Raw genomic sequence first — 576,716 nt, forward strand, 5'->3', positions numbered from 1 at the left:
GACCCTATTAGACTTCAACTATAAAAACTCTCCCTTGGGGCTGGGGATGTGGCTTGAGCGGTAGCGCACTCACCTGGCATGCCCAGGGTGCTGGGTTCGATCCTCAACACCACATAAAAATAAAGATGTTGTGTCCACTAGAAAATAAATATTTAAAAAAATTCTCTCTCTCTCTCTTTAAAAAAAAAAAAAAAAAAACTCCTGCCAGCCCCCCCCCCCACTCTCCTTCTCTCTTTCTCTCTTTCTCCCTCTCTCTCGCTTCGATCTCCCCACCTTTTCTCCTCTTTCCCCTGACAATCAGACACCACTGCAATAAAGATCTCTTGGTTACTCCAAGAGTCGTGGTCACTTTCCTTTCAATGCACCGAAAAAAGTGTGGAAAGATAAGTAGCAAATTGCTCTGGTAGTCAATGAGTGGTCATTTAGGACTAATGTTCTAATTTTTCTACAGTAATCCTGGATTACTTGAGTCTGATTTGTTTGTTTGTTTGTTTTGGTTTGGTTTTGGTATCAAGGATTAAATCTAGGGCTGCTTAATCTTGGAACCACATCCCCACTATTATTATTTTATTTTTTAATTTTCAGAAAAGTTTTCATTAAGTTGCTTAGGGCCTCGTTAAATTGCTGAGGCTAGCCTCAAACTTGCAATCCTCCTGCCTCAGCCTCCTGTGTCACTGGGATTACAGGCATGTGCCACCACACCCAGCCTACTTGAGTTCTTTTAAAAGAGGTTGTAGAATAATATTTAATGAAATGGAGGAAGTGGTCATCATATATTCATATATTACTAAACTAAAACACTATATATGAGTGATCCCAATTTTAATGTAAAAATTGCATTTTAAAAGCCTACTGGAAGAATTTATGCCAACATATTACAAGTGCTGATGAAGGAGACAGGCTAAATGTTGAGTCAATCATCGAGGGACAACTATTTAATCAATCATGCCAACATAATGCAGTCTCCATAAAAACTCAAAATGATAAAGTTTGAGTACTTCATGGTTGCTGAACACTGAAGAATAGTGCATCCTGATGGTGTGGGAGATCCAAGTCCCTTTTCCCATACCGTGGCCTATGTTCCTCTTTGGTTGTTCATCTTCACTTATTTATTTTTGGTACCAGGGATAGAACCTAGGGGCCTTCAACCACTGAGCAACACCCCAGTCCTTTTTTTTTTTTTTTTTTTTTTTTTGAGGTAGTCTTGCTAAATTGCTTAGGCTCTTGCCAAATTGCTGAGGCTGGTCTTGAACTTGTTATCCTCACACCTCAACCTCTTAAGCCACTGGGATTACTGGTATGCACCACAGCGTCCAGCCTGTCATTTTATGTATTTATGTATTTATTTAGGCACTAGAGATTGAACTCAGGAGCACTTAGCCACATCCTCAGACGTAGTTTGTATTTTATTTGGAGACAGAGTCTCACTGAGTTGTTTAGCACCTTGCTTTTGCTGAGGTTGGCTTTGAAATCTCGATCCTCCTGCCTCAGCCTCCTAAGCGGCTGGAATTACAGGTTTGTGCCATGGTGCCTGGCCCTCCCACCATCCTTTCTTGACCTTTGTGAGAGTGAATCTATCAGGCATGGTGACCCTAACTAGGTTCTAGATTCATTTTTCCTCTTCCGCCTCCTCCTCCTCCTTTTCCTCCTCCTCCTCCTCCTCCTCCTCCTTTGGTACTAGAGACTGAAATCAGGGGCATTTTACCCCTGGGCTACATCCCCAGCCCTTTTTATTTTTTATTTTGAGACAGGGTCTTATTAAATTGCTGAGGCTGGCCTCAAATTAATAATCATCTGCATCAGTCTCCCAAATTGCTGGGATTACAGGTGTGATTCATTGTTCCTAGATAGGTTCGTATATTTTTATGTCATAGAACAATAACATAGTTGTGAAATTTATGTGAAATATCTCCTATAACTTGGCTACTTCCAAGGTTCATCTCTTGCTGTGCTGTTGGACCCACTAGATATTTCAGTAGAGCAAACCTAGCCAAGGCCTGCATATCTATATGGCCTCCAAGGATGCACATGAACCTTTGGAGACAAACACTATTATTCTCATCTTAGAGACGACTATAATTAAAGTAATTATATGACTCATTTCACATTTCACTGAGAAAACAGAAGAATCCAATTGAAAACAACTTCATTTTTCCTCACCAAAGGTAACAAACGACTTAGATCTGTACACCGTTCACCTCTAACCTGGTTCATGGGATGGGATGCACTATTACCCTCACCAAAGGATAGTCTCCTCATTTAGATACAAACTCCAAACTCTCTCCCTTACTCACAAGCTTATTATACCCTCTTTCTTCTGCATCAACAATTTCTTCCTCAATAGGATTACATCTATCAGCCCCAAAATATGTTATGGTATCTTCCATCTCCTAAAAAACACATTTCAAAAGAGAGTTAGGGGCCTGAGGTTGTGGCTCATTGGTAGAGCACTCGCCAGGCACGCGTGAGGCACGAGGTTCTATCCTCAGCACCACATTAAAAAAAAAATAAACAAATGAAATAAAGATATTTTGTCCAACTACAACTAAAAAAAATTAAAAAAAAAAAAAAGAGAGACGTATTCAAGCTGAAAGAAAGAGATGCTGATTACTAACAAGAAACAGACAAAAACTTAAATCTCCCTGGTAAAAGTAAGTACACAAATTCAGAGTACAGGCATACTTCATTTTATTGCATTTCACAGATACCGTGTTTTTATACATATTGAAGGTTTGTGACGACGCTGCACCAGGCAAATCTGTTGGTGCCAGTTTTCCAAGGGTAGGGACTCACATCACATCTTTGTGTCACATATATTATAATTCTCACAGTATTTCAACCTTTTCCATTATTATTCTTTTTTTAAACATCAGAAATTTATTAGTTGCTCAAAACATTACATTGATCTTGACATATCATATATCATACATTTGTTTCAAATGGGGTATGAATTCTTATTATTCCCACGTGTACAGATTGCAGGATCACACTGGTTATACAGCCACGTTTATACATACTGCCATACTAGTGTCTGTTGTATTCTGCTGCCCTTCCTTTCCCCTTCCTATCCCCCCTCCCCTCCCCTCCTCTCCCCTTCCCTCCCCTCCCTCTACCCCATCTATCATTAACTCATTTCTCTTTTTCTCTCTTGTTTATTTTTCCTCCCCTTCGCTTCACATCCTCTTATATGTCTTTTTGTATAACAATGCGAGTCTCCTTCCATCTTCCGTGCAATTCCTCTTCTCTCTCCCATTCCCTCCCCCCATTATTATTCTATCTCTTTTGGTTAGTGATCAGTGATTTTTGGGGGGAGGGGTGCTGGGAATTAAACCTATGGCCTCCCATATGCTAAGCACTTTCTCTATCACTAAGCTACATCTCAGAAATTGATCAGATCAATGTTGTTACTATTGTTGTTTTGGGGAGCTATGAACCAAGCTCATATAAGTTGGAAAATTACAGTCGGGTGCAGTGGCACTTGCCTGAAATCCCAGGGACATGGGAGGCTGAGGCAGGATTGGAAGTTCAAGGCCAGACTCAGCAAATTAAGAAGGTCCTAAGCAACTTAGTGAGACCATGTCTCAAAAAATAAAAAGGGCTAGGGATGTGGTCCAGTGGTTAAGTGCCTCTGGGTTTAATTCCTAGTATCCCCCCAACACACACAAAAATGATGGCAAATTTCATAAATAATGTATGTTCTGACTGCTCCACTGAGTTGCCATTCCCCTCTCCCTCCTTTTACTCAGGCCCTCTCCCTCCTTTTTTTTTTTTTTTTTTTTTTTTTAATTTTTTTATTGGTTATTCAAAACATTACAAAGATTTCAGAACCTCTCCCTCCTTTTACTCAGGCATCCCTATTCCCTAAGACACATAAATATTGAAAGTAGGCTAATTACTAACCCTGCAATGGCCTTTCCTTGTATGAAAGGAAGACTGAATGTCTCTCACTCTATTCATTTATTTATTTTGCAGTACTGGGAATCAAACCCAGGTCTTGCACATGCTAGGCAAGTGCTCTACCACTAAGCACATCTTTAACCCATGTCTCTCACTTTAAATCAAAAGCTAGCTTAGGGTGGAGGCATGTCAAAAGTCAAGATAGCTGAAAATAGGTCTCTTGCACCAGTTAGCCAAGATGTGAATGCTAACAGTAAGTTATTTTTTCTTTTTCTTTTCTTTTCTTTTTTTTTTTGTAAGAGGGATTGAACCCAGGGGTGCTTAACCACCGAGGAGCCACATCCCCAGGCTCTGGGGGTTTTTTGTTTTTGTTTTTGCTTATTTGTTTGACACAGGGTCTCACTAAGCTGCTTAGGGCTTCAGTAAGTTGCTGAGCTGGCTTTGAACTTGTGATCCTCCTGCCTCAGCCTCCGGAGCCACTGGGATTTACCAGTGTATACCACCATGCCCAACCAAAAGATAAGTTCTTGAAAGAAATTAGAAGACATTGCATATGATAAGAGAATGAAACAGCATCACTGGTGATATGAAAAAAAAAATGAGTGGTCTAAATAGAAGATCAAACCAGCCACAACACTCTTAAAGCCCTAATTCTCTTCAATTCTACAAGGACAGAGAGAATTGAAGGTGCAGAAAAACATCTCAAGATAACAGAGGTTGATTTATGGAGTTTAAGGACAGAAGTCATCTCCATAACATAAAAGTTAAAGGTGGGCTGGAGTTGTGGTTCAGCGGTAGAGTGCTTGCCTAGCACATGCAAGGCCCTGGGTTTGATCCTCAGCACCACATATAAATAAATAAAATAAAGGTATCGTGTCCAACTACAACTAAAAAATAAATATATAAAAAAAAGTTAAAGGTGATGCAGCAAGAACTGATTGAGAAGCTGCAGTCAGTTATCTGACAGACCTGAGGTAGGGCTGGGGATGTGGCTCAAGCGGTAGGGCGCTCGCCTGGCATGAGTGCGGCCCAGGTTCCATCCTCAACACCACATACAAACAAAGATGTTGTATCCGCCGAAAACTAAAAAATAAATATTAAAATTCTCTCTCTCTCTCTCATTAAAAAATAAAAAATAAAAGACCTGAGGTAATAGATGAAGGTGGCCACACTAAACAGATTTTCAGTATAGATCAAGTAACCTTATAATGGAAGAGGATGCTATCTAGGACTCTCATAGCTGGAGAGGAGAAGTCAATGCATGGCTTCGAATCCACAAAGGACAGGCTGACTTTCCTGTTTGGAGCTAATGATTTTAAGCTGGTGATTTTAAGTCAGAGCCAATGTTCATTGGCCATTCTAAAAATCCTGGGGTCATTAAGAATTATGCTAAACTCTGTGCTCTTTAATTGGAACAGCAAAACCTGAATGACAGCACATCTATTTATAACATGGTTTACTGAATATTTTAAGCCCACTCTTGAGAACTGCTACTCAGAAAAAAACTGTTTCTTTCAAAATATTTTTGCTCATTGACAATGTACCTGGTTACCCAAGGGTTCTAATGAAGGTATTTAATAAGACTAATGTAGTTTACATGCCTGCTATACAATATTTGTTCTGCAAACTATAGGTCAAGGAATAATATCAACTTTGCAATCTCATTATTAAAGAAATATATTTTGTTAAAAGATAGCTGCCATAGGGGCTGGGGATGTGGCTCAAGCGGTAGCGCGCTCGCCTGGCATGTGTGCGGCCCGGGTTGGATCCTCAGCACCACGTACAAACAAAGATGTTGTGTCCGCCGATAACTAAAAAATAAATATTAAAAATTCTCTCTCTCTCTCCCTCCCTCCCTCTCTCACTCTCTCTTAAAAAAAAAAATAAATTAAAAAAAAAATAAAAAAGATAGCTGCCATAGAAAATTATTCCTCTGATAGATGTGGAAAAAAAACCTAAAAATGATTAACTATTTCAGATACCATTAAGAACATTTGTAAGCCAGACATAGTAGTACACATTTGTAGTCCCAGCTACTCAGAAGGCTGAGGCAGAAAGATTGCTTGAACCCAAATGAGTTCAAGGCCAATCTGGACAACATAGAAAAACCCTGTCTTTTAAAAAACAAAACAAAATAAAAACATTTGTGATTCATTGGAGGAAGTAAAAAAATTATATATATCTTCAGGCATGGACAGAAGTTAATTTAGGAAGGTAGATACACATTTAAGGGAGAATACTGGCTGTCTCCAGAGTGAGAAGCAGCCCTGACTTGGGCTGGGGGTCCAATATTTATAGAAAGCCTGTATCAGGGTCTGGACTGAAGATGGATTCAGGGTGGACTTGCAATTTTGCACGAGTTTTCTGCACTTGTATATCTCCCTCATTTTACAAGGGGCTAAGGTTTGGAACTACATTTTCTGCATCTCGATGGCTTGATTCTGCATTTCAAAGACTTGAGGGGGCATCCCTTAAGATTTCCTATTTCTTTCTCCTTATCCTAAATCTCTATCTCATCCTCCCCACCAGATTTAATTCCTTAATCTTAAGGGTTGGTGAGGGGTGAAGATCATTCTTTTATGGCTGCTTCAGGCTGGCAAGGGGTGATGACCCTGCCTAGCCAGGGATCAAAAGTCTCATCCTAACTATCTAAAGGAGATAGACACTGGTCTCAATTGCAGGGATGGGTTGATATTATGCATTGCCAACTTCTCAACATGGAATTGTTGTAATCTGAAAGATACAAGCTTTATTAGATTAAAAAGACCCAGACTAAGCAATAGGAACAGAAGTATAGTCACAAGAGGTCCTAACAGTGGAAACAGCCAAGTGAGGGTAGATAAGTAAGCATTAATAGTTTTATTTATCTGTACATATCTCAGAATCTGTATTATTTTTCTACATCCTTTACTCACTTTTGGTACAACTGATGCAAATGTACATCAAGTTACATTTAAAAGGACAAGTATTTTTAAAAATTTTTTTAGTTGTAGTTGGACACAATACCTTTATTTTATTTATTTATTTTTATGCGGTGCTGAGAATCAAACCCAACATCTCGCATGTGCTAGGTGAGCACTCTACCCCTGAGCCACAACCCCAGCCCCAGGACAAGTATTTTTTAATGTCCATTTATGATTGTTCTTTAGTTATACTTTCCTGCTAGATGTATAATACCAAGTTGGTCAAAAATTGACCTTGTTCTATCTATTGCTAGGTCAGATGAGAACCCTCAGGGATCACTTTTGGGAGCTTGTTTGAAGCCTCTTGTTTTTTTCGATCTTCTTTTACCAGTTGTACCATCTGCCAGGATAGGTAAGGGTCTTGATGACCACATGTGGCTTCCCTTGGAAGCATCAGGGACATTTCCCTTTCCAATGACCCTCCTCTTTCCAGAATGTGCATTTGTTGGCTTCCTGTTCTCTAGGGTCTTCTTGATCCCCCTGAACAGGAGGTCAAGTGATTCACCCAGAGTTGCAGGACATTTAGAGCAGTTCCATTGTTCATTAGGTTCTAGCTGACCTTAGAGGGCAAAGGCCAAAGAAGTAAAAATATTAACATTAACTAGAGTGTGGAAGAAGTTGATTCCAACCCTCTTGGATAAATTCTATGGCTTCAAAACATCATTGGAGAAAGTAACTACAAATAGGTGACAATAGTAAAAGAACTAGAATTAAAAGTAAAAACTGAAGATGTGACTGAATTATTGTAATCTCACAATAAAAATTTCATGGATGAAGAATTGCTTTTCATGGATTAGCAAATAAAGTGTTCTCTTAAAATGTGATCTACTCCTGGTGAAGGTGCTGTGAACATTATTGAGATAACAACAGCAGATTTAGAATAGGACAAAAGCTTAGTTGATGAAGCAGCAGCAGAATTTGAGAGGACTGACTTTAATTTTGAAGGAAGTTCTGCAGGCAAAATGCTATCTAATGGCATTATATGTTACAGAGAAAGTTTTTGCAAAAGGAAGAATCAATTGATGCAGCAAAGTTCCCTGTTGTCTTTTTTTTTTTTTTTTTTTTTTTTGGTACCGGGGAATGAACTCAGGAGCACTCAACCATTGAGCCACATCCCCAGCCCTTCTTTGTATTTTATTTAGAGACAGGGTCTCACTGAGTTGCTTAGTGCCTTGCCATTGCTGAGGCTGGCATTGAACTTACGATCCTCCTGTCTCAGCCTCCCGAGCCACTGGGATTACAGGTGTGCACTGGCGCCTGGTTCCTTGTTGTCTTATTTTTAAAAATTCATACATCTACCCAATCTTGGACAGCCACCACCTGATTAATCAAAAGCTCTCAACAAAGGGCAATACTCCCCAAAAAGCAGAGAAAAATTGCAACTCCCTGAAGGCTCAGACAATTCTTAGCATTTTTAGCAATACAATATTTTAAATTAAGGTATGTGCATTAAATGCTATTGTACATTTAATGAATTATAGCATAGTGTAAACAAAACTTTTTTTTTTTTTTAAGAAGAGGAGAAGTTTATTTTAGCTTCTGATTGCAAAGTTTCAGCCTATGGTCAGCTAATTCCATACCTCTGGGCTTAAGGTGAGGCAGAATGTCACAGCAGAAGGTCATAGCAGAAGAAAGCAGCTCAGGACATGGGAACCATAAAGGAGAGAGGGGGAGGGAGGAGAGGAAGGGAGGGAGGAAGAGAGAAAGAGCTAAACCCAACATAACTTTAATATGCATTGGGAAACCAAAAAATAAAAATTCACAAAACTCACCTTATTGCAATATTCACTGTTGAAGTGGTCTGAAACCAAAACCTTCAATATCTCAGGTATGCCTGAGCTCTAATTGTGAAATGATGATACATAAATCACTTAAATCTTTATTATGAAAATTAAAAGACAAAACTGTTTACTTTCTTTTTTGTTACTGGGGATTGAACCCAGGGGCTTTATACCACTGAGCCACAACCCCAGCACTTTTTATTTTTTATTTTGAGACCGGTCTTGCTAAGTTGATTAGGGTCTCACTAAATCACCTAGGCTGGCCTCAAACTTGCAATCCTATTGTCTCAGCCTCCTAATATACCAAACATTTAAAGCAGAATGAATACAAATCCTTCTCAAACTCTACCATTAACACCAGAAAGAATGGAAGGCTTACAAAACTCATTTTATAGGGCCAGCAATACTTTAATAACAAAGTCAGACAAGGATACTACAAAAAAACAAAAAGTATAATCCTACATTCCCGGTGAATATAAATGCAAAAATTCTCAACAAAATACTAGCAAACCTAACTCAAGAGCACATTAAAGCATGGCATGGTGGTTTACACCTATAATCTCAGCAGCCTCTGAGACTGAGGCAGTAGAATCACGAGTTCAAAGCTGGCCTCAGAAAAAGTGAGGCACTAAGCAACTCAGTAAGACCCTGTCACTAAATAAAATACAAAATAGGGTTGGGAATGTGGCTTAGTGGTAGAGTGCCCCTGAGTTCAATCCCCAGTTAAAAAAAAAATTAAAAAGATTTATGGGCTGGGAATATAGCTCAGTTGGTAGAGTGCTTGCCTTTCATGCACAAGGGTCTGGGTTAAATCCCCAGCGCCACAAAAAAAAAAAAAAAAAAGATTTACACTGGGTATGGTGGTGCACATCTGTAATCCCAATGCTTGGAAGGCTGAGACCGGAGAATCCCAAGTTCAAAAACAGCTTCATCAACTTAGTGAAGGCCTCAGCAACTTAGTGAGATCCTGTCTCAAAATAAAAAATAAAAAGGCTGAGAATATGGCTCAGGGGTTAAATGCCCCTGGGTTCAATCCCTAGTACCAAGAAAAAAAAAAAAAAGCAATGAAATTATTCACTATGATCCAGTGGAGTTTATCCCAGGATGCAAGGATGGTTCAACATATACAAATTAAAAAATATGATGTACTACATTTACAGAATAAAGGACAAAAACCATACCATCATCTCAATAGATGCTGAAAAAGCACAAGGAAAAATTCAGCATTTTTTCATTATTAAAAACTCTCAACAAATTATTGTACTAAGGATATACTTCAACACAATAAAAATCAAATACAATAAGCCCAGAGCTGACATCATACTCAATGGAGAAAAGTTGGAAGCTTTACCTCTAAGATCAGGAATAAGTCAAGAATGCCCACTCTATCACCATTTCTATTTAATACAGTGCTTGGGAGTCCCAACCAGAACAATAGGACAACAGAATGAAATAAAAGGTATCCAAATTGGAAAGAAGTGAAATTGTCCCTGTTCAGAATGGCATGATGTTATATATAGGAACCCCTAAAAAACCACCCAAAACTAATAAACAAATTCCAGATACAAAATTAACATATGAAATTCATAGTTTATATAAACTAGTGATGAACTATCTGCAAAAGAAATGAAGGAAACAATTCCATTTACAACAGCTATGAAAATATACTCTCAGCCATGGCCTGAGTCAGGAGGGAATAGGTAACCCTTAGAGGTGTGGGCCAGCTGGAAATAAAAAGTCTGAAAAGTAATATTAATAAATAAACACAAGGGGTTGGGGATGTAGCTCACTGGATAGAATGCTTGCCTAGCATACACAAGGCCCTGGGTTCAATCCCTAGCACAATAAATAAATCCACAAAAGACATTTCAAAGCAGTGGCGTTGATGGGTGAAAGAGACCTGATGGGTCTGATCCTAACAAAGGGAAAAGCCCATGAATGCTTTATTTGTTTATTTATTGAATTTCGTCAAAATTTTAAAAATTGTTGCATCAATGCCATAATCAACAATGAATAGGCACATTACAGAATGGGAGAAAATATTTGTAATCATACATCTGGTAAGAAATTTATATCCAGAATAGATAGAGAGCTGCTAGAACTTTAAAAGAAATCCAATTAAAAATGAGCAAAAGCCTTGAATAGACATCTCTCCAAAGAGATCAACATCATAGATAGGGAAATACAAACCAAAATTACTTCATACTTATTAGGCTTGATGTCATCAAAATAACAGAAAATGACACATGTTGGTAAGAATGTGAATTAATTGGAACCCTTATACACTGCAAACGGGTATGTAAAAAATGGTATACTCACCGTGAAATACCGTATGGTGACTTTTTTTTTTTTTTTTTTTAGATTTCACAAATATCTTGTACACCAGTCTGTAATTTTTAATGAGAATTAGCTATCAAAGACATTGCACCTTTCAAGTCTATGACTGAGCTTAACAATGTTTAACAGTAGCTTTATTAAGTGAATGCTTGTAAGTACTCAACATTAGATTCAGTTTACTTCACATTTGCAAGTACATTATTAACAGTCCTTAAATATTTCAAATCAACCAACTTAGAAGTACAGGAGGCTTGCCCTCAACTCAGTTCTGAGGCGACATGAAAAATGAAAGCAGCCTAGAATTTTAGTTCAAAGTCTCTAACCAACAATCACTAGATCATCACTGGTGAACTCATAGGAGGGAACTTCAAGGTTGAGAGGCGCAGGCCCCTTCCTGATCCTGCCTGATGCATCATAGTGTGACCCATGGCAAGGGCAGTAATAACCACCCAAATCCCCTGCATTTGCAATGGGTACACAACCAAGATGAGTACAAACACCTATCAGGATAACCCATTCAGGTTTCTTTACTGGCTCCAAATCATGCTGTGGGTCCCCCAACTGGGACACTTCAACAGCAGCTTCCTGGTCAATCTCCTTCTGGGTTCTGTGGCGCACAAACAGGGGTTTGCCTCTCCATTTGAAAGCCATGTTCTTGCCTTCTGGAATATCGGACAACTTGATTTCAATTTTCGACATGGCCAATACATCAGCAGAAGCACTCATGCTGGAAACAAACTGGGAGACAACATTCTTGGCGGCACATGCAACACCCACAGTAGCTGTTGCAGTCACCAAATGGGAGAAACCTTTTCTAGCCTCGCTGCTCTCTTTTGAAGACTTTGTGCTAACACTTCCGAGCGACGATAGTCAGAGAAATCAGGCACTTTGACATCCGTGTGGGAATAACGAACAGAAGCAGGTACATTGAGGCCCACGCAGGCGACCAAAGGCCGGCCCACCGCCTGGCCACTCAGCGACTCCCGGCACAGGAAGGGTCGCTTCACGTCCAGCACAGGCGGCTCCGGGGTGGCGGACACTGCGGCCTGCACCAGAGGCGGCAGCGCACCCGCCACCCCGCGGGACGTGGCCGACAGGACCGGTGCGAACGGGCCTGAGCGGGGCTTCTTCCAAAATTAAACACAGAATGACCATATGGCAAATGCTTTATTTATAGTGAAACCCACCAAAGGAAGTTATTTTTTTAAAAAATATATTGATTTTTTTAGTTACAGGTGGAAATAATATCCTTATTTTAGTTTATGTGGTGCATGAGGATTGAACCCAGTGCCCCACACGTGGTGGGCGAGCGCTCTACCTCTGAGCCACAACCCCAGACCCCAGACAAAGTTATTGTAAGGAGAGGTTCTTCAAGGTCAACAAGAAGCAGAAGCTCTGGGGAAGTTGGCTTGATTGGGACTTATCACTTGTGCAGCAGATGCCCCAAGGCTAGTTAGGACACTAGTATCTCTCTCTATCTCCAGGGAATTGTGTTTGAACCTAGGGCTGTCTAAGCCAATAAATTCTGAGGTATCACAAAATCCTCTCTGAACAGGATGTCTGCCGAAGCAACAGAATAATTTCAGACGGGTGAAATTGCACAGAGAGTTGCTTTAGAGTTGGCTCAGACGCGCCCGCAGTTCATTTAACAAAGGAGGTGAAAGATCTACACACCACTGAAAACTATTCACAACTGATGAACAAAAATGAAGAAAATATAAATTGATGGAAAAATATCATGTTCACCTTGGGGGGGCGGGGCTTAATACTGTTAAAATATCCATACTATCTAAACAATCTACAGATTCAATGCAATCCCTATCAAAACACCAATGACATTTTTCACAAAACCACAAAAGACCCAAATAGCCAAAGCAATCTTGGGCACAAAGAACCATGCTAGAGAAATCATACTACCTGATTTCAAAATATACTATAAAGTTATTGTAACCATACTATGAAGCATGGTGCTGACATAAAAATAAACACACAGAAATATGTGTGTTGCTCTGGCCCAAACCTAGGAGTCATGTTTGATTACTATTTTCCTCCCCTTCATGTCCAAAATATATCCCCAACACAACAACCTCTATACCTCAGTATTCTTGCCCACACCATTATTATCTTTTGCTTTGTTTATTGTAATGACCTCCTAAGCCTTTCCTTTCCTCCAGTCTTGTTTTCACTAATGGTCAGGGTCAATAGTTACAACAACAGAAATTGACTGATTTAAGCAGAAAAGAGATTCTTTGGAGGAATACTGGCAGGGGATTTGAAGACAAAGTGGTGCACAGCTTTGGAAGAGTGGATTATAAAATGCAGAGGAAATGGAGTATTATGTGGTTGTGGGAAGCGCTGTGTGGGAGCTGCTCTATACAACCTATATAGACACCGTCCCCAATGGTCCACGATGTGGCCACTAGCTTTACTGTGAAGCGTTAATGACTATGCCAAAGCAACCTGCAGAAAAATGAGGACAGAAACTTTAAGAAGCTTTTCTCCACCTACTCTCCCCTGCTACGTTCTACCCCCACCTCAGTCTTCCCCTACTCCCTCCACCTCCCATCTTCTCCAGTCCTTTCTACACTCTCTAGTTCAATACAGACTCCATTTCCCACTGGAGTTCCTCACAGAGATAGGGATGATGAAGGAAATTCCTGGAGTCCATGATCCCTACTTTCTATTTTCTACAGGTCTGATTTTAGAAGAAGCAGCTAGCAGTTGGATCTAATCTGCCATCTGAGTCATCACTGGTGTGTTCTGTTTCTTCACAAGTTTCTGCAGTTACTAGAGGCTGTGTCATTATTGAAAGGAAGGAATGGCCTATACAGATTTAATTTATTTCTCCCACAATGAGAATTGAACCCAGAGGTGCTCTACCACTGAGCTGCATCCCCAGCCTTTCTCAATTTTTTATTCTGATATAGAACCTCACTAAGTTGTCCAGGCTGGTCTTGAACTTGCATATCATACAGAGTCACTAGGATTACAGGTGTGTGCTGCTGCGCCAGGCTAGCCTACAGATATTTTTTAAATCTCAAATTACACACCTTATAGAGCTGATTTGCTGTAATCACTGCAAAATTATTACAACCCCAGGAAGGGATCTGGAATCCATTGTGGATTAAAATTCATCTTAATTAATTTAAACAAATACTTGGGTGATTATTATAAGCCAGGCACAATGTTAGGTGCCAGAAATAAAAACTAAAGAAACCGACCCTGCCCTCTTGTAGAGGAGAAAGACTATCTTGTAATACTGCAAAATGAGTTATCTGCAAGGTAATTAAGAGTGTGAACTTTGTCAAAAGGATGGTTTCACATAATGGTAGCATTTGAACAGAGAATTGGAAGAATGTGCAGAAAATTTTTTTAAATATTTATTTTTAGGTGAACACAGTATCTTTATTTTACAATTATGTAGTGCTGAGGATCAAACCCTGTGACCCTGCATGCTAGGCGAGCACTCTACCACTGAACCACAATCCCAGCCCTCAGAAATTTTTGAAGAAGGCAAATAGAAGGAAAATGTTACAGGCAAAGAGTTCAGTATGAGATAAAGAAAAACAGCTCAAGGAAGCTTAGTATATTCTGGGAAACACAGAGATCTGAGTTTCTGGAGGAAAAGCTCCGAGGAAATACCCAGGAGAAAAGATGAATGAGGAGGCAGCACTAAGGTGTGCCTGTAAATCAGTGTTACCAACTTTAGTTAAATTTTAAGAATAGCCAGGGCAGGCAATGGCACATGCCTGTAATCCCAGTGGCTCTGGAGGCTGAAGCAGGAGGATCTCCAGTTCAAAGACAGCCGCAGAAATTTAGTGAGGCCCTAAGAAACTCAGTGAGAACCTGTCTCTAAATAAAATATAAAAAAAGTGCTGGGAATATGGTTCAGTGGTTAAACACTCCTGGGTTCAATCCCCGGTACCAAAAAAAAAAAAAATGTTAAGAACAGATTAGAGCTGGGTGCAGTGGCATACACCTATAATCCCAGTGACTCAGGAGGCTGAGGCAGGAGGATTGCATGTTCAAAATCAGCCTCAGCAACTTATTGAGGCCCTAAACAAGACCCTATCTGAAAATTTTTAAAAAATAAAAAATGCTGGGTATGTGGCTCAATAGTTAAGCACCCTGGGTTCAGTCCCTGGTGACAAAAAAAAAAAAAGACAAGCCATAATGTTTTTTTGTTTGTTTATTTATTTTTTTGTGATGCTGGGAATTGAACCCAGGGCCTTGTGCATGCGAGGCAAGCACTCTACCAACTGAGTTATATCCCCAGCCCTAAATCATGATGTTTTAAAAAATAAAAATTAAATCAACTGTTTATAGACAGGCAATGTTTGTAGTAGTTTTAGGCTTTATGTCTTGGCAATGCTGGGAATCAAACCCAGGGCCCCTACCCCGAACTGCATACCCAACCCTAGTTTTTGGTTTTATAGTTAGGTCTACAATCTAGTCATAATTGTTTTTATATTGTATGAAGTATGAATCAAAGTTCGTTTTTATGTATATGAATTACAAAATATTTCTATACCATTTGTTGAAAATATCATTCTTTCTCTACTGAATTGCTTGGTATCTTAGTCAAAAATTGGCTGTCCACATATTTGTGAGTGTATTTATATACTGTGAGTATACTGGACATCCTGATCCATTGATCTATGTGTTTATCTTTATAACAATACAACGTTTGATTGTATGTAACTTTGATTAGGGTAACGTTACAATAACTCTTAAAATTAGATAGTGTTAGACCCTCAATTTTGTTCTCATTCCTCAAAGTTGCTTTGGTTATTCTAGGTCCTTTGCATTTTCATATGAATTTTAGAATCAATTTGTCAATGTTTATTAAAAAAAAAAAACCTATGAAAATTTGATTGGGATGTAACTGAATCTAAAGATCAATATGGGGAATATTCACATCATAAAAATATTAAATCTTGTAACCAGCAAATTTGATATATATCTTCCATTTATTTAGATTTTTAAAAATTTCTCTAAGAAGTATTTTGTTGTTTCAGTATACAGGACTTTTGTCAGATTTTTTTCAAAAATTAATTGACCATAAATACAAGAGCTTATTTCTGCATTCTCAATTCTGTTCCATTATCTCTATATCTATTTTTATGCCATTATTCCCACCATTTTAATAATTACAGATTTATAAGAAGTTTTACAATTGGCATATATGCCTTCAATCCTGTCCTTCTTTCCAGAATTGTTTATTCTGGTTTCTTTGCATATGTATATAAATCTTAGGGCAATTTTTAAAGAGAAAGTTTGCTCAGACTTTCCTGGAGATTACATTGAATCTAGAAATAGATTATAATTAGATTATACTTTGAAAAGCAACACCATGCTAACAATATTGATTATTCCAATCCATGAACATGGAATTTCTCTCCATTTATTTAGAACTTCTATAACTTTTTCAGCAAAGTTGTGTTATTTTCAATACATGAGTCTTTTTATTTTATCAAATTTATTTCTAAGTATTTAATTATTTTATCCATTTTATTTTTGTGAAATCATTGTTTTTCCTTAGTTTCATTTTTAGATTATTCCTCACTAGAATGTAAAAACAAAACACAAGTAATTTTTCTACATTGAGTTTTGTATCCTGGAACTTTGCTGAACTTGTTTATTAGTTCCAATGAGGTTTTTAAAAAGATTATTTAAGATTTTCTACATATAGGACCATGTCATCTGAAGTTAACACAATTTTCATTTTCCATTTCCAATCTAGATGCTTCCCCCTGTCCCCCCCACCCCCGTTTTGTTTTAGCTACAGCACAATGTTAACAGAAGTAGCAAGACATGGCATCCTGCCTTGTTTCTGATCTAAAAGCAAAGTTACCATTAAGTATAACTGCCTATAGATTTTCCATAAATGCCCCAGATTTAAGAAAATCGGGGGGAAATCCACTCATAAATTACAGACTATATTATAATAAAACTTAGAAATTTTATATAGTGTGATGTTTGAATCAAAATTTCATGGAACTTAATGGAAATGTGGTATTTCAAAAGTTATGGGATGTACCCATGCATAGTGGCACATGCCTATAATTCCAGTGACTCAGGAGGCTGAGGTAGGAAGATCACAAGTTCAAGGTCAGCCTCAGCCACATACCATGAGCCTCAGCACCTCAGCAACTTAGTGAGACGCTGTCTCAGAATAAAATTTTTAAAAAGTAGACTAGGTAACTCAGTGGTAAAGTGCCCCTAGGTTAAACCCTCAGTACCAGAAAGAAAAGAAGACCATTGGAAAGTGACCACCCCATTAGGGTGGAGCCCTTACAAATGGGATTAGTGCCCTTACATGGAGCCCAAGAAAGAATAATAACTATGTGAGCATACGTGAGGATACAGCAAGAAGCAACTTCTGTGAATCAGAAAACAACCAAATTCAGACACCAAATCTGCTGCCACCTTGATCTTGGACTTCTTAACCTCAAGAGTGTGAGAAATTGCCAGGGATGTAGCGCAGTGGTAGAGCACTTGCCTAACATGTGTGAGACACTGGGGTCAATCCTCAGTACTCCATAAAAATAAGTAAACAAAATAAAAGTATATTTAAAAAAAACTGAAAAAAAATTTTAAAAAATTGTTAAAAAAAGAATTGTGAGAAATAAACTTCTGGTTTTTATAAGCCAACCAATGTATGGTATTTTATTATACAAACCCAAAAGGAGTAAGATATCCCCAATCTAAAGATAAAATTTGATATTAATAAATAAAGTTTAGGAAGTTTTGGGGCCCAAAAATCATTATAAAAATTTTTACTACTGTGCAAATAAAAATAAATATCTGAGTAATAGTATTTTTAAAAATATTATTATTGCCAGGTGTGGTGGCATACACCTGTAATCCTAGCAGCTCCAGAGGCTGAGATAGGAGGATCTGGAGTTCAAAGCCAGCCTCAGCAAAAAAAAAAAAAAAAAAAGGCACAAAACAACTCAGTAACTCAGTGAGACCCTGAGGCAAGCACTCTACCACTAAGCTATAACCACAGCCCTTCTGAGCTATTCCTAAAGAGAAACATCTAGACTAGAAGCCAGATGATTTGGGGTTTGAAGGATATGCCCTACATGACAGATTTATTAAGAAGATACACAGGTTGAACATTCTTGTCTGGAAATATAAACATCTCCAATGCTCCAAAATCAAAACACAGTAAATATAAAACTGACATGGGGCTGGGGTTGTAGCTCAGTGGTAGAGCACTTGCGTAGCATGTGTGAGGCACTGGGTTTGATCCTCAGCACCACATAAATATAAATAAATAAAATAAAGGTATTGTACCATCTACAACTAAAAATTATATATATATCTGACATAACACCACAAGTAAAAGAATTCCACACTTGTCCTCATGTGGAGGGTCAGAGTCAAAACTCAGGTCCATAGCACCCAGTCTACCTATTATTCCCAAGGAGAAAAGACCCTCCCAGCCCTCTTCAGCCTCAAAATATCTTTTCTGTGCACGCCCAGATTCCCACACAAGTATGCACAGAAAGGGCAATGAAATGGCCCATGCCCAGGCCAGATGCACCAGAACAGGTTTTGATGACCTGGGGCTGAGACCTACATGCATTTCTCACTGTGGTTTGGTTTGGTTTTTGCTTATTCTTTGCTCTGTGGTGTAAAGATATTGCTGAAAATATCCAAAAGGCCTGCAGATATCATATGGATAACAGTAACAAGAAAAAGAGGGAAAATGTATGTTTGTCTATAGCACAGAAAGTCAAGCTGTTGGAGAAACTGGACAATGATAAGTGTTTTATAGAAGAGTGTGGTGTTGAAATGATCACTATGGATGGCCTGAAGAAACAATAGAGTGTTGAAGTTTTATGCTGAAAGTTAATGAAAGAAAGAAAAACTCTGCATAAAGCTAAAAATGAAGACCTGTGTATGGTAAGAGTAGATCCCTCAGTGTTGCAGTGAACATGTGCCACTTAGCATATGCTGATCATGAAACAAGCAAAGTTTTATCACCAGGAACTGAAAATTGAAGAGAACTGTGTGTGAATACTCAACAGGCTGGTTGCAGAAAACTTTTAAAACACAGAAGATATTTATTTATTTTGGTACTGGTGATTGAAGCCACACCCCAGCTACTTTTATTTTTTATTTATTAAATATATATTATATATAATATATTAAATATATTTTTTAGTTGTAGGTGAACACAATACCTTTATTTTATTTTTATGTGGTATTTTATGTGGTGTTGAGGATCGAACCCAGTGCCTATTCCTATCCCTCTCCCTTCCTTTCATTACCCTTTGTCTAATCCACTGAGTCACATCCCAGCTCTTTTTATTTTTTCATTTTGAGACAGGGTCTCACTAAGTTGCTTAGGGCCTCCCTAAGTTGCTAAGGCTGGCTTTGCAATCCTCCTGCCTCAGCCTTCCAAGTCGCTGGGATTATAGGTGCATGCCATCGCCCCTGGCAGTCATTAAATTTTTAAAGATTGGTGGTGGTAAAGCATTGGCTGATCACAAAGCTGTGGAGAAATTCATTGACATGTTTGCCGCTGATGACACCAGAACAAGTTTAAAATGCTGTTAAAACGGCACTGTTTTGGTGGTATTGTCCCAGAAACAAAATGACCACAGCAATTGAGACGGTCCCTACAGGAATCAAGAATCGAAGCACAGCCTCCGGAGGCTGAGGCAGGAGGATCTCCAGTACGAAGCCAACCTCAGCAAAAGCGAGGCGCTAAGCAGCTCACTGAGACCCTGTCTCTAAATAAAATACAAAATAGGTCTGAGGATGTGGCTCAGTGGTGAGTACCCTTGAGTTCAATCCCTGGTATACCACAACCATCACCACCACCACCCACAAGAAAAGAAAGAAGGAAGGAAGGAAGAAAGAAAGAAAGAAAGAAGGAAAGAGAGAGAAAAACAATTATGCTGGGATATGCAATGCAGCAAGCATGCCTAAATGTAAGCCTGCTGTACAAAGCAAAAGCTTGTGTTCTCACTGTCATAAGAATGAATTTTTTTGTTACTTTTAATTATACATGACAGTAGAATGTATTTTGGTACATTATACACACATGGAGCATAAGTTCCCATTCTTGTGGTTCTTCATGATGTATTGTTAAACTGGTCTTATATTCATATATGAACATAGGAAAGTTATGTCCAATTCATTCTGTCTTTCCTATTCCTATCCCTCTCCCTTCCTTTCATTACCCTTTGTCTAATCCAATGAATTTCTGTTCTTCCCTCTCCCAACCTTATTGTGTATTAGCATCCGCATATCAGAAAGAACATTCAGTCTTTGTTTTGGGGGGATTGGCTTATTTGACTTAGCTTGATGGTCTCCAGTTCCATTGATTTACCAGCAGATGCCATAATTTCACTCTTCCTTATGGCTGAGTAGTATTCCATTGTGTATATATACCACATGAAAGTGAATCTATTACCAGCCCATTCATATGCTAAAGAAAGGCATGACACCAGAGACATTTTATTTTATTTTATTTTTTGTACTGGGGATTGAACCCACTGACATTTTAGCACTCAACTTACATTTCCATCCCTTTTATACTTTTTATTTTCAGACAGTCTCACTAAGTTCTTTACCACCACTCCTGGAAGAAGCATCTTTTCTTAGTGGTTTCACAAACATTTTGTACCAGCAGCCCATAGACACCTAAAGGAAGATGGAGGACTGGAATGTAGTCCACTGGTAGAACACTTGGCTCACATATACAAAGTTCAATCCCCAGCAACACACACACACAAAGCTATACCTATGGAAACTGAACTGGATAGCAACTGCAAGATTTTGGTATTCCTTGACAACCATTCTGGTCATCCTCCAGCTAAAATTCTCTATTTTTTTGGGGGGGGGTGGGGAGGTTACTAGGGATCCAACTTGACCACTGAGCCACATCCCCAGCCCTATTTTCTATTTTATTTAGGACAGGGTCTCAGTGAGTTGCTCAGCACCTCGCTTTTACTGAGTCTGGCTTTGAACTCACGATCCTCCTGTCTCAGCCTCCCAAGCTGCTGGGATTACAGGCATGCACCACTGTACCGGGCTTAAAATTCTATTTTTAAAAATATTTATTTTTTAGTTATAGGTGGACATAATATCTTTATTTTATATTTATATGCTTCTCAGGATCAAACCCAGTGCCTCACGCATGGTAGGTGAGTGCTCTACCTCTGAGCCACAATCCCAGTCCCTAAAATTCTCTTTAAATATGTTTATACCTCTAGCAATTAGAGAAATGCAAATCAAAACTATTCTAAAATTTTATCTCATTCCAGTCAGGATGACAGCTGTTAAGAATATAAACAACAAGTATTGGTGAGGATGTGGGGAAAAAGGCACACTCATACATTGCTGGTGGGACTGCAAATTGGTGCAACCACTTTGGAAAGCAGTATGGAGATTTCTTGGAAAACTTGGAATGGAACCACCATTTGACCCAGCTATCCCACCCCTCAGTTTATACCCTAAGGACTTAAAAACAGCATACTACAGGGACACAACCACATCAATGTTTATTGCAGCACAATTCACAATAGCTGGATTGTGGAACCAACCTAGATGCCCTTCAATAGATGAATGGATAAAGAAACTGTGGTATATATACACAATGGAATATTACTCAGCATTAAAAGAGAATAAAATCATGGTGTTACAGTTAAAGCTTCGTCCCGGGGTTTCATAAACTGACTTCCAGACCACTCACATATAATCGAATCAAGCCTTTATTGAAGCACACCAGTGGCGGCTGACCAGAACATAAAGCTGTTCCCCTGATCAGCCCCGAACAATTGCAAGAGCACTCCTTATAAACCTGAAAACCGAAAAAGGGATGTTCGGGGGTCTAGCCATTGCAAGCAAGCCAGGTTACAGAAGCGGGACAGTGCAGTCAACAGAGGGAAGCCTAACCAATCACTGTTAGCCCAATCATGCCAGTTACAGAAACAGAGCCCTGTTACCCTAATTACAGAAACAATGCCCCATTAGGTAGTTCCAAGTTCTTAAAGGTTTCAATAGCAAAAGAAAAAGAACATCTTGCCCCAGTCATGACTCTTCTACTTGGCTTGGTTGTTTTACAGGATGAAGTCATAAAACAAAATGGAGTCACATTTGCTTCTACTATCACAATGGTATTTGCAGGTAAATGAATAGAGTTGGAGAATGTCATGCTAAGTGAAATAAGCCAGTCCCCCAAAACCAAAAGCCAAATGTTTTCTCTGATATGTGGAGGCAGATCCATAATTGGGGGGGAGCATGGGAGGAATGGAGGAACTTTAGAGAGGGCAAAGGGAAAGGAGGGGAAAGGAGGGGGCACAGGGGTAGGAAAGACAGTGGGATGAGATGGACATCATCATCCTAAGTACATTCATGTATGAAGACATGAATGGTGTGACTCTACTTTGTGACAAAACAGAGACACGAAAAATAGTGCTCTATGGGTGTACAATGAATTGAAATGCATTCTGCTGTCATGTATAACAAATTAGAATAAATAAATAAATTTTTAAAAATTTTTCTACCTTATAATTTTCCCAAAGTGTGATTCATTAATTCAGTCATGTAACTAGGGTATCCCTAGATCAATTAAGACTGGTATCCCTAGATCAATTAAGACTACATGTAGAAACACTTTCTTGAAGAGCATGCTAGCAGCAGTGTACAGAGGTGTAGGTGGAAAGGGTTTTCAAAAGGAGTTTAGCATGAGGGATGTTATATATGCTGTTGCCAACACTTGGAGCACAGTGTCTGCAGACACAATCGTACATGTCTGGCACAGCCTCTGCCCTGAAACTCTTCAGTGATGATGATGAACTAGGCAGTGACTTTGAAGGATTCTGAATGTCAAGTAAGCGGGGAATGATGTCTGACCTCCTTATATATGCCCAAACTGTACCTTCAGAGTCTGTCAGTAAGCTGGAAGAAGTAGATATCAAAGAACTATTTTTTTTTTAACATTCATTGGTTCCAGTTGTTCATTCATTGACTGATCATGGAATAACCAATATAGTTCTGAAACAAGGTGTGATGGTTTAGATATGAGGTGTTCCCCAAAAGCTCATGTGGGAGAAAACATAAGTTTAGAGGTGAAATGATTGGGTTTAGCCTAATCGTTGCATTGATTCCCCAATAGGGATTAATTGGGTGGTAACTGTAGGCAGGTAGAGTGTGGGTGGAAAAGGTAGTCACTGGGAGAGGAGCATGCCTTTGGGATACATATTTTGTTCTTGGTGTGTGGAGCTCTCTCTCTACTTCCTGGTACAATGTCCTGAGCTGCTTTCCTCTGCCACACCCTTCTGCAAAGATGTTCTGCCTCATCTTGGACCAAAGCAGTGAACTCAACCATCCATGGACTGAGACCTCTGAAACCGTGAGCCCTACATAAACTTTTCTTCCTCTAAAATTGTGCTTGTCATGTCTTTTGGTCACAGTGGCAAAAAAGCAAACTAAAGCACAAAGTGACAGTGAAAATAGTAAATGATGAAGATGATAATACTGCAGAGAACATAGACAACACGGTAAAAATGTGAGATTATTGAAGAACTAGGGCAGTGTACACTCACAATAAGAAGTCATGTTGGCTTATAGAATCAAAGAAAGACTTCTAAGACAATAACTGTTAATGCACCAGATGGATTTGAAGGAAACATTTTAAAAAGCCACCCTGCTGAATGCCTCCTACTCCCTAGAAGACCCACATACTGGTCCCTCAACTGTTCCTGATGTTTCTTCTTGCCTAAAAAAATAAAATAAAATCCAGGGGGCTTGGGATATAGCTCAGTTGGTAGAGTGCTTGCCTCGCATGCCCAAGGCCCTGGGTTCAATCTCCAGCACCACAAAATAAATTAATAAATAAATAAGTAAATAAAACCCAGCACATTGAAGCCTCTTAGTAAAAATGTAGGCATTGTAGGCAGAGATAGAAGACTGCTGCTGTTTGTTGTTGATGTTGTTTAACGGCAGATATAGGTGTGCTGGTGATGTCCCTGTCTGCTTAGTTACCCTGAACACATCCTAGTTTTCCTGCATTAATGGTATGTCATATGTTTTGGTTTGGTTTGATTTGGTTTGGTTTTTTTGAGACCCTTGCGATGTCACCCAGGCTGGCCTCAGACTCCAGAGCTCAAAGGATTTCCCTGCCTTGGCCTCCCAAGTAGCTGGGACAACAGGTTGAGCCACTGTGCCAACCCTAGTATGTCACGTTTCTCTGTTAAATACTTATATGCAAATAAGTATATGTAGATAATTGCTTATTGGTAGTCTATACATTCAGAGTCAGGAATAATGGTGATGCCTACCAACCACAGATTACCCACTGAAAATAGTAACATTTTTGCTTTTTTTCCCTTGGTGCAGGGGATCAAACCCAAGGCCTCTTACATGCTGGGTAAGTGCTCTACCCCAAAGAGCTACATCTTCAGCCTCACCTTCGATTGCTTGTTTTCCTTCTTCCACACCCTCGACCCTGTACTAAAGATTGAACTCAGGTTGCTTAACCACTGAGCAACATCCCTAGTCCTTTTATTTTTTATTTAATTTTTATTTTTATTCTTATTTTTTATGTTTTACTTTGAGACAGGATCTCACTAAGTTGCTGAGGCTAGCTTCGAAATTGCAGTTCTCCTGCCTCAGTCTCCCAAACTGCTGGCATTACAGGTATGCACCAACACACCAGCTCACCTTCGCTTTCTGATGGTTTAAGATATACAAACTTCATTTAACATACAAAATAATTTAAAATATTATATAAAATTATCTTTAGACTAAAGTGTAGGTGAAACATAAATGAAGTTCATATTTGACTTGAAGTCCTGTTGCCAAGGTATTACTGTTATGTATATGTAAATTTCTAAAATCTGGGGGAAAAAAATCCCCAATCCCAAACATTCTAGTCCAAAGCTTTCATGATAATGAATATTTAACCTGTTGTAATCTAGTCAGTACAGATAAATACAAATGGGTGAATCACTCAGCCACATCCCCAGTCCTTTTTATATTTTATTTAAAGACAGGATCTTGATAAGTTGTTCAGGGCCTATTAAACTGCTGAAGCTGGCTTTAAACTTTCTGTCCTCTTGCCTCGGCCTCCTGAGGGGCATGTCTTTTGAAATAAGAAAAGATAAATTTAAATCCAACCTAGTAACAAAATAATGTATAGGCAAAACTTTTGGAAAACATTTAGAAGAAAACATAAGAGAATATTTTTATGACCTTATGGTTGAGAAGGATTCTGTTATTTAAAATTTTTTTTTAGTTGTAGATGGACACAAGACATTTATTTGTTTGTTTGTTTATATGTGGTGCTGAGGATCAAACCCAGTTTTTCACACCTGCTAGGTAAGCACTCTGCCATTGAACTACAACCCCAGCCCTGGGAAGGATTCTTAAGACACATATTTTAAAACTCACAGTAGGTCTGGGCACCATGTGTACCTATAATCCCAGCACCTTCAGAGGCTGAGTCGGATCGCTAATTCAAGGGCAGTCTTGGCAACAGTAAGACCCTGTCTCAAAATAAAAAATAAAAAGGACTGGGAGTGTAGCTCAGTAGTAGAGTACCCTTGGATTCAATCCTCAGTACTTCAATAAAGGAACGAATAAATAGACAAATAAATAAATAACAAACAAACAAATAAATAAATTCACTGAGAATAAAATTATTGGAAAATATTCTGATATTAAAATTAAGACCTTCTTCTAACCAAGACATCATAGAATTTGCACAATTTTCCCCTCTGTGCTAGAGATCAAATCCAGAGTCTCTTGTGTGCTGGAGAGTGCTCTAGAACTGAGCTACCTCTCCAGACCTAATGAAGACATCATAGAAACAGTAAAAATAAATGACTGTGGTGGTTAATATCATGTATTGACTTGAGTAAGTTACGAAATGCCCAGACAGCAGGTAAAATGGTGCTCCTAGTAAGTCTGTGAGGATGTTTCTGGAAGAGCTCAGTATTTGAATCAGTAGGCTGATCCTACTTCATGTAGACAAGCATCCAATCCATCAAGGGCAGCAATAGTTCAAAAAGGTGGAGAAAGGGTGCATTCTCTCTTTCTTGAGCTGGTTTATCCATCTTCTTGACATCAGAACTCTTATTGCTTGGGCCTTGGGGACTCCAGGACTTAACCACCATCCTTCTTAATTCTCAGGCCTTTAGACTTGGACTAACTTATACTATTGACTTTTCTGGTTCTCAAGTTTGCGATGGCATGTTGTAGGACCTTTAAACCTTCATAATTGGGGCTGAGGATGTGGCTCAAGCGGTAGCGCGCCCGCCTGCCATGCGTGCGGCCCAGGTTCGATCCTCAGCACCACATACCAACAAAGATGTTGTGTCTGCCGAAAACTAAAAAATAAGTATTAATATTCTCTCTAAAAAAAATACTTTAAAAAAAAACCTTCATAATCACGCAAGCCAATTCCCACAATAAATATTCTCCTATATATTTATATATATCCTATTGATTCTATTTTCCTGGAAAATTCTGACTCAATTACACTTTTAAAAGACAGATCAGGTGAAGATATCTGTCACACATTTAATCAAGAAAAGTTCAATTTCAGCATATGAAATATTATTTTAAACTAGAAACCAAAAATAAAAAGACATGAATAAACACCCTGTAAAAGCAAGAATGGCTCTCAGTGGATTGATAATATTGTCTCTGGATTGTGAATGTCATTTTTGCTTAATCTTTATAATATAGGAAGATAGTTATTAGACAGGAAACTTAGACATATTAGAAGCATTGTAAGACAATATAGAAATATATATAGATATGCATTTTAACCTGAAAGAAAGAAAAACAAAATAAACTCCTCAAAAGAGGAAAGAGGAATCAAAAAGAAAAACAAAATAAACCCCTCAAAAGAGGAAAGAGGAATCAAAAAGAAAAACTTAAAATTCATAAAATGAGAAACTGATAGTTTGCAGAAATGAGGAAAAAAAATTCCAAAGCAAAATATTAATGAAACTCTCTGTCCAGCGTTACCAAGGAAAGGAAAACAAACAAATAATACAATCTCATAACATATACAAACAAAATAAATAGCAGGAGTTAATATCTCTGAAAGAATTGCTATGTACCACACACTGTTTTAGACAGTATATTATTTAATTTTCACAATTCCATACATAAAGTAAATTTTATTGTTATTCTCATTTCCCCAATGGAAATATCATAGCCAGAGAGATAGAACTTCTCCAAGAAAGTCAGTAAGGACACAGTGGTGTGGGAATTCAGTGAGTCTAGTACTTGGGTGTATCTGTCAATCTTCCTCATCACTGCCTGTTTTCAGTCATCTCATGGAGTATTTAGAGCCCAGAAGACCCTTACAAACCACTGAATGTATTTTCCTTTTTATGGAAGAAAGTTTTTTAAATTGTTCTAAAAAATGTAGTAAACCATCTGCAGGAAATTGGGGAAGCCAATATAGATGGTATTGACCTAGAAAGCAGGAACAAAATGTCTAAGAGAATATTATGTACAACTCCATGGCAATAAATTTGAAAAGCTAGAGAAAGGAAACAATACTACAGCAAAATACACATAATCAAACTGATTTAATTAGGAAGGAAACAACTAAAATAAGAACTAATAATCATATAAGATATTGGAAAAGTAATTAGAGATCTACCTTTTAAAAAGGCATCAAAATCAATCTACCTTTTAAAAAGGCATCAAAATCAATCAGTCAATTTTACAATTGACTTTATATTTTTATTTTTGTATTTATTTATTTTTTTCTGGTATGGGGATTGAATCCAGGGGCACTTTACCACTGAGTTACATCCCACCCCTTTCTAATTTTGAGACAAAGTCTCGTTAAATTGCCTAGGCTGCCCTCAAATTTGTAATCTTCCTGATTCAGCTTTTTGAGTGGCTGGGATTTCAGTCCATGCCACCATGCCTGGCCTGGAGTAATTTAAATAGGAAAGTAATATTTACAGCTGTCTCAAAATAAAAAATAAAAAGGGCTGGGAATGTAGTTCAGTTGTAGAGCACCCCTGGGTTCAATGTCCCAGTACCACAAAAGAAAGAAATAAGAAAGAAAGATTTGCTTTTCTAAAATGGTATATATGCTGGGTGCTGTGGCACATGCCTATAATCTTAGCAGCTTGCAAGGCTGAGACAGGAGAATCACAAGTTCAAGGCCAGCCCCAGCAATTTAGGGAGGTCCTAGGCAAGTTAGGAGACCCTGTCTCAAAATTAAAAAGGGCTAGGTTGTGACTCAGTGGTTATGCACCCCTGGGTTCACTCCCCAGCACCAATTTTATTAAAATAAAAATAAAAATGTTATATACTGGGGCTGGGGTTGTAGCTCAGTGGTAGAGCACTTGCCTAGCACATGTGAGGCCCTGGGTTCAATCCTCAGCACCACAAAGTAAATAAATAAATATATTTTTTTAATTGTATATACTAGCCAGACATGGTGGCCCATAACTGTAATCTGAGGCTGAAGCAGGAGGATTGCAAAATTCAAAGCTGACCTCAGCAAAAGCAAGACACTCAGCAACTCAGCGAGACCCTTTCTCTAAATAAAATACAAAATAAAGCTGGGGATGTAGCTCAGTGGTTGAGAGCCCCTGACTTTAATCCCAGTACCAAAAAATAAAAATAAAAAATATAAAAGGGGCTGGGGTTATGGCTCAGTGGTAGAGCACTCATCTAGCATGTGCGAGGCCCTGGGTTCCATCCTCAGCACCACATAAAAAGAAATATATAAAATAAAGGTACTGTGTCCAACTACAACTAAAACATATTTTAAAAAAAGGGGGGGCTGGGGATGTGGCTCAGTGGTTAAGCACCCTTAGGTTCAATCCCTGGTACCCACCCCACCAAAAAAAATGATATATACTGTTGAGTGTGGTGGCCCACACCTATAAGTCCAGTTACTCCAGAGGCTGAGACAGGAGATTCACAAGCAGGCTAGCCTTAACAGCTTAAAAAAGGGCTGGGGATGTGTCTCAGTGGTAAAGTGCCACTGGGTTCGATTACCAGTAATGAAAAAAAAATTCCATATATGGCTATTCAAAAATAAAAAATAACTAATTCCACACTATAGGAAAAGAAGAAAAAACTCCAATTTTTTTCCTAAAACTAGCTTGCTTTTAATATTAAAACATTATAAATATAACACAAAACAATCAATTTTATCTTTGGATACAGAGGCCAAGAGTCTAAATACACAAATCAAATCTAACAGTCTATTAAAATGAAATTATTTCATAATAAAAAAGAATTTCAAGATTCAAGAAAGGTTTAACATTAGGAAATTTGTCTTCAATTCACCACAGAAACAAAAATAAAGTCCATATGGATTGTCAAGAGCTTTTGAAGAGGCATTTGATGAAAGCTAGTAGGGTTTTGTTTTTCTGTTTTTGTTTTTTAGTACTAGGATTAAACATAGGGGCACTTAACCACTGAGACACATCCCCAGCCCTTTTTATTTTTAATTTTGAGACAGGGTCTCCATAAATTGCTTTGGGCCTTGCTAAGTTGATGAGGTTGGCCTCAAAATTGGGATCCTCCTGTCTAGCCTCCCAAGCCTCTGGGATTACAGGCATGTACCACAGTGCCCGGCAAGGCAGTTTTTATGAGGTGAAGATTGTAAAGAATAGGAAAGTTTTCCTCAAGGAGCCAATATCTTCCAGTTAGTTAAGTAATAACTTTATTATGAAGAGTACAAATATCTATATTCATTTGTGATCTACATTCACAAACTTTGAAATATAAAGGAAGCATCAGAACAAAAGCCTAACCACATCTTGCCAGTGGGTCTAGCCGTGCAACAAGCAGACAGTCCCTTCCCACTTAGTGTCTAAGACACCATCATTCTTCCTGAGGCAGGTACTGTGCCCAGGAAGCACCACATACAGTAATGTTCCCTCTGCTTTCCCAAGACACGTGGCAGTGAGTTGAGAAGATCATTCCATTGTTTTCCTGCTCCAAACCTTTCTTAAGGCCTCCTTTACATCCTTGTTCCTCAAAGAATAAATTAATGGGTTCAGCATCGGGATCACCACCGTGTAGATCACAGCAACCGTGCGGTCCTGGGTCAGCGAGTAGCTGGACCTGGGGCGCAGGTACATAAAAAGTGTTGTGCCAAAGAAGAGGCAGACGGCAGTGAGGTGGGAAGCACAGGTGGAAAGTGCCTTGAACCTGCCCTGGGCTGAGTTCATACTCAGGATGGTGATGAGGATTAAGATGTAGGAGATCAAGATGGTGAGAGTGCAGCTCAAAAGGTTGAAACCTGCAAAAATGAAGAGCAGGATCTCACACAGTGAAGTGTCCACACAGGACAGGGACAGGATGGGTGGTCCATCACAGAAGAAGTGAGTGACTACGTGAGCACCACAGAATTTCAGACTGAAGATACAGCTTGTGTGGATAAGAGAATTAAGAAACCCGACACTGTAGGAGCCCACAATCAGAGAGGCACAGACCTCAGGAGACATGATGGTTGGGTAGAGCAGGGGGTTACAAATAGCGGCATAGCGGTCATAGGCCATGGCTGCGATGAGATAGTACTCGCTGGTGGCGAAACCCGCATAGAAGAACATCTGAGCCATGCAGCCCAGATAGGAGATCACCCTTCTCTTGACCAAGAAGTTCACCAGGGTCTGGGGGACAACTGTGGAGGAATAGCAGAAATCCAAAAAGGAGAGGCTCTTCAGGAGGGAGTACATGGGTGTGTGCAGGGTGGCACTCACATGGATCAGGAGGAACATGACCAAGTTCCCCAATAGAGTGATGGTGTAGATCCCCAGGAACACCACAAAGAGCAGCCCCTGGAGCCGGGGGTCACTGGTGAGACCCAAGAGCTCAAACTCAGTCCCTTGGCTCAGGTTTCTCCCTTCCATGTTTTTCCAGTGCTCTGAAATGAGCGTGGGATTACGCTCCAGGAAGCACCACAAGTGTGGGCACTACTGTAAGTGAGATTGAACACCCAGGGGCTCTTACTGGGTTTAGTTCTGCCCGAAGGACCACCTTCTTGAGATTAGTCTTTCTGAAGAAATCTGACTTTGCAGATAGGACTCTGTCATAGATGGGGTCGTCTCTATGAGGTTGATTGTATGGTTATATTAGGAGGCATTACTTGAGCAACAACAGAAAACTATAAGAGGAATATACACAATTTGGTCTCACAGAGATCTTAAAAATTTCTGAATAATAAAACATTCACTCACCAAATACATATTCTCAATTTTCTATATGCATAGCACTGTGTTCTCCCTATCAGAAATTCAAGAGTGCCTGACCCCTGGAAGTTTGTATTCTAGAGACAGAGTATTTTATGTAAACAAAGGTTCTGGTATCAAACTGTCAAGGTTCAAAACTGGGGCTTTATCACTAACTAAGTAGTTGTGTGAATTTGGAAATGTAAATTAACCTCCCCAAGTTTCCATTTTCTCATCTGTAAAACAGGAATCACAGTACTTATCTTAAAATATTGTAAAAATTCAATGCTGAGAAATTTCAAGGAGTATTAGCTACCATTGTTCTTTTTGGGGAGATAGACCTAATACATAAATAAACATAATAAATGAGATAAAACAGCAACAAAATTTAGCAAGTAATCAACCACCAAACAGTATAGACAAAGAAACATGTGCCAATCAAGAGTGACTGAGAGGGGCTGGGGATGTGGCTCAAGCGGTAACACGCTCGCCTGGCATGCGTGCAGCCCGGGTTCGATCCTCAGCACCACATACAAACAAAGATGTTGTGTCCCCCCAAAACTAAAATAAATAAATAAATAAATATTTTTTAAAAAGAGTGACTGAGAAGGATTTCAGAGGAGCTGAAGGTGGCTCACTGGCTCAGCTCACAGGGCTGAGGATGTGGAGGAATGAGAGTGGTGTAAAGAGCAAGCTGAGATTGTGAACTCGGGAGCATCAACCAAGAGGAAATCACCACCCATTGTTCATGAAGGCACCAGTCATTCCCAGGGAATATAACCACCCTGGATGCAGAGGCCTTTGAGCCACAGGAAAGGATCAGCCCCTCTCCAAAGCTCTGTCAAAATGCCTTTTCTGTTCAGAATGGACACAGCTGAACAAGCACCACCTAAGTATTATACTCTCCCTTGCTCCTTTGGTCCTCTTCCACTGTGTCCTGAATCACCTCTGGGTCCTGCAGTGGGTTAAATCCTCTTCTGTAAGGACCCTCAGTTGTAAAGACTTGAACACCAGAAAGCATGACCCGGAAAGACAGAGAAGGACAAAATCGAGCCACCTCTTCTGGCCCTGAGGAGAATAAGTAAATAGCACACCTTAAAGGAAATTATGAGGATTCAGGAGGGGAAAGAGTTTTATTGAGCAAATATTCTGGCAGCTGATACTTTACATAAATTCTAATATTGTAGAATGTGGCAGTACTAGATTTGGGCTGCAAATACATTGGCCCCATTTTGGTGTCTAAGGCCAACTCAGCAACAAGGTAAATTACAGGACTTCAGAGGAATGGACGGCAGAGCTCTCAGGGTAGAAATAACTTACAAGAACTTTAAGAAAATAATCAGATTGTCATTAAGAGTAGAGACCCAGCTTCACATCTTCTTTCCTCAATAGACTGTTTCAGTTTAGGCAACAATGCTGCAAGTATCTCTGATTAAAAGAACAGACAGGGCGCCTGTGCTGGGATGGAGTGATAGGAAAGGTTAGGGTGGCGCGCTGGGTAGTACAGCAGATAGCTGATCAGAGTCTCCAGATTTATTACTTGATTTAAATCTAGTTTATCCCCTCCTCTTTCCTCCCTCATCTCCTTTCTCCAATCTACACTAAATTCAAAATTCTTCAGACTATACAGTTAGTTATGGAAGAGATTATGGAGAAATTGTTGTCTCTGACAGTTTTTCAAAGAATTCTGGAATAACCACTATTTTCTGTTGACTGAACTTCATACCTGTGAGTGAAAAGTAGGAATAAAACTTAAAGGTGGAGCTGAGAATATAGCTTAGTTGGTAGAGTGCTTGCCTTGCATGCACAAAGCCCCAGGTTTAATCGCCAGCACCACACACACAAAAAAATAAAAATAAATAAATAAATACAACTTAAAGGTAGACTTATCATAAGGGAATAGATGGAGGAGTGGACTGTGTAGGAGTTAGGGCAAATGCCTGCAGCCAGCGATGCATGAGGAGTAGGCAGGGGACTTTATTTACCCCTGACTCCTTGATTTCCTCCCTGTGATAGCACAGTGAGAGAACACATGATGGGCAAGCATCCAGGGAGATTCTTTAAGCAACAATGACTCCAAAAAATGGTTAGCAAACAATAAAGTTCACTTGAGGAGCTTGTATGTGCAGGTTGCAGGTCTGCATTGCAGCGAATTTGATCCATAGCCAGACACCAAAATCTGGTGATTTGGAAACAGGTAGTCTCTGAACCACATGTTGAGAAAGACTAAACCAAGACTAAACTTGAAGGAGTAGACAAATCTTCCTAAACTGCATACAACTATTCTTTCCTAACTTGCCAGAATTCTTTGGGTCCTGGGAAGTCAGATTGTGAGTAGGATGGTTGTCTTGGACTTTGTCTTCGCTCCAGAAGATCTATCAATAGTTAACAACTTTCAGACACCTGATGGTAATCCAACACCAGAGAATTTCCTCCTCAGAATAGTCAAGATATTCTTAAACAAACCATTTAATTCCAGCCATGCACATGACATGGTGGTAGAGCTGTTGCTCTGGTACTCATAACACTTGCCTTCAGTGGAAGAACCATGAAGACAAAGCCAGACTTGTCTGTGTGCGCTGACTGAGCCTGGGGACCAGAGCCTACTACTGGCTTTAACCTCTCACGTGGTAAGAGTAGTATGATGACCCCACTCTCCCTGTGAGCTCCTCACAACTTATCTTGTGCTCACAGAGGACACCCTAGAGCCATCTTTTCCCTGGGGCAGCTCACAACTAAGAAGAAGGATGTGTTCATTGATGAGATTTTAGGAGGCAAATGAGGAAATGAGAATAATTGGCCCCTGGTAGACCCATTAAAGTGTTTGCAAAGTTAGTCCTTACCAAGAGTCTTTGCCCCCAAGGAATCAGGTGACTGAGAAAGTAGAAATGACAGGAATGGATCCACTTCAAATCCCCCTAATGACAGGCTGTTAGCCCCAAAGAACTGCTGTATCTTAACTCTAAACTTAACTCCTTCATGAGTATCAACCGCATGTACTCTATACTGGAAAATCAAGTTTTTCTTTCTTCTATGACAGTTACTCAGTGTATATTTTTTTGCCCTAGATTAGACCTGAGGACCTTGTTTTTCAAGATTATAATAAAATCAGAGATATGCTAAATAGTTCCCAAATATTAAGGAATTTTCTAGGGATCTTTCTTTCAGCTGTCAATTTCCTACTGAGTAACATGGGGCTTAGTGCTTTATTTTACTGTTTATATTTATGTGGTCAGAGAACATACTATGTACGACTTAAATGTTTTTCAATTCATTGAGACATGTTTTACAACCAGATTATGGTATGTCTTAGTGAATGTTCCATGCCTGTTTGAAGCCAGCCCTGGTGGTGCACATCTCTCATCCCAATAGCTTGGGAGGCTAAGAGGCAGGAGGATGGCAAGTTCAAAGCAAGCCTCAGAAACTTACTGAGACCCTGTCTCAAAATAAAAAAAATAAATAAATAAAATGGAGTGGGGATGTTGCTCAGTGGTTAAGAGCCCCTGGGCTCAATCTTTGGTACCAACAATAACAGGAAAAAAAGAAAAGAAAGAATGTACACTCTGCTGTGTTGTGAGGGCTCTATAAATGTAAGTTAGGTCAAGTTGGTTGGTAGTGTTTAAGTTTATTGATAGTGTTGAGTCTAATATACCATTTATGGGTTTTGTTTGTTTGTTTTTTAATTTTGGATACTAGAGATTGAACCTAGAAATGATTAACCACTGAGCCATAACGAGCCCTTTATTTTGAGACAGGGTCTTGCTAAAGTTGTTTAGGGCCTTACTAAATTGCTGAGGCTAACTTTGAACTCAAAATCCTCCTGCCCCAGCCTCCTCTCCCCAGCTGCTGGGTTTACGAGTGTGTGCCACCACACCCAGCTTCCTTTCTGCTTTTATGCATGCTTGTTCTGCCATTTAATGAAAGGAGAGTGTGTTGAAATCTCTAACCTTAATTATGGATTTGCTTATTGCTTTTTGAAGTTCTTCAGTTTTTGTTTCATTTATTTTGAAATTCTGTTACAAAGTGCACATTTTTTTAAATTTTTTTTTTTTAGTTTTTTCAGTAGACAAAACATCTTTATTTTTATGTGGTGCTGAGGATCGAACCCAGTGCCCCGCGCATGCCAGGAGAGCACACTACCACTTGAGCCACATCCCCAGCCCCAAAGTGCACATTTTTAATAATTTTTTTGTAGTCGTAGATGGACAGAATGCCTTTATTTGTTTATTTTTATTTGGTGCTGAGGATCAGATCCAGTGCCTCACACATGCTCTGCCACTGAGCTACAGTCCCAGACCGTGAAGTACCCATTTAATATTGTTCTGTTCTCTTGACAAATTTTCCCACTTATTATAAAATGACCTTCTTTGTGTCTGCTAATATTTGCTCTAAGATAAATTTTGTCTGATATTAATACAGTCACTACAGGATTATTTTGATTACCTTTATGGTACCTTTTTCAATCCCTTTATTGTTAACCTATTTGTATAGTTACAGTTATCATGTATTTCTTATGGGAAGCATATAATTGGTTCTTGATTTTTTAAATTTAACTAGACAATCTCTGACTTTTAAGTGGTTATTTAAATAATTTACCTTTAATATGATATAGGTATCCTTATATTTGAATTTATCATCTTGCTGTTTTCTGTTTGTCCCACTTTTTCTGTCTTCCATTTTCTCTTTTTCTGCATCTTTTGGACTATTTGAGTAACTTTTATGATTCCATTTTATGTCCCAGTGGCTTGGGAGGCTGAGGCAGGAGGATTGTAAGTTCAAATCCAGCCTCAGCAACTTAGCAAGTCCCTAAACAATTTAGGGAGAACCTGTCTCAAAATAAAAATAAAATAAAAGGGGTAAGGATGTGGCTCAGTGGTTCAGTGTCTCTGGGTTAAATCCCCTGTAAAAACAAAAAATCAATTTTATGTTTTTTTGTTTGTTTTGGTACTAAGAATTGAACTCAGGGGATACTTAACCACTAACCCCATTTTATGTTCTTTCTTGGCTTATTATCTGTAACTTTTCTTTTCTTTTCTTTTCTTTTTTTTAGGGATTCATTATAAATATATTTCATAACCATAAACAATGTGAAATAATTGTAGAGTCAAATGTGTATGCTTAGAGATTTGAATTATTTAAAATTTTGTGTTGGGCTGGGAATGTGGCTCAAGCAGTAGCGTGCTCGCCTGGCATGCGTGTGGCCCGGGTTCGATCCTCAGCCCCACATACAGACAAAGGTGTTGTGTCCACCAAATACTAAAAAATAAATATTAAAAAATTTTAAAAAATAAATAAATAAAATAAAATTTTGTGTCATAATATGATAATCATAAATATTGATGGAGCATTTATACATTATTGAACTTAAAACACATAAAAATGTCATTCATTACACAAAGAGTTTGACATATTTTTAATCTCACATCTTGAAACCAATCACTACATTATTTTAATAGGTGAAGTAATTTCAATGTCTTTCCATGGAATTTATTTATTTATTTATTTTTATTGGTTGTTCAAAACATTACAAAGCTCTTGACATATCATATTTCATACATTAGATTCAAGTGGGTTATGAACTCCCATTTTTACCCCAAATACAGATTGCAGAATCACATCGGTTACACATCCACATTTTTACATAATGCCCTATTAGTAACTGTTGTATTCTGCTACCTTTCCTATCCTCTACTATCCCCCCTCCCCTCCACTCCCATCTTCTCTCTCTACCCCATCTACTATAATTCATTTCTCTCCTTGTTTATTTTCCCATTCCCCTCACAACCTCTTATATGTAATTTTGTATAACAATGAGGGTCTCCCTCCATGTCATCGATGTGGCAGTATCCCTGTAGTACGCTCTTTTAAGGTCTTCAGGGAATAGTCCGAGAAGGGCAATAGCTGGGTCAAATGGTGGTTCCATTCCCAACTTCCCCAGGAATCTCCATACTGCTTTCCAAATTGGCTGCACCAATTTGCAGTCTCACCAGCAATGTACAAGAGTACCCTTTTCCCCACATCCTTGCCAGCACTTGTTGTTGTTTGACCTCATAATGGCTGCCAATCTTATTGGAATGAGATGATATCTTAGGGTGGTTTTGATTTGCATTTCTCTGACTGCTAGAGATGGTGAGCATTTTTTCATGTACTTGTTGATTGATTGTATGTCCTCCTCTGAGAAGTGTCTGTTCAGGTCCTTGGCCCATTTGTTGATTGGGTTATGTGTTACATTATTGTCTAATTTTTTGAGTTCTTTGTATACTCTGGATATTAGGGCTCTATCTGAAGTGTGAGGAGTAAAGATTTGTTCCCAGGATGTAGGCTCCCTATTTACCTCTCTTATTGTTTCTCTTGCTGAGAAAAAACTTTTCAGTTTAAGTAAGTCCCATTTGTTGATTCTTGTTATTAACTCTTGTGCTATGGGTGTCCTATTAAGGAATTTGGAGCCCGACCCCACAATATGTAGATCGGAGCCAACTTTTTCTTCTATCAGACGCAGAGTCTCTGATTTGATATCAAGCTCCTTGATCCACTTTGAGTTAACTTGTGCATGGCGAGAGGAGGGGATTCAGTTTCATTTTGTTGCATATGGATTTCCAGTTTTCCCAACACCATTTGTTGAAGATGCTATCCTTCCTCCATTGCATGCTTTTAGCCCCTTTATCAAATATAAGATAGTTGTAACTTTGTGGATTAGTCTCTGTGTCCTCTATTCTGTACCATTGATCCACCCGCCTGTTTTGGTACCAGTACCATGCTGTTTTTGTTACTATTGCTCTGTAATATAGTTTGAAATCTGATATTACTATACCACCTGATTCACACTTCCTGCTTAGAATTGCTTTTGCTATTCTGGGTCTTTTATTTTTCCATATGAATTTCATGATTGCTTTATCTATTTCTACAAGAAATGCCGTTGGGATTTTGATTGGCATTGCATTAATATAGAGAACTTTTGGTAATATCACCATTTTGATGATGTTAGTTCTGCCTATCCATGAACAGGGTATATTTTTCCATCTTCTAAGATCTTCTTCTACTTCTCTTTTTAGGGTTCTGTAGTTTTCATTGTATAAATCTTTCACCTCTTTTGTTAGGTTGATTCCCAAGTATTTTATTTTTTTTGAGGATATTGTGAATGGAGTGTTTTTCCTCATTTCCGTTTCAGAAGTTTTGTCACTGATGTACAGAAATGCCTTTGATTTATGCGTGTTGATTTTATATCCTGCCACTTTGCTGAATTCATTTATTAGTTCTAGTAGTTTTTTTGTAGACCCTTTTGGGTCTTCTAGGTATAGAATCATGTCATCCAAAATAGCGATAATTTAAGTTCTTCTTTTCCTATTTTTATGCCTTTAATTTCTTTTGTCTGTCTAATTGCTCTGGTCAGTGTTTCGAGAACTATATTGATTAGAAGTGGTGATAGAGGGCATCCCTGTCTTCTTCCAGATTTTAGAGGGAATGCCTTCAATTTTTCTCCATTCAGAATGATGCAAGCCTGAGGCTTAGCATAGATAGCTTTTACAATGTCGAGGTAAGTTCCTGTTATCCCTAGTTTTTCTAATGTTTTGAACATAAAGGGATGCTGTAATTTGTCGAATGCTTTTTCTGCGTCTATCGAGATGATCATATGGTTCTTATCTTTAAGTCTATTGATGTGGTGAATAACATTTATTGATTTCCGTGTATTGAACCATCCTTGCATCCCAGGGATGAATCCTACTTGATCATGGTGCACAATTTTTTTGATGTGCCTTTGTATCCGATTCACCAGAATTTTATTGAGGATTTTTGCATCTAGGTTCATCAGAGATATTGGTCTGTAGTTTTCTTTCTTTGAGGTGTCTTTGTCTGGTTTCAGAATCAACGTGATGTTGGCCTCATAGAATGAATTTGGAAGAGCTCCCTCTTTTTCTATTTCCTGAAATAACTTGAAAAGTATTGGTATTAATTCTTCTTTAAAGGTTTTGTAAAACTACGCTGTATACCCATCTGGTCCTGGGCTTTTCTTGGTTGGTAGACTTTTGATTGCTTTTTCTATTTCATCCATTGATATTGGTCTGTTCAAATTGTGTGTATCCTCCTGACTCAGTCTGGGCAGATCATATGACTTAAGAAATTTATCGATGTCTTCACTATCTTCTATTTTATTGGAATATAGGTTTTCAAAATAATTTCTAATTGTCTTCTGTATTTCTGTAGCATCTCTTGTGATATTGTCTTTTTCATCCCTTATGTTAGTAATTTGAGTTCTCTCTCTTCTTCTCTTTGTTAGCATGGCTAAGGGTCTGTCAATCTTATTTATTTTTTTTTTACTTATAGTTTTGTTAATTTTTTCAATAGTTTCTTTTGTTTCAATTTCATTGATTTCCGCTATGATTTTAATTATTTCTTGCCTCCTGCTACATTTGCTGTTGTTTTGCTCTTCCTTTTCTAGGGCTTTGAGATGAAGTGTGAGCTCATTTATTTGTTGGTTTTTCCTTTTTTTGAGGAATGACCTCCAGGCGATGAATTTTCCTCTTAAAACTGCTTTCATTGTGTCCCATAGATTCCGATATGTTGTGTCTGTATTTTCATTTATCTCTAAGAAGTTTTGATTTCCTCTTTTATGTCTTCTTTAACCCATTGATCATTCAGTAACATATTGTTCATTTTCCATGTGATGCAGGATTTTTCCTTCCTTCTTCTATCATTGATTTCCAGTTTCATTCCATTATGGTCAGATAAAATGCATGGTATTATCTCCACCCCTTTATATTTACTGAGGTTTGCCCTATGGCATAATATATGGTCTATTTTTGAGAAGGATCCATGTGCTGCTGAGAAAAAAGTATATCCACTTGATGATGGTTGATATATTCTATATATGTCAGTTAAGTCTAGGTTATTGATTGTGATATTGAGTTCTATAGTTTCTTTATTCAACTTTTGTCTAGAGGATCTGTCCAATGGTGAGAGAGGTGTGTTGAAGTCACCCATAATTATTATGTTGTGGTCTATTTGATTCTTGAACTTGAGGAGAATTTGTTTTATGAACGTCGCAGCACCATTATTTGGTGCATAAATATTGAAAATTGTTATGTCTTGTTGGTGAATGGTTCCTTTTAACAGTATATAATGTCCTTCCTTATCCCTTTTGATTAACTTAGTCTTGAAGTCGATTTTATTCAATATGAGGATGGCTACCCCTGCTTGCTTACGATGACCGTGTGCGTGGTATATTTTTTCCCAACCTTTCACCTTCAGCCTGTGTATGTCTTTTCCAATCAGATGTGTCTCCTGGAGGCAGCATAATGTTGGATTTGTTTTTTTAATCCATGTTACCAGCCTATGTCGCTTTATTGGAGAGTTTAAGCCATTAACATTTAGAGTTACTATTGATATATGTTTTGTACTTCCAGCCATGTTTGATTATTTATCTTTTTTTTTTTTAATTTAGTTTGTTTCTCCATGATTAGCTTTCCCCCAACCCTCTATCTTTACCGAGGAACTTCCCACTGATGGTTTTGGTTATTGTTTTTCGTTTCTTCCTCGTGTAGTATTTTGCTCAAGATGCTTTGCAATGCTGGTTTTCTGGCTGCAAATTCTTTTAGCTTTTGTTTATCATGAAAGATTTTTATTTCATTGTCATACCTGAAGCTTAATTTTGCTGGATACAGAATTCTTGGTTGGCATCCATTGTCTTTCAGTGTTTGAAATACGTTGTTCCAGGATCTTCTCGCTTTCAGCGTCTGTGATGAAAAATCCGTTGTTAACCTTATTGGTTTACCCCTGAATGTAATCTGCCTCCTTTCTCTTGTAGCTTTTAATATTTTCTCTTTATCCTGTATATTGGATATCTTCATAACAATGTGTCTTGGTGTTGGTCTACTGTGATTTTGTGTGCTCGGTGTCCTGTATGCATCTACAATTTGGATATCCGTTTCCTTTTTTATTTCTGGGAAGTTTTCTGTAATTATTTCATTCAGCAGGTTACTCATTCCCTTGGTTTGAATCTCTATACCTTCCTCTATCCCGATGACTCGTAAGTTTGGTTTTTTTATGTTATCCCATATCTCTTGGATGCTTTTCTCGTGATTTTTTACCAGCTTTTCTGAGTTAGCTAGACTCTTTTCAAGATGATATATTTTGTCTTCATTATCTGACATTCTGGCTTCTACTTGCTCCACTCTGTTAGTGATACTCTCATTTGAGTTTTTAATTTAGTTTATAGTTTCCTACATTTCTAGAATTATTGTTTGATTTTTTTTATAATCTCTATCTCCTGATAAAGATGCTTAACTTCTTCTTTTATCTGTTTATGTAATTCATTTTCAATGAGTTCTTTCACTGTTTGAATTTGCTGTCTCGTATCCTCTTTAAGGTTCCATTCCATCTGTCTAAGGTATTCCTTGAGTTCTTTATATGACCATTTTTCTGATGACTCTAGGTCCTCCTGAATATTTAGGCTGTCCTGCATTGTTTGTACTCCTTTTCTTCCTTGCTTTTTCATGCTGCTCATGTTACTTCTTGTTCTGTTTGACTGCTGAGTTACTGTTTATTCTTATAAATTTATTTGATGCTTGGGAGGAAAGATATTAGAAGGGAAGGGAAGAAGTCACTGTCGCCGCTGGTTTCAATGAAGTTATCTCCTCGCCGCGTTTTGGTGACATCAGTTCTCTGCCATGGTGGTATCCCATGCAAATGGTGACAGTTCGTTCCCTTTGCCGGGTGACCAATGCAACGGGTGGGTCCTAACTGTCTCTCCCAAGCCCTGTTTCAATCCTGTGGCCACTGCCTATGAAGGCTCCGTTGGCTTTTACCTCCGCACTTCAGAAGGGCCGACCAGTTGTTTCAGTGGGATCGTTAGTGCTGAGTCACAGCAGTATGGCTGCGAGAAGCAGGCGAACCGGAGCTTGAATGCATCCGATCCGGGCTCAGTGTGTGTTCTGAGAGGCCCAGACTGTTCACCCCAGATCCACATCAACTCAGCATTGCCTAGTGATCCTGAGCAAACAGCATTTAGACAGTTTATGACTCCCTATGCCCGCGCAACTGAAGAGGTCAGAGACTTGAGCTCTCCACGGCCGCCGCCATGTTGGATCTTCTCTTTTCCATGGAATTTCTGTAACTTTTCATTATTGGTTGTTTACATATAAATTACATATAAATCTTTACTTCATCACAGTCTAACTTCAAGCAATATTTTACTATTTTGTGAATAGTTTAAGACTTTCTTATTTTTTTCTAGCCTATCTGCTACTGTGACATGTATTTCACATTTACTTACATTATAAACTTCACAATATATTATTTGTAAAAAATATTATTTAAAGTTAACTTTAAAGATATTTAAATAATAGCAAAAAATAATCTCTAATATTTACCCATGTTGTTAGCATTTCAGTCTTTTTCATTCCTTTGTTAGATCCAGATTTATATCTAGTATCATTTTCCTTCTGCCTGAATGTCTTCCTTTAAGGTTTCTTTTTATTATTTTTTTTTTAATTTTTATTTTTTTATGTGGTGCTGAGGATCAAACCCAGTGCCTTCCACATGTGAGGTGAGCACTCTACCACTGGGCTACAACACCAGCCCCTTTTAATATTTCTTATAGTGACAGTTTTCTTTTAGCTATTGAATGCTTGGAAATATCTTTATTTGATGTTCATTTTTGAAAGATATTTTAGCAAGTTTAGTTCAGGATTCCAGGTTGACAGTTTCTTTTTCTTCAGTATGTTGTCTTCTTGCTTGTAGTACCACTTCCAATAGAAACCTGTGTCTTATTTCTCTCTATGGAACATAAAATTTTTCTCTGGCTGCCTCCTTCCTTCCTTCCTTTCTTTCTTTGTACTAGGGGTTGAACACAGGGATTCTCTACCACTGAGCTACGTACCTAGTCCTTAATTTTTTTTTTTTTTAAGTTTTGAGACAGAGTCTCACTAAGTTGCTGAGGCTAGCCTCAAACTTGCAATTCTTTTTTTTTATTAAATACTTTTTTAGTTGTTAATATACCTTTATTTTATTTTTTTTATATGTAGTGCTGAGAATCCAACCCAGTGCCTCACACATATCAGGCAAGTGTGCTTCCGCTGAGCCCCAGCCCCAGCTCCAAACTTGCAATTCTTTGCCTAAGCCTCCTGAATTGCTGGGATTGCAGGTATGCACCACCTTTCCTGGCTGCTTTTAAGAGTTCCTCTTTTAATTGGTTTTGAGCAATTTGACTACAGTATGTCCTGATGTAGTTCTTTTCATGTGTCTTGTGCTTGGGGTTCATTCATCTTATTGGCTCTATGAGTTTACTGTTTTCATCAAATTTGAAAAGTTTTAGCTATTACTTGTTCAAATATTATTTTCTCATTCTCCCCTTCCCCTCACCTCAAGAACTCCAATTAATTAATTCAATTAATTTATATTGGGCCACTTGAAATAGAAAAGAAACTGGAATCAAACTTCTAGTGATGAAAACTATAACATCATATACATTGCATGTGATTTAACAACAGATTAGACATTGCACAAGGAAAAAAAATGGTGAACTTGGAGGCATTAAACTATCCAAAATGATACTCAAAAAGAAGGAAAAATAAATAAAGTATTAATGAGCTGTACTCCCACAGTAAGATTGATGGGAACGGGAACCCAGGATGCGCTTGCCACTGAGCAACATCCCCAGCCCTTTTATGTTTTATTTTGAAACATGGTCTTACTAAGTTGATTAGGACCTTGCTAAATTGCTGAGACTGGCTTTGAATTTGCAATCCTCCTGCATCAGCCTCCCCAGCCACTGAGATTATAGGCATGCACCACCATACCCAGCTTCCTATCTCTATACATGCCTAAAAATCTTTGGATATTAGATGTTGTGAATTTATTGTATGTATCCTATCTGGTACAATATTTTTATGTTCTTATAAATACTGTGGAGAATGGTGACAGAGAAAGGGAGAGCAGTGTCTGAGACTGGGGTCTCTAATGATCTCAGGACTATAGCAAGCCTGGTGCCTGAGAATGTTCCTGTGCAACAGTTCAGGATGATTAGCTGCTGTGGCAATGCCCTGCATGTGGAGACTCTGCAGAAGACTCTTATCAGCTTTGACCTTGATCTCAGACACATAGCTCCTGGGAATAGAGGAACTCTCTTGCTAGACAATCACAATGTTTCACCAGCTCTGTTACTTCTGATGCTGCCCAGTTAATAGTAACTTTAAACAATGGACTTTCTTGAGCGCTACACAAAGATCCTAACATTGCACATTGCAACTGTGGATTACAACTGCAGAAAAGATGTTTTTAGCCATGTAACTTTTGAGTACAAAGAGTAATGCTTGCATAGTCTTTAACCTGATAATGAGACATATATAAATAAAGATTGCTGGTGTAACTCTAGATCTGCTTCTCCATCAGAGAGCAGCACTACATCTGATCCCAGCTATTTACCTTCAAAATCTGTGAGTCTTTATTTTCTAATCTTCATGTTTGTGTTGCCAAACATGCTACGCCAAGCAACTGTTGATGGGTACAGAAATGGGGTGTTTTCTTATCAGCTTCAACCTCACTGCAACCCGAAAGATTGGCCACTCTGGTCACAGCAAAATACTTTTTCTTCTAGGATGCAATTAGAATTTTCTGGTACAATTAGAATTCTCTGATACTTTTCAGTCTTGCTTTTATAATTTTTTTAGGCAAGTCCACAACAGTGCTCAATCTAGGGATAATTATTCCTCACTGCTTAAGGAAGACCTTCGCAAACACTCTACCAAACCATGAACTGTGATTTTTTTCCAATATAGTTGATGGGAACTGGAACTATACTTGACCCTTTGTAAGCACTAGACACTGTTTTCTCCCATTCTTTTTAGACTGTTTCTTCTTTGTCTTAGGGTGGTTGCTTCATATGATGTATCCATCACTACTCTGATGAATAGTTGAGAGAGAGCCCTTTGTAGGCTTTCTCTCTGTGGAGAGGCTTTTTGTAATATGCATGGAAGTCTGTAGGTGTCCTTAGACTCTCAGTTCCTCTTCAACTCAGGGGGTATTCCAGGCTTCTCCTCAGTTCCCCCTTCTTGCTCTGTGATCTGGAAACTCTCCAAAGGCAGTTCACTGGGGAAACTCTCAAACTCATTCATTTGTTTCCCACTTCTCAGGGATCATTGTCTTTCATTGTGTTGTATATCTAATGTCTTTAAAATTGTTTCATGTATTTATTTTATTTTTGATGTTGTTATAGGCCAGGCTATGGGGCAATGACTAAACAGACTCCATTTTACCCTGAGACTCCATGTCCTGTAAGAAATGCTTCTCCCGTGGGAAAACACCCCACTTCTGTACCCATCAACAGTTGCTTGGCATAGCATGTTTAGCAACACAAAATGGCAATTCTTATGCAATATAAAATTATTCTCTTTTTGGTTCCCATTTTTCTTGGACAATGTACCCTGTCAGATAATGATTGTCTAGGTGTTAGTAACCATTCTTTAATTTGTACTCAACTAGGGTCATTTTGACCCACTTCCCCTTCTGCTTATGATTTTAGATCTCATGATGTTTGTTTATGGTCTTGAATCATAACAGCCACTTATGATTAATGAACTGACATGCTTTACTTGTGGTGTAAAAGGTGTACTCTAATCCCTAGAGGGAGTTGAAGGGTGTAGACTTGCAGCCTGCCCCTTGGCCTGCCAGCTGGTGAATAAATGTTCTGTCTCCTGCTTAAAGATTGGCTCAGTGATTTATTGCAATCTCATCATAACATTTTAGGCATGAGGGTAAATTTTATTCTTACTATTCCATTTTGGTCAGAAGTTAAAGTCTCTATGGTAAAATTAGACTCTGTAGGGCTGGGATTGTGGCTCAGTGGTAGACAGCTTATTAGCATGTATGAGGCTCTGGGTTCAATTCTCAGCACTGCATATAAATAAATAAATGTCCATTGACAACTAAAAAAAGTTAGACTATAATTTCTGCAAATTGTGGAGTGCTTACCATGGTCTCCTCTAGCTCGTGGTTTTTGTGTCTGCTTGTCATCTTCACTGATCCAACAGGAAATCACATATCTTCTTTGCTAACCATACCTACCACTCGCACACAAAGCATTCAGGTACAGACTTCACTAAAGATTTTTGAGAGAGATAAAAGAGAGGTACTGTCCTTGTGACTTTCTTCAGTGAGTGGAATGCTGCATGAGTGGCCTTGGTAAATTACAGAGGCTAGCTGTTTCTGTCTTTGAGCTCTGAGCCATTGTGTGGGGGAAAAAAAAAAGATCTGGTTATTCTGCTGAAGAAATCATATGGAGAGAGAGGTAAGTTAGGCCCCAGCACTTCAGCTACACAAGCTGAAGTATGTGAGTAAAGCCATATTGAACCTTCCAGGCCCAATAAAGGCTAGCAATAACTGCAGCCACATGAGTATTTCTAGGTGAAACTGGTATTAGAAGCATCCAACTAAGCCTAGTCAAGATTGCAGATAAGTGAGCAAATATGTGGTTACTTTAAAACACAATAGGGTGATTTCTTTTTTACATACTTATTTATTGGCAATACTGGGGATGAAACCCAGGGGCACTTTACCACTGAACTATACCCCCAGTCATTTTATTTTTTTATTTCAAGATAAGATCTTGCTATGTTGCCCAAACTACCTTCAAACTTGTGATCCTCCTGCCTAGATCTCACTAGCTATTGGGATTACAGGTGTGCACCACCATTCCCAGCTAAGGTGTCTGGTTAAGCAGCAATAAATAATAGAAATGTTTATTACAGGGATCATTATTTTATAGCTATTATTAAATTCAGTCTTTGTGTGTGTGTGTGTGTGTGTGTGTTTGTGTGTGTGTGTGTGTGTGTGTGTGTGTGTGTGCTGGGGATTGAACCCAGGGCCTTGTGCATACAAGAGAAGCACTCTACCAACTGAGCAATATCCCCAGCCCTAACTTCAATCTTATTGTCAACTAAATGAGGTAGGTACTAATATCATCCACATTTCACAGGTGAGGAAAATGAATATTCAGAAGTTAATAAACTTTCTAGATGTTACCTAGCTAATAAGTGGTTAGGAAAAAGAATTTGAAAACAGTCTGATCTAAAATTGTACTGCCTATTTTAAAGACTCTTCTCAGGGAGAATTTGAACTATAACTGAGAATTAAAATTTTTACTTCCTTGACTATATCAATTAGACAGCAATAGCTCTTCTCCCTTCCTGTTATCTCAAAATTTTATTTTTGTTTTTTTTTTTTAAACAGTGATTCACAAAATATGTTCCTAGGTGACCATGAATTTTTAAAAAATGAAAGTTATGGTTTTTAGAAATCAATGATGCATAATTATTTAGATTTTAATTCTATGTGAATCTAAAAGTTACTTAATGGTAATCTACATGAAATATTAAGGAGTACTAAAATTTGTGATGGCTATGGTTATTTTTTTTTAAAAAAGGTAGTATTTTTCTAATGTTTGAGAATTTCTATCTTTCCTCGAACAAAAGCTAATCAGGTGTCCCAATATTCAAAGTAACAGAATAAAAGCTTCTCTTGATTTCTTCCCTCACAGTGAAACATGTAGTCCCTGTGCAATTTATAGGGACCCCTTTGAATAGTTTGAATAACTCTACTTTAAAAATTTACTGTTTCTTATTAGTAAAGGAGCCACTAGAAGGTAACAAAAATATTAACCATTGAAAAGTTACAATGACCAAGAAAATGAATTTGTATCAAAATATTACTGACAGATCAAATTATCCCCCTACCTCAAAGAAAGGAAGATGGAGGAAATTCTGAGATTAGAAAAGCTAAAAGAAAAAACAAACTTAAATAAGAAGATAAAATTTCAGGTGGGCATGGTTTTAATACCTGTACACCCAGACTGAGGCAGGAGGATAGCAAGTTCCAGGCCAGCTGAGTCAGGAGGATAGAGAAAAGAAAGAAAGAAAGGAAGGAAGGAAGGAAGGAAGGAAGGAAGGAAGGAAGGAAGGAAGGAAGGGAGAGAGGGAGGGAGGGAGGGAAGGAAGGGAGGGAGGGAGGGAGGGAGGGAGGGAGGGAGGGAGAGAGAAAGAGAGAGAGAAAGACAGAGAGAGAGAAAGAGAGAGAGAGAAAGAGAGAGAAAGAGAGAGAGAGAGAAAGAAAGAAAGAAAGAAAGAAAGAAAGAAAGAAAGAAAGAGAAAGAAAGAAAGAAGGAAGGAAAGAAAGAGAAGGAAAGAAGGAAGGAAGGGAGGGAGAGAGAAAGAGAGAGAGAGAGAGAAAGAAATAGAGAGAGAGAAGGAAAGAGAGAAAGAAAAAGAGAGAAAGAGAGAGAAAGAAAGAGAGAAAGAGAAAGAAAGAAAGAAGGAAGGAAAGAGAGAGAAAAAGAAAGAAGGAAGGAAGGAAAGAAAGAGAGAGGGAGAGAGAAAAAGAGAGAAAGAGAAAGAAAGAAAATTTCACTCCCTTAAAAATTCTCTGTAGGAAAATAATAATAAGAAGATCCAATAAATATTCAATGATGATATACTGGTTTAAATCATGAATGTCTCCCAAAGTCTCATGTGATAAAGATTCAGTTCAACTTTGTTCAGAAGTGGGGCTTTTAGAGAGTGTTTGGATCATGAGCTCACTAATCTAATCAGCAGATTACTAATCGGTTGATAAATGCATAGCTGAATGGGCTACTGTGGTATCATATGAGCATTTTCAGGATTGTTTTTCCTATCTTTGAAAAATATTATTGTTATTTTGATAGCGATTGCAATGAAGCTGTAGATTACTTTGGGTAGTATGGACATGTTAATAATCCAATCCATGGATGATTTTCCATTTATTTCTGTATTCGTTAATTTCTTTCATTGATGTTTTATAGTTTTAGGTATATAGATTTTTCATCTCCTTAGTTAAATTTATTCCTACATTTTTTGGTAGCTGTTATGAATGGAATTGTTTTCTTGTTTTTGTTTTGTTTGTTTGTTTATATAGTTTGGGTCTTTTTAGAAGCATTGCTAATTTTATTTATTTTTTGTTTTTTGGTACTGGGGATTGAACTCAGGGGCACTTAACCACACTGAGACACATCCCCAGCTCTATTTTGTATTTTATTTAGAGACAGGATCTTACTGAGTTGCATGGGGCCTTGCTAAGTTGCTGTGGCTGGCTTTGAACTCATGATCCTCCTGCCTCAGCCTCCCAAGCCACTGGAATTACAGATGTGTACCATTGCACTTAGCACATTGCTAATTTTTGCATGCTGCTTTAAAAATTTTTTTAATTGTTGATGGACATTTATTTTATTCAGTTATTTATATGTGGTGCTGAAGATCAAACCCAGTGCTTCACACTTATGAGGCAAGTGCTCTACGGCTGAGCCACCACCCTGACCCCCTGCATGATACTTTTTTAATCTTGAAATTTTACTGAACTTGCTTATTAGTTTTAGTAGTTTTTCAGTGGAGTCTTTAGGGCATCTATATATAACATCATGTAATCTGCAGAGACCATTTGACTTCCTCCTTTTCTATTTGGATACCTTTGGTATATACTCCTTTCATTCCTAATTTGTTAAATGTTTATCTTGAAAGGATTTTGAATTTTGTCTAACTTTTTTTCTCCATGTATTGAGATGAATGTATGGTGTTTGTCCTTCATTCTGCTCATGTGGCATAGCACATTTATTGTTCATTTATGTTGAACCATCCTTGCGTTCCAGGGAAAACTCCCACATGATATTGGTAATGATCCATTTAATGTGCTGCTGAATGTGTATGCTAGTATTTTGTTGAGGATTTTTGCATTTATGTTTAGCAGGAATGCTGACCTGTAATTCATTGATTCATATTTCTCTCTCTCTCTACCTATCTCTCTCTCTCTCTCTCTCTCTCTCTTTTGGGGAGTGGGGGAGGGGGTTAAATCTGCAGCCTTACAGGTGTTGGGCAAGTACTCTTACCACTGAGTTACATGACCAGCCCTAATTTTCTTTTCTTGTACTGTCTTTGTCTGGCTTTCATATCAGGACAATAATAGCCTCATAACATGTATTTGGAAGAATTCCCTCCTCTTCAATATTTTTGGAAGAGTTTGAGAAGGATTGGTATTTATTCACTTTAAATGTTTGGTAAAATTCATCAGTGAAGCCTCAGGTCTTACGCTTTTCTTTGATGGGAGACTTTTATTATTAATTCAGTTTTCTTACTCATTATTGGTCTGTTTTGATATCCTAGTTCTTCATAATTCAATGGGTAAGTGGCACATTTCTAGGAATTCATCCATCTCTTACAGGTCATCCTATTTATTGATTTTACAATTATTCATAGAAGTCTGTTATGATCTTTTACATTTCTGTGATATCATTTTTAATGTTTATTAACTTTTGGTTTTGAATCTTCTTTTTTTGTCTTCCTAAAGATTTGATAATTTAGTTTATCTTTGTGAAAAACAAAAATCTTAGTTTTTTTGTTTTCTATTGTTTTTCTAGTCCCTATTTCTTTGTTTTCCACTCTGATATGTATTATTTCCTACTTACTACTAGCCTTTGGCTTAGTCTATTTTTTTTCCAGTTCCTCAAACTGTGATATTACTCCAGGTGCAGTGGCATCTGTAATCCCAGCAGAACAGGAGGCTGAGACAGGAAGATCACAAGTTCAAAGCCAACTTCAGCAATTCAGTGAGGCTGGGGATGTGGCTAAGCATGCCTGAGTTCAATCCCTAGAAGCCAAAAAAAAAAAAAAAAAAAAAGTAACATTGGATTGTTTATTTGAAATCTGTACTTCTTTTTTGATGTAGATGTTTATTGCTATGAACTTCTCTCCTAGACCTGCTTTTCCTGCACCCCATAAGTTTTGATTTGTGTGTGTCTTATAATTTCTCTTGATATACATATTTCTCTTTTCAGGGCTGGGTTCATAGCTCAGCTTACTTCACACGTGTGAGGCACTGGGTTCAATCCTCACCCCCACATAAAAATAAACAAAATAAAAATATTGTGTCCATTTATAACTAAAAAATAGATATCTAAAAAATTCTCTTTCATTTCTTCTTTAACCCATTTGTTGTTCAGAAGCCTGTTTAATTTATACTTATTTGTGAATTTCCTGAAATCCCTCCCATTATTGATTTCTAGTTGTACACTACTGTGGTCAGAAAAGATACTTAATGTCATTTTTGATCTACTTAAATTTGTTAAGACAGAAGGTTCCACATTGTGATTGAAAAGAGTGTGTATTCAGCTGCTGTTGGCTGGGATCCCACTTGCCATTTGTTACTATTTGCTTTATTTGAAGAGGCTGAAAATTTTCTGACCCAAGAATTACTGTTCTTCCTGGTATAGTTGTTGCTGTAGTTTGTCTCTTTTCTGTTATATTTACTCCAGGAAACTAAACAAAATTGGGAAGGACTTTTAACTCTTCTAAAAAGGTCCTTAGATTATTTGTTTGGATAAGTTTTCTATCTTCCACATTGCTATAGGCAACAGTAGAGCTGAACTCTCTACCATTATATTCTTTTATATATATATATAAAATTCTTTTATATATATATTTAGTTCTCGGCAGACACAACATCTTTGTTTGTATGTGGTGCTGAGGATCGAACCCGGGCTGCACGCATGCCAGGCGAGCTCGCTACTGCTTGAGCCACATCCCCAGCCCTATAACAAGGATTCTGTTTCTCCTATTTCCAATATCACCTTCCTCACAATTCTTTAAGTCCACACTGGCAGCCTTCTCAAAACTACCAGAACTTTGCTATGTCTTTTCAAGGACTTTTAGGCTTTCAATGACATTTATCTTAAAGTCCTCCCAGATTTGTCCCACTGACACTGCCCCCTACAGCTTTGTGGATTTTTGCTATGAGAACATCTTAAATTCATATACAAAAATTCTGTATTTTTCATCTTTTTTATTGTAATGCAGGGATTAAACCGAGGGCCTCACAAATGCTAGACAAGTGTTCTACTGAGATATATATCCCCAGTCCTCAAAAATTTGTATTAGTTATCTATTGCAGTGTAAGAAATTACCCTAGACTTTAATAGCTTAAAAGAACAATTAACATTTTAAAATTTACAGTTTCTGTGGGTCTGAAATTTGGGAATGCATAGCTGTGTTGTCTGCTTGGCCTGATCAAGGGGTTGTGGTTAAGATGTCCAAAGGGACTGCAGTCAATCCAATGTAAGAAGGATCTGCTTACAGGATAATTCAGTCACATAGCTGGTATTGATACTGTTGGAAGAAGGTCTCAGTTCTTCTCTGTATGGATCTCTCCACAGGGTTGAGTGTCCTCATCACATGTTGACTGATTCCTCAAATCGGAAGTAAACAAAGAGTGAAAGAAGGAAGCCACAATGTGTTTTATGACCTTGGAAATCTCAAAAGGCACACAAGTTATTTTCACAATATTCTATTATTACTTAGGTCAACTTTACAATAAAGTAAGAAAAATCAATAAGGGTGGAAGAATTGGAAATGAAAAAAATAACTTCAGTATTCACAGATAGCATGATTATATTCATAGAAAATATAAAATCAATCTATGGAATTAATAAGCAAGCTTAGCCATAACCTAACTACAAAGTCAACACATAAACAATAAGGAAAGTGAAAAAACAGTTTTCAAAATAAATGAATTCTAATAAAAGATGTGTAAGAATTTTATGCAGAAAACTACAAAATAATATTAAAACAATTAAAGAAGACCAAAATAAATGGAGAGTTACATCATTTCAGTATATTGTAAGACTTTAATTTCTAAAAATTCATTCCGTTGTGAACACTCAATTATGGTCAAAATTCCAGCAGGTTTTTTTTTTTGTTGTTGTTGTTTTATTTTGTTTGTTTGTTTTGTTTTATTTTTTTTGGTACCAGGGATTGAACTCAGGGGCACTTAACCACTGAGCCACATTCCCAGCCCTTTTTTGTAATTTATTTAAAAACCAGTCTCCCTGAGTTGCTTAGGGCCTCGGTTAAGTTGCTGGGGCTGGCTTTGAGATTGGGATCCTTCTGCCTCAGCTTCCCCAGCCAATGGGATTACAGGCTTGTGCTATTATACCCAGCTTCCAGAAGTTTTTTGACAGCCGGGCACAATGGCACACACCTGTAATTATCTCGGAAGGCTGAAGCAAGAGGATTGCCAAGTTCAAAGTCAGCCTCAGCAATTTAGTGAGACCCTCAGCAATTTGGCAAAATCCTGGTCTGAAAATAAAAAAGGACTGGGGATATAGCTCAGTGGTAAAGCGCCTATGGGTTCAATCCTCAAGTACTAAAAGAAAAAAAAGAAAAAAGAAAAGCTACAGGCTGAGAGAAAATATTTACAACTATCTGACAATGGATCTGTATCTAGAATATGTAAAAAAAAAAAAAAAGCCCTCAAAACTCAAGTTTTTAAAAATTGCAATTATAAAATGAGCCAACGGCATGAATATATATTTAAGCAAAGATGCCATATGCGTGACAAGTTATGAGCACATGCACATGCGTATGAGTGGCAAATAAGCACATGAAAAGATGTTCAATATCATTAGCCACTAAGAAAATGCATATAGTCTGGTGTGGTGGCAACGCCTGTTATTCAGTAAGTTGAGGGAGGAAGATTGCAAGTTTGAGGCCAGACTGAGCAACTTAATGAGACCCTGTCTCAAAATTTTAAAAAGGGTGGCAGGATGTAGCTCAGTGGTACCATGCCACTGGGTTCAATCCCCAGTACCAGTACAACAAACAAACAAACAAAAACCCTAAAAGGAGCTAAGACTATATGATTTAGAATAATTAAAATAAAAACTACTGGCAAAGTTAAATCCTGAAAAAATGCAGAGAAACTGATCTTTTATACATTGGTGGTAGGAATAGAAATTGGAAGTTTGGTGATTTCTTACAAAATTATACACTTGCCATTTGATATATTCACTTTCCAAACTCCTGGATATTTATCTGATATGAAAATTTGTCCACAGAATTTTATAGACAAATATTTATAGCATCTTTATTTGTAATAGCTCGAAACTACAAACAACCCAAATGTCCTTTAACAGATGGTTAAGCAAACTAGTACATCCACATTAATAAAAAAGGACAAATTATTTATATGTATAAAAACTAGGACAGAATTCAGGTATTATGGGCTGGGGATGTGGCTCAAGCGGTAACGCGCTCGCCTGGCATGCGCGGGGCGCTGTGTTCCATCCTCAGCACCACATAAAAATAAAATAAAGATGTTGTGTCCACTGAAAACTAAAAATAAATATTTAAAAAATTCAGGTATTATGCTGTAAGAGACAAGGGTCATTCTCAACAGAGTACATTCCATATTGATGCCATTTATAATTCTTAAAATGGCAAAATTATGATGAAAAATTGTTTTTTAGGGGTTAGGGATGGTGGCAGGAGGATGGGGGATATGGTGTGATGAGGAGTAGGATAAAGAGTTCCTTTGTGGCAATGGAACTATTCTACATATTGATTGAAGTAATGGACACATGGATATACACAGGTGACAAAGTGCACAACTACATACATGCACAGAAGTGCATGTAAGAAAGATCTGATAAAATCTGAATAAGGTCTGAATTACCACTGTAGCATTCAGATACTAACATTATGGGAAACTGGATGAAGAGTACATAAGGAACTTTCTGTATTGTCTTAGTAACTGTTCTGTGAACCTAACATTATCCCAATATAATAATTTTCTTTAAAAAACAAAGATTTTTAAAATGTGATACTGGTACATATGTATCAAAATGGCTAAGTTAAAAAAAATAGCAGGAAGGTGGCAAATGAGAAACAATTCTCTACTTTTCAGTAATTTCAATTTAGTTTACACCCAGCAGAAATATATATTCAAAAGACACCTCTAGAATGTTCATAGCAATTTTATTCATAATAGCCAAAATTAGAAACAGCCCAAATATCTATTAGCAGAATGAATAAATTGTAGTATATTTATACAATGCAATACTATATATAGTAGTACAAATGAACAAACTACAACATGCAACAATACAGATGAACTGTGTGGACATATTGTTGAATCAAGAAGCCAGGCACAAGACTACATAATATACTATTCCATTTATTTAAATTTCAAAAACAGGCAAAACAAATCTGTGGTGTCAGGATAACTGATATCTTTATGAGAGTGTTGTAATAACTGAAGAGGTCATGCAAAGGATTTCAGGAGTGCTGTTGGCGTTCCTTTTTTTTTTTTTTTTTGGTACTGGGATTGAACTCAGGGGCACTTGACCACTGAGTCACATCCCAAGCCCACATTTGTATTTTATTTAGAGACATGGTCTCACCGAGTTGCATAGCACCTCGTTGTTGCTGAGGCTAGCTTTGAACTCAAAATCCTCCTGTCTCAGCCTCCAGAGCTGCTGGGATTACAGGCATGCACCACCATGCCCAGCCCAATAGTTGATTTGCTTCTGTTTGGTTCTGTGTATGTGTTTTCAATCAGTGAAAACCAAGCTTACACATAATTTGTGTACTTTATGAAAATTATACTTCAATAAAATTTAACAAAAAGCAAACACACACAAAATGAGATAATACTACATATTCAATTAAAAAAAAAAACCCGCAATGTTAAAAGAATTGACAATACTAAGTACTAGCAAGGATGTGGAGCAAATAAAATGTTTATTTACAGCTAGTGAGAATGCTTAGTACAATCACTTTAGAAAAATGTTTGGCAATATCTATGAAAGCTGATTATATATACATACTCTGACATAGCAATTCTACCCCTGACTACATACCCAACAGAAATGTATACAGATGTTCTTGTAAGCACATAACATTCATCGAATTATGCCAAACTTCAAAAAATCCAGATGTCTTTCAATACTGCTAGAGCCTATTAATACCAGTTATAGCTAACTGCAGGAAGCTAACCTTCTTGGGAACACTCCTCAATTTGGAATAAGTGCCAGGAGACAATTCTGGGTAGTATGAGTATCCAAGAAATTCTTATATTGGTTTTTCCTGTCACACTGTGTCCATTTCCCTTCCTGAACCCAAATTTTTCTCTCAAAATCAGTCAAGCTTCAACACTACTGTTTGTATATAGTTATATAGCTTAAAAAAGTGCAAAAGCTACCTATGATAATGAGTAAGGGCAGTGATAGGAGAGCAGGGGAGGTTCCTGGAGTTGATGATCCAGATTGGAGAGGTGTAAACAGGCATGTTCACTTTGCAAATCTTCAAACTGTATGCTTACTCAGCCATGTTGGCACACACCCATAATCCCAGCTAATCAGAAAGCTGAAGCAGGATTGCAGAGTTCAGACCCAGCCTCAGCAATTTAAGGAGACCCTAAGCAACTCAGTGAGACCGTGTCTCTAAATATAAAATGTATATTTAAATAAATAAAAGGGCTGGCAATGTGGATCAGTGGTTAAGCAACCTTGGTTTCAACTGGACAGGAGAATGCTTAAAATGTGTCTATTTCATAGTATCTATATTTTCATGTTAAAAAAAATACAGGTTATGAAGAATAAGGAAACTGTTCACTAGATCTGGCTTTTTAAGGGAAAATGGAGTTAACAGGTTAATGGAAGTATTAACAGGTTAACCTCAATCAGCACTTCCTTTGTGTATGTGGGTAATGCTCCTTTTTTTCACCCTTAGCATCAGATGTACATTCCTGAGGGACTTCTTGAAGCTGACATTAAGACTTTGGACAATGCAAGCAAGCGCAGTGAAATCCATCCTTATGTACCCTGAGGTCAGTTGTCAGCCTTTCCATTTCTTTTTCCAAAATGGCCTCATCCAGGGCTTAACCTCCCATACCATTTTCCTTTCCCTTTCCCATCCATTAATTCAACATATTCATTTAAGACACTACTAAGCACTGGAGATATATTAACAAACAGTAATGTGATCCCTGCAGTTTCACTTTAATAAATTTATCAATATGACTATAGTTGATGATTCATCAAGAGATTCCTGGTCCTGCGAACACTGGTACTAGTCAAGGGAGGGGAGACTACCTGGAGGAAGTGCCATATACATTAAAATCTGAAAGATGAATGGAATTTAGAAGGAACTAAATTGGCAAAGGTGGACACAGCATCCAATGTTATGGGAAGAGGGAAAGGGAGGGGTAGAGGCTGGACAGATTGGGTGGCAGACTTATCTTTGGCCTTAAATACAGGGAAAAATTTATGTTCATTTTGCAGAGTATAAACTTTAAGAAACGGATTCTGAAGGGATCCTTTAAGCATCCAGAAGGGTGCTTAAAGACAAGCAAGCATGAACTACATTGCAGAGTGCTGCCATGTGCTGATCCACATGCTATCGAAGGGTTAATATGGTCATTCCATGAAAGCAAATACTGAGGCTGATTGCAGATAAAGAAAGGATTTCTGGGATACTACATTCTACCCAGGTCCATTCCTCATGTTGCAAGTGTAAGAGAAAGGATATTCTCAAAAATGCTGAAGGCCAGTACAGGACTACGGCCTGATAATGCTAAAATAGAAGCATTTCTAGTAATCAGGAAGGTAACTTTCTGGTTGTCTCAAGCAGCTTCTGACACCTGGGAATAACACCAGCTTTGTACAGTGAAGCTAAAGTTTTGAGAAAAGGGCGTGTTTGGCTGGGAAATGAAACCAACAAAGTTAACAGGCTCCAAGCAGGAAGCTGGATATTGTAGTTTTGGGTGAGGATGGTCTGGTAGCTGGCTATAGCTGGTTATTTAGCAGATGACCTGGCTGGCAAGTCTTTCTCCATTGGAGTCAAGAGGAAAAGAATATTGAGCAAGTTATCTTTAGAGAAGGGACCACTAAGCTTATAAAGGAATAAAGGTGTTAACCAAGGAATAAATGGAAATGAGTTGGGTTTAAGTTATTAATAGATGGGATCTTGAGCTTGACATTTTCAACGGACAAAAGTCTACAGAAGTTCATTACTGTAGCTTGTCTGGTTCTGCACAGTAATGTTACTGAAATATCCTTCCCATTAATAAATCACTCTGGATAGAACCTATCTTTTAGAACATTTTTCAGTGACCTGCAAGGCAAGTATCACCAATAGGGCAAAAGCAATGTAAGCACGACTAGGTGCAACTCAGTCTTAAATAAAGGTGCAGTTTGGGAATAGTGAACTCCTAAGAAAGAGTTCAAGACAATTTCCTGTTTTAATGTCCAAAATCAGTGGATACACCAGACCACAGATTAAACTATGTTTGGGGCTTTGAAATAAGTTCCTAACCTCTAAAATATGGCGATTACTACCTATTCTATATTGAATGTGCTAATATCTGAAGCCTGGACAACTAATTGACAAGATCTGTCCCTATTTTAAAAAATATTTATCCTGCAAAAGGCAATGCTAAATAAAGGTATGAACAATGTGGGTTAATCCTGCAATACTATGCAGATGTAGGTGCCTTCATGAGAAATCTTAGAATCTAAGTTTTAGTAACCAATATCAGCACTTTGTCTAGAATATTCCCACAATTATCTGGTGCTATAATCCAGTAAGAGCCACAGGTAGTACTGATTTAAATTTAATTAAAAATCTACCTCAGTTACAGTGTAAGTCATGGTTCAATCACTAGTTGCCACCGTATTCGTCACTACATTGTAAAACATTTCCATGTCACAAAGTCTCCTTGGCAGTATTAAGTCTTGGCTGTGGTAGGCAAACCAGTTGGCTTACTTTAGAGCCATCTACAACCTCAGAACAAGAGAACCTTCTCATATAACGTGGTATTCTCCTTGCTGCTTTCTATACTTTGGTAGTTCAGACCAGGTATTCTTACCCTGTCAGCATGCAAATTCCTTACTAGCCAGTCACATCTACTATATTCTTTCCTCACCCACCACAACCACTTACCTCTGCCATACCTCTTTACCCATGGGAAGCTTTTTGCCTCTTGGTAATGTGACTACCTACACCATGGGAGGGGGTTAGAATGATAGCAATTCAAAAATATACTGCTAGGTCACAGAGATGTAATTGGTCTTGAGTGCACACATGGATACTTGGATGGTGGGCAGACCCTAAGGATTTCATAATTTCTTAAACCTTTATTCCTGTGTGCCATTTGAGAGGAAAGAAAGTCTATACACCCAACTCATAATTTACTCAACTCATGAAATTTCCAACATGAAACTTTCTAATATCTCTAGTTTTATTTCCCATCCCTATAAAAATACTTGAAAACAATTTTAATTTTGTTCCAGGGTCCTTGCGAACACTGCATATTGGGCTGGGGATGTGGCTCAAGCGGTAGCGCACTCGCCTGGCATGCGTGACACGGGTTCGATCCTCAGCACCACATACAAAGATGTGTCTGCTGAAAACAGATTTAAAAAAAAAAAAAAAACAACACTGCATATCTATGACCTGGTGTTATCTGATTCCTGTTCTTTTCAAGGGATAGCACAGATAAAGCAAGTAATGTGCTTTAACTTTAGCAGCTCACAAACTGCATTTACTGGTAACTCATTTCTATGTAATATCTGCTTATTATGCCCAAATTTCTTCAGAGTAGATTTTCTTAGATGTCTTGACAACATAAAAAAAGGAATCTTCTTGACTAAAGTAACCTTATCAATAGCCATGAATTCAAACTCCACTTTAAAAGGTACCACTAAAATTTCCCCATATGAAAGAAAAAGGTTGTCACAAATTCAGTGTATGTGGCCAAGTCCAGTTTTTCAAAGTTATTAATGATGCTTCCCTGGTAATGTTAGTGCAATCAGAGGTATCACAGTCACATATTCTAAGATCAAATTATACCTTTCTACTGATCTCATTAAAATATCTGTAATGGTGACATTTGTTCTACTCCTTCCATTGCATTCTTCTGTATCTTCCTTTGATTCCAATTAATTCCCTACCAAATTACCAATATATGGTTTCTATTTGCATTGTTTCTCTTTTCTACCAATCTTGTGTTGTGGCAACAAGTGACAGAAATCTAATGGGTGCCAACTACTTAAATGTGCTAAATTCATTATCCACTCCAATTTAACAGTTCAGTTAGCTTATTCCACTGGTAACAACCACATACTAGAAAATACCTAGGACAGTGGACTACACATACCTGCCCTATTAGAAACTCTGTAGTAATCAAAAATGTTTTAAAAGATTTCTTTTAATTATTCCCATTCTATCCAGCATTCTGTGTCTAGAAACTGCATTCCTATAAGATGCTAGGCTTTTTTTCTGAAGATTCCAAAGAAGCAGTTTTGTTGTTGTTCTGAGTTTTATACAAGGAATCAAAACAAATGTGCATCTTCCTGTTATTACTTTGCTTTAAATCTTATTCCCACACTAAATGTAATGTAGTGTCTCTAAACAAGATTGTGTAGTTACCCAAAATTCCCGTTGAATAATTATTAACTAACGTGGTGAATGTCTGTTTTTTAACCAAGCGAGCAGCAGACTCCACTCACGTCTTCTAGGGTCCAGGATAGGGTAACATCAAGGGAACTATAAACCTACCTGAATCAGATTCATATATTAAAGACAATTACCCATTAATTTTAAAAAAACCCTTCATATGAATAATCTGATCAAAATTTCAAAAGATGTTTTACCATATGCAATATTTAAGTCATGTACATTTTTCTACTGTTTAGATATCAGCCTGAATATTGAAGTATTAATTAAACATACCTAGCACTGTATTTGTTCTCTTAAATACAGGTAAAACCTAGAATTTAATTCAGAGACCTAGTATGATGATTCCTATTCAAGAAAAACTATACATTTATGTGTGTACAGACTTGAAGAGTGTGACCATGCTTCTAGCTATTATTTTCTTAATACATGCTTTCCAGTGTAACCAAAATATGACCACGTATGTGAAAGAACACAATAGATAAACTCAGTTCTGTGAAAGAGGTCCTACAATTAAAAGTGGACACACTGAATTCTGGATCTTTCCAGTATACATTAAACCATAATGTGAAGCAGGTTTAGTCAGCATCATAGGCTTCCAACAATTTCTTCTTAGCATCTACTTGACTTTCTAGTAATGGGTGGGTACAAATATTTGACTAAAACAGGAGAAGCTACTTTTATACTACGCATGTGGACTCCAAGGGTAGTCCACAGTTCTCTTCCTTATATTGTAACTTGTCACATGATGAAAGGTAGAAAAAAAAGCCTGTGCTGCATGCTATGAAACAAAGCCAACTTGGAGGAATCCAAGGTCCGAGGGTGAACTTGGGGGGCAAGGGGGAGGACACAACACACAAGCACAGGTTTTATTTCCCCTATATTGGAAAACCCCAAAAGATAAAGCATAAAGAAATTAGACCTTTCAGCACTGAGAAAGCATGAATTCTTACAGCTGTTGTTACATACATTCTCAAGTTTGGGTTGCTGACTGGTATAATAGCCTCCCATTGACTACTTGCCAGAAGAGACCAAGTAATCAAATTGGGGGTTAAAGGAAAAGGATCAATTCACACAGAACAAGTCATATACAGTAAAATAAATGTACAAGCTTTACTATGTTCTAAGTTTTATGGGAAGGCACAAACTACAGAAGACAAGGAAAGAAAGCTTTCCTATTTTTAATAACACTGAGGCACAGACTCAGAATCCAGGTAAGGTACCTGGGGCTATAAACAGTTATTAAAAGAATCTCCATTCCATGTCACAGATAATTAACTCCTTAATGCAACATCCATCTTGATGAAATATAATTTGAGTAGTGTATGCTGATATGCATAATGATCATACTCCAAGAAAAATATATTTAATATATTCTAAGGGTTTTGTGGAAGTTGCTGCAAAACAAAGAATTTGAAGTAAATAATTATAAAATACAAAAATAAAAAACCAGGGTTTTTTTTTCTCCAAATTCCTGGTTTAATAAGGACTTGTTTATTTTGAGAAAAAAGGTCCCAAACATCAGGCTGTTCACAAAAATAACCCACAGTATCAACTTTAGAAAACAAATAAAGACTATTACACTAATTATTCTTCTAGAGGATGCATTTAACATGCCAACTCTCATTCACAAAAATACATTGTTACATTTGTGTTGAACAGCCCCACACAGGACTATTATGTGGGGGATAACACACATACCTCTAAAACTCAAAGCTGCTCTCAGGTGCTACAACTAAATGAGATTGCCTTTGCAGTTAGGGAAGCAACTACTGAAATCATGTATAAATGGAAAGAACTGTACTCCCTGCATAACAAGAGATTATTTTGGAGACAGTTGATAAAAACCATACATCCTTTTTATTGTTAAGTCATAAAGAGGTATCAAAATTAAAAGCAAAAATTACAGGGTAAGACTTAACAAAACTACTAGGAGCGTCAAAGGAAGTGAAAAATGGGACTAGGCGCAGGGCAATATGAATTAATGAACACGGGAAGGACAAAGATAGGGAGAACAGTGAGCATGTGCTGAAGATACTAGGGGAGAGGATCTGGTGAAATTCTGATCTTAAGACAAGCGCCTAGGTAAAGAAATAATGGGTAAGATTTCTAAACCCCACTATGTGCTTAAGAGTCATCCTCGCCATTGGCGCTGTCTCTGTCATCCTCTCCTTCCTCTGCCTCTTTTTCATCATCCTTGATCAACTCCAGCTGTGAGAAACAGACACAAACAGGATGGAGTTAGAGGCACTCCATGTGTCCCTGGTCCCCCCTCCACCACCTCTTTCTTTCCTTTCCCAAGGTTTTCACCTGGTCATCCCCCCGATCTTCATTATCATCATCATCCAGTAGATCCCCCTCCTCAGCAGAGTCATCTGCACCCCCCTCAGACTCCATCTTCACATTAGTTTCATCTTTCTTCAGGGAGCTGCTGCTCTGCTCCTCTTCTGACTTATCATTCTTCGGCTCTACTGGGGATGAGAAGGACAAGTCTATCTAACAAGTCTATCTAGAGGAAAGCGATGTATACAAGATGTAGACAATCCCCAATAATGATTGCAGAACTGCAACATTTATGTCTAAATCCTCCCACACAAGTGGCTTCCCAGTCTAAACATTGTAAGTTTACAGTTGCTTTATATACCAGTAGCTGAACATACATTCAACTACCTTAGGTAACTAATGCAATTTCACACAAAGATCCTTACCTGCTTGTTTGCTCTGCTCCTTTTCAATTTTTTCCAGGCTTTCCAGAAGAGAATCCACTTTTTGTTTTATTTGGGTCAGCTCCTTCTTAATGGCCTGAAGGTCATCTCCTTTCACTTTAATTAAAACAAAGTCTTAGATTAAATTCAAATGGACCAGAATCTACCAGCTACCACTAGACTACACCAGCAGCCAATAACCAGATTTACATGATTGGGTTTTTTTGTTTTTTGTTTTTTTTGTGTGTGTGTGTGGGGGTGGTGATCAGAAATAAACTCAAGGGCACTCAACCACTGAGACACATCCCCAGCCCTATTTTCTATTTTATTTAGACACAGGGTCTCACTAATTTGCTTAGTTGTCTTGCCATTGCTGAGGCTGGCTTTGAATTCATGATCCTCCTGTCTCAGCCTCCCAAGCTGCTGGGATTACAGGCATGCGCCCACCATGCCCGGCTACATGTTTATTTTAAAAGATAATCCTAATACCAAAAAAAAAAAAAAAAAAGGAAAGAAAGAAAAAATTAAAAAAGATTAAAAAAAACAGATAACCCAAAAAACAACAATAAAACACTAAGAACAAAAATACAAATCCTCCTATGGAATGAATCTGTATTTAATTTTGTAACTGCATAAAGAAATATTTCATTAAGTACACAAAATGTGTGACTCACATAGTATCTAAGAGCTTTTTAAAAATTTGCAAGCTATTGATATAATGTACACTCCCTTAAAAGCACAACTTTCACACTATTTTGATTGTGCAAGTACACAAAAGCCAAAAAAATAACCTCACTAATATACTGAATTTTAAAAAAAGAAAAACCCATCAAAATCACAAAGAAGAAAAAAACAATACATACACTTTCCAGATTTGGAAGAAGATCCCCGCTGTCCACTCTTAGAATTGAAGCCACTTTTGCCCCTTCGGGAGGTGTTTCCTGAAACACGCTGGCGTTTAGAGGGCACTACAGCCCTAGCAATAGGAGGAGGAGGAGGAACTCGTGCTGGGTAACTATACATCCTATTGAATAAAAGAAATAATTCTTTCACACTTAAAATTAACTTAAAACCTCAATTATTTAGTATATCATTTTTTTTAACACTTCAATGTTTCAAGAAACCATTATATGGATGTATCACGATGTGGTTGACTGGCTTTAAGTCCTGGAAATAAAAACAGACTTACATTTCATAGATACGCTACACTAAACAGTTCACATAAAAACAAATATGGTACTCACAAAAAGGGATTAAAACCAAATGGTTCAAACAGAGCTATTGAACTCAGAGGCGCTTAACCACTAAGCAATACCTTCACAGCCTTTTATTTTCAAACAGTGTCTTGCTAAGTGGCTTAGGGCCTCTCCAATTTGCTGGAGCTGGCTTTAAGAGATCCTTCTGCCTCAGCCTACTGAGTCACTGGGATTACAGGTATGCACAACCGCACCTGCCTCTCATTAATATAATTTCTGACCTATAAAACCCCACAGCTGTTTCCCCATAAAATGCTTTACCTGTATATAAATACCACTAATATTAAACATCTGACATGAATATGCCATGTTCAATTTTCTAACTACATTTATGGTAATCTAACTACATTCATAGTTCCAATCAAGGAGGCAGATATGGTAGAACATGCCTAGAGTACCAATTTATCAGATGGCTGGGGCAGGAAGACATAAGGCCAGCCTGGGCAACTTTCTTTGTGAGATTGATTCAAAATAACAATTTTAAAAACAGAAGCAGGGGCATGTATCAGCAGTAGAGACCTCACACTTGCAAGGTTCTGGGTTCAACCACAAAAGAAAAAACTACAAGGCAGGTGAGTAATACTTTTAGCCTACCTTGTTCACCACTGCCTGTATTCATTTCATGGAATATATTTACCAATCAATTAAAAACAGTTGATAAACAGTTCTTTCCATTAGAATTTTTCATGCCAAACAAAATAGATTTAGTATCCCATCACTAGGAACATTCCAAAATGAATTAAAAACTGACTCTTTAACATTCCTAAAAAAAAACTTCAACAAACTGCTTACACTGAACCTGTCAAAATGAAAAAAAATGGTGAGGTAGCTCACTAGTGGAGCATCCCCAAGTTTAATACAGTTAACAAAACAATAACACAAAACAAATAAGAAAAAAAACAGCCACATCCACCAGCCACTTGGTTTGCCTAAATCAAAAGGTTTTAAAGAACTTTTACAAATCACCTATAAGTCCACATGTCCGTCTTAATTTCTATGTATGACAGTAGCTGAGTAAAGGGAAAACATCATTTCAGCAAGTATATGCCTATAGTTAAAGCTACTAAGGCATCTAAGGCTAGCACAAACAACTTACTAAGACATCTTATAAAAAATAAAACAAAAAAAGAAATAGGATATAATTCAGTGACAGTGAAACACTCGTTTTGCACATGCTTGTACAAAAGCTACAATCACTAAACCCTAGGAGAATGATGACTTTACCCTAATCCGAAATATGGACACTTAAGCAGTAATTAAAAAAAAAAAAAAAAATCAAAGGCAAAATAAGAAAAATGTTTACAAATTAAGACATTTTGAAAGAAATTAAAAATTAAATATGTCTAATGCAAGATATTCAATATAGACTCCAAATCCCTGGGTCACTAAAATCTCCTTGGTTATTAACATATTTCATTCATTAAATGAAAGTAGTAGGAAAACTAGAATCAATCTATTGGATAGGTCGCAGTTACCCTTGCCTGAAATTCCCATAACTCAAAGAGGCTGAGGCAGGAGAATTTATAGTTCCAGACCAGTGTTAGCAACTTACTAAGACCCTCAGCAATTTAGCAAACTCTTGTCTCAAAATTGAAAAGGCTCAGGATATTAAAGGCTCAGGATATTATGTGGTGAATAAGCACCTGAGTTCAATCCCCAGGAACAAAAAAAATGACAATAATGTGTATACTCCAGAATGTTTTCTTAATTACCACACCTGTTTCTTTTCATTACAAATAATGTTTTAGGCATCTTCATTTCAGTATCACTGTTCATAGTTTCCTTCAGCATTTAACAGGTAAAAATGCTCCAAAACCCCTCTGTAGGGGGCTGGGGTTGTGGCTCAGAGGTAGAGCTCTCACCTACCATGCGTGAGGCACCGGGTTCTATCCTCATCACCACATAAAAATAAAGATATTGTGTCCACCTATAGCTAAATAATACATATTAAAAACTCTCTGTATACAAAACTGAAAAAATGGGAGTTCATTTTATTACTACCTGAATTATGTGAACATCTCCTCACATACTTTGAAGCATTTCTAGTTTGATACAAAAGCTACATAAATAACAGAAAAGTCTACAGACACATTTAACTCCCAAATATTGCTAATCTGTAATTAGCGGATATACACAACATAAACAACAGATATCAGCATTTCTTTGTTTCAAAAGTAGCACCCAATTGCTTATTTATATTTTCAAATATAATTTATTTTACAATTAGTTCCCACTGAGTACAACACTGGTTTTTAATCAAATTCAAAATTCAGTATAAATATACAACTGAATTCTAATCTCAACATTAGGAGGTATTCTCATCTCCATTATTTTTAATCCTAATAGAAAATTTTCTAAATCAAATTTCTTCCCATTTACTTTTGATTTTTCATGAAAAAGGAAGAGATTTTAAGAGCCACTACGTCCAGTCTTTTGAGTAATAAAGAATTCGGGCATAGTGGCACATGCCTACAATCCCAGTTACTCAAAGAGTATGAGGCATGAGAGAATTACACGTTTGAGTCCAGTCAGGTTAAGAGAAAACAAACAGAAACTCAAAAACAAACAGAAAAAATACATTATCTGAGATAAGCAAATTTAAAAGAAACACTTTTAAAACAGATACAAAGAAACTGGGTCACAAATAGAAGAGAGGATGGGTGACTTTGATTGATTAAGAGCCCAGGAACAGGTTTCTTCACAATAGCTGCACAAATTACTTGATAAATGAACTACCAATGACAGGCACCTAACTCTGCAGCTGTGACTCTAGCTCCTGCAAATAAACTCCAACTTGTGACAATCTGTTCATCCTATTACTAATTCCTTCTCTATGATATTTTATAGTGCTTATTTAGATGTTTGTATGTCTTTTTCTTGAAAATCACTAGTGTTTAAATTATAGGCCTAACTATGTAAGGATTTGAACAACCAACAATAGAAATTAATTTTAAAAATTAAATAAATAAATAAATAAATTATAGGCCTCCTGAAACATGGTCCAAGTCAATCTAAAAACTGTTGAGGCCTTTGGTAATAATCATCATTGCCTGGATATCTCATTCCCAAACACTAAAGAAAGAAAAAAAAAAAAAGGAAGAAAGAGAAAACACTAACATGAATAATTGAAACAACAAATTTCCAAATAATTTTTCGAAAAAAAAAATGCACACAATTCAATAAAACACACATCTCCTCAGAAGACTGCAAATTCAATAAATTATGGAATAGAATCAGGAAAAACTTAACTCACCTAACATACTTTGTTGTTCTCTAAAAGATCTAAAAGTTCTACCCTGGCACCACATATAGTTTACATAAAAATACCACACAATCTTATACCAAAATCTTATATTGGGCATCCATGGTTCTCCTAAAATCAACCACCACACCATACCAAGGGACTAAAATTACATTTCTGAAACCAAATAACTTTGATGTTGACATTAATGTACAAGATGATATTTCTTTATTTCACAAAGTGAGTAGGGCTTTTGATTTTGTCTTTAAAAAGATGGGCTAAAATTACTGTTAACATGTTTAACACAGGTTAACAACAAAATGCAAAAACAATTGTCAAGATGACACAAACCAACTTTTCATAATAGATTATAAAAAAACACCCAACCTGCTAGATTTTTATAATTTCTAGTTTATAGAGTATTCCTAAAGTTTATTCACAAGTAATTAAGCATAAAAAACATGCTTCCTTGGATGGAGTTTCATTAGAACTAAACTGAATATAATTGCAAACCCTCTTTATCTGAAACATAAAAGGACTAAATGGTAAACAAGCACAGGAATATATAAATAAACATAAACTTAACTTTATTGTAATGCTGAGATTTTTTATTGTAATTACGGATAAAGCTTTTATGCCATAGGAACCTTTTAAAGTGTATTATTCCACAATTTGTTTTTACTATGCAGTTATGTAACTGTCACCACAACCAACTGAAAACATTTTTATTATACTAAACAGAAAGACTACCATTTAGCAGTTGTTCTTCCTCTAATCTACTTTGATTCACCCACTCTATACAGTTCATAAAAATTCAACCTTTTTCTTTTCTTACTTCCTTAGGATTTTTAGATCCATCAGTACTCCATTCTTTTTGTTATTGCTTTTAGTCATACATAACAATATATTGTGACACATTATACATACAGGGAATACAATATTCCATTGTGGCTGTACATGATGAGAATTCTATTGGTCATGTATTCCTATATGAACATAGGAAAGTAGTGTCTGATTCATTTTATTATCTTTCCTATTTGCATTCCCCCCCTTACCACCATTCCCCTTTGTAAATAATAAAATGTACATCTACTCTTCTCTACCCTCCCTCCACTCTTGTGAGTTTACATCCTCATATCAGAACATTTGGCCTTTGGTTTTTGGACATTAGTTTATTTCACTTAGTATAATAGTCTCCAGATGCAAGCATATACTGGTAAAAGCAATAACTTCATTTTCTCTTTATGGCTAAATAATATTACATTATATATACATACAACATTTCTATTATCCATTCATCTCTTGAAGAACACTTAGGCTAGTACAATATAGTTCAGCTACTGTGAATTGAGCTACTATATAAATTGATGTGGCAGTCTCTCTATAGTATGCTGATTTTAAGTCCTTTGGGTATATGAGGAGGAATGGAATAGCTAGGTCAAATTGTGGTTCTATTACAAGTTTTCTGAGCAATCTCCATACTGGTTTCCAGAGTAGTAACAATCTTTAAGGAAAATTCTTAACATTAAAGGAGGCAGGTGGGGGTGCACACTAGTGTACATCTGTAATCCCATGGCTCAGGAGGCTGAGGCGGGAGGATGGCAAGTTCAAAGCCAGTGTCTTAAGTAAACAAAAAATGGGTGTCCATGTAAAAAAAAAAAAAAAACCATTACCATGTAGGTGTTAAAGAATCAAAATATGTATGTGTAGACTACATGGTGACAATAAATAACCACCCAAGAAAAAAAAATAGTGACTTGTTCCAATGGACTCTTTGAAAAGGTGTGTAAACAAAAAACTAAATGATTCAAGGCAAGACAATTTAAAAATTCACTTGAAAACATTCTAAGACAAAAGCAAACTGAGGGTTTTTATTGACTCCTAGATAATTTGTCAAACAAGACTGTGGTGAGAAGGGAAAACACAGTCAGGTATGGTGACCTATGCTTGTAATATCAGCGGCTCAAAGCCAGCCTCAGCAATGTCCAGGAACAACTGCGTGAGATCCAGTCTCTAAAATACAAAATAGTGCTAGGGATGAGGCTTGGTGACCCAGTTCAATCCCCAGAACCCACTCTCAAAAAAAAATGAACACACACCCTCTAGTTTTGTTTTCATACACTAAGCTTTCCTCAATGGTGACAGTATTTCCTAGCCTAGGTTATTGGTACCTCACAATGTTCTAAAAACACAATTCCACTGGTATATCTATACCAACCATTTGGGAGGATAAAGCTGAACAACAACAAATTCAAAGCCAGGCTGAGCCACTTAGGGAGACCTTGTCTCAGAGAATTAAAAAAGAGCTGACTGGGGATGAGTCTCAGTGATTGAAGAACCCGGAATTGAAGTCCCCACCCCACAAAAATAAAAAAATTATACTTCCATTTGGGACTAAGAACCCCTTCCCCAAAATATGTATTTTAAACTGTATCTTAGTTCCATTTTATTTTTCTTATTTATTGTGGTATTGGAAAACTGAACTCAAAAGACTTGCACACTGAGCTGCATCCAAGGCCATATTTGAGCGTTTCACCAAGCTAGCCAGACTGAATTATGATTATCCTACCTCAGTGTCCAGAGCTGATGGGATTACAGGCATTTGCCACCAGGCCTGAGATGATATTTATTTTATAAAAAGGTGAAAATTAGGGAGACCTTGTCTCAAAATATATACTTAAGAAATGGGGAGGGGGGGAAATCCCACCTGGCTTAGTAGTTAAGTGCCCCGGGGTTCAACCCCAGGTATACATTCCATTCTTTCCTATATTGCTATTTTATGAATTCAAACCAGCAGAATACACTTTTCTCCTTAAGGATAAAATCCATTAAAATAATCTATCAGCAAATATCTATTTGCCACATTACACTGGGGTGACAGGGTGACTACAAGGGGGCATAATTAGCTAATTTGGGGGAGATTTAGAATGATTTCTATCGTAATTTTTTGATGGTTATGATTATCAATCCTATGCACCAAATTTTATTTCAAAATTATAGGGCTGGTGGCGTAGCACATGCCTGGGATCCCAGCTGCTCCCCAGGCTCCAGCAAGAGGATCACATGTTCCAAGCCAGCCTCTTTGGGGCTTATGGTAAAATGCTCAGTGGTAAAATGCTTGCCTCAAACATGCGAGGACCTGGGTTCAACCCTCAGCACCACATAAAAATTTTAAAAAAAAATGGTTAAAAGGGGGGGGGGGCATGGCAGCCTCTGCATCTTACCTAGGTGCTGGACAAAAGAAAAAGAAAAAGAAAAAACTAACTTCTGGGGTTGTAATTCAGTGGTAAAGAATCTTTGGGTTCAATCCCTGGTTTTCCATCTGGTTTCCAATTTATACTTTCCCATTAAAAATTCAAATCTCAGTTTCTGCCACTACCACCAAAGCATATTACTGCACTATCAACAGAATTTGTGACACAATTGGTGCCTCTACTCTGAAGATATTTTCACATACTTTCCACAATACTTCCTGTTTATTAGTCCCCTTCACCATTTTTCATTCATCTTTTTTTTTTGCTTTTTGTACTGGGTTTTACCCAAGAGGTACTACATCACCAGCCCTTTTTATTTAGAGACAGGGTCTCATTAAGTTGTTTAGGGCCTCAAAATAGAGATCCTTCTGCAGTTTTCTGAGCCACTGGGCCTAGAAGCATGTGCCAGTACACATATCCTCTTTGAGGAATTCTTAAATCAACTTATTCCTTCACATTTTCAATGTCATTAAAAGACATACTCCCGCTGGGGATGTGGCTCAAGAGGTAGCGCACTCACCTGGGTGCTGGGTTTGATCCTCAACACCACATAAAAATAAAGATGCTGTGTCCACGGAAAACTGGTGAATCAGGAGGATCACTAGTTCAAAGGCAGCCTCAGCAAAACTGAGAAACTAAGCAACTCAGTGAGACCATCTCTAAATAAAACGCAAGATAGGATTGGGGATGTGGCTCAATTCCTGGTACCTCCCCTGCTCCGCCCCCAAAAAGTTTACTGCTATCTCTACTCATCCAATTACAATCTAAACAGATCACTCATGGACTTGATTTAAAAAACAAACAAAAAACCCAAACTGCCTATTAAACGTATCTACAAATGGATGTTTAAAAAGGAGATTAAATCTTACATTTCCATTGCCATCATCCTACTTCTCCTGATTTCTCAACTCTCAAAAATTAGGTATAGGGCTAAGGCTGTAGCTCTGCAGCAGAGCACTTGCCTACCATGTGTGAGGCACTGAGTTTGATCCTTAGCACCAAATAAAAATAAACACATAAAAATAAAGGCATGCTGAATATCTAGAATTACAAAAATTAAAAAAAAAGAGGTATATACAAATGTCAGCACTAACTTCAATATCCAACTACTTTTTTCCATTCCTATTACTACCAACTTGTGTCCCACCAAAAATGTCCTCTTGCGCCTGGATTAATTCTACTAGTCATTTATTATCTATAATAAGAGTGATCTTGTAAAACAAGATATGTTTTTGTATGTGCACTGGGGATTTAAAAGGGTACTCATCAACTGAGTCACAACCCATTCTTTTAAAAAATATTTTTTAGTTGTAGATGGACAAAATATTTTATTTATTTATTTCTATGTAGTACTGAGGATCGAACCCAGTTCCTCATTTGTGCAAGGCAAGTGCACACATGAGCTATACCCCCAGCCTCCCAGTCTTTTATTTACAAATGTATTTTAGAGACAGAGTCTCTAGTATAGACCTCTTGTGTAGAGCCCAAGTTGCTGATGCTGGCTTTGAACTCCTGCCTCAACATTCCAAGCCCCTGGCATTAAAGGACTGTACCACAATTCCTGGCTTGTAAAAATATTTTGAAGAACCTTTTATTGCTCTGCTCGAAATTTTTCCACTATCATTGGGACCTAAAATGTGTTAACATGCTCTATATGATTTAACTTCTGAATCCTCGGAGACCATAGCAATATGTGTTGAGTAAATAAGGGACATTAGTTCTAAACAGTCTTCTAGAAAAATTTAGCACAAACTGTGCAATGAACAAAAGATGACAAACTCAACACTATATATAGCTGGAATGTTAGCAGAACTATTTTCTAACTTGATGAATGAAGACTATTGAAGTCTTCTCCCTGAGAGAAGCTGAAAAAGGCGGTATATGTTAACATACTAAAAACCAGAATGCCATTAAAGCCATTTATTAAAATCTTGTGCCTATGATGAAAGTGACTGAGTACAGCTAACATGTCACATTTGCTGTACGGAAACCATAAAGGCACATTTCTACAGATAAGTGTTTTGTGCTTTCTACTTCTATACTCTAATAAAGATTTAATAAAAACACTATAATTCCACACATTAATAGCGCTACCTACTTTTTTCCCCTTTCCTTGCAAAATAACACTTGTTTCCTTAATACTTTCAATATTGCTTATAAGCTTTGCTTTAAAACTTATAGCAAAATGGTAGTTTGCCTAGCATGCACAGGTCCTTTTTAGATCCCCAGCAAAAGCAAATGAATGAATAAATGAATACGCAATCTGAATTATTTAATTTCATACTCAAAGTCCAGGCTTTAATCTATCACTTTAACTGACTCAACTCACTGAATCCAATTTAACTAATTAAGTAATTGAGTATTAGACATGTACTACATATAGAATATTTACATTTTTATAGAAAATCATAATGGATAAAAGTGCTATTTTTTTAAAAACATTTTGTTCATTCATTTTTATGTGGTGATGAGGATTGAACCCAGTGACTCACACGTACTGGTCGAGCACTCTGCATTGAACCACCATCCCACCCGTACTCTTTGTTTTTTATGTCCAGATAATCATCTACTGCTTATAATCTCAAAAGGTAACCCATTAATCTATAATTTATTCTCTGAAACAAAACCAAAATTCTTACAAAGTAGAATACTTGTTCTTAAGTTCTTAATACAAACTGATAGTAATACAACTCCTCTCATGACAAAGAAAGATGGTGAAATAAGTTAGAAAAAAAAGGCTTTTTTTTCTAAAAAAAAAGAATGCCATTAAAAGATTTACTAAAAAATAAATATTAAAATTCTCTCCCTCTCTCTCCTCTCTCACTCTTTCTTTAAAAAAGAAAAAATAGCTGGGAGGGGAACATAGCTCAGTTGGTAGAATGCTTGCCATGCGCGCGCGCGCATAATACACACGCACACACGTACACACAGACACACACACACAGTTGGCAATGTACTTCAGCGAAAAAGGGCTTCTGGATTCAATTCCCAGCACCAAAAAGAAAAAGGGGGGAAAAAGGAGAAGTGAATGGGATTTGGAAATATTGTGAACATAAATTGGAATAAGGACATAAAATGAAAACTGTATCATTAGCTGAAGCAACATGGTGCCTGTAATCTCAGCAACTGAGCCATATAGAATGGTTCGCAACTCAGGAAACAACCCAATGCCCAGTAAGTAATAAATCTGGACAAACAAAATGGTATTATTCATACAATGAACTTCAGGAACAAATAAAAGGAATGCAGTCTACTCATAAATGATACACCAAGGATTAACACCAAAATGTTTTTTTTTCCTCTAAGGTGGAAATAAGCCTACCACAAGACATATATTATCCTTTCTATACCAAAGGCCAAAATAAGCACACCTATGAATTAGTGGTTTATTTAGGCCTAAGAATAGGAGAGGAACAAGGACTCACACAAGGATCATCAGGGGAATGACAAAATGTTAGGTCTTGGCATTATATGAACAATTAAATATATTTAAACAAACCATGTATTTTTAAGGTATGTAGTATATGTCTTATCTCAAAAAAGCTAACTTAAGAGGGGGGAAAAAGTAACAAAAGCCAGGTGTGGCAACACACAACCGAAATCCCAGCAACTCAGGAGAGGCTGAAGAAGGAAGATTGAAGAAGTTTGAAGCCACATTCAGGATCTTAGTGAGACCGTGTCTCAAAACAAAAACAGCTAGGGATGAGGGCCAGTGGTTAAGCATTATCCCCAGTGCCAAATAAAATAAAATAAAATAAAGGCTTTCATGGAATTAGATAAGTATGTCACTCAAACAACTGAGAGTCATGGTAGTGTCTCATCCAGATTCAAAAGACTCCAAAGAAATATATCACATACAGAAAAGGAGTATATGACAAAATAAAAAAAGGAAGCTACCTAAAAACTGAATAGTAAAGAGCATTAGTATCAAAAATCGAAGTCCAATAATAATAGGCATACAAAGTGTACCAATACTATTAATACGTATGTCAGCATCTGAAATTCTCTTGGGGGGGGGGCTGGGATTGTGGCTCAGCAGTTGTGGGCTAGCATGTGAAAGGACCTGGGTTCGATCCTTAGAACCACATAAAAAAGTATTGTAAGGCTGGGGATGTGGCTCAAGCGGTATGGGCTGGGGATGTGGCTCAAGCGGTATGGGCTGGGGATGTGGCTCAAGCGGTAGCGCGCTCGCCTGGCATGCGTGCGGACCAGGTTCAAACCTCAGCACCACATACATACAAACAAAGATGTTGTGTCCGCCGAAAACTAAAAAATAAATACTGAAAATTCTCTGTCTCTCCCTCTCTCTTTGAAAAAAAAAAGTATTGTGTCCAACTACTTATACTAAATATTAAAAATAAATAAAATCCTCTTAGGCACATAAGTTACTACTTAAACATACTAATATTGAGGTTCACCCAAGAAAACCAACCGAGCCAGAAATGGTGGTACATACTTGTAATCTGAGCAACTTGGAAGGCTTTTGCCCTCAAATGGATTGCTGGTTTAAGACCAAGCTTATCTACTATTAAAAAGGGTGAGGGCCAATCAAAATCCCAACGGCATTTCTTGTAGAAATAGATAAAGCAATCATGAAATTCATATGGAAAAATAAAAGACCCAGAATAGCAAAAGCAATTCTAAGCAGGAAGTGTGAATCAGGAGGTGTAGCGATACCAGATTTCAAACTGTACTACAAAGCAATAGTAACAAAAACAGCATGGTACTGGTACCAAAACAGGCGGGTGGACAAATGGTATAGAATAGAGGACACAGAAACCAATCCACAAAATTACAACTATCTTATATTCGATAAAGGGGCTAAAAGCATGCAATGGAGGAAGGATAGCATCTTCAACAAATGGTGCTGGGAAAACTGGAAATCCATATGCAATAAAATGAAACTGAATCCCCTCCTCTCGCCATGCACAAAAGTTAACTCAAAATGGATCAAGGACCTTGATATCAAATCAGAGACTATGCGTCTGATAGATGAAAAGGTTGGCTCCGATCTACATATTGTGGGGTCGGGCTCCAAATTCCTTAATAGGACACCCATAGCACAAGAGTTAAAAACAAGAATCAACAAATGGGACTTACTTAAACTAAAAAGTTTTTTCTCAGCAAGAGAAACAATAAGAGAGGTAAATAGGGAGCCTACATCATGGGAACAAATTTTTACTCCTCACACTTCAGATAGAGCCCTAATATCCAGAGTATACAAAGAACTCAAAAAATTAAACAATAAGAAAACAAATAACCCAATCAACAAATGGGCCAAAGACCTGAACAGAAACTTCTCAGGAGGACATACAATCAATCAACAAGTACATGAAAAAATGCTCACCATCTCTAGCAGTCAGAGAAATGCAAATCAAAACCACCCTAAGATACCATCTCACTCCAGTAAGATTGGCAGCAAGTATGAAGTCGAACAATAACAAGTGCTGGCGAGGATGTGGGGAAAAGGGTACTCTTGTACATTGCTGGTGGGACTGCAAAATGGTGAGGCCAATTTGGAAAGCAGTATGGAGATTCCTGGGAAAGCTGGGAATGGAACCACCATTTGACCCAGCTATTGCCCTTCTCGGACTATTCCCTGAAGACCTCAAAAGAGCGTACTACAGGGATACTGCCACATCGATGTTCATAGCAGCACAATTCACAATAGCTAGACTGTGGAACCAACCCCGATGCCCCTCAATAGATGCATGGATAAAAAAAATGTGGCATTTATACACAATGGAGTACTACGTAGCACTAAGAAATGACAAAACCATGGAATTTGCAGGGAAATGGATGGCACTAGAGCAGATTATGCTAAGTGAAGCTAGCCAATCCCTAAAAAACAAATGCCAAATGTCTTCTACGATATAATGAGAGCAACCAAGAACAGAGCAGGGAGGAAGAGCAGGAGGAAAAGATTAACATTAAGCAGAGTCATGAAGTGGGAGGGAAAGGGAGAGAAAAGGGAAATTGCTTGGAAATGAAAGGAGACCCTCATTGTTATGCAAAATTACATATGAGTTTGTGAGGCGAATGGGAAAAAAATAAGAAGAGAAATGAATTACAGTAGATGGGGTAGAGAGAGAAGATGGGAGGGGAGGGGAGGGGGGATAGTAGAGGATAGGAAAGGTAGCAGAATACAACAGTTACTATTATGGTATTATGTAAAAATGTGGATGTGTAACCGATGTGATTCTGAAATCTTTGTAATGTTTTGAATAAAAAAAATAAAATAAAATAAAAGTTTTCTAGAAACAAACAAAAAAAAAAGGGTGAGGGATATAGCTCAGTGGTAGAGCATTCCTGGGTTTAATCCTCCATACCAAAAAATAATACATAGTAAAAAAAACTAACAAAGAATGAAGCAGACAACCAATAGAAGAAAACTAATTATAATAATTTCCCCCAACTCACTCCTCATGCCAATCCAAAGTCACCCCACTTTCTCAAAACTTGACAAATTAAATAAAGGTGCCCGTTATACAGATATAACCACCATTATTCAAGTCCCATATTGCACAAGAATACATATCATAATAATGAAAGAGGAGCAAAACAAGATATTGTATCTGGGATGAATAAATATATAAATATATTTTTTTGATTCTTGTTCCACCCATATTCGCTGTTGACCTTTGTGTGTCTAGAAGAGACTAGAGGTTCAAATATTACTTATTTCTTAAATATGCCAGGCATAGCCAGGCACTATCGCAGATCCCTGTAATCCCAGGGGCTTGGGAAACTAGGACAGGAGGATCACAAGAACAAACCTAGCCTCAGTGATTGAGACCTGGTATCAAACAAAAACAAAAACCAAAGAGGGCTGAGGATTGCGGCTCAGTGGTAGAGTGCTTCCTTAGCACATGTGGGGCACTGGGGTAATCCATGTACTGTGTCCATGTATAACTAGAAATATTTTTTTTAAATATTTCTGAAGAGAAAAAAAAAATGTCAGGCAAAGTGGTGTAGGCCTGCAATCCTAACCTCAGCTACTCAGGAGGCTGAGGCTAGTGGATCACAATTTTGAGGGGAGCATGGGGCATCTTAGCAATACCCTTTCTCAAATTTTTAAAAAATTCAAAAGACCTGAGGATTTGGTTCAATTGTAAAGCAGCCCAGTGGTCAATCGCCAGAATGGGAGATGTGGGGAGATATGATGTTTTCAGTCTCATATCTTGCATTTTCAACTTTCATCAATTCATTTTCTCTGCTGGCAACCAATACTCTTTACTGGAAAGGTCTTATAGAGTAAAACCTATTTTTTTCCCCAAATATTGGAACAATTCTTCACCTCCTTCATGTATCCTTTACCTACATAAACTGTCACCTAGTCGTAAAATAAAAACCTTAGCTTTTTGATTATTCTGTCCCTACAAGCACTTAGTATTGTTATCTTTAACCTGGTCAATCAAATCAAGAACACTATACTTCAGGCAGGGTGCAGTGAGTGGCATATGCCTGTAATCTCAGCAGCTTTGGAGGCTGAGGTAGGAGAATCACAAATTTAAAGCAAACAAAAAATAGGGCTGGGAAACAAGTCAAGAGCCTTTGAATTCACAAACAATAGTGAGATGCTTAGGATTTACACACACAGGATATCTTCTCTACCTTCTCTCCATCTAACATTTAAAAAACTTACCTACTTAACCATTTTCTCTAAGTTTCATTTTTCTGACTATGGTATTATTTCTAAGATGTCAATTCCTATAACACCTTGACATGTCAACTTTCTTTTTTGAAAAGGTAGCTTGACTGATCCCTTAACTACTCCTTCAATTCACAGACCTGTCCTCTTCCATTCTCAGCATAAAAACTCAAAATACTTCAAATATACCCATATATTTGAACATACCCTAGCAAAGCTCCACAAGCTGAAATAGGGAAGGTTTCTAGTCATTGGGGAAAACAATTTATCTATGGAAAATTGTGCACAAAATAAATGGCAGCTCCTATTCATTTCTTAGCTCTTTCTTTGAAGTATAATATACGATTTGCTGTATGTGGTGTTGGAGAATAAAACCCAGAGCCTACTGCACTTTACCATTGGGCTGCACCCAACCCTGTGAATTCTTTTTTCTACTTTTTTCTTTTGGTTCTGATTACTGAACCAAAGGGCATTTAACCACAAAAAACCACATTCTCCTTTAAATTTGAGACAGGGTCTCACTACAATCTTCCGGGGCTGGGGATGTGGCTCAAGCGGTAGCGCGCTCGCCTGGCATGCGTGCGGCCTGGGTTCGATCCTCAGCACCACGTACAAACAAAAAACCGAGAACTAAAAAAAATAAATATTAAAAAAATTCTCTCTCTTTCTCTCTTTCCCCCCACTCTCTTAAAAAAAAAAAAATTTACAATCTTCCTGCCTCAGCTTCCTAGACAATGGAACTCCAGGTATATAGTGGATGACCATGCCTGGGAAAACTGTGAATTCTTGGTGTAGTTCATCTTTCTATTAATTATGTGATGGCATACCTGATTAGACATGGAGGAATAACAACTCTCCAAAACACCCATGAAAGAGTTAAACATTCTAGGCATACATTATTAAGTGCCATGTGCAATATTTGCTGTACTTTATAATAAAAGTACTGAAAACCAAAATCATTGAGCCAGATCTTTTGCTTACGAGGTTTGTTTGCCATGTTCTCAGATATCATACTAGACATCCCTTTCTCAAACCTACTAACGCATCATAATTCCTGGTTTCACCAAGTTCGCCAAGAGAAAAAGAATCAGAATAACTTTGCACATAATTGAGCTGTTAAATCTCATTTTTAGTTAAGGTTTCTTTCATCATTTGGAAGTTTATAACTCAGAAGTTTACTGTATACTAAATAAAGTTGGGGACACAAAACATACTTTTATTGCAAACACTACTGGAATGATGTCTAATACTCTTTGAGAAATAATTTTTAAAGTGAATTAATGGAAATGACTAAAAAGCCAATTTAATGACACTGGTCATTAAATTAAAAGAACAAAGAACAAAAAAAGAACAAAGTTTCACAGCAGTAAGTACAGTTTTTCATTTTCAAATACTTTTCTAATTTTTTTTTATTTTCAAATAATCAACACACAGCCTATCCTGTTGTTTACCATTCTGCCAAACATACTGGTAGAAGGAATTACACTAGAGACATTCCCACCCTTTGTATTTTCTGAGAAGGGGTCTTCCTAAGTTATTTAGTGCAACACTGAGATTCTGAGGCTGGTCTTGAACTTGCAATCCTTCTGCTTCAGCTTCCTAAATTGCTGGGATTACAGGCATACAGGTCACCTTTAGATAAAAATTTATATACATCTACATATAGATATATCTATATTTAACTTACAGGTAAGACATCAATACATATGTCAAAGTTCAAAGCTACTTTAGGCTCTTATAAGTAACAGAAAAATATTAGGTAACAAATCTATAGGGAGTAACAAATCTTATTTTTTTCAAATTTTATTTATATGTGGTGCTGAGGACTGTACAAATCAGGACCTCACTCATGGTAGGCAAGCACTCTACCTCAGAGTCACAACCCCAGCCCAGCGAGTAACAAAACTATAGAGAATAATGAACTATGCATGATATAGTGAGCAACAAGTCTAAAACAGTAATTTGCCATACACTGGCAAATTATGCATCTAAGAACTTTATGCAATTGCATGCTAAATAAGTTACTGAAGTAATTTAAGAAACAGTGTCATGACAAATGAAAAATGAAAACTTCGTAATAAGAAACATTGGAATATATCATCACTACACTATAAGATGATAAAGGGTAAAATAGGTAATAACAAAAATCTGTACCCTACTGCACTGAAACATGTAAGGGTATTGAATGCATCACTGTATTGAATAATCTCCTTCTCATAAAACAGCACATTACGAATATAAATGACTCACATTTTTTAAAATTCTGAGGACTGAATTCAGGGTTGGAGACATGCTAGATAAGAGTTCTTAAAGAACTACATGCCTAGTACTATGACTCAAAGATATTTAAGTTTTTGAATATTTATTACACCCCCAAGTTAAATGATTTAGAGTTTGAGTACTTGATCACTCACTCAAAAGTCACAAAAACACCAAACCACAAATCATGAATTCCCTAAACAAAATGCAATGTTATAACTATCTACTTTCTAATTGGTAAAACAGAAGTTTCCCCCATGCAAAATACTTAACATTCTTATAGTTCCTCTCAAAAAAGTAGGCCATTGGTGATTAAAGCACAAAGTATTACGCATCCTCTCCCAAGTATACCAATGGAGAGAGAAAAAAAAACCCTAAATCTAATCTGATCTACCAATTCTCAGGAAATACACAAGAAAGAATAATACAATCAACTGATAGAAAACTAATCAGGTACTGGATGACATTATGTGGCAACTCATTACACTATTCTCATTTACACATATTTGATGTGTATTTTAGAAAGTAAAATGTTCCATATTATATTTTTTGATAGAACCCAGGGTTCAAATTTAACTACTAACATATCAAAGACCTGAATTCACACACCTGATTTCCCAGCAACTTGGGAGGCCAAGGTAATAAGAATACAAGTATCAGGATAGCGTGGGTCAAGTTAGTGAGCCCCTAACTTTGTAAGACCTGTCTAAAAATAATACAAGAGTTCAAACCCCCACTAAAAAATATGTAAATAAATAAAAGCATCTTCAGAATGATTTACATTTCTCTAAGGATTAGATTCCCTACCAATTCCTATGGAGCCAAATATTTCTGAGATCCTACACCTTAATTCTCAAATAAGCACTTCATCTACTGAATATTTCACATACCAGAGTAAGGGAACACTCTTCCATTTACACATCTACATTATAAAACATTAGCTGAATTCCCCAATTAACTCACAAATGCATGGTTATCAAAAAATAATGAATGAACATGTTTACTTCCCCATTACAAAGCTCAATAATTCAGGGCAATCAAATATTACACCCAGTGGCTACATCAGTCATCAAAAACTTTTTCCTGTTGGCTGAAGTTAAAATGGAAGAATATTAAAGTACGAAGCTGAGAATATATTAAAGATATTTGAAAAACTGAAGAGTAGAACCATCAATCATTAAGACTAACAGCAATTTTAAGAAATCTAAAACTAACTCTGCATACGTAATTTCTAAACTACTCTCTGCAGTCTGTCTCTACTTTTTATTAATTAAATTTTATTTCTTAAAAACCTCCATGACATAGACACAGTGTAATACTCCAAGAAATAAATTCATTTCCTAATTCTTTTTTGAGTTTTTAATTTTTTCAGTTGTAGATGGACACAACAGCTTTATTTTGTTTTATGTAGTTTGTTTATGTGGTGCTGGGGATTGAACCCAGTACTACCATTGAGCCACAAGCCCAGTCACATTCCTTATTCTTGTGTTACTGCCAGCCATAACTGAACAACATGTTGTGAAGCTTTAAAAAAAAAGGCAAAACGCAGCACCTTAGAGTCTACTTAAAAGCAGGGTGATAAGGATCCCTTAAAGGTATGTATGAATATTTGGGAAACGAAGTGATTATCATAAGCATTAAATGTGGCTGCTTCAAAATAATTCATAGGTTTCAATGCCTGCAAGTCACTTAAAAGAGTGACTTCAATTATGGGTGTGGCTTTTTTTTTTTTTAAGCCCTTTTATTTTCAGATAGGGTCTAAGCTGATAAGGCTGGCCTGGAACTCTTCATCTTCCTCCATCATCTGACCCTGATCACAAATAAACCACGTATGCCCCTACCATACAAGGCTCAAATTTTAAGTAGCAAAGAAATGTCCAAATATATTCTATCAACTACAAAGTCATGGTAAGTTCTGAATTTTCTCAGGAATTCACATAAGAAAACTGGTTTTCAAAATATAGGTTTTAACTGGGCTGGGACTGGGACTACAGCTCAGTGGTAGAACGCTTGCCTTGCATGGGTTAGGCACTGGGTTCAAACCTCAGCACCACATAAAAATAAATAGATTTGACAGAGCACTTGTCTATCTGTGAGACCCTGGGTTCAATTCTTAGCACTGAACATATATAAATAAATTCAAGAACTTAGGGAAAAATGAAACACAACTATTTTCCCCACCTTATCCTTCTGATATTATAATATAATATAATGTGTGGTATTTTACGAACATGGACATTTTCACTTGATCCTATGGGGGTTCTGCCCGAGTCCGTTATTGTTTCTTATTATGAGTCATGTCTCACTAAGTTACCATGACTGGCAGTGAACTCTCAAGCCTCCTGTCTCTCTCAGCCTACCAAGGAGATGGTATTATAAAGGAGCTACCATGCCTGCTTAATGTTTGGAACACTGGCATTCTGAAGTGAAAAAACTAGTAGTATAGAGTATACATCATTTCTTTCTATATACTACAGTTATTAAAAGATAGTGAGTTAAATGTCAATGTGGCCACATTTTTTAGCATATTAATTCACTCCCTGTCAGAAAAGTTCTATACTAATTCTAAATCCTGAACTTTTTGTTTTTATAAAGGTTACTGAGAAAAAGGAAAAAATTCATCATTAAAAGCCATTCATAGGAACTGGGGAGGTGGCTCAGTGGTAGACCATTTACCTAAATAAACAAATAAAATACTGTATATCTACATTTAAACCATTAAGTAAACCAATTCTTCAAATGTCATTTCTCCAACAAACATTAATCATGTTCTAAAAGCACAAAAAGAACTTTTAATCATTACAGTACCAATCTTGTCTTATACTACACACAAAAATATTTTATACTACACACAAAAATATTTTAACTTCTATAGCAATTTAAACTATTCATTCTTGACCTCCTGCTCACTTTATTTTACATTAGTTCATGTTCAAAGCAGACTTTTGGATTTTTCAAAAGTATTTTTTAAAAAGCACTTTATAATTTTGCTTTGAAACCCTAACTATGCTGATTCTTTGGAATCAACAGTTATGACTCTCTACCAATATTCATTATGTCAACAAAAAGTGTACTAAAAAATAGACCTTGAACATACCTGTCATAATAATCACGTTGAAAGTCATAGTCCAAGTCAAAAGAGGAGCTGAAAAATAAATACCGAGGAAAGTTAATTTGGAGCTGTTGAAATTACTTCACTACAGCAGATGGGGGAAAAACATGCCAAACAAATCATAACATACAGATTTTAAAAATTATCATGGAATAATTATAAATCATTCAAACAATGAATCACTAAATTCTAAACATTTTAGACCACTGCACATGCAATGGCCAAATCAGTAATGCTAACATATAACATTATCAGCTAAAACAAGAAAACGGATCATTACAATAATAAATAAAACTTATATCACTATTTCCCCTTTAATATTTCCAAGCTTCTAAGAATCTAAACAACTCTTTTTTTTTTTTTTTTTAAAGAGAGAGAACTTCTTAATATTTATTTTTTGGTTTTCAGCGGACAACATCTTTGTTTGTATGTGGTGCTGAGGATCGAACCAGGGCCGCACGCATGCCAGGCGAGCACGCTACCACTTGAGCCACATCCCCAGCCCCTCTAAACAACGACAGATTTTAATTCATTCTATGAATACAAAAATACTCTTTAATTGCAAACAAGTCAGGATTCATAATAATTCTCTAGGAAATGGGCAAAATGAAGTACATTAACACAAAATAAACAATTACTAAAGAATTACTTTTATACTAATAAAACACATTACATTAAACCCTCCCCACATCCAGAAAACAGATAGAGAAGATGCCCATTGATGGACACAATGCAGTTATAAATAATAAAGTTCCGGACCTGAGTAGAGGGGACGGAGAAGGGTGTTCTGGTACTGACCCGTACATCTCCGCTGCAGATCGTTTCACACCTGCCTTTCCTCTGTTCACTTTTGGCTCTGCAGCCAGATTAATATCTGAAACACACAAAAACAAAAAGAAAAACCTTAATGACAACTCTGGATATTAAAGAATCCACAAACTAAGTTTTTGAAATACAATCAATCAAAACATTGTCTCAAACTTCTCTTCTCATATAGAAAAGGTACATAAAAGGCTACAACTCAACCTTTCAGTAGTTATACTGTTCTATACACCAAAATTATTATCCCAACATCACCTAAGTATATATTTGGCAATCTCTACCCTCAATTCCAACTTCAAAACTCAACTCTTCTAATAAATCTACTAGAATGTGTGACTAACAAGAGATAAAATGTCAAATCACAAAAAATTAACATAAGTGTGACACTCTCATCCAAAGTTAAATTTTTACTTCTTTTTGCAAATAAGATGAGCTGAATACTTCTATAAAATATTCTCATAAGTAGATGATAAAAAACACACACTGGACTACCTTCTGTCACCCAATGTTCCTACATATTTTCTTTTCATGAAAATGCCTCTGTATGCCTTACTAAACTGGCCTGAAGAAATGAAACAAAATATACCTAGGATATGGAGCTTTAGTTTTTAAGTCTTTACATGAAAAGGAGCAAGTGTTCCAATCTCAAGTAAAAGAGAACGGAGTTTATTGTACTCACTAAAGCAAGCATGTTATGCAACATTACAAGAGAGGTTTTTAATAAACAGTTGATGGGATCTAAAAAAATTCTGTAACAAACTAAACCATCAGTTTTAAAACATATATATTCATAGTGATAATAAATGCAATGTACTTAGAGTCTGCAAAAATATTTGTTCCACATATCAGAATGTGAGAGACCAGGATTTAAAACAAAGATTTATCTGGTATTTGCAGAAGGAATTTATTTAAGGGAAATTACTGTATGCAGACTTAGAAAACCCATGTTTTGGATCCCTACTGAAATATCCAATCAATGACCATCAATGCAGGATCACAAGATAAAAATTGTTGGGAAGCTATATAATGAATGGGGATCTATAGAGCTTAAACCCACAAGATTCTTAACATATACTAAGAAATGGGACGACCATGCTAATGTACCTGATACATAAGATGTAAATAATCATAATACTATTCATGAAATAGTCAAGTAGTCAGCAAATTAATCAATATAAATTGAACCTTACTTCCAAGTAAAGTTAGTGGCCTAGTAAAATAAGCCACTAACCTTTATTGGCCTACTGATATCTGAAATGTAGTTAAGACTATATTCAGATGTGCTGCTGATTATAATGTTAAGACTACATTCAGATGTGCTATTGAATATTAACACTGAATTTAAGACTTCATATGCATGGGAAGAAAAGGAAAATCTTTTTAAAAGGTACCTAATCAATTTCTTACACAGACAGAGAGTGAAGTTTGAAAGCAGTGCAAAGAGGTGTCCATCTGTGATTACAGCTACTTGGGAGATTGAGATAGGAGGATTTAAGGTTTAAGGACAGGGCTGGAATTGTGGCTGCTAGCATGCATGAGACACTGAGTTCAATCCCCAGCACCACATAAAAAAATTTAAATTAAAAATTTTTTTAAAAAACTCTAAATAAAATAAAGGTATTCTGTGTCTCATCTATAGTAAGTTCAAGGATCGTCTTAACAACTCAGCAAGATCCAGTGTCCAAATGAAAAATCCAGGGGTTGTGGTGTAGTTCAATGATACAATGACCATGGGTTCAATTACTGGTACAGTAAAAAATAAATAAAATAATTTATCTTTGAGGAAATAAAGGGGAAAAAAAATCAGTGTGGATGGAATTCTTATGAATTGTTACCTATGATGTCAGTTTGGATTACATTTGGTTAGAAATATCTATCATCACTTATTTAAAAAAAATTTCAACATAAATGATGTAATGTTCATATCAAGACTTTTGTTTATTACTAGGGCTTGAACCCAGTGGAACTTTACCACTGAACTAAAACTATAATTCTTTTTTGAAACTTTATTTTGAGGTCTTTGAGTTGCTGAGGCTGACCTTGAACTTGTGATCCTCCTGCCTCATGCTGTCAGGTCTTGGGGATAATAAACATGTGCCGCCACACCCAGCTCATTTTATGACTTTTTTGCAGAACTCATTAAAGTTCATTTTTACCACAATCCATTTTAGAGGTAAAAAAGGCATACACTTCGTGGATTCTTATGAATGTAGAAAAAATGATTCTAACAAACTTTTTCCCAATAACTACAGTGTACCTTTTTTATTGAGCGTAACTCAATACAATCAACCTCATTTAAGAATAGACATAAGATGTATCTACATTTTAACTCACAAACTTCAAAGCTAAAGCAGTCTATAATTAACAAGATATCCTGAAGCCATCCATTACGCTCTTCTGTGACTTCCAATCTATATGAGGAATAGAATATGGTCATTTAAATAACATTTCCATATAAAATGTTATTACCAGACCAATAAAGACTTCCACCTTAAGGTGGTCTGGGTTCTACCTCAAAATTACAAAAACCTTTTTAAACCATTATACATATAAAGAGAATATTTTTATTAGGTTGAAGTTATGTCACAATATCCAAAGAGTGTACTAGATTCAACTTTATAGAGAGGTAAAGAAAAACAAAAAGTAGAAAAATTCTGGCTTCCATAATATCCATGAAAAAAAAAATTCAATCCAGACCTTACCTAAAACCTGGCCAGCAATCATTCTGCCATCCTCTCCTGCTACAGCAGCCCGAGCATTTCTCTCATTAACATACTGGACGAAGGCAAAGCCCTTATGGACAGAGCAGCCCACAATTTTTCCATACTTGGAGAAGATTGCTTCCACATCAGACTTCTTGACCACCAGAGTGTTGAGATTCCCAATGAATACACGGGAGTTCATGGAGCGTGGATCTGTCTTGTTGGTAACGTTGCTAGCCATTGTGTTTGATAAGGTTCCTCACAAAGGCGGGAGAACTGTAAGGGAAAAAAAATTTTCAGGTGAAAAAATGGCTAAAAACAATATTCCCTGAAAAAATATTCTCAGTACTATCACTGTGAATACCAAGAGTTACTGGTCAACTTAAAGGATTCTGATAGCATCAAGTATATTATTATTCATGGACTAGTGCCCTTCAATATATCCTTAAAAATAAAAACTTCTGCTCCAGGTTATTCGAAGAGCTCTAGTTATCATATCTAAGGTGTGAAGGAGGAATCCTCCTCACAGAATACTGTCAACATAACCCTCTTCAAATTCCATTGAATCCTTCTGTAATTTAAATAGTCCTTAAACAAATTAGAATTCCTATGTTCACTACAGAATTCTGAAGTTATCATTCTCATTTATGAGAAGTCTTAGCCATCAGTAACTCTAATTTCTTACACATTGCTTTTACTAAGTCTCATTCATTACCCCTAATAGACAAAATTTCAGATTCCACCACAAACCATTCTTTAGCTATAGCAATGTGGAAACTTAGGCAGAAGTTAGTCTTTTTATACAAAAGGCAATAAATAATTCATTCCCTCTAGATTTATCATGTGATAATACATAGCAATCAACTCATAATGACCCTAAACTAAATTTTATACGATAAGCTTGAATGAGGTCAGGCATTTAATAATTAAAATCGATGGTGATGATGATAAAACTGGGGAAGATGTCATAAACAAAAGAGAACCAGAGGAACTAAGCCAAAGAATACAACTGTTCTCAGATTATTTAAAACCTATAAAAATAGATGTTAAAGGATCAATTCTTCTATAACTCCACTGAAATGCTTTTTAAGTGCAAACCTTTATTTCACAGTGTCTTTTATATTTTAAGTCAGCTGCCCCTTCCTCCTCTAATAAGCTCCAGTCTTTAACAAGGTTTCAAGAATACCATAAGATTAATTTATTACCCTTTCATCCTTTTGAAACATTCTGAAGAATCTCAAATCATAGAAAGGAACAGAGTCTTCTATTTGATAACCATCCAATCCTCAAGTCAATCTTGAAAAACCAGTTCTCATGGATGATATACCATGGTACCAAATACTGTCCCCGGAGCTTACATTCTAATGGTATCATTTAAAAATTTTATTGAAGAGTGATTAACTAAAGGTGTTCAAATTACCACATGATCACAGGTGAAACTTCATCCTACATCTGATATAATACAATTGGAGACCCTGGAAAGCCAAAGATCATCAACACCACTCTAGATACAGCACCAACAGCATAGACTAATCTACCTTAATCTCCACAAAAAAGCAATTAAGGTAGCCAAACCAAAAGTTGATGGACAGCTCTTAAGCAATTAAAACTGGCAAGAGTCTTTCCTATGCCAATAATGTGTATGAACTAGGCACTTCAATAAAAATTCTGAAGGATAGCCTGGCTTGGTGGCACAGACCTATAATCCCACCTGCTCCAGTGGCTGAGCCAGGAGGATCACAAGTTCTAAGTCAGCCTCAACAATAGCAAGGTTCTAAGCAATGCAGTGAGACACTATCTCTAATAAAATACAAAACAGGGCTGGGGATGCAGCTCAGTTGTCAAGTGTGCCTTAGTTCAATCACCAGTACTGAAAAAAGAAAGAAAATTCTGTAGATACTTGATCTTAAGTCTCTATAAAAAACATCCAATGTGCCCATATCCACTTAACCCATTCCAGAATTAAAGAACTCACTACCTTTTATAGTAGTTCACAACTGTAACCACAATTCAGGAGGAATGCAAATTCTGAGTTACTCAGGAATTTAATGAGACTGTTTCAAAATGAAAAATTAAAAAATGGCCGGGAATGTAACTCAGTTATAAAGCTTCCTTGGATCAACTCTCCAATACAAAAACAACAAAAAACCTAATCACTATTCTTTGACGGTAACAGCTTCCATTTAAAACAACTGTCATCAAAACATGATATTACTAGGCAACATCCAATTTTCCAATAAAAGAAATTCAATATACCCTTTAAGGCTTTTTCCAGAAGTTTTCTCCTTCCATCTGTTACCTTAAAATTTATCTGTGCAAAAACCCAGATAATCTGATCTGTAATTTTCTAAGAGGAAACAAGAATCACAAGATCTGTGGTAACTGGATATATCTCACATGCATTTTTTTCTGATTCTGGGGTAACTGTTATCTTTAAAATATAATCTACAAATAATTTTGAATGATGCAGGAATTATAGTCAAATGTCCAAATCAAATATTAACACAGGGAAAAAAAGCAATGATAAATGACAAGACACAGAAATTATGTAAGAATTTTGTGCTCAGAAAAGAAAAACGCCAATGTCTTTTAATGATCTTGTTTATGATTAATCTTTACACAAGACCCAGGGGTGATCTCCAGTACTGGTACAACAAAAAACCTATGCTTTCAATTTTCACATATTTTTTCTAAATTCCCATAAATCAATAACTTCAAATTTCGTTGATGGGAAAAATCAATTAACAACGTATACCTGTAATCCCAGTGGCTTGGAGGCGGCGGCAGGCTGATAGAATTAAAGTCAACCTCAGCAAGTGGGGCCCTAAATAACTGAGGGAGAACCTGTCTCTAATACAATACACAAAAAGGGGCTGGGGATGTGGCTCACCCCAGAACAAGAACAAAAAAACTCAGTCATATTAGTTAGTAACAATTCCAGTCTTAATTTATTTGTTAAAAACCACATAAATACTTTTGACAATGTCTGTATCTCTAGATCATCTTTTTCCTCTAATGTAGTTTGAGACTTAAATATCCTTTTCCCACTTAAGAATCAAATTAGACTATCTCTATGATCATTAAGTAAAATTCAATTGTTTAATAAAAAATGAAAGTTCTTTTCAGCTTCTTGATTGTCACATCCTGAGGTTTCCTTTCAGCCTTCTGCCATGTTCTGCCTCACCTCAAGAACAGAGCAATAAAGTAGACCATCAATGGACTAAGACCTCTAAACCTATGAGCATAAACTCTTCCCCCAGGGGGAAAATAAAACATTTTTTTAAAGTGATGCGACTCTACATGAAGTATTTTTTCATAGGATCATGATGGAGAATAATGTCTAGTTTATGATCCATAGTTTATATACTCTAGTTTATTCCACTTTTTTAACATTTATTTTTTAGTTTTAGGTGGACACTATCTTTATTTTATTTTTATATGGTGCTGAGAATCGAATCCAGTGCCTCACGCATGCTAGGGGAGCGTGCTACCACTTCAGCCACAACTCCAGCCCCTTATTCCACTTTTTGAAAATCATAAACATGTCAGGCACGGTGGTTCATGCTTGTAATCCCAGCAGGTCAGGAGGCTGAGACAGGAAGATTGTGACCTCAAAGCCAGCCTCAGCGAGGTAGCAAACCTTAAGCACCTTAGTAAGACCCTGTCTCTATATAACATATCAAAAGGGCTAAGGATGTGGGTCACTGGTTAAGAATCCCTTGGTTTAATCGCTTGTACCAAAAAAAAAAAAAAAAAAAATCAGAAACATTAATATGTTTCCATAATGCTTGATTAATGAAGTATTAATTATATACATTTTTTTTTGTGGTACCAGGGATAAAAACCAGGAGCACTTAACCAATGTGTCACATCCCCAGCCCTTTCATTTTTTATTTTAAGATAGGCTCACTATGTTGGTTAACCTTGCTAAGTTGCTGAAGCATCATCCTGCTTTCGCCTCACTGGGAAAAGAGGTATATGTACGACACACACTGGTTTTTTTATAAGTTCAACAAAATAAGATCCTTTAGCGCAGCTTATATCAGGTTAAGTTCATTCTTATTTAAACTCAGTTCTGAAAAATATAAGATATACACAATGAAAAATTCACAGAATTAAGGGTTGGGGTTGTGAATCAGAGCACTTGCCTAGTAAGAGAGAGGCACTGGGTTCAATCCTCAGCACCACATAAAAATAATTAGTTCAAGGTATTGTGTCCATCCAAAAGTGAAACCAAAAACTCACAGAATTAAAAAACCTAGAGTAACAAAACCCTGGATTCTATCCCAGGTACAAAAGAAAAAAAGGTACTTTTACTTCCTTTTACACCAAGAGTCTGTGTCTATACAATGTTTATCTACTTAATATAATTTGTAGTGAAGAAATACAAGCAACAATATTACTGACACTATGAAGATATAAATATGGACATTCTTAGATATATGGAAATTTGTCTCTATTTCCATCTAAGCCGAAATCTAAAGACCTGTCCACCCCAAATTCCACTTGTGGATGAAATGCAAGCAAACCTACCAATTTATTTCCAAATACTCATATTAATATTTTGAGCTGCTATCATTCCTCTTTGCCCTCTTAGAGAGGCAAATCCATCTTGGACTGACACCTATAAAATTTTTGCAATGTTTATAACAAATGTACTTCTCTTAAGTTCAAACAAAATCTTAAGTAAACTCTGCAGGGAAAAGCGATGGCAGTTTCCAACATCTAGGTTTATGAAAAAAGGTTCAAATGGACCAGAAACATACATTATTAAAGTCCTCCATTTCCTAGAATCAGGGCCAAAAAAAAAAAAAAAAACCAATTTAAAATTGGTCAAATCTTCAACCCCTTTGCCTTTTTGGAACACTAGAGTTAGACCTTTAATGGCAAAAAGAGTTGCAGGGATAAATTAGTAATATAGCAGGTTATCAAACCACAGGCTCTTTTTCCTGTTAAGTACATACACTGTACAGGCAGATACAAGTTATTTTCAAGTAGTCCTCTAGTCACCTAACCATATAGCTAATGACATACAATGGTCTATGTGTGGAGATTAAAGATGGCTTTTCCACAGTAGAACCATACAACTTGCTTCAGATTAAGAAATTCAAAACCTTCCTATATAATTTCATGCATTCCTATCTCTTAAAACCTGCAACTAAGCTTTGCACAGTGGTGCACACTGTGTAATCCCAGCAGGCTAAAACAAGAGGATCAAAGCCAGCCTTAGGAAAGGCGTGGGCTAAGTAACTCAGTGAAACCCTGATGGATAGGATAAATGCCCTGAAGTTCAATCCCTGGTATCCCAAAACAAAAAACCGTGCAACTTAAAAGCTATACAACTCTACAAGCCCGACATGCTATGTATAAACACCGTTTCTCTTCATTTCTTATGAGAATTTTAAAAATAACATCACTAGAGGGCAGCAGTGAGTCAGAAATTTTAAAAGAATAATATTCCCATATGTTTGATCTTTTTTCATTTTATTAGTATTAAGGAATCTCTCTGACCTCTTACAACATTATCATCTGGGTTAAACTGTCTTTACATACTTCAGCTCTTATTTTTGCCATTATTCCTTTTGGGATTCTTTCTCATACTACTTTCATATTACTCTTTACCTCTCTGGGCCTATTCCTTGTACTGGGCCTCCAATGGATCCCTTACTGCATTATCAACAAAATCTCCCTTCTGGCCTCTTCAGAGTCAATTAATGGCCCATAATCTTTTGGGGATAGGGGAAGAAAGGTGTTTTAATTTGTTCTATTCTCAAGGCTCTCTACCAAAAATACTGACATGACCTCACAGTATAGATGGAATTCTAGCATGGAAAATCAGTATATTTTCCAACTATAAAAAAAAACAAAGATGGCTATTTTTTCTTTTATAATTTAAATGGTACCATAGATTGAACCCAGGATTGTTTCACCACATAACCACTTAATCAGTCTTTATTATGTTTTGATACAGGGTCTACATTGCTGAGACTGTCCTAAAACTTGCCATCCTTCTGCTTCAGCATCCAGTTACAGGTGTGCATCTCTACACCTTGCCAAAGCTGAGTGTTTGTAAATAAGCTATGCTAACAGCAATGTTAGAATTAGACCTGAGAGAGTATTTAAGATGCTGTAAAATAATGAGTAGAAACGTATAAGTCAACTGTTAGTTAGCTGTCTTTAAAGTTCCCAATGATGTAACTTGGTTTTTTTTAGAGAGAATTTTTTAATATTTATTTTTTAGTTATCGGCGGACACAACATCTTTGTATGTGGTGCTGAGGATTGAACCCGGGCGGAACACATGCCAGGGGAGAGCGCTATGGCTTGAGCCACATCCCCAGCCCGATGTAACTTGTTTTGTGTTTCTCCCCCCTCCTGGGGGGCACTTAACCACCAAGTCAAAATAAAATAAAAATTAAAAGCTCAGTCACTCCTTATTTTGAGGCATGGTCTTAATAAGTTACTTGAGGCTTTATTAAATTGCTGAGGCTGGCTTTGAACTTGCAATCCCACTGCTTCATGTGTCCAGAGCCACTGGGACTACAAGTATGCACCACCATGCCAGTCCCACAAACCATTTTTTTTTCTCCCTTGGAGGGGGTGGGGTACTGGGGACTGAATTCAGGGGCACTCAATCACTGAGCGACACTGAAAGACTATTTTTTATTTTATTAGATACAGGATGTTACTGAGTTGTTTAGTGCCTTGCTAAATTGCCGAGGCTGGCTTTGAACTTGCCTCCTGAGCTTCTGGGATTAAAAGCATACACCACAGTACCCAGCCACAAATCTAACTCTTTTTTTTTTAATATTTATTTTTTAATTCTCGGCAGACACAACATCTTTGTTTGTATGTGGTGCTGAGAATCGAACCCGGGCCGCATGCATGGCAGGCGAGCGCGCTACTGCTTGAGCCACATCCCCAGCCCCGAAATCTAACTCTTAAACAATAAAATAAATTATATTACATTTCATTTCAAAACTTACATGAAAGGTGAACTAAAAAGGGAAGGAAAAAAAGGAAAGAGCAAACATTGGGGACTAAAAAGGAACAAATCATATTTCATGCATATATGATCATGTCAATAAACCCCAGTATCACCTATAACAACAAAGCACAAATAAATTTAAAAAAAAGTCTGGGGATGTATCTCAGTGGCAGATCACTAAAGTTCAACCACCAATACAATAAACATAGTGTAAGTCTAACAATTGTCAAAATGCAAATGATACAAAACAGTACTAAAAAAAAAAGTAACAATTAAAACAAAAAAATTAAAAATTTTTAAAAAGATTAAGTCAAAAGGCACAAAATCTAAAATAAATGCAATTAAATATGAAAAATAGAGTTTAAAATCAAAGAAATTTCAAGGTAAAAAAAAAAAAAACTTCAAGCTGAACAACTCAGTGAGACACTGTCTCTAAATAAATTAAACAACATGGCTAGGAATGTGGCTCAGTGGTCAAGTGTCCCAGGGTTCAATCACCTGCAACCAACCCAACCCGCAAAATTTCAAGGTATCTATTTTTATGTAGTGCTGAGAATCAAACCTAGTGCTTCCCATGTGCATGGCAACCACTGAGCAACAAACCCTCATTTTCTTAACCTATATGATAACCAGTTTCATAATGGAGAAAAACGTCAAAGTATGCTCACCAAGTGCTTCTTGAGCATGAACCAGGACTTGGAGTTACCCAGTACAAATTATTCACTATTGGGGGAGGTGGGGAATGTGAATGCACTTTTACAATGGAAATACACATTACCACCTAAACACTGTGACCAAGAAAACTATCAGTAATTATATGTAAACCTTGTATGCCTCCTCATGTGACAACAAAAACACATACCACCACCTATCTACACTATATTCACAACTTAAATCCAGACTGGGGAAAAAGACAACTTGAAGCTTTTGTTACATCATGCACAGTGAAGCACACCTGAAATCCCAAGGACTCAGTAGACTGAGACAAGGAGGATCAAGGGTTTAAAGCCACTGTACACAACCACAAGGCATGTTTAGCAACTCAGTGAGACCCTGTCTCTAAATAAACTACAAAATAGGGCTAAAGATGTAGATAAGTGCTTAAGTGTTCCTGGGTTCAATCCCAGGTACCCATCCCGCCCCCCAAAAAATATTAAGAATTAAGGGTTGGGATTTGCCTACACCAAAAGACCCAATGGGGGGCCACTTTCTGTAAGAAAGCAGTGAAAACCCTTATTTATTAGAATGGAGGAAGCACATTTTTTGGGTGACTACTATGAACTTTTAATATAAAATTTAAAATGCTGTTATTGAATTCAATATTCTTACTGTTGAGACACAGCCATGGGCATTTGTAAGCAAAATGTCTATTAACTTTAAAACCTTTCAGGAAGAAAAAAGTGTTTGGAGAGGAAAAACAGCAATCTACAGAGTTGCTATCAAAAGAAAGGGAGGCCAAAAACATGACATTCTAAGTAACTTTTTAGGGCTAGGTATGGCTCAGCAGTAGCTTAACATTCTTGATGTCCAGAGTTTAATCCCCAGCAATGCTGACCCAAACACCCAAACAAGGGGAGGGGATGGCTTTGAAGACAGCAACTCAAAGGTCTGAGAGGGGATGACAGCAACTTCAAGGCCAGTCTAGACAATTCAACTCTTATTAAAAATAAAATGGCATTTAAGGAATAAAGCTCTGCTTTTAATGGGTTCTATCCATAAACTTACAGGGAGGAGGGGTGGCTTTTTACATCTGGTACAATAACAAAATGATACACACCACCTCAAGTACTGATCATGTACAAGATCCAAGAGAGTACCAAAATCATACCTTTTTCTCCTGTCAAATTTGCTAATGGCTGGACATGGTGGTGCTGGCCTGTAAATCCAGCAACTCAAGAGGCCAAGGTAGAAAGATAGCAAATTCAAAACCAGCCTCAACAACTTACAAGATCCAAAGCAACTTGGTGAAACTCTGTCTCAAACTAACATATATAAAAGGAATAAGGATATGGCTCAGTGATAAAGTCCCCCTGGTTTCAATCTCTCATACCAAAAAAAAACTCATGAACAGATGATCATTTAATAGGGGAAGGAGAAGACACTTCTACTTCCTAGTATATGTTCCATATTCCTGTATTATCATTTGAAATTTCCTTCTGGAGAGAAAGGAGGGGTAGTGGGGATTGAACCCAAGGCATCACACATACTGAGGTATAATACCATCCCTGAAAATTTTTACTAACAGGTAAATGATAAGATGGTAGATCCATATTAATTAAGTGATAAACAATGTGGAATTTCTGTCATATCCTGTTTGCTTGGAATTGAAGACTATAAACTTTGTTGTAAATCCTGATAAAAAGCATTCAATAGGCATTGGGCAAAAATGTTTTAGAGTACTAAATAAATGGAAAACGCTTACAATAAAATATCTAAAAACTATACAACACTAGTAAATTATATACATACAAGTATGTAAACTCTATGAAAGAGAAAAGACAAAAGCATTCAAATGTTGATAGATTACCTTTCTGGGTAGGGTGGTAGGATAAAAGGGACTGAAACCAGGTGTTGCATATGCTAGTCAAGTGTTCTATCAGGAGCTATAGCCCTTGAGACAGTCTTGCTAATTTGGTGATCCTCCTGATTCCACCTTCTAACTAGCTAAGATTACAATTGTTTCCCAACACTTTTGTAAAACATCTGCTGGCACCAGGAGTAGGTCCTTTATGTCCATCAGTTTCTTTCAAATCTTCCTAATTAAACATTTTTACAATAAATAGTTCCTTATTAAAGCATGAATAAGTAACACTATAATAAAAATGAAAGTGAGCCTGGCACAACGGAGCACTCTAAGTGAAATCCTGTCTATAAATAAAATACAAAAAAGGGTTTGGGATGTGGTTCAGTAGGGTTGAGTGTCTCCCGGTACGCCCTCACCAAAAATCATAAGTGTTACAAATATTTCCAAAATGTACACTAAATCACATATGGTTTTACTGCACTCAAAATAAATAGGATGCTCCAATTCCCTCTGACAGAACCTCTATATGCCATAAAAGCCTGGAAATTACAACCTAAAGATATAAAAACCAAAAATTTACTTCATCTCATAAGTTAGCTACCCTTGGCTGGGGTTGTGGCTCAGTGGTAAAGCACTTGCCTAGCATGTGAGAGGCACTGGGTTCTATTCTCAGCACCACATAAAAAAAAATATATAAATGCATATTTTTTAAAACAAAATACAGTAAATAATAGACTAGGGAGATAGCTGAGTTGGTAGAAGGCTTGCCTTGAATGCACGAGGCCCTGGGTTTAATCCCCAGCACCACACACGAAAAAAAAAAAACCCTAAAATACAGTGAATAAAACATTAAACATGGTGTCTTGCACACAGCACTCATGATTTGTACAATAGTTACTAGTACTGCATTATTTGATATTACTACTATATACCAATAAAAAAACAGGTGATTAATATCGAAAAACTGTATTTAAAAAACAATTTTCATGCGGGATCAATGGCATACACATGTTATCCCAGTGCCTCTGGGGGCTGAGGCAGGAGGTCAAGTTCAACTGCTCAGAGGTAGCGCACTTGCCTGGCATGTGTGAGGCACGGAGTTCTAGTCTCAGCACCACATATAAATACATAAATAAAATAAAAGTCTATCCACAACTTTAAAAAAAAGAATTCTTCTGAAGAAAACAATATGTATTTAAGAATAAAGAAATTAGACAACAAGGCTTGGGAGGTAGCTCAGTTGTAGAGCATTTGCCTAGCACACATGGGACCTTAGGTTCGATCCTCAACACCACATAAAAATAAATTCATAAAATAAAAGGTATTGTGCCCATGTAAAACTAAGAAAAGTTTTTTAAAAAATTTAGAAAACAAGGCTGGGCACAGTAGCACACAACTCTAATCCCAGCAGCTTGGGAGACTGAGGCAGGAGATCAAAAGTTTAAAGCCAGTCTCAGCAATTTAGCAAGGCTCTAACTAAGCAACTCAATGAGACCTTGTCTCTAAATAAAATACAAATCAGGGCTAGGGATATAGCTCAGTGGTCAAGTGTCCCTGTGTTCATAACCAAAAAAATAGAGAGATGTTCAAAATATTAAAGAGCATACTCAATACCTAAATTATCTAGATTATACACTAAGGTGCTAACAAAGAATGAGGTGAAATGTTAGGTTTTTATGAGTTTTTCTCAATTTTCAACACTACGTAATTTTTTCTTTCTGTAAAGATAACATGATATTATCTGGAACGTAATGATCATGATATACACCTAGCCTAAAGTGGAAGAAAGCTTTTCGATAAATCCCAAAATATTAATTGGAAAAGTTGAACATTTCCCTTCCTCAAAAACAATTCACATATGAAATCAAGGAAGAGTAAGTATCTCTAGGGCACCAAAAAGTTCACTGAATATTATATTCCATTAAGTCCCAACAAACATTTCTCTCTACATTCTCAACCTTCACAGTTAAATGGCATGCATATCTGAGAGTCGCATCACGCTTAAAAGTAACCAGACTTCATCATATATTTAACTAAGGCAGATTTTTGGTTACACTTGGGCTTTTTTTTGTTTTTAACTTGTGATCCTCCTGCCTCAACCTCCAGAACCCCTGGAATTAAAGGTTTATACCACATGCCCAGCTGTTATGTTTCTGAGAGACAGGATATCCCTAAATTCTCCAGGATGGCCTCAAACTTGTTTTTTCCTGCCTCAGCCTCCCAAAATGCTGGGATTACAGACCTGTGCTACCACACCTTATCATTTCTAAGAAAACTGGAAACCTGTGTGAATGATGGTATATACACAGGAATTCGCTATGCTGTTCTTTATAAGTATTTTCTTTTACATAAAAGGGAAAATTAACAGTTATTGTGACAGAACTTTTATCAAAAATTACATTCTCTTAATATGAATATATCTACAGCAATCCATCTACAACTACGAACATAAAAATAAATAACTAAAATAAAGGTATTGTGGGCTGGGGATGTGGCTCAAGCGGTAGCGCGCTCGCCTGGCATGTGTGCGGCCAGGGTTCGATCCTCAGCACCACATACAAAGATGTTGCGTCTGCCAAAAACTAAAAAATAAATATTAAAAAAACTCTCTTTAAAAAATAAAAAAAAAATAAAGGTATTGTGTCCAACAACAGCTTAAAAAAACTAAAAAAAATAATGAAAATGTTAATATGGAGGTCTTAAGTCTGAAGAGCAAGAGAGGAAAACACTTTTATGCTTTTTATTTGTATTTTTGTGGTAATAGGAACTAAACCTATGGGCACTCTTACAATCGAGCGACCCCCTAGACCTTGTTTTGGGGGACAGGGTCTCCCTAAATTGGCTAGAGTGGCCTCGAATTCTGAATCCTCCAAATTTTGTACCTACCATGATTCACCAATGATTACAGATTCTGGTCACCACCAAGAAATGGTATCTGCCTAAAAGCAGATATTTCAAGTAATGCACAGTGGCGCACACCTGTATCCTAGTGGTATTTGAGGTAGGTGAAACATAAATTTTAAAGCAGTCTAGCAAGACCATGTGTCAAAATAAAAACAGGATGTGGCTAAGTTCCTGTGTGTCCCTGGATTCAATGCCTGGTCCCAAAAACAAAAAACTCAGATAATTAACCTATGCACATTTCAGAATGGTACACATATTTCTGATTACTAGCTTATATTTTAAGTCGTTTCAGAATTTGTAGGTTTTTATAAACCACTACTTCAAAATTAAATAAAACGTGTACACAATAATCCTTAAATTTTTTCCAAAACGATCAAAAACATTTGCTTGGCACTGGAGCTCAGTAGAAGGCTTGCTCAGCAGGTGTGAGGCACTGGGTTCAATCTTTAGCACAACATAATTTTATGGACATTACTTAGTAAAATCTCATTTTGTTTATCCTCAATCCACCCAAAAGGATAGCAGTGCTAATTATCAAGAAAAAACAGGGGCGGGGATTGTCTTAGGAATGAAAAGTATACTCCAAAATTATGGAATTCCTCACTTAATACTCAAGAGTAGGATTTTAGGGATATAATTTGTATTTAACAGTGATAATGACTGCAGTCATTTATTTGAGTCAGGGATGGTGGTGCATATCTGTAATTACCAGCAGCTCAGGAAAGATGAGAGGGGAAGATTCCAAGTTGGAGGTCCCCTTAGCAACTTAGGGAGACCCTGTCTCAAAATAAAAAATAAAATGGGATAGTTATCGTGGTAAATTGCCCTTGGGTTTAATTCCCAGTGCAAAAAAAAAAAAAAAATTAAGAAAAACAACAACAAAAACAAATAATAGAGTGTACATGCAGTAGGATTCACTAAAATTTGTTAAGGTTGGTAAAGTCCATGGAGATTCACATACTAATCTATTTTTATGTATGTATGAAGTTTTTCCACAACTAAAAGAATAGTAGGAGATGGCATGGTGGCACAGGCCTATAATCCCAAGATTCTCAGTAGGAGGAAGCACAAGAACAGCCAACTTCAAGGCCAGCCTGGGCATGTCAGCAACTGTCTCAAAAAAAGGTCTGGGGATGTAACTCCATGTTAAGACAGCTTGTCTATTATGTGCAAGGTCCTAGGTCCAATCTCTAGTATCCACCCCCCACCATCCAAATGAACACCAAGACTATGCCTGTAGCTTAGTGGCAGGGTGCTTGCCTAACATACACTAGGCCCTAGGATCAATTCAACACCACAAAAAAGTAACACCAAATATATTCATGTACACATGTGAATCCTAAACTATACCCAGAAGAGACAACCTGATAGCTGTATTTAGAAAATGCAGGAACATGTCCTTCTTTGAAAACATCTTATTCAATAACCACACCCTTCAGACTATTAACAAGACAAGATCAAATCGCAAAGTAAAATTGACAAAACCAAAAGTATGAGTGACCACTGTCAATAAGTAGGTAAATTCTTATCAACTTGCAAAGAACTGGGGTTTTAAAGATTTGTATGAACCTTCATCAATTACACTTCTGGGGCTTGATTCTAAAATAATTAAAGGGCTGGAAATGTGGCTCAGTGGTGCTAACAAAAAAAAAAATGAAGCTAACAAAGTTAGTCTTAAGATTCTCCTAATCTTAAAAAATAGGCCCCCCAAGGGTCCAACTATAGAATAAAATACAATGTTGATAAAATAATGTAATGTGATGCTATGGAATTTAATTTATTTTTTTATATCTGAATTTACTAACACAAAATATTCAGGTTAAATAGCAAAACATACCACTACTTAAATATATATGCCACAGGGGCTGAGGCTGTGGCTCAGTGGTAGAGCACATGCCCAGCATGTGTCAGGTACCGGGTTCAATTCTCAGCACCACATATAAATAAATGAATAAAATAAAGGTCCATGCATCTAAAAAAATATTTAAATATATGTGCCACATGAGATTCTGATATCTACAAAAAAAACTAAAAGAACAGAAGAGCACAAAAAAAACTTTCATCTTTGGGTGACTTAAGTATGTCAGTTTTTGACTCATTTACGTTTTCTAAGAGTTTATGAATAATTTAATTTGGATTAAAGTTATAATAAAGATGGGATAGCTTTCATTAAATTCACATTAATCAAGTCATGTGATTAAGTCATGTGATTAGTTGACCCTTCAAATTTCAGTAAAACTAAAGTTTAAACACTACACAAATGACAACTCTAGCATAATTGAGTTGGGAATGGTGAAACACCACTGTAATCCCAGCAGGATGGGAGGTAGAGACAGGAGGATCTGAAGTTGGAAACCACCCTCAGCAATTTAGCAAGATTATAAGCAACCAAGTGAGACCTGATCACAACAAAACGAAAAAGAAAACTTTGAACTGTGCACTACAGTGGCTGTGGTGTAACACTTGCCTAAGTACATGTGAGGCACAGGGTTCAATCCTCAGCACCACATAAAAACAAACAGGGCTGCGGATGTGGCTCAAGCGGTAGCGCGCTCGCCTGGCATGCGTGCGGCCCGGGTTCGATCCTCAGCACCACATACAAAGATGTTGTGTCCACCGAAAACTTAAAAAAATAAATATTAAAATATTCTGGGCTGGGGATGTGGCTCAAGCGGTAGCAAGCACATCTGGCATGCATGCAGCCCAGGTTTGATCCTCAGCACCACATACAAAGATGTCTCTGCCGAAAACTAAAAAATAAATATTAAAAAAAAAAATCTCTTTAAAAAGGAAACAGGAAGATAATTTCCTCTCAAAATTTCCTCTTTAAATCAAATCAGAGAAGCAGCAGAAAAAAACAAAAAGATGTTCTTGAATCTTAATACACTTACCTCTTAGAAATAGGCAGGCTTTGACCTGTATAGCCCTATACCATATACAAGTAGATAAATGAGAAATTATACTCCATTTATGTATAATGTGCCAAACCAATTAGATCAAACAGAAGAAAATTTAAAAAAGAAATAGGGGTCTGGGGATGTGGCTCAAACGGTAGCGCGCTCGCCTGGCATGCGTGCGGCCCGGGTTCGATCCTCAACACCACATGCAAACAAAGATGTTGTGTCCGCCGAAAACTAAAAAAAAAAAATATTAAAAATTCTCAAATAAATAAATATATAAATAAATAAATAAAAAAGAAATAGGCATTCTTGCTGTGTGTGGTGGCACCCGCAGCTCAGAAGGCTGAGGTAGGAAGATACCAAGTTCAAATTCAAAGTGAACCTCAGCAAATTAGCAAGACTCTGCCTCAAAATAAAAAATGGGCCAAGAATGTGGCTCAGTGGTTAAAGTGTCCCTCGGTTCAGTTCCTAGTACAAAAAAAAAAAAATTAAATTTAAAAAGGAAAAAGCCATGCTTTCTCACTGGTGAATTATTTTTCAAAAATAGCATGGTTTGTCTAAATTTGTACTGCATGTACATGAAAATTCTAACTTCAACATAATCAAGTTCTAAGGCTATTTGTTTCAAGTAGTAACACTGATTCTTTACTAACTCTCCTATGCAGACCATAGATGCTACTTATACAACACAGAATCAAAAGGTGACATACATATATACCATATATACAATAAGGAGTTTTTAAATTAGAAGCAATACTATGTTGTTCATTTCAATACTCAGTCTTTAGGTACTTACACAAAATGTTTCCTCATCATATTTTCTTGCCCATGTTAATTATCTACCACCCATCTTTCCAGAAATCTCTCTATACCTTTACATACAAATAAAGTCTGTAATTGGTGTGAGCTGGTTGGTAATTCACATTAGGAAGTTATTAGGAAGATGGGCTGGAGTTGTAGCTCTGTGGTAGTGCACTTGCCTACCACATGTGAGACACTGGGTTCAATCCTCAGCACCACATGAAAACAAACAAAAATAGAAGAATGTTTAGAGCCTAATATCCCCTTTAAAAGAAAATCTTTTGGGGCTGGGATTGTGGCTCAGCGGTAGAACACTCGCCTAGCATGGGAGTGACCAGGGTTCGATCCTCAGCACCACAGAATAAAATAATAATAATAATAATAAAGGCATTGTATTGTGTCCATCTACACCTAAAAAATATTTTTTAAAAAAACTTTTTAAGGGGCTGGGGATGTGGCTCAAGCGGTAGTGTCCTCGCCTGGCATGCGTGTGGCCCGGGTTTGATCCTCAGCACCACATACCAACAAAGATGTTGTGTCCGCCGAGAACTGAAAAATAAATATTAAAAAATTCTCTATTTAAAAAAAAAAAAAACTTTTTAAAAGTATCAGGAAGCTTTAAGGACTAAATAAGATAATCACCAAGTTGATGGCTTTGAGTAAAAACCTGAAAAACAGAGCCACATGTGTTGGCCCACACCTATAATCCCAAAGGCTATAAAGGCTGTAGCAGGATGATTGAAAGTTCTAAACTAGTCTCAGAAAATTGCTGAGGATCTAATTAACTTGGATTCACTCTCAATAACAAAAAAGGGATAGGGATGTGGCTCAATGGTTAACTTGGGTTGAACCCTGGCTACCTACCCACCAAAGGGGGTGGGGGATCCTTGCAAATGAGTAAGAAAAACAAAAGCTGAGGTATGAACATGTCTTTAAAATACATTAAGCCAGACAGTGCTGACTGGAATACAGCATACCAACAGTAAAGTAGAAGGTACACAACAGATCATGTAGGGGTTGTGTCTTCTAAAACCAGTAAAATCTGACTTTAGTATAAAAACACAAACTCAGTGAGTTTCAATTTTTCTTTTTAAATACCAGAGATTTATACCAGTAGTACAACCACTGAGCTACATTCCAAGTCCTTTTTAATTTTTGAGATGGCATCTTGCACTAAATAACTTAAGGCCTAATCAAATTACTGAGACTGACTCTGAACTTGTAGTCAACCTGCCTCAGTCTCTGGGATTAAAGAAATTTGTCATCACACCAAGCAAAGCAAGACCTTTTTACACACTGCTTTTTTTTCAGGGAAAGGGATACTGAGAATTGAACCCAGGAGCACTTTCCAGTGAAATACCTCTTCAGCTCTTTCTAAATTTTCAAATGGGGCCTAAATTGCTGAGACTGGCCTGAAACTTGTCATCCATCCTCCTGCCTCAGTCTCCGGTCACTGTGATTACAAGTGTATGCCACCATAACCAGCTAAAAACTGTTGGCAGTAAAAGAGAGGTACTTCCTACCATACAAATATATACACACACCTGCATGCGTGTATATACACATGCATTTTACACTTCCCTTCTAATTTCAATAGAACTTTAAACACAATGACATAATACTGGCATTAAAAAAAAAAAAAAACAAACTTTTGAGCTGTGGGTGCTGGTGCACACCTATAACCCAGGTACTATGAAGGCTGACAAAGGAGGAAACATTCATTCTTCTCCAATAGTGTTTTGGCAGTACTGGAGATTGATCCCAGTGGCACTCTACAACTAAGCCACATTCAGTCACACCCTCCTCCTAAAAAAAAATTGAGAAGGGCCTTATTACCATTGACTAGGCTGGACACCAATGTGAATCTTGTGCCTCAGCTTCCTGATGGGATTAGACTCAAACATGTTATTTCAATGACATGCGGTTCCAACATGACAACCTAACATGACCAATCTAGCCACCACTTTGAGAAAAACAAAAGAAATGTGAACCCACTGCAAAAGATAATACAGCACAAGAGGCAATGGTGGGTTGAAACTGCAGTAAGTGATGGCATTGCATTTTCAGTGGCACTTTAGCAGAATTACATCCCATCACTCTTTAAGACCCTTTTATTGTGGAGACTGGCTTCAAACTGTGACCCTCCTGCCTCAGCCTTCAGAGTTGCTGGTATGAATGTTGTATACCTCCAAGCCATGCTTTAATTCCATTCCCCTTTAACAAGAGAGCTGATGGCCTGGTATTCTAAAAGGCCAAAGGCCTCTTGATTGATCAGAGTCAAAGATAACTAACCAGGCCTAAGTAACATATTAAAGTTTCATTAACTGAAAAAGGAACTTCTTTCAGGAATATAACAGCAGTCTAGTTTACTTTTAGGTTGATATATCTGATATTCAAGGAGATGTCAGGGAAGTAACTCGGTTAAGAAATAAATCAAGAAGGGGCCCGGGTTGTGGCTCAGTAGTAGAGCGCTTGTCCAGCATTCGTGAGGCGCCAGCACCACATAAAAATATAAACAAATAAAGGTATTGTATCCATCTACAACTAAAATGATATTAAAAAAAGGAAAAAAATAATAATTCGAGAAGTACAGCCTGTTGATACAAGTCTGGAGATCATCTGCTTATATAATACATAAAATTATGAGAATAAATAACCAATGAAGTTAAACAGAAAAATAGAACTAAGCCACAGGACATTCAAACAGAAAAAGTAACAGCCACAAACAATCTGGGAGAACAATAAAAAAATATTTCAGTCAGCAGGGTGCAGTTGTGTACACCTGTAACCCCAGTGGCTTAGGAGGCTGATGCAGGAGGACTGCAAGTGAGCCTCAGCAACTTATTAAGGTAGCAACTCTGTGAGACCCTGCCTCCTAAAGGGCTAAGGATGTGGCTCAGTGGTTGAGTGCCCTGAGTTCAATCCTTGGTACCAAAAATTATATCTCATGGAGACAAACAAGGCACAGCTGCCTGTAATCTCTGCAACTCTGGAGGCTACAACAAGGTAATCTCAGAGTTCAAGGCCAGTGTGGGCAATCTGACACAGAAGGAGCAGCTTTCTTGACAACCTGCCTATGAAAATAGAAGGGCTAGATACATGGCTCAGCATTCATCTAGCATGTATGGCCTTATGTTCACTCCCCAGGAGTACTGTAAAAGACGAAAATTTAAAGACAATGTTTTAACTACCATATTGATAATGTTTATCAATATGGTAGTTAAAAATTCTTCAAAAGTAGAAGTATACTGTCATGACCCTATCCACATGCCAAAAAGAAAAAAGTCCCCAAGTAACAAAAAAATAGCAAGTAAAATCTAAAGTAATCGTGGTATGGTTTTTGTGGTCCTTTAATTAAGACCCGTTTTTTCTACTCAACATGTCAAAAGTAATCCAATCTGTAATCTTACTGCCTAGGTTGAATCTGCTCCATTTAGGCTTACTCATTGTGTCTAAATCTTGGGCAAATTATTTAAATTCTGTACTTCAACATTCTCGTGTCTAAAATATGAAGGATAAAATCAAAATTATGTTACCAAAAATTAAGAATTGCTAATAGTGGGGCTGGGGTTGTGGCTCAGCGGTTGAGTGCTCACCTCGCACATGTGAGACCCTGGGTTCCATCCTCAGCACATTAAAAAAACAAACAAAAACATTTTTAAAAATTGCGAATACTAACAGATAAAATAAAGTGTTCAATTACAGGGTGAATATTCCTTACCCAAAATGTTTGGGACCTTCAGATTTTGGGTTTTTAAATTCTTGCATAGGGCTGGGGATGTGGCCCGGGTTCGATCCTCAGCACCACATACAGACAAAGATGTTGTGTCCGCCAAATACTAAAAAATAAATATTAAAAAAAAAATTCTCTCTCCCAATCTCTCACTCTCTCTCACTCTTTCTTAAAAAAAAAAAAATTAAAAAATAAATTCTTGATAGATCATCAGTTCAGTACACTTTATATGAAAATCCAAAAGCTTAAGCATCATGTTGGTGCTCAAACTTTTCAAAATTTTGGATTTTCAGGTTTTAAGAAAAGGGATGTTGAACCTGTTATTATTTTCCTCAGGATGCAATGCATGTTCTATTACTGTTCTCCTGAATCAGAAAGCAGTTAATTGGGTATTACAGAAATAACTAGTAATCTCCTAATGTCTTATCAGTTCTCCATCTGTCACCTTCTCTGCCATCACTAATTACATTTGCTGATAATACAAAAAAAAAAAAACTTGAAGAAAAACCACCCAGTATCCTTAGTCCTATTTTCTTCAAGAGTTTCAAATAGGGCTGGGGTTGTGCTCAGTGGTAGAGTGCTCGCCTAGCATGCGTGAGGCACTGGGTTCAATCTTCACATAAAAGTAAAATTAAAATACCTAAAACTAATATTTTTTAAAAAGTTTAAAACTGCCTACTTTTATAAGTCTACCATGCCTATCTACACTTAATCCTCATGACTAACATCTCCCAGACTACAGACAGAATGTAGTTCCTGACAAATAAATCTCTCTTCTCCAAAATCCTTCCCGATTCTTCTTTTGCCAGATAATCTAGACCTGAAACTTGACCTTCCAAGGCCCTATATTATGAATATCTGATCCCTGCATCTCTTATTCTATGCATTTTCTTCCTTTTGTGGTACTGAAAACTAAACCCAGAGATGCTCTACATTGAGCTACATAGCCAGTCCTTTTCTTGAGACAAGGTCTCATTAAGTCACTCCGGCAGGTTTTGAACTTGCCATCCTCATGCCTCAGTCTCTTGAGTAGCTGGGATCTCATGCAGCTGTGTGATACTATTTTTCAGGAATTAATTATTGCTCCGAAGACAATTATTTTCTCCCCATTATCTGTGCCTTCACATGATATTCCAGACCTCAAGCTTCACCCTTAGCTCCTTTACCATCATCTTTCCACTTCTGTTACCTACATTTGTTTTTCTATTTTCTCATCCATAATAGTATATTTTTTCTCTCCATGGATCAAAACTACAATAATCGTTGTTTGTATCTCCCAAGAGGAAAAGGTTTAATCTGCTGCTTATATGCCCAAATCTAAAAATTTTCAGAGTAAGAACTCTGAATTGTTTCATGAATCAACATTTCTACTTTAATGTCTCATGAATACTTAAAAAAAAAAAGAGGGACTTGGGTGTGGCTCAGAGATGGAGAAATCATCTAGTACACATCGGGTGCTTGCTGGGTTTGATCCTCATCACCACATAAAAAATGAAGATATTGTGATCACCTACATAACTATGGGACAGATATTAAAAAAAAAAATTAATCAATACTCCTACCTAGTCACTGGTATTAACAAGCATACCACTACAAATGATTTAAAAGTTGTAACTCCCATTATTCATGTCTTTATTAAATGTTATTCTTATAAATACTCAGGATTCATCCCTTCCTATTACATTAGGGAACACACTGGATTGCCCAATAGCCTGTGGAGCCTCAAGTCTCACTGGAAAAGGGGTCAAGTCTAGATCCTTTTTTTTGTACTGGGCATTGAACCTGAGGGCACTTAACCACTAAGCCACGTCCCCAGCCCTTTTAAAGAGACAGGGTCTCACCAAGTTGCTGTGGCTGACTTTGAACTTGAGATCCTGGCTCAAAATTCCCAGCTGCTGGTATTTCAGGCGTGTTGGAATCACCACACCTGGCCCCTTTCCTCATATTCTTAAAATCTTTTCAGTGATAGACTTCTAACATTAGAGCTTATCTCGTGGTTTGATTCATGTTAAATGTAAATGAGATAAATGCAGTCCAAAATTACTGTCATAAACCCAGATTGGTCTAAATGACAGACTGTCCTCACTAATTTGCAGTTATCTAAGAAAAAGACTGCCTAATGTCTTCGTCTTGTTATTAATCATTAAAACTAGTCATTTTCATTGTAAATTACAGGAAAACTTCAGCTGCCATATTTATCAAAAAATTCTTGTGCTGGGGATGTGGCTCAAGCGGTAGCACGCTTGCCTGGCATGCACAGGGCACTGGGTTCCATCCTCAGCACCACATAAAAATAAAGATGTTGTGTTCACCAAAAACTTAAAAAATAAATATTAAAAAATTCTCTAAAAAAAATTTCTCCAATCAGTCCAAATTAGGAATACATCATTATTCAACAATTAGTTTTACAAATAACTTAGGCTGCCTCCATTGGGAGTCATATCAAGCTATACAGAGGGCTTATCCCAACACTTCCAGAGAATGACCTACACCACATCCACTAAATTTAAATGACTCTACTTCCTATTCTTTGCAATGAAACCAAGTGGACCTCACACCTCTTACCATCACCCAGGAAGGGTGTGCATCTGATCCGAAGGCCCCCCTGGCTCCAGGTCATCCTGGCTGATGCTGCTCCAGGCTGGGCATCCATGTTGCTGCAGCTTGTGGTTTGTGAGGGGTAGTGTACAGGAAAAGCAGGATGGGATTTCAAGGGAAACAGGAGGAAGATGGCTTTCTGGGAAAATGCCATCACCATTATAGGTGTTAAGTAGTACCACACACATTTTATTGCAGCACAGTTTAAAAATTTAACAAATTAAAGATTAAAAATAAAAAAACAAAAATAAAAAAAATTAAAAATACAGACGTCCAGAGATGCTCTAAAACAGTTAAGTTAAAGATCAGGAAAAATAAGGTCACAGACTTAACAGCCAGTAAAATTATTTCCAGTGTGGGGAAGGGGTTGAGGACAAGGGTGGGGTTGGGAGAGAAAAGGTTTATGTGATCAATCCACTTAAAAATGCTAATGCCTTCACTCTCTCTCCCAAGATGCAAAACTCCAAAGTCAATCAGGAGGCCGAAGAAATTCTTATGAACATTCAGAAAAACTCGATTTTAATCCGGTTAAAAATCATCAGTGTCATTATCATCATCATCATCACCATCATAAGTATATAATAATAATAATAATAATAATAATAATAATAAATAATAATAATAACTAGTAACAACAATAAAAAGGAAATCAGCGGAAAGTCAGGAAAAATGTAAAAAAAAAATTGGAATAACTTACTGTAGCTGAAGATCAAAAAAATCTCACTGTAAAAAAACAAAAATAAAAATAGCCCAGATTAGAAAAACGGGAGGTGCAAAAATGTTAAGTCAGTAAAGTTCATTTCTTTTTTTCTTTCCAAAAGCAGTTTCCACAAAAACCGCAAGGGTAATGTTCTCAGTAGCAGACAAGCAAAGCCCTTTCCACATCATCAATCAATCTTAAAAATACACGAGGAAGTATAGAGGTCAGTTTATGAGAGGCTAAAAGGCTCCTCCTCCTCTAACCCAACTGCTGCAGAAAAAATAGAAATAGAAATTTTAAAAATTACATCTGAAATCCAGGTCCCGTTTTTGGAAATTAAAAAAAAACACCTGTAAATTTGCTGTAGTGCACACCAAGTTGCATCCTTATGTTTAAAATGTCTTTATAAAATCATTTTGGAATGGGAATGTGTGTGTTCTGGAAGGGTGGGGGAGGGAGGTTAAAAATCAAAGCTGAGCTCCAGTGAGTAGGGATGGGGTTCGCCTTGCTGCCCTGTGAAAGGAGAAGGGACAGATTGAGTCAGAGTTCCTCAGAAATGTTGTGCCCTAAACCCCCAAGACAGAAACATCTGTCTATTGCATCTAACACATATTGGTAAAGCATTAACATTTCACTGGAATGGGGTAAGCCTTGATAAGCATTATCACTGCTACCAGTGACTGTATTTACAATTCAACATCAATAGATGGCCAAATAACTAAATACATGTCAGAGTCCCCTTAAGGGGCTCTGAAGAGAGTATACATATGAACAAGTCATCTGAATAATCTTCAGTTTGGGCACGAAAAATGCAAAAAAAAAAGTAGGCCAACAAATGGAGATGAAAAAGTGAGCAAATATCAAATACTGAGGTTATGAAGGTAAGCAGACTCATGTACTTTTCTTGAGTAATATGGACTGAATGTGAATGGTCTATCATGAAAATATGAACTAAAGATGAGTAACCTACTCTCAAAACCAATGAGTGATCAAACCAAAAGGCCTAATGAGGTTCTACAGTTAGGGGGAAAGGTATTTTAAATAAGGAGCCCATTTATTCTACTCACTGACAAATGAAAAACGATACAGATGGGAGAAAAAAATTAACTATTGTGGCTACTGAATATTTAATGTAATAAAACATGTGAAATAAACTATGGTCTTTACAGAATGTTTCTGTGTGTTTTTTTATCTAGTATAGTGAATTGGAAGACTCTTGATACATAATACCATACTAAAATAAATTATACATGACACAATGGTTGTTTCATCAGTTAAAGGAATTAGACTGTAGCTAATACAAGTAAGCATGAATTGGTTGCAGTCACATTTCCATACTGTCATATGGTCTTGTTCTCCCTAAATTTGAATAAACTCTATAAAAATTTTAACCTGACCTTTGAAAATGTGTTCCTTGAGCCGAATATGTATGAAAGACTACAGCAACAGAACAGGTAATAAAATTCAGATTTTTAACTAATTTTTTAAAAAGCAAGACATGTTTACGCATGACATACTTTTATATTTAATTGGTAATAGTGTACAAACGTAAATACTATAGAAAATGTTAAATACTATAGAGAATGTACATTTGAATATTATCCCCTTCAAGTCAGTATTGAAATTACTGTGGAACACTCCTGTTGGAATCATGGTCTGAACCTGGTAAAAAAAATTGTCAGGATGTTAAATTTATGGCTTGTCCACAAGTCCTTTGCATATACACAGCAAGATACGCCCTTAAAAAGCATGAAAAGAAAGCATTTACATTTCTCAATGCCAAGAAAATACTGTCCTTTAATATGTTAATCAAGACACCACCACAGCATACCATGAAAATTGATTGCAAAGCTTTTGGATTAGGAGTTATCACAGATCAGTCAAAACCCATGAAGTCTGGATTCCTTCTTCTAAAATGGTATTCTCAAAGTGACTTTTGCCAACCAATAGCATGAACGTCATCACTTGGCACTCACTAGAAATGCAAATTACAAGGCACCATCTGAATTAATTAGAAACTGGTGGGAGAGCCCAGCAGTTCAACTTGTCTTCTAGTTAATTCTGTGTTTGAGAATCACTGTGAATATTTGAGGAAACCTTACCCCCTAATCAATTCCTTAAAGTGCCTTCCTTACCTTTCCAGTGTATTATCTATCAACTGTCACAATGCTTGAAATGTTTTCCCGATTTAATATAAACAAACCCAAAAAAATGTAACCCTCCTTTCACAGTAAATATACCAAAGGAGTCAAAACCTGATGGTAATCCTTTTTCCTTTCATAAATGCAAACATTTCAGCATCTAAAACAGTACCTGCAGTTATGCTATACCTAACATTTCTGGTTTTCACAAATCAGAAAAATAAATCTAATACATACAAGCAAACCATAACCTCCTGTTTCCAATGACAATGAACACATAAATATTAAAGCAAGAACAAACAATGCTCCCCAAAACAAATATTAGCCGGGAATGATACCAGAATTCCAGATACTCAGGAGACTGAGGTAGAAGGATCACAAAGTTTCAAGGTCAGCCTTAGCAACTTAGTGAAAGTCTAAACATCTTAGGAAAACTGTCTCAAAATAAAACATAAAAAGCCCTGGTGTTGTAGTTCAGTGGCTAAGTACCCTGGGTTCAATCTCAGGTCACCCCCCCTCCAAAATGGCCTAATAAAATTTCAAAGACTGACATACAGTTTTTATGATCAGTTGCTAATATTAATTACTAATTTAGAAAATTGCTTTTATTTTTTTCAGTACTGGGGATTGAACCCAGGAGTGCTTTACCAACCTACATCCCTAGCCTTTTTAAATTTTAAGAGTCTCAGCTGAAGATAGCCTCGGGAATACCACTATACCCAACCAGAAAATTGCTTTTAATAAAAACTTTTCTCCACTTCCCAGTCTTCTGGAAACAAGGTAATTTGCATTAGAGAAATTAAAATAAGAGCTGGGAGCCTTGGCACACAGAGAATTGTAGGTTCAAAGCCAGCCTCAGCAAAAGCCAGGTGCTAAGCAACTTAAGACTCTGTCTCTAAATAAAATGCAAAATAGGGCTGGGGAGGTGGCTCAGTGGTCCAGTGCCAGGAGTTCAATTTCTGGTACCCCCCACCCCGAAAAAGAAATTAAAATATAGTCTAAGCCCTCTGATTTAACAGCTATGAAACTCAAGTCTAGAAGTTCCACTGATATGCCTGACATAACAGATGCAATGAGCAAAATAAAATTCAGTTCTCCAAACCCCTAAGCCAGGATTCTTTCCACTGTTACACTCCCTAGTTAAAATCTCTCACAATCAACACTTCATTTTCCCCCTTTTTGTGGTATTTACCACTAAATTACACCCCTTTTTTTCTTTTTGAGACAGTGTCTTAAGTTGTTGAGGCTGGCCTTGAATTTACCACTCCTTTTTTCTTTTTGAGACAGTGTCTTAAGTTGTTGAGGCTGGCCTTGAACTTGTAATCAATCCTCCTGCCTCAACCCCGGGATTACAAATGTGCATCCCTGAACCTGGCAATTTAACTACTGATCTTTTACAACTAGCTATTTTAGAATTTATTCTTTGCTTGTTCCTAACAGTAATTTTATCTCAAATGATATCACATATTACATTAAAACCTCTAGAGATCTAATTACAAACATAAGCAATATTTAAATCCTCTACAGAAATAATAGCAACCACCATTAATTATTACCAAGAATGACTCAAGCATAACAAGATCTGAAGACCTACAACTTGTCATCCTTCCTAAACCCTTCCTCTGGGTACAGATTCTTACCTAGTTGAAAAAACATCTAGAATTGTTTCTAATAGTCTGTGGCTAGAGCTCCCGATATACTTTTTGTTTCCTTGATACATGTGAACATCCAGGAACCCATATTTCTAACAAGTCAAGGGAAGAAAAGTACCCTTGAATTAATTTCAATTTTTATCAGCAACTTTCTTACATTCTAATTTCTGACATCTACCAATATTTTTGATAGCTAATCAATTACAGCCCTTAACCTCATTTCTTTTTTTACAGCACTAGAAATTGAACCCAGTCCTTACATGTATAGGCTAGCCCTTTTAAGACTGAGCCCAGCCCTTTTTGAGAGGGTTCTCCTAAGTTGTACAGACTTGGATCTTCCCATCTCAGCCTCCCCAGTAGACTGAATAAAAAGAAGGCAAGACCACACCTTACCTTGGTTTCTGACTATTCAGCACTGATAAATTTTTAAGCCCACGAATAATACACATTTAGGCTTTTAAAAAGTCTTAGCCCTTACCCATATCAAACTGTTTCCTTAAATTTATGTATTGGTTTAAACTGTGATTAATGATATTAGTTTTTGTTAAAAAAAAAAAAAAAAGTAACGATAAATCGTATGCAAGGATTTTTTTAAAATGTGATTTCCCAGATAGGCCAATGTGATACTACTTTAGTTATTATTTAAAGGGTGATGCTGAGAACTTTACCCAGGGTGTACTACATGCTAAGCATGTGCTCTACCACCACTGAACTACACCTGGGACCCATATTCTTTTTGTTAGCCAATATTACAATGAGGTTTCAGCATTTGGCAGATAATAAGCACACAATACTTGGCTTAATAAAAAGTAGTTGTGCATTACTGCCCAGGTTCAAATGTACAGAATTAATGACAATATCTTGAAGGGTCAAATTTTAATTCTATCATCATAGCAAGTTACATTAATAACAAATGGAGTCTGGTAATTTTTTTTTCCCAAGTCCAAGAGTTTTGGGAATTTCCAGTTACCAAAGAGTTTCTGTAACTGGGTTCTCCTAAATTAGAATATAGGGTTTTAGTACCTAGTGTTACTAGTTGACCTACCTAACATCAAATTCCTTAATAGTTCTGCTACTGGTTTAATATAATCCTGTCAACCAACACTCTTAATGCCTCAGTTCCTGTCTGAGAAAGATATTAATACCTACCTCAGCAAAGATCCACTAACTTATATATTTCAAGTGATTTGTAACCTGCAGATAAAAAAGTCAGCTGTAATTATTACTGTTAAATATAAACAATATTTCCTTTAACAAACAGTTAAAAGTAAATACTTCGAGATCCAACATTTGCCCAGCGAAAAATAAAAAGTAACCGATAAAAATACTAAACCTATTGTTAAAATATTATTCCTATGCCATGCGGCATGTTCCGTAATTTATAAAATTCGCCATACCTCTACCCGTCCTCATCCCCCCTGCCCCATTTTTAAATTTAAAGCAGTATTATTAAAAAGCACCAATTATACATTAACTGCAATTATATTATGAGCCTCTCGGTCTTCACTTTCGTTATCTCGGGAGTCCTGACGGTCGTAGGAAATGAAAGGGAAAGAAGCCGTTAAACACACTAGAGCGAAAAAAGCACATTTTTCTTGCCGAGAGTAGCCTAAAGGACACTAAGTTAAATCTACGCAGAGGCTGAGGCCTGTAAACTCTCTCCCGCTCCAGACCTAATCCCCAATGCAGAAAAAAATAAACGCGGGCCTGGTTTCTCTGCCGAGGGGAGGGTTCCCTCGTCTTTTCTCCCACACCCTCTCGGTCTCCCTAAAAAGCCCAGCGCCCCCACTGCGTCCACCCCCTCCACTTACCAGGAGGGGGAGGGAGAAGAGATTCGATTCTGAATCTCCTACTCCCAGATTCTATATGAAGAAGTCGACCGCTGCTCGAGGTCAGCAAGGCGGCCGCAACCGCTCAGCCTTCGTCTCTTCACAAAATGGCCCCCGAGTCTCCTCTGCCGCCGAGGCGAAGACCTAAACCCCGCCCCACTCCCAAGAACCTTCCTATTGGCTGTTCCTCTTCTCGCTCCTGCTCCTAAATAGACAGTACTACCGCTTTTCACAATTCTGTCCAATCACAATCAGAAGTGGGTTAGTCCAAGTCGGAGAATTTCCACATGCGTGACAGAAACTAGTTTGTAACTGGCTATTATTCCTGTCATTTAGTGCTTGAGGAATGTTTATTGGCCACTGTACCAGACGAAGCGCCGGGTGGAAATTCGCCTTTGTATAGCGTACCGCTTCGCATCCGGGTATCCAGGAGCTCTGACTGGCGGCCGCATTGTCCTATCTCTGATTTTTAGAGTTCCTAGTAAAAGGTCCGCCCAGATCTCGGAATTCCCGCGGCGAGGGGGCAGGGAAGGGTTAGGGTGTAGCCAGGTACCGGGCGCAAAAGGACCTGCCCTAGCCTCGGGCATAGGAAAAAGAAAGGGCGCCAAATGAGGCCTCCGCCATGCCGCGTGGATAAAAAAAAACACTGTCTTTGGAGTCAGAAGGGAGCATTGATAACTAGACAGTTTTTCCAATGATAGATCCCTTCTCGTTTCCATCTCTTAATATCAGCTGCCTCCTGGACTTCTTAAAATGTTTGGCCTCCCAAACTCCAGCCCCTAATCTAGCCTAACTTGTTTCACTCATGAATATACAAACCAACCATTTTGACCTACCTCTCCAAACCTGGTCTCTTAATTCTCATCCTGAAATGGGGCTGTCTCCCACTTAACCCCCTTTCTGTTATCTCCTGCCAGTCCCTCTTGTTATATTATAGGAAGCTTGCACACATTGGACTTGCTCCTGCTCTGCTCAGAAAAGGAAGCCTTTTGTGTGCTGCTCTTAGGGAAGATTTCATTTATTATTAAGTAGATACAGCAAGGTATAAAGCACTGTCTGGGTAGTGTAATTTCATTTGTATGCTTCTTTTTTTAACCCGCTGGTTGAACTCAGGCGCCTAATCACTGAGCCACATCCCCATTCCCTTTTAATTTTTGTTATTTTGAGACAGGGTCTTTCTAAGTTGAGAGACAAGTGTACATATATGAAGGCAGTTTTATGTGCTCGTTTTGCATTAATTCTAAATTCCAGAGAAAGAAGGCTAGCTCTATTTTTTTTTTTTTCTTTTTTTTCCCCCTTTAACCAGGGATTGAATGAACCCAGAGCATTTAACCAGAGTCACATCCGCAGCACGTTGTTTTTGTTGTTGTTGTTTTTGAGACAGGTTCTCCTTAAGCTGATTAGGGTCTTGCTAAATTGCTTGCTAAATTGCCTTGAACTTGGGATCCTCCAGCCTCAGCCTCCTTAGTCGCTGGGATTACAGGCATGCAGCCCCACACCTGACTAGCTCTTAAATCTGGGGGAGAGAAACTTTTTAACTTTTTCATTGGTATCCCTTTCCATACCATGTGGATTCCCGCCCCCCGCCCTTATATTGCGTTAAACTAAAAAGTAAAAACAAGATACATGGTAGGAGCCGGGTGCGGTGACCCTTGCCTGTAATTCCAGCGACTCTGAAGGCTGAGACAGGAGGATTCGAGTTAACATGGTAGGAAAAAAATATACTAAAGGCTTAAGAGTGGTTTTCACCTGATGGGGCTATTATATGTGATTTTTGTTTGTTCTTTCATTTTCTTTTGAGATGGAGTGTCCCGGGTTTCCCAGGCTATCTTTGAATTTGCAGTCCTTCTGGCTCAGCCTCTCCAATAGCTGGGATCACAGGCAGGAGCCACTATGCTGGACATAGGACAGTGTGCGCGCATACTTTTTTATATTTTCTTAATCATTTACTTTGAATCAGTGGGGAAACACCTGACAAGTGCTTAAAGCCTCATCTGAATTGCCACATGGCAGTTTATTTCAAAGAACTTCATAACACTGGCATGACGCAGGAAGAGGGAAAAAATAGGTAGAGACATAAAAGAAGGACAAGAAAGGGCTAGGGTTGTGGCTTAGTGGCAGTGTGCTTGTCTCATACATGTGAGGCACTGGGTTTGGTCTTCAGCACCACATGAAAATAAATAAAATAAAGATATTGCGTCCATCTATAACTAAAAAACATTTTTAAAAAGGACCAAAAAAACCTACATTCTAATTCAGAAGTTTGTACTTCTGGTGGCCTGTCATTCCTAACACCAGTCTGACTACCAACCTGTGACTCCCAAATTCCTCAGAAATCTGTAAATCTACCTGTAAACTGTTAGTTAACCCCCAATAAACATATTAAGTAAAGAGAGGTACAAAATTTTGAGAAATATATAATTTAGGGGATTTGCAGTGTTATCTATGGGTCAGATGATAGAGATCACATTGGCCTAAAGATCCTGAGATTGACCCTACCACCATAATCATATTGACATCACCAGACTATTATTTCTACATATTCTCTCATACCAGCCCCTTAAAAGAACAACCAGGAAAACAGAAAATGCAACTGTCACTCCAGAGAAGGCTGGCATTTACCCATTAATGTGTGTATTTCTTGCTGTAGCCTCAAAGACACCCCTCCTTTGAGATTGTCTGTGTTTTCCCTTGAATATGAATCTACTTTCCTAAACAAACCTCTGACTATGACTCTTACTAGTGCATGCTGAAATTCTTTTCTGTTAAGTAACCCAAGGGTGCTACATACCCTGGGTCAAATTCCTCCTTCTCTCTGGGAACTCCTCCAGGGACATCTCTTCTGTAACAACACTGTGGTTAATTTTACACTCTTCTCTTCTCCTGGAGAGTAAGTTGTTTTTTTTCATAGTAGAGTTTAATTCTTATTCCTCTCTATATTTCTCTTGCTTATTACCTGGCATAGGGCCTTAAATAGAAAGTAAAGTTGGGTTTGATGGCCTGAACCTGTAATCCTCATTCTTAGGAAGCTGAGATGGAGGATCACTTGAGTCAAGGAGTTCAAAATCACCCTGGGCAGCATACTGAAACCCTGTCTTTAAAAAAAAAAAAAAAAAATTGGCTCAGTGGTAGAGTTTTAGAGTTTTTACCTAGCATATGAAGGGCCCTGGGTTCTATCCCAAGAATCTCTCACACACACACACACACACACAAAAGAGTGGGTTTTTTTTTTTTTTTTTTTTTTGTGTGTGTGTATGTGTGTGAAACTGGGGACAGAACCAGAACCTAGAGGTGCTTTACTGCTGAGTTACATCCCTGGCACAATTTTTTGGGTGTTTGTTTATTTGTTTGTTTGTTTTTGAGATATGGGTTTTCTTTTTTTTTTTTTTTTTTTTTGAGATATGGGTTTTCAAAGTTGCTGAATCTGGGCTGGAGTTTGTAATCCCCCTGCCTCAGCCTCACAAATAGCTGGAATTACAAACATGCAACACTATGCCTGGCTGAAATAGGTTTTTCTGTTTTGTTTTGTTTTGTTATATTTCTGGTGCTTGGTATCCAACCCAAGATCTCACACATACTGAATAAGTGCTCTACCACTGAGCTACTATTCTCAAGCCCTGAAATATGTATTAAATTAATTAATCCCAGGAGCTGCAGTTGTGGCCCAGCGATAGAGCACTCGCCTAGCACATGAGAGGCCCTGGGTTCAATCCTCAGCACCACATATAACTAAATAAAATAAAGGTGCTGTGCTCAACTCAACTAATAAATAAATATAAGAAAAAAATTAATTAATCCTTAACTATTTATCAGGGGAAATTTCTATTTTTCTGAGACAAATAGACTGTCCTTTCTTTTTATTTTTGTTTTTCTTTCTTTTCTTTTTTTTTTCCTTTTGTGTGTATATGACTATCACTAAGCCACACTATGAGCCCTTTTTATTTTGAGACAGGATCTCCCTAAATTGCTGAGGTGGGTCTTGAATTTGCAATCCTCCTGCCCCAACCTCCTGAATCACTGTGATTATAGGCCTGCACCACCACAAGTGACTTTTCTTTTCTTATTTTATTTGTTTATTTTTATCTGGTGCTAAGGATGGATCCCAGTGCCTCACTCATGCTAGGCAAGTGCTTTGCCACTGAGCCACAACCCCATCCCCAATTTGTCCTTTATTCATTGTGTACTTTTTATAGCACTTATTCAGGCCCAGGACTAGGAGGCATGGGTGACATGTAATTCTATAATTCTTAACCTAAGAAAGCCAAAACAAAACACCGATGTATATTTGTTCCTCATTGTTCTCACAGAATAAACATGTTTATAACATGTTAATAAAAACTACCTGTTTTTATTTACCAGAAAACAGTTTTAGAGTGAGGCATGGTGGCACAAGCCTGTATTCCCAGTGACTTGAGAGGCTGAGGTTGGAGGATCTCAAGTTCAAGCTAGCCTCAGCAACTTAGTGAGACCCTACCTCAAAATAAAAAATAAAGGGCTGGGGATATGGCTCAAGCAGTAGCGCACTTGCCTGGCATGCATGTGGCCCGGGTTGGATCCTCAGCACCACATACAATCAAAGATGTTGTGTCTGCTGAAAAATTAAAAAATAAATAAATAGATAAATAAATAAATATTACAGTTCTCTCTCTCTCTCTCTTTAAAAAAAAGATTGGACGATTAAAAAAAATAAAATAAAAAATGTTGGGGATGTGGCTCAGTGGTTAAGCACCCCTGGTTTCAATCCCCCTTACCAAAAAACAAAAAAAGCAGTTTTACTGCATGAACTTTGCCATGGCTTGCCTATTAACCAGTACTGTATTTGGTGCAAGATAAGTACTTAAGAGAGCATTCATATTTTCAAGAAGTTGCCTCTAGACAACTCTTTGTTGTCTAGGGTAGAAGTAAAGGATATGATACACAAAGGAAATGAAGTCAACCTGCCAAAGAGATTCCTGTAGGCCTATTTATGTGCCCAATGGTTAAGATATGGAATCAGCCTATGTGCCAGTTAGATGAATAAAGAAAATGTGATATATAAATTAAGCATGGTGGCATACACCTGTAATCCTAGCAACTTAGGAGACTGAAGCAAGGAGGATCACAAGTGCCAGGTCATCCTCAGCAACTTAGCCAGAACCTATATCAAATAAATAAATAAAATGGCTAGGGATGTAACTCAGTAGTAAAGCAACTCTGGGTTCAATCCCAAATACCAAAGAAGAAGGAGGAGGAGAAGAGCAAAGCAGTTACTGATATGGAAGGGCTAGTTTATTTATTTATTTATTTAATTTTTTTTTGGTACCAGGAATTGAACTCAGGGGCACTCGACCACTGAGCCACATCCCCAGCTGTATTTTGTATTTTATTTAGAAACAGGGTTTCACTGAGTTGCTTAATGCCTGGCTTTTGCAAAGGATGGCTTTGAATTTGTAATCCTCCTGTCTCAGCCTCTGGAGCTGCTGGGATTATAGGCACGCGCCTCTGTACCCAGTTTAGTTTACCTTTTATCTTATAAATATTAACTAAATAACATCCTTGATATCTATCATTCTGAATACTTCAGCCTATCTAATCATCCACCCCATTTTATTCAGATCAAATGGGGCTGGGGCTATAGCTCAATAGTGGAGCGCTTGCCTAGCAAGTGAGAGCACTGGGTTCGGTTCTCAGCACCTCGTATGAACAAATAAATAAAATAAAGGTTCACTGACAATTAAAAATTTTTTTACACCAAATAGGGCTCTCTAGTATAATTATCATTGCTTCCTTCCTCTGCACCTTCCATCCTCCAAGGATGTCATAAGCATCTTTCACTGGAAAGTGAGAAAGTGGTCATGGGTAAATCTAAACAAAGCACATTTAAAATTTTGCAGTTTTATAATTTTATTCAGCACTATTTTTAATTTGGACACCTTTTTGATTGTTTGCAACTATCTGCTATGTGCAGGGATTACCCTCCACTTTCAAGATTCTTTAATTACTGCATCCTATTTCTCCCACATTAAGTGTGCCCCCATGCAGATCCTGCAAACTGCTGTCATGGCAATAATGTGAAAACATTTCCCTTTACTGTGCAACTCCCACTCTAAAGTCCTATAATAACTCTCTATTCCAGTCCTAAGCTTCCCCCTGACCCTAGGTACTGAAAATTGAACCAAGGGTTCAGGGGTACCACGAGCCATATCCCCAGTCCTTTTTATTTTTTATCTTGAGACAGAGCCTCACTAAGGTGCTGCTGCAGCTAGCCTCAAACTTTAGATCCTCCTGCCTTCAGCTTCCCAAATTGCTGAGACTACAGGCCTGTACCACCACAGTGGACCAGTCCTAGGTTTTCTGGTTTTTATATTGTTTATTTATTTTTATGTGGTGCTGAGGATTGAATCCAGTGCCTCACATGTGTGAGGCAAGTGCTCTGCCACTGAGCTACAACCCCAGCCCCAGTCCTAGGTTTTTATTGTCTCATTCATAGCTACTCTCTGACTAGTCCCCTCCTTACCTACCAATTTTATCCCTCCCCAAGACCCTACTGTCCACACTTGAACATATCTAACTCAAGTCCCAATTAATTCTTTTTTTTTTTTTTTGGTACTGGGGATTGAACTCAGGGGCACTTGACCACTGAGCCATATTCCCAGCCCTTTTTTTATATTTTATTTAGAGTCAGGGTCTCACTGAGTTTCTTAGTGCCTTACTTTTGCTGAGGCTGGATTTGAATTGGAGATCCTCCTGCCTCAGCCTCCCAAGCTGCTGGGATTACAGGTGTGCGCCACCATGCCCAGCCATATTAATTCTTTTTGAATTTATATATGTATATTTTTTAATTAAATAATTAAATATAATTAAATCATTACATATCTTTTTTGAAGATATATAATGATTTATTCAAATGCTTATTCAATCAGCCAACGCTTTTAAATATGTTTTAACTGAAAGTGTTTTTTATATTCAACATAGTGATCTAAACATCAGATATATCACAAACTAAATATAACAGTCTGCTGAGAGCCACAGCCAAGTTGTGATGGCGCCAGAAGGAGTGGTTAAGAGGTGACGCCAGGGAGCCATTAAGATGATGATAATTAAGTTATTAGTGCTGTGACTGGATGATGCTGGATTGGGACAGGCTGTGTATTGAGTTGTATATGGACCCCTGCTGTCTGGCAATAGGGTGGCTCCAGGAATAGGGTGGTTCCTGCTTCCTCCCTACCTGCTCCATTATTTTAATGCTTCTTAAATGGAGATAACCTATTTGGATTCTTTTTGTCCACTTTCAGGTATAATGATCATAATGAATATACATATAATTTATGAATATACATTATTTATATGTATATATTGTTTATATCATATTATTTGTTTATTTGTTAATTTTTGTAGTACTGGAGATTTAACCCAAGGGGCACTCTACCTTTGAGCTACATCCCTTTTAATTCCTTATGTTCATGTGGGGTCTCACTAAATTGCCAAGGCTGGATTAGAATTTATAATCCTCCTGCCTCAGCCTCCCAATCACTGGGATTACAGGTATGTATCACTGTGCCTAGTATCATTTCTTAATAACAGAAATCCCTGAGCTTGAAAATTAAAAAACAAGCAAGCAGCTGGATATATGTTATATGATTACCCTTATAATAATAGTAGAAATAATAGATAATGTTTACTGCAGATGCTATATGTCAAGCATTTTTCTAAATGTTTTACATGAATTAACTCATTTGGTAATTTTATTACCCCATTATAAAGATAAGGAAACTAAAGCATAGAAAAGTTTACTTAAAATTCCACAGGGTTTTTTTTTTTTCATATACTTTTACTTTATTTATTTATTTTTATGTGGTGCTACTGAGGATTGAACTCAGTGCCTCACACAACAGGTGCTGCCCCAGCCCCCACAGTTTTGTTTTGTTTTGGTACTAGGGATTGAACTCAGGGGTACTTGACCACTGAGCCATATTCCCAGCCCCTTTTTTGTATTTTATTTAGAGAGAGGATCTCACTGAGTTGCTTAGTGCTTTGCTTTTGCTGAGGCTGGCTTTCAACTCGGGATCATCCTGCCTCAGCCTCCTGAGCAGCTGTGATTATAAGCTTGCACCACTGAGTGCAGCTCATAGTTGGTTTTTGATGGAGCCATATTTCCGACCCTAGAAGGTCTGATTCTAAAGTTTGTACATCTAACTACACTGTTATTGTGTATATGTGTTATATGTACTTATATAAATTATGCCAAAGTGGAAAAATTCTACCAGTTATTCATTTAACGATGATTTATTAAGTATATCCTATATAGTAAGCTTGTGCTAAGTACCATGCCAGGCTACAAGTACGTGAAAGTGAACAACAGACATGTCCTCATTCTTCAAAACAGTCAAATAGTAATTGAATAATGAGTAAATATCTATAATAAATTGTAAGTCCTACTAAAAATAAGTATAGAGTGTTTTGAGACCTACGTAATGTAAATTTCTAGCCTCTTAGAAGGAATAGTATGAAAAATGACTGATTTTGTTCAAAAGACTTCTTATTTCTTATTTCCTTAATTTCTTTTTTTCCCTTCATACTGAAAGTTTTTCTTCAACTTCTCCTTTGTCTCCCTTGCTTTTCTTCTATTTTTCATCCCAGCAATGACCTAAATCTGGCTTCTTGTAGACTAAGCCCTCTTTAACACATTTGCCATCTGTTCTCCTTCTGGCTCTGAAGTACAAGATTTCATCCTCTGATAATTTTTCATTAAGCTACTCTTTCATAGCTTGCAAAGTGCTTTTTAGTTGATGAATCTTACATTTCATGATTAGACCTTATTTTATTATTAAAATAGAGGCTGACCTTTAGAGCAAACATCTAAATGTTATAAAAATACTTTGCAAACTCTTTGGCCCATATCTTTTCAAATATGAAATTATATTTTACAAAGCAATTATCTTTCATGTGACTAGCCATTATAAAATTTACATAAGGACTTTTTTTAAAGAGTTTGGAGAATTTGCTGAACATCTGAGAAAGATTTCCAATAAAATGATTTATTCTCTATTATTTTTTTAAATTATTTTTTAATTTTTTTTTCATCTTTCATACATTTGATTCAAGTGAGTTATGCATTTCCATTTTTACCCCAAATACAAATTGCAGAATCACATCAGTTACACATTCACAATGTTTACATAATGCCATATTATTGACTGTTGTATTCTGCTGTCTATCCCCCCTCCCCTCCCCTCCCATCTTCCCTCTCTACCTTATCTGTTGTTGTTCCGTTCTCTCCCTTCCCCCCCATTCTCTATTATTAATCAGTCCACAGTCCTCCCGCATACTACTTTCTTGTCATCTCAATTTATATTCAGATCTCAGGCCCCAGAGAATACTCCCCTGCTCACTTTCTCATTGTCTAAAGAGCTCTGACTACCACCCCTTTGGGGGAGTTGTAAGGATATCATAATAGGTGTTAAAGAATAGGACTATGGGGAATGTAAAGAAAATAATATCACAAAGTTAAATTGCATGGCAGCGCGCACATTGGAATTATTTGGCATTCAAACACTAGAGCAGAGGTCACTAAGGCCCCATCTTTTCAGTCTCCAAAAACAAAAGGAAGCTTTTGGTTTTGTTTTGTAAGCCAATGTGAGTAAATGTTTCCAATGATTAAATCAATATTGTTTTTAGATTTAAATAATTTAAAGGGATTAAAATGAGAGATTAAAATTACTAAAAATGATTTTGGTGATGGTTGTAATAGTAAAGTACTTTTTAAAAAAAATTGTACATCTGAAATGGATATAATGAATGAGGTTAAATATATAGCTCAATTGTAAGAGTAAAAGAAATTGAAGTTAAAAAATGAAGGACCAGGTATTGTTAAATTCCTCTGCTAGGGCTGGGGATGTGGCTCAAGTGGTAGCGTGATCGCCTGGCATCCGTGCGGCCCGGGTTCGATTCTCAGCACCACATACAAACAAAGATGTTGTGTCCGCCTATAACTAAAAAAAATATATATATATTAAAAATTCTCTCTCTCTCCTCACTCTCTCTTTAAAAAAAAAAAAAAAAAAAAAAAAAAATTCCTCTGCTACACCTTGAGGCAGTTAAGACAACGCCCTACTAGGCTATTTTGCTGATTCATAGCCTAGAGCATACAGGGCCCGAACCAATCAGTTTGAATGTGTACCCCCCCCCCCCCCCCCCCCCCGCTTAGGAATAACCAATCACCCCTGCCCAATCTTTTCCCGCCAATGAATGTACTAATCATGTCTCAGAGTTGTTGTTCAATTTTCCCGCGCCTCATGTTGATTTGTTCTGATGTATGCAAAGCCCCCGCCCTCCCCAAGAAGTGTACTTAAGCGCTGCTCAACCCCTGCTGGGGGATCTTGGCTGCTCGCCCTTCTTGAGTGGGCCGGGAGCCCCAGCGTGTTGGATTGGATCCCCAATAAACCCCCTTCTGCAATTGCATGAGTCAGTCTCTTGGTGGTCTCTTCCTCTGACGTTTCGCCAGACCCTTACACAATAACTCAATAAAGTTTTTTTTTAATTGAAATAAAAAGGATATGACTCTAAAATTTCAGTCCCTTAGTCAAACTATTTTTTTTCTTTACTTCTTCTTTTTTCTTTTTTTTTGGTCATACCACTGAGCCACATCCCCACCCCTTTTTATTTTTTATTTTCAGTAGGTTGCTAAAACAGCTTCCAACTTGTGATCCTACTGACTCAGCTTCCAGAGTTGCAGGGATTATAGGCATGCTCCATCCCACTCTGTAAATTAGCTATATGTTAAATGTCCAGGAACCACATGTGCCTAGTTATTACCACTTTGGATAACATGGTTTAGCACATAAAATTATCTTTTCTTTCTTTTATCCATGAGAGACACATCTCTGAGTTCAAGAAAAAGTTTATTGACAGAGAATATCCGCCAGGCTGCCCTTCTGCAAGGCTCAGCAACATGCTGGGAAAAAAATTCTTAACTATATAGTCATGTACAATGGAGTAGTTAAAAAAATAACCCATCTGGTCCTGTGATTGTTACTTTATTGTGATTTCAGTAGTTAGGGACTCTTTGGGGGTGGGTCTAACCTGAAAGTCATGCCTGGGTGGACAGGTGTTGATTTTCAAAATGGAGTTACTTTGGCCTAAGGACCTAACTCAGTCTTTCTCCCTCCCTTTCTTCCTTTCTTTCATTTTCATGTGTGTGGTACTAGGGATTAGAGCCAGGGGCTTGCACATGCTAGACAAGTGCTCTACCACTAAGCTACAACCCAGACCTTTCTAATTGTTTTTGAGATAGGGTCTCACTAAGTTGACCAGCTGGTCACCAACTTGTCATCTCCCTGCCTCAGCAGTTATAGAAACTATTTTCTCTCCCCTTCTCTTTTATGCTATTAAAAAATACCTTCTTGCAGCTGGAGTTGTAGCTTAGCAGTAGAATGCTTGCCTCATACTTGTGAGGCACTGGGTTTGATTCCTAGCACTACATAAAAATAAATAAATAAATAATGGTACTGTGTCCAATTACAACTAAAAGATAAATCTTTAAAAAAAAAAAGAGGGGCTGGGGATGTGGCTCAAGTGGTAGCGCGCCCGCCTAGCATGCATGCGACCCGGGTTCGATCCTCAGCACTACGTACAAACAAAGATGTTGTGTCCGCCAAGTACTAAAAAATAAATATTAAAAAAAAAAAAAAGAAAAAGAATTATGGATGTAGGGATTTATATCTGTGATTTTTTTTTAAATGGGGATTGAACCCAGGAGTGCTTAACCACTGAGCCACATCCTCAACCTTTTTTATTTTTTATTTTGAAACAAGTCTCCCTTAAGTTGCTCAGGGGCTTGGTAAATTGTTGAGGCTGGCCTTGAACTTTTGAACTTTTCCTCCTGCCTCAGCTTCCCAAATCCTTGGGATTATGCACATGTGCCACCACGCCCATATTATTTTTGCTAATTTTGAATGTAATGTTGTTATAAAGGCAAAAATAAACAATCTAAATGCTCATCAGTAGGGCATTGATTAAATTAATTCTATATTATTTATAGAATAGAACATTAAACTTAGTTGTAGAATAATATTTAATGTTTTAAAACATCAATTGTTTATTATATATTGGTTCTTGAAAAACAAGGGCTTTAAAAATAAATAATCTAAAGTAGTCAAACCCATAGAAATAGAAAATAAAAGACTGGATATGTAGCAAAGGAGTATAGTGCTTGCTTAGCATGCTGGAGGTCCTGTGTTTGAGCCCATGCACCACAGACAAAACAAACAAAACACAATAGAATGGTGGTTTCCAGAGGCTGGGGAAAGGGGAAAGAGTTGCTATTTAATGCATAATAGTTTCAATTTTGCAAGATGAAAAGTACTGGAGATGGTTGCATAACTAAGTGAATATATTTAACACTAATGAACTGTACACTTAAAAATGGTTAAGACAGTAAAGTTCACGTTCTGTGCATTCTACCACAATTTTAAAAAATATATTTTTTTAGTTGTAGATGGACACACTATCTTTATTTAGTCATTTATTTTTATGAGGTGCTGAGGATCAAACCCAGTGCCTCACCCATGCCAGGCAAGTGCTCTACCACTGAGCCACAGCCATAGCCCTAAAAATATTTTTTAAATTTATTTTTTAGTCGTAGTTTGACACAATACCTTTTTATTCATTTTATTCATTTTTACATGGGTGCTGAGGATAGAACCCAGGGCCTTGCACATGCTAGGCAAGTGCTCTACTGCTGAGCCATAACCCCAAACCCACTAAAAATATTTTTAATAAATTTTAAAAAATCATATTTTCACTTAAAAAATTATGTGTGTTTAAGTAGTTATATCTGGATGCTAAGATTATAAAAGAATTTTATTTATTTTTTCCATTCATGTCTTACATAAACATATATTAATTTGTAATGTTATTAGAAAATAGTATCTCCAACTCCTATTTGATGACTGAAATTCCTTTGACATGGATCAAGGCTTTATTTTCCATATTTAGAATACATTGAGCCTAGTGAAATGTTGATATATAATGGTCTAAATTCATTTTTTGTACGTGAAAAGTTTCTGGCATCTGTGGATTAAGCTGTCACATTGATCCCATCAACGCAGCAGGATTTGTTCTCTTCAGAGAGATCTCAGGGCTCTATAAAGTCTCCCATTGTGACCCTTTAAAGAGAGATTTAAAGATCCTTCTTCCAACATCAACAAATTTCTGTTAATCTCAGATCAAACAAATATGTTTCAGCTTTAGTTTTAGTGGAGAAATCAGTGTGTTAAGAAATGTTTAAGCTGCAGTTTCTCCAAGTACAACATGCACAGAACAAAAGCATGTCTGATCTATAAAGGGTTAACTTCAAAGCTACAAACCCGGATTACCCTCTCCCTTCACAAGCCAGAGGACAAGAGGATTGTGGCCTAGAACATTAGAGGACAAGAGAGCACCCATAAAAAGAACTAGAGTGAGCTCTCTGGAGAAGCCTATAACTGTAAGTTTATATCTAACCCATATTTTATAATCTCCCGTTTTTTACTCTGAGATGTTGTGTGTTTTGTTTTGTTTTGTTTTTTGGTTCTGGGGTTTAAACCCAAGGGTGATTTACCAATAAGTTTCACACCTAATCCCTTTTATTGATCATTATTTTTTATTTTGAGTCAGGGTCTTGCTAAATTGCTAAGGCGGCCTCCAACTTGCTGTCCTTCTGCCTCAGCCTCCTGAGTTGCTAGGATTACAGGCATATGCCAATACACCAGGCAATTAATTTTTTCTTAATTGAAAATAAAAATCCTGGGGCTGGGGATGTGGCTCAAGTGGTAGCGCACTCGCCTGGCATGCGAGCGGCCCGGGTTCGATCCTCAGCACCACATACAAACAAAGATGTTGTGTCCGCCAAAAACTAAAAAAATAAATATTAAAAATTCTCTTTAAAAAAAAAAGAAAAGAAAAATCCTATGTATTTTTTTATTTTTTAATTTTATTTATTTATTTATTTTAGTCGTAGTTGGACACAATACCTTTATTCCATTCTTTTATTTTTATGTGATGCTGAGGATAGAACCCAGGGCCTTGCGCATGTTAGGTGAGTGCTCTACCACTGAGCCATGGTCCCAGCCCCTTTATGTATTTATTGCATACAATATATTGTTTCAAAATGTAACATATTCTGAATTACTCCATCCAGCTAATTAACCTATGCACTCCTTCACATATTTATATTTTTTGGGGGGTGGAGAAAATAGTAGTGATCATGACTTCATACATGGTAGGCAAGCACTGTATCACTGAACTACATCCTCAGCCCAACATTTATCTTTTATGTGTGTATGTGAAATCTAAGAAATATTTAAGAAAAGAATCCAGAGCTGAAGTTGTAGCTCAGTGGAGCTTGCCTAGCATGTATGAGGCACTGGGTTCGATTCTTAGCACTGCACATAATAAGCAAAAAAAAAAAAAAAAAAAAAAAAAAAATCCAGGACTTATTAACTCTAGTCACCATGTTCTACAATAAATCCTTTTAATTTATTTCTCCTATTTAACAGAAATTTTATTACACAGTTGAGGAGATGTTAGTCAAAGGTTATAAAACTCTTCTATCTTGTATGCAAGGCCTTCCAAAATATGTTTCCTTTCACTTAAATTTCCACAACTCTGGGGTGGTGCTGGTGTTGTGGCTTAGCTGTAGAGCTCTCACCTAGCAGGTGTAAGGTGCTAGATTTGATCCTCAGCACTTCATAAAAATAAATAAATGAAATAAAGATAAAGATATGTATATGTACATCTTTATATACAAATAAATATATATCTTTATATATATCTATATCTATATATCTATATCTATATTTATCTATCTAGCTAGCTATAAAATTTCCACACTGCCCAACTCTGACATTATTCAAACTGTCTTCTCTTTATAGAATACTCTGTATCTCTACCTGCAAAAATCTCTCCCAGTTTCCTACAACCCTTCTTCCACGAAGTTTTACCTGATCCTTCAGGTAAACATGACTCTTGGGTTGGGGATGTAGTTCAATGGTATAGTATTTGCCTAGCATGCAGAGCCCCTGAATTCAATGCCTAGTACTACAAAAAAGTAAATAAAAACTGATTCTCATATTTTTTTTGGGGGGGGGGTACCAGGAATTAAACTCAGGGGCACTTGACCACTGAGCCATATCTTCAGCCCTATTTTGTATTTGTTTTCCACAGGATCTCACTGAGTTGCTTAGGGCCTTGCTAAATTGCTGAGGCTGGCTTTGAACTCCTGATCCTCACGTCTCAGCCTCCTGATCCTCTGGGATTACAGGTGTGTACCACTATGCCTGACTCATCTTTCTTTTACTTTCCCACTTTGCTCTAACTTTTTATATTTTACCTCATAATTAAGAATATGGCCAGATGTATTGGCACATACTTGTAATCCCTGCAACTTGAGGTAAGAGGATCATAAGTTCTGGGCCAGCCTTGGCAACTTAGTAAAACCCTGCCTCAAAATAAAAAATAAAAAGGGCTGGGAATGTGCCTCAGTGGTAAAGTGCCCTGGGTTCAATTTCCAGTACCAAAAATAAAAATAAAAAAATAAATACAATTTTTAAAACTGGTTTTTCTTATTTACCCTTTTAATTACTTATTTCCTAATAGCAAGGGTTCTATTTTTCTTCCCCCTGAAACTGCACGTAACTGGGTAACAGGCATACAGTAATATTTGCCAAATTAAGTTCAATCAGAATTCCAGAATTTCCAATCCCCCTTACTGAGCACTCATACAACCAACACTACAGTTACAGAGCCTGTGTCCTTTCCTCCATAGTTTCTTGTTATCTCTGTTTCAAGTTTCTTTCTGGATTCTTTCATCTCATCAGCTACTGAGTTCCCTTACTATAGTTTTCTTTAATGGTCTATTTACAATTTGTGCCTTTCTTCTTCCAGACCTCCAACTCCGAGAAGCCCTACTACAGCCCATATCCTCGGGGACTATTTGGGGTCTGTTAGAATTAATTTATTATGTAGGAGGAAGACTTGAATTTCCAATCCAACTTTGAAATTTAGGCATATAGGCCCATTTAACTGAGGATTTTTTTTTTTTTTTTTTTAAGACTGGGAATTAAACTCAGAGCCTTGCACTTGTTGGGCAAGTGCTCTATTGCTGAGATATATTCCCAGCCCTTTCTATTTTATTTTCAAACAGAGTCTCACCAAGTTGTTCAGGCTGTCCTTGAACTTGCAATAGCTTGACGTTGGCCTTCCTGTAGCTGTGATTACAGGCATTGGCCACTATGTTCCACTTAATTGCTAAATTTTTTAAAGATAGAAGTATTTTTGCAATATCATCTCCTATACTCTACTGAAATGCTATTAACATTTCTTTGAGCACTTTTTTTTTTTTTTTTTGCCTGATTTTGGAATTTCTTCTTTTTTTTTAGCAGATGTTTCTTTTCTTCTTCTTTTTTTTTTTTTTTTTTTTTTTTAGAGAGAGAGAATTTTCAATATTTATTTTTTAGTTTTCGGCGGACACAACATCTTTGTTTGTATGTGGTGCTGAGGATCGAACCCGGGCGGCACGCGCTACCGCTTGAGTCACATCCCCAGCCCCTGATTTTGGAATTTCTATTCTTCCTCTCTCATATTCAAATCCATGACACCATTATAGATCTCACCTCCCTTTTTTTTTTTTTTAATGCCTGGGGTGGGATCTAGGACCTAACCTCACTGTTCTTAGGGAAAATTAATACAAAACGTTGTATAAACCATATTGGTGGTATTGGCATGTATTTTTGATTTAATACATCCGTCTATGAATTCAGTTGTATTTCTTTTTTTTTTTTTTAAAGAGAGGGTGGGGGGGAGGGGGAGAGAGAGAGAGAGAGAGAGAGAGAGAGAGAGAGAGAGAGAATTTTAATATTTATTTTTTAGTTTTCTGTGGACACAACATCTTTGTTTGTATGTGGTGCTGAGGATCGATCCTGGGCTGCACGCATACCAGGCGAGCACGCTACCGCTTGAGCCACATCCCCAGCCCCTCAGTTGTATTTCTTTAGGTGGTCATTTTATAGATGTTAAGATGCTTATCATGTGTGATTGAAGGCTACTTAAATACAGTGTGTAATTTACAGCTTAAATTAGTCTTGAAGTACAAAATGGAATACTCTTCCGCTGGTAGTGAGAGGAGATAGCTATATTAACATTGCTTTAGGCTTTAAAACAAAGTTGGCAATTCAAATAAGTGAGAAATGATATTTTTCTATACTCAAATAAGAACTTTTTTCAAAGTGGATCATTATCATTGTGAAATGTATAGACATGTTCTGAATATGCATGTTTTACAATACTTGAATCAAATACCAGTTTTTAAATATTTAATTAAAATTAAAAATTCAGTTTCTAAAAAAAAAAAAAAAAAAAAACTTTGTATAATCATTAAAGATAGTTCTAAAAAGGAAAACAATTTGCACCAGAATCCAGTTCATAACACTAAATCCTATGAAATATTACTATATAACTGTATGTACTGAGCACTGTTAGGTACTAGATATACAAAGATATCCTCAAAAGAGCTTTATATAGAGCCAGGTACTGTGGTGCATGCCTATAATCCCAGCAGCAGGGGAGGCTGAGACAGGAGTATCACAGAATTGAAAGCCAGCCTCAGCAAAAGCAAGGCACTAAGTAACTCAGCAACTCAGTGAGACCCTGTCGCTAAATAAAATACAAAATAGGGTTGGGGATGTGGCTCAGTGATCAAGTGCCCCTGAGTTCAATCCCTGGTACCAAAAAAAAAAAAAAAAAAAAAGAGCTAGTAATAAAGAAAAGTATAATAAGTATAATATATATAAACACTGTAAAGAACTAATAATAACCAAAACAAAAATAGAATTATGTATATCATCATATATACATTATTAATATATATTGATAAATGCAAAATTGTCCAGAGACTAGTTCACAGGAAATATCAAGAAGAGCTAATATTTGGGCTGGGATTGTGGCTCAGTGGCAGAGCCATTGCCTCACAAGTATGAGGCACTGGGTTCGACGATCCTCAGCACCACATAAAAATAAATAAATTAATTAATTAAAGGTATTGTGTCCATCCACAGCTAAAAAAATAAAAATAAAAAATAAATAAAAGAGCTAAAATTTAACTAATGCAGAGCTTATACTAAGTGAATTATGCTGTTACCTCAATTAATCTTCCTCAGAGGCCTATAAGGTATGTTTTTCACTCCTATTTTACAAATAAGGAAACAAAGGATGCCGATTAAGAAACTTGACTATTAAAAAGAAAAAAAAACTTGTGTATGGTCACGGTAAAGGATGCATATGAACCTATGTATTTCTTTTTCCTAGGCTTGTGATCACAGTCACTATTTACATTTCACTCTCTCCAGATTTAATCAGAGGTAAGCATAGAATCAGAGTAAAGAGAAGTAAAGACAGTATAATTTTAATTGCTGGTGTCCACAAGGTGGTTTATACATCTATCACTACTAAAGAACTATTCTTAGCTGGGTGCATTGATAATCGCCTGTAATCCCAGAGACTGAGGTAGGAGAATCACAAGTTCAAGGCCCTAAGAAATTTAGTGAAACCTGTCTCAAAATAAAAAATGAAAAGGGCTGGGAATGTGGCTCAGTGGTAAACCACCACTGGGTTTAATCCCTTCTACCAAAAAAAAAAAAAAAAAAAAAAAAAAGAACTATTTTCACTGGGCATGGTGACTCATGCCTTAAATCCCAGCTATTCAGGAGGCTAAAACAGGAACATTGCAAGTTCAAGGCCAATCTGGGCAATTTAGCAAGATCCTATCTCAAAATAAAAAATAAAATAAAAATGTACCTCAGTGTTAGGGCACTAGCCTAGCATATGAGATGCCCCAGTACTGTCCCCAAAAAAACTTTTTTAAAAAAAGTAACTTTGCTCCTGCTCAGCCTCCTCTTGCCTCAGCCTCCCAAGCCACTGGGATTATAGGTGTGCACCACCACGCCCTGTAAAATAAATCTTTGCTTCTTTTTTTTTTTTTTAAAGAGAGAGAGAATTTTTTTTTAATATTTATTTTTTAGTTTTCGGCAGACACAACATCTTTGTTTGTATGTGGTGCTGAGGATCGAACCTAGACCGCACGCATGCCAGGCGAGCGCGCTACCACTTGAGCCACATCCTCAGCCCATAAATCTTTGCTTTTTAAGTGTACTGTCCTCTTCTTTTCCCTCTGAAAGATTAAATCTGGTCACTTACTTGGATTTTGGATGTTTCTTCATCACACCTTCACCGAGTCTTTCCTGGGTTTTCTTTTCTGGCATTCTGATAAACTCCATTTCATTTATAGAGTTTCTTTGACTTCAGTTTTCGTGGTACTTTCCAGTTGCTTCATAGTGCTTTAAGAGTTTGGTAGTGTATTTTGGAACAATCTTCTCTGTGCTCAGATATTAAAAAACCAGAGCAACTTTTCTTCCACTACAGCTCCATTTTTGCAAATGACTTCAAGTTCAGAGGACCATGTCTGTGATGTGGTCATATTTCTTTTACTTTCATATGACTTCTCTATTGGAGGAGAGTAGGAAGATCAGTGACTTAGTCAACATGAAAATGCTACCTTAAATGTGAGAGATTAAAAAAAAATAGTGAGAGATTGACTTTAAAATAAGTGCTCATTTGAGTTTCTTAATTGCTTCACTCAGTTCTAATCCTAGGACTATTGCCTGACATCTGAAAGTACAACTTTTGGGTGATCATTCAGCTTCCTTAAAATTAGACATGCTAGGGCTGGGGCTGTAGCTCAGTGGTGGAGTGCCTGCTTTGCATATGTGAGGCACTGGGTTCAATCCTCAGCATCACATAAAAGTAAATAAATAAAGATATTGTATCCATCTACAACTAAAAAATTAGACATGCTATGAAATCTGTATATATCCAAAATTATATCATTGGAAAGATGCTCTCTCTCCAAGCCAGGCATGGTGGCACATGCCTGTAATTGCAGCAGTTTAGGAGGCTGAGTAAGATAGGAGGATCACAAGTTCAAAGCCAGCCTCAGCAATTTAGTGAGGCCCTGAGCAATTTAGCAATACCTTGTCTCTAAATAAAATATAAAAAAAACAGCTGGAGAGCTGGCTCAGTGGTTAAGAGCCCCTGAGTTCAATACCCAGTACCAAAAAAAAAAAAAAAAAAAAAAAAAAAAAGAAAGAAAGAAAAAAGACAGAAAGAAAGATACTTTGTACTTATTGTGATTTTAAAAATGAAACATTACAGGGCTTGGGCTGTAGCTCAGTGGTAATGGTAGAGTGTTTGCCTAGCATGTGTGAGGCACTGGGTTTGATTCTCAGCATCACATAAAATTAAGGTATTGTATCAAAAAGAAAGAAAAAAGAAACATTATAGAACACAATATGAATGAGCTTGACAAATTAAATTGTCAGGAAAGTAGATCAACATTATGTTAATATCCTCTCCTGGTAATGGAATTCCCCCATCATGCTTTTTAACTTCTTTATATTCCCCTGTTTGTTCAAAATAACCTAGTGGGACTGGGGATTTAGTTCAGTGGTAGAGCACTTGTCTAGGAAGTACAAGGTCCTGAGTTCAATTCCCAGCACTGGTTCAGTGGTAGAGTGCCTACCTAGCATGTGTGAGACACTGGATTTGATCCTCAGCACTGCATTTAGATAAATAAAAATAAAAAGGTCCATCAACATCTAAAAAATATATTAAAAAAAAAAACACAAACAAAAAACAAAATAAGCTTGTGAACAAGCTTCTTCAGTTGACAGTCCAACTTCAGAAAAAAGGGGACTTTGTTAACACAGAACTATCCCATATAACGTAAGGGTAGAAATAGAGTCAGACCTTGGAAAAGATTAGAAACAAGAACAGAAAGTTTATAATGCACCAATGAAAGAAAGAAAGAGGGCTGGGGGTGTGGCTCAGTGGTTGAGGGCTCGCCTGGCATGTGCGAGGCCCTGGGTTCCATCCTCAGCACCACATAAAAATAAAATAAAAGTATTGTGTCCAACTACAACTAAATAAACAAAATATTTAAAAAAAATAAAAAAGAAAGAAAGAAAGAAAATAGAATGCTTTCAGGACTTGCCCCCTGCTAGTACTGGGCATTGAACTCAGGCCCTTGCACATACTAGGCAAGCACTGAGCTATATCTTCAGCACTTTTTGTCTTATTTTGAAACTGGATCTCATTAAGTTGTCTAGGCTGGCCTCCAACTGCAATCCTCTTGCCTCAGCCTCCTGAGTAGCTGGAATTACAGGCTTTCTAGGACTTTTAGACTCATCTCAGCCCTTTGTTATCATCTTCTTTCTTGAATTGTTCATTCATTCATCTTTTCAATGATTTGACACAGATTTATTGGTTGTCTTCTTTGTTCTAGGAACTGTTCAGATGCTGGGTATATACAGGTAAACAAAATAAACCAATTCTCTGCCTTCAAAGTCCTTATATTTTAGTGAGGGAAAAAGACAATAAACAAGTATACATAAATTTAAATGGTTTCTGAGGATTGTGAATGTTACAAGAGAAATAAAACAGAGTGATATGACAAAGTATAACTGGGAAAGTGCTCACTTATTTCTAGGTTGGAGAAAGGTCTCTTGACAGATGGAAAGATGCTAAGAAACTGAAGAATGAGAAAGAACTGCCACATAAAGAGCAAGGGAAACAGCATTCCAGCAGACTACAAAGGGCTTGGGAACAGGGCCTTAAGGGTTCAGGGAAGAGAGGAAGCCGGTAGTGAGGAGTTTGTGAGCTAGACCAGGAAAGGCAGAAGGTGTGACTAAAGAAGCAAGAAGTGGGTCAAGTGGTGTAGGAACCCAGTAAAAAGTTTAGCCAGTGGGGACTTTTAAACAGAAGATGCTATAAGTTGCATTATTTTATAAAAATCATTCTATATGTTTCAGGGAGACTTGATGGAGAAGGGTCAGATAAAAATGGGGAGAGCATTAAGGAAACTTTATAGTAGTTGACGAAAAACTCTGGTGGCTTGAATTACAGTGGTGGTTACAGAGAGATCTATAGCTTTTTTTTGGGAGGGGAGTTCTATAGCTTTTTGTTCATTTGTTTTAAGGAAGAACCTAGAGGGTATACTAGTGGATGAGAGAAAGGCAGGAAGCAAGGTTTTAGGAATGCTAGGGTACTAGTACCATTTATGGAGATGGGGAAAGACTGGGAAAAGATCATATTGGAGGGAGAAATTGAAACTCCTCTTTAGGAGTATGTGTTTGTGATATCTAATAACCATGTAAGTGGAAGTGTTTAAAAAATAAGAAAATTTGAAGGTCAATGCTGGATACATAAATTTTGGAAGCAGCAGCATATTTTTATGTAGTATTTAAAGCCAAAAGACTGGGTACTATCACCCAGGAAAAAGAGTGTTGACTAAGGTCTAAAGCAATTTATAGATGGATTTCCTGATTATTCAGGGCAGAGAGTAGAATATGACCACCCTAGCCCTCCCAAGTTGACTTAATGGTTCTAGCCATTCACAGAGGCTAATTTAACTTTCTCAGTCTAATTTCCAGTTTCTAGGAGAAAGAATCTGATTCCCCAGCTTGGGTCTGTTGTTTGTCCCTGATCCTATCACAGTGGCTGTGGGAATTAGAATAAAATTAGAGTATAAACTGGTTCCTGAAAGTCAGCGCCTGTAAATTGTGTGGAGAATAGGGTTAAAGGTCCGTTTCCCAGAGAAAGTGTGGTTAATAGTTTCCAGGCTGAGCATTCACCCAAAAATTGATGCAATATGTTTTATTTTATTTTTTTTAAAGAGAGAGAGAGAGAGAGAGAGAGAGAGAGAGTGAAAGAGAGAGAATTTTTTTTTAATATTTATTTTTTAGTTATTGGCGGACACAACATCTTTGTTTGTATGTGGTGCTGAGGATCGAACCCGGGCCGCACGCATGCCAGGCGAGCGCGCTACCGCTTGAGCCACATCCCCAGCCCCGCAATATGTTTTATAATCAAAAAAATTGACTTTAATTTTGAATTAAAAATGTCATTAATACTCAGTGCATTGTCTTATTCTTAGAGTTGTCCACATCAGGTAAATATGACTATGATGTATCATAAACCATCATGAAAGTGCTGAGAAACTCCTGCTACAACTTGTACAGATACAGAAGTCACCCTAAAGTTTTCTCTAATTGGCTGAACTTATCCTCTATTTTGTGTCCTCTGGAATCTCTTACAACTAGAGAGCTGAGATGATGTCACATGTGGTGAAACGTGCATCAGGGTTTCTGCTGGTCAGAGACATGGACTCAATACCCCTGTCAAAAGGTAAATCTAATGCCTGGGGACAGATTTTTTGAGAATTAAAACAACTTTAAGTCTGCCATTGTGGAAAATTTTGCTAGTCTTCACCATGACTGCTTTGCTTTCAGTTTTGTCTTCAATCTTTCAATACCTGTTCTTAAAATAGTTTTTTATTTTAATTTTTTTCTTCCTTCCTTCCTTCCCCCGCCCCTTTCTTTTCTTTTACATGTATGTGGGGTGGGAGTACTAACAGGAATTGAACTCAGAGCCTCGTGTACATGCTAGGGAAGAAAATTCTTATAATAAAATTTCTATGTTACCAACACCGGAGACAACATATCAAAAGTCAAGAACAAATTAACTTGTTTCACACATTTATGCATATGATTAGTCTATCAGTCCTACTAAGCAGTAGTAGATAAGATGAAAGGGTTTTTCCTGACCAGAGCTTCTTCTACACAGGCCGTAAGATATTTTTGTAAATTTGTTCCTTCTCTCCCACCATTCAGTCCTAATCATAGCTACAGTTGATACTATTTTCACTTATATATGTTTTTATCAAGGATAGGGCACGGTGTATACTGCCCACAGCTGTATACATGGTACACCCACTTTGGAAAAAGGGTTGGCATTATCTAGTACTGTTGAACTGGGTATGAATTTGCAGGAATTCTTTCACCTGTGTACAAGCAAACATGTATCAGAATATTTATAGCAGCATTAGTCATAAGAGTAAAAACTAGGAACAACTTAAATGTCTAATAATCAGAAAATGAATCTATATTGATATGTATTTATAAAATGAAATGATATTAGGCCATCACATGTGGTGGTGTATGCCTTTAACCCCAGAAATTCAGGAGGTTGAGGTAGGAGGATTACAGGTTTGCAGTCAGCCTCAGCAATTTAGCAAGACCCCATCTCAAAAAATAAAAAGTGTTGGGGGTATAGCTTGGTGGTAGAGCACTCCTGGGTTCAATCTCTGGTAGTGCAGAAGACGAAAAAGGAGGAGAAAAAATAATAATAGCAAAAAGTGAATAAGAATGACTCAGCTACTGTTAACTTGGATGAATTTCAAAAACAATGTTGAGCAAAAGAAGCCATCACAGAAGAGTAAATAAAGAATGGTTTAGTATGTGTAAATATGAAAATCAGGGAAGACTGAACTATGTATTGTTTAGTAATATATATAATATATATTTATATATACACACATATGTATATATGATAAATTTATAAAAAGAATTATAGGATAAATTTAAGTATCTTTATAAAATTATAAAGCAATGTAAGAGTTATTACTACAGCTTTTGCAGCAAGACAGGAATAGGAAGAATAAAGGATTTATAGGGAGTTCTTAGTATACATATTAGTAATGTTCTATTTTTATTTATTTATTTATTTATTTATAAAAGTCAATAGACCTTTATTTTATTTATTTATATGTGGTGCTGAGAATCAAACTCAGTGCCTCACACATGCTAGGCAAGTGCTTTACCACAGAGCTACAACTCCAGCCCTAATGTTCTATTTTTTTTTTTTTAAGTTTGGTGATATGTGTGCTTGTGCCCAGCTATATAAATATTTTTTTTTAATTTTTTTAGTTGTAGACGAACACAATATTTTTATTGATTGATTGATTGATTATGTAGTTCAGAGGATCGAGCCCAGGGCCTCACACATGTGAGGCAAGCACTCTACCACTGAGCTAAAACTCCAGCCCTATATAAACAGTTTTTAAGGAAAATTTACATATCAAGCCTAGTGTGGTGGCACACACCTGTAATCTATTTGATTTAGGAGACTGAGATGGATGGTTGAAAATCTGATGCCAGCCTCAGCAACTTAGCAAGACTCTGTCTCAAAATAAAAAGGATTAAGGATGTAGTGCCTTGGGTTCAACCTCTAGTGCCATAGAAAAAAAAGAAAAAGAAATCAACAAAATTCACTCTTTTAAAGTATATGACTCAATAATTTTTAGTATTTCACAGAGTTGTGCATTCACTACCAATATCTAATTTTACAGGGCTGAGGGAGGGAGGAGAGGAGGAAAAGGGGAAACATGGGGTAACAATATTGGCCAAATTATATTGTTGTATTGTGTATAAATATGAACATGTAATAGCACTTTCTACCATTATGTATAATTATAATGCAACACCAAAAATTTGAGAAAAAAAAAGAAAAAAATGAGAAAAGAGTTTTTTTGTTTTTGTTTTTTTTTTTGGATACTGGGGATTGAACTCAGGGGCACTCAACCACTAAGCCACATCCCCAGCCCTATTTTATATTTTTTATTTAGAGACAGGGTCTCACTGAGTTGCTTAGCACCATTGTGAGTTGCTCACATTCTCTTGTTGAGGCTGGCTTTGAACTCCTGTCTCAGCCTCCAGAGCCACTGGGATTACAGGCATGTGCCACAGTGCCCAGCTGGGAAAAGATTTTTAAAAAGAAAGAAGAAACAAGCCCAGAAGTAGAAACAGGCAGATGCCAAGATCTTTAATTTGCATGATAATTTTACTTTGAGAAAAACTTAGTGAGATCCAGCTTTACCTGCCATTTATTTCAGTCCTCTTTGGAAGAAGCTATGTCATTGAAAATTGATACAAAAATGGGATATGTCTAATGTTTCACATGAGAGGAAAGAAACTGATATTTAAACCTCTTATTTATCTATTTATTTATTTATTTTGTTCTTTTTCATTAATAGTAAAGTATAATTTAATGACATTTAATCTTCTTAACTCACACTTTTATGTAGAGCTGGGTGTAGTGGTGAAGGCCTGTAATACCAGAGGCTTAGAAGGCTTAGGCAGCAAGTTCAAAGCTACTCTCAGCAATTTAGCAAGGCCCTAAGCAACTGAGTGTGACCTGTCTCAAAATAAAAAATAATAAGGGCTGGGGATATGACTCAGCATCCCTGAGTTCAATCTCTGGTACAAAAAAAAAAAAAAAAATCATTAATCAGTAATCATGTCAATGATTTAAATATGAGCTCTATTTTTTTAATATATCTTTTTAAAGTTGTAATCAGATGTGTCTGACTACAATACCTTTATTTTATCTTATTTATTTATTTATTTTTAGATATTTATTTTTTGTTGTAATCGAACACAATATCTCTATTTTATTTATGTGGTGTTGAGAATCGAACCCAGGGCCTCTCATGTGCAAGATGAGCACTCTACCGCTGAGCCACAACCCTAGCCCTATATATCTATTTTAATGTGGTGCTGAGGATCAAACTCAGTGCCTCGCACATGCTAGGTAAGAGTTCTACCCCTGAACCACAACCCCAGCCCATGAGCTCTGGGGTTTTAAGGTAATTCCCATTTACGGGGAGATCAGAACTGACACAGGCCAGTGAACTCATGTTGCCCATGGAGATCTAACTTCTTCTGCCTAGAACAAGTAGAGGCTGTATCCCAAAGATGCAATTTGGGAAGAGTTTATCCAAACCTCAAAAGGAAATGAAATGACTCTTGGTAATCAGGAAAGGTTTTTATGCTTTTCCTTATAGGGGTTTTGAAAATAATCATGGGCACAACCTTGTATAGGTTCAAATTATCTACTAAGGAGGAAAAATAGATTAGAAAGAAAGATTAAGTAGAAAAAAATCCCTACTTGACATTTTTATTGGCAGAATGTAATTTGCAGAGAGGAGGTCATCTTGGCTCATGATGGAAGGGTAGGGGGAATTCTCCAGAGGTCCATTAGTGGTCATGGCACATACTTCCTAATTCAAGTTAGACTCATGCTCTTTGTATAAGATGTGATGTGAGATTTGATGGGTTAAAAAGATTACATTAAAAATGTTTCCAGGGCTGGGGATGTGGCTCAAGCGGTAGCGCGCTTGCATGGCATGCGTGCGGCCCAGGTTCGATCCTCAGCACCACATACAAACAAGGATGTTGTGTCCGCCGATAACTAAAAAATAAAAATAATAAAATTCTCTTAAAAAAAAAAATGTTTCCAATTACCTTCTTCTGGGACTTTAGGTAAGAATATAAAAACTCAACTACCCTCTACCAAGATGAGCCGACAGGAACTAGAGGACAATCTCTTTCGACTTCAGGAAGATCACATCTTGTTGAAGGAGCTTTTTTGGAAGCAAAAGGATGAGATCAAAAGGTACCTACAAGCTGGGATTGCAGCTTAGTGGTAGAGTGCTTGCCTGGCACATTCGAGGCACTGGGTTTGATTCTCAGCACCACATAAAAATAAATAAATAAAGTATATAATTTGATTTTTTTTTTTTTAAAAGTACCTACAGCCCTGGCATGATGGCATACACTTGTAATCCTAGCATCTCAGGAGGTTGAGGAAGGAGGATTGTAAATTTGAGGACAGCCTCTGTAATTTAGCAAGACCCTGCCTCAAAAATAAAATAATAATAATAATAATAATGGCTGGGAAAGTAGCTCAGTTCAATCTCCAGTCCCATAAAAAAATAAAAATAAAATAAATCGGGGCTGGAAATGTGGCTCAAGCGGTAGTGCGCTCGCCTGGCATGCAAGCGGCCGGGGTTCGATCCTCAGCACCACATACAAACAAAGATGTTGTGTCCGCCGAAAACTAAAAAAAAAAAAAATATATTAAAAAAAATAAATCATATTGATTCTTTACTGTGTACAAGCATGTATAAGTGATTTATGAACATATATTGATGAATTTAATATTATAAATATTATTAACTCATAGTATGAAGGAAGTATTATTATGAGAAAAGAGGACACAAATAGTCAAATAACTTGCTTGAGATTACCCCTAATGAGTAGTAGAGTTGAAAGTTCTTACTCAAAATTATGCTATCTACAGTGACCTTATTGTAGGTTATTGTCTTTCAAAGGTGGATCTCTGGGATGAAACCTGGAAAGGAATCTAAGATGGGGATGAAGAGAGATAATCAGATGGATAAACAGACGGAAGTCTCTAAAGACTTTTTGGGTTTTGTTTTTTGTATTGGGGATTGAAGCCAGGGATGTTCTACCACTGAACCACATCCCTAGTCCTTTTTATTTTTTAGGGTACTGGGGATTGAACTCGGGGCACTTGGCCACTGAGCCACATCCCTAGCCCTATTTTGTATTTTATTAGAGACAGGGCCTCACTGAGTTGCTTAGCACCTTGCTAAACTGCTGAGGCTGGCTTCGAACTCTTGATCCTCCTGCCTCCCCATCCCGAGCCGCAGGGATTACAGGTGTGTGCCACAGTGCCCAGCCCCACAGTCCTTTTTATTTTATTTTTAAATTTGGAGATAGGGTCTTGCTAAACTACTGAGGATGGCCTGGAACTTGGGATCCTCCTGCCTCAGGCTCCCAAGTTGAGTAACAGATTACAGGCCTATGCGACTGCATCCAGCGTCTAAGACAACCAGGAACACACCTGTAGTAGGTCAAGCTGGGTTTATTATTCATTACAGTTACAGAAAGAGAAAATGTATATCATAGAGATCTAAATGTATCACAATAAATATATTAGATTCTATTACAGTATCTGTGCTTTGGTTGAGTGATTCAAAGAAATAGGATCCTCCTCTAAATGCTTCAGATTTTGAGTTATCTGAAGGCAGCCGAGATAGCAGACATGGTGGTGCAAATTTGTAAATCCCAACGACATGGAAAGCTGAGGAACCAGGATTTGAGGCTATGCTGCGCAATTTAGCAAGACCCTGTGAGAAATAAAAATGGATGGGGCTGAGTGCAGTGGCAGATGTGTACCACTGCACCCAGCCAGTTATTATTTCTATGTTTATTTATGGATGAGGAAACTGAGCATAGAAAGTTAAAGTTTCATGCCCAAGACTACATTTCTAAATGTCAGAATGGCAGGTAGTATGCCTTGGTTGGTTCAGGCTGCCATAACAAAATATCATAGCCTAGGTAGCTTAAGCATCAGAAATTTATTTTCTTAATTCTAGAAGCTAAATTAGGGTGACTGCATGGCAGCACTCTGGTGAAGGCTATCTTCCTTGCTTGCAGACTGCCTCTTTTTTGCTGTGTCATCACATGGTGGGGCAGAAGGCAGGGGTTGCTGGGGACTGGGACAGGACTCTCCTTCTCTTGTAAGGTCACAGTTCGACCAGATTGATGCCCCCTCTTATGACCTCAATTAGCCTTAATATCCTTGTAACAACCCAATCTCCACATACAATCATGTTGAAGTTTAGGGATTTGTGATGGGGCTACAATTCAATTTATAGCACAGTGATTCCATAGAATATGATGATAATGGTAAAACTCATAATAGCAAATATCCATAATAGTAAGGTAAGTATCAGTATATACTAGGAACTATAAAAGAGTAATCTTTAATTTGGGACACACACATATAAAGGGAGGTATAGACAAATGGAGCTAAAAATAAATATTAAAATTGTGGCCAGGTCTGGTGATGCATGCCTATAATCCCAGCTATTTGGGAGGATGAGGCAAAAGGATTGCAAGTTTTAGGCCAGCTTTGATAACTTAATGAGTAGAGCTCCTGTCTCAAAAATAAAAGGGGTTGGGGATGTAGCTCAGTGGTAGTGTTCCTGAGTTTAATCCCCACTTCCAAACCAAACAAAAAAACTACTCATATCTATCATTGTTTAAAAAATTGGTATTTTTATTTGTTTTATGACTATAATTCAGTACAGAATCATATGTATGTGTATATATATATTTGTGCATGTATATATGAATACAAATTATATATGTGTAATTATATATGTATACATACAAATTAATTACATATATAGAGATTAAATGCCTATATACATGTATAAATCATATATGTGTAATGTATGTATGTATATAAACACACATATATATGTGTACATATACATTTGGGGGGTACAGGAGACTGAACCCAGGGTGCTCAACCACTGAGTCACATCCCGAGCCCTTTTCATTTTTTGCTTTGAGACAGGGTCTCATCAAGTTGCCCTGTCTGGCCTCAAATTTGTGATCCTGCTGCCTCAGCCTCCTGAGTCTCTCCAACACAGGTGTGCACCATCATGCCCGGCTATATATAATTTTAAAATAAGTATACATAGAAATACGGTGGGGGAGTGCTCCAATTTTTTTTTACTAAGATGAACATGTGATCAATGGAACGGACAAAGATGGATACCATGATGTCCCCTGCTCTCAAGTTACAGGTGTAATCAGGGATAGAAAATTAATTTTTTTTTTTTTTTAGAGAGAGAGAATTTTTTTATACTTATTTTATTTTAGTTATCGGTGGACACAACATCTTTGTTTGTATGTGGTGCTGAGGATCGAACCCCGGCCGCATGCATGCCAGGCGAGCGCGCTACCGCTTGAGCCACATCCCCAGCCCAGAAAATTAATTTTTACGTGTAAATAACCGACCACAGTAGATTAATTAATATCACAGATCAATTAATGTGTCACCAAATAAGCTGCAGAAACATTCATTATAAAAGAAGAAACCACGTGTTCTATTTTGTCATAGGCTGAGGACGACAGTACTCCGACTGACCGCCGCTGGTCGAGACCTGCGGCCGGATGTGGCAGTGGCGCAGTTCTCCAAGCCCACAAGGCGGCGGCGGAAAGCGGAGTGGCGGCAGCGCTTCCCCGTGCTTCAGAGCCAAGCCATGAATCAGCGTCCGCCCATGCACCAGCGCCAAACCCTGCACCAGCGCGCCCCGGTGCACCAGCGCCCTCTGACGCAGAAGTTGCAAGCACAGGTTCAGCGCCTCAGTCTGTCTGCTCCGGGTGGTGGCCAGGCACGGGTCCACGTGGGACGCAGAAGACTCCATACCGCTGGTGGGAGGGTGCCGGAGAAATCTCAGGAGGGTGAGGCTTGGGATCATATCTCCAATAAAACACTGGGAAGGAGTGATGTGCCAGCCACGTTACCCTCCGTGTTTTATCCCTCCCACTTACCCATGTTGTTCCTTTGTTTGGATGTCAGGTTCAAAATTCTCATTTTAGGGGTGGGCATGTGGTTCAGTGGTAGAGTGCTGGGGTAACATGCAAGAAGCCCTGGTTTCCATTTGCCTCACTTCTCTCCTCCTCTAGCTCTTTCTGGAATACTGCTGAAAAGAGAATCACACAACAGGAAATGAGAACTTTGCTAGTGGGTCTGCAACAGACTAGAAAAGATATGTAGGGAGCAGGGGCTGTGGCTCTGCAGTAGTGCACTTTCCTGGCAGGTGTGAGGCACTGGGTTCCATTCTCAGTACCACATATAAGGGGGGCTGGGGGAGAAAGCCTATAAACAACTAAAATTAAAAAGAAAGAAAGAAAAGAGATGCAGCTGCAACATTTTGGTCCTACTCAGGTGTGAGGGAAATAATCTTATCAGGGATCCTCCTGCATGTCAGGCTATGTGGCTGAAGAGCAAGGATTTCCAGAACAGTTTGCCTCTAAACCCCAGGTTTAGGGAAGTGGACTCCTTTGAAACCATGATCAAATAAATCTAAGTCCCTTCTTCCAAGAAAAATACACAATACACATAGATAAACTTTGCATATGATTTCCATTGCTTTGGAGATTACCAAAGCCCATCACTGACTGTCTAGAATTAGAAGTCAGGCTGCAAATAACCCATGCTGGTTGTAGTGACTCCTTTTCCTATATTCCAAGTGGCTGAGTCACTTGGAAGGCTGAGTCACCTTTCTCTGAACCCAGTGCTGAATCTCCAGAGAAGACACCCCATCTCCATGGGCCTAATTCAGGGATGAAAGCCTAGGGGAAGGAAATCTACATACAGCATTAATTTAAATTTTCTTATTAGTAAGTACTCATTTGTTTTGATTAGTATAGTCCTATGCTACTCCAAATAACTAAACTTTTATAAAAACATCTGTAAGTAGAAAAATAGAATGAGTCTAAATTACAGTTCCTTGTAACAGTTCAGCTTTTTGGGCACCCATGGTGTGTCAGGCATTAGAGATAAAAATGAGATGTGATTAGGCATGCAGTCCCTGCCCTGGATAAGCTTGTACCTTTCCTTCTTGCCATTTACACTCACTCACTCACCTGAATCTGAAGTCTCATTGACTTAAGAAACCTGTAGTTGCAGGTCAGTGTAAGAGTAAGACGACCTTCTCCTTTGGGGCCAGTTGTCACATAAGGACTTCCCTCAGGTCTCAAGCCTCCCTGGGTCCAGCAGTTGGTGTTCCAGTTTGAGCATCTGGTGTTCTGGAGGGTACTGCTGATGTAGGGACAAACAAGGCAAGGCACCGAAGATAGCAGGAAACAGTTTTTTTATTTTTTTAATTTTTTTAGGAAACAGTTTTATTTGGCTGCAGCCAGGTTCAGAGGGTACAGCCTTTGCTGTAATCAATCAATCCCCTAAACCCCGAGTTCAGGGAGTTTCAGAGTTTTATATCCAGCATGTAAGGGGAGGGGCTCAGAAGTTCACAGTCTGCAGAAGTTCACATAAAAGCAGCTCTTTCTTTCACTATTCTGGGCAAGTTAACTCTTCAAGGACAACACCTGAGAAGGGGAGAGCTTCATCTCCCCTTTCTTTCCTCCCCCTGCCAGCTGTTACCATGGGCCCATTTGTAACTTATCTTAAAAATGTAGACATCTCTGTGAAGCCCAGCTCAAGGCCAGAGGCCTTGTTTGCACATTTCTTCGATACGTTTGTGAAAAACTAGTAAGGGGGTGTCCAGCACCTGGAGTGCTGGTATCTTCCTGGCCAGTGGCCAAGCTAAACAGGGCAACAGGAAAATAGGAAATTTATCCATATTGAACTTTTTCTGAGACTCTTTGGCTGACAGTCCCAAAATCAGCCATAGTGAGAATTCCTGGAGAAGCCCAGTTAAGACTTTTTTCTGTGGAGAGAGGGGGGTGCCACTTCACTGCATCTTCTGCTTACACTTTCAGGGTCAAGAGACAGGCTGAGCTACACAGCCCCTCCCACATTTAAGGAGCAGGTGACAAATGAGAAAACCAGAGATGAAATAACCAATGAGCCCAGCAGCGAACTGTGAGTTCTTTTCAATTATTTCACACTGTTACCCCTGCAGCTTTAATTGGAAATGCATCATTTAGGGAACAAGTGAATGTTGGTGATTTCTAGCATTGAGAAGATGAACATCAATCCTAGGTTGAATTCCAATTTCAGGGGCTGGGGATGTGGCTCAAGCGGTAGTGCGCTCGCCTGGCATGCGTGCGGCCTGGGTTCGATCCTCAGCACCACATACAAACAAAGATGTTGTGTCCGCCGAAAACTAAAAAATAAATATTAAAAAAATTCTCTCTCTCCCTCTCTCTCTCTAAAAAAAAAAAAAAAAAAAAATGCAATCATTAAAAAAAAAAATTCCAATTTCAATGTTTAAAAATGGAAAACAAGCATCTCCCTGTCCTCTGAGGAAAGGAAAATAAAGGGCCTTTCCTCAACTGAAGGTATTTCCTTTCCCCTTTATATTTTTACCCTTTATGTTATAATTCATTTATGTATCCATTTGGCATTTGAAGACTGTATTTTGTAAGATTATTCTCTACAAGTACCAAGATTACCAAATCTTATAATGTCTTAGAAATATGACAGCCTAATTCTAAGTCCTATAACAATAATTTCTATTTCTCCCTTTCATGTTTGATGTTCCTAATTCTAACAGTAATTTCTTTCAACAAAGTAATAATTATGGTTAAACTTACTGGTCTATCCCTGTTTACCAGTGCCCACATTATGGCCAACAATATTATGCATGTGGAAGAACCACCCACACCTCCTGAGAAAATATGGTCCCAAGATGAAGATTTTGAACAGAGAAACTCATTGGAGTGTGCTCAGAAGGCTGCAGAGCTACGGTAAGAATTTGACTTTCCATGCCTCAAACCGTAAGGAATTGGAAAAGCAAGAGATTCTCATTTGTACCTTTCTTCTGTTTCAGAGAAAAAAAAAAAAAAGAATGGTTAGGATTAAATTCAACCTGAGAAGTAGACCTGGAGTCCCTCCCAGGTTAAGAAATGAATTAACTTTAAAGGGATGCTTATGAATAATAGATTTGCTGCTTTACTTCATCGAAAGAAAGCTATTTCATCACCAGATAGGGGTTCTCAGCTCTCACTATGCATCAGTCCCTAGAGAACTTTTTTAAAAAATAGATTTTATTTTTTAGATGTCCTCACTGTTACTGAAGACATTTTTTGTTTTGTTTTTATGTTTCACCGCAAAATTGAGCAGAATATACAGAGTTCCCTCATACACGTGTCCATACATATACAATACAGCCTCCCCAGTATCAACATCCCATGCCAGACTGGACATTTGTTACAGGGCACCTACATTAACATATCATTATGACTCAAAAGCTATAGTTTACATTAAGGCTCATTCTTGGTGTTGCACATTCTACAAGTTTGGACAAATGTATAAAGATATATATCCACCATTATAGTATCATACAGACTTTATTCATTACCCTAAAAATCCTTTGTGCTCAACTTATTCATGTCTCTTTCCCCAAATCCCTGACAACTATTGATCCTTTTACTGTTTCTATAGTTTTGTCTCTTTTTCCAGAATGTCATATAGTTGCAACCCTTTCATTTGGTAATATGCATATAAGATTTCTCCAGGTCTTCTCATGGCTTAATAGCTCATTACTTTTTAATGCTGAATGACATTCTGTTATCTGGATCTACTAAAGTTTATTTATCCATTTAGATACTGAAAGCTATTTTGGTTGCTTCTAAGTTTGGGCATTATTAAAGCTCCTATGCTGCCAGGTGAGGTAGTGCAGATCTCTGATTTCACAGCAACTCAGGAGGCTGACACAGAGAGATCACAAGGCCAGCCTGGGCAACTTTTGTAAGACCCTGTCTCAAAATAAAAAACAAAAATTTCTGGGGATGTATCTCAGTGGTAGAGTGCTTGCCTAGCACTTTCACTCTGTGAAAGGCCCTGAGTTTTTTTTTTTTTTTTTTTTTTAAGAGAGAGGAGAGAGAGAGAGAGAGAGAGAGAGAGAGAGAGAGAGAGAGAATTTTAATATTTATTTTTTAGTTATCGGCGGATACAACATCTTTGTTTGTATGTGGTGCTGAGGATCGAACCTGGGCTGCACGAATGCCAGGCGAGCACGCTACCGCTTGAGCCACATCCCCAGGCCCAAGGCCCAGAGTTTGATCCTAGTATTGCAAAGAAGAAAGAAAGAAAGGGATGGAAAGAGAAAGAAAGAGAATGAGAGAAAAGCAAAAAGATGCTACAACATTGTGTGCAGGTTTTTGTATGAACACGTGTTCAGTATGGAGATCTTTTAAAACCACAAACCCTGGGCCCTACCTCAAAGATTCTTTTGTAATTACTCAGGGGTGGGGTTTTGGCAGTATTTAAAGATCTCTCCAGGTGGCTCTAATGAGCAGCACAGAGGAGAGCCCAAATCCTTCCCAATATCTTTCAAATGATAATGAAAACGAAATCGCCTAAGTTCAGAAATAATCACCCCTCATTTGTCTATATTCATGTCTTCTGGTTTCTCTAAGGAAACAAGTCTTAGACATGGACTTTCTAGATTTTTAAGAAATGGCAAACACCATCATTTAAAAAACATAGAGGGGCTGGGGATGTGGCTCAAGTGGTAGTGCGCTCGCCTGGCATGCGTGCGGCCCGGGTTCAATTCTCAGCACCACGTACAAACAAAGATGTTGTGTCCGCCGATAACTAAAAAATAAATATTAAAAAATTCTCTCTCTCTCTCTCCCTCCTCTCTCACTCTCTCTTTAAAATAAATAAATAAATAAATAAAAAACATAGAGGCAGAGATAGGAGGATCATGAGTTCAAAGCCAGCCTTAGCAATTTAGCAAGGCCAGGCCCAAAGCAATTTAGCCGGACCCTGTCTCAAAATAAAATATAAAAAGGGCTGGTGGTGTAACTCAGTGGTAAAGCACCATTCGTTCAATCCCTGGTACCAATTCCCCGCCCCCAGAAACCCCACAAAAAACAACAAACAAACAAACAAAAAAACAGAGTTACAACTGGGTGCAGTGGCACACACCTATAACCCTAGCAACTTGGAAAGCTGAGGCAGGAGGATTGAGAGTTTGAGGCCAGCCTCAGCAATTTAACAAGGCCCTAAGCAACTTAGTGAGACCCTCCTTAAAATTAAAAAATAAATAAATAGCCAGGTACGGTGGCACATGCCTGTAATTCCAGTGATTCACAAGACCGAGGCAGGAGGATAGTGAGTTCAAAGCCAGGCTCAGCAACTAAGTGAGGGCTTGAGCAATTTTGCAAGACCCTGTCTCAAAATAAAACATGAAAAAGGGCTGGGGATGTGGCTCAGTAATAAAGCACCCCTGTGTTCAATCCATAGTTCAAAAAAAAAAAAAAAAAAAAAGGGCTGGGGTTGTGGCTCAGTGGTAGAGCGCTTGCCTAGCATGTGCAAGGCACTGGGTTCAATCCTCAGCACCACATAAAAATAAAATAAAGATATTGTGTCCAATTACAACTAAAAAAAAAAAAAAAAAGCAAGCAAACAAAAACTAGTTACAATGTTTTTTTCAAAATACAAGAGTTTAAGGTTAGTAGAGTATCAAATCTCAACTGGCATGAGAGAAAATAGAAAAAAAGAGATTATTTACCAGACTGAACTCCCTGTTCTGGTCTGTTGTGGGAGAGTATGGAAAGCAAGCATGTGAGAACGAAGTCCTTGGTTTACTGTCAAGGAGCAAAGGTGCTTAACTCTATTTGCAGAATTATCTTCTTTCTGCAGCAATTCCATTAAAGAGAATGTGGAACTGATTCGACTCAAGAAGCTCTTACATGAAAGGAACACCTCCCTGGCAGTGACAAAAGCACAATTAACTGAAGTTCAAGAGGTGAGTTGCTATCATCCACTGAGCTTTCATGGGGGGAAAATAGCAATTAGTTCAGAAATCGGTATTATTTTCTCCAATTTATATATCGGAGACCACAATTTAGGGAGACTAAGTTACTTGTTTAAGGTCACACAATTTAAAGGTGATATTCAAATGCTATCCTTTGTGACTCACACACAGTCTATCCTTTTCCCAGTATTTCCCATTATTTCTGTTAGAAGGCTTGGACCTTATCTGCTAAGATGGAATTAAGTGGACTTAACCCGTGTCAGAGTTAAGGTCCCAGCCAAAAATAACACCAAAATGTATTCAATTTGAGAGTCAAGAGCAGTCAGAGGCATGGCATGGTGGTGCACACCTGTAATCCCAAGGACTCTGAAGGCCGAGGCAGGAAGCTTACTAGTTCAAGGCCAGTCTCAGCAATTTAGTGAGTCCCTGTCTCAGTACTGGGGTAGGGAAAAAAAAAAGCAGTCACAGGGAAGGAATAGAAGTCTGCTTTTCCTAAGCACTGTGTGCTGGATTATGTGCTAGACAGCTCTGTCCCAGATAATTACAGTCATGATCTCATTTCATGCTGACGACAATGCCCCAGGTAAGTACATTTAGTGGACAAGGGAACTAACTGTACCTCAAATACAAAAAGCAACTTACTCAGGTTGTAAAATCAGTAAGAGGCAGAGCTGGATTTGAGTCAGACTGGCACCAAAGCTCTTTTCTCATTACCACACATTAGAAACTAATACCTAAAAAAAAAAAAAAAAGAAAGAAAGAAAGAAACTAATACCTAAATGGCAAAAATAGGGCATCAAAGAACTAAGGAATACTTCAGCAACATTCTTCTATTGACCAAATACATATTGAATACTAGGACCAAACAAAGCATTGGGATACAACAACTACAACAATGAGTGGTAGTACAGCTATTACTTTTAAGGATCTTATAGAAGAGAAGAACAGCATATAAACAAGCACAATTGGGGCTGGGGATGTGGCTCAAGCGGTAGCTCGCTCGCCTGGCATGCGTGCGGCCCGGGTTCGATCCTCAGCACCACATACAAAAAAACAAAGATGTTGTGTCCGCCGAGAACTAAAAAATAAATATTAAAATTCTCTCTCTCTCTCCCCCTCTCTCACTCTCTCTTTAAAAAAAAACAAACAAACAAAAAAAAAAAAACAAGCACAATTATCTGTATTCAGGGTATGAGAGGGGATATAAAGTAGATTAGTCAGACCCACCAGAGGATGGGGTGCATGATCAGAAAGGACTCATAAAGAAATAAATTTGTGAGCTAAATGCTGAAATACTGAAAAATCATTAGCTTGGTAACAAGTGTGCAAGAGAGGAAAGGGCTTTATGGAGTAGGAGTAGAAGCCAAGGTACAAGGGTAGAAACATCAGGAACCAGGTCATGGAGTCCATAGTAGGAAGTTAGACTTTATCCTACAAACAGTGGGGAGCTGGAGTAGGGTTTAACAAACTCAGTAATATGATCAGATTTTTTTTTTTAAAGGGTCTCACTGAGTTGCTTAGTGCCTTGCTTTAAATAAATACCTTTCTCTTATTTAATTATTTTTATTTGGCACTGAGGATCAAACTCTGTGCTTCACACTTGCTAGGCAAGCCCTCTACCACCAAGCCACAACACCAGCCCCTGATCAACTTTTTTTCTCCAATTTATATATGAATATAATACACATGTTAAGTCCACTTAATTCCACCTTAGCAGGTAAGGTCCAAGCCTTCTAACAGAAATAATGAGAAATATTGGGAAAAGGATGGACTGTGTGTGAGTCACAAAGGATAGCATTTGAATATCACCTTTAAATTGTGTGACCTTAAATAAGTAACTTAGTCTCCCTAAATTGTGGTCTCCGATATATAAATTGGAGAAAATAAGTATGAATTGTGGGCAGTAGGAATATAGATAACTGTTATTAAAGTCTTTATACCTTCCCAAAATCTTTGATATCTCAGAAATTACAAGGAAAGATTATTCCAACAATATAATGAATGATAGATTGTCTGATACAAACCAGAGGCAAAGATATCAGGTAAAAGACCACTGCACGTGTCCCAAGGAGACAGAATAAGGGTCTTAACAGGGGAATGAGATAGAAAGAAAACTGTGGAGAAAGGAATTTTATTGCAAGAAGCCCAGGAAGTAGAAGAATGGGCTTCTTTACTGAAGAGGAATAAGGGAAAAGGAGAAATGAAAGGCAACTCTTGGATGCCTGGCCTCCCACAGGTAACCAGGTGCTGGTGTCCTCTTTGAAACTGGATCTGGCTAGTTATTACTACTTAGGTAGGTCTATTCTGATAAGGGCTACAGGATTCTTTTTCTTTTTTGGTATTGGAGATTCAACCAAGAGACCCTCTACCACTAAGCCACACATCCAACCTTTTTTTTTTTTTTTTTTTTTTGTATCAGGTATTGAACTCAGGGGCACTCCATCACTGAGCCACATCCCCAGCCAGTGCTATTTTGTATTTTATTCAGAGACAGATTCTCACTGAGTTGCTTAGCGCCTTGCTTTTACTGAGGCTAGCTTTGAACTTGTGATCCTCCTGCTTCAGCCTCCCTAGCCGCTGGGATTACAGGCCTGCGCCACCGTGCCCGCCTCCTTTCTATTTTTTTTTTTTTTTTTTTAATTTTGAGATGGGACCTTACTAAGTTGCCTAGCCTGCTCTCCAGTTTAAGATCCTTCTTCTTCAGCCTCCCAAGAAGCTGGGATTACAGGGATGCACTATCACCTCTGGTGGGCTACAGGATGTTTACAAGGTCTATGTTTTGTAGAGTATTATGTATGTCCTTTTGTTTTTTTTTCAGTCTAGTTAATTTTGGTAGCATTTAAAGGAAGTAAAAATATGGGAAGAAGATAATCTAAAGTTGTATTAGTAAGTGGCTATTTTTATATTTTGGTATTTTTTAAAAAAAATCCATAATATTTCTCCATTGCATTGAAGGAGAAAAAGAAAAAGAGAGACTTGGGTGTTTAGTGGTAGAGTACTTGCCTAGCAGGTGTGAGGCCCTGCATTATGTCCCTAGTACCACAAAACAGCAAAATAGGAAAAAGAGCCATTCTAAATTAAATTTCCTTACCTTTTTTGGTGGTGGGAAACACTAGTAGAAATGATCTGAAATGGTAATTAATCACCCACAGTGTTTGAAAGTGCAGGTTTTGGAATTTGTTTTCCCTTGGTAATTTACCTTTCTAGTTTTGCATTTGAATGCATGCTAATAAATTTACATTCTCTTAATCCCTTAGAAGTGAAATGTGGTGTAAGCAGCACCAACTCCATAGTGTAAGCAGCACCAACTCCTGTCCAACAGGCTGGGTTAAAGTCCCACCTCTACCTATAATAATACCTACCTCTCATATTTTTTACAAAGATTAAATGAGATGATACATATGAAACAATTATAATGCAGATAATTGCAATATAACAACTATATATAACAATTATAATGCAGATAATGAAACATATTAATGTATATACAATACATAGTAACTGCTCAACTAATCACGATTGTTATTATTTTTAAAATATTTTTTATTTGTTGATGGATCTTTATTTTATTTATGTATGTGGTGCTGAGAATCAAATCCCCACACATGCTAGGCAAGCATAACTCCAGCCCCACAACTGTTATTATGATGAGTGTTTCTTTTCCCTAATATTGAAAAGAGACTGAAGTCTTTTTGAAGCATACTGAGTAAAAATAGCTTCTAGCTTGGGCTGGGGCTGTAGCTCAGTGGCAGAGCGCTTGTCTAGCATGTGTGAAGGACTGGGTTTGATCCCCAGTACCACATAAAAATAAACAAATAAAATAAAGATATTCTGTCCATCTACAACTACAAAAAAAAAAAAAAAAATAGTTCCCGGTTTAAGATTAAACTTTTTCTTGGATAATACACCAAAAGACAATGCAAATGTAAATAAATGACATTTTTTCCTTTTCTGTTTGCAGTACTAGGGATTGAATCCAGGACCCCTCACATGCTGGGCAAGTGTTCTACCACTGATCTACATCTCAGCCATTTTTTAAAAATTTTATTTTCAGACAGAGTCTTGCTAGTGGTCCATGCTGGCCTTGAATTTGTGATTCTTCTGCCCTAACCTTCTGAATAGTTGGGATTACAGGCATGATTGCATGCCTGGCCCCTTCATTTTTTTTTTTTTTTTTTTTTTAAGGAATGGTATAATTGATTATATTCACAGACTTCCTGGCAAGATAGGGCAGGGGGAGGGCTGGGGATGTGGCTCAAGCGGTAGCATGCTAGCCTGGCGGGGGTTTGATCCTCAGCACCACATACAAACAAAGATGTTGTGTCCGCCGAAAACTAAAAAATAAATATTAAAAAAAAAAATTCTCTCTCTCTCTTTGAAAAAAAAAAAAGATAGGGTAGGGGGAAAACAGCAACAATTAATAAGTAGGTACACAAATGGACTTCATTTATGGAATTTTTTAGAATATCTTTTAAGATAAATATTAAACATTTGAATTATAGATAAAAATACCAAACTTATAAAATTAATAAATCAGTAAAATAATTCATATTTCTTTCTTCTAGGCATATGAAACCTTGCTCCAAAAGGTACTTAATAAAGATTCTTTGAATCTGTTTCTTAGTAATTAGAGTAGTCAAACCAAGTAACATAACACTAGAATTTAGTCAACTGTATGACTATTATGATCATATAGTTTCTACTAAGACAAGTAATGCTAGTACTAGTATTTATGCACTGTTTTCATTAAAATTGAAATATGAGACCTGAGTTGAGAAATATTTTGAATGGTATCTTTCAGCTTATTGTTACAGAGAATTATAGCATTTGCTCAAAAATTCTCAAGAGAGCTGGAGCACACCTGTAATCCCAGCAATTTGGGAGGCTGAGGCAGGAGGATTGCTAGTTCAAAAAAATAGCCTCAGTGGATTGGGGTTGTGGCTCAGTGCTAGAGCGCTTGCTTTGTATGTGTGGGGTACTGGATTCAATCCTCAGCACCACATAAATAAATAAAATAAAGGTATTGTGTCCATCTACAACTAAAAAAATAAAAATAAAACATAAATAGCTTCAGCAACTTAGCAAGGCCCTGTCTCAAAATTATAAAAAATAAACAAAAGGGCTGGGGATGTATGTCAGTTATTAAATGCCCCTGGGTTCAAAACAAAACAAAAACAAAAACAAAATTCCCAAGAGTATTTTTTTAGCAGGCATGAGGTACTAAGATATAACAAAGATGTTACAGATATTCTCTGATGTTATTAGATACACAGCCCTATTCACCACTATAAATGGGGTGCCAATAAAGCTCAGTGAATATCCCTGACTAAGAATTATGAAGGCAAATTATGACTAAGCATGACCAGTCGAGCTGCACCTCACCAAGAGGAAGGAGTCCACAAGAAAAATGCTCACAACTTCTAAAGCTAACATGTCATTTTCTTAGGTGCAGATGAAGAAATACATCATTATAAAAACTAATCAGATATTTTTTTTTTTAGAGAGAGTGAGAGAGGAGAGAGAGAGAGAGAGAGAGAGAGAGAATTTTTTAATATTTATTTTTTAGTTATCGGCGGACACAACAAGTTTGTTTGTACGTGGTGCTGAGAATCGAACCCGGGCCGCACGCATGCCAGGCGAGCGCGCTACCACTTGAGCCACATCCCCAGCCCTAATCAGATATTTTAGAAAGTTAAAGCAGCTTTGGAAAATACCACCTAATTTAGAACCAGGAGTTAATTTGAACCTTGGGGAAATTCAGGCTCCATTGACAAATTATAGTTGTTCAGAATGGAAAATCCTCCCTAAAGGGGAAACTGTACTTTCAGAGAAAGGCTATGGTGTGAAATGAGGTTAACTTACAGTGTAAAGGTAATATGCAACTCATTGAGGTCATTCTTTGGAACATCCACCTTGGAATACCAGTGTTACTGGGAGTGATATGATCATTCCCAGAGCAACTTTCCTTTGGCCCCAGAATCAAGGAATCCTGAGTGCAACCCATGATGCCCTACTCAGCCAAGTGAAGGAGCTCAGAGAAGAACTGAAGGAGGAAAGCAAGAAGGCTGTGAGCTTTAAGAGCCAACTGGAAGATGTGTCTATCTTGCAGACAACTCTGAAGGAGGTAAATAATAATTATAAGAAATTTCCATCCAATGTGCTACATTCCAATTTCAGAGATGTTGAAATGTGCATCTTTGCAACACTGTGGTGTTTTTTTTTTTCAAATGAAAATAATGAGGATCTAAGTGGTTAAATCATTGATTTAAGATTATTGCATCATTAGAGGAAAACCTGGGACTTATGCGGTCTGTTCTCCAAAGTCCTTGCTTTTTCAATATTTTGCTGCTTCCTCAACAGTAGGAATCCAGACATCAGGAAAACTTCAGAGAATTATCATCAATTCCAATAAAAGTCTCTAGCCCACAATCAGTTCATTTTAATTTTTCTAGTCAATGGTTCCTCAATAGACAAGGGAGAGGAGCACAAAAAAGGTGTCATCCAAGCCTCATCCTGCAGTGGGAAAGGGAAAACCTGTGCAGAGCAATGAAATTTAAAGTTTTATCACAAGGACTTTTACATCATTCTTAGTTTCAGGAGAGAGTCGAAGATTTGGAAAAAGAACGAGAATTGCTGAATGACAATTATGACAGACTCTTAGAAAAGTGAGTACCAAGTTTGGGTCTCAGGGCATTTTTTGCTATAAAAAAGAAAGTCGTATAAAATGCCTCTCGAATTTTAAACATAATATCTAACATTGATAAATATATTGAGAAACTGGTATTCAATATTGTTAGAACAATATTATATTGTTTAGAATATAAACTGACAGTCTTTTTCTTTTTTTTGGTATTGGGGATTGAACCAATGGGGAGCTTAACAACTGAGTCACATCCCCAGTCCATTTTATTTTTTATTTTGAGACAGGGTCTTGCTAAATTGCTTAGGTAATTGCTAAATTGCTGAGATTGGCTTTGAACTTGTGATACTCTTGCCTTGGCCTCCCCAGCTACTGGGATTACAGACATGCACCTATTGCACTTTGTGACACAATCTTTTTGAAAGAGAATTATACACTATTTTTTTCTATTTTCACATTTTTTATTGATGCATTATAGTTGTACATAATGATGGGATTGTCGTTACATATTTGTACATGCATACAATATAACAATATAATTTAGTGAATATCACTCCCTAGTACTTTCCCTTTCCCTCCTGTTCCTCACCTCTACTGACCTTTGATTTTCATGAGATCCCTGAATCCCTCACCTTTCTTTTTCTTTTTCTTTTCTAGCTTCCATATATGAGAGAAAACATATGATCCTTGACCTTCTCAGTTTGGTTTCTTTTTTTTTTTTTTCTCTTTTGGTACCAGGGTTTGAACCAGCGGCATTTAGCCACTGAACCACATCCTCAGCCCTTATTTAGAAACAAGGTCTCGCTGAGTTGCTTAGTGCCTCAATAAATTGCCGAGGTTGGCTTTGAACTCCTCCTGCCTCAGCCTCTCAAGCTAGTGGGATTATAGGCATGCACCACCGTGTCCTGACATAATGTTTGACATAATGATCTCTAGTTCCATCTATTTTCCTACAAATGACACAATTTCATTTTTCTTTAAGGCTGAATAAAATTCCTTTGTGTATATATACCACATTTTCTTTGTCCATTCATCTTTTGATGGACACCTATGCTGGTTCCATAATTTAGCTCTATAAACAGGGGTGTGCATGTATCACTGTAATATGATGACATTAATTCTTTAGGATAAACACCAAAGAGTGCCATAGCTAGATCATATGGTGGTTTCGTTTTTTATCTTTTGAGGAACCTTCATACTGATTTCCTTAGTGATTGTACTAATTTACAATCTCACCAACAGTGTAGTCTTCCTTTTTTTCCCATATCCTCTTTATTATTTATTATTTGTTTTCTTGATGACTGCCATTCTGATGTGAGATGAAATTTCAGTGTAGTTTTGATTTTCATTTCCACAATTGCCAATGATGTTGAACATTTTTAAATATATTTTTTGGCCATTTGTATTTCTTCTTTTCAGAAATAGTAAATTCATTTGCCCATTTATTAGTTGGGTTATTTGATATTTTGGTGTTAAGTTTTTGAGTTCTTCATTTATTTGAGATATTAATCTTCTGTCAGAAGAGTAGCTAGCAAAGATTTTCTTCCATTCTGTAGGTTCTCTGTTCACATTTCTAATTATTTCTTTTGATGTGCAGAAGCTTTTTAATTTGATGCCATCCCATTTACTAAGTCTGGTGTGTTGGTGCACACCTGTAATTCTGGTGATTCAGGAGTCTGAGGTAGGAAGATCACAAATTCAAGGCCAGACTCATCAACTTAGTCTGAATATTGAAAAAAAAAAGGGGGGGGTACTGAGGATGTAGCTCTGGGATAAAGTGCCTATAATCAATTCCCAGTACCATGAAAAAAGAAGAGGAAAAAGAAGAAAAAAGAAAGGCGTAGATATATTGTTCAAAGAAAAAATAACCTAGTTTATATGTGTGTGTGGATCTACGATTTTTTTGGGGGGTGGGTACGGGGATTGAACCCAAGGGCACTCAACCATTGAACCACATCCCCAGCCCTATTTTGTATTTTATTTAGAGACAGGGTCTCACTGAGTTGTTTAGTGCCTTACTTTTACTGAGGCTGGCTTTAAACTCGTGATTCTCCTGCCTCAACCTCCCGAGCTGCTGAGATTACAAGCATGGGCCACTGTGCTGGGCCCATTTTTTAAATTTTTCACAGTGAACATATATTCATGTATTAATTTTGTCATTAACCTGCCTAGAAGATTATAAAAATCAAAAGTACTGGACTAGGGCTGGGGATGTGGCTCAAGCGGTAGCGCACTTGCCTAGCATGCGTGAGTCACTGGGTTCAATTCTCAGCACTACATAAAAATGAAATAAAGATATTATGTCCACCTAAAACTAAAAAAATAAATGTTAAAGAAAAAGAAAAGTACTTAAAAAAAATCAAAAGTACCTTCTGACATAGTTAAAGACAGCAAGGGGAAGATTAGTGAAACAGCATGGGGTCTTACAGGAGTGTCCTGGGAACAACTGATGTTCAACTCAGCAAAATGAAACAGTGTGGGGGTTATTCACTCTGAAGACCCTCTATGGCAGATACTACTATTGGCTTCTTTCCCTCATCAGTCAGAATATTATCTTTTTGGGTCACCATATGGGTCAGGAAGTGCCAAGGAATCTTAATAATATCTTGAGCAAGTTATTTTCAGATGACATTTATTAAACCACTCAATAGGAAAAAGAAGCAGAAATAATTTGTGTCAATGTCATTTCCTTTGTGTAAATGCTAAAGAACTGGCCATGTGTGTTTTATACTCAAAATAATTCTGCCTGACAGCTAGACACTATGGAATGGAGGGTTCAGTTGTTGAAAAGTTTGGTTCCTGCCCTTCAGTGTAGTAACTTGCATCTAGCTCAAAGGCAAGTATTCCATTAACTAGCCATTGGCAAGAGTCTAGAGGAATGAGGTGAGAAGAAAAAGATTTTTTTTCTCCTTTCTAATCCAGCAGTCCTGAGCATATCTTGATACACAGTCCCCTGCCTAAAGAAAGTCACTGTGCTAGGCAATGCGAATGACTTGGAGTGGTTGCTCAGTGAGACACTTGAGACCTAAACAGAAGTGATGCCGAGCAACTCCTCAGTGGGACCCAAAAGTTCCAAAGCAGTTGGTGAATGACAGTTACAAATAAAGTAGGGGCAGAAAAAACATGTAGAGAAATGAATGATGAACTAGACCCAGGAGATGTCAAAACTGTGTAGTGAAGACACCATACCACGCACCTTTGAATATCCATCTGACAACTCCCTTCCCATTTTCAGCATGCTGGACAGCAGTAATCAGCCTCACTGGAGCAATGAGTTCATGGGAGAACAGCTGAGGCAGCAAGTATCTCAGTTGCAGGATCAGCTGGATGCTGAGCTGGAGGAGAAGAAAAAGGTCTTAGATCAGCTGTCCAGTGAGAAAGGTAAATCAGGTCTGGGAGAGCTCTAAGTGTGGCACCCCCTACATTTGGTTCAGTAGAAGGGAACTTGGGCTTTCATTTCTTCTTGATCCTATTCTTTTGTGGATCATAGATGACTAAAATAAAAACACTGGATATCAGGTCAGATTTACTATCAGGAAGACATGACACCTGCCTACCTCCTGTGTATACTTTTTCCTATGTGGTGTCTTTCTATTTGGGAGGATGCTGAATTTTAATTTGTTATTTTAAGAATTCACTTTATTGATTTAAAGGTATTAAAATGAATTTCTCTGTCTTTTGTCATTTTCATCAATCATTTAAGTGTGAGTAGGAGAATTCTTTTTTTTAACCCCTAATATTTGAGATTGAGAAACAAATTACTAATTTTTATTACTACTAACATTTCACCTGCTATCTTAACTCTTGGATCACAGGCAATAATTATTTGGAATATTTTAAAACACTGCCAAAAAGATCTTTATCTTGCTGCTTCTTCCTGTTCTGTACCTTACTGTGTCCTCTTAACAATTTTGTATGTCATCGGATTCTAGTGTATTCATAGGAGAGTGAAGGAAAAGAAATACAAATCAAGAATAAAAGAGGCAGAGGGATGAGTGTCGTGGCACACGCCTATAATTTCAACAGCTGAGGACAATGAGGCAGGAAGGATCGAAAATCAAAGCCGGCCTCAGCAGTTTAGTGGCCCTAAGCAACTTGGCAAGACCCTGTCTCAAAAAAAAAAAAAAAAAAAAGGATTAGGGATGTATCTCAGGAGTAAAGCACCCCTGAGTTTAGCCCCCAGTACTTTCCCCCCATGATTAGAAAACAATCCTGTTTACTAAGTCAACAAAGTAAATTTCCTTTGTAAAAATAAAAGAATTATTTCTCTTAGGGCAAATTTATAAAATGAAATGAACGTTAGTGGGATCTGACTGACTATGATTACCAGTAACTTTCTGGATTATTTTTTCTCCAGCTCAAAACAGGGTTCTGAAGCTTGAAGTTACCAACATCCTTCAGAATCATAAACAGGAAGTAGAGATCCTTCAAATGACAGCCACAACACCTGAGTCTCCTGATGATCAATCTGAACCCGACACTCACCCAGATCTGTTCCTAGAGACAGCTCTAGTAGAGGTAAGAACCTCTTTAAACGAATAAGTCCACTCTCCAGAGGGATCTCTGCAAATATCCCTAGGAAAGATGCAGGTGTTAAAATGTTCACTGAATATTTTGTCCTGACTGAGGACCATATTTGGAGGGATATATGAGAAGGCCAAGAGTAGAGAGGGCCTAATGAAACCCACCTGCTTTTTTCCATGCATCACAGCTCATAAAACGTAGAGTTTTTTTCAGATGAGGACTTGAATTGATCTGCTGAGAAGCAAATTGCCATTAGAGGCTCTATAACTTCCGGTGCTGCTGCTTCTGCAGACCATGAGGACTTGACAAGAGGTGCATTTGTGAAGTAGCACAAGTCCTTTTTTTCCACTGGAGTAAATTTTGTTGCTGGCATCTTACTACTAGCAACAACTGCTTTATGGAGAAGAGTTGTTACTCTACTTGTCATATTTATACTCCTTTTCATGAATGTCTTTCTCTCTGTAGCACGGGGAACCAGAAATACAAGAAGAAAAACAACTGTCCCAGATGCTAAGTGAATTGCAAGTATTGCATACAGAGACCACACTAGAACTAGAAAAGACCAGAGACATGCTCCTTCTGCAGCGAAAAATCAACATGTGTTATCAGGTGCAAGGAAAAAATGGTGTGGGAAGGGATAGATAATGGGGCACATGGGAATTATAATACCACTCCCAAGACTGGTAAAGAAGCAAGACCCAAGTTTCCAGAGCTGACACCAGGTGATACACTGTCCCATGCAAACCCAGAATGTGCTGTCCTTAGAAGAACTTAAGGACTCACACTTGCCCATGGCACCTTGGCATTAGAAGCCAGTAGATGGGGCTGGCTAATAAAACTGGCAAGTGTGAAGCTTCTGGTTTAATTATTTCCAGTCCTAGAGAAATACTAACCTATGAAACCCTTAGCACAAGTAGTCCTGGAGGGGTCTGTGAGGAAGCTAGGCCTTTTTATAGTGGTTCACTCTTCCCTGTTACGGAGATAGCAGTCTTCTTTACCCAGCAAGTGCCACCTTTTTATCTGGGCTGTTGTGTTCTAGGCCACTGAGATGGGAAAGTTCAGACATTATTTTGTTTTAGGAGGAACTGGAAGCAATGATGACAAAAACTGACAGCGAAAGTAAAGATCACAAAGAAAAGCTGGAGAGGCTGAGTCAGCTCCTAGACGTCAAGAACAACCGTATCAGGCAGCTGGAAGGTATTTTGAGAAGCCATGGCCTTCCAATATCTGGCAAGTCCTAGTACTTTGTTCTCATCTTGGGCCGCCTCACCCAGCTAATGCCTGTATTTTCCTTTGTGTACAATCTGTGCAAGGCTGCCTCTTGTGTCCTTAACTTAGCCCTCTTGCTCTTTATCCTGTCATCTTTGTGTCTTTAACATGTTGTTAACATCTTGTTTCCTCCACTAATGTCAGTGTGTTTCTCTGATTTCTCTGGAGAGTTTCAACCAGGCACAATAATTGTTTCCAGGGGGTTGATTATATTTCAAGAATGAGAGCATCACTATTGGCCCTCAGTATGGTAAATCAATCTCTCTCTCTCTCTCTCTCTCTCTCTCTCTCTCTCTCTCTCTCTCTCTCTCTCCATTCTCTATTCAACCAAAGCCTGCAAAGCTATTTTTGTCAGGTAATACACCTTTATTACTCATCTCCTATCGCTTCTTTATGATTTTCTCTAAAATCTTTGTTGCAATTCAAGGATGTCAACAGTCACAGGGCAGCTGTCACTTAATGCATTTCATATTGTGCTACATCCTATTTTTAGTATCATCACTGCTGGACAGTGTTTGCTCTTGGCCTTATATGTCAAGAAACTAGGCTTTATTGTCATACTCAGTGATGAGAGGCTTGACTCACTAAATTCACTAGAGATCGATATTTAAATAAAAAAATAATCCACAATGGTGGTTGTTCCATTACTGCCATTAGAATATTTGGAAACACTGATCAGGGCATCCCTCCTTCTGGCAAGAGAATCAGTAATAAGCATATTACTTAGTAAGCATGGAAATAGAATAAAGGGAGATGAGTCATTCTGGGGCATGACTTATCTATGCGAGGGTGAGTCTAATAAAATGTCACTGTCATATTATAACAAAGAAAATACCCCCTTGGATTAAAATTCTCAAGTCTTTCAGATTCAGGGTTTTTCTCTTACGACCAAGCAGGATAAATACCCTGCTTATGAAGATTCATTTGCTTAAACTTACAGTTGTCTGATTACTGTTAAGGTTAAAGAGCTTTTCATAGTTTACCAGTTATTTGCCTTTTGAGAATTGCCAATTCCTGACCTTTGACCATTTTTTAGTAGTATCTTATTGCTTAGACTATTAGCCTTGTGTCATGTAGTGCAAAGTTTTAAATATATTGTATCTAATTATATTAACCTTATAAATTAAGAACGCATTAACCAATTAGCTCATATCTGTACTGCATGTACATGCAATATCTGTACTTCATGTTTTAACATGAAGACATTCTAATGTATCCAGAACATTTTATTCTATTGATTTAACTCTTAAATTAGGGCATTCACCATCAACAGGCTGAGATGACTCAAATACTCTCAATTTGAAGTAGACTGTATATATCAAAGTTTCTGATTGGTTGGGCATGAGAAGTAATGTCCAGATTGGGTGCTGACTACATATCTTTGCATCCCACTACCAACATTTCAACCCACTTCCAGTAAGTCTCCTCTTCCACTTTTTACTCCATTATCCTTTGAATTGAAGTGATTTTTTTTCCCCTCTGTAATTAAACCAGCCTCTTTTTTGGGGAGAAAGGGTTCCTGGGGATTTAACCAAGAGGGGCTTTTACCATCGAGACGGCACCCCAAGCATTTTTTTTTTTTTTTTTTTTTTTTGGCTACAAGGCCTCATTAAGTTGCTTAAGGCCTCACTAAATTGCTGAAGCTGGCCTTGAATTCCCAATCCTCCTGCCTTAGCCTTCTGAGCCACTGGGATTATAAGTGTGCATCACTGCAGCTGGTGATTAAACCAGTTTCAGAACAGAATAAAAATTCTTTCAACTGATCTGGCTGAAAAAGGGAAGCATTTCTTGGCTGGGCCCAATGTGGTATAATAGACATCATGTCTGTAGCTTGCTAATCTCTCTTGGCCAACACATAGAAATTTTGGAAATTTTGCATTTTGTGTTACTAGTGTGTCTCTTTTATAATTACTGATTAATTCTTTTGACTTTGTTGGAAACCAAAACAATATCCTCTGTATGATGAAATGTGCTTCCTGAGTTGCATTTATTTTCCAGCCACTCATTCAGTATTTTCTCTCTGAAGAAGTATTGACTATTTGGTCATCAAAATTCAAAGCTCTTGGTTGTCTTTCTTTTGCTCTTTCTTTTGAATCATGAGGTTTCTTGAAATCATCTCAACATGGACTTCCACCATGTTTTTATTCTCCTTCTCTGTATCCTTCTGTAGGCTAAGGAAGAGCTCCCTACCATTTAATGGATAGGCAGTTTTCTTTCTCCTCTAGAACAACTCAAAGATGTTGCTTATGGCACTCGACAGTTGTCATTGTCTCTGGAATCACGGTCAGCCCATGGAGCGGAGGATGAAGTGGACATTTCTTTGCTGCATTGGAGTGAAAATCTTTTTGAACTGCATATCCACCAGGCCTTCTTGACACCTGCTGCTCTGACTCAGGCTGGAGACATCCAACCTACCACTTTCTGCACCTATTCCTTCTATGATTTTGAAACCCACAGTACCCCATTATCTGTGGGGCCACAGCCCCTTTATGACTTTACATCCCAGTATGTGGTGGACATAGGTTCCCTTTTCTTGCACTACCTTCAAGTGGCTTCAGCCCGGGTTGATCTACATCAGGCTGTGGGCAATGAGTACCATACTCTTGCGACTGGACAGATTTGCTTTGACAAAGTGCTAGAGACTGTGGAGAAAGTCCATGGCTCAGCTGTACTTACTGGTAAGTGCTGTCAGCTTCCTACAGCTCCTAGGACCAATGCAGAATCTCCCAAAGCCCATAGTTTCTTTTCTAGTGGTTTCTTGTTTTCATTCTCTGCCTTTATTCCCAATCCTTGCCACACCATCTGTATTCTCCATACCTTTCATACTTTCCGCTACCCAGGAGCTGCTGGAGAAGACTGCGGGGTGCTAGAGTACTGGATGAGGCTACGCTTGCCCCTAAGATCCAACCTATGGGCATGCAATAAACAAAAGAAAGCCCAGGCCTACCTGTCAGCCAATGTGCTTGATGCCTGGAAGGCTCAGGAGGATGAGGTGAGAAAAAAGATGTGCCCAAGCATCTCCAAGGAGCCTCAGCCAAACAGCTCATGAGAACAGTTCAGTCTTCACTCTCAAAGAATATTTGTTGAATGTGAATGAAAGGAAAAAGCAACCACACCAAAACTAGTTCAGATCCTTCCCTTGGTCAAACTTGAGTTTGGAATGAAATCATGCCCTAGGAGCTAGTGACCACAAGACAGCTTCTCTATCACTAAGGTAGGGCCTGAGGACTGGCATCTCCCCTGGATAACTGCCAGAGTCGGTGGGCATGCAGGTGAAGGGCATTAGGTTTGTGACCCAGTCAGGATAGCAGCTCTCTAGATTGTAGCTCTTCCTCACCATGGGTTGGGCTTTCCCTATGACACTCTCAGGCTGCCCTCTTCCTCAATCCAAGACCAACATCTTTCCAGTCCAGATCAGAAGCCTGGAAACATCAGAATGAGCTGCGGATCGAAATCACCAGGTGCCGTGGTCTCCGGAGTCGAAGGCTGGGAACTCAACCCAGTCCCTATGCCATGTACCGCTTCTTCACCTTTTCTGACCATGACACTGCCATCATTCCAGCCAGTAATGATCCCTACTTTGGAGACCAGGCTCGATTCCCAGTGCTTGTGACCTCTGACCTGGATGAGTATCTGAGGCGGGAGGCCCTATCCATATATGTTTTCGATGATGAAGACTCAGAGCCTGGCTCCTACCTTGGCAGAGTCCAGGTGCCCTTGCTGTCTCTTGCACAGAACAAATCTATTAAAGGTGGGAGTTCCAGGTTGTTACATCTTTACACCCTCCCTCCCCAGTGTTGCCTCCTTGTTCTGATTCTACTATTCTTTGATCACTTGCTTGGAACAGTCTTTCAAACAAGCTGCTGAAGACTTTAGAATATTGTCAAGAGCAACAGGGCAGAAGACTTAGAGCCTCACTGCTTGTGTGGAAACATGGGCTTCCATTCCTGTTCAGCAAAAAATCAGGATTCACAAGGGGCTTGACCCCCAACCTGAAATCCATACCTGTGTCTCTGGAAAACTTTTTCAAAGTCTGCAGTGCTTCCTAGTACTTGTCTTTACCTGAGGCCTGTTTCTTAGTGCATGACTAGATCTGATCATAATTTAACACTCCCCTGTGATTGTCTTAACTTGTTTTAAATGTCACATATAAATTAGACTTCCATGCCAGACCATGACAAAGACAAATTTTTGGGATATGAAGCTGAGTTTCATACTATCTTACTTTATTTTCATCCTCAGGATTGTAGGGTGCACCTAGGAGGGGTCAGCTGTCTGACTACAGTCCTAAGAGAAGTAGAGGTACCTGTGCTCTCATTAGGAATAGTGGATAGGTACAGCCAATACTAACCATCTTTTTCTGGAAGTGTGTGAGGCCTCTTTCCTTCTAATACCACAACCACTTAAAAAAAAAAAAAAAAAAAAAAAAAGCTGACACTTTTGCCCTCAGCTCACCCAAAAGGAGGAGAGGTCATATGACCTCTCTGTTAATCAGTGTTACAAATCAGAAGTCGAGCATTTAGGAAAGAGCCATTTTGCTAAAATGTTCTTGGGCCCACCTGAATGTAGGTGATTGCTTTCTTGGAATAGTTCAGTGAGAATTTAATGATAGTTATGATAATGTAATCTTTTTTTATGGACTAGATGACCTATGACAAGCAAGCTGTTATTTCTCTTTCTCCATCTTTTGATTCTGTTCCTGAAATCTGAGATACCCATCTTCCCCTTGATCATCTAACTGTCCTGCTGTTTTGTTATTTCTGAGTGCATCGTTGTCATGATTATTTGATGGATGTTAATTGATTTCTAACAAAATGTGATGAAATGTAAGAAATGGGGGGATAGATAAGATGCTGATAAATGCTCATTGCCTACTTCATGTGTTTAAGTATTATTAAAGTTTCTGTGTTTCTCAGGTGATTTTAACCTCACTGACCCTACAGAGGAACCAAATGGTTCTGTTCAAGTACAACTGGATTGGAAGGCTTGCTATGTACCACCTGAGAACTTCCTGAAACCAGAAGCTCAGACTGAGGAAAATGACACCAAGGAAAGTCTAGAGATATTATTTTCAGAGGAAAGGGCTTATTTTCTTCCCCAGGTAGCTCTCCCAACTCCTGAGGTAGCAGATTTCTGCCATTTCTATGGAGCAGAGTTGAAGGGAGCACTATTAAAATTAGCATAAAAATTTTTCTTTTGTGAATGTCATGACTAATGAAAATTTAATCTGGACACTATTTTTATTTTTATTTTTTGGTAACAGGGATTGAACCCAGGGGGGTTAACCACTGAACAATATCCTCAGACTTTTGTCATACTTTATTAACAGACAGGGTCACACTGAGTTACTGAGGCTGGCTTTGAACTTGTGATACTTCTGCGTCAGCCTCCTGAGCTGCTGGGATTACAGGAGTGTGCCACTGTGCCCAGCTCTGGAGGCTATTGATGGACCAAAACCCTGTATTTATTGTGGAGAGGAGAGACAGTGTCTTTCAGTTCCATGGCAGGAGAAAAATGAAATCTAATGCTAATTCATAAGTCCCTTTCTTGAGTATCAAGATTGTTAAACTATCATCTTTAAGTTTGTCTCTGATTCTTCTGTTCAGGACCAGATAGCATTTTCTGAGATTCCCATTGAAGCTGACCAGTATCAAGCAAAGAGAAAACTTCCTCAGATGGGAGAAAAAAAAGAAAAGGAACACCAGGTTGCAAGCTACTCAAGAAGAAAACATGGAAAAAAAATAGTTGTCCAAGGAAAGAATAGAATGGAGTATCTTAGTCGTAATGTCTTAAATGGAAATACATTACAAGTAAGATCTTGAAACCCCTGAAGAACTAAAAAATGGGTTGTAGTATCCCCACATCTTATTCTCAGAGATAGAAGCAGATGAAGATACATAAGTAATAATCATAGCTATTTGTGGCTAGCTTTTGTTTTCACAAAGACAAGTAGTTTAATGAATCCTTGGACTGTTTGCTTCATGTCAAATACAATTTAATTCACTATATTATGTACTTTACAATTTATACTTAGAACTTTAATAACATATACATGTGTATATATGTGTGTTAGAGCTAGTATGAAAGAAAGAAAGAAAAAGAAAACAAATATATGACCACTTACATAATATTATTCTTATTCGGAAGCAGGTGAACTATACCGAGTGGAAATTCTCAGGGCTTAACATAGATGATGGTCTTAAAACTCAGACCAACGAAAAGGAAATGACATTATCACAGTCAACACTGAAAGAAGAGGAACCCCCACATCCTATAAATGGTATTGTCTTTCTAAAAATCTAAGTTTTCTATTTAATCATTTAATGATTTTATAAAGCTAATTACTGACTGGCTTTATCTGGCCTTGTTAATCTTTTAATGAGAAGTTAGTATGTAAGTCTCTAAGCCTGACTTGGATTACAAGTATGAGGGTTAGGCCAACCAAGGCTGGAATTCTTAGTGAAAGGACTGTATATGTAGCTAGTTGGCTAGCTAGTTTAGTGACCTACTATTTATAAAATGTTGATTTGTTTCAGGGTCTTGGGAATTATTGTTACAAAGAATTAGGAGGAATGTGACTGGTTCATTTGTGAAGTTAATTCAAAATTTTTTAAAAATTATGGTAAGGCTTTGAATAAAAAATAAATAAAAAATAGATGATTTCAGATCATCCTAAAGGCAAACTAGGTAATTTGGATTAATTCTCCCATGAATGACAGTTAGAAAGCTAAAGTAAGTATATTTTAAAAATATCTTCTTAATGTTTCTTAAAAGCATTAAAGTGCCAATAAGAAAGGGTAGAATTACCTAACCTAGACCAGGGAAATGCCTGGAGCTCAGAGAGGTGAGTTGGAACAGCTTCAGCCCTGGGACATTGCCAGTCTGGAGGAGGCTGAGAAGAGGTTGAACCATACTTTGGGTGGACTTTTGGGGTGGGGAAGTAGGTATGTAGTTCAAATTCAGCGTCTTCCCAGGGTAAGCAATTGTCTGCCCAGGATAGAATTTCCCACTTTCTTGTCTGGGACCATGAGGACAGCTCTATTGTGAGCCTCTTATACCCTAAGATGCAAAATTGCTTTTTGGAGTAAGGGTTGATTTGACGTCTACCAGGATTCTTGACATTGGAGTTATCTGACATAAACTGCACAACTGTGTTTACCACCTTCATGGAGATAAGAGCTGAGCTTTAAGTTTTTGGGAGAAAATGGGGCTATGAAAATTGGCATCTTAAGTTTTTTACTTACTTTTTTTACTTGTTTATTTTTATGTGGTACTGAGGATTGAACTCAGTGCCTCATGCATGCTAGGCAAGCACTCTACCACTGAGCTACAGCCCCAGTCCAGCATCCTAAAGTAATTTTGTTTTAAAATAATTTTGATGGGGTTGGGGATGTGGCTCAGGTGGTAGTGCACTAGCCCCACGTGTGTGCGGCCCGGGTTCAGTCCTCAGCACCACATACCAACAAAGATGTTGTGTCTGCTGAGAACTAAAAAAAATAAAATATTAAAATTCTCTCTCTCCTAAAAAATAAATAAATAAATAAAAAATAAAATAATTTCGCACTTACAGAAAAGCTACATAAATAGCGTGTGCTCTTTCTCTCTCTCTCTCTCTCTCTCACACACACACACACACATACACACACATATCATATATTTTCAGATCTTCTTCTTACTTCTCCCCATCCCATTCTCCTCTTCTTTCTTCTTTTCCTCGTCCTCCTCCAACCCCAGTCCCTCATGCATGCTTGACAAATACTCTACCTGAGCCACAACGCCAGACCAAAAAAAACACATATACCCTTCACCCAAATTTGTCAGTTTTTAATGTTTTGCCACTATTTACTTTATCACATTTTTCTGAAGCATCTAATTTGCAAATATTATACCTTCTTACTACTATAATTGTTTTCCTAAAAAGGGGGAATTATATTATCGTAGTATAGTAATGACATGTCTAGTCCATGTTGAGAATTTTCTAGTTGTTTGTTCCAATGAAGTTCTTTAGATCAAGCTGTTTTTCGTTTTTTGTTTGTTTGTTTGTTTATTGTTTTTCAGTCCAGCATTGTGCATTGAATTTAATCACCTTTCTTTAGTCTACTTTAACCTGCAACATTTCTTCCTCTTTTCTTTGACTCTCATAATATTATTATCTTTGGAAGATATAAGTGAGTTTTTCTGTAGAGTTTTCCTTAATTTAGATTTTCTGATGCTTTTTCATAATTAGATTTAGATTATGATTTTTTTTACAGGAATAACACAGTACATCATGGTTAGGTGGTACATGATGCCAGTTTGTACTCTTATAGTGATGTTAGCATTGATCACTTGGTTAAGAAAGCGTCTAAAGCTCAGGAGGCTGAGACAGGAGGATCACAAGTTCAAAGCTAACCTCAGCAACCCTGTCTCAAAATAAAAAATAAAAAAGATTGGGGATGTGGCTCAGTGATTGAGTGCCCCTGGGTTCAATCTTTGGTACTAAAAAAAAAAAAAGGATCTGTCAAATTACCTTTTTTCCTTTGTAATCATTGCATAATCTATGAGAAGTTATTTAGAGATTGTACATATATCTTGCTCATTGTGTCATTTTGTTTAATAATTTGTGCACCCATTTGTTTTTTTCTAAATCATTACAAAATATTTTTAAAATATGTAACAGATTTAGAAGTGAACTAATATAAATTATAGAAGTAATAAATATAGAAACTTTAGAAAGAGATAGGTTGAAAGAGATAGGTTGAAACTGACATGAGAATTAATGAAAATACCCAGAGTAAAGCAAGCAGAGACAGGAAGGAAAATACAGGGCTGGGGTTATAGGTCAGCTTGTAGAGAGCTTGCCTAACATGTGTAAGGCACTGGGTTTGATTCTCAATACTGCATATTCATATATACATACCTACATACATACATACAAAATAAAGGTTCATCAACAATTTTTAAAATAGGAAAAAAAATTTAAAAAAGGAAAATACAAAAAGAAAAGAAGAAGAGACATATGGATAAAATGAAGAGGTCAAAGCTACACTTTATTAAATAAGAGAGAAAAAGGAAGAAGGACAGAGACAGTAAATAATGACTTAGAGTTTCCCAGAACTAATAAAATATATTGAGTCAATGAAATGAACTCATACACATTAAGAAAAAGTAAATTCAAATCTAGGTATGATTGGAGTAAAAATTCAGAAAATAAAATCAAAGAGAAAATATTAAAAGCAACCCTTTATGAGAAATAGACAACCATTGGTATATCAGTGAGAAGAGTAGCTGACTTGTTAAGGGTTACCAGCCTAGCCAGAAAAGAAGATATTTTCTTTTTTTGATGGAGGACAGGAGGCCGTACTGGAGCACTTTACCAGTAAACTACATCTCCAGGCACCACCCCCTTTTTTTAGTTGTAGATGGAGATAATTCCTTTATTTCATTTATTTATTTTATGTGGTGCTGAGGATCAAACATAGTGCCTCATGCATGCTAGGCAGGCGCTCTACCACTGAGCTACAACCCTAGCCCCATCTCCAGCCCTTTTGCATTATTTTCTTTTCAATTTCTAAATTGTTGAGGCTGCCCTCAAACTTTTGATCCTCTAGACTCAGCTTCCCGAGTTGCTGGGATTACAGTATGCCACTGTGCCCAGGAGAAGATATTTTCAATGTGCTGAAAGAAAATAATGAACTGCTAAGAAAGAGTACCCCACCCAATAAAAATATTCTCCCAGAATGGAAACAGAATAGGCATTTTCAGACAAATGAAAACAGTTTGCCTCCAAGCCACATATAAAAAAGTCATTCTTTAGGCTGAAGGAAAATTATCCTAGAAAGAAACACAAAGATGCAGTAAGGAAGAAAAGCAAAGAACATTCTATGTAAATGACTATATAAAGCAGAAATACTAGTGTGTGGGTTTAAATATATTTGGAATTTAAATAGATAATGTGGTGGATGGAACAGTAGCCCCCAGGGGGAAAAAAAAAAAAAAAGTCCACGTCCTGAATCCTAGAACCTATAAATATTGCCTTATTTGGGAAAAAGTTATTTGCAGATGTAATTAAGCTAAATAAAGATCTTAAAATGAAGATCTAAGTGGACCTTAAATCCAATGACACACACAGGAGAGGAGAGGCAATCGGATGGTGGTGGCAGAGATTTGTGTAGCCACAAGCCAAAGAACACCTGGAGTGACCATAAGCTGGAAAAGGCAAGGAAAAAAATAAAAAAAGAGCTGGACATGGTAGTGCACACCAGCAGCTCAGGAGGCTGAGAAAGGAGGATCTTCTTCTTCTTTTTTTTTTTTTTTTTTTAGAGAGAGAGAGAGAGAGAGAGAGAGAAAGAATATTTATTTATTTTTTAGTTATCGGCGGACACAACATCTTTGTATGTGGTGCTGAGAATCGAATTCGGGCTGCACACATGCCAGGGGAGAGCGCTACCGCTTGAGCCACATCCCCAGCCCAAGGAGGATCTTGACTTCAAAACCAGCCTAAGCAATTTAGTGAGGCTCTGTCTCAAAATAAAACATAAAAAGGCTTGGGAATGTGGCTCAGTGGTTAAGTGCCCTGATACCAAATAAATAAATAAATAAATAATAAAATTAAAAGAGAGAAGAAAAAGGAAGTGGCAGACTGTTTCTGAAAGCCTTTGGTGGAAACATAGTTTGCCAAACCCTGATTTTGGACTTGGGATCTCCAGAATTCTAGGACAATATATATATTTTTTTGTTATTTAATTCTTCCAAGTTTCTACTAATTTGTTATGACACTCATAAGAAATGAATGCAGACAATTACAAATATTTGGGAATTAATTAACACACTTATGAGTCAAAAAAGAAATATTACCAAAGGTTAGAAATTATATTAAATGGAATGAAAAAAATGAAAGTGCAGCATTATACAGCTCATGAAGTGAAACTAACGCAGTGCTTATAAGGAAATTTTTATAGCCTTTAATGGTTAAATTAGTAAAAAAATAAAAATATCAAGTCAATAATCTCAGCTTCACTTCAAGAAGCTAGGAAAAAAAAAAATCAAACCTAAAGAAGGAAATAAAAAATATCAGAGTAGAAATCAATGAATAGCAAACAGAAAAAGAATAGAGCAAATCAGTGAACCTAAAAATTGTTTTAAAAGATCAACAAACTTTCCAGGCACCATGGCGTACGCCTATAATTCCATTAGCTCAGGAGGCTGACGCAGGAGGATCTCAAGTTCAAAGCTAGCCTCAGCAAACAAGGAGGTCCTAAGCAATTCAGTGAGATCTGTCTCTAAATAAAATATAAAAAAGGACTGGGAATGTGGCTCAGTGGTTGAGTGACCCAAAGTTCAATCCCCAGTACCCCCCCAAAAAAAAAAGATCAACAAACTTGATAAGCCTATATCTAGAATGACTGAATTAGTTAACCCTTATATTTGTTGTCAATTGATTTCCCACAAAGATTCCAAGCAATTCAGTGGGGAAATACCAATCTTTCCAAAAAATGGTATGGGAACAATTAGGGAAGCAAAAAATAACTTAGACCCTTATATCACACTATGTGCAAAAATTGATCAAAGTGGATCATAGATCTAAATATCAGAACCAAAACTATAAAATTTCTAAAAGGAAACAGAAAAAAATCTTAACCTTAGATGAGACAATATTTCTTGGATATGACAAAATAATAATTGATCAATAATAATTGATAAATTGAACTTTTGTAAAATAATAAACATATGCTATTCAAAGGATACCATTAAGAAATTGAAAAGACAAGATATGGACTAGTGAAAAACATCTGCAAGTCACATTTCTGGCAAAGGACTTGTATCCATAATCTATAAAGGACTCCTACAAGTAAATAATAAAACACCCCAATTTGAATAGAAATTTCACCAAAGACAATATACAAATGGTTAATGAGCATATGAAAAAGAAAGTCAACATCATTGGTCCTCAGGAAAATGCAGAATCACATAAAGAGGTACAGTTCACAGCAACTAGATTATTATATTTCAGAGGCAAGAGAATTACAAATTCAAGACCAGACGGGTAATGTAGTGATACTTTGCCTCAAAATAAAATAAAAAAGGTCTGAGGGCTTAATTAACTGGCAGAATGCTTGTGAGTTCAATCCCCAGTACTGAAAAAAAAAAAAAAAAGGAAACTATAAAGTAGCCTACCTTAAAGCCAAGATTTTCTGCTCATCAAGAGATCATACAGACAAGCTACAAGGTCGAAAAGATATTTGCAACATGCATAACCATCAAAGGGCCCCAAAAATATACAGAACTCTTGCAAATCAAAAGAAAAAAAGGGGGGAGGGGCAGGCATGGTGGCACACAACTGTAATCCCAGTGGCTTGCGAGGCTGAGGCAGGAGGACCCAGAGTTCAAAGCCAGCATCAGCAAAATCGAGGTGCTAAGCAACTCAGCGAGACCCTGTCTTTAAATAAAATATAAAAAGGGGCTAGGAATGTGGTTCAGTGGTTGAGTGCCCCTGACTTCAATCCTGGTACTCCCCTCCAAAATAAAAAAAAAGGAAAAGGAAAAGCCAGTAGAAAAGTGGGCAAAAGATTTGAAACCCACTCTACAAAAAGGAAGGTCAGCCATGTGCAGTGCTACATCATGATATATTTGTTCTTTAGAACAATATAGTATAAGCAACACAAATGTTCATTAGTAGTAGAGTGATTAGTAAACTATGTTACATGCATGTAATGAAATACTGTATAGGAAAAAAAGACCTGTAGCTTCTGTCAACAATATGAATGACTCTTGAAAATATAATTATGAGTGAAAGAACCCAAACATAACATACATTACATATAAGGTATGCTTCTATTTTTATAGACTTCAAAAATGGGCAAATCTAAACTATAGTGTTTAGAGATGAATACTCAGTAGTACAAATAGAAATCAAAGCAAGGTAATTTTAATAAACTTAGCTTGTCTTTATTTAAAATTTTGATGTTTGTTCATTGTGAATTTTTTTTTTGTTTTAATTAGTTACATGTGACAGTACAATGATCTTGACATACCCATTTGAATCAGATGGGGTATAATTTCTCATTTTTCTGAGTGTACAGGTTGCAGAATCACATGGGTCATGTAGTCACGTATATACATACAACAATAATAAAGTCTATTTTATTCTGCTGTGTTTCCTTTACCCCCATTCTCTCCCCTCCCCTTCCATCATTTCTCTCTACCCAATCACTCTTTTTTTTTTTCTTTTTCCTCACATCATCATACATGTATTCTGTATAACGATGAGGGTCTCCTTCTGTCTTCTGTGCAATTCCCCTCTCCCTCCCTTTCCCTCCCTCCTCTCTTCCCTATCTAGAGGTAACTTCTTCTCATGCTCTTCCTCCCTACCCCATTTTGAGTCATCCCCCTTGTATCAGAGAAGACATTCGGCATTGTTTTTTAGGGATTGGCTCATTGTGAATTTTAACACAAACTTTGATTTTCAAAAATCTGGCATTAGGGGCTGGGGATGTGGCTCAAGTGGTAGCGCGCTCTCCTGGTATGCGTGCTGCCCAGTTTCGATTCTCAGCACCAGGTACAAACAAAGATGTTGTGTCCGCTGATAACTAAAAAAAATAAATATTAAAATTCTTTCTCTCTTCTCTCCCTCTCTCACTCTCTCTTAAAAAAAAAAAAAATCTGGCATTAAAATAGTATTTGTCTTCATAGGCCATTGCTTATAGCTGTGTGGCCAGCCCACAGCTCTTTGTGCCTAGTCCTGATCTGCCCCATACAGAACAGCAATCTGTGACAGGCACATAAAATCTAGCCCTCAGCCCTCAGGATTGCCTGGGAGAGAAGTGCCTGACTTCTTAATAGGAGCTGTTTGGATCAAGGCTGTATATTGTTTGCATTGGCTGCTGTTAATATTGATCTCCCCCTTAAAGGCGAGGTACTTGAAACCTTTAGGGACACAGTAAGTCTACAGGGTAAATACTGTACTACCTTAGATCCACACTGCAAAATGGGAAGACACATGAACAACATGAAAAAACAAGGGAACAAAGCCCCCCAAACAAACTAGGATGCTCCAATAATAGAATCCATTGACAACACAGTAGAAAAAATGTCAGAGAAGGAGTTCAGAATGTACATATTTAAACTGATCCATGACATAAAGGATGATTGTAGGGTGAAATCAGAGATAAATTTCAGGAAGTAAAAGATCACTTCAATAAAGGGATAGAGATGATAAAAATAAATCAAGCAGAAATCCTCAAAATGAAGGAATCAATAAACCAAATTAAAAATTCATTGGAAAGTATCACCAACAGACTAGACCACTTGGAAGACAGAACCTCAGGCAATGAAGACAAAATATATAATATTTTTTAAATTTTTTTTTGGTTGTCTATGGACTTTATTTTGTTTGTTTATATGCAGTACTGAGAATTTAATCCAGTGCCTCACTCATGCTAGGCAAGCATTCTACCACTGAGCCACAATCCCAGCCCCAAATATATAATCTTGAAAATAAAATTGACCACATAGAACTTCTAAGAATTATAGGATAACATGAAAAGACCAAATTTAAGATTTATTAGGTTAGAAGAATGCACAGAGATACAAACCAAAGGAATGCACAATCTTTTCAATGAAATAATATCAGAAAATTTCCCAAACTTGAAGAATGAAATGAAAAATTAAATAGAAGAGGCTTATAGGATTCCAAATGCACAAAATTACAACATACCCACACCAAGGTACACTATAATGAAAATACAGAATAAGGATAGAATTTTAAAAGCCATAAGAGAAAAGTATTAGATTTTATACAGGGGGAAACCAATTCAGATATCAGCTAATTTCTCAACCTAGACCCTTAATGCTAGGAGGTCCTGGAATAACATATACCACGCTCTGAAAGAAAATGGATGCCAACCAAGAATTTTATATCCAGTAAAATTAAGCTTCAGATTTGAAAATGAAATAAAAACCTTCCATGATAAACAAAAATTAAAAGAATTCACAACTAGAAAGCCTGCACTTCCAAACATTCTCAGGAAAATATTTCATGAGGAAGAAATGAAAAATAAAAAGTAAATACCAGCAAGGGGAGGAACTACAGTTAAGGAAAAGACAATCAAAGTAGAAATTAAGTCAAATTGAAAACCAGAAATAAACCAAAATTAATGGGAATACAAATCATTTCTCAATAATAACCTTGAATGTTAATGGCCTAAACTCATCAATCAAAAAACATAGACTGCTGGGCACAGTGGCACATGCCTGGAATCCCGGCATCTAAGTAGACTGAAGCAAGAGGATTGCAAGTTCAAAGCCAATCTCAGCAATTTAGCCAGGCCCTAAGCAATTCAGTGAGACCCTGTCTCAAAATAAAAAATAAGGAAGGGCTAGGGATGTGGCTTGATGGCCGAGCACCCCTGGGTTCAATCCCAATACCCTCCCCACCCCCCAAAAAAAAGACATACGCTGACAGATTGTATTTAAAAAAGTCCCCCAAACAAACCAAGATGCTCCAATAATAGATGCTGTCTCCAAGAGACTCACCTCATAGGCAAAGATATCCATAGACTGAAGGTGAAAGGATGAAAAAAAAAAACACATGGATCCAAAAAAGAAAAAAAGAATCAAATAGACCACAACACAATAATACTAGATGACTTTAACACACCTCTCTCACTACTGGATAGATCTTCTAAACAAAATATAGAACTAAATGATACAATCAATAATTTGGACTCAATGCATGCACATATATAGAGTATTTCATCCATCAATGAGTGAGTAAACTTTCTTCTCAGCAGCACATGGATCCTTCTCTAAAATACACTGTATCTTATGCCACAAAGTAAGTCTTAGCAAGTACAAAAAAATTAGAGATACTACCCTGCATTCTATCAGATCATAATGGAATGAAATTAGAAATCAACAATAAAATAAAAAATAGAAGTTACTCCAACACCTAGAGACTAAATGATATGCTATTGAATGATGGATGGATACCAGAAGAAATCAGGGATGAAATAAAAAAAAAATACTTTGAGGTAAATGAGAACACTGATACAACAAATCAAAATTTCTAGGACACTATTAAGGCAGCGATAAGAGAAAAGTTCAGTGCATTGAGCTCATTCATTAAAAGAATAGAAAGTCAATGAATAAATGACCTAACATTATATCTCAAAGTCCTAGAAAAAGAACAAATCAACACTAAAAGTAGTAGAATATAGGACATAATTAAAATCAGAGCTGAAATCAATGAGATTGAAACAACTCAAAAATTTGATAATTGGAAAAATAAATAATATTGATAAACCCTTAGCCATACTAACAAAGAGAAAAAGAAAAATGTAAATTACTAAAATTCATTATGAAAAAGGAAATATCATCACAGATACAACTGAAATACAGAAGATAATTAGAAACTATTTTGAAGATTTATACTCCAATAAAATAGAAAAATCTTGAAGACATTGGCAAATTTCTAGAGGCATATAATCTAACCAAACTGAATCAGGACATACACAATTTTTTTTTTAAAAGAGAGAGTGGGAGAGAGAGAGAGAGAGAATTTTTAATATTTATTTTTTAGTTCTCGGCGGACACAACATCTTTGTTTGTATGTGGTGCTGAGGATTGAACCCGGGCCGTATGCCTGCCAGGCGAGTGCGCTACCGTGTGAGCCACATCCCCAGTCCAACATACACAATTTAAACAGATTAATTTCAAGCAATGAAATAGAAGACACCATAAAAGCCTACGAAAAAAGAAAAGCCCAGGACCAGAGGGATTCTGAGCCAAAAATACAAGACCTTCAAAGAAGAATTAACACCAATACTCCTCTAATTATTCCATGAAATAGAAAAGGAGGGAACCCTTCCACACTCATTCTATGAGGCTAGTAACTTGCTGGTACCAAAACCAAAGACACATCAAGGAAAGAAAACTTCAGACCAATAACCCTGATGAACATAGATGGAAAAATTCTCAATAAAATTCTGGCAAATCACATACAAAACCATATTTAAAAAATAGTGCACCACAGTTAATGGGGTTCATCTCAGGGATGCAAGGTTTGTTCAACATCTGGAAATCAATAAATGTAATGCATCACATCAACACAAAAATTATATGATCATCTCAATAAATGGAGAAAAAACATTTGACCAAATACAGCACACCTTCATGTTCAAAACACTAGAAAAACTAGGGATAGTAAGAATATACCTCAACATTGTAAAAGCTATCTATGCTAAGCCCAAGGCCAATATCATTTTAAATGGAGAAAAATTGAAAGCACTCCCTTTAGAAATTGACAAGGAGGGCTAGAATTGTGGCTCAATGGTGAAGTACTTGCCTTCCATTCCTGGGGCCCTGGGCTAGATCCTCAGTACCACATAAATAAATAAAATAGAGGTATTGTGTCCATCTAAAAATTAAAACAACAACAACAACAAATAAAACCAACTGACAAGGATGCCCTCTATCACTACTTCTATTCAGCATAGTTCTGAAAACTAGCCAGAGCAATTAGACAGACAAAAGAAATTAAAGGGATACAAATAAGAAAAGAACTCAGGTATTTGATCAAGTCTGACCTGTTGCCATTATTCTTTTTTCTTTATTGAAAATGTGAGGGCTGCGGATGTGGCTCAAGTGCTAGCGCACTCGCCTGGTATGCATGCGGCCCGGGTTCGATCCTCAGCACCACATACAAAGAAAGATGTTGTGTCTGCCGAGAACTAAAAAATAAATATTAATATTCTCAAAAAACATGTGAGATATAGGACAGGAGGTAATTAAAAATCATGTACTATTTATAGTCAACTATTGTCATAATTAGAATTCCATTTCTGTAGATGCCAAATTGTTATTTTTTTAATGTCACTCTTCAGAAAATAAGAGCTTCAGTTGACACAAGAAGCTAAAATCTGGAACTGGGGTTGTGGCTCAGTGGTAAAGTGCTTGCCTAGTATGTGTGGGGCACTGGGCTTGATTCTCAGCACCACATATAAATAAATAAATAAATAAAATAATGGTCAATCAACAATTAAAAATATATATTAAAAAAAAAAGGGCTGGGGATGTGGCTCAAGCAGTATCGCGCTCGCCTGGCATGTGTGCGGCCCAGGTTCGATCCTCAGCACCACAAACAAAGATGTTGAGTCCGCCGAAAACAAAAAAATAAATATTAAAAATTTTCTCTCTCTCGGGCTGGGGATTTGGCTCAAGCAGTAGCGTGCTCGCCTGGCACGTGTGCGGCCCGGGTTCGATCCTCAGCACCACATACAAACAAAGATGTTGTGTCCGCCGAAAACTAAAAAATAAATATTAAAATTCTCTCTCAAAAAAAAAAAAAATTTTTTTTTCTCTCTCTCTCTCTCTAAAAAAAAAAAAAGAAGGGGCTAGGGTTGTGGCTCAGTGGTAGAGTGCTCACCTCTCACATGCGAGCCCCTGGGTTCGATCCTCAGCACCACATAAAAATAAATAAAATAAAGGTATTGTGTTCAATTACAATAAATAAATAAATATTTAGAGAAAAAAAAAAGCTAAAATCTACCTGGTTTCAGATGTCCAGATAGACATGTCAGAGGCAAGATGCTGTAGTTGTTTAAAAAGAGTTTATTAATCTTTAAGAGAAAGATCTACATGGTTGTTAGATGAAGATCACTAGGAAAAGGTTTTAGATGTTGGCAAAGCTTTGTGCCCCTTAGCAAACTTTGCTTTTGCTTCCCCGTGTCATCTCAGACCTTTTCCCTGTGAGAACCTCTATAGAACAGACAACTCTAGGACTTGGAAGGAGACACAGACTTTCTGACTTTTAGTTACCTATTGTCATGTAACAGTCCTCCCTAAAATTTAGTGGCTTAAAACAACAGTAACCATTTATTTTGCTCCCTAATCTGTAGTTTAGGCAGGTCACGGGGGTAAGGGTCATTCTCCTTCACATAACTTCAGATAGCTCAGCTGGGGAACACATGGGTTCAACTTGCATGATGTCGCACTCTAATGACTTCATGTGGTCCTGATTTTCATTTGGGAGTTCTGCAGTGGCTAGGGGCCTGGGGTCCCAGCTCCTCTCCACATGGGCCCTCTTGAGCAATTTGATTGAGTTTCCACACTTGCTGGCTGGCTTCCACCTGAGAGACCCCTGAGAGATCAAGGGGCCACATTTTAGAGGTTACACAGCATGACTCCTACCATACTCTTTTGGTTGAGACAGTCACAAAGATCCCCTTCAGTTGAAATGGAGGGACATAGACCTCATTACACAATAGAAGTGGGAGATCACACTGTGAGAAGGGAATGCATATTGTTTCGAGACCATCTTTGAAAAATACAGTTGTCATACTTGATTTGCACTGCTTTTCCTCAACTTGGTAATTTTCTTGGCCCTACAGGAAGCCCTCAACCTCCCCGCCTGCTTTTCTTCCTGCCTGCCTTCTTTCCCTCCTGCATTCCTTTTTGCCTTCTTTACTCTTTCCTCCCTCCATTGCTCTCTGTTTCTGTTCTTCCATCTTTCCTTTTTTTAAATTTTTTTTTCTTTCAGATGTGAGCCTTGAAAAATTGGATTTGATTCTTAGCTAGTGAAGTAAAAGTCTAGACACTTAGATTTAGTGGTCAGACAAGGAATCAGAGATGTGGGTGTTGGCTCTTTTCTTGGGCTGGACAGAGTACTTTGAACCAGTTATGTAACGTCAGCCTCTTCTCTAGCAGATCAAGAATTCTGTGAACAAGCTTCTGAAGCCAGTGAAGCACAAACTACAGACAGTGATGACATCATAGTGACACCCATATCTCAGAAATGTCCTAAGACAGTAAGTACACTGGAGTAATCATCGTGTATGACACAGGACTGTAAATAATGACAGTGTGCTTAGTAGCCACATGTTTGAAGTTCAAATCCAATTTAAATGAGCTTGATGGGAAATGTAAGTTATTTATTTAAGTGTACATTACACAATAATAGAAGTTTGTTTGGTTTGGTGTAAATGAGGACTTGCTTCAACAGTTCTGTCTCCTGTTTGGATCCTTGCCTACTTCTTGTTCTCATACCCTTCACTCTACATTGTGATTCATGCTCAGCTGGACAGATGCCCTTGTCTTTAAGTCCATGTAAGGTGAGCAGCTTTACTCTGGGATGTGTAAAGGAAAGGATTCTTTAGAGGAGGGTTCAGACAGATCATTCAATTTTTGCCATTTTGACTCCATTTATAAATATTAACCATTTCAGCCTCGAATCTCTTTTGAAACTATGGATGCTCCTCAATCTATGAAGGGAGTATGTCCCCAACCCATTATAAACTTAAAATATAATAAGTCAAAAGTGCATTTAATGCCCCTGGCCTACCAAATATCATGGCTTAGTAACACAGTTTCACTGCAGAGTACAGATTTTGTACCCTTGTAATTGCACAGCTGACTAGGAGCAGCAGCTCACTGCCCCTGCTCAATGTCAGGAGAGAGTGTCATACTGCATATCACTAGTCTGGGAAAAGATCAACGTTCAAAATTCAAAGTATAGTTTCTACTACATATTATTTTCACACCATCTAAAACCAAAAAACTGTTAAGCTGTAAATTGGGAATCAGTTACATACACGTATTGAGGACATACATGTATGTTAATAAATATTCACAAATATATTTTAAAAAATCACTGTATTAGAATCTTATAGGGGCTGGGGATGTGGCTCAAGCGGTAGCGCGCTCGCCTGACATGCGTGCGGCCCGGGTTCAATCCTCAGCACCACATACAAAGAAAGATGTTGTGTCTGCTGAAAACTAAAAAATAAATATTAAAATTCTCTCTCTCTCTCTCAAAAAAAAAAAAAAAAAAAAGAATCTTATAGGATTACAAATGATGTAGAAAACAATTATCTTCTTTGAGCCATTCTCTCTGGCACATTTGTAGGTAGTCAATAAATATTTGTTGAATGAAAAATTAAGGTCTAATTGAGGATTATGAACTTTGTTAGAAACTTTAAGAATATAGGAGGAGCCAGATATGGTGACCCATGCTTGTAATCCCAGCTGCTCAGGAGGCTAAGGCAGGAGAATTGCAAGTTCAAAGCCAACCTCAGCAACTTAATGAGGCCCTAAGCAACTTAGTGAGACCCTATCTCAAAATAAAAAATAATAAGGGCTGGGGATGTGGCTCAGTAGTTGAGCACTCCTGGGTTCAATCCCTGATACCAAAAAAAAAAAAAAAAAAAAATGTAGGATGACCTAAAATAGGATCAAGTGGATAAATTATGTTGATATAAAATTTAAGGTTTGTAAGAATTCCAAAAAAGGGAATTGTTGCTTTCATAGACTTGTTTGGAAGTCAGAATTTGTGTTGAGGAATTGCAGGAAAATGAAGGATACTGGAATGGAGAGAAAGAACTCAAAGTCACTAGACTTAAACATATAATATGACAAATTGGTTAAGTTTCTCTTCTGAACTTTTGTTTTGGTACTGGGGTTTGAACCCAGGGGCACTTAACTACCAAACTACAAACCTTTGTGCACTCAAAAGTATTACTTGAGAAATTAAATATGAAAACTGAACCATATTGATAGGCTGTTTAAGACTGTCCCCAGAAAGCTCTATTAATCAGCACAAGAGTCCATAGGCCCTTTGTACTTACCTCCCTTTATGGATCCTCAGGAGGTGGGCATGTTTGTGCATACCTGTAATCCCAGCAAAAAGAAGTATACAATTGGACTGGGCATGTACCTCAGTGGTAGAGTGCTTGCCACTTGCCTAGGGTGTGTGAGGCCCTGGGTTCAATGCCCAGCACACCACACACACATACACAATATATAATTAGTAATATTACCACTGTAATATATACTAACTCATTTGAACTTGCTGGCAGAACAGAAATAGTTACACAAGGTTAGGGACAGAAAGATAATGCCTTTTAGCTTACTATTTCTGGTGTGCTAGCTAATTTTGCCAGGGCACAGAAATGTTAAAATTAACTAGTCAGCATATATAAGGGGTTAGGACATCCGGGAAGACAGAAATTAAGAGACAAAGAGAATAAATTTGATGTTCTGAATATATGCTACTGCTAAAGAGACAAAAATCTGAGGTCTTAAAGCAAATGGGAATAATGGTTCTAACACTGAGCCACAACCCCAGCCCCTGCTTATGATTTTTTTTTTTTGTTTTGGTTTTGACGCATTTTACTTTGTCTTTTTCCTCTGGGATATTGGCTTTCCCTTCTACTCCTTTTTTTTTTTAATATTTATTTTTTAGGTGTAGATGGACACAACACAACGCCTTTTTATTTTTTATGTGGTGCTGAGGATTGAACCTGGGTCCCACCTGTGCTAGGGGAGGGCTCTACCGCTGAGCCACAATCCCAGCCCCTGTCCCTTCTACTCTTGAAACAGTTGCTGTCATTATGACCCAGCACTACCAAACTGACATTTAATATAAATACATATATTTATAAATAAAGTTTCAATATTAAAAGTAATGTGACTATCTTGTTAAAATTAAAATATAGAGATATATAAAGGACAAAGTTTTCTTACTCAATTTACTTAGTGAGACAGGATCTCACTAAGTTGCCCAGCCTGGCCTTGAACTTTTGATCCTCTGCCTTAGCCTCCTGAGTATCTGGGATAAAGGCACATGCCATTGTACCTGGTTCTAAAGAAATTATTTAATAGGACTTAGTAATTGTACACAGGTATTGAGTAGGGCCCCTAGCCCCTCCCATTACTGTTCCTTAGGGATTGTTCTTATTATTTTTTAAAAATATTTTTAGTTAGCTGGGGTTGTCGCTCAGTGGTAGAGTGTTTACCTCACGTTGTGAGGCCTGGGTTTGATCCTTAGCACCACATTAAAATAAATAAATAAAAATAAAGATATCATGTCCATCTGCAACTAAAAAGATATACATGGACACAATAACTTTATTTTGTTTGTTTATTATTACTATTTTTTAATGTGGTGCTGGGGATTGAACCCAGTGCTTCACACACATAGGAGGCAAGTGTTCTACCATTGAGCCACAACCCCAGCCCTGGGATTATCCTTATTAACAGTCTGGTTTATACCCCTTCAGTGAACACACATACACACTCACTTGTATAATGTGTATGTATGTATGTATGTGTGTGTGTATATATATATGTGTGTTTATGTATGTAATCATACTATACATTGCTTCCTTTTAATCACCTTCAATCTGTCTTAGGCATCTTTCAGTTTCAATATATAGAAATATACAGAGTTCCTTTTTTTTTTTTTTTTTTTTTTTTTTTTAGAAAGAGTGAGAGAGAGGGAGAGAGAATTTTAATATTTATCTTTTTTAGCATTTGACGGACACAACATCTTTGTCTATATGTGGTGCTGAGGATTGAACCCGGGCCGCACGCATGCCAGGCGAGCGCGCTACCGCTTGAGCCACATCCCCAGCCCTACAGGGTTCCTTTTAATGGATGCATACTATTCTATAGAATAAATTTGTTCAGCTATTTGCTATTAGGTTATGTTCAGTCTCTTGATGTTAAAAATTAGCTGGTAATGAACAAATACCCTTGTGTTCAGTAAAAAGTATTTCTGTGTACTTTGTATAAATATATTTGTAGGGTAGATTCCTAGAGGTGGAATTACTGTTTTTTTTTTTTTTTTGGTTGTTGTTATTTGCTTCTTTTGGTACTGGGGATTGAACCCAGTGGAGCTTTACCACTAAGCTACACCCCCAGCCCTTTTTATTTTTTATTTTGGAGACAGGGTTTTACTAAGTTGCTTAGGGTCACTCTAGATTGCTGAGACTGACCTTGAACTTGCAATCCTCCTATATCAGCCTCTTGAGTTGCTAGGATTACAGGTGTACCCTACCATGCCCAGGAATTACTGTGTTTTTTATTTATTTTTTTGTACCCAGGATTTAACCCAGGAGCACTTAACAACTGAGCCACATCCCCAGCCCTATTTTTATTTTGAGACAGGGTCTTGCTAAATTGCTTAGGGCCTTGCTGCATTGCTGAGGATGGCCTTGAATTTGTAATCCTTTTGCCTTAGCTCCTGAGTTGCTGGGATTATTGGTAATATGCCACCACACCCAATAAGGCATTACTAGTTTTTAATGGGAATATGTACTTGAAGTTATTGTCCCCCTCCCAAATTATGTCAGTTTAGTCTCACCATATAATGGCCTTTCTCTCACAGTGTCACTAACAATTCCCCCGGTATTCTTAGTTTGTTTTTGGTACTGGGCATTGAACCCAGAGATACTTTACCACTGACCCACATTCCCAGCCCTCCCACCCTTTAAAAAAATTTTTTATACCTTTATTTATTTATTTGTATTTTTTTAAGGTTTTATAGTTTATTAATCCTCACGAAAAAGTCGCATAATCACCGCAGATAAAGTCATTGCAGAATCTTTACTCCTTTGGCTTTTTGCCAGCACCAACATTGGCCTTCGCAGTCCCCCTGACTTTCTTCATTCTGTTCTTGCGTTCCTTTCGCTGTTTTCTTGAGGTCTTCTTCTTTTCATACAGGCCGTGTCTTGCCAGTCTATGTTTGGGTTCATTTTTCTTCGCATAATCCAAGGAATCATAAATCATGCCAAAGCCAGTTGTCTTGCCACCTCCAAAATGGGTTCTGAATCCAAACACAAAGATGACATCTGGTGTGGTCTTGTACATTTTGGCTAATTTTTCTCTAATTTCTGTCTTAGGTACTGTTGCTTTCCCAGGGTGAAGAACGTCAATGACCATTTGTTTCCGCTGAAGCAGTCGGTTGGTCATGAACTTCCTGGTCCGGATAGTTACTGTGTCATTCATGATGGTGGTAGACGTTCAGACACCCAGGGAGGAAAAGGGCTATTTATTTGTATTTTTATGTGGTGTTGAGGATTGAACCCAGTGCCTCACATGTATCAGGTTGCTTAGGGCCTTGCTTAGTAGCTAAAGCTGGCTTTAAACTTGCAATCCTCCTACCTCAGCTTCCCAGACCTCTGGGATTACAAAGTGTGTACCACCAGGCATGGCAGTATTCTCAGTTTTAATGGAATAATAGTGTTTATCGGGAAGATATCAAAAGTAATTTGAAATCTAAAAAATGACCTCTGTATCACTGTCTAAAAGTATCCCAATGTATGTTAGCTTTGGAATAGCTTTCAGTGCTTTTAAAGAAACAGGAAAACTTTGTTCTTGATTTTCCAAAATTTGCTTGATCAAGAGCTATTAATTTATAAGACACCTATTCCTCAAATACACCTTAAGAAATTCAGCTTAACATTTATTGAGACTATAGCATAGAGTTCATAACTTAAACATGATTTTATGTATGAGGAAATTATAATAAACCTGCCCCATAAAAAGTGACATAAAGAAACTTACCAGTTTTGACTCTGGGTGTAGGTGAAGAAAGAAAAATATTGCCTTTGATGAGTTGATGTAGCTCTATAGTGGAGCGTTTGCCCATCATGCATGAGGCCTTTGGTTATATATCCAGTACTGAGGAAGAAAGAAAGAGCCAGGTGCAGTTGGACATGCCTGTAATGCTAGTGGCTTGGGAGACTGAGGCAGGAGGATCATGAGTTCAGCAACTTAGTGAGGCCCTAAGCGACTTAGGAAGACTGTCTCTAAATAAAATATTAAAAAGGGCTGGGGATGTGGCTCAGTGATTAAGCACCCCTGGGTTCAATCATCCCTGGACCAAAAAAAAAAAAAAAAAAGAAAGAAAGAAAGAAAGAAAACTCTCCTTTGAGAATTTTATAACCAGGAGGAAGCCATCAAGTGGGTTTTTCTGCCAAATTACATTACCAGTGTCTGAAAACCTCAAGCTAGGGTATTAAAGTGTCTCACATAAGATGTGCCTCAGGTACCTGGCAGAAACAAAAGAAAATACTGTGTTGAAGAAATTACTTCAGACAGACCTTCAAGACTTTCCATAGGGGCTGGATGTGCCTCAAGCGGTAGCACGCTTGCCTGGCATTCGTGCGACCCGGGTTTGATCCTCAGCACCACATACAAACAAAGATGTTGTGTCTGCCGAAAACTAATAAATAAGTATTAAAAATTAAAAAATATATATTTAAAAAAAAGACTTTCCATAGATAAAGTTCCAAGGAATAGGATCTTACATTAAAAAAAAAAAAAATGTAGCACAAGGTGAGACATGTAATAAGCACTGAATTTTTGAAAAAGGGGATAAAGTTTTGTTATAAAATACTTGCTCATGCTTTCAGTATCATATCTTCACACTAAGTGAGTACTTGATAAATGGTAAGTTACTTAAAAAAAAAAATTGAATCCTGAGAGAGCTCTCTGGGATGACAGAAATTTTCTATATCTTGACTTAGGTATTGATTACACAATTATATACATTTGTCAAAGCTGTACATTTAAGTTCTTTTCATTTTACTGTATGTAAATTATATCTAAATATTTAAAAGTTAAATGCATATTCTCAGGAGATACCTTAAACAGTCTGACATAACAGTGGCCTTTGTATTTTTCTCATGTCACTCACTATAAGAAATGTATTTCTACCTTGTGCCCATAAACTCATAAATGAAAGTTGTTTTTTTTTAAAGAGAGAGTGAGAGAGAGAATTTTTTTTTAATATTTATTTTTTAGTTTTTGGCGGACACAACATCTTTCTTTGTATGTGGTGCTGAGGATCAAACCCAGGCCGGCCGTACTCATGCCAGGCAAGCGCGCTACCACTTGAGCCACATCCCCAGCCCCCATAAATGAAAGTTTTAAGAAACAAGCCTTACCCCTTACCATTTGCCATGCATTATTCTATCCCATCCTATCTTATCTCATCCCATCCTATCCTATATTTTATTTTTTCATTTTAAAAATTACTAGTGAAACTTATTAAGCTAATTCATCAAAGTGCCAAAACCCATGTTTTGGAAAACATTGTGTGTAGAGTTAGAGTTTGCTTCATGGGGGTTGTGGGAGGGTTATATGGGGGTTACCTAGAGGAAAACACCAAATCTATTTATTTTTTAAAAGTATCATAGATGACTCTGACACACAATGGTTGGGAAGTATTGCTTGCTGAATTTCTCAGAAGACACAAGTGCTCCATTTGTTTTCTAAGAGAAGAAAAGATAAGTTGGAGTAGTATGGGCATTGTCTTGATGACCTAAAGGAAAGAAGCAGCCAGGAGGATGCTCACAGATAAAAGGGAACCATGGTTTACAGGACACCACTCTGTATTGACATGGTCTTGCTGCTACACTGTGCAAGGAGGAACTCATGTTGACCTTGGTCTACTTCTGGAAGCTGGAGATTTGCCAGCTGTCCTTTTGACTTCCCTCATGCTAGTGTGAACAGAGGGACAGTCGAAAGAGAGGACAGCAATCCTGAAGTGGAGTTGAAAGTATTGGAGTCACTGTGGGAGTCTGGTGGCCTCCTCCATGGCATGCACTTAGGTGGACAAAAGAATCATTGGTGGGCCAGAGTTGTGGCTCAGTGATAGAGTGCTTGCCTAACATGTGTGAGGCACTGAGTTTGATCCCTGGTACTATATGAAAATAAACAAATAAAATATAAAATAGGGGCTGGGGATGTAGCACCACATACAAAGAAAGATGTTGTGTCCGCCGAAAACTAAAAAATAAATATTAAAAAATTCTCTCTCTTTAAAAAAAAAATAAAATAAAGGTATTGTGTCCATCTACAACTAAAAAAAAAAAAAAAAAAAAAATCACTGGGAATCGGGAAGCTCTTGTTGTAGCTGAAGGAGCTACTAAATCTCCAAGATCAATGGACAGGTCTTATAAGTCCTATTCTCAGGAGAATACTGGATTGATTTTCGTTGAAGTTGGAAAAAAGCTCTCTTCATAAATCATATTGATTCTTTCTGTATGTGGAGCTGGCCAAGAAAGGATGATCTGGAAAATTTTGACTGGAAGATAGAATAGCTGGATTCTCCTTACCAATTTCCCATAGACAAGTTGTGACAATTCAGACAAATTGTCTCTTGGTGACAGTTTTAACCTATGAATTGATTCTCAGGAAGTAATATATTAGATTATGTCTGTGATTGATTTATGGATAATAATGTGTTAATTTGATGGAGTCTAAACACTTGGAGCCTCACTAACCTATAGGAAATAAATAATATTTTCCTTATAATATTTCCTTATTAGGATTCAGAGAAGATGTGCATTGAAATAGTCTCCCTGACCTTCTATCCAGAGGCTGAAGTGATGTCTGATGAGAATATAAAGCAGGTGTATGTGGAGTATAGATTCTATGATCTACCCTTGTCTGAGACAGAGACTCCAGTATCCCTGAGGAAACCGAGGAAAGGAGAAGAAATCCACTTCCACTTTAGCAAGGGTGAGGTATCCTGTGTGGTGAGGGGTAGAGGAGGCTGACAAACATTTAGATTGATGGTCAGAAGTGCTCTGGATTTCTGATGGAGGTGAATCCAGCCATTTTATCTTTTATGATGATGGTGATGATTTGCAGTACTGGGGATTGAACCTAGGGATGCTTTACCACTAAGCTACATCCCAACCTTTTTTATTTTTTATTTTGAGATCTTGTCTGAGGTCTCCTGAGACTGGCCTCAAATTTGGGATTCTCCTGCCTTAGCCTCCTGAGTAGCTGAGATTAGAGACAAGTGCAACTGTGTCTGAATACTCTTTTCCTTTTTAAAAATTAATTTATTTTCTTAGTATATCCTTCCCTAGTATGTACAAGATAGAAGTTGACTTCTCATTTAGGTAACAAAATTTCTGAGATGGGCTGGCAAACCTGAGGTGTGTGCAACTATCAGAGATCTGGACTGTTGTCTTCCTATCATCCCACAGCCTACCTAACCTTCTATCTTTGTGGTTAATCCAAGGTTCCTAATGACTGCTGGGGAAAGGAAGAATGCCTCCCAGCTGAGCCCTTTAAGCAGCCTTCACAAAAGTCTCATACAACACAACAGTTTGAATTAAATCCTGTGACCATATTAAACTAAAAGATAGACAGGAAAGTGTGCTAAGGTTGCAACATTCCTATACAAAAATGAGGAGGAAGACAGGTGTCCTGAGTTGACCCTACCACAAATTTGAATCTCCAGGTGCCCCTAAAGAATCAGTCTCCTAGAATTCTCTAGCTTAGGGAGTAGTGGGAGCACATTTATTTTGGCATATGAGAGAACAGCTTTCAATGACAATTATAAGGCTTCTTTTTCTTAAATGACCAGATGGTAAATAGTTTAGGCTTTGTAGGCCAGACAGTCTCTATTGACCGCCATTGTGTTTCAAAAACAAATACAGGCTGGGGGTGTAGCTCAGTGAAGAGCATGTGATTAACATGCTGGCGTCCATCCCCACAAAACAAACAGAATCAAAACCACCCCCCAAAATAAGAGCAAAAAATAGCCACAGACACATAAATAGGCATGGCTGTGTTAAAAACAAAATTTCTTTTACAAAAAAAATTAATAAATAAAAAAATAAAGGGGAGCCAGCTCATAGATCTAGTTTGTCACTTTTTTACATAGACTACTTATGAAAGACTTCATGCCCAAATAGCAACAGTATGTGATTTTTTGCTTTTTTTCTTACCTTTAATACAGTGATAGACCTGGACCCACTGGAGCAACAAGGCCGAAGGCAATTTCTGTTTGCCATGTTGAATGCACAAAATCCTGAGCAAGGACAGTAAGCATCTGATTTCCAATTTAAAAGGAAGGAGATATTCAAATAGGAATTTAAAAGTCTGAGTTTAGTTTTGTGTTGACGCTGAATATTTTAACAATTTCTTTCGAGTTAATTTATTCTTTTGTGTATGGGGATTACTGGGTATTTAACCACTGAACTATATACCTCTAGCCCATTTTTATCTTTATTTTGAGACAGGGTCTCAATAAATTGCCCAAGCTGGCCTTGAATTTGTGATCCTCCTGCTTTAGTTTCCCAAATTGCTGGGAAACTGTGCCTGCCAAGTTAATTTACTGTTCTTTTTCCTGGTACCAGGGATTGAACCCAGGGGTGCTTAACTACTGAACTACATCCCCACCCCTTTTTTATTTTGAGACAGGGTCTTTCCAAGTTGCTTAGGGCCTTGCTAAATTGCTGAGGCTGGCATTGAACTTGTGATCCTCCTGCCTCAGTCTCCCAAGTCACTGGGATTACAGGAGTGTTACCACTAAGTTAATGTACTATTAATGAATTTCTCATCTATTTGAGCCCAACTGATGTTTGTGACTACTTGATCAATTATTTAATCCTAAAGGTTTAGTTAATTTCTCACCCATGCCAGCCCTTGACGGTCCTTTTTGTGGCAGTAATGTACTTGTATATTGACATGGAATGGACAGCGTGCTTTGATATTCTAAGCTAATTAAGTTCTCATATATGAAGAAGTGTTCCTAGCTTGCTAAAAATTGTGCCTTGGTAATACTAATTTTACATTTAGACTTTTAAAATTGTCTTTTTATAGGAATATTTCAATTTTGTTATAACTAAGTAAATTCTATATCTCCTTTAAAATTTTAGGAAAGCAATAGGCTTTTTTTTTTTTTTTTTTAAGAGAGAGGAGAGAGAGAGAGAGAGAATTTTTATTTTTTAGTTTTTGGCGGACACAACATATTTGTTTGTTTGTGATGCTGAGGATCGAACCTGGGCCACTCGCATGCCAGGCAAGTGCGCTACAGCTTGAGCCACATCCCCAGCCCCAGCAATAGGCTTTATTTTTCCTTTAATCTGAGACTTTATAGAGTTTCCAAGTTATATGTATTGGTTACTTATACTAAAAAGAAAAATTATTGTTTGGCTGAATTTCAATTTCATATGTTTTGGTTTAATTTTGGAAGTCTGGCAATCCTATTTTCTCCTGTGTGTGATTAAGAAATGATATAGGGCTAGTGTTTTATTATTTTTTTATTTTTAAAAAAATATATATATTGGGCTGGGGATGTGGCTCAAGCGGTAACACGCTCACCTGGCATGCACGAGGCTCTGGGTTTGATCCTCAGCACCACATAAAAATAAAGATGTTGTGTCCACTGAAAACTAAAAAATAAATATTAAACTCTCTCTCTCTCTCTTAAAAAAATATATATTTTAGTTGTAGTTGGGCACAATATCTTTATTTTGTTTACTTTTTTTTTTTTTTTTTAACTGTGAAATGGTTAAAATAATGAGGCTCGAACCCAGGGCCTCGCATGTGCTAGGCCAGCACTCGACCGCTGAGCCACAACCCCAACCTCAGGGCTAGTGTTTTATTTTATTTTATTTATTTATTTATTTTAAGAGAGAGAGAGAGAGAGAGAGAGAGAGAGAGAGAGAGAGAGAATTTTATTATTTATTTCTTAGTTCTCGGCAGACACAACATCTTTCTTTGTGCGCTACCGCTTGAGCCACATCCCCAGCCCAGGGCTAGTGTTTTAATTTGTTACTTTTCTAAAGTTCCAATAATTTTACTTTGTCTCCTAGAAAGGACTGAAAAAAGGAGCCAGTTTAAAAAAAGTGTTGCTGACTTCAGTATTATTGTGGGCTTAGATAAAAATTTATTGATAACTTTTGGAAATGGAGACTGATAATTTGCCTTTGTGCTAATGTTAAATTTAATTTTCACTTTTACTTTTTAAAAAAATATTTAAAAAATATTTTAAATAAGTTGTAGTTGGACACAATACCTTTACTTTATTTATTTATTTTAATGTGGTGCTGAGGATTGAACCCAGCGCCTCACACATGCTAGGTGAGTGTTCTACAGCTGAGCCACAACCCCAGCTCCTTACTTACTTTTTTAATTTTCAGAATTCTTTTTTTTTTTTTTTTAAAGAAAGAGTGAGAGAGAGTGAGAAAGAGGGAGAGAGAGAGAGAATTTTTTAATATTTATTCTTTAGTATTTGGCGGACACAACATCTTTGTCTGTATGTGGTGCTGAGGATCGAACCCCGGCCGCACGCATGCCAGGCGAGCGCGCTACCGCTTGAGCCACATCCCCAGCCCAAATTTTCAGAATTCTTATAACTCTCTCTTCCTTTAGTATATTACAGTGCTGATCCTTTTCTACTCAATTTTAGATTTTGGTTGATTTTGCCTTCGATTTTTTTGTTTTGTTTTGTTTTTTGTTAGTATTGTACAGCTGACAGTAGAATGGCTTTGTATTCTGACAGGCCTGGTTTTGAATCCTAATTCTCTCACTTACTAGCTTCATCTTTGCAATATTACCTAACTAACTCCAATGCTCTTGTGAGAATAAAATTGAAGTGACATAGTTTACAAAAGCACCTGGCATGGTGGCTGGCCCATAGCAATGCCAGTTACTATCCCTTTCTTGGAAAGCTGGGGTAGGGAAGTTAGCATTATCCCTTTGCATTGTTGAAGATCTTAGTAGTGATATAGAATTTGTGATAATCACAAATGAATATTGTTTACCCTGCTGAAAATGTATTCTTTTTAGGAAGGCCTTCTTTTCAAGTGAATCTTGTTTAGCTGTGCTTTAAGAACTTGAATTTTTAGTCCAGTTCTTGCTCCCTTAGCATTATTAGCATCAAGATTTGCTTTTTTTAAAAAAATATTTTGTTTTAGTTGTAGTTGGACACAATACCTTTATTTTATTTTTATATTGTGGATTTATATTGAGGATTGAACCCAGCGCCCTACATGTGCTAGGTGAGCACTCTACCACTGAGCCACAATCCCAGCTCCAAGATTTGCTTTTTAAAAATTAATAGAACCAGGTGCAGTGGCACATGCCTGTAATCCCAGTGGCTTAGGAGGCTGAGACAGGAGGATTGCAAGTTCAAAGCCAGCCTCAGTAAAGATGAACTGCCAAGCAACTCAGTGAGATCCTGCCTCTAAATAGAATACAAAATAGGGTTGGGGATGTGGCCAAGTGCCCCTGAGTTCAATTCCTGATACCCTCCCCACCAAAATTAATAGGAATACGAAATGTCCAGAATAGGCAAATCTAGAGAGATGGAAAGTAATCAGCAGTTGCCAGGAACTGGGAGAAAGAATGGGTAGTGACTGCTTAATCAAGATGGTTTGTTTTTTGAGGTAATGACCATTCTGGAATTAGTGCTGATGGTCACATATTATGCTTATACTAAAACACACTGAATACTGTAAAATGGTTAAAATAGTGAATTTTATCTAAGGAAATTAATGGGATTATTATGGATTGTACAAGTTTCTAAAATTCAATGCCATTTACTAGGCTAAATCAGGATAATACTAGTTGTCAATGACTACTCATTGCTTTTGGGGCACTGTACTATGTGCTTTACAGCATCATCTGTGAGTACTCCAAGGAATGTACTTTTTATACTTGTTTTCCAATTTTGCATTCCTTGTGTTGCCTTTGCTCATGTTTGGGATCCAAATTTTATTTAGAAAACTTCTCTAATATCCATAATATTTCTCACAATAAATCCTTCAACATTGTAAATTGTGTTATCAGGAATTTAAAAAAATTTTTTTTAGTTGTTAATAGACCTTTATTTATTTATATGTGGTTCTGAGAATTGAACCCAATGCCTCATACATGCCAGGCAAGTGTGCTACCACTGAGCCGGAGCCCCAGCCCTTACCAGGAATTTTATCTTGATAGTTTTGAGATCTGATCAACTTATTTTAAAAAATCTTTGTGTCTTCTTCTAAGTGCCTGTAGTAATGTTCTTTAAATAAGTAGTTTTACTTAATTAAAATTACATTGATTCCTCACTTTGTTGTCATCTTGTCTAATATAGGCAAAAGAAAGGTGATTCAGGGGAGAATATACTGTATTTTTTATGATTATTTTTCTTTCTTTTCTTTTTAAAGTATAAGGGGATCAGCAGTACTGAAATAAATGGATTTTTCCCCCTTTAGTTTAAAGTTTACAGTGGTAAGTGATCCTATGGATGAAGAAAAGAAAGAATGTGAAGAAGTAGGATATGCATACCTTGGACTGTGGCAGATCCTTGAATCAGGAAGAGATATTCTAGAACAAGAATTAGATAGTAAGTAATAAGATAGTAAGTAATAAAAATTTTTGTGCTTCTCAGTTCCTAATTTTTTAAGAAAAACATCCTAATATTGAATAATTTTTGTTTTGCCTTCAATATATCATTATCACTTTGAAGATGGTGAGAGATGAACTGAATTGAGATCTCTTCCCCATAGCTGTCTGTATTTCATTTCTGGATCCAGCATAAAAAGTAATCAGTTGTTTATTTTAGCTTATTACCTCATTACAATTAGAATCTATTTTGACTACAATTTTTGAGATAGGGATTATTATTTATTTTTTGGTGTTTTAACCACTGAGCTGAATCCCCCTTTTTATTTTTAATTTTTTTTGAGTTTTCGGCGGACACAACATCTTTGTATGTGGTGCTGAGGATCGAACCCGGGCCACACGCATGCCAGGCGAGCACGCTACTGCTTGAGCCACATCCCCAGCCCCCTGCATCCCCCTTTTTAAGTTTTTTTTTTTTTTAGTTGTTGATAAACTTGTATTTATTTATATATGGTGCTGAGGATCGAACTCCGTGCCTCACACATGCTACTGCTGAGCCATAGCCCCAGGCCCCCTTTTTAAATTTTTTATTTGGAGACCGGGCCTTGCTAAGTTGCTGGGGTTGGCTTTGAACTTGCAATCCTCCTGCATCAGCCTCTTGAGTTATTAGCCTTACAAACATGTGCTTCTATACCCAGTTATGGAATACTTTTTATTTAAAGAGAAATTAATTTGGGGCTGGGGTTGTGGCTCAGCGGTAGAGCGCTTGCCTAGCATGTGCAGGGGCACTGGGTTCGATCCTCAATACCACATAAAAATAAATAAAATAAAGGTATTATGTCCCACTACAACTAAAACAAATATTTAAAAAAAATTAATTTCAATAAAATTCAGACATCAGAATTTCCAGAACTCTCTGAAATCAGATAAGGTTTGTAAAGTAAGTTAGCTAATACCTTTCTCTGTTAATTTGTTCATGTACAGTCCCATATTTCATATGGATACCAACTCTCTTTTTCCCTCATATCCACTGGTCACCAAGTGATAATCACTCTTTTTTGTCTTGACCACATTCTACTATTATTTGATGTACTATGTTTACTGAATTGATATAAGGTTGTTCTGATTATATAGGAATACTCTTCAGATCAAATATTACAGTTCAAACTTTAGCAGGTTGACACAACTTCATTGTGTTCCTTTAGTATCTTTCCAACTATGATTATTTAACCTCTGTATGCCTTTTCTCAACTTCAAAACAGGGATAATAGCAGTAGAATGTATTTCACAGGGTTATTGTGAAGATTAAAGGGACACTTTGGTAGATTGGAAGACTAAGGGCCACGTAGACAGTGCCTGGTACATGGCAAGTGCCATCTGTTAGCCACTTCCAACTCCACTAATCTTTCATCCTTGAATATAACCAAGACTTCAGTGCCAAGAAAAACTCTTATTAGCCTTTTCTAGTGATCTCAAAATTCCCATGCTTACGAATGAATGCTTCTCAAATTGTTTTTACTAGTGATCTCAAAATTCCCATGCTTACGAATGAATGCTTCTCAAATTGTTTTTAATCATCCAATAAAACCAATTTAAAAGAGTAATCCTCTCTCTTCCCCCACCAGGCTTTAAACATGTTGGTCTTTAATTTTAAAAATGACAATCTGCTTTCTGGCCCTATATCTACCTTATCACTGCAAAATTCAACTCCTTTGAACTATTCACTGATGATCAGGCCAAAGCAGTCTTATCTCTGTACCTCCTATATTTTTGCATTATTTCCATTCCAAGCATTTTGTGAATATATTCACTTTTCCTAATTGCCAAATCCAATTGTTTTTTACTCATCTTTCCTGACTTCACTAAACCAGTAATGCTTCTTCCTTTTTAAACATTTTTTTTTTCTTTTCATACTAGGGATCGAACCTGGGGGCACTTTTATTACTAAGCTACATCCCTAGCCCTTACAGGTATGAACCAACACACCTGGCTTTCCTTCCCCCCCGCCCCAGTATGTTAACTATCACTTTCTAGCTGGCTGGCCCTTTTTTTGCTTTGTAGATTGTTCTTCCCTGGACTGTTCCTTTGAATATTTAATTATTCTGGTTCAGTTCTTGGTTTTTCTACATAATACTGTCTGGGAACAGGTGGTTGAATCCACTCACAGGGTTTTAACTATTGCCTAGATGATCTGAAATCTAGGTTTCTAGACCAGATTGTTTATACTACGTAGATACACAATAGATGTCATTACTTCCCTTGAACTCTAATTTTAAACTTTCTAACTTGTATTCCATTATTCAGATTACAATGGCCATTTTCAGTCATGACCTTTTCTCCTTATTCCCAACCTGAGTTAAGAAAATTTTACTTATGTTTTGAATCGATCCACACCCCATAAGCAACTATTATACTTAAGATCCTCCCTTATACTGCAAAAGCCTCATAACTACTCTCCTAGGCTTAGTTGTGCCCTTTTGAAGTTTTTGAATAATGGGGTCACCTTCCTAGAACCCATAAGGGACACTGCCACTTCTGATGCCTTTGGTCAAAATCAAAGTCCTTTGTGATCTGTCCTACTTATCTGTATAGGTTCATTCCTGCCCTTCCCTGTTGTTTTCCAAACACATATTCTCATGTCTTGGCATACTTGGAGCATGTCTTATATTTTAGACTTAGCTCATGAACTGTCTCCAGAAACCTTTCTATTTCTCCATTCTGGCACATGCCCCTTGTCTCCAAAGCACTTTGGGCTTTTACTTATTACAACAATTATATACTATACTGCAACGACCCTGTTTTCTATCCACTAGACAGAATCTCCTCATGAATTGGGGTAGTTACTTCATTCACTTAGTATCCTCAGTACCTAAGATAACAAATATCTGTTTTGAGTTTTTTAAATTGAAGATGCTACTGCCTAATACTTTTGCTTTTTCTCAACAGTTTTTAGCCCTGAAGACCAGGCAATTCCAATAGGAAGGCTGAAGGTTTCTCTTCAAGCAGCTGCTGCCCTCCACGGTATTTACAAGGAGATGACTGAAGATTTGTTTTCATGAAGGAACAATGCTTTTCCATTCTAAAATCCAAGGGAACCATAGTAAAAATCTCTTATAAAGTAACTTGCTATGCCATAAATTTGGTTTACTGTGGTATCTATTATTTCTCAGTCTAATGATAAAAGTTTAGCGATGAAGGTTTATTTTTGTGATACTAGTGGGGTAAAGGCATTTTCCTTCCAATGCATCAGCACTTAACCAGGTGATAAGCAGGTTGCTTTCAGGGACTGCAAAGGAATGGTCACAAAAGATGAATTTATAAAAACAAAACAACAAAAAAACCCACAGTTTATTTATCTTTTAGTTCTTCCAAAATTGAAAATATCAAGTCCTACTGCTAAGGAGAAAAAAAAACAACAAAACATAAAATCTGAGACCCTTCCCCCCCTCTTCTCTTAGTCACAGAACACAGAAGGAAGTGCAGTGGGACAGGTGGGTGCAGAGAACCAGGAGGGGAGGATGGCAAGATAAACTCCCTCAATACTTAAAAAGCTGTTCTTCAACAGAAACTGTGATAAATACAGGACAATGCAGGACAAGTAAAAATAAGGAGCAGCAGTGATGAGAGGCTGTGTTGTAGATAATGGCCTCCCTTCCTCTTCTCTTTTCTTGTCAGGGTATTCTAGGCCCAAGGCATGAATTGCCCTTCCAGATCTAAATGTAGACTCCTTTGAGCCTCCCTCTAGGTTTCATTTGAAGCAGTATGTGAGGTACCACCATTCTTCCTTAGATACATCAGAAAAGAGACTGTGGTAACTTTGCCTTCTATCATTGTACCATGTGTGAATTTTAAGAAGAAAAACCAAGCCAGGGAGTGTCACTGCTTCTTATGTCTTCCAAGGCAGCAGAGATACCTCAGAACCTGCATGAGGCCAGAAACCAGGAAAACTGATTGAAGCCACCAGCCCAAACTGCCTCACTAGCTCAAGCTGCATCACAATCGTTAGCAAATTCCAAGAATCTTTTCTTGAGTATTGCAAAGATGGAACTTAGACATGAGGAAGGTCATGGCAGTGGGGTAGGATGGAGGGTTGAATCTGCTGGTCAAGAACCATGGTACAGGTAGTTAAGGAGCTCCTTGTACCACTGTCTTAGAAATATAGCTTTAGAGACACCAAAGATAAGGTGTCAGAAGCCATCGATGTCCTGGTAGAAGGTAATAGGAAGAGAGGAATGAATGGTATTTATTAACAGCTGAAGCCTCCTCCCTTGCCATCTGAACTGGGGCCATTGGCACGGGTCCTGGTGGGCCTGAAATTCCCCGAGTAGATTGGTCCACACAAATGGCCCCCTAAACCCATACACACAAATGGCAAAACTTCAAAGAAAATAAAAAGAAAAATACAGTTTCTATGTCATGTAAAATTTTCAGGAGTTGGCTGGAGGAAGAATAGAGCTCAGAGCCAAAGTTCAGATGTTACTTCCTCTTTTTCTTGGGGGGTGCAGAGCTGTGTCTGGAACCACGGTTAGAGCCACGGCCTGAGCTGTGTACAGATGCCTTCCTCTTTCGACTCATACTTCGACTCTGTTCTTCCTCCTCCTCATAACGACTTTCTCGGTCCGCTAAACAGAAGAAAGTATTATTGTTTAGCTTTAGTTACCTACTGGATAGCATGAAATAGTATAGAGAATGCCCTTTAGTCAGACCTGAATTTTAATCTTTAATCTATCACTTATTAGTATGTGACCTGGGGCCAAATGCTTAACCTTTATTTATTTGTAAGAAGAAGAATTATTTAAAGATCAAGTACGGTGTCCTGCTCAAAATACCTATCATGTCTGGGATACAGCAGATAATGTTTCCTCTTCATCTTTAACTTGTATTTGGGGTTTGGTTTCAGAGTAACTAGATTAGCACTACAAAGATATTCCTCCTAACCTGGAGCCTTACATGACTATGTGGTATCATGGCTATGAGCACCCTGGAAGCTTTGGCAGATGAAAAAGACATCTGGTTAAGGGTGGTGTCTTATCCACTTGGAGAAGTTAGATACATTCTGGACCTTATTTCTCCTTTATTCAATGAAACTGTAGCTATGGCTCCAAGTTTTATCATGTTCTTTTGTTCTTCTCAGGAGGCTACTAATACTAATACATCAAACTACAGAAACATGTAAAAAATTTGTACATAAATAAATGAATGAATAAATAAAAACACCAAACAAAAACAATTATTTTTTTTAACCTTTTCGGGCTTCTTCTTCCAGTTCATCCCAATCCTTCCCACTCTCTTCTTCACTGCCCAATGATTCCTTGGAATAGTCTGAAATAACAATGATCACAAATTAGTCATATAGAAACAGAAACATCATAGAATGACAGAATTAAAAAAAAAGCAGTTTCTAGCCTGGCATGATGGCACACACTTGCAATACCAGCGACTTAGAAGGCTGAGACAGGAGGACTGCAAGTTTAAAACTCAGCCTTAGCAACTCAGCAAGACTGTGTTTGTTTTAAAATAATAAAAGAGCTGGGGATGTGGTTTAGTAGTTGGATACCCCTGTGTTCAATTCCAGGTACCAAACAAAACAGCAAAAACAAAGTTTCTAGAAATCATATTAGGAAGCCATGACAAATTTCTTTCTTATAAAAGACCAACCTGATTCTTCTGCTTCTGATGAGTAGTCTTCATCACTATCCTCCTCTTCCTCTTCATAGTCATCCTCTGATGGATTAAAAGTCTCATCTTCAATTTCAGACTCTGAATCCCCTTCTTCGGCATCACTCCCCTGGCAAGTTAGAAAGACCATAATACTATTAACTTTCAATTCCCATATTCACCTTATAATGAAGAAATTCTACCCAATTAGTACATCAACATTTTACCTGAAAAAAAAAAAAAAAAAAAAAAAAAAAAAAAAAAAAAAAAAAAACCCAAAAAACCCTGAGTGACTAAGAGATCAAATCACTTGTCTAAAATTAATGGCAAAGTACTGTTATCAGACTCTTAACTAGCGCATCAGTGTATCTTCCTTCTTTATTTTGTGCTAGGGATTGAAACAGGGCCTTAGGCACACTGACTCATTTCTAAAAGATTGATTTCATTCCTCCTTACCTAGGGAAATTAATGACAGAAACTTTGTAATATTGCATTATGCAAATGTGCAAGGACCACTTTTCATTAAGTGATTCTTAAAAAACTCGTGTGGAATGTTTTTCATAATTTCAAAGAAATCATGTGAGTGGTCACCAATAGCCAATCTATCACTTACTTGTAAAACTATCCAGGAAAAATAATAATACCAAGTTGCGTTCAAAGCTTCTCCCAGTTGGTCTGATCCTTTATGTGCTCCCTGTATGCCATTCTCCTAACTGCCAAAATGACAGCAGGCAACACTGTCTGCCAGAAAAAAAACCCCACACTCACGCACCTCACCCTCAGGCTCCAGGAAAGACCAGCCACCTTGTTCAAAGAAGCCCTCAGGGTCATCAACGATGGTTTTCATAATTTTAGTCCAGTTGAGGGACTGTACTCCTTCTGTGTACTTTAGGTCACAGGAACTGAGAGAAATGACATTACAAAGTCAGAATCAATCTTCTGTATTTTCTGAGAATTTCCAATGTGATCTCCTCCCTCCACGTGATCTTGACCATTAGTTTCCTTGAAGAACAGATAATCTTTTCCAACTAAAACAAACTGTTCTCAACCAAGTCTGAGCTCAGTGTTCTCTTCCATTTTCTTCCTTAAACACAGGGTTTTTCCCTTAGTCTTTCCTTCCTGTTCACTTAAGTTTCTCTTTTCCCTCATTGGTCCTATTTTTTTTTTTTTTTTGGTACTGGGGATTGAACCCATGCTTAACCACTGAACCACAATCCCAGCCCTTTTTAAAACTTCTTATTTTGAGACAAGGTTTCACCAAGTTGCTGAGATTGGCTTTGAACTTGAGATCCTCCTGTCTCAGCCACCTGAGCTACTGAAATTATAGGCACATGCCAGCTGGTCCCACTCTTAATTGCAAATGGCCTTAACTTATAATTACTTTTGTGATTTTTTTTTCAACTCTGATCATTCACACTACCAAGTTAAGAGATAGTGACAGTTTTTTACTGGCCCTAGCTCTTCCCTTCTCAACTTTTCACTACTTCCTATGTTTTGTTTATTTGATGAAAGGCCTATTTGAAGATAGGGGCACACCTTAGAACAAAACCAAAACAAAACCGGAAGAATATCATATAGTAGTAGTTGAGGTTAATCAGCTTTAGACTAAAGGTTGTTCCAAACCCATGCCAAAGACATCTGAGAATAACCCTCTAGAATCAAAGAGAATCCAAGAAAACTGTCTGTATCCTAAAATAAAATCTAAAACATCTAAAATAATATGAGAAAATATGGCATCCAACAATGTGGAAACACAAAATCTGGCAACTGATCACAAATATCAGCACTCAAAGGGGCAGCAGGAAAATCAATCAACAGAAACATTCAGAATATAGAGATGATGAATTAAAGTAGCAGACAAGGACATAAAACAGGCTATTATAGGGCTGGGGATGTTGCTCAGTGGTAAAGTGCTAGTTTAGTAGCCTTGGGTTCAATCCCCAGTACTACCAAAAAAGAAAGAAAGAGAACTATTCTCTTTATGTTCAAGATAGAAGAGCGAAACTTGAACATAAAGAGATAATATAATAGCTCAATATGAAGAAAACTATAGAACCTACATTCATAACTAAGAAGCTCAAGAACATCAAGCAAAATAAACAAAACTTCACCAAAGCACCAAATAACCAAACTGTGAAAGCCACCTGAATCAGCCTGAGGAAAAAATGACAGTATACAGGGGAAAAAAGAGTAACAACAGATGTCTCCTAAGAATCTCTGGAAGCCAGAAGACACACCAAGCAATATTTTTTAAGTTACTCTATGACTGACTGTCAACTTAGAATTCTGTATCCAGTGGGAAAAATATTGAGAATCTATCACTAGAAAACATACCTCTCAAAAGTAAAAAAAATTAATTAGGAAGAGGAAAGTACAAAATGGGACCAAGAGCACTAGGAATGGTAAATACACATAATTTATATGTAAAATACATACATATAAAATGTCCCCATTTGTAAATTAAAATATAATTGTTTTGAAGCTAAAATAATGTGGTAAATTGCAGATTGCATAATATGTTAGAAGTAAAATGAATGACAAAAAGAAGAGACGAAAGCATAAGAACCTTATAACAGTAAGACGTGTTAAGTTGTACAATACTACTGAAAGCATACTACGATTAAATTAAAGAAGTACATTCAGGGCTGCATTGTGGCTCAGTGGTAAAGTGCTTGCCTAGCATGTGTGAGTCACTGGGTTTGATTCCCAGCACCACATTAAAAAAAACAAAAATGTATAAGCAAACCTTACAGCAATCATTACAAAAATAAAAGGGTATAGCTAGCAAGCCAAATGTGAAGATAAAACAGAATCATAAAAAAAATTAATAAAAAATGGCATGAAAAGTGGAAAAATAGAATAGATGGGAAATATAGAAAATAAATGGTAAGACTGGTAGATCAAATCCAACCATACCGATAAAAAACCCCTCAACATTCCAAACCAAACCAAGACCCAAATACATGCTGTCTCCATGTAACCCACTTTAAATATAATATAGAACAAAGTGGGAGTTTGGGGCATAGCTCAGCGATAAGTGTTTGCCTAGTGTGCATGAAGCCCTGGGTTCAATGCCCAGCATAATAAACAAATAAATGAGGAATGTCTATAAAGTGAAAAACAAAACAAAACAAAACAACAACAACAACAAAAACCTAGAAAAAAAAATGCCACATAAATACCATACTAAGTAAATCTCAAAACACGAAATAGTTTGAATATTCCTTATCTGAAATGCACAGGACCAGCAGTGTTTCAGATTTTTTCGGATACTGGAATATCCATATAAATGAGGTATACTGGGAGCAGGACACAGTCTAAACAAAAAATTCTACATGTTATTTTTAGTGTACCTGCATTCTGACTGTGACAGCTGGTTTTACAGACATAGTGGAATGATTCAGCAATTTCTTAGTTAAATCCTATTCAACCGCATTTACTCAAAGGAAATTAGATTATATGTACTTAAATCTGTATGTAATATTTATAGGAGCTATTCGTAATAGCCCCTAAATAGAAACAACACAAGGTCTGTTAACTAGGAAATGGGTTAAATAAGAGATATCCATACAGTGAAATCCTACTCCATAATAAAGAGAAAGACAACTAATGCACACAACTTGGATTCATTTTGAATGCTAAGTGATGAATGCAACATATAAAAGATTACCTACTGTGTAATTACATTTATGTGAAATTCTATAACAGGCAAAAAAATGTAATGTGATAGAAATCAGTGATGGGGATGAGGGAAAGGACTGACTTCATAGAGGCATGGTATGATAGAAACACTCTATCCTAACTGTCATGGTGGATATATTTACCAACACTCATATATCATAAACTGGTGAATTTCTCAATAAAGACTGCTAAAAGTTCATATGCTGGGCTGGGGTTGTGGCTCAGTGGTAGAGTGCTTGCCTAGCATGCGTGAGGCATTGAGTTCAATCCCTGGCACCACATACAATAAACAAACAAATAAACTAAAGGTATCGTGTCCATCTATAACTACAAAAATATATAAAAAAAATATATATTTTTTTAAAGAGTGAGAGAGAGAGAGAGAATTTTAATATTTATTTTTTAGTTATCGGCGGACACAACATCTTTGTTTGTATGTGGTGCTGAGGGTCGAACCCGGGCCGCACGCATGCCAGGGGAGAGCACTACCGCTTGAGCCACATCCCAGCCCCAAAAATATTTTTTAAAAAAAGTTCATATGCATTTATATACAATACTTGTACGCCTTTCCCAATTACTAGCATGTTTCTTAGGAAAAATCCTTACAGGGCTGGGGATTTAGCTCAGTTGATAGAGTGATTGCCTCACATGCACAAGGTCCTGGGTTCAATCCCCAGCACCATACACAAAGAAAGAAAGAAAAAAAAAGAAACCATGTATTTTTATTTTCCTCAGTTTGTTTCTAAGCTATGGATCCATTTCTTTTCTTTTTTTTTTTAAAGAGAAAAAACTTGTTTTTGCTCATGGTTTCAGAGGTTCAGTCCTTGCTCTAAGGTGAGGCAGATCATAATGCTGGAAGGGAGCAGCAGAGCAGCATAGAAAACCTACCCAGTTCATGACAATCAGAAAGAAGAGAGGTGAACCCATTTCTTAAAAAGGAGATTTATATTTATAGACATTTCTACTTCCTAGATAATGGGGAAGTGGGGAACAGCAGAGTAAACTATTTAACAGCTAACCAAACATCACACTTAGGGAGTGACCACTCCTTAAATTATTGGGGTTCTGGTACTTCCACAAGAAATTATTTTGAGTATGAGTGTCCCTCTCATGTGTGTATGTTACAAATTAAAAAAAAAAAAAAAAAAAAAAAGAACTAGTAAGAAGTATGGAATCTCTTTGGATGAACAATTATTATACACGCACACAGATATTTTTACACATGTACCAACTAGATAGAAAAAAAATCTTGGATTTTTAGTTTCTTCATGTAAACATTCACAAACTACTACTGGGAATTCAGGAAAAAAAATTGAATGGATTCTTTGGGATCTGTCATATTTAACAGACCTCAAATCCTTGTAACTTAATATAAAGGTAGGGGCTGAGGATGTGGCTCAAGCGGTAGCGCGCTCGCCTGGCATGTGTGCGGCCCGGGTTCGATCCTCAGCACCACATACAAACGAAGATGTTGTGTCCGCTGAAAAACTAAAAAATAAATATTTAAAAAAAAAAAAAAAAAAAAAAAAAATATAAAGGTAGTCTTACCTTGAGTACAACAGTGGATTTTAAAGTTTTTTTCCTCTAAAAAGGCATAATCTTGACATTTTTTTGTAGGCTGGCCCCAAACTCATGGGCTGAAGTAATCTTAGTGCCTCAGCCTCCAGAGTAGCTGGGTCTATAGGTGAATACCACTACACGTTTATGTAAAACATACAATACTTAAATTCTTAAAATAGGAGATGACTGGCACATTTACTTACTTCAACCATTCCTTGATGGGGTCAAGAGAGGCTACAGGAATGGCATTGATCATTGTCACTTTCTTACTGTAGTCCTTGTAGACGATTACCATATCAAAGTTCTTCAGGTGAAACTGGACCCTCTCAAAATGGATCAGTTCTACTTCATCCAATGTCACCACAAAAGGCGGCTATTAGAGAAGAACTAGATCATTATAAAAATACTTCCCCCAAAGTACTAGTACTTTCAAATACTTTCAGGATCTAAATTATCACACAGGAAAACTAAGCTTTTTTTTTTTTTTTTTTTGGTGTTTTTGAAAGGGTAAACTAGTATGAGATACTAAGAAGCCCTAGTAAAACCATTTGCAAGACAAAAACCTCAAGAAGAATAAATTCAAGGAAATTATGTAAAGAAACTATTTTTAAAAAGTACTTAGGGCTAGGGTTGTGGCTCAGTGATAGAGAACTTGCCTAGCATGTGTGAGACACTGGGTTCAATTCTCAGCACCACATATAAATAAATAAAATAAAGGTCCACTGCCAATAAATAAATAAAAATAAAGGGAGGCAAGACATATTTACCCATTCGGTAGCATTTACTAGCGCACTACTAGTGGGCTGAAGGAGGCAGGTACTCCTATAGGGAGCTCCATTAAATCTGAAAAGAAAGGAAACTCATAAAAGTGGGTTTAGCATATGTTAAACTACTGCTGCTACAACAAACTTCCCTCCCCGCCATGCCAAACAAGGCTCCTACATACTCACTGAAGACTCATCTCCAGGAGACCTCTTAGCCTTAGCCATTCATGCAAATCCTTAAAAATTTTAAGGGGGAGTGGATGTCTCAAAGATTATCAGTCATGGGAAAAAACCGGATGTGTTGTTTACATTTAATTATTATTAAAAAAAGTAATCCATTTTCCTAAAAGACAACCTGGTAAAACTGCAGATCAAGAAAAAGATAAAATGTGTTACCCCAAGTCCCTAAAAGGCACTTCAAATTCCAGTTCCTCTTTTGTTAGAGCCTCTACTTTCTCAATGAAATTTTTAAAGGCTGTTTTCAGTTTGTGCCTCATTTCTCGCTCCATCTGTAGAAAAAAAAAAAAAAAATTAACTACAGCCATCATGTTACTTGTTAATAGTACCTCTCTTCAAAAGTTTGAAGTGATTTTGTAGCCTTTAATTCTCATAATTACAATTCTAAAATACACCTTATTAAAAATCATCATTAACTACCAGAATCTATAGCTAATTCCCAAACACAACTACCATCGAAGCAGATAATTTGAGTTATTCTTCACAGTTGTTTATAAAATACAATAATTCCTGTGCTCAGATCTGGACCACATCCTTTGCTACTCTACAAATTCAACACCAAATTTCACAGACCTGTTCGGCGTAGAGGTCATCTCGGTCATGCATATGCTGATGTTTCCCTAAGTCTGTGGTGATCTCTCCCACTTCTGTGTAGAACTGCACATCTGTGTGCCGTTTCTTCCCAAACATGATGGCATTCTGGTGGCATAAAACAGAAAGAACAAGAAAGAAATCAGAAGACTTAGGCCACCTAACACACAGAAGGAATATGTGAGAAACAAAACCTGATAATGCTGGGGCTGGAGTTGTGGCTCAGTGGTAGAGCACTTGCCTGGCATGTGTGAGGCCCTGGGTTCAACCCTCAGCACCACATATAAATAAATAAATAAAACAAAAGATCCATTTACAACAAAAAAAGAAAGAAAAAAAAAAAAAAAAAAGAAACCATGATAATAAAACAAAAAGAAGAAGAAGAAAAAAAACCATGATAATGAAACATAAAAATATGTAGGATGGACATTTTAGTAATCAAGACATGGGCTTCCATAGCATGCATGTAAAATTAATTAAACCAGCTGGATGTAGTGGTGCATGCCTATAATCCCAGCTATCTAGGAGGCTAAGGCAAGAGGATCACAAGTTTGAGGTTGGCCTCAGCAAGTTAGTGAGAACCTGTCTCAAAATAAAAGCACTGGGGATACTGCTCAGTGGTAGAGTGTCCCTGACTTCAATCCCCAGTACCACTTGTTTATCCCTGTCACAAATAATGGTATTTGGGAATGTAAAAGTTAAAAAGCACTTCTATTTATTACAATAGACTTTGGAGAAAATGTTGGTAACAAGTTTTGTATAAGCAAAAACTTTTACTTCAGAAACAGGAATCTGAAGAACATTTCAAAAGCTTGTGTTGGGTGCTTTAACCACTGAGCAACATTCCCAACACCCTTGTAAAAATTTCCTTTTTGTTGGGGCTGTGGCTGTGGCTCAGTGGTAGAAGATTTGCCTAGCATGTGAGGCACTGGTTTTGATCCTCAGTACCACATAAATAAAAATAAAATAAATAAAGGCCGGGGCTGGGGATGTGGCTCAGCGGTAGCGCGCTCGCCTGGCATGCGTGCGGCCCGGGTTCGATCCTCAGCACCACATACAAACAAAGATGTTGTGTCCGCCGATAACTAAAAAATAAAATATTAAAAAATTCTCTCTCTCTCTCTCTCTCTCTCTCTCTCTCTTCTCTCTATCTTTAAAAAAAAAAAAAAAAAAAAAAAAAAAAAAAAAAATAAAGGTACTGTGTCCATCTATAACTAAAACAATATATATTTAAAACAAAATTCCTTTTTGAGACAGGACTAAATTGCTGAGGCTGGCATTGAATTTGCAATCCTTCTCCCTCAGCCTCCCAAATTGCTTGGATTATAGGCATGTACCACTGCAGCTGGCTAGACATTATGTTTTGGTAGTTACTATATATCTCACAAAAGGAACAAAAATACTTAGTGCCTTCTAGATGCTAGGCACTGTGGACTTTATAAACATATTTTCCAAGCCTCTTCATGATTTTGTTACAAGATTTTTTATCACTATTTTATAGGAAAGAAGTGAGAAAAATTAAATATTTTGCTTAAGAGCTCATAATCATAGCTAGTTAAGTTAAAGGGCATACCTTGAGGTGAAAGTGTAAGACAATAATCATTTCTCCATCACAGGGTTGGAACAAAGCATGTTTAATATTGTTATATAGAATATCCACTTTGTCTCCTCGAACAGATGTGAAGCGGAAACCTGGGGAAAAGAATGAAGAAGCTAAGTGTCAATCAGGATAATTAGGTTAGATCATAAAAAGACATTTTGTGTCTTCTGGTTATAAGAAGGTAAGAGGAAGCACAAAGAACTGTAGAGTTTTCCATTCTTACTGACCATATAGCAATGTAAGTAGATCCTCCCAACATTTCCTTGTCATACCGTATTATCTGATCTGTTATTCCTACAAATATGCCCCTGAAGACAGAGCCCAGAAACACAAAAGATTATTTGTATGTACCATTGACATGGGCCTCCAGTGAGCCTTGCATCCTCTTTTGGGCAATGTTTGGGCGAATATATAGATCTTTCAGTTTGGGGTTACTCCGATTTAGATTGATCACAAGCGAGTCTTGTTTGACAATGCCCTAAATAGAAAAAAAATAAATGTGAATCCTGTGTACCCTTACATGCTCTTTAAAACACATGTGTCCTTTTGAACAAAGGTGCTTAATTAGTCTTGTGTTCAGGCTCACCTCCTTTTCTTTCTCTTCTGCTTCTCGAGTCTTGTATCGTTTCTGTACTTCTTTTATAATTCGGAACGCATTTTGAAGGTTCAAGGCTGGTACTGTCTGTTCTCCAGGTGCCTTCATATTTGAAGCTCGGTATGTACTGTAAAAAAGGGGAAACAATTATAGAAGTTTATCTGTCTGGCCAGGTAACCTGTATCCATTACTACCAGTATATTTTATATCTGGATTAATACATATGTATATGTTAATATGTGTGTATTTATTTTGAAACAGGGTCTTGCTAAATTGCTCAGGCTGGCCTTGATTTTGTGATTCTCCTTCTTAGCCTTTCAAGTAGCTGAAATTATAGGTGTGTGCCACCACACCTGGCTTAATGCTTTTAAGAGAAAAACATACCACTATGTAGTAAGAATGCTTGGAAAAGTTTTAAACAAACCACCGACCAACCAAAAAAAACCCTATTTTTCCTTTCTTCTCTTAAATGGAAAATATTATAAATATTCTAAATCCATCAGAGTGGGGAAGATCACACTTATTTTCAAATCTGGCACATCACCCCCCAAATCTGGCACATCACCCCCCAAATCTGGCACATCACCATGAAGAAAGAGAATCCAAAGTGACACATTTAAGGATTCTATTATAAAATATATATATAAAATATTCTCATGAAACTTCTAAATTAAGAGTCTATAATAGTACAATCAGCAAAGTAATCCTAAAATGCCACCAAGGTAGTCAACATTCACTATACAGGGGAGGATGCTGCACAGAGAATGAGATGTTTCTGAGATTACCACTCTAGCCAGCAGGGATTTGGGAATGGTTGCTTTCCTGGGGACTCACATTTCCTTGACAAAAGTGGCTTCAGGGTTAGGAAAGATGTTGCCTTCATTCCTACCCAGAGCGCTGCCCGGGCAATAAAAGTTGATGCGCAAGTAAGTGTAATCTCCTTCTACAGACATACTTATATTCTGTTCAAAGAAAAAGAATGCATTAAAACAACAACCACTACCAAGTTGCTTAAGACAGATTAATGTCTGTCTTAATTTAATATATTATTTAATATTTATTAACTAAAGCCTAAATGATGCTCAAAACCAAGCAACCAAAGAAACAAATACATAAAAATAAATCAAGGAAAGATAGACAAATTATATTTCCAGATTAGTTTTTTTGTTGTTGTAGTTGGACCCATACCTTTATTTTACTTATTTATTTTTATGTGGTGCCGAGGATCGAATCCAGTGCCTTGCACATGCTAGGCTAGTGCTCTACCACTGAGCCACAAACCCAGCCCCTCCAGATTAGTTTAGCTTTCTACAAAGTGAAAATTAAAAGGGAATGATAATGATTGCAGGAGATTAGGACGAGATGGTAAAGTCAGTAAATCAGAGGTACAGAGTCTAAAGGAGCAGAGTACAAGATATGATACAGATTATTTATGGTGGGCACAATTGTTATTTTAAGAAATAAGTCTGAATGCAACTTGATGCAATAAGAATCAGTACCTTGATTGTGGCAATATGAAAAGGTGTTGCAATGCCGAACACTGGCATTATTACAGTCTCATACTTCTTATCAATATAAATCTTCATTTCCCGAATATGAGCTTCCTTAGGCATCAGAGATGGATTCTTATAGGAAACATTAGATTTGCGAGCTCTGGAGTGGGATTAAAACAACCAAAAAAACCCTGAGAATTTTCTGCAGTCACACACAACTCTACGACAATCTCACTGCTAAGTGCAAACTCTTACTTCTGAATCTGCTGCTCTCCCTTCTGTTCAGTCAATCGTCTCTTGGCTTCTTCATTGAGTTGAGCTGCTAATTCTTTTTGATGTGCCCTTCGCTTCTCTTCTGCAGTCATTTCATTCTAGTGAAGGGAGAACCCAAGTTATTAGAAGTGTGAATCAACTGATATGGTATGAGATAAATGTTATCTACAACAGTAAACTTACCCGTGTTCTTTCTGTAAGTAATGCTGCCCGAGAACCTCTTCCCAAAAGGTCCTCTGCCTCATCTTTCTCCTCCTCTTCTTCTTCCTCATCTTCATTCTACGGGAAAAAGTTGCAATAATTAAAAAACACAAATTTGTTTGTTTTTTTCTTTAGCCAAACATGTTTAACTTCCTTACTGTACTGGAAGTCCTACACTGCTCATTTATCTTCTTCCTACCTTTAGAAAAATCCCCACATTCTTTACTTTCTTCTTCACAGAAGTTAGAACAGTGGCTGGGCCATCCTAGAATAAAAAGGAGAATTTAGACTACCAATATAAAGCACATTCACTTTCTAACCTAGTAAACAGCTGGGCAATAATTTTGAAACTTCTGGATTCTAAAACACTTGACAATGAATAAATATAACTTTTGTCCTCCTAGTCTCTTATCAGAAACTATAATTATAGAACTGGGCATGGTGACACATGCCTGTAATCCCAGTGGCTTGGGTCGATGAGGCAGGAGGAGTGCAAGTTGAAAGCCAGCTGAAGCAAGACCCTAAGCAACTCAGTGATACCCTGTCATGAAATAAACAATAAAAAGGACTGGGGATATGGCTGAATGGTTTGCTTCTAATAAGAACACTGAAATATTCGCTATCATTATCAATTCTAAGTAAAAGAAGCCAGTCACAAAGACCACATACTGTATTGACTGAATTTATAGGAAATGCCCAAAATAACCAAAATCTTTAGAGACAGAAAGTAATTAAGTTGTGGCATAGGTCTGGAGGACCTGAATGGTAGATGCAGGAATGAGGACTGGCTGCAAGTGGATTCAGGTTTCCTTAGGTGATAAAAGATTCTAAAATTAAATAGTGGTGATGGTTGTACAGCTGCAAACACACTAAACAGACAAACCCATGAAATTACACAATAAAAACAAGAAGCAAAAAACCAAAAGTAACAACATCAACAAAAACTCTACATTTTGCTGTAATCCCAGCAATCTGAGAGGCCAGGACGGGAAGATCCTGTTTGAAGCTAGCCCAGGGACTTAGCAAGATCCTAGCTCAAAATTAAATAATTAATAAAGGAAGGAAGGAAAGAAGAAAAGAAAGTAAATACATTGTATGGTATGTAAACTGTAGCTTGATGAATTTGCCATTAAAAAAAAAAAGAAAGGGGCTGAGGTTGTGGCTCAGCAGTGCAGCTAGCACATGCGAGGCCCTGGTTTGGATCCTCAGCACCACATAAAAATAAATAAATAAAATAAAAAGGTATTATGTCCAACTACAACTAAAAAATAAATATTAAAAAAAAAAAAGAAAAAATTCCATTAGAATTAATTTCTGATATTATCATTTTTAAGTGGCTTGATTTAAATCATTCCCTGTTCTGGGCTAAAATCCTATTCCCAGCTGTACTGTCAGGCTATTCAGGGACCTCTCCCCTTAACTAGCATTTAACAAACAAGAAAATGCCCACAAAATCCAAAATATGCTTCAAAAGTGAGTTCATAAACCAGAAGCTAAAGAGGCAATACATACCTCATCCACAAGTACTGTGTCACCAATGAATAGGGCATAGGTTTTCTCTTCTGGTTTTTTCCCCTCCTTGTTAGTCAGGTCTGAGAATCCCAAATTGATGCTGAAAACCATCCCTAAAACAGCAAAACAGATTAGTCTGTGGCTGTGAAAGGATGAATAAGAATTAGATTTATACAGAAAGGGTCATAAAGCTAACAGGATTACTCAAAAAAGCACTTTTCTATTACAAGCATGTAAAACTCACCTTTTTTAAGTTTGTACTGATTTTTACTATTAATTACTAGAGAGCCTTCACGGAATTCAATTCCCATACCAAATCTGAAAAGAAGAGAAATATATCAGCAATATGCTAAAAGACTTGTAACATGGATCAATTATAATAATGCTCATTTCAATTTTCAAAATAATGCAGGTAAATTTGAAGTGATTTATCTCTGCTGATCAGTCAGGTAAGGTAAAGCATTCCAAGACAGTCTTTAGATTTTAAATATACTATATAATTCCATGTTGAAGAAAAATCATTTTTAAATTAAGTACCTCATGTAGTACTTATTTATTTTTTTACATGGTGCTGAGAATTGAACCCAGTGCCTCACACATGCTAGGAAAGTGCTCTACCATTGAACCACAATCCCAGCCCCAAGCCTTTTAACTTTAGCTTATTTACCCAGTTTTAAGCTTTAATTTACCATGAAATAGAAGTTTTCCTATAGACAGTTTAGCAGAGACTCTCATGAGATACATTACTTAAGATAGTAAATTAAGAGATATAATTAAAAAAAAATGTTTTAGTTGTAGATGGACACAATACCTTTATTTATTTTTATGTGGTGCTGAGGATCGAACCCAGTGCCTCACATGTGCTTGGCAACCCCCACCCCACGAATGATGGTATTTTTTGGTGCAACACTGATAATCACAGATTCATAAGACTTGGTATCACCAGAAGTCCACAAAGACACTATACACCTGAGACTAGACTAGTTTTCATCTAAAGATTGCCTAGAACTGTTTCCACAAATGTCCTTTATTACGTTTTTCTAAGTGTTCAACAGTCAAATACATTTGAGAAACACTAAATTAAGTAAAAATTCAAAGTAAATAAATAAAACATTAGAGCATTCCAGAGTATTCAATTTGTAAATGTGAGCTAATTTAATCCTGGAACACCTACTGGAACACTACATTGGTCTTAAAAAAATATATCTATTTCGTACAACTGGGAAAAACTTAAAATTTTCTTACTTCTCTGATAACATCATTTGCTTGGCATACAGTTAAGTATTGTCTATAAATACTGGTGAAATCAATCAACTCATTTAAGACTAGAGAATTACTACTGCCAGTCATGAAAACTGACTCAGAGTGACAAAACATATTATGGCATACCCTAGATTTTTGGTGATTTTGTTCAGCAGCTCTGGCTTCTGCTTTTTAACCACATCCATGACAGCATTATACACATCACATATCTTCACACCTAATAACAAGAAAAAAGGAAGACATTAAATTATCTTTCAGAGGGAAAAAAACCCCAAACATCATTAGGTCGAATTTTTTTCCACCTATTAAGTCCCCTAAAGAAATTTTTCTTAAAGTGTGAACTAAGGAATGCAGAGTGGCAGGGATGACTATGACTAGAAATTTGCTTTTTTGGGAGCACACACCTTGAAGTGAACCCAGTGTGCTCAATCCGAGTCACATCCCCAGTTGTTATACTTTATTTTGAAGCAGTGTATTACTAAGTTGCACAGGACCTAAGTACTGAGACTGGCCTCAAACTTGCAATTCTCTTGTCTTAGCCTTCCAAGACGCTGGGATTACAGGTAAAAGCCACTGCTCCAGGCAGAAATTTGCATTCTTACAAAGAGTACACCCAGTCATTCCTTATTAGACTGTTTGAGAATCATTTATCCAAGGAACATCAGCTGTCCCAGTGACATATTTTAAGTTACCAAAAGTATTACATTAAAAAGTTACTATACATTTTGATGAACAGACCATGGAAGTAGGTCCATTTCATTCATTGCTAAATGTACAAATTAGTGTTAGAAGAACTCCAGCATTAATTTTTTAGGTTTATTTTATAAATGAACACATCAAGCCAGAGTATACTGAAGATGGTGGCCTCAAGAAATCTTTATTCTCATTAAACTATTTATGACTGATTTAATAGGATTAAGATCAACTTAGAGATTCTGGAAGAATGGTAGGCTTATAAAACAGTTTAAAAGTGGGTAAGCATGAGGCTTCATTTAGCCAAATGGGAGTGCAGAATTCAAGGCAATAAAGTAGTCAAGTAATTTTGCTTTTTTCTTTGGTGTTAAGTAGCTTCCTGAGCAGTATTGCACTTATTCTATTCCCTGTATCCTCGGTATTCACTCAATGTAGGATAAACACCATACATTCTATCAGAGAGATAACTAGTACTCAGACCTTTTCATTTATTTTATTTTATTTTTTTTAGGTACTGGGGATTGAACTCAGGGGCACCTGACTGACGACTGACCATATCCACAGCCCTATTTTGTATTTTATTTAGAGACAGGGTCTCACTGAGTTGCTTAAGGCCTTGCTTTTGCTGAGGCTGGCTTTGAACTTGTGATCCTCTGGTCTCAGCCTCCCAGGTTACTGGGATTACAGGTGTGTGCCATGGTGCCCACCTCTCAGACCCTTTTATTTTTATTTTAAAAAATATTTGTTTTAGTTGTAGATGGACACGATAGCTGTATTTATTTTTTATGTGGTGCTGAGGATCAAACCCAGTGCCTCACACAAGCAAGGCAAGCGCTATACCACTGAGCCATAACCCCAGCCTTCAGACTCTTTTAAATTAAAGAGCAACAGGCCAAAGTGTTTTATGAAGATTTGGATAGAGGCCTAACAAATGAGATTTCTGTCAGCATCAGTGTAAGCCACAATAACCACTCACATTCGAAAGAGAGGTAATCCAATAGTTAAATGGTAGGATGATTTAAGGTCAGGGTCAGTAAAATCTTACTCTTATTTTTAGGATGAGAGCCTTAGGGGTACCAAAACAACAACAACAACAACAACAACAACAACAAAAAACGGTCTTTTTTTGGTGCTACTGGTGAATGAACCCAGGAGCTTGTGCATGGGAGGCAAACACTCTACCACTAAGCTTTATAAAATTTTAAGAAGGTTTTGCTAGGTGGCCCAGGCTTACCCTGAATTTGCAATTCTCTTACCTCGGTACCCAATAGCTGGGATTATAGGCACATACCACTGCACAGGGCTACTAGTGACATTTTTGTTATGTAATTTTAAATCATCTTTCCTAAGGCAATTTACCATGTCTTAATTCCTTCAGCAGTTCCTCTTGAAGTTGGAGCAGAAAGTTGTAATTTTCTTGAACTTCCTGAGAAGGATCTACCATCAAAGTGCGAACAAGGTTGGAGCAGTAAGACTTGAAGCGAATACCCATGGCACAAGTGATGGCTCCAAAATGCATATGATTTTTATCACTAGAGACCAAAGAAAAAAGCATTTAATTACCCAAAGTAGCAGAGTCCTTAGTATCACTGTCACAAAACTTCTAACAATAATTACTTTCCTTTCTATAAGAACGTCAATGTTGTAGCTGAATACAGACTTAAAACTTTTTTGTTGGTTTTTAGTAATCATACCTGTTAAAAGCAATGGAGTAAAAATTAGCAACGAAACTTTTTCATAAAAATTCAAGGAGAAAGTGAGTACTGTATTCTAAAGATGCAAAGGATATACTGAATTGTATCCATTATAGTTTAGCAACAATATGGTTGTGAGAGTCACGTATCTACAAGTCCTTTATGAATTGTGGGTTAAACTTTTCAGACTCACTGGAGGAACACCTTTTTTTTAGGCATGCACCACCCTCTAATGTAGAGAAACACTTTCTTTAAAATGTTCATAAAATTAAGAGAGGAATTACTTTAAGGTATATCTGACACCATTAAAAACAATTTCAGCGTATTCTGCATTTTAACTAATTTGGAAAAGTGCTTAAGTATTAGGTGAAATAAACTAAACATATAGAAGACAGACTAGTGATTATTCCATCTCCTACTTTTCTCTATTTTTCAAATGAGTTAAAGTGAAAATAGGCTAAAATTCAAAATGGCTCTGATTGTTGTTACATTAGAAAGTTCTCACACTTACCTCACCACACTGAATTTGAGATTATAGTTGCCACCACTCTGAATGATAGGTGGGTAACACATTTCCACAGTGGAAGGGTCTGCCCCAGCTAGGTATTTTTTCTCTTCAATAGCCTTTTCCACAGATTCAGCCAGTTTGCTATGTCGAACTTTCTGTAGGAGTACCCAGAAATAAAGAAACTAAAGGGTGGCAAATAGCAATGTGAAGTGCTAGGATGTTACCATTTGAAAACATCACATACCTTGATATAATTTATGGTTTACACATCAGACAATATATTGGTATACATACAAAGCAAGTTTGGAGAACAGTATATAGAATTTACAGCTGCTCTGAGGATATGTATATAAAATAATGGATAACCTCATTAAACCATAATGCAGGTTTAGTTATCCTGAAAGACAGATGGCAGAATTATTACCAACTTAGTGGTAAGGTCGTTTATTTACCTCATCTGCATCAACTATTTCCATGACTCTTTCCTTGAAGAATTTGTTGAAGACTTCAGAAGTGATGCTGGCTGCTTTCTTCATTAGGTTGAGCTCCCCATCCTCCTTTACAGCAATGGTATATGCCACAACTGCGCTGATATCAATCTATAGTCAAAGTGATAGTAAACATGCAAATACAGAATTGCTAAAAAAATGCATCTCTCCTATTTTGAATATTATCAGTTATTCTACTTGATTACTTAGCAATCTTTTTTTTGGTGTGAGGGATTGAACTCAGGGTGCTTAAGCACTGAGCCACATCCCTAGCTCTTTTTTGAGACAGGGTCTCATCAAGTTCTTAGGGCCTCACTATTTAGCAATCCTAAGTCCGAGGCTGGCCTCAAACTTGCAATCCTTCTGCCTCAGCTCTCGGAGTCTCTGAGATTACAGGCTTATACCACCATGCTTGGCTACTTAGCAATCTCCATCAATAGTTTGCAGAATCTTCAAATAGTCTCTCTTCTTGAATGGATTAAACATTTAAAATAGCTCTTTGCCAGGTCACTGTTGTGTTATAAGAGGCATTAAGCTAATGTACCTCTTAAAATGTAAGTTCGCCTCTCTATAGGTTTTTGTCAAGGCTGAAGACGGAAGATAAGCAGGAATGGTGGGGGAAAAAAGAACACAAATCTATTTCTTGGTCAGAAGATTTTTCTCTGTTTCCAACACAGAAGTGGGTGGACAGCCTCTTGAACACCCCATTTTCTGTCTGAAAAGTATAACTAATATATTGTTAAAAGGGGATGAAAAACATAAATGCAAATGAATATATAGTTTTCCCCAAACAAATGTCCTCCACTATCTTGTATGGAAGTCCAATATACTTCTGTCTTCTCAACTTTCAATTTGCTGCTTCCCAGTATTAGTCTTACTTTGTCAAAGCCCTCTTTGTTGAGGCAGTCATTCCAGCTCTTCATGAACTCTCCAGGGAATTTGTCTTTGCTGAACACACCAATTTTCTTGCCATTTTTGCTTTCTTTAATGGCTTCAATCATTTTGTCAAAGTTGCTCTTATTACTTTCATTCTATCATTGCCACAGGAAAGAAAAAGGGCTTGTTAGTTCAAAATTAGACATTTGTGTTATAACTAGTAGTAAGCAGAGAGAAAAATTCTAAACCATGGAAGGAATAAATTCTCCCCTAATCTCCACCTACTTCTTTTTTTTCTTTTTAATATATGTATTTTTTATTTGTCAATGGACCTTTATTTTATTTATGTATATGTGGTGCTGAGAATTAAACCCAGTCCATCATACAAGCTAGGCAAGCAATCTACCACTGAGCTATAACCCCAGCCCCTCCACCTACTTCTTAAGGGCAGATTATAACACATCGAAGGTCAACACAAAATTCCTTTGGATATTTTTATATACTTAAGTAAAAGTACCAAGTAAGTTAACAAAACTATTCTTTTTCTTCAGAAAGCCAAGAAACTCAAACATATAAACAAAAAATTGAGGGAAAATTCCTGTCAGGTAAGCAGCGTAAAAAAAAGATCACACTCGATAAAAACTGGAAACGAGGTTTATTTAAGTTTCCTTAAGGATATTTAAGGTTATCTGGTTTCTGAAGGTCAAATGGAAACAGTGTACTGGAGAACAACAAAGTTAATGTTCACCAGAATTCCACAGCCCATTTATTTTACTAAAGAACTTTTGGGTAATTGGACTCTTTTCTTCCTAACCAATAATGAAGATATGACAAAACTTAATATTATTACCATAGCCAGGTACAACTTTCCCCTTGAATCATTTTTAGAGTCATACATAGCATTTTGGAACAAAAAACCCCTCACTTCCAAAAACTTTTAAACATTTACAACACATTGTTTATTAGTTCTGACCTTTTCTCTTATTAGCAGTGTTATGGCAGGGGCTCCATTTGCATTCTCATTTCCCTTAGTGTTGGCAATCTGTTTCAAGAATTCCACTTTTTTCTTGCTGGCCATAAAGATGATTTTGTCATCACAGAAGACCATGATTGTATCAGTGAGTTCATAACCAAAGAGCCATGTCTATTGGAAAAGACAACAACAATAGTATTTACAGATATATGCTTGAAACATCCATAATAAAAATAATCAAATCACTGATATTTTTTAGTTTAACTCTTTTCTGTTGCTGGGGATTGAGCCGAGGGCCTCTTGAATGCTAAGCACACGTTCTGTCATTCAGCTACGTACCCAGAACTAGGAATTTAAAACACTGAACAGTGAAGTAGACGATTCAGTGACATTAAGGGATGAAAACCGCTACAAACCTCTTACCTGTAATGCAGTTGATTTGGCATAAACAATTTCTTCATCAACACCCACTGATACAACAATAGCATCAACATTGGCACACTCATCTTCTCCTTTCTAAAAAAAAATAAAAAAGTAATTTTGTTACTTTCTTTTCAAACCTTAACAAAACAAAAATACAGATTGAACATCTACTAGAGATATGTTTAATTTTCCTAATATAAGTTCCAAATTTCAGATACATGCCTGATTGGCAACCTCATAGCTCTTATTTACATTCCACTTGTTAAACAGCTTGAGATAGAATTCACATACAATAAAATCTGCACATTTAAAGTGTATAATGTTTAATATATTCAGTTACATAATCATCACTATGATCTAAATTTAGAACATTTTCACCTTCCCCAAGAGTAACCCTCTGCCATTAGCAATCATTCTTCATCTTTTTCTGCCTCCTCTCCAGACTTAGGCAACCACTAACCTACTTTTGTCTGCATGGATCTGTCTACTCTGTACATTTTTTCATGTAAATGGAATTGAATAATATGTGCCTTTGTGTCTGGCTTCTTTCACGTAATGTTTTCTAGGTTCATCTGTGTTGCAGTATATTACCAATAGTTCACTCCCTTTTAGAATCTAATTTCATTATGTGAACATACACTTGATTTATCCAAACACCAGTCGCTGGAAATTTGGGCTGTTTCCCATTTCGGGTTATTCTGAACAATACTGCCATGAATCTCTGTATACCTTTATCTCCCCCAACACTGGGGACTGAACCCCAGGGCACTCTACAACTTCAGTTAAATTGCTGAGGCAAACTTTGAACTTCCAATCTTCCCACTTTGTGTATAAGCTTTTGTGTAAATATACTTATCTTGGGTCTATACTCAGGAGAGGAATTGCTGGGTCCTTTGTCTAAATTTTTTGAAGAATTACCAATTGTTTTCCAGTGACTGATCCATTTTATTTTCTAATAAGAATGTATGAACTTCCAATTTTTCCACAAGCCAACACCTGCTATTATCTTTTTCATTATAGTCATCAAATGGGTACAAATTAGTACCATTTCAAGTGATGGTTGACAATTCGTATATCTCTTTGGAGACATGCCCTCTCAGATCCTTTGTCCAATTTGTAACTGATTTATTACTGAGTTGCAAGAGTTTTTATATTCTAAATAAAAACCCTTTATCAGATGTTATTTCCAAATATTATTTATTTGGTAGACTGTTTACTCATTTTCTTGAAGGAATAATGTGAAGCACAAGAGTTTCTAATTTTGAAAAAGTTCAATTTTTCTGTTTTCTTGTGTCTTTAGTGACTTATCTAATCCAAAAGCCATAAAGGATTTACTTATACTTACAGACCAGTTTTAGTTCTTATAGTTAGATGTGATTCATTCTGAATCTTTTTTTTTTTTTTTTTAACATAGTTATGGGGAATCAAACATAGGGCCTCACATGTGCTAGACACGTACCATGACACTGAACTATAATCCCAGCCCCTGAATTTATTTTTGTGTATGGTATGAGGAACAATCAAACTTATTTTTTTCCATGTAAGTATTTAGTTATTCCAATGAGTTGTTAAAAAATATCTTTTTCTTCATTGAATTGTTACAACACTCCTGTCAAAAATCAAATGACCAGAGGCTGGGGATATAGCTCAGTTGGTAGAGTGCTGCCTTGCATGCACAAGGCCCTGGGTTCAATCCCAAGCACCACAAAAACAAAAACAGATGACCATAAACATAAAAGCTTATTTCCAGACTTTCAATTCTATTTAATTAAGCTACATGTCTATCTATAACAGTGCCACACTGTTTTGATTACCACAGCTTTGTTGTAGGTTTTGACATTGAGATATGTTAAGTCCTCCTATCATTTGCTATTCTTGAAAAGCTCTATAATACCAAAAGGCTGGTAATTCTGGCTTCCCCAATGAAGCAAAACCCAAAATCACCTATGTAAGAGTCTTCCATATTTTAAGGCTTTTAGTTACCAATAAAAATAAACAGGGGGTTCACTGTTGTTCTCTATAAGTTAATTATATGATGCAAAGAAATTAACTATATGTAGTCCTCTGTTGATTTCCACTCAGAAATGTTCTTTTCCTTTAGACTGGAAACAACTTTTACCATTAGTACTTATGACCAGAATTTGGTACTGTTTTTTCCTTGCTGGGGTAAGATAGTATTCTCACTGTAGTTCTGATTTTTCCTGATGGCTAGGGAGAATTACAAGAAATGCTGAAAATAAAATCTAACTGATATATACATACTATTATATACAATAGCAGGTAAAATTATTCTTTTCCTGTCATCTGTATCTTTTTCAGTTAACAAATGAAAAGAGTACTTTTATTAGAATTCTAAAGATAAAACTGGGTTTCTTTGGAAGGTTTCTGATTTGTAATTATAAGGAGAGTTAAGGTCACTTGATTGTCTTTTCAGGTAGGATGTTAATATTGATGACTTGTTAAACTTACTGGAAATTTATTTCAACAACTATAAGCAATAAATAGCAAACTGCTGATTTGTCTTTTGTATTTAGGTAAATAATATGTCTGGGTTAAGGGCTTACTCTGAAGCCATCTCCTGGGTTTTAATTTTTGACTTTAGTACTTACTGTGACCTAAAGTTTCTGCATTCCAGTTTCTTTGATCTTCACGTCTATAAGCATTACTTTGAAGAATATCTGAGTAAATCTGTGTAAAGTGCTTAGAATGGTGTTTATCTCAACCCAAGCTAGGCAGGCACTCTACCAACTGAGCTATATCCCTAGCCCACTCAAAAAGTGTACAATTCAAAAGGAGATGATTTTAAGTGGTACCCAAATGTGGCTTCAAATATTCAATCACAAGCCGGGTTTGGTGGCCTATAATCCCAGTGGCTGGGGAGGCTGAGGCAGGAGGATCGCGAGTTCAAAGGCAGCCGCAGTGATACTGAGGCGCTAAGCAACTCAGTGAGACCCTGTTGCTAAATAAAGTACAAAATAGAGCTGGGGATATGGCTCAGTCCTCAAGTGCTCCTGAGTTCAATCCCCAGTACCAAAAAACAAACAAACAAAAACAAATAAACAAACAAAAATCAATCACAGCAAAAGTAACATCCTTTTAATCTAAAGAATGTACCTGCTTGGTTCTAGTCCTTAACATCTGCTATAATTTAATAACACAGTTGTGTTATATTGCTTTTATTTTTTAACAGCTACTTTTTGATAATTGACACAATTTTCCATTTGTAATAATATAAAGTATCATTTCTTTCTGTGTTTTATTTTTTAAGATTTTATAGTTGTTGATGGATCTTTAGTTGTTCATGAATCTTTATTTTATTTATTTGCATGTGGTGCTGAGAATCAAATCCAGTGCCTCATGCATGCTAGGCAAGCACTCTACCACTGAGCTACAACCCCAGCTCTAAAGTATCATTTCTTAAACGTATTAAGTTTAAAGAATTCAATAGTTTTTTTTTTTTTTTTGGGGGGGGTGTGAAGACGAAAAGAATGCAGAGTGGTAAGCTAAGTAGAGCTGGAGTTGTTATATCCTAAGTGACCAACAAACACTCTTAGTCGGGTGTGGTGACACATGCCTGTAATTCCAGCAGCTTGGAGGCTGAGGCAGAAGGATCCTGAGTTCAAAGAGCAACAACTAAACAACTGAGCAAGATACTGTCTCTAAAGGGCTGGGGATGTGGCTCAAGCGGTAGCACGCTCGCCTGGCATGGGAGCTGCCTGGGATCGATCCTCAGCACCACATACAAAGATGTTGTGTCCGCCGATAACTAAAAAAATAAATATTAAAAAAAATTCTCTCTCTCTCTTAAAAAAAAATAAACAAAGATACTGTCTCTAAATAAAATATATATTTAAAAAGGGGGCTGGGGATGTGGCTCAATGACTAAGTGCCCCTGGGTTCAATTACTGGTACCAAAAAAAAAAAAAAAAAAAAAAAAAAAAAAAAAAAAAAACACCAAACAGGTCACAAAGCTTCATTTTGATTTTCTAGCTGTTTGAATAAATAAAAGAGAAAGAAACAACCTAAAGGAAAAAGGTTTACTTGGAAGAGATTCTTCATTAATATATAAGGTAGTAGCACATTTCTCTTTTTTTCTTTTCTTTTTTTGGTACCAGTGTTTAAATGCAGAGGTGCTTAACAACTAAGCCACAACCTGAGTCCTTTTTATTTGAGACAAAGTCTCACTAAGTTGCTTAGGGTTTTGCTAAATTACCAAGGCTGGTTTTTGAACTTGTGATCCTCCAGCATCAGTCTCTCAAATGGCTGGGTTTATAGGCATGCACCACCATCATACCAGGCCCTTTACTGACCTACCCCCCTCCATCAGTAATTTTAGATCTCTTGGGTTAAATCTGTGGTTTATCTTTATATTTTATTTTCATTATTAAGTCTTCTCATCAGGAATTGTTCCTTCACTTTTTCCCCCCTCATCTCTCATCAAATTTTTTATTTCAGCTATTATTTTTAATTTCTAAAGTTTTTATCCCCAGTTCTCTTATCATGAATATACTATAGCTTTCAGTATTTTGTAAGCACTGAGGAAATGGAGGGAAGGAAATGAACAAGAATTACAAGATTCCAGCATTGAAGGATGTGAGTTTGAGATTAAAAAAATTTCTCGCAGTTCTTAAGTTAAAAACACAAAACAAGGGGCTGGAGTTGTGGCTCAGCGGCAAAGTGTTCATATGGCACCTGTGAGGCCTGGGTTCAATCCTCAGCATCACATAAAAATAAATAAAATAAAGGTATTGTGTCCAAACAAACAAAAAAACCCCCATAAAACAAAATAAAAAAATACATACCAAGGCACACCATGGGAAATTTCAAAACCAAGGGATAAGTGGCTGGCACGTAGCTCAGTTGTAGTGTACTTCCCTAGAATGCATCAGGCCCTGAGTTCGAGCCATAGTATTGAAAAAAAACAAAATAAAGAAATCTCCCACAAAGAAAGAAAACAACAAGAACAACCTGGAGATGATTTTAAAATTTCAAAGAACAGACCACACACACAGAGCATACATATTACAGACACTCCCTCTTCTCGAAGTATGGAATAGAATCATATCAGCCATCTCAAAATACTAAAAGCTTGAAGACTGATAAACCGTGGCTTCAAAATTCTGATATTATTATTATTATTTGGTACAGGGGATTAAACCAAGGGGCGCTTAACCACTGAGTCATATCCCCAGAACTTTTTTATTTTAAGACAGGGTCTCCGTAAGTTGCTCAGAGTTTCACTAAGTTGCTGAGGCTGACTTTGAACTTGCAATCCTTCTCCTTCAACCTCCTGAGCCACTGGGATTGCAGATGTGTGCCACCACACTCACCAAAATTCTAAGATTATTTTAAACTCAGAATGATATACTTAGTGAACTATATATTATTAAATAAAAATGAGGACAGATGTTGTAGTTTTGATCTTGAATGTCCCCCAAAAGCCCATGTCTTACAGGCTTGGACTCCAGCCTGTGGCATTATTGCAAGGTGGTAGAAACGTTAGTAGGTGTGTAGTGAAAGGCAGTCATGTCATTGGGAGCATGAACTTGAAGAGAATAATTAGAACCCAGCCCCTTCCCCACTCTTTCTGCTTCTTGGCTAACACAAGATGAGCAACCTCTTTTGCCATGCACTCCTGCCATGACATACTACTGCCTTATTACAGGCCCAAACACAAGAGGGTCAACTGTCCACTGACTGGAACCTGTGAACCAAATAATAAATAAATAAATAAACTTTTCCTATGAGTTGTTTATCTATTTCAAGTATTTTATTGCTGTGATTAAAAACTAACACAGCATAACAACACTTATTATTTCTGAAGACAAAAAAAAGGGCTTAGGAAATTTGTATTCTATGCATCCTGTATTTTTGTATTCTGAGGATTAAATCTAGGGTCTTGTACATGAAAGGCAAGCACTCTAGCACTGAGCCACATCCCTAGTCCTTAAGCATCCTTTCTTAAAAAGCTCTTAGAGAAAAGGCTTTAAAAAAAACAAAGATAAAACCCCCTAAAATACAGGGGATCCAACACTGGAAAGGCCAAGGTTCAAAAGGCCTCGAGAGTAACCTATATCAGAAAGAGCAGGACAATGAAAGGACTTAAAAAATTAAGGATGGGATATTTGTTTAAAACAACAACAACAACAACAAAAAACAAACGGAGGCAATCCAGGAAAAATTAACACGTGGAAAAGTGGTTTACCTACCAAATGCAAGGCCCTGAGTTTCATCCTCAACATAGGAAAGAAAAAAAGCAAACCAAACAAAATCAAACCCCCTGCAGAGAAAAGGAAAGGTATTCATTACTCCTTTACTTCACCCAACAGTGAAAATATTTATATGTGAATAACAATGCAAATACTGACAAACGATTTTACTAAAACTGAGGAAGAAAAATTAAGGATGGAGCTGGGGTTGTGGCTCAGTGGTAGAGCACTCGCCTAGCATGGTTGAGGCACTGGGTTTGATCCTCAGCACCACATAAAAATAAATAAAGATACTGTGCCCATCTACAACTAAAAAATATTTTATAAATACCAGGCCCTTTACTGACCTACCTGCCTCCATGTACATATGACAAAGCAAGTATAATAAAATGTTAATTGTATCATTTAGGTGGTGGGTATATGGGTTCACTATAAAATTCAGTTTTCCTGTTAGAAACTTTTTCATAACAATATGTTACAAAAAAGTTTTAAAAGTATCAGAATGTAGAGGACTTGGATAAGTGTGTAGTATAAAAAATTAAATTCGAATTTACCCAAGAGTTAATATCCACGATTCACAAATCAAGAAATAGCACTACACAGATTTTAGAAACATGAAAGAAACAGAAAAACTTAAAAATGGTTGCCTCTTACTTGTTTTAAACCTTTCTCAGAACTATTTTAAAAAGACAATGTGCATGCACTAAGTGAAAAACATTTTTCAGGTGAGAATTGAAGAAAATATCATAATAGTTGGTAAGGATTCTAAAATTGTAAAGATGGGATCTGAATATTAAAAGTTGAGGAAATACTGCAGAAGAACAACAAATACCTTCCTTTGAACCAAGTGGACACTGCCATACAAACACCACCCTAGCTACCTATCCAAATAATTTATCATCCAAACTGAGAAAACTGTGAGAAAAGGGTGTACCAATAATAAATAGAGATAACAGATAAACAGCTCTAGGAAAGGCAGGACATATTGTCCCTATAAGTAGAGCCTAGACAGAAATCTCTTTTTAAACCAACAGATACATGAAAACTTAAATCAGTCATTACCATTTACTGAGTGACTACTATATGTCACAAAAATAATATAAAATGTAGATAACTAGACATTTAAAAGTTGAGTAAGCGGAACAACAACAAAATTAACCTATCTGGGAATTTACTTCCATCTAACTCTTTTTCAAAGACCACACAATTATTTAAATATTTCTCTATTTTGCTCCAAAGATACAAGAACCATAACAGCTGAGACGAAGCTGGGTGCAGCAGCGCACACCTACAGCCAGCTGTTCAAGAGGCTGAGTCAGGAGGATTGCTTGACCCAGGGGTCTCGAGGACAGCCTGGGCCTGGGCAACATAATTAGACCCCCATGTTGAAAAACAAAATAAATGTGAGATGAATGAAACCAACCCACTGCTTTGCTGAAAGTAGTATGAGAATTGTTTATATTTCAAAAAACCTTTCTGAGCCACAGAGCACAGCTGCCTAGTCTTACAGAACAGTCCAGAACAAGAAACCAAGTCACCATTTAAGTCAAAGAGCCAGAAAGCTGCAGTCAAGAGAAGTCTTGAGCTGGGTGCTGAGGAGCACACCTGTAATTCCAGTGGCTTGAGAGGCTGAGGAAGGAGGATTTTGGCAAGGCCATAAGCAAGCCTTGGATTTTGGCAAGGCCATAAGCAACTTAGTGAGACCCTGTCTTAAAATGGATATGGATCAGTGGTTAAGAACTCCCAAATCACAATTTGGGAGGCTGAGGCAGGTTCAATCTTCAGTACCAAAAAAAAAAAAAGTTTGTTTTTTATTAGTTTTCTTCATTGGTGCAAATATCCTTTCTGGGGTTGTAGCCATTCACCACTCCAATTCTGACAGTTGGCAAAGAATTGCATGAATGAATGCATCGAATCAGTATTTCTTTTGCAAACAGCTTTGTGGAATCCTTCAAGATAAAAGGCAGATGAATGTAGTAAAGGTTTATCTACAGCAGGATGTCCTAGCCAGTAGGTCTCAAATAATTAATAGGTATACCTGAACATTAACACTCACCCTCAAAACAGCTAGAACCCCAGAATGATTAACCTCTTTTGTTTCCTCCCCACCCTGAGCAGTAAAAACCATATTACACTAAAATGTCATAATCATGAACATGCTGAACCTCCCTGATTAAGTACCCAGTAAGAGGAGGACAGAGGAGAGAAATTCACAGGCCACTTCCATGCTCCACCACAACCACCTAGGATTTTTTAATGATGGTACTGGGGATTGAACCAAGGGGTACTCTACAAGTAGGCTATATCCCCAGCCCATTTTATTTTATTTATTCATTTTGGTACTAGAGATTGAGCTCAGGGGCACTGAACCACTGGGTCATCTCCCCAGCCCTTTTAAAAAATATTTAGAGACAGGGTCTCACTGAGTTGCTTAGGGCCTGGCTAAATTGCTGAGGCTGGCCTGAACTCTCAATCCTCCTGCCTCAGTCTCCTGAGCCAATGGGATCATAGGCGTGTGCCACCTGTCCAGTCCCAGCCCCTTTCATTTTGTGACAGGGTCTCATGAAGTTGCTCAGTAGCCTCAAAATTGAGATTCTCCTGCTTTAGCTTCCCAATTAGGTGGGATTACAAGCATATACCATTATGCCTGTCTCCACTGGGATTTTCTTTAAAGCAGAACCATACAGGTGCTGCAAACTCTTTTTATTCCTAGCAGTTCTAACTTAATAACTAAGATTTAAGAATGGACAACACTCAAATGTCCAAGAAGAGTCATACATTATTAACAAATTCTAGTCACAATGGAGGTCTCCTGTGTGATTTTCTTTTGTGTGTGTGTGGGGGAGTGGAGTTTAATCCTCAGTACTACTAACCAAGGGCCTCTGAAACTAGGTAAGCACTCTCTACCACTGAACTATACTCCTAGTCTTATGTTTGATTTTTGACTAAATGACAGTCTCTAAAATAGCACTACATTCAACCTGCCATGTATGAGCTTCTCATCTGAGGATTAAACCTACTATGGATTAAAAATATTTTGGGGGTGGGGGAGAAGATGACAGATGATATCTCTTTGGGACATGCAAAATATTTTTTCCTTAGCATTATTCCTTAAATAGTACAATAACCATTTGTAGAGCACTTAATTGTAGGTATCGTAATTTAGAGATGATTTAAAGTATAAGATGTGCATAGATTATATTAAAATACTTCACCATTTTATATATGCTACTTAAGCACCTGAGGATTGGGTATACTTAAGGAGGGCAGGGTCCAGGAACCAAGCCCCCAAGACACCAAAACCTAGGGATGACTGTATTAGAAACACAAGGGTTAATGTTTTATAAATTTTATAAATTTCTCCTCAGATTAAAAAAAAAAAAAAAAAAACCATGGTATCACACTTTTTTTTAGGATGTAAGTTATGAAAACTGTAATCAAGAAACAATAAAGTCTTTTGTTTACATTAACTTTAAAATGAAATAACTTGATGAAATCTGAATCACTGGGACTAGAAACAACATCAATTTAAGGGTTTATGGATGGAAGAGAGGGCTTCTTATTATTACCAACATATAAGGATTAGAAAATACTTGAAAAAAGTTTTCGCTCATGGCAGGGGTTGTGGCTCAGCAGCAGAGTGCTAACCTAGCATGTGAGGCCCTGGGTTTAATCCTCAGCACTACATAAAAATAAATAAATAAAATAAAGGTACTGTGTCCAACTATGCCTAAAAAATAAATTAAAAAAAAAAAGTTTTCACTCACACATATTATGTTCAAATATAAATATGTGATAATAAGGCTGTAAAGTCACTTGATAGAAATTAAATAATAAAAATTTCAAAACAGCTGTGAAGGCACAGGCCTGTAATCCCAGCAATTTGGGAGGCTGAGGCAGGACAATCACAAGTTTGAGGCCAGCCTTAGAAACTTAGGAAGACCCTTTGTCTCAAAAATAAAAAGGGCTGTGGGTGTAGCTCAGTGGTAAAGCCCACCTGGGTTCAATCCCCAGTACCAGGGGAAAAAAATTCAAAACAAAATTTATGTTCAGCATTCATCTAGCATGGAGTTCTTATTTTTTACTTTTGATAAAATGTAACCGAGGGGGCTGGAATTGTGGCTCAGTAGTAGAGTGCTCACCTACCATGCATGAGCACTGGGTTCAATCCTCAGCACCACATAAAGGTAAAATAAAGATATCGTGTCCACCAAAAACTAAAAAATTTTAAAAAAGTATTTAAAAATGCAACTGAGAATCCATTTTATCTTCAATTATCTAACTCAGACTCAAAAAACAAGTATGAGCAAGTATCTTTTTTATGAATGGCAGGAAAATAACCAATTTTTATAGCTTTCCTTCAGCAGAGGATCAATCTTAAGGATAATTTTCAATGCTGAAATCACGGTTGATCATTTTTGTCAGAACATTTTCAGGTTTCTAAAGTCATTATAGTTATGTCTTCCCTTGGTAGCACTGTTTGAGGCCAGACAGGTTATACAGCTCAGGCTGCATCACAGCATGCAATCAAACTATTCAGTTAATAAATTACTATCGTTAAAAATAAGTTTTAACTATGTACGTTTTTAAAGCAGCAAAACTGCCCAATTTTTAATGAAAGTCTAAGATCTGCCACCGTTTTTCTAAACACGTGCCCCAGATACCTACCAGCTTCTGAAACTAATAAGGTTTTAAGCATTACAATGTTTTTGTTTTGTTTTGGTTTTACATTACTAATGCCTAAGGGTTTTCAGTGTTAGGTCTGTTGTTACTCACAGCAGGGCCTAAAACACGAAGCAGTTGTGTGTGAGCATTATTTCTTTTAACTCCAGCAAAAGGCCCGCAAACGATAAAAGCGAAGGGCTCGACCCACATTCCCCTTGCCCCTCCATCCCTTCTTTACAAAGATGGTTTAATTCTGGCGGGACCTGGGGTGGAACACCGTGGTTCTTGAGGGACAGAGAGTGCGTGGGTGTGTGTGAACACCGCAGGAGGATCAGTAATGCGTGATTAGAGTGGGAGGGAAAGATGTTGCTTCTTCTAGGGCGGGAAGAGACGGCGAGAGGTGGCTGTTATGCATGACCCGGGCCGGCACGCGGGGAAGATGGTGATCGCAGGGTAGGGCAATTGCGGGGGGGTTCCCTATTACCAGGTGGCACTGGTTGCGTCCTGCGGTGATTCGAGAGCAATGAAAAGGGCGCGACACTAAACCCGGGAATTCTAGACGAAAAGAGGAAAAAAAAAAAAGGGCGCCGAGTAACAGGGTTATTATGGGATGGCTGAGGGGGGCTCCGTGGGAGAAATTACAGGATCTTCCTTACCCGCCAATTGCTGTACAGTCTCTTAACTCGCCGATAATAAGCGTCTTTGTCTAGAGTCACAGCCATCGCCCAGGACACCGCTTCTCCTCGGGTTCCGAGAATCACGCGAGGTCCCAGCTCCGCCACCCGCTTTCGGCCCCGGAATCCCGCACTCTCTCAGTGACCCGGAAGTATCAACCTCAAAAATGCCCTTTCCGCTTCCGGGTCCCTATAGTTTTTTTTTTTTTTAATTCTCTCTGTGGAGGGTGGGCAGAGACAATGATAAAAAGGGGGAAATCAACAAAATGTGCAGCGAAGAAAAAAGTCGATTTTCGCGGGGTTTCTGGTCAACTTCGCCACCGCCACAAGCGAGTCGATTTGTCACGTGACGCTCTGCCCCCGCCCTTACTCTCCGCCCCGCCGCGGTCTCCAGGAGCTCCGAATTTTTGCCAAGGCTGTAGCTGCTGGAGAAAAGAAGATGGGAGGCAGGCTCAGCCCCACAGGAGCTGCTGCGCGCTGGTGTAAGGGCCCCACCCATCGGGAAAGAAGGGGAAGTGGAGAGAGCGGAATCTGGCGTGGGATAGGAGAGGGAAGACTGTGGTGGCATCGGCTGAGCCCCTCCTAGAAGTGATGGGAAAGCAAAATTCTCTACTCCTCCAGGGCTGAATCCTTGGTGCTAGCTAGGTCCAGTGCTACAAGCCGAAGGAGAACTCAGTCCAAGGAAATGGAGCCCACCTTCGCGATAAACTAGTACCTACTTTAAGAGGTGGGACTTGGTCCTAAGAAGGAAAACAAAATGCCTAGGGTTCAGTCTGAGCCATTGAGATGGTAAGAGGCGGGTTGAATTGGCTTGCGGGCGCAAAAAACCTTTAGTTCCTATTCCAAACCCCTTCCCTGGGCTGAGGTTGTGACAGCACCTTCTCTTTCATCCAGTCTCCTTGCCGCACTTCATAAAAAGTGATAACCACTCTATGGCTTTCCTAAAAGCCCCATGATTTCAGTTAATTAGAAACAAAATAAACGTGGTTAATGAAATTCGTTCTTGTCTCTTCTTAGAACTTTAAGTTTGGAATATTCTGCCTATTTACCTCAGATCATTCCCTTAGCTAACTAGACAGCCTACATTTATATACACCTTTTAGATGAGTACCAATAACATCTGCTCTATCCATGGTGACAGTACAAACAGCATTGAATTTTAGGTGTTGAAAATTAGCCACCATGCATACAAGTAATACTTACATTGGGTTTGAGCAAATATAGAACAAGGAAGAGTGAAAAAGGATTAACTTAAATTTATTAATGCCAAGGGGATGGAAGGTAACAGTTCCTGACCCTCCAGCTGTATCCACAGTTCGGCCAGGAACAGGCTCTGCCAGAGGCTAGGGCCAGCGCTACATAGTCTGTGGTTAATGGAGGTGTCTTAGGAAGGGGTGAGCGCACCAGCTGCTCTAAGTCTCCTTTCCTTCCCCAGAAATGAGGAAGTGGTCATGTATCATTTAAGGAGTTCCCCTGCCCACCCAATCCTCTCAAAATTGGGAGCAATCAGGTATAAGTTTTCTTTTTCCTTTTCACCTCCTGGAGTCCTGGGTTTCCCCACATCTCCCCTGCCCCTCCCACTTTTCCAGAGTCCAAGGGCCAGAGTAAATGAAAGTACAGCAGCCACCCAAGCAATGGGGACCATGCTGGGACTTCAATCATCAGCATCTTCGCTGGAGTCTGAGTTGGCTGGCATCATAGGATCATCAATGAGTGAAAAGTCCCTTTCTGAGCTATCATAGCCCTGAGATAAATCATCATCTTCATCCTCCTCATCGTCGTCATCCTCAGGTTGTAGTGGTGGCAACCTCAAGGCAGTACCAGAGGTGGTAGTCGCTGGTGAAGTGGGGTAGCCAGTGGCTCTCAAGCCTGGATGATGATGGTGGTGATGGTGGGGGTGGGGGTGGTGGTGGTGGTGATGAAGTATGGTGCTGGAGTCTACATGAGGGGATGATGTTGCACCACCCATTACGAACGGCATAAAAGGCAAAGATGTAGAAGTGGCACTGCTGTGACCCAGAGATGACACAGACTGTAGGCCACTACTGCTGTGTTGGAAGGTATTATGCAGAGATAGGGACCCAGTGCCTCCACCCTGCATCAGGGCCATCATCTTAGAAAGGTCTGGTCGTGTCCTACGGGCCCGCTTCTTGCTGCTCTCTGATGCAATAGGCCCTGGCAAAACCCGGTTGAACACTGTTTCAGTGTGGTGACCCTGGGAGGAAGGAACAGAAGATAGTAAGAAGAAAAGAAAGAAAGAAGGGGGTAGGGAATAGGAAAGGCAAAACAGGTCCAGTCAGACTAGGCTTGACTGGTGGCAATGAGGAAAAGGAAATGGCAGACTTAGCTGGTTCATGCAGTCTGATGCTGAAGACGGAGAATTTGATTATGTGAACCAGGAATTTTTGCTTTCCCCCCGTGACTACATTGTACCTACATTCCATCTAATCATTTCAAAATGCTTACCTTTGCTAAGAGATCTGGGTAAGACAGTGAATGATTCGGTACATGCATTGAAAAAATTCATTTAAATGTTTACTGAAAGCAGGGTGTTCATATGATCTTATGTGAAGTGTAGCATAACTGATATTTATAACATTATCATCTATTTCCACATAAGAGCAGGGTCAGATTAAGACTGCTGGATGCTGGCAACACAAAAAAATTGTGGGTAGCACCTTACCAAATTAATTTAATTTTCCACATTATAAAAAACAAACAAAAAAGGTTGGGATTATAGCTCAGTGGCAGAGCACTTGCCTAGCCTGTGTGAAGAACTGGGTTCAATCCTTAGCACCGCATTAAATAAAAAGACAAATGTAATAATGGCATGCTCTCCATCTAAAACTACAAAAAAATTTTAAAAAACCCATAACCTTTACATATCTGAATTTTAAGTAGTTTCTTCTAGATGTTCGGACTATAAATTTTGATTATATTCATTGAGTCTGGAAGTTATTACTTTTAGCACCTCTGTTTTGCAGCTGGCCTAAGCATAATACTTGTTGAACAGGCTTAAACTCTTGGAAGTTGATAAATATTTCTCTAGGCTTTATTTCCAATCTAAGCCTAACATTTGACATGGGAACATACATTTCTGACTCAAAAAAAAAAAAAAAAAAAAAAAACTTTAAAATGTAATTCGATAATGTCTAAAATCCTGCAGATTCCAGTCAGAGTGTAGTATTAGATTCACTGTTAATTCTACATTAAAAATTTTTTTGTCAGGTGTAGTGTCACACACCTATAATCCCAGCTGCTCAGGAGGCTTAGGCAGGAAGATTTCAAGCTCAAAGCCAGCCTTAGCAACTTATTGAGGCCCTAAGCAATTATTGACCCTGTCTCAAATACAAAAAAGGGCTGGGGATGTGGCTCTAATTAAATGCCCCTGGGTTCAATCCCCCATACCAAAGGAAAAAAAAAAAAAAAAAAGTTACTGAGAGGCTGAGGCAACAGGCTCACTTGCACTCGGGAGTTTCGAGCCAGTCTGGGCAACATAGCCCAAGTTGGACTCAATCTATCTTCTCTCTCTCTCTCTCTCTCTTTTTTTTTTTTTGGCAGTACTGGGGTTTGAACTCAGGGTACTCTACCTCTTGACTCTATTTACTCCGAGCCCTTTTTTGGTATTGAACTCGGGGGTACTCGACCATAGAGTCACATCCCCAGCCCTAAATTTCATATTTTATTTATAGACAGGGTCTCACTGAGTTGCTCAGCGCCTTGCTTTTGCTGAGGCTGGCTTTGAACTCCCGATTCTCCTGCCTCAGCCTCCCGAACCCCTGGGATTACAAGCATACACCACCGTGCCCAGTTCCCAGCCCTTTTTATTTTGAGATAGGGTTTTGATAAATTGCACATGTTGGCTTACCTCAGCCTCCTGAGTTGCTGGAATGCACATCATGCTCGATGTGAAACTCTGTCTCTTAAAGAAAAAAAAAAAAAAAAAAAAAGAGTTAAGTGATATGGTCATGATTTTGTATGACCAAGAAGAGACTAGGAAAAAAAGTATAAGAGGCAAGAACAGGTTATACTGGGGTAAAGGTGTGTGTTTATAAAGACTTATATAAAGGGATGAGTACATTTGGAAATATGGAATAACCTACTAACCAAAATTGATTTTCTATTACTGACATTATTGTTAGTAATTCTCAACTTCATATATTGGGAAACTCCATGACTGTTTTCCTAAGTAGGTCCCACAAATCACATCTAAAATATATAGAATTATAAAAAAAATTTAAAGGATTAGCTTGGGATGTAGCACAGTGGTAGAGCACTTGCCTAGCATGTGTGAGGCATTGGGTTCAATCCTCAGCACTGCAAAAAAAAAAAAAGAAGAAAAGAAAAAAACAGGGGAACAGGGGGCTGGGATTGTGGCTCAGCAGTAGAGCGCTCACCTACCACGAGCAAGCTGCTGGGTTTGAACCTCAGCACCACATAAAAATAAATAAATAAAATAAAGGTATTGTGTCCAACAACAACTAAAAAATATTAAAAAAAAGAAAAACCAGCACCCCCCTACTTTTGAGGGTGTAGATATTGAAAAGGTCTAAGGATTTTCCAAAAATATCTTTAGTTTTGAGAAGAGCAGGATAAACCCTGAAGGTTCTATATATCTTACTAATTCTTGTATTTATGTTTAAAATACTAAAATTGAATGTTTAGAACTTTATGCTCAATTAGAGCTGAAGATACACAGTACTGCAAGAATACCAATAAATATAATCCACATTTTTTATTGGTGAATCGGAAAGATCTATTGAAGATTTAAAAAAAACCAAACAGTTATAATATTTGTTAAAAGCATTTGACAACTAGTTTGAGTCCAAAGTGGTAGTGCTTCAGTCTTACCTTTTTTCCATTCCTAGAGTTAGCCGTCTGTACTGATTCCATACTCAAACAGTTCAATTCTGCCTTGTTATTTTTTTTACATCTCTGCCATTTCTGTTTTCTGCGCTCCTCCATATACTGTAATAGGAAAGTATCAGTTACCCTAGAGGAACAGAAATCATCTCGGGAGTAATTATAAGGTACTTTAATGTCTTTGGCAATAAATTTTCTTTTTGCATATAAGGACTAGTCCTAGTGGAAAACTGCCATCAAACGGCTCTCTCCCCCCAAATTAGGTGGTTTATGTAATAGTTTAATAGTAAATAACTGGCTAGCATTTAAGTTTAAGAAGTGCTTTTAACACTATTTTGATACCCACAATCATTTTATGAGGAAGGAAGACTGGGTATTATTATTTTTGGTAGTGGGGACTGAACCCAGAGATACTCTGCCAAAGAGTTATATTCCTAGTCCTTCATATTTTGAGACAGCGTTTCTCTTAAATTATAGAGGCTGGCCTTGAACTTGTGATCCTCCTGCCTCAACCTCTCAAGTCACTGAGATTATAGGCCTGCACCACCAGGCCCAGCTAAGACTATGTATCATTATCCCTATCTTGCAGATGCAGAAAAAAATGATAGGACACATCATGCTTTCTCTCTAACATAAAGTTTAAACACCAACAGAATGACTTAAAATCTGGCTAAATGGAACTGTCACTCACCGCTAGAAATCGGGGATCAACAGCAAATTCTGGATGACCCTGTAACCACATCTCCAGTTCAGCCCGGCGAGGGGCATCCTCACCCACCAGCAAAGTACCATCCACCTTATTGATGACAGGGATCCGGGTCTCCAGGTCCACATCAAGGTGATTAGGCTCTTCCATGCATTCCACCTCCAGCTGCAAACCCAGAATCCACCCCCATGAGCACATACTCTTCTCTGGGGCAGGGAAGGAAGGGTAACAGAGCCAATGGTAGTCATAACTCTAATCATCATTTAATCCCTCAATCCCAACTGCTTTCACCAAGTACTTGACATAAGAAGAAGAGCTTGTCTAATCATGAGGTTAAAGGTTTTTTCTACCACTTACCTCTACTAGCTTCTTTCTGTTTCCCTTCTTCTTATGAAACAATGGATGTCCATCTCCCATTACTCCATTAGCCATCAATTTGTGCTTCTGGAATGTTAACTTCAATCCTTCCTCCTAGGAAGACAAACCCACCCACCCAAAACATCATATGGCACATGTTTTTAAAGGTAAAGATTAAGCTTTGGGAGACCTGGGCTAAACCTCATCCTTTGGTTCAGTGATGGTGAGAAGGATGGCCATCTGACTAAAGGGTAGAAATCACATATGTAATAAAACCTTTTCCTTAGATTTAATTTCTTGATCTAGATTTCTGAGAAGTAGTGTTCATTTTAACACCCAACAGTTTTAAAGCCCCCTACCTGGTATGTCAGAATTAGCACAGCAGTTCATCACAGGGGCAAAAATCCTACTATCCTATCACATACCAATTTATAAAGCTTTTCTTTTTTAAGTAACTCAATGATTGGCTAGTAAGGTTCAAAAGGAAAGAGAATCAGGAAAATAAAAATTTGCATATATAAAACAGAATACCACTGGCTTAATTTCAGCTGAAATGATTTTTTTCTTATTTTAACAAGAGGCTCACAATACTCAGGTAATCAAAAAGCTTCCCCCAAACTGGATTTTATGTTTTTTTTAATCGATCTTAGATCTAGAATTTAGCCTCCTAAAAGCCTAGTGCAGAATAGATTTCCTTAAAAACTATTTCTGGGATAGTGATGTGGTTCGGTGGCAGAGCACTTGACTAGCATGAAAAAAGCCCTGGCTTCTAGCCCCCAGAATTGCCAAAACAAAACATTCTTTTAATCTAGTCATCAGGAGATCCCTTCCCTAACTTCAATGACTCCTTGAATGTATCTTTGAGAGCTCTAATATTTTTTTCCTTCTTTCATTTTTAAAGTTAGATAACCAAATATGTTTAGTATGCTACTAGTGAAACTGGCTAATAAGAATGACAGCCTCCTTCAATTCCCACTGCCTACATGCTGAGCTTACATCTTTGATCTGAACTGTAAACTCTTTTTCATCCATGCCTCGACGAAGTTTGGTGAACTGAGCTGCTGCTGTGGTGACTGCAGATGCTTCTTCCTCTGCCATGGAAGCTGCACTGCTACTTCGTGGTGTGGGGACAGGAGAGTCACCATATTCCCCTGGAGTCAATGAGGGACTGTCTAGTAAGTGGTTGCCTGGCCCCAAAATTCCTCCTGTTATCATTTCTTGGGTCCTGCGGTTAGAAGGCCATTTCCCTGAGAGTATAGCCTGGCAGACGAGGTCAATTCTGTTTATCAAGACACGATCCTGAGTGGGAAGAAAAGAAACAAACACCATTTTAAGGGTCTAGGCACTATGTAATCCTTGACATACAACAATGCCATCATTACTAGGATGGGTAAAAATCATACGGCAGAAAGAAGGGTGGTTGTAATATCAGATCCCAAAAGCAACCAGAAGGAGTTTCACGAAAAAACATGCAGCATTAGTCGTAGTAAAAATAACAACAGAACAACTCAAAACCCAGAACCATCAGTTCTTTGTATACAATGTTACATTTTACTTCTGACTCTAGCATGTCCAAGGATTAAGCTGTTACCTTGGGCCACTCAGAAGCTCTTTGCCTTTCCTGTAGTAGAAGAAGCTCAGGTGTCATTTGTTCTCCATCTTCATTTGGAAATCCATCTTGGGACATAGTGAGGGACAGGAGACTCTCTTCATCATAGAGTTTGGGGTGGGACCGGTCAGCAGCTAGAGATCACACAGAACATGTGAGCAAATATGGCAGAATAATGTTAAATTGGAATGGTATTGTGTGGGCTTTGAATAAAGGCCCAAAGAATAACAGATCTCTTTTGACATTTTATCAACTCAAAATGTGAATCTCTCTCAAGAGGATGCATTTAGAAAAGAAAGAAAAGAGCAGAGGGGGAAAAAGGGAAGAGTTCCAACAGCCTGTCACATGCACTCACTTAGCTTCTCTTCCTTCTCGTCCTCACTCTCATCAGTGCTGGAGCTGGAGCTGGATGAGGATGAGGAAGAAGAGGATGATGGTGATAGCTTGCTCAAGTCCAATTCAGAGTCTGAATCATCCTCATCCTCCAGTTTGACTGGTGGAACACTCCGGGACACCAGAGGGGAAGTGTCAGAGGGGGTTACTCGCATCTCATAGTCTTGTGGGATTGGTCGGTTCCTGGCCACCACCTCATGCTCTAGTTTTAAAGTCAGACTCTCCAGACTGGGGACCTGGGCAGCTGTCTCCTCTGGTGACTTTTCAACAGGAGCATCTGGGCGCAGAGGCAATGGTGAGGCAGTGCGCGAGGTATACTGTTGGTGTAGCAGTGGAGTAGAGCAGCGTGATAGGGATGCAGCTGGTGCTCCTGCCTGATGGTTCTGCATATAATTCATACGGGCAGCCAGAAAAGAGAAGTCTGGGTCCTGCATGATGTTGCAGTCTGTTTGGCTCACCCCATGGCGGGCTGCCCCTCGTAGAAGCTCTCCATCATGTCGAATAGGCTCCCACCATTTGGGCAATTCAGGACCTGGAGGCTGACACAATGCCAGTCTATCTTCCAAAAGCGGGTGGCACAGAACTTGTTCCCTTAAGCGCCGAAGCAACTCGATTCGGTACAGAGTCCGCGAGGCCCTCTCCTCTGTGATGGGCTCAATGAACAGATTTGGGTCTGGGGGTTCTGTAAAATAGGAGTAGAAAGAGAAGTGAACCAGAGCTGTTCTACAGCCATTCACTACCTCTCACCCTAGACTCTCCAATCTCACCATCTCCAGCTGCTGGGGGAAGGCGGCATACTTGACGGCACATGGCCACAAAACCATGGAAATACTTGGTAAGGCTTTCATCTGTTTTTTTGTCCAGTCGAGCAAAAGTGCGAAAGCGATCCCAGTGGAACTGCATAGCATCAGGGTCATATTCCACACCAAAAGTAGAAACTACTCGATAGAAATCAGTTTGTTCACGCCTTGTCCAGCTACAAAGGGAAGAGGAGTAAGGCAACAGTGATTGGGGGAACTAGGGAAAACTGGTTGTTACTTTGAATGGTTTACAATACCTGAAAATACACAGGCAAACAAAAAACCAAAAAGAAGATTCAGAAGAGGCAGTGAGAGGTACTATATAACATGTACTATATAACACCATATTTGAAAATACCAAGAAAGAAAGGGGGAAAATAACGCAGGCAGTTAACTCAAAGAGAATGTCTACACAAGAGACCCTTCTGGCGTTATTATATTCCACATAAGTGAGATTCTCAAGAGCCAGAGGTGTAACAATTCAAGGCAAAGATGATCCATCCTTTTTTTTTTTTTTAATTTATAGCTCAGCTCAAATTTTCAGCTATGGTTTACCGTTGTTGTTTCTCTCGCCGTGCAATTTCTTTTAGCTTAAAAGCTGCTTCACAACGCCTCCGTCGCCGGTCCCCACGCTCTGCAGCCTCAATTTTCATTTGTTCTCTCTTGTAGCTGCGCTGATATGCTGTTACTAGGCGCCGAAGCCTAGCTGTTAGGGCAGACCCTGGAGGCCAAAACAGATGTCCTGGTTGTTGAGTCACCTGGGCTGTGGTAAAAAAAACAAAACAAAACAACAACAACAACAAAAACACAGAATAATGAGTAGGAAAAACAGAAAAGATATTATAGATAATACTTATATGTCAGCCCACTCAAAGGCAATGCTTTTAGAAATCCCCAGACAGGATAAAATCCAGTCAATAATTCCTCATCTCCAACCCCACCCAAAACTGTACCACGTGACCTAGAAGTTTACCCTCATCTCCATCGATCACTGAGATCTCTTCATCCATCATCATCAAGGGATCACCCTAGAAAAGGAGATGCAAACCACAGGATGGAGTGGACAGAAAAAGGGGGAAAATTAGAATTCTGAAATCATTTTCTTATAGATGTCCTTCTGTGGCATCAAGGAATCAAAAAATTTTTCATTTTCTTGGAATTAAACCTAGGACCTCATGTATGCTAGGCAAATGCTCTACAACAACACTAAATCCTCTCAAATTCTTTGGTACCAGGGATTAAACCCAAGAGTGTTTAACCATTGAGCCATATCTCAGTCCTTTAAATAAATTTTTTATTTTAAGACAGGGTCTTGTTAAATTGCTGAGGCTGGCTGTGAATTTGTGACCTCCTGCCTCAGCCTCCTAAGTCTCTGGGATTGCAGGGGTATGACACCATACACGATTCCCTCAAGAAAAATTGCTAATGAAAGGAGCCCTCACAAAAATTTAGAAGCAACCAACTATAAAAACAACAGGAAAGTAAAACTTGAAAGATCAGTTCTTATCAATGGTACAAAGATAATGAGATTCAGGAATTTACATGTAAGTAATATCCTTTAACATACAGTTTGAAGCCACCTCCTCCACAAAGCTATCCCAGATCTTCCCACATTGGCATTTTATAATGCTTCTCTATTCATTCTTTATAGTGTCAAATGGTATCTAATTTCTATTATAAATTAATCAAAAAAACTTAAAGATTTGAAGAACGAGAGAGGACAACTATTTACAGTAGAGAAAAGCTAGATTAAATGAAAATTACTTACCTCATCATCTTGGTCCTTTGGGGGGCCCTGGAGTGGTTTATATTCCGGATCTTCACAATCCTTATCAAAGTCAACCCTAATATTATTAAGAGACAAAAGAAGATGTTAATAAAGCAATAAGAAGAACGTAGGATAAAGATCTGGCCAAACATGTAATTTGCCACGGAACAGTTTTTAATATAATGCTTGAAGAATGACAGATCATTTCTGAGAAAATGGCAAAGTGCCATTCATAACTTCTTGAATTTGAAATACTTTTTTCTTTCTTTGGTTAAATATAGGTTAACACTATATTATCCAGATTGGTCTCAAACCTGTGGGTTCACATGATCATCCTGTATCAGCCTCTGAAATAGCAGAGACTAAAAGCATGCAACACCATGCTTAGCTTAAAATGAAATACTTTGATCAGAATACTCTCTTTTGATAGCCCCTTTTCATTCTACTCCCTCTCTTCCATAATGTTCATTTATTATTTCATTTGAATGGTCCATGCTTTTGTTTGTTTTCACTACTTTGTTCTATTGAGCAGAAGGGTGACATAATAAGTGATTTGCAATGAATAAATGACCCAATTTCCTTTGAGAGTCCTATACAATGCAAGCTGAAATTATAGATATATTCATCTAAGAGAAATTTCTCAGGCATGCAGGAATGGATAGGTATTCATTAATTAAGCTAACAATTTCACATGTCCTTCAGGTCTCCATGGAGAAGTTTTGTTAAACTCACTGACACCCAAACGAGGGCAATGATGCCCTACCTGGTGGCTCAGTATCAGCATGGCAACTCATCACTGGGACATGAAGTCAACCAGAATAAATACTTTTATGTGTTAGGCACTATTGGGAGATGACATACCACAGCTAAAATTTGCCTGAGACTCTTTTTACATAAATTACATGTTTGCCTGTCTGTTATATTTCAAGAGAATTATATTAAATGCCATTACTTTTAGTTAGCAGCTTCTGTAACTGTGTAGAAAAGTATTAAAAATTAAACAAATTGAACAGAATATTAAATAAGCCATTTGGGAGTAATAGTGCTTTCCCCACTTAGTTGTATTTTAATTTTTTAAAATAATTTTTATTTTTTCTTTGTAGTTGTAGATGGACAGAAGCCTTTTATTTATTTATCTATTTATTTTTATGTGGTACTAAGGATTGAACCCAATGCCTCACATGGTAGGCAAGTGGTGTGCCACTAAGCTAAAGCTACAGCTACAGCCCCATACCAGTTTGTAGAGTCCTATCTCCTGACCCTTACTCTTTATTAAGGATTTACCACAAATAAGTATCATTAAGAATTTCAATGTGTTCAAAGTTAGAATTATGTTACCTTTTAGCACAAGCAACTAATTACCTTTGTAGAGTACATGCAAAGGTTTAAAAGAATTAAATAATAAAACTTACCCTTCTACTATGTCAGAGAAATTATCCAACACTCGATGTTCTGCTGCAATGGCTTTGTCATCTGGTCGACCAGCCTTTTCCAGAAAGCATAAGGCTGGGTCTGCCCTCATAGTATTATATTTTTCATAGCCTAAAAGAAAAAAGGTCTTAAAATGAAGAAAATAAGAGATTTGTTTTGCCATTATGCTAACTTTGACTACTGAAAAAATTAGAATACATGAACATACTTTGCTCATAATGCAGAATATAATTAACATTAACTTGGACAGCTTTTGGATCATAATTTTTTTTATAGTAATTTAGAGTCATGAAGGGTTTTAACCTAGTGACTATGAAAATTTAATTAAGAAATTTACATTATGGTGGTAGGTGTACATAACAATTTATCAGTAATCTTTTTGGCATTATTCTTATTGCAAAGATGAAGAAACTGAAGTCAGGGCTGGGGATGTAGCTCAGTTGGTAGAGTGCTTGACCGCATGCACAAGGCCCTGGGTTCAATCCCCAGTACCACAAAAAAAAAAAAAAAAAAAAAGAAAAGAAACTGAAGTCAAATAATTAAGGTCACACATTCTCATATGAAGAATTAGAAACTTGTACCTGCAAGTAAATAAGTACTCAATGAATATTTGATGAATACTAAATCAATGAATGAACACATTTCAGGACTTTTGGACTCTGTCTCACAAGAAAATCTAAGACTACAAATGTTCAGTTTTTCTTGTTCCATTAAATTTCTCAATAACATGTAGATCACATGCTATTACTATTATTTCATCAAAGTAAACAGGAATTTTATGCATTTGTTTTTATTTTTTTGGCATTGCTGGTGGTAGAACCCAGGACTTCATGCATGTTAGGCAAGAGCTTGAAAAGTACTTTTCTCATTTAAGAAAGCAAGCAGAAAGCAAGAGAAAATGAGAAAGAGTTCCAGAACTCCCTGCACAGCATGTTTGGGAGGGGCAAGAGTGCCCTTAAAAAGTACTTTTTTTAGGGGCTGGGGATTTGGCTCAAGTGGTAGCACGCTCGCCTCGCATATGTGAGGCACTGGGTTCGATCCTTAGCACCACATTACAAAAAAAAAAAATAATAATAAGTGAAATAAAGACATGCTGTCTATCTACAACTAAAAAATAAATATTAAAAAGTACTTAAAAAAAAATAAAAATATTCCAATACATGAAAGTGCTGGCAGTTAGCACTGTTCTTTTTTTGGTGCTGGCAATTGAACTCATGGCCTTGTGCAGCACTCACTGCTTTTAATTCCTAGGATTTGTTAATAGGCAAAACTACAAATTAGTCTTTTTCATATTGCTTAAACCTAAAATGCCATGAGTATTGAGCATTTAGACAAATGGGACTTTAGATAAATATAACATTTTTGGCAAGCCACAGAAAACCATCAAAATAATTGTTTATCATTAATAGGAGTGGGCATGTATTACCTCCTGATTTGTGGAACCTTAACTTATAGATCCTACAATATTCAGTGGGGTAACATACTGGGTAAAAGTGATTAAAGAACACAAGGGAGACTCCCTACTTTGAGATTTAACTATTTACCTATTGTTCCTTCAACATCTATTCAGCGGAATTAACTGTTCTGCTTTGGATATTTATGAATAAGTCTCTTTCTCAAATACAAATTTAATTTACCGACGATCACTTGTATACCTGAAGCTCTGGGTTTGACCCCCAGTTCCAAAAAAAATAGAAAAAAAAAAAAAAGAGTTCAAGGTTAATGAGATAATCTGATTATGTATGAGCATTTTGATAAATGTCCCATCTGTGAACAAAAACCTTCAAAAGGAAAGAGGCTAAAAGAGATACTTACCATGCTTAAAGACTCCAATAAGTAGGGATTTGTCAGCTTCGCTGTCCCACCATGTTGTTGGAACCTCCAACTGATCCACTACTGGGAACCATATGTCAATCTCACTAAAGGTATATAAGAGGGCACAGTCAGGAAAGCAATCAATGTTGGAAATTAAAGTGATAATCCTTGGAAAGATTATTACAGTTATATTCCTTTATCCATCAATTTAAATGTTCATGTATCTGACCTATTTCCTTGCACTAGTGTCAAAGTATTAGATTAGAAATCTAATATGAAAATTGTCAGATATTACAAAGTTAGTTCAAAAAGAATAAGTAGACCATTATTCCTAGAATAAAGCAGGTGTAAAAATCAAAGAAATCACAGAAATACTTTACCTGGCAATGGCACCCCCTAACACCTTCTCTGCCTGGTCTCCAATAACCTCCTGTCTTAGGTAGTATAACATTCGTACTCGCAAAAGTACCCTAGAAGGGTGGGAAGAAAAAGGTGGCTTACTAACAGGGTACAAAGTTTGAGGAGGGACATATCCTGACTAAATTCCATCCTTACTTGTTACATTGATGTTTCAAGTGCTTCTTATAACTCTCATCTTGGAACAGAGTATCAGGGTTATACTTCCGGATCCAATCTGCCTTATGTATATCAAAAGTACTTTGTGACTTTACTTTTTTCCCCTTGCGTCCACGGGGCACAGGGATAGATAGACCTGGGAAAGGGGAGACATTGAAGACTTGGATTGAGAAAAACCCTTAGACTTGCAAAGGACTACATAACTTTTAAAAAGATAAAAACTAAAGGGTTGATAATTACCTGAATGATTCTGCAATTCTTTTGTCTTGCCATTTTCAGCAGGGCTAATCAAGTCCCAAATGAAGCCTTTGATATTTTCATCCCCACGGTAGTGTAGCAGACAGTACACAAGGATGGCACGACATATTGTCTCCACATCTCGTTCAGTCATACGTCGTTTGAAGCGTCCATGAGACAAAATATCTCGCCATCGTCCCCAACTAAAAAATAGAAAAGGAAACATAATAATATTTTTTGGGGGAACTCTAATTCAATGATATTTCTCTGACTCCCAGAATCACATCTCCCAAAATATGGAAGACAAAATCTTGAAAAGCACTGTTACAAAAATAGAATGAACTCCCTCCAAGACACAAAATTTTCATATGATCTTCTATGTGGCCATATATCAATCAGAATGTGAATGTTCTACTTTTAGTGACAAGATGGGTTCTTACCCATATACCAACAGGTGCTTTTCTACCCGAAAGCAGTCAGTGCGCCCATAGGCATGATGGCGGTCATGTCTACGGGAGCGTGGTCGTTCATCATCCTCACTTTCCAAATCAGAGAATTCTACTAGGTCATCATCTTTCAGAGTGCTGAAGTGGCGGGTCTGTTTCCGTACTCTAGGTGTGTCAATCACCAAGTTATTCTATGCAGAAAATAGAAGGAGAAATAACTATCCATGATATGCTCATTATCAAAGAATTAAGATAATTATGGATTGAATAGTTTTGGATATGAGAATGCTCAGATTTTTTTGGTGTTCTTTTTGTACACATTAAATCATCTGCAGTGACTCAGGAAACAGAATTAAGCGGTAGATATCTAAATAATTTTCTAAGTTCTCCAAGGTAGAAAGTTTTTATGATAGCCCTCGTATATAACAATATACCATTCATAAACTGATTAGCATTGAAGAAACAGAGCAACTACAAAGACTGAAAGTTGTGAGTCTTCTGCAACACTTTCTCCCTAAAGGAAGAAAAGCTCACCTTGCTATTGAGCACATCCATGTCTAAGTCAGCCTTTTTGGCCCATTTTTGCCAAAAGTTGGGATCATCCAGAGAAATATCTGTTCTATTTTCAGAAGCAACAAAGCTTGCCTAGTGAGAAACAAAAGCAGAGTAAAGTTAAATACAATGTGTTTTTAAGCAATGGGAAATCAGCAACTGCACTTAAAAACCATTTAAATCCTGGGGATTCCTTTCTCTATCTCTGCTTTTCTATTATCTGACAAAGACAAAACATGCCTTGGCAAAGGTAGAACCTTTTCCTTCAGATTCAATGGTAATGGTTGTCGTTCGCCTTAACAAGATCTGGTCTATATCCTCTTCACAAAATTTGGAGCCCTCATCATCTTCCTCCATTATAGCTGCATAAGCTCCTTTTCTTAAGAGATCTTCAATCTCCTTCTTGGAGAATTGCTGGATCTGCAAACACCAAGAGAAAGATGAAAAGCCTACTAAGAGAATATTATCTAACCATGTCATAATATTATATTGTAATAAATAATAATACAACTATTTATAATAAAACTTGTGAAAAAAATGAAAATCAAGGCAGTCAATTCCTGTACACAAAACCAGCTTTTATCTCCATCACTGATTCAAAACACACTTAGCTGTAGATTATGACTTACTCCTGTAATGTTGCCATCCCGACCGCTCATAGACTGAAGTACAGCTTTATCCAATCCCAACTTGAGGCTAGCCTTATCAAACATCTCCCTTTCATAGGAATTACGAGTGATGAGACGGTACACCTTCACCGCTTTGCTTTGCCCAATTCGATGACACCGTGCCTGGGCCTGTTTTTTTTTTTTTTAAAAATGGAAGGAAAGCAAAAAAGGTTACATAAAATTGAGGGGAGGTGTAAAAGACACATAATATCAATTCGTAATTCATTTAAATTTATAAAGCAACATGAGAATAACCCAAAACCAAGAGTCAACTTCAAGATGAAATTATTGCCCCATCTAAAAAGCCAGGTCAGCAAAAACATCTGCTTCTGTAAATAAAGTTTTATTCAAAAAAGAGTCCTACCCATTTACTTTAACGGTGTCCATGGCTGCTTTGATACAGAGGCAGAGGTCAGTCGTTGAAACTGAGACCATATAATCCACAAAGCCTACATTTAATATAGTTTCCTTTAAAAGAAGTTTGCTTACCCCTGACCTAACTGCTACCTCTAAGTAAAAAAAGCCACACTTTCTGAAGGGTCTAAGAGATACTGACCATGTTGAAAACTTTCTTAGGCAGTTAGTTCATAAGAAAATAACTTCTTTTACCTGTAGGTCATTTTGGGGATTCCAATCTGAATCAAAGATTATGCAGGTATCTGCAGCTGTAAGATTAATACCAAGTCCACCAGCTCGAGTGCAGAGCAAGAAGACAAAGCGGTCTGAGTCAGGCTTGCTAAAGCGGTCAATAGCAGCCTGTCGGAGGTTGCCTCTAACTCTTCCATCAATACGTTCATATAAGTACCTTGTGAGGGCCACAGAGGGAAAAAAATTAAGTGGCTGAGCAGAAGAACCAAATAAGAATCAACAGCAGCCTATCCATATATCTAGTTGACCTATAAATCATATAAATTGAGAGCGAGAGCCCTAAATATTTCTCTTATTATAACTGGTTAACTCTAAACCTAGGCTCTCTTACTCTTTGAAGTTTTAAGTCTTTTGTTCGAGGAGCAGTGCTGGGGATGAAACCCAGAACTTCGGGCATGTTGGAACAGTATTAAACTACTGAGTTATAACTCCAGCCTTCTTTGCAGTTTTATGAAGACACAGTAACCACAAAGATGGGATGACTATTTTCTCACCTCCTCTGGATTAGATAATCCTCTAGGATATCTAGGCAGCGTACCATCTGGGAGAAGATCAGAACTTTATGGCCACCAGCTTTAAGCTTTGGAAGTAACTTATCAATAAGAACTAATTTGCCAGCTGAACGAACCATGGCCTGCAGGTGGAAGTCATGAGGTATAATATGGCAAGCTTCCCGAAATTCCGTTAGGATTTTTTCTTCTGCACCTGCCAAAAGGAAAAGAAAAAAAGAAAAAATCAAATCTGATATAGAGATTCAGGAAAACACATTAAGGCTTATTTAATTTGATGGTTTATTTAGTTGTGATAAGAATGCAAAGTAAGGGTTAGAGTTATGGCTCACTGGTATAGTGCTTGCCTAGCATGTGTGAGACACTAGATTCAATTCTCAGTACTGCATATAAATAAATAAATTAAATAAAGTTCCATTGATAAAAAAATTAAAAAAAAAAAAAAAAAGGCAAATGCCTGTCAGCCCAGCAGCTCAGTAGGCTGATGCAGGAGGATTGTAAGTTCAAAGCCAGCCTCAGCAACTTAGTGAGACCCTAAGCAACTCACCAAGACCCTGTCTCTAAATAAAACATAAAAATATGGCTGGGCATGTGGCTCAGTGATTAAGCACCCCTGGGTTCAATCCCTGGTATCAAAAAATAAAGTTATATTTAATTAAAAAAAAATATCTGACTTGAGATCAACATTTGTTACACACTGAAGTTCGCACCAATTCATCTTCCATTATGTTACATAAAACATTCCAGGGACTGGGGTTGTGGCTCAGCAGTAGAGCACTCGCCTAGCATGCATGAGGCACTGGGTTCGATCCTCAGAGCCACATAAAAATAAATAAATAAAATTGTGTCCAACTAGAAGGGAAAAACAGAAAAACACCCAAAAGACCTCTAACAAAATGGGTATTGGTAAGGACATTTATTCAGAGTAGAGAACAATCTGTTCTTATTTATGAACTTCTAAACAGCAAATACTGTTTAATTTTGCAGATTACCCAAGCCCAAAAGTATGGAAAGAACCAGAGAAAGATGATCCAGATAACAACCAGTTTTTGAAAGGACAGTCCTTGCTGGGTGCAGTCACCCTCACCTATAATCCCAGAGATTCAGGAGGCTGAGGCAGGAGGACTGCAAGTCTGAGGCCAACCTTAGCAACTTACAGAACTTCAGAAACTTTGTGAGACCCTGTCTTAAAATAAAAAAGACTGGGGACATAGCTCATGGCAAAGCACCCCCCCTGGTCTCAATCCCCACTACCAAAACAAAAAATCAAACAAAAAAATCATACACACAAATAAATAATCAAAGAACCTTTCCCTACTACTCACAGTACCAACCCCTAAATTGGGCTGAATCAGTCAATGCAACCATTATCCCCGAGGAATATCACTGAGAGAGGAAACAACAATTCTCTCACCATTGATGAGATATGGATGATTGCAGCACTTGCGCAACTCCATCATTGTATTGAGTAGATTAGGCATGTTGGTATGACCTGCTCCTTTGGAAAGAAAGGAGAAATTCTTTTCCAAAATAGCCCGATAGTATTTCTTCTGAATGTTAGTCAGCTCTACTTCAATAATAGTTTCCTGTTTAGGAGCCAAGTTTTTTTCAACATCCTCTTTGAGTCTTCTCAGCATCATTGGTTTAAGAATGGCCTGTAGCTTTTGAACCTACAGAAAGGAAAATAAATGAATGACATGAGGTCATTCTCATATGGAAACATGGAAAAATAAGTTTTCCACTATCTAAAGAAAGCCAATTTTGAACAATGCCACAAACAATGTGGGCAAAAATTCAGAAAGACACTTTTTAGGACCTGGGTTCCTCATCAGACAGACTTCCTACCTGTTCCTCTGTCTTGAGATCCCCAAAGTCCTTGAGGAATTCTGATTCCGAGGGAAATTGTGAAGGTTCCAAGAAATGAAGCAAGCTGAATAGTTCCTCCACAGTATTTTGCAATGGGGTTCCTGTGAGTAGCACTTTGTGTTCCTAGAATTGGAGAAAACAGTGATAAAATAAAAATTAAAAACGGAAAACAAAAAAGCCACACAGGACTTATAGTGTTTTCCACCTATAGACCATATTACTATGTGAATTTTTCTTTCACTTCTTCCCTCTTTTGATAACACAAAAACATTTAAGAAATTACATGGCATTATTTAACATAATAAAACAACAACATAAAGGTTACAACGATAAGCAAATAAAGAAATAGTAACCCAGACTATGTTTCCCAATTTCATATGCCTCAACATTCCACTCCCCCATATATTATAAATTGCCCTCCTGTAGGGAATGTACCTATGTTGGATTAAGTACAGCCATGAATCCTAATTACCTCTTGAATCTAGGCTTGCCTTGTAACTTGCTCTAACAAAGAAATCACAGCAGAAGTGATACTTTCTGAGTTTGACAGCTTATCTCAAAAGCCTTGCAGCTTCTGCTTTTGTCCTTTTGGAACACCATCCTGAGATCACCTTGTAAAGAAGACCCATTTGGCCTACTAGATTATGTAAGGCCATGTGAAGACAACCCAGATGCTTCATTCAACAACCAGCATTAATTGCCTGTTGCAATAATGACTCCTAATAAGACCATCAAAAACAGCTTAGCTAAGCTCAGCCTAAGTAGCTGAGCTACAGAATAATGAAAAATATAGGTAATTTTAAGCTAGTAAGTTTCACAGTGTTTTGTTATGCAGGAATAGGTAATTAGTAGAGTTTCCCACCACTCCTCCTGGTTGTAAACCACCATTTCTAATTCTAAAATGTACAACTTTTATACAAATCCCATAGGCCATACCCAGCATTCAATTCAAGATTTTGATTCTTTTTATTCTCTGCCAATTTAGGATTATTGTCATTCCACAGGTACAGTTAGTTCCAGTTTCTGCCCACAAGTTGGAATGGGGAACCCACCAGGTCCATGTGCTTGAGGCTATCAAGCAGCTTGCAATTACGGTTCTTTAGCCGATGGGCCTCATCAATGATGACACAACGCCATTCAATTTCACGAAGCTCAGGACAGTCTGACAAAATCATCTCAAAAGTAGTGATCAAGGCATCAAACTTGTAGGCACCTGGGATGAGGCGCCCCTAAACATGAAGGTAATGAAGTCAGAAAAGGTCTAAAACATACCTAAGGAGTTCATCTGAATTACTTTCCATACTCAGGTTTAACAAACTACAAAAAGGAAATTTTTAAATATTAGGCAATACTGAACATATAGGACAAAAATAAAAGTGGCAACAGCTAATACAGTACCTGTTAATAATGGTTACTATTCTAAAATTTGATAGAATCATAAAATTGTTCTAACAAAATTAAGAGTTACAAAATGTGATTTGAGAAAATTTGGCTTGGGAGTAATAAAAACCACAAAAGACAAACAATAAATCTGATATTGAGAAGATGGATGGCTCAATTTTTTTTTCAAATTTACATAAAAAAAGGACTGATTTTGATGAAAATTTCAGTAGACTAAAAAAAGAGAAAAGAAATGTTTTAAGTTCATCATGATAGAGATCAAGGAATTTAAGTGCCTAAATGTATTTTACTTTGAAAACCACTTCAAAGTCAGCAATGTTGGTTAAAAAAAAAAAAAAAAAAAATTTTTTTTTTGTACTGGGGAAAGAACCCAGAGGTAACTTGCACCACCAAGTTACATCCTTTGCCCTTTTAATTTTTTATTTTGAGATAAGGTTTTGCAAAGTTGCTTATTAGGATCACAGTAAATTACTGAGGCTGGCCTTAAACTCATGATCCTCCTAATTTAGCCTCCTAAGCTACTGGGATTACAGGCATGTGCTATCACCCTGGCTAAAATCCTATGTAGGGCTGGGGATGTGGCTCAAGTGGTAGCGCGCTCGCCTGGCATGCGTGCGGCCCGGGTTCGATCCTCAGCACCACATACAAACAAAGATGTTGTATCCTCCAATAACTAAAAAATAATATTAAAAAAAAATTCTCTCTCTCTCTCTCCTCTCTCACTCTCTCTAAAAAAAAAAAAAAAAATCCTATGTAAAATTTACATATTCATAAAATAAAGTCAGAACTTTCACTCAATCAAAATGTCTATAATAAATAGCAAAATCAAAACAATGTCTTGCATATTGCTACACAATATTGCCTTAAATCACACAGAGTCTTAATTAAAGCCTTAAATTCATACACAACCCCCCGCAAAACACTAACTACCTTGGCATTCCCAATACACACAACTCACCCGTGAATCTTTGCAGTACATTTCATATTGCTGAATCATCTGCCGGCTTGCCAGGCTACCATGGTATACAATAGTGTTCATCTCAGTCCATGTATTGAATTCTCGCTCCCAGTTAGTAATTGTTGATAATGGAGCAATGACCAAGAAGGGGCCATGAATGCCAACATTATATACCTCTTGCAAGAAGGCTATGGACTGAATAGTTTTGCCTAATCCCATTTCATCAGCCAGGATGCAGTTTTGCCTAATTTACCAGGGAAAAAAGCAGAAATTCAAAGTTCTGTGTGTGTACATGTAATTTTTTTTTTCTTTTTTTTTTGGCATTGGGGATTGAACCCAGAGCAGCTCTATCACTGAACTATATCCCCAGGTACAGAAACAAGACCTTACTAAGTTGCTGAGGCTAGCCTCAAAACTTGCAATTCTCCTGCCTCAGCTTCTTAAGTCACTGGGATTTACAGTCATGCACCACAATGCCCAGCTAAAAAATATATCACCTTAAAAAAAGAACATATCTAAGAAGCAACTGTTTTCTTTTTTCTTTTCTTTTTTTCCTTTTTTTGAGGGGTGGGGGACTGTTTCAATGGAATATGAAAAAAAAAAAAATCCCTAGATTAAACTTATATTTTATGAATCCACTCTTGTCTTTACCTGTTATACCAATTAAAGAGCAGCCAATTGACCCCTTCCAACTGATATTCCCGTAACTGATTTCTATTTTTATATTCATGTGACAGCTCCAATTTCTTCCAGGCATTTGCCTGTGGACGATTCTAAAACAGAAAATTTGAATAAATGGAATGGAGACACTAATAAAATTAGGCAAAACATAATACATAATTCTAGTACTTTAAGTCAACTAAAAAAATGCACTGGGCACTATTTTGGGAGGAGAGGGATACTGGGGATTGAACCTGGAATGCTTAACCACTGTGCTACATCATCCCCAGCTCTTTTTTATATTTTATTTAGAGATAAGTTCTCACTGTGTTGCTAAGTATTTCGCTAAATTGCTAAGACAGGCTTTGAACTTGCAATCCTCCTGCCTCAGCCTCATGTAATCCCAAGCTACTGAGATTACATGTGTGCACCACAATACCCGGCCCACTGGTCACTTCATTATTTTGGAAATTGGGAGATAAAGGAAAAGAATAAAGTATTTGTCTTTTTTTTTTTTTTTAATAATCTTTCTCTCAAGGTAACTAATAGTAGATGAAACAAACTTCTTTATACAATGATACTAAATGGCTGATGACATCACAAAATGCAACCAGATGGAAGTAAACGCAACTGTCTATGAAGCAGATTCAATAGCCTCCCTTCTCTATCTGACCAAGCAGCTAGAACAGTGATATCTAACAGAAATGTCTACAATGTTAAAAAACATGGCTAGTGGCTGCCACACTGGACAACACAGCTCTAAATCTAACAATTCATGTGAGATATCAGGGACAGTTTGATTCAAAGCATGGGGTAGGGATCTATTAGGGACAGAAAACATGTTGAAAGATAAAAAGGCGAATAAAATCAGCAATCTTCAAACTATGAAAAGCCCTACAGAATAAATCACCTGGTTTCTTTAAGAAAAACTCATGAAGGAAGAAGTTCTAGGAGGAAACTATAATAGATTTGAGACATATTAAATGACAGCAAAATATGGGTCTTTACTTTCTTTTCTCCCTCAAGGGCTGGGAAATGGTAGGATCTCATGCTTACTTGGTTGCTCTACCACTGAACTACATTCCCAGTCCAACATACAAATCTTATTTAGAATTCAATTTAAAAGCTTTAACAAAAATGGAAAGATATATAATCTGAAATTAAAGAATGATTAAATTGGGGGTGTAATAGTGGCATTATATATCTTTTGGAAATAAACACTAAAATAATTAAAAATGAATTGAAGGAATTTGCAATTTGCTTTAAAGTAACAAGGGAAATGGGAGAATAAATGTGTGAGGAAATGCATGACCCAAGGCTTGCCATGTACTAACAATTGTTAGTTGAGTGAAGGTAGGTACTATTTCTTCAACCTTTGTATGTTTAAAAATTTACATAGAAAGCTCAAAAAACAAAAATTTCCATAGGAAAACATTAAATCTTTATTGTATACAATGGACCTTTATAGATATAGTTACAATTGCAAATGTACTTACCACCCTTTTGAGTTCTGGATGCCTTGACTGGATCCGCTTAAATTCTCGAATCTTGCCTTCATCAACATCTTCTTTTAGCTCCCATGTACTATCCTCATAGGGCAAAGAGCACCATTTCACCAGGTAGTAAATTACAGGCTAGGAGAGAAGCCAAAGCCTTAATAAACTTGATTTTGTATTTTCTGCTGTGGTTAAAGTATAAGAAATTGCCTATAAAATTATATCACAGAGTTGACACCTAAAAGGTGCTGAAAAATATCAGGCTAAACACAACAAACCTAAGGTTACTTGCTGATGTTACTAGTCATGCCTTTGATCATTCTTTCAGGTAACTTATCAAAATCTATTTTAGAAGTAAAATTTCTAGGAGCATTTTCTAGAACACTACGCACTAAAATATTATGCTTATCAGCCAAACAAAAGAAGGTAAAAAGGAATACTATTTTCCTATATTGTGTTTAAACTAAAAAGATACGGTTCAAGTTCATACTATTTTCCTGGCACCAAATTTGATAAAGTAGAACCTACACTACTTTTAGTATGAAGAACAACATAAACCTATAGGAGGCATACAACGGCTAATAGCACTCGGCTTTGAAACCCTAAATCTCTGGGTACCAATGCACTTCAAGAGCACTTTAGGGTGGTAAAGAGATTTACCTATGAACCCCAGGAAGCTAGGCATTAACTATAAGAGGCATCATTGAAGGAAGGTAACAGGAGAGAAGAGAAAGAGAAAATGCTGAAGCTCCAACTATGGCAATATTCCATTGGCATTCCACTGCTAGGAGCAAAATAGCTCCTATTTTCACTATTTAAAATGATCACTGCTATTAAAAGTTCTTCCACTTTTTGGCCTATATAAGCAAGAAGGATCAGATTAGGCCTAGCATAATCAACAGGAATCTCTAATTATCAATTCATAGAATACTCCTTAAAAGAACCAGCAATAACCAGGCATGGTGGCACATGCCTGTAATCCCAGCAACTCTAAGTAGAAGCCAGCCTGGGCAATTTAGCCAGACCCTCAGCAACTCAGTGAGATTCTGTATCAAAATAAAAAATAAAAAGGACTTGGGGGGGGGGGGCAGGAGGGCGGCTGGGGATATAGCTTAGTTGGTAGAGTGCTTTCCTTGCATGTACAAGGCCCTGAGCTCAATCTCCAGCACCACACACACACAAAAATAAATTAATTAAATTTTTAAAAAAATGACTAGGGGTGTAACTAAGGAGTAGAGTGCTCCAGGAATCAATCCTGATTGGGGGGGTGGGGAGAGGATGGCAGCAATAGTGTGAGAATAACTCCACAAAGTCACAGATCAAAGAATCTCCTAGAATTAATCCTAGAATTAATCCAACTGCTCTTTCACCTTTTTCTTTACTGTAATGACTTGGGTCACTCTTTATGTAAAGCCATTTGCACAGGTCACATATTTACAGCATTATAACTTACGTTCCTAAGTACCACAATACTTATTTATTTCCACAATTAGTTAATGTAAAATGGATGACAAATTAAACTCACTTTGGAAAAGGGGAAAATGGATACACAGAATGTTATTTTCCAATATTGGGAGCATAAATTATATTATCAGGGTATCAAAACATTTTCATCTGTCATGCCAGTTGCAACATATTTCAAAGGGGCCAGACCAAAGGCTTTTGGAAGGGTAAGTATGCTGGTAGAGAGCGTAAGACTTTCAAAGCTGAGAAGGCTGAGATCCTGAAAATAATGAGAAGAATTTAAGAGTAGCTAACCTGCTGACTAGCCCATTCTCCAATCACCTCCCAGAAATGAACACACAATAACTCCCACCCCAAACCCAAAGATGTATATGTTACCTGAAGCATACTTATTAGAATTTTAAAGACAATAAAATGTAACAGGCCCTGAACTTCTAAGATGATGGCTTGATTGACCCTGAAATCTTAGGACACAGGGTAAACTTTCCTACTTAATGGAGGGAAGAATTTGACTCAGAGGTTGTTTTAGAATAATGTATGGGAACAAGTTATTAATAATTCACAAGTCAGCTCTGCTCACCTCCCAACACAATATTATAACAAGGTTCTTTTTTTCTTCTAATGGTCCCTGTCACAAGCGGTAAAAATTTTGCTCATAAAATATGGCCCTGCAAAGCTACACTATGGTTTAAAGTGAAAAGCAATTGAGGAAACTTCACAAAATGGTGATTTGGAGAGTAAATACAGGATTTTTTTTAGTAAATTTAAAAGAAAGAACATTGAATTCATTGGTGGTTTAGATCCATATAACTCTATTTGGAAAACTAAATAGGTGGTTTGTGAATCTGAATCAGCAAGTTTTTAAGCATATGTAAGATATGTTCCTTAATCTATGACAGTATTAGGGCAGTGATTTCCCAATCAAGGTGTGCATGAACCCTTTGAGAAGCAACTTAAAAATAAATATATTGGAGTCCCAACCTTGACTCAACTTAATCTGAACTTGTGGGAGTGGGATTCTAAAATCTGTTTTAAAATACAGGCACAAATGCAGCATATCCATTTAAATAACTAATATAAACATTTAACTAATAGTGAGTTCAAGAAAAAATTAATTCTCAAGACATAATTAGGAGAAAGCTAGGAGCCTCTGCAAATATTTTTATATTCCTAAATTAAAATTTGCAAAATATCCATTGGGACTCTACTGAGTATATCCCAAGTCTTCCATATAAAATCTGAGGGAAAATGAGATCAAAATGAATGAATCTTCAGCACTTGTATCTTCCAGATATTTGACCTTGTGAGATTCTTTCCTTTTAGACAAGACTACTCCTTTACCTTCCCATTATATTTTAAAGGATCCCACAGAAAAATTCAGAAATATCTTTTCAGTCTAAGGGATTTTTCATCCATATCTGAAAGATAAAGGACTGACAATCATACCAGTAGACATCTACAAGAGGGCTTTCATGTTTCTCCACGCCCCAACTTACCTCGCCATTATCCTTGTCAATACTGTGAGATTCATCCAATATCCTATCCACTTCTACATAGTCTGGATTGAAGGGCTCTTCATCCTAGATGAGTTATGAAATGAAACTATAAGACTCGAGAAATCACTCTCCAATAAATCCACTTCCCTACAACATTAGTAGAAAATCCTACTTCAAAAATTTTTAATTCCATTGCAGTTCTCTTTTTTTCACAATAATAAATCCTACAAAGTATATCCTTACCTGGATCTGTATCTATCTTCTCACCTGCTACTAGAAAAAGTATTTCTTTTGCCCAACAGAGGCTACTCTCTCCATATATGCACTGGACTTCATTCCTTCTTAGGAACCTTTCTCTATCAAATCCTCCCATAAACATAAAAATGTGCTCTACTATTTCACATCTTCAACTCTTTTTCTGCTCTGCTTCATTTTATACTCAAATATTCCCAAGTTTTAAATACAGCCAATCTCCATTCCTTTATTTCCTTTGCTTGTCTATCCATTCCACTCTTCCTTCCATTTGCATCACACAATTAAAAGTCAAAACCATGAATAACCTCCAAATTGTCAAATATAATAGGCATACTTCTTTACTTTTCTTGTTCCAGTGCTTAAATAGTAATAACACTGGCTCTGGGAAATTAAAAGTTTATCGATCACACTTTCTTTGATACCAGAATAGAAATCAGAAATTTGAAAAATAAACTTTCTCTAAATGATATAGATGCTTATATCTAAAGAGATCATCAATAGCTACAGATTGATATTAAAGGGAAAGTAGACCAGAGATTACTTTATCATCCCTTTTGAAAATACTTCCTATGTATCAAGTAAATCAATCTCACAATACTGTACCCAAGGACCATTTTAAACCTAAGAACACAAAGCATGGGGTAATTAAGTAAGGAAAATAAATGACCAAAATTAAAACTTTATATTGATATAACGATTCAAGTCTAAACTATTTGATGGATTAGCCAAGATTGACAACCTTAGTAATTTGTGCTTCTATAAAAGAAATGATAGGTAATACCTATTCCTAATTACCTCATGGAAGAAGTGTCTCATTTGAGCCATTTTGGTTTTGAAGCGCTTTAGTTTTTGATGGATCCTCTTATCCTTTTCTAGTTGGGAGATAGTAGCCCATTCACAGTGTAGATAGGAGCTATAGAAAATGGAAATATCGAGTCATGGCTCAAGAAAGGGAAAATGGCAGTCTAGTCTTTGAGGTTTTGGGATTAACCAACATTAGATTTGACAAATTTATGCTTAAACTGGTGGTAGCTTAAGTCAGTGCTTCTGAAACTTTAATTTGCAAACAAGCCATTGGGTCTAAGTTATGCTTGAACATCCACACTTCCCAAAAGCCTCCAAAATAATGCTAACTCTGTTAGAACAGGGAACACACTTTGCAGAACAAGCATTAGGATTTAGGCTAAGGTAGAGAGCATTACAAAGTATTTTACTCGAAACTACTCTTTCCTCACCTTCCTGCAAAGAAACCATAACAGTCATTTAAATTCCTGAATTTCTTTACTCAGTATTCATTTTCCCATTAAAAATGGCAATTTGGGCTAAGAGACTTTTCAAAGAGACATGTTCCCACCCCTGAAAATCTATACAAGAGATCTTTCCAGGACCCTGTGGAGTTTGAACTGACAAGATTTTTGTAAATATAACATACTAGTTCTTATACTTGACAAAGAATTCTTCTGCTTCCGTATATTGTCCAGAGGGAAGCTGAGAAGAAAAAAAGAAATTATGATTACTAATTCCTTGTTTGTCAAAGAAATAACTTTTAACTTTACCCACACATGACAAAACTTTATCCTAATGCTTCCTAAATATATTATTGACCTGGGGATTCAGGAACTATTCTAGTACTTCAAATAGAAGTTTGCTAGCTAGAAAAAATAAGTGTTTACCCATTATAAAAGAATTAGTGATAGAAATTAAGACAGTTCCTATCTTATAGTTAACCTTCCCCCATCATATCTCTCATAACCAGATTCAAGCAATATATTCTGTCATCCAAAAATGCTCATTAAATAAAACCTGCAAGTGAAGCAATATGGGCTGACATTAAAGATAACGGCCTTACCTCCTTCTTTACAACACGCATAGAAAGCACTTTGTCTACAATAGCTGCGTCTTCTTCACTGGGATTCTCCTGTAGTAAAAGATGTAACCAGTCAATGAATGACTAAAAGAGGAGGACAAACCCTTCCAATAGCTTACATTTTCAGCTTACCACAAAGAACTGCATGGAAGGCAAAGTCTCCCCATCTGGTTCTTGCACAGGTTCAGGGAGGATGGGTTCAGGTTTTATTGGACCAGTTACATCCACCTCTTCTTCTTCTTCATCATCTGTGATCTTTATGTCAAGGTCTTCTGTATATTTTTTTCGCTTCACTTGACGGTTTGAGCGTCTCTTCTGTAGAGAAAAAGAATAGTTAAAATAACTGCTTAGAACTATAAAAAGAGAACTTTCAAAAGCATTTGTCTTCACTTATTTCTTTAGCTTTTACTCCAAATCTCCCATGAAAAACCAAACCAAAAGAAAACAATTTGCTGAACTGCTTTATCAAAGGCCAGGAACCCAGAGAGAAATCTATGCCCTATTTATAAGAAGCTTTAGAAAATCCAAACATGACTTTTATTTTGTACTGGGAATTGAACCCACGAGCAGTTAACTACTGAGCCACATCCCCAGCCCTTTTTTGTTTTTCTAATTATTTTTTAAAGCTTTATCTATTTTTAAATGTTTAGATGTAGATGGATACAATACCTTTATTTTATTTATTTATATGAGGATTAACCCACTGACTCACACATGCTAGCAAATGCTCTACCACTGAGCTACAATCCCAGTGCCCCCTTTTTTTGATACAGGGTCTCCCTAAATTGCTGAGGCTGGTCTTAAATCTGCAATTCTGCATGGGAATGTGAAGTTATACACTACATATGCATAATACGTCAAAATACATTTTACTGTCACATATAACTAAAAATAATGAGAAAATTAAATAGGCTGGGTGTGGTGGAGCACACCTCACCCACTCAGGAGGTTGAGGCAAGAGGATCGCTAGTTCAAGCCAGCCTCAGCAAAAGCACTAAGCAACATAATGAGACCCTGTCTCTAAATAAAATACAAAATAGGTCTGGGGATACATTGCTCAGTGGTCGAGTGCCCCTGAATTCAATCTCTGGTACCCCTCAAAATAAATAAATAAATAAAATTTAAAAAGGAGTAAATCTTTCCTAAATTCATGAATTTGACCCCCCCCCAAAAAAAATTGAGAACATTTTTAATTAGCTAAACAGACTCTAAAATACAAACACATGTAAACATCTAAGAATAATAAGGAATAAAGTATAATGGACCTTACCAGAAATACAAGACATTATAAAACTATACTAAATAACAAAGCTTGATATATTCCCAAGAAGAGATCAAAAGGTCAAAGAAACAATGCCTAACTATAGACTAAAACACTTATGTGGCTACAGAAAAATCACAAAAATGGTACTTCTAATCAGTGAAGATATAGATTATTCTGTAATTGGGATTGGAAATGAATAGCTAGCCATGTACAGAATGAAAGAAAATTCTAAAAGGATCAAAGAAAAGTGTAAAAATAGTACATGTAATTTCTAAGAGGAAAATATGGGACAATTTTTTTATAATCCTGGATTAAGAAGGGTCTTTGTAATGTGGTGATCAATTTGATAATATGAAGAAATTTAACATTACCTGCATAACACAATCCATTATGAGTAAAATGAAGAGAAACAATAACCTGAGAAAAAGATACCATCTGATACATTAACTAAACATAAAAGTTCTCTTAATAACAAAGAAAAAGGTTAATAATAACAGACTAGAAAGGGCAACCAGCATGAAAAGACAATTTCTAGAAAAAAATACAATTCATTTTTAAACATTAAAAAATGGTTATCCTTACTCAAAATACTAAACAAATTCTTCTTTTTTAACCTGATAGACTGGCAAAAATTGGGATGTTTTGATCAAAACATTTACAACAGGGGTTGCAGATGTAGGTAGAGAGCTTGCCTTAGTATGTATGAGACCTTGGGTTCCACCCCTGCTCCCCAAAAAAGAAACAAAAAACAAACCCACATTTGAAACAGGAACTCAAATACCATTGATGGGTATGCAAATAGTCATGATCTCAATGGAGGAAAATTTGACAATACTCTTTGACAAAGCAATTTCACTTCAAAGATACTATTCTACAGATAAATTGTGTGTGTGTGCAAAATCTCTGTAGCACTGATTGTGGTAGAACACCAGGAAAAAACCTAAGTGACCATAAAAAAAGCTTTGGTTAAATTACAAATTATGTTACAGGATAAAAATGGGTTACTAGAGAAAGGATTACTCTAAAAAGAATGGAACTGCCAATACAAAATGGTGAAGATGTTTAACATCTGAAATTCATTACTGCCGCAAATGTAAAATAACACTTTGGAAAACTGACATATAGGAGACTCTAATTGGAAACAACCAAATGTTCATTAACAGGAGAATATGGTAAATTCATAAAATTAAATATTATTCAAAAAAAAAAAAACAAACTACTGATACAGTCTAAGTCAATATGGATCAATCCCAAAAAACATTAAAATGAAAGAAGTGAGTCCTAAGAATACAGATTGTACGATTTCATTTACGCAAAAAGTTGAAGAACATGTAAAGTTAATTTGTGGTGTCAGAAATCAGAATGGTACAAGAAAGAAAAAGAAAAAGGAAAGAAAGAAGAAAGAACCTCAAATATAAAGCAGAAAATCAAAACAGGTTGCCTAGGGAAGGAGGGAATAGACCAGCTGGAAGACAGTAAAAGGGAACATTCTGAAAATCTTTACCATGATTCGGGTGTTTACTTAGGTGTATACATTTGTCAAAACTCACTAAATTAGACAAGTAAAGACCTGTGTATATTTCACTATAGGTATGATATGGTTTGAGTGTTCCACAGAATTCACATGTTGAAGGCTGGGATTGGAGCTCAATGGTAGAGCACTTGCCTAGCATGTGCAAGCTGGGTTCAATTTTCAACACTGCATATAAATAAATTAAATAAATCAAGGTCCATCAACAAGTAAAAAAAATTGAAAAAAGAAAAAAAATAACTCATGTGTTAAGATCTCATTCCCACTGTGAGGTATAAAGGAGAAAGAAACTTGCAAGATATGATAGTTCATACCTGAAATCCCCATTTCTCAAGAGGCTGAGGCAGGAGGACTACCAAATTTAGAGCCAATCTGGGTAATTTAATGATATCATGTCTCAAAATTTAAAAAAAGAGTTGGGGGTGGGGACATAGCTCAGTGGTAGAGCACTTGCCTAGCATGTATGAGGCCCTTGGTTCCATCTCCAGCATTCCATTAAAAAACTAATAAATAAGGTGATGTAGGAGCAGTTAAGGATGTGGATCAATGGAATATCATTTGCCTAGCAAGCGTTCATTCCCATCATCTAGGCCCTGAGCTCAATCCCCTGTGAAGCCAAAAAAAAAAAAAAAAAAAGAAGAAGAAGAAGAAGAAAAGAAAGAGAGAAATGAACCTTAATCCAACCATGGTTTTATAGGTAGAGTCATTTAGGAGGGGATTAGAATTCAATAAAGTCATCAGGATGGAGCCGCCATAGTTGAATACTGGCAGTTTTATAAGACAGGGAGAGAGACTACAGGTGCAGCTTGGTGACAGACTGCTTACCTAGCATGTGTGGTGTCCTGGGTTCAATTCACAGCACTGCCGAAAAAAAAAAGGAAAAAAAGAAAGAAAAAAAGAGACCAGAGGAGAGTGACACATATGAGCTGGCTGCCCCTTGCTATATGATGCCCTGTAATGCCTAGAAACTCTGCCAGCAAAAATATCATCTCCTCCACTTTGGCCCTCCAGAACCATGAAAAAAAAATAAACCTCATTTTGCTAAAATTAGTATGTAGCATTGGACTATTAGCAATAGCAAATTGACTAATACAATGTACATTCTACCTCGTTAAAAAAAAAATCTGGTAGGACAAATAATCTATTGATAATTACTTTTAGAGAAGAGGATTAGATTATTTTAATCTATATACTTCTACATTATTTTTATTATATTTATCATGTATTTTTAAATTTTTTTTTAAACTTAAGGGATAATTCGAAAATTTACTTGGATTTGCTTAAAAAAAATTCAGAAGGGGGCAGAACTACGAATGGCCATCTATTGGTAGTATTAAAGTGGAAGAATGGAAACATGACTTTAAATAATCCCAACTTCTATGTATATTTGAAATTTTTCATAATAAAAAAGGAGGGTGGGGTGGGGTTGTAGCTCAGTGGTAGAGTGCTTGCCTTGCAAGCATGAGGTACTGGGTTCAACCTTAGCACCACAGAAAAAATAAAATAAATAAATATATTGTGTCCATCTACAACTTAAAAAAAAAAAAAAAGGAGAGTGGAGGAAAGTGGGCTTGATCTATTTTTTTAGATAAAGAACAACTTCCAAATGTATCCTTGGGTTAAAAAAAAAAAGCAGTACAGAAGAGTATAAAATACTAGTATTTAGTGGAAGCAGAGTGCTCATGAAGTAAATATTTCCGAAAGGATACAAACACAAAAAAATGGTAACACGGGCTACCTCTCTCTGGGGAGAAACTGGGAGACTGCAAGCTGATGTTTAGAAGAGAAGACTTTTGTGGTATCTCCATTTTTGTACTGTTGTAGATTTTTTAATATACATTTTTTAAAAATATTTATTTTAGTTGTAGGTGTACACAATGACCTTTATGTTATTTTTATGTGGTGCCAAGGATGGAACCCAGAGCCTCACATGTGCTAGGTGAGCGCTTTACCGCTGAGCCACAGTCCCAGCCCAATATACATTATTTTTTAAACTAAAAAATAAATGACGGGGCTGGGTTGTGGCTCAGTGGTAGAGTACTCGCCTAGCACGTGTAAGGACCTGGGTTCGATCCTCAGCACCACATATAAATAAATAAAGATATTGTGTCCAACTAAAAAACAAACATTTATAAATAAATAAAGAAAGAATGTTCAGAATTGAGAATTTTTTCAGAGTCCTAAAGGATAAAAAAAATCGAATTATAATAATTATGATCCACTTAACCTTAACCTTGTCAAAGATAAAGATTCTTATCAAATTCTTGTATATGCTTCCAGGAAAAAATTGGTGCATGTACATATATGTACACACACATACTTTAAAAGCTATAAATATTATATACCTTGCTTTTTTCATTTAATATTCCATATTAGCATACCCAACTACTTCACTTTTTCTTTTAAAAGAGCATAGCATGGATTTTTATGATTTTTTTTATATTTCTGCACAAATGAACTTAATTTTTTTGGACATTTTTGCTTTTGCAAATATTGCTACTCTCTCTATATATATCACTGCATGCTATTGAGAATATCTCCAGAAGGTAATTTCGTAAGTCAGAAGCACTGAGTCAAAGTGTATTAACATTTTAAATTCTGCTATGTATTGAAAAACAGACTTGCTAAAAATAAAGACTCAATTAACACTTCCATTGATTGTGTGTAAAGTGTCTTTTTCTTAACTTGGTTGTCGACACTGGCATTATCGCTGGTCACAACCTGAACTGTACTCTTCTTGCTTCCCAAATTTATATGCAGAAACCCTAAGCCTAGTATCTCAGAATGGGATGTATCTGAAGATAAAGCCTTTAAAGTAAGTTAAAATGAGGCCACTGAGGGGGCCTCTAACTCAATATAACTGGTGTTCTTTTTGTTTAAAATATGGGGTCTTGCTATGTTGCCCAGGCTGGCTCCAATCTCCTGGGTTCAAGTGTTCTCCTGCCTCAGACTCTCAAGTAAATGGGACTAAAGTCATGTGCCATGATACCTGGCTTATTATTCCTGGAAACAGGGGCACATACCTGTAGTTCCAGTGGCTTTACAGTCTGAGGCAGATGATCACAAGTTCAAAGCCAGCCTCAGCAATTTAGTAAGGCCCAAAGCAGCTTAATGAGATGTGTTTCAAAATAAAAATTAAGAAGGGTTAGGGATGTGGCTCAGTGGTTAAATGCCCCTGGGTTCAATTTCTAGTACCAAAAAAGAGAAAGAAAGAATAAAGTAAGGGAAACAGACACCAGAGCTGTGTGCCAACCGAGGAAAGACCATGCAAAGACACAGCAAGGTGGCCATTCAAAGAGGTCTTGAGGAGAAACCAAGGATGAGGATGACCCTTGCTAATCTTCAAATTTTTGAGAATATAAACATCTGTAGTTTAAACAACCTAATCTATGGTATTTTGCTATGGTGGCCTTCAGCAAACTAATATACCACTTTTTAAATTTAACAAATCTTTTTACTCTTTGTGGTATAAAAATTTGCCTTTGGTTTGGCACTGTTCTATGTACTTTTTACATTTAACTGTCATCATCACCTACACAGTAGAGTAATAATGTGTTTTACTAGTAAGGAAACCAAGGCACCAAGAGGTTAAGTTAACTTGCTGAAAATGTCAATGCTAGTTATTTACTAGCGCAGGATGAGTACCAAGAAATCTGGCTCCAAAGTATATTCTTTTAACCATTATACTGTTCATGGAATTTTTTTGTTGTATCATACATAATTTTTATACATCAAGTGTACTAATCTTCTATTTTATTTATTTACTTACTTTTTGTTACTAGGGATTGAGCCCAGGAATACTTTACACTGAGCTATACTGCTGGTCCTTTTTATTTGAGAGAAGATCTTGCTAAATTGCTCAGGATAGTTCCAACTTGAGTTCATCCTTCCTCAGCCTCTTAAGTAACTGGGATTACAGTATGTAATGTGACTTCTAAATTTTAATATCTTTCTTACAATGTTCTACTCCACTTGGTCATTATAAAAAAAATTATCCATATTTTATAGAAAGTTTGACTTCAGTTTTTCAACTTAGACCTTTAATTAAACCAGAATTTCTTTCATCTAATAAGCAGAGGAAAAAAAAATCCAGTCCCCATCCCAACTGGGTAGTCAGCTGTCCTAACATAATTTATGGTATAATCTTTTTTTACACTGAATGAAAATGGCATTTTAGTCATCTATACTAAAAACTCCCATTGCTAGCTGGGTCTCTATCTAGAATTTATTGTATTTTATTAATCCATTATTTGTTTTCCAATTTCAAAGTCTTAGTAATCACTCTTTCATAGTATATTATGATGTCTAGGGTTTTGTGCCTTATTTCCTTTTTAAAAATGTCTTGGCTATTCTCTTATATTTATTTCGCCCAGAAAAATCCAAGTATCAGTTTGTCACTGTGTTGAATGTCTAAAGAAATGAAGGCTGGGAATACAAATCAATAGCAGAGGCCTACCTTGCATGTGTGAAACCCAGGGTTTAATCCCTAGCACTGCCAAAACATAAACAAGGGAGGGATTTATAAACATTAATAGTATGAGAGACACTCAAGGCTCATTTAGTCCAAACCTTCATTTACTGATGAATTCAAACAACTTAGGTTAAGTAAACTGGCAAGGCTCACAAAACTACTCTGAAATACCACGGGGTTCCCTGAATCTTTTTGGGTACTGGGAATTAACCCAGGGGTACTTTACCACTGAGTCACATCCCCAGCCCTTTTTATTTTTAATTTTGACACAGGGTCTCACTAAGTTGCTGAGGCTGGTCTCAAAACTTTTAATCCTCTTCCTCAGCCTCCTGAGTTGCTAGGAATACAGGCTTGTGCCACTGCACCCCTAAATCCTAATACCAGGTTCTTTCTACAGTCAGAAACTGGAGACAAGATGGTACCATAGGCAACAAATCAGATGAAGAACTACAGGACTAAAGTTTTTCTGGTCTGGCTTCTTCCAATGTCTCTCATGTTCAAAAGGCAGGAAAAAACCTTTGGGCCTCAGCACACCAAAGTTCAGTCAGAACCCAGAAGTATAGAAAAGGTAAGACAAAAGGGATAGCTGGACAGTTCTAAGAAAAAGCAAGTACTGACATAGCCATCGCCACATTCATGCAGCAAAATTTCCTAAGATTTGCTCAGTTTTTAAAACACTGCAATTTGGAAAAATGAGTATTGCTCTTACAGTAATATGCTTTTTGCCTAAAACCTCAAAGCTTTAGAAGATAATGACCAGATCCCTTCACCTATTAGGTCTACTTCTTGGGCCCTAGTTTGTTAGCCAAAATTAAACATGATTTTTCTAAGGTTAAATATTCCTTATCCAAAATGCTTAGGACCAGAAGAAGCGTTTCAAATAGTTTTGCAAATAGTTTCAAACAGTTTTTTGGTGTTAGAATACTTACATATAAAAATGATATATATATAGGGGATAGAACCCAAGATTTAACATGAAATTCATTTACATTTATATCTACCTCATACACTTAGCCTGAAAGTAATTTTATACAATATATTTTTATGAGGTAAGTCTGGGTTTTTGTTTTGTTTTTTACTCGTGGCATCATGTTGGCACTCAAAAAGTTTTGAACTTGGGGTATTCTGGATTTCAGACTTCTGAATCAGGGATGCTTAACCTGTACTAAGTTCTTTAGGGATCTTTTTACCTGAATGCTGCTTTCTTCATCTTCCCGGGGTGACTGTGCAGGCATGACTTCCACATCTGAATTATCAGATGAGGTATTACGTTTTCTCTTCTTACCCACTACAGGAGTGATGGTGCTAAAAAGGAAAAAAACAATCTCATTTTCAGTGTGGGCAAGAAAAATTTAGGGTAAGAAGACAAAATCAATCCAAAGCATTACATACTAAGGTTCCAGACAGAATAAGTGTTTGGATCATCAATCCATGGAACATACACAGCTATTGGGTATGGTGTTTGAAAAAAGAAAATACTGCAATTTGTAAACTGACTGACCTTTATACTAGATTTGACAAATTCTTGCTACCAGTTTGTTCACAAATATATAATACAAGGTAGCATAAGACAACAGAGTGAATACTAGATTAAGAATTAGAAGGTCTTGCTGGGTGTGGTGACGCATGCCTGTATTCCCGGTGACTCGGGAGTCTAAGGCAGGATTATGCCAAGTTCAAAGTTAGCCCAGCAACTGAGCCAGGCCCTAAGCAACTTAGTGAGAACCTGTCTCAAATAAAAAAATTAAAAAGGGGCTGAGGAAGTGGTTCAGTGCCCATGGGGTCAAATCCCTGATACTCCCCACACCGCCAACAGCAGCAGCAGCAATAACAAAAAAGAAGGCTTTGTTTTTAGTTTGTCATTAGCTGAACATTAGTTTTCCTTATTTTTAATAAATACTGGGCACCATACCTGTTCTGACAACTGTTAGGGATCAAATTAGGTATGAAACTTGCTTTCAAAAAGCTGAAAAGTTCAGTCAGCACAATGGTGCACACCTGTAATCCCAGAGACCCTGAAGGCGAAGTAGGAAGAATGCAAGCTAAAGGTCTCTGCAACTTAGTGAGACCCTAAGCAACTTAGTGAGACTTTGTCTCAAAATGAAAAATAAAAAGGGCTGGGGATCTGTCTCAGTGGTTAAGTGCTCCTGAGTTCAATCCCCAGCACCAAAAAAAATAAATAAATAAATTAAAAAAAAATAATAGGGCTGGGGTTGTATCTCAGTGGTAGAGCACTTGCCTAGCATGTTATGGCACTGGGTTTGATTCAACAACTAAAACGTTTTTAAAAATAAACATAAAATAATAAAAAGTACACAAAAGCTGTAAAATCAGCTCAGTAATAGAGAGCTTGCCTAGCACACATAAGGCTATTGGTTCAAATCCCAGTACCAAAAACCTCCCCGCCAAAAGCCGAAAAATTCTACATAGATAAAGCCTGAAGAATTCCAGGGAGCAGAAATTAGTAAGAAAGGAGAGTCTATAAGACATGTAGAAGAGAAGCAGAACATTCAATTGTGATAAGAATTATTGTAGGGGCTGGGGTTGTGGCTCAGAGGTAGAGTGCTTGCCTAGCATGTGTGAGGCACTGGGTTTGATTCACCACATTCATTATTCATTATTTTAGCACCACACAAAAATAAATAAATAAAGGTATTAAAAAAAAAAAAGAATTATTGTAAGCTGTGGCTTTGTCAACACTACTTAAGCCTGACAGTATTTGTCGAAATCTTCTCTAATTCACAGATGAAATGCAAGAACAGGGAAGCTATGTCTCCAGTAGTTATTTTTTTAGTGGGGTAGATGGTAAGGGGTAGTGAGAAACATCTTTCAACTACAATGACAAAAAATAAAAAATATGTAAATGCATATTATCATAGCTTTTAAAGATAACTCACAACAAAATGACCATCTATTTTTCCTGTGCCTTTGTGTTTCCTTTTAAAATATGCTAATTTGCAAATTCTATTTTATATATAATGCTTAATATAAGCATTAAGACACAGATGAGAAAGGCCTTATTATATTCTGATCACTCTGAACTAGGTAGCTGCTAAATATAAGTTCCTCTTAATACTATTTAAAACTGAGTATGCTGCCTAAAAAATGCCATCAAAACAGCAAGGTTACTCACTTTAGTTTACTCTTGCCCTTAGTTTTGGAGGTACCAGATGCTTTGCTCTTCTTTGGCTTTTCCTCCTTCAATCTCTCTCCACTGCTCTTCTTTCTGCGTTTCTTCTCACCTTCCTCTTCTGGCCGAACACTGGGCAATTCATCCTCATTCAGGACTCTAGGTATGTTCTGTTCACCCCGGGCACGGGCCCTAGCAATGGCCTCTGCTACAATCCGATTTGCTTTTTCTTGCTTCTTCTGGTGTTCCAGTCTGCGGTTTTCCTCCATTCCTGTCTTTCCCCCAGCATGAGGAGCAGAGCTTGCTGGTGATGATAGAGCTGCCACTTCACTGGCACTTAGAACTTTAACTACAGAGAGCCCAGAGGACGCCCCTTGGGAAGAGCCAGCCTGTAGGAATAAAGACACTAAAATTTCAACATGTTTGTGGTTATAATGGTTCAAATAAAAGCAGGCAGGCTAGAAACTAGTCCTCTATTTCCATAAGAATGAAGCATAGACTATCTTTTAATGAACCTGGACACATCTAAAAAAATGTGTTTTTTGATGGTGAAGAGGTGAGAAAAGGTAATAATTCTACCAAATTAAATTTTAATATCCTTTTGCCGTACTCTCACATTCATTATTTTAGAAAACTTCAACCAACATAAACAATATTTGGCCTAAATGTAAAAATAAGTTCAAATTGTACTCTTGGTCCACCTTTATCACTCTTGAGTGTGAGAGAAGTGATAATCATTTGACTACTTCTGTATCTTTCAAGGAAAAAGCAATTTCAAAGTATTTTTTACTCCATCTTGTGTGTGTATCTGGGCATATAATGGGGACAGAGCCTAGGGGAGCTATATCCAACACTTTTTTGAGACAGGTCTCACTAAGTTGCCAAGGCTGATCATGAAGCTACAATTCTAAGTCTTCCAAGTGCTGGGATTACAGGTGTATGCTACCATGCCAGTTTATTTTACAGTATTAGAAGATTGCAAATTAAATAGTTCAAAGACAAATACTCTCTATAAATCATCTTTTATCTCAAACCCACAACTATTTATTTATTTGTTTGTTTATTGGTATTGGGATTTAACTCAGGGATACTTAACCACTGAGACATATTCCCAATCATTTTTATTTTGAGACAGGGTCTAGCTATATTGATAAGGCCTCACTAAGTTTAAGGTTGGAGTCCTCCTGCTTCAACCTCCTAAATTGCTGGGATTACAGTTTGCACTCAACTCTCCAATCTTTACGCGATACAAATAAAATGTTTTCCCTGGGGTAAAAGAAATAAAAGTCTATATTTCAGGTCAGAGCCATAAACCTAGAATATCTTTGATCAACAATTGCTGAGGGCACTGGCAAAAGACTAAAATAATTGTTCTTTCTTTTTCTTGCTATGTAACTTTCTCACCTGTGGCTGCAGCACCATTTTGAGTGGTACTGAAAGTCTTTGTCCTGGGCTTTGTCCTGGTCCCATTATCTGAGCCTGCTGCACAGAGGAGAGAGTCAATGGCTGGGCTGAGGGTGGCTGCTGGGGCTGGGGCTGGGATGATGGAGGCTGTGGTACAATCTGGATTTTTTGCTGTGGCTGCTGCACCTGCAGCTGGATAGTGACTACTTTGGCAGGTTGCCCCTGGGCATTCTTGGCTTGAGTCAGGGCTGCCAGCTGATTGCCCTGTAACACTATCTTGCCTGGTAGACTCCCTAGCACAACATGCCGATGTCCTTGGGGACCTCCAGATTGTGGCTGCTGGAGGACCAGGGTGATGCGTTTCGATTCACCCTACAGTGAAGGAAAGAAATTGCAAGAGAGGTACAAAATTAAAGAATGGTAAAACTTGAAATGTTTTCACCAGTTTTCTTCATCCTAGATTCATAACTGAGGATCAGAAGACATTTGTACATCCTCCTATCTGTCCTGATAGAATCTTTTCTATAACATTTCTGCTCAATGGGTATCAAGCCATTTTTTAAAAACTTCTGATGGGAAGCTATCTTCTAAGGCAGTCACTTCATTAGGAATCTGTTAAAATAAAAGTCCTTATATTGAACTGAAATCTGCCCCTTTAAGTTCTACTTATCTTAATATCATCCACCCCATAATTCTTTTGGCTTTTTATTCAGAGGTTACAGAGCATCTGCTTGCTTTTCTTTTCTCTCTTTTTTTTTTTTTTGGTACCAGGAATTGAGCCCAGAGGCGCTAAACCACTGAGTCACATTCCCAGCCCTTTTTATATTTTGAGACAGGATCTCGCTAAATAGCAGCTGAGGCTGCCTTTGAACTCATGATCCTCCTGCTTCAGCCTCCTGAGCCACTGGGATTGCAGGCGGGTGCCACCATGCCTGGCTAGAGTATCTGCTTTCTTATAGTGGAAAGTAACTGGATAAAGTAGGAGGGGGACAATCTTAGTAATAAAAATAGAAGATATATATATATATATATATATATATATATATATATATATATATATATATAGTTTTTACAAGTTTTGCAAATAAGTGATTTTTCAAAGATGTTTCTGTGTTCCCACGGCATTCTATATTTTTCATAAAACATATCATAAATGATTGTGAATTCTTGCTTAATGTCTTTTCCAGTAGAAAGGGCCTGCTGTCCTTAATGAGACTGCAAGCTAACCCTAACCCTTAAAGAGACTGCAAGCTCTTTAAAGACAGGGACTGTCTGTCTCATTGGCACCAGCTAGGCACACTAAAAACATATAATGTTAAAATGTATGATAACATTAACCACTTCTGCCTACAAAATAATAAGTATGTATGTCCCTGTCAACACTGATAAAAAGCAAAGATAGAATTTAAACAAACTTTCCCAGAGATAGCTTTCATGTGTGTTCTCTGAGTTGCTGGGCCCTCTATGAAACCAAAATTCACCTCCCCCTTTCACTCAAGTCACCTGGGTAGGTGTAGAGGTCAGTGTAACTGCAGGCTTCAGTGGGGGCCCTGTGGCCCCAGGGTTTCCAGCAGGAGCTGAACCCTTAACTGGCTGGAGGACCAGCTGTTTTACTGGTCGGCTGGGCTGGACAATGCGCTGAACAGCAGCCTGGTTCCCAGGGACCTTGGCGGCCAACACTGTATTACCAGAGACAATGGAAACACCTGGTCGAAGGGGCGTGCCGGTTAGCACTTTGGTAAAAGTGACTTTTCCACCATTGGCTGTGCCAGCCACGAGTGGCTGAGCTGTGCTGGTGATACCTTGAGCCTGAATTTGTGCCACATGGGCACCAGTGACTGAGGAACTTGGTGGGGCCTTAAGGATAACAATCTTAGGGGCTGACTGAGGTGGTTGTCCTCCAGCACTACTGGAGGAGACAGCTGTGGCAGAGACACCCATGAAAGGATTCCCTTGGCTCAGGATCTCCTGGTTCTTGGAGACCTGCAAAAGTCCAGATGTTGACGTTGATGTCTGTAAGACAGGTTGGGCTGGCTGCTCCTGGCTGGCGGGCTGAGTGGTATAATCATGCAAGGTTAAGGATTCTGGAGCTGGAGCTGTGGATTCTTTGGGAAGTTCTGTGGGGGCTGTTTCCTCTGGTGCGGAGACCAGGTCACTTGCTGATGAACTCCCCACATCACCACCTCCGCCATCCTGGTTCATTTGATCCAAGGAGTCCAAAGAGCTTGGCAGTCCAAGGGCTTCTTCAATGGGGTCTTGGGTGACCTGGTTAAAGCTGTCATCAGTCAGAGAGTCCAGGCCAAATAAATTTGGGTCATCAAACAGATCCATGATGGGGTCTGCCATCTTAGGAAAGTAATGGAGGGTATTTCCTCACAGGCTAAGGAGGGAAGGGGAGGGGGGGTATTGGTTCTCCCCTCCCCTCCCCTATTAAGAAAAAAATGTACACAATGGAAGAGACTACTACTCTTCAAGTAAAGAGGCAAGAAACAAGTGCATGTCAGATTGTCCTGACCTTCATGGAGCAAGATGGCTAGGTCTTCTGAGGAAGATGATGGAACTCCTGTTGTGGGAATACAAATACAAATGAAAAATAAGCAAAGTTGGTGACCTCAAGAGAAAATGTCTCCTTGGGTACCATCCTTACTATTAAATAGCATTAAATAATGAGAAGAGGTAAGCATGAGGAAATATGAGGATAGATATATAGCAGAAAGAATACCCACATTTCTGTTTCAAAATAAAAACTAGAAAAGAAATAAACCATCCCCTTTTGGGGCTTTTATGCCTATACACTTTAAAGCTGCTATCTGTCAAGAGTATTCAACTGTCTCTGTCTACTTCCTTTTACGATTACTTATGTAGAGATTAGGAAATTCAGTAATCATTCACCTTTTATTTTCAGCTCTTAAACTGGCAGAACTCAAAAATATACCATTAGCATTCCCATAAAGGTAGATAAAGAATTCTGATATAGTTTATTTTATAAATTTTCCTTGAATTTACTGGCCAAAATAGAGACCTTTTACAAAGCTTGTGGTACAATTTTACCCAGGAAGTTTTTCAAATTTTGTCCTAGTTAACACATCAATTAACATATACATAGCATTTTGTTCTAATATCTCCTTAAGAAACCTTTCTCATAAAAGACCAAAAACTTCCTTTGCAAGGGATTCAACATTTTAATTCCAGTTTATATTTCCATTTTTCTCTTGCCATTTCTTGCACACATTCTACATTCCAATCATTGTAGTTCCCTTAATGTGATTCGGACCTGCATGACTTTGCCTATTATGCTATAGCATTTGTGTGGTACACATCGTTCTTCACCCCTTCGTCCTTACCTCAAACATCTCTCATAGCTGAAACGTTATCTACCCTCAAAGCTCTTCTACTCCATAAAGTGAGCCCTGAAACTCTGTCCCTTTAATAACTGAACAATATGTAATGATTTGATCCTTTCACCTCCTTTAAACATCCATACCATTATTTACACATTTATTTTGTTTTTCTGGGTTTATACCCTATTAAAAGCATTTATATTAACATTTTACTAAAATGATTTGAGTTTCTTATCTATATCTTCTGAAAGCCCAAATAATCTCTTCATGCAAATTATAAAAACCTGTCTGCTTCTCAAGGTGCTTGTCTGTCATATGCTGGAGCACTGCCATAATTACATTAAAAACTAATGATGATTAGAAATGTGTGCAATGTATTCCCTGTATAACCCTCCACCATAGCTTAGCTTATGAGAAGCTGAAATATTAATAATGAGACGAGGTAAATGTTATTTGAAATAAACCATTCAGTCCTCGCAAAAATTAAATGGCACTTCTTAGTTCTGATAAGCGACAGTAAAGCTCATCTTCAAACTGTCCTACAAATGGCTGAAATTATGTTTATAAAATCTATATCTAGGGTTTTAAATTCATGAAAAAACAATGGAAAAAAGAAAACTACTAAAGACAAGGAGTTTTTCCTTTTCTTTCTTTTTTTGGGGCGGTGGGGTGGGAGACAGAGGATAGTATTAGGAATTGAATCCAGGAGCACTCTACCACTGAACTACATCCCCAGCCCTTTTATTTTAAGACAGGGTCTTGCTAAGTTGCCCTGGCTGGTCTTGAACTCCGATCCTCCTGTCTCAGTCTCCAGAGTTGCTGGGATTACAGGTGTGAGCCACCACATCTGGCAAAAGATAAGGAATTATATCACCATGTAATCAAAATACTTGAAAAAGGAGTATCTGTTCTTTGTCTATGATGTCAATGTGACAATTCAGGAAAGCCTTACTTGATAAGACTATTTCTCCTAACTTTTGGAGGATAAATAAGAAATTTGTTAGAGAGAGAGTATAGACTTCACTGAAGAAGACTTTTCCATGTAACCCCCCAAGCTGTACTTCTTCCTTTCCCCAGCCCATCTCAGTTGTCCTTACAAAGCAATATAATGTGACTCAATAGCCCAGAAGCTTTGACATAGAGAACAGACTCATCATTAGATGGCATATCAGCTATTGGGACACTAGTCAAAATTACAAAGCATAAAAGGTGTCTCCACTAATGTTCTTTTTTAACACTTTTTTTTTTTAGTTGTAAATAGACACAATACCTTTATTTTATTTGTTTTTATTTTTATATGGTGCTGGGGATCGGACCCAGTGCCTCACACATGCTAGGCAAGCGCTCTACCCCAGAGCCACAACCCCGGCCCCTCCACTAATGTTAAACAAGATCTTCCTAGCTTCAATAACTGTATACTTTCACATTTCAAGATCAATATTACTACTCACTACTGGCTAAATTATTCCAGCAGCTCTTTCAGCCTCTCTTAATATTGGCCCTCAAATTACTCAAATGGTGATGAGAAAAGTCATGGATGTTTCTTAATGAAAATCTATTCAACAATTTTACAAATTTCCTTAAAACTACTACCACTGCTTTTTTCCCCCCTTTTTTTTTACTAATTATGTCTTACTCTGCCACTTATCTTTTATCTCCTACTCAAAGTCACAGAAGTTATACTAAATATCTACTGCTAAGTGTCATACAAAAACTACTGAACAAGTTTCCACTAACTATAAGTTTGTATTCATAATAGTTTAGAACCTGTCCTTTCTTCCACGGGGTATTTTGTCCCTTTCACAAGTCCTTGCTACTTATCTATGTTCTTCCTTTCCCCCATAATGGCTCAATCTCAGAGATGTCACTTTTTAATCGCAGAAACAAGGTTAACAGTTTCTGAAATATTTCCTTACCCCCATGGGAGGGAGGAGCATAAACTTTTAAAGGTCAATGTATTATCATTTACCTCTCCTTGCCCAATTTTTGGGCCAAACGTCTGCTTCTACTGGTTCAGTCTAGGCCAATAATTTAAAAGAAAAAAAAAAAAATTGTCAGTGATTTAATGTCATAATTCCAAGTATCACTACTTCACAGTTGCAACTCACTTCCACTGACCTAATTAATTCATAGGCATTTTTTATCCTAGTCTTCTATTTCTTTTCTAGTTCTCATTTTCAACTGTCCTTGATTTTTACAAGACTAAACCTTTGACCCCAAAAAACTTTTCTTCACTCCCTCTTTCTTTTCTTATGGGTCATCTTGGCTGTATACATGTCAGGCCTATTTTACCATAGAGAATTCTAGTTGTGAATTCTCTTTCCATGGTTCAAATCCTGGTAATAAAAATAAATAGATGTTAAGCGGCTTTTATGGTAAAACAACTGCCCAGATAATGAAGTCATACCACACTTTTATCATATTAAGAATGAAGTTACCAGGCACACTGGTATGTGCCTGTAATCTCAGTGACTTGGGAGGCTGAGGCTGGAGGATCCCAAGTTCAAGGCCACCTTCAGCAATTTAGCAAGGTATTAAGCAATGTAGCAAGACCCTGTCTCAAAATAGAACAGAAAAACAAAAACAAACACACACACATTTAAAAAAAGTGAGGAGCTAGGGAATGTAGCTTAGCACCCCTGGGTTCAACCCCTAGTACCAAAAAAAAAAAAAAAAAAAAAAAAAAAAAAAGTCAGTCTTGTCCTACCATTGGCCAAAACAGACAGAAATATGTATGTGCTCAAAAGGAGGTGAGAATTTAGTAGTTGTACTTAGGTTATTTTTCATAATTCTAAATTAATGTCCAGACTTATGACAGAGATCCTGGGGGATGAGAGTAGAGAAAAGGAACGAACAGGAAGGTCAGTTAAGGTTGAAATTTAAGTCTACAAATCTATAATCTCCAAATAACCCAGTTACTGCATATATATCAATAATACCCTTCATCTCGGTTCCTTCAAGAGGCACCACTCTTTCCCCTGGAAGTAAATATAAACTGATATTCTTCTGAAGGTATGTTACATATTTAACACAGTTCTTGTTTTACTGCTTTTGCTTTTTTTTCTTTTTGCAATACTGGGGATTGAACTTAATGGTGATCTGCCACTGACCTACATCTCTAATTCTTCACGTTTTGAGATAGGATCTCACTTAGGTGCCTAGGATCCTCCTGCCTCAACATCCCAATTTGCCTGTGACTCTGGGATTATAGGTGTGCCCCACCATGCCCAGCTTCTTGTCCTTGGTTTATATTTTGCCTCATCCTGGCCCATTTCTATAACAACTTGCCTGTTCAATCACAAAGGATTTTATGTTAATTCTATTCTAAATTTTTCCATATCTTTCAACATAGCAATGATTTTCAACTATGGAATGGAGGACACATCCCTTTGGAAAAGCTTATAGGAAGTGGAGGTTGGAGTGGGGGGAGAGATATAAATGTAGTTTTAAAATGTGTTCAATACTGTAGTTTTATATTTGTAGCTTTACATTTCATTGTTTAGGTTACTTTATTTGGTAAAATTGAACAAAATCTTGCTAACCTGTAAGAATCTGTAAAAACTAAGATGGGGGTTAAGGGAGGTTGAAACAGAGAAAGCAGCATGGCTGGCTTGGAAAGGTTATGAACATCTCTGAAATAGGTTTTTATGGTCTCTCAAAAGGGAGTTTATCACAGTTCACTGTTTGATGGATGAGAAACACTGCAACAGAGATTATTCCATTGTCTAATAGATAAAATTATATAAACTGAACCACAGACATTCATTCTCCATTACAGATTTCCTTGTACTGGCCATCCTCTTAAACAATAACAAACAAATGCCATATTGAGCAATACTGACCTTTTTCTGTATTATGCACTTTTAGAAAGTACCTCTCATGCCCATTTAATTTCTAGCTGCCCAAAGATTCAGAAAAGAATAAACTATTTTACTTCAAAATGTAAATCTTGTTGTTGGAAACTGTATCCTTTTCAAGAGGATCAGCTGCAGATAGATATAAACACAGGTTATTGAATCACAAGAAGGGCAGAAGCAGCTTAATCTAAATGAGAAATCCCTTTAAAGTAAAATAATCAGAAGGGCTAAAATAAAAATACCCAATGTAATTTTAGAGTGGAAGCATTTAAAAACTATACCATGGAGATACTTGTGAGACCCCACAAAGTCTCAAATCTTATTCAGAAATGGCAAATAAACATCCAAAGTGAATGTAATCACAAGTTAGGGTCAAGAAAGGATCAGGATGGAAGGACACAGACCAAAAAAAAAAAAAAAAAAAAAAAAAAAAAATAGAACTATTAACTTGAAGCCACTCAGACTGCCTCAAAAAGACCAAGATTGTAGGCCATTTTCTCTATCTTCACCATCCTCACTACCAAATGTATGTCTACTGTTTTCCAATTACTAAAGGAGAAAGCACTAACACCTCAATCAGGGTTATGGACATTTGGGGCAAATATGGCTGGTAAAGTAAAACCTTCCTTATAAATAGGAAAAGCAAAATAGGCAACTATGAAAACTAAAATCATGTCTTTTCAGGAGGTAAAGGAGAAACTACAGAAATTATGCACTTATACGGGGAAAAAGAAGGAATCAGGTAAGGAAGTAAGAGGTTGATGGAGAGGAAAACGCAACTAGGGGTGGGGGTGGGGGTGACCCGGGTACATTACCTGCTCATACTGCCAGGGTTCGTGCTAATAAGGCCCGCAGCATAGGCGGGAGATTTCAGACAACTGGCGCCCCCAAAATGGAGATGAGGTACATGCACTTGAGGGAGAGAGCTAGCGGGGGGTGCCCTCCAGGGTGGGGTGGCCAAGAGGAAAAGATGCGGGGGGGTGGGGGTGTGGATGCCTTGGGTAGAAGCAACGTTAGGACGAAGTACAGGCTGAGGGGCCCAACAACCCCTGAGAGAGAAAATGAGCTGTGCCTCACCCAGTGGGAGAGAGAGGTGGCTTTACCTGCAGCGGCCGTGGGGGGCCGGTTCGCCCCTCTCGCTGTCTCTCCAGCACCAGTTCCCCCTCCTCCTGCGCAACCTAACTTGATGCTCCTGCCCGCCCCGTGTTCTCATTGGCTGAAACCCACTGCCACTCACCTCAGGCGCAGAAACGCAAAACAGCGCAAAGGGTGGGACTAGAAAGAATTCCCCCTCCCCCTCCTCCGCAGGTTAGGTTGAGAGCGCACGGAGAGGCCTATCCGGTTTCTAGGGCCCAGGCGAAGCCTGCAGCTTGCTTAAAAAAAAAAAAAAGTGGGCGGGGGGGGGGGTTGGGGGCTGGCCCGTAGAATGATCTCGGTCTCACGGTGCAAGAAATCGGTCCCTAGGATTAAATTCCCTACCCCGTACCTACACCGTATTCTGCACACCTAAGAGTATAAAACTCCGGAGGGAGGGTTCCGCACTAGGCCAGCTCCGCCTCCCTCTGGAACCCTGGCCTTCCAGCAGTCCTGTCAACACCTTTACTGTAGTGACTATACCTTATCCCACTGCACAGTGTAAGGTGCCGAATCCTCCCTACACTGTAGGAGTTAGTACAGTGGCTGGAATACGGAGCTTTTTACTCTCAAAATATAAAGCATTCTTTCTACCACAACCCATAGAGCTGGCTTGCATTCTTGACACTTTAACCCTTCAGCAGCAGCACTGCTTTCTAGAAACTTAACTCGGATACCCTCTAACATCCCGGTCCTCTACCTCCCCAAAATACATATCCTCTACCCCCAAACCCAGTCTCCCACCCTTATTTCTCTCGAAATAGTCTGTTTGACATATTGGTAACTGTCCACTTTGCAATGTCTCTTGATACAACAAATAATTTCCCCGCAAATCCCCAGAAAGATGGTAAGGTTAAATCCCCCAAAGGAAATTGTTACTTTAAAAAAAAAAAAAAAGTTGCTTCCCTCCTGACCACCAGTTCTTCTGAAAAGTGACTATCCTTAACATTGAAATCCTAATTTCTGTAATCTACGACAAATGCAAACTGGAAAGATCAAATTTGGTCTTAGATTTCTTATTTTTAAAGATTCTAGTTTTACCACTAGGTATGCTAGAAATACCCAATTAACACTCTGTGGGTAGCAGTACTATTTCTGATGCATCTGGCTCAAAACCTCAAAAGGTATCTCTTAAACTTCCTTCTGTACCTACCATCCAATCATTTGCCAAGACCCATTGACTCTCTTACAAAACGCAACAGACAGATTTTGGAACTGGCAAAGACTTTGGCTGTCATAACTAGTTAACCAGCTTGTTGTATAGATAAGAAAACTGAGCTGGGTGTAGTGGTACACACCTGTAATCCCCATAACCCAGGAGATTGAAGCAAAAGGAAGGACTGCAAGTTTGAGACCAGTCTCAGCAACTTAGGCCCTAAGCAACTTAGCTTTACCCTGTCTCAAAATAAATACAAAGGGCAGGGGGTGCAGTTCAGTGGTAGAGCATCCCTGGGATCAATCCAATCCCCAGTACCACAAGAAAAAAAGGGGTGCAATGAGAGACACACAGAACGTTTAATGATTTGACTATGAACTTAAGTAGCAAAGTCAGGATTCATATATCCAACTCCTATTTCTACCACCATCTCCCTTTTTTATGCAGTTGCTGTGTAAAAAAAAGAAGTTTCATAACTGATCTCTCTCCCTACTATTCCATTCTGCTATCAAATTAATTTTTTAAAACATAATATGACCAAATCAATCTCATGCTAAATTCTCAAAGGTTTCCCTGTTACTTAAGACATAAATTTTAAAACCACATCTTGCTTTTCAGTTTTATTTCCACTAATACTATTTATATACATTTATATGCTAGTTGAAAAACTCAACTTATTATTGCTATATTTTTTTTTCATTTGGGTCTACCTAATATTGCTGCCTTCAAATTATACACCATCCTTAATTCATTTCTATACCAAAATCTTATTTTTATAATTTTCTAAGATCTACATCAAATGCCTCTTCACTCATTAGCTCTACATTTACTGAGGATATCAACTTTGATGTACCAAGTAATTTGCTAGTATTGGGACCCAAAGATAAATATAAGACACATTCCCTTCAGCCCATTCAGAGAATATTTGTATATATGTGGGGAAAAAATGGTAGGGACTCTGATAATAGTGACAAATATAAACAATCATAATAGGAGGTGATTTAATACAAGGTGATAATGAAATCAGCAGGGTTATTATAGGAACACAGAGAAAAAGAACTTAACTAAGAAGGAAAAGATACCAAAGTAGTTTCTTAAAAGATGAAGAAGACTTAACTAGGTGGGAAGGTAAGGTAAGCCATAGAAAGGCATGATCAGGCAGCAGAGACTGTAAAAGGAAAGGCAGTAAGAGACTAGCAATAAGACACCCTGAAGAAACTAAGTATTTCCTTCAGTAGTTCAGTTTTGCCAAAATGTAAATCACAAAGATACTGGAGGGAGATGAGGATGAAGGGATAGGTAAGGGCTGAACAATGGAGGACACTGAATACTACATTAAGGCATTTTTTTTTCTTACAGGTAGATTTAAGAAGCCTCAGAAAAATGGAATGACATGAATAGAAATATATTTTGGTTAGGTAACTTTGGCTGGGGTTGGGGGCTTAGAGGATACAGAATCGAGGCTGCTGAGTGTCCATGAAAGAGTTGCACAATGGATACATGCTGATTTTTTTCCCCTGCTCAATGACTAAAAGGGCCCTTCCTGTATTGCGGGAATAGGGAGGAATCTTCAGTGGGATCTTATCTACTATAGAGCCAGGGAGGAGGGGTTAGGTCCCTTCCTCCTCTTCCTGACAAAGAAATATGAACATGACCTAGGCTGGTTCAAGTGGACACCCTTGCTGGTGAACTCTTGACTTTGTAGCAATAATGCAAAGACTCAAGAACAAGCTGGATGTGGTGGCAAAAGTCTGTAATCCCAGTGACTTGGAGGCTGAGGCAAAGAGTATCACAAGTTCAAGGCCAGCCTCAGTAACTTAGGAAGGTCCTAATAAGCAACTTATTAAGACCCTATTTATTTTGAATTTAAATTTCACAATAAAAAATAAAAAGGTATCAGGAGATGATTCAATAGCTAAATGCCCCTGCATTCAATTCTGAGTAACCTCACTCACCCCTACCTCCTCCAACAACAACAAAAAGGCCCAGATCAACCAGTCAGATAGTATTTGGCAATGAGAAACAACAGGGTTCTACAGTATCATCCTCTACAAGGACACATATAAGACACATTCCCTAGGGTCAGTCTGTTCAGTGATGTGACCCTGATCCCTGATCTCTGTGGTCAGGTCTCGATTTCTGACCATTTTCTAAACCAGGTTCTGTAACATTCCCATTATTTTTTAAGCCATACAATCAACTTCCAATAAATTCTCTTTCTGCTTAAGTCAGTTCAAAGATGATTTCTGGTGTTTGCAACCAATAATCCTAATAAGATGTGTAAGACTTGAATTAAAGCAATATAGTTCAAAAGAACATGATGGAGCCATGCCCGGCATGCCTGTAATCCCAGTGGCGCGGGAGGCTGAGACGCGAGGATCTCAAGTTCAAAGCTGGCCTCAGCAATGGCGGGGGAGGTGCTTAGCAACTCAGTGTGACCCTGTCTCTAAATAAAATACAAATAGGGCTGGGGGTGTGGCTCAGTGGTTAAGGACCTCTGGGTTTAATTCCCAGTAACAACAACAAAAAAAAATTTATGAAAAATCTTCTAAGTTTTAAATATAGAAAATTTAAAAATATATATATTTAAAAAGTTTGCAGGTTAAACAAAATACTTAACTGCAGCCCCAACTATTTGTGATTTTTGTTGGAGAAAAGCTAAAGAACAGCCTTAGAGAAGGATCAGAATAAGGTATGCCTACTTAAGCAGGTAGAGAAGGAAGAGCTAGAGCAGCAGGAGAGCTCAGTGTCATAAAAGCAAAGAGAGCAGAAATTTGCAGGGGGAAAAGCGATATAGCAAACAAAGCAAAAATGTCCAATAACAAACTTTAAAATGTCCACTGGACTTAATAGTTGAAAGACTTTCTGATGTCTACATTCCACTGTCAAGGCAGAAGTAAACTACAATACCTACAAGCTATGATAGCATCTTGTTTAGTCCTTTTATATTTTACTTATATTTGTACATGGAGGTATAAGAGACCTGGGTACATTAGTCTGAGTCTTATTCATTTCTCCATATAAAGAAGACAGGAGTACTGAATTACAAAGCTATTTACGAGGATTAAAGAAACACCTAACACAGTACTTGACACATAACTATTCTGTCCTAGGAAGTATTGAACAAATGTGTCTGGATAGACAACTGGGAAAAGAAATCTGCTTTTGTCAATATCTGTACCTGCCTAAGAGATGCTATCAGCCTCAGAGGGCATCAGTATCTAGATTAATGGCTTCCAAAATATTTAATTTCAGCAAGCCAATACCTGTAAGCTTGAGCATGCACTACAGCTTTTGTTCCCTCTGAAGTAAACCTAATTTTGCTGTTATTGTTATGGAATAGATGACTGAACCCAGGGCCTCATGCATGCTAAGCAAGCACTCCACCACTGAGCTACAAACTATATTCCCAGCCCTGCCACCCCCCACCATTTCCACTTTTTTTGTAGTACTGATGATTGAACTCAGAGGCACTATACCTCTAAGGTATATCCCTAGCCCCTTTTCTTATTTTTATTTTGAGACAGAATCTCCCTAAATAGCCCAGGCTGGACTCAAACTTGCAATCTTCTAGCCTCAGTTTACCAAGCAGATGAGATTACAGGTTTGAGCCACCACACGCTGCCTAACGAGACTAATTTTAAGGCACACAGGAATAGCTACATTTTAGGTTCTCTAAAGTCCAAAGTTAATGTTCAGCTAACTGGCTTCATTCAGTATCCAACTTTGAATGATAACAGCTGTGAATGGTGAAGAACAGCTATAATCCCAGAAACTCTGGAAGCTGAGGCAGGAAGAGGATTGCAAATTAGAGGCCAGCCTCAGCAACCTGGTGAGACCCTGTCTCAAAACAAAAGTAAATAAATAAATAATTAGGATTCCGGTCTTACCTTTGTGGTAAAGTGCCCCTGGATTCAATCTCTAGTACCAACAACAACAAAAAGATACCCAGGCAGGCATGGTGGCGTTAGCCTGTGATCCCAGCGGCTCAGGAGGCTAAGTCAGCCTCAGTGACAGTGAGGCACTAAGCAACTCAGTGAGACCCTGTCTCTAAATAAAATATAATTAGGGCTGGTATGGCTCAGTGGTGGGGTACCCCTGAGTTCAATCACTGGTACACCCCCCGAAAAGACAATCAACTTTGAATGATGAAAAGACCTACATTAAGACACTCAAGGACCAAAGAAAGAGTCATAAAGATTGCAGAAAAACCACTCCTGACCTCAAACACTTTTTTCCCTTGGTTTCAAGGGCACCATACTATTCATGTTGTTTTCTACCTCTTCGGACACTTCTCCTTTGCTACTCTTCTCTACCAATTCTTTAAATTATCCAATTTCATTTTGGTCCTTTTTCCTCCTTTTACTTTTACACTATAGTTTCTTTTCAAGGATGTCTAATTAAAATACACAGCCTCAATTATTATTCAGTCTTTTCAACAGTCATTGGAGGTAACCATTCTCCAGCACCTCCTATCCAGTTGTGGCTACAGAGATCTAAAACCTTCCTTACACCTAAATCCAACATTTAAAAATTCTATCTCTATCCCCTAAATATTCCAGAAATTCATTTACTGGCTTAATTTACCATCTTCATGTCCCTAGACTGGTATTGCCTTCTAACTGATTCTTTTCTTTTCCACTGTGGTTTTTTATTTTGCAGTGCTAGGAATATGAACCCAGTCTCACACATGCTGGCTCTATCACTGAACCACATCCTCAGCTCAATTTGCTTTTCTTTTTTCTTGGTGCTGAGGATTGAAGCCTGGGACACTTAACTACTAAGTAATCCCAGCCCTTTTTTACTTTGCGACAGAGTCTCACTAAGTTCCTTAGGATCTCCCTAAATTGCTGAGGCTGGCCTTCAACTTGCAATCCTCCTGCCTCAGCCTACTGAGTCGCTGGAATTACAGGTGTGCAGCACCATGCCTGGCCTATACTTTCTTAACAAGTCTGAAATAACTACCTTTATTTCTCAGATGAAGAACTGAATGAAGCACAGAGATAAGTAATTTGCCCAATATCCTATAGCTAGTGAAAAGTGGTGACAGATTCAAATTTAAACAGTGTAGCTTCCGGAAATCACATTCTTAACTACCAATACTATGTTCTAAGTTATAGACTATTATAAATTCCTCTTAATATTCAGTACTTCTCCTTTATAGTAGATTGAATAACTGGCTGTATCATTAGTTGTTTGCTATCCTTCCCTCCCCCATTAAAATGCAAGTTTCTCAAGGGCAAGGACTGTGTGTGACCTGTTCAATTTAAGACAATCTGGCTGGGCATGGTAGCGCATGCCTATAATCCCAGTAGCTGGGAAGGCTGAGGCAGGAGGATTGCAAGTTCAAAGCAAGTTAGCAAGGTCCTGTCTCAAAGCACGTCTTCAATGTACTTTTGCTAAAAGAAAACAATGAACTTCCAGCGAAAGTTATGTGGGAGTGAAACTACAGAAGGGTAATGCAAAGGTTTCTGAGCAAAGGCAATGGTTTCACTCACTCACTTGCAGTGATTAAAAAAAAAAAAAAGGGCAGTGATACACTTTCCCATCCATTTAGAAGAGACACAATAACATAAGGTATTCACTATGTTTTAGTACCCATAGCAGACATAGCTTTTACATACAGCAAAAGGAGCTATACGCAATATATATAAAAGACGTTTTTAGTGAGCTGGGGATATAGATCAGTGGTAGAGTGGTAGCTTAGCATGAGTGAGATCATGGGTTTGATCCCCAGAACCACCCCCCCACACAACTTTTCTATAGTGTAATAATCACTGTTGAAAATAATGAAATTTTAGTTATCCTTTTTAGGTTTAGGATCATAATGCCTTAGTAGTAACCAATTTACAGCTATGGCAGGAAGTAAATGAATGACACTATATACTTATGACTCAAAAATAGGGCATGGATCATATTTTTAAGTCAACCTCATTGTAGATTTCTTCCCCCCAGTAAACCCTTGGTATTTTAGCCTAAGTCTGAAGATAGAAAATAAAAACTTAATCTTTTAAGGATGACTGCTCTTTGGTCAATTTAAGACAATCTGGCTGGCATGGTAGTGCATGCCTATAATCCCAGTAGCTGGAAAGGCTGAGGCAGGAGGATCACAAGTTCAAAGCCAGTCTCAGCAAGTTGGCAAGGTCCTGTCTCAAAGTAAAAAAATAAAAAGGGGGGGCTGGGGATGTGGCTCAAGCGGTAGCGCGCTCGCCTGGCATGCGTGTGGCCCAGGTTCGATCCTCAGCACCACGTACAAACAAAGATGTTGTGTCCGCCGAAAACTGAAAAATAAATATTAAAAATATTCTCTCTCTCTCTTCCCCTCTCTCTCTCACTCTCTCTTTAAAAAAAATAAATAAATAAAAAGGGGTTTATTTTTTGGGTCAGTGGTAAAGCACCCCTGGGTTCAATCCCCAGTACAAAAAAAAAAAAAAAAGAAAAGAAAGAAAGAGAGATTCAAAAGTAAAAAGAAATTTTATGTGCTCAAGGTTCTACAACTGCTAAAGGTACACTTTAACAAGTTACTAAATGCCTACCTGTCTCATGCTTCCCACAGAAGTTAGCACTGAACTTTTAAATGGGGGAAGACTGGATAACAAATAGGGCTTTGATTGGACAGACCAGAGTCCTACTCCTAGTTAAGTTATCTACCTAAGTCGTCTTCTGTAAATGAACTAACATCCCATTCATTTCAGAGTAGTCCTAAAGATTAAAAGATAATATATAATGCTTGGCACATAGTACAAACAAAGAAATATATTATTCCTCATCCAATATTTTAAAACAGTACCAATAAAGGCTTATCTCAAACCAAAATTATTACTTGTAGACTTAGCAGAGCTGATGTGCTAAGCAGAACCAGGTGGGATATTGAAACATATGTGGAAGTTTCATAATTAGAATAGTTGGACTGCTTGGCATGATGAAAGGACCCTTGTACTACCTTAACCTCCTAACCATGGAACACAACCAGCACTGATGTCTAAGGCAACTTCCCAAGTAATTCAACTAATCATTTTCATGTTTGTAGGAATATGCTACTATTTCATAAATACTCCATTTACTTCACAAAATCTGCTTGTGAGGCTGGGTACAATGGCACATTGGCTGCAAGCCACTTGGGAGGCTGAGGCAGGAGAATTGCTAGTTCAAGGCCAGCCTCAGTAACTTGGCAAGGCCCTAAGCAATTTAATAAGATCCTATCTCAAAATTAAAAAAAAAAAAAAAAAAAAGGTGGGGGGCTGGTGGTGTAGCTCAGTGGTAAAGTGCCCCTGGGTTCAATCCCTAGTAAAGGGAGGAGCAGTGTGGACCTGCTTGTAGTAACTTTGATTTCTCTGACAAGGTTATCCCTGGGTAGTTCTCAGGCCTACCTAGAGCCAGCTACCTTAGCTTTTGACTCCCATGACTTTTCAGGAGAGCAATGAAAAGAAATGACCAAACTTCATTGGGGGAAAAAAAAAAAAGCCTTAATGGGAGACACAACCGGAGAGCAGGCAAAGAACTACATTTTATAAGAGAATTCATATGCAAACAAGGGAAGAGATGATTCATGTGTCCCACCCCCCAGAAAGGGGTAAAATTTGAAAATAAATAAATAAATAACTTGAGTTCTGAGGAGGAGCAACGAAGAAGATTTTCATGCAATTTGATATTCCTGATTCAAAAATCCTGAAAATTTTTCCATTTATTTTACCTAGGTAAATGTATACCTGATAAAATCTTGTTCCACACAAAATAATTTGTTGATTTGGGTTCTAAATAGGCAACCAAAGTACAGAAATTTCTTCTACAACCAACCAAAAAGATCTTCTCATATCACTAATGGGACAATGTACTTCTGAATACTGATGTCCTAAGGAATAAGCCCCAAAGATGTCTATAGTACACCCTCAAAAGATGTAGTAGAAATAAGGAAAGCAGAAAATTCCAAAGGTTTCTGTAATGACCACAAAAAACAACTGGAGAAACCCTAAAGGCTTAATAACTCATTAATATCCTCCTCCCTGTCAAATAAAATTAAGAATTCAGTTAAGGGGCTCTGGATATAGCTCAGTGGTAGAGCATGTGCTAACCATCTTGGAAGCCCTGGGCCCAATTTTGGTGGTGGCGGCGGGGAGGGGGGTTGTTGCACACACTCACACATACACTTTCACAAGCAAAAAAAAAAGGAAGGAAGGAAAGAAAAAGAAGGGGGAAAATCAGCTACTGTATAACTTTTCTCAAAAAGTTACAGACTCTCAAAACAAAAAGGTGTTATTATGGAATTACTAATTACTAGAATACTGGGATTTACCAAAAAAAGGATTAGCACTATCACATTTAAGGTGCCAACATAAAGGGAGAAAAGAAGTACAGTTCTGAAAATTTTACCTAGCTATTTCAGTAGTATGCCATTTAATTATCTTTTTTTAATGAAATAAAATCTGAAAATAACATAAAATGAAGCAACATACAGTAAATTATTCTGGTGATTCGTAGAGGAAATAAAATCAGGGCTATTTCAGTCTTTCAACAACAAAGTCAACCTTTGATTAGCAATTATGCACAACAATAAATAATTGTTCTGGGAACTCTTTTCAAAATAATGAGAATAGTACACTGATAATCTGAATTTGAAGAAGCTGGAACTTTGTCTAGGCTCCATACACATTTTTACTGTTCAGAATATATTCCTGGCCATTCCTGCTGAAGACAAAGGTAAAGCAATTATCTATGCCAGGCAAATTTCTATCTATGCCTACTGGATTTTTTGATTATAACATAACAGTTACTGGACAGAAATTGTTTCATTTTAAAAGGTTTCCTGTGAGCTGGAGTTGTGGCTCAGAGCTAGAGTGCTTGCCTAGCACACATGAGACAGTAGGTTGATCCTCAGCACCACATAAAAATAAATAAATAAATAAAATAAAGTTATGGTGTCCACTTACATCTAAAAAAAAAGTTTCCTGCTACAATCTGAAGGCAAGATATATTTTAAAGTTGACCATTTTGCTTCAGATGTTCATTAAACAACTCAAGAACCCTAGTGAAGGACAGAAAATAATGGACAATAAAAAGGCAAACAAACAAAAACAAATGTTACCTATACAACAGCTTAATGAGAATCTTCAGAGATTAACAAACTTTGTAGCTTAAATTTTAAATGTCAGTAACTACGTAGCTTAAATTTTAAACATCACTTAGCCACTGGGATGGCTGAAGCAGGAGGATCGCAAGCTCCAGTACTATCACATTTAAGGTGCCAACATAAAGGGAGAAAAGAAGCACAGTTCTGAAAATTATTACCTAGCAATTGCAGTAGTATGCCATTTAATTATCTGGTAACCTGGCAAGAACTCAGCAACTTAGAAAGACTTTGTCTCAAAACATAAAAAAAGGACTAGAGATTAGCTCAATAGTAAAATGGCCCTGTGTTCAATCCGCAGTATAAAATCTGCACACATACATAAATAAAAATAAAAAGAACTAGCAATATAGCCCAGTGGTACACTGTCCCTGTGTTCAATTCCTAGAGGGGAGGGGGAAAAATTTAAACTTCAATAACTACAAAAAAGGTGGAGGGTTGGGATTGTGGCTCAGCGTTAGAGCGCTCACCTAGCACATGTGAGGCTCTGGGTTCGATTCTCAGCACCACATAAAAATAAATAAGTTAAAAGTATTTAAAAAAAAAAAAAAAAAAAAGGTGGGACTCGCTTTGCCAAACAAATACAAAGAAAAATTTAAAGGCAATGGGAAATAGAATTATAAAAACAAACAAAAGAGCTAAATTATGACTTCATTAACACACACATAAACAAACTAAGATGTTAAAGGGAAAAAGGTTATCCATATCCAGGACAAAGTTTAGAATGCACTAAATGGTTAAATAAACTTTTAAGTAATAGGAAACTGTTCATTCAACAACTTTGTTGCATATAAATACTACTTAGAGAGTAGGTACAGAAGGAACTACATCTTGAAAATTGGGGTCTCTATATCCTTACAAGTTCTCAGCTATAGAGGCAAAAGGGGACAATATCAGTGGACTGCAACAAAAAGCAAAGTGAACAGAATCATAACAAAATAATGAAGATTATAAACTCTATGAAGCGAAAAAAAATAAATTGTTTATTTATTAAAGAGGGCTGGGGATATAGTTCAGTTGGTAGAGTGCTTACCTCGCAGGCACAAGGCCATGGGTTCAATCCCCAACACCACACACACATACAAAAAATTCATTAAAGAGGAAATACAAAAATTTTAAATTGAGTGCAGGAAACATGATAATCTACCAATGAATCAAACGCTGTAAGTAAAACAGTAAATACCACGGTGGTCACAATAGTGCAAGGACAGGTCACACAAAGACCTGCAGATAAGGGACTTGCTTAAATGCAAGTACAGAAGGACAGTAACTTTTAGGGTTGAGGGTGGAGGCTCCAGAAAAATGTCTGTCTTCTGTTTTTCTCCCAGATATTAGACTCAATGTAACCTCAGAAGATAGCTTAACTCTTCCAGAGCTGTGGACAAACAATATTACTAAAGCATTTTAACATTCATCTGAATGTTACAGTCCTTTCAAAAATGAGAACATTCAATTTCATTCTTTCAGTAAGCAAGTATAGTTTTGGCACTCACAAATTAATATTAAATAGTAGTATTGCATTAAAAAAAATCACCTTTTCACAGAAGTATACAATGGTATATTTTAAAAACTGCCCTCACCATCCTCTGTTACCTATCAGAAACACCATGCTTCATATAAAATATCGATTTTTTCCTGTTATAATCAAACTTCTGGAATAGTGGGTCCTACAATTACAAGATATCTCTACCTCATCATTCAGGGATGATAGAGCAAAGGTGTTCCTGGGAAATGCCAGGTCTGTGTTTCCTGGTGATTCACAACCACCTGAAAGAACACATTTTCCATCCATATCTAAATAAATTTTGTTGGGCTGGGGATGTAGCTCGGTGGTAGAGCACTTGCCTAGAATGCACTAGGCCCTGGATTTGAACCCCAGCATCCTCACACCCCAAGAAAGAATCTGTTGCCAGGGGCAGTGGTGCACACCTATAATCCCAGTGAACCCAGGAGGCTGAGAAAGGAGGATCATGAGTTCAAAGACAGCCTCAGCAATGTGCTAAGCAACTCAGTGAGACCCTATCTCTAAATACAAAATTGGGCTGGAGATGTGGCTTGGTGGTCAAGTGCCCCTGAGTCCAATCCCCAGTAGTGCCCCCCCCCAAAAAAGAAAAGAATTTGTCAATTTAAGAACTGACAAAATCTGGGCTGGGGATTCAACTCAGTTGGTAGAGTGCTTGCTTCACATGCATAAGGCCCTGGGTTCAATCCCCAGCACCACCACCAAAAAAAAAAAAAAAAAGAACTGGCCAATTCAACAGGCCAGATTCACAAGACAGATCAGATTAAGCAAAGGTAATGTATGATCTGTGCACCTATACACTGGTCCATCAAATCACTTATCCTAAACCAATTCACCAATCCTTGCTATTTCCATTTTAAGCCTCTGGAACCTGCCTCATTTTGTGGGAATTGGGGGTGCTGGGATTGACCCCAGATATTCACATAAGCTAAACACATGTTCTACCATTAGCTACACTCCAGTTCCTCATACAGCCTATCTTTTCAAGGAATGTGCTTACTCTGTTTTTGGCCAATGTCCTTTGCCTTGCCTTTCAGACCCACTGGCATGCTACTCCTGCACCAAAAAGTCTTCTTAAATATAAAATGTTGTTTTTCTTACATTTTTTTAAAGTATTGAAATAATTCCAAAATTGTTCCCACTCTGGCACCACGAAATTGACTGCAACTTGTTCTGGAACCTACTGGGTGACTATACAAAAGAAATTCGTAAGCAGAACAAATTACTTAAGACATTATCCAAATCAAAACTCACTTTCCAGTACCTAATATGCTCTACACCAGTTGGGACCTCAGCTGAGGATAATGCAGTCAGGGAATCCTTGTCTGAGTTGACAAACTCAGAAAAACAGAAATACATGATCTGTGAATGCTGATGTGATAGTGGGATGCAACAAACACTGATAATGCAGTTCCCAAGGCTTGTGTCTGAGACTTTCCAGTGCCTATTCTTCAAAAGAGAATGCCATAGAGTTCTAAATTTTTTACTTCTAGCTCACTTTGTACGTTCATCAAAACGCGACCGGTCCACTACATACCTCTTCTGTTAAGACCTTAATTACTTCACGACTCCCCTTAAAAAGAGGCGGCTGCATTTGCACAGCTGCTGCAATGGCAGGGAAATTCCCTGCGACACTAGAGACAGGTAAATAAAGAGACTGCATTCGCTATGAGGTAGGGGGAGTGGTCCTCTGCCACTGATGAGTTTATATAATGCAACAGAAATCCAGTGAGCTCTGCAGACCTGTCAAGGGAGATACAAGGCTTGAGCTCTCCTTTGCCACCACCTCTACACACTCTCCAACACCCTGCTCTTCACTCGGAGAAGACACACAGAAATTACACCTAAGAGTCAATAACAATCTGCATACGCTCTCTATACTTTCCTATCCACTTTTATTGTTAAATAAAAGAAAGAGAAAGGAAGGAAAGAAGGTAGGTAGGTAGAAGCTTTAACCTCCCACTTGAGCCCAAAGTATGAAGTAAGCAAACGGAGCCGAGGAGTTTTTCCTACTCTGAAGGGGGAAGAAGAACAAGGCGCTGCCTCTAATCTACACCACGCCCAGTAATGCAATGACAAGCTCTTAAAACTCCATGGTGGCCCAAGCAGCCCCCTTCGCAGCGTGGCCCTGCTCGGACCCCGCGGCCCAGCAGCCGCCCTCTCCTCCGGCCTCTCACAAAGGAGAATGGTTCAGTCCAGACCATCACCCAGCACCTGATCCCTTACAACTGGGGGACGGGGAGGGGGCGCGAGGGAGAGGAGGGAGGATAAGTTCCTGAAGCCATTCTGAGAGTCAGAGCTTTTGGAAAGACTCTTGGGCCAGCACTGAGGAGCAGGCGTGAGCGGGAAGCCTACCTGAACAAGTCCTGGTGCTTCCTTCCCAGTCAGCGTCTCAACTCACCGTCTTGGAGAACAAGGCGCCTTCCGGCGGAGCATGGCCAGCCCTCGCCTCAATCTAGCTTGCTAGTAGTCCATTCTCCCTGGGGTCCGCCCACCTTCGCTCCCACCCACCAATGGCGGGGCCGAAGCCCGGCCTCTTCCAGCGGGGTAGTGTGAACGCCATCCAGGAAGTCTCTTGAGGTGGGAGGTCCTAAAAGGCTGAGAACGGTACGTAGGCAACCACAGATATGCCTGATTGAAAATAAAATCTGGCGGCAGCTCGCCTCCGACGGCTCAGTTCGCAGGTGAACGGGCCTCTCGGCATCTTTTTGACCCTCTCCGTTGGGGGCGCTCTAAACTTACACATGTAGTTACCTGTTTCAGGGAAGCCATCTTGGATCGTGCCGGCGTCAGGCGGGCGGGGAGGGGGGTAAGAATTTTCGGCTTTCTGTCGACTATGTCTGTCCAGCCCCAACATATTCTCCTACAGATAGGCTTTCCCTCAGTCATGAAGAGGAACTCTGCAATAATACTGAATGTGAATAAAAGCAACCACCACCACCCTCTAGCATAACTGCAGGATTGATGAGGTTTTACCAAATCAGAAAAACCAAAATCAATTCTTGAAATTAAAGTCGGTATTACCACTTCTTAGGGAAATCCTTTATAATCAATTCTTCAAAATATCAGCGCATCACCAACACAGATAGCTTCCAATTTTTATACTTCACTTGATTTTATTTATTTATTTATTTATTTATTGGTACTGGGGATTTAACCTTTTTCAAACAGGGTCTAGCTGGATTTTAGATACTCTGGCCTTGGCCTCCAGAGTTGCTGGTATTACAGAAGTGCCCCAAGATGCCGGCTTAATTTATGTTTTTCATTATTCTGACTTTGAAAGCAGAGTACTCAGAAATACTAAAATTCGAGGTATAGTTCCATTAGAAAAAAAAAAAAAAGTCTTATAATTGATCAACAGATCCAAACAAATACATTCAGTGCTAACTATGAACTATGAGAATTATATGTAAGGAGGAAGGACCATTAGGAGGCAATCTTAGAAACAATGCCACTTTTAAATAACTGCATAAATGTTGAAAGAAATAATTTTATTGTAGGTGAAATTGTACTCGATGAGAAAGATCCGATTTTCCCAATCTTACTCTCTATAGCTATTTACACTTTACTACATAAATTTTGAAGGGATTCCTTCCAGATCATTAGAGGAATTTCTCAAGTAGTAACATAATTGCATATCCATACATGTTAAGAAGTCATCTGAGGGCAGGCACTGAAGCATAGGCCTCTAAACCTAGCAATTATGGAGGTTAAGGCAGGAAGACTCCTAAATTTCACGCCAACCTAGATAACTTAGCAAGACCCTGGCTCAAAATAAATAATAAAAAGGGTTGGTGATGGAGCTCAGTAGTAGAGTAAGTATCCTTGTATTCAATCCCCAGCACCAAAAAACAAAAACAAAACCCTTTCTTGTCTACTGCTACCATTTTATCATATTTGAGGATGTGAGGTATTAGGATTTATCAAAACACTGTGTTGTTTATCTGTAAATGCATATACCTATATAATCTTAAATACCAATGGTTACCAAAATAAGAGGTTGTTATCCTTCCGGTTACTATCTGATATAGAAGAGGCCTGCCATCAAAGGATGGTATTATAGAAAGAGGAAAAAAGGAGGTCCTGATTCAACAATTTCTGATATCTATACTGATTTTTTTTAAACATTTTTAAAAAGATGGACACAATCTTTTATTTTTATTTGGTGTTGAGGATCGAACCCAGTGCCTCACATGTGCAAGGCAAGCGCTCTGACGCCGAGCTATAATCCCAGCCCCTCTATACTGATCTTTTACTATAGATTGGTTTTCCAGCATCACTGGTAGACAATCAACACCCACATTATCTAATAAAATTCTGCACATGGAGGTGGAAAATCCATTGTCTACAATTCTTCATGACCAACTGACTCACAACACGAGCACATCACAAATATACTTTTGTTTACCATTTCTTTACACTTGGTGAAACACCCAAATAAAGAAGTTTATAAATTGAATAACAGAACTGGATGTATAAGTTAGGATTTAAAATTATGCTCTCAATTATCCAAATGGTATCAATGACTCTGAAAGCAGGAAGTCTTAGGCAGAATGCTGTCTTTGACAAGGCTCTAATGCTTCCCAATTGCTAAAAGATACTTTGGGATGGTGAAGAAAAACTTCTGTACAGAAACTACAATGTTAATTTAGTTCTGTCCCTGGGGTAAGGGAACAGGCAAGCTAACTCCAAATTCAACAGCCTCAATTGCTTTTTGGCAAGCACTCTATCACTGAGCTACATCCATAGCCCCCTCTCTATTCCTTTTTTTTTTTTTTTTAAGTACTTTTTTTAGTTGTAGATAGACACAATATATTTATTTTTATGTGGTACTGAGGACCGAACCCAGTACCTCACACATGCAAAGCAAGTACTCTCCCACTGAGCTACAATCCCAGCCCTCTGTCCCTTTTTGAATAAGTAAAAACTGAAAGAAGAAAAAAAAAAAACCAAGCTGGGCATGGTAGTACATACCTATAATTCCAGCTACTTGAGAGGCTGAGGCAGGAGAATGACAAATCTGAGGCCAGCCTGGGTGACTTAGTGAGATTATCTCAAAAATTAAAAAGGGTGGGGGCTATAGCTCAGTAGACAGCTCAGTGGAGACCCACTGGAGTCAATCCTTAGTACTGGGGAAAGAAAAAGCAATACCCAGAATTTTTTTCCAACTTCCTGGTACAACATTGATTACTACTACTACTACTGGGAGCAAAAGGGGGTATAAAACAAATCTGAAGGAGGTGGCTTCTTCCATATATTTGATACCATATTCTAGGAGGAAGAGTTATCTACTTATGCTAGATATATAATCAGAAATGACACATGGAATATGAGCAGCTTGAATACATGCATATATTTAATAATGAAACAATTCATTAACAACAAAAATTATAAAAATTCATGAGACCTCGGTGCTGTGGAAAAAAGTGAGATATCAAGGAAAATAAGCAACTGACCCAGAAGGTATGAGTGAAGTGAAGTGAAGCAAAGGCAAATATGGCTAGGATAGTATTATATGATCTGAAAAGGAGAAGGGCTGGAGAAGCAACCAGTTATCTGATTGCTTGGTAATGAGCAGCCTTAATGTATGCTGCACAGAATAGAGACTATGAGCCAAAGGAAGGCAGGAGAGGAAAAGAAGAATATACAACCCAGGGTAAACAGATGGAAGAGAGCAGGAATTACAGAGATGACTCTAAGGCCTTTTGTTTCCTCTAAAGTCTAAAATAAGTCATAAGTTTTTAAGTGTGTCAGTTAAATTCTATAATCACGTCATGAGTAGCACTAGGCACCTGTGAAGAAACGGTGAGGGAAATGGTTTATAAAAATAAAGGGGTGATATGGATCCTGCTCTACAGAGCTTACAACCTATAGAGAGAAGACAAATTCTACACATAAAACTACTATAAAATATATTTACAAAGTAACATACATATAAATAAATATACATATGAATAGCCAATATAGGAAAGCTAAGGGATACTATGTCAATAATTGCTTAGAAGTCCCTAGGAGATCGCTGAAGGCTTCCTAAAGGAAAAACTGTTGGACTTTAAGTACAGTGTTAGTAGAGAGTAGGACATATGCAAAGGTACAGAAGTAGGAATAAATATACCATGTACAATAAGCAAATAAGCTTGATTAGAGTCCAAATATATCTAGTTAAGAAGTGAGTATGATGAAACAATAGAGATCAATTCAGTGAAGTACACTGCAATGTTACATCTGGTCCCTAAACAAAGTGAATACGAAATGAATGTTTTCTTTAGGTAAGGGTAAGTGGCCACAGGTCCAGGACCAACTCCACTTCTCTCAAGTTTGGTAAGTAAGATACAGAAACCAGCAATGGGATAGTAGAGAAGCACTCAGCTTCCTTGAACAAGTAGAAGGAACTGCTTTCTGCAAGAACTTGTCCAAAGTGGACAAGTTATGGCAAGTAGTTCCTCCAAAACAAAAAAGTTAAAAAACTCAATGAAATTTCCTATACAGCAGATCTACTATCCTAAGGCCAGCTAGATCCTGGTCATCTCAAGTGTTCAAGCAGAATATACTTATCCCTTGCTACTAATTCTTGATGGGGAGCATATTATATATGCTTATTAAATTGTTAATTTTTGAACTACCCTGACAATCAACTTTGATCCTAACATTTTAGAAATTAAAAAAGAAGTTGAAAAAAGCCCCAATCTATAGGGAAGGCTCACGTCCCTGAAGAAGGACAGGTCAGTAAGGGCTCAAATTCTTCCCTGTTCTTTAAGTGGAAAAGCAAAATATCACACCTTGAAAAGAGGCTGCTCTCAGCCAAACCAAGTAAGACTTCTTTCTTTAAGCCTATTGATCTGAAGCTGTTCCAGGAAAGAAAGACAGAAAAAAAAAAAAAAAAAAAAAAAAAAGGAGTTCAGGTCAGATGTTCAGCAGCAGCCAGCGTCCGACCCTAGATCACGACAGTTCTGCTGAGAGGCGCTGGGTCCCAGTGATGTTGAAATTGACTGTTGGGGCCCAATCTTGATGCCATTTGCCTATAAAAGAAAAAAAAAGCACAAGTTCCCACCTTGGTGCTAAAAGTGAATGGGAAAAAAGGAGCGGGGAGAAAGGGAGAAATCATTAATTATATCTAAAACCAGGTATGACCTTGGCAGGTAACAATGTGCCATAGCCAAATTGTTGGGGTACAATAATCTCTGATGGTTAAGGATAAGATGACTAGCTGGGGTATAAAAATCTTAGCTGCCTAAAAGTGGTTTCTGTTCCATTTTTAAGGTGCACTGTTACACAGTTATATGTAGAATTAAGATATAATTAGCTAGGTAAGAGTAGAGGAGGCACAAGTATAGAAGTAGTATATGATTCTTTTTTTGTTTTGTCTCAGAATTTGCTTTACAGAAATGACCCTCCTAAGCTGGGCACCATAGCACATGTCTATAATCTGACAGAATTGGGAGGCTGAAGCAGGAGAACTTCAAGGTCTGCCTTAGTAACTTAGTTAAGACCCTCACCAACTTAAACCCTGTCTCAAACTTTAAAATAATAATAATAAAAAAAAAGTCTAGGGAGAAAAAAATAGAACAAACAAACAACAAAACAGAAATAAAAGGTCTGGGGCTGTACCTCACTGGGAAAGTCACCTTGGGTTAAATCCCCAGTATACCAGGCCTTTTTGAGCAATTAAGTATTAAACCCAACAAAAAAAGAATTTTAAAACAAAATTTTAAATATTAAATCTCTCTTTAAGCCCTAAAAATGTTAAAAAACAGAGACTGAGACAAAAACTCCCATATGGTGTAAGTCTTTTAGATTACCACCCTAACAATTTCTTTAAGCATTCTAGGTCTCAGACTTGAGGAAAAACAGAAACTGATTACAGGTTTCCTTGTGCCTACATTAGGAAAAGAGCTTGAAATGGCAGAGTTACAATTCATGTATCGACAGGGAATGTTTACATTGTAGAGATCTTCCACTCCTTTTCATAACAGAACAAAATTAACTATCAACACCTCACCCACCACCCTTTCTTACCTCATTGTGGACGTCAAATAAACCCTGCTGGATCTTCCTGTATATTTCTTTGGCTGTGTTAATGAAGGCCTGAAGGAGACATAAATCATTTATCAGTCTTAAGGTAAGGTAGAGAAATGAGACAAAGAGAATACAAATATTATTCTTATTTGGATTTCTAAGGTGAAGTAGGAATCACTAGAAAGGAGTAAAAATATGTAAGAGTCCCAAAGATCCCTGTTAAGAGCCAATGAGAGTAGTTTCAAAAGGAAAAAGGGAATTTTATGTATTCTGGTACTACTCAAAGATGTTCCCAGGATTCTGAGCTTGGTACCCCCTTTAGACAAATATGATCTCTTTTCAATTAATTACTGAAGATATAGTCAACACCAGGCTAGGAAAGACTATAGTGGAACCAATAAACAACGCCCATCCCAACTATAGTGAGAGTGGTTTCTAACCCATACTTACCAATTAATGTTACTCAAAGCAAAAGTATAACCTTAGGAATCAGGATAAAATAAAATGGAACAGTACCCTTAAAATGAGACATTTAGTCATTATGACTTCAAGATGCCCTTTCTTTGCCCTTATCCTATAGAAATCTCTTCTATTGAATAAAAGGACAAAGATGGTAATGCAATCTCTGGAGAGCTTTCACTTTTTCCAAAATAGTACCTCTTCAACATTGCAGGCTGTTTTGGCTGAAGTTTCCATGAATATAAGTCCATGCTCCCGAGCAAAGGCCTCTCCTTCCTCTCTCTTCACATCCCTGCGGGACTCTAGGTCACTGCAAGAGATTAATTGGAGAGGAAACTAAAAAAAGATCCAAGTGGAAGAGGAACTCTAAATCTAAAAGAATCCCATAATGGTTTCAACTGCCAGCTAATCTGTAAAGTATGTAGATCCTACATTATATTCTCTTGTAAAGGATTACTAATTTCTGTAGCCTCTTAGAAAACATGCTTCAACTGGGAGCAGTGACATTTGCCTGTAACCAACCCCAGCTACTTGGCAGGATAAGGCGAAAGGATCACAGATAGGAGGCCAGTTTGGGCAACTTAATGAGACCCCATCTCAAAATACAAAATAAAAAGGACCGGGAAGAGCTCAGTGGTAAAGTGCCCCTGGATTCAATCCCCAGTACTGGGAGGTGGTGGAGGGAAGCAACAGAAGAAGAAAAAAGAAAACATTCTTCAGATTCAAGACAGTCACTGCATAATACCTTACTCTATTACAAAGAAAAGGCTTATAAAGGCAAGCCTGATAAATCACTCAAAACTATACCATATGCTTCTTTTTCAAATGAGATCCAGAAGAACAAAGTAGAAATGATAAGAGGGAAACTCGTAATTGCTAAAAAAGTAGGAAAGTCATGATTTCTCATTCTATAGTGCTAAGTGTCTTCGTTTTTACTAGAATCAATCCTCAGGAGAGAGCAAGGAATAAGGAGAACATAGTTGCATTAACTCTCACTAGTCTCATTTCTAGTGTATATATAAGTGGCTTGGCCCCAGGAAATTAAAGTGATATGGTTAAAAATTAGGTGATAAAGAAACAAAAAGAGAAAGGGCTTAAAAAGGAAATGAAGTGGTGAGGAAAGACTACAAAGAATAAAAGGCTGACAAAAAAATGTTATACTGTTTGATAATTATTTTTCAAGTTGGAAATTTTCATTTGGAAGGTTTCCAGTTTTTCAACCACGAAAAAAAAATCAAGTACTAAGTCCATTAAAGAACAACAAACCTACAGTTTATATTTATTATACATGTGCTGTGTGAATACCAAGGAGAAATTATCTGTTTAAATGCCAACACTTCCAAATTTGCACCTCTACCCAGATGCTCCTATAAGCTCCAGAATTGTTTGTCCACTTGTATTCTTCATTTCCACAATTATGTAAGAGGCACCTCAACTTAACACATCAAAATCAAACTTCCAAACTGACTACCCCAGGCTTCTACATCTCAGTAAATGGCCCAGAACAAAACCCAAGGTGCTGAAATGACCCCTTTCCCTTCCTAACTCCAAATATCCAATTTATCCCAAAGTAAATTCTTCTAGAATGTACCTTAACATCCTCCTTTTCTCTCTCCAGGTCACTACCCTATTCTAAGTCACTGTTCTCTCTGATCTGGATGACTACAATTGGTATCCTATTGCAACTTTTGTTTCCCTCCAGAGTGATCTTAAAAATCTGATGAAGGGCTGGGGTTGTGGCTCAGTGATAGAGTGCTCTTCTAGTGCATGTAAGGCCCTGGGTTCAATCCTCAGCACCACAAAAAAATAAATAAATAAAAACAAAGGTATTGTTTTCAACTAAAAGAAATAAATATTTTAAAAAAACTGACGAAGCATCCAGGTGCAGTGGTGCATGCCTGTAATTCCAACAACTTGGGAGGTTGAGGCAGGAGACTCACAAATGTGAGGAAGTAGGAGCAACCCAGCAAGACCTTCTCTCAAAATAAATAAATAAAAAGCTGGGGATGTAGCTCAGTGGTAAAGTGTCTCTGGAAACCATCCAAAGTACTACCAAAAAGGGAAAGAAAAAAAAAAAAAATGACCAAGCCAGCCATTAACTCTTTAATGCAGGACAACAAGTATAGCTCAACGATAAAGCCATGCATGATGCATGAGACCTTCAACAAGATCTCCACCACCACAAATCTCAAATGTTTTCACTGTGTTTGGAATAAAATCCAACCTTGTTACTTATGCCTGTGAGGTGCTGTGAGATTTGGTTCTTTCCTAATTTTTCCAACTTCATCTTGCACCATTTTCTTTGATTAGATCCAATACTGGGTTTCTTTCAATACCACAAACTTGCCAAGTTTCTTCTTCCCAGTCAAGACTTTCTTCTTTTTTTTAATATTTATTTTTTAGTTTTTTCGGCAGACACAACATCTTTGTTTGTATGTGGTGCTGAGGATCGAACCCGGGCCGCACGCATTCCAGGCGAGCGCGCTACCGCTTGAGCCACATCCCCAGCCCAACAGTCAAGACTTTCATACAGAGACTAACCCTATGTGATACCTATTTTTAACCTTTGCTCAGTAAAGTTTTGCTTATCCTTCTATTTCCAGCTAAATATCACTCCTAATCAAAAACAGGTATCCTACTACTGTCCTACATAGCACTCTTTTCCCTTCACTGCATTTATAATCACTTGTACAAATCATTTCATATTTAAAATGATACAAATCATTTTGATGTCTCCACTAGACTATAAGGTTCATGAAAGCGGGGCATGACTTTTTTGCATTTGGCAACACAGAAACTCAGTGTCTTAACATTACAGGTCTTCAAGAAATCAGAAGAACTAATAAATGAATATAATTATCTTGTGTCTGTAGTTATCAAATGCACAGCATTACAAACTCAAAAAGGACACCATGAAATACTTTATTTACATATTTTTATATATATGTATGTGTGTGCGCATATATATTCATTATATACATATACATATATGTATGTATACACACATATACATATATGTATACACACACACACACACACATTTTTTTCTTTTTGGTGAGATTGGGGATTGAACTTAGGAACACTCTACCACTGAGCTACATCTGAAGCTCTCTATTTTTGAGACAGGTCTCGCTCAGTTGCTGAGGTTGGCCCCAATCTTGTAATCCTCGCCTTTTTATTTTTGAGGAAAATACATCAACATTCAATGTTACAACACCACATAAATTACAAAATTAAGGTAGTTCAGTGTCAACATCAGAGCACATCAGATTCCATTCAATATCTTTGTGAAACTGAGTTTTGGGCAGTTGCTGTGATAAAATGCAAGTAATGCCAAAAAAAAAAAAAAAAAAAACCAGAAAATGAAAGTGGCAGTGTCCAATCTTTTTTTTTTTTTTTTTTTTTTTTTTTTAGAAAGAGTGAGAGAGGAGAGAGAGAGAGAGAGAGAGAGAGAGAATTTTTTAATATTTATTTTTTAGTTATCGGCGGACACAACATCTTTGTACGTGGTGCTGAGAATCGAACCCGGGCCGCACGCATGCCAGGCGAGCGCGCTACCACTTGAGCCACATCCCCTGCCCTGGCAGTGTCCAATCTTGATTGCAAGGTTTGAGATGCTCTGCTGTGCCTGAGAGAGATACAGGTCATTGGTAAGAAACTGTAAATATTTAAGAATGAAATAAAAATTTTTATTTCGGGGCTGGGGTTGTGGCTCAGCGGTAGAGTGCTCGCCTAGCATGCATGAGGCACTGGGTGCGATCCTCAGAACCACATAAATGTAAAATAAAGATACTGTGTCCACGTAAAACTAAGAAATAAAATAAATATTTTTTAAAATATTTTAATTTATATTTTTCATAAGTATATTTATATTGTTTAGAACTATCTACTTTTTGTTTGTTTTAGATTTAACTATTTAATAATAAAACTATTAAATATTTCTTTTGGCCTTTAGATGACAAATTTTTTTTTTACTGAAAATAATAAGGGTTGGCAAAGATGTAGAGAAATTAGAAGCCCTGTTCATTGGGGCTGGGGATGTGGCTCAAGCAGTAGCACACTCGCCTGGCATACGCGGGGCACTAAGTTTGAGCCTCAGCACCACATACAAAGAAAATAAAGATGTTGTGTCCTCCACCAAAAACTAAAAAATAAATATTAAAAAATTATCTCTTAAAAAAAAAAAAAAAAGAAGAAGAAGAAGCAGCCCTGTGCATTGCCAGTAAAATGTAAAATGGTACAGTCACTATGAAAAACAGCATGGTGGTTCTTCAAAAAATTAAACAGAATTATCATATGATCCAGCAAGTCTACTTTTGGGTGCATATCCAAAAGAACTGAAAGGAAGGACTAGTACAGATCTCTGTACCCATGCTGACAGCATTATTCACAATAGTCAAAAGGTGGTAGCAATACAAGTGTCCACAGATAAATGGATGAACAAAATCTGGCATATGCATACAATTAAATACTATACATCCTTAAAAAGCAAAGAAATTCTGATATGTGCTACAATATGGATAAACCTTGAAGATGAGATGCTAAGTAAAACAAGCCAATCACAAAAGCATAAATATTTCATGATTCCACTAACATGAGACGCCTACATTAGTTAAATTCATAAAGAAAGAAAGCAGTGGCTGGGGATATAGCTCAGTTGGTAGAGTGCTTGCCTCACATGCACAAGGCCCTGAATTCAATCCCCAATACCACCAATAAAAAGAAAAAAGAAAGAAAGCAAGCAAACAGAATAGTGGTTGTCACAGAGGAAAAGCAGGTGGGGAGATAAGCCCAAGTACTGAATGGTTATAGAATTTGAGAAGATGAAAAGTTCTGGAGATGAATAGTGGTGATGGTTGCAGAATACCATAAATACACATAATGTCATAGAACTGTACACTTTAAAATGGTTACATGAACATGCCTGTAATCCCAGCTACTCTGGAGGTGGAGGCAGGAGGAGCACAAGTTTGAAGCTAGCCTCAGCAACTTAGCAAGACCCTATCTCAAAATAAAAAGGGTTGATGTGTAGCTCAGTGGTAGAATGCCCCTATGTTCAATCCCTAGTACTGGAGGAAAAAAAAAGTGATAAATTTTAAGTTCTGTATATTTTACCTCATTAATTCATTCATTTTTTACTGAGACCATAAAAAGAACCATAAACTGAGAAATTCTGCAGACTAAGAAATTTAATGCCCACAGAGTACCTAGATGACTCCTGATGGTTAATATTCGTAAAGATAAAATTTTACCTTTTATTCCCAATCAGCATGATAACCATGTTGGAGCTAGAGTGTTGGCGGGCATCCTCTAACCATGAGGTTAGGTGATTGAAGGTTTCACGCCTACAACAGAAAAAGTTCAGAAAGTGGGTCAGAAGCCCATTTCAAAAGGCCAAAGCAGGGTTAGGGATGTAGCTCAGTAGTAGAGTGAGTTCTCTGCATGTGAAGGCCCTGGGTTTGATCCCCAGCACTGAAAAATCAAATGAATGAATTCCAAGCCCAAAGCAACTTCAAATATATAGGAAAAGGGAGAAAGTTATATTGTATATAGAAAAATATTAAAGAGGTCATCTTTAGCAGAACATGTTGATAGAAAAGCATTGAAGAACCTAAGAATTTCCCTCCCACATACCAAAACTGGCTCACCTTGTAATGTCATACACCAGCAGTGCTCCAGCTGCTCCCCTGTAGTAGGAACGGGTGATAGAACGGAAGGATTCTTGCCCAGCCTTTCCCATCAACATGGCAACAACAAAAAAATCCCAATAAAACTAGGTTACTTCCAGAGAACTGACTTAATCACATACTAGCCCAAAACAAAGGACTTAACTAACAATGAATTTCTATTAGATTAAGAGAATTAGGAAAAGAAAACATGCCTGCCCAGGGAAAATCCAGGTAGAGAGTCAATATTCTGCAATAAGAATGCAATTGCTATTTTGTCCAACAAATTGTTTGATGTTTAACATCCCTAACCTGGTCACTAAATGCCAGTAGCACTCCAGAATCATCATGACATCAAAGTCCTTTGCATATATTTCTCAATATACCCCAGAAGGGAACAATTGGAAATGGGAATGGAAACTCAGGGTATGTTTTATTTTCAATCCCAAATATGATGACTTCATATTAATCTTTCTGTTTCTACCCATAAAAAGAAAAATTATCTTAGAATGCCAACACCCTGTGGAAGTTTCTTTCCAATGGATCATTGCAGAAAATTAGATGTAAAACAATTAAACGGAGCATATGCTAAATGACCTTTAGTGATCCATGGACAATAGCAGGACAACCTACCTAAATGTCCCTTGCTGAAAACCCCAACATGGAAAATAGAAATAAGGAACAGGAAAAGATACCCAAAAGCTAGGATAAAATTTTCCTTTAAAAAAATCCGGCTTGTTCACATTTCTAATTGGGCCAAAATATTAAGTTTTACTTTTTAACCAAGCAATTAGTTAATTCCCCCACATGCTGCAAATATTTGCTTTTTTTTTTCATGACAATTCTTTCTTTTTTTCTTAGGGGAAGCAAAAATGTGGGTGTGTCTTTTTTTTTTTTTTGGTACTGGAGATTGAACCCAGGGAACTTTACTTTACTCCTGAGCCGCATCCCTGTCTTTTTTATATTCAGACAGGGTCTTGCTAAGTTGCTGAGAGTCTCACTAAGTTGCTGGGGCCGGCCTCAAAAAACTTTTTGAGATCTTCCTGCCTCAGCCTCCAGAGTCACAGAGATTATAGGTATACACCATTGTACCCAGTGAAGAAGTGTCTTTCAAATAATACTATGTATATCCTGTGCATTGAATCTATCCCATTAGGAAAGGTTTTATATTATTATTTTGGGGGTTTAGTTTGTTTTTCTTTGGTGCAGTATTGGGGATTTTACCATGGGCATTCTACCTTTGAACTACATTCCCAGATCTTTCTATTTTTCATTTTGTGACAAAGTCTCATTAAGTTACAGAGACTGGCCTTGAATTTTTGATCCTCCTGCCTCAGCCTCCAGAGCAGCTGGGATTACAGGCAAACACCACCCTACCTAGCTAGTTTTCACATTTTTGAGATTATTTATCTTCATATCCTTATTCAAGGTTGGGAAGTTTGAAAGACAGGAAAACTATGATGAAGACAAAAATAAATAAATAAATAAATAGCCTTCTGATTGTACAATATCAACAGTGACAATACTAACACTATAATAATATTTTAAACTATCTTTTGGCATACACTATGTGTCAGGAACCATAAGCTACAATTACATGTATTATCTCACTTAATTCTTTTTAATAGTCCTGAAACAAATATTACTATTATAATTCCCCCTTTGAAATGGGAAAAATAAAATTTAAAGAAGAAAATTCAACAACAGGCCAAAAATCATAAAGCAGTGCTGGAGCTATAATTTAAATTTAAGATCTTAGTGCTTTTTCTAGCACAAAAGTTCTTTTTTTTTCCTTAGCCATTATATCATATAATCTAAATCAGGGTTTGAATGAGGGAAAAGAAACCAAGTGCATTAACTCTAAGGCTACTTTTGTAAACATACAAGAAACTCTCCATAAAAGAATCACACAAATATTTAGTGAATTTTATAATTTCTAGAACATCTGAATCCAAAAACAAAAAAATAAAAAGTAATACAAAAAATAAAGTAATACAATACTTTTTAAGATGTAAACAATACTTTTGCCTCCAAGAGCTCACATAAAGTTTTATATTTATTCCCTAATAACTCCATATCTTACATTATTTGGGTCCTGTTTTGCTTTAATCTCTTACTTTTTCTCCTCTTCTGCTATCATCGAAAGTCCTCTTCTACTTCCCCCAAGTCCTACTAGGAACTAAAAGGCAAAGTGAGGGAAGCCCTCATGATAGTTCAATCATATGGTGGCATTTCACTTCACAACTGAAAATACTTCCAGTGGGTCATCAAGAAAGCTTAAAAATCTAATCACTCTACTTACTTCTTCATCTCTGTCCAGTTCATGAACCAGTTTGTGAGCCAGTAAGCTAGAATGAGTAAGTGATTCCACTTAGGCTAGTCTACATCCATTTTAGGTATCCTTGTCCATCCCCAGTAAGAAATCTGAAGTAGCAACTAACTAAGACGAAGTTTTGTCAAAGAGAATGCATAGCTTTCTATTTCTTCCAGGTGGGAGCATTCTATTACACTTGTTTTTTTTTTTTTCCAGGGGGCAGGGACAGTACTGAGGATTGAACACTGGGACACTCTCCCACTGAGCCCCATCCCCAACCCTTAAGTCAAGATCTCACTAAGTTGACAAGGATGGCATCAAACTTGTGATCCTCCAGCCTTGGCCTCCCAAATTGCTGGGATTACAGACATGTGCCATCATTCCCAGTTCCTACTATACTTCTAAAGCATACAGTTTGAAGTATCAAATTTTAGAAAGTTGGATACACTCTATTTCTAAGAATCAAAATGCATTACAAAGTAAATACAAATTAACTTGAGATTAATCAATCCTTTCCATTAGCTATAGTACAATGCCTCTTCCTTAGACTGTGTATTTGAGAATGACACATACATATACGCATACACACAGACACACATGTAAAAACAAAACAAAACAAAAACTAGTAAGCGTCTCTAAATTTTTATTAATACCAGAACAGTGACAACAAAAAACTCTGGATAACCTGGTATGTTTAAAATATGCAGGATGAGCAGGACATGGTGGCACACACTTATAATCCCAGCAATTTGAGAGGCCAGCCTTGGCAACTTAGTAAGATCCTGACTCAAAATGAAAATTTCTATTTTGAAAAATATACATCATGGAGCTGAAGGTGAAGCTCAATGGTAGAAAGAACACTGGGATATAAGGTCCTGGGTTCAATTTGTAGCACCAAAAAATAAAACAAAATATCCATTTGATAATCTCTAAACTTTTTTTTCATATAAGGATTGAATCCAGGGTTACTTTTACCACTAAGCTACATACACAATCCTTTTTATTTCTTATTGAGATAGTGTCTCACTAGATTGCTGAGGCTGGCCTCATATTTGCGATTCTCTTGTCTGAGCCTCCAGAGTTGCTGGGATTACAAGCATACCCAGTTACATAAATGTTTTCATACAGGATAGCTTTAAAGTAAAGGGATGAGGGATGGATGGATCAAGAAAGTAGGAAGTCAAGCTGGGTAAGCGATGGGCAGGAGATCAGGGATGACAGCTGGGTAAGCGATGGGCAGGAGATCAGGGATGACAAGGAAGAAATGATCGGGCTTACCCAGAAAGTTGTAGATAAGACACTACATCATAAATATGAATCTTTTAGTTTTTTCAAAGCAAATTGCTACAGTATTACGAAATCTGCTTTTCATGATTCAGCAAATGTTAATCTTGGAACAATTTTTAAAAGAGAACAGAAATGAACTAGGCCCATTTAAATGGCCAGTATTTCTTAAGAATCCTGTCTATACAGTAGTGGCTCTCAACTTTCTTACTTCGTGATTCAATAATATCTCATATGAGCATTTAAGGAAGAAAGAAGTCAGCAGCCAATACATGAATGACCATGACCATACCACTAACTCACACCTACTGGGTTTTTCTCCTGCCATCAAAACATCTATTTTTGGAAGTGGTAGAGGTTTAAGTTAAAGAGGTACTAACTTATATCAGTCTTGATGCCCACAGGCTTCATTCTTTGCCACTACCTCAGAAATCTAAGCTGTACTCTCTGTGGGGTCCAAATCTCCCTTTTCGGAAAATACAAAATCAGGGTTGCATTGCTTAATTAGGGTAGTGACAAAGAGTCACTAGACCTCAACAATGAAAGGGAATAAATACATAGCAACTGTTTAAAAAATATAGAGTTAACCTTGACAGCAGATACAGAGCAAGATTTCTTAGGCTTTAATGGTGGAAAAAGGATTGAAAACAAAAACTGGCCATTTAAATGAAACAAGGTGGGAAGTTATGGATGTCAGACAGGAGTTAATCACTATTAAAAATGTAAAGTGATTCATATTCCTGTAGTTAGGGCAACTCAACAAAGTGAGATGGAAAATCTAATCAGATCTGGGAATGGTGGTACACACCTATAATCAAAGTGACTCAGGAGGCTGAGGCCGGTCTGGACAACATAGAAAGAAAGACCCTGTCTCAAAATAAAGAATATAAAGGGTTAGCAATGTAGCTTAGTGGTAAAAGACCCCTGGTTAAATGCCTAGTGCTGGATGTGGGGGTGGGAAGTATTTATAACTATAAAAGGTGAAACGTAAAGCATTCCCATCTCGTTGATTTCTCTCTTCCCCTATTTCATCACCACCAATAGACCCACCCTCTTTACCCTTTTCCCTTGCATCAACTTTTATTGTTATATTTGGATCTTGGTTGGGGATAAAATTATTTTGTCCTCTCTTACCGTATCCCAGATTTGCAGTTTGATTTGTTTTCCATCAATGTTGACCATGCGGGCCCCAAACTCCACACCTTCAGAAAAGACCAAGAGGAAAAAATATGATTCTTGGGAATAAAGGACATGTTGAGTGACAGGTTAGAGCTTTTCCTCAATATTTTATGACTTAAGCTTCATATTCAATGCCACTAAGCCCAAAACTGCCGCTATTTGCTCCAGTTAATTTTATTAATTTGTTTCCTTTTTTTAGAATTAAAAAATTATATTCTAAGTGATATGACCCGAGAATGTAACCAAAAAGTAGATAGAGGAATAAAGCTAAAAACTCAAATTAAAAAGGTGAATAAATTCTTTTTGGTACCAGGATTGAACCCAGTGCTATGCAACCACTGAGCTACACCCCCAGCCTCTTTTTGTTCTTTTAATTTTTAGACAGTGTCTCACTAAGTTGCTGAGGCTGGCTTTGAACTTGCAATTCTCCTGCCTTAGCCTCCTCAGCTGCTGGGATTATAGGTGGGCACCCTATGCTCGACAAAAAGGTGAATAAATTCTTAGCAATGTTTTAACACTTAAATTTGATGAGGTAACATTTTGTAATTTCTTTAAATACTTGTAAAATTTTTTAAAAAATTTCCCGACTTTCAGAGTATTCTCTAGTCTCTGCATAAAACATTTCTTTCTGTAACTCTAGAACTTTTTGTTTAAAAAAAAAGAGCCCACCTAAAAAAATAGATACTCAAGAATGATACATTTCACATCACCAATAATTCCCAGAGTTCACTGGAAAATTGCACCCCTACAGCATGGAAACTGGAAATCTGAGTAAGTTTCCAGTTTACTTGGCATTATTCTTCTCTTAAGGTACTGTCAGGCCAAAATTTAAAAGATGGTCACTTATATTAAAAACAATAAATTAAATATTGGTGTGGTAGTGCACATCTGTAATCACAGTGACCCAGGAGGCTGAGGCAAGAGGATCACAAATTTGAAACCAGCCTGGGCAACTTAGTGAGACCCTGTCTCAAAATAAAAAATTAAAAGGACTGTGTAGCTCAGTGATGAAACACTCCTGGGTTAAATCCTCAATACCAAAAAACAAAAACAATGAATTACAAGTCAGATCATTTATCCTATTATCTATTTCATATAGTACTTCACACATGAGAAATTCTAATTTTAAAGTAAGAATGATGACTGATCTAGCTTACCCTAAGGGCTGATATGCACCTATTAGTGATCCTATGCAGATAAGCACAATATACCTGAAATACCTCAACTTCAAGGTGCTGCATGTAGCAGAAAGGTATAAGAATTGCTTTTTACTACTCCAACTGCTTTATCAAGAATCACATGGGCCAGGTGTGGTGGTGCACACTTGGGAAGCTGAGGCCGGAAACAAGATAGTGAGACCCTGTCTCAAAATAAAAAACAAAGTTCCCCTGGGTTCACCACAGCATCAAAATTAATAAATAATCACACAGTAACCATTGAAAAAACTCACTAATTCTTTCTGGACAACAGGAATGGAATTTCAATGGGTAAAAATTAATATGTAGAACTTTTGTCTCTTTCATGCAGTTTCTTCTAGTTGTACACTAAGACATTTTGCAAATGTGTTTTCTATCCATATGCCTTGTATGTTATGGTACACAGAACTGAACTCAGAAACACAGGTTCTACTGGACTCTGGGATAAAGTTCATTGACCACTTCATTCCTTTACTTTAAAACTTAATAGGGTCATTTCCCCATTACCCTCAAGTATTTAAAAACTTGGTACTGAATTTTGTTTTTCTAACTTGATTCTTTTTAATGATACCAGAGTTTGAACCCGGGGGACACTTAATCACTGAGCCACATCCCCTTTTATTTTGAGACAGGAGCTCATTCAAGTTGCTTAGAGCTCTGCTAAATTGCTGAGACTGACCTTGAACTTGCAATTCTTCTGCCTTAGCCTCCATGAGGCAGGGATAATTGGCGGATGCCACCACACCTGGCTCCAATTGTATTCCTGGCTACTCTCCATTTGAAACTTCCAAGTTCCAGCCATATTAAATTATTTGTTTTCCAAAAGTGGCCTGCCTGATCTTTGCCATCCTGGTCTTTGCAAATGTTATTCCCTCTTGCGGTATTCATTTCCCCCTAGCCCTATTCATTTCCCCCTCACCACTACAACCCCTTTGCCTAGCTAACTCCTGCTCAGTAGTGATTTTCAGCATTTCCTGATAGAAGTGGAAGCCTCTCCTTCCATTTGCAATACAAATTTGATAGTATCTGCCCCCAGCCCTACCTCCTTCACTTGAAGACTACAAATAATTGACAGGAAAGTACAATGTTACCTAGTTAAGCACTGTGTTGTTTGTCCCTACCACAGTGTCAGTATTCACCTAAATATTCATTAAACAAAATAGTTTCTGGTGGATACTATCATCTGAATCCTTTTTTAAACTCAACAATCATTTAGCTCTGAATAACTTTGTGAAGACCAATGAGAGCTTTAGGTTTCCATACTGGTAGGACTTGGAAGTAGAAACAGATTGAGAATGGGGATCTTGGGGCTGGTAGCATGGCATGCGTGCAGCCCGGGTTCGATCCTCAGCACCACATATAAAGAAAGATGTTGTGTCCACCAAAAACTAATAAATATTAAAATTCTCTCTCTAAGAAAAAAAAAAGAATGGGGATCTTTAGATTTCATTTAAATTTTCATTTGCATGGCCAGAAGGCTAGTTTTACATATATTGTTTATTTTGGTTGGCTTTACAGATTAGAGCACCTCCAGGTTGCCTCATCACAAACGTGTGGGAGATGGTAATACTTTCCATGACCACCAGTATGTTTTCAGAACTCTATCAAAAATTTTTTTAAAAGAGGAAAGCTATCACTTTCAGCTATCTTTTCATTCTAAGGCTGGGATGGTTCTTCAATTTGCTTTTTTATCTCCAACATACAAATGTTCATGTATTAGTGTTTTCTTTGAAAAATACATGAGATTGGTATTTATTGCGTTTGAGTTTCTGATAAGGCAGTTATGTTTTCACGGGATTTCCTATAAACATACAAACTGTATTTGAAGGGAAAAATCCTACAACTAAGTCCTTAAATCACATTCATCTTTAAAATTACCTTTCAATTGTTTACTCCACATTTATCAGCGTTTAATTAGTTACTCTTCATTTAACATAATTTCGGATTAGTTTAAAGTAGTGGGGGTAACTTTTTACTTCGAACATTTAAGGCTGCTAACCTATTTGAGCAGTTTGGCTTGTCTGATTTTATCTGTTCTGGAACAAGTAGATACACCTACCTATTGTGAGGTCGTGGACAGGCTGGAACCGCTTGTCTGTGAACTGCAGGAGGAGACATGACTTCCCCACACCTGAAAGAGGAGGACATAAATTCCAGCAAGCACGCGGTCCGAGAACTTTCCAGCTGCTAGACTCTGGGCGTCCAGGACTGAGGAAGGGGAGCCCGGAGCCCCGCCCCCGGCCGCCCGCCCCGCCCCCCGCCCGCTGGTCTCGAAACGCCCAGCCCACTAAGTGAGCCCCGCCCCCGCAACCCGATTTGGGAGCTTCAGATCCCCGCCCCAGCCTTGAAGGCGGTCCACCCGTGGGTTACCTGTGTCCCCGATGATGATGTACTTGAAGAGATAAGCATAAGTCATGGTCCCGATTCCGCAGTATTCCGGGTACGCCCGATTTCTACAGCCACTTACCTCCGACTTCTCTAGCCACTCAATCTACCGATCTCCTTATTTTTCCCCTCCCCGGCCCCTCTAGCCTGGACCACGTCTCTATTGCTCTCCCCAGAAATCCTCACTCGATCCGGAGTATCCGACACCACCTCTAGGGATTCCTCTGGACCTTCTATATGCTATTACCCCACCAAGCTCCAGGGGGCGATACCAAGCCATTTCGTACGATTGGCGCCTGACTCGTTGCCGTCTCCTTCCAATCAGCCGAGTGCGACGCACGTCCTTGAGGAAGTGACGCACTTCGAGTCCAGTGGGGTTGGTGGGAGAGATGAGGGGATTGAGACGGTGGTAGCGGTTGTGTGAAGATGGAGGTAGGAATCCGGGCGCTAAGAAGGCTGGCGAGAGAAGCGTGGTCGACTGGGTTGAAGCAGAGGCGGGAAGCCGGGCGGAGAGGCGGCTGACGGGAGCGGAAAGCGGGGTTTGGAGAGTGTTGTCAGAATGTCGGGGTCAGAATCCGTCGCTTCAAGCTAACTTCCTGCATCCCCTAACTTATCCCCGCGGATCTCTTTTGGTTTCCAGTTTCCCGGAGGAAATGACAATTACCTGACGATCACAGGGCCCTCACACCCCTTCCTGTCAGGGGCCGAGGTGAGCAAGAGCTGCTGACACTTGCGGGGGGTAGGGGGCACACTGAGGCAGCGGAGGGGGGTGGGGTGGTGGGGAGGAGAGCGCGAAGGCCAGGGACTGGGGATTCGGAACCAGAGACTGCGATTGTGTTTTGAGGAAGTGGTAGAGGCAGTGGTAGCTGCTTCTAGAGCCTATGAGGATTCTAGGAGGGAAAGAAGACCTGCGGAAGGCCTGGGAAACTGCTGGCATCAGCAAACCAGGTTGTTGAAAACAGAGAACATTTAAGGAGGAGGGTAATTATGAGAAGACTGAGGGAAATTGGGAAGAAATAACTACAGCAATCTTGAGGGATGACAAGGAATTTTTTTTTTCAGTAGCTAAAGAAATTGGGTTCAGAGAAGTAGTTTGCCTAACAGGGATTAACCTTGAACATGTGTTCATTCTTGAACTCTGTTGAAGGGATCATATTGTTCCTCTCAATTTTCTACTCGTCAAAGTAGTTCTATTACTTACATGATGTCAGCTTGTTTTGCTAATGACAACAGGAAAGGAAAATAGCTGCCAATGGACACGAAAGGAGTTGAACAGAGCATGTGTTTGTTTGCAAGTGACAACTTTGGGAAGATTACTTTACCTTCATGTCACAGTTTTCCAGCTGTCAGATGGCTATAATAATGGTTTCTTATGATGTTGTGAAGTAGAAGTAAAGGCTATGGTAAGGCTCTAAAGTGTTTCTGGAAAAGGTTTGGTTGAAATATTGTCATACTGTAATATGTGTCACTTGTTTAAGCAAAGCAGGAGTGAAACGTGAATGAGATAAAAATTTCCCAGTCTGAGAATATGCAGAATCTTGAATCTTCTACCATCTTTTGAGGATTATAATATTTTTTCAAAAGCATTGTGAACCATTTGCATTGCTCCTTTGTTTCAAGAATTCTCAATTGATGTTAAATGGGCTTATCCTCTAATAAATTCTAACATTTTCAAAGGTGAGAATTAGATGACAATGGGTATATATTATACACAAACACACACACACATACACACACATATATGTGAAAGAAACAAGAAGTAGATTAGCCACTCCAAGAGTTAAATTTTATTTATGAAAATCAAGAAGACTGTGCGCTGGGTGCCATGGTGCATGCCTGTAATCTCAGTGGCTCCGGAGACTGAAGCAGGAGGTTAACAAGTTCAAAGCCAGCCTCAGCAACTGTGAGGCATTAAGCAACTTCAGTAAGACCCTGTGTCTAAATAAAATACAAAACAGGGCTGGGGATGTGTCTCAGTGGTTGAGTGCCCAAGTTCAATCCCTGATACCAAAAAAAGAAAAAGAAAAGAAACACTAGGTAAAAATAAAAATAATGATACCTGTTGTGGAGAGGATATTTTTTAGAGTGACAGAAATGTTCTGCATCTTTGATCTTTATAACAGGTATGTTTGGCTGTTTACATACGTAGAAATTCACTGAGATAATCATTTACAATTTATGTATCTTACAATAGTTATATCTCAATGAAATAAGTAATAATTTTAAAAGAGCAGGTGTTAGTGAAGAAGGTTTAGCATTTGTTATAGCATGTTTAATATACGAAAGTTTTCTGATCGGAAGGAAATTTAGTCTTTGTTTAATTAGTTTGGCTCTTAAATAATGATTTGTGCTGTGAGCACTGGGGGAGATAAGTTCTAAAGAAGCTAGCCTTTGTGGTGCACACCTGTAAACCTAGCAACCCTGGAGGATGAGGCAGGAGGATCTCAAATTTGAGGCTAGCCTGGACAATTTTAGTGAGTCCCTGCCAAAATAAAAAGTAAAAAGGGCTAGGGGTATAGTTCAGTGGTAGAGCACCCCAGGATTCAATTCCAGTAAGGGGGAGCAGGGGGAGTCATAAAGATACCCATCCTTGGGGCTGGGGTTGTAGCTTGGTAGTAGAGCACTTGCCTCGGATAAGTGAGGCCCTGGGTTCCATCTGCAGCACCACATAAAAATAAGTAAATAAAGATATTGTCCATCTACAACTAAAAAAATATTTTTTTAAAAAAAAGATACCCATCCTTAATTAAGAAAGGAATTTATAATGTTGTGAGGCATGGTGGTACATGCCTTAATTCCAGGTACGTGGGAGGCTGAAACAGGAATATTGCAAGTTCAAAGCCAGCCTTAACAATTTAGTAAGACTGTCTCAAAATTTAAAGGGGGGTGGAGCTGGGAGTGTGGTTTATTGGTTGAATGCCCATGGTGTTCAATCTCTGGTACCAAAAAGGGAAAAAAGAAAACGTGGTGGTGTGGGGAGAAGGGTTATTTATAATGTTTTAAAAAGTTAATTATTTTAGGCTGAATTGGTGGAATTTTCACTATTGTATTAGGGTTTTCTTTTTTTTTTTTTTTTTTGATATTTTGTTGTTGTTTTGTGTGTATGTGTGTGTGTGTGTGTGTGTGTGTGTGAGTGAGACAGGCAGGGAGAGAAAGAGGGTTTTTTTTGGGGGGGTGCAGTTTTCAGGGGACCCAACCCATTGGCTCTTTACTCCTGAACTATATCCCCAGTTCTCTTTATTTTACTTTTTTTTTTTTTTTTTTTTTTTTTTTTTTTAGTTTTAGGTGAACACATTATTTTATTTTTATGTGGTGCTGAGAATTGAACCCAGTGCCTCACACATGCTAGGCAAACACACTACCACTTGAGCAACATCCCCAGCCCCTATTTTACTTTTTTAAAATTTTGAGACAGGGTATTGCTTAGTTGTTGGGGCTGGCCTCAAACTTTTAATCCTCCTGCCTCAGTTCCCAAGTCTGGGATTACAGGCATGTACTACCACACTGTGCTCTATCAAATTTTAAGAGAAATTTTTTTGTGGGGTGGGAGGTGCTAGGGATTGAACCAATGGGTGCTTTACCACTGAACTACATGCCCTATCCTTTTTTTTTTTTTTTTTTTTTTTTTAATTTTGAGATAGGATCTCGCCAAGTTGTTGAGAGTCTCCCTCAATTATTGAGGCTGACCTTGAACTTGAAATCCTTCTGCATCAGTCTCCTGAGTCACCAGGATTACAGTTGTGTGCCACCAGGCCTGGCAAAAGAACAATTATTTTAATAACCTGGTGTACTAGTATAGTGTTGAATAAATAGCATTTAGATTAAAAGTTCTCTAAAGTGAATTAAAAAGAAAAAAAGCTATTTAGAGAAGTAATGTCAAGGCTGAGGTTGTAGCTCAAGAGTCTTTGCCTTCCGCATGAGAGACGCTGGGTTTGATTCTCAGCACCATATAAGAATAAATAAAGGTATTGTGTTCGTCTACAACTAAAAAATTTTTTTTAAATATTTTTTTAAGCTGTTGATGGACCTTTATTTCATTCATTTACTTATACATGGTGCTGAGAATTTAACCCAGTGCCTCATGCTAGGTAAATGTGTTCTATCACTGAGCCACAATCCCAGCCCTAAGGAAAAAAAAAAAGTTTTTTTTTTTTTTTTTTAAGTAGTAATGCATACCTGGAGGTAAAACTCAATCGTAGAGCTTGTGCTTTGCATTTGGGAGGCTTCAATGTGGGAGAATTCAAAACCCCAGCCTTAAAATAAAAATAAAAATTTTAAAAATATAATAAGAAGGAAATGATGGAGTCTGGGGTTGTGGCTCAGCAGCAGAGTGTTTGCCTAGCATGTGTGAGGCACTGGGTTTGATTCTCAGTACCACATTAATATAAATAAATATAATAAAGGAGGAAATGATGAATTGTGGGTTTTGGTATGGGGTAATGCAAATAGGAAGGGAATTGGTATTTTTCAACTTTTGTTCATTATCTAGACATTCTTCCTTATAATCTGTAATTCTAAAACTGACCCCTTCCCAGAAAGATACAGTAATTTAACAGACGAAAGAAAAGCTGCATCATGTTCCTATTTTCTCCTTAAGTCCCCATTCAATTTATTTTCACTTTAATATTTGCTACAGTTCTAACTTGGTTTTATTATTACTAGTGAAAAGTTACAAAATAGATCCATTAAAATGGATATTCATTGTGGATTTTACCCCTAATTTTACAGATGTTACAGTAAAAGACTTGTAAACCCTGGGCTGGGATTGTTGCTCAGTGGTAGAGCACTTGTCTCATATGTGTGAGGCACTGGGTTCAATTCTCAGCACAATATATAAAAAATGAATAAAATAAAGGTCTATCAACAACTAAAAAAATGTAAAAAAAATTTTTGTAAACTCTTATGTTTTGTATAACATAAAGTTACCCTTCTGTGTTCTTGATAATTGCTGTTGTCTTACTATTTATAATTAATGGGAAAAAATAAAAGTAAACAACAACAAAAAGCCACAATAAAAGCCAGAGATATTAAATAAAAAGCTGTTTTTCATATGCCAAGGGGTGGTGCTTAGAAAGAATGCCTTGTTGATCTGAAACAATGCAGTCTTTCCATGTCTGGTGTAGTCCATGAAATCAGGCCTGATGGTTTATGAGTCGTAGTAGTCACTTATAGAACACTAGTTCCTTGTTTTGAATATGAATCTTGATTCTTTTGGAGTTTTTCATTAACAAACAGTATCATTTTTCCTATCTTGGCAGAGAAGCTTTTTTATTTGTTGTGATAAGCAGAAAAGGATAGGCATCTTTTGCTTTACCAAAGAAATCTGTATCTTAACAAAATAAAAATGAATATTCAGTTATTAATCTAGTACAGTAAATGTTTCCCTTGATTCTTTTCCCTGTCCTTCTTAAATTAAGTTTTTTTGTTAGTTTGCCTGAGAATAGGATAAAAAAAAAACTTGTTCCTTCCTGAAAAATGCTCACATGAATCTAAACTGAAATTTCAGGAAAAAAATCTTTAAGAACTTTCCTACAATAACAGAAATTATGAGTTGTATACTGAGAAAAACTGAGTTCCTTGGGAAAATTTTAGTTTTTTCCATCAAGAACTGCCTGCTTAGCCTGGGGCAGTGGTGTATGCCTGTAATCCCAGCTGAGGCAGGAGGATCACTAGTTCAGGGTCAGCTTCAGGAACATAATAAGACCCTGTCTCAAAATAAAGAATAAAAAGGGCTGGGAATGTAGGTCAGTGGTAAAGCACCCCTGGGTTCAGTCCCCAGTACCAAAAAACAACAAACATACTTGCTCCTAAATACTGTATACTAGTCATATTATATCCCACACAAATACAAATGTTTATCAAAGTAAAATAATGAGGAGGAAATGTAGAAACAAAGCCTGAAAACAATTTTTTTGTCTTCTTAAAAACTTTTATTCTTTTTGCCAATATATCTTAGAGAGGTTGAATATTTCACAGGCATACTTTTTTTCTTACTAATTTCTACTAACTGGATGTATTCTTCCAGCTATGTCTTTATTAAAACACAAACTGATAATAGTGAGGCCCTTTCTGTGTCTAGAGGAACCTTATGGAGTTCCTTAAAAAATTTTTATTGATAGGGCTGAGGATATATAGCTCAATGAGAGAGCACTTGCAGGCAAGTTTCTATAATTCTAGATACCTATGTTAATTGATTGGGGCAGGTGGCAAATTAGCTATTAGAATATTATCATTAAAAACTGGTTGGGGGGCTGGGGATATGGCTCAAGCGGTAGCGCTTGCCTGGCATGCGCGGGGCGCTGGGTTCAATCCTCAGCCCACATAAAAATAAAATAAAGATGTTGTGTCTACCGAAAACTAAAAAATAAATATTAAAAAAAAAACCAAACAGGTTAGGGGCTGGGATTGTGGCTCAGCGGTAGAATGCTTGCCTAGCATGTGTGAGGCACTGGGTTTGATTCTCAGCACTGCATATAAATAAATATGATAAAGGCCCATTGACAACTAAAGAATATATTTTTTAAAAAAAGGTTGGTTTTGGGCTGGGGGTGTTAGCTCAGTGGCAGAGCACTTGCCTAGCATGTGTGAGGCACTGGGTCCGATCTCCACACCACATAAAAACATAAATAAAGGCATGCTGTCCATCTGCAACTATATAAAAAGTAATTTTAAAAAAATGGTTATTGTTAAGCAGTTGTATGTATCTGGCAATGTGATAAGCTTTATGCACTAAATCCCATTTTTTCCTCAGCCATATGAGGTGATTACCATTATAATCCCTGCTTTATAGATGAGGAAAACCTGTTCAAGGTTATACAGTAAGTGGCAGAGCTGTACTTGAACCCAGGTGTTTCTGACACTAGTCTTTTGCTGTTACTTATAATGCTTTACTGCTACATATCTTCCATTATGGTTTTTGGTGTCAAAAAAGAATCATGGCAGTTATATCTGAGATTAGACGTTGCTTTTAGCTCTGTGTGGGTTGGTCCTATTCAGAATAGAAAGAGTGAATTATTAGTCTAGTAGGTCCAAGAGGAAGGGATTGGGTCTTTAGCCAGTAGAAGTTCTTTTTTTTTTTTTTTTCGTTCCATCTCTTTCAGAAAGTTTTGATCAGAACTGCTAAAAGAACTAGTTTGCCTTTTGGCTTTGGCAGACTCTTTCTCTTCAGTGTTATCCATCCATATCTTGGCATTGTTGGGTTTTCCCCAAAATCCTGTATAAATAGGAATCTTATTTTTTTTTTAACATTATAATTTCTAGCTGAAGATGTAACTCTGGTAGAGGGCTTGCCTAGATGTGCAAGGCCCTATGTTCAGTCCCCATGCTGAGAAGAAATTATAATTTCTAAAATGGAGGAGAGGTAGATTTTATGTGCAGCTCTTTTAGAGGAGGATAAGTTTCCCATGACAGTATCAGGATTTGCATCAAAGGAACCTAACAACAAAGATAATTGGTAAGTCAACAATAATTTCTGTGGTTTGACAGTTAAGTGTAATAATTATGAAATTATAATCTATTGAATATTTTGAGAAATTTTAAGTAACACAGTTAAACAGGTTATATATAAAGGCTGGTTCCTAATTAGGACTGAAAAAATTATTCATTAGAACAATAGACAATAATTTAGGACAACCAAGATGGTTAAGGTTAATAAGAGATAAAAGAATTAGAAATTGTGGGCTGGGGGCTAGGGATATAGCTCAGTTGGTAGAGTGCTTGCCTCTCATGCACAAGGCCCTGAGTTAAATCCCCAGCACCACCAAAAAAAAATTGAAAATTGTGATTGATGTTGGCAGGCTTGTGACTTATGTGTGTCATATGATCAAAGCCATGAGAAAGAGGAATGGTATTTGTAAAATTAAACTAGAATAAAAATATTATCACAAGCTGAAAAGATATACTAAAAATCTCTAGTACCTTGCCATTCTTTTTTTTTTTTTTTTTTTTTAACGTAGCAATTTGGAGTTTTTCCTCTTTCTACTAATTCTTTTTCCCTTTTTCCCCCTACAGACATTCCATACACCAAGCTTGGGTGATGAGGAATTTGAAATCCCACCTATCTCCTTGGATTCTGATCCCTCACTGGCTGTCTCAGATGTGGTTGGCCACTTTGATGACCTGGCAGACCCTTCCTCCTCACAGGATGGCAGTTTTTCAGCCCAGTATGGGGTCCAGACATTGGACATGCCTGTGGGCATGACCCATGGCTTGATGGAGCAGGGCGGGGGGCTCCTGAGTGGGGGCTTGACCATGGTAAGGGGCATCATTAGGCTCACTTAAATTCATGGGCATAGTGTTAGGGAAGACAAAAGTTACTCTTTATTTTCTACAATAGTTGGGTATTACTTGGTTTTTTCTTGTTGCTAAAGGTTCACCAACGAAGACTTAATATCACCTGAATAAAAGAGATTTACTATCTGGGTCAGTTTTACTTGAAAAATGATTTTAGATTATAAAATGTCTGATATCAGCCTTTAAAATGATATGTTATGATATTTAGGCGGGTGGGGGGAACAAAAATAATGGGTTTTTTTTCTCCTTTTTACTGTGGCCTTCACATCCTAGAATTAAAATGTATGGTAGTTGGCACATTGACAGATTTATTTAAAAATTATTTGAATTTAATATAGTGTTAATTGTGGATTTTTATGTGCTGTAAGTTAAATTGTTGAGTTTCCAGCACATATCCAGTAGCCTGTCTACAGTTCTATATTTGTTGTCAAACAGCTCTTAATATTGGTCTTATCTACTATAATTTCCTGTGCTTTGCAGCTTTAAATGCCATTATTTTTTCTGGACTTGGTGGCACATGCCTGTAATCCCAGTGTCTTGGGAGGCTGAGGCAGGAGGATCACAGGTTCCAGGCTGGCCTCAGCAACTTAGTGAGATCCAAGTTAACAAGAAAGACCCTGTCTCATAAATTTTTTAAATGGCTGAGGATGTAACTATTGGTATAACACCCCTGGGTTCAATCCCCAGTTCCAAAAAACAAATTTTTAAAAAAGTTTTTCTTGTTCGTATGTGTTGTCTCTGTCACAGTTTACTGAGTAAATATTTGCTTTTTAAGGTAACATGTTCAAGATTAAAACTTCCCTGATTATTTTTAGTTATTTTAGAATAGGCCTTTGAATGCAAAGAAGTGGATTTGCTAATCTCTGTACATTTTTTAAATGCTTAATATGTTTTTTAGGTAGATAGATTATTTGATGTTTTGTAGAGTTTAAATTATGATACAGTCTGGGTAAGCAAAGTATAAGCTGTCCTGCATTCAGCGGGGAAGTGGTGCTTTTTTATATTTAGTGTTTAATTAGTCCTTTTGCTTCTCTCAGGACTTGGACCATTCTATAGGAACTCAGTATAGTGCCAACCCACCTGTTACAATTGATGTACCAATGACAGACATGACCTCTGGCTTGATGGGGCATAGCCAGTTGACCACCATTGATCAGTCAGAACTGAGTTCTCAACTGGGTTTGAGCTTAGGGGGTGGCACCATCTTGCCACCTGCCCAGTCACCTGAGGATCGTCTTTCAACCACCCCTTCACCTACAAGTTCACTTCATGAGGATGGTGTTGAGGATTTCCGGAGGGTGAGGCATTCCCTGCCAAAATTAATTAACATGATGTTCTAGGACAAAACTCTTAGCATAAATTATAGTTCCTAATCAACTCTTTGCTCCTACCCCACCATCTCCTGTTTCCTTCTGGGTTGTGGGGTCCCACCTCTCAACTTCCAGTCTCTCAATCCCTATTCTTATTGGTCTTCATATATTTTACTCATAACTTTTAAACCTATTGCTTTTACTTTTAGCATAAATTTCATGCATGTGGCTATTTCCCCCATATAAAAATCACTTTTTTTATAGTTCTCAAAACAATAGTACTTGATCTCTTCCATCTTATAATTCTCTCTCTTTTCTCTCCTACAGCAACTTCCCAGTCAGAAGACAGTGGTAGTGGAAGCAGGGAAAAAGCAAAAGGCCCCAAAGAAGAGAAAAAAGAAAGATCCTAATGAACCTCAGAAACCAGTTTCAGCATATGCTTTATTCTTTCGTGATACACAAGCTGCCATCAAGGGACAGAATCCTAATGCCACCTTTGGAGAGGTTTCAAAAATTGTGGCTTCCATGTGGGACAGTCTTGGAGAGGAACAAAAACAGGTAAGGAAAAAAGAAATGTGGATAGTGAATGCTCCAGAAGTTTTTAAGATTAAAAAAAGGTTTTGTTCCAACTTTTTTTTCTTCTTTTTTTGTGGGAGAAAAAGTCTTACTAAGTTGCTGAGCCTGGCCTGTAACTTGTAATCCTTCTGCCTCGGCCTCTTGAGTCACTGGGTTTATAGGCATGTCTTATATTTTCAACTTTCTTCCTTATCTGTCAGCTTTTTGTTAATGGCATTCACATATCATCCTATGAGAAGTTCGAGCTTTTTACACTGAATTCAGAAAACCCCATTATATCTAAATACATTATGTATGTATTTTGTGGTGCTGAGGGTGAAACCCAGAAATTTGCACATTAAGCCACATTCTACCACTGAGCTACGTCCCTAACACATAAAGGCTATTTTAAAATTATCAATAACAGGGCTGGGGTTGTGGCTCAATGGTAGAGAGCTTGCCTAGCATGTGTGAGGCACTGAGTTCGATTCTCAGCACCACATATAAATAAATGAATAAAATAAAGGTCCATCAACAACTAAAAAATTAAAAAGAAATTCTCAGTAAAAAATTGCATCAAAATGTCTAAAAATATACCATAAATATTTTTGGTATAAATATTTGGCAGGCCATAACTTGAGCCTATTGCTTTGCCTTCATTACATGTAGATTTAGAATTATGTAACCATCGATTTGGGTTTTATTTTTTATCTGCAGGGTTTGCCGTTAATGCCCCTCTACGGAACACTCATTTGTACCTCAAAAATGCAAATTTTCTTCTCATTACTCTTAACTCCTTTTGATGTACTTAAAGGTTGATTTCCCTTTTCATCAAATGGTACTGTTTCTTAGTGGGTTCTGTTTTGTTTTTTTTCCTTTTTACCAGGGATTGAACTCAGGGGCACTTGGCTACTAAGTCACATCCCCAGCCGTATTTTGTATTCTACTTAGAGACAGGGTCTCACTGAGTTTGCTTAGTGCCTCGCTTTTTGCTGAGGCTGACTTTGAACTTGTGATCCTCCTGCCCCTGCCTCATCGTCCCCAGCTGCTGGGATTACAGGAATTCGCCACCACAGCTGGAAGTGGGTTTTTTAAATTTTTTAAATTTGTTCTTTTTAGATATATATGACAGTATATCTAAAAGTATTTTGACATTATACATATCAGGAGTATAACTAATTCTAATTAGGATCCCATTCTTTTTTTTTTTTTTTTTTTTTATTTTTTTAGTATTTGGCGGACACAACATCTTTGTCTGTATGTGGTGCTGAGGATCGAACCCGGGCCGCACGCATGCCAGGCGAGCGTGCTACCGCTTGAGCCACATCCCCAGCCCCAGGATCCCATTCTTAATGGTTGAACATGATGTGTAGTTATACTGGTTATGTATTCATATATAAACAGAGGAACATTATGTTCAATTCATTCTTCTTAGTGTTTTAGATTGGAAAATACCTTGCCTTGTGAACCTTTAAATTATTATTCTGAATTTCCCCCAGATTAAGCACTTTTATCTAACCTTTGGAGTCATGCTACTGCTGATATGCACCAGATTTACAGATGTACCATCCTTCCCACACAGTTTTCTTTTGCACCTGGTAGTAGAATCTGCATATCATCTTTCCCACCTTGAAGTATCTGAATGCCTACACCAATAAATTTTATAAGACACACACAGAGAAGAAATATATTGCATATAGGCTGGGAATGGTGACACATACATGTAGTTTGAGGCAGGAGAATTGCAAGTTTGTACCCTAACCAACTTAGCAAGACCCTGTCTCAAAACAGAATTTTTTTTTTTTTTTTGGTAGTGGGGATTGAGCTCAGGGGTTCTTTACCACTGAACTACATCCCCAGCCCTTTTTATTTTTTGAGATAGAGACTCTCTAAATTGCTTAGGGCCTCACTGAGTTGTTGAGATTGGCCTCAAACTTGCAGTCCTCCTGTTTCAGCCTCCTGAGTCACTAGGATTACACGTGTGTGCCACTGCACCTGGCTCAAAATAGAAAATTTTTAAATAGGTCTGGGATATATATCTCAGTGATAAAGCACTGCTGGTAAACTGTCTTTCCATACCTGTAAAATAGCCACCATTCCTCCCCCCACCCCACCTCTCTTTATTTTTTTGGTATCGGAGATTGAACCCAGGGACATTTATCCACTGAGTCAGATCCCCAGCCCTTTTAAATTTTTTTTACGTAGTCACTAAGTTGCTGAGGCTTTTTTTTTCGGTGGGGAGCAGAAGGGTACTGGGAATTGAACTCGGGGCACTTGGCCACTGAGCCACATCCCCAGTCCTATTTTGTATTTTATTTAGAGACAGGGTCTCACTTAGTTGCTTAGTGCCTGGCTGTCGCTGGGGCTGGCTTTGAACTCGGGATCCTCCTGCCTCAGCTTTCCGAGTCCCTGGAATTACAGGTGTGCAACAATCGCACTTGGCTTGAGGCTGTTTTTAACATGTGATCCTCCTGCCTCTGCTTCTCCTTCCTGAGTTGCTGGGTTTACAGGCATGCACCATCACACCCATTCCCCCTACCCGTCTTTACTGAGAGTAGAGACTCATAAAACTTTTAAATGGTACTATTGAGACACAAATCTAGATTGTTTTAACTCAAAATCATATGTGCTTTCCATTAATAATTTCTCTCATAATTCCTCGTGTATCTATTAACTCTGTGATATTTAGATATTTAATGTTTCTAAGCTTTTATTTTTTTTTTCCAATTTTTGATATTAGGCTATTTCTTAAAAAGTTGCATGTTGATCTTAACTGTAAAAGTTTGTATTTAGAATCTCATTAATCTCCCTAAAAATAAAATGAATGGTGTACATCCTTAACTCAGGATTTTTTTTTTGTAAGACCCTGTCTCTTCAAAAAGAAAATTGATACTATATAAGATACAACAATTGAAAGTGACTTCCCCTAGACTCATGTCTTATAGCAAAGCAAGTCTTATTAATACTTGAAACAAAAAGCTGAATTTATTGCAGATAATTTCTATCAGTTATCTGCTGCTGCTGAACGAATTACCACAAATTTAATGTCTTAAGACAGCAGCCATTTATTATTTCATATGGTTGGGGGGATTGATTGGTTTTTCTGTTGCTGTATTCACAGGCTTTTTATTTTGAGACAGTGTCTTGCTGAGTTGCCCAACTTGTCCTCCACCCTCAGTCTCCATGGGATTATAGGCATGTGCCATTGTACCTGGCTAATCACTGATTGTAATCAGATGGTAGCTGAGGGCTGGGGATGTAGCTTAGCCTACATGAGGCCCCGAGTTCAAACTGTAGTACTAGGCATGGAGCAGGAAAGCTAGTATGGATGCCCAGGACTATTTTGTCCATAACTGGCAGTTGGTACTACCTATTGGCTATGATGTTGGTTCTTCTTCAAATAGGTTAGACTAGTTTATTTACAGTATGGCAGACCAAAGAATAACATTCCAAGAATGGGAAAATAGGTGCCTCACAAGTCTCTTAAATCTCAGTGTCACTTCAATTACATTGTGATGATCAAACAAGTCACAAGAGCTGGTCCAGATTCAAAAAAGGAGAAATATGCTTTAGTTTTTTGTTTTTTAATACCCAGGGGCTCTCAACCACTGAGCCATGTCCCCAGTATTTTTTGTTTTGTCTTGCTGATTTCCTTAGGGCCTCACTAAGTTGCTGAGGCTAGCTTTGAACTTGTGACCCTCCTGCCTCAGTCTCCAGAGTCACTGGCATTACAATCATGCACCACCATGCCTGGCTATGCCTTAGCTTTTTTTTTTTTTTTTTTTTTTTAATGTTTATCTAGTTATAGGTGAACAACACAGTACCTTTTTTATTTTTATGTGGTGCTGAGGATTGAACCCAGTGCCTCACACATACGAGGCAAGAACTTTACTACTGAGCAACAGCCTTAGCCTCTTTGCCTTAGCTTTTGATAAGACAAAGGCAGTGCAGATTGGGAAGAATTCTGTGACTATCTTGCCAAGCAATTTACCACATGGACAGACTCAGTCTAAGCAGAATACTACTGATCTTAGTTTGGGGGCCAGAGTGAGTTTTTTTGTTGCTGTTACAGAAGTGAGAATGCATTGATTTTCACTTTAGAGGTTATTCTGGCGAGACTCTTATTGATGCTTGACTTTCAGAGGCATGCTCAATGGAGTGAGTCTGTCTTGGGGGCTGTCTTTTGGGCTCTCAGAGTTGGGATCAGAGCGAGATGCATTGTCATTCACTATATTCACTGATGAATAATACAGAATTGTCAGTCATTTTTAAGAGGGGGAATTTTTTTTTTTTTTTTGAGAGAGAGAGAGAGAGAGAGAGAGAGAATTTTAATATTTATTTTTTAGTTTTCGGTGGACACAATATCTTTGTTTGCATATGGTGCTGAGGATTGAACCCAGGCCGCACGCATGCCAGGCGAGCGCGCTACCACTTGAGCCACATCTCCAGCCCAAGAGTGTGGGAATTTTATAAACAGTTTGTCTCTTGCAGGTGTATAAGAGGAAAACTGAAGCTGCCAAAAAAGAGTATCTAAAGGCTCTGGCTGCATATAAAGACAACCAAGAGTGTCAGGTAAGAGGGTTAGAATAAATGAACATCTAAACCAATAAGTTTTGTTTATTCATTTGTTTCTAGCTGTTAGTGGTTATAAGTAAATAACAACACTAAGTAGTATTAAAAGCTTTAAAAATATTTAATAGCTTTCCCATTATTTCACATTTAGAAACCTTGACAGTCTTTGAGTTTATTTCTAGCACTTAAGTTAGCAAAGGGAGGACTCAGAGCTGCTCCTTTAAAAACTGTATCTTTTCTTGAAAAGTAATTAGAATGGATGTCCTGCAGTGAAGAGCAAATCTCTCAATTACTTTCCCCTCCTTTTTCTGCTTTGGTCTTCTTTTAGGCCACTGTAGAAACAGTGGAATTGGATCCAGTGCCACCATCACAGACTCCTTCACCGCCACCTGTGGCCACTGTTGACCCAGCATCTCCAGCACCAGCCTCAACAGAGTCCCCTGCCCTGTCGCCTTGCATCGTTGTTAACTCCACTCTTTCATCCTATGTGGCAAACCAGGCATCTTCTGGGGCTGGGGGTCAGCCCAATATCACGAAGTTGATTATTACCAAACAGATGTTGCCCTCTTCTATTACCATGTCTCAAGGAGGGATGGTTACTGTTATCCCAGCCACAGTGGTGACCTCCCGGGGGCTTCAATTAGGTCAAACTAGTACAGCTACCATCCAGCCCAGCCAGCAAGCCCAGATTGTTACTCGGTCAGTGTTGCAGGCAGCAGCAGCAGCTGCTGCTTCTATGCAACTGCCTCCGCCTCGACTACAGCCCCCTCCTTTACAACAGATGCCTCAACCCCCAACTCAGCAGCAAGTCACCATTCTGCAGCAGCCTCCTCCACTTCAGGCCATGCAACAGCCTCCACCTCAGAAAGTTCGAATCAATTTACAACAACAGCCACCTCCTCTGCAAAGCAAGATTGTGCCTCCACCCACTCTGAAAATGCAGACTACCTTAGTCCCACCAGCTGTGGAAAGCAGTCCTGAGCGACCTATGAACAGCAGTCCTGAAGCCCATACAGTAGAGGCAACCTCCCCTGAGACCATCTGTGAGATGATTACAGATGTAGTTCCTGAGGTAAGCCTGTTTTTAATTGTTTCCTTTAGACCAATGGAAATGTGTAAGAGCATTTTCAAAAGTAGGAGTTGCTGCTAGCATTTAATGCCTGGCAACCTGGAGTAGGAAACAATCTGTAGACTTGCAGACTGTCATGTGTAACTTACTATCATGTATAATAACAATCAACAAAATAAAATTAAAAAGAAAAAAGAAACATCCTTCAGACAGATGACAATTCTCTGTAGCAGTGAGTTCTTCCACCCAAAATCTTGTTTTGGGCAAAAAAAACAAAAACATTATCTTTCTGTCCTAGATCACTCCGTAAGTTAAGCAGAGATAACACTGTGGTTTTATGAGAAAGAAATAATTATATAACCTATAGTTCTTATTTAGAGGTGTCTCCCCAAGGAACATAAACTTTGTAGTTATAAGTCCTTACACTTTTACTAGGTCCTTTTTTTTTTTTAATATTATTTTTTAGGGGCTGGGGCTTGGCTCAGAGGTAGAGCGCTTGCCTTGTACTTGTGAGGCACTGGGTTCAATCCTCAGCACCACATAAAAATAAACAAATAAAATAAAGGCATGTTGTCCATCTACAACTACAAAAAAAATTTTTTTTAAAATATATTATTTTTTTAGTTGTAGTTGGACACAATCTCTTTTATTTTTATGTGGTGCTGAGGATCGAACCCAGGGCCTCACACATGCTCTACTGGGCTCTACTGCTGAGCCACAATCCCAGCCCCTCTACTAGGTCTTAATTACTTAGCTTGATGCTTTCATATATAGGGGGTAGGCTGAAAATATAACTCAGTGAGAATGCTTGCCTTGCAAGAGCAAGGCTTAGGTTCCATAAAGTCTCAAAGAGGGCTAGGGATATAGTTCAGTAGTAGAGCACTTACCTAACATGTGAGGCCCTGGGTTTTTAGTTCCTAGCACCAGCACCCAAAAAAAAGATGGGGGAGGGGTTGGGTGAAGGTCTGAGACTCTGCTCTGGTTCTACAATTAAATAATCATTTCAAAAAGTAATACTCTATCAACAGGAAACTCTGGATTTCCAAATTTCACTTTTTCTAATAGCAATATATTTTGTCTTAGTCCTCCCCAACTAGTTGAGATTGACTGAACCTGTACTCGCATATTAATTTTGATACTTTCAGAGGAATATCATCTAAGTGTGAATAAATTCAGTGATGAGGCCAGGCTCACCCAAACAGGCGCACACCTGTAATCCCATTGGCTCAGGAGGCTGAGGCAGGAGGATCATGAGTTCAAAGCCAGCCTCAGCAAAAGCAAGCCTCTGAACAATTGAGACCCTGTCTCTAAACAAAATAGGGCTGGGGATATGGTCAAGTGCCTCTAAGTTCAATCCCCAGTACCCAAAAAGAAAAAATCGGTGATGAGTTACATTAACACTAGCATTAGCATATGCCCAGCCTTCCCCTATTGAGGAGAATCTTCATTTCATTCTTTGCAAAGCTCTATAAATGGGGATACCACAAACTCACCTTTTTCTGGAACTTTATCCCTATAAAAAGAACATATTTTACTCATTGGATCCTAGGGATAATTTGACTAGCTAGCTGGCAGGCAAGTAGGAATGTGATTCATCTTGTTGCTCTCTTCTTGTCATAGGTCGAATCTCCTTCTCAGATGGATGTTGAATTGGTGAGTGGGTCTCCTGTGACACTCTCACCCCAGCCTCGCTGTGTAAGGTCTGGTTGTGAGAACCCTCCCGTTGTGAGTAAGGATTGGGACAATGAATACTGCAGCAATGAGTGTGTGGTGAAACACTGCAGGTGAGTTTACAGTTCCTGTGGTGGAAAACATGGTAATATTGAACATATTATCAGCATTATCTTACCTAATGGACAGCAGGCTGCTATATCTGATGAGAGGCTACTAGAAAAGTTCCCTTGCTTTAAAAAGTTTAAACTTAGGACTGATGATGTAACTTGTATTATATTTAACTAGCAAGAGGCCCTAGGTTCAACTCTAGCACCTCAAAAAAGTTGCCATTTGCCACACAGCCAGAGGACATAATTAGCAATTCACACTTTATAATTATCACATTCACCTACATATGTTCATTAAAAAATAGATGATTTAGCTGGGTGCAGTAGCACACACCTATAGAATCCCAGCAACTCAGGAGGCTGAGGCAGGAGGATCACAAGTTACAGCCAGCCTCAACAACTTAGCAAGATTGTCTAAAAATAAAAAATAAGGGCTGGGGATATACCTCAGTTGGTAGAGTGCTTGCCTTGCATGCACAGGCCCTGGGTTCAATTGCCAGCATCACAAAAAAATAAAAATAAAAGATAAAAGGGGGGTACTGGGGTATCATGCTTGCCTAGTATGCATGCATGCTCCTCATAAATGTAAAATAAAGATATTGTGTCCACCTAAAACTAAAAAATAAGTTTAAAAAAAAAAAAGTAAAAAGGGCTGGGGATACGGCTCACTGATTAAGCACCCCTGGATTCAATCCCTAGTACAGGGGGTAGGGAGGTTAAAAAATAAAGATGACACATTAAGCTGGTAAATGATTGTGAATTAAGATTCACAATCCTTATTACATTCCCCTATTTAGGGAATTGGAAAGTAGCATAACAAGGTGCTCAGTGTGAGGGAGTAAACAGTTCTGCTCTCTACCCAAATTTTTTGAGAATTACCTATATCCACAAAACAAGGCATTTGTATATCCTATCTCAAGTCCTTTACAATAGATTAACATTGCCTCTGACTCTGATTTAAAAAGTATACTATCTCACTTTGATACTTGGGAACCTATTTGTTTAAGAATGTTAAAATGAACCTATTATAGGTTGTAATTCTAAGTTTGTGTTATCTTTTTCTCTCTTAGGGATGTATTCTTGGCCTGGGTAGCCTCTAGAAATTCAAACACTGTGGTGTTTGTGAAATAGTCTTTCCTGTTCTACTCCAAGCCAGTGAAGATCTATATGCTGGGAACAACTCCAAGAGTCTGTTTTGAAACTCAAGCTTGGCTTCTGGTAGTGCCTGATCAAGCTTTGATGGTCCTTCATGCTTTATCCCCCTTTCCTTCCTTTAGCAGAGACCAAGTTACAGAGCAGGGCCATGGAGTTTGCTGTATTCTGGAATTGCTCTTTATTTTTAACTATAAGCAAAATATCAGGAAAACAGCAAAGCAAAGGGCAAAAGGAGTATGGATAAGCAAATCATAGGGGTTGTAGGGGTGGTGGTATGGGTGCTTAGAGGAACTCTGATGTAATTGTCATAGAACTTGCCTAAAATATAATTAAAATGATGGGAGAATTATTCAGTCTTGATGCTAGGAGAAAACACCACTGTTTTGCATTCATTTTTAAAAGGTTAAGAGGGATTAGGGGAAAAGCTCAGTGGTAGAGAGGTTCAATCCTCAGCATTCCCCCAAAAAGCAGGGGATGAATAAGAGATAGCATTACTAATATATCATTACACTGCTTTTACAAAGGTTTTCAGCACAGTAGGCACATCGAGCTATAGAGAAAATGGCATCACCCAAGAGTTTATTTTTCTTTACAAATAACTTTTCTGCAGTCAACAGCCTTCCTCATCTGACTTGTTATCAAAACTTGAATATAATAGGGAGACCCCACCCTTAAATTATCATAAGAGGCTTCACCAAAGCCTTTTTTAAAAAGTTCTATTAAATATTAGAACAGCAGTGTTTTCATTTGCATAATGCAGGCCAATTCTCTGTATACTCCTGGCACTTCCTAAGATGAGCTTACTTGATTTTTCTTGGAAATAAACTATAGAATAATAGATGAGCAAAACTACACAATTGTAACAATATGTAAAAGTTTAGAGCATAACAGCCCTAGTGGTGATGCTCTTAAGTAAACTCAAATTTATTTAACTTGAAAAATACTTTCCTAGAGAACCTCCTTATTCAACCATAGTTGGATAAGAATCAGTAATTGCTAATCACCTTGATTCTGTACAGACCTTGTTTTTTAATGATCAACATGTCCGTGCTTTCCATGCAATCAGTTTAAGTTTAAAACCCTTACAATCACCTAATGAGATAGATAACGTTCCTACTTTACTTAGAAGAAATTATACTTGAGAGATGAGTTTGTACAAGAACACACACTGTTAAGTAATAAAGCCAGAATTTCACCTCAAAATCCTAATTATAATACAAACCTTTATTTAAATAAGGGGAAAAGCTATTGTACAAATACAATTCTTTAGGTGTAGCCTACAAAGTCATGGCTCTGGGTGCTTAATCTTGTAAGCAAGTGCTTCTATAAATTCTTAGGTTTAGAGATGATACCATCTGGATACCTTTGCTTGAACCGTGCAACTACGTCTGGGTCTAGTAGGTGGATCCCATCCAGTTGGTTTCCAAGGGTGATCCTGAAACATGTCAAACAGAAATCCTGGAATTAAAGGGCTTTATTATTAAAAGATGCAGATGTTTTATTAAGACTGACTTTTATCCCATCTAATATTTATGTCAATTCATTTTAAAAGACCATAACACCAGAACAGCATATGGTAGCATGACTAGTTAAGTATTGGCACAGATGCTGATGTTAAAACGGGGGATGTGCCGGGCATGGTGGTGCACGCTTGTCATCTCAGCGCTATGGGAGGCTGAGACAGGAGGATCATGAGTTCAAAGCCAGCCTCAGCAGCTGTGAGGCACTAAGCAACTCAATGAGACCCTGTCTCTAAGTAAAATACGAAAAAAAAAGGGCTGGGGACGTGGCTCAATTCCTGAGTTCAATCCCAGGTACCCCCCAAATAAATAAAAGCAGGATGTATATTATCAAAGGGTTACTAACTGATGCCTAGCCAAGCTTGCTTCACAAAGTTGCTGCTGCCAGTGAGTACTCCTTGGGTAAATAAAACACAAACAACATGTTTTTTAAAGGAATAGAAGATATTACTACTGTTGACAGAGTGAATAGATTCTTAGTAGCCACCAGGGGGCAGATTTAATACAGCACATAGAAACAGATTCAAGCACTGAGTGGAGAGAATAGTGCCTTGGGTCCTAGAAACTGTTGGGTTTCTAGTTAGTATTGGAGTACAAGCTTAAGCTACTTAAATCCTTTGAAGCCCATTACGGACTACCAGAATGGATATGAAGCTCACGTTGATTTCTGTCCTTACTTATAAACAGTATGCACCTTGGGGGCTAGCTTGTTCTCCGATCATCTTACCAGTTGGGTTGCACATTGTGTGGTCGTCCAAACAACTCAATCTTGCGAGTGCCAGGGGACAATCTCTCAATCATGCCATAAATTTCATCTGGTTTATGACTAGTGGAACGAACCTAAAAAATAAAGACACCAATAGCTACTTTTTAAGTTACCCAAGATTGTAGTTCTAGCCCTATCATGTTTATGATCCATATGAGAAAAACTTAGGATGAAAATACACCTGACATGAATGATAATATAAATGTGAAAGATGTGGATGCCTCAGGAAGCACATACCTCCGCTACAATCACATCGCAATCCAGACCCTGGTTGAAGCCTTGAGGATTTCCTTTGACACCAACCTGCTCACCACAGAGAAAAGGATTACCTTATGAAATTACATTTTTCAACTTTTTCTCTATAGAGAAAATCAATTCCTCTTATTGAATAGGACCCTACTGCTGCTCACCAAGCAGTGCTCCTTCCCATGGTTCAACCAGTGACCTGTACGGCCAGTCCGAATGATGCGCTGCAGTTGATTTGTCTTCACCCAGATAATTTCATCTACCCGTTCATAACTGTGAGGCATAAGACAACTAAAGTTTTAACCAGACTTTTACAATTTTGAGGACAGTATCTATAAAGGCAAGGAATCAGCTATATTCTGGGGAGCAGGAAAAACATTACCTCACAACATAACAAGTATTAATTTCCCTTAAAGCAACACAATTGCTACTTACCCCCAGAGGTTAAGACATTCTCTGCCCAACTCCATGGCTCTAAAAAGAAATAACGATTAATTACCTGTATGCCCTGATTTTTCTCTCCCTTCAAAATATCTGTTATTAAATCAGAAATTTTTTTGCTGGGCATGGTGCTGCATGCCTATTATCCCACCAACTTGGGATGCTGAGGCAGAAGGACCACAACTTAGCAAGATCCGGTCTTGGAAAATAAATAAAAAGGCTGGGAATGTAACACAATGGTAAAGCATCCTTATTCTGGGAAAAAAAACAAAACAAAAAAAACCCTTTTTTTTCCCCAGTAGATATTCAGTGAACCATTTACATGCAAGATACAGATACCATCTGAGCAACAAGGTGGATCCAAGAATGAAACAGTAAAAGTACTCATAAGACATTACCTTTCTCAAGGTGCAAATTCAGAGTTAAATGATTCATAGTATCATTTGTGTTAGTCTTTAAAAAGTCTAAATCAGTCATATATTTAATAGCAGGGCTAGGAAACCCAGTACTCACCGTACTATATCTGCTCATAACTACATATCTTTGAGCTGTATTACCTGCCTGTGACCCAGAGGAAGAGAAAGCCATCATCCTGCAGTACTGGAATGTTGAGCCTGCGCATTTCATCATCTGTCAGGGTCCCATAGGGCAGCTCCATGTGAATATCCCAGGGTGGGTCAGCCATCACAACTGCAAACTTGCCCAAGATACTGACGTCCAGGTAACGGATATCACAACAGATCCACTGCGTGAGGTGGCATTTGGTCATCTTCCCTTCCTTCACTCTTAAATTCATGGTCCCATCCCTTTTCCATTTGATTTTCTACTCCCTTATATCTATCCCACTTCATTCCCAACCAGCAAGACAAGTTGCTAAATTATGCCCTCTTTCCTACATGTATGACTGTACTATTGAGACAGAAGTCCATTAAGTCAAAATGAGTTTTCTAAGCATGCAAATACCTGAGGTGGAAAGAGTCGATCTGCACTGGAGTCACCTCCAACACTCTGTGTAAGAGCAAGCTCCTGGCTTGGTGTATGGTCCTTGCTGCCAGGACCCTCAGGATCCACGCAAGCATCAATTTCATAGTGAACATATTTACAGGTATCCATGTGGAAACATGTGTTAAGGAAAGAGCAATCACCTAAAGATTCATCAGTGTGTTTATTGATAATTCGCCTGGGGAAGTAAAAAGGGGAAATAATCAAGATGGTACTCCAGAAGTAGAACCACAGTTAAAGTTCCAAGTTGTACCAAATCTTGCTTTAAAAAAAACCAAAAACACTTCCCTAATTTTCTTTAGTTTTAGAGATTCCTCCAAGACTTAAGAGTAGAGGCAGGTGACATGGAAATCCATAATTCACACTAAAGAATAATTATAATTCCTCTCTAAACAAAAACTCAGCTTCCTTCTACTTTATGAAGGAAAACAGGCCAAAAAGGACTTGGCTTGTTATAGAGCAGAATAAAACACTGGTTTAAGACCCTAGGTTCCTATTTCTCCTGTGATCATCCTCCTTTCAGAAACTAATTTTGTGGCTCAAGAGACAAAGAGATGCCTTGCTAAAAAGGGGCACTTAAAAAATTTCCCATCTATTTGGGAGTATATAGTCTATATCCACACCATGCCACTTCTGAAAATAATACCTTAAGAGTCTGGAGGACTTAAACAAACCAGAAATCATAGGACTATTGATAAACCCAAAGACAAGGAATATGTTGAAAAGGAATGACTCCTTGTGGGAAATCCATCCCTCCTCATTCCCTCCCAAGAGACCTGAAATGTAGCTTGCGACAAGGTCGATCAGCATCACTGGCTTTCATGCACTCTTCCTTGGTCCCATAGTCACAAAATTCTTGTACTTGGGCCCGACCTCGTGAACGAAACTTTTCAACAATGGACTGTTCCTTCGCTGTTGTAGTATTTAATAGCTCTAGGATCTCCTGACTGACCTATAACAGAAGCAGCCTTAGTCATAAGAGTCTGTAAGTCAAATCAACTCTTAAAAATTCTATTTGATGTTGATGTCTTAAAGGATAAATAAGCTAATAACCTGGGAAAAGTTGAGCTCTGGGATAAGAGATCTTTCATGGGTTCAGTTCTTCCTCAAACCTGCATTTAGGATACAGTAAAACTACAATGGGGGTGGGCTGGGGTTGTGGCTCAGTGGTAGAGCACTTGCCTAGCATGTGTGAGGCACTGGGTTCGATTCTCAGCACCACATACAAATAAATGAATAAAATAAAGGTCCATCAATATCTTAAAAAAAATTTTTTTTAAATACAAAAAGCTTGATTCCTTCTGCTAAGCATTAAGGTAAACTTGTTTTCCATAGGAAAACAAAAACTCAAACACTTGTACTTATTGAGTACGGAGCCAAGGCATAATGCTAATACTATACTGTTTACTCCTAATCAACTCAACAGTACTAAAAAAGGAGGGTACTGTGGTTATCTACATTTTACAAATAAGAGGACTAAGGCTTAAGAGAAGTTAACTTGTTCAAACTCATACAACTAGAAGTAGTAAACAGATGAGAACTCAAAATTGGTATACTGCTACTTTGCACTGTTTTAATCAATTTCTGTAATTGCTGGTCCAATGAATATCATCCAATATTCATATATTTGGATTCCTTGTCTCTTGATCTAATGATCCAAACAGATGCAATTACAAATTCTCTAAATCAGGGTTTCTTGACTTGGCATTAATGACATTTTGTGCCAAGCAGTTCTTTATTGCAGGGGGTTGTCTACTATGCACTGTAGCATATTTAGCAACATCACTGGCCTCAACCTTCCAGATGCCAGTAGCACACTCTCATTTTGTGATTACAAAAATATCTCCAAATATTGTCAATGTTTTTGGTGGGGGGTGAGGATGGGGTAAAACCATCCTTAGTTGAAAACCACTACTCTCAATCCTCAATTCTGACTGAACCTTTCTGTAGGAGTAAATCCCGCTCATTCAAAGCTATATATAATTCAGAGCATATTGTAATAGTACTTTGATAGACTCCTACCTTTTTGCTCTGTTGTTCCTTAGTAGACTGTTGGTTTAAAAGACTTTCTATCTCCAGATCAACATCTGAGGCAGCATGTTTTCTTGATTTCTTGGCTGACTCCTTGGCTGGTTCTAATGCTGAAGAGGTCAGGCCAGAGGCTAAAGAGCTGGCAAAGGCAGCTACTGTAGCTGAGTCCTGTTCTGCACGCCGCTTCTGCCCTGCAAGAGTCCCTGCTACCTCCCCAGGGCCTTTCTTTTCTGCCACAGCAACCATCATGGCAGACAGCTTGGAATGGTCAGCATAGGTCACAAGAGTGGGATGTGCATCATCTTGTAGGAGACCTCGCTTCACCTCAATCAACTCCTGAGCTGCAAACTTCTGTAGGAGGCTTTCCACACCATCTTGAGTGGCAGGGGCATCTGGCTAGAGAAGGAAGGGAGAAGAGAGCAATTACACACTGACCATGAACAGGAAATAAGTGGTATATTCCAGCTGTATTAAGTCATTACCGTGGAGATGGCAAGACGAATGGATACAGCATCAGTGGGCAATGTTAAGGTGAGATCAGAGAGGTGATGTAACAACTTCTTCTCCAACTCGGGGTCTGTAGCTAATTCAGGAACTGCTGAAGCTGTGCTTGGCTTAGGACCACCAGAGGTGGGTGCAGTAGGCACTGGACTATCACTACGGAAGGTTGGGGACAGTGCTGCCTCTGGATTACGTAGATCTAAGAGTGAAGAAAAGTAAAAATAAAAAAGAATAACTACTGCAGTCCATGAATTCTTCAGGAGTCAAATTTGCTACCATTCCCAGCATACATATCTTTCATTTCATGCAGAAAATTCTCAGACCAGCTTTAGCACTAGATTACCCTTCATACTTGAGCATTCACTACTTTGTCAAAATAATCCTGGATTTTTCTGGAAATCCCCTACACTTTCTCTGTTGAATAAGAACTATTTTCCTAATTCTTTGCCCTTGCTATGCTTCGAGGGAAGTAAATTAGAATTATTAGAAATTGAGTGCTGGGGGGCACTGAACTATATCCCTAGCCCTTTGTATTGTTTGTTTGTTTATTTTTTGTGGTGCTGGGGATTGAACTCAGGGCCTTGTGTATGCAAAGAAAGCACTCTACCAACTGAGCTATATCCACAGCCCCTTCTGTATTTATTTATTTTGAGAAAGGGTCTCACCAGCTTTCCCAGGCTAACCTTAAACTTGCAATCTTTTGACAGCTTCCTGAGTTATTGGGATTACAGGTATGCTCTACTGTACCCAGTTCCACAATCTAATTTTTTTTTTTTCTTTTCTGAAATAAGATCTTGCTATATTGCTTAAGGCCTCACAAAATTGCCCAGGCTAGCCTTTAACTTGTGATCCTCCTACCTAAGCCTGGGATTAGAGGCATGTGCCACCACAACCAGCTCCACAATCTAAATTTTAATAAAAGTCAAAAATACTTTCAACAACATAAACTACTAACAGATTATCTTTTTCAGGCAGGACTTTTAATTTTTTATGGATTTAACTGAATTTGGTAAAATTTAACTCATAGGTTCCAAAAAAATTGGAGCTGAACTACAACACTTTCCTAGAACAGTTACATTTTATAAAAAAATAAGGTTAAAAAAAGTTGTACTCTATTTGAAAAACAAGATGCCACAATTCAGTATCAGCTGCAACTGTCAAGTAATTGATAGAACTTTCTTCACCTTGCTTATGATTCCTTTATGTTCTGCTGAATCTTAGACTGGAACTTTTGCAAACAGAACTAAATTCCTTGTTTTGTTTTGTCAAAGAGGTGCTGTATACATGGAAGGGTCACAGAAGCACTTTGAAGGTCTGGATGAGAAAAGAGTTTCAGAGTAACTGACCTAAGCTAAAAATATATGTAAGAAATGTAAGTGACAATTGCTATTAGCACACTTAACAAAGTATAAACAAAATTCCTTCACTGGACAGAATTACACTGGTGATTATTAGTTTCTTGTAATTCAAAGATCCTACAAGTCTAATAAATTTAAATTTGAATTAAAATATTCCTATGGTAGAAGTACAGTAAAAAGTTAGGACCAAATGCTGACCTTGCCCCCCATCCCACTCCTCTTGGGTTCCTTTTTTTTTTTTTTGGTACTGGGCATTGAACCCAGGGATGGTTAACCACTGAGCCACATCCTCAGCCCAATTTTTTATATTTTATTAAAGACAGAGTCTCACGGAGTTGCTAAGTGCCTCATTAAATTGCTAAGCCTGGCTTTGAACTCGTGCTCCTCCTGCCTCAGCCCCAAACCTTTGTGATTACAGAGCTGCTGGGATTACAGGCATATGCCACCTTGCAGCAAGGATCTTGAACTCATGAGCCTCCTGCCTTGATTTCCTGAGTCATTGGGATAACAGGTGTACACATCTATGCCCAGGATTTAGCTTTCTTTCCTCAAGTTTTTTTGGTGCCAGAGTTTTGAACCCAGGGGTGTTCTACCACTGAGGTATCCCAGTCCTTTTTAAAATTTTTTATTTTGAGACAGGGCCTAACTAAGTTGCCCAGGTTGGCCTTGAACTTGCAATCCTCCTGCCTCAACCTCCCAAGTCACTGGGATTACAGATATGCACGACCACACTTGGCCTCTTGTGCACTATTAGTGAGAATATAAAATATGCTGTGGAAAATAGCATAGTGATTACTCAAAAAATTTAAAAATGTAATTACCATTTGATCCAGCAAATCCACTTTTTCTGGATACCTACCCCCCAAACTTCAAGTACGAACTTGAAGAAATATTCATACCCCCTGATTCAAAGCAGCACTGTTTACCATAGCCAAAAGATGGAAGTAACCCAAATATCCAACTATAGTTATTGAACAAAATATGCTTCATAAAAGCTAGAAAAAAGGATTTTGAAAGTATTCATTATAAAGAAATGATAGCCAGGAGGTGGACAGCACCAGCAATTTAGTGAGAACCTGTCTCAAAATAAAAACTAAGGGATTAGCAGGTCATGCTGGCTTCTGGCAGCCAGGGCAGCAGCCCAGGGCTAACTCTGCTACTCTTTCCACTCCCCCTGCTCTGAGTGACCCTGGTGGGTTTGTAGGCTCTCTGACTCCACTTTCTTTCTTTTTTTTTTGGTATTGAAGACTGAACCATGGACACTTAGCCACTGAGCCATATGCCCAGCCCTTTTTAATTTTTTTTTTTGGACTTGTTTTAGTTGTAAACAGGCCTTTATTTATTTATATGCAATGCTGAAAATTGAACCCAGTGCCTCACACATGCTAAGCAAGTGCTCTGCCACTGAGTCACAACCCAAGCCCCAGCCCTTTTTTAATTTTTGAGATAGGATCTCATTAAGATGCTGAGGCTGGCCTCAAACTTGAAATTTTCCTGCCTCAGCCTCTCAAATTGCTGGGATTGTGCCCACTTTCTTTCAAAATCACTGTCTGTTGGGTCCTTGAGAGCCAGAGGCTACGGGAGAGCAAAACCTGGCCTATAGCCTATGGCTGAGGAGTAGGGGATAAGAAACAGGCGCCAGAAATCCCAAGGACAAATGCACCACTGCTAGTATGGAGACTGCCCTAAGGAAGCAAGCAAAGGCCCTGGGAATAAGACAAGGGCCATTAAATGGTTTTAATAGATCTGATCACTTGTTCCGAACTCAGATCACTGTGGTTATGACAGAACAGGAACCAATGGTGCCTGAGAGATTCAGTTGCAACTCGGCTATTTCTGGGAAGTCGGGGAGCAGCCTGCAGTACTCTCTGGAGAGCCAGACTTAGGCCCTTGAATCTTGCCAGTGGCTCACCCACTGGGTGGTGGAAGGCAGTTAACAGAGAACTGGTAGACAGGGCCTAAAAGTCCCAAGCTTTAGGGAAATAAGTGAGGTTGGAGAACCAGGACAACTCAGAGGGTTGGGGAAGGAGGTGACTTAAAACAAAAGAAAAAAAAAGGAAGACTAAAATAATAAAAAGGACTCGGGATAGGCTGGGGTTGTGGCTCAGCGGTAGAGCGCTCGCCTGACATGCATGAGGCCCTGTGTTCAATCCTCAACACCACATAAAAATAAATAAACAAAATAAAGGTATTGTGTACAGCTAAAAAATAAATACTAAAAAAAAAAAAAAAAAAAAGGACTCGGGATATAGTTCAGTGGTAAAGCGCACTGGGTTCAATCCCTACTAACCTCTCCCCACAAAAAGAAAAAAATGATAGCCAGGCATGATGGTGTGTGTCTGTAATCCAGGTGATTTGGAAGGCTGAGGCAGGAGGATTGCAAGTCTGAAGCCAATCTCAGCAACTTAGACTCTCTCAAAATAAAAGATTAAAAGGCCTGGTGGTATTGTCCAAAGGTAGAATGCCCATGTTCAATTCCTAGTGCTGAAGAAGGAAAAATTATTTAGCTCACAGTTTTAGAGAAGGGAAAATAGGAAGGAAGGGAGAGAGGGATGGAGGGAAAGAGATTTATTGCTCACAATTTTGGAAACTGGAATATCAAATAGCAAAGCACAGGTTATTGGCTGGAACATCTGTGTATCTGCATCTTAACCAATTGGTTCCAAATTTTCAATAATGAGATATGTCAATAACAGGCATATCCCACCATGGCCAGCCTCATCTCTTTTCCTTATAAAGTAGTGTGTGTCCAATATTTGAGTTACAAAAACATACCAATACAAATGCCAAGCTAACAGCAGTCTTTCAATGAGTCTTTGCTCATAATATTTTATATTCATTAATGATACGGATATATTTTAGTTCATTTTTTAAAATCCCTGTCTTTAAACATAGAACTCAGTAATAACTACTTGAATATTAGATTTCAGTAATACTACAAAGCCATGATTGTTAGGAAAATTTTTTAGTTCCTGTGAGAGAACTGAATAATCTAAATTTTATCAAGCTTTTGGTTACATATTATATGAACAAACTGTGATTAATAAACTAATAAAGTTGTGTTCCACAATGTTTTCCTAAAAATCCTAAAAACCAAAGAAATATACACTTTGGAATAATCAAAACAAAGAGGACAGTGACACACTGATTAATTTATATTTCATCCCTACGTATTCCCATACAACCCCCCAAAAAGGGTCAAAGTTCTGGGTCAGGAAATAATATCTGTTTAATTTCAACCTAAAAAATTCTTTTGGAATCTACAAGGTGAATATACAAGTCAAAATATTTACCTCTGAAAAAGAATATTTACATTCAAGGAAGAATACAGTTTAAAATGATTAAACAGTTTAGCACTGGATGAAAGTACCAAGGCTCTAAGTTTGGTTGAAACCAAAATGTGATTAATATTAAAAAAAAAAATAAAATATAATTTAAAATAACTAGGAGCAATTAGAATCATCCACCTAGGGCTGGGGATGTAGCTCTGTGGTAGAGCACTTATCTGGCATGATCAAGACCTGGGTTTGATCCCCAGCACTGCAAAAAATAAAAAAAGAAAAAAGAATCATTCTTCATCTAAAGAGTATGCATTTAGAAACAGAAACAGCATAAAAAGGTATGGTGAAGAACAATTAAAACCATAAAACAAACCACAAATAGAGGATGACTTGTCACAAAAAAAATGAAAGAGACAGAACTACACAAAAAGTACATTAATACATTAATACAATACACTGATTTAATAGTCTATAAAAATTAACAATGACTACTTGAATTCTCAGGTATCTTTTCCCAACTGCTATTGCTGAATGAAAAAAAAATTATTTCATACTAAAGTTAGTAAATATCCACAGAAGAAATGTACTTACCCAAGGCTGTCACATTCTTCTATGCTGCAAAAGAGGCTCAGGGGACTAAAATAGTGATGGGTTCTCTAAGTGGAAAATATGGAGAAGTGACAAAACAAGACTGTATTACCTCTTACAGAAATGCCTAAATTGAAAAGTTAGTTAACTGACAGTGCCCAAATGCAATATGGTAATTGTTGAGTTTCTAGTTATAACAAGAATGGAATATTAGCCCTTCTTTTCTGCTAATAAAGCAACTCACTCATACAGCCTACATCTCAGTGCTGCATACCTGATGAACACTTGAAGGTCTTTGGCAGGCACAAAAACCCTCTACAGAACAGGTTTTTCTCTGACTTATTTAATACATCACCTACATACAATCTGTTTCTCTACAAAGTGTTTTTTTCAACACAAGTGAGCTTGCATGCAATTAGTAAATAAGGAAATGTTAGAATAACAGAAACCCTGGGCTGGGATTGTGGCTCAGAGATAGAGTGCTTGCCTAGCATGCATGAGGCACTGGGTTCAATCCTCAGCACCACATAAATATAAAATAAAGATTTAAAAAAAAAAAAAAAAAAAAAAAAAAATATATATATATATATATATATATATATATTATCAGAAACCCTGTTTGCTCATACATGATTTTCTCATCATGTTAAAATTTTAAAGTGGTCGGGCAAATTTTCTCACAGAAAATGTTAGCAGGGTATGGTGGCACATGCCTATAATCCCAGCTACCTGGGAAGCTGAGGCAGGAGTATCACAAGTTCAAGGCCTATTTCAAAATAGTTTTAAAACAGCGCTAAGGGCCAGGCTTGGTGGCACACACCTGTAATCCCATCAACCTGAGAGGCTAAAACAGGAGAATCAGAAGTTTGAGGCCAGCCTCAGCAACTTAGTGAGGCCCTAAGCAACTTAGCAAGACCCTGTCTTAAAAAATAAAAAGGGGGCTGGATTTGTGGCTCAGCGGTGGAGCGCTCACCTAATACATGCAACGTGCTGGATTCGATCCTCAGCACCAAATAAAAATAAATAAATAAAGGTACTATGTCCAACTGCAACTAAATATATATATAAACGGTTGTGGGTGTGGCTCAGTGGTTAGGTACCCCTGGGTTCAATTCCCAGTATCAAAATAAATAAATAAATAAAATTAAAAAGAGCTGGAGCTAGGTGTGGTGGCACGTCTGTAATCCCAGTGGCTCAGGAGGTGAGACAGGAGGATCTTAAGTCCAAAATCAGCTTCAGCAAAAGCAAGGTGCTAAGCAACTCAGTGAGACCCTGTCTCGAAATAAAATACAAAATAGGGCTGGGAATTCGGTTCAGTTTTGAATACCCGAGTTCAATCTCCAGAACAAAAACAAAAGCAAAAAAAATAAAATTTCTATATAAAATTAATATGGATAAAAGAAACTAGGGAGCCTAAGAAGTGGTGAACACTTGTAATTCCATCTACTTGGCAGGCTGAGGCAGGAGGACGGCCAGTTAGGGGGCAGCCTGGGCAACTTAGCAAGACACTGTCTCAAAATAGAAATAAAAAGGGTTGTAGCTCAGTGGTAGAGCACTTGCCTAGCATGTGTGAAGCACTGGGTTCAATTCTCAGCACCACATATAAACAAAAAAATAAAGGTCCATTCATAACCAAAAAATAATTTTAAAAAAGGGTGGGGGAGGGGGAGCTGAGGATATAGTTTAGAGGTAAAATGGTCCTGGGTACAATCCCTAGTATCATAAATAAAAAAAGAAAGGAAAAAGATTTTTAAAAATGGGAAACCAATAAATACAAAAACAAGAAAAAAACAAAACACAGAGTAAACTGGATTAACCCAGAGATATTCAACTTTATATACCAACATGGGAATTCAGTAACTACTCTAAAGCTTGACTACTACTTATTCCCACATCCTATGTCTGCACTTCTTCCTTTACTGCCCTCTTACTTTTTATTAAAAAATAAGACAGTAAGGACTAGGGATATAGCTCAGTTGGTAGAGGGGTTGCCTCGAATGTACAAGGAAGGCTCTGGGTTCAATCCCCAGCATCACCAAAAAAAAGTAAGTAAATAAATAATAAAAATGTAAGTTCTACATAGCCCAAAACCAACTGAAGTGCCAACTTTACTATAATGGCTTCACTGTCTATACTAGATCTTATTCTTTCTTAACCATATAGCTTGGATCCATTCATTTAACTCTTACATATGATATTGTGTTTCTTACTTTTCCAGTACTAAGAGATAGAACCCAGAGGCACTGTACCACTGAGCTACATCCCCAGCCTTTTTATTTTTTGAGTCAGGGTCTCCCTAAATTGTCCAGGCAGTCCTTGAATTTTCAATTTTCCTACCTCTGCCTTCCGATTTGCTGGGATTGCATGTTTGCTTCTGACTTTTTATTAGTATCTATCCTTGATTCTCAACTATATTTTAAACTCCTTGAGGGCAGCATCTTATTTTCATCTAACTAGACTCATGAAAACACTGTAATATTAATTAATTAAGCAATATTAATCATGGTGAAAATCCTGCCAGTACATCTTCTGATCTAGGTAGCAGAATATGAGTACCTGAACCTAATCAAAGCAAGATTTAAAGATGGAGTTGACAATACTGATAGAAAATGGAACAAACTGCCACAAGGTGGTATGAATTCACTGTCCTCACAGTACTCTGCAATTGATTTGCCTTAAGTAATTTAAGGTCTGCGCTGGGGATGGAAGAAAATTAGGGTTGAACTTGATAATCTCCAGTTACTTCAAGTTCAAGTTACTTCAAGTCATGATTGTCATAAGCAGGAAAGGAGAAATTTTGAAAACCAAAAACTAAATGTTTTCAGATTCTTGCTCGCTATGTAAATGTCAGTTTCCCTACTCTTTTAGCAACACCTACCTAGTGAGAGAGTACCCTGTGCGGGCCACTTAACTGTGGGCACAGTGGATGAAAGTGAGCACAGTCCTGCTCACTGTGCCTATAGTCAAAAAGAAACGACCGCTTTCGTGCAGTCTCTCTATAACCGAAGGAAGAACAAAGCACCATAGTAGCAACAAAAAGGGGGGCTTGCTACTACTACGCGGGACAGAAGACTAAAGGACCTCGCAAAGGCGATATTCTCACATATTTGAGAGGAGTGGGAAGTTGGACGAGGGAAGAGATCCCACGTCGGTTCGGTTAGCTAGAGGAACAAGGCCCTGGGTGGAGAGGAAGTGCGAACTGCCTGCAGGAGAATGACGGTCTGTGTGGCTGAAGGGGAGAAAAGGATGCCAATGTATGAGGCATCAGAGAAACGGCCGCTGGGCAAGGACGCTGACTCCCGAGCTGTTTTTTTCTCCAGGGCCCTCTCCCTCCCTCCCTGGCCAAACCTGGCCCCCGACTGCCCCGCGCCTCACCCAAGTGCCCCGAGTCCTGTTTCCGCCTCCGCTGCAGTCTCTCCCGAAGCGAGTCCAACTGCTTCTTGTGGGCCTGGATAGAACTCCACGTGTCCGACATCCTGGTCTTGCAGCCCGGACTCACTCGAATCAGGCGCGGCGGACTAGCACCTCCCAGCCCTTGCTGGAAGATACATTCAATTCTCACGCGGACACCCAAAGACTAACCGGAAACAAATCCCTGGGAGATTCACAAGTCGAAAGGCCACTTCCGGTTTCGCGGTCAGGTGGGGAAGTTGCAATTAAAGCCACTTTAGGTGTTGACAGAATAGCAGATATATTCCTCGTGAGGGCTCTTTTGTGCTTCCGGGCGCCATGAAGCTGTGCCTCCCATGTTGGTGCCTGGCAGAGCGGCCATGTTGCTTAGAGTCGCGCATGCGGCCATGTTGAACAGTAGGAAATGAGCTCTGAGGGCGGACGTAGGCTAAGATAACGCAGTTAGTACTGCGCCTATGTCTTTTTAAAACGACCGCTAGTTCCGTTACAGTTTGGTACTAACACCTTTTTCGTTGGAGGTGTGGTAGGTTTATGTTTCCATACATTCATTTCCACCACCCCCACATACACATCAAAAACACACCAAAAAAAAAAAAAAAAAGAAAGAAAAAAAATCACCCTATTTCAGTGGTCTTCAGTCAGGGGTGGCGGGTAGGAATGTATACATATGGTGGGAGGTCGTTGGGCCCGCTGATGGAGTAGACATAAAAAGTCTAGAAATACATATTTTTACTTTATATATATTTTTACTTTTCGTACATCTATAATTACTGCATGTAAATTATTAAAATGGGGTTTCTTAGGTTCTGATTTGCATTTAGTCTCATAGGAGCTACTTGAATGAGTGTGTTCAGTTGTGAAAATCGAGTCAAACATTTTGGTATGTGCACTTCTTTGTACTAAACTTTGCAGAAGGTGTATGTGGTGTTTTTTTGTTTGTTTGTTTGTTTGAATTGTCAATGGACCTTTTTTCTTTATTGATATGTGGTGCTCAGAATCGAACCCAGTGCCTCACATATGCTAGGCAAGCACTCTGCCACCGAGCCACAACCCCAGACCGTGTCTGTGTGTTTTAATTGGTGTTTTGAATGGAAACATTGGGAATCATTGATCTAATGTCCACATAATATCAAACATTGTCAGAAAAAAAAAAAAAAAAGTTTGGCAGTCATAGTTTGTTTTCAAAGAGTTTCTAATCTGGTTAAGGTTTAGGATCCAATTTATTAATGAAGAACCATCTTTAAAGCACCCACTCCCCCCCACCCCCCACCCCCAGCATAGGCTTTTAAAAGTAAATGTAATGCCTGTAATTCCAGCGCCTCAGGAGACTGAGACAGGAGGATCATGAGTTCAAAGCCAGCCAGCCTCAGCAAAAAGCAGGTGCTAAGCAACTCAGTAAGACCCTGTATTTAATAAAACACAAAATTGGGCTAGGGATGTGCCCGTTTGTTTAATCCCTGGTAATCCCTCCTCCCCCACAAAAAGTAAATGTAAATTGCATGCAGTGACCCACATCTGTAATCCCAGCAACTCCGTTGGCTGAGGCAGGGGGATCTCAAGTTCAAGGCTGGCATCAGCAACTTAGTTTAGGCCTTAAACAACTTAGGGAAAACCTGTCTTGAATAAAAAAATAAATAAAAGACCTTTGGGGTAAAGCTCAGTGGTAGAGCACCCCTGGGTACATTCACAGTATCAAATAAATTAATTAAAAAAGAGCTGGGGCCAGGTGCAGTGGCACATGCCTGTAATCCCAGCTGCTTGGGAGGCTGAGGCAGGAGGATCACTAGTTCAAAGCCAGCCTCAGCAAAAAAGCAAGGCACTAAGCAACTCAGTGAGACCCTGTCTCTAAATAAAATACAAAAAAGAGCTGGGATGTGGCTCAGTGGTCAAGTGTCCCCGAGTTCAATCCCTGGTGCAAAAAAAAAAAAAAATAAATTAAAAATAAATAAAAAGAGCTAGGGATCAGCACAGGAGACAGCCCCTGGATTCAATCCCCCAATACCACACAAAAATAAATATTTACTTATTTTTGGGCCTGGGGATTGAACACAGTGGTACTTTACCAGCCCTTGTTATTGTTGAGACAGGATCTCACCAAGTTGCTTAGGGCCTAAGCTGAGGTTGATCCTTGAACTTATGATCCTCCTGCCACAACCTCCTAAGCACTGGTATTACATATGTGTACATATGTAATATATATTACATACCACACCTGGCTTAATTTATATTTATATATATATATATATATATATATATATATATATATATATGAATGAGGACTCCAAGCCCAGATGATTTAGGAAGGCACTGGAAAGACTCAGGCTTAAAGTGGCAGCTAGGGCTACAGTAGGTGAGGCTGCAGGAAGGAATACCAAGCCAAAGACATGATGAAAACAAAGGTCTAGATTAAGGTAAGTGTGATACATGTTCTGCCAATCCAGATTAGTTGGGACATTAATATTTGTGCTTTAGAATATTAGGAGAAAATTTATCTTTCAGATCTAATACCAAATTGCAGAAGGTACATCTTACCTGAGTAAATTTATTCAGAATAAAAATAAATTTATTCAGAATAAAAATAAATTTATTCAGAAGACAACAGGGAACATTTAGTGTTTGAGAATGGGAATGTTTTAAGATTAAGCTGGTGTTTCAGATGGATTGAGGTGGGAAAGGAGGAGAATTTGGAGACAGGAAGAATAGTTAATAGTCTATTTTAGCTGATGAAAGGACTTTAATTCAATGCTATTTGCAGATAGTAATGAAAGGAAGGGTGAATATGGGGGGGCCTATTTAGAAGTAAGCTACATGTGAGGGTTTCATCGATTTATTCAAAAAGTATTTATGCAGTGACTAACCACTCACTCACTACATGCTAAGTACTGTGAAGACTTAGTAGCGATCAAAATGTTCATTTTCATCTTCTGAACTTAAGAAATTTACACTATCTTTTGAGAAGTGTAACTTTGTATGAGCATTTAAGTAGAGGACACAGAAGTGAATATGGGCTCACATGGACACCTCTGGACATTTAATCATCAGGATTACTCTTAATTGAACGTAACGTACTATGTTCCTTAATTGAAATACTATTAGACAGTTGGCTAGCAAGAGGTTATGGAAGATTACTCAAGCAGACACTTCTACCTAAGGGTTTTTGTTTCCTTTAATAACCTGGATCTAACAATTAACCTCAGGAAAAGTTCACAGGTAACGCTTCACTTTTGTTCTTTAGTTTGGGTTGTATCCTGAGTGACCCTTTGTTTAGGCATATATATTGTTACAGAGGTGAGATCATCCCATTATTGCTGTATTACAGCACTGTTAAAATTACTTGTTCACAAACTTGGTTCTTGATACTATCACTTTGCATGTGTGTGTGTGTGTGTGTGTGTGTGTGTGTGTGTGAATGTGTGCACACTAGGGATTGAACTCAGAACTCATGCATGCTAAGCAGGTGCATTACTACTGAACCACATCCCAGTCCCAAAATTGTTGTTCTTTCAAGGTCATTAACACACAGAAATGAAATATATAAAAAGTATGTACTAATAAGATTAATCTTTTTGTAAATATTTATTTATAGTTGGACACAATACCTTTATTTCACTGATTTATTTTTTACGTGGTGCTGGGGATTGAACCCAGGGTCCCGTGCGTGTAAGCCGAGCGCTCTACTGCTGAGCCACAACCCCAGCCCCAAGATTAAATAATCTTGATGGGGAACAAGAGTACTGAATATAACCTTGTAGAAGATGAAGAGGGTTGCCTGTAATCCCAACTACTTGGAGCCTGAGGCAGGAGGATCATAATTTCAAGACCAATCTTGAAAAATTTATGAAACCCTGTTCCAAAACAATAAGAAAGGGCCCGGAATGTAGCTCAGTGGCAAACCTCTGGGTTCCATCCCATTCCAGCACTATAAAAAATGGTTTGGGGGTGATTTCATCTTAAAGACAGAATTTCAAGATTGACCCTTAAACATCATAAGCACTATTGTCTAGGAAATTAAAGGTTTTCTAGTGGAGGACTTGCTAGAATTTCAGATATGTTAGGTCTGGTCTGTCACCCATCATACAAAGGACTACAAAAAGGTAATACAAGGCTGGATTTGTGGCTCAGTGGTAGAGTACTCACCTAGCACATGTGAGGCACTGGATTCAATCTTCACCACATTAAAATAAATAAAGATATTATGTCCATCTACAACTAAAAAAAAAATAATAAAAAGTAGCACAGGTAGGTACTCTTTTTTTAAAAAAAAAAGGTACTCTTTTAAAAAAAAAATTGTAGTTGTAGATGGACAGCATGTCTTTATTTCATTTGTTTTGTTTTTACATGGTGCTAAGGATCATACCCAGTGCCTCACACATGGTAGGCAAGTACTCTGCCCCCGAGCTACAGCCCCAGACCAAGAAGGTACTCTTTTTTTTTTTTTTTTTTTTTTTAAGAGAGAGTGAGAGAGTGAGAGAGAGTGAGAGAGAGAGAGAGAATTTTTAAAATATTTATTTATTTATTTATTTTTAGTTTTCGGCGGATACAACATCTTTGTTTGTATGTGGTGCTGAGGATCGAACCCGGGCCACACGCATGCCAGGCAAGCACGCTACCGCTTGAGCCACATCCCCAGCCCAAGAAGGTACTCTTTTTTAAAAAATATATTTTTTTAGTTGTAGTTGGACACTATACCTTTATTTTATTTATTTTTATATGGTGCTAAGGATCAAACCCAGGGCCTCACATGTGCTAGGTGAGCACTCTACCACTGAGCCACAATCCCAGCCCCCAGGTATGTATTCTTGAAAGTCAACCAAATCAAGGGCAGCTGCTAAAAATCTTTGCTTTCACATCAACTTTGGAAAATTTTTGGAAGCACAGGAAGGTCACTTAGCATGTTCTGTTTAAAGGATTTTTTTTCTAGACTCATCATAACAAGTTTGCTGCTCAAAAGAAAACCACTGACTGCCCATACTTGGCCGCTCTACATTTAGAATCCTAATCAGTGTGGTGAAGGAGGGCAACAACATCTAGCAAAGAGTGTGAGCCTAATTGTGAGCAGATAAGCGCTACATACATTTTACATTTTAACTATTTCTCCTGTGTGCTGTGGAAGATTGGTTCCAGAGTTGGCCACAGTAATGCCTCCTATTCCTCATTCCTTTATGCAGTATGACTTTGTCACTCTTCTTGTCAAGTTTATTTCCCCTACTCTTGAATCCGAGCTGGCCTTCTGACTAGTCACAAGGTGGCATACATGATAATGCCCCAAGCCTGGGCCCTCACAGGCTTTGCAGTTTGTTTTTGCCTTTTGGGGGTTGAGCCTTCATGGGAGTTCAGTTACCCTCATAGACCCTAGGGATTGAAAGACTACAAGGAAACTGAATGTAATCCCAGATGCCTGTGAGGAGGCAAGATTGCAAGACTGAGGTCAATAATGGGCAAATTTAGCAAGACCAAGTTTCAAAATAAAAAAGAGAACTGGGGATGTGGCTCAGTGGTTGAGTGCCCCTGAACAAAATCCATGGTACCTAAAGAAAAAGAAAAAAAAATATAGCCCTCCATCCTAGGGATTGGGAGTGAGGCCACAAATCCTCCAACCCAAATCAAAGCTGCCTGAATGAGCACAGTTCTCATCACATGGGGCATAGCCAGCCATCCTAGCAGGGCCTGCCCAAGGAGTCCATGGAATCATAAATAAATACATTATTTAAGTCACTGGGTTCTGGAATGGTTTGTTACATAGTAATGAATTACTGGAATAGTCACAGTATTGACCAAATGATGAATACCTTATTTGGTTCTCTGGCAGAATGTTTTTGTTTTCCTTAAATCTTGATCATACCCATTTTTTTTTAACTATATGCCTGAAGCAAAATGCCCTTTAGGATTAGTCAATCTGTTCATATCCCACCTCCTACTGGGGATTGAACAGAGGTGCACTTACTTTGCTACTGGGTTATATCCCCAGACCTTTTTATTATTTGAGACAGGGTCTCGCTAAAGTATTGAACAAGTTGGCCTTGCCAAATTGTGATCCTCCTGCCTTAGCCTCCTGAGTAGCTGGTATTACAGGAATTCACCCCTGCACCCAGTTAATCTACAATTACTAAATAAGGTTAGAAATGTAAAGGGAAGTCAAAGTGGGCTCTGAGAGTAAAACTAGTGAAATCTGGTTAGGGATCAGGAGATAATGTTTGTTAGCTGACTCAATTCCAAGGATGGTAATTGGAATGCCAGGTTCAGGAATTTATGAGAGACAAAAATGCACCAATTAGAATCTGGGAAACCAGGTGCAGTGGTACATGCCTGTAATCCCAGGAACTCAGGAAGACTGAAAGTTCAAGGCCAGCCTCAGCAACTTATCAAGAAGGACACTGTCTCAAAATTTAAAAATAAAAAGGAATGGGGATGAAGTCAGTGGTAAAGTGCCCTCAGGTTCAATCCCCAGTACCAAAAAGAAAAGAATCTGTGTCTTTTTCAGGAGTGAAACAAAATGAATTCTGAGCAGCAAATGTTGAGACAGTTAGGAATAACAAGTTTTATTGGAGAATAACCCCTATAAAAGGAAAGGCAGGAGAAAGTGGAATTGGGCAATGAGATCTGTCAGACCTCGATGTCCAGTGGGGAGTTCCAGAACAGATTTCTCATAAAGAGGGATGTCCCATGGAAATGCTAAGCTCTTGTTTCTTGTACCTTGTTCATTAAAAAAAAAAAAAAAAAAAAAAACAGGGATTGAACCCAGGGGTGCTTAACCACTGAGCCATATACCCAGTCCTTTTTTATATTAGAGACAGGGTCTCACTGAGTTGCATAGAGCCTCAATAAATTGCTGGGGCTATATTTGAACTCATGATCCTCCTGTCTCAGCCTCCTGAGCAGCTGGGATTACAGGCTTGCATCACCATGCCTGCTCAATTCTTAACCAGGGTCTGGAATAGTGGTACAGCTGTACCTCATCTGCTAAGGGTTGGGGGATGTAACTCAGTAGTAGAGTACCCCTGAGGTCAATCCTCAGTTCAAGGGGTGGATTGGGGTGGGGTTAGCAGTGAACAGATCAACTAATCCTAATGAGTATTTTGCTTTTGGTCATATAGTAAAACAATGAGATTGTAGCTAGCCAGTTTTCTTGAAGGGGCATCTTGAAAGAAACACATCTGTGTCTGACAAAGAATTATGGATCTTATATATGTTCTTTTCTTTTTTGGGGGGGATGGGGTGGGGTATGAGGGATTGAACTCAGGGGCACTCAAACACTGAGCCACATCCCCAGCCCTATTTTGTATTTTATTTAGAGACAGGGTCTCACTGAGTTACTTAGTGCCTCACTTTTGCTGGGGCTGGCTTTGAACTCATAATCCTCCTGCCTTGGCCTCCCAAGCCACTGCACCCAGTTTATGTAGGTTCTTAAATGGTAACTGCATTGGTGGGTTGTATGAATGAAGTCAGTTACTATATTTCAGAGTGGTTATTATGAAAGACAAATTTAAGAGAACTGTACATCCCCTGCCCCTTCTCCAACATTGGATTATGAGTTAATTATCTCCCTTGCTGGGATTTGACAGAACATTGTTCATAACTGTCATAGTGCTTATTACCACCACATGAAATATCTCCTTACATTTTCTCTCCTCCTACACAGATCCCTAAGGGCAGAAGTGTTTCATTTAACTTTGTACCTAACAAATGCTGGGCTGATGAAATAGGTAAATACTCAAAAATAATGAGAAAAATAACTATCTCTTGGGAAAGGGAAGGCACTGCAGAATTATACTATGTATGAATATATCACAATGAATTCCACTTTAATACCTAACTATAATGCACCAGTTTAAAAAACAGAAGGAATACCAATAGAGAAAGGTGATAAGGGGGAGGGAGAAGCAGCAGCACAGGGGTAGTACTGGGGACTGAAATAGGGCAAATTGTGCATTTATAAATATGTCAAAATGAACCCATTATGTAAAACATATAGCACTAATAAAAACAAATAAATGAAGCTATCACTTGCTTTATATAAGTCCTGTTATTTCATGTAAAGTAAATGTACAAACTATGTTTATTTATATACTCATTCCAACAAGTTAATTCAGTTTCCAAATAAGTGATCCAGTGAGAAGTAATTGACAGTGAGAAATGTTAAGTCTGAAGGTGGGGACAGAGCCCACTACCTTAGATCAAAACTAAAGGCTCTAAGAGGAATGAATTAAGAAGTGAAGAGGGGAGTTGGGGAAAGAAAGAAAAACTGTCAGGTAAGTTAATGAGAAAAGAAAAACCAGGACATGAGAGGGAAAAGAATGCATAGCAGACAGAGGGGAAAACAGAGTAGAGCTGTGAAAGGGAGCAGGGAGGCAGGCTTAGAGCTGCACTGCTCCAGGAAGTCTCCATCAATAGAATCCTCACTGACAGCTGTCACCATAATGGGAACTGGCACCTAAAGAGGGGGTGAGTCTGGTTTAATTAGTTAAATAGCATTATCTATGTCCAGTGGGGGTGGAGAAAAGAATGGAAGGATTCATAACCTACCTCTTTCCATAGAAAGGAAAAACAGCTTTGCCAGGAATTAAAGAGAGTATTTTCTTCCCCAATCGACTTTCCAAGAGCCCCATGTGTTCCTATTCATTCCTATTCATGGTATATGTTCAAAGGGACCTGTTCTGCTCTGGTGGGGGTAACTAGAATCAATTATTAGTTCTTTACCTTGAACTGAAGAAAAGGTTTACTCACCTCTTTCCATCTTTCCACAAGCACCATGTAACAGGATGAATCCTTGATGTAGCAGGAAGCAAGACCATCCTCGATCACTGGAAATAGCGCCAAGGCTTCATTCTGCCCACCTGGGCTCTTAATCCAACTTTGCCACCAGTTGAACAAATGACATTGGGCAAATGGTTTTATTAGTTTAATCTCTTCGGCACCAAGATTCAGTGATATGAACATCTAACTAAGGAAAATAAATTCTGGACTATTAAGGAAATTTAAATTTCAGGTCTGGGGGAGGATAGTGTGTCCTGGGGTTTGAATCCAGGGTCCCAAACATGCTAAGCATGTCTCTACCCTGAGCTACACCTTCAGCCCTGGAAATGCAATTCTTTTTACTTTTACCCAGGAAAGTAAAATCTTAGAGACAAATCTGAATTTCACTAAAGAAAAAAAAAGAAAATTCATTTCACCCCCCTCTGCTTTTTTTTATTTTTTGGTACTACAGATTGAACCCAGAGCTTTAAGCAGCTGTAAACACCCCCCACCCCCCTCTGCCTGCTGCCTTTGTACATGCTGTGCAAGCACTGTTTAAGCTTATCCCAACCTCTGAATTCCTAATGTTAAGAACTTTTTTTTTTAACATATTGTTTTAATTGTAGATGGACACAATACCTTTCATTTATTTATGTGGTGCTGAGGATCGAACCCAGTGCCTCACATGTGCTAGGCAAGTACCTTATCATTGAATCTCAGCCCCAAGAATTCTTTTTAATTGGTATGTTATTAGAGTTGGATTACTTTTTTCACCCCTTTCTGGTTACATCAGATCTCAAAGATCATAAAGTTTGAGTCATCTTGGTTCTACAGATTTACTGATTTAGGCATGCTGGCCTGGAGTTTAGGAAAGCCTGACCAACAGCTTCCAACCTCCAAACAAAACAAAATAAAATTTAAAAGCCTGCTAGACCTAGGAAACCTAATCAACAACCAGAGACAGTGGGCAAATTTCTACCTTTAGAGGACATGAACTCTACAGGAAAATTATATTCACTGGAGGTTGTTTTAGGACAAGGCTGAGTAAATATTTCAACACCATATGTTCAGTTTTGGCAGGAGATGTAGGTGGGAAGGGAATCTCCACACTAGGAATGCCCATATCACACCCCTGCTGGCTAGTCATGAAATAAGGAGAAACACACAAATGTTTGATCAAAACACTTTTAATGATGGAGGGGAAGACACTAGTATCTCCCCTGTCTGCTTTCACTATGTTAGGAAGCATTGGAGCCCACTACTTCAGGAGAACTTGCATTCTCTCCTCAGAACTCCTGTTCCCAAAAATCCTATGTTAAGAGTAAACACTACATCTCATTACAAGACAGAAAAGCAGGAAGGAATCACCTGGAGCTTGTCTCCCAAAGTCTGGGGCTCTAAGAACCAGACAGTGGCAAAGACATAAGCCCTGGTCCATGATCACGCAAACTGGGGAGGAAATGGGTTTTGAGGGGGAAGATGAGGAAATTACAAGGGCCAAGGTAATAAAGGAGGGAGTTATCTAAAACTAGAAGCACACTAGTGCTAGGAAATCCCCCATGATTCCCCTGGTGCACTGCTGCAAACTATGTCACTAGTAGCCCAAAAAGAACTTTCATGAGAATGCTCACATTCACAAGAATGCAAGGTTCCCTCCTTTATATATATCATATCCCTTTCTTAATTAGGTAAGTTCCTAGCAAGCCCTATACTTGAGCAACATTCCTCAACTCTCCATTACTTCACAACCACCCTCACCAATAATGCTCATTAAGATACAAACTAACTTCATATTTCCCAAAATACCCTATAAGAGATCTCTTGGTAAGAAATCTGCTTGTTTCTCAACTTCAAAAATCCTTGATGACTGAGAAGTTGGAGATGTGGAGGAATACTGACCTGACAACACCTTTGCCTTAATGTGACTCTCAAAGGCTTTACTAGGAAGAGTGTTTTATGCCCTTCATCTCTCCCTACCTCCTGGGGTAAAAATCACTAATTACTGGAACATCTTCATTGACAGCACCTTCTGAAGCAGGAGGAGAGAGAAGGAACATGCAGTTTGTTGCTTCTTTCTTCTGATGGGCTTTTTAGACACTGCCTTAAATACAGGAGGCTAAAATAGGAAAGGAGGCTGTCTTCTCCTTGGCTTCTGTAGATTCCATCGTTGGGGCCACCTTCTCCACTACAGTTCCTGGACCAAACAGCACTAGTGGTGCTAGGTCTAAAGTGGTAACAGAGATGAGGTGGAACTCCAGGGCTTTGTGAGCAGGCCATGTGACTGGAAAGCTGTGCACTGGTTGCAGAAAGTATGGAACCCACCCCCGCCATCACCAGCTAGGCAGAAGGTCCTGGGACAAGAAATCCTGGAGAAAATCCTGGTCATCAGTGAGGATTAGCACTCCAGAGACAGCTGCCAGCCCCTTTGGGCTGGGCTACAATTCCAAAGATTGTGCTTAGGTGCACCTGCCAAAGAAAAAGGGAGAGGGAAAAGGAGAGGCTCCCCCTTGAGAATGTGAAGCCTTACATAACCTATTTTCCTCAGGTAAAAGAATGAAGAGAGAAGAAAAATTCTTTAGGGGACCATCCCTTGGTAAGCACAATAATTTCCAAGCTCGGGGACTAGAGAAAAGCCACTAGAACACCGATGTAAGAACTTAGAGCAAAAAGATGAAATAAGGGCTCATAAATCTTGGAGATCCTTCTATGGAGCTCACAGTTTCTGCTCCCCAGATCAAAGGGAAGCAGGTATAGAAAACAGGCTCACGGGATTGTGGGGTCATCCTTTCGAGGGAAGGGGGAGAGCCCTGGAGAAGTGATGGAAGGTGAGCAGCCAGGGACCAAGGAAAGAGCAGCAATATTCTGAGGGCCATGGGGAGCAAAGGGTTGTACCTGGTGGTGAGCCAACAGCATATGCTTCTTGAGGATAGCCCTCTCAAGGAAGCCCTGCCTGCAGAAAATACAAGTGAAGAGTGGCCCCTCCTTGGGGTGTGTCTTCTGATGCTCCTCCAGAGCTGCCTGGATGGGAAAGGTCTGGCCACACACTTCACAGGTCTTTCTGCCACTGCTCTCTCCTGGCTCCTTTCTCCCAGCTTCCTGCAAGCTCAGCTCCTCCACCAAGTGGGTGCCAGTGCCTTCTTTTTCTGGATTGAGTGGTGTTTCAGGGCTTGAGCTCCTCTCTGGTTTACCCACCTCTTCCATGCCTCCTGACACATCACTGCTGCCCTGCTCCATTGGCTGGGGTTGATCCAGGCAATCAGGTGGAGGCGGAGGTGGAGGTAGAGAAGACTGTTGATTTGCTTTCTCATTACTGTCTATCTCCTTCCCAGCTGTGGCTGCTGCGGCCATTGACCCCACCTCCTCCTCTGCCCCAGATGCCTCTTCTGAGTCACCTCGCACTGATATTGCTTTCTCACCTCCACTTTCTGAGCCTCTTCCTGCTAAGGAATCTTCATCAGTCACATCTTCCTCTTCTTCCTCATCCTCATCCTCTTCCTCAGATAATTCCTCTTCCAGTGATGGCTGCTGTGACTGCTGCTGGGGGAAGCTTCCCACCGCAGAGACTGCAGATTGCTCAGAGCCATTCTCCTGGGCAGCTCCTCCACCCTCTGGGAGTGTAGTACCACCATTGGGGATCTGGCCCCCCAGATGCATCCGAACGTGCTGCTGCAGAGTGACAGCATTAGTGAACTTCTTCTGGCAGATGGGGCAGGAGTTCTGGGCCCGGGCAGCTGGACTGGCCTTATGGCCCACGAAATGTGCACGCAGATTACCCCTGGTGGAGAAGGCTCTGCCACACACTTTGCATTTAAAGGGCCGCTCACCTCCATGTTGACCATAGTGCAGGCGTAGAGCTCGGGGACAGCTCAGCACCCGGAGGCAGATGACACACTGGTTAGGTCCAGAAGAGGCTGAGGATGAAGGTGCAGGAGCAGAGGTGGTGGGGGCCCCTGATGGAGTAGAGGCTACTGCTACAGCTCCTTGTCGGTCAATCTTTTCTACCAGCTGCTGCAGCTTGGATGTCTCAGAGGGTGAAGCCCCCAGGGGCTCTAGCACATAGGGGAAGGGGAAGCTGCCAGTGGATTTGAAGTGGTTGGTAAGCAGTGCCCAGCTTGGTAGCGAAGTTACCAGCTTACTTAGCTGCATGCGGGTTGCAGTGCCACTTTCTGCCACTCCACTGATGGCTGAGCCCTCACTCCCTGGGGGAGTGTTTTCATCAACTTTACTCTTGGGCTCCACTGCTTTCATGAGCACAAACTTATTGAAAGCAGGGAGCCCGGGAGCTGTGGCAGTCCCTGCCCCAGTAGAGAGCAGCGTGAGGCTCTCTGTGGCACTGAGTGCTGTGGTGGAGGCCACCAGAGGCTTGCGTTCCATACCTCCACTTGGCGTGGCTGCCTCCTCCTCAGCCTTCTCTGGTGGTACAGACATACCATAGGGTAGGCCGCTGCTGGTGATGACGTAGTCAAGGTGCTCTGGCACTGGATGTGGGTTCATCTGCACATGTGGGTACTTCTCGCGATGCCTATGGAAATGCACTTTGAGGTTCCCACGGGTGGTAAAGCGGTTGCCACAGACATTGCACTTATAGGGCCTCTCACCGGTGTGGGAGCGCAGGTGGATCTGCAGGGCACTGTCACTGCCAAATACTTTGGCACAGAAGCGGCATTTGTGCCTTCCACCTGGTTTCTCCAAGGGACCCATCACTTCCCCATAGCCCAGCTCACCACTTCCGTTCTTTGGCTTCAAGAGCCCTGGGGAGGCAGTGGCCTCAAGGCCTCGGGCTGCCCCAAGACATTGTGCTGCCAGTAGTCCTGTGGTGCCTGGGAATGCCAGATGAGGTGAGGCAATCAGCTGATCTGCGCTGCCTGGAAGGGCAGGGGAGGGGGCAGGGGCAGGCTTGTGGTTTCGCCCAACCCCTCCAGCAGAGAAGGGATGCTGTGCCCCCAGTGGGTGGTAAAGGTGAAAGAAAGCCTGCTTGGGTGTTTCTGCCCCTGAGGAGGAGGAGGAGGAAGAGGAGGAAGGTGCCAGTGTCTTGCCAGTTTGAACAGGCTTGATGGGGCTGAAGAGGGGTAGTAGGGGTTTGGTGGAGGAGGCAGTCCCTGTCCCAGGTAGCTCTGAGGGACTGGCAGGGGCACCTACGGACTGGCCTAAGGAGCCAAGCAGCAGCACCTGCCGGCAGATTTGCTCAGTCATCTGCATCTGATGGATTTGCCGCTGCTGCAGCACACGCAGCTCTTCCAAGATCAGAGGAATGTTCAAGTGGCCGCTGCCTACACCTGGGGGTGGAGGGGGAGGTGGTGGAGGGGGGGGTGCAGGAGTGGATTCTGGAGGTAATGGGGTTGCTCCCAGCTTGGGACTTGCCAAGATTAGGCCCCCACCTCCCCCAGCCGCTGTACCTGTGGCAGCGACCAGGAAATGCCCTGAAGTCTCCTCTCCTCTCCGCTCTGGGCCCCAGGTGGGATCAGTCGGCCCAGAGGACCCGGATTCTGGAGGATTGCTGTTCTCTGTGTCCATGACTTGGGGACTGCTGTGACCCTCAGGCCGGGGTTCAGAGGAGGCATTAGAGTTGTTGGGGTTCTCTTGGCCCCCAATTATCACCATTACAGGAGGTTCAGTAGAACATGCGTTTTGGTGGGCGAGGAATTCAGTTGGATCCGTGAATTGTGCGCAGCATTTGGCACAGACTTGGGGGTGGTCCTCCTCGCTAGCATCACCTGGGAAGAGGACAAGAAGAGAGCGTGGGTGGTGCGTTGGGTTGGCTATACAGAGGCTCTAATTACCAACGAGCCGCAAGTTGGGGGTGGGGAGATGAGCTCACTATTAAGCCACGCATAAAGCTAGAGCTCAGTCTTGAACCTCGTGAAGAGATTCACCCGAGTAAGGGGGGGGAGGGTCACGCACACTCCACTCCCCTCCTCCGTCACCTCACCCCCCCAACACCCCTTTCCTGGCCCTGGGGAGTGGGAATGGGTGTGAGGACTGCAACCTATAGAGAGAATTATGCCTGTATCCCGCCCACCTGAAGTCCTTACCCCCGCGCGTCCCCTCCCTCCTCACCTCTGCCGGAGCCTGGCCCTACCGCACCTCCGAGCTCCGCAGGTTCCCCGCAGGGGCCCCCAAGACGAGAGCTCCTCCCGGCTTCGTGCGCCATGGTTGTCGGGGAAGCGGAGGGCCGGACGGGGTGGGAGACAATGGGTATCACGATTGAGGAAGCGACCGTGGCCGCCGGGGCTGCGGCAGGCTCTGCACCCAGCGGCCCAGACTGCGGAGATGGAGATCGGCGGCGGCGGGGGCTGGGAGCAGCGGCGGAGGGGGAGGGAAGCGAGGAGGCGCGGAGGAGGGGAGGAGCTGGAGCGAGAAAGCTGGGAGAGGGGAGAGGGGAGATGGGGGAGGAGAGTTTGTGGGGAGGAGCTGCTGGGGAGGGAAGCGAGAGCCAGAGACGCGAGCCACAGTACTTAGGGGGTTGTGGGGGCAGGAGCCCTGAGCTTCAGAGGGTTTCCCGAGGCTTATTATCAGGTGCTGTGAGGTACGGTGGGGGTCTACCTTTCCTTATCCTCTGCCAGCTCCCCCTCGTTCCCAGATGTCTTTGCCCAGGCCTCCCCCCCCCCCCCCCCCCCCCCCCGCCTAAGCTCAAGGGGCACAGTGGGAAACGTAGCCCTGCTCAATAGAGCAAGGCGATAGGCTTCTCTTATTTTTCTTTGGATAAAGGATCCGCAGAGCCTGGAAAACGTGGCTTCCAGAGAAAGGGTAGTCTCATCCTCTTAGGGGTCTCAGGGCCAGAGGGGGCGGAGGAGCCCCAAACGTCCTCCTCATCAGCATCCCCTCCAGTACTCCCAAGTTTTGCCCCTCACTTCCATTCTCACACTACTTCGCCCCCCCCCCAAATCCCTCTCCACAAAAGAAGTTTCACATGGTGAGAGGTTGCAAGGTGGAATTTCCAAGGAAGTCATTTCAGGTCTTCTGTCTGTGGAACATGAAGCCCCTTCACTCTCTTCCCCTCCTCCCCCAGAATAATAGCTGAATGCAAACTACTGCACAGACCACCGGGCCAACACTCAATTTATAAAGTTCATGCTTATTTAAGAAGCCGGTCTTCTATTTAGTACCTTCATCTCTACTTTCTGCCCCCTATGTCCCTCTTTCAACACTTGCACACTGTCCCTCTAACCGACAGTGGGTTTGAGGAGATTGCCTGCGGAGGCCTACCGAGACCCACCCAGCTGGGGGGGAGGGGAACTTCTCCTGAAACAATGGAGAAAATGCTGTAGGAGCTACCAGGCAGCCTCTCCTAAATCCCTTTCCCCGCAACAACCCGCTTTGAATGCCTGGACCTGACTGACACCTGCTCTGGCCCATGGAGGTGCCTCACATTCAGCAAGAGGTTAGGTAGGGCTAAATAAGATGGGTCTTGGGCCAGGTAGTCTGCATTCCCTTTCTGCCTTGAAATGAGTCCTAAAGGGTTTTCTAATTCCTAAAGCACTATTTAACATTTGATTTTTTGTTGTTGTTGTTACTTGTTTTGGGTACCAGGGATGGAACTCAGGGGCGCTTAATGACGGAGCCACATCCCCAGCCCTTTTTGGGATTTTATTTAGAGACAGGTTCTTGCTGATTTGCATAGGACCTTAATAAATTGCTGAGGCTGACTGAACTCAAGATCTTCCTGTCTCAGCCTCCAGAGCAGGAGCAGCTTGGATTAGAGGCGCATGCCACCACACCAGCCCACTATTTTACATTTGAGAAGTATTGACATAATTTCTGCTACTTCTAGTAATCCCAGATGGGGAGGGGCGCTCAGGTCAGTCTCAGCAATTTAGCAAGATCCAGTCTCTCAAAAAATAAATGCAGTTCAGTGGTAGAGCACCCATGGGATCACTCCCCAGTAACACACATGCAAAGTAATCACAGATCCTTGGTTTTGTGGTTTGCTTGGGCATCCTTAAACTCACCTTGCCTGGGTGGTAACTGAGGCCATGCTATGCCACTATTTCCCTTTTTTTGTTGTTGTTATTTGTTTTTGTTTTTATTAGAGTCTTATAAATAGTAGTTTATCCCAACAAACTCAAACATCCAAGGAAATTCATTTCAGTTCATGATCCTCCCTATTCTCTCCTGACCCGCCCTTCATTCTCCTTTCTCTACTTGACTTCTTTTCCCTCATCTATTTACCATTTCCCTTTTTGTAAAGTGGAAGTAGTATAGCCAGCCTGTCTGTCTTTTCCTCTTTTTTTTTTTTTTTTCTGGTGCTAGAAAATGAACCCAGGCCTTGCATCAAGCACTCAACCACTGAACTATATCCCAATATCCCCCCCCTCCTTTTTTTTTTTTTTTTTTTTTTGGTGGTCTGGGTATTAAACTCAGTACCTTGAGCATGCTAGGAAGAACTTTAGGAATGGCTCAGCCACACCCCCAGCCCTTATATGGGCATTATTAAGTTTGGAGAGTCCTAAATATTATGGATTAGAGAGCTGACATTGTCAATGCAAAATAATCAAATTAACCTAAAACACACAAATACTAAAATGAGATGTTTTTGTATTGTTTATTAATTTTTTTTCTCTGTGCTAGAGATTGAATCCAGGATCTCATGAATGCTTGGCAAGCATTCTACCACTGAGCTACACCACCATACCCAACCTTATTAATTTCTGAGTTAAGATATTGGTTAATATTGGCATATGTCAGGGATAAGGAGTCATTGGGAGGAGAGCTGATACAACCCAATTAAAATATTAATAACATCCACTGTATTTTCAACATAAATTTTGCCTGTCTTTACAATCTAAAACCATCTTACAATCAATGATATTTTGAAACTTCAGGTAACCTTAAGGATCTTAGCATTTTGAATCACAGCTCTGAAACAGGTGGGTTCTCTACTTGCAGACCTGGCCCTTCCAAATGAGGAAGAAAGGGTCTGTTTTAATTACAGAAAGTCACAGCTTAATACAATGTGGTTTATTTTTACAGATAAGGAAATTGAAGCTCTGAGAGGTTAAGTGACTTTTCCAAGTTCACACAGTAACTCACTGAAGCAGGCATTCACAATTCTGACTCCTATCCAGTGCTTTCTCAAGCACATCACATTGTGTGGCTAGAGAAAGGGCCCTGTGTGGCTCCTACCTGCCATTTGCTCTCTGGCCTGAGTAAGAGAGAGGGAATCAGATGGAGACTTTCTACTGAGCATTTGTTAATTAGCATGGAACATTTGATATCCAGTTACTGTTTTGTCAAGTCTTCTGACAAGAAAAGAAATTCTTTTCTTTTCATCTTCTCCTGGGAAACACTGTCCCCTTTTTTACTCTTTAATGAAACGTGCTTTCTGATGCGAAATTTGATCTGCACTCTTCTTTAAGGTAAATTTAGCCCCTGGTGAAAGGTGACAGATCAACAGCCACCTGTAAGAGGAACCCTCCACTTCTCAGCACTTTACACTCACTGTAGATCCTGAAAAGGGGGGCGGGATTCTTATGCAGACATGAATAAAGTCACAAACACAGGAACAAACTAAGCTGGTTATGGTGTCCCTAGATAGCAGATAAAGTGAGGTCATATGCAGAGTCTAGGGTAGATATAGAATTAAGACCTGGACATGCTTGTTTAAATTTACAAAGAGCAGAAATGACAAAGGGAAAGGAAACCAGGTGGCTTCCCCTTCTAAACTTGGTTCCCCATCACACTGAGGCTTTAGGCTTGGGAGAGAATGGTTAGGGGGAACAAAGAGAAAAATAGGTGGGTTGTGTGTGGAAGTGTTGCAAGCATATTTGAACAGTGGTTTTCAAACTATTGGTCATTGTAGCAATTATAATTCACCACATAATTCAATTATAATTCAAAATTACCCTGAGCTTTTAAGAATTCAGATGTTCAGGCCATGCCCTAAACTAAATTAAGTAAGAATTCTTAAGGGTTAGATCCAGGCATTAGTATTTTTGAAAAGCTCCTCAGTGATTCCAATGTACAAGTAAGGGGCTGGAAGTGTAGCTCAGTGGTATAATACTTGCTTAGCATGAGGGAAGGCCTGGGTTCAATCCCCAGCATCAAAGAAACAAAAACAAAAACAAAGACAGAAGCAAAGAAGCAAAATAATGTACATACAGCCAAAGATGAGAATAACAGTATTAGAGGACTATCCTTCTCTTCAAACCTTCCACCTTGTTCCTCACAAACTAAACCTAATCAAAATTGGAATAGAGGCAAAAAAGAAGCTGCTCAGTGGCAAATTTTCCCCTCAGGCTCCCTTTCTACTCTATCCACAATCATACTTAAGCTTTTTTTGTGTCCTTTCCTGGTGAAAAAAAAAAAAAAATCTGAATTTGATGAAATAAAATTCTATTTAAAAAAATAGAATTTGATATAATTTACATCTAATTATGAATCTAAGCAACTGTATTGCTTTTCCCAGGGCATGTTCATCTTCAATATTTATTTCTTTTAAAATTTTAGTTAAGGGATGGGATTGTGGTTCAGAGGTAGAGAACTTGGAAAGCACATGTGAGGCCCTGGGTTCAATCCTTGGCACCACATAAAAAATAAATAAATAAAACAAAGGTATTATTGTGTCTAACTACAACTAAAAAAAAAAAAAATTAGTTGAGCCATCTTTCTTTCTTTTTCTTTTTCTTTTTTTTTTGTACTAGGGATTTAACCTAGGAATGATATTCCACTGAGCTACATCCCCAGGCCTTTTGTTTGTCTGTTTATTTAATTTTTTGGTACCAGGGGGCGCCTAACCACTTAGCCACATCTCCATCTCCAGCCCTTTTTATTTTTAATTTTGAGACTATGTTCCTTAGGACTTTGAACTTGCCATCTTCCTGCCTCAGCTTTCCAAGCCACTGTGGTTACAGGTGAGCTCCACTGTGCCCAGCTAAGCCATATCTTTAGTTGTAAGATGAAAAGTTTACAGAGTTAGAGCATCATTCAACTACAAAGGAAGCAAAGCATATTATGTAAGCACCTGCCTAAACCTACTTGTTTTTAACATTGGATCAACACTAATTGGTAGCTTCCATAATTATTTTTTATTATTATTATTATTATTATTATTATTATTATTATTATTATTATTATTATTTTGGCATCAGGGATTGAACTCAGGGGCACTCAAACACTGAGCCACATACCCAGCCCTATTTTGTATTTTATTTAGGCACAGAGTCTCACCGAGTTGCTTAGCACCTCGATTTTGCTGTGGCTGGCTTTGAACTCACAATCCTCCAGTCTCAGCCTCTCCAGCAGCTGGGATTACAGGCGTGCACCACTGCATCTGGTATATACATTAATTTTTGTAACTGTTGCAAGATTACATCTCAGAATGTCCCCTCTTCTCTTCCTCACTTCTTTCCCCTAAATGCGCCCACACACACACAGTCCTTTGCCAAACCAAATTAGGGCACCCAAATCTACTAATGTACCTATGCCTGTGCAACACAGTAGACAAAGAGACACAATGATTTGTGCACTTGGTGTTAAGTGAGGAAAATATACTTATTTCCAGATTTGGAATATAGTACGTTAAATTTTTAAAGGGGCTCACTGGCCAGGAGCAGTAGCACAAGCCTGTAATCTCAAAGGCTCTAGGAAGCTAAGACTGGGGGATCAAAGCCAGCCCCAGCAATGGCAAGGTGCTAAGCAACTCAATGAGACTCTCTCTCTAAATAAAATTCAAAAATAGGCATAGGGATGTGGCTCAGTGGCTAAGAGCCCCTGAGTTTAATCCATGATATCAAAGGAAAAAAAGGGGGGGGGGGTTTCATTGGACATTTTTCTGAAATCAAAGGACTAAACATACCATTTTGGGAGTTGGAAGGGATGTTAGAGAGCTGAACCTTTCATTTAGCACAATGATTTAGACCTCAGTTGAAGTTCTAGCTTTAAACGTTTCTCATCTTTGTGATCTTGGGAAAATATCTTAATCTCTCTAAAGCTTGGATTTCTCTTCTTTAAATTTAGATGTAGGGGATAACAGCCATAAGGAATAAACTAGAAGAAATGTAAAAATGGCCTAGCATAGTACCTGAAGGCTCCACAAATATTAATCCTAAATGTTATGATACATATTGCAAGGTGAATAAACTTTGAAAACATTATGCTAAGTGAAATAAACCAACGTGTGGTTGGTTTATTCACTTTGATTGAGCCAACGAGCTCAATCAAATAGTATGTGATTCCATTTATACAAGGTACCTAGAATTAGTAAATTCATAGAGACAGGAAAATAGAAGCTGGATACAGTAGTGCATGCCTGTAATCCCAGTGGCTCAGGAAGCTGAGGCAGGGGGATCCTGAGTTCAAATCTAGCCTCAGCAATGGCAAGGTACTAAGCAACTCAGTGAGACCCTGTCTCTAAATAAAATACAACATAGGGCTGGGGGTGCGGCTCAGTGGTAGAGTGCCCCTGAGTTCAATCCCCAGTACCAAAAAAAAAGAAAGAAAGAAAATAGAGAATAGAGGCTACTGGGGACTGCAGGAGGGGAGAACAGTGATCTGTTGTTTACTAGGTATAGAGTTTCTATTTGATAATGAAAAATTCTGAAAAAATAGATAGTAATGGTTACTTAACATGGGGAATAAACTTAATATATCTGAATTATATGCTTAAAATGGCTGAGCATAGTGTTACACGCCTATGATCCCAGTGGCTTGGGAGGCTGAGGCAGAAGGATCGCAAGTTGAAAGTTAGCCTCAGCAATTTAGTGAGGCCTAAGCAGCTAAGCAAGACCCTATCTCAAAATAAGAAAAAGAATAAGACTGGGGATGTGGCTCAGTTGTTAAGTGCCCTTGAGTTCAATCCCTGGTACCAAAAAAGAAACAAAGAGGGGGCTTGGGATATAGCACAGTTGGTAGAGTGCTTGCCTTACATGCACAAAGCCCTGGGTTCAATCCCCAGCCCTGCTACCAAAAAAAAAAAAAAAAGAAAAGAAAAATGGTTAAAATAATAAATTTTGTTATCCATATTTTACCACAGCTGATTACAGACATGCCGCTGCCCAGCTTCTTTTTCTTTATTTAGTGCCCTATCCAGGACTGAGTTGGTTTTTTTGTTATAGTTGTTGTGTGGGTTTTTTGTTTTGTTTTGGTACCAGGGATTGAACCCAGGGGTGTTTAACCAGGAGTCACATCCCCAGCCCTTTTTTTTTTTTTTTCTTTTTTTTTTTTTTTGAGGTGCTAAAGATTGAACCCAGGGCCTTGTGCATGTGAGGCAAGCACTCTACCAACTGAGCTATATCCCTAGCCCCCTAGCCCTTCTTATATTTTATTTAGAGACAGGGTCTCGCTGAGTTACTTAGGGCCTTGCTAAATGGCTGAGGCTGGCTTTGAACCCAAGTTCCTCCTGCCTCAGCCTCCTGAGTTGCTGGGATTACAGGAGTGAGTCACCATGCCCTGCCTGAGTTGTATTTTTTTGTTTGTTTGTTTTGTTTTGTGAGGGTGGTGGTACCAGGGATTGAACTCTGGGGCACTGGATCACTGAGCCACATCCCTAACCCTATTTTGTATTTTATATGGAGACAGAGTCTCACTGAGTTGCTTAGTGTCTTGCCATTGCTGAGACTGGCTTTGAACTCATGATCCTCCTACCTCAGCCTCTGGAGCCACTGGGATTACAGATGTGCATGCATGCATGACTGCCCTGGACTGAGCTGCTTCCTGTCTACTGAAAAATGTGTTCTTTCTGATCCCTACTCTGAGGAAGGGTAAGAGGGGACCTGCAGCTGAACATCCCAAGGGGCTCAATGCCTAAAAGATGAAACTCTACTTCTAGATGTAAAAATAAAGAGAACAGAGACCTTAAAACTCTATTTTTGCCTTCTTTGCCTTTTGCTGTTCTTGCTGTCTGCCAACTTCCATCTCAAGTATTTCTTTCTCTCCCTCTAGATCTCTTTGGCTGTTGTCCTGGTTTCTCCTTCTCACTAAATATCTGGGTTTCTGATAGCTTTCTTTATTTCCCAGATGTACTAGTTTGCAGTTTCCCCAGTTACATCTCTTATGTTCTCTAATTCAGATTTTTAGACTCTGCAGGGGAAAGTTTCCTCCCCCCTCTCTAGAGTTTTTAGTAAACTGATTATTTCCTGCTCATCACTTTTGTGCAATAACTATTAGGTTTTGGTGCTCTGGTCAGGAAGCTGAGCAAACACAGGGTTGGAAAACAGGTTTTTTTTTTTTTTTGACTGTTTCTTGGTGTTCTCCTAGGTCACTGCAAACATGAAGTTTTAAAAATACTTAACAAAAGCTCAGCATTTGCTTCTTATGTGGTAAACTTTGCTTAAAAGAGGGCAAAAGGCCCGCAGGGTGGCACATATCTAAAATTTAGGCTGGGGCAGGAGAATGCAAAATTCAAGGACATAGAGTGCTGGCTTAGTATGTACTTGGGTTCAATTCAATCCCCAGTATGGCATGGCAGGTTGGGGGGAAGGTTAAATCCAGCCTCAGTAATTTAGTGAGACTCTCAGCAACTTAGTGAGACCCTGTTTCACATTAAAATTTGAAAAGGCTGGGGATACAGTTCAGTAGTGTGTCCCTGAGTTAAATCCCCAGTACCACACCACCTCACCCCCCAAAAGAAAAGAAAAAGAAAAGGGGGGAAAAAAGACTCCAGAAAACATTTGTGGCACTTTCTAGGCTACTAAATAAATGTTTGGTGATGCTCACAAAGATGACCATAATTTAACACATATGCCAAAGGATATATAATGTGTTCTGGACTAAGTCCTGAATTAAGTACTCAAGATGCACCCCCCCCACATTTTTATATATAAAGAATAAAAAATATATATTTTATTCTTTGATGGTGCAGGGAATTAAACCCTGGGCTGCCTGCATGCTAGGCATGTGCTACACCATTGAGCTTTGCTTCCAGCTCCCTTCCTTTCTAATTTTGGGCCATGCTTTTGGGCAGAAAAGCAAATAAGTATCAAGGAATCTTTGTAGATCCTGTCTACAATAAGGAGGGAAAGGGGAATTTATACATTATAAGCTTATGTGAGCAAGCGTTTTAGTGAGCCACCCCAAATTATTAATGAGACCCAATGAAACTTCTGGTCATGAAAGTAGCCTAGGTAAGATCTTTTGCTCTCAGGGGGAACTCTGATGAGAAACCCTTTAGAAGTTCTCAAGGCTGAGCTCAAAGGCAAAATTTCAAATTAAATTTGTTGCTTCCATTGGGGTCAAGCCTTTAGTCTTCCTATGAGAATGGCACTGTAGCAGCATTCTCATGCCCCGGGTGTCTATAGCCCCAAGTGGGGGCTACATTTCAAGGGGCTTGAGAATCCATTGAAGGCAGTTGCTAAAGATACCTTTTAACTCCCTCACAGAAGACTCTTCCTCAGCTGTGGTATGGGGAATGGGTGAGCAGATGGGAGGAAGGGATGGGAGGAGGATGCCTCATAGGGGTTGGGGGTGTGTGTTCAGCTTAGTTCTACAATTGAAGCAGCAGGGGAGCAGGGCTGTGAGGCAGCTCTGAGGCTCCAGGGGAAGTCTCCTGTAGAGCACTAGGAGGAAACATCCGGCCTATAGCAGCATTAAGGAGGGCTAATGTGTCTCAGGAGGGAAGGATGCCACCACCATAGAACCTCTAAATATGGGCACAGTGGGATCCAGCAAAGCAATGACTTGGGAGGATGTGTCCTACCCCAAACTTTAACGCGTCTGTCAAGGTTGTTTCAAGCACTGATTTGACCTGAAGTCATTTTTCACTAGGGGTGGAAAGGCAAGTTTAATCCATGATTAGTTTTAATCACTACAAATACACTATCCTAGATCTTTCATGGCACATGTCTCAGAAAGAAATACTGAAGTTTGCCAAGAAGTTCCTGGTCGTGTTTCAACACTTGCCAGAAGTATCACTGTACTCATAAAATGATAATAACAATACTCACATGCATTAAATGCTTAATTATGTTAAGCACTTATTTATCCTGGGTATTTTCCAAAACAACAACAACAACAACAAAAAAACTTTAAACATACTAACTCATTTTAATTCTTACAATATAATGAGGTGGCTAGGATACTCATCTTTATAGATGAAGAAACTGAGGCACAGAGAGGTAAAGCAAACCAAGTAAGGTTGCACAGCTAACCAAGGGGTGGAGTCAGGATTCAGCAAAAAAAAAAAAAAAAAAAAAAAAAAAAATCCTGAAACCTGGTTTCAGCGCTCTTATGCCTACTCCTATACTACATTATTGAGTTTATCAACTATTTGCTAAGTAAATAGTTGATCTCTGAGCCAGGACTTTTAGACTTTCACAGTGTGCACACACACATGTAGCCTGACAAGTATGTTCAAAAATTGCTTGATCCTAAGAATTACCTGCACTCTTGCAACAATGACCCTTGATCAGATCTATTCACAATCAACAAGTTTGGAAAATCCTGATTTATTGGAGTGAGCACACCTGCCCCGAGCATCTGGAAATCTAAATTTTTGTCCTGATGATGCCTTCGCTGTCTCTTAGGCTTTGAAAAATGTTAGTTCTTAAAACCTTCCTCATTCTATTATCTGCTTCTCACTTCCTGAAATGTTATAAGAATACTATACAATTTTGCCCCTCAGGAATTCTGTTGCTCAAAAAACATACAGGGATATCTTTGTAAAATGATTGCATATATTAGCAGGTGTGTTATCTTGGATGTTTCTTGGTTTGTTTTTAAGTTTGACCACCCTTGTAACACAAATCTCATGCAAACCTGTTGGCCAACCTCCCCTCCAGATGACACGGATAAACGCCCCAAACCAGGCTGCATTCTGACCGACATTAGCTCTCTCCCTCTGGGAGCTCTGATCTGCTCTCAGGCTCAGCCCAACAATGAGAAACTTTTTTCTCTTGTCTCTCAGGGGAACCTTCACGTTTATCCAATTCATTCTCTTGCAACCCAACTCTCCAGAAAAAAAAAAAAAAAAAAAAAAAAAAAAAAAAGAGGGGGGGAAATGGGGGGAAATCCCACCCCTAAGAGACGGGTCTTCAGGTCTGAGGACGTTACTTAGCAACGGCACAAAGACCAGTGAGCAAAGGGGGACCTGGGGAGAAAACTCTTGGGTGGGGAGACAGAGCCAGTTTGAAAACTCCATTTCATCCAGAGAAAAACAAGGAAAACACAAACAGAATGAATCCCGAGAAAAGCCAAGGGGGGCTTTTCCCCAGCGCAGGTCAGCTCCTCACTCCCGGCATCTCAACTCTTTCACACCCCCAACGACCCAGTCCTCCCCGCCCCAGTTTCGCCCATGGCCCAAGTGCCCTCCCTTTGCCCTGGCCTGACCCACGCAGGGTGGGACTCGGGGGCCCCCACCGCTCCCCGGCACCCACCGTTCTCAGACGCGCTGGGACCTTCGCAGTCCGAGATTAACTGTTGGGGTTTCCGCTGCTTTCGCCGAGACATTCCCGGGTAGAGAGAGGTGGGAGAGGGAGGGGCAATGCACTGAGTCTCCACCGGGGTGACCTGGTCCGATCGCCTCCCCGGGTGGGTCTGAAGCCTACGGACGCCTCTCCCCCAGTGCAAACCACTGTGAAGCAGAGATGTTCCCCCTTCCCAGAGACAGACAGACTCTGATTCCCGGTTCCGACTCTCTCTCTTTCTCTCTCAATCTCTGCAAGTCTTTAAAGGGGAGACGCCCCCTTTTTTTCCCTCTGCTTCTTCCCTACGCTTCTGCAGCTCCCATTGTAAAAGCAAAAATCCTAATCTTTCCGCACACTCTTTTCTTTTGTACTGCAGAGGAAAGGATTTAACCCTCTCCTCCCTGCGAGGGCTCTGGCCTCTCCCTGAGCTGTATGTTTTTAGAGACTGCCCCTCACTTGTTTTTCTAACTCTTCCCCCAAGATCTTCTCAATGCTTTTTGATTCTTTCATAATTCTGTGCCCCTCTGTTGGATAATGTGGCTGCTTCTGGGGGTATAAACTGAACTAAAAAACTGTCTGATATATCCTGATTAAAAGGCTAAGAAGTCAGCTGCTTCCAGGAGAAAATGGGGATAGGAAAGGTTGGCAGAAAGACTGAGTGAAAAGTGACAGGTATACTTATAATAACAGTGTATGAAGATAATTTACATGATATTTTCATTTATGTCACATAGTTTGAAGAGTACAAGTCTGCGATTATCACAGCAGTTTTGGCTATTCCTATTTGTGGGAATCCCCTTGATAGGTAAATCAAAATGCTCAGTGATGTCAAGTAACCTATCCACAGTTGTACAGCTGTGATATAACAGAGAGAGATCAGGAAGCCAGGTACTTGAAAAGAAACAATATGACATATTGTAAAGATACATTATGACACCAGACTGCTAGTATGGGGGGGGGGGGAGTGCTTGATCTTAAGGAATTTCACTTCAAATAGCAAAGGAACATTGTCTTTCTGTGTACCAATCCAATTCAGTTCTCATAGTCAAAGTAATGCCACTAAGAATATAGCAGATAAGTTCTTGGTGCCCCACAGTAAAAGGCAATTTTAGCTCAACATAAAGTAATTTTCTAACAGTGTGATGGACTCTTCAGTGGGTTTGTGAGCTCTCTATAATATATTCACACAGAGGCTGCAAATAATTTGTCAGGGATTCTGTGTAAAGAATTTTCTTTTTGATATGAAATTGGATCTTTAAGATATCCTCCATCTCTACAATACATTTGGCAAACAGCCAGATATCTTCAATTCAGCCTATACCTTTAGGGCCATTTTATTGTTCTGATTATACTGTTTTTATCTAAATCTGAGTAATATTGGGAGTAATATTGGACATAGACTATGCCAAATATGCCCTCTCTTCCAGCTGTAATACCTGAGTCTTCTTCTTTTGCCCTTATGTATTTTTGCTCTTCCCACTAAAGTGAGAGACCATCTGAAAACTATACCCCTTTTTAAGTTTAGTGATGTAAATCTCTGATGGCTGTATCTTCAGAGAAAAGGAAAGCAAAGCTGATCACAGCCTAGGTCACAGATTCAAGTTTCCTGCATTTCTTCCTTTACAGAAGGCTAGTTTGGCAAATGCTAAGAAAAGGAGAGGAAGACATGAGATGATAGGAGGGCTGCTGCTAACAGCTGAGGCGGGTACCCACTTCTGAAGAGGTTTGGGAAGCACTCTGGTCTTAGCTTTGGAGTTCATAGAATTTCCATTATTTTCCCAGACTTTTGGGGTTAGGACCCTATGTGGCTCCCTCATGTTCCACCCTTGGAACTCTTTCCCCGATGTTGTCTAATTCATTACGCTTACTTTCTTGTGGCACTCGGGTGCCATTATTATTAGACCAGTGAAGGAGATACTGAGGCCAAGAAAAATCTCTAATTCTTCAATGATATAGGCTAGATCCTGTCACCCTCTCACCCCACTGTTTCCATCATTTACTTCCTTTGTGAGGAAAAGAGAGAAGACACAGTTTTCTGCTTTTCTCAGGAGTCTATGAATTCTCCAAGGGGACAGATTGGGGTTTCTGTATTTGTCTCTTTCTTGAATCTTGGCTGTCTTCATCTTTTCCTATTTTTTTCCTTCCTCCTTCTTACTGGCCTTATTGTGAAAGGAAGGACTCTTTCCCCTCCTCTCCTTTCTTCCGCCCTCCCCCATTTACCATTTTTTTCCCTTTTACCTCTCCTCTGTGGCCTCTTGACCTCCCCACAGAGTTACAAAAGTAGAATCCTTGAAGAGATGCTGCTGTGGGAATGTTAATGAGCCTTCCCCACAAAGGGGCAAAGACTTTACTTCACTGAGTTGGAAAAAAAGCCCCTTTGAAAAGGGGTTTTCTGTGTGTGGTGAAGTGGAGAGGGGAGGGGAAAAAGAGAGAGGGAGGGAGAAGGAGAGAAGAAGGGAGGAAGAAAAAGAGCAAGAGAATAAAAAAAAAGGAGAGAGAAATGAAAGAGGGGGAGACTCAATTCCAGAAGAAAACATTAGAATAATAAATTAGGATAACAAAAATCTTTGTTCAGTTTGTTATGATTTTTGGAAAATGTTCCATGGTCTTTTGACCTTGTAAACCAAAGGCTTAATTCCAAAAAAAAATCTGAAGAGGCACTCAAGGGCATTGGAGATAATAAAGGATAGGAAAAGGGGCCTTATCCTGGCACTCCCCCTAGCCCTTATTCCTTCTCATGTGGCAGCCTGAGAGGCTCTGAGGGGAACATTCTAGATGGAAAGGGGACCTGGTAGTAAAGATAATGTGATTGGCTATGTGATTCCTTCTTATGATATTTTCTTTTTAAAAATATTTTTATATGTACGGACCTTTATTTTATTCATTTATTTGTATGTGGTGCTGAGGATCAAACCCAGTGCCTCACACATACTGGCAAGTGCTCTACCACTGAGCCACAGCCTCAGCCCATCTTATGGGCTTTATTTATCAGTATTTTTTTTTAAAATCAGTATTTACTGGTTTAGTTTCCTTATTGGCCATCAGTCTAATCATTTCTTTCTCTTCAGGAAGAGTTTACTGTCTTGTTGAAGCATTTAAATCATGGAGCCAACCTTTAAACCAGATCACCTGAGCATAATCAGTTTCCTTCATTTGTGTGTACAGGTTGTTTTTGGGTTAGTTAAGATGGATGATAGGTATTTTGATGTCAAAATCAATCCTTTAGAAGCAAATATATGTTAATGCTTTGTGGATAAAAAAAGTGGATACTTTTTTTTTTTTTTTTGGTACTGGAGATTGAACCCCAGTCAATTCCTCAGTGCCCCACCTCCCCCTTTTTAAACAATTCTTTAATTGTAGTTGGACACAATGCCTTTATTTTATTTATTTATTTTTATGTGGTGCTGAGAATAGAACCCAGGGCCTCGCATGTGCTAGGCAAGTGCTCTACCACTGAGCCACAACCCCATTCCCCCTCAGCCCTTTTTAATATTTTATTTAGAGACAGGGTCTTGCCAAGTTCTAAGGCTGGCTTTGAACTTGTGATCTTCCTGCCTCAGACTCAAGGGTTGCTGAAATTACAGGCCTGTGTCACCAAGCCCAGCCAAGTGGATAATTATGTTTGACTCTCAGAAGGTAACTGAATGAGATTCCAGGGAGGGCAGTGGTTATAGCTTAGTTGGGAGGGTGCTTACATGCACAAGGCCCTTGGTTCAATCACCAATACCACCAAAAAAAAAAAAAAAAGAGAGAGGAAGGGAGGGAGGGAGGGAGGGAGAGAGAGAGAGATTCCAGGGAGAGAAAAATGAAGAACAAGTCAGGAATGCTAATTCCCAGAGGTCTATACTCTCCTCTGGACTAGTATTTCCCAAACACTGTAATCACATGAAGAATTTTTTTTTTTTTTTTTTTTTTTTTTAGAGAGAGAGAATTTTTAATATTTATTTTTCAGTTTTCGGCGGACACAACATCTTTGTTTGTATGTGGTGCTGAGGATCGAACCTGGGATCGAACCCCGGCTGCACGCATGCCAGGCGAGCGCGCTACTGCTTGAGCCACATCCCCAGCCCTCACATAAAGAATTTATAAAGAATTTGTAGTCCTGGGAAGGGGACAGGGGGTTAGCAATGATGGTGGGATGTGGTGGACATCATTATCCAAAGTACATGTGTGAAGACATGAATTGGTGTGAACATAATTTATATACAAACAGAGATATGAAAAATTTTGCTCTATATATGTAATAAGAATTGTAAAGCATTCTGCTGTCATGTATTTAAAAAATAAAATCAATTAAAAAATTAAAAAAAAATTATAGTCCTGGGTGCCACTCCAGATCTCTTTAATCAGAACCTCTGGGTGTAAGACCTAAAATTTTTATTATATTTATTAATTTTTGTGGTACTGGGGATTGAACCTAGGGGCTTCCTACCATGGAGCTACATTCTTAGCCCTTTTCATTTTTATTTTGATCTTGTTAACTTGTCCAGGCTAGGCCTCCAACTTGTAATTCTCCTGCCTCAGCCTCCTGAGTAGTTGAGATTATATACAGGCTTGTGCCACTATGCCTGACTAGGACCTAAGATTTTTAAACAATATAAATATATAATATTAACAATGAACAATAATGTATATATTATATATATATATATATATATATATATATATATATATATATATATATATATATTTGTGTGTGTGTGTGTGGGAATTAAACTCAGGGCCTTGTACATGCAAGGCAAGCACTCTACTAACTGAGCTGTATCCCCAGCTAATATATATTTAGTTGTTTTGGGGTTTTTTGTATCAAGGATTGAACTCAGGGGCACTTCACCACGGAGCCACATCCCCAGCCCTTTTTTGTATTTTATTTAGAGACAGGATCTCACTGAGTTGCTTAGAGCCTTTTGCTGAGGCTGGCTTTGAACTCATGGTCCTCCTGCCTCAACCTCTGAAGCCCCTGGTATTACAAGTGTGTGCCACCATGCCTGACAATATATTTAGTTGTAGATGGACACAATACCTTTAATTATTTGTTTGTTTATTGCGTGGTGCTGAGGATCTGAGGAACCTGGAGCTAGGCAAGCACTCTACCACTGAACCACAACACCAGCCCCTAAACAATCTCTTAAATGATTATTTTGCAGAGACAAATTTGAGACAATTGCCCTTAACTGGGGGGTTTCTAAGCCATGGGCTTTATGGTTCCTAGGGGGCTACAGTGTTGCTGCAAAGGAATCCAGGTACACATGAACCCAGCCCTTCCTGTTGGCTGAATAAATATATGCTTTTTAAATGTATGTGCAACTGTTGGCCAAAATATTTATTGTATGTTATTAATGCACTTTTTAGTCATTTAAAACTGTCTGTAAACTCATATTGAGTTTCTTTTTTTTTTAATCTTTCTTTTATTTATTTATTTTTATGTGGTACTGAGGATCAAACTTAGTGCCTCACATGTGCTAGGCAAGCACTCTACCACTGAGGCACAACACCAGCCCCTCATATTGAGTTTCATCCTAAAAATAAAAGTAAAACTGTAGTCTGAGGACGTCCTGGAAACATTTTGACATTTCATTCCAAGTCTCTCTCCGCCCCGCTCTCATATTGAACCTAGGGGTTCAGGTGCCTTACACTGAGCTACATACCTAGCCTTTTAAAAGTTTTATCTTGAGAAGGTCTTTCTAAGTTGCCTCAACCTCCTGAGTAGCTGGAATTAAAGGCATGTGACACTTGCTCAATCAATGCCTCTTTTCTCAGGATGAAACTCTGCTCTTAGCACTCTTCTTTTTCTGTTTGTTTATAGAAGTGCAGGCTTTGTGGAGCCATTTCCTCTATCTTTTAAAGAGTTAAAATCCTATGATCCTATGTCTTGATTTAATTGCCAGAAAATTGAATTAGGAACCTGGAAACCCATGTAGCATTTCTATTAGTAACAACAATCTTAGCTATGGTGTATTTTGTGCACCAAGCACTTTGAATACTGACCTCATTCTATCCTTAAAATAACTTTGTGGACTGGGGTTATGGCTCAGTGGTAAGGCCCTTGCCTAGCATGAGAGAGGCAAACAAACAAAACAAAAAAAATCTTTGCAAAAGAAGCACTATATAATCCACATATTACACATGTAGAATACCACAATTTATAAATGAGAAAACTGAGACTTAGGAAAAGTATCTTTCTTGTTCAGGTTGGCAGTTGGTCTGTGGAAAGGTTGAAATTTGCTTGAACAATGCTTCATTGGACAGTGTGTATTTTTTCATACAATGTGACACTTTATTGCCATCTTGCCAATTTCTGCCTTTTTGTTTATGGGTCTCCCTTTCTGGTCTGGAGGATGCTTTAAACTTTCAAATTTAATATTCCAAGGAGAATATGAAGACCTAGAAATAAACTTGCATAGCAGATTATGGTTCTCATAACATATATTATCACATGCTTTTTGTCTTGCTGGAATTAAGGAAGTAAGGCAATAAAGAGTTAGGGAAAGTGCCCTTTGCAAAACTTTACTAAGTAAGAAAGCCTTGGCAAACAATCCCTGCTCTTATTAGATGATTTCCGCCTAGCCTCTTTCAGGTGGCAGTTGCCATGGTGTTTTAGGGGAAGAGGGAGGGAGTGAAGATCAAGGAGGATCATTCAGATGAATCTCCTCTGGTGTTTCTTTTCAGAGTTCTGTTAAGGATGGCAGCAATTTAAACATTCATAAGAGAAAGAAAAGAGCTTATTCTTTTTGTTTTCCTCATTTCTTCATTTCTCATTGCTCAAGTTAAATATAAGGGAAACAGGAATTTGTAAAGGGGACAAGGTAGTGGAACAGGAAGGGGAGGTTGTGGGGGAAGGGCTAAGAGCCTAGAGGCCTAGAGAGATGGCTAGAGTGGGGGGTAGGGAGGAGTGTGTGTGTGTGTGTGTGTGTGTGTGTGTGTGTGTGTTTTCAAGGAAGAAATTATGAGGACAATTTGTCAAAGTTCTAGGAATCTTATGATTGGCCACCAGAAAGAAAATAATCAAAGGTGGGGACTTTGATTATTAGAAACTGTAAAAAGAAAGGAGAGGACAATGAGAAAGACAAAATAAATAAACAGAGCTGTCAGAAAGGAAAAGAAATCAGAGCAACTTGAGAAAGAGTGGCAGAAAAAGTCTTTGGAGGGATTGGAACATGCAGATTGAAGAATGTCAAAAACATGAATAATTGAACACTTAAAAGAAGCATGGTCATAGCCTTCCGGAAAAACAAGAAGAACAGGTGGGCTCCTATAGGGCCTTGCAGCTGGAAGGGGCCTTAAGGATCATCTCTAAATATCACTTTTCAGATAAGAAAACTAAGACCCAGAGAGGTTAAGTGAGGTTTTAAAAGGCTCTCTGGAGGTCTGGGGATGTGGCTCCAGCCGTAGTGCGCTCCTCTGGCATGCGTGCGGCCGGGTTCGATCCTTAGCATCACATACCAACAAAGATGTTGTGTCTGCCATAACTAAAAAAATAAATAATATTAAAAAAAAAAAAGGCTCTCTGGAACCATATCTTTATCTCAGGGAATTATTATTCCCACTGTACCATGGAACTAGTGAAGAAACAGGGCGGGGATGAATGGAAGCCAGGCATAAGTGAAATTTTTTTTTTTTTTTTTTAATATTTATTTTTTAGTTTTAGGCAGACACAACATCTTTGTTTGTATGTGGTGCTGAGGATCGAACCTGGGCCGCATGCATTCCAGGCGAGTGCGCTACCGCTTGGGCCACATCCCCAGCCCCCACAATAATTTCTTATTCCTTTTTAGAATTTATTAACATTTTTTTCTTGCGTGAAATACTGTTATCATACCACCTACTTCCATTCTATAACTTCATACTTCAAAGTATTTTCATTAAATAGTATTCTCTTCCCCATTTTAGAGATTATTCCCAAATGGGGGGACCCTTGGTGATTAATTTAAGTACTGAGAACCACCCAGCAGGGCCTTAGTGCATTCTGGGAGCAGGCTATTCCATGAGGCGAATCCCCAGACCCTGAGAATATGCTTGATGAAGTCTAATTAATTCCTGATTATATTTTAATTGCAAATCCTTTTAATATGCTCTTGGTATTGTTTATTTATTCACAGAACTAGTTTAACAAATATTTTGAGCACTGCCTTTGTACTAAGTACCTAGTAAACACACAAAAGGACATAAAACAATTTTATCTTATTGGTTGTTATGCAGTTTTAAAATTAAATTGTTATTATTGTTGCAGTGCTGGGATGGAACCCAGGGACTCACATATGCTGGGCAAGCACTGTTCCCTGAGCTACATCCCAAGTTCTATGTATTTATTTTGTAATTGTTTAGACTCCAACATTTTGGTCTTAGTTATTTTATATTAGCACAATCTTATAAAAGATTCATTATTTTAATACTCCTTTTATAAGAAAATGAAGCATTCATTTATTTATTTTTGTGGTGCTGGGGATTGAACCCAGGGCTTTGTGCATGCAAGGCAAAAACTCTACTAACTGAGCTATATCCCCAACCCTGTTTTAAGAATTAGTCCAGGCATGACACGCCTGCAATCTGAGACTCTGGAGCTGAGGCAGGAGGATTCCAAGTTCAAGACCAGTCTCATCAATTTAGCAAGGTCCTAAGCAACTTAGCAAGACCCTGCCTCAAAATAAAAAGTGTTGGGAATGTGGCTCCGTGGTAAAGCACCTCTGGGTTCAATCCCTAATAGCAATGATAATATTAAAAAATGCTTTCTCCTCTGGCACTATGGTGAATGCCTGTAACCCCAGCGACTCAGTAGGCCTAGATAGGAGGATCACAAGTGCAAGGCCAGCCTCAGCAATTTAGCAAGATCATGTCTCAAAATAAAAAAATTAAAATAAAAATTAAAAAGACCTGGGGATGTAGCTCAGTGGTAAAATGTCCCTGGGTTAAATCTTCAGTACAAAAAAAAAAAAAAAAAAAAAGCCACGCATGGTGGCACACACCTGTAATCCCAGCAACTCTGGAGGCTGAGGCAGGTGGATCACAAGTTCAAAGCTAGCCTCATCAATTTAGCAAGACCCAAAGCAACTTAGGGAGATCCTTTCTCAAAATAAAATATCAAAAGTGTTGGGGCATATGATTCAGTAGTTAAGTGCCCCTGGGTTCCTGGGTAAACCACAACAAAAAGAACTAGAAAAAGGGCTGGGGATGTGGCTCAAGCGGTAGCGCACTCGCCTGGTGTGCGTGTGGCCCGGGTTCGATCCTCAGCACCATATACAAACAAAGATGTTGTGTTCGCCGAGAACTAAAAAATAAAATATATTTAAAAAACAAACAAACAAACAAAAAAAAACTAGAAAAGGAGCTGGATCACTTTTGGCTAATATCAAGTGTAGAAAAAGGGCTAGAAGTGCAACATGTGCTTTGTATGTGTACGACCCTGAGTTCAATCTCTGGCATAAACACACACACACACACACACACACAAAAAAAAAAAATAATAATAATAAATGAGATAAAATGCTGGATGTAGAGCAAGTAATAAGCATTCAATAAATGAAAGTCAATATTTGTGTGTGGCTTTCCATGATCACTAGCCCTTTCCAAATTATACATATCCCCCTAACAGTAAACAATAAAAATAAATTATACCTATCCCTTCATAGACATTTGGTACTTCCCTATATCATCATGTGAGAAACAAGGTTGTGCCCTCTCTGTAAACAGGAATGTGACACATTTTTTAGAGGGGTGGGGGATACCAGGGATTGAACTCAGGAGCACTCGAACACTGAGCTACATCTACAGCCGTATTTTGTATTTTCTTTAGAGACAGGGTCTCACTGAGTTGCTTAACAATTCTCCTGTCTCAGCCTCCCAAGCTTCTGGGGTTATAGGCGTGTGCCACCACATCAGGCAAAAGTGTCACATTCTTAGCTGGGCATGGTGGCATGTGTCTGTAATCCCAGTGGCTCCAGAGGCTGAGGCAGGAGGATTATGAGTTCAAAGCCAGCCTCAGCAACTACGAGGCATTAAACAACTCAGTGAGACCCTGTCTCTAATAAATATAAAATAGGGCTGTGGAGGTGGCTCAATGGTCCAGTACCCCTGAATTCAATCCCTGGTACCAAAAAAAAAAAAAAAAAAAAAAAAAAAAAAGAATTTGACATTTTTTAGGGAATCCCAACAGGCAATCCAGGAAAGTAGCAAATGACACAAATTCTGGAGGCAGTGACCAGTGGTGGTAGAAGGTTCTATCTGAAGTAGAAGGAAAGGAGTAAATGGATAGCAATTAAGTATGGGGTTGCTGGGGCATGGGGAGTAGGCACAGGTGAGAAGAGGGGTATCAGTGGATTTGGGAATAGAAATAAGGCACAATAGGGAGGGATTTAATGATTGAATTCTGTCTGTGAGGTTTAGTCCTTTCTTTTTCCTATCTGGTTCAATGATTCTATTCCCATCTTTTGGCAGGGGAAAAATGTTACCAGTGTGTGTGTACTCATACATTTCCCAAAAGTTGGATGGCAGTCTGAATGAAAGGGAAGATAAAGGGGTGGCAGGGACCTGGGAGAAATAAGTATGTTATTCAGAAGAAGCTACTTTAAGCCAATTCCAAAAAACTAAAGGCCAAAAGTTCTTTTTTTTTTTTTTTTTTTCCTATTGAAACTTTTTTATTGTTTATTTTTGTTGTTGAGGCTTAAGGAAATTAACTTTGCTCATAATTCATTCAGCCTGGACTTAGTGACATCAACTTTTATTTGAGCCAATTAGGAATAAGACCAAACTATTTAGTTAATACATGGCACTTCACCAACGACTTTTCTCATATAACCTTTAACAAGAACTCATAAGTAGCATCGATTATCCCCCAAGAGATGAGAGACCGATGGTAATTCAAATGGGTACCTCTGAAAAGATTTGTCAATTTTCTGTCCCATTCGAGTTAGATTATTTTGAAAACCTTGGGGAAAGACTGAAATTCTCCACCAGTTTGAGACTGTATGCGAGTTTTTACAACATTAACTGGAAAAAAACCAAGAATCCCAACATGGCACCCAGTAGATCTCCACAGATAAAGTCATTGACCAAATGAGCATTGTGAGTCATTGCAGTAGGCAGATGCTCCTTAAATGGGACCTCAAAGACCAAAGAAAAGGACATTGCTGGATCCATTAGGGAATAGAATAGGCACCAAACCTCGATAATACTCTCCAATTCCATGGCACTTCAGTGCCCTGAAAGCCTGATAAGTGTTTGTGAACTTGTCATGATGCTTGTGGTCTTGAAGCAATGTCTGAACTCTTTCCAATGGAGTGAAAATGGCTTCTGTTGTCCCTGCAAGTACTGCCGCCACGCCACGGGTTGCAAACTCTGGGGCACTGACGTGCTTTTGGAGAAGGGAAGACAAATCCTAGTACAGACCAAACATAAGTGCCAGGGTGGTTGTTTTCTGCATTAATGGCGGAAGGATTCCAGGATACAAGTTTCTAAATCCATCCCTCCTCAACTGAAGCACTGCCTCCCGGGGGTTTTGATTCCGTAGAGCTGCTGCCGTTAGAAGGATCTTCCGAATGGGAAACATGATGGCTACATTGTCCAAAGCTGCGCAGCAGCCACACAAGTAATGCTTCATCTCATCAAATTTGTAATGTGAGGTGAGATGTCTTGTTTTAAAGATGTAAGGATTGGTGGTCTCTTTTCATGAGCTTCTGAATCCATCATGTTGCTTAAGGTCTCTCTTCTTCATGAAGGATTTTTTTTTTTAACCTGTGACACCAGATGAGCCTCCTGGTATGAGGGATGCTAGCTTTTTGGGAACTTTCCCAATTTGTTCCTACTGGTTTATCAGGTTCTTTCTTCTGGAGTCAAATTTTGATAACTGGATTCTCATGACTGCGGGCTGCCGGGCCCCAGGCCCGAGCCACCGGCCCACAGGACCGCAGCAAGCGAACCCACCAGCCAGCCCCCGCGCAGCCGCAGACCTTGACCAATCTCCAAAAGTTCTTTTACACTAACAACAGACAGGGATGGGAGTGGGTGGGTAGGGTGGGGTTGGAGGTAAACTATATTGGACAGGGGAGAGTTGGGGGAATGTGGGGGTCAGGCATGGGAATGGGAAAGACAGTGGAATGAATTGGACATAAAATCCCTATGTTCATATATGAATACACAACCAGTGTAACTCCACATCATGTACAACCACAATTGGAAGTTATGCCGGGCTGGTGGGGCACACCTATAATCCCAGCTACTTGGAAGGTTGAAGCAGGAGGATCATAAGTTCGAAGCCAGCCTCAGCAAAAGTGATAAGAAATTCACTGAGACCCTGTCTCTAAATAAAATGCAAAAAAGGGCTGGGGATGAGTGGTTGAGTGCTCCTGAGCTCAATCCCCAGTAACCCCCCCACCCAAAAAAAGCCAGAATCCAATAATTGGAGGCTACACTTCATGTATGATAAGTCAAAACAATAACCACAACAACAAAAAAGCAAAAAAGACCATTCTATTAAACCGGGTGTAATGGTGACACCTGTAATCCCAGCGGCTGAGGAGGCTGAGGCAGGTGGATTTCGAGTTCAAAGCCAGCATGGGCAAAAATGAGGTGCTAAGCGACTCAGTGAGACCCTGTGTCTAAATAAATAAAGTAGGGCTGGGGATGTGGCTCAGTGGTCGAGTACCCCTGAGTTTAATTCCAGGTACCCTTCAAAACCAAAAATCAAAAAGCATTCTACTGTCATGTATAATGAAAAAGAACAAATAAAAAATTAAAATAGGGCTCAGCGGTAGAGCACTCGCCTTGTACGTGCGAGACCCTGGGTCCAATCCTCAGCACTGCATAAAAATAAATAAGTGAAATAAAAGTATTGTGTCCAAATACAAAAACAAATATAAAAAAAAATAAGCTAGGGGCTGGGGTTGTGACTCAGTGGTAGAGCACTTACCTAACACTTGCAAGGCCCTGGGTTCGATCCTCAGCGCCACATATAAATAAATACAATAAAAGTATTGTGTCCAACTACAACTAAAAGATAAATATTAAAAAAAGAATCTGTTTTTTAATTATCTACATGTATCTCTACCCTCAAATGTCCATATCCTCCTACATCCACCATTTCTAACCTGCTCTTTTTTTTTTTCAATATTTTTTAGTGTTGACGGACCTTTATTTTATTCATTTATTTATATATGGTGCTGAGAATTGAACCCAGCACCTCATACATGTGAGGCAAGCACTCTACCACTGAGCCACAACCCCAGCCCCAAACCTGCCCTTCTTTACATAGTCAACTTGAACTGTTTCCTCCTTCCCTTTTCTGTCCATTCCTTCTTTTCTTTGCTTTCTTCATTCCCTTCCTCCATTCTTTCTTTCCCTCTCTCTCCCTCCCTTTCTTTCTTTCCAATGGGATCTTGCCATGTTGCCTAGGCTGGCACTAAATTCTTGGGCTCAAGCTACCCTCCTGCCTCATCCTCCCAGCTGATTACAGGCATGTATATCACTGTGCCTGGTTCCATGGAGTCAGGTTTTTTCTTTCTTTCTTTCTTTCTTTTTTTTTTTTTTTTTGGTACCAGGGGATGTGGCTTTGAACTCACAGGCACTCAATCATTGAGCCACATCCCCAGCCCTATTTTGTATTTTATTTACAGACAGGGTCTCACTGAGTTGCTTAGCGCCTGGCTTTTGCCTCAGCCTTCTTGGGGCGCTGGGATTAAGGTGAACATTGCTGCGACAGGCTCTGGCAGTCAGTTTTTTAGTGCATCTCTTAAAATCAAACTCATCTAGAGTCTAAGGTCATCTGAGATCAAAATCTCTAAGGAAGTAATACATATTCCAATACGGAATAGATTGTCATTTCTTTGGCTGAATATCAGATAATATAGGTGGCCTGCATTTAGGGGACAGGTAAAATTTTTAAAAAATGCACTTCTTAATATAGATTCACATTCATGCTTGTATTAGAGAGGTACAAGAGAATTGAGAGATGTGCTCTGGGCTCATTCATTAAAATGCAAAAGCAAGAATTCCTGCATTCTTTGCATTGTTTCTCCTCTCCCTCCCTCCCTCTCTTCCTTCAGTACTAGGTATTGAACTTGTGTGTGGCTTTGCATTGCTAGGCAAATGAGCTACATCCTCCACCCTTCCTTCCTCATCCCTTTCCTCCCTTCCTTCCTTTCCTCCCTCTCTCCTTCTTTTCTTCCTTCCTCTCAGAGCTACATACCCAGCCCCTCTTTCTTTTTTCTTTTTAATATTTTATTTTTTTATTTTAGTTCTCAGTGGACACAACATCTTTGTTTGTATGTGGTGCTGAGGATCGAACCCGGGCCGCACGCATGCCAGGCGAGCGCGCTACCGCTTGAGCCACATCCCCAGCCCTCCAGCTCCTCTTTCTTAAAAATTTGATTTTAAATATTTTTATTTTTATTTTTGTGCTGGGGATTAAACCCAAAGCCTCCTGCACACCAGACAAGCACTCTACCACTGAACACTTCCAGTCCCTGTTTTTTTATTTTATTTTATTTTATTTTTGAGATAGGGTCTTGTAATCGCCCAGGTTGGCCCAGAATTTGTGATTATCCTGCATCAGCCTCCTGAGTAGCTGAGATTACAGGTATGCCCTACCTCACCCAGCTGTTTCTGTCTTTTGCAGATGGCAACTGTAGTTAAGTTGCACGTTAAAAATTCCAACTTGTATTAAATTGAATTAAAGTATTAAAGTCCATCAGCAACCCTCTGAGGCTTGCTGATCTCTGTGACCTCCAAAAATAAGTTCAATCAGAAATCAAATCAGCTTAAAGGTTCATGATTCTCTATCTCCAGATGGCAGAATCACCTTAGGATTTAACTCCAAGCCCAGACCAGAGAAATCCTTTCTTTTGGGACATAAGCACCTAGCTATATCTTCCAATTAGTTTCATATTCAACATTTATCAAATGCATTTTATATTTTACTCACTGCACCTGCATTTAATGGGGAAGATAGAATAAAAAAAAATAGGTGCCCCTCAACATAGAATCACAATAATGCTCATGGTAAAAGAGGACAAGAGAGGTCTGGAGAGGTGGCTCAGGGGTAGAGCCTGCCTAGTATGTGCGAGGCACTGGGTTTGATTCTCAGCACTACATATAAATAAATAAAATAAAGGTTCATTGACATCATATATCATATATATATTCATATATAGATATAGATATCTCCAGAGTCTATGGTTACAAAGGCAAATAAGACATGGGTCCTATCTCTCCCTGAGAAGAGGAGCAATGTTGAACAAAAGAATATAAAACAATTTGAAAAGTTGTCATAGAAGTATGCATAAAGTTCTCTGGGAAGAAGGGAGAATTGACACTACCTGTTTGATTTGAGGAAGAATTTTCAGAGAGATCACATATAAAATGAATGTGATGTATTATATAACTGTGTGTATGTGTGTGTGTGTGTTTGTGTGTGTGTGTGTGTGTTGTGAGGTATGATACAATTTAGAGGAATGAAGAAACAAGATAAAGATATCCTAGGCCAAGAAAACTGCAAGTATGAAATCATAGAGAGCAAGGATTTCCTTATGATGTAGAAATGAGTGCGGAAAGAAAGTTTGAAAGGAAGGTTGGGGCTAAATTGTGAAAGAACATTTATGCTATATTAAGAAATTTGGGGGAGGGGAGGGGGGATAGACAGCAGAATACAACAGTCAATAATATGGCATTATGTAAACATTGTGAATGTGTAACTGATGTGATTCTGCTATTTGTATTTGGGGTAAAAATGGAAATGCATAACTCACTTGAATCAAATGTATGAAAGATGAAAAAAATAAAAAAATAATTAAAAAAAAAAAAAGAAATTTGGGGGCTGGGGATATAGCTCAGTTAGTAGAGTGCTTGCCTAGCATACGCAAGACCCTGGGTTCAATCCCAGCGAAAGGAAGGAAGGAAGGAAGGAAGGAAGGAAGGAAGGAAGGAAGGGAGGGAGGGAGGGAGGGAGGGAGGAAGGAAGGGAGGGAGGGAGGGAGGAAGGAACTTGATTAAGTGCTATGGTGCACATCTGTAATCCTAGTGACTGTAAAGGTTGAGGCAGGAGGATCATAAGTTTGAGGCCAGCTTCAGCAACTTCATGAGAATCTGTCAAAATAAAAACAAACAAACAAACAAAAAGGGCTGGAGGTAAAGATTGGTAGTAAAGCAACCCAGGGTTCAGTCCCCAATATCAACAAAACAAAACATTGAAGCTGGGGTCTGTGGCACACATCTGTAGTCTCACTATTTAGGAGGCTGAGGCAGGAGGATTCCAAGTTCAAGGCCAGTTTGGGTAACATAGCTGGATCTGTTCTCAAAAAATAAAAAGAGCTGGGCGCAGTGGTACACGCCAGTAATCCCAGAGGCTCTGGAGGCTGAGGCAGGAGGATCCCAAGTTCAAAGCCAGCCTTAGCAAAAGTGAGGCATTAAGCACTCAGTAAGACCCTGTCTCTAAATAAAATACAACATAGGGCTGGGATGTGGCCAACTGCCTTAGTAGTCGAATGCTCTGAGTTCAATCCCTAGCACCCCCACCTTCAAAACAACAACAACAACAAAAACCCCATAAATAAATAAATAGAAAAGAAAAGAAAACCAAGGGGTTTGGAGTGTCTCTTAGTGACAGAATGCATGCATCATGTAGGGGAGCTCTGGGGTTTTATCTCCAGCATCCACCACCCACCCTACATGAAAATTGAGCTTGACAAGGAGCCATCAGAAGTTTTAATCAAAGCTGTATTTTAAGGGCTAGGGATATGTAGCTTAGTTGGTAGAGTGCTTGCCTCTCATGCACAAGGTCCTGGGTTCAATCCCCAGCACCACAAACTATATTTTAAAAGGTGAACTACTGAAATTGTGGAAAATGGATTAGAACTGGGAAGACAGCTGGGAGTGGTGGCACACACCTATCATCCTTGCTATTCGGGAGGTTGAGGCAGATGGATCACAAATTAGAGGTCAACCAGTCTGAGCTAAGAACATAGGGAGACCCTGTCTTAAATAAAATAAAAATAATAAAAACAAAAGGGGGCCAGTCTCAATGGAACATGCCTGTAAACCCAGCGATGTGGGAGCCTGAGGCAGGAGAATTGTAAGTTCAAAGCCAGCTTCAGAAATTTAGTGAACCTCTAAGCAACTTAGTGAAACCCTGTCTCAAAGAACTGGGGATGTGGTTCAGTGACTAAGCACCCCTGGTTCAATCACACCTCCCCACCCTCACCCTCAATTTTGGAAAAAAAAATGTGGGTGAGGGGAGTGGGGCTGGGAATGTAACTCAGTGGGAAGAGCACTTGCCCAGAATGTGCAAGGTCCAGAGTTCAATTCTTAGTACTTTTTTTTTTTTTTTTTTTTTTAAGAGAGAGAAAGAGAGAATGAATTTTTTAATATTTATTTCTTAGTTTTTGGCGGACACAACATCCTTGTTTGTATGTGGTGCTAAGGTTGGAACCCGGGCTGCACGCATGCCAGTCGAGCGGCTACCGCTTGAGCCACATCCCTAGCCCCAAATTCTTAGTACTTAAAATAAACCAACCAACAAATAAATAAAGGAATTGGGAAGACAAACAATGGAAACAAATGAATTGGAAATCCCAAACCCAGGCAACAGATGATGACTGACTGACCTAAAAATGGGCTGGAGAGAACATGTTCCAGACAATTATGAATGGGGAGGAATCTTGTTCATTTGCAGTAAATTATCCACCCATCTTTTCATAAAACAAACGAATGATTAGTTAGTACATACAAAGGCACCATGCTAGATGTTATATGCAAAGAGAATAAAAGCAGACTCCTCTTGAAGGAACATTAATCTGGTAAGAGAGCTGAAACAGGTAAGCTGTTAATGGGCTGCTTCTTTGAAAAAGCCTTACATAAGGCTCTTCACTTAACATTTTCTTTTATAAAAATCCATTGAGGTACCAGCTATTAAAATCTGAACATTTAGGGGCTGGGGTTGTGGCTCAGCACCACATATAAATAAATAAAATAAATGGTTTATTAACAAATGAAAAAAATTCTTAAAAATTTTGAACATTTAAGTTGGGTGCTGTGGTGCACTCCTGCAATCCCACAGGTTTGGGAGGCTGAGGCAGGAGGATCGTGAGTTCAAAGCCATCTTCAGCAAAAAAGCAAGGTGCTAAGCAACTCGGTCTCTAAATAAAATATAAAATAGGGCTGGGGATGTGGCTCAGTAGTTGAGTGCCCCTGAGTTCAATACCCAGTACCCACCAGAAAATAAAAACATATTAATCATTTAGACTATAAAATTTAGAGAAGGCTTAGGGAGCAAGGCAGAAAGGAGCTTGTTGTCTGTCATTTGCAGGAGGTGATGAAATACAAATGCAAGCAAAGAAATTCGGGAATGACAGAGTGATAATTAAACAAGATAATAGAAGAGAAAGTGAGGAGAAAGGGTGGGGCTGGTTGGTAAGGGATTAAGAGATGAAACTTGATTCTGTCTCAAAGTTCATTTGTAGAGCTTCTGCTATTTGTGAATAGATACAGAATATGGGCCCAAACCGAAATGCAAATGCTCCTAAAAATGGGGCCCATTAGTAATGAAATATGAAAAACATCTGATTTAAGCAGAACAAAAATAACACTCCCTAATCAATCTTTGAAAGAATCAATAAGTGAATGAAGACATTCACATCCTCAGGTTTTTTTTCTGTTGTTGTTGTTTTTTGGGGGTACTGGGGATTGAACTCGGGGGCACTCTGACACTAAGCCCTATTTTTTGTATTTTATTTAGAGACAGGGTCTCACTGACACTTGATTGGTGTCTTGCTTTTGCTAAGGCTGGCTTTGAACCCACGATCCTCCTGCCTCAGCCTCTGATCCTCCTGCCTCAGCCTCTGGAGTCACTGGGATTATAGGCATGTGCTACTGGACTCATCCTCAAGATTTTGTTTTGTTTTGTTTTGTTTTGTTTTCAGTTCTGGGGATTGAACCCATGGCCTTGTGCATGCGAGGCAAGTACTGTACCAACTGAGCTATATCCCCAGCCTCCTCATCCTCAAGATTTTAATGATGGGGGGAAAAAAAGTGTTCTTTGTCCTGAGTTTGTCTTATCTTAAACTGGAACAAAGTAATATTAGTCAAGGTTATCTTATTTCTCATTTTACTGAGGGTTTGCTGAATGTTGGGTACTATGCCATGTCTGGGGGAATATGATGTAGAAGAGTTCTCTTCTCTTGCTCCGAAGGGCTTTTAAAACAGGAGGACACAACAGGAGAACCCAGGTCGGTTTAAACTCATCTTTTGATGTTTCTGGAAAACGCATAGAGAGAACCTGGTAGTGTAGGGCCCAGAGTGTGTCCTGAAAAGATCTGTAGAGAGAAGGCAAGTACTTTTGATAGAAGAGATTTTAAATTTGATTTTAAAATTTAAATCTCCCAAATCTTATTTGAGTTAAAAAGCATTGACTGCCTTTCACATTTCTTTGTGCATTCCACCCCACCACTCCTCCTGTAGCTGTAGGCAACTCTTGCTATCCAAAGTTACCAATTCTCTCCCTCTTCCCACCCATCACAGCTCCCATCACAGTTCCTCACAGCTTGTCTCTGGGCTCAGCCCCAAGCCTGGAGGGACAGAAAATGGATTCAGAGTTGCTACTCAAACACTGATTCCATGGAAACCAAACCACTAAAAAAACAAAAAGGGAGAAGAGGCAGCCACTGGCTGACCTCTTAAGCTCACCCTCCAAATTTTTTTCACTTCTGGGCATGAAGGCAAGTGCTTATGTATGTAACTAGCAGAACAGAATAACCGAATCCCTCCCCCATTCTCCAATTTCTTGAGAATCTTTTTGCTTTTTGACAAAAGGCAGGGGACATCTCCACCTGGTGGTAGAAATGCAAAATTACCACGGATAGAAGCCCTAATTAGTGAGAAAATCTGCAATGCAGGCTATTAAGTTGCTGCAATAGGAAAAGGGTGAAAAAATGTAACATTCAGGAGGCACTCCTCCAAAGTGTTAGATTGTGATGCATTTAACACTTGTTCCTTCTCTCTGTACATTGTTTCAAGACTTAAATATTATTTTTATATTGATGCCATTTATTTATTTATTTATTTTAAAATAAATTTATTTTTAAATAAATTTAAATAAATTATTTTTGCATCCAATCCAAATATGGAAACATGAAGTCTAGATTTTTTTTTTTATACTGGGGATTGAACCCAGGGGCTCTTTACCACTGAGCTACAACCCCAGTTCCTTTAAAAAATTTTTTATTTTATTTGAAACAGGGTCTTGCTAAGTTGTTTAGGGTCACACTAAATTGCCCAGGCTGGCCTTGATCTTGTGATTCTCTTGCTGCAGCTGGGATTACAGGTGTGTACCACTGTGCTTGGCTGAGGTCTAGTTTTTGGTTTCTGTTTTGTTTTGTTTGGTGTTGAGGATCGAACCCAGGGTTTTACCCATGCTTAGCACATGCTGTATCACTGAATTCCACCTCCAGCTCCACAAAGTCTAGTTTTATATCTCCCAACTACATACTATTTCCCATGTGAATGTCTTTTGCCACAAACTTAGTGTAAAACCAGCATGGACAGTGCTTGGTTTCCCTTCCAGAGAGCAGCCTTTGCCATCTTTCAAAAGGAAATAGATTTGCTCCATTGTCTTTTTGGTATGGCCTATTTTCTTCAGGGCTGTGAATATTTGTGCTATCATCTGCAGAGGCATCACCCCACTGATCAATATGATTACTAAAAGAGAACAAGGAAGTCAAACCAGAGGGTACAATTACCATAAAGCTTACAAGAGCAAATTCTCTAATTCATTTTATTCTACTGGTTATCATGAGATACTTACACTCTATCCAAAGGGATCAGGAAAAACAACAATTACATCTACTGAGCATCCTCCTTGTGCCAGAAACATTTCCCACATCCAGCAACTCTATCCTGGAAGTGATAGGAAAGGCAGGAGAGGTGGGAATCTGTTTGATACACTGACTACTCTGTATTTTATCTCCTCCAAAAGTTGTTCTTTTTTTTTTTTTTTTTTTTTGGTTCTAGGGATTGAACCTAGGGGTGCTTAACCACTGAGTCACATCTTAGCCATATATATATATATATATATATATATATATATATATATATATATATATATATATATATATATATATTAGAGACAGGATCTTGCTGAGTTGCTTTGAGCCTCACTAAGTTACTGAGGCTTTAAACTCAAGATCCTTCTACCTGAACCTTCAGTTCTGCTGGGATTACAAGCGTGTCCCACCACGCCTGGCTCCTCCAAAAGTTTTCAGCTTTTAGAATCAATTCTTTTCTACATCTGTGAAATATTTTCAATTTTATTCTATCATTTTTACCTTGAATGTGTTTGACTTTTTTAGGGTTAGGGTCAACCCCAGGGGCTCTTGCATGGGAGGCAAGTGCTCTACCATTGAGCTACAATCCCAGCTTCCTTGTAGGGTTTCTCCAAGGAGATTGGTAAAAGAAAATTTAGGAACTATATTAGAGTTCTCCAGAGAAACAGAATCAATAAGATCTACCGATCTATCAATACAGATGTAGATATCTATAGCTATCTAAGACAAGATATATTTATCTATAGCATACATATTTATAAATCTCTCTCTCTTTTTTTTTTTCTCAGAGGAGCTTTATTGTTAGAATTGGCCCATGAGATCAGGGAGGCTAAGTTTGATGATATTCAGTTGGCAACTTGGGAACCAGAGAAACTTGTGGTGTAGCGCTGTCCAAGTTGGAAGGCCTGGGAACCAAGGGAGCTGTTGAGGTAAATTGCAGTCTCAGGCTGGTGGTCTGAGAATCCCAGGGACTTCTGGTACAAGTTCTGGAATCTGAGGGCCACAGTTGCTTCTAAAGGACAGAAGATGATGGATGGATGTACCATGTATCATCTCAGAAACAGAGAGAAGGAGACTTCATTCTTCTTCTGTCTTTTTGTTCTTTCTGGATTTTCAACTATTTGGATGGCAAATTCCCATATTAGGTGAGGGTGGATTTTCCTTAGTCAGTCCACTGATTCTAATTGGCATCAGAATCCCCCAGGCTTGGCCAATCTCTTCTGGAAACATTTTTACAGACATATCTAGTTGTGATGCTTTATAGCTATCTGGGTAGACCCATCACCCAGTCAAGTTGACACCTAGAATTAAACATTGTATTACAGGAGTTCACTTTCAAGTTTCAGGCTGAGAAAGATAGTCTCTGCTGTTTGGCTCACTTTCTTTTGCCCTTTAAGTGTCAGTTACTTTTTTTTTCTTCTTTTTTTCAAAGTACTTGGGATTGAATCCAGGTGTGCTGTACCACTGAGCTGCATCCTCAGCCTCTTTTAAAAACCTTTTTAATTTTGAGATAGAGTCTCATTAAGTTTCCTAGTGATCCTTCTGCCTCAGCCTCCCAAGGTGCTGGAATTGCAGGCATGTACTACCACACGTGGCTGGTAATTGCTTTTGCTCCCTTTACTGGTGATTGAACTCAGGGGCATTTAACCACTGAGCCACATCCCCAGCACTTTTTTAATTTTTAATTTTGAGACAGGATCTTGCTAAGTTGCTTAGGTCCTTGCTAAATAGCTGAGGCTGGCTTTAAACTCACGATCCTCCTGCTTCAGCCTCCCAAGTGGCTGAGATTACAGGCATGTACCACCAGGTCTGGTTGGTAATTGCTTTTCTATATGAGGAAAGATAATTCCTAATTAAAATATCTGTATATACCATATTTTGTTTATCCATTCATTTGTGGATACTTGTGATGCTTCCACCTTTTGGCTATTGTAAATAATGCTGTTATGATCATGGATGTAAAATTATTATTATTATTTTAATTTTTATTTCTTTTTTTTAGTTACACATGATAGTAGAATGTATTTTGATATATCATAGACATATGGAATGTAACTTGCCATTTTTGTGGTTGTACATGATGTGGAGTTTCACTGGTTATGTATTTGTATATGAACATAGAAAAGTTATGTCCAATTCATTCTAGTGTCTTTCCCATTCCCATTTCCTCTCTCTTTCTTCCACTTCCCTGCTGGAGTCCAGCCCCAGCAGGGATCCAGGGGTCCTGAAGGATGAGTGACATAGGCGAAAGAAGAAGAGACGGGATGATAGGTTGCAAGTTTCGAGTAGCCTCCAGATGGATCTGCTGCTCCTAGAGGGGCCTCTATTTTTATAGCTTTTTTACAGGTGTTTTTTCAGGTAGTTAATGGATAGCCTCAAAGCCGAAACTTCTTTGATTTACATCATTTTCAAGAGTTACAATCTTTTCTGACATACATTGATTACCTCAGATATTGAGTACATTGTTTAAAATATTTTTCTATAACCTTTGCCAATCATGATTAAGCTTTTACATTTTTACCTTAATCACTAGGTGCTAGACAATGCAACTCGACTACATGCCCCCTGATCTATTATTAACTTTTAACTTTAAAGCATAACTATAATTATTTCATTAACCTTTAACTTTAAAACATACCTATGATTATTGGTAAGCTTTCTTACTTCTAAACTCAAGTTCCAATAAAAACACACTTAAAATAGTGAAAGACTGTTACTTAAAAGGCTACTACTATGAAGTGCCTCTAAAATATATTTATGTTAATTTTACATCATTTTATTTTTAATTTCCAAGGTAATTTCCTTTTTTCATATGACCTATTTAACTGCTTTCTTAAAGAGTTTCTTTGATCCTTGGTCAAAGTACACCAAGTATTATGTCTTTGTATTCTTTAACTAGAGGGCAGGCTCTGCACCTCAACTCATTTGCCATTAATATTAACTAGTGTTTCCCCTTTCACCTTAAATTCCTGTGTAAGGCAAAGGAGGGTCTGTTGGTGGGGGGATGTATTTTTATTAGCTTCTTGTCCTTGAGGGGGATACCATAATCTTCCTTTAATTAAGTAAGCTACATAAGGTGGTCCTTGCACTGTTGGCACAGCAATTGTTTTTCTGTAGCTAGGCTATTGTACAGATTGTGGATTTAGAAGTGAGGGGGGGCTTAGTGTAAATCATTAACCATGGGATAAACATTTCTTGTTGCTTAGGCTTGAGGAATAACACCATTGTTTGTATCCTGAGAGATATTGAAACACACCTCAAGGCATATCTTAATTGTGTCCTTAGTCTCATTCTGGAAATTTTCCTGCAATCTCAGGTAATACGTACTTTTATTATTGATTGATGTATGCCCTATTATTCATATTATGAGTATCATAAACAAAACACTTAACATTCCTAATGGTTCCGGTTTCCAGATGGTACAGCCCTGCCTCAGCATCTCCCCCATACACTGTGACCTTGTCAAACATTGGGTGCAGAAATGCCTTTACCACCTCCCCACCCTCCAATCTCCTGAACATTCTCCCCTCCCACCTATTGTGAGTCAGCATCCGCATATCAGAGAGAATATTCAGCCTTTGGTTTTTTGGTATTGGCTTATTTCACTTAGTATGATAGTCTCCATCCATTTACTGGCAAATGCTATAATTTCATTCTACTTTATGACTGAGTAATATTCCATTGTGTATATGTGCCACATTTTCTTTATCCATTCATCTGGTTGAAGGGCACCTTGGTTGGTTCCATAGTTCAGCTACTGTGAATTGAACTGTTATGAACATTGATGTGGCTGCATCACTATAGTATGCTGATTTTAATTCCTTTGGGTATAAACCAAGGAGTGGGATAATTGGGTCAAAAGGTGGTTCCATTCCAAGTTTTCTGAGGAATCTCCATACTGCTTTTCAGAGTGGTTGCACCAATTTGCAGTCCCACCAGCAATGTATGAGTGGGGTGTACAATTATTTTTGAAGATTCTGCTTTCAATTATTTGGGTATATACATAGGAATAAGTTAACAGATCATACTGCAATTCTATTTTCAATTTTTTGAGGAACCATCATACTGTTTTTCATAATGGCTGCACCATTGTACATTCTCACCATGGACCAATAGTGTACACGTTTTCACAAATTTTTACATCCTAGCCAGAGCATGTTATTTTCTGACTTTATTTATTTTTTTTTCCAGTGCTGGGTATTGGAATGAGGGACTTGAGCATGCTAGGCAAGTACTCTACACTAAGTTATACCCCCAGCCCAGGCTTTTTATTTTGTTTTTTGAACAGTAACATTATGGGTGTGAAATTGTATCTGGCACCTAATCACTGGATTATTTTACTTTATTATTTTTTATTTTTTGGGTTCAGGGATTGAAGCCAGGGGGCACTTGGCCAGTGATCCATATTCCCAGCCCCCCCCTTTTTTTGTATTTTATTTAAAGACAGGGTCTCACTGAGTTGCTTAGTGCCTCCTCATTGCTGAGGCTGGCTTTGAACTCAGGATCCTCCTGTCTCAGACTTCCAAGTCTCTGGATTATAGGCTTGTGCCACTGTGCTGAGCATCACTGGATTATTTTAAAACAAATCTGTTATGGTTTAGATATGAGGTGTCCCCCCAAAAGCTCATGTGTGAGATAATGCAAGAATTTTCTTAGGTAAAATTATTAATGTTACCTAGTCAGTCTGTTTTTTTAAAAAATATTTTTTAGATGTATGGACCTTTATTTTATTCATTTATTTATATGTGGTGCTGGGAATTGAACCCAGTGCCTCACATGTGCTAGGCAAACACTCTGCCACTGAGCCACATCTTCAGCCCCACAGTCAGTCTGTTAATCCACTCATAAGGATTAACTGGGTGGTAACTGGGTAGGCAGGTAGGGTGTGGCTGAAGGAGGCATGGGGGGGGCATTCCTTTGTGGTTTATATTTTGTCCTTGGTGAGTGGAACTTTCTTTCTGCTTTCTGATTGCCGTATTCGGAGTTGCTTTTCTCTTCCATGCCCTCTACCATGATGTTCTGCCTATCTCAGGCCCAGAGCTATGACGTTGCCTGTCTATAAACTGAGACCTCTGAAACTGTGAGCCAAAAATAAACATTTCCTCCTGTTATGTTGTTCTTGTCAGGGAATAATAATAATAATAATAATAATAATAATGGGAATTGAACTCAGGGACACTCTACTACTGAGCTATATCCCCAGTCCTTTATTTTTTATTTTGAGTCAGTGTCTCACTAAGTTGCTTAGGGCCTCCTTGCTAAAGTTGTAAAGCTGGCCTCGAAACTGCAATCTTCCTTCCTTAGCCTCCCAAGTTGCTGGGGTTACAGCTGTGTACCACCATGCTTGATTTTATTGGTTCTTTCAGTCACAATGAAGAAAAAGCTGACTAAAACAAAATCCCAGACATCATGGGATAATTTATCATGGCTGATGCCTCAGCCTGTGATAAGAATATTTCTCTGTTGTTATAAAAACGAGTCCCTGGGGGACATCTTATGCATATATGGAGTCTAAAAATACTAGAGTCATTTGACTTCAAGATTTAGGATGTGACCAACATAGAGGGGACACAGTCAAGAGAACTGCGGATAGCTGGGCACAGTTGGCACATGCCTGTAATTACAGCTACCTGGGAGGTGGCTGAGGCAGCAGGATCACAACTTTGAGGCCAATGTGGTCCCTGTCTCAAGATGAGACCCTGGGTTCAATTCCTAGCTTTGGGAGCAAACCCTGATGGAACCCTGCCTGATCATAGCATTACCTTTTGGCTGAATGTAAACTCAATAAACGTTCAGTTTAAAAAATTATATTTTCAGTTTTTTGTTGCTGAAAACATCCTTATTTTCTTTTCTTTCTTTTTTTTTTTTTTAGCACTGTGGATTATACTCAGGGGCACTTAACCACACTGAACCACATCCCGAGCCCTTCTTTGTATTTTATTTAGAGACAGGGTCTCACCGAGTTGCTTAGGGCCTCACTAAATTGCTGAGGCTGACTTTGAACTTGAAATTCTCCTCTCTCAGCCTCTGGAGCAGCTGTGATTTTAAGAGTGTGCCACTACATCTGGCTCTTATTTTCTTTTCTTCATAGCATGTGTTGTTATCCATTATCTTTCTGTTCATTACTTAGGAATTGTTTCTCTTTTCTCATAGATAATGCACTTGATATCGGTAAGCTGTCCTTCTTCATTTATCACTGTACTCCCCATTGCCAAACATAGCACCAAACACACGATAATCATACAAGTATTTGTTGACCAAATGAATCAAGGTATATTATAAAATATTTCTTTTTTTAAATACAATATTTGTAAGTAAAGGATTAAAAGTGGTTATCATCTTGGGCTGAGGCTGTAGCTCAGTGGCAGAGGACTTGCCTAGCATGTGTGAGGCACTGATTTCCATCCTCAGCACCACATAAAAATAAGCAAATAAAATAAAGGTATGCTGTCCATCTACAACTACGAAAAAAAAAAAGTGGTCTTCATCTTAATGAAAAAAAATTTGTAATTTTTTTTTCATGCTGGGAATTGAACCGAGAGCCTCATGTATGCTAGACAAGCTCTCTGCCACTAAAGAAGGTGATTTGTCACCTTATTTGAAATTTTAAAGCTTAACATAAATTTAATAATGGCCTATGAGAAAGAAGAAATAACTTTATAGTTTGTGCTCTTATTTGAACTGCCTACAGCTTAAGGCCTAAATTTCATGAGTGGGGGAAGCCTAATTGATATTACTGTGTGCCCAATGTATAATTCTCCTGCCCCACAGGCCCACGCACTGAGCTAGGATTAAACCCAGGGTCTTGTGTATGCTTGGTAAGTGTTCTACCACTGATGTACTTGTAAAACAAATGTTTGCTACAGATTTGTTCCATTTTGTCTGTATTTTTATTATACACCTACAGATTGTTTTAATGTTATTTTATTGTTAAAGTGTCAGTTATAATCACAATTATGCTAACCACTCTGAAAAGGGAATAAGAACTATAATAGATGAAGGGCGTGGTGGTGCATGCCTGTAATCCAGGAGGATCACAAATTCAAAACCAGCCTCAGCAACTTAGTGAGACCCTATCTTAAAATAAAAATAAAACAGGGCTGAAGATGTAACTCAGTGGTTAAGCACTCCTGGGTTCAATCTCCAGTACTGGAAAAAACAAACAAACAAACAAACAAACAAAAAAAACAAAACAAGAACTACAATAGAATTTGGAATTTGGAAGTTTCTTTTTTGGCTCAGAAATACAGATTTATTTATTTATTTTTTTGTGTGTGCAGGGGTGGCTTGGGGTTGGGAGGGAGGATTCTGGGGATCAAGTCCAGGGCCTGAAGTTTTGGGCAAATGTTCTACTACTGAGCTATATCCCCAGCCTGTAAGCTTATTTTTATAATTAATTATTTGACCATTTTATATGTTAAATATTTTGAAAGATTAAGCATTTGATAAACAATATTATAGTGCTGCCACACTAAACTAAATCAGTCAGGGTCACTATAGATGAATTGGGTTGGCACTGAATAATTACACAGAGACAGAGAAAATACCTTTTTCTTGGGGTTTAGCGAGTCTTCTTGGCCCCAGCCCCCAAAGGGGAAGCAAGAAAGGCAGATGAGAGAGACAGAGAGAGAGAGAGAGAGAGAGAGAGAGAGAGAGAGAGCGCACATACACACACACACACACACACACACACACACACACACATGCCTGAAGCCCTATTTATTGAGGGGAAGACACCCAATGAGGCAAGGGATTGGGTTTCAGGGGAGTATAGCCCAGACGCCCACTCCCAGAGCTTCATTCCCCTGCCCAGCAGAGGTGAGATCCACCTGTCTTTTCACACTTCCCTCCCTCAAGGCTAAGGGTCCATGCTCTGCCCTGTGTGGCAGCTCCCCACATAATAGTTTAAGGAATTTGTTACTTAGTGTATTGTCTGTTCTCTGAACAAAGTACTAAGAAATTGTGTGGGTCAGTTTCATTTGAGGGAGAATGGTTAGTTTTCAGTCTCTCCCATCTATTAGGTGAACATGTTAATACCTAAGGGCTGAACATTCACATGACCAGAATCGACTATCTGCCTTCCCTGACTTTGCTTTATAGATAACACGGTTTCATTACGGTAACTATACAATTTAAAAAGCTTGAGAATGAGGCAGAAGTAGAATAGGACAGAACTGGGGATGCTCTTGGATTGGAACCAGAACTATTGCACAGAATTTCCCCAGGACCTTTCTTAGGTCCTGATCAACTCATGAAAGCTCATCAACCTTACACATATAAATTGATATGGAATACTAATTTGTATAAATTATCCTGGCACCCTGCTTAATTTCTTTATTTTATTTTAATGGGAAATATCATATTGAGATTTACTTTTTATTGTGTGGGGAATTTATTATTGAAACATTTGAATGGACTTCATTGCATTTTTCTTTTGGATTGATTAATTTGGTTTGGTTTGTGAAAGCACCAGTTTAAGAGAAAGCTTATTCCTTTAGCAGGCATGAAAGAGTAAGTGTGTGCTATGATTTGGATATGAGGTGTCCCCTGAAAGCTCATGGTTATAACCTAATCAGTGGATTAGTTTAGTCAATGGATTAATAATTTGAAAGGACCACTGTACTGGGTGATAACTGCAGGCAGGTGGGGTGTGGCTGGAGAAAGTAGGTCACTGGGGATGTGCCTTTGGAATTCATCGCTTGTGCCTAGCTCCATTTATTTTTTAGTTTTAGGTGGACACAATATTTTTATTTTACATTTATGTGGTGCTGAGGATCAAACCTAGTACCTCTTGCATTCTAGACGAACACTCTACCACTGAGCCCCAGCCCCAGCCCCAGTGCCTGGTTCCTTTTGCTCTCTCTGTTTCATATCAGCTTTCCTCTGATATGCCCTTCTGCCATGATGTCCTGCCATAACCTCAGGCCCAGAGCAAGAGAACAGACTGACCATAGGGCTGGGGTTGTACCTCACAAGTGTGAGGCCCTGGGTTTGATCCTCAGCATCACATAAAAATAAATAAATAAAAATGAAGATATTGTGTTCATCTACAACTATAAAAATATTTTTAAAAAAGAACAGACTGATCATAGACTGAACCTCTGAAACTGTGAGCCCCAAATAAACTTTTCCTTCTCCAAGTTGTTCTTGTCAGGTATTTTTTTAAATTAATTAATTTTGTTATTATTTCTTACATACATATCAGGTATTTTGGTCCCAGTGATGGAAAGCTGACTAAAACAGCATGTTAGTCTCTCTTCACACATCCATGGTGTCCTCAGGAAGTCTCCAAAGTCAGGCCTGTTAAGATGCACACAGCAGCCCACCTATAATCCCAATGACTCAAGAGGCTGAGGCAGGAGGATTGCAAGTTTTGAGGCTAGCATGGGCAACTTAGTGAGAACTTGCCTTAAAATGAAAAATTAAAAACAGACTGGAAGTGTGGCTCAGTGATAGAGTGTGCCTGGGTTCAATCCCCAGCCAGGGTGAGGGTGGGGGATAAAAGATGAACATCTCATGACATTTTTAGTTCGTTGCCTAGCACTTGCTTCTAAGGTATAAATCCAACTGAAACAGAATGGAAGAACATTCCTCATCAAGAGGATTATAGTTTATCTTAAGGGAGCTTGAAAAACCATTGTGGGGGTAGTTTAAAACCCATTGGATGCTTTCAGTATGCCAGTCTTCTGGATGTTTAGGTATGCCATCTTTTGTTGTCTTCTGGATGGCTTTAGTCTCACTCTCTACTCTTATAGCAGCAGGGAGCTGTTTATCTGGAGGGGGCACCAAGGAACTGCCAGGAAGTTGTATTTTACTGCAAACTGGGTTTGATCTTATTGTATGAATATAATATGGCCACAGAAAAGACAAAAAGCAAGAAGATAAAATCTCACTTGGTGAAGGCGTTCCTGCACCCGCTGTCTGACATGGTCACAGCATGTGGGATGCTGGAAACAGGAACCATGGGGAATGTTAAATGTTTTGTTTGTGATACTCATGATATAAATAATGGGGCATACGTCAATCAATAATAAAAGTACGTATTGCCAGATTGCAGGAATATTCCCAGAATGAGACTAAGGATACAATTGAGACATGCTATGAGGTGTGTTTCAATGTCTCTCAGGATACAAACAAGAGGGTTATTCCTCAAGCCCAAACAACAAGAAATATTTATCCCACGGTTAACAATTTACACTAGCTCCCCCACCCCCCAACCCAATCCTAAAGCCACAACCTGTACAACAGCCTAGCTACAGAAAAACAATTGCTGTGCCAACAGTACAAGGACCACCATATGTAGCTTATGGTATCCCCCTCGAGGACAAGAGGCTAATAAAAATACATTCCCCCAAACAAAAGACCCCCGCCCCTTGCTTTATGCAGAAACTTATGATGAAAATGGAAAACACAGTTAATATAAATGACAAATGGGTTGAAGTGTAAGCCTGCCCTTTAAAGTTAAAGATTACAAAGACATAAGAATTGGTGTGCTTTGACCAAGGATCAAGGAAGTTCTTTAAGAAAGCAATTAATAGGTCATATGAAAAGAGAAAATTACCTTGGAAATTAAAAATAAAATGATGTAAAATTAACATAAATATATTTTAGAGGCACTTCAGAGTAGTAGACTTTTAAATAATAGACTTTCACTACTTTAAGTGTGTTTTACTGGGGTTTTAGTTTAGAAGTAAGAAAGCTTACCAATAATCATAAGTATGCTTTAAAGTTAAAGGTTAATGAAATAATTATAGGTATGCTTTAAAGTTAGAAGTGAATAATAGGTCAGGAGTCATGTAGTCTAGTTGTGTCGCCTAGTGATTGAGGTGAAAACCTAAAAGCTTAATTATAATTGGCTAAGGTTTCAGAAAAATATTTTGAACAATGTACTCAATATCTGAGGTAATCAACGTATGTCAGAAAAGATTGTAACTCTTGAAAATGATGTAAATCAAAAAAGTTTCAGTGATCCTCAGCACCACATACAAACAAAGATGTTGTGTCTGCCGATAACTAAAAAAAAAAAAAAATAAATAAATAAATTAAAAAAAATTCTTACAAGGTGTTTTTGGGCTGGGGATGTGGCTCAAGCGGTAGCGCCTCGATCCTCAGCACCACATATAGACAAAGATGTTGTGTCCGCCAAATACTAAAAAATAAATATTAAAATTCTCTCTCTCTCTTCCCCTCTCTCACTCTCTCTCAAAAAAAAAAAAAAAAAAGTTTCGGGCTTTGAAGCTATCCATTAACTACCTGAAAAAACACCTGTAAAAAAGGTATAAAAATAAAGGTCCCTCCAGGGGCAGCAGAGATTTCTTCTGGAGGCTGCTGTAACTTGCAACTTGTGGTCCCAACTCTTCTTTAGCCAACGCCACTCTTCCTTCAGGACCCCTGGAACCCCACTCCCTGCACTGGGGCTGGACCTCGGCACTCACTAAACCTAAACATTAGAATAATTTCTTAACGTGGAGATTTTCCCAGTGGGAGATAGACCATTTCAAACCTTGCTCTTGGTTCTCGGGCCTCCTATCATTCTCTTCAGGGCTAGCTTCACCTCTTGGTTCCGCAGAGTGTAAATGAGGGGGTTGAGGAAAGGGGTGATGGCCGTGGGGAACAGAGCAGCTGCCCCATCCAGGGGACTATTGGTCCCAGGCCTCAGGTAGATGAAGGCACAGGGCACGTAGTACACGGTGACCACAGTTACATGGGCCCCACAGGTTGAGAAGGCCCGGCGGCGCCCATCGGCTGTACGGATTCTGAGGATGGCCCTAATGATCTGAATGTAGGAGAGGAGGATCAGAGAGAAACAGCTGGCAACCACCACCCCAATGTCCACAAAGGTCACCAGCTCGTTGACTGTGGTATCAGCACAGGCCAGCCTCAGAACGGCAGGAATGTCACAGAAGAAGTAATCCACCTGATTGGGACCACAATAGGGCAGGCGGAAGGTTAGAATGGCCTGGAGAGCCCCATGAATGGAACCGGCCACCCAAGCCCCAGATGCAAGCAAGGTACTAAGCTTAGCAGTCATGAGCACAGGGTAGCGCAAGGGCCGGCATATTGCCAGGTACCTGTCGTAGGCCATCAAGGTGTAGAGGAAGCACTGGGTGCTTCCCAGAAAGTGATAGAAATAAAGTTGAGCCACACAGCCAGCGAACAGGATGGGTTTGATGGCTGACATGAAATTCATCATGAGGCGAGGGACAATGATGGAGGAGATGCCCATGTCGATGAGGGAGAGAACACCAAGGAAGATATACATGGGGCGGGCATGGAGCTGTGGGTCTGTCCAGACGGTGACCAGAATAAGGAGGTTCCCCAGCTGAGTCAGGATGTAGATTAACAAAAATAACACAAAAAGGAGTGTCCTTAGCCTGGGTGGGTAGGGAATTCCTGTCAGGATGAACTCAGTCAACAGTGTGTGGTTGACTCTTTGCATCTCCTGAAGCAATCTTTCCTAGAGAATGGACAAAACAGGAGTTAGCACAGAGGTGAGAGGGAAATGAAGAAAAACTAGAGAAAGAGATAATAGAGATTTTGGGCAGTAGCAGAGAAGTTCCTCTGTTCTGTAGAGAGATGGCCAATCAGGAGAAGCTATGTTCTCTGGCAAGAGTTTTGTAAATAAAATTTTACTGGAACACAGCCATGTTCATTTATTTACATATCATCTGTAGCTGCTTTAGTGCTGTGATGGCAAGGCCTCAATACCCTCTGGGTCTTTAGAAAAAGCTTGTGTCTAGGTTTTGCACCTGGAAAACTATTCTTGAAGTCTATGAGACATAGTTATTGACTGTTATTTCAGCACAGGCCAGGGTTTCCTGGACACAGGACGTGTATGGGAAAGTTTCTTTTGAGGTTCACAGTTTCAGAAGCTTCAGTCCACAGATAGTCAACTCTACTGCTCAGGGCCAGAGGTGTGGCAGAACATCTTGGTGAAAGCAGCTATGACTCATACCAGGAGAGAGAGAGAGAGAGAGAGAGAGAGAGAGAGAGAGAGAGAGCGAGCGAGCTTGACTTCTCTTCTTACCAAGGACAAAATCTGTACCCCCCAATGACCCACTCCCTTCAGTTACATACTATATGCCTATGCTACCACCACTCAGTGAATCCCCCTTCAAGGGATTAATGCACTGATTGGGTTAAGGCTCTCATAGCCCAGTCATTTCACCTCTACACTTTCTTACGTTGTCTCACACATGAGCTTTTGGGAGACACCTAAAACTTCAACCATAACAAACAGTATGAAGTTTTTCTCAAAAAACTAAAAACTTGGGCTGGGGTTGTGGCTCAGCGGTAGAGTGCTCGCTTAGCACGTGCGAGGCCCTGGCTTCCATCCTCAGCACCACATAAAAATAAATAAATAAAATAAATGTATTGTGTCCAATTACAACTAAAAAATAAATATTAAAAGAAAAAACAAAACTTAAAGTACCATTGCCACGATCTGACATCTCACTTCTGGGTCTGTATCCAGAGGAATTGAAAGCCGTGTGTTGAAGATAAATCTGAACTCCCTTGTTCATTGCAGCATTATTCCCAATAGCCAAGATGCAGAATCAATTCCATGGATGAAGGGATAAAGAAGACATGGTACATACATGAAATGGAATATTTCTTGACCTTAATTTAGGAGAAGGAAATTCTGTCGTTTGTGAAAACAAGAATGAACCTGGAGGACATTTTGCTTGTAAAATAAAACTGACACAGAAAGACAAATACCATACGAGCTCACTAATGTGTGGAATCTAAAAAAAAGTCTCACTTGCAGAAGTAGAGATTTGACTCGCGGTCACTAGAGGCTGGGGGTTGCAATGGCAAATGGGGAAATGTTGATCAAAGGGTACAAAGTTTCAGTGGGATAGGAGGAAGGAGTCTTGAAGATCTATTGCACAACATTGTGAGCACGGTTAATAATAATTTAGTGTGTATTTAAGAATTGCTAAATGAGTGGATTTTAAATGTTCTCACTACAAAAAAAAATAAATATGTGAGGTGATGGATATGTTAATTAGTGTGCTGTAACTATCTACAATGTATACCTATATCAGAATAATGTGTTATATATCCCCAAATACACAATTGTTATTTGCCAATTAAAAATGAAAAATTCTGAATAAAGAAAAGCACTTTAGGTGGGATGTCAAAGAAGTTGAAATGGCTTGATTAATTTTCCCCCCCTCTGGACTGGTTTGCTTTTACTCAGAAGGAGGAGACTGAGATTAACAGGATGCCAGAAGCTCCCTAATTGAACGGATCCTCCACTTCACTGCTGTGCAGGATAGCATTCTGCCCTGGGTCAGAAGGCTATGAGAGGAGGCGAACGACAACACTGTCAAGGAATAAGACATTACGGACCAATGGTCTGTTTCTGATTGAAAACCCCAAATACGGATATTATAATGAATCTTGGTCATTTTCTTGCTTCTTGGTCTGAGTGACTCTCGGTGGTTTCCTCATTGGAGTTATGAGGATGGGGAATGACCTCTGTGGACCTAAGTCTGGCAAGATCTATTGACAATAATGGGTGATCATAGTCAACAATCTTTAAACACTGTAAATCCATTATACCCATGCTCTGTCAAGCTTAGCTCTCATTACTTAACTACCTCTGCTATGGGATTCTCCTCAAAGGACCAGTAAGTCCTCTAATCCCATGCCATTTGTCCTCTGTCAAGTGAATGAAAAGTGGTTACAATTTTTCAGTTTTAAATATTGCAATCACAGGGAGCAGTAATGGCTGAGCTTCAAAAAGGTGACCACGCTGCTTTTCCAGATTTCAGAGCCATCAGAGCAGACTCCTCTCACTCCCAACTTCAGGGAGTGCAGATGGCTCACATTCCCACCCAAGTTCTTGAGAAATTCATGGCTGTGCTCAGTGGTTCTGGGCTGAATGAGCTTAGGTGACTGCTCTACTCTGGGTGCTTATCTTTCTGGGATCACTGAGGTCTGGTGTTAAGTTTTACAGATTTGGAAGTATTTATTTAGTCATGTCTTCTTGGGGGGAATCAAGCTCTGGGAATTCAATTCACACTCAAGTACTTGAGAAAATGATTTATAAAAACAACCCATTTATTCATCTGCAGTGGAGGATCTCTTTTCTATGTTTAAAATGATGTATCTACTACCCAGGGTACCTATTTATTAATAATTGGAAATCAAATTAGGAATCAGCTATGTATTTCTGAGTTTTGGATAGAGCAAAGGGGATTTGATGGAGCACAATTAATTTAGGCTGCAATTGATTCTGATGAATTATGTTTGGTGAATCCTACTACCTTTGTCTAAGGGAATGCTTCAATATTCACTTCAGATACATCATCTTTCTCCTTTGGGCAGAAGTAAGGACACATTGATAAAGTTTTACTCTTTTTTTCCTGATTATATATCTCTTTTAGATTGCCTTTGTTATTTTCAATGACTCCTTCAGACAAAGCAAAACAAAATGTATTTTCCTAAATAATTTTTTAGAGTGCCCTAATTATTTTTTTTCCTTATATTTTCATACTAAAGTCATGCTTGTGTTAGGAAATATTCTCTGAATTACTATCTGGCAGGGATTATTTCTTCTACAAAATTTCCTGTTCACAGGGAATTCTATTCTACTCACAATATGCTGATTCTTTTTCTTCCTTTTCCTTTCCTCCTTCTTCTTCCCCTTCTCTTTTACTTTCTCTTCTTCTTCTTCTCCTTCTCCTCCTTCCCATCTCCTCCAACCTCTATTACTGCTCCTCCTCCTGTTTTTCTCCTTCTCCTCCTCCTCCTCCTCCTCCTCCTCCTCCTCCTCCTCCTCCTCCTCTTTCTTTTTGCAATATTGAGGATTGAATCCAGGGCTCTCTACCACTGAGCTACATTCCCAGCTTTTAAAAAATTCTATTTTGAGACAGTGTCTCTTTAAGTTCCTAAGGATGGACTTGAATTTAGGATTCCACTGCCTCAGCCTACTGAGTATCTGGGATTACAGGAGTGCACTTCAACACCTGTCTGGACACCTTCTAATGAGGCAAAGGATAGAAGCTCATCTCCATTTCAGCAGATGACTTTTCCCCCTCCTCCTCCTCCTCCTCCTCCTCCTCCTCCTCCTCTTCTTCTTCTTCTTCTTTTTAATAAAATACCTTTATTTGTTTTTATGTGGTGTTGGGGATGGAACCCAGTGCCTCACGCATGCTAGGCAAGCGCTCTGCCACTGAGCCACAACCCTGGCCCAATTTGTTTGCTTCTTGATCCAAAATACATCCCTTACTCTAGTCAGCCTATTTCTCAAGTGACCATAAACAAAACTTAGAAAAGTTCTTATTCTGAAAACCGACTCAAAGCACATTTTCTTTCTTTTTTTTTTTGTAAAAAGAATTTTGAATATTTAGAAAACTAATGTTACCTACTGCCCTTTTCTCAATTTTACAATGAGACATATAAACTTAAAATAATGTAAAGGTGAGATACATTGAATGAGTCTATACATATGTAATGAGAAAACACTGGGGTACTAAATTGAGACATGAGATTCATAGCATCCATTAAAACATGAAACACTAGCAATAAGTTTGAGTTGCCTGTTTAAAATATTCACTAATATAGAAATCAGATTACAGCTTTACGCACATGAACCCTTTAAATTTTGGGCAGAAAACTTTTCTTACAAGTGGGAGAAGCGATCTGAAAATGCTACACAAATTGGAGCAAAGGTGGAGCTGCCACAGAATAGCAAGATGCTCTTCCCTTGTCTAGTGGGTATTAAAAATGGGCAGTGAGGGCTGGGGTTGTGGATCAGAGACAGAGTGCATGTGGGAGGCACTGAGTTTGATCCTCAGTACCACATAAAGTAAAATAAAGACATTGTGTCCACCTATAGCTAAAAAATAAATATTAAAAAAATGAGCAGTGAATGAATTAAGAAGACTAGATGGGCCGGGTGTGGTGGCACATGCTTGTAATCCCAGCAGCTCGTAAGGATGAGGCAGGAGCATCACGAGTTCAAAGTTAGCCTGAGCAAAACCGAAGTGCTAAGCAACTCAGTGAGACTCTGTCTCTAAATAGGGCTGGTGATGTGGCTCAGTGGCCAAGTGTCCCTGAGCTCAATCTCTGGTACCCACAACACCCCCAAAAAAGAAAGCTAATTGGTACTTTGTATAGTTAAATATAGCAGAACAGAAAGAAAATTTCTATGAGACCAGAAAGAAAACTATACCAAGAAAACAAAGAAAGACATTGACTGATGAGGTGACTAAGAGTGGAGAAACCTCTTATACAGTGTTTGGACCTAACATTGTCTATATCTAATACTTACTCTATATTTGGGGGTCTTTTTCTCCTTTTAGTACCACTGTAAATTAGTAATCAAGCCTGGAGGAGATAGTTAACTCTGGGAAATGGAATTAGGACAGTGGAAGGTGCTAGTTGGAGAGGAAGGAGTAACTCTCACCTGGTGGTATCAGCATCCACTGAAAATCCTTTTGCAATCTGTGGGAAGGAATGCAAATCTGTTGCTAGAGAGATCTCAGTAACTCACAGGGCCAGCAGTGGATCTTATGAAGAGCTCATGGCAGGAGATTCAACCAGTTCTGGCTGAATCAAAGTCCAGGTCCAACTACCGAAACTTGAATTACTTTTTATTTGCCTGCTTTTTGTAGATATTCTCCCAGCTTCCTTATGAACTGGGGGAAGATTTGTGGCTCCTACTGAAGGTAACTACTAAGTTGGTCCCTCCTGAGTTCTGTTGCTTCTTTTGTTTTCCCAAGGGTCAGTTATGGTGTGTGAGACCTTTGGCTCAGGGAATATTATAATAGCACCCTGTGGTAAGGCAGGACTAATATCCATAATCTGTTTCCTGGGAGACTCCTTAGTTTTCTAACTTTTAAAAATTTTATAATGTCAGGTGGGACACAGTCTTTGGGGTTTAGATGAGCTTGTTGTTGACTTTGGATCTGTGTTTCCTTCCTCACAAATATCATCTTTAAACCAAGGAGCAACTTGGGAAATCCATTTTTTCCTCCTCTTGTCTTTTTAGGCATGATTCTGGGAGGTAATCTTTAAATGACCAAATTAATAAAGATGATTTTGATTATTGGTGAATCCCACATACCTTTGTCTAAGGGAATGCTTCAAAGAACAGAAATACATCAAGATTAGCTTAAGTAATAAACTCCATTTAATATTTAAAGGTGAAAAGTTCAAAATATATAACTACTAACAATCAGATTACCTAGAAAACAGGACCTGCCACAGAGCCAGATCTCATGGAGACTTGGACTGGTCAGAAACTGGGAATGAATCTAATTGGAAGGTAGCTCTGGGGACTGGGAAATTTTATTTTCCCCATCAGAAAGAGACATCATTTGGTCCAAATTGTGTGCTGTACCATTGTGGTTACTTGGTGGATCTCTATCTTTGTTTCTTTATGTTTTCCTTTGATGAAAAGCCAATTCTTTTAAAATGTATCTTTTTAGTCTCATTGGTCACCTCCAGTAGAATGGCTCATTCTGCCTCCTGTAGGGGATTGTGGCCATTTTTACCAGAGAGAATTTTTCTGGTTTCACAGATATCCAGGTTTGGCCATCTTAGACTGTAGCCCCAGTTCTCAAGTTTTTGACATTTCCTGATTTGGAATCTTCAGATATTCATACAACTAGTACAGAGCAAGGATGATGATGTTTATTATAATTTATTTAATGCTTATTATGTTTAAGAGCTTTACATATACTAATTTATTTAATCTATATCCAAAAATATTGAGGTGGATATGAATATCCTTATTTTACAGATGAGGCAATTAAGCTCAGAGAGTTTAATTAGAATTTAGCACAGGGTCATATAAATAGTAAGTGGCAGAATCAGGACTCAAATCCAGTGTCTTTCATTAAAATCTTTGCTCTCTCTACTCCACTAGATCATGATATCTCTGTAATGGACATACTAGGACTAGATCAGAGAATGTTCTATTTCAAATTAGCAGAAACACTGGGTCCCTCCAGAAAAGCTTTTACCTAAGTGTCCTTCAGCAACATAATGGCAAGATGTCTGAAATGATCAGAGGGTGAATCAATCATTCTCATCTAATGTGTTTTAATCATTTCCTTAACAATGTTGGTTAAGATCCTGCTGATAAGATGGGAGTCTTTTCTTTACTTTTTTAAAAATTTTGTTCTAAGTAGTTATACATGACAGTAGAATGCACTTTGATACATCATACATAAATGGAGTATAATTTCTCTTTCTTCTGGTTGTATATGATGTAGAATCATACCAGTGATATAGTCATATATGCACATAGGGTAATAATGTCTGATTCATTTTACTATCCTTCCTACCCTCTTACCCTTTCCCCTCCCTTCACTCCCCTCTGTCTAATCCAAAGTAACTTTATCCTCATATCAGAGAAAACATTTAGCCTTTGGTTTTGTGGGATTGGCTTATTTTGCTTAGCATGATATTCTCTAGTTCCATTTTAAGTTGTTCACAACTTATTCTAATTTCATGGTTTGAACTGACACACTTCTGTGTGTTGAAACTGAATGAATTCTGGTTAGCTGCTGTTCCACAAAAATCATGCTGTATTTTATGTGAGTTTTATGTTAGTATTTATGACATTAGTAATAGTATGTATACCTTTGAGAAGTCAGGTTTTATGTCTCAAACTTCAGTATAGGGCTGGGGATGTGGCTCAAGTGGTAGCACGCTCGCCTGGCATATGTGTGGCCCGGGTTCGATCCTCAGCACCACATACAAAAATGTTGTGTCCGTCGAAAACTGAAAAATAAATATTAAAAAATTCTCTCTCTCTCTTTAAAAACAACAACAACAACAACAACAAAAAAAAAAAAACCCCAAAAAACTTCAGTATAAACCCAGGATCTCATGGCTTTAACAACATCTCATCCATTTGACAATAGTAATGAGGTTTTGATGTGACCTGCAAGGCCATTAATTCAGAAACCAGTGAGGGGTGATGGGGGATTAGAAAAGGCAAACAAACGAACATAGAGAAAGCTGGGGCCATTTGGGACATCACCTTTGATGAGGGAACAATGATCCAGAGCTAGCTCAACACATTTATTATATAGGTTTTATCATCAAAAGGGTATTCTGTGAGAAAGGTTCTTTAAAGAAGGCAGGCTGAAGGATGAAGTACTAGCAATAAATTATAGTTATCTTTTTGTGCTCATAATTCTCTACTTCTGGCAGCTGAACTCATGGTCAATACTGATAACCTTGTATAGAACCTCTTTAAGCATGGTGCCACCATAGCAACTGGGCAATCTTGACCTGAAGCCTTTGCACAGGAAGTTCCCAGCACAAGATCAAACTCCTACTGTGAGACAGTCAGAGATCCTGAGCCAAGTCACCATTCCTGACAAGGTATCCAAACTTACATTTTATACAAACCCCATGTCTATTAACTCAGGTTTTTGTTTAACATGATTTTATTTTATTTTATTTTATTTGGTATTGGGGATTGAACTCAGGGGCACTCAACCGCTGAGCCACATCCCCAGCTATGTTGTATTTTATTTAGAGACAGGGTCTCACTGAGTTGCTTAGTGACTTGCTTTTGCTGAGGCTGGCTTTGAACTCAGGATCCTCCTGTCTCAGCCTCCTGAGTCGCTGGGATTACAGGCGTGCACCACCGCACCTGTCACTTAACGTGATTTTTATTTATGTCACTATTGACTGTTTAAAAAAACATAGCCATTCCAACTTTATTAAATTATTGTGGGCCCATTGGAGGGCAGCCACATTACAGCTCCAGATGTCTGTATAATCAGGGAAAAAGGAGAGCATAGATTTCAGTGTACAGCTAGCCATCTCCATGACAAGTAGCTCCTGGTAGATATTAGGATGTTGTTGCAACACAAACACCTGTTGGGTTTCTGTTCTTGCGACTAAAAGGCTCAGGGATCACTCCAGGTAAACTGGGCTGACTGGGCTGCGCAAAATAACCACACAAGAGACACAAATACCTTTTTTATTGTGATGGCTTCTCTGACCTTAAGGGTCTGCAGAAAGAGAGAGAGAGCGAGCGCACGATGACCCATTTTATTGAGGAGAAGCTATTCAAATGAGGCAAGGGGTCAGGTTTCAGGGGGCTGAGTCTATCCTCATGATGTCCACTGTCAGCAGGTTGACTGACATCTTGGTAGGCCACACCCAAGGGCACAGTAAGAGGAGGAGACACACACAAGGTACTTCCATGGAAGATTCTATCCTAAACAGGGCAAGGGGTTATATTACAAAGGAACAAGTGAGCATAGCTCCACCCATGGGGATGTGGCAAGACACACCCAGGCACGAGACACCATCCCTTGAACCCAAGAAGGGTGAGGAAAGCTCTGCCACATTTCTGTGACTGAGCGCCTCAGCACCCAGCTGGGGAGTGTGACTCAGTCACGTGTGAGGTTGGACTCCCACAAACACCAATGCAACCTGCTTTTTGTTCTCCAGGACCCCTATCTAACCAAGGAGAAGCACCATTATAAAGTTCAAAGTATTACAGGAATACAGGAGGAGGATATAGTCATGACTAGGAGAATCAGAGAAAGCTTCTTGTAGAGTGAGGATTTTTCCTGGGCCTTGAAAGAAGCATAAAACTCCAGCTCACCAATAGGGAGACAGAAGAAAGGCACTCCAGATAAGGAACCATCTTAATCAAAGTCTCTGAGGCAGGAAAGTACAGAGAATGTTTAAGGAATGACAGTTAGATTAATGAGGTTGAGGGAGAAGAGGGAGATAGAGATGTTTTGGGAGATGAAGTGTGCAGAGGTGATATATATATATATATATATATATATATATATATATATATATATATATATATAACTTTAAATTCTAAGTTAAGAGGTCTGGGTTTATTTATGTGCAGTTTGGGAAATTAGGAGGAGTGCAAATAGATGACAGGCAATGGGGCTCTATTATGTTGGCCTCTCCCCACACCTATTTTTACTCATAGTGCTGAAAATTGAACCCAGGAACTCATGCATGGTAGGCAAGTGGGCCACCACTGAACTACATTCCCAACCCTTTTATTTTGAGACAGGGTCTTACTAAATCACACAGACTGTTTTCAAACTTGTGATCCTCCTCCCTCAGCCTCCCAAGTAGCTGGGGTTACAGGTGTGCACCACCATACCTGACCTTTTTTCTCCCAAATTTACCTGGAATGATTCCCCCTCCTTCTAAGTAAAGCATTCATTCTTCATAGCCAGAATATGCATTCTTCTGAGGCATGGGTCAGAACAACTATGGACAATTTGTTGGGATTGAAGGTAGCACCAGGAGCTTTTCTTTCTAGGAGAATTACATTGAGTTCAGCTTACTTCAATATCTGTTTGTTAAGCATTTGTCACATGCAGCAGCAGCTGAAAGCAGGGTAGTGATGGTGACAAGGTGGTTCCTGAATCTGTAGCTACTTATTTTCATTCACAGTCCCTCGACCTGCTGTTATCCTCTTCAGAGCAGACTTCACTTCCTGGTTCCTCAGGGTGTAGATGAGGGGGTTCAGTAATGGAGTGACCACGGTGTAAAACACAGCCACTGCTCCATCCAGGGGGCTCTTGGAGCCAGCCCGGAGGTAGATGAAAATACAGGGAACATAGTAGACTGTGACCACGGTTAGGTGGGAGCCACAGGTGGAGAAGGCCCGGCGCCTCCCATCAGCAGTACGAATCTTGAGGATGGCATGGACTATGTTGGCATAGGAGAGCAGGATCAGCATGAAGCAACTGGCGGCCACTACTCCAATGTCCACAAAGGTCACAAGTTCATTGACAGTGGTGTCAGCACAGGCCAGTCTCAACACTGCTGGGATGTCACAGAAAAAATAATCCACCTGGTTGGGCCCACAGTAGGGCAGGCGGAAGGTCAAGGTGGCCTGTATAGAGCCATGGATGGAGCCAGCCACCCAAGCTCCAGACACAAGGATGGTGCATAACCTGCCATTCATGAGCAGTGGGTAGCGCAGGGGCTGACATATTGCCAGGTATCTGTCATAGGCCATCAAGGTGTAGAGGAAGCACTGAGTGCTGCCCAGGAAGTGAAAGAAATAAAGCTGAGCCACACAGCCACCAAGTGGGATAGATTTACTAGCAGGAGTGAAGCTTAAAATAATTCGGGGAACTATGACGGAAGAGAGCCACATGTCCAGGAATGAGAGCACTCCCAGAAGAATGTACATGGGACGTGCATGGAGCTTCGGGTCAGCCCACACCGTGAGCAGAATGAGCAGGTTCCCCAGCTGGGTCAGGATGTAAATGATGAAGAAGACCAGGAAGAGGAGGGTTCTTAGATTTGGGGGATGAGACAAACCCAAGAGAATGAAATCTGTCACTGTGGTGTCCAGCGATGTGTTTTTGTTTCTTCTCATGTTTTTCTTCAGTCTGCCAAGATGAATGGTGAAGTCAGACATGGGAAACAACACAGTGAGGAGGTTAGAGAATCTTTTTGTTTAGTGACCAGAGCCTAGAAGGTAACTGGAGGACTTCTACATTTAGATAGAAAGCATTTGCTGTCAATCATCTGAGTTTGCTTGGCAAGACAACCCTCTGAAACTAGTTGGTTTCCAGGTGTCCTGAAATATTCCTTTAAAGGGAGACATTGTACAAAAATGTTGGAAGGCCAAGCACAGGGATGTGTGTGCATAGAAATGCATATGATGGCTTTGTGTCTGAAAGAGGGACCACATAGAAAGGAATTTTTGTGGTATGGAGTAGCATGGAACAATTACTCCACATTTGCCATCACTGCTGTTGGTTTCTGACTTAATATCTTCAAACTGTCTCTTCCCATGAGGACTCTGTATGAACATTTGTGATCTGGTGTTTGCTTCTGGTGTTTTAACATGCTGGATTGAACCCAGGGTGTTATACCCCTGAGCTAAACCCCCATTCCTTTTTATTATTTATTTTTGAGACACAGTCTTTCTAATTTACTTAGGATGACCCTGAACTTTTGATTATCCTTACCAACTGAATTTGCACGTTTCTTTCTTTTCTCTGCTTTCTTTTTTCTTTTTTTGGTACCAGGGACTGAACTCAGGGGCACTTGACCACTGAGCCACATTTCCAGCCCTATTTTGTATTTTTATTTAGAAACAGGGTCTCACTGAGTTGCTTAGCGCCTCTCTTTGCTGAGGCTGGCTTTGAAGGGGCAAACCTTTTGCCTCACCCTCCTGAGCTGCTGGGATTACAGACATGCCACACCATTTCCTGCTGAATTCGAATGTTTCTATAGTCTTCTTTTTATCTATGTCCTCAGGGGACAATACACTTCTTCCTTCTGGAAGTATGAGTAACCTGATTCATCTTTTGTTTGGGGTGGAATCCAACCGTTCTGCGATGCTGGGGCAAGCGTCCTACCACAGAACTACACTCTCAGCCCCAGATTCATTTTAACTTACCTTTGTGCCTCAAGATTCACTCTGGCTGTCTTCTCTTTTGGGAAGAGTTCTCCTGCTCTAGAAGACTATCCTCCAAGAAATAAGAACTTATATTGTAAAAGACAATTGCAGTATAATAATAAGAACTGTTTGCTAGCTTGGTGTAGTGATACATGCCTGTAATCCCAGCTATTTGGGAGGCTGAAGGAGGAACATCAAAGTTCCAGGCAGCCTGGGCAACATAGTAAGATGCTGTCTCAATATAAGAAATCAAAATGCTGGGGATGTACCCCTGAGAAAAATACCCAGTACCACAAAAATTATTGTGTTTATTTAAGGTATACAACATGATCTTCTGAGAGATATATAGATAGTAAAATGGTTACTATAGTACAGAAAGTTAACATATTTATCTAAGCAAATTGCTAAGCAATTATATTGTTAAATATAAAACAACATAATTGACTATAATCCTTAAGTTGTTTATTAAATCATTAGATTTGTTCAGCTTACATATCTACTGCTTTGCATCTTTTCAGAAACAACAAAAAGTAAACTAATGCTGGGCACGGTGGCTCAGCCTGTCATCCCAGCGGCTCTGGAGGTTGAGACAGGAAGATCGATAGTCAAAATCAGCCTCAGCAACTTAGTGAGGCCCTAAGCAAGTTAGCGAGACCCTGTCTCAAAAATAAAACAAAACAAAAAAACTTCCCCCCCAAAACTAGTAAGAGTCTAATTACGTAGAGATCTCAGCACCAGTCTCAAACATGTTTTACCTTTATTATTATTTAAAAATAATTAACTGCAAATTATAATATCCAGTAATTATTAATAATATAAATGTATCCTACTTTATAGGATCCATAGAAATATTGATTATAGACTTTTTTCCACAAACAGAAGACTATATTAAATTTTTATTACCTTATATTCAGAAGGAAGAATACATTGATTTCTTTTAGGACGATGGATGGTGGTACTGTCTTTGGCTAGAAGTAAAAGAGATGGCACAGTTTGAGAGCATGTATATGGTGTCAATTATTAGCCAAATTTGTTTTCTATCAGTAATAGGAAATATGTACCATAAATGTACTTCTATCTTGGGCAAATTATGTATTTTTTAATTTTTGTAATGAAAATCTAGTTTTCACAAATCAAATTATACCAGGATTATACTAATGAGACGACAATTATTTGGGTATTCATATATAATGAAAATAATGTACATGATGAATCCTTATCTATAATAAAAATGTCTTTTTTCACCAATCTGGATTCTCCCCTGGCTGTGGTGCACGAGTCCAGGTGCATTTTCCCCAGTGGTCTGCAGGGAGAGGGCTCCTTCTACTTGCTCCTTTCCTGTCTGGCCCTGGGCATCCTGGCTGGCAGGGTAGGGACGTCCATGTGGTTATGGTTGGTGGCCCCAGAACAGGCTCCTTTTCAGAGGAGTGACAGCAGAGGTGGTGGTTTCGATTTGGGGTGGAGTCATAGTAGGCGACAGACTGGGGAGGTGGGTAGAGAAGACTTCCTGGAAGTGGAAAGCCATGTCCAGCTGGGAGAGTGTTTGCAGGACTGAGTAACTAAGACAGAGCAATTTTAGAAAATGTTTTAAAATGTAACATTTTATTATAGGCTTACTAATCTTTTGGAGCTGTGGAATCTTAGGTATGTAAATTTGGGGAGTGAAGAAAATTTGGATTCATCAGTCAAAAATATTTTAAAATATCTATATCTTGGCTAATTGAATATATATTCTATTTTTTTTTTGTTTTAAATAGTATTTAGTATGGGTAAGTTCATCTTATAAAATAGTTGTAATTTAATATTAAAAGTATTTTATGAAAGAAAATAAGAATCTAGTGACATCACTCATAGAATCGATAATCAAAACAGCAGGATGCAGGGGCTCTGGACTAGGGATTCAAGGGAGAGGATCCCAGGGAAGGAATGAGTGAGGTGTAGGACCAGGACCCTCATACTGGGTGGGGCTGGAATCTACAAGGTAGAAGTTTGTTGTGCTCCTTTCACTAGAAGGCTGATTTCCTAAACCCTTAGAGGTGGTGCCTTTTCTCACCTTGCACAAAATCAAAGAATAGCCAGATGTGGTGGTGCACACCTGTTATCCTAGTGACTGGTGGGGGGGTGCTGATGCAGGAGGATTGCACTTTTGAGGTTAGCCTCAGCAGTGTAGCCAGGCCCTCAGCAATTTAGTGAGGCTCTGTCTCAAAGTATAAAATAAAAAGGGCTGAGGATGCAACCCCTGGGTTCTGTTGTCAGTACAAAAAATATTAATATGCCTAATCAATTAACTCTGGGAGTAGAAGATGAACTGAAGAAACAGTTACGGAAAAAAGACAGACTAAATATTGTTTTTTTGACAAAACTACTACAACTTTTTTTTGGGTACCGGGGATTGAACTCAGGGGCACTCGACCACTGAGCCACATTCCCAGCCCTATTTTGTATTTTATTTAGAGAAGGGTCTCACTGAGTTGCTTAGTACCTCACTTTTTTTTTTAAATACTTTTTATTGTAGATGGACACAATATCTTTATTTATTTTTATTTGGTGCTGATGATTGAACCCAGTGCCTCACACATGTGAAGCGGGTGCTCTACCAATGAGCTACAGCCCCAGCCTTTAGTACCTCACTGTTGCTGAGGCTGGCTTTCAACTGGTGATCCCCATGTCTCAGCTTCCCGAGCTGCTGGGATTACAAGCGTGTGCCACTGCACCTGGCTGCTATAACTTTTAAAGTCTAGAAATTAATCATTTGTTCCTATTGAGAACTGACCCAGCTTTAAGAACGATTTCCTTCTTGGACTCACAAGGACACAGCAGCAATATCTTGGAGGTGGGGTCTGCTCTCAGATGGTCCAGCAGGCGAGGACAGCGCCCTTCAGAGCATGCCTTTGTCTTGTGGAAATGGGCTACCAGATCTCTGTTTTGGAATAGAATCAGAACTTTCCAGGGGAGCCAACCATGGACTGATTTAAGAATCTATGAGACCTCCAGCTCTTGGAAATTCTTTATAGAGTGTGATTACTCTGCTTATGGGCTTGAATCAGCTTCATTATTAGCTAGATCTCCTTTGATCCAGATTTAAAAAAACACTGTTGAGAGATTTGGAAAGCACTCTTCACCTCTTGGGAGTTCTACTCAGAAGCATTTCTCCCATGAGAACTATGTTCCCCAGGACCTCATTATGCTTTGTTTTGACAGCGAGCAGGAATCATGTCTACACATTTAGAAAGTGAGCTGTGAGGAACAGTATTATCAATTTGGATAATCTTTAACTTCTGTGATTCCTTTCTTTGAAGTGTTGTGGGAGTAACACATTTATCCACATTATACGCAGAAGTGCATGGAAATTGTACTTAATTTTCAATAATTAAGCCAGTTTTCCTTACATCTTTTCACTTCTCTTGATACTGAGAAAAAAAAAATCTCTCAAATTTTAGCTCCGTTGAATAAAGTTAGTTATCTCTTGAATGACTCCATTGTTCTTGTAGCATTGGGGAATAAGGATGGCTGCAAATTTTTTGGATACTTGCTCTTCTTTCTTGGGATATGGCAGGTTGGGTTGGCTCCTTGGGCCATATAGGTGAGGATGGTGACATCTAGATTCTTGGTATGATTTTCTCCTATTCATAGTTGAAATCAATTGTGTGCTGGAGTTGGCTTATACTGGCTTACAATAGCTGATTGTTAAATTTTCAGAAGTTCTGTAAGCTCTTTATTAAAGTTGCAATTAAAATATACATTTGCAATTAAATACACACTTTCAATTAAATTATACTTAAACAAATGTAATATTAAACACATCACTTTCTAATTATTTGACTATATTTTGCTAATATCTATGCATTTCTTCACATCTATCATATTTTTATGATGTAATTACCACATAATAGTGTGCTACCACACTTCTCTTACCAACTCCATGTGCAGAGGTGCTGTATTGAAATTGGCTGTCATGGTAGAATTTACACCAAGGAAACTGGAAGACACTACAAATCAATGCTTTTTAAAATTTTAATTTAATTCTAAAATTAATGTATAATAATTGTACATATCCATTGACTACAGTGTGATAATTTGATATGTGTATATAAGGTGTAGTGATCAAATCAAGGTAATTAGCATTTCCTTCTTAAACATTAATCAGTTTAATGGGAGCCTTTGAACTCCTTTCTCCTACTTCTTTGATATAATAAATTAGTATATAATATTAAATTAGTGTGAGCTATACTCACCCCACTCTGCTGTAGAACACTAAGACTTAACCTCTTAGCTAAATTTGTTTTCATACCGTTATCAAACCTCTCTGTATTCTCTCTTCCCTTTCCTATCTGTACTTAGAGGCTACCCTCCTTATCCTGTAGTGATCACTATTCTACTCTTACTGTTAGGAAATCAACTTTCTTAGCTTTCCCATGAGTGAGAACATGCAATATTTGTCTTTCTGTGCCTGATTTATTTCACTTAATGAATTATCTAGTTAGGTCACTTGTCCATTTTTTAATTGGATTTTTTTCTGTTGCATTGAGTTTTTTGTATATTTTTCTTTTCTGTAAGTTATCTCTTCATTATGTTGATTGTTTTCTTTTGCTATCCAGAAACATCTTATTTATTGTAATCGTCTTTGTCTATTTTCACTTGTATTGCCTTTTTTTTTTTTTTTAATTTGCTTTCCTTTTGTGGCACTGGAAATTGAATCCATTATGTTCTTCCACTGAGTTATATTTATTCCCAATTTTTTTCAAAAATTTTTATTTTGAGACAGGGTCTTGCTAAGTTGCTGAGGGTCTGGATACGTAGTAGAATCTGGCCTCAAACTTGGGATCCTCTTGCTTTAACCACCTCTCCACCCCTCGCCCGAGTTGCTGGGAGTACAGGTATATGCCACCATGCCTAGCTCTTTATTTATTTTTTATTTTCAGATGGGGTTTCACTAAATTGCCCAGGCTGGTCTCATAGTTTTGACCTTCTTTCCTCAACTTCCTGAGTAGCTAGGATTAAAGGTATGCACCACCATGCCTGGTTATATTTATTATTTTTTGGAACCAATTCTAATCATTTACCAGCATGCCACTGTCCAGAACTCACAGCTCCTGTTCTTGGCTTTGTTCTGGAAGTCAATACATTCATTCTGTGGTGATTTTGCTTTGGAGACAGTCAGGGTCACCTCCTTTCCCCTTGAAAAGTAGGACTTCCTTAAGACTAAGGGAATCAAATCAGGGGAGAATGAGACAGAGGCTAAGTCTCAATCTTATATTGTTATCAGACGACTAGGAAATTAGGAGTTAAAAAGTGGAACAGTCTTCAAGGCTAAGGAAGTGAGATAATGTCCTGGAGATAGGAGGTTGGGAAGTTAGCTCAGCCTTCTGAGACTGTGTGGCCTGCAGAAATGCCAAGGAGTCAGAGAAAACGAGACAAGGTCATTAAAATCAAACCCACTGAGACAGGACAATAGCCTGCTCTGTTCTGAAAATAATATTAGGGATTTCCCAGATGAAAAAGAGCATACCCCATGGGGCTAGGGTTGTGGCACAGTGGTAGAGCGCTTGCCTAGCACATGTGAGGCCCTGGGTTCGATTCTCAGCATTGCATATAAATAAATAAAATAAAGGTCTAAAAAAAAAAAAAGGAGCACAAATTTCTACTTTAAAAAAAAAAAAGATGGCGAGAGGCAAACACATGTGTAGAGTAGTCACTAAAGTAACCTGCAATTACCTTTACTTTTAGCATAGTAAACCCTCCCCTCCCCTGCAGGTGAAGACTTAAGATGGTAGTGAGACATGGGACACATGAAGGGTCATGATGAAGAAGAGCACAACCAGGGCTGGGGATGTGGCTCAAGAGGTAGCGCGCTCGCCTGGCATGCGTGCGGCCCGGGTTCGATCCTCAGCACCACATACAAAACAAAGATGTTGTGTCCGCCGAGAACTAAAATAAATAAATATTAAAAAAAAAAAAAAGAAAAAGAAGAGCACAACTAATTTCCACTTCTGCATGTGATGACAATAACAGACTGGGCCCTGCCTACCCCATGGATGCAATAAAAGCTATATATCTCTGTCCTTTGACCAGCCTGATAGTGCTGCTGTGTCTTCCTTCTTGCTCCAGAATAAGCCCCCAGTCAAGAGCCTCCTTATGCATTTATCTGGTTCTTCTTCTTCTTGGACACAACACAATGCCTTAATTTTTCATGTGGTGCTGAGGATCGAACCCGGGTCCTGCCCGTGCTAGGGGAGCGCTCCACAGCTGAGCCACAATCCCAGCCCCTTATCTGGTTCTTCTGATGGAGAGCACAGGAACCCACCCAGCAGGGGACTTTAGTCCTAGCACTGTCTATAATTCCCCATGCTCCTCTGTCTTCCCTAGAAAAACATTCAGGCACTTTTGGTTCCCTTATTTCTTGGTACTGGAAACCAGTTTTCTATATTTTTGTCCCTTATACTATGAATGGAAAACCAGAGTAAGGTTTGGGAGCCCTTCTGTGCCATTTCCACACAAACATGCTATGATTTTTGGTGACTTTGGTTGCTAAATACTCCTTAAGGTTCTCACTTGTTCTGAGGTTTGGTTTCAAGTTGGGGAAAACACGAGACCTGGCATAGATAATGTTAGCCTTATCTACCTCTTTTTCCCTTTTTTTCTCTACATTCTTCCCAAATTTTCAGGGGTAAAAATTTCTTGCTTTCACTTAATTCAATTTGCTTGAAGACTTCACCATATAAGTTCTGCCCATTAAATCTACCAAGACTAGCTTGATGTGTTACAATGAGAGAGAAAGTAATTTGGGATTTTTGGTCTCATGACAAATCCTAACTTTCAAGTTGGTTGTCTTGCTGCAGACATGAAAATCTATTTTGGCCACCAAAAACTAAAAAGCAATTTTCTCATTTATTTCTACTTTAACATTGCCATCCTGATCTGTCTTGACACAACTCTCTATCCTCCTCAGCATATTGATGCTTTAGGTAGCCAGGGATGAGGACCTGTTCACACAAATCAAAGTACCTCAAGGTATGTAAAAAAATATTACTTAATGTATAAAGGACAGACAGATGTACAATTGTATATCCTATAGCTGGGAGGAATACAAGGAACTGGCATGTTTCAACTTACCTTGTGGGATAAAATAAGGAGGAAGCTTTTAATATTAGAGTCAAATTTCAGGAGTCTCTGTGCAGCTACAGTGAAAATGTTCTTGTTCCATCATGACTCTTACTGTGTGGAAGGTCCAAGGACCTAGGGACTGATCCATTCCTAGAGGTCAGTACAATGGCAACATTCTCTAGGAAAGTAAATTTGGAAAATTATTTTCAGCAGGTGAGTCATGTGATCTTTGGCTTCACAGTGTAGGTGGTGTTCCAGAAGATGTTTTTCCATCTCTGTCTGCCTCGGTGCCAAGAGCAAGTTCTCCTCACTTAGGCATCACCTCTTTTTGTCTGGTGTAGGACAGAAGTCTTTCTTCTCTCACCACCACGGCCAGGCTTTTTCCACAGCCACCACAGCCTGGGCTACTGAGTGACTTGGATTTTGGGTCAATTCAAATAAGCATATTCAATGAAGGGTCCCAATCTCTGCCCCACATTGTTCTAGGAAGCTTCCTTTATTTCTGCTCTAAGTCCAAGCTCAAACCATGGTGATAGTCTTTCCCTTCATTCTCATTCAAGATTTATGTCTTGTTGACATTTCTTTTGGGAGAATGAAGTCCCATTACATAAAAAATATTACATGTATCTTATGAATTTGATCCACATTCTTTCTATTTCTACCATCCCTTTAAAAACAGAATCCTTCAGAGATTCCTTAATATTAATTATCTTGACTTTTCCGCTTCAATTATTATAGTAGGATTCCTCCTCCTTCTCTACTTTCATAAAACCTCAGTTCTTAAGGTCATCAATGACTAAACACACACACACACACACACACACACACACACACATGTTTATTTTTGGAAGCAAAAATTGGTGAGTTGCATCTTAACTACAGGTTAAGGTTAAGATGAGACCACAAAGAAGAGTAGCTATGTTTACTGATGGTTTTAGCAGGGCTAAAGGCAGATGCTAGGAAAATTTCATACTCATGCTGCTCCTTAAAGGTCAGTAGACATGGAGGGACACTTCTGGAGAGAGAAAAAAGAAATGTGAGCAAAATAAAGGAGACCTGAAGCACCTGTCATGAATGTGGAAAGACAAGCAATACAGACTATCTTTAGCATAGGCTGTGAGTGGAATTAAAGTGAGGTATAGTTGGGGTCTTATACAATGAAATAATCTGTCTTTACTTTGAAGATTTTAAGTAGAAAAATGGACAGTCAGGTTGAAATTGTAAGTTGGTCTTAAAATTGGGCATCTGTGTAAAGACAGGATTAGAAGAGAGACAGGCCATGGCAGGCAACGCTGATACTCTGCCCACGTCCCTTCGTATCTCTTACCGCTGTTTCCATGAGCCCCTTCCTTTGGGTGTGCTTCCAGCATCTGTTGATTTATTGCAAGGCACAGAGGAGGGAGCTCTTTGCCTGAAAAGGTAGCAAGCCAGCCAGGTGCAATGGCACATGCCTGTAATCTCAGTAACTCAGAAGGATGAGACCAGATGATTTCAAGTTCAAGATGAGCTTCAGCAACTTAATGAGGCCCCAAGCAACTTCATGAGATCCTGTCTTAAAATAAATAATAAAAAGGGGTGGGGATGTAGCTCAGTGGTAAAGGATTCAGTCCTTGGTATCAGAAAAAAAAATGCAGCATGTTAGAAGTGCCTGGTGGGAAACCCTGATCAGTGCCAGAGAAGAGAGAGATGCTTTAGATATGCAGACAGAGCCACCAGAATGGATCCTCTAAACTGCAGAGGTATATTAGTAACCAAACTTCCTCTTATCTGGACCATTCTATTCAGCATAGAGCTAGATGAAGAGTAGCAGCACTTTACTTATTCAACAATGGTTAATCATGCTTTGAACAACCTTTAGAAAGAATCTAATTTCGTAAGTAAGAACAAATCTCATAAATAATTTTGCTGCCTAGTTTAGTTTTATATAATGTCAGTTGTAAAATGAGACAACTGAAAAGGACTAGAGGATTTACAGCTTTTGTTTGGATTCTAAGTAAATGTCTACTTTTTTTGATAGGGAGAGGAAAACTAATCATTGCGGGGGATGTACAAAACATCAATGATATGTGATGCCACCAGATGGCAGTATTATATTTCGTATAACCTGGTACTAGTGTCTATTCTGTACACTAAGTAGAAAATAACAATTTCAGAGGGTTCACAAGGGATATAAATTGCCTTTGATTTTTTTTTTTTGCTTTCAGCATGTTTATTTCCATCTTTATCCAAGTTCCATGAAGTTTATTTTGATGTTCTCATAATAGGTACTAAAAGTTTCCCATTTTCTACTAATTTTTTATAAAACATGGCAAACACCCAGTACTGTTTAGATAAATTGAGTAAGATGAGAAGGCAGGCAGTTTCTGTCTACACATTAGCCATCCATTTGCTCTTTCACAAAAGTCTGCGGTATGAAAGACTGAATCCAGCATGCATAAAGTGTTTAATATGCACTTATAAAAGACAAGGAGAGGGGTTGGGGTTGAGGCTCAGCGGTAGAGCGCTCACCTAGCATGTGTTGGGTGCTGGGTTTGATCCTCAGCACCACATAAAAATAAAATAAAGGTATTGTGTCCAACTACAACTAACAAACAAACAAACAAAAAACCAAACAACAATAATAAAAGACAAGGAGGACCTGAAATCAACATGGATCCAGCAGCAGTATTAACATTCTAGATCCATAGGTTTTCCATGAGGGAAGATGGGCCTGATTCAGTTTGACAAAAAGAAACAGCAAAGATTCAAAATCTTAGCAGGTTCCCAAAGCAGAACTCAGCTCATGGCTGTAAGATTTTTTTTTTTTCTTTTTTGGAAGTTTAGTAAATTAATTTCAAGTAGAGTAAGATTCTTCAATATCTATCAATATTCACTTAAATGCATCTTAAAAATCAGCTTTATTTTTAGTTGTTATTTTGGTAATGCAGATTGAACCCAGGGGTGCTATACCATTGAGCAACATTCCTATTGTGTCCTATACATGGACACAATATCTTTTTATTTTTTAAAATTTTGAGACAGGGTCTTGCTGAATTGCTGAGGTTCTTGCCTAATTGCTGAGGTGACCTTCAACTTGTGATCTTCCTGCCTTAGTCTTCCAAGTCACTGGGATTACAGGCATGCATCACATGTACTGCTTAAAACATCAGCTTTATTGAGATTAATTCAAATGCCATATAGTTTACCTTTTAAACAGTACAATTTAGGTGTTCTTAATATATTTATGAAGTTATATATCGATCACTATCTAATTGCTGAACATTTTTATCACTCCTAAAAGAAATCCCATACTCGGTTGCAGCTCAGTGATAGAAAGCTTGCCTGACATGTGCAAGCACTGGGTTCGAATATCAGCACTGCATATAAATAAATAAAATAAAGGTCCATCAACAACTAAAGGCTGAGGCAGGAGGATTGTGAGTTCAAATCCAGCCTCAGCAAAAAGCAAGTGCTAAGCAACTTAGTGAGACCGTATCTCTATTAAAATACAAAACAGGGCCCTGGGGGATGAGGCTCAGTGGTCAAGTGCCCCTGAGTTTAATCCCAGTTAACAACAATAAAAAATAGACATCTTTTCTATTAAATCATATTAAGAGGCCAATAAATATGCAAAGTATTGAAATTTCTTTCTGTGATATATTGATATATAGTTGAAGTTATTGTTGAAGTTTTTTTTCTCTTCTTCCTTTTTTTTCTTCTCTCTCTCTTTCTTTCTTTCAGTTCTCATTTAATTTTAGTTTCTTTTAATTTGTATAGTGAATCATGGTCATTTTGACATTAACCAATACAAGATGAACAAGGAAAAATATAACCCATCTCCATTTTCCCTCCACAACCCCTAACGTAACAAATATAAGCAGCTTACTGTAGGCATTCTTGCACTTTTAAAAGTTCATAACACACATGTATATTCATGATAACAATCTCATTTCATACGTATCACTCTGCAACTTACTTTTGAATCTTTTTTTTTTTTTAACCAGAGCTCCATTAACAATTGAAGGACTCCAGCTTTTTTTTTTTCTAAATGATTTTTAGTTATATATGAACACAATATTTTTATTTTGTTTATTTATTTTTATGTAGTACTTAGGATTGAAATAAAATAAAATAAAATAAAAATGAAATAAAATAAAAATGAAATACAGTGCCTCACATGTGTGAGGCAAGCACTCTGCCACTGAGCCACAACCCATACTTTTGAATCTTTTGAAGGTTGTTTCTACATTTGTTGTTTTAATTACACTTAATTATAAACAATTTCTCTTTCTAACTTTCAAAACACTCATGACACAAATGCAGTATTCAATATGTGCACACACACACTCATCTCTAATTGAGCTAGGATTTCATTTTATTATGTCATGAGAAAGGAAGCTGTTAGTATGGGGGGAACTGATTACTTCTGCTTTTGTTTTATGGTCACATTTGCTTCTCTGTTCCTTATATGCAATTCTGTTATTCAGTTTTCACCAGAATCACTTGGATTAAAACCCATGGGTTGGGCAGTTGAAAATGTTCATGGGAAGAGACTCCTACAAGGACCCCACAGCTGCTCCTGTGGAGGAAGCTGGAAGCCACCCCTCAGGTAAGCAGCTCCTCCCCTGTGTCCCTCTGGGCTTCACCAGGTGAAGCTTCCCTCCCTCCTTCACAGGGAGGGTTTGTCTTCTGCAGCTGCCAGGGAGGCTGTGCCAGGCTGGTGGTGTCCTGCAGCCGATGTGGGGATTTTTCCTTTTTCATGCTTCCCTGCTGGTGGGAGGTAAGCCTGAACTTAATAGCAAACACAGCTGGCAGTTTTCACAGGAACTTTCTTCCAGCTAAATGATTGCAACTTCTAGCTTTTGTAACAAAGAGTCTTCCCTGGTGGATTTTGGAGGATATTCCAATTATTATGGAATATCCAATAATAACTACTGTTTTGCTTCTTCTTTTTTTGTTACTTTTTTTTTTTTTTTTGGTACTGGGGATTGAACTAAGGGGCACTCAACCACATCCCCAGCCCGATTTTGTATTTTATTTAGAGACAGGGTCTCATTGAGTTTATAAATTGATAGTGCCTTGCCATTGCTGAGGCTGGCTTTGAACTTTCGATCTTCCTGTCTCAGCCTCCCAAGCCACTGGGATTACAGGTGTGCACCACTATGCTCAGCTCTTTTACTGTTTCTATCCAGGCAATTCCCTTGTCAGTGGCAGCTTTCCTGTGACCACAGGGAAGCATCATTTTTTATTACCATGTGGCTTCCAGGAGTGCTGTCCAGGTAACAGTCTTGGTACCCCTCACAGGTGCTGCAGGACAAAGTGTTGAGCAGCCCACTGAGCTGACCGCTGTGGAAGGAGCCTTCATCCAGGTCAACTGCACGTACCAGACTTCTGGGTTCAACGGGCTGTCCTGGTACCAGCAACATGAGGGTGGAGCACCCATGTTTCTGTCTTACAATGTTCTGGATGGTGTGGAGAGGAGAGGCCGATTTTCTACATTCCTTAGTCGGTCTGATGGGCACAGTTACCTTCTCCTGAGTGAGCTCCAGGTGCAGGACTCTGCCTCTTACGTGTGTGCTGTGAGAGACACAATGGTTATGTGGCCTCTGAGGCTGCACCAAAATTCAAAAGTCAACTCGGGGGAAACAGGTGGGCTTGAAAAGTCCTAGTATATTTTCAGTGTATGCTTACTCACATGTCTGACTTCAAACTCAAATAATATAGCATAGGACTCTGAGAGGGAGTCTCATTACTTTCTGAACCACTGATTGCTAGAAGAATGGGTCAACTGCTTTTTCTTTCTCCTATTTCCCTCTTTATCCTACTTATTTGTACCTCCAAGAACTTGTTTTATTATTATTATTATTATTATTATTTTTTTTCAGTACTGGGGATGAGCCTAGGGCTACTCACTGAGCTACATCCCCAGCCTTTTTTATTTCTTAATTTTTGGGTATCAGGGATTGAACTCAGGGGCACTTGACCACTGAGCCACATCTGCAGACCTATTTTGTATTTTATTTAGAGACAGGGTCTCACTGAGTTGCTTAGCACCTCACTTTTGCTGAAGAGAGCTTTGAACTTGTGATTCTCCTTCCTCAGCCTCCTGAGCTGCCGCAATTACAGACATGTGCCACTGTGCTCAGCTAACAACCCTAGCCCCTCCACCCCCGTTTTAAAAAATTTATTTATTTGTTTTAATCAGTTATACATGATAGCAAAATGCTCTTTGATTCATTGTATACAAATGGAGCACAACTTTTGACTTCTCTGGTTGTACCCAAAGTAGGGTCACACCATTTGTGCAATCATACATGTACCTAGGTACGATGTCCATCTCATTCCACCATCTTTCCTACCCCTTGCCCCCTCTTGTACTCCCCTTTAGTATTTTGAGACTATGTCTTGATAAGTTGCTGAGGCAGGACTCAAACTTATGATCCTCCTGTCTCAGCCTTCTGAGTTGCTGGGATTACAGGTATGTGCTACCATGTCCGGCTGTATTCTGTGATCTTAAGGATGAAAGACAGAATTGGCTTTGGAGGAAGCTCTTTATTTAAGGGAGGGATTTCTTGGTGAGTGCCTTTATTTATTCAATGGTGAGCTCCATTCTAAATTCATTTACCCTTATGAAATTCTGAAATGTGTGAAGTAAATGTAAATTCCTGAGCTTGAAAAGAATTCATTTAATTCTGTCAAATTTATCTTCATTTTTTGTGATTCTCTGATGGGTTATTTGGGTACCATTTAACATTATGGTGGATTTACCCAGCAGGTTGGAGGCAGTGGAGGCGGTGGACTGAGAGGATGAGGAGGAGAAGGAGACCTCCTGCCTGTGAAACAGGAGAGTGAGTCTTGAATGGAGGGCATTCAGTGGGGAGGAAGGAGGCCAGCAGGAAATTTCCGAGAAAAGCACTGCATGATGGGCATGGAAGGCAGTAAAATATACCATTCAGTTTGAAGATTTTCTTTTTCTGAATGATATTCATGTTTGCTATCCCAAAGTCTGTGAAGCTTTCTTGACATTACTTATATATTCTGTCCATAAAAGGAAGAGCAGAATTTCTTCTTTATATAGATATTCCTCTTTCTCTGTATCTTAGTATATATATTTACTTTTATATAGTTTTTTTTTTCCCTTAGCTTTGGGGGTTAATTTCTTCTATTAGCTAATTTTGAATCAATCCTTTTGGAATTAATAAGAGTGCCTAAGTGTTAAGAACTAGCAAAGAAAGTGAAATGGATATTTTTGACTGAACAATTTTTTTATTGAGCACCTAAGATATGCTAGGCAGTCCTTCAATTGGTAGGGTGAGTCAGTGAATAAACAATCACTATACTCATATTGCTTATGTTATAGTGAAAACAGAGAATGAGTAGACTTGTTAGCAAATATGCCTTTGAAAATATAGGGGACTTTTTAGCAAATGTGCCTTTGAAAATACTTCACCCTCAGAATTGACTTTATTGTTTTTAAGAGAAAAAGAGCTGAGGTACATGCAAGCAATGCTGTTGCTGATGTAATGTGCTTGTTTTAAAGTTTATAATATAAATCAGTCACAAGCTAGTAAGGAATATATAACACTGGATGATTACATGACTATAAGTCAAGTAATCCAAAGATTTTTTTTTTTTTTTTTTTTGGTACTGAGGATTGAACCTGGGCTGCTTAACCATTGAGCAACAACCCTAGCCTGTTTTATTTTTTATTTTATTTGGGACAGGATCTCACTAAGTTGCTTAGGGCCTTGCTAAATTGCTGATGCTGGCTTTGAATTTGTGATCGTCCTACCTCAGCCTCCAAGTCTCTGGCATTACAGGCATGTTTCACCAAGATCAGCTTCAGTCTTTTGAATTATTCAAATGTATGTGGTTCATTATGAGACTCCACATAAAATTCAGAAAAATACCAATAATTTTGTGTGGAGAATCTAACACTGAAACAAATGACCATATACATGGTATTGTAAGAAAAATTAATGAAAAAATTTGAGCCCTTCACTGAAACTTTGAGGAGAATCTAAAAATATTCTAGCAAAGAGTAGAAATATCTAAAAATATTCATGCAAAGAGTTAAGTGGTAAATGTAAATAATTATACAATATCAAATTTCTTAAATTTGAAGACAGGTAAGTTATTGATGTTCTCATTCCTTTGTATGCTATCTTTGTATTTAATTTAGTCACAATGAAGTGTTTACAGAAGGACTTTTTTTTTTGGTATTGGATATTAGTAAAGACATTAATAGGTTTATTCTGACCTTGTTTCTCTATCTATTTTCCCCTGAAGATTTTGGTTTCTAAACCACATGTTTTTCTACCATAGGGTTTATAAAAACAAAGACAATCAGTCTTTGATACTTCCTATATTTGCTCGTATTCTCTCCTCTGTATTACCCAGCAACTTTTTCTATTTCCACCTGAAATAAGGTTTGATGATAGATATTAGAGCTATTGCCAATAGGCAAAAACCAACATTTTAAAAATCACTGTTGGTCAAACTGGGAACTCAGCTCAGCTGTCATTGATGAACCCAGCCTAATTCCATTTTAAGATTGGGAGTCATCTTGTCACAAGGTCATGAAAAGTTACTGTAAATGACTGTGATTTCTAAACTTGTTTGGGATTCCTGCCCATGCCTTGAACCCACCCATGCCTGGCTTTCCCTGACCAGATAACAACCAGATAACAATCTCAATGGTGCCTCATAAATTCTGATGATGGGATCTGAATTTACTCCCTACCTTGAAATATCATGCCATGTAGATCATTAACCTACTATCTGCCTTTGTATTATGCTTGTCAAAATTCTGTTAGCCGTAAGTTCTCAGGACACCTCACCTTTGCAACTTTTTGTCCTATAAAACCTTGTTCCTGGAGGACTGGGGTGCTGATCTTTAGCCCCTGTTAGGAGAGACAGCTGCTGATCAGCTATCTTTGCGTACACAAATACAAGCTTGCTTTAATTTGATTTAAATTTGGAGTTAGTGGTCTTTTCTTTGCGTCGGGGTTCAACAGTCATATTCAAAGAGCTGTAGCTGCATTTGGATTTGGCAATCAGACATTTCTAAGTGTGAATCCAGGCAAATAGAAAATGTCTTAAGAAAAAAAATGTCTTAAGAAAACGTCTTAAGAAAAAGTGTTCAGAAAATGTCTTAGAGATTAAAAATGTTCTCAGGATTGGAAGGCATTTGGAGTACATCTGATCCAAGTAACTTATAAAATGTTTGAATAAATCTCTGCTTTTTGAACATCTTTGGGACTTATCCTCTTGAATACTTGGTGGTGAATTCTCCCTTAGGACCTTACCTTTGCGCCTGTCTCTGTCCCTCTATGTGGGCAAGGTGGAGCATCCCCTTGTCCATTTATCTTTCTATTCTTTGGTGTCTGTGGAGCTTCTATAGTCATGCTGATACTTAGATGTTAGGAGCATGTTCTCACAGTGACAGTCTGTCTTTAGTTCCAGTTCCCCAGGAAAATAACCAGAATAACAATTGTGGAAATGTTCTTCTCAAGAAGACTACTGTGTTATTTAGCTTTTTGTCACTGTGACCAAAATATCTGACAAGAACAATTTAGAGGAGGGAAAGTTTATTTGGGGGGTGTGGTTTCAGAGGTTCAGTCCATGGTCAGCTAGCACCATTGCTCTGGGCCCAAACGGTGGCAGAACATCAGGGTGGAAGGGTGTGGCAGAAGAAGACTGCTCAGCTCATTGCAGCTGGAAAGCAGAGAAGGAAAACAGGGACAAGACATATCCAAGGCATGTCCCCAGTGACCTACTTCCTCGAGCCATGCCCCTTTTGTCTACAGTTACTACCTAGCAGTCGATTTAAATTATTAATCCATCAAATGGATTAAGCCACTGATGAGGTTGCAGCTCTTATAATCTAAATCATTTCAATTCTGAACCTACCTGCATTGCCTAACATATGAACTTTTTGGGGCATACCCTAATATCAAAACCATAGCAACTACACTTCATCTCGGGGTTGTGTTCTTCACTGTTTTATAAATACCTCAGGAGAGCTGGGCGCAGTGGCACGCACCTGTAATCCCAGTGGCTGAGGATGCTGAGACAGGAGGATCACGAGTTCAAAGCCAGCCTCAGCAACGGGGAGATGCTAAGTGACTCAGTGAGACCCTGTCTCTAAATAAAATACAAAATTGGGCTGGGGATGTGGCTCAGTGGTTGAGTGCCTCTGAGTTAAAAAAAAAAATTCTGTAATCAAATGTCACCTGGTTTCTGTTGTTGTATTTTCCTATGAACTTCAGAAGGGATTAGAAAGAATTCCAAACTTTCTTTTCTAGATAGACACCTAGTTTGGATAACAGTACTGATTAAGGGAGGCCTGTGTCCATTTTGTGATTTATTTATTTATTTGGGTACTGGGGATTAACTGCACTCAACCACTGAGCTGCATTCCCACCCTTATTTTGTATTTTATTTAAAGACAGGGTCTCACCGAGTTGCTTAGTGCCTCGCCATTGCTGAGGCTGGCTTTGAACTCGTGATCCTCCTGCTTCAGCTCCCGAGCTACTGGGATTACAGGCGTGTGCCACCGAGTCCAGCATTTTGTGATTTGTTGATAGGCAGTACTGGAAGAAAAAAGATTACACTTAAAAGTCCAGATAATTTACGTTGGGGACTGCAAAGGATCTGGGGATCTGATCTTCTAAGGTTAACTTGCAAAGCAAACATGCTTTTCTCCTTGATAACCAGAACTTCATTTGGTAAATGAGATTCTCCTGGGGCCTGTCAGATACTCTTATGAAATTGTTTCTAATTCACATTAGAATCTCCTTTTAAAGGGCTGGGATTGTGGCTCAGCAATAGAGTGCTCGCCTAGCATGTGCGAGGTCCTGGATTTGATCCTCAGCACCACATAAAAATAAATAAATAAGAATATTGTGTCCAACTACAACTAAAAAATAAATATTGAAAAAGAATCTCCTTTTAAAATTCTTTTACCTAGGTCCCAGCTCAGATCAATTAGATCAGAACCTTGGATAGTGGAACCTGGTCACTACTATTTAAATAAAAAAGGTTCCTAAATGATTGTAAATGCAATGAAGTTGGAAAATTATGGTCTTAAAAGATAAATTAGAGTAAACCCCAGAGTTGAATATCACCTGAGCTTATTGTGCAAGGGACCAAAAATGGCTGAGTTCTGTATGGGATGCTGTGGCAGATGAGGGACAGGTGGTTACTAATGTCAGCATTTCTGTCTTTCATCCTAGGTTTCTCTTATACCTTTCACTTGCTGTTCTTAGAAAACAAAAATGGGCTGTGTGGTGGTGCACACCTATAGTCCAGGAACCTCTGGAGGTTGAGGAAGGAGGATTGCAAGTTTGAGGCCAGTGTCAGCAATTTAGCAAGACCCTATCTCAATATAAAATTTTATATAAGGGCTTGGGATGCATCTCAGTGTTTCTGGGTTCAATTCCCAATACAAAAAAAAAAAAAAAAAAAAAAGAAAGAAAGAAAGAAAAGAGAAAACATTGAGTCCAAGTAAAATTGAGGCATATGAAATTCATGGTCATATCATTGGGCAACTAAGAAACATTAAGGACTTTTTTTTTTTTCTCTCACACTTTTTGTCTTTATGTTCTTGGAGAATATTGCAAATGAACAAATCCTTTCTCAAGGCCATGCTGATCTTCTCAGGTTAGTAGATATTTTAATAAAGCTGCATTAAGGACACTTAAATATGAGGGTTTTTCCCTCTGAGAGATAAATATGAATATAAAGAACAGAAGACTCGGGGGCTGGGGTAGTGGTTCAGTGGTAGAGCTCTTGCCTAGCACGCATGAGGCACTGGGTTCGATCCCTGGCACTACATAAAACAAACAAACAAACAAAACAAAGGTATTGTGTCCATCTACAACTAAAAAAATATCAAAAAAAAAAAAAAAAAAGAATAGAAGGCTCTTAACTACATGTTGAAGATCTCAGATAATTAAGGCCAGTCTTTTGGGAGATTACAAAATTCCAGGAACTGGAAGTTGCTTAGAGCTGGGTCACTGTCTCCCAGAAGCAGCATCAGTAGATGCTCCTAATGCTCTGTGAACATGCAAAGGCTCTCTGTGGTTCTGTTCCTATTGATGATGAGCTCTCCATGTGTCTCAGTTTTTGATCATGGTGTCATTCTTGGAAAAAAAGGACAGTCAAACACCAGGACTCTGAAACAACACTTCCATTCCTAAGCGCCTAGCAAGCTCAAGAGAACAAAGTAAGCAGGCCTGTACCAGAGTGTCCAGGTAGGATTATTTTGAAAGTCGCTGATTTTTTCTCTCTTATGCACTGAAAACTGGGCAAGAAGTGCTATCTTGCATGTTCATTAAGTTCCTTGGAATACTGCTCATACAATGGCACAAAGCAAACCTAAATTATAAAACCCCACTCCCTGAGGTAACTGGTGTGGAACAGACACTGTGGAGAAGGTAAGTGCTCATCCAGCCAGCTACCAACTGGATGAAGCACCATGAGGGATGGAGTGCTTTCTCTCCAGCCTGTTGCTACTGGACCTTCCTCCCCCAAATTTTCAATAAACCCATGACTCACATGCCGTCTGGGGGCTGTCTTTTTTGGTCTCTCAGCAACTTATCCCATTGCCTTAGCACAACCGGGCTGTGAGCAGAACAGTGATTCATCCTCTGGTATTTCACTCCCTCCTCTGGAGGAAATGGTGGGCTCTTCATCACAAAATATTTCCTGGGTCCACACTTTATTACAATCTCTTGTTCGTTTCTTAACACAGATCCTCCTTTATATTCTCAATAATGATAATGAGAATAATGATTTTAGCAATCATTTACTAAATGTCTATCATGTTTTAAGAACTTTACAGCAGCTATTTCATTCAATACTCTTAAAAACATTGTTAAGTAGATCTTATTGAATCTATTTTATGTATAAAGCAACCAGGGTTCAGCTGTGTGACCAAGGACACACAACTAGTTGATGGCAGAATCAAGATTCTGTTAACAAGGCAGAAGATGTAGCTCATTGGCAGAGCACTTGGCCCTGGGTTCAATTCTCAGTACTGAAAAAAAAAGTTGTCTTTTTTTCAAAAAATGTATTTATTTTCTTTTTAAAAAAATATATTTATTTTTTAGTTGTAGTTGAACATAGTACTTTATTTATATATTTTTATATGGTGCTGAGGATTGAACACTGCCTCACGCATGCTAGGCAAGCACTTTACCACTGAGCCACAACCCCAGCCCCCTCTTTCTTTTCTAAAGTGGACAGATAAACTGAATAGTTCATCAGGTAGTTGAGTTAACTCATTAAAACTCTAAGTTACTGAAGTAAAATCCTCTTTGACCATCTAAATTCATGGCCAAATACCATGGGAAATTAAATGAACCACTAATCTTTCATATTTATTACTAATTGGTTTAATGAACTCCTTTAGATGAAATGAAATTATCCTAAAGTGGATGGAATAAAGGTTGAAGAAGAAAGGGGTTGTGGAAGAGGAGGTGGGAGTAGATCTCAGGAACCATACTGTTGAAATGAAGGGCCCCAGGTTTTATGATAGCAAACAGACATAGCTCAGGGGCAGCCTGGTTTTTGTTTACATTGTTTCAGAATTTAAGTTGGCTTCATAGTTTGACTTGTACCTTTCTTCATGTGGAAGTAGATGAATTCTCACTAACAGCTCTGTTACACAACATCAGGATCAGTTTTTTTTTTTTTTAAACTGATGAACTTGGCATTCATGTGTATAACCCTGAGGAGTTACATTTTGTGGATTAACTTACATATTATCTCAATATCTTATCTCTTCTCACATCAATATGGCACACTGGCTTAAGAGACTCATGAAAGGTCTGACCTGTCAATGTCTTCGAGGTTCCATTTAAAATGATAATTTCCAAATGTCCACTCGGTGATTTTCAATGACTTAGCTGTTTCAAGCTTAGCAAATTATTGTGGATACTGTATTTCTTTGCTTATCTTCTCCAATAGTATGCATTCTTCCTAATATTATTACTTTTTTTAATATTTATTTTTTATGTGTAGATGAACAACACAATGCCTTTATTTTTATGTGTTGCTGAGGATCAAACCCGGGTCCCGTCGGTGTTAGGTGAGCGCTCTACAGCTGAGCCACAATCCCAGCCCCATGTTATATATTATATATATAATATAATTTATATAATATATATTATATATTATTTTTATAGCATAATGTGATTCTTATATTGATATATTTTTGAATTTTGTTAATTTCAAGTCTTTCCATATTTTAATCTTCCTTCCTTCCTTCCTTCCTTCCTTCCTTCCTTCCTTCCTTCCTTCCTTCCTTCCTTCTTTCCTTCCTTTTTTTGGTGGTACTGGGGGTGGTACCCAAGGCCTTGCATCTGCTAACCACATGTCTACCATTAAGCTATATCCCAAGCCTCTTTGTTTTCACTTCATGATTAAAATGGGCCAACATGACACCACACATCCAAATAAATGAAAAATACATCAGCAAATTAAAAAAAATGCTTTTACCATGTTTTTATTATTCACCGAGGAACTGTCAATATTTGCTCTTAGACTGACATGTATTTGAATCTTCCAGTTTCTTTTGAATGTTATGGTGTGACCAGGACAGGTAACAGGGATAACTGAAAAAATGTCTTTATTTTGTTTATAATGCATTTTAGGGAACATTCCCAGTGCTGTTTCAATTCAGCAATAAACACTGATTTCTATATCTGTTCCTAGTTTTTAGAGAGGTGGAGCAGACACAAACATGATGAATGCTATATGACCTGTAAGAATCTACTGGGGGGGAAAGAGAGAAGAATTCTTAATTATGATTCATGAAGGCTGTGACAAGGATTATAATAAAGAGCTATGGCAACACAAAGGAAGAGGAGCTAAGTCTTGTCTGGTAAGATTAATGGGAAAGTGTTTGATATGGACCCAAAGGAATTAAAAACCTTCACTTGGTCAATAGGGAGAGGAAAAAAGTATATTCAATGTAGAGGAAGCAAAAGAGCATCAAGCAAGCTCAGGGCAGACTCAAGGAGTGGCGATAAATCAATGGAGGTGGCTGGAGATGTCTTAGAAGAAAAACCATGTAGGATCCAGGTTGCAGTGGATGTTGAACTCCAGGTTAAGAAGTCTGACTTTAATCTTCATTCACTGGAGAGTTCGGGTTTCAGAGATTCTGTGTTTCAGAAGGGTTGTATTGATTTTGGTGTAAATGAAGGTGAAAAAGACAAAAGACTAGTTAGGAATCAAGAGAGACATTTTAAAGGTAGAAGAGACAGAATTTGATGTTAGCTCATAGGGAGGGGAAGGACAGGAAGAAAACATAAATGATCCAGAATTTTCAAGTTCAAGTGCTTCGGAATATTCATACCATGGGCAAGCAAAGATACACAGGTCTAGGCTTAAGGACAAAAGAGAATAAAAAAAAGAGAATTGAGTGGCATTACACTACTTTTTTTCCTTCAAATATTCTGGTATAATATGCTTCCAAAGACATTGATACATTCTATTGTTTGGCCTTTAATAGGCATTTTCTCATTTCACAAGGTAGTCAGAGATGGTAGAAGTAATGTATGAGTTTATTTCTAAGTAAATAAAATGAAACAATTTGAGACAATTTCATGTGATGAAAGGATTACAGATCCAAAGTGTTCCTAAGTTTCTTTCAATCACAAGTAAATTCAATTTAAGTCATGAACTGTTTATTAAACATTTGTCACATGCAGCAGCAGCAGCTGAAAACAGTGTAGTGATGGTGACATGGTGGTTCCTGAGTCTGTAGCTACTTATTTTCATTCACAGTCCCTCGACCTGCTGTTATCCTCTTTAGAGCAGACTTCACTTCCTGGTTCCTCAGGGTGTAGATGAGGGGGTTCAGTAATGGAGTGACCACGGTGTAAAACACAGCCACTGCTCCATCCAGGGGGCTCTTGGAGCCAGCCCGGAGGTAGATGAAAATACAGGGGACATAGTAGACTGTGACCACAGTTAGGTGGGAGCCACAGGTGGAGAAGGCCCGGCGTCTCCCATCAGCAGTACGAATCTTGAGGATGGCATGGACTATGTTGGCATAGGAGAGCAGGATCAGCATGAAGCAACTGGCGGCCACTACCCCAATGTCCACAAAGGTCACAAGTTCATTGACAGTGGTGTCAGCACAGGCCAGTCTCAACACTGCTGGGATGTCACAGATAAAATAATCCACCTGGTTGGGCCCACAGTAGGGCAGGCGGAAGGTCAAGGTGACCTGTATAGAGCCATGGATGGAGCCAGCCACCCAAGCTCCAGACACAAGGATGGTGCATAACCTGCCATTCATGAGCAGTGGGTAGCGCAGGGGCTGGCATATTGCCAGGTATCTGTCATAGGCCATCAAGGTGTAGAGGAAGCACTGAGTGCTGCCCAGGAAGTGAAAGAAATAAAGCTGAGCCACACAGCCACCAAATGGGATAGACTTGCTAGCAGGAGTAAAATCCAAAATAAGTCTTGGAACTATGACGGAAGAGAGCCACATGTCCAGGAATGACAGCACTCCCAGAAGAATGTACATGGGACGTGCATGGAGCTTCGGGTCAGCCCACACTGTGAGCAGAATGAGCAGGTTCCCCAGCTGGGTCAGGATGTAAATGATGAAGAAGACCAGGAAGAGGAGGATTCTTAGATTTGGGGGATGAGGCAAGCCCAGGATAATGAAATCTGTCACTGTGGTGTCCAGCGATGTGTTTTTGTTTCTTCTCATGTTTTTCTTCAGTCTGCTAAGATGAATGGTGAAGTCAGACATGGGAAATGTCACAGAAGATACCTTTATCAGATAAATAACACCTAGAAATGAGAAGAGGAATGAACTTATGTAAACACATTTTTAAGAACAAAAGTTGTTGTCATCATTAGGTTTTGAGGCTTATGTTATAGGAGAAAACTTCCAGAGACTGGTTAATTTCCTAGACATATGGAAGCTCATGTCCATCGAGAGACCCTGAGAAGCGAGATTTGGCAGACCAAGGAAGAGTGGAACATGTAAATAATATGAGATGACAAAAAATTTCAATCAAAAGGGATTTCAATGAAGGGAAGCTAAGGTAGATGCAGAGGGGTTTGGAACACACACCTGCATCTACTTTCTTCCTCCATTGCCATTATTGGGATGTTTCCATATTCCTCAGTTAAAGTCACATTTCATCATCAGAACATGCACAGACATTCATTATGTGGTCCTTGTTTTCTACCCTATTACACCCCTTGTAATTCCTTCTTAGTATTAGGGATGCATGGGACTCCCAAGGCCGTCAGAGAAGTATGTTCTAACTTAGAACCTGTGCATGCTTACCTTTTCTGCTCCCTTCACCTAGGTAGTCCTTACTCTTCCTTCAGGATTCAGTTTGGGGATCCTCACCTTAAGGAAACCCTTCCTGATTGCCAAGGACTATGCTTGTACAGAGCATGCATCATGTTATATTGCCATTGTCCAATTTCTTATTCATCTCCCCCTTTAATCACCTCATCTATCACAGTAAATGTGATAAATAAGTATTTTCTGAATTACTGAATGGCTGATTGAGTGGATGTTGCTAAATCCTACTGATCTGATACAGTGTTTTCTGCTGACCTTGTTTGTCTAACCCTTGTACCCACCTGGCTGTGTGTTTTAGGGCAAGGGTTAGACATTATGAAATGTGGGTCTAGTTTCATTATAACAAACTCCAAGGGCCAATCAGGTTTTTTATTGTAACAGAATATCATTTAGATTTACTAATTGATTTATATGGTTCATTGGTTTGGGATTGGATTTTCAAAATATGATATTACAGAGGAGTTTTTATTGTTTATTATGAAAGCATTGATTAATACATGACTTGATGTTTTGTGTGTAACATGTACATATATTTCAGTCTACATAGTGACTGTTTAAAGAACTTTAAAGATTTTCAAGTATCTGAACCAGGTGACAAGGAAACTAGAGGGAAGAAATATGTTTATTTTATTACTTCTGTTAAGTAGCTTATTTGATAAAGATTTTACCTCCACACTGGGTTTGAGATGCATTCATCTGTCATTTAACTATAAAGTATCTTTGTAATTTAAATGGGTATTTTTCAGAAAACAATTAAAATTGTAATGGATTAATTATAAATAATACATGACTATTAATGTACCCAAGCATTTAATTGTCATCAGAATTATCTCCAAGTAAATTGTGTCTTTATTATTCTCTAAAATAGCTTAACTCATATATTAAAATTTAAGAGGTAATAACAATAATGATGCTAAATATACTTGGCTCTTCAAGGTCTACAGGAAATGTTAACTTGCCCTTTGCCAACAAAAAAAAGAATTTTAGTATATGTACCCAAATATTTTTAAATTTCCCAAGTTTTACTGTATATAATGTTGCTGAAATCATTTGCAAAATGGTCAGAATCCAAATAACTCCAAATAACTGAAGCACATAAAAACAATTCAATATAAAAAGAATCTGAAGATAGGAGCCCAATGAAGTTAGAGAATATATATATTTGTACTGGGGATTGAACCTAGGAATGTTTAACCACTGAGCCACATCCCTAGCCCTTTTTATTTTGAGAGAGGGTCTCAAAAGTTGTTTGGGTCTTCCTAAATTGCTAAGGCTGGCTTTCAATTTGTAATCCTTCTGCTTTAGCCTCTAGAGTCACTGGGATTACAGGTGTGCAACACTGTGCCTGGCTAAATAGGGCATTAAAAAAAAGATAATTATCCTGGAACCCTAGGGAGAGGGTGTGGGTGATGCCATTGAGAAGAGAAAGACAGGGAGGGACCAGGACACCTTCCATGGACCTCTTTGACATTATGGGCTCATAGGATGAGCTGTTTTCTATGTGCCCCTGCCCCAGTTCAAGCTCATTTGATGTGAGCACTTCTCCTGAAGTGCATTTCCATTTGGAGAGGCTCAGAGGAAGGCAAGCCTTTACCCAGCAATTTGAACTTTGTTTGGATTTCCACGGTGACCTTCAGGATCTGTGCTACTAGGAAATCGTTATGAAATTGTGAAGATGAGGAACAAAGACTGGTTCAGTGATGTGTTGGACATGCTGGGATCAAAGGACTCCTATTTTTTCTTGGGATAAGACTCAATCAAAATCTGTTTCTGGAAAGATTTTCCTGATGTGACCATTCATTCACAGTTATACATCCTGGTACAGCTAGGGCAGGGTAGAGGATATGCATAGAATTGGGGATGGCTTAGCCGGGTGAGATGGCCCACACCTTTAATCCTAGTGATTCTGGAGGCTGAGGCAGGAGGATTTCAAGTTCAAGGACAATGTGAGTAAGACTCAGTCTCAAAATTAAAAATAAAAACAGTTCTAGGCTTAAAAAAAAGGGGGTGGTGGTGGTGGTGGTTTAGACGGATTTTATCGAATCCACAAAATAGATTCTAGTTCTTTACTAAAGATTAAACAAAAATGAATTTGCTTTAGGAAAGGTACTCATGTCCTCTTCACAGGAGAAAGGGAAGGTTGTAGATCTGGCTTTTGTGTTTTCACAACAAAGAATCTTCTCATATTCTCTCTGATTTTATGGTTGACCAACTCTGTCCTTTATTGCTCCCTGATAAAAGGAAAAAAAAACAAAAGAAAATAATGTAAAGATTTTTTGTTTCATTTCAACACAAAAGAAATTCCTTATCAGTGAAGAAGGAACTTAATTCCTTTGGGTAAGAGTTGAGGAAGAAAATGGAGAAAAGAGACTGATTAAATGAACACTTACTTGGACAACACAACAGAGACTCTTTAAGCTCCAAAATTAGTTTGTGGGCTTATCTTGAAAGGAGCATGTTTTCACATTGCTTTCCACCCTTTTAGACTCACATGCACAGAGTTGCAGAACTGTGGAGGAGTCTGGCAGTCCTGGAGTGGAACCGTCCTGCAGAGGGAGAGATATCCTAGAAGGTTCAGTCTAGCCTATTGCACGGGGCTCTCACGTCTGTTCTGGAAAGCCTTTAGCATTTGTTAGAAATCGAATCAGGCAAACCAAGTATTCAGAATCTCAGAGCACCTGCCTTTCATGACTCTTTGACAGTGTGACGTCTATATTTCTTGAGTCATATTTTGCATGTTTTCATCAGCTGCTTTCTTTATAGCTCTGATTAAGGAAAAAAAACACTGCCAAGAGAGTTGAAGAAAAATTTTAACCTCAAGGGAAATCTCACTCCAAATATTTCCCCAATGAGACCTTCCCTCCCCGAATCCTCATTATTTTGTTTTGAGAGGGAGCACACAACATTTCTAGTTGATCACTGGAAATGGGGCTGTGGGGTATGTTCTCATCAGTATAGTTTTGAAAGACCTTGAATTTCTTAAAGGTTTTATAAGCTCTCTATTTACCCTCCCTTCCCACATGCTCATGTAGACTTCTCTGCTATCTCCTTCAGGTTTCTATTCATATGAGGTCTCTCTCGACGGTCCTTCTTTTCTATTTTATTCCTTTTAATAGTACTTAGCACCATCTGACATACTATATTTATTTGTTGGCTTATTGTTTGCCTTCCTTTACTAGAATGTAGCCCCATGAGAGGTGGAGGTTTTCCTCCTCTCTCTAGAATCCCAAATACTATTGGTGCAGGGTTTTACACGTAGTAGGTTCTTTTCTTTTTTCTTTCTTCTTTTGGTACTGGGGATTGAATCCAGGGGCTCTCAATCGCTGAGCCACATCCCCAGCCCTTTTTTGGTATTTTATTTAGAGACAGGGTCTCACTGAATTGCTTAGGGTCTCATTAAATTGTTGAGGTTGGCTTTGGTTTTGTGATCCTCCTGCCTTGGCCTCCGAAGCGGTTGGGATTATAGGCATGTGCCACCATGCCTGGCCATAGTAGTTTTTTTTTTTTTTTTTTTGTGGTGCTGGGGTTTGAACCCAGGGCTTTGTACACACAAGACAAGTACTCTACCAACTGAGCTATATCCCCAGCCCCATAGTATGTCCTTGATAGATACTTTTTAAATTATTTCAACAGTGTCTTCCTAAGTTGCTGAGGGTCTTGTTAAATTTCTCAGGCTGGCCTTGAACTTGGAGTTCTCCTGCCTCAGGCTCCCAAGTCTGGCTTAATATATACTTCTGAATGAATTAACAGGGGAAACTGCCATACATACTAAATGCTGTGGTATAAAACAACAACAGCACCAGCAATAACAACTGTGGCTTCACATTTGAGTTACCTGGAGTATATTTGATATCAAATTGAGTCTCATAAGCATGCTCTGGTACGGATAGTACATGCCAGGGCAAGTAGCTTTGGAGAGCCAGTTGTTTTAAAAAAGTTATTGTTACCTAAGAAATATTGGGAATTTGGCTACAAGTGAAGAATGAGACCATGGAGTGTGATATAAGCTTCTGGAATCTTCACTGTAAGATGATGGAACTGGAGAAAGACTGGATGATTTCTTTCTTTCTTTTTTTTGGTTGGGATTGAACTCAGGGGCACTTGGCCACTGAGCCACATCCCCAGCTCTATTTTGACAGGGTCTCACTGAGTTGCTTAGTGCCTTGCTTTTGCTTTTGCTGGCTTTGAACTAGTGATCCATCCTGAGCACTTGGGACCCGGCAGATTGGGTGATTTCTAAAGTTCCTTTAAAATTTTATTTATTTATTTTTTTGATACTAGGGATTGAACCCTGGGGCACTCTACCACTGAGCTACATCCTTAGCTCTTCTTGTTTTTTACTTTGAGACAGTCTCACTAAGTTGCTGGACTCAAATTGAGATCCTCCTGCCTCAGTCTCTGGAGTCACCAGGATTACAGGCATGCACCATGGCTTCCAGCTTTAAGGTTCTTTTTTTTTTTTTTTTGTATTTTTTTTAAGGGTGGGGATTTAACCTATGGTCTTCCACTATTCTAGTCAAGTGCTCTACCATTGAACTATAACCCAGTCCTCTCAAGTTCTTAATTCATTACTAAGGAATCAAAATGCTTGTGTGTGTGTGTGTGTGTGTGTGTGTGTGTGTGTGTAAAGTTGCAATGCTGCACTTTGTCACAAGATGGCAGTAACATCCTTATTAAAACCTTATGTTCTCCAAGTTGAAGTCAATAGAAATAAATCCAGAGGATTCATTAGAGATACAAATTATTTTAGTCAAGATACCATATGTTAGCATCCATTAATTTTGGAAATCTATATTTCAGAGAGAGTTAACTTCAATTTGTAATATTTGGAAAATACTTTGAAATATACGGTTCCTTCTCTCTTCCCTCCCATCTTTTTTCTGCCTTCCTCATTCTTCTCTTCCTTTTTTTTCTTTCATGTTTTCATTTTAGTGCATGAAAACATTTCTTTTTTTTGTTTTTTTTTGTCCAACACTTTGATAGTATTTTATTTCAAACTCTGATCTCTACCTAGTGATTACAAAAGAATGTTGCCTATTAGCTCCCACAGTCTCTGCTGTGAAAAAAAGTATCAGATGTTTGTTCAGTGAAACATATTGTCTTTCATCTAGACTCAGAAGCTAGACATATGATTTTAAAAAGAAAAAGGGTCCATGGCTATGCATACTAGCCAATGACATGGGCCCAGCCATCAGACATGGTTGTAAGGATGAATCTGCTCAAAAGATCCAAGCAAGGCAGGAGGAAACAGGGGTGGTCTGAAAGAGATGGATGACTTCACAACGTCCAGCATCATCATCACCAGTGCTTTACCCCAAGAGTCATTTTTGTCGTCAGGCTAGCTGAGACCTATGGTCCTCTCTTTGTGCCTCTTCACATTTTCCCAAAGGTTCCAGCTGGGGGCCAGGAATCATCACTGTCTTTAGGATGGGCTGCTTAGGGGGCGCCCATGGGGGAACAATCTTGCCATGCATTCTCCAGCTCCTGTAGGGGTTCAGCAGGTGTTTTTGAAACACAATATACTCCAAGACATCCTTGGGCACATCTTCTTGTCCATACATCAATCGCCCAAACCGATCATAGATGGCTAGAGTCTGCTGTGTGTGCATGCGGACAGTAACCTGGCCATACATGTTGCTCTGGTTCACCAAACTTGAGCAGCGAACCTGCACCACCTGGGCCGGCTCTAAAGATTCCACGAAGCCCCAGCGGACAGTCTTATACTTGATGTCCCAGACCATATCCGGAAAACACTGTTCAGTTACCAAAGTGTGAAGCCAGTCATGGTCTGAGTTGTTTAGGCAAAGGTGAGCTTCTATGAAAAGATCCTTAGCTTTTTCAGGGAAGTCCTTTGTTTTAAAATTAGCATCAAATTCTTTTATCTTCCAGATTGGCAATTGTGATGCTGCATTTTTCTTCAATCGCTCAGTTCTCTGTTTCAGTCCTTCCTTTGAAAGAGATGACATTCGAGCATCACCCTCAAGAGGAACATAAGCATCAAAGATACCAGCTGTACAGGCCACATGTATGGGCCAGTCCAAACGTTCTGGGGGAATAAACAATCCGGCTTTCCGGGCATATTCTATAAACTCCTTTTCTCTTTTGTATTTCGGTTCATAAGCAGGAGGTGTGAAACATTTTTTAGTTCTTACTGGAACTACAGCTGTAGACTGAGTCATCAAGAGTGACTGCCGAGACCACCATCCCAAAGCTTTAGACAAGCAAGACAACCCCGAGGCACAGGGGCTGCTATTTTGTTCACACAAAAAGCCATGAAAACATTTCAAGTCAAACAAAACAGAGATGTGCAAGAAAAGGTTAATATTTTCACCATTCTTTTAATTCAACCCTCCAAAGTAACTAATATTCTCCATTTCTTTCTCTATAGTCATACATATATACATATACATGTGTGTATATATATATATACACACACACACACACACATATATATATACATACGTATACATATACATGTACATATATATATATATATATATATATATATATATATATATATATATATTGACCTTTAAATTAGTATCTGATCTTCTGTTTGGAGATAAAATTAGACAGCTGAAAACCTTTCCAACTCTTTCCTACTGTTACAAATAATGATTATGATAACAAGAACACCACCACAAACATACACAGTGTGTTCAAAACCCACTACCACTGCACCTCTGTTTTTACTTTCTCCTGTTTTGGGAAAAGAAACACTTAGTATGAAAAAATTGACTACTTCTGCCTTTGCTTTATGTTCCCATTTGTCTTCTCTGTTCTTTATATGCAATTCTGTTTTTTAATCTTCACCAGAATCGCTTGGATTAAAACCTGTGGGTTGGGCAGTTGGAAATGTTCACATGGGAAGAGAATCCTGCAAGGACCCCACAGCTGCTCCTGTGGAGGAAGCTGGAAGCCACCCCTTAGGTAAGCAGCTCCTCCCCTGTGTCCCCCTGGGCTTCACCAGGTGGAGCTTCCCTCCCTCCCTCACAGAGAGGGTTTGTCTTTTGCAGCTGCCAGGAGGTTGTGCCAGGCTGGTGGTGTCCTGCAGCCAATGTGGGGATTTTTTCTTTTTCATGCTTTCCTCCTAGTGGGAGGTAAGTCTGAACTTCATAGCAAACACAGCTGGCCGTTTTCAAGTAATTTTCTTCCAGCTAAATGATTGCAACTTCTAACTTTTGTAACAAAGAATCTTTCCCGCTAGACTTATGAGGATATTCCAATTATTATGGAATATTTAATAATAACTATTGCTGTTGCTACTTCTTTTATTGTTTCTATCCAAGCAATTCCCTTGTCAGTGGCAGCTTTTCTGTGACCACAGGAAAGCACCGTTTTTTGATAATCACGTGACTTCCAGGAGTGCTGTCCTGGTAACGGTCTTGGTACCCCTCACAGGTGCTGCAGGACAAAGTGTTGAGCAGCCCACTGAGCTGACCGCTGTGGAAGGAGCCTTCATCCAGGTCAACTGCACGTACCAGACTTCTGGGTTCAACGGGCTGTCCTGGTACCAGCAACATGAGGGTGGAGCACCCATGTTTCTGTCTTACAATGTTCTGGATGGTGTGGAGAGGAGAGGCCGATTTTCTACATTCCTTAGTCGGTCTGATGGGCACAGTTACCTTCTCCTGAGTGAGCTCCAGGTGCAGGACTCTGCCTCTTACGTGTGTGCTGTGAGAGACACAATGGTTATGAGGCCTCTGAGGCTGCACCAAAATCCAGAGGCCACAGCTGTGAGAAGTTGTGTTTCCTGTGTATGTCTGCTGTGAATCAGATCTTTGGAACTAGATATGAGGATCTGAGTTTGCCATTTTCTTTTTTTTATTTATTTTTTATTTGTAGATATTTATTTATCTTTATGTGGTGCTGAGGATCAAACCCAGTGCCTCACGTGTGCTAAGCAAGCTCTCTACTACTGAGCCACAACCCCAGCCCCTGAGTTTGCCACTTTCAAACCTGCTGGTAGCTTTATGCAAGTCACTTTTTTTCTATTTTTTTTTCTTATTTATAAAATGGGAATAATATTACTGCCTCATAGGGTTGTTATGATTAATGAATCTGTATATGTATATTTTCTGTGACTTAGAATAGCACAGGAAGATAGAGACTCTGATAGAGTTCTAGTGTTGAACTCTGTGTTATGTGGCAGGGTTCTGGTACACGATCTCAGTATTTCTCTACCCTTTGTTCATGGAAGAGGAATCCTGAAAACGATTTGTATCTTGTGGATCTCAGGAGGCAGCATGGCGTTTGTCTATGGGGCAGATTCTCTGTTCTGGAGGAATCCCTGTGGTGCTACCTATTTTCTTTGGGGAGATACTCAACTTTGGATACCAAAATGCAAATATTTCAGAATAAGATGTGAAGTATTCGGATTAATTATTTAAGGCTATCTTCATTACACATATTCTTGAAAAATAAATAGGATCTTAACATATTTTGGAAGTTTATATGTTACTAGAAGTGAGGTTTAGGGGCTTTATACTTGAGTATGGACATAATCAAGAGAATCTATAGATGGCTGGAAAAAAGAGTAAGCATAAGCAACATAGGGCAACTCAGGGTGGTGAAGGCATCACTAGGCAATTCCTATGACTAGGCAGAGTCAACAGCATTAGGAACAGTAAAAATCTGTAGTAAATTTTAACATTTTATTTTCCTGATTTGTAATTCCTTTATATCATCTTCAAATCTCTTTTTTTTCTAACATAATTCTTTAATACCAGAACAAAGTGAATACTATTCAAAACTCAAGACATTTTGGAATTTCAGCATAGTAACCTGAGAACAATTTTCTTCATATGTCATTATGTTGCCACAAAAACCATACTGTGATTACTAGTTGTTTCTATTTTGACATAAGATGCTATGCAGAACTTATGCAAGGCCAATAATTTCAAAACTAATGCTGACTTAGAACACCATGAAGGAGGTTCCCAGGAATAAGTTGCTGCCAAAAAGGAAAGATTAAGATTTAAGGCTGAATGGGAATGGCTATACCAGAAAGATACGGAATGTAAGAACTGGAATTATGAATCTGTAGTAACTATTTGTAGGAAGACAGAAAAAAGAAAAGGAAATGTACTTTAAAAGAAAAATGCAAAATTTAGTTAAAGGGAAACATAGAAATATCTGAGAAAATTTTAGAGCATGGAATTTGTAATTACCCTATTGGACAGACAGAATAAAAAATGTTCTACTGTTCTCCTAACGTCAATCTGTTGTCTTGAGAAATACATGTTATTAACAAGGAGACAGACAGGCTCAAAGCAGCACAGTTTATCACAGCTCTTTGCTCCTGTTAGAAACTAAAAGAACTAAGAGTTCTGTGTATGGAAGGTCAATATTATCTGAGATTATGGAGGACTTCCATATTTTTTTAAAAAAATTAGGCTAAAATCTTAAAAATGAAACAAGGAACCTTATTTTAAAAAATACATTCTTAAAAAAAAAACATTCTTGCAGCACTAGTGTTTCTTAATGATGCAAACCAGATAAAACAAAATCTCACCTCCCTCTTAAAAAAATTAAAACCACTCTCTATTCATTTGGATTTCGTTTACATTTCTGAAGAATTATTAGTTAAGTTACTCGATACCAAAATAGCTGTTTAAAGAATTCTTAAACTTCCTGCATGAAGTTTTCTCTCTCTGAAAACTGAAATAAAGGAACTGTTCCATTTATTAACTAAAACAAATACCTACTCTAGCACTTTCCCATTTCCAACTTGTCAATGTTTCCTGACTTCTAGATTAGTGAAGCCAAACAGTTGGGAAAGAAGATGGTCTATTCAATATTGTGAAAATTCCAACTATCTTTCTCTCTTTGTTAAAGTTGGCACAGAACTCTCAAAAATAAAATGCAAAAAATAATATGAATAGAAAATATGCCAACATAAAAAGAATGCCTTTGCTAATTTTGAAATGACTATGCTGTTCTTAATATAAGAATCTACTCACCAAATTTGGTTAAGCTTCTTGAGTCTCTAGATCTTTTATTAAATTACCATTCAACAGTTACTTATGTTTGTTTTTAAAGTATGCTATATATATTATGATTCTTGCTTTATCCAAGGGTTCCCCCCCTTTTTTTTTTAACATGACTGGCTTGGTTAACCAAACAGATGACCAGTTTAGACTATCTTCTGACATTTGGGATTAAAAATGTGATTTCTGTTGATGGGTTATTAAGTATGACCAAAGTTTTAAGATAAGCAACTTTTACAAATGACACAAAACTAGTCACAAATATACCCAAAATTACAACTCTCAACTGCCATATTTTCACCAATGCAAGCAGATAGTTGGAATTTTAAAAATAAGAAGTTGATTTTATTACAAATTTTAGATAAACACATTAGAAAATTGTTTTATTTGGACCCTTTAAAAAAGTATTAATTTCACCAAATCTAGAATACTGGCAGTGTAAAAGTCCTAAACTAACTTTAAAGCTAACAAATCAAAGGCACAGTATTAACACACTTAAAATAATTAGTGTTCACAAGACATTAGGAGGTGCCTTATAAATGAAGTGTTATTAACCTAGATTCAAAACTATCTAGAAATGACAATGGGGAATGAAGCCCTTGATTATTACAACCTAACAACTGTGAAACCAAGATGCTATTTTCCATAAGAAGAAACCTAAGAGTCATAACTCTATCAAAAATTCCAATTCCTAGACCTTAAAAATGAATGATTGATGAACATAGTTTCTAGACTTGATTAAAAAGATATAGGAAATCAAGAGGTACAAAACTGATGAAAAATGTACTTGAAATGTAGATTACACTACAGTAAATTACTATTCATGGCTCAAAATTAGGTCACTCAAGTTTTTAACCCCAAATTAATTTCAATGCTTTGACAAGTGATAATATGCTATTTTCATATATAAATTGCTAATATCCACTATTTGTCAAAAGGAGGCAACTGTTGTCTAGCACAATGTAATACCCACTTTCCAATGGTGTCTGTAAATAGTAACAAATTCTGAACCATAAGTTATAGAAATTAGTCACAAGAGTGCAAAAAGTCCTTGGAGAAAAGTAGCCCACCTAACAATTACAAATATAAAGAAACACTTTACAAAGTTTCATTACTATGAAGATGATTTCCTCTTTGTTCAAACTTTGCACAAATGAAGAATTTTTCTTTACTGCAGGAAACAAACTGTAAGTAACAGTGCATTTTTTAGGCATAAATAAGTATTTATGTCTGGTTCCAGTATAGTCAGGTTAATACATAAATACTTTAAAAACACAGAAGTTCACATTAGTGGAAAAACCCAAGTTTCTCACGTAATCATTCTTCAGTTAGGTCTTCGGTATTTCTTATTTCGAATACCTTGGTTAGTTCAGCTGTTTGGACTAACTTATTCTTACTCCCCGCATACATCATCTGTTGTTCAGGCTTACATCCAACAGGACTGGAGAAAATAAAGCACAGAGGATATGAAACTCTTCCATCATCATGTTGATATTTATAACTATATACAATGAAGCGAGGTTGTCGTTCTGGTAGTTCATCTTTAAGTTCATCTGGTGAAATGCCCTCAAGTTCCTCATCCAGTACCACCAGGCGTTTATCCTTGTCAATCTTCATTATAATGGCAGCATTGTTCGTTTCTTTGCGAAAACGAAACTTTCTCAGCTTTTCCACTAAATCTTCAGCAACATCACAAACCACCAAAGACTCGCTCATTTTCCTTCCGGCCGGCAGCAACCCCTCGCCTCATCTTCAAATCTCAATGAAGTTTGTTAAATGTTTTGGCCTACTTTAAACTAGATTTAGAGAACAAATGATTTCTGTGGAGGTTGTTTCCATAGGTGATAAAACTGATCACATAATAAAAATCTTATATTGTAGGTTGTTTGGATGTGAAAAGTTAGGAACACCCCAAGTTAACCCAAGGGATAGTTACTCTTGTGTTATATATAAAATTTTGAAATTGAAGATTAAATAAAGCCAGGCATGGTGGTGCATGCCTATAATCCAAACTGCTCCAGAGGCTGAGGCAGGAGGACCACAGGTTCAAAGCCAGCCTCAGCAACATAGCAAAACTCTGTCTAAAAAAAAAAAAAACAAACCCAAAAAGGATTGGTGATGTTGTTCAGTGGTTAAGCACTCCTGGATTCAATTTCTGGTACAAAAAAAATTTCTCTTTGGGTAAGTTGGGAGGGATTTTTCATTTAAAATATAAGATTGACTTTCAGATGGAATTTGAATGGGCATAAGTTGAAAATCAATCTGATAATATGGGTCAAGGCCATAAAGATTCATTTTACTTTTTTTAAAATTAATTTAATAACAAAAAAGAATTTTATTTAGAAGTTATTTGCTGAGAGCCACAAGTCTGTATGGCCCCTGGCATTTTGCCAACAGTATTGATTGACAGGCGAGGCATTACTATCTGCCTCCGCCGCTGCTTTTGAGTTCTCCCGCTACTTTGGAGTTCTCAGTGGGGATTCCCGGGGATTTCCCGAGAGTTCCCATTGGTTGGGGAAGTGCAGGAAGAGGGATTTCCGGGAGAGATATTTCTGGCTGGGGGTTCCTGGACGAGCTGCGTGGTGTTCGGGAGAATTCCCGGGGAGCGTGGGTGAAGTGTTTTCTTGCAGTTCAAAAATAAAGTTTGTTCCTGCTTCAGTGGCTCGTGATTTGTGTCCAGCCAGACTGCCTGCGGGCAATTGGCGGCCCGTACGGGGAACGTCCGAAGCTTCGGGGAAAGTGAAATTGCTTGCCCCTAAGGAAGTCAAGAGAATGGGTGACCATTTTAAAAAACAATGTGTTCTTGTTTTGATTTGTTTTGTTTTTATTTCAAGCTGTCTATCCCTAGAACTTTCTCAGGCAGACTGGGAAAAATGGTTGGCTCAAGGTTTGAAGTTGTTCACCCCTGAGGAAGAGATAGAAATAGACCCCAAATGCACATGTCAAGAAAATAGGAAAATTGATACAAAGATTTTTTGTTCCGTTTTTGTTTCATTCTGTTTCGGTTTTGTTTTGTGTTATCTTATTGGGTTGCGTTATCTTTATAATAGATTAGAAATTAGTAAAAAACAAACTGAAAGAGTGTTAAGTAAGTTGTTAGAGATTCAGACCATGGAGAAAGACATTTTAGATCAAGCAAAAGAGAAGGTTTCTCGAGCTAGTCAGACAGAGGAAGAAAATTTAAAGGAAGAAAGCTTAGAGGATAAACAGCTATTAGGGAAAAAGCTACAAGAGGCTGCTACTAACACTGTTCTATCACCAGAGGGTGTAATTCAACCAACAGCTACACCTATGGAGATAGCTGAGTGACCCTCAACCCCCGTAGTTGATAGATGGGATCCTGAGACAGGACCTCAAAGATTAGCATGCCCTGTATTTGAGCAGGCAGGAGGGCAGCGAATTCACCGTGCTTTAGATTTCAAAACAGTGAAGCAGTTAAAGGAGGCTGTAACAACCTATGGTCCTCAAGCATCCTTCACTGTAAGCATGGTCGAATCCATTACCAACTTGGACATGACGTCAGCAGATTGGGCTAGTGTGTGTAAATCTGTGCTAAATGGAGGACAATATTTATTATGGAAGGTTGCCAATGAGGAATTTTGCATGGAGACAGCTAGGCAAGATGTAGCAGCCGGTTACCCTCAAAGAAATCTAGATATGTTGTTAGGAAAAGGACCTTATGAGGGTCAACAGCAACAAATTGAATACGATCCTGGCGTATATGCACAAATTGCTGTAGATGTGGTTAGGGCATGGAAAACTCTACAGGGGCATGGAGATTTACAAGGACAATTATCTAAGGTAATACAAGGAACTAATGAACCTTACGCTGAATTTGTAGATAGGCTTATTCAAATGGCTTCCAGAATTTTTGGGGATATAGAACAAGCAATGCCATTTATAAAACAACTGGCTTATGACCAAGCAAATCATAATCATGCTGCAGAGAGGTCATTAGACCATGGAGACATGAAGATTTAAACACATATATTAAATTATGTAGAGACATTAATGAACAAGGGAAAGTCTTGGCAGCAGTACAACAGGCTTTAGATGCTAGGCCAAAAACATGTTATAATTGTGAACAAACAGGTCATTTTAAAAGGAATTGCCCCATAGGAGGAGGGTTTAACAAAGCTAGGTATCAAAGGAGCAGAATACTGGGTATTTGCCCATGATGCCGTAGAGGGAGACATTGGGCTAATGAATGCCGTTCTCAAACCACCATAGAGGGTACTCTGTTATCAAAAAATGGACAAGGACCAGGTGTTTACCCACAATATCATGGAGAAAGGCATCGGGCTCCATTGACAGAAAACAGACAGGGGGGCCCAATGCTCCGGGGCCCATGACCACAAATATATGGGGCACTGGAGGAACCCAGAAACACCATGGAGGAACCGAGCAACAGCATCAGGGTAGTGCCCAGGACACATTATCCATCAGATCTCTCATCAGATGAACCAGAGGGAGCGCAGGGTTGGACATCTGCGCCTCCGCCAGAGCAGTACTAACTCCAGAGATGGGAGTTCAAATCATTCCCACAGGAGTAAAAGGGCCTCTTCCCCAAGGAACAGTAGGCTTATTGTTAGGATGCAGTTCTTCTACTCTAAAAGGACTTATGATAAGGCCCCGGGGTAATTGATCCCGATTATGAAGGTGAAATAAAAATTATAGCTAGTTCTCCAAAGGGTATATCAGTAATTTCACCAGGAGATAGAATAGCACAGTTATTAATAATACCCAGCCTACATGATAAATTTTCCAGTAGTGGTATAGAAAGAGGTTCCAGGGGATTAGGCGCCACAGGTGTAGATTGGGCTATGCTGTCTTTAAGTTTAGATTCTCGCCCAATGCTAAAACTAAATATTCAAGGACATGAATTTAATTGGCTACTGGATACAGGTGCAGACCTTAGCATCATATCTCATCAAGAATGGCCAAAACATTGGCCGTGACAATAAGCCACTCAAACGCTTCAAGGCCTAGGAGTGGCAACTAATCCCCATAGAAGTGCAATGATATTAAATTGGAAGGATCCTGAAGGATGTGAAGGAACTATGCAGCCATATGTATTGGATCATCTTCCTATAAATTTATGGGGATGAGATGTCCTAGATCAATTAGGTTTGACATTAACAAATAACATCAATCCAAATGCGCCCACTATTAGGGCTAGACAAGGTTTCAGGAAAGAAAAAAGATTAGGAGAACAAGGTATAGCAGCACCAATTCAAATAGATCAAGGAATAAATAGACATGAACTGGGTTTTCAGAAGGGGTCACTGAGGCAATAAAAATTACTGGGAAATCAGATAGACCAGTATGGGTTCCTCAGTGGCCCCTGAGTAAAGAAAAGATACAAGCAGCCCATGACCTGGTCAAACAACAATTAGCGGAGGAACATATACAACCTTCTGTATCTCCCTATAATACTCCCATTTTTGTCATTAAAAAGAAATCTGGTAAATGGAGATTATTGCAAGATTTAAGAGCCATTAATAATGAGATGATTATTATGGGACCTGCTCAATCGGGGATTCCTCTTTGTCTACTTTGCCAAAAACCTGGTACGTTTTAGCTATAGATATTAAAGATTGTTTTTTTTCAATTCCGATTCATCCTGAGGATAGTCCACGTTTTGCATTTACTATCCCTGCACTGAATCATGAAGGTCCTGATCAGAGATATGAATGGAAAGTACTCCCTCAAGGGATGGCTAACAGCCCAACTATGTGTCAAATTTATGTTAACAAAGCAATCCAGCCACTTAGAAATCAAAATCCTGAACTACAAATATTTCACTATATGGATGATGTATTGTTAGCACACAAAGATAAAAAACACATTGCTAGAATGTTATGCCACACTTACAAATTTATTAAAAAATTATAATCTAGAGATAGCAATAGATAAAGTACAATTAAATTTTCCAATTAATTATTTAGGAGTTCTATTATCCTCAACCATGATCTGTCCACCAAAAATTTAAATATGAGTAGATCAACTCAAATCACTTAACGACTTTCAAAAGTTATTAGGAGACATAAATTGGATAAGACCTTATCTAGCTGGGCATACCAACAGGAGAGTTGGGACCTTTATTTGATATCCTAAAAGGTCCATCAGATCCAAATTCACCCTGCATGTTAACGCCCGAAGCAAGAGAAGCATTAAAAATTATTGAAACATATATGGAAAATATGCATTTGGATAGAATTGATGTAAGTTTACCTTTATTATTTATTGTAATACCAACAAAAAATATTCCTACAGGAGTATTTTGGCAAGAAGGTCCATTATTGTGGATACATTTATCTTATTCTCCTAACACTATTCTTACTAGGTATCCTAAGGCTGTAGGACAATTAATACTCAAAGGATTAAAAGTAGCAAAGGGATTGTTTGGAATTTCTCCCAATAAAATTATTACTCCATATACTATGGATCAAATTGATGAGTTAGCTAATGAGTTAAATACTTGGGCAATAATCATGTGTAAATCTAATGTTTCATTTGATAATCACTTACCATCTAATCCTTTGTTGTCTTTTTGGTCTTTGCATCCTGTAGTTTTTCCAAAAATGACAAGAAAAACCCCTATCATGAATGCTCCAAATGTATTCACTGATGGGTCAAATAATGGTACAGCAGCAGTAGTTACCCCTGATCAAACTTTTACATTTTTAGTACCCAATCAATCAGCTCAAAAGGTAGAGCTTAATGCAGTTTTACAAGCTTTTGTGATGTTTAAAGATTCTGTATTTAATTTATTTTCTGATAGTCAGTATATAGTTAATGCTATAGTATCCCTTGAAGATTCTGGTAGGATTTCCCCTTCCTCTACTGTTTTCTCTTTGCTTTCCACTATACAAAGTCTAATCTGGGACAGAAAAGATCCATTCTTTATAGGACATATCAGAGTACATACAGGATTGCCTGGAGCCCTTAGTTTGGGCAACAATTTAGCAGATAAAACTACACATGACATACATATTTTCTCTACACTAGAAGAAGATACAAATTTTCATAAAAGGTTCCATGTCAATGTTAATGCTTTACAAAAGCGTTTTAAAATAACTAAGGAACAAGCTAGACAAATAATAAAACAATGTCAAAATTATGTGACCTTTTTACCACAAGTTAATCTTGGAGTCAATCTTAGAGCACTGATACCTAACCATATTTGGCAGATGGACATCACACACTTGCCAGAATTTGGAAAATTAAAATATTTGCATGTTACAGTTGATACTTCTTCCGGATTTTTGATGGGCTCCCTTCATGCCAGAGAAAAAACTAAAGATGTTATAGCTCATTGCTTACAAAATTTTGCCACTGTGGCTGTTCCAAAACAGTTAAAAACAGATAATGATCCTGGTTATACTTCTACCTCTTTTAAACAATTTTGCTCATCATTTGGCATTACTCATATAACAGGATCCCATACAATCCTCAGGGACAAGGCATAGTTGAAAGAACTCATCAAACTATTAAAATGTACTTATTAAAGCAAAAAGAGGGAATTGGAAAGGGGTATATATCCCCCAAAGATAAACTTAAAATAACCTTTTTTACTCTAAACTTTTTAAATTTGGATTCATCAGGGCTTAGTGCTGCAGAAAGGCATGTGTCCAAAAAATGTACATAAGCCTAAGGTACTTTGGAAGGATATTCTAACAGGACAATGGAAAGGTCCTGACCCAGTGATTGTCTGGATTCGAGGTTCTGTTTGTGTGTTTCCGCAGGGAGAACAACAGCTGATTTGGATTCCAGAGAAACTAACCAAAGCGATTTCTACAGACCAAAAAAAAGGTGATTTGACTCAAATCCATAACAGCTGATATCCAGAGCTCCAGTTTGGCTATTCTTACATCTGTGACAGTGGTTAACCAGGATGCTTTTTTCAATATTTACTTTATTATTGCCTTTTCCCACATCATAAAGTTCTATTTTATTTTTGAGCTCATACAGACCTAGGTTAATGTTTTTCTGATCAGTTTTATTTTTTGACTGTGGAGTTTTAAACATTGCAATGGAGATTTCACCTGTGTAAAGCTACAAGGCCTTTACTATTGTCTTTTGTGTTGTATGTTATGTGTGCATGCTTCTGTTTTGTGTTGTATGTCTATATGTGCGTATGTCCATAGATCATATATGAAGAGCGCTCATGAAAAAATGGATCCAAATATTTTTTATTATTCATGTGATTTAAATGGTTTGATTTTAATTGGATAAACAGCTGTTGAGGATTGTTTTAATATGTGAACAAATAAGGAGGTTAACAGATCTGTTTGTTTATTTTCACCTTTCCTTCTCATTATATTTAATAATTCTGTTCAGAATAATGTAAATTGTTCAGAAAATTGTTTTCTTAGTAACTGTTGGAATGTTACATGATTTTTTTTTAGCATCATTGCCAGAATTCCTATGTTAATCCCAGTGCTGGTGAAGACAAAGATAAAAACCAAACTACAGCTTCTTCGATAGTTATCACAACAAACTCTATAAACTGATGCATCAATGAATAATAACTCAACAAGTAATGCTCAATCAAAGAGTCTATTTACTTTGGGAGGAAATGGACATATTGATAGATTCCTCTGCTTTGAACTGCTTGCAGAACTTGCCTGGACTATGTATCACATGTATATATTGTGAACTATCTGCTGGTGCAGCGAATTGTGGTAGTGCTGGAGTATCTTTGCTGATGGTGTCACCTGTGGTACAATTTTTCAAAGGAGCCCTCAGTTGGCTTAGTGTTGTGGCATTTTGCATCCTCCTCCCTTCTACTAGTGATGGTCTAAAATTTGGGGGCCAACAGAGGTGAGGCAAAGAATCTCACCCCCCCACTGGCACCAAGGCCAAATTTGGGGGCCAACAGAGGTGAGGCAAAGAACCTTACCCCCCCACTGGTGCAAAGGCCTATCCACAAGTATGGCTGTATGCTGGACCCGTAGTCAGTGATGGGTATGATCCAATTGCAGTGGTACCAACCTAAGACAGGAGGCTGACGCCTAGAGGTTAGTTCATCCGATGACGGGTAAGGACCATATGTTGAATTGGACAACCTAACAGGCACGGTCCCTAAGCCACATTGCTTGTTGTTTAATTAAACAGAAGCGGGGAGATGCTGAGAGCCACGGACGAGTCTGTATGGCCCCTGGCATTTTGCCAACAGTATTGATTGACAGGCGAGGCATTACTATCTGCCTCCGCCGCTACTTTTGAGTTCTCCCGCTACTTTGGAGTTCTCAGTGGGGATTCCCGGGGATTTCCCGAGAGTTCCCATTGGTTGGGGAAGTGCAGGAGGAGGGATTTCTGGGAGAGATATTTCCGGCTGGGGGTTCCTGGACGAGCTGCGTGGTGTTCAGGAGAATTCCCCGGGAGCGTGGGTGAAGTGTTTTCTTGCAGTTCAAAAATAAAGTTTGTTCCTGCTTCAGTGGCTCGTGATTTTTGCCCAGCCAGACTGCGGCAGTTATTAGATTCATTTTTCTTTTACCTGGTATTTCCATGTTTGAGCTGTCAAAGAGATACAGGCTAGAAATGAGATTTAGAGGCTTGCAACTTGGTGAGTATGGAGTGTTACTATAGTAGCATTATATTCGTTAGGTCAATATATGAACAACAATATCCTGTACATTATGATGAATAGAACACTTTAGAGCTGACGTGGTTTCTACTGCTGCATAACAAGTCACCATGATATCCATTCCGTAGCTGGTGGTTCTTCAAGTCACGATTCCACATGGTGCACCTGGTCCTGTGCTTAGGTTATCACAAGGCTAAACTCAAAGTGTTGACAGGCTGAATTCTCGGGTCAGGCTCAGGATCCTCTTCCATGTTCATTTCTATTACTATCAGAATTCTGTTCCTTGCAGCTGTGAGACTGAGGTACCCATTCCTTGCTCTTTGTGGAGGTCTGGGGGCATCTTTGAGCTCTTTAAGGGAACCTGCATTCCTTCTATGTGATTCTCACCATCACAGAACCAGCAACAGCAAGTCAAATCCATCTCCCGTGGAATCTTTCTGGCTTTATCTTCTGCTACTGGACAAAGTGCATGTGTTTCTAAGTCTCCTGTGATTGGGCAAAGCATATCTAGATGGCTTCCTTTTCAAAAGTCAACTGTGCCATGACACAACATAATCATCAGAGTGCTATTTAATTATATCCAAGTCTGTGGGGATGAGGGCATGGAATCTTGGGACTGTTCCTTAAAATTCTCCCTACCATATAGTCCATAAATGAATAAAAGCCCTAATGTCAAAAACTGCTTATGATAAAACAATGAATCAAGAACTGGGTGCATAATTGCATATAAGGAATGATCATTGTGGTGTAAAAACTTTTAAGCATAGGAAAACATAGAAATGAATGACAACACTCCATTGCATTTCCCTTACTTTAAGTCTTAGTGTGTGTAGATGGATCTCCCTCTGTCTCTGAGACAATGTCTTAGGTTAGGATCTTCAAAAGTAGACCCCAAGGCTGGTGTTTGAGTACAGTAGTTATCTGAGAGGTAACACTGGCAGAAGAGTAGGGAAGTGAGGTGAGGTGGAGAAGGAAAGGAAGCCAGCAAAGTATACATTATCAAGGTTACTTCTGTGGACAACTAGAACTAACCCTGCTAGAAAATTCTGAAGCCAGTAGAACACAAGCTTAGAGTTACTCTGCTAGAAGGACAGGAAAACTGGGATATTTATCCACTATATTAGTTATCTACTACTGCAAAAGAAATGACCTCAAACATGATTTCTGATTTAGTCAACTTTTTTTGCTGCTGTGACTAAAAGACCTGACAAGAATAATTTTAAGGAGGAATAGTTTATTTGGGGGCTCATGATTTCAGAGGTCTCAATCCATAGACAGCCAGCTCCACTCCTTGGGGCTTGAAGTGAGGCTCGAAGTGTGGAAGATGTGGCAGAGGAAAGTAGCTCACATGATGATCAGGAAGCAGAGAAAGACTCCACTTTCCGGATACAAAATATATACCCCAAAGGCATGCCCACAAAGCCCATCTTCTCCAGCCACAACCTACCTGCCTTCAGTTAACCCCATGAGGTTTAATTCACTAATTGGGTTAAGGCTCTCATAACCCACCCAATCATTTCTCCTCTAAACCTTCTTGCATTTTTTCGCACATGAGAGTTTGGGGGATACCTCATATCTGAACCATAACAGTGTCTAAACAGTAGTTAATAAATATTTATTATAAGTTCTATGGGTCAGGAGTTTGGGAACAGCTGAGCTGGGTAGTGTTGGCTCAGAGTTTTTTTTGGGGGGGAAGTGATGGGGATTGAATCCAGGGCCTTGCACATGCTGAGCATGCACTCTAACCCTGAGCCACACCCACCCCCTGGCTCAGAGTTTTTATGAAGTTTCAGTCAAGTCAAAATCATCTAAAGGCTTGACTACGACTGGAGGATGCACGCCTAGGTGTTTCACTCACACGGTTGTTGGCAAGAGGCCTCAGCTTTTTATCACATGAATCTCTACAGTGTGTTTTTAGGACACACTGTCTGGCTTCTCCCCGAGAGAGTAATCTGAGGGAGAGAGGGAGGGAGAGGGAGAGGAAGGGAGGGAAACTTGTATCTTTTATAATTTAGCCTCAGTTGTGTCATAGAGTCCCTTCTCCTGTATTCTATTGGTCATACAAACCCAGAATGATACATTCATAAAGGGGATTACCAGCAAGAATTCCAGAGTTGATGGAAATAATTGGAGTCATCTTGTTGATTGGCTCCTTTTTTTATTTGGGGGAAGGGTCTTGCTATGTTTCCCAGGCCAGCCTCAAACTGGCCATCCTCTTGATTCAGTTTTCCCAAGTAGCTGGGATTACAGATGTGCATCACTGCACCCGGTTAACTGGTTAATATTTATCAACTTTTCTTAAGATGGTGTCTTGCTCTTTCCCAGGCTGGTCCTAGACTAGAGCCATCCTTTCCTCCTCAACCCCCAAGTAGGCAAACTACAGGTATACACCACCATGCCTGGCTCCATTTACCAACTTTTGCCAGTAATTATTTGAAAGGGTCTCATTAAATATATAAATTTTCTAGTATTTAGGTTTATGATGCTTATGATTCCCACCATCTTGGTACCAGCAATAAGAAACAAACAAACAAACAAAAAAAGCTCTAGTTCCCAGAAAGAGCCTTTGGGAAGAGTTGCAGGTAGAGTTTGGATCAGTTTTTTCATGCATAAAAAATGCTCATGGGTTAGGTGTGGAAGGGCTCAAGAGTTTCTTCAGTTTTTTGCGCTGCTTTGATATACACATGTCCAGCATTATATTCACTCTGCTTTGTCATTGATTCCTCAAGGTGGTAACTGATTACAGTTTCTAAAAAACAAACAAACAAAAAACCCAAAACCTGAACAACAACAACAACAACTCACCTGAAACAAGAGAGTTAGTAAGACAAGTACATCCTTGCTGCTGTGGTTGGTTCCTAAACCGTTGTTGTTATTCATTGTCTCCCTCCTCCATTACTTTTTCTAGATTCCCTCACATGCTTAGCATTTCTGCTGGTCTTGGTTTCTTGCTTAGTGGGTAACCCAGACCATCATGCCTGAAGGGCCTATATCCTTGGTTATCATGTGCTTTTCACACCTTAATTGATGCAATTGCCTGTTTACTAGGCACAAAAACACCAAGATATGTCCCTGTGAATCCCACATTACAGCCACATTTCTCTCTACCTTCTTTATATTGTAGCGATTCTATGTACTTAGGATACTCCCAATTCCTCTGCCAGTATAGTTTTGCCAAATTTGGGAAGGTTTGAAGCCATTATTTCTTTGAATACTTTTTCAGTCCTCCTCCTCCTCCTCTAATTCTGGGCTTCCAATGATATGAATGTTAGAGCTTTTGCTATTGTTTAACAGGTTTTTGAGGCTCTGATTATTTTCTGCTCTATTTTCTCACTGTTGTTCAGATTGGTAAGTTCTAGTGATCTGTTCTCAAGTTCAGAATCTATCCACTGTCATTTCTACTTTACTATAATTCTATCTGGAAAGCTTTTTAATGTCTTATATAATTTTTCAATTCTCTGCTTTGTACTTTTTTCATGATTTCTATTTTTTTTTGCTGAGATTTTCTAGTTTTTCATTTGTTTCAAAAGAAATTGTAATTGCTTGTTGAAGCACTTTTGTGATGACTATTTAAACATTCTTTTTTTAAAAAAATATTCATTTTTCAGTTGTAATTGGCATAATACCTTTATTTATTTATTTATTTATTTTAATGTGGTGCTGAGGATTGAACCCGGGGCCTTGCATATGCTAGGCGAGTGCTCTACCATTGAGCCACAACTCCCGCCCCTGTTTAAACATTCTTGTAGAATAATTTCAGCATCTGATTAATCTTGGTATTAGGATCAGTTGATTGTCTTTTCTCATTTATGCTAGGATTTTGTACTTCTTGGAGTGAGAAGGGATTTTTTTTTTTTTAGAAATTTTTTTTGGGGGCTACCGGGGACTGAACTCAGAAGCACAAGACCACTGAGCCACATCTTCAACCTTATTTTGTATTTTATTTAGAGACAGGGTCTCACTGAGTTGCTCAGTGCCTTGCTTTTTGCTAAGGCTAGCTTTGAACTCGTGGTCCTCCTCCCAAGCTTCTGGGATTGCAGGTTTGTATCACTGCACCTGACTGAGAAGGGATTTTTAAAAAAATGTTTTTTGGTTATAGATGTATGCAACATCTTTATTTTGTTCATTTATTTATTTACTTTTTAATGTGGTGCTGAGGATTGACCAGTGCCCCACATGTGCAAGGCAGGTGCTCTGCCATTGAAACACGATCCCAGCCCCGAAAAGGGATTTTTGATTGTAGCTTGGCATTATGTATATTATATTATAAAACTGTGGACCTGTTCAGTTTTCTGTTCAGCAGGCAGTTTTCCTGCTTGGGTGTAGTGTGAGGACTGGCAGTTTTCTGCTGGATCCCTTTCCAGCAGAAGGCAGCATTGAATCACATTGCCTTATTGCCTCTAATTAGGCTGATCAGCTCTCCATTGGGCCAGGGGCTACCAGGGAACAGAGGAAAGCAGAAGGCCTACTGGACCAATCTCCTATCAGTTGATGCTAGGTAGGAAGAGGGGTGCTTGGCTCCCCATTGGGTCAGGCTGGTAAGGGAGTTCTGATTAGCCTGATGCCCCTGCCTTGTTGAATTACATTGCTGTTCCTCCCTGGGCTAGAGGGAAGCTGAGTGTTGACCACCCCACTTCATTGTTGCCAGTGGGAAGGAGGCTGAGCTTATTGCTGGATCCCATGGATGCTACTTTTCTAAGGAATTGGAGCATCACCTGCCAGGCAGGGAATGAAAGATAGCTTCCAGCTCAGCTGACTGACACACCAGGTGGTAGTGCATAGATCACTTCCTTTGGGGAGGGAGGGAAGAGTAGAAGATTAACTTCCCTGCTCATCAGTTAAAACCTAGGATCTGGTTTGTCCATGGGTGTTTGGCTGGAGAAGGAAGAGCCCTGCCCCAAAGATTTTCTGTTTTAGGTTATCACTGCTTTCCCTGGCTTTTGGTGACAAAGAAAGCCTTCCTTGGAGATTTTTTTTTTTTTTTTTTTTGGTCTGTGCCTGTTGGTGGCTCTGGATTGGAGGTTTCAATCTAGAATTCTTTTTGATTAATGTTAGCACACTATATTTTATTTGCACTCCTTTTACATTCAGCCTATGTTTTTGTATTTGAAGTGACTTTTTTGGAATAGCATGGAGTTTAGAATTGCTTCTTTTTTAATCAACCCTTTCAATCTCTAGCCTTTTAGTTGAAACTTTTAGATTATGTACATTTTAATAACTTTATAGTTATAATTTACATACTATAAAGAATGTGTAACCGATGTGATTCTGCAATCTTTGTAATGTTTTGAATAACCAGTAAAAAAAATAAATGGAAACGATGACAAAGGGGAAAAAAAAAAAAAAAGAAACCCATACCTGCTGGCAGTTGCTCTTCATTTCTCCCTCTTTCCAGCCTCTGGATTCCATTAATCTACTTTCTGTCTCTATGGATTTGCCTCTCTGAACATTTCATACAAATGGAGTCACACAAATGCAAACTTCCGGGACAGCTTTCTTTCACTTAGCATTATATTTTCAAAGTTCATATTGTTATGTGTATTAGTACTTTTTTATTACTGAATAATATCTTATTCTCTGGGTATGCTACATTTTGTTTATCCATTCATAAATTGATAGATATTTTGGTTGTTTCTACTTTTTGGCTATTAAGAATAATGCTGCTGGGCTGGGGTTGTGCCTCAGTTGTAGAGTGCTTGCCTAGCATGTGTGAGGCTTGGGTTTGATTCTCAGAACCATAGATAAATAAATTAATAAATAAAGTAAAGGTCCATCAATAATTTAAAAAATATTTAAAAAGAATAATGCTCCCATGAATATTAGTGTACAAGTTTTTTTGTGTACATATGTTTTCAATATGTATAATAGTGATATTGTTAGGTCATGAAACTCTGAGCTTAACAATTTGAAGAACTGCTAACTTGTTTTCCAAAATGCTTTTACCATTTTACAATCCTATCAGTAATGTTCTAGGTTCAGTAGTGCATACATGTAGTCCCAGCTACTTGGGATGTTGAGGAAGGAGGATCACAACTTTGAGGCCAGCCTCAGCACTTTAGCAAGACTGTCTCTACTTAGCAAGATCCTGTCTTAAAATAAAAAATAAAGAAGGCTGGTAATGTAGCTCAGTGGTTAAGTGCCCCTGGGTAAAATTCCCTGTACGACTCCCTTCCCACAAAAAACAGTTCTTCAAGTAGTGCATAAGGATTCCAACTTCTCCACATTCTTTCTGACACTTGTCATTGTCTGTCATTTAGATTATCTTAGTGAATAGGAAGTAATATATTGTTATGCTTTTGCTGTGTAGTTGCCTAAGGCTAATTATGTTGAGCAATTTTTCATGGGTTTATTGGCCATTTGTACATTTTTTTGGTAATTTTAATAATGTTTATTAAATAATAGTGTATTTATTTGTATTTTTTTCAACTAGGATGTTTATTTCACCCAGGCAGAGAATTTTTTTTTTTTTTTGGCTAATAATCTGTTTATTCACTAGATTCTTTTTTAAAAAAATTCTAATTTGTTATATATGACAGTAGAATGCATTCATATTACACATATAGAGTACAGTTTTTCATATCTCTGGTTGTACACAAAGTATATTCATACCATTTATGGCTTCATATATGTATCATTTGTACATTTGCTTTGGAAAAATCTCTATTCAAATCCTTTGCCCAATTTTCTTTTTTTTTTTTTTTTTTGATGCTGAGGATTGAACCTAGGGCCTCATACATGCTAAACATATGTTTTACTACTAAACTAATTCCCCAGTCCATGCCCAATTTATTTTGTGTTAGTTGTCTTTTTTAAATTTGGAGTTAAAAGACTCAATTTATTCTGTATACAAATTGTACCACTTGCGTCTAATGTGATTATTGATACAATTGGAGTGATCAATTTGCTATTTGTCTTCTACTTACTTTGTGTTATTTTTCTTTTCATATAGAGTGTTTTTATATTTTATTTCATACCCAGTATTCATCTTTATAACTATGCCACTTTATTTTAGCTCTGGGATTTAAAATGTACTTCTCTAATAAAATATACCTTCAAAACATTTTATACTCTTGTCTGTTTAAGAACTTTTCAAATGTCTGTTTTCCTTTTCCTGGTCTTTTTGTTATTATCTTCTTATATTTTACTCCTGCATGTGACAAATTCCACAAAACATTATTATTACTTTGGTTTTAAGTAGTCAACACTTTTAAAGAGACTTAAAAACCAATTAGTTGCAAACATTGTGATACTTTTGCCTCATTTGTAGAGATTCCTTACCTAGACAATCTGTAAGGTATGGAGATTATTATTATTATTATCATTTTTTTTATATTTATTATTTAGTTATCGGCAGACACGACATCTTTGTTTGTATGTGGTGCTGAGGATCGAACCCTGGCCGCACGCATGCCAGGTGAGCGCGCTACCGCTTGAGCCACATCCCCAGCCCTTATTTTTTTACTTTAAATATTTGCTCAAGAAGTAGACAAAATGAATGAAGAAGTGTCAATCAACTATTTCTGGAAAGGTATTCTGGGTATCTGTGGATTGGCACTCACTTAGGGGTCAAAGCTGAAGTTTCACTGTTCATGGACTTTGAATCCCTGCTGTGTTCTGTATAGGTTAGCACAGTGGCTACACAAACTGATGCTATGGTAATTGCCAAGGGTTTGGAGCTCTTCCATGTTTAGAGACTGCTGGGTTTATTGTCCACTTATTAAATTACTAAATGAGTAAGACTAATAGCAGGAAGTGCAATGATAGGGAAAACTTTTAATAATACCCCTGAGCATTCTTTGATGGCATGTTCAATTATAGTCATGCAATGATTGCTTTATAATCTTATGTCAGATGGATAAAAATCACAAAGCTTTCAACCCTGAACTTCACCCTTAGCAGAATTTTGTGCTCTATGATTTTACATCATAGGCTTCTGTATCAGAGTATCAGAAGAGAATTGAATCCTTAGAGGAGGTATGGAATAGATTGTGTCTGTTGTGAGTTGGGATATTTATTTTAAACAAATAAGGTGAATAGTTCTTGTCTATAGACATATGTTACTAATTGTACATTGAAGTACATTGCTTTGGACCTTAAAAGAGATCTAGAATTTAATAGAGCTACTGGGTTGATTGATTTGATGATTATGAGTTTTCTTATGCTTCTGCTGCCTCACTTTTATAAAGAGATTATTGTTACTTATTTAAGGTGGATGTGTTGAGGAAAGGAGAGAGGAGATCATATGGTCTTCAAGAGAAGTTTTTCTCCCTAGAGTTAAGGGAACAGCAGCCTTCCTATATACCTAACTTTCACCACATTCCCATCTTTAAGACCATTGTGAAAAAGGTACTAGTGTTAAAGTTCTTAGAGAAATAGAAGCAAAGTTTCAGAGGGGGAAGATGGGGAGGGGGCTGGAGGGGAATAGAGAGACCTGGCAAGTCCAAAACCAGCAAAGCAGGCAGGCAACCTCGAAATTTTAGCAGGAGTCAATGCTACAGATTGAAGGTGGCCTGAAGGTGGAATTTTTTTTTTTTTTTTCCCTTGAAAACCCAGTCTTTTCTCTTAAGGCTTTCCACTGGATAAATTCTTCCCAAATTATGGAGGGTAATCTGCTTTACTCACAGACTGCTGATGTACATTTTAATCGCATTTAAAGAATACTCTTATAGAAACATCTGCATCACTGTTTGACTAAACATTTGGGTTACCATGGCCTAGCTAAAGTGACACATAATATTATCCAGTCCTAGTAATTAAACAAATACAATTATAACCTGCTTTCCATAATGAAAACCATCAAGTGACTTGCTTTAGTGTATTCAGAGATGTGATATGAGTTAAAGTTATAAAAAGAAGCAGATTCTAAAAGTTTAGATATATGAACTTATGAAATAGTCTTCACATAATGTTTATTAATTCAACTGGACAGCAATAGAACTTAAGACTACCTGGCTTTTACTTGACATGAACTCCTTAAAAACTTATATTTTCTTAGCATAAAAACTTAAACTTGGGGCTGGAGATGTGGCTCAAGCGGTAGCGCGCTCGCCTGGCATGCGTGCGGCCCCGGTTCGATCCTCAGCACCACATACAAAACAAAGATGTTGTGTCCGCTGATAACTAAAAAAAATAAATATTAAAATTCTCTCTCTCTCTCCCTCTCTCACTCTCTCTTAAAAAAAAAAAAACTTAAACTTAATATTAATGTATGGTCATATCCCCTGAGGTATGCTGTTTACTCATATTACCTAGAAATAAGTGCTTTCCTTCTAAGAAAAATATTTGTTGACTTAATGACTGACATTTGAGTAACAGATTCTGGGAAGTTCTAAAGGTGCCCATGATAGTTACTGCTTAAAGTGGCAAGTAGACTTAATTCTACCTTAGTTGTACAGAAAAAAATAGAAAAATAGTTTGAAATGACAAGCCAAAATTTGCAAAAAAGGAAGAGAATTTAAAAAATCCAGGGGCCAATATTAAGGGGTGAAACTATTAAATAAAAGTCCCATTACTAATACCCAAATTAGAGCACATTTTATTTTAAAAAATATTTTCCTTCTTGTATTTTATTTCTGAAAGCAATTATGATGAGAAAAGTGAATGAGGGGATGGGGATATAGCTCAGTTGGTACAGTGCTTGCCTTGCATGCACAAGGCCCTGGGTTTAATCCTCAGTACCAAAAAAAGTGAATGAAAGAACATAATAATATTATAGCGATTAGCTGAGCTATCCCTACACAATTGAAGAAAAATGGTAAATTTTACCATCTGTTTTTTTTTCCTTTTTCTTTTTAATGTGGTACTGGGATTAAACCCAGGGCCTCACATGCTGAGCAAGTGATATATCACTGAGCCCAAACCCCAGCTTACCACCTTTTTACTGGCATTGCTTACTTTATCAATCATCTGTGGGTCTACACATGTCTGCAACTATGTGCATGGCACTGAGCAAGACCCAATTCCAGTCACTTGTCTGGTAAGTTGCATAAATGTATGTTTAGAAGTTCAACAGAGGATCTTTTAATTTAGAGTTATTTTAACTTCTCTTCTATCTTCAGGATCAGCATTTTAAAAAATATTTTTTAAGTTGTAGGTAGACACAATACTTTTATTTTATTTATTTTTATGCGGTGCCAGGGATTGAACCCAGTGCCTCATGCATGCATGCATGCTAGACAAGTGCTCTACCACTGAGCCACAACCCCAACCCCAATTTCTATGAAGGTATCTATCTACACACACACACACACACACACACAGTGTGGATGTGTATATATATATATATAACATTAAATATATATATTTAATGTGAGTGTGGATGTGTATATATATATATATATATATATATATATATATATAACATTAAATAATAGTTTATATCTATCTATAGCTATATCTGCAAGGGACTCCTTACTATCACCACAGAAAATCTGACCTTTCTGTGCTCTGAAAGTCAGCATAAAGATCAGGTGGCACATACCTGTTATCTCAGCAATTTGGGAGGCTGAGGCAGGAGGACCACCACAAGTTCAAGGTCAGCCTGGGCAACTTAGTGAGATCCTGGCTCAAAATAAAATAAGAAGGGAGGACTGGGGTTTAGATCAGTGGTAGCGCACCCCTGGGTTCAATCCCCAGGAATTTCTGGAGAAGACAAGGACTCCAGCTGAGGCATGGTGATTTTCTCAGTCCATCCTGGGCTTCTCTATTCAAGGTTACTTTCTGGGATATAACTCACCATGACTACATCCCTTTTCATGATGTTGAAGGCTTTTTCTGTAAGCAGTGATGAGGACATCATTTGGTTGTTATCCTAAACAACCTTCACCTCTGAAAGCTCAGGGAAATTTTCTCAGAGGTTTCTTTCCCTGTTTTGATTGGTAACCAAAAAAATCTCCATATATACTGTGAAGATTCAAGTCTTAAAAAAATTAAAAAAAGGGATACAATAGGCTGCAAAGGATAAATCTTTAAAAAGAAACTAAATATAATATACCAAATTCAAAATTTAACCTAAGTCAGCTCTGCAGCCAACTTCTGAGTAGTGGAAAGACCTAGGAGATTAGAATGCAGTTCTAAACCTGCCATGCAAAAGCTGGGCAAGCCATCAAACAACCCTGAAATGCAGCTGCACTCCATTTTATTAGGGAAATAAAGCTGTTGAAAGTTTAAAGCATCTACCTGTTTCTTCTTTAGGGTTTAAGCCCTGACATTCCAATCACCGAAGGCCGGCAGTTCTCTCATAACATATCCATCTAGGCAAGTCTCAGGAACTCAGAATTTTACAGATACATTTGAAACTAAAATGATAGTCCATGATGGAAACTCATGTTCCTATGAGCAAAAGTAGATTCCTTGAGGTGTGTTCTTCTAAGGGTTGAGCCTGCAGTGCTGAAATAGAGATCAGATTGGAACAGAGAAAAGAAGCAGAGACAGGTAGGGTTTGGGATGGTTTTGATGAAAGAGCAAGAACCAGAAGGGTGAAACTGGGGAGCCTGGAAGTAAAAAGTCTGATCCCTGGCCAGTCACTATACTTTTCAGAGGAGTGATTTCTTTCTTTCTTTCTTTTTTAAAAGATGTTTATTTTTTAGTTATAGGTGGACACAATACCTTTATTTTATTTTTATGGGGTGCTGAGGATCGATCGAACCCAGTATCTCACGCAGGCATTCTGCCTCTGAGCCACAACTCCAGTCCGGAGGAGTGATTTCAAAAAAGGAAAGTTGTTCCTGTCTACACTGTGGAACAAGTACTTCCAGAGCTGTGGGAGAGAGATACAAAGGCAGCAAAAGGAGAGAAAAGAACAAATTTTCATTGACCTCCGTCCTGTTTGACAAAAACCAATACACACAGCACACACCAATAGGTACAATACTCCCGCCCATTGGGGATTCTAGTCTTTGTAGTTCAATTGCCCCATTGCAGATTAGATTTCTACTTATGGTCTAAAAACATGGAGAATTACTTTGATTCACAGATCAACTTGTCCCACAAAATTCAGAACTTTTTGTTTCTTATTTGTAATGTTTAACATTTTTTCCAATTAGCAAATCTTTAGTGAGTTTTTCCTTTGTGCCAAGTACTTTGCTATGTAGATCGGAAATGAATGTGATATTTCCCTTCCTTCAAGGGGTGCATAGTTGACTCTTATTGGTCCTAAAGGCCACTTTATGTTTGTTTGTTTTTTACTTAGTCTATTTTAAGCAGCATGGCAGAGTGGCTGAGAGTGTGGGTGCTGGAAAGTTCAAATTCCATTTCAGCCACTTGCTAACTGAGTGACCCAAGTGAATTACTTACCTCTGCTTATACTTTGGGAATCTGTTTAGCAACATTGTAGTTTGGGCCACAAAATTTTGAGCTAGTGAATTCATTTATAGTAATGTACTCCTAAATGAATAATTTATAATATTGGAGAAGTTTTAATCTTTCAGAAGCATTTTTGGAGCTACTACTATGCACTTTCCTAGACACTTTGGATATTTCATTGAATGAAAGAAAGATCCCTGCCTTTGTCACATTTACTTTCTGGCAGCAGGATACAGAAAAATAATAAACAATAAGCTAATTACATAAGTGAATTACATAGTATTCTAGAAGGTGATTGAAGCTTTCAAAAAGAAAAAAGTAGATCAAGGTAAGAAAAATTGTAAGTGCTGGGGATTATGGGTGGGTTTCAGTTTTAAATACATGCATCGACATAAATTGAGAAAGTGATGTTTGGGCAAAGACAGTAAGAGGTGAGGGAGCTGATATGGGATATCTGGGGAAGAGAATCTGAATAGAGGAAGAAGGCAGTGCAAAGGTCCTAATGTGGGACTGTGCTTCAAGTATTTGAGGACTACTGATGAGAATAACAGCTGGAGCTGAGCGAAGCAACAAAGTGGAGAGAGGTAGGAGACAAGGTCATAGAGGTGATGGATATGTGTATCATTTAGTCACTGTGAAGACTTTACTTTTACAATGAATGAATAGGAAGCCATTGAAAGTCTTTGATTAGTAGAATGACATGGTATGAACTGTGTTAATTTTTTTGTTGTTGTTGTAGACGGACACAATACTTTTATTTTATTTATTTATTTTTATGTAGTGCTGAGGATTGAACCCAGTGCCTCACACATGCTAGGCAAGCACTCTGCCTCTGAGCTACAACCCCAGCCCTGAACATTTTTTTTTAAATACATTTTCTTTTAGGTATAGATAAACACAATACCTTTATTTATTTTATGTGGTGCTGAGTGCTTCACATGTGTGAGGCAAGCGCTCCACCACTGAGCCACAACCCCAGCTCTGAACTGTGTTTAATAGGATTTCTCCCTGTTAAGAATAGATGATGATGATGATGATGATGATGATGATGATGATTACCATTGTTATTATTATTTTGGTATTGGGGTTGAATCCAGGGGCACTCAACCACTGAGCCACATCCCCAGCCCTATTTTGTATTTTATTTAGAGACAGGTTCTCACTGAGTTGCTTAGTGTTTTGCTTTTGCTGAGGTTGGCTTTGAACTCATGATCCTCCTGTCTCAGCCTCACAAGACACTGGGGTTACATGTGCGTGCCACCATGCTTGGTATATTATTATTTTTAATAGTGAAAGTAGAAACATCATGACAGCACAGGGTGCAATGGTTAGGTACATTCTGATATGTATATACACATGATGAAAATGTCATTTAGACACATGCTTAAAAGACTGAGTGAAGGGCTGGAGTTTTGGCTCAGAGTTAGAGTGCTCTCCTACCATGTATGAGGCACTGGATTGGATTCTCAGTAACACATAAAAATAAAATAAAGATATTGTGTCTAAAAAATAAATGAAAAATAGAATATAAAATCATGTGTTTGTAATAAAAATAGAACAAATTGAAGTCTAGAGTATGATAATAACAATCAAGCTAGGTTGTGGGACTATGGGTATTCCTCCCATTAGATTTTCCTTTATGTAGTCATGCTGATTTTCTAAGAAGAACTTATGTCCAGATGAATGTGGTGTTAAGATAAGGGTCAAGCCAAGAGAAGCAGAGGCCAAAAGTACAGGTTCAGCAAGTTGAGGGTAGAAGATACTGACAGATTTAGAGGGGCAAGTTCAGTTGGAGACTTGGAGAACAGAGGAACAAAGGTGTCAGAGGACTGGATGGGCAGCATTTGTTTGCTACTAATACAGTTGCACTTGTGGCTTTTCAGTTCTTTGGGTTCTCTGTGAGTGGTGGTCTACTACTAAGTCAATAAAAAAGATTTTTTACCAGGTCTGGTGGTGCACACCTGTAATGCCACCTATTGGGGGGACTGAGGCAGGAGGATCGCAAGTTCAAAGTCAGCTTGGACAAGTTAGTGAAATCCTGTCTCAAAATAAAAAATGATAAGGGATGTTACTCATTGATACAGCACTTACCTAGCATGTACCTACCTGGGTTCCATCCTCAATAATGAATAAAATAAATTAAAAAAAGAGGCAGATCTTTCTTTCTGTGCTGGGGATTGAACATAGGGCTTTGTGTACTCTACTGCTGAGTTATATCCTCAGCCTCAAAGAGGCATTTTTAACTCAAGGACTTGAATTTTGTATTTTCTATTTAACCTTCGTATTTTGCAAGCCCTAGGTTTAACTTCTTTCTATATGAAAGACTCCATCTGCCGAGTTATTCATCTGTATGTTCACTGGGTGATTCAAGGAGTCAAAATTGATGTGTTCACGGAAACATGGAACTGCTCAAATGTCACTAACAACATCTTTGTGGGCACATTTCTTTTCCTCAGGTTTATGGTCCATTCCAACACAAATCACTTTTCCAATTTTTTATTATGCTTCCTAAGCTATCTAGATTATTATTTTTAAAAAACTTTCAGGAGATAGGAAAGAGAAGAAAAAACTAATATGATGGAGGTCAAGGACTGAGCAAGAATGGTGAAGTAGACAAAGTTGTGATGGAAAGGTCGAAGGAGGTGCTCGGCAACTCTTAGAAGAATAGAATCTTTAAATTTTTTTTTTTTTTTTGTGTGTGGTGGGGGATACTGGGGATTGAACCCAGGGGTGCTTTACCACTGAGCTCCACCCCCCAGCCCTTTTTATTTTATTTTGAGACAGAGTATTGCTAAGTTGCTGAGAGTCTTGCTAAATTGCTAAGGCTGGCCTCAAACTTGTGATCCTCCTATCTCAGCCTCCTGAGTCACTGGGATTATAGGCGTCCACCAAGGCACCTTGCTAGAAGAATAAAATCTTTAGGGATAGGGATGTAGCTCAGTGATACAGCACTTGTCTAGCATGTGGGAGGCCCTGAGTTTGAACCCTGGCACTGCAAAATAAACAAACAGAATATAATCTTAAAAAACCAGGGGCTAGTGATGTAGCTTAGGCATAAAGCACATATATATGTGTGGGGCCTTATGTCCAATCCCCAGTAACCGCCTGCAAAAAATTCCCCAAACAAAAAACCAGAAGAGTGATAAGTCTCTACTTTGAACAGGCACTGTATTCTTGTTTATCAATTTCAATTATGTGTTTTTTTTTTAAAGAAATATTTAGGGTAGAAACTGCTCAACATTTCTGCAGTGGCTTCTCTTCTCCTGGAGTATGGATCTTAGTCACTGCCAAAAATATTGTGGGCTGACTGTTGGGATCTCATCCCCTAATGAATCCAAGTGTTGGGGAAGTGGCAGTAAAGACCGGCCTAGTCCCTGCCTTCAAGGGGTTAATATTTGGAGAGGCAGACAATAATTCATGCATGAAAATAATTTGGATAAATCCAGTGCTATAAAGAAGATGAACCAGGTAATGTGTAATCGGGAAGTGGTTTTATTTTCTTTTTAACAATCAGAAGGGTCCCCATGAGAGATATCTGGGACCTTAAAATTGGGAAAGGAGAGCTAAGGGAAGATCTGACAGAATAATTTTTCATGTGCTAAGATCCTGCTCTGACACTCACTTAATCTTGTTAACTTCCTTTTTTTTTTTTTTTTTTTGGTGCTGGTGATGGAACTCAGGGTCTCAAGTACGTTAAACAAGACTCTATCACTGAGTTACATCCCCATCCCCTCATTTATCTTTCACCTGCTTTTTCACGGTCTGGGTTTTAGGCTGCTGAAACTTACATGACCTACATTTTCACTTAGGGAAATTTTATTCGACTTTTTCTCTCAGGGATGTCTTAGTTATCAATGAAAATGACCACGTTTTTATGCACTTCAAGTGCAGGCAATATGTTAAGCTTTTCTGTTACAGTTTTATGAAGCAGGGTTGAGTACTTTCATTATTTGTACAGATGTGAAAAATGAAGGCCAGAAAGAACAAGCTATTTTTCCCAAGTTAAATATCTAGAAGTCAAAAATCTAGAACTAAAACTCTTTTTTCGCTAACACTGTGTAGGTTGCTCTGGTAACGAAGATGTTAACAGATACCATCTGCTGCTGGGAAACAGCCTAGGGACATCAAGGGAATTATCTTGGTTTTGTAAATTTAGGCGTATCCCAAGATTCATACTTCCTGCTAGATTTTTCTACAAAAGTAAAATGTACACGATGAGCTTCAATTTTTAATGATGATCTTCTGTGCCATGGAGACACTGAAGCCTGAAATTCTCCCCATTCCCTGCTTTTCAGTCCTTCCAACAAGAGACTCAGTCATCATTCATTCATACATATATATATCTTTCTCACATATATATGTGTATGTGTGTGTATGTATGTGTATATATATATATATATATATTCAGATATATGTATATATAATTATACAGAAGAAATAGATTTAGTTCCCATTTTATAGCTCAGAAAACTGAGGTTCATGGAAGTAAATGCTGAAGATCCCAGTCATTTGAAGGCACTGTATGTACTTTTATGACTAGCTTATGTCTTCTCCTTTCTCATTGAAAGTAAAAAGAGTTCTTGTTTCTCTGTTCTAATGCATTGCTGACCAATAGTGTATGGGAAAGATCCTCAATAGCTCAGTGGTAGGGTGCTGGCCTAGTATGAACAAAGCCTTGGATTTATTTCCTAATCCATAAAAACAAAACAAATCAAAACCCAAAAAACAAAGAGTAAAAATACTCAAAGCATAATCTCTTAGACACAGAAGGGAAAAATTGCTTATAATTCCACAAAATCAGAAATTTAATTTCCTGTTCTTTTCTCCTGTGCATTCTTTTAATACTTTGGTTTTTTAAAACTCATGCTTAATACATAAACTTAAATAATTACAGAATATAATGTGAAAATTAATAAAACTTTAATATTCTTTTCAATTCCACACTTCAGGAGGTAACCTATGTTAAAATTAGTGTGTATTCTTCACTATCTATCTTTTATCCTTTTAGGATTAAATATGTACAAACATAATTCATGAATCCAGAAATATATTTGAATTTGTTTAAGGGTATGTACATACATAGATGCATCACATTTATGTATATATGTGTGCACACCCACAAATCTCTGACTCCTTCCTTTATTTCTTTTTTTCATTCATTCTTTTATTCCTTCTTCCAGGTGTAAAATGTATTCATAATGAACTCTTTTTACTCGGCAATATGCTGTTGACATTCCTTCAAATTAGTAATTTGTGATTTTTGACTATATATTGGAATCATTAAGGAACTTTAACAGTCCTGATGGGTCCAACTCCCAGAGATTCTGAATTAATTGTTTGGCGTGAGCCTGGGGCATCAAAATTTGTAAACATTCCTTAGGTGCTTTTAATATGTAGCCATGTTGAGAATCACTGCTTTAGGTTAATACACATAGATCTAACTCATTCTTATTAATGGCTCCATAATACTCCATACTATTAAAAGTATTTATCTATTCCTCTGTTGATGAGCATTCAGTTTGTTTCCAATATCTTGTTTTACTAAAAATGCTTACAAATGTATCTTTAGTTATCAGTTTCTTTATTTCTGTAAAACATAGTCCTAGAACTAAAATTCCTTGGTCTAAAGTTATAAACATTTAAAAATTTAATTGGTCCTGCCAGATTATTTTCCAAAGAGTCTTAATAATACTTATTTTTAGTAGCAGCATGTAAAGAGTGCTTTATAGTTTTGTCAATTTGATGAAAGACAAAATGTATTTTTTCATGTACTACTAAAGTTGAACATCTTTTTATTTATATTTACGTCTCACAAGTGTTTCCCTGTTCTTTTCCTATTTGTATTCTTTGCTCATTTTCAATTGAGTCATTTGTCTTTTCTTATCAAGTTTTGAGATCTTTGAATAAAGGAATGTTCTCTATTTTTAGACATACATGTTTTAATATTTTCTTCTGATTTGCTGTTTGTCTTTTGATAACAGAACGCTACATATATTTCAAATTGTTGAGAATGTATTATCAAAGCTTATATGTATTATATTTAAATGTCTTTTCATGTTGGTAATCTTTTGTCACTATCATTCTTTCTATTGAAAATTTTAATTGTTGCATTGTAATTATATGCAACATTGGGATTCATTTTGCCAAATTTGTACATGTATATAACATCCTTTGATCAATCTCATTCCCCAGAACCTTCCCTTTCCTTCTCTTTCCTGCCCTGATTGACTTGCTGTACTTGATTGACTCCTTCTATCATTACTATTTCAATTAGTTGTCACTATCATTCTTAATGGCTGTATACAATTCTAGTCAAGTTCCACTACTGTTAGGTTTTTAAAAATAACATGATAGTTAATATTTCCTTGATTTTTGCTTTCTCTGTGTTTGGATGCTTTAGGAGATTCCTAAAAGTGAATTAATTGGATGGAGTGCATTTTTTTTTAGAGAGAGAGAGAGAGAGAGAGAGAATTTTTTAATATTTATTTTTTAGTTATCAGCGGACACAACATCTTTGTTTGTATGTGGTGCTGAGGATCGAACCCGGGCCGGACGCATGCCAGGCAAGCGCGCTACCGCTTGAGGCACATCCCCAGCCCACATTTTTCTTTTTTGCTTGTGTGATTTGTGATGATTATTTCCCAAAATGTTATAGTTTTTGGCCAGTCAACCACTATGGAATTAGAGGTAATATGACTTTAGTATTTGAACAATAATATCTCCTAGAGGACAAATCATATTACACTATTAAAAAAATTAAGTTATTTAAGTAACTTATTAACACCATTCTGAAGGAAGGATTGGATTCTTTTTTAAAATTCGGTTTGGTTGAAATAAAAATATTTTTGCCTACTTGCTGCATGTAAAATATCTACATGCTATGAGTGATAAGTCACAGATATTTATTACTTTTTAAGAAAAAGTTTAATTTTATTGTGAGCTAAATTACATCTCTATTTTACTTTCCTTTACAATCAAGAACCATAAAAGAAATATGAAAGGGAAAAGGTAAGCTTTGGTCACATGAGGGAAGTTTTCTTAAAGGTTGTGCTCTTTGAGAGAGTTCAAGATAAAAGATGAATAGAATTTTATTGGTTGCAATGAGGTGAGGAGAGTACACTTGGTTACAGGATATGTTTTCCTTTTTTAAAAAATTTGTTCTTTTTTAGATATACATGACAATAGAGTGTATTTTGGCATATTGTACATACATGGAGTATAATTTATTCTAATTAGGATCCTATTCTTGTGGCCATACATGGTTCGGAGTTGCCCTGGTTGTGTATTCAAATACAAGGATAGAAAAGTTATGTCTGATTAATTCTACTGTCTTTCCTATTCCTCTTCCCACTCTCTTCCCTTCATGCTCCTTTGTTTAATCCAATGGGCTTCTTCTATTCTTCCCGTCCTCACCCTCCCACAGGATGTGTTTTCTGAGTGGAAGGAAAATAATAAATAAAAACAAAGATTTTGAAAAATAGGTAGGTGGAGGTAGCATGCCTGGAGCAGAGCAAATTGTTTGGCTGGAGAGAAGAAAACAAATAAAAAATACACCACATTAAAAAAGTTAAGCATGCAATAAACCATTATAGGTTTTGAATGTGCATTTAATTTGATAGTAAGTTAAATACTCAGTGATTTTATTTAGGGATTGTATATTTTTGGAATGTTAATTTGATTCTATCAATGGAGTAGTCTGATGAAAAGAGCCATTTAACTAATGGGTAAGGGTTTTGGGAAGTTTATTTATTCTTGTCAAATCTCACTGATCTCATCTGCAAGATAGGAGCGATTATGCCTAAATAGAATGGTGTACATGAAGTGCTTAGCCTGGCTCCTGATATGTAGTGGGCATGTTGTAATAATTATTATTAAGTTGGTCTTATATCCTATAAGCCTTATAATAAATACGCATTTTAGATAGGAACACAGTATCATTTCAATGAGTTCCATTCCATAATGTCAAAGTTAAATTAACTATCACCCTCTTTCCTCTGCAAGTTCCTTTGGAAAGCTCATTGGATGGGAGCTCTAAACCAAACAAGAGTGCCTGAATTTGTCTTCTTGGGACTCACTGACAACTGGGTGCTGGAGATACTGTTTTTCGTGGCATTCTCAATCACTTATACGCTCACCCTTTTGGGGAACATTCTCATCATTATTACCATTTTCTTTACTTCACGTCTCCACACCCCCATGTATTTCTTCCTGAGCAATCTGTCCTTAATTGACATCTGCCACTCATCTGTCACTGTGCCTAAGATGCTGGAGGGTTTGCTTTTGGAGAGAAAGACCATTTCCTTTGATAACTGCATTGCTCAGCTCTTCTTCCTACATCTTTTTGCCTGCGCTGAGATCTTTCTGTTGACCATCATGGCGTACGATCGTTACGTAGCTATCTGCACTCCATTACACTACCCCAATGTAATGAACATGAGGGTCTGCGTACAGCTTGTCTTTGCTCTCTGGTTGGGGGGCACTGTTCACTCACTAGTGCAGACCTTCTTGACCATTCGTCTGCCCTACTGTGGCCCCAACATTATTGACAGCTACTTCTGTGATGTGCCTCCCGTCATCAAGCTGGCCTGCACAGACACGTACCTCACAGGAATGCTGATCGTGTCCAATAGTGGAACCATCTCTCTCACTTGTTTCCTGGCTTTAGTCACTTCCTACACAGTCATCCTGGTTTCTCTTCGAAAGCAGTCAGCTGAAGGACGTCGGAAAGCCCTGAGTACCTGCTCAGCCCACTTCATGGTGGTCGCTCTTTTCTTTGGGCCATGTATCTTCCTCTACACTCGGCCAGACACCAGCTTCTCCATTGACAAGATGGTGTCTGTCTTCTACACTGTGGTCACCCCTTTGCTGAATCCTCTCATTTATACCTTGAGGAACGAGGAGGTAAAAGGTGCCATGAAGCAGCTCAGGCAGAGACAAGTTTTTTCATGAAATATAACCTGGGCATTGGGATAATTGTGGCCACATCCTTCATGAGAAAGAAAAAAAATGAAAGAAAAGAAGAAGATGAATTGGGGCAGGGCAGACTTCTGCATTAAAGAGAGACACTCAGTAATCATTTAAATAAAGGAAAAGTTTGTAGTGGAACATGTAAGGAAAAAGATCCCTGAAAAAGTTCAAGAACACTTTACCAGTGAAAGAATACCACGGAGAACCCAGTTCAGTTTTATTGTGGGGAACAGGTGCCATGGTGAGTCGTTGGCTTTGGGAAGCTGTGCATCACACCTGTGTTTGATACCTTACGGTGGTTTCAGCTTTGCTTTCAAACACATTTTCAATAAAATAAATAAGGCTTTACTTACTCATGTTGAATCACACTTTTAAATGTGCACCTCTCATTATGTCTAGAACTATTTTACACTTTTTATAATACTTTGATTTTGAAATCAGGGTAAAGATGTGTAAAGAGCTCATTTTCAAAGTCAACTTTATTCAGGTAAAATTTATGTTTCATAGGATGTGCACATTTTAATTGTACCGTCTGATAGATTTTTTTTTGCAGGGGGATGTGGTCTTTCTGTGTTGCCTAGGTTGGTCTCAAGTTTGTGCTCATGCTTCAGCCTCCCAAGTAGCTGAAACAACAGGCATGTGCCACCACGCCTGGCTCAGTTTGATGTTTTAACAGGGGTACACATACACCCATGTAACAGCCTCTCCAATCAAGATATAAAACACTTTTACCACCCCAGAGTTTTATTGAGGCCCTTCCATCTCCATACAAATATCTGATTTTTGTCACTATAGATAAGATTGGTTTTTCCTAGAGTGTCGCATACATTGAATCATAAGATATATACTTTTCTGGGCCAGGCTTATCTTGTTGTGTGTGCTGTTTCTGAGACTAATCCGTGATTCTGTGGGTAATCTATAGATTAATTTGGGAGAGTATTATCTAAACAATAATCAGTTTCCCAATTTATGAATTTATTTATTTAGGGTAATGTAATGTCTCTCAGCAATGTTAGTCATTTTCATTTGTAATTAAACATATTTCAAAATTTGTCCCTAGGTATCATATGTTTTCTGATCCTATTGTTAATTTTGTTTTCATTTGCTTATTTGTAATATGTAGGAATACAATTTATTTGTATATATTAACTTTATGCCTATAGCATTGCTAAATTCATTTACAAGTTTCGATTAGATTTTTTTTTTTTTTTTGTGGTACTGGGGATTGAACTCAGAGGCACTCAACCACTGAGTCACATCCCCACTATTTTTATTTTATGTAGAGCCAGCGTCTCACTGAGTTGCTTAGTGCCTCACTTCTGCTGAGGCTGGCTTTGAACTCGTGATCCTCCTGCCTCAGCCTACTGAGCTGCTGGGATCACAGCTGTGTGCCACCATGCCTGGCTTGATGAGATTTTTTGCAATGCTGGAGGTCAAATCTGGAGCCTTGTGTGTGGTAGGTAATCACTCTACCACAGGACTACTTCCCCAGCCTTCTGCAGGTTTCTAGAGCTTTTTGTCATCTGCAAATAAGGATGATTTTTCTTCTTCCTTTCCAATCTGTATGATAATTATTTCTTTTTCTTGTCTTGTTGTACTGATAGGGTTTTCCAGGACAGTGGCTAGTAGAAGTGATGAGAACAACTTTGTTCCTGATTACAGGGAAAAGTTTTCAGTATTTCACCATCTGGTATGATGTCAACTATAGGGTTCAGCTAGATGTTCTTTGTAAAACTCTTTTAGGTAATTTGCTGTGAGTTTTTGACATGAATGAGTGCTGGATTTTTAAAAATTTGTTCTAATTAGTTGTACATGACAGTAGAATGCATTTTGACACATCATACATAAATGGAGTATAACTTCTCATTCTTCTGGTTGTACATGATGCAGAGTTACACTGGTTATGTAATCATATATTCACATAAGCTAATACTATCTAATTCATTTTATTATCCTTCCTACTCCCACACCTCCTCCCCTCCCTTCACTTCCCTCTATCTAATCCAAAGTAACTCTATTCTTCTCTAGCCCCTCCCCTTTTATTGTGATCTAACATCCACATATCAGAGAAAACATTCAACCTTTGGTTTTTGGGGGCTGGCTTATTTCGCTTAGCATGATATTCTCTAGCTCCATCCATTTATTGGCAAATGCCACCATTTCATTCTTCTTTCTGGCTGATTAATATTCCATTGTGTATATATACCACATTTTCTTGAGAGTTTGTTTGGAGCTTCTATCAGGAGAGTGCAGCTACTTGTATACCCTTGACTGAAGAACGGTCTTTTGGGAGGGATGCACAGGGAGCGGTGAGGGAGAAAGGGGACACCAGCTTAGCCAGCCAGATCAACCGAATCAACCCTGGTGATCAGTGGGGTGACAGATGTTGCAGCCAGATCGCCCTCACATCTACTACATTTTCTTTATCCATTCATCTGTTGAAGGGCACCTAGGTTGATTCCATAGCTTAGCTATTGTGAATCAAGCTGCTACAAACATTGATGTGGCTGTGTCACTGTAGTATGCTGATTTTAAGTCCTTTGGGTATAGATGAAGGTGTGGGATAGCTGGGTCAAATGGTGTTTTTATTCCAAGTTTTCTGAGGAATCTCCATACTGCTTTCCATAATGGCTGCACCAATTTGCAGTCCCACCAGCAATGTATGAGTGTACCTTTCTCCCCATCCTCACCAACATTTATTGTTGCTTGTATTCTTTATAATTGTCATTCTGACTGGAGTACGATGAAATCTTAGGGTAGTTTTGATTTGCATTTCTAGAGATGTTAAACATTTTTTCATATATCTCTGAATGGGATAGTTTTCCTGATTTCTCTTTATGTGGATTCATCACTTATGTATAGGAACACAATTGATTTATAGATATTAATTTTGTTTTCTGCTACTTTACTGAATTCATTTATGAGTTCTAAAATGTTTTTGGTGGATTTATTTTGGATCTTCTAAATATAGAATCATGTTATTGACAAACAGTGATAGCTTGAGTTCTCTTCCTATTCGTATCCCTTTAGTTTTTTTCTTCTGTCTAAATGCTCTAGCTAGAGTTTCAAGGACAGTGTTGAATAAAAGCAGTGAAAGAGAGCCTCCTTGACTTGTTGCAGTTCTTAGAGGGAATGCTTTTACTTTTTCTCCATTAAGAATGATGTTGTGGGTGCTGGAATTGTGGCTAAGTGGTAGAGCACTTGTCTGGCATGTGTGAAGCCCTGGGTTTGATCCTCAGCACCACATATAAATAAATAAAATAAAAGGTTCATTTACAACTAAAATATTAAAAAAAATAATGATGTTGGGGCTGGGGATATAGCTCAGTTGGTAGAGTGTTTGCCTCACATGTACAAGGCCCTGGGTTCAATCCCCAGCACCACAGGGGAAAAAAAAATGATGTTGGCCTTGGGCTAAGCATAGATGCCTTTTACAACATTAAGGTATGTTTGTACTATCCCTAGTTTTTCTAGTGTTTTGGACATGGAGGGGTGCTATATTTTGTCAAATGCTTTTTATGCATCTATTAAGATGATCATATGATTTTTGTCCTTAAGTATATTGATATAATGAATGACATTTATCAATTTCCATATGTTGAACCAACCTTGCTTCTCTGGATCGAATGCCCTTTATCCTGTTGCACTATCTTTTTAATATGTTTTTGTATGCAATTTGCCAGAAATTTATTGAGAATTTTCTATGTTCAACAAGGATATTGGTCTGAAGTTTTCTTTTCTTGATGTGTCTTTTGTCTGGTTTTGGTATCAGGATGATATAAGCTTTATAGAATGAATTTGGAAGGATTCCCTCCTTTTCTATTTCATGGGATAATTTGAGGAATATTGGTGTAAGTTCTTCTTTAAAGGTCTTATACAGCTTGGCTGAAAATCCATCTGGTCCTGAACTTTTTTTCTTTTGGTACAGGGATTGAACTCAGGGGCACTTAACTACTACTGATCTACATTCCCATCCCTATTTTGTATTTTATTTAGAGACAGGGTCTGAGTTGCTTAGCACCTGGCTTTTGCTGAGACTGGTTTGAACTCACGATCCTCCTGCCTCACCCTCCTGAGCCTCTGGGATTAAAGGTGTGCACCACCGTGCCCAGATCTGGGCTTTTCTTAATTGGTAAGCTTTTGATGGCATCTTCTATTTCATTGCTTGAAATTGATCTGTTTAAATTGTGTATGTCCTCCTAATTCAGTTTGGTAGGACATTTATCTCTAGAAATTTGTTGATGTCTTCAAAATTTTCTATTTTATTGAAGTTTAAATTTTCAAAATAGTTTCTGTTTATCTTCTGTTTTTCATTAATGTCCTTGTGATATTTCCTTTTCATCATGGATTTTAGTAATTTGAGTTATCTGTCTCTTTCTCTTCATTAGCGTGGCTAAGGATTTGTCAATTTTATTTATTTTTTTCAAAAAGCCATGGCTTTTAAAGACACCAGAAAGACACCACCACCAGCCGCTATGTGAAATTGCTGGAGATCGTGTGAACTGACTTGATCAGAGCCATAAAGGAAAAGAATCTCAAGTGAAAGGACCTGTTCACATGCCTATCAAGACATTGAGAATCACTCAAGAAAAATGCCTTGTGGTGAAGGTTCCAAGACTTGAGATTGTGTCCAGATGAGAATTCATCCACAAGCGACTAATTGACTTGCACAGTCCTTCTGAGGTTGTTAAGCAGATTACTTTCATCAGTACTGAGCAAGGTGTGGAGGCTGAAGTCACCATCACAGATGTCTAAGTCAACTATTTTAATAAATTGATTAAAAATGATTTGTTAAAAAATTGATTTCATAAGCAGTCAAACCCAGTGGTGCATGCCTATAATCTCAGATACTTGGGAGGCTGAGGCAGAAGGATTGAGAGTTCCAGGCCAGCCTCAGCAACTTAGTGAGACCCTGTATTAAGATAAAAAGTAAAAAGAGATGGGGATACAGTGGTAGAGTGCTTCTGGGTTCAATCCTCACTACTTTAAAAAAGATTCAGAAGAAGATTTAAAATATCAGTTTTTGTTTTTGACGGTTGTAATAGCAACCATATTCAGAACAAAAAAAATCTGTATTAAAAGAGAGTATAGATCTATATCTCATGTGACTGTCTCTGTTGTAAGATTATATAAGATTACGTGCAAAAACTAAGTCTGTCCAAAGTTCTATGTTTGTGTAAGTTCAAGCTTTTGCTAGGTACTAGATAACAGTATTTATTACAAAGCATCCATTTGTATCTTCTAACATTGATTCTTTTCATCCCATAACACATGGTGGTTTAGATGGTTTTTCTTAAACATAGTGTACATACAAGTTACCAGGGGCCTTTTAAAATGCAGGTTTTGATTGAGAACATATGGATTGGAGCCTGAGATTCTGCATTTCTAACAAGCTTCCAGGTGATGCTGCTCTGAAGACCATAAGTGCAAGTCTCCATAAAACAATCCTGTAACTTCTCTCAATCCTTCCATACCCAAGGCTTATATATAATGCTTTTGAATTTCTAGGTTGTTTTTACTTAGTAATATGAATGAAAAAAATAGGAGTCAGAATATACCATCTGTACTTTTTTTATTTTATAAAAATGTTAATATCAAAATATAGGAAACTGTACTGTTAAATAAAACAGAAATAAAAATTTGTAAGGATTGAGCAATGCATGTTTCAGAAAATAGTGATGAGCTAGTTATTCTAATTAAAAACTAAATTTAGTTTGAACATATTGGAATTCTAGATTTAAAAAGAAATAAAGGAATACAGATGGTGTGCTAGGCATAGAGCGAGGGTTCCCCAAAGATGGGTACAACCTAATCCTTGGTACCTGTCAACGTGTTAGGTTGCATGGCAAAGGGGAATTAACATTGTAGATTGAATTAAATTTGCTAATCAGATGGCTCTGAGACAGGGCTAATAGCCTGCATTTTCCATGGACCCACTTTCTTTCTTTCTTTTTTTTTTTTTTTATACAATACCTTTGTTTGTTCATTTATTTTTTAGAGAGAGAGAGAGAGAGAGAGAGAGAGAGAGAGAGAGAGAGAGAATTTTTTAATATTTATTTTTCAGTTATCAGCAGACACAACATCTTTGTATGTGGTGCTGAGGATCAAACCCGGGCCACACGCGTGCCAGGCAAGCACGCTAGTGCTTGAGCCACATCCCCAGCCGCCATGGACCCACTTTCATCACAAGGACTCTTAAAGATGGGAGAAGGAGCAGAATAAGAGAATCAGAGGGGGACTTGGCCATGGACAGGATGGAGGGATTTCCACATTGTAGACTTTGAAGATGAAGGAAGTGGGCCACTAGCCCAGGAATGCAAGTGGCCACTAAAAGCAGCAAAGAAAAGAAAATGGATTTTCTCCTTGCACCTTCCAAAAGTAATGCAGCTCTGTTGACAACTTGATTTTAGCCCAGTGAAGTTTTGTATTGAACACATGTGCTACAGAACGTAAGATGATATTTTTTTTTGCTTTAAGTCACTAAGTTTGTGATTATTTGTTATAGCAGCAATAGAAACTCAATAGAGATCTTTTTCCCCCCCAATACAGGAAGCATATGTGCCTCTATGAAAAAAACTACAAAGCTATGCTAAAGAAACTTGAAGAGATGGAAATATGTTTATGTTTTTGCATAGGCATAAAAATATTGTTAATATAATGGACCTTCTTCAATAAACTTATAAATTTGGTGTATAGTACTTATCATAAAAAGCCTACAAGATATTTTGTGTAAAATTTCCAGTAATATTCTAAAGTTTACTTAGAAAAGAAATACAGGTGGAAATAGTTAAGAGTAGGACATGGACTTATATAATTTTAGAATTATTGATTTCCTAAATTTACTAGTTACACTCATTGGGATGAATGGGCATTCATCAGAAGAGGGTTCCATGAAAAATTTCTTAGGTAGGAGGATGACATACTGTAACTGAGGGAAGTAGGAGGAAATATAAATGAGGCCTCTATAAATGGTCAGAGGGCTACTATACAAAGTAGTTATAATATCAACTTTATTGAAACTGATGCAATGAAGTAGAGTATGCTGATACTAAAACTATAACTGATATTCCTTAGCTTATTCTTAAAGGCATTTGGAATGAATGGAGGCCTTTGGATTATATTTCAATCAGGTTTTCATTGCTGTGATAAAATGTCTGACACAAACAACTTAAAGGAAGAAAGATTTATTTTGTCTCATGGTTTCAGTCCATGGTCAGCTGAACTCCATTGTTTTGGGCCTGAGGTGGAGAAGAATATGATGGCAGAAGGGGATGGAGAGGAAAACTGTTCATCCTGTGGCAGCCAGGAAAGCAGAGGCAGAGACAGAGAGGAAAGGACTAGGGACAAGATATGGTCACTAAGGAGATGCTCCCAAGGACATACTCTATATCTAGGTTTTACTTCCTACGATTTCTACCACCTCCCAATAGTCCATTCAACTATAAATCTCTCAATGGCTTAATCCATTGATGTGGTCAGAGACCTCAAAATCTAATCACTTTTCAAATCCTTACCCCTGAACATCGTCGCACTGGGTAAACCAAGCCTTCAGCACGCATGAATCATTTGGGGGACACTTAATATCCAAACTAACAGGTCATTGTTTTACAGTTATTCTGTTCACTTGTATAAATGGTGCTTATTATGGAGGACAGGACTCCAGAAAATGTGAACATCTGTCCATCATAGGCACACACAATACAGAGTGACCGACTCACTAACCTTAACTAAAAGTCAATGAAAGATTGAAACGACAAAAGTGCTCAAGTGGAAAAAGAGCCAGTAGCAATTTTCAAGGCAAATCAGGAGAAGATCATGAAATATTTAAATATCACTACTTGCAAATTGACAAACAAGTGTAGAATATTGTCAATCCCTTATGATTCTCACATAAACCCACATTAGTTTTATTTATCTATTATACAATAAAGCTCAGATATTATTACTTTACCCAAGTTGAAAACTGAGAAAAATGATCTAATTATACTTTGCCATCTGGACTTCTATATGCAAAAGTATTCGTATGCATTATTATCTTTCATGCATAAATAAATTCTCAGTGCTTTTTTTATTTGTATTATGGAAACACTAGTTACTATAGTCTATAACCAGAAGATTGTTGCAGTCTGAGAAATTTAACTGTTGAATAAAAAGTTGCTGAGCAAATTTTTATATTGATAAATAATGGCCTCCCTTTCTCCTTTAAGTAAGTCAACTACAGAGCCAAGACATTTTCATTTTATTCTTTATTTTCTGTTTATGTAATGAGTGACTCAATACATTTTAATATTATCTCTGAGTTTAAACTATTTTCTGAAAAACGGAGAATAAATGTTTAGTTTTACCTCCTCAGAGAGTTGTGAAAATTATTGTGATTGAAAATGGATAGTATTATAAATTTTGTTTGCTATGAAAAAATAAGCCAACAGGATCATTCTGTCATAGTGTTACCAGATACAGCCTTAATGAGTGTCAGGAAGCACTGTTTTGTCTATCATGTTGTATATGTTCCTCTGTGTGGCTGATTCCTGCATAGAGCCGTTCCATATGGGTTCTTCAGAAAGCTATTTCTCCTTATTGCCTGACCTTCCTATAAGAAAGCATTTATTTCATACAAATTCCATAATTCTCTAACTTGGTTTAGTTATTCCACCAACCAGTACCAATGAACAGTTTTTTACTATCCAGAGAGTTATCTTTGGGAAAGAGACTGCTCTGTTCCCCACTAGATATGTTAACCTGTGTTATTTGAAAACCCCTCCTGGCTTCTGGATAACTGAAATGGTTTGTGTAGCTTGAATTTCTTCCCTTAACACATTTTCTGGCAAAAGTATCATTAAAAGTGGAGTCTGTGGTCACTGTAGTAAGCTGGTTTTAAGTCCTTTGGGTATAAACAGAGGAGTGGGATAGCTGGGTCAAATGATGGTTCCATTCCAAGATTTCTGAGGAATCTCCATACTGCTTTCCATAACGGTTGCACCAATTTGCAGGCCCACTAGCAATGTATGAGTGTACCTTTCCCCCCATTCTCTCCAGAATTTATTGTTGCTTGTATTCTTTTTTTAATATTTATTTTTTAGTTGTATTTGGACACAATACCTTTATTTTATTTATTTTTATGTGGTGCTGAGGATCAAACCCAGAGCCTCATATGTGCTAGGCAAGTGCTCTACCGCTGAGCCACAATCCCAGCCCTGTTGCTTGTATTCTTGATGATTGCTGTTCTGACTGGAGTAAGATGAAATCTTATAGCAGTTTTGATTTGCATTTCTCTAATTGCTAGAGATGTTGTACATTTTTTCATGTATTTGTTGATCAATTGTATTTTTTCTTCTGTTAAGTGTTTGTGGGATTCTATATCATGTACAATCAGAAGAACAAGAAATTATACTCCATTTATGTATGATGTTCCAAAGTGCATTCTACTGTCATGTATAACTAATTAAAACAAATAAAAAAGTGGAGGCTTTTTTTTTTGGTCCAGAGGTTTATGGATTATATCCTCACTGGTGGGCTAGGAAATCCCAGCTAAATTTCAGAGTGACTTTCTTAAAGAGTCAGAAGGAAAGGTTGGTGTCCAACATGTTACGGTTTTTTGTAAATTGGATGTATATGAGATACCACTGCCTTCAATTCCTTCTTCATATTCCTTGTGTCCCCTGTCTACTCAGCACATGTCACTCTGAGTGTGGGTCTCCACAGCTAAATTTAAAGTGTTGGCTTATAGAACATGTCTCATTCAAGTTGATATTTTTTTCTAACTCTTAGAGCAATGTTGGGTGATTATTAAGGGTGTAGTAATGAATGCTCTGTTGAATGATAAATGAATAAAATGATTTTAATAAGATGTAAATCACGGCGTGGTTGTGGCTCAGTGGCACAGCGCTTGCCTAGTATGCGTGAGGCACTGGGTTCCATCCCTGGAACCACATAAAAATAAAAAATAAAGGTATTATGCCCATCTACAACTAAAAAATTAAAAAAAAGATGTAAATCACATCCTGCCATTTCTCTGCTTACATCATCTGCACAAGCCATGGGCTTTCCCAGCATGGGTCTTTGTACCTGCCATTTCCTCTGGTTGGAATGTCCATCACCTCTCTTTCCTCATGGTTGGTTCTTTTCATCTTTCTTATCTAAGCCTAAATTAACCCAGCGAGGCCTTCCTTGTCCAATCAGTCTAAAAACATTCTAGTCACTTCCATTCCTCCTGCTCTATTCTTATACAGAATTTGTAATGTCTGTAATTAACGATGTATTTACTGATATTTTCATTTCACTAGATATAGGATGGAAAGACTGTATGTATGTTTTGTTTGTTACTATAAACCTAGTACCTAGCACAAATTAGGTGCTTGGTAAATATTTGCCAAATGAATAAATAATAAAACATTTCATTGCTCTGATGGCAGGTTTCACTGAAAACTTCTTGAGAGTGTCAGTAATTTCATTGGTTAAAAGTCTTCTTTGTCACCAAAGTCACATGTGGACTTACTTTGTCTGATTCATCAGTTTTTGCTAAGCTTTTAGGCAAGTATTTAAGTGAAGATGTAGGTAAGGGCTTCCCAGAACTCTGAAGGTTTGCTTAGAACTTGGTTATCACTGTAACAGAAAAGCAGGGACAGTCAGCATGATGTACTGAAGACGGCTTGAGTTGGTGTTGATACGCTGGGGTTTAAATCCTGTCTTTGAACCCAAATTCAAAGCCACTCAGCTAGGAAACATTCTCATTTTCTATTTTCATCACACCCTAAACTCCATGAAGGAGGGACTATATGTATGTTTTATTTGTGAGTATAAACCTAGTACCTAGCATGAATTAGGTGCTCAGTAAAAACTAGTCAGTATTTCCTAGCTGGGTGACTTTGGGCAGTCTATTTGCTCTCTTTGAGCTTTAGTTTTGTCGTGTACAAATAAACACAATACCTACCTCACAGGGTTGTTGTGAGAATTAAGTAAATGCACAGTGCCTAGAACAAGTTACAGGAAATGGAAGGTATTACTAATCATCGCTATTGTTGATTGTTAGATATGGGGCCAGAGGATAATTTTACAAGTCCTATAGTCTGATAAATATGGTATATAATGCATTCTTTGTCAGACATTTCTTTGACTTGGAGCACCAGGCATTCTGAGGGCTTAGACATTTTCATTATTTTTCTTTCCTCTCCTTCCTCCCCATTATCTTGTTCAAGGCATTCTTCATGTCTTCATTCCTAAGGGTGTAGATGATGGGGTTTAGCAGAGGGGTGACAGCAGTGAAAAACACAGATACCACTTTGTCCTCTGGGAGACTGGTGGAAGGGCGGGAATAGATGAAGATGCAGTGTCCCAGGAACAGTGTGACCACGGTGAGGTGGGCTGCACAGGTGGACAGGGCCTTCCGCCTGCCCTCGGAGATCTGCTGCCGCAGACTCACCAGGATGACTGCATAGGACACCACAAGGACCACAAAACAGACCACGGAGATCAGCCCACTGTTGGAGACGATGAGGATCTCAATGATGTGGGTGTCAGTGCAGGCCAGTTTGATCACCTGTGGCACGTCACAGAAGAAGTTGTCAATCTCATCAGGACCACAGTAGGGCAGCTTGATGGTGAGGGAGGTCAGGGATATGGAGTGGATGGTTCCTCCTGCCCAGAGGGCCACAGCCAGCAGCACACATACCTTCCAATTCATCACTGTCATGTACTGCAGGGGTTTACAGATGGCCACATACCGATCATAGGCCATGACGGTGAGGAGGAAGATCTCTGTGCAGGCGAAGAGGTGCAGGAAGAACATCTGGGTCACACAGGCATCAAAGGAGATGCGCTTCTCCTCTGACCAGGTGTCTCTCAGCATCTTGGGCACAGTGACAGTGGAGTGGCAGACATCGATAAAGGACAGATTGCTGAGGAAGAAATACATGGGGGTATGGAGCCGGCGGTCATAGATGATAGTGATGACAATGAGGATGTTCCCAAGCAGAGTCAGGACATAGAAAACGAGAAATATGGAAAACACAGCCATCTGCACCTTCTGATTTACAGATAAACCTCTAAGCCGAAAATATGTCACTAAAGAAGTTTGATTGAGTAGGAAAGCCTCTTCCATTCTCTTTGTTGAACACTCCTGCTGAGAAGTAAAAAAAAAAAAAAAGATAAATAAAAAATAAAAAAGGTCAGTATAACACTTCATATATGCATTAATCATTTAGTTACTGAATTTCTTGGGTGTCTATGGTTTCTATCTCCACCTAGAATTTATAGTCAATTGTTTTGTGTTTCCCCCTTTCCCTCCCCCCTTTCCTACCTTCTTTCTGTTTTTATTTAATTAATTAATTATTTTTGGTGCTGGAGATTTGATGCTAGCTTGCGTATGTCTTGACTAGATTACCTCTAGCTTTTTTCAAACTCTGATTCTGTTGTCTGTGCTTAGATATCAGGGCTTAGATTTAAGTGATGGATTTTGACTAGAGGAGATATTAAGGCATCTTTACCCTATAGTTCTTAAAGATATTTGAGAGTTCCATAATTTTTAATATTTTTCCTTTTACAAATAGGGAAAACGAGGCACAGATAGGCAAGGCAATTGGAAGTGGGTCTTAAACTTAGGTCTCCAGACTCCTGGTCCAGGCTTTATTCACTCTGTCTCTACTTGGATCTGAAATTCTGTGGTGGTTGGCAGAACTGGGGAGTTATGCAAAATGTCTTAGTGACCTTCTTCCTCTCCAAGGTGTCCCAAGTCTGCTTGAGGGTGTGCTCTATGGGAGTTTTGCCCCATCATCCTGCCTTGGTACACAGCCTTCCAGGAGTGTCTCACCCTTGGAGACTGTTTCTTGTGGTTCCTTGGGCCCCTCCCTCTTATGCTACCTCCTGCCTATCACAGATCAACAAGGTGCTTTGTATCAGCCCTTGAGGTCAGGCTCTCTGCCAGACAAATCAATAAACTCACATTGCTCATGGAAAAAAGGCTAGAGAAAGCTTCTTTTCTGCTCCTAGCTCTCTCTTCTTCTCAAGTATTTCCTGTATCTCACCAGGCAGGTCTCCTGCAGTTAATGGCTCCTTTTGCTGTTTATATCAGAGGACAAAATGATAGTGTCAAAGCAAGGAGCTAGCAAGGTAGATCTGTGATATGTTTTTGTTTGGGGGCAGGAGAAGTCTTTCAATTAACACTTAAACATTAAATGGGTCTGATGCTTTGATTAATACTTACCGTAACATCTTAATACAGTTATGGATTAATTTTACTATTTAGAAACTTTTCTTAGAGCATGAATTTAAAGCTTTTTCTCCAAACAACAACAAACAAACAAAAAACCAAAACTATTTTAAGTGTTAAAAGATTTATGTGTTTTCCTGGTTGCAAAATCGAAAAGGAGAATCCTGAACAGGAATGGAGCCAGAGGTGTATTTTAAATTCAACATGAGAAATTTCTGCTATACAGGCAGAAATGTGTGTGTGTGGACTGAGAACTAAGTGTGCAATAAAGACTTCTATCTCCTCCTCATAGGAGATGGGTAAGCATTTAAAACTTTTTCTACCATCAGCATTTTTTTCCTATTTTTTTGTGGAACCACAGGAAAAAAACACTTTGAAAAATGGAGCTATATTTGACTGCAGTAGAAATTTGGTGTTAGTTTATGTCAAGAATATGGTGCACAAACTACATACATTTCAGGAGAAGGGGGGAAATTATTAAGAGCAAAACTAGAATAGAACTAAAATGCTTATAAAACTCACCCTGAGTGGTTTCTGATGCTTTCTGTACTGAAAATGACTGAATTGTTAGTCCTGTAGTGTCAATACCAAGAGTATCATCTTCCAGTGGAAATAATAATCTATATAGAGTTGGACAAGTCAAATAACCTCATTTACCTTGATTTTTCCATAAAGAAGGTGAGCTCTCTTGAAGTTCCTTTGGGTCTTGTTCACAGTTGGTGACAAGTCACAGCAGATATACTGGGTGATATTTCCTGGTGAGAGGTACGATTTCAGGATTTTTCAGAGATGAAAAGAATCACGCCTTTGTTCCTATGGTCTCATATTTTGCTTTCAATACATAGAGGCATATTGCTCTGCAGGAAGATGTTATAGGATTGGTTTCCAGTTGAGGATGTGGTATAGGATTAAAAGACATAATCACCCATTTCTGGAGGCCATGCTAGTTTATCAGGGAGCTTCTAAAACAGAACCTTAACTAGTTATTCAGAAAACCAGTGTTGCTGGAGCATCTTCCTTCCACTTTAGCATACTTGTTAGCTGTCAAGTTTTGTATTGTTGTTTTTAGATGGAATATTCTACCTTAAATTACTGAAATGGAATCATAGAGAAAGAAGGCAGCTGGGATTGGCAGCTATAGTGCTGGTGTTTTCTACCTGAATTATATAGCTTTATGCACATGGAAGCTTTTCAGCAATGACATCAGCTTGCCCTGTTTAGTAGGTAGAAAAGTTAATTCTATGGGGACTGACGTAACAGTCTTTGCAGTAACTAAGAGAATTTAATAAAAATGCAGGACTTAAGCACCTAAATCTTTAGGAGGTACACACACACACACACACACACATATGATTAACTGAACTGCTATTTAGTGATTACCTATTAAGTGCTAATTATTACGTAATGTGCTTTCATGTTTTCTTATTTAGTTCATATAAAAACAGAGATGAGAGAAGGGTAATGGAGATGAGAGTTTATTTTTTAAAAAACACTTATTTTTTAGTTGTTGGTTTGACTTCTTTATGTAACTCAAAACAATTTTCTGACTAGGTCATATTAAGCAATGGAAAGTTATCATAAAGACATAATTATAATCAGCATCTTTGACAGCTGATTTGCTACTGAAAGTTCCATTTGCAGAAGAGAAAGTGTTCAAGACTATCACATGCACTAAACTTCTTAGAAGTATATCAATTTGATTATATTACAGAGAATATGAATGTTCTTTAATTCCTTTGAAGTGAATACTTCTGTTTGACACTATAATGTGGTTTTATCTCTTTGAACTTTATTGTTGTTAAGAAAGTAGATTTACTTGTTGATGGATGAAATGTTCCATATATTTCTATTCAGTGTAAATTGTTGATTGTATTATTTAGTTGTGTAGTTTCTTTAATATTTTTACTTTTTTTACAGCTGTATTTTTCTTTCTTTGTAATCAGGTATTGAATTGTTCAGTAATCATTCTCACATATTATTGTAACACCCACTTATTGGAAAGGCAATCTGCAGTTTTAACAAAGCATACTTTGAACAAACAAAATCCAAATGACTTTTTTGCATTTTGATATAATAATGACTGAATACATGTCTGGAAAGCTCCAATCCCTACTTTACTTTTCCCAGAGTGCAAAGGAGTTGTGCTTTTTCCATTCCTGGAACCAGCCTAACTTAACTCTTGAACTTTATTCACCGTTAGAAATTAAAGCATCTGTTATGATCCGTCCATTCCTCCTACTCAACCTAATAAATCTGAAATTTCTCATAGGGAAGAGCTGGCAGGTGACAAATCTGCTTTGAGCATGCTTTGCAAAGAGGTAGTTTCTACCCTGCTGGTTCTAGTTGGAAAATGTTGAAACTTTCAGGAATACAGTTGAGCATTGATAACTAATATTCCTCATCCTGTTTGACCAAGGAATTTCAATGCTGGGACTTGTTATTAATAAATTTTCAGAGTTCATCTCAAGGTATTTTTGTGACCTAAGAAAATTGGAAATAAGACAAATGTGCATCAAGCACACAAAAAATATGATGGTGTAACTTTATTAATATGAACAAATTTAAATTGTGTGTAGTAAGTTATTTAACAACATAATAAAATGGATGATCAAATAATATGTAATGATACTTGGTGTGTATATTGTGAAAAAATTTTGTTTTTAAATTATAACTTAGTTTGTAAGTATTAAAAAGGGATGAAGAAATACAATTTTAATTGCAAAATATCTTTAGGTTGGGATTGTATTTTTTCTTACATATGTATACGACCCTTCAGATTTTTCAAATTTATATATTTTCCCAATGTTTACTTTCAAAAGCTTACATTTGGTTTATTTTAGAAAGCAGTTCAATGCTCAAGACTTCAATCTTCATCATAATTGTAAATAAGAAGGATAATAACAAATGTACTGTGGTGATTTCTTCATTACAAAATGAAAATCACATTTTTAACAAGATAGTTCTAAAAAAATGGATTTTTAAAATATTTGATAGGTAGTTTTTCGTAAAATCCATTGAAACATTGTCACTGGTGTGGTGGATATAAGTTATTTTTTTTTTAAAAAAAAGGTTTATTTATTTCTGCTATCAAAGAACAGAATTATGACAATGTAATTAAACAATCCTAATTGGCTTCATTTTTAATTTTAAAATCAGGTAACACTTCATTCCATAAAACAGAATCAGTTTTCCTATGATCCAAGCACTCATCAAAAATAATTTGATGAGTAAATATCATATTATTTATTTTTCTTACACAAAATAAGGACAAGGGAACTTCACTATTTCGCCAGTTGAGAATGGTTGTTCTCCCTCCAATCCATATTTCTCTTGGAGGACCAGATGTGTCAGCTTGGTTTGATTGACTCCATGTTTTGTTTTATTTTTCCCCTGGAATATTGTCTCTGTTGAAAAACTGGCTTCACAAAGAAGGTGGCAGCAGGAAAATTTCAGAATCCAAAGCTTAAAAATAAGTCTTGGGCAGTGTGGGGTTATTTTCTGTCTCTGGGGGGGATTATCCAGTGTCCGAGGCCTGGGGACAGAGGCAAAGTCCCTAGGCGCCCATCTAGGAGATGTCACTCTCAGTAGTGTCTGGTGTCCTGACCTGTTCTCGCTCAGCATGACGGTGAGTAAGGAGCAGCAAGTCCCAGGGGCCCCCTGACCCTCTGGGAGACGGAGATCTCCCTGGGCAAACTCTGGGGCTGAGGGTCAGCAGCCAGGGGAGAATCAACGACTGTCCCCGCCTGTGGTCCCTGAGGTCCTGGAGCAGGGATGTAGGAGGCAGCCAGTGTCACAAGACATCCCCGTCCCCAACCAGGCCCGGCACCTGGCTAAGCGAGGAGAAAGACGGTGTCCCTCCTCAGGGCCTGGCCCCTGCGCCTGGTCTCACTTCCTCCCCCGGCACTGCCTGGAAGGGGAGGAAGTGAAACCCAGGGGAAGGCTGGGAAGTGAGGCCACCGTCACATTCATGGTCAGGGTGCTACAGCTCAGTCTGCCTCCCAACAGGCCCCATACTTGGCTCCCCTTCATCGGCCACGACCCTTCTGAGAGTCACGCCCTGCCCTTTATATGCACAAGGACCCAGAAGTTCCAGGGACACATCCATGTTTAGGCCCTTGGATCTGGAAGTTCCTCGGACATCCATATTTAGGCCCCCAGATCCGGAAGTTCCAAAGGTGCACATCCATGTTTAGGCCCTGGATCCGGAAGTTCCAAAGGTGCACATCCATGTTTAGGCCCTGGATCCGGAAGTTCCGGGCACACATCCATGTTTAGGCCGTAGCATCTGGAAGTGCCTCAGGTGCATGTCCATGTTTAGGCTCTAGGATCCGGAAGTGCTTCAGGTGTCCATGTTTAGGCCCCAGGATCCGGAAGTTCCTCAGGTGCACGTCCATCTTTGGGTCCCTGGATCTGGAAGTGCCTTAGGCGTCCATGTTTAGGCTGCAGAATCCAGAAGTTCCTCAGGCGCAGGCGCAGGTCCATGTTTAAGCCCCTGGATCCAGAAGCGCTTCAGGCATCCATGTTTAGGCTCTCCGATCCGGAATTTCCTCAGGCGCACGTTCATGTTTAGGCCCATGTTATATTTTCTAAATTATGGATGTTTTTTGAAGAATAAATTCAGACTTTTTATGGTATTCTTTTGACTTACTTTTTCCAAGGAAAGAGACTTAAATACATTAGTTTGTCTTCTGTTTTCCCCTTTTTGTAATTATGCATATATATGCCCACAACATGTTTAAGAAAATTATTCTGTTACATGGAGTTGAATTAAAAATATTTGGAAAAAAAATATTTAATTTTTAGTTGTAGTTGGACACAAAGGTATTGCACCTTTTTTAAAATTTATTTTTATGTGGTGCTGAGGATCGAATCCAGGGCCTCACACATGCTAGGCTAGTGTTCTACTGCTGAGTCACAACCCCAGCCTCCTACACACCAGCTCCCCCCCACCCCCCACGAAATTTTAGTTAGCTTTCTGACAGAGAGGTTACGTGATTTGATTTTAGAACCAGATTGTCTGGGTGTAAATTCCAATATCCTAGATATGTGTGAACTTAGGGAAGTTACTAAATGTCTCTGGTCCTCAGTTTTTTCATCCATAAAGCATGAATAATAATGCTCAAATTTTTTAGAACTCTTGAAATCTTTGCAAAGCATTTGGCACTTAGTATCTTACATATGTTAGCATAACTATATAATACATAATTTAAGCACAATTTAAGCAAAAAGCAAAGCAAAACAGCAACAACAACAGCAACAACAACAACCATTGCCAAATACCAGTCAGAATTTCTGACTTCAATTATTTTTTATTTTAGATAACAGTGAAAATTTAGTTTTCTGCTCCAGATCTTCCTTTTGCTTTTTCTCTTTATATGAGCTTGGTGATTAAAATTGCAGAATGAAGAGTTCAAAGGGGAGAGTTGAAGATTATTCTGTGATTTTTACATTTAAATTTATTTTTAACAGATACATAAAAAACATAAAACCATTTAGATTAAGGGGTACCATGTAATTTTTTTTTTTTTTTTTTTGGTATGGGGTATTGAACCCAGTGGCACTCCACATCCCCAGCCCTTGTTACTTATTTATTTTTTTTGAGACAGAGTCTTGCAAAATTTCCCAGGCTGGCCTCGAACTTGCCGTCTTCTGCCTCAGCCTCCTGAGTAGCTGTGATTACAGGTGGCATCATTGTTCCCAGTTCATGTGATGTTTTGATATGTGTGTACATTGTGTAATGTTTAAATCAGATTAAAATATCTACCTCAAACACTTGTCATTTCTTTATGGTGAAAATATTAAAAATTCTTTCTTCTAGCATTTAAAAATATGTAATACATTATTATTACCCAGAGTCACCCTGCTATGCAAGAGCCCACCAGAACTTCTTGTTCCTATCTAACCATACCTTAATACCCACTGATCAACCTCACCCCCTTCTTCACCCCCATTCTCCCTGTATTCTGGTTACCACCATTCTGCTCTCAACTTCTGTGAGGTGACCTTTTAAAAAATTCTTTCTGTATGGGTGAGATCATGTAGTACTTGTCTTTCTGTGCCTGGCTTATTTTACTTAACAGAATGATCTCTAGTTCCATCCATGTTGTCTCATACAACAGATTTAATTTTTTTTTTAAATGGCTAAGCACTATTCCATTGTACACATGCACCATGATGGGTTTTTATTTTTATTTTTTAAGTTCACTCATCAGTTCAAAGAGCTTAGGTTTTTTCCATCTCTTGACTATGGTGAATAGTGGTGAAATAATGGGAATGTAGATGTCTGTTTGACATATTATTAAAATTTCCTTCGGGAATGTACCAGTAGTGGAATTGCTGGATCATATGTTATCTATTTTTAACTTTGAGGAACATTCAGAGTGTTTTCCATAATGACTGTACTAATTATATCCCCACCAATAGTGCAGCAGCGTTCCCTTTTCTTCACATCCTTGCTAGTGCTTTTCATCTTTAATCTTATTTATTCATTATTTCTGTGGTGCTGGAAAAATCAAACCCCTGGCCTCTTGCATGCCAAACAAGCACTGTATGACTAAGCTATTTCCCCAGCTTCAGAATTCATCTTTGTTTTGAGACAGGAGTCTTATAATCTTTTTGATAGTAATCCCTCTTATTAGAGTGAGATGATATCTGATTATACTTTGGGTTTGAATTTCAAGAAGGAATAGTTTAGTGGGATGGTTAGGATAGCTTAGATAAAGGAAATGGAGCAAGAAATAGCCCTATAGCCACCTCTCCATGCCATAGGGTGTAGAAGGTGGTAATAGAAGGAACATTCTTAGAAATTCCAGAAAATGCTGATTCCCAAGCCATCATGGCTTGGGCTCTTTTTACTTAGTTTTCTTGTTGAATTCATTATCATTGATCAGAGGGCAGATTTGGTTGCATTGAAAAACACAGAACTTCCAGAACTTACATGTACTGCTCTGTGGCCAATGTGGGACTTGTATTGTTACTATAACAGCTTTGGAAATCAGGGTAAATTTTAGGAAGAGGGATAGGCTGTCTTTACTAATTCTCTGTACTCATTATAGAAATAAGTACAGAGAATTAGTAAGAGATACTTTATCATAGTCCTGATATCCTGAGAGCAACACAGAAAACAATGTTCAATTGATTACAGGGCGATTACTATTATCACTGTCACTGGTAAAAACAAGGTTGAGAAATTAGTCTTTGATCTTTTTAAGTTATAGTTTCTATGCTTTTCCTTGCCTATTGGTGGCCTCTCTCCCTGGTCTGTTACTTCCCCTAACTGTACATTAGACTGCCACTTAGATTTCACTCAGGCTTCTCCTTCCTGGAAGACCCTCATGTTCCAAATTGTGTGTTCTCAGTTCCTGCATAGAATAAGTGAGTGCAATGGTTTACACATGCATTGCACTTTAGAGTTTGCAAAGCCCTTTCACACTATTTTATGTGATTTTCACAATATTTCTGTGAGGTAGGGAGCATTATGAAAAAATTGGACTTGCTGTTAAGTCATTTTCACAGAGTTTACATGTCAGGTGAGTACCTGAACCAGGGCTTAAATTGAGTTTTCTGATGCCAAATCCATCATTTATTCTATCCCTAAAAGTGCTTTTATTATCTTACCCATTTTAGTAATTCAGCATTACCATTCCCCCAAATGCTAAGCAAGAAACTTCAAGTCTATCCTGTTTCCTCTCTTCTTTTCATATCCCACATGCAACCATGTATCTGTAAAAGAAAATGACTCTGCCTTCACAACATATTGTGAATCTCACAACTTCTCAGCATCTTCTCTCTCTGACTTCTGCAATAGCCTCTTAATCTATATGGGTTTCAATTCTTGCCCCCTCAGCCCATTTTACTTTCAACAACCAGATTCATTATTTTTTTAAAATGTATTTATTTATTCTAATTTGTTATATATGACAGCAGAGTGCATTTCAATCCATATTACACATATAGAGCACAATTTTTCACGTCTCTGGTTGTTCACAAAGTAGAGTCATCATTTACGTCTTCATACATGTACTTGGGGTAATGATGTCCATCTCATTCCACCATCTTTCCTTCCAGATTCATTCATTATTTAGAAGTGCTTCTCTCCTTTGCCCAAATACCTCTCTATCGCAATCAAAATAGAAGTTCTTTACCAAGTTCTACAAGATCCTATTTATTATTATCTACATAAAATTATATATATTTTCTCTTATAAGTCATCACTTTCCTCTGTCCACTCTCCCTTTTGGTACCAGGGGTTTAATCCAGGGGCACCCAACTACTGAGCCCCATCCCTGTTCCTTTTTATGTTTTATTTTGAGACAGGGTCTTGCTAAGTTGCTGAGGCTGGCTTTGAATGTACCCTCCTGCCACAGCCTCCTAAGTCCCTGCTATTACAGGCAGGCACCACCATGACAAGCTGTATTTTCTTGCTCACTCAATGGGCCATGTGCCTTCCCTAGCGTGTCTGACACACATCTCTTGTCTCATGGGCCTGCACAGGATATTCCGTTTGTCTAGAATACTTTTCCACCTTATCTCTGTTTTACTTTCAGACTTCCGGTAAAACATCTTAAGAAAGAACTTTTTGACTGGGCTGCCCAAAAAGGACAATTTCCCCATCTAATTCTGTGGTCAATGGCCTCCAGCCAATGACCACCAGAAACAAACCTGCAGCCAAACTGAGCTGGGTCCATGTACTCCTTCCAATTACATCACTTCATGGCTAACATTGCCGCAGTCTGGCTGGGCAAAATAATCGGGGGCGGCGGGGGGCCGGGGGGGGGGGTAGTGACAAGGAACTTGTGAAGGTTGATACAGCGGGAGCCGCTTTATTATGGGACAGAGAAGTATATATACCCAACTAATTACACACAGCTTAACTTAATTAACATAAACTAGATACAGCAGTCAACCAATAAGGAATCCTCCTCATCTTAATTATTACACACAGCTTAACTTAATTGACATAATCTAGACACAGCAATCAGTCATTAAGGAATCTCTATCATCTTAATGGCTCGCTGGCGTTACTTCTCAAATAACTCCTCTTGGCAAAGTGCCAGGTGCCATCTTGACTTGTCTGTGGCTCAACATAACACGGAAGGCTCAGTAAGCAGAGGATTTTAGAAAGGAATTATAGGATTGGGGCTTGTGTTGGGTGGTAATGGGAAGGATTCAAAGCAGTAGTTTTTTTTTTCCCCCTCTGGAATAAATGCTGTAAGGAAGTGGGGATAATTCTAAATAATTGCATATCTTGATAACTTTCATCTAGAAGGCAGGAAGAGCAGAGAAGATGAAAATTTTAATTGGTAAAAAAGAAACAATCACTCAAAAAGCCAAGACAGGGGAGTGTCTGACTGCTATGGTTTGGATATGGTTTTAATCTGTGTTCAGATGTGGCTACGGGACAGTCTTGTTTTCTTCTGCTGCATATGGCATAGGGTGGACCTGACAGATGTCAGGGTTCTGAGAGGTTAGGTTGTTTTGTGGGAACTCATCATAGCCTAACAATGAATTCTGGACCAACTTCTAGACATCCCAAGTCCTCTGTGATAGAGCCAGGTTTATTTTCTAGTTTTGACAAATCTGTTTTCTAGTTATCAAGGGCTGATTTTCTTTCACAGTTTTTTTCTTCCCTTTTAGCTGAAACCAACGTAAGGCAACAAGACATTAATCTGTGTCATCTATATAGTTATTGGTGTCAAAATTTTTCAATCAGAAGGTTGTTCAGAGAACGTTGTTTGCCATGGGACCAGGATTAGTCTCTTCTGCTCTTTTTGTTGCATGATGCATTATTTAATCCTTTGCCATGACAGATTTCAATCCCTAGTAACACTCTCTCACACACACACACACACACACACACACACACAATATGAATGGTATACATTGGTTAACTGCAACACAAGAAATAAACAGGAACAAAATGGTAATAAGTTCTTATAACAAATCTTAAGGACAGGAGCTTAAGTGATCAAACTCAGGAAATAAAAACATAAACCAAAGACCAGCTGATCTTTGTAGAGAGCCAGGAAGCCTTTTCTTTTAGTAACTAACTGTCTTACTGAGTCTGCAGTATTTTTATAGGTGCATCAAGAAGTGTTTAATAAAGCATATATTTTCCATTTCATAGCTCAGAGGAAACTCAGAGTTATATGCTTATCTGTGATGAAGAACATAAATTGAAACTGCTGTTGGGGATTCCAGAGCCCCGACTGTGTTTCCACCAACAGTGAGAGCACAAATTGTACAAGGAGTGTGTCACCTAACTCAACACGAGACAACCCTTGGTTCCATTTTAATGTAGAAAGTTTGTTTTTTGTTTTGGGGGTGGTGTTGGTACCAGGGATTGAACTCAGGGGCACTCAACCACTGAGCCACATCCCCAGGCCTAGTTTGTATTTCATTTAGAGACAGGATCTGACTGAGTTGCTTAGTGCCTTGCTTTTTCTAAGGCTGGCTTTGAACTCATGATCCTCCTGCCTCAGCTTCCTGAGCCGAGGGGATTACAGGTGTCTGCCACTGTGCCCGGCAAGATTTTTTAAAGTGAGTTAAATACTTCCTGAAAAGCAGTGTGGATATTCTGTAAAGAACACAAGAGTACAGTAGCAAAGATAACACTAATATTAGTTTCCATTTCTGATGGGCTGGGTTTTGTTGTTAGGATTATAATGACCTCAGAAGAAGCATTTTATTGATATAGTGCTGCTAAAAATATCTTTTTCTCTCTCACTTTCTGTTTTTTTGTGGTGCTGGGGATGGAACCCAGGGCCTCATGCATGTTAGGTAGGTGTCTATCACTGAGTCACATCCCCAGCTTTAAATCCAATTTTAAACTGAAATTTGGGATTAATTATGTGAGAAAGAACTTAAGTTCTGGGTCAGACATGTAGAAAAAAATCACTGTCTGAACTATCTAAAGAAACAGCTACTTTTTGTCCGCAGTATTTGGAGGAAGATTACACAATTGACAATTAGAAGAATAAGAATAGTAGCAGAGTCTCAAAGAACAAAATAAACAAACAAACAAAACACATGTGAAAAATGTGCTTTTCTTTTAAGTTGTAGAAAACCAAAGGAAGTCAAAATTGACAGGATGAAGCCAGGAACATCATACATATAAACTTTTTAGTTGGCTAATAAGGAAGATTAGAATATAATAATAGACAAGTTTAGTGGCAGATTAAAAAGAAAGAAAAAGGACAAAGAATGAGAAAATTAATCTTGTTTTGTTGTCTTGGGTGATAGCTATCTACTTCTATCAGATTCTGGAGAATTTTTAGGAATTCTCAACTTAAAGTCTCCCAACTGGACAAATTTCCAGGGCTTAAGAAACTGGTGATATTTAAAATTTATTTATTTAGGAAGCATGACTCTGGGGATCAATACCTTGAAATTTTAATGCTGTGTCAGTTGTTAACAGTCCCTGAAAGGTTTCTTTTTGTTGGGACTCAAGGGCAGTTTTTTTTTTTCCTGATGTATTTTTTTTTTTTAAGGAAACTATAATCTCCAGATTTCAGATCACACAGTTGGTGTTTGGAAATGCAGCTTGAACTTGTTGGTGATAGAGCTGGAGATCTCACTCAAGTCTTATGATATTTACTCACATTAGTTGGTAAAATATATAGTAAAATCTAGGTGTAGAAGTAGGGTAGCCTGTTATTGGCTCTTGAGATGACACGTGGGTCCTCAAGAAGGCAGATTTCATTGCCATTAAGGCTGATAGAAGTCTGATTTCCTTCTCAGGTACTGGGGATTGAATCCAGGGATGCTCAACTGCTTGCTGATCTCCAAATCCTTCATATTTTTTATTTTGAGACAGGGTCTTGCTAAGTTGTGGAGGCCAATCTTGAACTTGTTATCCTCTTGCTTCAGGCTCCCAAGTTGCTGGGATGCCATCATGCCCAGCTAAAAACTATTCTAAATTTAGTTTTAGAAGTTCATTTGCTTTTTCTTTTCTTTTTTTTCCTCCCCTCCTTTTTTTTTTTTATACCAGGGATTGAACCCAGGGCACTTAACCACTGAGCCACATCCCCAGCCCTTTCTTTTTTTTAAAATTTTAAATTAAATTTATTTATTTATTTTTAATTTTTGAGAGAGTTCTTGCTAAGTTGCTTAGGGTTTAGCTAAGTTGCTGAGACTGGTTTTGAATTTGCAATGCTCCTGCCTCAGCCTCCCGAGTTGCTGGGATTTGAGGTGTGTTGCTCCACCTTCAGTCTCTCTTTACTATTCCTGGTGTTTATAGAAGGTAAGGATAGCAGAGTTTTGAGAAAAAGGCAAGGTGTTGAGAGCCACAGCCGAAGGGGCCCCAGTAAACTTCCAGCTGCCAGCAAACTTCCAGACTGCCGGCTGATGATTGGCTCACAGCGGCCCCAGCAACATCTAGCTGATTGGCTCCTCTGCAGTGATGCTCATTGGGCTGTTTCCCTGCCCTTTCAGACCACAGAGCTGCTCATTGGGGGACTTTTTTGGCTCCGCCCATGCGACCCAGCCAATTGGCCTCAAGAGCAGGAGGATTGTGGGAGGTGAAGAGGCTGGTGGGTGTGGGAGTGGCTTGTGGGAAGCCAGTGGTGGCAGTTGGGCTCTGAGGGTTTTTTCCTGAGGAGCTGTTTTGTTTGGCGTGTGTGGTTCTAAAAATAAAGTTAGTTTCTTTTGACAAGTGGCTCCTGAATTGTGCCCAGCCAGACTGTGGGCAGCAAGGATTTACAGAGTCCTTTGATAACAGTTCAATGGAATACAGGCCTCATTATTAGAACAGTAAGTTAGAATTTCCAAAATTGAACAAAAAGAGATTCAACATTTTGGTCATATTTTGGACCATCCATAACTCTTTGGGAATGATACGGATCTATTCATTCTGAGAATTAATAACATAACCAGGACATATTTATAGCCCATTACTAGGACATTTGCATAAAGTCCATTTGGAGATGCTCAAGGGGCCCTTTAGGCTTTTTCCCTCTCTATATTCCACCTTCCCAGTCATCCCAGGATGATGTCACTCAGTGGTAGTTCATGCCTAAGAAGCACTTTAGGAAACATTCCTAAAATATTGAGGAATTTGAGTTTGAGGAACTTTTGTTATTTGAAGAGTCTGTACAGTGTGGGGAATTATAAAGTTTCATGTAAACCTTAGAAATAAATTAACTAAATCTTGTTCACTGCCAATCCAGTTTATAGACAAGGTGATGTGCATTGACTATTGGATCAAGGGAAAGACTAAAATTAGTAGCTGACCTTGCATGATTCTCTTGTATTTGCCAGCATTCTAGTGCTGATAAAAACTACTCATGAACAGAAAAGGAAAAAAGTATTGGTAAGCCCATACAATTGGAAACAAATCTTTCTGTAGATGTTTTTGAACTAGTCTTAGTGCTTAAACAAGAATATGCAGCTGTAGCTGGGTGCATGGTGCACACTTGTAATCCCAGCCACTAAGGAGTCTGATTGGTTGAGCCTAGGAGTTTGAGGCCAGTTTGGGAAGCATGGTAAGACCCTGTATCTCACAAAATGTTGCTTCTAATTGGGAAAGAAGGATTTCAGATGGAGACAAACCAATTAGCCATCTCCTATGAGAGCACTCTCATGTGGAATAGGAATTATACTGTTGTGGAAATGTAATGACTGAAGAAAATAAAACTTGAGGCTCCTGGAACCATTTCTTGTTTGAGAAGGAGGAAGAATAGAGAAATTTCCAATAAAAATGGGACTGTCATTTGTTTTAAATACTTAAATGAGAATTCAAACATTATTTGGATGGCTAAAATGGATTATTAAGCCTATTTTAATAAAAACATTGTATGAATGTATAAAAGACTCTAGCTATAAGTTACAAGTGCAGTCAGGTATATTTATGGTTTTGTTACAAGCTGTTGTGCTTTAGATGTGAGGTGTCTCCTGAAAGCTCATGTGTGAAATAATGGAAGAAAGCTTAGAGGTGAAATGATTGGGTTATGAGGGTCTTAACCTAATCATTGAGTTAAACCACTGATAAGGATTAACTGGGTGGTAATTGTAGGCAGGTAGGGTATGGCTGAAGGAGGTAGGTTGTTGGGGGGCATGCCTTTGGGGTACATATTTTGTCCCCAAGCATTGCTTTCTCTCTGCTTCCTGGTGCTATGTTCCCAACTACTATCCTCTGCCATACACTTTCCACCTTGATGTTCTGCCTCACCTTAGGCAGGGTCTCATTAAGTTCCTGAGGATCTTGCTAAATTGCTGAGGCTAGCTTTGAACTCAATAATTCTCCTGCCTCAGCCTCCTGAGCCGTTGGGATTACAGGCATGCACCACCACGCCTGGCTCTATTTATTAATTCTTGATTTTATTTCTTGCACTTTAGGAGTCTTATTGAGAAAGTGAATTCCTAAGTGAACCTGATGGAGTATTGGGCCTACATTTTCTTCTAGTATGTTCAGGGTCTCTGGTTTAATGCCTGGGTCCTTGATCCACTTTGAGTTGAGTTTCTTGCAGAGTGAGAGGTAGGGGTTAAATTTTATTCTGCTACAAGTGGCTTTCCAGATAAAACGGGATTTAACTATACTCTTTTTAGCTGTTCAAAACAATAAAATCCAGGGCACTCTGGTGCATAAACCTACCTACTCTGAAGGATGAGGTGGGAGGATCATAATTTCAGGGTCAGCCTAGGAAACAGCAAGACTCTGTTTCACTAAAGAAAAATGAAAGTAATAGCACTATGTATATGTGGAAGTCTTTGTAAGATATAAAACACTATAAGGTGTTTGCTATTGACAAAATTAACCATTAGAAGTGTTATAATGCTAAGTATGAATATTCATGGGCAACATTGGTTGCTTTCCCAATTTCTAACCACTCCTCTCTGTTGTGTTGCATCGTGAAGTTTGGGAAAGATGAATTAATTGATTGGTCCAATTTCACATTCCAGTAATAGGTGTAATTGATCTAAGCCAATAAGTGGAATCATTGAGATATATTACTTTAAGCCTTTCCAAAAGTCCTACTTCTTCTCTGAGTACTCCAGTTTTGTGAGTCAATGAATCCCCCTCAATTTGAATTGAGATTTCTGTTTCTTGTAGCTGAAACTATCCTGCCAGATATAAAATTCAATAAATTTTGACTCACTGACAATTTTATTGCCAAGAATACAATGGAGATGATGAAGAACAGAATTTAATTCTGATTATTAGGAAAGAACTTGTTAATGATTTGTTAATGACATGTATAAAGGTAGAATAATTTTCACGTATGGAAGGTAGAATAATTTAAAAATACCTTCATATATGGAAGGTAGAATAATTTTCCTCCCAAAGATGTCTGTATCCTAAGGTTGGAGGACTTTTGAGTAGTTATTTTACACAGCAAAGCAGAATTGATTTCAGAACGTGGTTGGAGATATTTTCCTGGAATATAGCTGGGTAGGCCCAATGTAGAGTTGGAGAGGAAAATGGGATAACAGGGGCAGAGGTATGAGTAATGATATTGTTGGTTGGGGACCCACATGGATAGAAGGTAGGTAGCATGTAGAAGCTAGAAAATTGAAGAAGTCATTTTCTTTTCTAGAGCTCCAGGAGAATGTGGCCATATCAACACTTTGATTTAAGCTTCACGGGACCCATTTTGTACATTTGATCTATATAACTGTAAGATAATAAATATATGTTGCTTTAAGCCACTAAGTTTGTGGTAATTTGTCATAGTGACAATAAGAAAATAATATATTATGGAAATTTCAGAATCTTGGAAGAAATTATGGCTCAACATAATTTTGGAGTTTGCCAAAACAGGGAGGAACCATTAGGCACAGCTAGTTGTTTCCTAGATATTAGGAAAATTAATCTAGAAAAGTTAGGGAAAAGATAAATATGATTCCATCGTGGCCAGAAATACTGTAAAAGAATATAAATTATGGACTTTCTAAAATAAAATTATGGCAATTTGACAATCTTAATTTTTTTAAAGACAGTTTTTAATATATATATATATATATATATATATATATATATATTTACAGATGGACATGATATCTTTATCTATTTTTATGTAGTGCTGAGGATTGAACCCAGTGCCTCACACATATAAGGTAGGTGCTCTATCATGAGCTACAGACCCAGGCCCCAATTTGACAATCTTCTAAAGAAGGAAAAGACAAAAGACACTCTGTAATTTTATAAGTGGTGTCAGTTAAGGTCATATTTTACATTGGTCATATATTCATATATAATTATAGGAAAGTAATGTCTGATTTACTCTATTAACTGTCCTACTAATAATCCCTCCCTTCCCTTCATTACCCTTTGTTTAATCCAAAATACTTCTGTTTTCCCCCATCTCCCCCCTTAATGTGAGTTACCATCAGCATATCAGAGGGAACATTCAGCCTTTGGTTTTTATTCATATATGAATACATGACTGATGTAATTCCATATCATGTACAACCAGAAGAATGGAAAGTTGTGATCCATATATATATAATATGCCAAAATACATTCTACTGTCATGTATATGTCATGTATAAAAACCCCCAAAAAGAAGACATTAAAAAAATTCAAAGTACAGGTATGTGTGTGTTTTTAAAGGCTGTCATTGGTATGTGCACAGTAATTTCTTGAATCTGTAAGCACAGAATGAACCAAAGTAAAATGAGTTACAGATAGGAAGAGATGGTCTTCAGTGTGATTTAATCTTGGCTTAACTTCCACCTTCTAAAACAGAGTTGACTCTTGCTCTGTCCTGCAAGATAGTACACCTTGATGTATTGTAAAGGTCCAGAGATATTGGTGTTCTCACTTTAGAATCATCCAGGTAAGGCCCCCGGGGGCAGAGGGGTTAGAGTCCTTGGGTGAAGTTGCTCCTGGTTGCATGTGTTATTCCAGTGTGCTGCTCAAATATTATAATTCTCAGAATGTGACATGATGTATAAAGTTTGGAAAGCATTGTTTTGAATCAGGGATAATCATTCTATAACTGGTAAAATAAACATGATTAATAAAGTAGTGAATCCCAAAAAAGTTAAAAAGATACTCTAAGAGTGCTTGTTCATTTAAAATGACTCTATGTACCAGGGCCAAGACAAAATAGGTTGCAGAGCACTGGGCTTACTTGTAGAGGAACAGTTTTGTTTTGTTGTTATCTTTGAAAAATTCTGGAGAACAAAAGAAATGTTAGAAGATTTAATTTGGGTAAACAGCTGAAAATTCAAAAAGTTAGCATTTTCACTAGGAATTCACAAACAATTAGCCTGACACCATTTTTTTCTGTGTTTATAGAATGGATACTTGGATGAAGATTTGGGACTAGTCAAGAAATCACTGACAATAAAAATCGGTAGAGAGGAAGATGTGTGTTTTGAGTCAGGGTTCATGCTGGAGGTGGGTTCAAATCCTGTAGTTTGTCAATCAAAACTTCTTTAATTTTTTTACCTCCAGTCCAGTCATAGCTTTTTCAAAAAAACCCCCAGCAGAATAGAAAGTTGTTCTTAACTTTTAGCATGTATTGAAATCACCTGGAGGACTTGTTAAAACAAAGTTCTGACCTGGTTGGACTAAGGTGGGACCTAAAAATCTGTATTTTTAACAAGTTCCCAGTTCATGTTGTTCTGGGGAGCACATTTGAAGACCCACTGATCTATAACAATGTTGTTTGTAGGAATGGCTTAAGGATAGATATATAGTTCATAGACTAGAATTGAGAGATCAGAAGTAGACCATACACTTATGGTCAACTGATTTTCAACAAAGGGACCAAAACTTTTTAAAAATTTGTTCTAATTAGTTATGCATGACAGTAGAATGCACTTTGATACATCATACATAAATGGAGTATAATTTCTCATTCTTCTGGTTGTACATGATGTAGAATTATTCTGGTCATGTAGTCACATATGTACATAGGGTAACAATGTCTGATTCATTCTACTATGCTTCCTATCCCTATGCGCACCCCCCTTCACTTCCCTCTGTCTAATCTCAACTAACTCTATTCTTCCCTAGCCCTCAGCCCATTATTATGCATTAGCATCCACATATCAGAGAAAACATTTGGCCTTTGGTTGTTTGGGGTTGGCTTATTTTGCTTAGCATGATATTCTCCAGCTCCATCCATTTACTGGAAATGCCATCATTTTATTCTTCTTTAAGGCTGAGTTATAGTCCATTGTATACATATACCACATTTTCTTTATCCACTCATCTGTTGAAAGACAGCTAGTACTATAAAAATATGATCCCCAGTACTATAAAAAATAAAAAAAATAAATTTTGATTGACAAAGTACAGGATTTGAATCCAGCTCTAGCTGGTTCCATAGTTTAGCTATTCTGAGTTGCTATAAACATTAATATGGCTGTGTTACTGTTATATGCTGATTTTAAGTACTTTGGGTATAAACCAAGGAATGGGATAGCTGAGTCAAATGGTGGTTCCATTCCAAGTTTTCTGAGGAATCTCTATACTGCTTTCCATATTGGCTGCACCAATTTGCTGTCCCACCAGCAATGTATGAGTGTACCTTTTCCCCTACATCCTCGCCAACATTTATTGTTGCTTGATAATTGCCATTCTAACTGGAGTGAGATGAAATTTAGAGTACTTTTGATTTGCATTTCTCTAATTGCTAGAGATATTGAATATTTTTTTCATATATTTGTTGACCAAAACCTTTTAATGGGCAAAAGAATGGTGTTTTTTGATGAATGGTTTTGGGACAACTGGATAAAAAGAATGAAGACCCAAAACACACATCTTTCTCTCCACTGAGTTTTATTGTCGAAAGAATGAAGTTGGAACCCTACTTTATGTCATATACAAAAATAAACTCAAAATGGACAAAACACATAAATTAAAGAACTTAACTATAAAACTCTTAGGAGAAAACATAGGAGTAAATCTTTATAGCTTTAGATTTGGTAGTGCATTCTCAGAAATGACAGTAAAAGCACAAGCAATGAAAGATAGAGACATTGGATTTTCTCAAAATTAATAACATTTTTACATAAAAAAGCAATATCAGGAAAGTAAAAAGACAATCTGAAGAATGTGAGAGAATATTTACATATATCTGATAAATCATATATCTGATAAGGGCCTACTATCAGAACATATAAAACACCATCATAGCTCAACAAAAAGATCAATAATCTTAATAATTAATAATAATATTAATAATTAGCAAAAGACCAGAATAGACATCTCTACAAAGGTGTGCAAACATATGAAGAGATAATCAGCATCGTTAGTCATTAGAGAACTGTAAATCAAAACCATGATGATATAATATTTTATACCCTACTAGGATAGCTATGATTAAAAAATAAAGAAAATAAGTGTTGCTGAGAATATGGAGAAATTAGAACCATTTCCATTGTTGGTGGAGCTATAAAATGGTGTAGCTACTGTGCAAAATAGTTTGGCAGTTGCTCAAAAAGTTAAACATAGGATTACAATATAACCCAACAATTGATGTTTAATGTTATGAACAATGGAAGAAGTTGTATTTTGTATTACTTTTCTTCCTGATTTATTTTATGTGTGTTCAAATATATATTATTATTGAAAGTTTTATATGTAATTGGAACTTGTTGAATAATGTGTAGAATAATGAGAAAAATAAGATATAAAAAAACTTGCTGGGCATTTTGAAAATGCAGAACTTCATTTTATTGTATGGGACATAGGATGTTATTGTTTTAGCTACAATTAAGGGGCTATATCACTCATATTATACATCGTGATGGAAATGAAACAATTTTTTTAGAGCCTTCACAAGTTTTAGGCTCATTGTGCATATATTATGCATAATCTTTCCTTCTTTCTATCATTTCTCTCATCCATAAGAATAGCTCTTCTAGCTCTCTTGTATTCTCTTTCCATCTCTCATTCTTTTACGTACACACACACACACACACACACACACACACAATCTTACTGTGAAAATTTATGTCATTAATTCTGGGTATCTGTACATGTTGGCAGATCATTTTTTTCTTTTTTTATGTTGGCAAATCTTAAAAAAGATCTGGAATTTATTTTCTCTACAATTTTATGAGAAGGATGAGGAAGAAAAAGGAATGGATTATAGTCTTTCAACTTTTAACAATGTCTTATGATTTTAAGTTGTGACTGGTTCTAGAGATTGTATTCTGTTTCAAGTCTCAAAAAATGGGCATCAAAAGCAACAAAAGTGTGCTTAGATGGATCCCTGCTTTCTTTCTCCTCTGCTCCCCACAGCAATGGGAGCAGCCTGCAGGGCACAAAACTATTCCCAATTGCAAAACTACAAACTCAAACAGATCTTTGTCCTACCTCTGCAGGAATCTGTTCAATTTAGAATTTTTCTCACCCAGTCGATACTGAGGATAGAGTGAGCTAATGAGCCGCTACGGAGGGATCATTTCTATCCTTTGCTAGAGTAAATGAAGAGCCCTGTGGCCGTGTGGAGATACTGTCTCCAGCTGTTCCCTGTGATGAAGGAGTCTGCCCAGCTCCAGAGTGGAGACAGTGGGAGCCTGATTTGGGGAGTCACTGTGTTGAGCTGTTCTCTGGGGCTGTTAGTACTAATAGAGAAAATTAGTTCAGTTGTGAGCTGTTCATTTTTTTTGTGTGTGTGCTTATGTTGTGATTACTCTATTTAGAGAGATCTAATTGGATAAAAAAATGTAAATAAAATGGAATTTTAACAAATGAGTGACAACAATTGTGCTAAATGATTTTGATCCTAAACTCACTAATTTTCCATTAAAAGAGACACACATTTTGCCACAAATATCCATCCTGAAAGTCATGTCCACAACTGAAGGTAATAATATATGATATATTGTATATTTTTGGCAACATCTACATTGGTGAAAGGCTTATCTGGGACAACCATGGGAAGAGAAGCAAATTAGGATATGATCCTGGTCCTTACTCACTCCCACCCTGCCCACCATTGAGGAAGAGATGAGGCTGGAAGGATAGGGGGATGGCCTGTGGGTAACTTCCTGGGCAGTAGAGCCCAATCAGCACCTGCAGCTATTTGCCAAGAAACTTACAAAAAGGCTATTTTAAAATCGGGGCCTACATGACTGGGATTCATGCCTCTCCAAAGAAGGAAAAATGCCTGACTGATATTTTGATTGTCTATAGGCTGCAGGAATACCTCACGGACACTGAACACCTTATCCAGGATTAGGCAGGGGGCTAACTTCCTTAAACCTATAGATCTCTATAAAGCCCTAGACAGTAGGCAGTCTTGGGTATCACTCCCTTCGGACCCCTCCCTCCTTGGAAACTCTGCTTTCTATCCCTCTAATAAATCCTGTTACTTTGTTCTCACCCTGTGTTTGTGAATTTTATTCTTCAAATTTATGAGACAATCCAACCCCATGCTCCATGTTTCTAGCCTCGGGTAGGTTGTCAAGGGATTTGGAAACAAAACCATTAGAAAAAAATCTTCATCACTTTCATTGGTTTTACACATTTAAAAATTTGAGCCTTCCCACATGGATACTGATAAATATATAAAAGATATTCAGACACAAATATACATTACAACATAAATAATGTATTTATAGGTAAGAATACTAATGCTTAATAGGAGAAAATGGCAGGGGAGAGGTGGGAAGTTTATAGAAATTGATACTGCAAGGACCTGAGCTGAAATTCTGATTCTTCCTCTTATTGATGGATTGGTCCTAAGAAATTGGCTTAACCTCCCCCAATTTTATTTTGCTCAGTGAAAATTAAGACTAGTAATATATATTTTACAGGACTGATAGGAGTATCACTACATTAAAATCTAGCATTGGGCTGGGTTGTAGGTTAGTGGTAGAGTGCTTCCCTCTCATGTGTGAGACACTGGGTTTGATCCTCAGCACCGTATATAAATAAGTGAAATAAAGGTATTGTGTCCATCTAAAATGAAACTGACATTATTCCCTTATGTATACATATGACTGCATAATCAATATGATTCTACAACATGTACAATTAGAAAAATGAGAAAGAATATCCCATTTATGTATATCAAAGTACATCAATGCATTCTACTCTCATGTATAACTAATTAGAACAAATAAAAAATTTATAAAGTTAAAAAAAATGAAATGACCTAGATAGCTTGGAAGCAAAAAACAAACAAAAAAACTAGTTTGTACATATGACTAATGTATTAAAATCAAACTAATTTAGTTGAATAAAGAATTATTAATTAAATATACACATATATATATATACATTTTTTTTGGTGCTAGAGATTGAAACTATGTCCTTATGCATGCTTAGCAGGAATCTGCAGGAATCTGTTCACTGAGCTATACCTTGAGCCCCTAAATATATATTTTGTTTTTTTTTTAAAAATATTTATTTTTTAGCTTTAGGTGGACACAGTATCTTTATTTTACATTTATGTGGTGCTGAGGATCGAACCCAGTGCCTTGTGCATGCTAGGTGAGCATTCTACCACTGAGCCACAACCTCAACCCCTATATTTGGCTTTTTAATTAGTTATCTGATAAATGAAATTTCCAGGAGGGTTTATACTGTTAATGAATTACCATGGAAGACTGTGGTGAAGGGGTTATATTAATTTCTTCATCTCATATCCCACTTATTTTTGTAAGAGCTCTTGACAACTAGGCTGGAAATAACAAAGTATGGTGTGAGCAGATCTCCTGACTGTGGCTGGGCTGTGCAGTCTGGTGATGGTCATAAGATCTATGGTCTAGCCTGTTTCCACTGAGGGTTTGATTTTGAACAATCCCCTCCAACTTTTTACTCTCAGTATCTTTTATTTTTATTTTTTTGTACTAGGGATTGAACCCATGGATGCTTTACCACTGAGCCACATCCCCAGCCCTTTAAATTTTTTTTTCTTTTTAATTTTCAGACAGGTTCTCAGTATGTTGCTTAGGGCTTTGCTAAGTTGCAGAGGCTGGCTTTGAACTTGCAATCCTCCTGGCTCAGCATCCTGAGCTACTGGAATTGCAGGCAAGCACTACCATGCCTGGCTACTCTAAATATCTTCACTTACATAATCACAGTTTCACTAGTTGTCCTCAAATTGGGGAAGGAGGTCTTATCTCCTGGGTAATTCAATTGATAGATCCATAGTAGCTGGACTTTTTCTTACCAAAACTGAAATGTTCCTGAAGACATATAACCTCTCCTAGGAGGGGGCAGAATATATTCAGAGTGGCACACATTTCTGTGCTGTGACAGATGCAATGGGAAGAACTCAGAGACTAATGAACCCCAACCCTTTGCTTCAGAGTCCACAGGGAGATGGAGTGAAGGCAGCCAGGCAGGACTGATTCCTCAGAAAAATTTTACAAGGTTGTGAGTTGTTTATGATCCAAAGACTTCAGTAAATCAATCCTTAACAGTGAACTTTGTGAAAGGCAGAGATCCTTTTGGAAAACAACCCAGAAAGTAGAACTGGTATCAAAGGCAACTGTACAAACACATGTGGATTTCAAGATTGCTAAGGGGAATTTCAGAAATATAACTAATTTTTTTTTTTGTGTGTGTGCTGGGGATCGAACCCAGGCAAGGCAAGCACTCTACCAACTGAGATATATCCCCAGCCCTGTAACTAAGTCTTGTATACTTTGGATTACTGTGGACCTTACTCCATCATTACCATATCACTCATTGGTATCTTTAATTCTGTTCCCACCAAATTATTCCTGTTGGCCTGAACATGCTTAGAACTTTCCTGTAACTCAAAGAATATTCTTGATTCTGTTGCCTGGTTGCCTACTATCCTACTTCCTCTTAATTTCACCAACACATTATTGCTTCTATAAACTAATTAGTTTGCATTTTCTATAATTTCTAGAATTTGATGTAAATGGACAATATGTTATTTTTTTGGTGTAAGGGGGTTTGTTTCTTTCACTCAGCATAATTATTTTGAGATTCATATATGTCATTTCCTGTACCAGTAGTTCATTCCATTTTATTGTTGAGTAGCATTTCATTATGTAGACATCCTAGTTTGGTTTTCACTTTATAAGGATGTGGTTGTCAAAACAAGGTGGAACAGCCAGGCATGGTGGCGTAAGTCTGCAGTCCTAGGCAATATAGCAAGATCCAAAGAAAGGAAACTATAGAAACAAAACCTGTGAGAAGCACATGGAAACCAACAGCAGTACAGAAGTAAGTGCTGCTATATCTAGGAGCTTACCATGCATGAAAATGAGAGCACAAGTCAAGGAATTGCACAAATCTAGACAAATTATTTTGGAGTCATTGAATGGAAAATGAAGCAAATATCAAATTAGATCCCTCACCTCACTTAATACAGTGTGAGTAATTAAGCAGGGCAATGACATGTTAAGATTATATGGTTAAGCTAGAAAATCAACACTAATAGCAGTGGAAGACAGGAAATAATGAAAATCAGAGCTCCAATCAATGACATTGAAACAAACAAACAAAAATTCAAAAAATAGACAAAACAAAAAATTGTTTCTTTGAAAAAATAAACAAAAGCCAAGTGATCAAAGAAAAAGAGAGAGAAAATTCAAATCACTAAAAGTCATGATGAAAAAAGGAATATCACCACGGACACTATTGAAATACAGATGGTAATCAGAAACTTCTTTGAAAATCTGTACTCCAATAATATAGAGAATCATGATGACGTTGACAAATTTCTAGAGACATGTGACCTACTCAAATTGAACCAGATAGACAGAAAATTTAACAGATCAATTTTAGGCAATTAAATTGAAGATACCACCAAAAGCCTGCCAACAAAGAAAAACCCAGGACCAGATGAATTCTCAGCCAAGCTCTACAAGACTTTCAAAGAAGAACTCACACCAATACTCCTCAAATTATTTCAAGAAATAGAAAAAAAGGGAACCCTTCCAAACTCATTCTATGAAGTTAGTATCACCCTGATACTTAGGAACAGACTTCCTCAATAAGACTCCTAAAGTATGAGAAGTAAAATCAAAATTTGATACCAAAACCAGACAAAGGCACATCAAGGAAAGAAAACTTCAGACCAATGTCCCTCATGAACATAGATGCAAAAATTCTTAATAAATCCTGGCAAGTCTCATACAAAAACATATTAAAAAGATAGTGCACCATGATCAAGGATCAAGGGTGGTTCCGTAAGTTTTAACATAACGGAAATCAATAAATGTAATTCATTACATAATTAGACTTGAAGACATGAATTGCATGATCATCTCAATAGATGCAGAAAAGGCATTCCACAAAATACAGTACCCCTCCATGTTCAAAACACTAGAAAAACTAAGGTAGTAGGAACATACCTCAATATTGTAAAAGCTATCTGTCCTAAGCCAAAGGCCAGCATCATTCTGAATGGAGAATAATTGAAAGCATTCCCTCTAAAAACTAGAACCAGACAGGGATGCCCTCTTTCACCACTTTTATTCAACATTGTCCTTGAAACCCTAGTTAGCGCGTTTACACAGAAGAAATTAAAGTGATACAACCAGGAAAAGAACTCAGATTATCAATATTTGCTACTGACAGATTCTATATTTAGAAGATCCAAAAAATTCCACCAAAAACTTCTAGAACTCATAAAAGAATTCAGCAAAGTAGCAGGATATAAAATTGACACGCATAAATCAATTGCATTCCTAGATATCAATGACAAATCAGTTGAAAGAGAAACCAGGAAAACTATCCCATTCACAATAGTCTCCAAAAAAACTATTTGGGAATCAATCTAACAGAAGAGGTGAAAGACCTCTGCAATGAAAACTACAGAGCTCTAAAGAAAGAAATTGAAGAAGACCTTAGAAGATAGGAAGATCTCCCATGCTCTTGGATAGGCTGAATTAATATTATCAAAATGGCCATACTACCAAAGTGCTGTACAGATTTAATGCAATTCCTATTAAAATTCTGATGATGAACTTGGGCCTGGCAGAATGGCTCCCGCAAAGAAGGGTGGCGAGAAGAAGAAGGGACGTTCTGCCATCAAGGAGGAGGTGGTGATTCGGGAATACACCATCAACATTCACATGCGCATCCAAGGAGTGGGCTTCAAGAAGCCTGCTCCTCGGGCACTCTAAGAGATCCAGACATTTGCCATGAAGGAGATGGGAACTCCAGATGTGCCTATTGATATCAGGCTCAACAAAGCTGTCTGGGCCAAAGGAATAAGGAATGTCCCATATCGTATTCGTGTGCGATTATCCAGAAAACGTAACGTGGATGAAGATTCACCAAACAAGCTCTATACTTTGGTCACCTATGTCCCTGTTACCACATTTAAAAATCTACAGACAGTCAATATGGATGAGAACTAACTGCTGATAGTTAAATAAAGTCATAAAACTGTTGAAAAAAATTCTGATGATGTTCTTCACAGAAATAGAAAAAGCAGTCATAAAATTCATTTGGAAAAATCACAGGCCCAGAATAGCTAAAACAAGCCTCAGCAAGAAAGTGAAGCAAGATAGTACCAGACCTTAAATTATATTACAGAGCTACCATAACAAAAATGGCATGGTATTGGCAGATAAACAGACATGAAGACCAATGGTGCAGAATAGAAGGCACAGAGACAAACTCACATAAATATAGTTATCTCATACTAGACAAAGGAGCCATGAACATACATTGGAGAAAAACAGCTTCTTCAACAAATGGTGCTGGCAAATCTGGAAATCCATATGTAATAAAATGAAATTGAACTCCTCTCATCCTGCAGAAAACTCAACTCAAAGTGGATCAAGGACCTACACATTAGACTAGAGACCTTGCTCCTACTTGAAGAAAAAGTAGGCCCAGAAATCTATCATGTTGGCTTAGGAACAGACTTCCTCAATAACACTCCTAAAGTGCAAGAAATAAAAATCAAGAATCAGTAAATTTCAGGCTGGGGTTGTGGCTCAGCGGTTGAGCACTCGCCTGGTGTGTGGGAGGCCCTGGGTTTGATCCTCAGCACCACATAAAAATAAATAAATAAAAGCAGAGGCATAAAAAAAAAGATTAAAAAAAAGAATCAGTAAATTTCATCTTGCTCCAGTCAGAATAACAATTGTCAAGTTTCCAAGCAACAATAAATGTTGGAAAGAATGTGGGGAAAAAAGGTACACTCATACATTGCTGGTGGGACTGCAAATTGGTGTAATCATTGTTTCCATAATGGTTGGAGATTCATCAGAAAACTTGGAATGGAACCACCATTTGACCCAGCTTTCCTATTCCTTGGTTTATACCCAAAGGACTTAAAATCAGCATACTACAGTGACATAGCCGTATCAATGTTTCTAGCAGCTCAATTCACAATAGCTAAACCATGAAACTAACCTAGGTGTCCTTCAATAGATGAATGGATTAAAAAATGTGGTATATATACACAATGGAATATTACTCAGCCTTAAATAAGAATACAGTGATGGCATTTGTTGGTAAATGGTTGGAGCTGGAGAACGTCATGCTAAGCAAAATAAGCCAGTCCCCCAAAACCAAAGACTGAATGTTTTCTCTGATATGTGGATGTTAATTCACAATGGTGAGGGGTGGGCTAGGGAAGAATAGAGTTACTGTGGATTAGACAGAGGGGAGTGAAGGGAGGGAAGGAGGTATGGGAATAGAAAGTATAGTAGAATGAATTTATATTATCACCCTATGTGCACATATTTCTATACACCTGGTGTGATTCTACATCATGTACAACCTGAAGACTAGATTATACTCCATTTATATATGATGTATCAAAATGCAGTCTACTGTAAGTATGTATAACTAATTAGAATAAATTAAAAAAAGAAAAAAGAAATAAAAATACTCAGTAAATGGGAGGGCATCAAATTAAAAAGCTTCTTCACAGCAAAGGAAATAAGAACATGAACAGAGGGCCTACTGAATGGGAGAAAATCTGTATCACTTGCACCTCGGATAGACCATTTATCTCTAGGATATACAAGAACTCTAACAATTTAACACCAAAAACCCCCAAATAACCTAATCAATTAATGGGAAAAGGAAATGAATAGTACCTCACAGAAGAAGAAATACAAATGGCCAAAAAATATATGAAAAAGTGTTCAACATCTCTAGCAATTAGAGAAATGCAAATTAAAACTACACTGAGATTCCATCTCACTCTAGTCCGAATGGCAATTATCAAGAATACAACTAACAATAAATGTTGGTGAGAATGTGGGGGAAAAGGTTCACTCATACATTGCTGGTGGGACTGCAAATAGGTGCAACCATCCCGGAAAGCTGTATGGAGATTCTTCATAAAACCTGAAATGAAACCACCATTTGACCTAGTTAATACTGCTCCCTAGTTATACCCAAAGGATTTAAAATAAGCATACTGTAATGATGCAGCCACATCAATGTTTAGCAGCTGAATTCACAATAGCCAAGCTCTGGAACCAACCTAGATGCTCTTCAACAGATGAACCGATAAAGAAAATGTGGTACATATACACAGTGGAATATTACTTAGCCATAAAGAAGAATGAAAGTATGGCATTTGCTGGCAAATGAATGGAACTGGAGAATATTATGCTAAGTGTAATAATCCAGTTCCCCAAACCAAAAGCCAAATATTCTCTCTGATATTTGGATGCTACTCCAAAACAAGGGAGGGTAGAGAGGGGAATTATAGAAGTACTTTGGTTTAGACAAAGGGGAATGAAGGGAAGTGAGGGGGATGGGAATAGGAAAGACAGAATGACCACACATAACTTTTCCAATTCCATATATGAATGAATACATGACCAGTGAAATTCCACATCATGCTCATCTACAAGAATGGGATCAAAATTGTAATGGGTCACACTCCATGTATGCATAATGTGTCAAAACACACCCCACTGTTATGTGTATCTAAAAACAACAAATAAAAAAAGATTACCTGGTTAAGAAGCTGGCAGTGTGCCTCAGTGGTAGCATGTCTGAGGCTCTGGATTCAATTCCCACCACGACAAAAAACTACACAGTTTGTGTTTAGTAAGCCGACTTTGACATGGTGTCCTGGGAAGATTATTTATCAGGGGTGGACAGGATAGATGAAACAGAGGAATGACTGAGGCAGGGATGCCAAAGCAAGAAGGCTGGGGTAGCATCAGGAACATGAGTACATGAGAACAAGACAGCGAGAACAGAGACAAAGGGAAACCACGACAGAGGCTTCAAAATTTCAAAGCAGTAACAGGACATCATGTTTTCCTAATACCATTCATTGAAAGCAGTCTTTTAAATTTTTTCCACACTTGCCCTCAGGTGGAAGGGACTCCTATCACTTCCCTTGAAAAGTCACTAGGCTAAGACACTAGAATCCCTGCTGAAGATCTGGTTCATCCTCTTTCTTCAAGACTTTACACAAGTTATGTGACCTTGGGCATCTGCATACTGCCCTGGGGGAATGAGTGGTCTGCAGAGGTCAACCTTAAGGCTTCTTCCAGCTCCAAATTTCTTAGACGATAAGAATGATTATCTCCAAGTGCATCCCTAATTGAGCCTGGTACAACAGGCCGATTCAGCTGGAAATAAGAAGACTGAGTGAATTGTGTGGACTAACTACCCACACAGGGCCCTGGCAAATGGTCTACTATCCTCCAGACTAAAAGGTCGTCTCTGTACACTGTGTTTTCTCTTAATGATGAAGGAAGCTGGGCACAGAGGAATAAGGTAACAGGGTGCTTCTTTGTTCCTGCTCTGTAGGGTCAAACGATACTCAAGAGGTTAAGTATCTGTAAACAAAGCACACACAAAGTTCTGGGAAAGAAGAGGCCTAGAGTTTGGCTACTTGTGACAAGTTACAGATCAATAGGGACAGCCTCTTAAAATGGCCCAGAGGAAAATGGAACTTTTTAATTAATCTCCTGTGTTTCTCAGGCCCATGACAATATCGCAGTTAAGACAGAGGATGCCTCTAATGATTCATTATAGCTCTTAACTCTCACTGATCACTCCCTAGTCTCTAAATGCTGCTCTGTGGCAAGAAGAGTAATTAACAAAGGGAACTGGCTTTCCCAGCAGACCTCATTAAAACTGTTGTGGTTCCGAGGTGATTAATTTATGTAAATGAATGAATGTGTCAATGAACCAGGCTTTGTACACAGAGCATATCCAGGAAGAGGAGAATCATAAAGTCTGGTCACAGTGAGGAGAAAACTGTTTAGCATTCAAAGGTGAATTCTGGGAGAAAAATGAAAAAGGAACCCTGAGAATTGTCTTGATTTCAGAAGCACTAAACACGAAACAACGGACTATTAGAGGATCTTGCAGAATTTGCATATGTTGGAAGACTAAGGACAAAAGGACAAATAGATTCCAGGAACAGAAGTACAAGTGCCTGGCCATTAGGGGAGGCTGACCAGCTACCATTAGTAGCTGCACTAAGCTACCATTGTCTGCTTGGTGGAACTACATCTTATTTGCAATCAACAAACATGGTCAGCTCCCTTATATGTGCCATTTATTAATCCAGAGCAGATTACTTTGTGGAGAATAGATTGGAAGGGGGAATGAGCTGGACTAAGATTTCATATCGAGGTGAATGACGGAAACAAACACAGGTATTCAAAGTTGCTAAAAATATCAGATGTCACAAGACATCAGACGTGTGCTCAAAAGCTACCGGGCAAGGCAAACTTTTCGTCCACAGAACTTTTATTTTTGGTGTGCTATCAAAAAAAAAAAAAAGCTGGCAAGCAAGCACACTGGGCAGGAAGTCTGCTCAGGTATTATCCCTAACACAGAACTCCTCCTTACTCTGACAGGAGGAGTTGGGGTTACAATCTACACGATTGCCTAATTTAAAATTTGGGTGTGCAAAGGGAAGGCCTACAGTTATAACTGGATTACCTAGTATGCTACAGGCATTATGATTGGAAGACTAAGGAAAAGGGAGATATGTAGGGGTGGCTCAAAATGGCTATATTTCTGGGCTGGGGTTGTGGCTCAGCAGTACAGTGCTTGCCTAGCATGTGTGAGGCACTGGGTTTGATCCTCAGCACCACATAAAAATGAATGAAAAAGATAAACGTATCGTGTCCATCTACAACTAAAAAAAAAAAAAAAGACTACATTTCAACCACATGATTTTGTGACTTGAAAACAGCTCCATCTAACTACACACTACAGCAAACACATTTTTGCTACATATTAGGAAACTCGCAGTACAGATTTAACTTGAACAGAAAAAAACTATTAATCTTACAGTCAAGAAGAGAGGCAGGGTTTGTGTGAAGAGGATAAGTTTGATTTTTGTTTGTTTAATGATAAAGTGTTTTGAGTAAAGAAAATTTAATCTGTCTCTTAGGAAGTTTTTGGTTTCCTTTATGCTCCTGACTCACTAATCACATCAGAGTTAGAGCCAATATGGCATTTTATGTCAATATAATTAATTGGAATGTGTTGCAATTTACTGATTTTTGTGAGATGAAGTTGCTTTACTACCATTTGCTAGAAAATTGTAATGGAGATGCAAATCTGTGGATCTGTGATGTGAATAGTTCTCTTAGGACTGGGGCAGTGCACACCTGCAGGACTACATGCAGAGCTGTGTCATGTCAGATATTTATTTAAATAAATCAGGGCTGAGGGTGCAGCTCAGTGGTAGAATGTGTGCTCAGCATGGTGAGGCCCTGGGTTCAATCTCCAGCACAAAAAGAGAAAAAAAAAAAAAAATCACATGCTTCCTCAACATCTGTCTTGGAGGAGGACAAGAGAAATGATTACCAAAAAATGCAGGTAGTGTTGACTGAAGCAGAGCAGAAGGTCAAAGACTTTTTTTTATGAGAAGCCTAACAAAAGGGAGAAATGTCAGGGAAGAAGAATGAGAAGATGCAGTCTGAGAAGTATTAGAAGAATTAGACAATATCATGAAAGTTCTCAGGAATATTGCTCATAATTGCAAAATTGGAAGCATTTCCTTCCATTTGATTTTTTGGAAGAGTTTGTTAAAGATTAGAGCTAATTCTTTAAACATTTGATAAAATTGACCAGTAAAGCCCTCTAGGCCTGTATATATTTGTATATATATATTTTTTTTAAGAGAGAGAGAGAGAGAGAATTTTTAATATTTATGTTTTAGTTTTCGACAGACACAACATCTTTGTTTGTATGTAGTGCTGAGGATCGAATCCGGGCCGCATGCATGCCAGGCGAGCGCGCTACCGCTTGAGCCACATCCCCAGCCCCTCTTTGTAGATTTTTTGCTCATATAATTTGATCTCTTGTTACATTAGACTTTTTATTTCTTCTTGAGTCAGTTTTGGTAGTTTGTGTATTTTCCAGATCCATTTCATCTAGATTACCTTATATGTTGACATATAAATGTTCATTTATATGTATTAGTATTATTACATTAGTATTCCTTAACAATCATTTTTATTCATTTTGTTTGTTTGTTGGAGGTGGGTTCAAGACCCAGGCTGGTCTTGAACAACTGGGCTCAAACAATCTTCCTGCCTCAGCCCCCTGAGTAGCTGGGACTACAGGTTCATGAAACCAATTTTATATCTTATTAAGAACTAGAAGAGGGGAGTTTGAAGTTTTCAAACTCAAATGATAAATATATAAGGTGATGGAAGTGCTAATTACTCAGATTTGATCACCACCATAGTATAGTACCCCACAAATATGTACAATTATTATGTGCCCATGAAAAAGAAAAATGTTATGTATTAAAAAGTTAATTCCCAGCGTAATAGATCAGGAGGTGGATTAGTACAGGGTGATGGGGACACGAGGTGCCGCTCTTCTGTATGGATTAATGCCATCATTGCAGGAGAGGGCTAGTTATTGTGAAAGTGGATTGTTGTAAAAGTGGGTTCTGTCTTGTCTTGTCTCTCTTGCACACTGGCTCTTGCCATGAGATGACACAGTAGGAAGGCACTCAGCAGATGCAGCCCCTCGTCCTAGGAGTTTCCAGACTGTAGAATGGAGAGCCAAGGAAACTTGTTTGTCAATTTCCGAGTATAGAACGGCACAACAGGGACTAAGGTGGGGGGCCGGGGGTGGGAAGGTCCTGGGGTCCCTCCAAGCTTTGTATGCTATTTGCAGGGAAAAAGATACAGTAAATCTGAAGTAAATATGCTCTAATATACAGTAAATGGCTCTAAGGCTGTGCAGGGGACATGTGCTTTGGTCAGCTGTCCCCAGCAGAGAACGTGGCCATGTAAGATACTACTCAGTGTTTGTATTCATTGTTTTTTTTTTTTTTTTTTTTTTTTGGCAGTGTTGGGAATTAAATCCAGGGCCTTGCATACATATACTAAGAAGACATAGCTTTATCCCTGAGTGACATCCCCGCCCTCCCTTGAATTTGAAAGCTGTCCTGTGATGCCAGTTTGGGTTATGTGAATTTGAGGAAAGATCCCTAAATTGTATTAGCCAGAGTTGGAGATCAAAAAGAAGTGGATCCCATCATTTAAGCCTTTGAGTGATGCTAAAGTGAGGCCTAGTTTAATACCAACAAGAGATTAATGAGCTCATCTAAAAATATATGTGCCAAATGTCATTTTATAAACATAAGTGATTAAGTGCAGAATGGAAGAAATGAACTTGGTATAATAATTACCTGCTGTTTCCTTCAGTCTTGAAGAAATGAGTTCTGGAAATAATCTCTGTTCAATAGTTCAGGGTAGCCTTTGACCTGCCCTGATACAGAAACAACTTTATTTAAATTTTTAAAATAAAGTTTTAAAATTTTAATAATAGGGCTGTGGATGCGGCTCAAGTGGTAGCATGCTCACCTAGCATACATGAGGCACTGGGTTCATTTATCAGCACCACATAAAAATAAAATAAAGATATTGTGTCCACCTAAAACTAAAAAAAATTTTTTTTAAAAATTTTAATAATAGTATATATCAATATGGTATAATATCGTGTTTCAAAACATATACACGAGGTATAATGATGAAATCAGGATAATTAGAATATTTATCACCCCAAATTTATCCTTTTTTTGAGATAAGAACATAGAAAAATCCACTCTATTTTGGAATATGTAATACATTATTGTTAACTACAGTCACAGTATAGTATGATAGAACACCAGAACTTATTTTTCCCATGTGACAGTGATTTTATACCATTTGAGCAACCTCTCTTCTGCTGTTCTTCCCCCTCCTATTCTGGTCTCTGGTAACCACTGTTGTACTCTCAATTTCTTTGATATCCACTTTTTAAGTTTCCACATATGAGTAAGATCAGGAGTTATTTGTTTCTCTATGTCTGGCTTATTTCACTTAATGTAATGTTTTCAGGTTTATCCATGTTGTCATGAATTATAGGATTTCATTTATTTTTATAGGTGAATAATATTCTATTGCATATAGGTACCACATTATCTTTATTCATTCACCTGTTGATGGACACCTATGTTGATTCTATATCTTGGCTATTGTGAATAGAGTATCAATAAACATGGGGAGTGACTAGGGAAGAATGGAGGAATTTTGGATTTGGCAGAAGATAGTGAGGGGGAAGGAGGGGATATGGGGGTGGGAAAGATGGTGAAATGAGATGGACATTATTACCCTATGTACATGTATGATTACATGAATGGTTTGATTTTGCATAGTATACAGCCAGAGAAATGAGAAGTTGTGCTCCATTTGTGTACAATGAGTTGAAATGCATTATGCTCTCATGTATAAATAATTAGAACAAATAAAAAATTCAAAAAAATAAACATGGGTATGTACATGACATCCTGATAAGTCATTTTCTTTGGAGATATACCCAGTAGTAGGATTGCTGGATCATATGGTAGTTTCATTAAATTTTTTTAAAAAAAATTTAACTGACAGAGAAGTGATGGGAGGGGAGGGGAGGGGAAGTGGGGAAAGGAAGGACAGAAGAATAAAATAGACATTATTATTGCTGTGGGTATATCTGTGACTGCATGACCAATGTAATTCTGCAACCTGTGCACTCAGAAAAATGAGAAATTATATCCCATCTGATTCAAATGTATGATATATCAAGATCATTGTACTGTCATGTATAACTAATTAAAACAAATAAAAAAAGAAATATTAAAAAAGAAAGCATATTTCTAAATGTCAGTGCTGTAATTAAAAAGTGAAGTTTTATGGGGTTCATCTTGGATGAAATGTTAGTTGTTCTGATTTATTTGTACAAAAAATTAAAAGGCTGAATGTTGAAATATTAAAAAAATTTAATGGACAGATAAAAATTGTATGTATATATTTAGGAGTATCATATGATGTTTTGATACGTGTACACATTGAGACACAATTCAACCCATGACACGTTACTGCTGCCAGTGGTACTTTCATTCTCTAGGCTGAGGCATAGACAAACTTCTAGTGCTTCTTCCCCAGTTACTTATCCAGTAATATTCCCAGTGAGATAGTAGGTGGTGGCAACACAGAAAGGCCGAGTTCCATTTTTTTTTGGCCTGAGAAGGTAAGATCATCTTGGTTTTGTAATAATTTCCTATGTTAACATAATTCATATGTTTATAGAATGATGTAGTTTTAGAAAATATTGTGCTCATTAAATGGAACCTATAATCTCTCATACAGAGCAGAAGAAACTGCCTTTCAGAGGGCAAGTGATTTGCACAAAATCACACAGCTATCAAGTCCACAGAATTGTTCACAATACACTTTGACTCCTCATCCAGTGCTTCTTCCACTTCAGAAAGGATACCCAAGGTCCGTATGACTAAACCATGATGCTGCTACTGCCCTGAAAAAAGAAATACGATGTTTCATAGGTTGCGTGTGTCTGAGCCTTACTGACTCCGTGACGTATCTTTTCTGTCCAAGTATAAATTACCACAGGGAGGCGCTGTTCCAGTGACTTGGATCCAATGTGTCTAAACCCTTCCATATTTCAGGTCTGTACAAGTGTTCTCCAATCATAAGGTTCCTCCTACATACTTCCTTTCTCCTTCATGTGATCCCAAGGAGGAGCTGGTTGTGATATCTTCTCTGTCAAATGTTGTAGAGATCATCAGCACTCACTGATTTTTTTTTGTTTTTGTTTTTTTTGCATGAGAAAATGGAAACTTTTGTCATTCAGAATGCTTTGGACAATTTTAGTCCTGAAAGAGACACCTTCCAAAATTTCCTTATGATATTTTCATTCCTATGTTATATGAACAAAGAACTCAAATAACATGCCACTATTTAAAATTTTTCACATTAATGTGAAATCTAGCATGTTTATGACAGCATTTAGTTGATTCAGTTAATATTATGGTATTTTTTGCCTATGGATCTTTTCGTAAAAGGCTTTTTTTTTTTTAAAGGAAATGTATATGTTACTGTTATTGAGTTTATACTATGTTTATTTCTTTTTATTTTATTTCTTTATCTTTTTTGAGATGGGGTGTTACTATGTTGCCCAACTGGTCTTGCCCAGCTGGTCTTGAACTTGGGATCCTCCTGCCTCAGCCTCCCAAGTAGCTGGGATTGCAGGCATGTGTCACAAGGCCTGGCTTTACTGTAACAATATATTTTTTCAAGTCATATATGTAATTTTATGCAAGTGATTTCTACTGGCCATGGTACTTTGCATGTGGTTCAGATAGAAAGAAAGAGAAAGTGAAGGAACTATAATTTATTGCTGAGTGTGACTCTGAAATAGATATTCTAGTCCCTGTTTTCCCGATGATGAAACTGAGGCTCAGAGGAGTGAGTATCCCAATGTCACAAGCTGGGACAGCTGAGATTTGGATTTAGGTCTTTCAGACTCTAAACCTGTTTTTTCTTCTTTGTCACCTGCATTAAGTGAGGTGATGATCTGGTGGGAAGTGACTCTACACTAGATGTCCCACCATCGCTGGTCTGTTACAGACTAGTGAAGGGTCTGCTTTTCTGTTAAAGATTTGTTAAATGGGGTCTGAGAAGCAGATGTTAGACGTGGATTTGGTGGACTCACACATGGACACCAGGTGTCAGAGGATGGAGAGTCTGGTTCAAACTGCCTCATCTGCTCTTCTTTGGAATGAGATTGGGATTCCCTGGTTCATCTTGGTTGCATAGAGATCAAGGGAGCATTTCAGGGCATAGAGTACCAGCTCAGGAGGGTTATGCTCAGAGCCACGAGTATCTGTGTGTCCAGAGCCAGACAACTACTGATGACCTCTCTCTGGGATTGAGAATAAGGAAATTTGTGGAATCTACCCTCTTTATGTTGGATTCATTTAGACCAACTCTCTAAGGGGTTAGACCTCAGAAAAGAACCAAAAATAATTTGGCAGGTTTTACTCTCTATTCTTGGGGAGTCAGTTGAACTTTGAGCAGAAGCCCCACCCTGAGCAGAGGCTGCCCTGCTATTGGCTGCTCTCGCCGTGAGGAAGTGCTAGGAGTGGACCCTGGCAGCTGCTGCTTTGCTTCTCCCCTGGTTCCTATTGTAGTACAGGCTCAGAGTCAGCAAAGCAGCCTCGTCCTGAACCCAGTTTACCCCTAAAATATGAGGCAGGTGATAAGAGCAACTGTGTTCCTGATCCTGGGTGAGTTATTTTTGGATGAAGAGGAATTGGAATCTGGGCCTGAGGATTCTAGATAGGGATTTGCAACCTGGTCTGCTACCAATTGCTCTTCATCCAGGGGAGAGTTTTGGGATTCTATTTTTCTCCTAAACCTTTGTGTGAGGTGTATATTAGGGCAGTAAAGATGTTCCAGGTTACTGATCCTTAGGGTCTATCCTTGAAAGGGAGAAAGCAGACCTACCAGGAATAAATGCAAAGAACATCTTTGTCCTGAAACATAAATGAGATGTAAAGTGTATGTGTATGTGCATAGGGAAGCAGGGTGTGGGGTGGGGTGGATTCGGCTATGAGAGAGGACTGTGGGGGAGCTCAGTGGGGCCTTCTCATTTACCTTGTCCCAGGATGGAAGTCAGGACTGTGTTCACTCCCACAGGCACTTTAAGTCTCGCGAAGACCACCCAGCGCATCTCCACGGACGCCTATGAAGGACAGGAAGTGAACATATCCTGTAACCACACCAACATTGCCACAAATGAGTACATCTTCTGGTACCAACAGGTCCTCCACCAGGGACCACACTTTGTCATTCAAGGATATAAGACGAACGTGGCAAATGAAGTGGCATCTCTGTTTATCCCTGTTGACAGAAAGTTCAGCACCCTGAGCCTGCACAGGGTTACCCTGAGAGACAGTGCTGTGTACTACTGCACTGTGGGTGGCACAGTGAGACAGCTGGGTGTGCACCTGTGCAGCATCTCTGTGGGAGGGAGTCGCAGCCTAGGGAGAAGCCCAGAAGCAGGGTTTTCTAAAATTTCACTTTATTTTATTTTATTTTTTTCATTTTCAGAAGGTGTTAGCAAATTTATGTATTCTTATTATATTTAAAAATTTTTCTCATTAAAAATATAGGCATTTCCTTATATCAAAGAAGACATTTGGCATTTGTTTTTTAGGGATTGGCTCGCTTCACTTAGCATAATCTGCTCTAATGCCATCCATTTCCCTGCAAATTCCATGATTTTGTCATCTAAGAACAGAGCAGGAAGAAAAGATTAACATTAAACAGAGACATGAGGTGGGAGGGAAAGGGAGAGAAAAGGGAAATTGCATGGAAATGGAAGGAGACCCTCATTGTTACACAAAATTACATATAAGAGGTTGTGAGGGGAATGGGAAAAAAAACAAGGAGAGAAATGAATTATAGTAGATGGGGTAGAGAGAGAAGATGGGAGGGGAGGGGAGCAGGGATAGTAGAGGATAGGAAAGGTAGCAGAATACAACATTAATAATATGGCATTATGTAAAAATGTGGATGTGTAACCAATGTGATTCTACAATTTGTATTTGGGGTAAAAATGGGAGTTCATAACCCACTTGAATCTAATGTATGAAATATGATATGTCAAGAGCTTTGTAATGTTTTGAACAACCAATAAAAAATAATAAAAAAAAAAATAAATAAAATGTTAAAAATATAAGCATTTCCTTTATGTGGCCTAAAATAAAAAAAATTATAAAAGGGCATACAATGCATTGTCTTTATCCCACCATTGTCCCCGACCATTCAGTTATCTGAAATGATGTAGCTTACAATATTGCTGCTTAGCTCACTGGTGCTCCTCAGTTTTTGTATATAGACGCCTACACACATATGTGTGGCTTTGCACAAACATACACAACTTTATGTACACTACCCATACTTTATATCCATGCTATATGCAGTGTGGACAATATGTTTCTCAACTTTTGAGAAATTTAGCCTCTCAGTTTATTATTTATTTTTCCACAAATTTTGAACATTTCTATTCATGTTCAAGTATCTACAAACTGGCTTCCATGTGTCCTTTGAGTTTAAATCTCTCTCTCTCTCTCTCTGTCTCGCTTACTCGCTCTCTCTCTCCTGTCTTTCTCTTTTCTTTGTTCCCACTGCTGTTTTGTGAGTGGTGTGTAAGGGAGAACAGAGATGATGGTAGAGGAGGGAATAGGGAGAGCATCTTATTTCTGATTGGCATTATATTTTGCAACACCTGAATCAGAAACAGAGTTGGCGACATTATTACTTCTCAGAGTTGACTCTGTTGCTAGACTCTTGCTAGTGCTTCTGGAGTGGCTTTGTCAGGACCATGAGTTTCTTTTTCTTCTTTTAAAAAAAAATTTAAATGGGATGTTGTCTATGGTTTTTATGACAGGGACTAGCTGGGTGCAGTGTGCATGCCTGTAACTCCAACAACCCAGAAGGCGGAGGCAGGAGGATTGCAAGTTCAAAGTCAACTTCAATAGCTTAGCAAGGCCCTGAGCAACTTACAGAGATCCTGTATCAAAATAAAAAATAAAAAGGACTGAGGATGTAGCTCAATGGTTAAGGACCCCTGGGTTCAATGTCTGGTACTATTCTACCCATTCCCCCGCCCCCAATAGGGTTAGACCACTGAATAGGAGAGTGTTTGTTTTCTGGCTCAACTTAAAGTTTGGTGAGGGAGTAGTCCTGTGTGGGTGTGGGGGGCAACTTTAGAGTGTTAGCTCCTATAAACCCATCTCCTTTGGTTGACATCTTTCTAGACAGGGGTTAGGGGCTTGTAGTAGGTGCAACAATATCCTGGTTGCCAAAGAAGCTAGCTCTTCTCCCCAGTGTTCTTAAGAAGACCAGTATATCCAGTACTTCTTGGATTCAGACACACACACACACACACACACACACACACACACATATTTATGGTGTTGGGAATTGAACCCAGGACTTTGTGCATGCAAGGCAAGCATTCTACCAACTGAGCTATATCCCCAGCCCTCACATGATATTTTGGAAAAAGCCTAGTGTCTCTGCTTCTCTGCTTCCCATTCTCTCAGTGGGGAAAATGAAGGAAGAGTCAAAGCTCTTTAGAAAAACACCCCTCTGCACACCACAGATTCAAAGGCTGGAGAGTCAGACACCTGCATTTTTATGGCAAGCTCAGAGTGATCCCATGTCCCTGGACAACTTGTCCCCAAACCAGTGGAACTGCTGTCATGAGAATTGAGAGGGTGGGGTTCAGGGGATTCTCTGTGATGTTTTCATCGAATTATGAAATAAACATCCATATCTGGGAGCCGTGGGATTATTTAAAGAAAGATTATTTAAGTTATTCTGTGGACAACTGGTCTTGGGTGGATGATGCTGTGGTTGTACTACAGAGGGAAAGAACTCTGTCAGGGAGCTGGGGAGCTGGGGTTAAGGCCCAGTTCCTTTCAAGGAGTCACTCACTGTGAGGAAACAGCACAGATTTTGTTTTAAGATTTGTATTTATAAATACGAGTGTATGTTAATCACTTTGGAAGAAAGAAATTAGTGGCAATAAGTATTGTGGAAAGGGCAAAGAGATGCCCTTTCGTAGTGGAAGGCTCAAATTCTTCTTGTACTTCATTCTTGCTCCGTGCTCAGGGCAGCAGAACAGACAAGAAATATAGCCAGCTTTGGAGCAGGCATTTGTGACTTTGAATCTGAGATTTTCTTCCTCTATAAAATGGGGATCGTAAAACTGTCTTCCAGCACTAATAAAAGTTAAAATAATATCACACCAAAGGTTCTGCACTTAATTAGTATTCATCAGATGAAGGTGATATATAGCCTACATTATAATATCTACATAACGAAGTCATTAACCTAATCTGCTAACCCTCTATCACTGTTTGGAGGAGGACATAAAGTGTTGTACATTCAGACCTCTCTTCAACTGAATAAACCTATGCAAATATAAGAACTGTTTTGGGAGATACAACTGTTGGTCTTGTTATCTATGACTAAAACCAATAAATTAATCAACCATGTCTCTATAGAAAGATCACATAATAGTTTCTTTCATTTTTTTGGCCAAATGATCCCCAGGGTAAGGTCTTCGAGGTTCAGTGGATAAATGATGGTGTTGTGGAGTTCCCCCCCAAAGTTCCTGTGTTAATGCAGGCGTGTTCCGGGGTGAAATGATTAGACTGTGAGAGCTGCAAGCTAATCGGCCCATCCTCGTTTGAATGGACTGAATGGTAACTGTAGGCAGGTGGAGTATGGCTGGAGGGGCAGACCTCGGGAAGCATGCCCTGGAGGGTTCATCTTCACTGTGGCCCCTTCCCTGCTTCCTGAAGCCATGAATGGAGCTGAGATCCTCCACAAGGCCTTTCTTCCACGATGTGTGTCTCCTCTTGGACCCAGAGCAATGGGCTTGGCTGACTATCAACTAAACCTCAGGAAGCATGAGCCAAAATAAACGCTTCCTTCTCTTTCTCTGAGTTATTCTTGTTGGGTATTTTGGTCACAGCTTTGAAAGCTGACTAACGGATGGTTCACAGAATAATTTTTGATTCTGGATTCCAAGTTATGCATGGTAACTCTGCCTCCAGGCTGAAGACAGTTTGGATGAATAAATGATTACAAAGCATTCAGAGCTTTGTATAATTAAGGAGACTTGGATGAGTTTTGGTCTGTGTGACTTGCAGTTGATAGTGTATTAAGGTGCATGGCTCTATTCTTCTTTAGTGATAGGACTTCCATCAATTATCAGAAGCAGAAATATTTATTAAGCATTCTTATTTTTTAATTTATTTTTTAGTTGTAGTTGGATACAATGCCTTTATTTTATTTATTTTTATGTGGTGCTGGGGATCGAACCCAGGGCCTCGAATATGCTAGGCAAACGCTCTGCCACTGAGCCACAACTCCAGCCCTATTAAGCATTCTTTAGAGTAGGGGTGTGGCTTAGTTTTTGCCAGTGGACTGAGTATATTATAGGCTCATAATCTGTCTCTTCCAGACGTGTGTGTGTGTGTGTGTGTGTGTGTGTATGTTTTTTAAAAATACAGAATATATGACTAATGGTTCCACATGGTCTCTCTGATATGGTAGTGGGAGTTCTTATATACATTCCCAAGAGCACAAAAGCAGGACAGATTCCTTCAGGTGAAGCTCAGGATTGTCATGATGTCCTTTCTCCTTCATTCTACTTCTTATGCAAACCATACACCAACCCAGAGCTCTAAGGAACAATAATAAAGAGAGATACAGACAGGGTGCAGAGGCAGGGAAGGTGGCAGAGTGGCTCCTTTGCCACGTGATCACATTTACTTATACTAATAGGTTACATTAGATCCTTAGTACCAAAACCACATCATTGTTTAGAGTGTCAATAAGGTTGCTTATTCTGCAGTTACATTTCACAGTAACAATATGCAATGTTAGGAGCTTTGTGCAGTTTTCAAGAAAGTCCATTGTCTGAAGTTACTGGTAGGCGGGCAGCTCCAGGAGCACTGGATCTTGGTGAAACATAGTTACCTAGCAAACAAGTTCTTCTGTTCCCAGGAGCTATGTGACTGCAATCAAGGTCAAGGCTTGATGAGGCTCTAACACAGAAGTATCTCAGGGCATTACTGTACCAGCTAGATATTGCACATATATTAGCTATATTATTAGACCCTAAGACAAAAACAGGGTACCTGTCACCCTCTGGGAGTTTTCTCACCAGGGGAATGCTTCCCTGTACATTTCCATGGTCAGAATCCCTACATCCAGAGCCATGGGGAGGGAACTCTACAGGTTGTCAATATCAGGAAGCATGGTTCACTGAGGGTCATCATCAGTGTAACAGACTACTGTGATAGTTATTTTAGAAAATTTAGAAGATAGTAGTGAATAAAATAAACAAATTAAAATGCCCTAAAATCTCAATACTCTTAGATAGCCATAGTTTACTTTTTGGTATACATACTTGTCAAAATTTTCCACATTATGTAAGAATATTAACTAATAATGTATAATAAAGTGACTGTGTGAGATAAGAATTAAAGACCTTCTGAATCAAGATGGAAGTACTGGGTGTTGCTCTTTTGAGTATTAGATCATATCTTCTGGGTGAGTTAATTCTCAAAGTTGAAAATCAATAATAGTTCAGGATTATGTTCATACCCAATCCTGTGGCATCGAACTTGCTTTTACAGTTCACTAAAATGTTTAGAGATTTATCTTGCCTGACAGATAAAATCTGGCTATAGAGACTTAAAATTTTTTTTTTTTGGTACCATAGATTTAACCCAGGGGTGCTTAAATATTGAGCCATATCCCTAGCCTTTTTTATTTTTAATTTTGAGACAGCATCTTGCTAAGTTGTTGAGGCTGACTTTGAACTTGTGATCCTCCTGCCTCAGCCTCCTGAGATGCTAGGATTACAGGCATGTACCACTGTACCTGTCTGGATGGGGCTTTTTAATATCTGAAAATGGGACTGCTTTACCACTTGAAATTGACTGAAAAAGCTACGAGAAATACCCAAATAGTAAACAAGTGAGTAAGATAAATATTGGACGGAGAATCAAGGTGTGTCCTGGTTATTGAGTCCAGCTCAGTTTAATAATAAACTGGCTTGTTAATAAATCAAGTAGTAGAAGCATATGTTTTATGATTGAGGTTTCAGAATAAGCTTTAATAAGTCATGATATCGAATGGATTTTAACTTCTTGGTTGAGATTTTGTGGAAGTTTGTTCTCACTGTCTTCAACTTTAGTTGAAGTGATAAAGTAACAGAGTAACTCCCTATTGTTTAATTAAATTTAGTTTAGAGCCATTCATTTCCCCACAATGAGAGCAGTCATTGCGATTCACTGTGGTTCTTTTTCCTTGTATGTTCTGTATTGTATTTAATGGTTCTACTACTATTTACCCCAGTTACTTAAATCAGAACCACATGCCTCTGTTTGCTGAGCGGTCACATATGTCCATTCTGTCCACAGAAGGCTATCCACGCTCCGGCTCTGCCCATCTGCTCTTTCCCTCTTTAGTTTCCAGCAACAGTCCCCATATGTTCCCAACATTGCCTCAGTTGACAATATTTTTACTCACTGCATTGTCTATATGAAGGTTATAGAATTGAAAAACCATAGATGCCATTAAATTATTATGGCTATGACATTTTATTATTTTGTTCACGTTTGTTCACATTTCCTACCAGAAACAGTCAATTTGACAGCCAGAGAATAATGTTCCTAGAATCCTCAATTGAATTCCCCCCACCCCATTTTCTAAGTTACTTGAACATTTTCACTTTTACAGTATATCACTATCACGACTTTCTTGTATTGCTTCCCCCTAATTATCTTTATTTTTACTTTTTTTTTCACCAGATGACGTAATTTCATAATTTTCTATACATTTTTTTAAGAATCAGTTATCTAATACAAAAAAATGTATCTTTTTCTCTCCTTTCTCTTTTAGCCTTTGTTGGCCTAAGCTCCCAAGCCTCCACTCTATCTTCTGCTAGAATGGTCTTGCCTTCTTTGAATCGATGGTTTTCTGAGAAATTCTATAAGAGTGACTGATAAGTTCCTTTTCCTCCTTCCTTTACTCCCTCCTCCCTCCCTTGCTCCAATCCTTCTGATCCTCAGGGATCAGGCTGGAGAAGATTCATGAACAAATGCAATTCCTTTTTCTTTGGCTAGTAACAACTAAGTACTTACTTTTTATTTTCTTGCGTTTTAATTGTCACCATGCTTGATTCTGAGCTGCTGTTCAGCTCCATGAGCAACTGAGCCTGAGTTAATTTCCCGATGCCTCTGCCCTGAGGGTTATCTTCATGCCTGCTGTGAAGTCTGTTATGGATAATAACTCAGACACCGTACACATTCAATTTTTCTTTGAAGCCTTTTAATTCTCTTATGTGTGTTCATACCTGAGATGATCAGAGTGCAGCATACAGATCACATACTCAGGGATTAGGGAAGAAGGAAATGTCAAAAAAACCACAAATCACACCACGGGTCTGAAATCACAAGGGCAACAAAAACTGTGCATCTGTATGCATGTGGATTGAGCTAAAAAGGAAGAACATTCCTGAGTTATCCAAAGTTAAAAAATGTTAAGGATCACTGGAAGAACTACTTCTGTGTTTGGCCCCCAGATGGCAATGCTGCACAAATAGAACTCTGGTGGTGGTGTTCAGCTCGAGTTCTTGGCAGACGCATTAGAAGACTCATTAGAAGAATTCAGAAGTTGGAAAACACCCATATCTATCAAGGAAGACACTCTTGTAACCATCTCTGGAATGTGCTGAGTCAATAGATTTCTAGGGTATCAGTCATATCCCATTCTTGCTTATTCTAATGGCACTGTTTTCTCAGCCATATTCCTCCTACTCAGGGCAGATCCTCAAAAGGACCCGCAGCTTCTTCACTGCTCAGCCAAGGGCTTGGGTCCTTTAGCAGTACTGACAATACTTTTTTCCCTGAGCAAAAGTCAATCCCGTCTTCTTGTTCCCTAGAGGTTCGGTATTGCAGCTGGACTTTGAATAGAGATCCTTTTCATGGGTAAGTTTGTCAAGGCCTCACTCACATCATGTTGATGTTGCTGGAGGACACGGGGCTCAGTCAGTGACCCAGACGGATGTCCACGTTGCTGTCCCTGAAGGAGCCTCTGGAGGTGCAAGCTACTCATCCTTTGTTCTTCCATCTCAGTTCTGATACCTGCACCACCCCAGTCAAGGCCTCCAGCTCCTTCTGATGGACAGTGTCAGGGGCCACCCTGATTAAAGGCATCAATGGTTTTGAGGCTGAACTTAGGAAGAGTGAAGCCTTCTTCCACCTGAGGAAGCCCTGAGCCGTTGGGGGATGTGACCGAGTACCTCTGGGCTCTGAATGACACAGTTCCCTGGGGCTCTGGGCAGAGCAGAGCACAAACTTCCGGTGAATGTGAGCCTTTCAGTGACTCAGGGATCAGGCTGGAGAAGATTCATGAACAAATGCAATTAATGAGAAAAGCATGATTTCTGAAACAAAGGCAACATGGCAGTGCTGTTTTTGAGTGTGGATTTCCATGTGACCTGTGTCCAGATAGAGTGTAGTGACTGTCTGCACTGAGTGTCCCACTGGGGACACTCTAGGCTTCTCTCTCACCCCGGAACTGATCCTAAGATCCCAGATAATTGTATCTGTGAAGAATATTTAAAAAAGTGAATGGGAAGATAAAGGAAAAAAGAGTTAGGAAGAGGTGGGAAAGGGCTGAAAAACATGTGGGCAAATCTAAGCACTAAGCGCACAGGGGAACTATTTACTGATTGTTCCTTTATTTGCTTAGCAGTTCTCCTTTAAGATGGAGCTCAGATCCCCATGGATTCATCATCAGGTCAGGTTGAGGAGCTCCTGGGCAGAGTTGAGAATGGAATTGCAGACTATCCTTGACTATAATAGACATGTCTATATACTGTATCATATATATATATCCTATTTCTATTTTTTTCATTTTTATAACTAAAAATTTTTAAGATGATCTTTTATCCCTTAAGCTAGATTTTTTCCCAATATTCCTAATGAAATTTTTCTTTCTACAACTTCTCTAAGAAAAACAGACAAATAAATGAGAAAACTCTAGAAGAGGGAGATGAGTAAGAAAAAAACTGGGGGAAAAAGAAACATTTTGGGTGAACTGAAAAATATGACTCTCACCTCATGTTCACAGAACAGAACCAGCCCTGTGGGTCTGCAGGATGGAAAGGGGTAGAAAAGAGAGGACGGGGGGAGTCACGGTGGACTTCCTACACATGTCCCATCTCCTTTTCCATTAAAGTCTCATTAGAAACACATGCTATGTTCATGTATAGATATAAACACATTTTCTAGCTATACAAAATTACTACAATTTATTGGTATTTACTTTTACAAAAGTAGGATGAGGATTTCATGTATCATGAATCTGTGTTCCTTTGCTGGCCCTTCATAAAAATCAATGCTTAAATCCTCTGTCAATCTACACATTTTGATTCTTGTTTAGAAAGCAGAGTCACCGAATCTATGATTTTCTAGAATGCTTTGACCTAGAAGAGGTCCCTATTACTCTCTAAGATATCCTTGTGCTATTTTTACCTTCCATGCAAACTTTTCAACTTTCCTACTTAAATTAATTATCAGGAAAAGACTAGGAATATTGAGGGTCTCTCTCCTTACTGGTCCCTTTCCCGACCAGCCCATGTTGTCCCACCCCAACACACACACTTGCATGAATGAGTGCACACACACACACACACACACACACACACACATACACACATACACACACCACACATACACTCCTTAAGAAAAGATTACACATTCAGCCTGGGCTGGGCATCATTGCTGGAGTTTCTGGTTAGGAAACAATGCAGAGGTCAGGTGTGAGTGTGGGTGGTGCTTGCTGAGTCTGGTGGGACTGTTATTCTCATATTGACTATAAGAACAAAATCTGTCTAGGCCCAAGACCTGACACCTGCCGAGCAGGGGAGAAAGCACCCAGTAACTGGGTTAGCAGCCAGCTATGCAGAGGAAACTGGGGCCTCTGCTGGGGCTTCTGTGGGTGCAGCTTTGCTGTGAGTTGGGTTCCTCCCAGATGGGGCTGGGGATGTTGGAGGACAGATAGTTTGAGGGAGGGCAGGGAGAGCTGGCATCAAGCCCCCTCCCTGTCCTCCATCCTCAGGGGGTTTCCTGGGATATTCTGCAGGTTTGTGAACTGGTCATGGATTCCCCAGTGACACCAGCTGTGTTTGCTTTTCTCTTTCCAAGCAGGGGTGAGAGGGCAGCAGGTGGAGCAGAGTCCTTCAGCCCTGAGGCTCCAGGAGGGAACCAGCACTACTCTGAGGTGCAATTTCTCCACCACCATGAACAGTGTGCAGTGGTTCCTACAGAATCCTGGGGGTGGCCTCATCAATCTGTTTTACCTGGCTTCAGGGACAAAGCAGGAGGGAAGGTTAAAGGCAACAGCGGATCCTAAGGAGCGCTACAGCACCCTGCAAATCTCCACCTCCCAGCTGGAAGACTCAGGCACCTACGTCTGTGCAGCAGAGGCACAGTGCTCCTAGGGGACCTTCAGCCTGTCCCCAAACTGCAGCTGCACCTGCAGCCACAGCCTGTGCATTGAGTGGCTGGGGGGACTTGCCTAGCAGCCTCTGCACAGCTTTGGGTGTCCTGATTCTTGTTGGCTGTTATTTTAATTCCTTCAATAATTATAGATACACAATGCTGATCTGGGGCTCTCAAAGATTCTAGAAATAATGGCAAAATTTAAATCCTTGACCAAGTAGACAGTGTAAGTGTCCAACTCAGGGACAATGAGCAGCAGACACTAAATAGCCTAATATGGAGAAAAATATACAAACATTCGTGTGCCTGGGTCAACATACCTGTTAATACACTACTCAGTTTTTAAGGGAAGTCTAAAAGAGCGCTGTCATATGTGGCTGTATTTGTATTCATGACCTTTTTTTTTTAACTATTAAACTTTTTTATTTGTGTATAATAAAACATCAGTTTGAATCCTTTACCATTTTTAAAAAGAATTTAGTTATTTTGTATTGAGTTTTTTTTAAATTAATTTTTATTGTAGGTTGTTCAAAACATTACATAGTTCTTGATATATTATATTTCACACTTTGATTCAAGTGGGATATGAACTCCAATTTTTACCCCATATACAGATTGCAGAATCACATCAGTTGCACAACCATTGATTTACAAATTGCCATTCTGGTGTCTGTTGTATTCTGCTGCCTTTCCTATCCTCTACTATCCCCCCTCCCCCATCCCCTCCCCTCTTCTCTCTCTACCCCCTCTACTGTATTTCATTTCTCCCCCCTTATATTTTTCCTCCTTTCCCCTCACTTCCTCTTGTATGTAATTTTGTATACCCCTGAGGGTCTCCTTCCATTTACATGCAATTTCCCTTCTCTCTCCCTTTCCCTCCCACCTCTCATCCCTGTTTAATGTTAATCTTCTTCTCATGCTCTTCGTCCCTACTCTGTTCTTAGTTACTCTCCTTATATCAAAGAAGACATTTGGCATTTGTTTTTGAGGGATTGGCTAGCTTCACTTAGCATAATCTGCTCTAATGCCATCCATTTCCCTCCAAATTCTATGATTTTGTCATTTCTTAATGCAGAGTAATACTCCATTGTGTATAAATGCCACATTTTTTTAATCCATTCGTCTATTGAAGGGCATCTAGGTTGGTTCCACAGTCTTGCTATTGTGAATTGTGCTGCTATGAACATGGATGTAGCAGTGTCCCTATAGTGTGCTCTTTTTAGGTCTTTAGGGAATAGACCGAGTAGGGGAATAGCTGGATCAAATGGTGGTTCCATTCCGAGCTTTCCAAGAAATCTCCATACTGCTTTCCAAATTGGCCGCACCAATTTGCAGTCCCACCAGCAATGTACAAGAGTACCCTTTTCCCCACATCCTCGCCAGCACTTGTTGTTGTTTGACTTCCTAATGGCTGCCAATCTTACTGGAGTGAGATGGTATCTTAGGCTGGTTTTGATTTGCATTTCTCTGACTGCTAGAGATGGTGAGCATTTTTTCATATACTTGTTGATTGATTGTATGTCCTCCTCTGAGAAATTTCTGTTCAGGTCCTTGGCCCATTTGTTGATTGGGTTATTTGTTATCTTATTGTCTAATTTTTTTAGTTCTTTGTATATTCTGGATATTAGGGCTCTGTCTGAAGTGTGAGGAGTAAAGATTTGTTCCCAGGACGTAGGCTCCCTATTTACCTCTCTTATTGTTTCTTTTGCTGAGAAAAAACTTTTTAGTTTGAGTAAGTCCCATTTGTTGATTCTAGTTATTAACACTTGTGCTATGGGTGTCCTATTGAGGAATTTGGAGCTCAACCCCACAGTATGTAGATCATAGCCAACTTTTTTTTCTATCAGACGCCATGTCTCTGATTTGATATCAAGTTCCTTGATCCACTTTGAGTTAACTTTTGTGCATGGCGAGAGAAAGGGATTCAGTTTCATTTTGTTGCATATGGATTTCCAGTTTTCCCAACACCATTTGTTGAAGATGCTATCCTTCTTCCATTGCATGCTTTTAGCCCCTTTATCGAATATAAGATAGTTGTAGTTTTGTGGATTGGTTTCTGTGTTCTCTATTCTGTACCATTGGTCCACCCGCCTGTTTTGGTACCAGTACCATGCTGTTTTTGTTACTATTTTGCTCTGTAGTATAGTTTGAAGTCTGGTATCGCTATACCGCCTGATTCACACTTCCTGCTTAGCATTGTTTTTGCTATTCTGGGTCTTTTATTTTTCCATATGAATTTCATGATTGCTTTCTCTATTTCTACAAGAAATGCCGTTGGGATTTTGATTGGCATTGCATTAAACCTATAGAGAACTTTTGGTAATATTGCCATTTTGATGATGTTAGTTCTACCTATCCATGAACAGGGTATATTTTTCCATCTTCTAAGATCTTCTTCTATTTCTCTCTTTAGGGTTCTGTAGTTTTCATTGTATAAGTCTTTCACCTCTTTTGTTAGGTTGATTCCCAAGTATTTTATTTTTTTTGAGGATATTGTGAATGGGGTGGTTGTCCTCATTTCCATTTCAGAGGATTTGTCGCTGATATGCAGGAATGCCTTTGATTTATGCGTGTTGATTTTATATCCTGCCACTTTGCTGAATTCATTTATTAGCTCTAATAGTTTCTTTGTAGACCCTTTTGGGTCTGCTAGGTATAGAATCATGTCATCTGCAAATAGTGATAATTTGAGTTCTTTTTTTCCTATTTTTATGCCTTTAATTTCTTTCATCTGTCTAATTGCTCTGGCCAGTGATTCGAGAACTATGTTGAACAGAAGTGGTGAGAGAGGGCATCCCTGTCTTGTTCCAGATTTTAGAGGGAATGCCTTCAGTTTTTCTCCATTCAGAATGATGCTAGCCTGAGGCTTAGCATAGATTGCTTTTACAATATTGAGGTATGTTCCTGTTATCCCTAGTTTTTCTAGAGTTTTGAACATAAAGGGATGCTGTACTTTGTCGAATGCTTTTTCCGCATCTATCGAGATGATCATATGGTTCTTATTTTTAAGCCTATTGATGTGGTGAATAACATTTATTGATTTCCGTATATTGAACCAACCTTGCATCCCAGGGATAAATACTACCTGATCATGGTGCACAATTTTTTTGATATGTTTTTGTATCCGGTTTGCCAGAAGTTTATTGAGGATTTTTGCATCTAGGTTCATTAGAGATATTGGTCTGTAGTTTTCTTTCTTTGAAGTGTCTTTGTCTGGTTTAGGAATCAGGGTGATGTTGGCCTCATAGAATGAATTTGGAAGTTCTCCCTCTTTTTCTATTTCCTGAAATAGCTTGAAAAGTATTGGTATTAGTTCCTCTTTAAAGGTTTTGTAAAACTCTGCTGTATACCCATCCGGTCCTGGGCTTTTCTTAGTTGATAGTCTTTTGATGGCTTCTTCTATTTCCTCAATTGATATTGGTCTGTTTAGGTTGTCAATATCCTCCTGACTCAATCTGGGCAAATCATATGACTTAAGAAATTTATCGATGCCTTCACTATCTTCTATTTTATTGGAGTATAAGGATTCAAAATAATTTCTGATAATCTTCTGTATTTCTGAAGTGTCTGTTGTGATATTGCCTTTTTCATCCCATATGCTAGTAATTTGAGTTCTCTCTCTTCTCTTCATTAGCGTGGCTAAGGGTCTGTTGATTTTATTTATTTTTTCAAAGAACCAACTTTTAGTTTTGTCAATTTTTTCAATTGTTTCTTTTGTTTCGATTTCATTAATTTCAGCTCTGATTTTAATTATTTCTTGTCTTCTACTTCTTTTGCTGTTGTTTTGCTCTTCTTTTTCTAGGATTTTGAGTTGAAGTATTAGATCATTTATTTGTTGGTTTTTTCTTTTTTTAAGGAATGAACTCCAAGCAATAAATTTTCCTCTTAGAACTGCTTTCAATGTGTCCCATAGATTCCGATATGTTGTGTCTGTGTTTTCATTTATCTCTAAGAATTTTTTAATTTCCTCCTTGATGTCTTCTATAACCCATTGATCATTCAGTAACCTATTGTTCATTCTCCAAGTGATGCATGATTTTTCCTTACTTCTTTTATCGTTGATTTTCAATTTCATTCCATTATGATCAGATAAGATGCATGGTATTATCTCTACTCCTTTATATTGTCTAAGAGTTGCCCTGTGACATAATATATGATCTATTTTTGAGAAGGATCCATGTGCTGCTGAGAAAAAAGTGTAACTGCTTGATCTTGGGTGGTATATTCTATATATGTCAATTAAGTCTAGGTTATTAATTATGTTATTGAGTTCTATAGTTTCCTTATTCAACTTTTGTTTGGAAGATCTGTCCAGTGGTGAGAGAGGTGTGTTGAAGTCTCCCATGATTATTGTATGGTGGTCTATTAGACTCTTGAACTTGAGAAGAGTTTGTTTGATGAACATAGCTGCACCATTGTTTGCGGCATATATATTTATGATTGTTATGTCTTGTTGGTGTATGGTTCCCTTGAGCAGTATGTAGTGTCCCTCTTCATCCCTTTTGATTAACTTTGGCTTGAAATCTATTTTATTTGATATGAGTATGGACACTCCTGCTTGTTTCCGAAGTCCATATAAGTGATATGATTTTTCCCAACCTTTCACCTTCAGTCTATCAAATGCATATCAAATGCATCTCCTGAAGGCAGCATATCGTTGGGTCTTGTTTTGTGATCCATTCTACTAGCCTGTGTCTCTTAATTGGTGAGTTTAAGCCATTAACATTTAGGGTTATTATTGAGATAAGGGTTGTTCTTCCAGCCATATTTGTTTATTTATGTTACTAAACATGGTTTGTTTTCCTCTTTGATTATTCCCCCCCCTTTACTGTACTACCTCCCGCTGTTGGTTTTCATTGATATTTTCCATTTCCTCTTCCTGTAATATTTTGCCGAGGATGTTTTGAAGAGATGGTTTTCTAGCTGCAAATTCTTTTAACTTTTGTTTATCATGGAAGGTTTTAATTTCATCTTCCATCCTGAAGCTTAATTTCGCTAGATACACAATTCTTGGTTGGAACCCATTTTCTTTCAGTGTTTGAAATATGTTATTCCAGGATCTTCTAGCTTTCAGAGTCTGTGTTGAAAGATCAGCTGTTATCCTGATTGGTTTACCCCTAAATGTAATCTGCTTCCTTTCTCTTGTAGCTTTTAAAATTCTCTCCTTATTCTGTATGTTGGGCATCTTCATTATAATGTGTCTAGGTGTGGATCTCTTATGATTTTGCACATTCGGCATCCTGTAGGCTTCTAGGATTTGGGATTCTGTCTCATTCTTCAAGTCTGGGAATTTTTCTTGTATTATTTCGTTGAATAGATTGCTCATTCCTTTGGTTTGGACCTCTATACCTTCCTGTATCCCAATGACTCTTAAGTTTGGTCTCTTTATGTTATCCCATATTTCTTGAATGTTCTGCTCATGGTTTCTTAACAGCTTTGCTGAGCTCTCTATGTTCTTCTCCAGTTGAAATACTTTGTCTTCATTGTCTGATGTTCTATCTTCTAAGTGTTCTACTCTGCTGGTAGTATTCTCAATTGAGTTTTTAAGTTGGTTTATTGTTTCCTGCATTTCGTTTGTTTGTTTTTTATAACCTCTATCTCCCTGTATAATTGATCTTTTGCTTCTTGGATTTGTTTATGTAATTCATTGTCGAAGTGGTCGAAGTGGTCTTTCATTGTCTGATTTTGCTGTCTAATGTCTTCCTTGAGACTCCAGATCATCTGAAGCATGTATATCCTGAATTCTTTATCTGACATTCCATCTGCTGCAGATATTACCTCTTCTAAAGTTGAATTGACCTGCATTGCTTGTGTTCCTTTCTTTCCTTGTCTTTTCATACTGATCGCATTTTTTTCTGCTTGGTGAAACTGTTGTGTTATTGATTTTTCCCCTTATATATTTATATTGCTCTTGTATAGTTGCAAAGTCTCCCTCGCAGGCTTTGGCAGTGGTTCTGCCCCTCCTCCAATTGGGGCAATGTGCCTACCACGCCGGCAGGCTGCTGGGCCTGTACTTTCGGTGGGCCTGTTCTTTCGGTGGTCACAGGTCCGCCTACCTTGCAGGCGTGAGCAGTGGCTCTGCTCCTCCGCTGGCCGCTAGGCCTGTTCTGTCTGTCGGTTGCAGGTCTGTCTACCTAACAGGCGCTGGTGGTGGCTCTGCCCCTCCCCCAACCGAGGTGATGTGTCTGGCGGGCCACTGGGCCTTTTTGTCAGTGGTCACGGTTCCCCCTACCTTGCAGGCGCGTGGGGTAGCTGTGCCCCTCAGCAGGTTGCTGGGCCTGACCTGCCGGTGGGTTGCAGGTGGGTGGCAGATGCGCCTACCTTGCAGGCGCGGGGGTGGCTCTGCCGTTCTGCGGGTCGCTGGGCCTGATCTGCTGGTGAGTCGCAGGTCTGCCTACCTTACAGGCGCCCGGCGGCTCTGCCCCTCCCCCAACCAGGGCGGGGCGATGTGTCTGGCTGGCCACTGGGCCTGTTCTGTTGGTGGTCACGGTTCTGCCTACCTAGCAGGCGCGTGGGGCAGCTGTGCCCCTCCGCAGGTTGTTGGGCCTGACCTGCCGGTGGGTCGCAGGTCTGCCTACCTTGCAGGCTCGGGGGGTGGCTCTGCCGCTCTGCGGATTGCTGTGCCTGTTCTGCTGGTGGGTCGCGGGTCCGCCTACCTTGCAGGCGCCCAGCGGCTCTGCCCCACCCCCAACCGGGGCGATGTGTCTGGTGGGCCACTGGGCCTGTTTTGTCGGTGGTCACGGTTCCGCCTACCTTGCACGCGCGTGGAGCAGCTGTGTCCCTCCAAGAGTTGCTGGGCCTGACCTACGGGTGGGTGGCAGGTGTGCCTACCTTGCAGGCGCGGGGGTGGCTCTGCCGCTCCGCGGGTCGCTGGGCCTCATCTGCTGGTGAGTCGCAGGTCTGCCTACCTTACAGGTGCCCGGCGGCTCTTCCCCTCCCCCAACTGGGGCGGGGCGATGTGTCTGGCCGGCCGCTGGGCCTGTTCTGTTGGTGGTCATGGTTCTGCCTACCTAGCAGGCGCGTGGGGCAGCTGTGCCCCTCTGCAGGTTGTTGGGCCTGACCTGCCGGTGGGTCGCAGGTCTGCCTGCCTTGCGGGCTCCGGGGGTGGCTCCTCCGCTCTGCCTATTCATGACCTTTTAGTGCTGGGAAGTCTTGAATAACAAATATAACAATAGCAAAGTAGCTGATGTTGAGTTAGCACACACTTGCAATGAGCACTGTGCAGACCTCTTTAGTATCAATTAACTTTAACACTTAGAATGCCGGTGCTGTGCTGTCTTCATTTGTTTTTTCAACTATGAAATGAAGCTTAGAGAAGTTAAGTGGCTTTTACAAGGTAGTAAATGACAGACCTAGTATTGCATGGAAGCAGTGTGAATTCAGGTCCCATATTCTTTTTTTTTTTTGGTGGGGATAGGGGTTGAACCCAGGGCCTTGTGCATTCAAGGCAAGCACTCTACCAACTGAGCTACATCCTAGTCCCCAGATCCCATGTTCTTAGACAGTCTTACTACCTTCTCAGAACCTGAAGGCAAGTTATTTATACTGATAAACACATAGAATGTTTTAATAAAAGCCAATGAATAAAGAAGTAAATGATGACAACTTCTAAATAGTGACTCCTAAAGAAAATCTCATTTGAAGGCTCCTCAGAGTAATGATTCACCCACTGTCCTTAGTTCTGCAGAACCACCCACTGCCAGCTCTAGCCCCCCTCATTGACTCAGGTATTAGAGGCCAGAAGGCAAATGATGTCAGTTGTTCCATGATTCAGCTCCTAATTTTTTCCCTGTAAGGAAAAGTAACCCAAATTCTTTCATCTGGAGTTTATTCAAACATACATTTGCTAATTGCTCAAAAATTTTATGTCATAGTATGATCATAGCACTGATGTAGTGGAAGATACCTTATTCCACAGCATAGACAAATTTCTTGAACATAGTTTTTCTTCCATGTGGGGAGGCAGCACAAAAAAAAATTATTGAAGAAATGATTTCAAAATATAAGTGACCTCAAAGTAATGATAAGGAGTTGGAAATGTTAACTACCCTGATTTGATCAGTTATATTATATACATGTGATGAATTACCACACTGTATCCTGTAAATATGTACACTTAAAACTAAATAAAAGTGTAAGTGACATTAGGAAAATGAAATAAAGACATGTGAAGGAGAATCACAGTGGACATGAGGTATAGGAGTGGTGATATTTGAGCTGAGTCTTGAAGAACAGGAAAATGACAAAAACTAAGGTGTGCAGAACTGAGGTTAGGGCTATGGTTCTTAGGCAGAAGCAGGTTTGGTGTGATTCTGACAGAAGCTGGTGCTCCTAAAAGTGAGAAGGAGAGTGGTAAGGGGTGATGTCAATGAGGTAGCCCGGGGTCCAATCAGATGAGGTCTCGTGCCCTGTGGTTAGGCTCAGATTTTATTCTACATGAAATGGTAAGTGCTTGGGGTGGGTGTAAATAAAACTAATGTCATTTATGTTTTGGAAAAGATAATCCTCCACAGTCTGTGGAATGGCTCAGCGGTGGAGTATGGTGGGGCAGGGCAAGAGGATGACCAGAAGGGTTTTTGGGTGACCCAATGAGACCCAAGGGAGATGTGGACTCAGTATTGAGTGGGAATGTAGAGAAATGGACAAATCAGGATAATTTTGGAGATAAAATAACAGATCTTGCTGATGTTTTAAACATGGTAGATGAGAAACAGAGGGAATCAAGGATGACTTTTAGGGTTTTGGTTTATCTAGTTACACAGAAGATGGGATCATTTATAAACCAGAGAATTTGAGGGAGGACAAATTCATGACGACCGCAGGCATCCAAGAGTGCTGCTGTAGGCATGTTGAGTTGGACATGGGTATGAGACATCCAGCTGGAACTGTTGTCCAGGGAGCTGGACATTGAGGCTGGAGTTCAAGGAGGACATGAGTGGCCTATGGACAGTGTCCAAGCCATGGGATTGAATGATATCACTGAGGGAAAGAGTGTGAATAGGAAAGAGGTTCTCAAATTGGGCTCCTGGATTCTTATTGAAGTTTTCCCAGAGAAGAAGGAGACTGAAGTCAGCTAGTGACCTGGAAGGGAAACTGAGAGAGTGTGATGACCTAAATAGCTAGAGAGGGAAAGGCTTCAGGAAGTTTGATCAGTGGTGTCGAACAGCTCAGGGGTCCAGTGGAAAGAGGGATGAATCATAAGAAAGAGAGGGAAAACAAGTTCATCTGGATAGGACTAATTAAACAATTCATTATCATCCTTATTCCTGTATTTAAAATACCCATGCAGTCCTACACACCAGCAGTTTCTTCCTGGTTTCTGGCTTAGGTTTCACACTTAGACAGGCTTTTGGTATGTTGAAACTCACATTACCTACATTTTATATTCCTTTTAGTATTATGTTAGTGGTTTTGTGTTTGTACACGAAAGCTTTCATTAGCTGCATTCTCCAAGCTGCTGGGAGGGGGTTCAGTTCTCCAGAAGGAAGACACCTCCAGTCATTGCTGGCTTTGTGAAAGGGTGGAGACCACCAAGTGGCTCTGCTGAGGGCTTGTGCTACTTGTAGGCAAAGGAGAATTTACCACGAAGCCGCCGGCGGGGGCCTCTTCCAGAAGTTCTGTTGAGGAGTCCTAGAATGTGTTTTATGGTCTCATAATTTTTGAATAAAATTCTCAAAAGAAAACAATTTAACAGCAATTGATTAAAACTAGTCCCTTTCCAACTATCCCTCTTATCAGACTTCTCTTTGTTTCAGGTGGTGTTGGAGTGGCTTCATACGTCTTTAGGAGTCTGGCCAAGGTGAGACTGAGTTGAAGACACAAATAGTTTGCATGAAATGAGACGTATTTGTGGATACTCTGCACACTGCTACTTCTGTATAGTTAAGAGTTGGCAAGCCACTCCTAGTGTGATTCCTGCTTTCAGGAATATTCCTTCTGCCCATTGTGTTCACTCCCCAGCATTAGGACATGAGACTGCATGCAACTAGCCTGGGCATAGTTTGTGGCCCCAGTACATAAGTATGTGGGCAGTAGAGGAGAATCAACATTTGAAATATATGGAGTTGTATCATGTAATTGAGTAGTTGGCATATTCTAGGTTCCTCATATAAGTGAAATATACATTATTTGTTCTTTAGTGTCTGGCCCATTTTACTTACTTAGCATAATGGTTTCAAGGTTTGTTCATGTTGTAGCAATGTACCAGAATTTCATTCCTTTTAAAGGTTGAATGATATTCCATTTTATACTACATTTTGTTTGTCCATTAGTCAGTCGACTGACATTTAGGCTGTTTCTACTTTTTGGCTATTATAAATAGTGCTGGTATGAACATTCATGTACAAGTTTTTAAATCTGAGACTTGAATGATGGGAAAGAAGTTGGCCAGGATCACTTTGTTAATGACAGTGAGAAGAAGGGGTGTATAAAAAGATAGGGAAAGTAGTTGGGGTCAGATTATTCTGCTTCATTTTTCTTCCTTCCTTCTTCTGCAGCACTGGGGATTGAACCCATGACCTCTTGCATGCTAAGCAGGAGTTCTACCACTGAGGAATCCCTAGCTCCAGCAGTTTGATAATACATACTATCAGCCGTAAAATTGGCTTGACAGTTTAATAATTGTTTTCAAGTCAGGCATGGTGGTGCACGCCTATAATCCCAGGAGTTTAGGAGACTGAGGCAGGAAGATCAAAAGTTCAAAGCCAGCCTCATCAGTTTAGTGAGGCCCTAAGCAACTTAGCAAGATCCTGTCTCAAACTAAAAACTAAAAACAACTGGGGATGTGGCTCAGTAGTAAAGTGTCCCTGGGTTCAATCCCTAGAACAAAAAGAAAAAAAAAAATAAACATTTCAAATGACATAAAAATTTAGTTGGATAGAAGGAATAAGCTCAGGAAATCTTTTTACAACATAGTGACTACAGTTAATAAAAATTTACTGAATACTTCAAAGTCACTGAGAGTAGCTTTTAAATGTTCTCATAAGAAAATAAGTATGTGACGGGCTCGGGTATAGCTCAGTTGGTAGAATGCTTGCTTTGCCTGCACGAGGCCTGAAATAATTAAAGAATTGTCACCACTTTTTTTTCTGCCTACAGCTTATTTGTACAGATAGCACAGGAGAACACCCATGCAGATGGCAGCCCAGAGTTTGCAGCAATCCTTCCATCCTCACCTTGGCAGAAAGGAGCCTTTACTCTGCAGCCTTCATGGGAATCTCAGCCAAAGCTGGAGCTGGAGCTGGAGCTGCAGTCTGAGCCTCGGTTCAAGTTTGGCCTTGGCCTCTGTCCAGCAGAGCCTGAGGCCCTTGGTGATGCAGGCATAGGCAAGCTTCTTGATCTTAGGGTGGGCATTGTAGGTTAGTGCACTGATCTAGTGGCTGACACCTTTGGGATCTTGGGCTTAACTTCCTTGGGCTTTAGGAGGCCGAGTAGCTTTGGCATGTGCACTCCTGGCCTTGCTGTGTTGGCCTGTGTCTTCTTCAGGACCTTCATATTCTGCTTCTTGGCAAAATGTATGTTCCTTTAGACCAATGGTACAGAATAGAAGGCACAGAGACAAACCCACATAAATACAGTTATCTCATACTAGACAAAGGTGCCAAAAACATATATTGGACAAAAGATAGCCTCTTCAACAAATGGTGCTGGAAAAACTGGAAATCCTCATGCACCAAAATGAAAATAAACCCTCATCTCTCACCACACACAAAACTCAACTCAAAGTGGATCAGGGACCTAGGAATTAGTCCAGAGACCCTGTGCCTAAGAGGAAAAAGTAGGCCCAAACTTCATCATGTGGTATTAGGCCCCAACTTTCTTAATAAGACTCCTAAAGCACAAGAAATAAAATCAAGAATTAATAAATATGATGGACTCAAATTAAAAAGCTTCTTCTCAGCAAAAGGAAAAATCAATGAGGTGAACAAAAAGCCTACATTTGGGGAGCAAATTTTTGTCACACACATGTCAGAGCACTAATCTTCAGGATATATAAAGAACTCAAAAAACTTAACACCAAAAAACCAAACAGCCCAATAAATAAATGGGCTAAGGAGCTGAACAGACACTTCTCAGAAGAAGATATATGTTCGATCAACAAATATATGAAAAAATGTTCATATATTAATAACTAATTATATTAACTAGATTAATAACTAATCTCTAGTTATTAGAGAAATGCAAATCAAAACTACTTTCATCTCATGCCATTCAGAATGGCAGTTATTAAGAATACAGACAACAATAAATGTTGATGAGGATGTGGGGGAAAAGGTACACTCGTACATTGTTGGTGGGACTGCAAATTGGTTCAACCAATCTATAAAGCAGTATGGAGATTCCTTAGAAAACTTGGAATGGAACCACCATTTGACCTAGCTATCCCACTCCTTGGTCTATACCTAAAGGACTTAAAATTAGCATACTATAGTGTTGCAGCCGCATCAATGTTTATAGCAGCTCAATTCACAATAGCTCAACGATGGAACCAACCTAGATGCCCTACAACAGATAAATGGATAAAGAAAATGTGGTATATATGCACAGTGGAATATTACTCAGCATTAAAAGAGAATAAAATTATGGCATTTGCAGGTAAATGGATGGAATTGGAGAATATCATGCTAAGTGAAGTAAGCCAATCCTCCAAAACAAAAGGCTGAATGCTTTCTCTAATAAGTGGATGCTGATCCATAATGAGGAGAGGGGAGACATGTGAAAAATAGACGAACTTTGACTGGGCAAAAGGGAGATATGGCAGGGAGGGTTCTTTGGGGCAGGAAAGATGATGGAATGAGATGAACAACATTACCCGAGGTACATGTATGACTGCACATATGGTGTGACACTACATCATGTACAACCATAGAAAAGTAAAGTTGTACAACCATAGAAAAGTAAAATTGTGCTGCAATTGTATATATGAATCAAAATGCCTTCTGCTGACATATATACCTAATTAAAATAAGTAAGTTAATTTAAAAAAGAAAATTATGAAGGACAATAAAAACAAACTATCATGTAAAAAAAAGTATGTTCCTTAGAACTTGAGGTCTTTCTCCTTGAGAAATTCATATCATTGTGATTGTGTTATTTTAATGCCATTTCTGTGCCATTTTTGGGACTGACTGTGTGTGTTGTGGTTCTTGGAGCTAACCATTTCTACATAGTAACCTAGAAACTCCAAAGAACCATGAATTTTCACTATTGAATCCTTAAGGAGAGTTAGAGGCTTAGGGTTAGACTCTTAACATTTCAGGGACATTATAAGGACCAGCTCTCTTTCTCTTCCATAAGATGTCCCCTATTGTTACCATTACAGACATGTATGGAAATTACTGGTATGATGGTATTTTGTTCCTTTTGGTCATGTGATATATTAATCTCTTATCTTGGTGACAAAAATGTGTAAGTCAGAAGAAAATAGTTTTTGATTTATGGTGGTAGGTCTGGGATTTCAGGACACATTTGTAGTAAATTATTTTAGGACATAAATAGTGGTGATTAAGACCACCATGCAGGAACGTACACTGCCTGGATTCAAATCCCTGTTGTACACTTACTAATTTTTTCACAGAGGCAGTGTACATAACCCATGCCTCACTTTTCTATATGTAACACAGGGATAAAAAGAATACTTCAGAACTGTAGGCTATTATTGTTTTTAGTTTAACAAGTCTGCCTGTCTTGGGACCTTGTGTATATAAAGGACATAATGATTTAAAATTTTCTCACTGGGTCTGCATGTCTTTGATATTACTGGGGAAGTTATTTTTTTTCTGCTTTCACTTTGTTTATGGCACTGCCTGATGCAGCCAGCTTTATTTACTATTTACTTATTTATTTATTTTTGCCAATGGAAGTGAGATTGCCTGACACATTGAACACTGAGGAATTTCTACATTGTAATGATGTTCTTTCAGAGGAAGATTTGATGGATTTTCAAACAATGGTTCCACTCCCATAAAATTCAGCAAAGATGCAGGATTTTTCTTGGCTCCAGAGCCTCTGAGATAACGAAGGGAGATATACAGGCAGCACTCTGGGATACAGTTTTCCCTGTGTTAATCCAACAGGTGAAGCTGTGTGTGTGTGTGTGTGTGTGTGTGTGTGTTGTGTAATTCTCTCTATGTCTCTAGCTCTCTGCACTCTATTTGCCTTATGAGCTTGGGGGAAGTGAGGAAAAGGAGAGAGAAGGTAAATGAAGTATTACTGGTTAGTACATAAGGGGAAATAGAAATATTGCCCAGAGGCATTTTATATGTTACTTCCTTTGAATTCCAAGATAACTTTTGAAAGTACTGCAGTGAAGTTTTTATTTGAAATCAATAAAAAGAGTTCTGGATGACTTAATCTGAAAAGTAAATTAAATTTTATTAGATTTTAGATCTGACTACTGATAGTGATGAAATAGCGTAAGTTAGGTTAAGAATCACATTATAAAATCAGGACAAATATGTTTTAAAAATGCTGTTTGAGGGCTCCAGAGAGCTACCAACAGAAAGCGTAAAGTGGAGGAATCTGATGCTTAGACAGAAGCACACTGGGTGAGCTCCCTAGTTATGTACATGGCAAATAGGCAATAAAGCCCAGGCAGAAGGCTGTCGTCTTATTGGATTTAGGAATCCAAGTTTGGAGTCTGATGCTTCCAGAGAAATTGGAATTGAGGGGTGTTATGGTTTGGATATGACGTGTCCCCCCAAGTCTCCTGTGTTAATGAGGAATGTTCAGAGATGAAATGATTAGGTTATGAGAGCTGTCACCTAATCAGTGAATTAATCCATTTGTTAGATTAATAATTTGAACAGGCTGATTGGTAACTCTAGGTAGGTGGGATGTGGCTAGAGGAGGTGGGTCACTCGGGGGCCTGTCTTTGGGGATTGGATCTTGTCCTCCTGACTCCTCCCTCTTTCTCTCTGCTTTCCAGCTTCCGTTGCCTGAGCAATTTTCTTCTGCTAAGCCTTCTACCATGATGTTCTTCCTCATATCCGGCCCAGAATGATGGAGCTGGTGGACCATGGACTGAATCTTTCAAACTGTGAGCCCCAAATAAACTTTTCCTCCTCTAAGTTTGTCTTGTTGGGTATTTTGGCATAACAACATAAAGCTAAGGAAAACAAGGGGGATCCAGGAAAAGAGGGACCCATAGAGTAAGGAATTCTGAATTCTGTATAAAACTAGACTTTGCTGATTCCCGAACCACGTGAACAGCACAGGATGCCAAGAGAGCAAGTGCAGAACAACAGCTATAAAGCTGAAGGAGAAAAGAGGTTTCAGCAGCTGCCCTACCCTAGACAGGCAGAGCTAATATGCAAGTCCTGGCATGTGAGAAAGGTTGGTGTGACATCTTGGGCTCTCTGACAAAACCACAGAAGGACCACCATGCCTTAGGAAGAAAGACAATACCCTGGGACAAAGTGCACACTTTAGGACTAAGAGTAAAACTGATAAGAGACCATAGTGACAATAAAAAGTTAATAAAAACAGACTCATAATTGGCTCAAATGTTGAAATTAGTAGACAAGTTCTTTAAACCGTTTTCCGATCATGGTGATAACCCCTTCGAATGGTGACAGTACAGGACACTTTATATTAACATATTAAGGAATCCATATGAAAAATATTAAAAATGGGAAAAGAGATGGAGCATTTCAGGAGAGAAAGAAAAAGCTAAACTGGAACCAAAATGAAATTCTAGACTTAAAAAATTACAGTATCTGAAACAAATTAATATTCAGTCGATTGAGGATCACAGAAGAAAGGATTGATGAAGTTATGAAGAACCATAAATAGAAGCCACTGAAAAGAGAAAATTATTTGGAAAAAAATGACTAGAGTTTGTGATCTGTATGACGTCATCAAGTGTTGTAGTTCTAAAGGAATGGGAGAAAAGTTTATGAAGAATTTTTTTCAAATTTGAGAATCATCCAGATATGATAAAAAGTCAACCAGAGCTTTGAGAAAATAGAAAAAAACCTATATTTAGATACATCACCATTAAATTGTGAATAAAAATAACAAAAATTTAAAAGCAGTTGGAAAAAAGACATATTTACAGTGGAACTATAACAAGAATTTTGGCTAACTTCTCATGGGAAATCAGAAGACAATGGAACTGAAATGCTGAAAGGAAAAAAATCCGGAATTTCAATGCTTGTGAAGACATTATTCAAAATGAGGATGAATAAGAACATTCTCAAGTAAGTCAAAGACGAGGACATTTATTGTCAGCAGAACCACATGGTACAAAAGTTATAAAGGAAGTTTGATGGGCTGAAGGAAAATGATATCAGATGAAATTTTTGACTAAAGAATAAAGGTCATTGGAAATAGGAATTGTGTGGATAAAGAATTTTTAAAAATATTTTTAGAATACAGTTGATTACTTGAAGAAAAATATATTTTTTTGACTAATAACATGAGCAAATGCAAATATGACAGCATAATACAAAGGACTACATACAGGGTGCACTGGGACTAAACCATTGCAATAATATTACCTTATTAGTGTTGCAGCAATTCATGATGCACTCTGACAAATTAGGGATCTATACGACCATCACTAGATAATAGAGTAATAATAAAGTAATAGAGTAATAATAAAGCCAAAGTTTGGTTATTTGAAAGTTTTTTAAAAAATATTTATTTTTAAATCATAGTTAGACACAATAACTTTATTTTATTTAGTTATTTTTATGTGGTGCTGAGGATCAAACCCAGGGCCTTGCACGTGCTAGGCGAACACACTATCGCTGAGCCACAACCTGAGTACCCTGAAAAAAAATTTTTTTTTACATTTTTTTTTTTTTTAGTTGTTGATGGACCTTTATTTATTTATTAATTTATATGTGGTGTTGAGAATTGAACCGAGTGCCTCACCCATGCTAGGCAAGCGCTGTACCACTGAGCCACAACCTCAGCCCCCCTGAAAAAATTTTAAAAATTAAAAAAAGTAATCACAAAACTAGTCAAGGAAGAAGTGACCCAAGACTAGTCAAGGAAAATTCACATCACCAATACTAAGACTGAAAGATCCTATGGATCCTGCATATATATGAGGATATGTAAAGATAATGAGAATACTTTGAATAATTCCTGTATTTTAACACAAGATATACCTTAGATGTGTTTAAATGCCATCTGTAGAGAATTTTCTTCTGTGAGAGCTGAATCAAGATGATTGATTTGGTTGATTGGTTCTCTGGCCAAAAAAGGTGGAGAGGGATTGGGATTTCAATTGCTTAGCAGTCCTAATCACAGTATTTTCCCGATTTCAAATAGATTAAACCTGTTATTGAATAAACATGGGAAACCTAAAACTTCACATTATTTAAAATGACTCAGTAGTGTGCCAAGAAAATGAGATGCGATTCTGAACATCTCATTTTCACTGTGTTTGCTCTCTGCAATCTACATAATTTTTGATTGGAGACACGCTTGGAATTTACTTTATTTGACTTGCTGCTGTTTTGTATGTCAAAATCTCCCAGACACAGAAAATAGAAGAGGATTTAATGAGCTGGGTTAACAGTTGCAGATCTGGCCACAAGATGGCAGAGAGTCTCTGCTGATGCAGAACAGATGGAAGACTCTCTTAGGCTGACTTCTGTGAGAGCAGGCTGTAGACAGAAGCAGAAGCCTGTGCAGGCAGTTTAGGAAACTGCTGTGCTTTGTAGGAAAGGAAGAGAGACTGATAGTAGCAGTTCTTTTCAAGCTGCAGACTGCAGTCCCAAAGGGGGAGCCATGAAGACACTGCCTGGGACTTTGTTCCTGTTCCTTTGGCTGCAGTTAAACTGTGAGTTGAGAGCTTTTGGGAAACAAGGTGTTTGGTAATATTCATTATAAGTCTGACCAGGATGCTGGCCTCTTCCAGTCTGTTTGAGGTTGCACAAACTCTGGGAAATGATGTCCTGATGATCTTGTCCTTTTACCCAGGTGTGAGCAGAGGAGAGAAGGTAGAGCAGCGACCTTCCTTCCTGAGTGTCCAGGAGGGAGACAGCGCTGTCATCCACTGCACTTACACAGACAGTACCTCCACTTACTTCTTTTGGTACAAGCACGAGCCTGGAGCAGGTCTGCAGTTGCTCATGCAGATTCTTTCAAATGTGGAGAAGAAGCAAGACCAGAGACTCACTGTCCTCCTGAGTAAGAAGGACAAACATCTCTCCCTGAACATCACAGCAGCCCATCCCAGGGACTCAGCCACCTACTTCTGTGCAGCAAGAGCACAGTGCTCCCCAGACACCTGCAGCCTGAACTCAAACCTGCAGCAGGGCTGAAGACACACTCTATTTTTTTTCATCTTTGAGAACATGATTTTCCTATATTTTATTTTCAATATATATTTTCAACATTCTAAAACACGCTGCAAACTTGTTGCAAAATGACTCAATAAGGATTAGAGTAGTTTAAATTAACTCTCATTGGGAGTTGGTGATTTCTTAGATGCCAAGGCTTTAAGGTCAACTTTCTGGTGCCATTGAGATTTTTCCCCAGGACACCTTGATGTCAATGTCAGAAAATACTCTTCTTGATGAGAAGTCTTTTATTTATTTTAAAAATTGTTTAGTTGTAGATGGACACAATATGTTTGTTTTATTTATTTATTTTTGTGTGGTACTGAGAATCAAACCCAGTGTCTCATACACGCTAAGCAAGCGCTCTACCACTGAGCCACAACCACAGCCCCTTGTCTTTTAATAATAGTATTTGCTGATTGTTTCGGATTATAAAATTATTAACTGCATGGCATAGAAAAACAGTAAAACATAAAGTAGAAAATTGAACATGTCTCAAATCAAAAGCTATCTTTTTCTAAAATAACGTTTTTTTCCTCCCTTCTTTATTTTTTTCAGTTAGGACCGAAATATTGAGGCTTGCTTCAAATACACCACCCTTGGGTCTCATGTCCATTATTTTCAAGTTCCCCCATATCTTTTAAAGTATCAGATGATTTTCTTCACAGGCCTTTCCTGGCCCTCTTATTTAAATCACAACCTTCCTCATGTGATCCGCCCTCTACTCCTTTCCTGTTTAGTATTTCCATAGCACTCACTGTCAGCTAATATTTCATTTTATTTATTCATATGTGTATTGTCTTTCTCTCCCCTTTAGGATGTAATCATAAAGAACAGAGCCTGTCACATGCCAGGCCCTAAATAAAGCTGAGTGAATGATTTTTCTTTTTGATAAAGAACAGTGAAAGTGACACTTGTCAGAGTGGATGGTGCCTGCTTTGTTACCGCAGTAAGAAATATCACTGGATTAGCATAGATAGCACATGATAACAACAATAGTGAGGACTAGGCAGGGTAAAAAGAAAACATTAGCAATGTGTTAAATAGAAAGAGTTTTTCACAGGATACAAGAAGAGTTTTAATTTAATGAGGAAGACCAGGATTATTTCTCCAATTGTGTTATATTAATTGTTTAAGTCAGAGATCCTCAGACTTTGTGCTGAAGCATCTCTACAGACCAGGGAGAATGAGCACCACCTCTTACTCCCAGAAAGCTGTATGACGGGGGCATAGAGATCCCAAGTACTTGCTGGAAGTGAGCATCTCCTGCTCATTTTGCAACACTTGAGTGATCATTTTTATTTTGCTACATGATATATCCCTATTAACTTCAGGGGCAGTACAGCTTTTAAATATTTACCTGTTGGTCTTATTCTCTAGTAATAATAGTGCTCCCAAATTATTCATCCTATTTATCTTGAGTTTTGCCTTAAAGTCAAGAGCTGTCTAATTTAAAAAGCACAAAGTTGAATATTTGAAAAAATGAAAAATCAACAAGCAATCAACATGCATTGATTAACTTAGAAAATTAAATGCTTTAAATGATGTAACAAATGCTGGAGAAATTAAAATAATTATCACAAAGTTATAAGTAAAAACATAAATATATAATTATTCAAAAAACTGAGGGAAGATTTTTCTGAACTGACTTAAAAACCATGTAAAATTGAAGAAATCATTTAAGTAACTGTTTACTGTTATTTTGTTGCTAATTTAACAATGGACTAATAATTGTACCACATACTTTTTATATGAACAGCAAGAATATATTAATATCTAAGTTGAAAAATACATAGCTGATATAATGAGGCAATTTACACAGGGAAAACAACATGGTACAAAAAATGGAAAGCGTTCAAATCTATTGATAGTCACAGTAAAACAAATAACTTTAAAACCCATTAGGGAATTATAGAAATAGTAATTATAAATGCTTGAGAGAGAATTTGGGAAGGAAGCACTGAAATAGATAAATTTGGTGGGAAAGTAAATTCATAAGCCGTTTTTGGCAAGTAATTAATTGGAAAGACTTATATTACCCCCAAACTGAAAACCAAAGTGTCTTAACTTAAAGGAAAGTCTTAATGACCCAAATGGAATATTATGTAACAGATTAATGACATTTACAAAATGCATTTATGGTGATTATTGAGAAGTGGTAAGAAAAATAATCACATCAACTGTGTGATTGCTGCTTGGTAGAAATATGAACAGTGCCATGGTTGGAAAGTAATCTTCCAAGATTTTGATAGCATAAATCTTTGATAGGATAACTAGTGATTTTACATATTTTCCAAAATATGAATCATATTTAATTAAAAGTCTTCTGACCCATCTTTTCCTGTAAATTCTCTAAAATTCCTCTTTGCTCTGAAGTTTGGTGATGCTGCTCCTGTCACCTAAACTTCAAATAACAAGACAGCAGTACCTCCTGACTGGTTGTGCAGCCTTTACTGAAATCATATTCTTATACCAATTGTTCACATTTATTGAGTTCTTACTGTGTATGATGCACTCTCAAAGCATTTTATGTACATTATCCCATCTAGCCCTCTTCATATCATTCTGTTGGCACCCCATTTTACAAAAAGGACATTGATACTTGGAGATTGTTAAATAGCTTTTCCAAGCTCACACAGAAAGATTAAATAAAATAGCTGGGTTTCAAAGCCATGTGTGTTTGAGGCTGGAGCACAATCTCTTAATCAATTCTTCCACAGTGCCCATCAACCTTTCTCTCCCAATTATTCTTATGAACGAGCACTAAGTGTATAGAATTTCACTTTTATAACACTACCCACTTACTCAAAAGCCTCAGTAATTCTTTGCTAATAAGTAACCTACAAATGCCTTCAGCATTCAGAAGCTTCTGTTTTCTGGATCCAAACTCTCCATCCTTCTTGATTTTCTACTCTACTCTAGCCACTCTCCTTCTTCCATCCGTTCACCTCTTTAGCCATCTCTCCACAGAATGGCTTAAATGTATCTGAGGAAATGACTACAGTACATCCATCCTAGCAATAGTGAAATGGCAAAGAAAGAAATTCTGACATAAACCATCAGAAGACTGGTATATTAATAAACATTTTGAAGTACTTCTTCAGAGGGAATTTTGCATGAACTGGAAAAACCCTTACTGATTTGAATTCTTGGTGGATTTAAATGGAGTGTTTACTTATGCTATTCCAGTAATATCAAGAAAAAGTGCTTTGAAGTCAATGAACTTCTTATGGGAGGGGGGATTGAGAAGGAAATGATTTATACAAATTATGTTTTAAATGGTTAATTTTAATGTGGGGAAGGAGTCCTGGTAGTTCTCATTGAATCCATGAAGGAAGTGCAGGAGGAAACCATAAGGAAACCTAGGAAAGCATTTCCAGGGAGCGAGCACCAGTGCCGAGGCTTTCAGGCTGGAGCTGTTCAAGGAACAGCAAGGTCAGTGGCTGGAGAGGAGTCAGCCAGTGGGAGTGGGTGGTGACAAGGCCAGATCAGGAAGCATCTGTTGGCCCTAGTATGGACTGTGATTTTTTATCCTGAGTGAAATGGGGAGTAGCTGCAGGGGCGATTGAGAAGGAAATGATTCATATGAATTATATTTTAAATGGTTACCCTAGATACATATGACAGTGCTGTTTCTTAAAATTAAAATGTAATTCCTGTGTCTAACATTTTCCTGGGCTGTGCATGTGTCAATCAACAGATATTGTTGGGAATCTATGTTCCAGGATCTCACTATATGCTGTGTATGATACAGTCCCTGCCTTGAAACACTTAAATATCTACACAGAAAAAACAAACAAAATGGTCAAAGTAAAATAGTATTCTCTTTTTTGCCCTTCCATCTTTACATTGCTATTTACTATTTGAAAGAATGGACACTGATTTGGTAGTAAAGCTAATTGTTAACATTTATTTGATAGTGACTATATGTTAAACACAGGGCTCAAATTTGTACAAAACTTTAAAAACCCAATCTTCATAATAATATCTGAGATAGTTTGCTTGCTATTGTGATAAAATTGACTCTTATTGACATTACATAGAATATTCATATTCAGACTCATTGAAATAGCCAGCACAATAGTTAGATTTGAATTCTAATTCAAATTCTAATTCTAATTCTAATTATAAGATGATTAATCCCAATATTTTACCACTATTTCCTCCTATTTCCTCTGGTCTCATGGTGCAACTTGGTCATATATCATTCCTAGAGCAACACACTCATCTTCCATTCAAAGTAGATTTTCTGGTTCCCTCAGACTTAACTATTCCTCCGGAAAAGGGACCATCCACCTGTGCTACTGGTTTCCTTCCAGAATGCACTAACTTTGGTTTTATCCTTTGCAACATTTTCTGGAGAAAGAATATCCAAAGACCATGTCTAGAGACTTGCCTTTTTGGGGACATTTTAAAAGCAAGGCCAGGGGGCAAAAAGACAGTGCAGATAATAAATATTTGGGTTTGATCAGGAGCCTGGGGGCTGGTTGGAAAGGAAAGGAAATCAAATGTTGATATCTCTAAAGCCCTTCCCTCTCCTTCTTCAACCTGTTGCTAAGGTAACCTGGTCCAGGAATTGTTTCGCCCTGCAGGGAGTTGTAGGAGTTGTTAATTAATGTCTCCTGGGCTGGTCCCTTCCTGCCATACCCGTGGGTGACTTTGTTCCAGCCCTTGGATCACTCCACCTTCACCTTTTGGTCACCCACAGGATGGCGTGAGGAGAGGCGGGCAAGATAAGAGAAGAAGGAGGGCATGAGAACGAAGAAATTCTAAAATGTATAAAAGGGGAAGGACACCCCCACTTCTTTGGACACTCAGCTCTGGGACCCCTTCTCTGCACAGAAGTCTATCTTTGTTCTGTCCTTTAAATAAAACCTGCTTTCTACACTTTCCTTGGCGTTTCTTGGGCGTTCAGTTTTCCCATCTGGGGAAATGAAATGAATCAGAACTTGGCCCTGACTGATTCTTGTCATTACCTGGATCAAAAGAACATAATGTTGTTAAGCTAAATAAAATATAGTTATTTTACAGTTATACACAGATTAAATGAATTGTAGGTAAATGTAAACATTTTATTTTTAGTGAATAAATTATATGTGAAAGGATTCATATTCTTAGCCTACACTGGATTTGTACCACGGACATAAACACAGCTGTGTATGCTTGCCATTCCACTCTTCAGAAGGAATAAGATAGAAAAGCTGCAAGTGACAAACCTCTACTAGATTTTGTGTGTGTGTGTGTGTGTGTGTGTGTGTGTGTCTGCAGTGACAGTTGTGACCTCCAGAGGTGCAATGTCGAGTTTGCATGAGTCCAAGGGGGCTTCTAGTTTTATTTTTAATTATTTTTTTTCAATCTGTCACAGCATTCTTATAATGTCATCTGAAATGACATTGATAAAATCAACTGGATTTTCTTTGTCAACAGTAGTGTACTATTGTATGATTAAAAATATAAACACAACTTGCAATTTCATTTAACTCAAGATAACACAGAGGCAAAGCATATGAAGCAAACTATTTTTTATTAATTCTTAAATTCATGTGATGAAATCAACTGCTGTTGCTTAAAAACATAATAATGAAGCCTCAAGTACTGAAGTTTTACCTCATGCTCAGGGAGAGACATTTCTTTCTCACGCTGCAGTCTTGATTCAGTGACAACAATTTATTATTGTCTTCCCTTATTTCCCTTTAATGATTTCTGTTGATCCTCAGTCCCTCCATGTTGAGTCTACTGAAAGCTGCATGTTACTTACAAAAGTAGATTTCCTAATATGCATTGTTAATGTTCGATTCTTTGATATGCTCATGCAGGCTTTGGGGTGTGTGTGTGTGTGTGTGTGTGTGTGTGTTGTATTTCAGCTTCTGTTCCTCTTTTCATCCTTCCTTGATTTTATCAGTTAAGATCGTTGTTGCTTTTTGAAGAGAACCCCTATCCTACTCTTCTCCCCACTTCTGCCCACCTGCTCTATAATCACTGGTGATAGTTTTGCTCTGACACACTTCAGACCTCAATGCATAGATAAGTGAAAGGAAATAAAATAGTTTTGATGACTGCATTATAGGGGTCTATAAAATTAAAAACTATCTACCATATAGGAGCAGTAATTACCCTGCCCCACCTGCTGCAAGAGGTGCACACCCACTGTGGTAACATTTCTTCAATGATTCTGTCTGTGGCCACCAGGTGACACTAGCTCTCTTTCCCTCTGTTGACTAGGTCTTTCCTTATGACTTTGAAGTAAGTTTATGTGGGAGGAGCTCATCTTTGATTGGCACATAGTCAGAAAAGCCCTCTGATTTACTGGATCCAAAGGACCAAGAAAGAAAGACTTCTGGCTACCTAATTTTAGGCAGCATTTCGGGTAGCAAGACAAAGTATCAGGATGGAGAAGATGCAGGGATCTGTGCTAGTTATAGTTTGGCTTCATCTTGGCTGTGAGTTGGGGAATTCTTAGAGCTGGGAGCTCCAGGGGACATTCATTGAAACCCTAGGGGACAGATGAGGGTGTAATTTGGACTTTATTTGGTACTTTTTTTTGGAGATTTACGCACAAAGTTATGAACTAAAGCTACACATTGTGTCTGTTGTCTTTCAAACAGGGGTGAAAGGAGGAAACCAGGTGGAGCAGAGTCCTCCTTCCCTGAGACTCTGGGAGGGAGACAGCACCTCCATGAGCTGCACTCACTCACTCAGTGTTTTTAATGGTCTGCAGTGGTACAGACAGGATGCAGGGACAGGTCTCAGACACCTCTTCTCCATGTATTCAGCTGGGGATGTGCAGCAAAAGGGAAGACTCCGAGCCACGTTGCTGAAGGGTGGAAGTAGCTTGAACATCACAGCTGTGCAGCATGGAGACTCAGCCACCTACCTCTGTGCTGTAGTCACACAGTGCTACCCAGGCACCTGCGACCTGCACCCAAATCTACAGCTGAGCAGGTGCAGCTTGACAGAATCCTCTACAGCAGGGCTCGGAGCCTGAGTCCTTATGTGGAGTTAAGGGCTGGGCTGACCAGGGAGGTCACAAGACAAGTGCTGCTGCTCATTTGAGCCACACTTTTCATCTGGCCACCCTTCACATTCTCCTGGGGCCTCTTCTGA

General features: G+C 38.4%; 16 protein-coding genes, 2 non-coding genes and 4 pseudogenes across 32 annotated transcripts; 4 read left to right on the top strand and 18 right to left on the bottom strand.

The window, feature by feature from the left end:
• Positions 1 to 11,296: 11,296 nt before the first annotated feature.
• LOC143394585 (cytochrome b-c1 complex subunit Rieske, mitochondrial pseudogene) lies at positions 11,297 to 13,646 on the bottom strand (annotated as a pseudogene).
• A 16,267-nt stretch (positions 13,647 to 29,913) lies between these two features.
• On the bottom strand, positions 29,914 to 31,032 carry Or5au1 (olfactory receptor family 5 subfamily AU member 1). Its single transcript, XM_076848140.2, has 2 exons — positions 30,902 to 31,032; positions 29,914 to 30,861 (listed from the first exon to the last, which is right to left on the bottom strand). The coding sequence occupies exon 2, from the start codon at positions 30,847 to 30,849 to the stop codon at positions 29,914 to 29,916; it is 936 nt and encodes a 311-aa protein (XP_076704255.2). The 5' UTR covers positions 30,850 to 30,861; positions 30,902 to 31,032.
• Positions 31,033 to 54,951: 23,919 nt separating this feature from the next.
• Hnrnpc (heterogeneous nuclear ribonucleoprotein C) lies at positions 54,952 to 116,332 on the bottom strand. 9 transcript variants are annotated; one of them, XM_077109136.1, is made up of 11 exons: positions 116,203 to 116,332; positions 115,541 to 115,585; positions 110,949 to 111,111; positions 110,596 to 110,621; positions 87,452 to 87,727; positions 84,726 to 84,801; positions 83,913 to 83,960; positions 64,018 to 64,178; positions 63,158 to 63,271; positions 62,760 to 62,917; positions 54,952 to 62,660 (listed from the first exon to the last, which is right to left on the bottom strand). In XM_077109136.1, the coding sequence occupies exons 5-11, from the start codon at positions 87,690 to 87,692 to the stop codon at positions 62,577 to 62,579; spliced, it is 882 nt and encodes a 293-aa protein (XP_076965251.1). In that variant the 5' UTR covers positions 87,693 to 87,727; positions 110,596 to 110,621; positions 110,949 to 111,111; positions 115,541 to 115,585; positions 116,203 to 116,332; the 3' UTR covers positions 54,952 to 62,576. The 9 variants fall into 9 exon arrangements, with proteins under 9 accessions (XP_076965251.1, XP_076965250.1, XP_076965249.1 ...); XM_077109135.1 differs by having other exon boundaries at positions 62,760 to 62,920; XM_077109134.1 differs by having other exon boundaries at positions 84,687 to 84,801.
• Positions 116,333 to 139,400: 23,068 nt separating this feature from the next.
• On the top strand, positions 139,401 to 202,630 carry Rpgrip1 (RPGR interacting protein 1). The gene is made up of 25 exons (XM_077109056.1): positions 139,401 to 139,473; positions 143,448 to 143,580; positions 146,908 to 147,251; positions 149,292 to 149,394; positions 149,886 to 149,914; positions 150,029 to 150,221; positions 153,127 to 153,232; positions 157,807 to 157,830; positions 159,219 to 159,365; positions 159,833 to 159,906; positions 163,117 to 163,262; positions 164,239 to 164,399; positions 164,871 to 165,014; positions 165,485 to 165,635; positions 167,900 to 168,352; positions 168,515 to 168,666; positions 169,083 to 169,425; positions 170,591 to 170,775; positions 171,281 to 171,484; positions 171,822 to 171,954; positions 185,358 to 185,458; positions 193,766 to 193,958; positions 195,193 to 195,277; positions 199,442 to 199,572; positions 202,518 to 202,630. The coding sequence occupies exons 1-25, from the start codon at positions 139,401 to 139,403 to the stop codon at positions 202,628 to 202,630; spliced, it is 3,921 nt and encodes a 1,306-aa protein (XP_076965171.1).
• On the bottom strand, positions 190,020 to 190,469 carry LOC143393720 (small ribosomal subunit protein eS24). Its single transcript, XM_076848141.1, has one exon. It carries the CDS (start codon positions 190,434 to 190,436, stop codon positions 190,035 to 190,037), a length of 402 nt encoding a protein of 133 aa, XP_076704256.1. The 5' UTR covers positions 190,437 to 190,469; the 3' UTR covers positions 190,020 to 190,034.
• Positions 202,631 to 202,885: 255 nt separating the features above from the next.
• Supt16h (SPT16 homolog, facilitates chromatin remodeling subunit) lies at positions 202,886 to 236,367 on the bottom strand. Its single transcript, XM_076849969.2, has 26 exons — positions 236,185 to 236,367; positions 224,655 to 224,747; positions 224,232 to 224,402; positions 223,261 to 223,413; positions 222,347 to 222,493; positions 221,898 to 222,049; positions 221,052 to 221,224; positions 219,126 to 219,216; positions 217,981 to 218,054; positions 217,737 to 217,849; positions 216,424 to 216,489; positions 216,207 to 216,302; positions 216,006 to 216,121; positions 215,757 to 215,910; positions 215,092 to 215,219; positions 214,249 to 214,384; positions 214,014 to 214,140; positions 213,636 to 213,754; positions 212,045 to 212,170; positions 211,631 to 211,743; positions 211,238 to 211,313; positions 210,674 to 210,843; positions 206,002 to 206,131; positions 205,230 to 205,359; positions 204,816 to 204,893; positions 202,886 to 204,193 (listed from the first exon to the last, which is right to left on the bottom strand). The coding sequence occupies exons 1-26, from the start codon at positions 236,248 to 236,250 to the stop codon at positions 204,048 to 204,050; spliced, it is 3,144 nt and encodes a 1,047-aa protein (XP_076706084.1). The 5' UTR covers positions 236,251 to 236,367; the 3' UTR covers positions 202,886 to 204,047.
• Positions 236,368 to 237,448: 1,081 nt separating this feature from the next.
• On the bottom strand, positions 237,449 to 299,399 carry Chd8 (chromodomain helicase DNA binding protein 8). Of its 6 annotated transcripts, none has more exons than XM_076849971.2 (39): positions 299,333 to 299,399; positions 278,347 to 279,406; positions 276,844 to 277,215; positions 275,443 to 275,828; positions 273,500 to 273,614; positions 265,176 to 265,358; positions 265,026 to 265,094; positions 264,609 to 264,664; positions 263,972 to 264,089; positions 262,922 to 263,005; positions 259,962 to 260,099; positions 258,457 to 258,578; positions 257,806 to 258,049; positions 256,499 to 256,675; positions 255,426 to 255,569; positions 254,995 to 255,250; positions 253,566 to 253,776; positions 253,033 to 253,228; positions 252,385 to 252,552; positions 251,996 to 252,175; positions 251,738 to 251,848; positions 251,198 to 251,394; positions 250,761 to 250,960; positions 250,500 to 250,680; positions 250,325 to 250,414; positions 249,945 to 250,048; positions 248,111 to 248,240; positions 246,699 to 246,774; positions 245,904 to 245,958; positions 245,486 to 245,693; positions 244,898 to 245,106; positions 244,093 to 244,812; positions 243,720 to 243,871; positions 243,125 to 243,427; positions 242,129 to 242,242; positions 241,757 to 241,936; positions 241,054 to 241,170; positions 240,071 to 240,124; positions 237,449 to 238,417 (listed from the first exon to the last, which is right to left on the bottom strand). In XM_076849971.2, exons 2-39 carry the CDS (start codon positions 279,187 to 279,189, stop codon positions 237,857 to 237,859), a joined length of 7,824 nt encoding a protein of 2,607 aa, XP_076706086.1. In that variant the 5' UTR covers positions 279,190 to 279,406; positions 299,333 to 299,399; the 3' UTR covers positions 237,449 to 237,856. The 6 variants fall into 6 exon arrangements, with proteins under 6 accessions (XP_076706086.1, XP_076706090.1, XP_076706088.1 ...); XM_076849975.2 differs by lacking the exon at positions 299,333 to 299,399 and adding an exon at positions 285,145 to 285,219 and having other exon boundaries at positions 279,359 to 279,406; XM_076849973.2 differs by lacking the exon at positions 299,333 to 299,399 and adding an exon at positions 285,145 to 285,219 and having other exon boundaries at positions 250,500 to 250,656.
• On the bottom strand, positions 242,422 to 242,526 carry LOC143396147 (small nucleolar RNA U6-53/MBII-28). The gene has a single exon (XR_013091022.1). It is a non-coding gene; the product is annotated as a small nucleolar RNA U6-53/MBII-28 (small nucleolar RNA).
• Positions 247,392 to 247,500, bottom strand: LOC143396146 (small nucleolar RNA U6-53/MBII-28). The gene has a single exon (XR_013091021.1). It is a non-coding gene; the product is annotated as a small nucleolar RNA U6-53/MBII-28 (small nucleolar RNA).
• Positions 299,400 to 302,305: 2,906 nt separating the features above from the next.
• On the bottom strand, positions 302,306 to 319,665 carry Rab2b (RAB2B, member RAS oncogene family). The gene is made up of 8 exons (XM_076848142.2): positions 319,462 to 319,665; positions 319,151 to 319,222; positions 315,851 to 315,918; positions 311,101 to 311,183; positions 310,705 to 310,797; positions 305,651 to 305,762; positions 304,994 to 305,062; positions 302,306 to 303,996 (listed from the first exon to the last, which is right to left on the bottom strand). The coding sequence occupies exons 1-8, from the start codon at positions 319,505 to 319,507 to the stop codon at positions 303,889 to 303,891; spliced, it is 651 nt and encodes a 216-aa protein (XP_076704257.1). The 5' UTR covers positions 319,508 to 319,665; the 3' UTR covers positions 302,306 to 303,888.
• A 164-nt stretch (positions 319,666 to 319,829) lies between these two features.
• Positions 319,830 to 339,737, top strand: Tox4 (TOX high mobility group box family member 4). Its single transcript, XM_076849976.2, has 9 exons — positions 319,830 to 319,908; positions 320,117 to 320,185; positions 327,487 to 327,729; positions 328,806 to 329,066; positions 329,406 to 329,636; positions 334,125 to 334,205; positions 334,534 to 335,277; positions 336,895 to 337,058; positions 338,126 to 339,737. Exons 1-9 carry the CDS (start codon positions 319,903 to 319,905, stop codon positions 338,184 to 338,186), a joined length of 1,860 nt encoding a protein of 619 aa, XP_076706091.1. The 5' UTR covers positions 319,830 to 319,902; the 3' UTR covers positions 338,187 to 339,737.
• Mettl3 (methyltransferase 3, N6-adenosine-methyltransferase complex catalytic subunit) lies at positions 339,416 to 353,537 on the bottom strand. The gene is made up of 11 exons (XM_076849977.2): positions 353,320 to 353,537; positions 344,699 to 344,916; positions 344,208 to 344,612; positions 342,962 to 343,137; positions 342,147 to 342,363; positions 341,741 to 341,928; positions 341,178 to 341,216; positions 340,907 to 341,015; positions 340,734 to 340,799; positions 340,458 to 340,570; positions 339,416 to 339,645 (listed from the first exon to the last, which is right to left on the bottom strand). The coding sequence occupies exons 1-11, from the start codon at positions 353,417 to 353,419 to the stop codon at positions 339,534 to 339,536; spliced, it is 1,743 nt and encodes a 580-aa protein (XP_076706092.1). The 5' UTR covers positions 353,420 to 353,537; the 3' UTR covers positions 339,416 to 339,533.
• An 11,314-nt stretch (positions 353,538 to 364,851) lies between these two features.
• On the bottom strand, positions 364,852 to 379,467 carry Sall2 (spalt like transcription factor 2). 2 transcript variants are annotated; one of them, XM_076848143.1, is made up of 2 exons: positions 379,395 to 379,467; positions 364,852 to 367,802 (listed from the first exon to the last, which is right to left on the bottom strand). In XM_076848143.1, exons 1-2 carry the CDS (start codon positions 379,465 to 379,467, stop codon positions 364,852 to 364,854), a joined length of 3,024 nt encoding a protein of 1,007 aa, XP_076704258.1. The 2 variants fall into 2 exon arrangements, with proteins under 2 accessions (XP_076704258.1, XP_076704259.1); XM_076848144.1 differs by lacking the exon at positions 379,395 to 379,467 and adding an exon at positions 368,173 to 368,239.
• Positions 379,468 to 390,207: 10,740 nt separating this feature from the next.
• On the bottom strand, positions 390,208 to 391,171 carry LOC143393723 (mitochondrial nicotinamide adenine dinucleotide transporter SLC25A51-like; annotated as a pseudogene).
• Positions 391,172 to 411,722: 20,551 nt separating this feature from the next.
• Or10g3 (olfactory receptor family 10 subfamily G member 3) lies at positions 411,723 to 412,664 on the bottom strand. Its single transcript, XM_076848146.1, has one exon. It carries the CDS (start codon positions 412,662 to 412,664, stop codon positions 411,723 to 411,725), a length of 942 nt encoding a protein of 313 aa, XP_076704261.1.
• Positions 412,665 to 422,621: 9,957 nt separating this feature from the next.
• LOC143393725 (olfactory receptor 10G2-like) lies at positions 422,622 to 423,578 on the bottom strand. Its single transcript, XM_076848147.1, has one exon. The coding sequence runs from the start codon at positions 423,576 to 423,578 to the stop codon at positions 422,622 to 422,624; it is 957 nt and encodes a 318-aa protein (XP_076704262.1).
• A 23,890-nt stretch (positions 423,579 to 447,468) lies between these two features.
• On the bottom strand, positions 447,469 to 448,425 carry Or10g2 (olfactory receptor family 10 subfamily G member 2). The gene has a single exon (XM_076848148.1). The coding sequence runs from the start codon at positions 448,423 to 448,425 to the stop codon at positions 447,469 to 447,471; it is 957 nt and encodes a 318-aa protein (XP_076704263.1).
• Positions 448,426 to 454,370: 5,945 nt separating this feature from the next.
• On the bottom strand, positions 454,371 to 456,560 carry LOC143393727 (large ribosomal subunit protein mL45 pseudogene; annotated as a pseudogene).
• A 3,440-nt stretch (positions 456,561 to 460,000) lies between these two features.
• On the bottom strand, positions 460,001 to 460,772 carry LOC143393728 (glia maturation factor beta). Its single transcript, XM_076848149.1, has one exon. The coding sequence runs from the start codon at positions 460,740 to 460,742 to the stop codon at positions 460,344 to 460,346; it is 399 nt and encodes a 132-aa protein (XP_076704264.1). The 5' UTR covers positions 460,743 to 460,772; the 3' UTR covers positions 460,001 to 460,343.
• Positions 460,773 to 488,943: 28,171 nt separating this feature from the next.
• Positions 488,944 to 489,870, top strand: Or4e2 (olfactory receptor family 4 subfamily E member 2). The gene has a single exon (XM_076848151.2). It carries the CDS (start codon positions 488,944 to 488,946, stop codon positions 489,868 to 489,870), a length of 927 nt encoding a protein of 308 aa, XP_076704266.2.
• Positions 489,871 to 501,040: 11,170 nt separating this feature from the next.
• On the bottom strand, positions 501,041 to 501,985 carry Or4e1 (olfactory receptor family 4 subfamily E member 1). The gene has a single exon (XM_076848152.2). It carries the CDS (start codon positions 501,983 to 501,985, stop codon positions 501,041 to 501,043), a length of 945 nt encoding a protein of 314 aa, XP_076704267.1.
• Positions 501,986 to 528,957: 26,972 nt separating this feature from the next.
• On the top strand, positions 528,958 to 529,356 carry LOC143393731 (large ribosomal subunit protein eL31 pseudogene; annotated as a pseudogene).
• The last annotated feature ends 47,360 nt before the right edge of the window (positions 529,357 to 576,716 follow it).

The sequence above is a fragment of the Callospermophilus lateralis genome, chromosome 3, assembly GCF_048772815.1.
Source record: "Callospermophilus lateralis isolate mCalLat2 chromosome 3, mCalLat2.hap1, whole genome shotgun sequence".
NCBI classification, from domain to species: Eukaryota; Metazoa; Chordata; class Mammalia; order Rodentia; family Sciuridae; genus Callospermophilus; species Callospermophilus lateralis.

Coding starts and splice junctions, on each gene's coding strand:
- Rab2b (XM_076848142.2), bottom strand. CDS start 319,507: ATGACTTATGCTTATCTCTTCAAGTACATCATCATCGGGGACACAG. Junction 319,223..319,461: donor CATCATCATCGGGGACACAG/GTAACCCACGGG, acceptor CTCCTCTTTCAG/GTGTGGGGAAGTCATGTCTC. Junction 310,798..311,100: donor CTGGTGTATGACATTACAAG/GTGAGCCAGTTT, acceptor TTTCTGTTGTAG/GCGTGAAACCTTCAATCACC.
- Hnrnpc (XM_076849963.2), bottom strand. CDS start 87,692: ATGGCTAGCAACGTTACCAACAAGACAGATCCACGCTCCATGAACTCC. Junction 84,802..87,451: donor GATTGCTGGCCAGGTTTTAG/GTAAGGTCTGGA, acceptor TGTGTGTTTCAG/ATATTAATCTGGCTGCAGAG. Junction 83,961..84,686: donor TCTCCGTCCCCTCTACTCAG/GTCCGGAACTTT, acceptor TTTATTTTTCAG/CTCCTCTTTTGACTTGGACT.
- Or5au1 (XM_076848140.2), bottom strand. CDS start 30,849: ATGGAAGGGAGAAACCTGAGCCAAGGGACTGAGTTTGAGCTCTTGGGT.
- Or10g3 (XM_076848146.1), bottom strand. CDS start 412,664: ATGCAAAGAGTCAACCACACACTGTTGACTGAGTTCATCCTGACAGGA.
- Or10g2 (XM_076848148.1), bottom strand. CDS start 448,425: ATGAGAAGAAACAAAAACACATCGCTGGACACCACAGTGACAGATTTC.
- Sall2 (XM_076848143.1), bottom strand. CDS start 379,467: ATGTCTCGGCGAAAGCAGCGGAAACCCCAACAGTTAATCTCGGACTGC. Junction 367,803..379,394: donor TCCCAGCGCGTCTGAGAACG/GTGGGTGCCGGG, acceptor TCCTCTTCCCAG/GTGATGCTAGCGAGGAGGAC.
- Rpgrip1 (XM_077109056.1), top strand. CDS start 139,401: ATGTCACATGTGGTGAAACGTGCATCAGGGTTTCTGCTGGTCAGAGAC. Junction 139,474..143,447: donor CTCAATACCCCTGTCAAAAG/GTAAATCTAATG, acceptor CTGGGACTTTAG/GTAAGAATATAAAAACTCAA. Junction 170,776..171,280: donor GGGCTTATTTTCTTCCCCAG/GTAGCTCTCCCA, acceptor TCTTCTGTTCAG/GACCAGATAGCATTTTCTGA.
- Supt16h (XM_076849969.2), bottom strand. CDS start 236,250: ATGGCTGTGACTCTAGACAAAGACGCTTATTATCGGCGAGTTAAGAGA. Junction 224,403..224,654: donor CCAAATCAACTGCATTACAG/GTAAGAGGTTTG, acceptor CTTTTCCAATAG/ACATGGCTCTTTGGTTATGA. Junction 222,050..222,346: donor AAATAGTTGATGCAGATGAG/GTAAATAAACGA, acceptor GTACTCCTACAG/AAAGTTCGACATAGCAAACT.
- Chd8 (XM_076849971.2), bottom strand. CDS start 279,189: ATGGCAGACCCCATCATGGATCTGTTTGATGACCCAAATTTATTTGGC. Junction 243,872..244,092: donor CGAGAAGGAAGAGAAGCTAA/GTGAGTGCATGT, acceptor TGTGATCTCTAG/CTGCTGACCGGTCCCACCCC. Junction 240,125..241,053: donor ACTCTAGGAATGGAAAAAAG/GTAAGACTGAAG, acceptor TTTTTCTTTAAG/AGACAGAGTTTCACATCGAG.
- LOC143393725 (XM_076848147.1), bottom strand. CDS start 423,578: ATGAGAAGAAACAAAAACACATCGCTGGACACCACAGTGACAGATTTC.
- Tox4 (XM_076849976.2), top strand. Junction 329,067..329,405: donor GTGTTGAGGATTTCCGGAGG/GTGAGGCATTCC, acceptor TCTCTCCTACAG/CAACTTCCCAGTCAGAAGAC. Junction 334,206..334,533: donor AAGACAACCAAGAGTGTCAG/GTAAGAGGGTTA, acceptor GTCTTCTTTTAG/GCCACTGTAGAAACAGTGGA.
- Mettl3 (XM_076849977.2), bottom strand. CDS start 353,419: ATGTCGGACACGTGGAGTTCTATCCAGGCCCACAAGAAGCAGTTGGAC. Junction 341,217..341,740: donor TTCCTCTGGGTCACAGGCAG/GTAATACAGCTC, acceptor ATTTCTTTTTAG/AGCCATGGAGTTGGGCAGAG. Junction 339,646..340,457: donor CACAATGTGCAACCCAACTG/GTAAGATGATCG, acceptor GACATGTTTCAG/GATCACCCTTGGAAACCAAC.
- LOC143393728 (XM_076848149.1), bottom strand. CDS start 460,742: ATGAGCGAGTCTTTGGTGGTTTGTGATGTTGCTGAAGATTTAGTGGAA.
- LOC143393720 (XM_076848141.1), bottom strand. CDS start 190,436: ATGAATGACACAGTAACTATCCGGACCAGGAAGTTCATGACCAACCGA.
- Or4e2 (XM_076848151.2), top strand. CDS start 488,944: ATGGGAGCTCTAAACCAAACAAGAGTGCCTGAATTTGTCTTCTTGGGA.
- Or4e1 (XM_076848152.2), bottom strand. CDS start 501,985: ATGGAAGAGGCTTTCCTACTCAATCAAACTTCTTTAGTGACATATTTT.